Here is a 570641-nt window from a genome sequence, read left to right as displayed (position 1 = left end):
GATATTTTGTTTTCAAAGAGTCAACATTTTGAGACAAAAATTAAAATTATCAGATATTTCCCAGACATTGCTTCTGTCACTATTCCCAATGACTCTTTGACATGAAAGAGACAACAGATGAAAGAGAGATGCATCAAATACTAATGTTTTCATTTAGATATAGCTAAGTATTTTCGTTTTCCTTTTTTTGTCCAAAGAGAACAAAAAGTATTCACAGATGAAGTCTGGAAAATGTAATTCAAGTTATTTTTGCTTAAACATAGCACAGTTCAGTGCGCTGTTACAGCAGCTGTAGAGGAAAAAATGAAACAAAAAAATAACTAAAACAGCTGTATGTATGGAGATATACAGAAATTAGACTGATACTCTTAGGCAACCAAGAGTGGATAGTGTTAGGAAGGAAGCAAAAAAGCATATAAACATAAGCAGACTTGTCATTTCCAGGAATGTCCTGGTAAATTTGTAGGAAAGATTAGAGAGATTTCATGGAGGTGCCCTCTTGGCACAGACTGAGCTGACATGCAGGAAGAGGATGAAGTCCAAGAAAGAGAGAGAAATTCCTCCTCTTCTCAAAGGAGATGGTGAAAAAGTTTGGTTGAATTGGATACTGCTTTGAATCAGCAGTGTCTGGTGTATAGAATGGGCAATAACATGATTATGGGAATTTAGCAACAGATAATGGTCCCATCGATTAATGTCAATGTAGATAATGGTCCCATCCATTAATGTCAATGTCCTGTGAGCTCTCTGTTCCCATAACACTTAGAAAAGACAAAAAGTTTTCTTGCATTCCAGATGTTGAAAGAGTCTGCCTACAAAGAAAGATTTGTAGTAGTTACTGTACCAATAACAAGTACTTTCTGTTCTGTACTGTCGCTTCAGAGACCTCTGTTACGTGCTGTAGGCAATCAGTAGCTGGTCAGATTTTTGCAAGCACACGGAGAAGCTGACAGCTTTCCATACTGAAGTGATTACATTGATCCCCTTTTTGCTGAAGCCTTATTTATGTTGTTTGTGGAGTTCAGGATGTTTTGAAAATGTCTATATACAAATCATGCTCTTGTCTTTGCTGTCACTGCTTGAAAGTTTTTCTTTTCTTCAACCATCTAAAAAACATTGTTTACAGAATTCATACCATACATTTGCCCCAAATACCCAAACAGTATAAAGAAACTTAGGATTTTCCTCAAAATGCATACAAGCTGTCTTGGACCACGTGACTCTTTCAGGACTGGTGACCTTAAGCTATTGTATGTTTTTCTAGTCATACTTTCTAGAACTCAGAGGGATCTTTGTCTTACTATACAACACAGTCAAAGTGCAAAAGGGGTGCTCTTCACACTAAGTCTTTGTGAGATGTTCTTAAATGCCCCACGGTGCACTGTTCTGTCGTCTTGTATTTCATTAGGCCTTGTTTTCTGCAGTGCAGATGTGTAAGGGAAGATTTCATTAGCAATGGAAGTGGTATTTAGAGAGGGTTTCCATGAAAAAGGAAAAATTTGCTTGTGCCTTTCAGGTACTAGTGGTAGGAGCTTTTATTTTGTGGAAAATGAAAAAAAAAATCACATCAGTATTTTTTTCTGAACTGTTAAAACGTGGTATTATTGAGCCTGTTTCAATTAACCGATTGAAGCACAATAGATAAACTGCCTTTTCTTTGTATGGACTTCCGTGCCTGAGTGGAGCCAACCATTTGTGTCATGCTCATGCTTGTGGGAACTGACAACCTTGTCCAGGCTTCAAGAGGCTGGTGGCCCTGTGAAGAGCATCATATTGTTGCTACTGTGCAACAGGTGACCATCTGTACCAAATGCAGTAGTTGCTGTCAGAGGTGAATATAATATGCAGATTCTCTGAATAAACAAAAGGAGCTTTAGTCGTTTCTAATCTGCCTCTCTCATCAGATGTTCACATTCGAAAAGTCCTCCTAACTATTTTGAACTTTTGCAGTCATTGGTGGTCACTCTCTACATCACTTCTTGAACCCAGTGCTTGTTTCATAAACAAAGCAGTGCTATGCAGAAGGGAAAGTTTTCTTAGGAAAGGCTGTACTTAAGCATCATCAGGAGTGCCCTGCTGTCTCTAGACATGAATAGTAGTTCATACTATAGCTTCAGGCTGTAGCTGAGATCGTGTCTGTTAGTGGTAATGCTTGAACTGCTCCATGAACTGCTTTTTGTTTGTTTGTTTTCATACTGGCCTGCAAAATGGCAGTTTACCAATAACAGCATAACAGATATATTCAAACAGTACACTCACATAAGCAACAAAACAATGACATGAAGAAGTCTTCAAAGTCTCCAGAAAGATCTGTCTATAATTTGCAAGTAGCTTGGCTACTAAAAAAAATATGTTTGTACAGCTTAGAAATACAAAGAAGTTATTTAAATATAAAAAGGGGGAAAAAAGGAAGACTTCATTTTGCTGTGTTGATTTCAGGACTCACTTCAAATTGGTTTGCATAAGGAGGTGTCTGTAACAATGAAGTCTTCAGTCTGAATGTAGCACAGGGATGCTGTTTGTGGAAGACTTAGTGTGTAGTCTATAATAGACTTAGTGTAAATTATGCAATTTCATACTCTCTCCCTAAAATCTGTATGACTCTCAAGTCTTCTTTGATTTCAAAAATGACTCTTCAGTGCAAGAAAACTTTTCAGTTTTTGTGCCCAGGGGATTCTATTTTTCCTATTTCCATTGTAAGCAGATTCTTTTATTAATATCTATTGAACATGCTAAATTAATGGGCATTCTGTTATATTAACATGGCTAGAGGGAGTAGAATCTGGTATTTAAATTGTAAAAATTAAATGTAAAATAAATAATTTGGGCAGAGGACATTCTGGAAAATACTTGGCTAATACCGTGTCACATATGATTTACTACAAAGTTCTAGGTTTGATTGGTGATTTATGAGTTTTCCTGAACATAAAAAAATATTTTCATTTCAGAAAATTAGAAGTAATTTTTATTCTACTGCAACAAGGGACAAATTGTCCCAGTTGGTTTAGAGTTGTTGCAATGGTTACTTATTATTACTTCTTTTTTTTTTTTTTTTTTTTTTTAAAGAGGGATACAATTTAAAGTAAATGATCAACTTTGCACAGAACTCTAAAGCCAAACCCAACAAAACTCAAAAACTATAGAAAAACTGAATTGACTGACTAGCAGACATGTCTTTAGGAAAGTAAAGAAGAGCATTAGGGAATGCAAATGAAAAATAGAATCTGATAGTTTACTAAAACATTCCATCTAAACAAAGAAAATGCATCAAACTTATTCTAGATAGCTGTTAGTAAAGCATTTGATACAGTGTCATAGAAATTGCTAGTTAAACGTGAAATGCTGGAGCTTAATGAGAGGGAAAAAAAAGCTATTTGGCTAACATAGGATTAAACTGATCTGACAAATAGTGTAGATATGTAAATAGGTGGATAAAAGGAAATAACAGTGCAGTTCTTTGGTGGTCAAACTGAGGTCCTACTTTATTAATTTCAATAATATTTTAAATTTTTGACAAAAAAAATCATCTTGTGATTCAGGATGTCAGGATCTGGATATCTTACGAAACCTGGAAATGAATTATGACAAAAAAGCTGAAAATTTAAGAGAGCAAAATGGAAGGTCATGCTAGAGAACAGTGAATAAGTTTTTCAACCATAAGCCAAAGGATAATAGCAGGAACTCCAGTGTGTACAAGTCAGTGTTTGACAAATATGAGTATTGATGTGAAATGGCTGTGATAAATAAGTGTGATCTTAGGACATACAGGAGAGATGCTTACTGTAGAATTAGAAGTGTAATAAGGCTGGGTGACACACAAGGGACTGGTCAGATCTCATCCAGAGTGTTGTGTATAATATTAGCAATCCACAGTAAAGAAAGATGAACAGGTGCAGAGCAAAGAAATGAAGACTTAAGGATTTTAGGGTACGTTTGGTTCAGTAACTTGCTAAAATACAAATCTGAGGTAAAATATGTTACCAGGGAAGGAGCTAAAGGAAATTTGTCAGAATGACTGAATTAGTCATTGACTCTATCTACAATTTGAAGTGAGCATAAATGTAGTGACTGATATCCAGGTAACTGTTCAGGACATCCATTTTAACAGTGACAGCAAATAAATTGTATTGCAGGGTAGAATTTAACCAGGCAGTGAAAAGGATTTGGGTGCATCAACAAAGCAGACAAAGTTTTTCTACGAGTCTTTTCCAAGTCCCTGTGCTATTCTGTGGTAAGTAGTCCAAGCCTTTCCATCAAAATTTCCATCAAAACTGATTGTAGAGAATATTTAGTTACATTAAGTTAGAGATACAGGTTGTATTTATTATGAGTATGCAGGTTGTATTCATTATGAGTATTTGTATCTTTAGGATAGAATATTTTTTACACTGTGTGGGGTTTTTTTTTTTTTTTTTTTTGTTTGTTTTTTTTTTTTTGTTTGTTTTTTTTTGCTTGTTTCCTTTTAAATACTTCAGAAGGAAGACAGAAGCTCAGCATACTTCAGGAATTTAGGATACTCTGTGTAAAAACTTCAAATAACCACCAGCCTAGTTGTTGTATTAAAAGCAAGAATTTTAGAAAGAAGAGATATGAGATGTCAATATCTTTATCAAGATAAACTTGGTTTCTATTGCTTAACTCAAGTCTACCCAGGAGACACGAAAGGGGAAATTTCATCTTGAGCATAATCAAACTTCTAAACAATCTAAAATTTTTATCTCCAACAGAAAAAATCAATATAAGTGGTAAGAGTAGCCTAATTATCCAGCATAGTATGATTTGAATGACACTCTAATCAGAGATGAATTACTGATGGTTGTATGAGGAATTTTCCCACATAGGAGAAAGAAAGAAATGCATGTTGGCAAATCAAACCCCTCCAGGAATGTTTCACAGACAAAATCAATACCACCCACTTTTTTGCCCAAGTTAAATAGTAAACATCTGAAAAGCAGGGGGAAGCAGGGCAGTTGTGACACAGGCTGCCAGTGTTAGTGGGTGAGGAAATAGAAGCGTTCAGGTAAGCAGGGATATGTCTGTAAAATGAAATATTAGGAGCAGATGTGTACTCTGTTCTTTTCTGCAGTTTACATGCCTTTGTCCATTCAGGATCCAGAATCACAGAATCACAGAATGACCAGGGTTGGAAGGGGCCTCAAGGATCATGCATCTCCAACCCCCCTGCCACATGCAGGGCCACCAACCTCCACATTTAGTATTAGACCAGGCTGCCCAGGGCCCCATCCAGCCTGGTCTTGAACACCTCCAGGGACGGGGCAGCCACAGCCTCTCTGGGCAGCTGTTCCAGCACCTCACCACTCTCTCTGTAAAGAGTTTACCCCTGACATTCAACCTAAATCTCCCCTCCCTCAACTTCAAACCATTTCCCCTTGTCCTGCAGTTATCAACCCTTTCAAAGAGTTGATTCCCCTCCTCTTTGTAAGCTCCCTGTAGGTACTGAAAGGCTGCAACAAGGTCACCCCGCAGCCTTCTTTTCTCCAGGCTGAACAAGCCCAGCTCCCTCAGCCTGTCTTCGTAGGGGAGCTGCTCCAGCCCCCTGATCATCTTTGTGGCCCTCTTCTGGACCTCTCCAACAGCTCCCTGTCTTTTTTTGTGCTGGGGGCTCCACACTTGGATACAGTACTCCAGATGGGGCCTCACAAGAGCAGAGTAGAGGGGGACAATCACCTCCCTGTCCCTGCTGGCCACCCCTCTTCTGATAGAGCCCAGGATACCATTTGCTTTTCAAGCTGCAAGAGCACACTTCTGGCTCATGTTAAGCTTTTCATAAGCTTTGTGAATAACAAAGGCCTACTTGGGCAGAATTCATTTCTAAAAAAAACTTGATAAACAAAAAAAAAACAGTAGGGTAGGAAGAACGAGTATGAACCTTGTGGCATAGTAGTGCCAGGTTTGCTGAGGACATTATTTCCACATATTCTTTAGTCTGACCAGGTTCAAGGCCGTTCCTGTGACTGAGCAGGAGTGGGACTGAATGATGGTTGAGATTGTGCTGTTCTCTGTCCCTCAGTCATGGTGACAGACAAGCCTCTTTCCTGTTTGCTGTGACTCTCTAGAGGTGTTGAGTATCCTTGGGTTGAGGAGCTGCAGTGGATAATGAGAATTATGGCTCAGACTGGAGTCATTGGGCTCTCAGAAGAAAACAATTCTTGTCCCGTTCCCCTTAGCCCTGCATTTGCAGCCCAGCCCTGTTCTCCTTGAGATCAGTGGCAACGGTCCCTGGGCTTCAACTGGGAGCACAATCAAGCATTTGGCTGTGGAACCATGTAAATACTGCCCAAACCTTAAAGTTCTATAAATCACACTGCTCTTTTTAGGTGAGCACATAGCTGACTTGGTTATGATCGAGACAGAAATGATGGCACAAGTCATCTCCTTTTCTACAGCTCCTTTATGACAGCTATAATGTGGGACACCTTATATGTTGTGGAAAGACAAGCACTAACTAACTAACTAAATATGCCTGCAATTAAATAACAGACCAATCTCCAGAACTGAAACGCTAGTTCAATTTTTCCCTAGTCAGAATGCTATTTTCAGTTAGAAACTTAGAAATTAATCCTAAGAGATGCCATTTCCCTGCTTTAATATATGTTTTTTAATGGAATTGTGCAGAATGATTAGTGAGAGGCAAATGTCAAAATACCAGACAGAAACTGACTCACTGGTCTTAGGACTTAATATTAGGGTCAGGCTATGGAAGTACAATGCAGAGTCTTTATTGCCTTGCACCTTATGTAGTGATTTACATTGGAACAAAATGACTGGAGTGGACGTAATGAGCTATTTTTCTAAATTTGATAGTATTTAGCATATTTCTTACACAGTTGTTAGAATGACATGGCACAAGGCAATTGAAACAAGACAAGAACCAAAACTAAAGGAACAAGTTCAGAATGTCCTAGACAATGATTATGAAAAATGGGGATATACTATTTTTTAAAATTATTTTATATAAGGTTAGGATATGATGATGAAGAACATACACAATGTTCCCTTCCTAGTCATTCTACATTTGTCCTCTTTGTTTTCTTTTAAATGCATTTGCATATACTACATGGCAACAAACCTTTAATGTTGATATATTTTCTTGTAAAACAAATTTCATCCCTCCATCCCAGAGCTTTGATCACATGGACTTCCTCAAAGTAAATGAGCTTCAAATTACATTATACTTAAACTAACTGCATCTACTCACTAAAAGTATTTCAATGCACAGCAACAGAAGATGACATGAAAGGTTGATCAAATGAGAGGTAGATCAAATGCTAACATCAGCTTTCACGCAGTGCTGAACTTATGTGTAGATGTTATTACTGTTACTGAAACAGCCCCCAGCTCAAATCCTACAAGTCTTTGGTGCAGTTCTGTCCCTTAAATGCTATTCATCACCCACTGCCTCTGATTTGCATTTTGGTTGTAATATGATGATGAATTACAGGGCTCAGATTCGAAGTATCATCAACTCATGCGTGAGAGCATGAGTTTACTGTTGTCTCCTGACCTTCTGCAATTCTGTCTATCCACTCAGGACACTAGATAGCACGTAGCAGTCATTTCAGTCTTATTTTCTCAGCAGCTTTTTAAGATCATTAACCAACTCCCACTTGCCAAGCCATAATGCTAACCTACCAGGGGATATCTGAATTTCAAATACCTGGATTTTGAAAAAAAAATAAATCTGGATTTCAAAATACATAGTAGCTATGATTTTAACTACAGCAGTCACAGCCACTACTTCATTTTGAATGTATTTCTCATAGAGGTCACTTACCTAACTGAATTGGAAATGAAGAGCTTTTCTGTTGTTTCTGAAAAAAAAATTAAAAAAAAAAAAGTGTTTCTGAAAATGAATAGTATGTTCTGCTTTTTTTGTAGCTACTCTAGATGTGAAAGGCTTGCCATTCTGCCAAGGTCTGAGTGCATTGATTATGTTAATGCTGTTGGGAAAAAAGATGCAGACATGACGCTGCAGAAAGGATGCATAAGGGAATAATCAAATTCAAGGAGTATGCACAAAGTTGGAGAAGAAGGTGATTGGTCATGAAATGATAAGATGCAACATATGTTCATGGAATTGTAAAAGTACAGACAGATTTTTCGGATGATCTTCAACAATGTGTTTCTGTGGAATGTGATGTCCTTGAGCCTTATGGGTTAAAGGATCTGTAATTACTTTAGGAACGTCCTAGATATTGGTGTATTTGAATTGTGATAGGAGCTACATAAACAAAAAGAATCTGGGGAGTTTAATAGAAAACACAGAGAAGCTTCTAAAGAAAGAACCAAGCCCAAATGAGGAAAACCAGAAAGATCATAAAATTCTGTGGAATGCACATGAACAAGCAGAGTAGGACCAGAGATGAACTTCCAAATGGTAACAATACTACTAATAAAACCTTTTTCAAACATTTCAGAAGCAGCAAGCCTGCCAGAGCCTCAGCACAACAAATAGAGGATCAAGATACATCAACATTTTAAAAAAGATAACCCATAGGAAAAAAAAACAACAAACCAACAGGTTTTTTACAGCTGTGATCTCAATGGAGGAGTCTGGAGAGCTCCCCGTGGCAGATCCTTCCTTCCTTGTGAGCAGTGCTTCAGTAAAATCAAGATTTTGGTAGAAGATATGTAACGAAACCACTCCCAGAGGATTCTAAAGGAATTCTGAAGTGAAAGAACTGAGCTGCTAACTACAGTGTTTATTTTCTCATGTAAAAATTATTTGGTAGAGAAGACTGGCAGTAAGTTAATATGGCACAAATTTTTAAACAGTGTTCCAGGAGAGTCTTGTAGGTAGCATAAAGATGAATACTAAACAATTGCTGGTACTCTGTCTCAAAAAAAGACATGGGGACATGAAATCACACTATCAAGCTAAAGAGAAGAAATACTTTATTACACGCAATGCAAGGATGACACATAGACCTTTCCAAAGGATGTCAGAGTTGATAAAATTTTGTAATTATTAAATATTTTTAAACATAATGGGAGAAAATTCTATAGTGAGTGTAACTGCTGAATCACATCCTGAACCTCTGGTTGACCACCTGCAGCAATCAATGAGGCAGCCCTGGGAGCACAGGTGGAAACAATTCTCCTGTGCTAGAGGAAGGGATGGAGACTGGCTCCACCTCTCCTAGGCTCCATTTAATAGCTGACTATCACTATGGATGGATCTCTTTTGGAGATTGCTCCTCTTACAGTCTTCTCAGTGGGCCCAGGACAAGGGTAAGCTTTCCATCCATCCATCCATCCATCCATTCTTCTTTACTGCAATAACCTGTTTTGCCTGACTTTCTTCTGTATTTCTTAATTATATCATGTATATTATTCATTGATTATACAGTGAGTTAAGTGTAAATATGTTATTGCTGGTTTAGAAAACAGAAATCACTGGGTTCTGAGGAAATAATTATGAAAGACCAACTATATTTATTCCTGTTCTTATACTTTTCTGTACTTACTTGCTATTTGCAACTGTCCAACACAAGATGTCAGAATGGCTTGGAAGTACTTGTGGTGTTATTTATGTTCCAGCAGTTTCCATAATTAAATGTATCTTTACATAATTAAATATATCTTTAGTGTCTTCATTGCTTCATCTGCAAGTATTTAATAGAAAGAAGGCAAAGAAAGCAATGCTCCTTCTCCAGAATCCTCCTTGATAACCTGCAGCAGTGCAGGATCTGGGGAGATAAGAGGCAAATACATGAGGGTAGGTTCTTCTCAGTGACGTATAGCAAGAAGACAAGGAGTAATGGCCTAAAATTTGAACATAAGAAACTCTGTACAAACACGAGGAAGAACTTCCTTTTCGTAAGGGTGGCAGAGCACTGGAGCAGGCTGCCCAGAGAGGTTGTGGAGTTTGTTTTGGTTTTTTTTTTTATATATATATATATGGAGATATTCCAGACTCATCTGGATGTCTACCTGTGTGACCTATTGTAGGGTACCTGCTTCGGCAGGGAGGTTGGACTCAATGTTCTCTTAAGGTTCCTTCCAACCCTTGTGATTCTGTGATTAACAGTGATGCCCTGGGTATGAACAAGTGAGGGAATTAATTGCTGGATCTTTGTCTTCTGCAACTCTACCACAGCTTGTAAGAAGGAACTGAAAACAGATAAAGAAACAAGAGAAGGGCAGGTAGAGGGGAATGTTACTTTTTGGTTAACTTAATTTTTCTCATTTAAGTTTTAATTTCAGTTTGCATATGCTTTATATGCCAATGTTAGTAAACATCTTGCTTACTAGTTTAAAGTGCACATTCATTTTTTTGCTGATGGTCAAGATTATTCATAACTTTTTATGAGATTGTTTTCCATTTTAAGTTGTGTAACAATGTTTAGGTGTCCACTTAATTGAAAGTTGTGATCATATTGGCCTCAAATATTTTATTAAAATGCGGAAGCAGAAACTACAATATGTATTAGTCAGGCCATGTTCCCAAACTAGTGAGCACTGAAAGGTCTATTTAAATTGATATTTTATTTAGCAAATAAATTGATTCTTACACCACCTATTTCATAGATTAATCAGGTACAGTACACTCATTAAGTCTAGGGATCTCACCATCCTTGATGTTTAATATAATGTTTCACAAAAGAAGCACCACAGACTTGTAACATATCAGTATTCATGATAATTCACTACTTCCAAAACAAAATTTGCGTTAGAGTTCATTTACTGTCTGCAGCATGGCTCACCTCTATCAGGCAGAAGAGAAAAATCTCCCGAGATGCTCTTTATTAGTTCTCAACAGCGAAGATATGATATTTTTTTCTGCTGTGTTGTGTCCTCTTAAGCGAAACAAACAGAAGGAATTTACTTTTAACACAGCCCCATATGTAAGTGGAAATCTGCAGGATCGTGGAACAGAAAGCAAAAGAGTAGAAAGGAGAAAAAGTGAAATATCTCTTTGATGGAAAACTGATACACCGCTTCTCAAATGAACAGAGGGAATTTCTCAAGTAAGAAGAGAGTGATGCTCTGAGGTGTAATGCTACAGGCAGAAGCTCATTGGGTTTCCACCCAAGTCCAGTGTGGAGCATTTCCAGGAGAAGCAACTTCGACAGGTACTGCTAGAATGGAAATATACAGGTTTATATAAATGTATCCATAAGGATTGTCACCTGCAAGGGAGCTATCCTCAATGAATGTCATCAGTTATTTGGCAGAGTCTGTGAATGTCATCCTTAGAGAGCTTGTCCTTGCTTTATGAATAAGCGGGAGGTAACTGGCTTAGTAACCCCAAATTAGTTATTTGGGAACATGTAGTTTTCTATGATGATTAATAAGTGACATGAGTAACACCCACGAACCAATTGCTTCCATATTGGTATGGGAACTTGGGCTACTTCTTCACAGATCTTAACACTGCACAGAAGTTTAAGCTGGTTTACCTAATACAGAAATGCAGGGTATGGATTGTTTTAGGAAAGTAGGTGCACACATCTTTGAATCTTATGTGGCAAATATGAATAAGTGCTATTCCTATACAAGAACACTGTATGTCAGGGCTTTCTTAAGATATGTAGTAAGATGGTATATAATGGTTGTTTTTTTTTTTAATCTTTATTATGGCAGTATGGCTGAGTTTGATTTAATTTTTTCTAAAGACTATCCAGGTGTCTCCCATAGGTTTGTTTGTATTTTTTTAAATTAAGAACAACCTAGCAGAGCTTACTTTAAATAATATTGAATGACTAAAATTTTGATGGCTTTTAAATTTTTTAAAATTTAATTTTAAAATGACTTTTAATAAGGAAGAGTCCTATAAGTCCCATCCACAATTGCTGAACAACTGGTGAACAAAAGAGAAAACATACTCCTGAAATTTCTGGGGTCAGTTGTAGTACTTGCTGGCTGCACCAGTGAAAAGAGTGGGTGTATTGCCAGCTCCTCATGTTCATGTTCTTGGAACGTTGTGATTTGCATAAGCTTTTGACAGTGTTTTTCTAGGCACACAAGGTAAACTTGCTAGGTCAGCTTTCTCGTGGCACCTTCCAAAATGAGTCTGCAGTATTTCATGTGTACTTCTTTTTGTTTCTTTACTTCATTGCATATATACAGGCATACGAGTGAATAAACTTAAAATATCCTCCACTGCCCACCCTGGCTTTTGAAAGATCCTCCTCCACTTCCTTCCATAGAATGCATAAACATATAAAAACAATGTGAATTAAAACTACAAAATTAAAAAGATGGTATTGACTGGTTGCAATACTGTCAACACAATATTAAGTTGCTTTCAGTTTCACATCAGCTGATCTCCAAATAGTCACAAAAATTGTTTACATGGTTCCAATTCATAGCGTTGCCTTGACATTTTCCTTTTAGGAAAAGCTAATATCTGTGTGTGTATTTCTTCATAATATTTTTCATTTCCTGACCATGGACACAAACATTTGTTCAGTTATAACCATAAAGCATATGTCACCTGGGTCTTAAACACTTAGGTAAGAATTTCTCATCTCTCTTGAATTCACATACTAAGATTTAAGATGAAGGTTTATCTGGAGATACATCTGCTAATTTGAAGCCCACTCATTTAATGATAGCTTGCAAAAAATGGTATCTGGTTCTCTATGGCTATGAGCCCTTTGTGATGGCATTGCTGATATGTATGTTTTCTGACGTGTAAAAATAAGTATTTGGGATGAGGGTTATTTGGGGATTTTTTTTTTTGTCTGTTGTTCTTTTCCTCTTTAGATACTCCTGTAAACATCAAGTCTTATCTCATTTTGTTTGGTCATTATTTCGAGAAATTAGAGTAGTTTGTTCTAAGCTGTTAATACTTTTTTTTTTTTTCCAAGTGTGATGCCAAATACTTTTAAAAAAAGTTGGTCAGTTCTGGGAGTTCAATTGGAAATAATAAAGAGTCATGAAAACATAGAATATTGTAGTCAGCATTCTATTCTGAATAGTTCAATTTTCACTGCCTTAGGTGTTGATGTAGGCTTCTGATCTTGGACATCTCACTAGTCTACTTATCTTTCCAGATAAATTTTTCAGTCTGCTTGTATCAGAATAAAAGGCATATAACTTTTATTTTACTTTTTGTTGCAACTTCATCAATCCCCATAGTATAAAGACAGGAAATTATATTTTAACTCACTCTATCAAGCAGAGCAAATCCTGCAGGAAAAGTTGAGGTTTCCCATAACAATCTGGTATAATTGGAACAATTGCTTAAACACGCCTTATTGGAACAGATGACCTTCCCAAAGCACAAAACTTTTTTTCTGGACAAAGGAATGGGCTTACAGAATTTTAAAATCAAATAGGATTATCAAGAAAACAGCAGGATCAATGGAAGAGATTTAAAAATATATATATAAAATTGTCAGGATTTGTGTTTATGAGTGCAGGGAACTCCTATGGAAGGAAAATCTTGATTGCATTCATCAGTGCCTAAGAAGGTTAAGTTCCTACTGATACTTTGCCCATGGTTAGGATATTTCTAATATTTCTTCTTTGTAGGAAATCTGAACTATTATTGGGTTCTTCTATTATGCCCAACGTAGGAGAAATTTTTCCTTTTTGATTGGGCTCTCTGTCTTTGTAAAACTTTTGTGAACTGAGTGACTTCTCATAGTAACCACGGTGCCATGACTGTGGCTTGTATTTGAATGCAAATACCTCTGTCCTCAATATGCTGTACTGTATACAAAAGTCCATTTTAAGCAAAGATAAAAATGACATGAACCAAAATGTCTTTCTGGATACCACTTTTCTAAAAAGTGAGAGAATTGTGATCTATACTGCTCTAAAAATGCACACCCTTAGCTTTAGCTTAATGTTAAGCATCTGTCTTAGATAGTTACATGATGCTAATGGCTGCAAGTGCATACAGCCTGTGTATCTGCACAGCTTTTGCTTTCATAGCTAGCAAAAGTAGACCTATTCTCCTTGTCTCACAGAGGAGAGACTGAGATTAAATGACAGAAAAAATTAGTAAAATAACAATAATATGAAGAAAAGCTGTTTTGTGGAATAAAGAAGGCGTATATGAAATGTGATCCTGAAAACTCCGCTTCAGCCGTTACTTATCTTTGAACAGATAAGAAACACACAGTCTGTATTCTTGATTACGTGTTCCCTGCTGACACTTTGCTCCTGCAGCCCATAGTATCTGAGGTCTTAATAGCATTAAGCAGCTTTGTGAAGTGACTGTCCCAAAGGCCATTCTAGATTCAAAAAATCAGATGTTTTCATCTACTGCCCTTACATTTGAGAATCTGAGGAAAGCAGTAGGTTAATCAGTTTGGCTACTCTGAAGAAAGAAATTGAATGTGTGTCCCAAAATCAACATCAGCAAAATCAAGCTTTTCTCTTTTTCCTGAATATTTTACTCAAAGACAGATAAATTCTCTGAAACATCACATGTTGAAACATCACAAGCGGAACTGGAAACCTTCTGGCTCCAGGTCATAGCTTTTGTTTCTGTAGCTTTGAACAGCAAACATCTGAGGTTTTTAACTGAGGGGGAAAAAAAATTAGTAAAAAGCATTAGTAAAAGATAATCTATTTTTGTCTAATTTTTCTTTTATCTAACTTCTGTATTTTTTTCACATCTCTCTTTCTTTTCCCCATAAGGTTTTGAATATAAATGCTCACATAGAAAATATTTTGGCTTTGGTGTTATCATCTGGTCTCATATTGGAATAAAAAACAAAATAGAAACAAATTTCCACTTGTTTCTGTGAATGGAGTCTTGAGATGTTTCTCCCGTGACACACTATGCTGTTTCTGAGAAAAGTTAAGAATGCAATGCTTCTTGAAAGTTACAATTCAACTAGTTAGCCTGACTTATAGAGAAGAATGAAAGAAAAACGCACTTGGAATGTATCTCCTTGATAACTTTTTGTTGGCCTTTCCAAACTGAATTGTACATGGAGTCTCAAATTCCTATGTCAGTAGAAAAAGTATTTTCTGACTTGTGCTAATAGTCGTCTACTAAGTAGCTCATTTGGGAGTGGGATTGACATCCTGAAATAAAGGCTGATGTTCATCATATAGGATGTTTTTGGTGGTAGTGATATTTTTTTTTTTCTAAAATAAATGTAGCTGAATTGAAAGTTGGTGAAGAATTTTAGTTGCCTGTTTTAGAGGCCAGGTGGTAGCAGTATTCTGTTCATTAAAACCTGATTTTTAGTTGTTGCTGAGATACCATCAGTACAATTGAAGTGCTCACAGAAGTTATTGTGAAGAAAACAGGAGATGAAGAGCATGTCTTCTCTGTAACTTAAATAAAAGCAACCAGAACTTCAGAATTGCTGAGCTCTCACCAGCTCCTTCAGTGTGGTGATTCCTCCATCGTCACTTTAAAACATATGGGAGAGTTGTATCTAGGCAGCATAACTTGTGGTTGTCAAATTGTACCACATGTTTGCTGGAAGATTCAGCAGCCCAAATGTTAATACCGAATCACTGTGTGACCAAATCACCTGAAGACCTGCAGTGACAGCACCAGTCCTGGGCTCTGTGCTGTTAGGCACTTCTCAGACATGCACTTGCAAGAACTGTTGGCAAAAAGAAGTGAAGTGGCTTGTCCAAGAACACATGACATGTTCACACACTCTGTGTGTATCTGCAGGGCAGGCTTTAGAGCTGTGTTTTTGCTGCTCGGTTCCCTGAGATGGCTGTGGATGAGGTGTGCTTTGTCTCCTGTCTGTGTGGCTGCCAGGCAATCCCACCGTATACTTCAATATTATAATACCTAACTCTTTCCTCACTCAGTCCATTAGCACTGTGCAATGATTTGCAACTATTATTTTAAAACATTACTTAAGCTTGTAAACATGTCTATATGAATCAGTGGCCCCAAATCTCATCTGTTGCTTTAGAATTTTTTTTTACGGTAAAAGCATAAACCATCAGACTTAAACTGTTGCTTTGGTTTGTTGCTCTCTGGGTCCTTGATCCAAGTTCTGCTGGATCTCAGCAAAAGTAAAGATGGGAGTCACATGCTGAGTGCATTGGAGCAAAAACATCTGAGGATTCTGATTTTTTAATTTAATGTCTTTGAACGCTAAACAAGGTCTGGATGCTATCAGGTTCTGAAAGGCTGGAAAAATCCAGTGAATTTGAGATGCTTGGAAGTATTTGCTGTTAGTTTTATGTGCAGGAGTCACTCTTGTGGTGATTCAAAACATGATATTCTAAAAATAGAAAAATAGAGGGAAAAGGAGAGAGGAAAGAGGAAACAAAGGTGGAAGGGAGTGAAGGAGGAAGGAAAGAAAAAAGGGAAAGGAAGGAATGAGGGAGGAGAGAATGGAAGGAAGAGGGAAAGGTTAACTGCCATCATAAAGGCAAGCCTTCAAAATGGAAGATGTAAAGTTGTCTGTAACAATTCTTTTAGCATTCTGGTGTATGCATTACAATTCAGATCATCATTATGTAACTTTTCCTAGTATCTCTGCTTCATTCTGTGCATAGAAATATAATATTTCCTCTTATTTTTATTCAATATGTGACCTTAGATCTTGCATAATTTGTGCAGTCCAAACCCTCCTCAGAACAGAGGTTTGTCAATTTTCTCACCAGCTATTCTGAGCTGTGTTCAGTTTCAGAGTGTTTGGATACTTCACAAATGTAATGGATTAATTTTCATAGCACCCAGCTGAGGTGGAAGGAATTATTATTAGCACTTCGTAAGGACTTTACGATGTGTGCCTGACTGAAATGATGGGATTCTAATTGCTTCAGGTTTCTTATAGTACTTTCTAGCAAATTACATACTGCAATTTTAAGATGCTTTGATGAGAGTTCCAGACAGTCCAGTCCTAATGAAATCAACATGGACTTTGATGTGATCAATCAACCTCTTGTATCAGAAAGAGAGAAGCCAGTCTGTACTTCTGCCTTTATAATACTGCTTATTTTCACTTCTACCTCCAAGGGCCTGACTGCACCCTGGACTGCTTGCATGCCTGTTTCTTCAGCCTTAGCTCTTTTAAAAGACTATACAGGGAGAACTCATCTCATGCACAGTACACAATGGCCCATGGTCATCACCTCACACGGCCCACTGGTGCCAGCAGTCAGGCAATCCTTCATGTATTTTTATGCATGTGGCAGGTGTATTTGGGAGACAAGCCTTTATTACACTACCATGGACAGAAAGACTTTGACCTCATCATTCAAGCATGACTGTAGAAAGAGAAGAAGTACTCACAACCGTATTAAATATCAGTTGTTGCTTTGCTGCTACCTAGAAGCTACTTTGTTCTGTTACTTGAGTCAACAAAACAGACAACCACCAAGTTCTAGCTCAAGCCTCCCTTTACTTGTAGCTCAGCCTTAAGTTCAAACCAATGGTGTACTTCCTCCCATAGAACTGAACTGGGTAGAAGAAGACAAGGCAAGCAAATCTCAAATAGAAAAATAGCAAATAAATTACAGTATACCCACATCTCCAGTGTACAGCATTCTTTTCACTGCTGGTATCTTCGGCGATAAGGCTGTTGCAAAAACAGCAGGCTTTGGTTGTTCTTATCATTCCACTTCTACAACTCTGCCTTCAGAGTCGACTTAAGGCCAAAATGTTCCTGTGATAAATATAATAAATGGTCCATACGTGATTGTATGTCTTGACTCATCTGAATTTGAGCAGTCAAATTGAGAAGAAGTATAAGCTGTGGATAAGAAGAGGGTCTTTCCCTCCCTAGCATGATGATCTTGGGAAGTCTCAAGCCTGTGATGATAACAACTTAAAAAGATTAAAGGAAGAGTATTTAGTGGACAGAAGGGTGAAAAAAGATGAGACTGGACCGTAAATGAACAATGGCTGAGTTGAAATGTGTAAGGAACAAAATGATGGGGAAATAGCCATCATGGTGGTCAAACAGTTATGTCTGAGTGTGGAGAAGCCCGGCTATGAGGTCATTGTGCCTGCTTGGGGGATCCAGTCTTAACTGGCCCTAAAGCCAGAAAAGGGCTGATGAAGCTATGGGGGAATGCAGGTATACATGCTGCTGCTCTCCTGTGTGGGACTGGTGAACTCTGCTTGGGCCCTTTGGTAATCCAGCAATAAAAATGGTCAGTATTAGATTCTTCAGTGCGATTTAGATCTCCTGGATCTCAGCATAACAATTATGTGTGTAACACCTATTCACATCTTGTATTTATTATCTTTAGAAGGCTTTACTTCAACCATTACACTAAGAGTAATTTTAGATGTCATTTCAAGTTGTGAAAAAGGTAAAATAACACCAGCAGATGTACCATAGGGAGATATCCTCTTAATAACTTAACTGAAGTGTTTGCCATGGTTTTCAGCATGTGCTTCTGGCATAAATTCAGGATTCGAGATTCTGTTTTTTACTAAATATTCATCATATTTATATTATATCCTGAATGCTTTTTTCTCTGTTTCCTCTGTTTCAGGGAAACTTTCATAGTGCTTTCAGCACCACCAAGAGAAATTGCAATTGCAAGGAGAGAATGGCTGAAACTGTGCAGGCAGGGATTGCAGTGTGCAGGGTACAAATGAAATCTCAGAAGAATCACCTAGCTATGAAATACTAGCAACTTTCTCTTGCTGACTGATTTTTCAGAACTTTGCAGCATGTCCAAATTTTGAAAGATTTATTTGGGAATGGAGTTGGGACAAACCTCCAAACCACAGAAGTTCTTTAGTTTCTCAGTGGAAGGGTTGTTTTAATGTCAAATTGTGAAAAGCAGAATGTTGCCGGGAACCTCAGAATTTTAAATGGAAAATGCTAGTCAGCTCTGGTCAGTTCTGACTGCATTAATCTCTGCTGAAATAGCTTGATAGTTGTTTTCTTTTCTTTTACTAGTGCTGCTTTAGCTTTCTTATCATGACATTGAAGGGCTTTCAACAAGCAAACTTGTTCATTTGCACTTTTATTAAAAAGCTAGTAATTGCAGATCATGGAAATTGCTGGCACTGTCCTTAGAGCACTGTAAAACAATGTTGACTTAGCTTTATCTCCTCTGTGTACTTCTGCTTCATTTGCAACTGGTGAGTTATGGAGAACTGGAAGCAGTGAGTACCTTGTTGAGGGAGAATAAAATAAAAAGTCTTTGCAGTCTGGATATCAAGAGTTTCATGGTTATGGATGAATTTGTTTTGTATGTGGTTGTACAAGCTCAGTGACTTCTGAAGATTGTAGTGGTGAACCCAGATTAGATGGCAACTATAAAAAGGAGCAAAACAGGGTTTTCCGTATTGAATTTGGGAAACCAACATCCCTAAAGTCTTCAAGAAAGCAGGCATTTTCTTGTTTCAGGAGTCCTGCACAAGAAGCAATCCTTGTCACTTTGTTCTGGTTTGATCTCTAGCTAGTAGTTTCTGGGATTCAGATCATCATCAGCGAACTAGTGCTGTGGCAGTTCACTCAGAGTCTAAGTAGTACACAACATTTTTTAAGTTAGCAAAAATTTCTGTGCTGAATATTTCTGTTCTTTTGCAACACAGAATAACAGTCTTTCCAAATATACTTAAAACTTCACAGAAAACTTGCCAGTAGTGAGCTGATTATTGAATTAATTCTGTAAAACATTTATATTTTGCACAATTCTTTAATTCTTTTCAAATTGTATGTTTTAAAACTTGCTTTATAATCCTATTTAATTCATGTGGCCTCCTCATTTCATAATTTTTAATGTAATTAAATTCCGTGAGACTTTTTCATAAAGATTGTTGAGCTGTTTCCAGAAAATTCATTGTTAGTTGTACTTCAAACTGTCTGTTTTGTTCTAGTGTTAGAAATCCCCTTCTCTACCATTTCTACCTCCATGCTGAGCTAAGTACATATCTATGCATGATGGATGTTTTTGATAATTTGTTTTAAGCTGGTGGAATATTTATAACGACAAAGAAGAGGGAAAAAAAAAAAAAGTGGGTTCTGTGTGTTGGCAGAACACAGATGCAGCTAATAAGAAGTGACGCTATTTATGAGCACAGTGGGGTGTACTTTTTCTGGCTCCAGGTGCAAACCAGCAGGATTTCAAGTGCATTCTCTCATCACTTGTCCCAGTCCTGATGCCTGCAATGTGAGTGCAGTCAGGGATGGAAGAGGAAGAGGATGTGGAGGAGCAGGACCACGTGTACACAGTGCCAAGCACAAGTGGATGCTTCTTGTGAGAGCCAGCATCTTGGCTGCTTTATACACCCATAGGCAAGCCAAGACTTCAGTCTCTATCATTGGCTCAGTAACACAAAAAAGAGGAGCTGAAGTAGTGGAGTCAAGTTTTAAATGAACTGATGACTTTTATGAAAGAATACAAATAATTTTAAAGCCTTTTCTGGAGTTCAAAAATAGGCCAAGCAATTTGTACTGACACTGCTGATGTGTTTTCTTCCCTAAGTGATGGTTTATGTGAAGACATCTGTTAGCTGGACCCAAGATTTTGCTCATACAACCTGCCTGAAATAAAAAAAAAAAAAAAGAGTTGTAGGAAGAAGACAAGCTGGCAGAATGGGAATTAAATAGATTTCCTGACATAATAAGAGAAGGGCTTTTTACAACTTCAACTTGATTTTCACAATTTCAAGCTGTAGTAAAATCTCTTTAAGCAAAGAACTGATTTGCTGGATTACTGACTGCTAGAAGTTGTTGGTTGCTGCTTTGGCACTTTCAGACAGACGTGGCTGCCAATTGTAAAGAGAAAAAAAAATCTTTTTCAGATACTGTGAAATATTAATGTGGAATATATCAAGAAACTTCTGCAAAAATCTCATGATGGAAATTCAATGCAGCTGAATGTTACTGTCCTGTGTCAAACTTTTCCTGATATGGATTCACAGCTACAATATATTTGTGTAACTAGTTATCTGCAGCCCATTCATCATCATATTTTGTCTACAACATGAAATGATGGAGAATGCAATGACAGTATGAAAACAGGAAGAATTATGTTTATCTCTAGCTACTGTCAGCATTGGATTATTTTTTCCACATTCAATAAGTGTGCGTGTAGAAAACACTTGTAATTGCAGATTCAACTGAGAAAAAAAGTTGATAATAAAAATTAGTACTTATTATATACATCATTAAAAGTTTCTAGTGTTATCTTTTATTAAGAGAGGAGGAAAAGTTGAGGGTATGCAGTAGCTGCTGACCTGAGACTCCAGTGCTCTGGTCCAGATAATGCTCACCAGAGTGTTTATTCATTTGCTGTTAAGATACATGCAAAAGGATTTGTCATACAAATTAACAAATTAGCAACATTATATTTGCATTGCAACAGCTCCAGTCAGTACAAGATCATCACACTAACAGTACAAACAAATATTTCTGACCTGCAAGTCTAAATTCAGACTCAATAAACAAAGAAAATAAATGGAAAGACTGGAGAAAAGGACAGGCGGGAAACAATGATAAGAACACTTAGTTGCATAGGCCATGTACATGCATAATTGCAGCTCTATTTATAAGCTAGAACTAAACATGAGATATTAATGAGGTTAGTAATCCCTGCTGGCCAGCTGCCTAGCCATTAAAGGAACGATGATTTGTCTGGAAGGAGAATATTCCTACACCCTGCTGTGTTGCTGAGAAGGATTGTATAAATGCCAAGGGGTTTATTCAGTTTCTTAATGCTGCTGGCCTTACCTTCTTGAGTCAGCTATGCAAAGGCAGAAGTACTACCACTTATGGCTATATATTCCCTTCCATCCCCTTTAATACTGCAGTGAAATTGGGCTTGATCTCTTCATGTCCCTTCCGACTCCTGCAATTCTGTGGTTCTGTGGAAGTTCTTTCCCATGCCATTCTCTACAAGGAAACCACTTGACATGGTGGGGTAAAAGAACACTTGATCAAGATCTACTGATCTCCTCCTTTCCTCTGCACTTCTTGAAACTTAATCCTAAATTAACAGACTGTAACTGCTTCTCGTGGTGTTGGGATTTGTTGTTGACGTGATGCTCTCTAGTATTTTCTCCTCTGCCATGTGCTGCCATCCCTGGGGTGATGATGCTTTCTCCCCTGAGGAGCAGCAAGCAGTGGCTGTAGGGCAGAGGGGTGCTGATGGACACATGGGGGCCAGTGCATTTGTGGGAAGAATGCGCATGTGTATGTCAGACTAAATGCTTTCCTCACAGGTAGTTCTGCCTCTGGATAGCAAGAGTGGCTTCTCTCCATGTTGGTCTCAGTCTCCTGGGAGACAGAACTTTCCTCTGCTTTTGTTCACACAAGCCGGGACCTGAATACAGGGAGAAACCAGTAGTTAACAGCAGCAGACATTAGGAGGGAATTTTAGCTCCCATCTTTCCACCCACCCTTCCCTCATTCTCCTCAGTAGTTTTGAAATTGCATAAGGTGGGAAAAAATAAGACAAACCTTCTCATTACCCTTTGCTGATGAGATGCTACTGCCCTGTGGCCTGCTGTACATGCAAAGATCAGTTCAGAGCAGTGGGCGCTGCTCGTGCCATGTGAGGGAAGCTGCTGTAGGGCAGTGGGCAGTGAATTTGGAGGTAGAAAGAAGATGTGCAGCAATTGCAATCTCCCTGTAGTTCCCATGGAAAGGAACTGCCTTTCTCCTGGACATTCAGTTCTCAGCTCGAGAATACTGTCACCAGTTGGAGAAAGCCATAAAACATGAGCCACTGGGAGCACCCCCAGGGAGGCATGAATTTGTGCTTGTGCTGTTCTTGTACTTTTAACTTGGCATCTGCTGCTGGTTGGATACCAGACTAGACAAGCCTTTGGTCTGCATGGAGCTGTTCTTGCATGTTTATGGTCTTGTCTCCCGTCATGCTAATTTCCTATGCTCAGGAAGTCATCTACGATAAGATAGCTGGCCTCATCATTTGTGTTACTCTCCAACCCGGTCATTCATGCACTTCTCTTTCAAATTTAAGATTTTAGGCAATTTAAAAAATTATTTTCCTTTTTTGTTTTCATGCTGCCCTGGTCTCCTGAGAGTTGAATATGAATAACAGAAATACTATGAGAAAGCCTTTTCTCAGGCTATTTACAGCTTATTTAGAAGCAGAAAGGACTAAAAAAACCCCATAGAAAAAAAAAACCGAACAGTTCTCACAAGACTGTCCAACCTCATTTAGCAGATAAAAGGGATTTGAACTATTCAGACTTTTGGGTTGTTCTCAGGCCTGACCTTTTTCAACAGTTTATGGGTTACTGATCACAGTCTTTATATCATTGTTAGGAGAACAATTTTTGTTTCTTGCACAGTTGTCTATATGGAAGTAAATTTTATTGTCCATTCTGAGCACACAGAGTTTTATTTACTGTCAATGAAGGTAAGTGCCTAACTTGTGTTCACTGCATGCTCTTCTAGAGCCATCAGAGATGACACATTGGACTTGTGCCCATGATTTAGGGATTTAGGCACCTTCCTCAGATTTAGAGTTTTGAATATTCCTGTGAGTCCCAATGTAACAAAGTCTTTCTCCAAAAGTGGCGAAGTCACTTTGGAAAGTCTCCATACTGTGGTTCCACTCAGTGAGTGAAAATGGCCCTGTCGGCGATAAGCAAAGCTAGCTATGAAAATAAAGGAAGTTTTTGACAGTAAAAAAGAAAAAAAATTAAAAAAAAATCCAAAGAATAGTCTAGCCTGGTATCCAACCAGCAGCAGTGCCAAGTTTAGAAGACTGCTCTTTTTTACATTGTACACCTTTCTTGAAAGCTGAAAGGAAATTGGTACTGAAAAAGATCCAGTGCAGATAAGTGCTTTAGCTCCTGCATTTTCCCCAGAAGGAAAAGACATCTACAGTCCTCGAGTTGCAACATTGGTCACAATAAATTCAATGGAAAAACTCCCATTGCATTTAGCTGGATCTGTTTTTCTCTCAGGTATTTTTCTCCTGGGGTGTTAATAAGCCGATATTGCAGGCTTTTGAAGGACTGACATAATTGTGCGGAGAATCCACCTCTTCCTCCACCCTAACCAGACAATCAACCCCAAATCCTTGAATCTTATATAGAAGTGAGCTTTTACTCCTAAGTTTTGATCAGGGCAGTTGCTGCCTAGTCAGCAGTGTTGTGGTATCCTTGATGAGTTTACTCTGGTGTGGCAGAGCTTAAATGCTAATTACTCATGTTGAGAATCAGCCTGCAGTGCAGTCACACCCATCACCTTATATACACAACTGATTATGAAGAAGAATAGAATGGACCACAAGCAGTACGGGAGCAGTCTGTAGCTCTGCAAATCTCTTTTTAGTCTTTTATGGAATGCAAGTGTTAAGGACAGAGGTTTAAAACACTAGGCCCTGTGTAATTCGTCGTGACTGTGCCCAGGCTCTAAAGAAAAACAGCTTAGAAAGTCACAATGTAAGGACAGAATGGCAAACAGCTTGATGGACAGCCATGTATAATTTCATACAGCCAAAATTCATGCTGAAAAAAAATCTTCTCCGTTTAGGTTACAATTCAAAATTTGCCTATTTGCTGCTAGCGCTGTCAGTGCCCACTAGCCAGCTGTGTTCCCAGCAAGTCAAATACAAGCAGTTTAGCACTGCTCACTCAGCAGCAGATTTGGGGACCTGCTCTCTGCACACATTATTTCCTCCTTTGTCTAATGCACAGTCGCATGATTTTCTGAGAAAATTATCACAAAACCCTCAAAGTGTCCCTTTGCATAGTATGCTGTGTTGAGCAAAAATTAATTAGACTGGAAGACTTGGCAGTGACAGAAAGAGTAGACAGTCTGACCACATCTGACCACACTGAAGTCTGCATTTACAAAAATCTTTCACTGTATGTACAGCTAGAACAGAGTTGGAGACTGGAAAGCAGGGACGGGCAAATTCAATAGAAATTCATTGAGAATTAACAACAAATTCCCATTGACTTTTTTTTTTTTTTAAAAAAAAAAAACTTCTGAGTCATTAAGAATTGCCCTGAGGAGTCAGAAGCAGTTCATTGAGGTTACAGGCAGGATTTTCCAAAGGGAAGTTGATGATTGAATGCAGCATTGGAGAGAAGGAGGACAGGCAAGGAACCACAGCCCATGTGGAAGTGGGAAGAAAATGAAAAGCCAGGGAGGGTAATGTCAAGTAAATGTTAAAAGATGGCAGTGAAAATAAGGGAGTCATCATAGAAAGGTCAGATTGCATTTGCACGTGTTGAGACCAAGACTACTCCCATGCTTCCTCTCTAAAGATGATACATAATTATTTGATCGTACGTTGTCCCAGGAGAAATCCTTGTCCTAATAATATCTATTCTGTTCTATTTATAGTATTTTAAATCAAAAATAGCTATGACAGGAGGGAGTCATTTAAGGAAAGCAGTTTGCTTATGAAAATACTTTTTTTCTTGTTTCTGTGTAGCTTATATATACAACCATACACTTACATGTGCATAGCCACATCTCACAAGCAATTTTTTTCTAAAGAGGCTCAGTAAAGCAAACACTAATAATACTTTCTCACAGCTTTGCTTACTAACAGTGTTCAGAACAAAGAGCCCAGTTCAAAGCCCGTTGAATTTGGTGGACAGATGCCCATTGACTTCATTGTGAGTTGAATCATGTCCCAAGTCTCTCCCTATTTAGAAACTGGAAAACAGAGTACAATTTCTTAGTATATACGGGCTAGCTGGGCCTGAAATTAAGCATGCAGAAAAGCCCTACATACCCACAGTTGTACCTTACAAATGAATCTTTTGTTTTTATCAACCCATGGATCACTGAGTTATTCAAAGTCAGTCAATCAAATAATGCTTCTGGTCATTGGATTTTCTGTCCTTACAAGGTTTGGCAGCTCTCAGAGTTGTTATCTGCAAGATGTAACCACCCCTTTGGTCATGCCAAAATACAAATCTGGTCTTCTGCAACAATGAAAATTAATCTTTTTTAGAAATTAGTGGAGGAAGAGTGGGAGAAGTAAGGACATACTTTGAAGAAAGTATTTTTTAGTTTCTCTTCTACAAAATAGATATTCCTCAGTCCTCTAATAAGCTTGAATAAAAAGAAGCATCAGTGGGATTAACATGAATTTCCCCCTACAGCACAGTTTTACTGAAAGAGTTTTGCAAAAGTTTAAAATGAATGACCAGTGAAACCTTTTGCATGACTGGGGGAGTGCTGATCCTGCTAATTCTGGTGCTCTTCTTTAGAATTAATTAGTATGACTAGCTTTCTACCTTCTTTCTTTCTAGACTTATTCAATTTTTTACCATACAGTATTTTGAAATAGCCCACTAGATTTTTATTTTGTTTTGATTTTAATCAAAATTATGGCTTTAAGGTGAAAATAGACACAACTATGAATAATAGGCTAGATACTATCTTTCTTCTATTAAGAGACCTGAATTCTTGAGGCATTTTAGAATAACTGAGAGTTTTTCCACTGATTTTGGTGTGAAATGTATTCATTTCAGGTTCAAGAGATGGATCAATAGGGAGCAAAGGTATCTTTAAAGCAGAAGTCAGAACTCTGATACGTTTGCATTAGGGTAATCCATTCCAAATCTGTTGTTTTATGCAGTGATATGTTAATAAAGTGTTGGAGACATTCAGGATCAGGTTGGATGGAGCTCTGAGCACCCTGACTGAGCTGTAAGTGTCCCTGTTCATTGTAGGGGAGTAGGACTACATAAATTTTAAAAGTCCCTACCAACTCAAACAATTCTATGATGATGATATGAAGACAAAACAGAAGAAAAACCAACAAACCAACAACTCATGTTGGTAGTCATCTGTTTTGCTTCCATTTTAATTTTTAATCAGACTCATAAGGGAGTTTAATTTTCTTATCTTTAGTACATTTTAATGGCATTTTAATTGTTTTAAAGAAACTAGTAGTTCCTTCACATCTTCATACTGAACATGAGAAGGGTGTTATACGCTAATTGTAACGAGCGAATATCAATAGGATATGTGTGACTACACACATTATAAATGAAATCAGAATATTGTACAATATCTGGAAGAAAGTCTAAGAAATAACATTTTGAATAGCATTTTAAGGGACATGGTGACTAACACATTCATTTAACTAAAGAATCTTCATGCAAATAGTGTTTTTTGTCTACTGTCTTCCATGTAGCCTGGAAAGTGTAAATGAACTGATTTCCATGTCTAAATGTAATGAATCATATTTTAACAAGATCAACTGTACTCTGGTGAGAAATAGGGTTGAAATGCAATGAAACCTAACATAGCCAGGGCCTGAAGAGCTGAGGGTTGTAGTTACGCCTATAGTCACCATGCGTGAGACACAAGCCAGTGGCTGAGAAGGAAGCTCATCACCCACTCGAGAATTTTGAAAAACTGGTCCAGCATCTTCCAATTTGTTGTGCACAGGAGCTCATTTTAATCAAAAAAAGGAACACTGGATTTTCATTGTTGGTTACATTTATTCCATTCCTTCCTTAATGTCTTTTTGTTGCAATGGTACAAGTACAAGGCCCAGCTCTGTTTTAGGAAGTTCCTGCAGATGGAAAGGGAGGCTCTCAAGCAATCTGTGACTCAGAAGATCAGAGAGAAAACATTCTAGACTCACTTCTCATATAAGGAATTACTTAAAGAGGTGGGGAAGAAGAAGTATTTCTCCATTCAGATATCTGCTTTTGTAATATCCCGTAAACCACAAAGCAACAGTGTTTATTACAGACTTCAGTACAAATATAGGAATTAATTCATTTTGGAATAAATCTCGCCAAAGACCCAATCTGGAAACTAAAGATCACTGATCTAGAACTGTGCAGTAACTATCTAGAAGTACAAATCTTCTTCTTCATAATAAAGTCTTCACAGCGAGAATGGTGGAAACCGATCAGCTCCTGCTGAACTCATTCATAATTGTCCATTAATCAGACTCCATTTGCTAATTGCAAAAATCATTTTTCTGGTTGACAAGATGATGTTGGAAACTTATTTTAGCTGCTACCCATTAGCACTTCTTAAATATAAAGTAGCATTAGGGACCTTTGTTCTCACAGGCTTTTTTGGGAAGGTTTTCTTTTCAGAATGCTGATGTTCTTCTGTGTCTGAAGAGGATTACTTTAACAGACTTTGCAAGCGCTTATGAATTTGACAAGAGAGTTCACTCTTTAAAAATATGCTCTAAAACTCTATACTCTATTTTATTTAATTCTTGAATGTTTTCCTCTACAGTGTTCCATATGTGAATAAAGCTTTTTTTTTTTTTTTTTTAAGAGAAAGATAACTATCCTGATAGCACTGACAATCAGCCTTTGTTTACCTTTCCAGCAACTTACTGCCCTTAAAAATTCCCATAGGTACTTGATATTTATGGCCACAGTTTATTACCTGGAGCATAATTTTAGTTGTGGGAAGGCACGCTAATGTTCTGCATTACATAATTTCTTTTTTTATTATTGTTTTTTTTTAATTCATCCTCCAATATTTCTATGAATTTATTAATTTTAAATAGTAATTGCTTCACCTAAGAGGGAAGGTATCAGAACAAACCCATTTTTTCCCTTCTATCAGCAATTTATAGTAAAAAACACTTGGGAAGAAACAATTCATCCCAGCTGTCTGGGATATTTAAGGAGAATCTTCAGAAGGTGCTTTTGTCCCATCACTGAAGAAAGTGTTCTAAGTGTATCTGGATCTCTACTGAACCAAAACTAGTTAAAAAAAAAAATGAAAGTCAGAGATTCTCTAATCAGCCCCAAATCTTTTCCAATGACAGTGCTCATGTAAATCTGAGCATTTCTGCAATGGTCTGGAGTCTCGATTTTACACTGTTTGCCCCATATGCAAAAGAAAAAGAAGCAAAGGGAGTCAGAATCTGCAGCAATGGCATTCACACAAGTTACTCAGATGCCCATGCGCCACTGCTGTACTAACAGTTATACCTTGGTAAGGAAGGAAGCAGCAGCCTGAATATGCCAGGCAGGAGTTTCTGGGCTGATTATCTGGGAAATTTGATGACAGGAACAAATCCCAAAATGTGCTTTCTTTTGTCCTTCCTTTTTTTGTGATCATAAAGACCATGGATAGCTCGTGCTGCTGCATTCCCCTTGGGCTGCTTTTTCCAGTATGTGGAGGTCTGTGCCCTGGGACTCAAAATTTCTGACCAGACAAGCAATAGCATAACTCAGCCCTCTGCTACTAGGGACAGACTACTACAGCACATTTTCCTCACCTTTCAAAACAGTGTTAAAACTATTGGCAGTCATTACTGGAGAGTCAGTGTAGTCAGTTATCCTGCTGTTTTACAAATCCATTAATGCTTCATAGCAAATCCAGCAATGTTCAAATCCCTGCACACAAGCAACTTTCAACGGCAAGAGGATGAAGCAAGATCTGTTACCAAGACTGCATTTACTAAACAGAATATGATGTACTTTGCCAAAAAGAAGGAAAAATAAGCAAAATAAGTACCAAAAACATTAGCTGGATTTTGTTCTGAATTACACTTACATAAACTGAAGAAAACATGCAGAGATTTTTCTTGCATTTATGACAAGTAAACATCATTTGGGTGCTATGTTTCGAGGTACGTAACCAAAATTCTATTTGAAGGTTTCCAAGAAGATCACAGAATTTGTCACATTGATGCAAATGCAGAAAGTCAGAGTTTTGAGACACAAGTAGATGAAAAAATTCCTAAAGGTCTTCATTTTGTCCAACCATCCAAACTGTCAACAGAACTACTACAACACTGCAGACAATATAGGATGTATGAATAGATTTCTTCCACTTACCACTCTTCATAAGCTCTCTGTGAGAGAAACACAAACACACAGCGCATGAATAAAGTTTTTACTGTCTTTTATGTTTCCACTCTTCAGAAACCGGGCAAGCGTTCAGCCTTTGGCTGCCTGTTACTAACTTTAGCTTGTTTAGTTGCTTGTTAGTGCCCAATTAACCAATTCATCATGGGAAATGCTCCATGCTGGCTCCAGAGCTGGCACCTCTGAAAATATTTACTTCCCCATTTCTTTTGTTTTTGTTTAATCTTTTCTATTATTGTCAAATTCGTATTACATACAAGAGGTGGGCTAGTCTCCTCACTGAAGTGAAAGATATGGGAACATGTGTAAAACACAGCTAGTTGGCAGTTTCAGAAGCAAATACTTATTGTGCTGATTTTTTATTTCTATTTTTGTCCTTATTTATTTGCTTCAATGTGAGAGGTACCTTCAGTTTCATCATATAATTATCAAGGTCCAGTTCCTTCAGAAAGCTGCAGAAGTTGATTCTGTATCAACAAGACACCCCAAAATGTTAAAGAGATCCCAGTAGCGTGGTTACTTTGTTGACCTCATCATTTTCCCAAACTAAGTAGTGCATAACACCTTCAACACCTTTTGCCTATATATTACGTTCTCTATTTAAATATCATACAAGTAATCTAATTCTGCATTTGATTTAGATTTTCTTTACATTTGAAAAAAAAGAATAAAAGTTTTGGTTTTTGAAAGCTCAGGATGTTGCTTTATCTGACAAAGTCATTTTGCAGATTTTTTTTTTTTTTCTAAAAAAGGAAGTTCCATGTGAGGTGCATTAAAAATGGCCCAAATCAACCTGATTTGGTTTTCAAAGCAAATTTCTCTCAGATCTTCTGTGAAACTTTCATTTTGGAGCACATGACCAAATTTCGGATGAGATAATCTAATTTTAAAAAGAAATATATATAAAACCTTATTCTTACTTTAATTCTCTCATACATATCTGGAATTTGTGAATCTGGAATTTCTCTGAAGTGAGAAAACGTGAAATCTCTAGAATTGTAACTTAGATCCAGATTTTTCCTTAAACGTGGTTCATCTGAAGCAAGACCCCTTCTCCTTTTTCTAATCTACAATGTCTACACCAGTATGTTAACAAACAAAAAAAAAAGGTTGCAGCTGAGGAAAAAAGATTGACTTGCTTATCTCTAAGGACCAGATCTGACCCAGGCCATGATCCTTCAGAGAACTGCACAGGATATTTGGAAAATTCTAAACATACCACAGTAGAAATATGGTAGGTATATAGTAGCTTGTTGTAATTATTTTTTTTTTTTTTTTTTTTTTTTTTCATCTAAACTGCGTTCAATTTCTTCTTTTCAGTTCCTTCTCTCTCACTTCATAAGAACCCTGATAGGAAAGAAAGAAATAGCAGAATTTACTCAAATAACAAGTAATATTTTCACAGGGAAATAAAAAATAAAGAACTTATCAGGAATGAAGAAAACCTCAAATAAATTAAATAAATATAAATATCTTTCCAGATTGGAAAAAAGGAAGAATGAAAAAATAATCCATTCATATTTGAGCCATATGGCACAAAGTGAAATAAAGGACACATCATGACATATTTATGATCTAAAAACACAGGAGTTTCCACATTTTTAAAGGCTATTCACATTCAGAAGGGACTTAGCCTTGGAGCTGGGTATATATTTATAGATATTCCACAGAGTCTTCCAGCACAAAATGGAATACTAGGCATACTTTCTTTATTAGCAGTGCAAGAACTGTTACATTCAGGGCTGATAGCGGTAATGTAAAGAATGTCCCAGAAATAAAGTATAAATGAGCTCTCCAGTCAGTGTGTTCAAGTGATTCTGTCTCACTCTAAACACAGGGATTATATATGCATAACACTTTAACTTCAAAAGAAGCAGTTATACTACTTTGAATTTACTCCTAAATAAGCATAAGATCATCTGTGATTTTGCCTGAATGGGGAACACCTCTCGGAACTTGAGCAGAAAAATAAAATGTATGCTGTCTTGAAGCAAGTTCAGGCTTCACAGGGAGATTACAGAGCTGCAGTTTGCATTTATAGGGAGAAAATAAGAAAAGCCAAAGCTCTACTTGAGTTGACACTGGCCATTGTGTTGACAGACAACAAAAAAGACTTAAAACATGTGAACAGCAAGAGGATGTCCAAGGAAAACGCTGTACTGATACTTGATGAAAATGATCACCTGACAAACAGGGATGAGGAAAAAGCAGAGGCATGTAATGCCTTTTTTCAGCTCAGTTTTTAGTATTAGTGATAGATCTTGGGTTACCTGGTCCTCTGAACTGCAGGACCATGGCTGAGAGAACAGTGACTTTCCATTTCTGATTACCATAATTGTAAGGGGTTGGTCACATCAGTTGATTGTTCGTAAGTCCCTGGCTTAAAAAAAGGAAGTGTGAGAAAATCCAAATGAGACCAAGAAAGAGATCAATCACACAAGCCATAGTGATACATCAGTCATACTGCCTGCCAGTAACAGAAATGGTGAGAGCACTCACTCTGCTTCTGGTGTTAGGAGGAGTTACCAGCACCACCACCTTCTGACACATGCTGAATGGGCAATGCAGCAAGGAGTGTATGTTTTTCAGGGCTCTGAAGCAGAGGAAATAAGTTGTGGTCATTTGGTGGTTTTAGAGATCTTCATCTGTGCCTAGGAATTACTCTGTTTAGCAGGTTACCTGCCATGCTACTTCTGCATTGGATTCGTCTGGATACCGTGATTGAATCCCACCCACTAAGCTGAGTGTCATTTTGGGGCTCAGGCACTAATGCTCATCAACGAGAAGAAATCTTCTTGGCTGAATGCAAATATTTGCAGGGAGAAGGAAGGGACAATGAGCTCTTCATTTCCAAAAATAATCTAACCCAAAGGATAATCTAACCCAAATTATTATTATTTTTTTTAAAATGCTACTTAGTATTGCCAGTAGAAAAGGCTAAGAACTTTCTATAGCAATTCTAACATGCTATTTACAACTATAGTTCAGCCAGTAATTCAGTTTTCCTAGGTCTAGATTCAGGGTATGATGTGCAAAAAGAACCAATTCAAGAGACGTATGAATGAAATTAGAAATTCAAGCATGTGTGATTCATTCTGTCAGCATCATCAGCTTGATAAATGCAGGTTCAAAATGTCCAAGGTCCATAATTCTGTGAGAAGAGTGGAAGGTAAGTAAATTCATGAAAAACAACAAAATCTTCACTGTTGTAATGAGAGAATTATGAGTGAGAGATATGTTCCTTCCAGAAATTAGTTTTCCACAAGGCATGAAAGGTAACGATAAAAGTGTAATAATCTGAGTGTCAAAATAGTCAATTATTTATCTGACTCTGAATTCTTTCATACAATCAGACAAAAGATAAGAAAAAAGAGCTTTTCCATTCCCATTTCTTCATCCACTTGATGTTCTGTTAGTTTCCCTACAAATTGCTGTGCCACAAATAATATTGCTCTTTTCTATGTTTCCCTGTCAGGCATTGAAACACCTGTCATAACATCCCTATAGTTTAATTCTCAGAACATTAGAATTAGTGCACTGTAGGACAAGCCTACACAGTCGTTATACATTCTTTTCTTTTCAGCATTTGCTATTTTCCTGAGGCACTTGCTTTTAAAATTGTGCAGTCATTCACATGTAAATGAGGAAGTTATACTTGAAGTAAAGATTCATTTGGTCTTGAGGTCCTAAATTTGCAGTGACCAAATTTCACTCAGAATGATGATGTATCTAGCTTCCCAATTTGTAATACTCTGTGTCCATGTGATTATTCCTTGGATCTGCATTTTACATATAAGATACATGAAAGCAAGTTGTTTTAATACTCCTTGCTCTCTAATGTAATGCTGAAATCAGAAAGTACTGGCTGCTCAGCACTTTTTTGTTATGACTGCCTATTAACCTTTTTTTTTTTTTCCAAAGGGATGAGAACTGCTATTCAGTTGGTCTGCTACTGATTGTTTTGTAAAAGAGCTGTATCATTAGCAAAGCTCAAGTAGTGTTCTGCTGTCAGACTAGTCTGTTCACATTTTGTCTGTCTTAAAATCCTACCAATTCAATGCCAAACACAGTGTTGAGAGAACCTCTCTGGTATCAGTGCCAACACTGTCTGTCACTGTCTGGCTACTTTGTATAAGCTACACTCTGATATAAAACCATTGTATAATATATATATGTATATATCGCTTATATAGTATTAAAAAAAGGACTTTATCAAATACTCTCTTAAAAACCACAGTGCATATTTTAAACATCTACTGCTGTTTGATGTATCTTTGATTTGTTTTTCATGGCTGATAACGCAGTTGAAAAGCGTTAAAATCTACCTTGCTCCTGATAAGCTTTGTCTTTATTCTCTTAAAGTTGGTTTTGTGGCATTCTGCTGCTGAACTTTTCACAGTTGAAACTTCGTAATCTATTTAGCAACTATAAATCAGAATATTATAGATGATCTACAAATCTTGTTGTTTACTATCACCTCTTCCAACAGTTTCTCCATTTCTGTATAATTCATGTAAATACTCTTGGATTTTTCTTTACTGCTTTTACTGATGTGAATTTTAGTGATTTTTGCTACACACTGAAGAGTTGCAAGTTTGAAGTTCGTGAGTGCGATTGCTTATTTTGGCTGGTTCCTTTTTGCTGGGAAGAAAACTGTGTTTTCTCATTTACACATGTGAGGGGATTGCCTCTCTACAAACTGGATGGGTTTTTTTGTTTGTTTGTTTTTTGAGAATTTATGATACTGTCATACAGATAATGCTTCAAGATGATGTCCTGTGATAAGTTGAGCCTTGCTGTATGTCAGCTCTTCTGTCTGAAACTGCTGCAGTAAACGACACTACTTTTAGTCTATTGTGGTCAGCTCTGCTTTACTTTACAGGGTGTTGTTTTCTTAAATTTCATCTGCTTTCTTATCACGTATAGCTTGTTGTATTTAATTCTGAGGATCTGGATATCCAGATACTCATGCATGCTTTTTCCCAAATATTTATGGTACCTGATAGCTCTGTTGGGAGAAGTCCAAATTACTTCACGAACATCTTCATGAAGTAACAGAAATAATTCATGAGCCCCTGTGCCAGAGACAGTTCAGACATCTATGCATCATTCTGGTTTGGAAACTCATGCCATATTTGTACATTTATTTCTATTTGTTTTCACAGACATAGGGCTTGAAGTTCCTCATTAAGCAATTTGCTGTAAGCCTCTCTAAAGGTCAGAGCTTATGTGAAAACTGGAAAAGATCTTGCCTAGATTTTTTATTTAGTTTGGATTTGCTTTTTCTTGATTTTTCATTTGTTTGTTTATTTTTTTCTATTTTTTTCTTAAAATAAAAAGTTCCCCACGGCTAGATGTAGTTTAGGTTACAGGAATGGAATGAGGCAGAGACACGAAATGTGTTCTCAGTGTGTTTGACAGTTCCATGTTTATTCATTGATAGTATTTTTAGAGATATACTTCTGTAAACAGAAGGTTCCCATAGCATGGCAGTGCATACAGGTGAGAGGTGCCTTTGTGTACCAGCAGCTCAGGTTTTGTTACCAGTAGAGCCTCACTGTGTGTTCTCAATGTTGAGTTGTACCTAAGCTTGCAAAGTGAACATTAATCTCTACTTTGTATGAATAACTGATTCAGTTCTATATTGAAATGTAAGCTTTGGTTTGAATGTAGAAGTAAATCTTATCTTTGTGCTGGATGGGAACCTAGCTGGCTGTTACAAACAGAGGCAGATGGCGGAGGTACCATTCCCATAATTAGGTTATTTTCAAATATTTTATAATTTTTTTTTGTACCATGTTGTTGATATGATCTAGGGATTAGAAGCACATGTTTTTGTTCCTCTTATTTCTAGTGATCAATTTGTATTTCATCTACTGCAGTATATGACAAGAACGTACTGCACTGAAAAGAGAGTTAAACCAGTGTAAGTGAAATTGGAGTGAGGCTCTTAAGTGCAGTTATGCTCACCATATGGTAGGAATTATTATTATGCAATTTACAAAGGTAAAGTATTGTTTTAAGATAAAACATGTAGAGAAGCCTTCTTAGAACTCTAGATGCCTTTAAACAATCCATCCAGACTCCTAATCCTTTAAAGGCCTTTTTGACCATTAATCAAGCCATACTGGCTTTTGCCCTTCACATTTTTCTTCAGACTAATCCACAGAAACAAGTAAATAAATTATATGTTAAAATTTATGAGTACAATTTTTTTCTTTCCTCTTAACTAATGTGTGTGATTTTCCCTGGAGAAATTGCCTCCTGCGTAAGAAATTAAAGATTTAAAGCAGAGAATAATTTTACTGTCAGGAAAAAAAAGCAAAACCATTGCCATGCTCACATTATTTTCAACTTTTTTTTACAGTTTTGAATGCTTTGTTGTTCATACGAATGAGGACTTAATAGCGTACATAACCACAGTTATCTCCTGACTGCTGCGGGTATGAAATACAGTATAAAAAAACTTCTACTGGGTTAAATATTTTTTCTGTCAGCGAAAAAATTCTGTGACAGTTTATTCTTTAAAGAATCCTCAAAAGGAAGAAAATACGCTACACAGCAAAACCTTTTGATCTCCTGGCAGTCGAAAACAACAATCACAGAGCCTATGAAGGCTTTGGCTCCCATTCCCATCAACTGCTTTTGAAGATTACCTGTTTACAAGGAATGGTCAGAAAATAATGGGTGTGTGACTTGAGAAAGCTGTCTCAGTTTAGATGAAAATTTTCATCAGCTTGTGAAGACTCAGCAAAATTCAAGATAGGCTGTTATTTTAGTCAAGAGTAACACTTTGAGCTCAAAATTGACCTTTTGAAAATCAGAAATGAGAAGATGCTAGCAGCACTGTAGACTCCTGCTTACCTGATAAGTTACAAGGGTATTGCCAATGGAAGTTATTGCACTGTAGTTCTTAGCAGCATTTCTTGCATAATATTCTTTTCAAAACCAGATTGTTTGTGCAGAAAAGTAAGAGCTTTGTCTTGGCTTCCAAGAATATACCCATTGCACTTTATCAGCTACACTATAAATACATATTTCTGCATGTGAAAGAAAGCATAATTGTCTACTTCCAGCAGAGCTGATGGAAGATAGCAATTATTTAAGGTCACACCAACATGAAGCCTTGATTAGTTCTACATTAAGCCAAACTACACTCTGCATCAAACATTTCAGTCAAGCAAGCCTTAGTTTTAACATAGTGTAAGTAAGAATGTTACCTATGTACTGCTAATGTTGCTAATGTTTTCCCACTGAAGAGCGCTACCAAGGAAGGAAATTTCACCTGCTGTTTACCCAGCATTTTAAACACATGTATTTGGTTGTGCATTCCCTGCAATAAGACATCACCAAATAGACAGCAGTAGACTAGCATCCTCTTTGCAATCGACCTATTCAATGTAATATACCTTATATACTTATACCTTATACCTTACAATTGCTTAGATAAATCTGTCTTCCTAAACAGCGGAACAAGGGGCAGTACATTTTATTTGACTTCCCTGGGAAATAACTTCACTGAGATCAGTTGGGTATTATTTATGGAAGAAATACAGAAAAAAAAATAATAATTGCTGATTACGGATTAGGTTTGAATCAACCCTGCAGTAAACTGGCAAATGATTTTATTCTATACAACACAAAACAAGGGAAGTGTCCTTCTCTGAGTTATAAAAAATAGCATGAAAAAATCATTAGAAAGCTTGTACTTTCTCATTTTATCTTCAAGAGAGCTTACCTGTAGGATTTGACTTTTCTAAAGAAGGGGGTATTTTAAGACTGTATTGCCAGAGGAATTACAAAAATGTTTACTTAGAAGTCAGACACAAAAGCAGTATTTAGAATGGAAAAGCAATTCATTTGTTTTAAGCAGTTCTAATGATTCTTAAAACTACAGAATTGAGCATGTTACTTCCACTTTGGTTGTGGCTGCTCAGTTCTAGCATTTCTATTTCAAGGTAAATTTGATTTTTCTGTGCAAAGCAGAGGTTTCCCAAGTTGTGCAATGTTCAGAAGAGAGGTTATATTGCTCTAGAAATGAGTGACCCTTTCACTGGAACCTTCAAGCTATGCTTGGTCTCTGAATATGATGAAAAAATGTGGAGGAAATGAAAGTCTGTCTTTTCACCTGGAAAGAGATTTAATGGACCCAAGAGACAGTGCAGCTTCGTGCATTTGAGGGAAAAATAGTTTTATGGAAAAAGAGTTTTTGTTTTTGAAATAACTCAGAGACACAGTGGAGCAGGCTGGGATTAAAAAGATCTTTCACAGCAGAAGAAAAGAGATAAAGGAATGGACAGCCAAATACTTGAATAATTTTTTTTGACATAGCTAGACACTAAACTATAGACAAATTGAATCACATATCTTAAAAAAACTGGAATTACATTCATTTTCTATATTTCAGTCTTCCCATATCTGTTCTACAAACTGATAAATTCAGTAAGGCCACTGAGATTTTGGATGCTTAGACTAAGCCAAAATTCAGTGCCAAAATTTAGATGCCTAACTCACTGCAAGTATTGGAAAAAAAGCCCAACACATTATCCTACAAAAAAACTGGTACTACTTGTTCATAATTTAGAAGTGTAAGGTGGGGAGGAATTGTTTTTTGTTTTGTTTGTTTGTTTGAAATCTTAAATATGAAAATTGCCAATGTCTGTGGGAATGGGAACTCGTAATAGCAGCATTTTGTGTTTCTCTTCACAAGCCTAATCAAAGTATCTGATTATAACCCTCCCCTTAGCCCTTTGTGTATTGTCTCCTTGGGAGGACAATAGATGTAATTTCACTCTTTCAGACTAAATGATTTTCATGCTAATTTCATTGCCATTATCCATCCCACATGTGGTGGTTTTTCTATATAGACGTGTCAGACCCATGGCTTCTAACAGTTATCTGAAAAAAATAGCTTTCAAACATAATAAGAGGTAGAAGTCATATCAAAGAGAGTAAATAACAGAAAGTACAGATATAAAAGCAACTTGGACACTACACATTTTTTAAACAGCAGCTGAGTTAGAGGGGGTTATGAGAGCATACTTTGATAATCTTCAGTGGAAATGATCTTCTTGTAAGCATATCACCGATGTTAACTCTTGCTGGATTATTATGTTTATCAAAAACGTCATTTGTGTGAATGTCTGAGGTATCACAGACCTCTGTAGAAGATTAAAAAATTGTGATTTACCATTGTCTTTGCCATTCAAGTATTACAATTATGACATATATGTGGGCTAGAAGACACAGAAGTTAGTTTCTGCTTCAATTTAGATAAAAAATAAACAAAGAATCATCTTTCTTGGGAAATTTTCCTCATTCACTTTACCATACTGTTGCTACAAAACATTAGAGAAACTTTACTGTGCCCAAACTTCTTTTTATTTTGTAATTTCTCCTTTCATTGAATGGGTATGCTACCACGTCTGTTATGTTTGTAGGGTTGGCTTTGTTTCATACCTGGTGGTATATGACTAGGAAATACTATAATTAATTAATATTGCATCTAAAATCCATTCAAGGCCTCAACTTCAAAACAGCACAATGCTGGAAATGTAAAGGTTCAAGCTCATGTAGCTTGATCCTCCCTTACTAAAGAGTTGGGCACAAGAGAAAGTTGTATGTCCTAATCTGTGGAGAAAGATCTCCAGTCTTCCTTGGGCTTTATAGGGAAGGGAAACGGGCAGAAACTGAAACACAGGAAGCTCCATAGCGATCTATGGAAGAACTTCTCAATTGTCAGAATAGCAGAGCACTGAAATAGACTGCTTGGAGAGGTTGTGGAGTCTCCTTCTCCAGAGATATTCAACACCTTCCTGGACAACTGCTGTGTGACCTGCTGCAGGGAACTGGTTTAACAAGGGATTGGACTCAATTTCAAGAGGTCCCTTCCAACCCTTACAATTCTGTGATTATCTTGAAGCAAACACCACGTCACATCAGATGATGAATGAGGTCATAGAATCATAGAATCATTGAATGGTTTGTGTTGAAAAGACCATCCACTTCTACTCCTTGCTGTGGGTAGGGTTGCCGCCCACTAGATCAGGCTGCCAGGACCCCATCCAAACTAGCACTGAACACCTTCAGGGATGGGACATACACAGCTTCACTGGACAACCTGTTCCTCACCACCTTCTAAGTAAAAATTTTCTTCCTAGTATCTAATCTAAATATCTAGGTCATCTAGGACCACAACAGAGCTGATATAACCTGCCTTGCTCTGAGCTGTGTCTGTTCCCAGGACATTCAGTAGTTCCTGGCCCACTTGTGCTCCAGCCAGCTGAAATTCTCTGGCTTTGTGAATTTAGGAAAAAAGAGGAATAGATCCTATCTTGGATGGTGCCTTTATTCAGCAACTGTCAGAGGGTGTCATAAGCACTTTGCAGAGTAGGTATGTTGTGCCTCTCATATTCCTGATCTTAAATTTCGTTTTGTTTTCCTTCTGTGTGATGGGAATGTGCCTATTTCTATAGAATTGTTTGTTGTCCATTTAGGCTTTCTATCTTGAACATGGGCCATAGACAACACTACTTACTGTTTATTTTTGCCCTGTCTCTTTCAGAAGTTGTTCGGGAGAGCAGTCTTTGCACCTTATATGGGTGAATATCTAAGCAAGACTTGAAAACATGAAGTTTCCTGGTGCACTCATAGGCTTCGTGTAACAAACGATTAACTATCACTATCTAGTCCATAGATGAGACTGTCGTCATGGAGACAAAACTACATGGAAATATTAAAAATACAGCCAGCCAGACAAGCTTGATAGCTTTTTAGGCAGCAAACCAAAGTGAGGGATTGCCATGGATGTACTTGGATTTCAGACAAGCATTTGATAAGGTAACATATGATCATCTAGGAAGAAAATTAAATCAATTTGTATTAGATAACAACACAATTAGTCCAATCAGAAGCTGGCTGACAATGGAAAAATTTAAATAATTCATTAAGGAGAGAGAAAATGGCTGGTAAAGTCGCACAAGAATTGATACTGGGCTACCTGGTTATTGTCTGTCTGGATAAATGTATCTACAAAATTGTATAGAGAATAAGGCATTTTTCAAGATACACTTAAAAGAAGGAACAATTTGGACGACTTCACAAAACTAGTGAGTAATTAATATGTATCACCATGCCAGCTGCTAAGAGTAGTGTGTTGAGAGAGGATTGGTGAAAATGCATGACCAAAATTTCTAACCTTCCCAACCTTTGGATTTTTTACCTGCCACAGCAATATTTAAGTAGGCCTGGTTTTGCAAGTCTCCTTCTACCACTATTCTGAAAATAGCCCAAAGAATTGAGCCTTAGTTTTATTTGATGGAGAATCCAAAATCCTTTTCTAACTATTTTCTTACCTTCAGACCTATGTTTCCTAGCATTTCTTTCAATATCAACCAAGCTGAGTAGCACAGTAAGAGCAGCCCAGCACTGCAGGTCTCTGGGCCATGTTAGATAGCCAGTCACACAAAACTCTTCTCTATTACCAAGTAGTAACTCAAGATACAGCAGCAACTTTATCCAGCTGTATGACCATGCATGATTAAGCTAGAATCCTGACAGGAATGTCTACAATAGAAAAAGTAATTATTTATTTTACTTTCTCCATAACGAGAGAGTTTTCATTGTCTGGTCTCCCATATCAACATCTTTACAGTGGAGAGCATTGTGCTAATAAGGTAAATGGACCACAGAAATATTTGGGGTAGCTGTAATTTCTCAGTCTCTCACACTACAATTAATCATTGAAGTCATCCAACTTTTGCAAACATGAAGTTAAAATAAGCACGAGCAGCCAAGCTTATAAATACTTCAGCAGTCAAGTCTTGTTTACACTTGAAAATGTGGTGAGATAGCCAGAATAACTGTTTCAATGTAAACCCTCAAACCACTATTTTCTTAAACAGCTATTTCACTTAATGTCTGGGTACAGACAACCACTGAGTCATCAAAACTACCTCCCTTATCACTGGAAAGGTCTTTCAGATAGACAGTTTTATTTTAGGTCTCTTCCTCACGGTCTGCTGATTTATCTATTATTCACATAACTACATCTTCCGCTGTTCTTGAATAATTTAAACTGTTATGCATCTGGAAAAACACCCTTTCCAGTCTTCCCAGCAAGATCCTATTATAAGCAGATACTTGTGTCTAATCACACCTATTAGTGAACCTAATGATGTAATACATCAAACATTAAGATATTCCTTGGGTGCAAGAATCTGTAAATGTTCTTTATAAAACGCTTTGAGTTTTCACTTTACACTTTATTTGGAAACAATGTTGTTGTTATGGAACGAAAATCTCCCCCAAATTAACCTACAGAATCTCAGGCTGGAGACAAAATTTGTGCTTGTGAATTAAAATTACCATCTTACTCAGAGTGTGTTTATTACCCTACTGCTCGATAATACATTTGTTAGAGATAATTTAAATATGAATCAATAATAAAAATAACTAGGATTCTCCTAGGATCAAATAAATTAAGAAACTGAAAGATGCTTAAAAATCAATCTATCTCAAGTAGCTATTTCAAAAAGTTGAGAGTAGGGTCAGATACCAGGACACAGAGCTGCACAATGCATAGCTCTGCATTAAGCCCCTGTCTCTCAGGGAAGAGGGACTCATTCATCTGCCTCTGCAGGCAAGGAGCATCCTGCTCAGCCCATGCTCTTCCAAACACACCCTGTGTCAACTGTCTGCCTCTGAAGGGGCTCACTTTTCTTAATGAGCTCTGAAGTGCCATTGTGATGAATCAATCTCATATAGCTTGGTATCAAATTCTTGATAAGGTAATTTGTAATTCAGGTTACCTGACACTGTGGAAATAGTGTGGAAATAGCTACAGGAACTGATTTGAGCTATCTGAAAAATGATCACCTAATAGGCATCCTGTAATTCCTCTTCTTCAGTAAGGTGAAATTACGAATTTTTTAGAATTATTTACTTAAGGAAAAAGCTGCACATGAGCTTACTCACAGAAACACTCACTACTTGATTGTTTTCTTTAGGTAGCCTTCCTGTAACACAAACTATATCTCCAAAGAGGATAGGCTAAGAGGGCTGGGGCCTGGAAAAGGGAAAGCTCCCAGGTGACGTGAGAGTAGCCTTACAGTGATAATAGAAGAGCTGAAAACCACAAAGTAGTTTGATGTAAATTTGTGGTTCTGGCTTGAGTGGGAATTTCTGAATTTTGTCTTAGGTCTTCCTTTTCCGGAGTTCTTATCTGCTTGGACAACTTGACAGTCTATTTGAGAAGAATTGAAAGAAATACATTTTATGTCCTAAAATGTCCTAAGCATCCGAAACAAGAGAAACCTGTACCATGCTGCATGCTCCTGCAGACATTAAGTCTCTGTTAAGAGTGAAGTGGTAGTGGAAGAGTAAGTTCAAAGTCATTAGCACTAAAAATTATCACAACTTCAGCAGAATATGAACCAAGAAAAAAATATGGCTCGCAGCTGACCTCCTCTTGGTTGGATATTGTATACATACTCTTAAATTCACTGAACTGCAGAACTGGTGTCACCTCAGAAGAGCATGCAGGCAAACACAACCCAATCATCTCTGTCCTCTGGGCTCTGCTTTTCCCTGCCACAGTTTTGCAAGTCGTGGCCATTCTGCTGCTTGTGCTCAGCTGCTCCTTGGAGAGGTATGGCCTCAGTCACCCACCTCCTGGCTGACCAGAAAACAGAGAAATCTTGTAGAAGAAATGTTTTCTAATATATTTCAGCAAAGATGAAGTGCTTTGGCCAGTGCCTGCTGTCTGATCTAGGCCAGAGACTTTAATGCTTGGGAAAAGCAGGAAAAGAAGAGATTCTGAATCTACTGAGGTGAACTGCATAGCTGCATGCTTATTTTTCCTATTCACCATAGTAGTTTGTGATCACTTTCTTTGTGTGGCAGAGCTTTTTGCTTTTAAAGATTTGTTGAATCTGCAATATTGACTGCAGTATTTGGCCATTAGTTCTTTAAAATTACGTGTGGTTCAGACACTACTTGTTGCTTCAGACCATTACAGCACACATGTGGGTATATTTCTCAATCTGGGAGTAAGAATACCAGGAACGAGTTGCACATTGCTCAAGATAATATTGAAATATGAAGGATTTTTGCATAGCATTTGCAATACTGCTTTTCACAGAAATGTTCACTAAAAGTTTTCATCCTTTCACTTGACATCATTTATGGGACACTATACAGAGGTTCTTTTACCTCCAAAAATATCCTGCATGTGCCGTTTATCAGTTGGAGGTTGATGTTTCCACTTCAGTGAGCATAGCATCAGGCCTATAGTTTATTCAGTGACTCTGGTTTAAAACCATTCCACACATCTTCATATCTGATATGACACGGCATAGGAGTGAAATTAGAAAAATACATTAACAGGGATACATATTTGGATATTGAGAGTAGAAAGAAGTGATGGAACAAAGGATTTTTGGTTTGTGCATCGATACTAGTATTCTGTGAAAATGGAAGGCATTTACAGATTTCTAATGACAGATGATTTCTGAAGTCACTTGTTTGCTGAAGGCTTTCAATCCAACTGAGTGATGCTATGAGCATATATTCCACAGCATCATATAATGCCTTCTGCATTATGAAACGTGTTTGTTGTTCATTAAATTTGTGTTGAGATTTCAGTCTTTCCTAATCACAGGAAAGAGTGGGCTCTCCAAGTCCAAGATGAAACAGTGATGCTCCTTTTAACTCAAAAACTTCTACTAAAAATAATCTAAAATAATAGCTGTATAGCAGACTCAATTCACATTTTAAGGATTCCTGTCTTAGTATGAAACATCTCTTGGAATGTATCAAATATACAATTATTATTATTATTATTAAGTCAATATTTAAATCTTGATTAAGTCATGTTTAATCAGCCTGATTTGCTTCTATGATGACATGACCAGCCTAATGGATGAGAGGAAAGCAAATGATGTCTTCCTAAAGGGCAAATCCTAAAGTCTTTCTAAAAGACTTTTTTTTTCCCCCTATTGGTTGTCTGCATTTCTTTTTCATACAGACTAGTACACAGATTTGCATGCAATATTCTCAGCAGCGTTTCATCCATACTATGCAAGGTGTCATTAAAACTACTCTGTATCTAAAGAAAGTACACAGCATCTGGATATCCTACCACTGTCTTTCATTTCTGATAGATGCACCATAACAACAAATCAAAGTCATTCTGTGATCAGGTAATTCAGCCAGACTTCTTTTTATTTTAGTGCAAAGAGGAGATAAACAGCAACAGCCAGTGGGCTAGTTTGTGTTAACTGTATTATGGACATGCAGCACCCAGTCAGCTGTTCTCCCAAATATGCCACTTCAGCACTGAAAAAAGCAGTTAAAAACCCAAGGACCACTGCAACCAACTTACACAAAAATGCAAAGCAGACTGAAGGTGGAGAGTAAACAAAAGGAAGTAAAAAAAGGAGACTTATTTATAGCAGAAGTCACAAAATGCGGTTTACTGTGATGATATCTTCATATGCCACACATTATTGTACAGAATGCATTTGTAATAACGTATTTATAATCCCACAAAGACATATTAATGTAAATGAACTACAAGGTATTAGAAGAAAAAGCCATCTGTGCTAAATATTAGCATTCCAAACCCTCAGCCTGTGTTCAATGGAGCTAGACTTTTTTTTTTTTTTGTGGAATTATAAATGATTCAGTGTTGTATAATACAGTACACAAAGATTTCAGAGAAAAGTGCTATTGTAATGCAGCAAAATACTCTGTTTCTTTGTAATTAGGAAAACATTTTGAAATTAGCTTCCTTTATGGCATGAGCAGTCATGAGTCTAAAAATAAATGCATTTTGGCTTTCAAAGCAAATTATGCCCTCATCTTAGAGCACAAATTGGTGCAAGTCAGCCTGTAGTTCTCATGCACTTGTGTGATACTCTGAGTTACGTGTACCCAGCATGGAAGAAACAAGTTTAGTTTCAAAAAATATTATTGTTCTCAATGACTTTCAAAAAACATGGAAGTATTTGTATCCTGAGTAGTCCATTTTAGGAGAAAATCTAAAACTCTGGGCCTTAATGTTGACTGAAAACTCTCTTATCATTGCCTATGTTACCACCAGTAATCCAACCACAGTTTAGTGAACTAAAGAAGGAAAACAAGAATTTCTATTTTAAGATGCTCACAAACCTTGTAGGAATTAAAACACACTGCAAATGTAACCCCTGAAATGGTAGCAGTCTTTTAAATCATTTTCTGAAGTGTCAGTGGGGATGCTTAAATGAGTAATTACTCATTTGTTATTGCAGTTTTGTCCAAACTCTTTTAGCCTAAAATCCATGTCCCTTCCATATATTTGCAAGAGGTACCAGGTGGCAGTAAACACCTGAAGCAGCCTCAGACTTGAAGACCCCAACAAGTCCTCTGCCAAGCAGTCTTGCAGCCAACTACATGATATTTTTAGCAGAGAAGAATCAACATCAGACTTCTGCTGAAAATCTGAGTTTTCCCAAAGTTGAGGCATACCTATAATTTTGCTCTGGATTTCTCTTTCTTCCTGTAATGCAGAAAGAATGGTTTGCTTAAGTACCTGGATAAGACTGCAACTGAAAGGTTTAATCATCTCAGTGAGAAAAGTGACTGTTAAGGAATCCTAGGGCTGCGTGTTAAAAATGAAACAAAACAATCAATGTCTCCCACTTCAAGAAATTCAGAAATTAGTGGTGGGATACGCACTCGAATCAGCAGCTGTCATTGCTGTAAAACTTCATTTCAGTTTAGCAGCTATTATGCTGAGAAGAAGAGAGCCCTGATTCCTAATCTGCTCTGCTTGTTTCAAGCTGAACGGCTTAGTTTTTCCCACTGGAAAATCTTTCCTCATTGCCTCTGACGTCTACATTACAGAGCAGTAATATGTGGGCAACAATTTGCTCTAACCAGTTTTATTCCCACTGTATCTGTAATACCATCCAGCTCATCCTTTTCAGGAGTTTTTAACTGCATCCAATGAACAGTTAAGCAATTTTTCCCTTTTAGACTGCTGCCCTAAATACAGAGATAGAAGACATGGGAGAGGCAGGATGGAAAAGAAACAAAGTGAGTACTGCCTTCATGGAAACAATTGCTCATGTGCACTGTACATGAGCTATGGCATGAAGTGAGTGAATCAGATTTCGTCTTGCCATATTATACTTCATCGAGAAGCGTTGCATGCTACAAAATGTGGCCTTGGAGAAAACAGAGTACATTGGTTCATCGTAACAGAGCAGCTGGGGCGTGCAATGAGAAGCAAAATGAATTAGAAAGTTCTGCTAAGGACCAAGAGTCGCTCTGGCTCCTGCTGTCTGTCGCCTCCAGGAAGAGTATCTCCATGCTCTGCAAGGCTCTGCAAGATGATTTAGGATGCAGTATTTGCTATGGTCCCAATTTACAGGTATGGAGATTAAGTTCTGGAAAAAAAATAAAGAATTTGCTCAGAAACTTGATCCTTTCCTCAAACTCTTCTCTATTCTTGCCTCTACTTCTGACAAAAAAATCACATCTGTATATTCCAACAGAAAACTGATGAATTCTGAAATGCTTCTCCCTGTATGCTCATCACATCTTGTGGTTTTTCCTGTGTTAGTCTGTGTTCTCTAATTACTGACTTAAGTAAATAAACCCTCCTACCTCTTTAACTGTTCATTCAGTAAGTTCTTACGTAAATTGTCCGCATGGGGATCCTCTACAGCTCTGTCTTTTCTGTTTACATCTTATCCAAGTAAATGTCATCTACAGACACTAATTCTTCCTCCACCCCTGTGCCTGACTTCTTCCCTGTGTTTTTTCTCTGTAGATGGATTTCGAATCTATGAATGCAGATATTTCTGAATCCACATACACAAGAACTGTGTTGTCTAAAATCAAGCCAATAATATTCAAAGAACTGTAGGGTTCAACTCAACCTACTTCTGAAGAGCAGCTCTAAGATAAGGCACCTGAATCATGTCCAAAATGTCCTTTTTTCTTCATTTACTATGAAGAGTAATATCTATATTTTAGCTTTATAAACGTAGGTGAAATAAATCCTGCTCTTGTCCAAACTAAATTCCTAGTCTGTCTGTAACACTTTGTAGATTCTTTGGCTCAACATGGCTAATTTAAAACTAATATTATCTGCTCTTTTCTTCTGGGCAGAAGTATCAAGCATCTTATTGCATGAGAACATAACCTGACCATCACGATCTTGAGCAGTCAGTCTAATTCTTACAATATCTTTCCACCTGGCATCTTTAAATACACCGTTTCTGATTCATTCACTCAGCTCAAACTGTTATCAGGTTCACATCTCATTCATGGGGCATGCTTTTCTTGGGCCCATGTATTAGTTATATATATTTGTATGGATAATTAAGTCTGTTATTCACCCATGCCACTAGCCTCTTTCTATCTCTCGAGGTTCCTCCTCTCTATCATATCTGAGAAAGGCTTTGGGAACTTCCCAGCCAATAATATCTTTTTTTTCCCCTCAGATTTGCCCCTGAAGCCATCTTCAGTCTTTTCTGGGAGGATGTTTCTAGTCTATACCCAGTCAGACTTTCAAAGAACAGCTTTGTGTTTTCTTTCCAGATTCTGCTCATGTTTGAGAGCAGCCTCTGTCAAAGAAGTGTAAAACTTCCCGCTTTATCTTCAGTCACCTTTCTAAACTTTCCTTTTCTGCTATGATTCAACAGTCCATTGGTTACATTGGTAATTTCCCTATTCTCTTACTTGCTGACAATAATTTATATCACTTTATTGATCTTCTGGCTCTTCCCCTGGTTAGATTCTGAGTTCACAGGACTTTGACTTTTTTGTTGTTCTGTTTTTTGTACATCTCCTACAACACCAAAGTCGCAGCATGTATGTTCAAGTATACCACATCTGCTCCTCCATCTCAGCAAATGTGACAGATTGCAGAGGATTTCTGTACTGGAAAGATTCATCAAACATAAGGATTTTAACCAACGTGTTCAAGAGGTATCTACATTATGCAAAGATTTATTTATTCATATTTATTTCCTTTCTCAGCAGTAAAGACGGGGCTCTTGCAGGGCAGAAGAGATAGTTAAAGCATCAGTGTTCAAAAGTATAAATGATTTGTCCTAAGTCAACAGACATTGAGGGAAAGGGCACTTAAGGTGACTGTAAGGCACAAGGGAATGCAAGGAAACCCCACGTGTTTATTTAATTATTTTTACTTGGCCTTGTTTTACATTCTTGATTAACCAAATCCAATAACAACAAAAATTTGCTGTGAATATTATCCAGCTATCTTGGAGGTACAGTGATAATACTGCAGGTAGATTTTCTAATGTAATTTCCCTTCTGGAAATAAAGCTTTCAGTGCATAGTACACTGAAGCAAAACAAAGGTAGAAACTGATGCTCTAAAAGTATTTCTAAAGCATACAAATGGTCTTTGTAACACAGAGGAGCTGTAACTGCAGACTCAGAGTTATTCAGCAAAAGCTGTGCAAAAGTTGTCATTCAGCCTTACCTGGGGAAGCTGGAGTTCCAATTCCCTCTTGTGAAGAAAATTCCAGACAATAATTAGTTCTGAAAAATATAAAGTCCTCATTTAGGAACATTAAGTTGCTGCTTCAGTGGTGAACAACAATTGCAGAACATGGCTACTAGATTGGGCTAATTAAAGGTGAATAGAATGATTAAAAACAAAACAAAGCAAAGTAGCTGTTGCTTAGCTAGCTTCAATTGTTCAAAGCGTTGCTTCAAACAATCAAAAAAGAGACAAAGGATGGATCTGTACAAGTGGCACAAGAAACACACTGTGCTTCACTCCTTCCTGTGTCTTCCTCAAATGCACTATGGCTTGCTAATTCTGGCTTATTTCTCCTCCTGTCCTGCTCAGAAAGCTCTGATGACCAAGTAGAAGACAGTTTTTTATTCTTCCTTTGGTTCTGCAGTGTGTCTATACAGGTGTAATGCTGCTTTCAACCTCTTTACTTCCATTTTATAACAAGTTTTACTCAAAACAAGATGAATTCAAAGCAATGAGAAGCCCGTTCCCTTCCACAAATGAAGCACAGATGATAAACTGAAGTCATTATAACATGAAGGCTGCTATAAAGAAGAAATTAAATAAAGCTCCTCTTCAAAGAAATCAAAACACACTAAGGCAGCAAATGTAAGACAGACAAATATAGAACCAAAATAAGCATTTCTTCCTGGGAGAGAACTCACAAAGAGGAACTCCTTGTGAAACACTTAAATGGATTCAGAAGCGAGAGAAATAAAACGTTCCTATCACGAGAATGGGACTACTGAATGTTGCTGCAGTGACAAAGGTTTCCAACTGCTGAGTACAGTGTATGCCATTTTCAAATTTAACTTGTTTGGACTTTTCCTCAAAAAATGCTTATCTTTCTGAGCTCTTAAAGCCAAGGGAAGTAATGATAGCGTGGATGTGGAGAATGTCCAAAAGATGCTCAGGGGACTGGAGAACCTGTCCTATGAGAGAATTGGTGTTGTTTAGCCTAAGAGGAGGCTCTGAGGAGATCTGATAGTGGCCTTCCAGTACTTAAATGTGCCCTATAGGAAAGCTGGAGAGGGATTCTTTATCATGTTGGATTGGGGCCATGGGCAATAGATCTGATATGAGATGTCTCTGTCCATGGATGGGAATGGAGCTGGATGGACTTTAAGGTCCTTTCTAACGTAAATCATTCTGTAATTCTGTGGTTTTAGGTGTTTTGTTTTGTTTTGTTTTGTTTCATCACAAATACAAGCTTTATGTTCTCAAACCTAATACCAACATAAGTGGGTATGGGTAATAATGTAAATATCAGTGTTTTAACAGTCCTACAAGAGGTGTAGAAATATGCATGATGTTCAAGGATGGAAAGATTAATTTCATTCTGATATGAACAGAGGGATAATAATTTTCAAAAGGGGAATTCAGTAACAGTTATTTGAAATGGAACCCCACCACTGGAACATAGTATCTCAGAAAGAAAGACTGAGATTAATGTTTCTTTTCCTGAAGCTGTGTAATTTCTATCTCACACTTATTTACTTCTTATCCTTTTTGTTGATAACATTCTTCATGTACTGGCATTAAAAACCAGGTTCCCCACATGCTGAGTTTGAACCCACAGAAATTATCTCAGCTCTGAGTAGAGCAGTGTGTAACTGCAAGTGAGGTACAAGTACATTGAGGTACTGGGGAGCACCACACAGTGCAGCAGTAACTTGAGGACATCTGTCATGAAGTTAAAACATAACTTACACTCTTCTAACCTTCTTCACAAATGCTGCTTGGTAATTAGTTTCTACTCCTGTGAATTGGCACTGCAAGCCTTTTTCAAAATTCAAGCCCAGGAGATTGAAGGAATTTGAATCTGAGCTTGAGGTTTAACTCTGTTTTAAACAAGTAATTGTTTTTTTCTTCAGATAAGAAAAAAGCCCATGTTAATTTCAGGTAGAGAACTATCTACAGAAGCCTAGATGCTTAGATGCTGTGTGTCAACTACCTGAAAATTAGGCAGGCACCCAGCAGGATAAGACCTACAAGTCCATTTATCTCACCAGTGGCAGAGACACTTTTGTGCATGAGGACTACACTGGACAAAACTTGAGGACAACCTCAAGGACCAAAAGGACTCAGGAGTTAGGTAGTTTCTTGGAGTCTCAAGTAGAAATACCTGGGCACAGGTACTGCATCTAAGCTTCTTTGAGAGATATACTATCACTGAAGCAAGGAACAAAGAAAAATTGGCCCAAAATTCAGTGGTGATTATTAAGTCCCCAACCACAGATCCAACCAAGCTCAGGAAACCTTCTCAGCATGCAAAAGCAGAGGCTGAAACTACGAGAATACAAATTGTATGTAGAAAGTGGCAAGTTTCAGTCATGTTGCACTCATTCAACTGTTCTTATCTATTGTCTTCTTGCATTTAATGTGGGTGCTTCTTTTTATGAACACATATGTAATTAGCCTCTGAGCAGAGCACATAGTGGCACCTCTGAGGTTGTAGCATGATACATGTGATTTCAGTTCTTTAATATTATCATTATGAAGTCAAGTGGCAGGAGGCCAGCAATTGCTAATCGGGGGACAATAGAGCTAATTACAACTATCTGCAAGATGAACAGTCACCAGACAGCAACAATTCTCTTTCATTATGGCTGAGCCCCATCCTGAATTTCATTTCAATGCAATCTGTTCTGAACTGCAAAAAGTTGGAATTCAACAAAATCCTTTCCAGGGTAGTTCCTCAAGCTCCAGCTTATGGGCTGTTCTACTCAGCTGAGCCTCTTTTGTTGGTGCACAACAGCGTGGACTTAAAGTGCTGTACATAAACTCAACTGATATGTGGGTTCATTATCACTTTACATAAACCCAACTGATATGTGCTTTCATTATCAAATGTGTCTCCTAGTGTCTCCAATAGGACATTTAGGCTAACTAAGGACTGAACTCACTTTTGATGCATCATAGAGCATTTGCAAGGTTGATTCAAATTATACAGGTCCAATTCTGCTCCTCCCTCTGCCTATTGCAAAATGATTCTGGCATATATAAAATATTTCCACATTTATGTATGTGTAACAGAAGTAAGAAGTTCGTTGGTTATATATATGAAATATTTTTAGATTTACTAATGTATTAAGATGTAGCACGTTAAATTAAATGCACAAAAAACAGAGAACTAGCAGACTAGTTCTCTGACACTAATGACACTAATCTTTTTTTCTAGAAGAATCCAGAGGTCTATCTGTAATCACAGATGTAAAAAGAAAAAGTAGAAAGATGAAACAAACAAACCATCTGTTAAAACAAACAAACAGAAAACAACATCGTCTGCAAAACTGGGATCAGGAAGGGATGTGTTCCAACAACAAAATAACCTATCTCTAGGGAGTTAGCTTACTCCAATTCTCAGTGTCATAAGGAAAACTAATCTGCAATGCTAGCATTCTCTTTTCTGTCCTTAAAAAGCACAGGATCAAAATAATGAAGATATATATTTTGTCAATAGGTACAGAAATTGCAGCTCTGCTGACCTGGAGCCACATACCACAGGCCCATTCTCTCTTTAGCCCTGCATGGTGCCTGCTCGGAGCGTCTGAACCTTCTGGAGCTCCCACTCACTGGCGCACACTGGCTCCAGTGCTTAAGAGTACGTCCTGTGTCTGATAATCAAGAGGATCAGGCTTAATCCAGAACAGCTTTAAAATCCTCAGGACTCAAGAAACACATCCATTATGGCAACAAATCTTCAGGGCCAGAAGAACACGGCTCAGTTTACATCAAAATGCTTCAAAACAGATGCATCTTTGCTTGGCTTCCGTCTTGCTGTCTGGATATCCCTCTTCAGGCCTCTTGAGGAATGTTTACAGCAATTCATGTTACAAAACCAATGTGGGAAAAGGTGTGAATCCAAGAAATACAATGCAGATTCTTGCCATGCATGTACCGGTAGGAGACTAGTTAGTCCAGTGGTTACAAGGTGAATGTGGGCTGACCTAAACCTCTGAGAATGGCTAGTTGAGAGCATTTGTGGGGGATAAAGGGAATGTGTCACCTTATTTTCAGTCTTTTAGACAGGCAGTCATAGCATATCACTGTCTGAACTTACAGCACTTAACAAAAAAATGTGCTTATTAACAAGTTTTTTTTGTTTGCTTGTTTGTTTTTAATATGAATCAGTAATTTAGGAAGAAACAATCATAGAATCATCGCAGAGTCACAGAATGGCTTGTGTTGGAAGAGACCTCAAAGATCTTCTAGTTTCCAACCTCCCTGCAATATTCAGTGTGACCTGATTCGGATCTTTGATTTTCATGAGCTCAATATCACAACTTACCTGCTTTTCTTCTTTTTTTTTCCTCAGAAGTTTTCCAACAAATGGAAAACAGAGGATGCAATCAACTTTCTAAAGGAGTGAAAATTTACCATAATCTAGCCTGGGAAGCAGAACACTTCATAAAGCACTAACAGTAGACGCTGAAATAATCACAGTTTTAACTGAGCAGTGGTAGGTTTCTTGGATTTGGTTGTCATTGGTGGAAGTGGCATTTTCTTGGCATTTTGTGCCCTGTAGGCAGAAAAAACAATTTTTTTTTTCCGGAAAGTTTTCATTTACCTTTCCAAGGAGACAGAGCTTTGGAGTACACATTTTAGTTTAAGTATTGTGCACAGGACTTTGTTAATAGAAGTCTGCTTTTATTGTTTCAACTGTTATACCAGGTGAATTGAATCACTAAGTAGGAAATTTTGCATTTGTTTTCCTCTTTTTGCTGTGTTTGCCTGACAGGAAATGGCCATACTGCCAGGGTAGAATATAGCATCTGGAAAACAGAGAAAGAAAGAGAAAAAAATAGCTGCAAGTCTGGTTAGGTGCCTTGTTCTTATGAAAATGGAATCAAAATAGTCTTCCATCTGGATGCATCACTGAAGTGTAAGGAAGTATCATTCCCTACATTTTTTAAGCTACAGCTATAGCTTAAATATAATATAGTATAATATAGTAAAGAAAGGAGAGACTACTGAATGCATTTTTTCTGTTTATCTAAAACCAGATTAAATGCTTTACTGAACAAACAAAAAAAAAGATTTCAAAAGTAACGAAGAGCCAAAGGGATTTTCTTCATTGATGAAAGCAGGCCTTTCTTCCTCTATTTTGGGTTGATGAGTGCATATGAGATACTAAAAGACAAAAAGCACCGTAAAAAGAAAGCACGTTCCACCTGACAGAATTGCTCTACTGCAGAGACAGGTGGCTGACCTTGGCCAGTTCATCTTTTAGTAAAATTAAGCCTTTTTTCTTTAGCATTCTCCCTTCGGATTCTACTCACATTACTCGCAGACCATGAAGACCTCAAGCCATGAAGAAACTGACAGAAAAGCAATTTAGTTGCTTCTGAGTAATCAGTTTTCCACTCCAACTTTACCAGCTTAAACGTATTTGAGAATGCTTCGCTGCATACTGTTAGATTAAATCATCTCCAAAACATGTACATGATTTAATCACATATGTAAACAGCAAGTATGGCATTAAATGCAGCTTGGAAAGAATAGAAAAAGATTTAAAGGGTATTTATTGACTCCGCAAGGGTGATGCCTGGAGTTGGTGATGTGAAACAAGTAAATGTAATGATTGTAATAACATTCACAGATTCTCTTTTAGCTTCCCACAGCCCAGAAAAGGAAAACAAAGTAAGCCAAGTTCGGCTTGCATATGATTTGGTTGTACTGAAAGATGTGTCATGGAACTTGGCAAACATTCTCAGGTCACAGACTTTGTGACCACAGTGCAATGTGAGCAGTTCAACTGATTGATATAAAAATAATCATTTCCTATCCTTTAATTATAAAATGTTCATAAATAGACCACAGATAACTTCCCCACAATGCTACAGAGCTGCAATTCAGATTCGTTAAGCATGAGCAGAAAGAAAGCACACAGCTCAGTGGTTTTTAGTATGAATTTACTTTTCCAAGCACAGCATCAGATTGGGCCATTCACTTCCACAGATTAAAGAGGAGGACCCTGGAGAGAAGGCCCTTCCCTGGAGCATCATACCTACCTTAGGGATCTGCTACCCTAACTTCCAGGTGAAGGAGGAAAACTTGGAATATTTGGAAGTTTAAGCTACTGTTTGGATGAATCCTATTGGGATGCTGAAGTTAAGCTGCTCTGTATTCCTTGGAAGGCACTATTATCTCTAAAGATTCCTTCTCACTTCGAGAAGCCAAAAACTATTAGGGCAATCACCTCACTGTGTTTTGAGGTTGAGATTGCAGCTGCTTGCAAACCATGTTGAATTCGGGAAGGGTGGGGAAGTTCATCTGGGCCTTAATTACAGACAAAATACTGCCAGAGTTTAAAAGACATTTAGCAACAAGGTTAGTGGATGGGCATTTCTAGTCTTGTTTGTATATTTATTTATTTCTAACAACTCAAAGTATTTCACAAGAACCGGGATTGCTTTGGCCTGCATGTAAGCGTGTCTTGACAGCCCTGTTAATCATCCTGAAATCATCTGCTTGGGTCACTGATAAATAACAGGCAACTGCTCAGCTGGTTCTTGGAAGCAGAGCCCCTGCTTTGGAACAGTGTGAAACCACAAATACTATCCATGTGCAAACAAATGTGACTTATAGTTTATCATTTATATTCAAGTCGCCCTGAAAATGTCTTTCCTCTTCCTGAATCATTAACTTCTCTGAAAAAAATAGAATCAGACACATATTAGAGGTCAATAGAAGAAAAGCAAATGACAAAAATTAAACAAAACAATAGGCTGTGTTATGTTTCCATGGAAAGGCAGCAAAGGAAAAAAAGAAAGGCCAAAAAAAGAACACTGAAGGAACTAAACAGAATATAACCAGTATTTTGAAAAGCAGTAGTTGGTTTTTTTTTCCCTCTGAAAATGTCTCCTGTATGTCAGCAGTCACAGACCTCATGACGGCAGGTAAGATACTCAGGAGAAGCACACCCCAATCAGGCATCCCCACTTCACAGATGGATTTATTCTGTAAATTGCATTGGAGTTTGGTCTTACCATTTCTGAGGACTGTATTCAGAATTATGTTAACCCAAGAGAAAAATATGGCTATTGCCTGCTTACAGGAGGGACAGTCACCCATTGCTGTCACTGCAGCCTGTATCCCCCGCATTCTGAGACATGGCTGACTGAAAACAACTGGTGCTTGCCTTTAGATGGAGGCCTTGACAAAGCACCTAGGGAATTCTTTTTTTTTTGTGATACTGAATTAGGAAGAGCTGTTGACTTCATTGAGGGTTGACTCCATTGAGGTGGAGGGCTGGGCAATTGACAGAGCCCGAGGGAACAGCACGGAGCTGTCAGGGGAGTGTCAGCCAGCGGTGAGGGAAAGGCTGTGCCCCAGAGGGTGGTGGGCATGGAATGGGCTGCCCAGAGCAGCAGGAGTTTGTTTTACACCACTCTCAGATACAGGTTTTGGGTTTGAGTGTTGCTGTGTGGACCTGAGGGTCGGACTCAATGATCCCTTTGGGTTCCTTCCAAACTTGGGATGTTCTGTGATTCTATCACACTAACCTGGCATCTGTTGAAGTGATAAATTGTCTAAAATAGTAAAAATGGCACCAGAGGGCAACCATAAAATTGTACTTGTTGGGCATGTTGTGGCACAGTGACTGTATCTGATAGAACCTGATGTGACAGTGACAGCATTTACTCTGTGTCATAGTCTTGTGCTACTTCTTCCTCCTACACCTGGAAATCCTTTTATTTTTTCTTCTCTTTTCCTTGTTTTCCGTGTGCTGCTGTGACTTTGTACGTAGCATTAATACAATTGTATTTTAAAGATACAGAGCACAGTTCGCATTTTTTCCACTCAGTTTTGGGGACTATTTTTATCAAGAAATAAAGGCATAAAATAAACACCATTCTAAATATTTGTGAAAGATTTTTTTCCTCATGCTGCATTTCTATATTTTCTTTTACATTTGATTTCCATTCCGCTGGAAATTTCCCATTCAGAAAAACAACAGAAGGGAAGAGAGAATGACAAAAAGCAGATATCATAAAAAAAAAAGCAGATTGTGGTTCTCTTGCATTCTATTTTCATCTGTTGGCTATGCAGAAATAACTCCAGCAATAAAGATTTATCTTCCCTTTTGAATTACAACAAAAAACTGATGCAAGTTTGTACTGAGTTTATGACTATTTATTGTGGATTTTTTTTTTCCAATAAATAGAAGAGATGGGGTTTACCTGCTATTCTGATAGCATCACAAAGGGATGAAAAAGAGAAAACTCAGAACCTCCCAGACGCGCTGTAAGTATAGAAGCTATGCCCACTGCCTCTGCTGCAGCCTTCCCAAAGGCTGTAACCCAGCCTGGGCACTGAGGATCAGCCCCAGTGGGAAATTTCCACTGTGCCACTGTGGTCAGAAAGGCTTCTTCAGGTCGCACAGGGAGGCCTTTGGCTTAGAAAAAGTTGAAAATACATTCTTTGAAAATAAAATGATCCAAATACCTACATGGAGAACCCTTTTAACGGAGTTGAGTATTAATTACTGTCCGATCCACAAAAATCTTTCTCAAGGACTAAAGAAAGTGGATGCTTTTAAACATTCATTGTGTTGAATAAGGATCACACCTCTAATAAATAACTTAGCATATATACAAACCCTCACATTCTCTGTTGGGCAGAAGATCATGCTGAGTAGTTGCTGTATGACTTAATTATCAGAGCAATTTCATGTGATTGCTCATCTCAGCAGACCAGATATGGGTTTCTAGGATTCTGTGGGCACAGAAGGTGGGAAGATTCTTTCTGGTGTAATACAGGAAGCACTTCTTAGCACTGCAGGAATCTTCAGATAAACTTATTTGAGTTACAACTGTGGACTGGCACTGGTACATCTGGTTTCTGCTAGATGAGGTCTTTTCTACTGTCATAGCCCAGAGGCACACACAGTGCTGTACCACAACCGTAGCAGGGTGATGGAGTGATGTTAAGAGAGCGTTTGAGTAACAGGAGGTGAGGTGATGGGCTGGAAGAATGAGAGGGGCTGTCAGGAAATCTCTGCAATCATGAGCTGTCTGTGCAGCACCCTGCATGAGGAATTCAGCATCTTGGACCCATGGTAAGGTTGCTGTAAACTGTTCAGTCATTTAATTTGTGAATCAATATCTGGATAGTGCCTCTGCCACATAATAAAACAATATTCTTTAATTTTAATTTTAATAAAAACTTTGGACAGGTTTCTCCATAAAAATCCCAATTTCCCTTCATCTCATTTTGTTTTCCACTTTTTCCCTTATGGACACAAAAAAAGCAAGAAGCAATCTCATAGACTAGCAAGAGACACACAGTGTAAAATGCCTGATAAGTGGAATCTGATCGGTTTGCTGTTTTTACCAGGATTCAGACCAGTGCAAAACAGATGAAGAAATCAGCTGCTGTGCTGGGAGCCCTCCCAGAAGAAAGCAGCACTCAGAGGAGTTCTCTCCCTAACAGAAGGAACTGATTTCACGCAGTAAAAACTTGGGATGTTATATCATTTTAAAAGCACAGCTTTTCTGATTTTAATCTAGATGGACGGCACTTTACATGATTGCAGCTTTGGTGAAGAGGAAGATTAACATTTCTGCAATTGTTTTCGTGATCTCTATTATGCTATTTTTTGATTCTGTAGTCTTAAAAAGCACGGTGGCATCAGAAAAGCTGTGTCAGCCCCACATCCCCTACCAAGAGTACTTAACGAACCCTGATTCCCGATCCCATCACCAAGGTGTGGAGTTAACCTAGGACAGCCCAAAGCACATCACAGGTCATCTCTGCTTGTGTTCAGGGTGACCCACGCTCAGGCACTGTATTTAGCACTGCTGAGCCATGCTCCTGATGCACGATGTTTCTAAATCACTAGATAAGGCAGTTTGTAGTCATTCATCTACATCCTCATACCAGCACTGGGGTGGTTCTCACCAAAACATCTCACCATAGCTATCAATTATGTTTTAAATAATTGTAAATAATTATTTTCTGGAAGAATACAGTTCTACAAACACTAGGACTGTATCACAGGAGACAGTGTTACATGCTCCTGGAGCTGCCAGCAGGCTGAGAGAAGCCCCAGTACAGGTAACCACCAAACCACTTTATAACTAGAAATTTTTCTCATCATGGGCAAAGAATGAAGTAAAACTGAGACTAGTTCCTAAGAAGGATACAGCTGCAAGAAACTGAATAACACATTGATGATGTTAGTCTTTCCCTGCAGAGCTGAAGTTTCTTTGAAAATGTCCACATCCGAAATCTGAAATCTCTGCCCACCTGCCTCCAAGAGATGACCCCGCTTTTGAACACAGACTATCCCATCCCTTCCAAGGCAGTGTGTGAATGGCAGTCACTCTGATAGAGAGGAATGCTGGATGCCTTTCTTCCCAGCTTCAGTCACTGCTGGGTTTGAAGCTGCCTCAGGAATGATACAGAGTGCTGCTGCTGATGTTCTTGTTCTCTTACTCCAGTGCAGAGCTCAGCAAGCTGCCTGCATTGCCGTTCCCGTGTGGCCTCGATGAGGAGCTGGATGCTTCTTTTTATTTAAAAATTTCAACTTTGATTAACTTTAAACATACTTGAACTGAGATGCTTGTGTGGGTTCTCAATAAAATAGCATGTTATTGACAAATGCCCACAGGAGACCTGCTTCAAGAGCTCCTGTCTCTGGATGATTTGTGCATCACTTATGGGGAGCTCCAACTTAATAAATCCTGACATTAAATGTTTTGTCTTGGCAAATGTGATTTACTGTGAAGCCCCCATAATGGCTCAGAAAATACTTTAACTCTTCAGTCTCTGTAATCCTTTCAAGGCCATAAAGTAACTTTAAAGGAATGAGGAGTGCATAGGGAAGAGGATGGGGGAACTGCTTGGTGCCCTTGTGAGACTGAAGCTCTTCACTTCATCAGGCTCTTTAACTAGAGATTTGAGCTTTGTCTTTGTAAATCTGTGTGTGCTTCATTGTGTATGCTTGCATATGTCACTTGCCAAATTCAGATTAGAAGGTATCTATAATCCTGATTTATACATTGTAGGTACCAGATTGTAAATAAAATGCCACACTAGGCACACAGTAAGAACATGAGAATGCTTCCACTACTCATTTAGCTCAGCACCTGGATGCCAGTTGCTGCTGACAGCACATGCCAAGGAAAGATTATGGGAACAGGTGCAAGCTTAACGTGCAGGTATTGTGGTGTGCTCTCCTGCCTTTCAGCATACTGCAGTTTTGAACTTTCTTGACCCAGGGAGGTTTTTCCATGCAGTTTAAAGGCCTTTGAGGTTTTTTTTTGCATTGCTTTTTGCTATTTAGCCATTCATAGTTTTGTGGCCTAGTCATACCATGAAGGAAAAAAAACCAAACATGTATTTCTTGTACATTCTGAATCCGTCATCTCCTGCTTCAGGAATTAGGGGTCATTATTGCAACTGAGAATAATAGTTAGAAGCAGTTTCCTATTTACCTACATGCTTCTCCTGATCTCATATCCTTTTTTTTGTGAAAAGTTTTTTTCATTCTAGAAGCTCATTTATTTATTCTTTACACTGGGGCCATTCCACAGCTCTGAATATGCCTCTCACATGTCTATGTCCTTTTCAGATTGGAACTATCCATAGCCTGAAAGCTCAAATGATAAAACACCTCAACAACTACAGATTCTTAGGAATGATGCTGAAGAAGAAAAAACTGCAATAAAATCTCTCTCTTGGTTTGTCGTTTTTCTAGAAGCTTTATGGTGTGTCTTTAAACTCCAGTAATTGTAAGGCTGATATTTTTAACAGCACTCAAAGATACACTGCATTAAGTGAGCCATCAGCGTTGCTCCCCACCCTCACCTGCAGATAGCAGCTGTGTAGTAGCAGTAGCTCCAGAGGAGCTGGGATTCATCTCACCAGCATTTGATATCTACTTCTACAAGTCCATTTGGACTTGGATCTGGTTGCTCAGTAACTCTGTGGAGACAATAGGAAAAAACAGAAACTACCAGGAAGATCTCACAACGCAGTGAGATTCCTTCATTCAGACAGATTAAAGTATGCAACCCTCTCCACTTAGTCTGGCTGAGTAACCCAGATCCTTATGTCTGAATTGGGTAAGCCTTGCCTTATTTCTTGTGTCCTTAAATGCCTGTGAAATGTTCTAGTCTCAGTTCCTATGGCCATACAGCAATGACACATTGTACTGGAGTGTCTTGTCTGCCTGTTCTGGTCTTTTGCTCACACCCACTTACAGAAAAAGAAAGAAAGAAAAAAAGTTTTCCATATATTCATTCCTTTGTATGATGAGAACCAGTGTATGTTCTTTAGACCAATTATCCCATATAACATACATATAACACAATATTATACAAATTATAGCAATACTTTGCACAGTGCTATCCATCTGTCTTTCTCAAGGCTGACTGTGAACTTCCCCTCTGTCATCTCTAACAGTAAAGAAACTTGGTTTAAAGTGCCCTCTGATAATGGAGGGAGTACTAGGGATCAACATCTCTTCACTGCTTCAATTCTCATTCACGTGGAGAGAATTTTTTTCTAAATTCTTGGCCAACCCTAATCTGGAGATCAGTATCCAAATTAGGAGACTTTTATTTTGTTTCTACAGGAGCTGATAAGCCCAGGTTCTCTCCCTGACAAATAATTGAATGATTTAGTGAAGTTCTTTTCTTCCATCTATTAATTTTCTTCACCACGTTTTGTTTCAGCCATTGCCTCTAGTCCAGGAGCCATCTGTGACTCTTGCGAATGACAAGTGAATTCCCAAAGAATAAATACAAAAGGGTTTATTCACTACAGGTTTTTCAATCGCATGCATTTCACATACTGACTTAAATTGTGACTCGTAATTTGGCTGATGCTTCTATTAACTTCTGTATGGGAGCTGTTGAATCATGGCCTGAACCTCTGCTGGACCACCTGAGGCGAGCACTGAGTCAGCCATGGGAACACAGGTGAAGGCAATTCAGCTGTGCTGCCGGAAGAGGTGGAGCCTGGCTGTGCCTCTGCTAGGGCCATTTAAGAGCTGACTGCTACTGAGGAAGGTCCTATAGATCACTTCTTGTGGAGGACGTTGTAAGCCTATAGCATTGGTAAGCATTTTCCATTTATTATCTACCTGTTGCAATAATCTTACTTGGCTTAACTTTCCTGTATAGTTCTTAATTATAATGTCTGTATATTCACTGATTATACGTCAATTATATATTATTACCTCTTCACATTATATTGGTAAATTACTTTAATTAGTAAAGATAATGGGCTATGAGAAAATAAAGAACAATAAGAAGAAAAAAAAAGTAATGTAATACTAATGCTAAAACAAAGATGATACCTGACAGTATGTCTTCTGATTGTCAGGCTAATGAATGATGTGTGCATTGTGAAGGTCAGATAAGGCCTCTGGTTACAGAAGATTCAATACAAAAGCCTGAAGCAATTTACATTTTTCTTGTGCTTCTGATTTCCTAATACATCTGCTAAAGAGGCAATTTGACAACCGAAAATGCTCAGGGCTTTTTGTCCTCAGTTGTCGACTGCTTTTTGTTTGGTAAAAGCCCAGTGGAAATAAAGGGCTTCAAATAGTCATTTTGTTAACACAGAATTTGGGTTTAATACGCATGTGTCTGTACCCAGTGGTGCGTTTTGCACTGCTCTTTATAAATTGGAAGTTCCTGACATGAGGAATATGCAATAGGCACATGGGACCTCATACCTCATCCATGTTCTTCTATTGCTCATGCTTCTTAAAAGAAACTCCTCTTGAGTAGTCATTAAGAGGAACACAATGTGAAAAGGTTTTTTAAAACAAAGAAGCAGATGACTTGAAGTATTCTTACTTGCACTTTTTCTAATGAACTTCATTTGAGTGTATACGTAAATGCATTTATTTTAAGCTTTATCTAAAAGTGTAATTAGAGCTATCAACATGGGAGGGAAAAAATCTCATCTAATATCTCCATGAACAGTATTTAAATCAGTGGTTTTGCAGACTTCTAAGTAGGAAGGCAATAATGTGGTGTTTTTCTTTTTTTTTTTTTTTTAAGTGACTTAATTCATGCAGAAAATAAGGGTATGTAAGAGCTGGTCTATCAATTGAGAATAGTGGTTTGCTCATACTTTACTCCTGAGGCAAATGAAAAAAGCTGGCACAAAACCCCAGATAACTATGGATTCTGTTGGGGCTGGGATGTTTGCTGTGGAGTTGGGTTGGTTTTTATGCTTTTGTTTGTTGGTTTTTGTTTTTTTTTTTGTGCATGCTGTTGATCTTTTAGAATAACCAACTGCCAGTGAAATACCAACTTACTTCTTTACTTCAGTGGCATCCAGGAAAGCGTTCAGAAGCATGAGACAAAACATAGAGAGTCTGCAGACTAAAGGCAAGCAACAAGCAGTGGATGGACCAAAGATAGTTCCCTCTGGACATAGCATACAGCAACTAAGATTCATGTTTAAAGGGTTCCATGTTACAGTTTCAAACAACAGCTTACCCGCTATGGAAAAAAAATACTGCAGAGACATGCTGTACGTGGACTTGGTATGTGCAGAATGATTTGATTTTGTCCACTTAGAATTATTTGATTTTGTTCTGTAATGCAAATATCCAACCTATCAGGACAGACTCTGTCTTTGGCATCTGGATCCTCATTCAGGTTGACATATAAAACTTTATCTGGACTGAAAGAGGACAGTGGCTATGTTTTTAATCCCAGTAGGCCTTATCTGGGCAGCAAGATGTGAGATCCTGGTGAATGAGCTGACTTGGGGGGAATCTGCAATGCTTCCCAGGCTTTCTGGGCACAGAAACTTGCAGTGGACAGAAGTGTCTAAAGAGAGATCTTGTCCTTGAAGTGTGAAGCCCATCATTATAAATGAAACTGGTAGTAGGCAAGAATATTTTTTCAATCCAGGTTAGCCAGAAAAGTAGGTATTAGAAGGGCAATGCTGATCTCTACTAGGAGAGTGAGGTACCTTCTAATCGTTGCTGTAATTGACCTTTAACATAGAAAAAAAGACTTGAAAATGGTAACTGGAAAAAAAAGAAAAATTGCATAATTAAATCAAGCTATCAAATTGATTTACAAAAGAAGAAAACCCACAAAACTATTAAAATCACTTCCTGAAGGATAGGGTTTGTGATAATTTGCAATTCTGACCTTGTTTCTTATGGGATTGCTAATGATTCATTACTATATTTTCCAGAGGAACTGAATTTTGCAAGAATAATAGCTGAAACTGGCCTTCAGACCTGCTAGCTGTAGTACTGGAAGAAGATTGTGACCTTGAGTCAAGTCAATGGATGGTAAATACATTGTGCTTAAAAAACTGCTGGAGAACATCAAGGAGAGAAGAAAACTGACCCAGTGTCTAAATCTCTAGTTCTGTCTCTCTTGAACAGTAGTTCATTATACCTACCTGAAAAGTCAGCACCAGGATTTATTCTTACTAAAGTGTGTCCTAATTTTTAAGCTTTTTTTTTTTTTGATGCCAGTTTCTGTCTTTTTCTGATCATGCTGTAAAACCTCCAACTCACTCCTCCCACCTTCATATCTCCAACCATTTAATTAACATTCTCCCTTTCCATCCTTCTGCAGATAATAAGCACAAGCTGTGAAATATCCCCCCCTTGATTATCAGAGCAGACTAGCAGTTTCCAGCCTGTTTTACACCTAGCCTATTGTTGTATTCAGAAACTTATTTTCAAAGCTTGCTTGTGAGAGCACTCTATAAAGTAGTGTTAAAGCCTTGTTCCGGGTACAGGCAGGGTATCTTCTGCTTCTCTCTCATTTACGAAGCTGCAGGAAGAAATGTGAAAGGTCTGACATTGGTTCTTGCTGAGTCCATGTAGCCACTCCTCAGCTTTTCCTCAGCTCCCATTGTTCTTCCTCTTGCTCTGGTTCCTGGGCTCTCACCTCTGCAGGCCTTCTGCTCAGGTCCCTTCCTCCAACAGAACTCTTTGCTTTCTATGGGATCTTCCCACCACCCTCCTGATTTACAGCCTTCATACTTTGATTTGCATTTCCTTTTCTGTCCCTTTTTCCAAATATTGGAATGCTTTTCTATCTGTTCAGAGAACTCATTTAAAGGCTTTCATTCTTTGTGTTCCACTGCTCATGTCCCTTCCTCAGTATTCTTCTCATTGCTGTGCCTATGTTCTCCCCTATGCCTCTACTCCCTCAGACCACCCTATGGCTTTTCCTCTTTTTTTCTCTTCTTCCAAGACCCCCACTGCCATTTCTATCATTCCTTCTCTTCTTGCTAATTCAAATCAACAAACAAAAAATGCCTTTCACCTCAACTGCATGAGATTATCCTCTGCCACTGAAAGCTGCCAGATGGAAACTGTTTAAATATCTTTGTGGCTTTTGAAAGTGAAAAGGAAAAGATTAAGCTGCATTTACTGCTTTAATTTGGAACTCATGAGCACTACCATAATGCAGGATTAGGTTCACACAGTTATTTTTTTAAAGTGCATAACAATGTTCCTATTTGCTCATCTAACAGATCATAGCAATGCAGTCATAACTTTTTACAGATGACAATGATCCTTAGGCAGAAGCCTTCAAAATAAAGCCTTTCTGAGTTTCCAGCTCTTATAAAGTAATTATGTCTTGTACTACATTTACAATGGAAATGGATGAATTCGGTCCAAAGAAACAGATCTTTTCAAAGGAAATCAGAGCAAGGGAAAGCGGCTCTGCGATCTCAGAGTTCACAAAGAAAGCAGCTGATCCTGCCTACACAGTGGGAATTTCTTTTGAAAAGAAAAGTCTAATTACAGCTGGCACTTTGAAGCCAAATAATTCTACTTTGCTGAAAAGTGACATGATTCTTCTGACACTGCAAGCATGGGGCATGGTGTGCAGTAGTCCCCATTCTCTCACTTCTCATTCAAATGAAATACAATATTACAGGATTTTTTGTTTAATTTTTAATGTCAGAATTTCCTTCTGGAGTGTTGTGCAGGGGAGAGGGCCTAAAGAACAATCAGGCCAGCCAAACTGATGGAAAATGAAGATCTTGTTTAATCCTTTCATAATGGTAATAAACTTAGCATTAGTATTTATGCTTCAAAAGTATCATTTGAAGAATTTGCAAATGGTAATTTTAAAATCTAACAGACAACATCAGAAGATAAATCCACTTAAAGAAATCATATCCTCTGAAAATGAATGTCATTCTCCCTACTTGCAATAGCACTCACTTTAGTGTTTCCTGTAACACTTCAGTGTCACTCCAATTGGTGCTGGGGTCAGAAGTATGACTGAGAAAGCAGGCCATAGTGGTGTTATCTGGGAGGAAGGGTCCTTGCAGGTGAGAAACATGGCACCTCTGCAGATCACTGGGGTCTGCAGATCATGGACAGCTGAGGGCTGTCTGTATGGCCCCAGCCTTTGGGCAGAGAGCTGGAGTACCAGACAAGAAATATGAGAGTAACAAAACCTGCAATGTATGTAAAAGAGCAGACCGAGGGATGTTACTCTGTAGTTCTGCCTACTTTCTAGCAACCCAGAATATGGAGGTAAACCTCCTGGTGCTCCTGAATTCCCTACTTGGGCTTGGATTCTCACCAAACACCAGCTTCCATTTTGCACTGATTGTTGCTTCTCAGCTGCAAACGTCCTGAATGGCAGAATCAGCCCATATCTGCAACCAGGCTGCTTCTGAGCTGTCTGAAAAGCAATCAGAGGTACATTGTTTGCAAAAGTCCGAGATTTAAAATATCTTTTTGCTCCTTGACAGTCAGACAAACAGCTGCACAACATTAACACAACAGAATTGCAAAAGTTTATGTTCTTTCAGGCTGATAATAACAAAAAATCAGTTTCTTCCCTGTCTGCCAGATTTATCCATCATGAATGACAAAGTGAAAGAGCATGGAAAAAAAAAAAAAGGGAGGGAGAAAGAGAAGGCAAATTGTCTTCCCTCTGTGTACACAGCTCAACCAAAGCATTTTGCAATGTGGCTCACTGCCAGTACTGGAGGTGCTTGCTCCAGGCAGCGTAGCCCCTGCCATGGAGATGGGGCATTTGCAGGAGGCAGTTATAGATATTCACAAGCCCTATGCTCTATTTCAATTCAAATGTTGTATATAAGCCCCTCAGACTGGTCTATAGAATGATCAATCCTCTCGCTGAAAGGGAACACGTTTATAGACCAGTTCAGATGCCACATCTCCTATGAGGCAGCATAAGTTTCCTAGATCAAACCAAGGAAACTTTCAGAACAAAATTCTCTGCTTTCCAAAAATTGCATGGCCAGAACCAAGCAGTAAGTCCCATTTGTGTTTTGGTCATACCCAGAGAAGAATGTCTTAAAAGCACTAAGGAATTACACACTTAGATGATTATAAAGTTCTGAAAAGATCCAAAAAGATCCTGAGGTTTTGAATATTGGGAATTCATGCTCTGAAGGCCTCGACCTGTCCAGACTTGGGCAGCACTCAGTGATAAGGAAGGCATGTCCATAGAGAGAGATGGGAACAAAGGAATTCTCCTCTGACAGCACATTTGAACCCAACTCTTACAACACGTAATCATGAATCTTGAGATTGGAAGATAGACTGGCTTGTGACCTGTCTTGTGGAAGAAGTGCTTTGTTGTATGGAAAAATTAAATGTGAATTTACACAAATGATATAGAGGAAAGAAAGAAGAGGAAAATGGCTTTTCATTCTCACAGTCCATCCTAGACCAATGCTATCTGGTATTCAGTCCCTGTTCCAAAGAACATCCACGTTTTGTTTCAAGATACGGCTGTTCTGGCTTGTAATAAAATGTGATTTCAAACCCAAGAAGTGTTGGACTGCACAGTGAATGTGCACTTAAAATTACTGCATTTGGGATGTGATCATTTTTAAGGAAGATAACATCTGTTTGAAAGCTGAAAAAGAATTGAGCTCATGAGTTTGCAGGAACTTATTAAATAACAGAAAACAGATTACACGGAAATTACAAGCATTATGAGAAATGGAGTCAAAGTTTGCTAACACTTCCACACTACAGAGAGTGCAAAGAATGTTTGCTAATACTTGTTGGATCAAGCTAGTGGTGGCGTGTCCCCACTGAAATAACAACCATGCAATTTATAAATAACATAAATTGCTATACCATTGCATCTTGTCCTTGCAGCTTTTCTTTTCTCCTAGGACAGTTTGCACCATATTTGACGTTTCTTCCTCTCTAGTCATGGGGACCTATGACATTGATATGCATGGTGGTGAAGTGCACACTGTCTCCCAAACACAAATAGCCAAGGTCTGGGATGGGCACTGCAGGATAAAAGCCTGCTGAGAACTTGTTGACTTTGGAGCATCAGCCCTGCTAGAGAACAACTTCAGCCCTGAGAGGGATTTCAGAAGTAATTTGAAGGGGACAAGTTGGCTTTAAGTACCAGGATGAACAGCATTAATGGAATGAACAGTCATTGAAGGTACGGGCCAAGCAGAAGAGTATGGGATAGGGAGAAGTGGTGAAGGGAGGAGTGCAAAAGGGAAAATTGATACAGTTAAGCCCACAAAATGAAAGGTTTGATAGCTGCCAGCCTAGAACATGCTTCAGTGCTGGGGAAGCTCATCATAGTCATGCAGTAGCGCAGCAATTCTTCATACTGTCTAATAAACTCTTTCAGCTGCATGAAGTGACCATGTCTACAGCTCTCAGATAAAATTAGACCATTTTCTCATCAGAAAATAAAAATACACATTGGATAAGAACAAACTGGAACTTATTTGTATTTATTTTAATTCATTAATGTTAGTTACTGTAGCATTCAAGGGATTTCCCACATAAAAATAGTAGAAAATGATAAAATAGATGTTAAAAACATATTTTCTTCCATTATGTACTTTTTACTGCTAAGATGTTCACTGACAGCATGTACAAACAAAGTAGCAGCAGTCACTGCTACTTTCATTCTCTCTCAAAGACAAGTTCTTCCTGCCTCTCTCCTCTGTCAAGATGACTGGCAAGACCCAGCCAGCAGATTCAACTTCTTCAATAATGCTGCCCTTAATGAGTTTGTTTACAAAAGTTCTAGTGGTATACTCTCACTGAGCACTTGTGTCATTACAGCTTCTGTTGGACAAATGCCTTATTGGGTTATATTTTAACTTTTTTGCAAAAACTTTTGTACACCTAAGTATTTGTTACTCAGGTCATGCAGAGAAGCAGAAAGCTTGCTTACTATGCTAATAATCTGAAAGTCAGATCTCTCCTAGATCCCATTTAAGTGCTGACTCACACTGAGTAAGGATGTCTTTCTGGAGATTGCTCCTTGTGGAGTTTACTATGAGCCTACAACACTGGTGAGTATTTCTATTTATTTTGATTATCTTTCCACCACAGTAATCTTACTAAACCTAACTTCTGTACACCTGTTGGTTGTACACCTATTGATTGTACAATTGTATACCTATTGTTTGTACAAGTCCCAAGCAGATAATTTACAAGTTCTTCTGAAAGTGTGCCTTCTAATGTATTTTGGACTCCAGTTCTCCTGGTGAGAGTGTCTGCAAATAGCATTTATTGGAGTCTGAGTCCATCATCAAGTGGAGAAAAATCTTTTTTGTGGAACTGGGTCAGGACAAAGGTATGGAAGCCCACACTTCAGTCAGCAGAAGGTAAACATGTACTACATAACAGAAAAATACACAGAGGCAACAGAAAAAAATCTTGAGCACCTGTGTGCAAGGGAGGAATAATTTTATCTCAAAGCCTTCCATCAATTTTTATGTGCTGATTTAGCTGATGGTGGATCTAAATCTCTTTCTTTGTCATACTTAATATTTATTTAAGGCAGAGCAATTTAGGTGTCCATCAAAACCAGACAGCAGTACTTAGGAACTGCAGCACTTTTTTAATCTCTTCCCCAGCAAAATCAGTTTTGCTGAAGGAAGCTGTGACCAACAGTTCCATAATCAGTCCCCTGCAGTTGTCAGCTTCTCTAATGCATAAATACGACCTAGCTATGCTGTCTCCCCAAGCCTTTAATCATCCCTTTTGACTCTGAGATCCTACTGCCCTATCTATGACAATTGCAAATCGTGCTCTATAACTTCCCTTGGCCATGTGCCTTATCAAGGGAAGGGGTGGTTACTAAACCTCATGTAGCTCCATGACCTTTCCGAAACTACCAGCAAACTGCTCGTGCAGCTGTCAGCTGGTTGGTTCGTGTCTGGCTAAATTTGTTATTATGTCAATAACATTCAGCATCTGTTGTGGGTCCCACACTACTGGGCAGATCTTCAAGTGTGCATTAAAGCTCTAAGAGAGGGGGCACTCGCCTAGATAAGGCCAGGGGGCTTCCTTTTTCATTGTTGCTCTGGTTTTGTTGTTTGTATGCATGAGAAGCGATGCCTCTTCTGACCACCTTGGACCAGACTTGACTAACATGGCTAATAGGAAAAGCTATCCAATGAAAGCTAAAAGCTCCTTGTAACTGAAAGTTTCTATTAAAAGGATTTAATTTTAATCCACAGTGAACTTGTTGTCTTACACTTTACTGAGTTATGTTTGAATTGATCTGTCATTTCCCTGGAGAGGATGAGGTCTCAGGAAAGACTGCAAAGTGCTGACTGTGCTGCTTATCCTTTTTTCATCTTTGAAAACTCATAAAATTTTATGCAAGAAACTGTTTTATCTGCTCATCTGACTTATTGTATAGCACTCTTCACTGAATATTTGAGGATAAAGACTAAAATCAACTTTAGATAAAATGAATGGCGCAGGGATAACCTGTAGAAACCTCAGGAGAACACTGCTGGCAAAACAGATGTGTTCTGATCTCTCTGAAAGTAGGGAGGGCATAGAAAGGTTTCTGGGGCTTCCACAGGTAGCCTTCACTCTCCTGCACTGAATAACATCTTCCAGAAGCCAGCAACAGCATTGGAAAAAATGTCTCTGATCTCCAAGCAAGACAGCCAGTAAGGTCAGCCTTTTTTTTTTTTTTTTTTTTCCTGCTATGCCAGGGACATCCCAGGTGACTCCAGTCAGCACCCAGCAAACCACAACATTCACCATCCCAGAAAAGACGTTTTATCAGTCTCTTCTGGATCATAACATTTTGAAAAATACACCAAGGATGGAATTTATTTTAAAGTAGAGTGATCCACTGCACAGGAATGGCTTCTGGAGAAAGTCCTCCTGTTCCTGTGAACTGCTGTTCATCCATGCAAGTCCCAGTACTTGCAGTATAAATTTATTTCACCTCGGTTTCTGGTATCAGGGATAATAATACCACACCTGGACATAAATGGTAACAGGACACACTTTAAACTCAGACAGATTGCAGTGCTGTAGGAATACACTGTGCTCAAGCACTACTTATTGCCAGGATTCACAGTTATGTAATAGACCTTAGCTTGCTTAGGCAAGGATTCCTGTGATATTTTTAGCCAGCTTTTTTTTCCTCCTTTTAGTTCAGAGATTCAGAACTGCTGGAGTTTTCAATCTCTGGGTAGGTTTCCTCCCCTTGTCTTTCTCCTTTAAATAAGAACATTTTCCTTCCCTTTTTTCCCCGTCCTGCCTGTTGAGCTGTTCCTGTTTACGGGATGTTAACTCAGCACAACAGGAGACTGTAAAGCACTCAACTCACAGATAAGACATTTCACATTGTTGAAACTCCTTGCACACTGAACATCTAATTCCTACAGCATCCATAAAAAAGTGTACAACAGTTCTAAACATCAAACTGCTGCATTCAGTCTTCTTGCTGCATGCTTACTGGACAGACTCAGATACAGCTGCCTACGTGAAGGCCATGGAGAGTAAAGCAAATTGCAAGTCATCCAACACTGACACATGACCTATATTTCTCAAGATAGCTTAAGAATCAGCATCCTATCAATATTTTATTCACACTTTCACATCAGAATTCCTCCAATATCAGATTTGGTAAATTCTGTTACAACACAGTTTTTCTTTTACTGATCTGACTATCAAAATGATAAACAACTTCAGATTCTGAGCCTCCAAAGTCCATGCAGAATTTAAAAAAAAAAAAGAAAGTAATGGAAATGACTATAGTTGGTTCTAAGTTGGGCACGTTTTTATGATGTTTTACCCTTTTCTCATGCTCAGGTTTGGGGCACTGACAGTGAGCAACTCCCAGGTGCAATCTCTATTAACAGATCTGCTCTAAAGTTGCTCTACTCCAGTAACACCTGGCTCCCAGTTTCAGTATTCATTCCTTGCTTATCTTGCATTATTACATATGTCTAACTATGTTCTGTTTCCTCCTGTACTGCTTTAGATCTGGGATTAACTTAGTTTTGGGCACTGGCACAGGCTGCCCAGGGCAGTGGTCATAGCACCAACATGACAGCGTTCAAGAAGTGTCTGGACAACATTCTTGGACATACATTCTAATTTTTGCTGGTGCTGTGTGGAGCCAGAAGTTGGACTCCATGATCTGTTTCCATCCCTTACAACTCAGAATATTCTATGATTCTGTGACTCCCCACCAGTGCTCACCCACTTTGTACCAAAGGTATCTGTTAAGATCTTTGCTATTACTGAGAACACTCCATAAATTAAAATAATAAGACAGCTAAAATAAAGTGTTACCAAATCTTAATCTCTGAAAGTGGTATGAAATATTTTCCAGTAAATAAAAGCAGAAAGAACTGATGATCTAGAGCTTTCATCTTATTTATGTGAAGGGCTAAAATAAACCTAGACACTAAACTTTGATGAATGATAAAAATGTGTGGTCTAGAAAATCGCTAGCATAACATAGGCATGTGTTGGACTTCAGCTGAAAATGTGGACATTTGTTAGTCACACACTTTGGTGGGGGAATTCACCACAGTTTGAGGGGCTCCATGTTAACTTCGAAAGGAATGTAGCTATTTCTGTTCGTTATTACAAGAAATCATTTGTAGATCTAGATTTCTCTGGAAAGAATGCTAACATTTCCAAACGTCATAGGGCAGTATTGACATATTCTTTGGAAAGGGATCACGTTCAGTTTAAAATATACATTCAAGTGCAGTATTTTGGCAGACACAAGAGATTTTTTTTCCAGGTGAAGGCACTGAGTAATTGATAATATATTTTTTTTTTCCTCTGCTTTTCCATGTATAAGATAAATGTGGAAGAATAAGCATATTTCCCTTCCCATCGAGAAGAAGAAGAAGATTTGGTTCATGATGAAGGTATTGGAACGTCTTTGAAAAACTTGCTCTAGCTTTGCAGAACATACAAAAAAGAAAAAAAAAAAAAAAACAGAAAAAAAACAATGCTTAAATCTTGGATGCTTGTGGCTGAGAGAAGCTTTTCCTAGGACACAGTCATATCCCTCCTAATGCTCATTCAGAACAGGAGAGGAGGACATTTGGGCAATTGTATCAAGAGGAGCACATGGAGGCATCAGGTTTTATGGCCCACAGGACACCTTCAGCTAAACACAGTGGTGGGTTTGACAGCCATCAAACAGCTTTGGTTGGAAGGGACCTTGAAAATCATTAAGCTCCAACCCCCTTGCTGTGGGCAGGGTCACCACCCACCAGCCAGGGCTGCCCAGCTTGGCATCCAGCTTGGCCTCGAATGTCTCCAGGTGTTTGACTCAGAGATTGTGAACTGCTCCTGAGCAGCATTAGCATCACACTGAATCTCCTAACATCAGGCAAACATCTAACATCTGATTCTAGCATCAGCAGCTGGCTGGACACGCAGGGTAGACAGGGTAAGGGGAAATCCAGGATCGAAGTGACATATGGTCCAATAAGTTGTTAAGTCACATCAATGTTATGCATAAACCTCATCTTAAAAATTAAAAAAATAAAATATAGATTAAAAATTACCTATTACAGTGGTATCTGAGCATTACATTCACACTGAGTTCTCACCAGGTGTTCATTCTCTATGCCTAGATACTGATGGTGAATCTCAACACTCAGTTCAGCTGACAAACTGTCACTTTGTTATGGGATATGAGATGGTCCAGAACACCCCAGACACATCTGTATGGGGCTGAGAAGACCTGTGGGGTTACCCATGCACTTCTGGAGCCAAACAGATCTGGGGTATTCCAGATGTTTTACATACCTGTATGTAGGTAACTGAGTCCAACACTGTCACTGTTTTATGTACACAGAAGAATTAAAAATGTATATATATTTTAAATTAAAAAGTACAGTTTCCAAATATTTTTATTCCAAGTGGTGCACTGAGAGCCTTGTAGGGCTTGTCTGATGTCAGTGACAAGCTGAAAATCTCATTGAAGCAAATTCCTTCTCTTGTCCCTTCAGCCATTTGCCTGTCTTTGCTGCCTTGCCAGATTTCATACTCACTTGTTTGTTCTTAGCTCAGCAGATGAAGACTAGTTTAGAAACAAATGAAAAAGGAGTAAAATGCATGTGCTAAATAAAGTAATGTATGTTAATGGGCATCCTACAATTTCTTCCATTTTAGCCAAAATTGTCTCGAACAGCAAATGAAAGGGAGAGGATGGGAAGCAGCTGTTCCTACTCTCTGTAGCAATTGATTGTAAACTGGCCTGACACTTCTCCCAAAGAGTTTGTCATGGACATTTGATTCAGCAAATCTGCCTCAAACCCAGAGCTGAGGCACTGCTATCTCAGTCCTTCACCAAAGTGACCAACCACCAGATGTGCAGGACTATTAAAAACAAACAGCCAATCAATAGCATACTTCAGATTGACAGCAACACATTCATTTCACCACGGGAAAGAATCTAAACACTTAAGTAAGTGTGTAGGGTAATGACACCCCACATTGGCTGCCCAGGGGGTTGGCTCTAGACCTTCATGGATCAGGCTTCAAGCAGAGGTGTAAAGAAAATAAAAATCTGTCTCCTCCATAAGATATTCCCCTTTAAAATAACTCTGTTCTCTATGTGGAGCTGCCACGTCTGCTCAGGTATGGCACAAGACAGGTATAGCAGATGCCACACACAAACTGCAGGGCATGTGCTCAACTAAATGAAAGGAGAAAACAAAGAGAAAAAAAAGTAAGTTAAAATTTAACTAACATTTGGGTTTAAAACTGTACTCAATCATTGTAATTTGGTTTGACTGAAGGTGCAGGTCTTAAAATGAGATAAAAGTAGGATCTAGTGTTAGATTTGAAACATAAATTAAGGAATTAAACAGAAAAATATGTTTAAATGCAAATAATGATTTTAAGGTGTAACAATGAAGATGTAAAGAGACATCACTTCAGTTTGTCAGAAAAATTGTAATGAAAGTCATACTTCCATAAGGAGAACATAAATAAGTAAATTAGTTTTCCCTTTTGAAAGGAAAACTAAGAACAGCATGTCCGGATTTTGAAGGATGAGGAAAAAGTAAAACAGCTGATGATAATACAAAATACAGCACAAAGAGAAAAATAGTAAAGGAATGTATTATAAACTGCATTGCCAGAAGTTGCATAACGAACACTGGTATGAACAAACAGAGCTGGAAATGCACTCCTGCTTTCCAAGAAACTTCCAGTGAGTCAGGACTGCAACATGACAGAAAAGGAGGACTGCCTTTTCCCTCTGAAGCAGTGAGCATTGGGAACTTTCTGTACCCTGAGAAGCACACGTGCTCCAATAGCATTTCAAACAAGCTCATGTTTCGGTCATTTTCTGTCATCTCCATGGAACTGAGCAAAACACTTTAACAAGAGAAATAAATAATATATTAAGTAGAGTCTGGAAGTATACTTATTTTTCCCAATAAATCTGAATGTTAATTTCAGTCACCTTTTGTTTTCCTGCATTTTCCTGGTCTCCTTTCTCAAATGAGATAAGAAGGAAAGGAAAGAACCCATGGGGAAGGAGAGGCCGTTCACCTGAACAAATACCGGATCAGCACTTGTCATGTCCTGAGGTACAACCACTGTGAAAGCTGTAGGAAAACCAAAAGAAGATTGTGGTGAGCTACCAAATCTTTCAGCAGCTCAGTCCCCAACTGTTCTGAGAAGAGAGGAGAGTTTACCATTGCTGGTGCAAGCATAAAGGCTGTGCTCTCCCTCCTTCTGCCCCAAGTTCCCCCCTTGCAAAAGAATTGCTGGCTAGAAAATATAACTCTCACTGGGCATGAGCACTGCAGTAATTATAGGCTGTTCCTCAATAGCTATTTCTTGTGGTATGTTGTGTACCAGCTGAAGGAGCTCTCTCAGTATCCAAGCTCCCACAGTGTGCTCCTCTGCTAGAGCCAGCACACGTCCATCTGTGTGCCTGGACCATGGCTGACCTGTGCAGGACAGCCTGTGTTGGGGTCGGTGTACCCCAAAGTGATGTTTGCAACAATGGATGAACATGTCTGCAATGGCATGAGAGCTGAAGGGGAAAGTGTGTGTTGAATTGGGGAAGAGGTGGCTAAAGGAAGGCAGAAGAGCCACACAAGGAGATGCGTTAGAAAAAGATGGATGTTGCACACCGTAGGATGTTCCTCTGGCACAGCTGGGAAGCATTTTCATTATCATTTCACTTTTTCATTTTGAAGAATTTGCATTTGCACAGGGGGCTTGAGATCCCATAACAGCTTATTAGTGAGCATTAAATAGAACAGGTCATCAAGGTTACGTTTGTATTAATACACCTACAGCAGTAAATAACACAAAATGCTGCTGGCTGTGAGGAACATGTGCAATTATCCTTTGCAGTCCCAGTTAGCAGTATGGACCAGCATGAGTTAGTATGTACCTTTTGTTGTCAAGACCTAGTAATGTGTTAACAAAGATCGAACACGTGTGCAAACTTGCGTTCTCCAGGACTTGGAAGACGCATAGTGCAAAGAATACTGCCAGTGGAACTCTATGGACTCCACAAACTTTGCAGAGGTCACACTAACATTTTTCACAGCAGTTCCTAGGGAAACTCTTCAGGAAGCAGTCTTGCTGTATAAACACTGAACTGACATTTAGAACTTACTCTGAGGAGTGGGATAAGATGAAACAAAACATGTACATTTCACATCTTCTAAAAAGAGTAATTTAAATTTGCAAAGGTATGAGTTTCTGGTCAAGATATTAGATAGCAAGACACTGTCTATTGAGAGAAAATATAGTCAACTATGTATCAAGAATAGCCTACGATGATTTATTTTACAAGAAAGTCCAGTGAATTTTTTTGACTTCATCTAGGATCATACATATGTTAATGTCCTAGTGCAGATCAGAAAGGTGTTCTGTTCCCTCTTCCCATGATTTTATTCACATCACAAGGAGCTCTCAGAGATCGTAAAGAGCTTGCTTTGGGTAAAACCAGAGGCAGCTCCAAGCACAGTCCTCATGGGCTTCAGATCCAGGGTTCAGCCCAGGGCCCAGCTACAGCCAGTCCAAACTAACACCCGGAGATGCTCATATGGTGTAGTTGCTTACAGCAAAGATTTTACATTATTTATGTGCTCTCAGGATCAGATGTAGACATAACCTATAGTGCTTTATTTCCACACATTATTAGCATCATTTAACATTTTAAAGAATGAGAGATTACTCAAGCAAAGCACAACTTTTATATGCTGTTTTGACATGTTGGAGAGAAGAAAGCCACGAATACTATACTACAATATTTCTCGAGAAAATCCACTTCTTTGACATTTATAATGGATTCTGTATTGTTAATACTTTTATTTCCTTTTTTTCCTTTATTTTTTTGTTAGCCTGAAGCAACAGATTCAGCATTACATCCAATCAGCAAGTTGCCAAAAATTTATCTTCAACATTCCAATTGACTGTGGTAGATTTGGCTAAGTTAAACACTGTGGCTGTTTATGTTCAGCGATATTTGTGTTGAATTTTGCCGTCTCTGTGAGGCATATATGGAGTGCCCACATAGAACAACATGTAATTTCTTCAGGTGTGATAGTGCAGTTGGTGAAGCTGTGCAAAAGCTTCAGATATTGATCATCCCAGTTTCTGCATTACTCAAACATTTCCACTGAATAGTAGCCAAAAATGCTTAAAAAAATCTACCAAATAGACAGTGGGAGAATCATTCCCAGTATCATTCAGAAGAATCTGAAATGGCAAATCTTGGGGTTTAGATCTGTAGAGCATTTGGAAGTTGATGTAGAAGATCAGAGGAGGCACCAGTCTGTAACTCTCTTCCCCTGGCTGCAGTAGCTAGTAGCAGATTCCTTGGGTCAGTGCAAGAACCACAACTGAGAGTTTCATAAATTAGTTGTAAGCTGAATGAAGAAAAACATTATTTTTTCAATATCAAGGAGTTCCAGCTGTAGAAATGAAGCCAGTCAGAGTGGTTAAATATTATTCTCCAGTGACTTTCTAAATACTGGCGAATGCATCACTGAGCTTTACTTCTGTACAAACAGGATATGGGCTGAGCACGGTATGGGCAATTCTACCAGTCAAGCACTTAAACCATGCATAATGCATCTATTTGTAAAGAGGCGTGACGTACTATTCACTGGCTATAAAGAACAATAATGCAATATGGAGTCTATTACAGTGCCTAGTAATACAGTGGAAGTATATACTCTTTTATAAGGGCAAAGTAATGATTGCCATAATAAGGACGTGCAGTCATTAACAGTATATACGTGTACAGTGTTATTCTTCCCCTTTTATTGCTAAGCAGTAAGAAATGTAACAGTGAAAGGTCCATCCAAATTAGAGGAGATTATGTCTGAGAAGTTAGAACAGTCAAAAAACAATATCAGCTGTAACTGAAAAGCTATCTGGAGGCCAGCTGAGAGGGTAAGAGGTGCAGACGCATGAAACAAAGCAGGATGGCTTGGCTGAAAACAAATTGGGGATGAGTAAAGTTCACAATGATAGAGGTATTGAAGTAAGAGAACATACAGCATCTACAGGAAAGACGTCTTGTTCTCAGGAGGTTGAAAGAAATTAGATGAGCACACTTGCACAAACTTGGGGTCTACTTTCCAACAGATTCAACAAATGCATATTTCTTACTAACAAATGAGCCAAAAGAAAGAAAGAAAAAATGTGCCCTGGGCTACATTTTTACAAAGACTGGAAAGCTGGAGCACATAGTGAATCAGGGATGGCAGAGAAAGGGGAAAGGAAAACAAAACTAGAGTAGGTAATATGATAAATGTGGTCCAAAGGGAGCCTCACTAAATGATGCCAGGTTGACATATTGAATTAGTGTGTAAATAAAAACCAGACACACTCTTCAAAATATAAATACAACAGAGATATACATTAATGTTCCCAGCTGATATGTAGTAAGTAGCCCAGAAAAGGTAGTTGGAGGTAGGAGAGATGTGGGAACATTCTAAGGGCAGGGTCAAGGCTGGGAAAAGGTGAGACAGCAGAGTAAGAAGATATGAATTTGGGTGCACACAGGAGCACAGGGCTGGCATCAGAAATGTGCTGCTCACAGGAGGGAGAGGAGCAGCTGCCCGGCACTCTTCAGGTCATTGCGTCCCACAAAAGCCTTTTGTGCTCACCAACACAGCAGGTATAGCCATATACCCTACAGCTGCCTTTCAAACTTGACTTGTTGGCAGTATTCTCGTTGACAGATGTTTTGCACTATTCAAGAAGAATAGACAAGATCTTGCCTGCTGTTTTCTTACATCCTGGATCCGTTCACAAGATCTTACATTGAGATAATTTCACAGCTGCTTTATGAGTTCCGTAGATTATTACACAAATATTTACTTTTCAAAAGGAGAAACCAAGTGCATAAGATTCAAGCCTCAAAAGCTTTGTTTCTTCCAGTTTCCCCCTGTGGGAGTTTGACAGAATGAAACAAATGAGAAAGATAACACTGAACAGTGCTCTGTGCCATTAAAAGGTCAGAGCATCACCTGGGAGCTGCAGTGCTGCAACATCCCAGCAGCCAGCAAAGCACAGGGAAATACAAGGAAATGCCATATGGAGGGCCTCCCTAGCCCCAGCATTAAGTGCTGTTTACAGCAGTCATTTGAAAGCAGCCTTTAGCACACGTCAGTTCAGTCCACATGAGACGGGGACACATGCCTTGCCCTGTAGGGAGGTACATTCTTACTCAGTGACCTGCCTTTATTGTTCCACCTCTTCACAGAAGAACAGGGGTTGAAAATTTTCAAGATCACTGTGCTGCTTTGGAGCCAAAGTGTCGTCTTTAAGGCAATTTCAGATTTAAAATGAGCTCCTAGTTTCTCTGCATTGAGAAGTGCTCTGAATTGAGGGTTGTACCTGGTGAGCTCCAAAGGTCTCTTCCAACCTCAACCAGTCTGTGAATTTTGGGTACCGCTGCATCACTGAAGACAAACAAATGCCAGTTCTGGAAAAGCAGTTCCCACTCAAACAACTTGAGATTGCACAGGCACTCAGGCCCCAAAAAACTCAGACTGCTGACTACTTTGGAAAACCTGTGGCCAAGCTGCTGTCTGTTTTCTGGCTGTAATTACACATCACGTAAGTCTGGATTACAAAATGATATTCTTACCACACAGGAAGGGGTCAGTCTGAACTGACTCTAAGGGCTACATTTAGGTATTTGTTTTCATTTAAATCATGTGCAAGCAACACCATTTTAGACTGCTATCAGTAAAGGCAGCTCGTAGCACGCAGTAATAGATACACAGGAGGAACATCAATTGTTTTTCTTTCTTAGGTAGATGTGCTTATGTATTTAAAAATAGATAAAACAATTAAATTGCTATTATGAGTTTTTAAAGGCCATGTACGAGTCATTCTCACTGTATCAATACTCCTTCACTGTATTTCACTGATTGGATTCTGCTCTACAAGTAACAGTGCCAGGTGTGTGGTAGTGTATTACTGAATGGGCAAAAGTGAGAAGTCCCAGTGTGGTTTTAGGGGGCTCACAGTTGTTGCTTCTAGGGGACTGATTTTCAATTTGAAACATCAACAAACTTTTTACAATGTGATCAAAAGAAGACACTCCATTAAAAAAAAATAACTATATATCTAAGAATCTTTCTTTGTTGATTAAATTCATGCAGTTACAGTCTACTCAGTAGACTCCTTTAAGTGACTTTCTACAGAACCATGAGGTCCTATATATATATACGCCTAATGTATACTTAAGTTATATATACTTAAATAAATATAACAGTAGAATAAGTAGTATCTTACGGGCCAAGATGACCACATCACCACAAAATCAATGGCAACAGGGATGACTATTTCATAGCGGTCTCGGCAATCCAACACTGCCATTCACTCACTTTAATGTAACTTCACTAAACTGAACATTGAGGTTTCCAACTTAATTTACCTATTCTCTTTATGTGAAAATACTGGTATACCGTATCTTTAAAATGGCAGTAAAGATATGACTTCACTTTTTTATTAAGACAGTTACAGCCAGGTTGTTTTCAAAAATCACACTCCTGACACCCACCTTACAGAGCATGAAGGAATGTGCAGAGTAGTGCATGACACTGCCTTTATTCTTACCAACAGCCTGAAGAGGTGGCACAAATTCCCTATGGATTTCCCATGGAAAACCCTGCCAAGAGCTCCCTGTCAGCATCCGTGGGGCTGGAAAGCCATGCTGCTGTTCTGATTCCCAGCTAGGACAGAAGAGCTGGAGACAGAATTCACAGTGCCACATTCAGCATTGAGAGACAAATCAGTACTCAGCCAGCTGTGAAATGTAAATAATTTCTGCCTTTCAGAATATCCTCCCTGATTCTGTCAAAATCCATCACACACAACTGCTTGTTCAAGCAAAAAGTAAAACAAAGTAATACTAAAAATCCCCAAATTTACAGCCTGCCAGTGAATAGCTGCATTTCAGTCAGTCATTCTCCACATGACATCTTTACAAAAAATACTGCTTTACCAATATCAAACTGACTTGTGCACTGCAATAGTGCATGAGCTACAATTCAAATGACTTAATGTTTACAAAATGAGAGGTTCAGCTTTTGATCTCTTTTACAAACTGTGAGCTGGGAGCAGCTCCAGCAGCCTCAAGAAGTAACCTAGTTCTTTACTGCCACCGATTAATCTGCTTTACAGGAGACTCCTACAGGTGACTGGGACTCTCTCCCTGATTTGCAGAGGTGGAGAGAGAAAAGCAGCAGCAACAGGACAGCATCAAGTTCCTCCCGCCATCTGCCCTGCAAAGAGCTCATCTCACTGCCACCAAAACAGAAGAAACTTCCATGTAATTTTTATTGTCATCCCCAGACATATCAAACAGAAGAGGAACATTGCTTTATGTGTGCCTGAGCAAGCATGCTTCAAGAACTGCCTTTCTCTGAGTCTTCCTTCCCTGTTTCCCACTTTGGATTCCCAGGCTGGTTTCTGAGGAAGATTTATTTGATCGCATTACAAAGATGCAGGGTGCGTAATGTGCACCATTGGCTGCTTTCAAAAGTCTAGTCCAATGGAAGCTAGGAAGCCAAAACCTAGAGAAACACTTTGATCTCCTAAACTGGACACAAGTCCAGAAGTATGTGCACAAAATAATAAATATTTTTTCCTATCACTAACAAGATAATACATAGCAAAGAATGTGAGCATGAGGTGTTCAGAATCACTGTGGATGGAAACTGTTTCACAGAATATTTATTTTAAACTCTTCGGTTTCATACAAAAAGTAGTTTCCACTAAAACAAATATGAATTTATTAAAGAAGAAAATAGTGGTACGTAAAAGGCAGAAAGGCTGCACAATCCTATCAAATTTGAATACTGGCGTTTTTAGTAAAAGAAACAGTGCGAGCAGCTTAATCTGTTAAATATTTCACTGGAAAGATAGAAGACAACTTAATCTGAATATCAGTCCAGATATTAAAGTCAGAAACAATTCCTGCTATAACAGACAGATAAATCGTGTTGAAGCATCACTGCAATTACTGCGCATAGAGCCAGTTTCCTAGATTTTAGAACTGAGCCTATTGTAGCCTTTGTTTTCCATCTTTGTCCTATTAGTGCCCCAAAGTATCTTTCCCTGTCACTGACAGGCAGGGCATCCTTACAGGAGATGTCAAACTTAATGTTTTGATCAGTGATAGTGCACGCTTGCTTTAATCTTATGCCATCAGAAGGGAAGCAATAACCGTGTCCCATGGTAGCAGCAAAGCAGCAGCTGTACGTGTTAAGTGTGACTGCTGCCATCAAATTTCAGAAAACCACTTCTATCATGGTTATTTTTGTATCATTTTCCTTGATGTGCACGATATATTCGTGTGATTCACCAAAGAATTCTGACTGGCATTTTTAATTAAGAATATTGTTGTACTGATGACCATCAGAAGTATGGCTATTTTTTAAACAGAGGCAAAGAACAGAGAAATATATGAAGAAACATATTTTAAATCAAAGCATATTTTGTTTTATGCACAAATTAATTATTTTTAATTCATTTAAGAGACAAATTGTTCTTCCCCACCCCTTGTGTCTCCAGGCACAAAAGGTAAATCAGACTTACAAATCAACTCCTCTTGCCTGCTCACTCACTCACTTTAGCATTTCTGCCTTCCGTAGCCACTGTCTAGGTCTCCCTAGCTGCAGTCTGTCCCAGCACTGTGCAACTGGTTAACTCAGAAATTAATACAATTATTCACAAAGTTTTCTAACACCTTCCTAATTGCATATGGATACGATTGTGCTTAACCAACAAAATAGGTTTCTCTGTGTCTCCTTTGTGAATTAAAGTACTTTTCCGTTTTATCCTTATTCTGTGTTTTTTTTTTTAATTATTTTTTATTATTATTATTTTTTTAAGAATGTTTTTAAGGCTACACATTACAATTACATTTTAGCAAGAGCTCTTAGGTTGCAAACCAACATTTTGGTCACTAAAGTAATTAAAAGCTCAGGAGACGCTGGAGTTTGGTGCAGACTTTGTTACTGACCATCTTTTGCTGCATAAAATCAAAGCAATTCAACACAGCTGACTAACTTCTAAAAAAAAATGGTCCACCTGCAGCTGCACTGAGTTTGCCATTGTTGCCACAGATAGTTGTTATTGGCTGACGGGAAGGGCAAACATTACACAACTAAATTGTGCAAGTTTCTCCCCTCAGGTGATTAGAGAACCAGATTATTTAAAAAAAAAAAAAAAAAAAAAAAAAAAAAAAAAAAAAAAAAAAAAATCCGTTTGGATGATCCTTTTCAGCTGCTATTAGAGCAAGCAGATTATCAAATTACTCTTGCTACTAGATCCACCAATGCAAATCTATTTAGCCATGGATGAGATAGTGGTGGGCTGGTAGCTGGAGCCACAAATTTAAACTTTAATGAAGCCAGAACATAAGTAACCATTTTATTATTTATGGGCAACTTGAACATTGAAAATTAGTGTTTATTGTGGTTTTTGTTTTGTTTTGTTTTTAATAATAAAGCAGCTATGTTTGTATCAATGCAGTAGTTAAGAGCTTCAGTGAGATTGTGGGAGATCAGTTTAGACAGCAGCTGTATGGTGATTGATAACAGGCACTTCTTGAAATCTCTTCTTGTTTCCCTTTACCTTTTTGCTTTTTTTTTTTTTTAAGGTGCTTTTTGCAGCACCTTAAAGGGTATTTGGGTCCCAGCAGGTTCAGTGTTCTGCTGTGGACCTCAGCTCCCTCCTCTCTAGCTGAGGTCAGGAGCTCAGAAAGAAGTCGTCACTATAGGTTGAGACACAAGTTTCTAATGCTGTATGTATGTTTGCTCCTTAAGGTAGCAGATGAGAGCAGAAAGTAAGAGGGAGAGAAAGAAATGCTTCTCTTGCACAAGGCTGCTTTTCTTCAGCGAAACTGGTGCAAACCACGCTTCATCCATATTTCTTCTGCTAACTATGAGGGGAAGGGGGAAGGGAAAAGCAAACTCCTGAATTGTTTGAATACTGCAGGTTACATCTGGGTTCTGAGTACAGACATCAGAGGGCAATGCCAGTGCCCGGTTCTGGTTGTCACTGGGGCCTGCCAGTAGTGCTGCTTTTCTCCCTGCAGAATCCCAGAATGGCTTGGGCAGGGATGCCCTAGCAGACCAGGCTGCCCAGGGCTCCATCTGGCCTGGCCTGTGAACACCTACAGGGATGGGGCAGTTGCAGCTTCCCTGGGCAGCCTGTGGGAGAGCCTCTCTCTCTCACAGCTTAGCATGAGCTTGCTGATATTTGCACCGTGTTATCTCTCCTTCAGTTGTGTAATGAAGTGTTTGTGGTGATCGAGCAGTTGTTGCTCCCAGGTACTGCAGCATCCAAAGCACCGATGGGTTCTTGCTGTTTGTGTTGCAGCTGCCCTGCAGTAATGAGCTATGAAGTGTGCCCCACAGAGCAACAGAAGGTAGGAGGTGCTTACCCAGAACAACTTGCGTCTTAAATTTAATTATAACGTAATTTAAACTTTAATTACAATTATTTTCTCCTTATTCTAAATATGCAATGGTAATCAGGAATCAACCACCTTTATAGTATAGCTGCTATGTAGTTTGCAGTGCAGAGGCTGTCTACTCGTGCATCCACATCAGATCAGAGAGCTTCAAACACATCGTAACAGTACTCAGCATTTTCTGTTATTTTATTTTTTTCTCAATTGTTGTGCAACCACTCACTAATTAATCCTCGCAACAACGAGAAACAGAAACGTTAGATTTATTTGGCATTGTACAAGGAATAAGATGGCAAGCTGGGATAGGATTTCTGGGGAAGTGGCTCTCAGTCTTCTGCTCAATTAATCTTCTTTTAATTTTGCTCATATAATTCAGTTGCTAATTTTGCTCCTAATTCTTTTCTTTTCTTCTTTCCTTTCCCACTTCCCCCCCCAGTAATTACTATCAGCTGGTTCGGTGCCTGCAGTGTTGTTGACACGTTCCAGACATACAAGCATGACAATTTTTACAAGGCTGCTTATGAAAAATATATTGCATATCTGAGATCACTTTGATTTAGTGAGGCTGGGAGATTTTAAACACTGGTATGCACTGTGTATTCAGTGTAACTGTGTAGATTAGTAATAACAAAGTTAATTTTTTTGACTCGTGCTTGATCTGACCAAAACTTGCTTCTTCCTGTTTCTCAGTACGGGACATCTAAAGTTTGTAAAATGGGGGTATCCCTGGTCATGGAAGCCCTTCAGATTGTATGGTTTTCCCCATTTCAGAGTTTGATTCTTGTCTCGCTCAATCGCAGCCTTTTACCTGTACAATAGGAAAGACTGAAGAAAGCACTGTCAGCTTATTTTAATGAGAGGGAAATATGGCTCAAGTCTTTTTATGTCTCTGTTATTCTCAGATCCTTACTAAAGCCAGTCCAAAATTAAAACCAAACTAGTTTTCCTCATACTTTCCAGAAATACATATTTACAAATGCTCACTGTAAATATGTATTCACTGTGTACATGTATTCTATCTTCTATATATTTATATTTAAATAATTCCAGATGTGTATGTTTGTGAATAGATAAGTATAGAAAATCCCTTACGAAAATATCAGAACTTGCTGCTTCTCTTAAATCAGGTGCCGTCTGGCTGTCCGCAGCTGTCTGTTCTCTTCTGCCCTCGTGTGGTTATTATCAAAGTGCATTTATACAGCACACTAAGAAGTGATACACGCACCTCCGGGGTCCCCTGGGCAGATACCTTTTCAGTTCAGAACTCTCTGCAAGATGTATGAAACATAATGCTTCTCCACCAGGCTGCAGTCTGCATATTCCCAGGGGCCATTCCTGCTTCCAGAGCTGCTGCTTTTTCACTGATGACTGTGGGGATGCTATACAAATGTGTTCTGTTCAGCTCTGCGTATTTAGTCCTATATCCCTGTGGTTATGCTGCTGCAAAAATACATCAAGTATCAGATGTACACAGTACAGACCCATCAAACAAAGGATCTTTTGTCTTCAGAAATCATGACTCAAAGAAGTCCCGCAAGTTCATCGTCCTGTAGCAGAGGCATGAAAAGGATAATAACATTTTATTACAATGTTGTACATTAAAAAGTTATTTTAAACTCTCCATCTCCAGAATTCCTATACAATGGCATCCAAGTTGCTGTAGTTTTCCCCATAACTAGTAGGATGAAAAGCTGATCCATTCTGTGGATAGTGCTGAAGGAGTGTTACATGACATTAGTGCATGGGCCTTTTAAATCCTGTGCTTGAGGAGTCAGTGTGTGGGGGTTTCGCCCTCACGTAAATGTTAGTACTTTGGGCAAGTGCGTATTTTGTCTTTCTATTGAAAATAACACAAGAGGAAAAGGTAAACTTATGTCCTTTCATTAAACAAAGGATAAAATAATGCCTTAGAAACAGGCTACAGAAGTTTTGTGGGTTTTTTTTCCACCCTGAATGTGTCCTAAGTTTGTAAATAGTTAATATTTTCTTTAACACCAGTTAATCTATAAATACCTTTTTTACATCTGGATAACAGCAGGCTTAATACATCAGAGTGTCAAACAGCGCGAGTTTCACTTTGATTCTCCCACTTTAAGATAAGCCACCATGTGTGCCAGACAGCTGTTTTTTCTCATAGCTTCCCACATAACTAAATCTTCTGCATAGTTACAAAGCAAAAAATGACACCAGAATCACAGATATATGTGCATTACTCAGAACGAAATGGCTTCTGCTTACTTGCTTCAGCCAAGTATAAACCATGAAAAAGTACACTGACCTCACTTCTACAAGCAAATTTCTTGTTGGAGTGTTTTGTTCCAGTAGTAAACACTCCATGCCCAGATTTTTCCAGCTTTGCTGCATGTCTGAAGTAAATAGCAGAAATTATGCAACTTTTATACAAGGTGGTAAATACAATTGGCATTCATAGCTCCCTCCCTTTTAGAGACTGCTTTCCACAGCCTGAATTGTTCAATATAATTAATACACATTTTAATGCTAACTAATTGGTCACGAAATTCTCATAGTAAGTAGCAGAGTATCTGTTCTTACATATCTGCAAATGTTTATGCGTTAACGTTATGAAGGTTAACTTTCTAACATCCCTTAGAATTACACAGGTAAATTATTACTAGCTTACAAATATTAAGGATGAGGAGATTCTGAAGCTTGCGTGCTTCCCATTTAGGCCTTGCAGAGTCCAGAAATTATGTGACTGATGTCAGAAGATGATTTGAGAGAGCCAGAGGCTTCTCTGCACAGTCAGTGGGAAGAGCCAAGCCTTCTAAAGGCCAATGTTCAGTGACTGAGGAGAATAAGGGCCCTCAAAGGGTGTTCCACAAATGTGGCTTAGAGGTAGATGCTTGAAAGAAATCAGGAGGAAAGAGGTATAGAGAGTGCAAAGACTGTTTTGGCTGGGAAAGGGTAACTGGCAAGGGATTTGGCTTCTGGGAGGCCTAGGAGTGTAGAATAAATAAGAATTGATTTTGACAATGCAGAAATAAGTTTATTATTATAAGTCTTGCCTTGTAATTTAATTTGGATGACCAGAAACTTGGGAAGACTTTTATAGGAGCACATGATTTTGAAAAAATGCCATCAAAAGTCTAAAGGCTTTGTAAATTCATCAAGACCTACATAATGTTAGAAATCCAGTAAAAAGGAAAAGAAAAGCAAAACTGTGTACCTCACAATATATACAAATACATACAACATGTACTATTATATATATTTTTAAGAACTTTTACCAAACTGGTAAGTTTTACATCTGTTCATCCTCTTGTTCTGCCAAATCAGTGGAATGTTTAAGAGGGATGGTAACTTCTGCCAAGGTTTGCTTAGCAAAAATGCTTTGCCTGTTTTAGAAATAAACGATGCTCAGTCTACTGCATGTTTTCTAAGTAAGGTTGTAACTTCATCTCAGTCTGATGAGACAAACAAAGAAATATTAAAGTGTTAATTAATCCTTCTCAGTAGAATGTAAAGCTCAATAGAAAGCCAGGAACAACCTAGTCTGAGAGAGAACACTTGGCTCTACTCACTGCCAGCATCTTAGCTCATGCATTTTACATGCAATCAATATTAATTTTAAATATATATATGATGTCTAAGAAACACAGGAATAACTATTGCAAAAGAAACCATAATGCCAAGCGTTCCCTGCATTTCTTGTGTTTGAGATTACACACAGCTCACTTTTAAGGGGAAAGCTGTGTTGTGAAGCCTCCCCCAAAAGGTGGTCATTTGGGTAGGCTTCCACGCTGTATGGAGGAAGGCTGGCATCTCATCTTTCTCCTTGGTTTGTGGAATCAAAAGGTTATTATGAATCACAGCAAGGAGCAAGGCATGTTTTTACCCAGGGGACTATATTTGCAATTACTGAAATGCCTGACATTAGCACCCAGGATACCTGAGGATCTCTGAAGACTCAGTTACTGAAGCCTTTTGTGGATTTTGGACAAGAACAACGACTGTGAGCAGCCTTCCGTACCCATATTGAGTGATTTGTCCTTGTCTGTAGGAGTTAATCTTGAGTTTGGTCAGCTCGTGAATTTTGATATCTTCCTTTGCCTATTAGGTTTGATACCCACTTCATTACTCTTACTCATGTTTTGTTCTCCATGATGTCAATAGATTGTAGGGAAGCTGCTCTGCAGACCTCCTCCTTCCAGGGCTGAATGAATAAGTGAAAGCTGTTAGTGCTCCATTATTATTATTATTTCTTCAGTTCCCAGATCTATGGGAACTTCTGACAGCTCATGCAGAGTAAAAGACAGTTAGTAGTTATCTTTCAGTATAGTACACTAATGAGAAAATTTCTCATCGATCTCAACAAGCCTGTTTTGTTCCTCATAATATAATGTTGACATATCTATGGGCTCCTATTCTGGGCCTGGATGTCAACTCATATTAGGCTTGTGCATTGTATTCACAAATTTGGTTGGTAAAAATAAATTAACACGTGCTCTCCGTAATTCCAATTGTTGCTTTAGTATTTTCAGTTCCATTGATAATATATTTACAATCAAAAATCTTGGAAACATACTGGCATAGGTCATTTCCATTATCTGAAAATCACCAGGTATCTCAAAATCCAATGAAAGTTCAGAGGTATATTTGAAGACAACCAAGTTCATTAAATGGAAGAACAACGACCTGAGCCATCTCACTAACCATACAGAATTAAAATTTATTCCATCTGACTCTAGACTGTCAACTATGAATGTTTCTGCCCTCAGTCATAAATTTCATGTCAGAGTTTTCATGTCTTTCACCCAAGGTAGTAACCCTTGTAGTACTGTGAGCACAAAGTCCTTACCTGCAGTGTATTTATCAAATACATGCAAGTCTTCTCAAATGCAGAGGATATAACATGTTGTCAGCTGTGTACGTGGTAACTAAAACCAGGATCTACTCTGACAGTAATGAATTCTGACTGTGAAGCAGTAGTTATTTCTGTTCTAAATGACAAACTGCCATGTCCTATTATCTAGAAGCTTCAAGGCCTGACACACTCTATTTCATCTAGTAAAAACAGCTTAAAACAAGAAGACAAGTTAGCATATGCCACTAGGAATGGATATAGAATTGTATTATCCCAAGTAGCCAAGAATTAAATACCACTGATTTTTTTCTAACCATGGCTGTTCATTTTATTTCAAGGTGTCCTTAAATTTCAAGCAACTACCTGACTTAGCATCCCAGCATTACCTCACCTTTCCCAAAAGTTAGAAGGCTGTAATTGTCACAAGGAATTACCCCTAGCTGAGGAAACATTCTGACGGAAGCGTGGCAACCACAATTTATTTTCAAAAAGAAAAAGTGAAAGCTAACACCTTCGTGCTGCTGTGTTAGGAAAAGTAGTTGCAAAGTAGATCAAACCACAACATCCCTGTTGTTAAATCTCACGAGAAGACAGTTGCCCTTTCCAAAGGGTAAGTTCATTTAGTAGCTAGTCCTGAATCAGCCTTTTTCCCTGTTCTGTATTTTGCATTTTCAGTGCTGTAAGGGAAAACCAGCAATTCATTCATTTGTACTTAAAATGAATAATAAATATTGTAGTACCTGCAGCCGGCAGAAAAAAAAAAAAAAAAAAAAAGACTATTTTCAGCATTCTGGAAAAGCTTGGGAAATATAGGATGTATTCTTAAAAGGCAGCTGAGACTCTGCTTACCAATGCTGTGGACATTCTTTTAAACCAGAATAGCAGGGACCAAGGACCCAAAAGTGTATTTTAAAGATGTTCTTCTGGAACAAGGCTTTGCTAAGCTTCACATTTTCCTTTTCAAAATTGCCTATATATTCCTTTGGACAAGAGAAAACTATGACATAAAAAGATTGTCTGCAGAAGCAGAGAAACAAGCAGTCATACACTATAGCGAAAGATTAACAACACTGGGTGCCCAACTTAATAATGATCAACTGATTTCATCAGAACTCTTTGTAATGTGAATATAACTCACCTGAGAGCCCAAGACCAGCACATTAAATCACCAAAAATGCAGTAACTACCTTCAGTTATAGGAAAAGAAATCTCTAGACCTTACCCTCTGTGTCTATCTGAAAGAACACATCAGAGTCCACAAAAGTGTAGGTTCTGCAAATGGGATGAACCAGATAGGCTGAGACTATTGGATAGCCAGAATACAAACCTTTGTGTCAGGATACAAATCTTCAAACTGATGGATTTTTTTTTTCTTTATCTATCCTGGAAGGGATAAATTCTGACTATCCAGGACACCATTTTCAAAAACTCCTGAAATGCTTTTGGAAAGGTGTGTATTATCTCAGCTTTGCCTTTAGCATGCTCCACACATTACTGGTGTTAAGAATAATGTTTCTTTACTGCATCATATCTTCATCTATCCAGCATGCTCTTATTTTATCAAGGTACTGAATAATTCTGTTCAAAGAATACGGTATTTTTGATTTGACTTTTTTGAAGTATTTTGCTTCATCTTCCAGATATTGTCTTTTTCTACACATACAGTATTTCTGTTTCTATCTGTGGATATTTTGGCTCAGAATAAACTTGGCAGCAGCAATACTGTGGAGACAGTGTTAAGGTATTACACATGCTGAAATATAATATACATCCTTTGCACATGTCATAACATACGAATTTGTAGCTCTGAGACTCTACTTGTTTTACTTTATTTCCGATGCCTGGATTTGCATGCCCTTTGTTGGACAGACATAATGATACCTCAGTTCTGAATCTGCATTTAGCTTTACTAGGACTTTTAATTGAGTTTTACGTTTACAGTAAGATTCTATTGCATACACTTACTCATGTTTACCATCTGTGTGTTAATCAAATAATTCAGCACCATAAACTTGCAATCCATGTGGACAAGTACAAAAACGAGCACAGCTGCTAAATGCATTATTTATCTGAAAGAAGAGTCTATGTCATAACATTTATACTCTGATCTGAATTTCTCTGTTTTTCAGATGATGCAGATGTACTGCTGGTTTTAACTTCCATCCCATTTAAATGGCCATTTCATTTGTGTGTATATTGCTTGCTTATTTTTTAACAAGACAAAATAAACATCTAGGACTCAAATGACTTCTTATGGGTTCATTAAAGAGCAAAGAATACATCTTCCTCAGCCACAGAGATGGGAAACATCAGATGTTCTGGCTACAAGTTTAGACCCTTCATACCAAGAGATCGTACTAGATCCCATGCTCAGGGAGAAATCCAGGTTCTTTTTCCATGTCCCATGTGCTCCCAAACAATAATTCAAGACATGTGTGTTTACCCACTGGAAATCCAGAGGGCAGCTGTTTCCTCCCTGTGCAACGTGAATGCTCCTTTCTGTCACACAACTGTAGGACTTGCTGAGGACCTGGACAGAACAAATGAAGGATCAGAGCTTATGTATCATTGTTTGCTGTACGTTGCTCTCCCCGGTGTGTTTATAAGGCTTTGGTCTTCCCAAAGGAAATATTTCTGTATTTTATGGAAATATAACGGGAGGTATAATAAGTGCTCTAAAATGCTTGATAGTCTGTAGTCTGAGGTCAAAGAGTGTGAGAGCCCAAATGTGTAGGTGTTCTCCTGCTCTCTCTAAACTGCCTGACAGCAAGCAGTTGCTGAGACACACTCTTCAAAGTACCACTGCTTTTGGATAGATTTATGTGTAATTAATTCTTTTAATGCTTTTGAACCCTTTCTCTTTGTTGTTTCTTATCACATTTATATACATTTAAATGTATATAAAAAAGGAAAACACAAGTTTTTCAGCTGTTGTTGTTGCCAGGAAAGCCTGCAGTGAGAAGCAGAGACCAGCTGTTTTAGAATTTTTTTGTAAAGAAATTGATGCATGGTGAGGAGACAGGAAACAGGACATGATTGTTCCTTACTCTGCCCAGGAAAGAGTTTGAAATAGACAGCAATTATCTTCTGGAGAACCAGTACGGATGGGAAAAGCCCAAAATTATTAGAACCACTTATTTCTCAGGAGGCATAATGATAATGAGGGCTAGCGAGGCAGTAATACCGCAAAAATATCTCTTTCTGTGTACTCTATAAAATTGTGTTCTTTGCACTGAGCCAAGCCAGCAAGAGAAGAATCATAAAGAAACCAAAGGAAAAAAAAATTAACTGAACTTCCACCAAAACCAATGTGGAAGAAATAAGCAAATAGGCTTGTATCGCTAAGGCCGTGTTTTAATGAGCGTCAGCTCATCCTTACATGAACATCACTTGTATCCTGCTTTTTGAAACAGTGTAAATCAGTCAAGTAGCAACTCACTGAAATGCAAGCAAACGAGATCGTCTCATGAGTTGACCTGATGTATTATGACAAGAAATATTTTGGCTTCTGCAGTTGTCATCACTTGAGTTTACAAACTGTCAGCTCCTTCCAAGGTGTAAGCTTATTACCTCCAGAATATTAAAGTTCCAGAAAAAGAAAGTGTCTAAGATGTTTGAGCAGAATATTTATAAAATGGACTGCTGGTAAAGTCGCTGTTGTTCATTTTATGCCATGAAGGTTTATGGGTGAAAACCTGTCTAGTTTTTTCTGTGTATGTTAAATGAGAAAGATTAGCTAAATATCCTTTCTAGAGATGGATTATGTGAACTCTTAAACCTTCTTAGTATTCATTTAGAAAAATAATTCTGACATGAGAGTGCCATTAATATCACTGGCTATATATACACCAAAAAAAAGAGAGGGATGGAGAGAGAAAAACGCCACAAAAAATATGGTAACCACCGCAGCAAAGATAGGAACTTTCCCTTTCCAAGCATTCACTAATTCCATCAGTGCTCATCTCTCCCTATGGTGTTGTATTTCTACCAAGCAACCTCGAATTTACATAGAAGCAAATAAGAGCAAAATGTTTTACAGAAAACAGTGGCTTTGTCTTCCCAAGCATCAAGACAGAACAAGGACTGTTTATCAAAACTCCCAGTTTATTCTCCTGTGAGCTGAGCGTTTTGGGGAATTTTTATCTTAACAGTGATCTGCTGTTTCCACTTTCCACCCCTAAAATTTTCTGGTTCTTGTCTACTCTTGCTGGACAGTCGTGCCTGTACAGGACCAAAACCCTTATAAATTTATTCTCAATTAAGAAAACAATGAAAGCTCTGGTTTGGCACAATGTGTGAGGAGGACACACACACACCTGTGAAGTCCTTAGCAGTGCAGCTGAGACTACAGGGTTTTCATATACTCATGCACGAGGAATGCAGGTCTCCATGAATTCAAGAGTGGGGCAGATTTGTCTTTTGAGATTAAAACTCTCACTAATCTGCTGGGAGCATATGATTTCAAAGTGTCTGACTACAATGAATGGCTCTGCTGCATGCTGAGCACTCCTCCTGCACGCTTCAGCAAAGCGCATCTTGCAGACATTTTTCTTGATGTAAATCCCCCAGAGTTTACAGAAGTCTGCCACATAGATGGTCACATTCTTAAAGTTTCTTGAACATAGAAGGACTTTTCTGTTTTGAGAAAGATTCTTCAAGCTACATTCTGGCCCTGTGGATGTTAATAGTTTTGTCATTGGTTTCAGCAAGGCCAGAATTTAACCCTGTTGACTGAAGAGATATCTGCAAAAAAGAAAGTATTTAACCAGTTACTGCTTAGAGCTGGCACTGGTCTGGTCTGTACGTGGCTACAGCTTGCATCTACAGTCTTCATAAAACAGAATATACCTACTTACAAGCCCTTGGTTCCTGCAAAGATACTTCCTATTTTCACCAGTGAGACTACATGAAAATGCAGGTGTTTGAGGCTAGGCTGGATGGGGCCCTGGGCAGTCTCATCTGGTGTCTGACTCAGTGGTTGGCAACCTTGATCACAGCAGGGGGTTAGAACTCGATGAATCTCTTTGTGGACCTTTCCAACCCAAGCCATTCCACGGTTCTATGATTCTATGAATGTCCTTTGAAAATGTAGCAAGCAAAACAAATGAAATCTGAGCCATAGATTGTACTTTGCATGAACTAAGTGGCATTAATTGTTGCTCTATTTTTCTGGACACAGTTGCAGAGCTTCTTCAGCAAAGACAGTTTCCAGAAAAGAAAAAAAAAAAAATCTATTCTTGGAGCTGCATGAAAATTTGAAGGCTGTCTTTATCCTCCCAAATGTAAATCCTGCCAACCCGTGTTAGCATCTCTGAATTTAGAAAAAGTGAGCAAAGGTGAGAATTTCTCCTGTAATACAGTAGCTGTGTCCTGACAATTAACAAGGGAAGCAGCTAGTCAGATTTGTAGGTTAAATTCAATGGCAATAAACATCCTGAGTGGTTGGAGTGCGGTCTTCATGCAGCATGGAGCTTTCACTGAGTGTTCCCCACAGGTAAGATTTGTGTTGCAAACAACTGAGGAATAAGACTGCTCACCCATACTGGGTTTTTATTAAACACCCCTGTGTCCTCCCTCCCGACAAGAACCCTGGCACTCAAAAATACAGAGAATGTCGTGCTCTTAGGCTTGGTTTGGCTTCAAGGTTATCATAGAATCACAGAATTGCTCAGATTGGAAAAGACCTTAAAGATCATCAAGTCCAACCGCAACTTAACCGTACTACCCTAAATATAAATGTAATGTGGGTATCTACAGGCGTTAAACTGTAGAACTAAACTGCTCATGTCGTAGCAATGCTTTCTCTAAGTTCAGGGTTAGTTGGATATTTTGCCTCAAGGCTCTGAAAGTTCTGAAAAAACAGAGTATTCAGGAATAGGACTGGGGACTAAACTGCTGTTTGCTACTTTCCCAACGTCTCCCTAAAATAAATGCTCTCCTTCATAGCATCTTTCAAACAGCGTGGAAATTAATTTCATGTCAGCTATAAACCTCGTAACATCACTACCAAGAAACTGGATTGGACATTTTCGGGGAAAAAAAGATTCAGCGTATATTTTATTTTTCATCCTGTTTTTTATCCTTTTTCTCTATGGAAAGTATTCTCATCTTGGCTCCAAGTTTAGAGAAAGTTTCAGTGTGTGAAAGGAAAATATGTTTTTCTGGTATTTTCTCTTTCTGTTTGGGTTCCTTTTAATCCTACTTGGAGAACTGATAAAGCCTTTGTTTTCTATATTTTGGCACTCAGCTCAGAGATCTGACAGTGACAAATGGCTGCAATGAAAACTGCTTGGAAAATCTGATGATATCACTCCTGCCTCTATTGGAGAGGTCCTAGGTTGCAGCAAGGATATAAATGCTTTCTCCTTATGACACCAGTTCCAAGAAGAGAGGAAAGAAAAAAAAAAGAGAGAGAAAGAATTATGAAAGAAATATATATTATTCAAGAGCATTATTGCTTTTCTGTGACTACTTGAAAAGGGATGTAGGAAGAATTAAGTGCAGCTGATCAGTGAGAAGTGGCTTCAAAAGCATAACTAGCTTGGTGACAGCAATTTCCCACTGAAAGTACAGGAATACAGAAAAAAGGTAAGCAGTAAGGATCTGATTTATTTTTGGTGATTAACTACTGATCTCAAAGATATATTTTAGTCATTCACACAGGAAGAACCAGCATTGACAGGATAACTAAAAGCAATTAAAAGCGCTGACAATGAAAACATTCCACGCTGTTTACAGCTCATACTAGGATTTCAAACCTCAGAGAGAGGAGGGATTCCAACGTCAAGCTCTTTTGAAACTATGACAGACATTCTGACTTAAAAAGGTGTAGATTTTTATTCAGGTTCAGCTCCCATCAATAGGTGTGGGCTTTGATCCTGTCAATTTCAGGCATTTTGAATATCCTCTTAAATGCATCTTCCCAAAATGTAATGGATTCACAAAAAATGTGTGAAGCACAGAGCATTTAATGTGATCACTATAGAGAGCTATCAGGGTGCCCACAAGCACGCAGAAATTGGAGCTGGCAGATATCCACCCACCTCCAAAATTGATCTTCTATCTTGCCATCCCCTACCAGTACTGTAGAGGTAGCTTCAGAGAAGCTAGCCCTTCTAATTCTGAGAAGAATTACACACCAGTTTAGGCAGCCAAGAGGAGAGGTGGAATCTCCTTTGCAGAAATACTACTTGGCTAAGCAGTGCTCTGGAAAAAATCATCTATGGCTTGGCTTTCAGCTGGTGGTTCAATTAGATGATCTCCAGAGATCCCTTCCAACCTGGAATTTTCTGTAATTCCACCCTCATAGCTCACCACTTCTGTTATTTGCTAAAACGTGCTGGTAGTACATAAGAAACGTTAAGTTATCTAAAGCGTATATTTACCTGACATACAAAAACATAGGAGAAGTAAGATAATTAAATTATATCCATGGAGTTCAGACATGTAATATTACTTGAAGGCAAACACTTGTGGATTGAGAGATCAGAGATAACAGTTCCAGGGCTATGTCTATCCCAGCTGAGCCTGGCCATTACTAAAGCACAATCACTTTAAAAAAAAAAAAGCAAATACTTAACTCGTGGAACAGACATGATAAAAGTATCTTATAAATCTGTAGAATGTAAAATTCTGGGTTATTAATGGCTTAATTAGTCAAGGGAAGAATGGGAAATTAAACAAACAGAACGTCCTTTCTGTCTCAAATGAGATAAATTGCCTGCATAAGTACACTCAGTTGTACGATGGAGCTATGCTATCGGTTTGACTCACAACTCTTTTTTCCCTTGGACCAGAGTCATTGTTAACAACACTCTGCAATGTATTTTAATACTGAGCTTCCCCTGAGAGAAAACCTGTGTGCTGGTGACAAATAATAATGATGAAAATATTGATATAAATAATGATAAATAATGATAAAAATGATGAATAATGGTGAAAAATAATCTGCTCTGTGGTGTAGAGAAAACATATTCACACATGGCCATCACATTCCCCTGGCACCATCACAAAGGTCCTGACATACAGGCATCCCAGCAAGCTACAAAGCAGGATGCTGGATGCTTTGGGCCTGAGAAATTCACAGTCATCATTACACACAGGGGCAGAGTTATTCTCTGAAGCTCTGTCTCTCATGGAGGCTTTTGAAGAAACTCCTTCCATCCCCTAGATGAGGAGGCTGCCCCCGGGACACCAGAAATGGCATTTGCCACAACTGCTCGGCATCAATGAATGTGGCTGCAGCTGTTTAAAAGCCACCCTCAATGCCTCTTAATTCAAGAAATTTAAAAGTGGTCTTTATGAAAGGCAGGGCTGCCAAACTAGGATCTAGCAATGCATCTTTTACACTTTACTGCCTCCAAAGTGTACATGCTGTCATTTTAGGGTCAGTGGGCTTGGTGGGCTTAAGAAAGGCATAAAATTACTGTAGAGAGTCAAAAAAAAAAAAAAAAAAAAAAAAAGAAGGCAATGAAGATGGTGAAAGATCTGGAGAGGAAGATACATGGAAAGTGGCTGAAGTCCCTTTTTGTTCAACCCAGAAAAGAGCAGGCTGAGGGGAGACCTCGTGGCAGCCTGCACTGCACTTGACTGAGGACTCAGGGAAACACAGGTAAGTATTAAGGGTCAGTGAGAGACAGTCAAACAAGTGATATCAAAAGAACCACAGCATCCTGTTGTTGGAAGAGGTATCCAGAACATGAACTCATTCCTTACCTCCCCATTCACATCAATACACCTGCAAGCGATGGGAATCTCTTAGTGAGGAAGTCCCATGCTCTGTTTAATGACAGCTGTACAAATTGTATCACAGCTTCAGTCTGTCAGTCACAGGCAGATGTAGGCAACAAACACTGCATAACAAACAAAAGCTGTGCCTCTGTCTAGCAGGGCAGCTTGTGTGGAAGCTCCCCATTCTTCTCCCATCACAGAACATGTTGCCTGGTATCATCTGCAAGCTGGCAGTAAAGATGGGGAAGTAAATACTTCCTGTGTTTTCCTAGGAACAACAGCCACAATCAGCACACCAGCAGTGCAAAAGGTTTTCAAAGTCTCCAACTGGGTGTCTGGTGCAGGAGGTTCTCAAACCACCCACTACCAGATCAGACTGCACAGACACATCAGTGGGACTCTACTCATATCACACATGTTACGAACACAGAGTAGAGTTCTGCACTCTTGCTGCAGTCCCAGCATTCATTAGGTCACAGGGTGGTGACACACTGGAACAGGTTGCCCAAGGAGGCTGTGGATGCCCCATCCCTAAAGGCATTCAAGGCCAGGCTGGATGTGGCTCTGGGCAGCCTGGTCTGGTGGCTGGCGACCCTGCACATAGCAGGGGGTTGAAACTGGATGAGCATTGTGGTCTTTTTCAACCCAGGCCCTTCCATGATTCTATGATTCTAAGAGAGGCATCAGAGACAGCAGCCTGCTGGCAGCCAGAATGTGCACTCATGGTCGAAACCCCCTCAGGGAGACAGCAGTGAGACTGTCAGGATCTGAAGGATATATAGGTGAGTTTGCGGCAGTTCTGTGGCAAAGATATCATGTAGTGTTTAAGTACAGTATGTGTTCTCACAGTGCCATCTAGTGACAGGCAGAGGCAAAATCCGCGCCCTTCAAATAAAGGAGACATGGTAGAACTATTTTATAATAGTACTTACAAGCAATTCCCAATGATACCCTACTGAAAATTACTGCACGTGGTCAGTCTGCTAACGTCACTCATTACTTATAATTTATCCATCAGGAATATTGAAACTCCATGAATCACTGCAATTTTGAACATGATGCAAATAAATTCAATGACAATAACAAAGTCACACAGTCTTCACTAGTGTCTGCATCCCATTTTGGATAAGGGTCAAATCTGGGAACGGTAGATTAATTTTGAAAAAACCTGCCAATTAAACAAAGACACGTAACTTTCCTGTTTGTTTTGTCTTTAGGACTCAGAATGCCTTTCATTTGCTGAAGAAAGACCTTTCAGACCACCACATTTCTGAGATGGGATCAGGCCACTGTGTTCAACAGATCTCCTGGAAGTTTCTGTGCAACCTTCTAGCTGCAAATGCTTTACTTCCAGCTCTCAGATGCTACTCTCACACTCTGTGTTGTTCTGATGGGACACTGCTAATTTGATAGATTGAAATATAAGAGCTTCATTCTTAATGATTTGTGGGGCCTGAGTCTTTGACTGTTTCGAAAAGTAACACTAAAGCCTTAAACTGGCATTGGCTCCTAAGTGATGGGAAAGGCTCTGTATCAACTTCTCATTTAGATTCAAACACCAATAATCTGTTGTTTTTCATCAACACACGAGCAATGCTGGGATTTGAAACACTTCAGATTAAAAAGCAATAATAAATTGAACAGCAAAGACAAAATCAGGTTATGAGATGACTGAAGCCTAAAAATCTGTGGCCAACTGTCAGTAGATGGGAACTCCCAAACTATTTTGCTCTACAGGACTGTATGCCTCTATTCTTAATCAGCAAAATTAGCTGCAAAGGTAAAAGGATACACTTAAGAAATCAGATCCTTTCATCAGTACACCTGGAGCACTCTGAGTTATTAGACATATCCAGCTTGTAGCTGTTCTATAGCTGCTGCTGCATCCTCTGAAGAAATTCTTGTCCACTGCCAAAAAGACATAAGGGTGCTCTGCCTTGAGGCAGTCAGCAATGGGAAGTGGATTGCCCCATCCCAGAAACTTGAGTGGAGGGACTGGAGAGTAAAGCAGTGGGACAACTGTGGTTTTCAAATACCCAAATACCTCTGTGATAGGTGTTGGTGTAAAGTCCAGATGGACGAGGGCTGGCTGTCTACTGCTTTCTCACAGGTTGTTTGGAAAGCCAATCTTGATAATTTATATAATCCATATACTAATATATTTGATAATCCATATACTTCCCTCCTTATTGAGTTTCACATAGGCATGTAATTTGAAATATCTTTATTATGAGATCTTAAATGGTAGCAAACTTACCTTTACAGTGAAAAAAAGAAAAAAAAAGAAAAAAAAAGAAAAAAAAAAGAAAAAAAAAAGAAAAAAAAAGAAAAAAAAAGAAAAAAAAAGACTTTTCTAGTGATCATTATCTTTGTGATATATCTCTGATAATGCAAATTTCAATATTTACGGTAATCTCATGCAAGTAATCAGATAAATATATGTCATATAGATGTAATGAACTTGCAATGTCATCTGTACTTTTAGTAGTTGTGCATACAGTATCCACCTTTCCCTGAGGCAGAATGAATTTTTTGCAGACCTGAGTTAAGTGATTCTTCACTGATGTAATATAAACAGGAAAGGCAATATGTGATATAGCAGAGCTTAGGATTTCTTTTCCCATACTCCCAGAAATCTAGAAAATTTACTGGTCTCTTGATGTCATTTGACAGTAGAATAAGGAAAATACTGTCATGGAAAAAGTCCTAAACTTTCAATAGAGAGTACCTGAAAATAAGGAAATCATATTTAGGCTTGATATACGGCATTTATCTCACTCAATTTCAGTCATCAAGAGGGTAGGTATTCACAGCTAAACTAGTCCATCCAGAGTCTTTTTACAGCGTAAAAGCTACTGTGGGATGCTGCTCTTCTAATCTGTTTTAGCTAACTACCTAGAGAAGGAGATGAATTTCTACCTAGACCATACTGACAAAAGAAATTACTTCTCCTTGGATTATGGTGACTAGCTCAAATGCAAACCTACCCTTAGTTAGATGAATGCCATCCTCACTATATAAAGACACCGATACATTAACAAACAGCAAATTAGAAGACAACTCTTGGACTTATTTTAGTCAATGTTGAATCACTGTAATGTCCTTCAGTTTTCCAAAGGCTTGTTGCAAGGCTTATGCCACCTAAATAGGAGCCACAGTTCCAAATTCTTTTCTAAAACTTACTATTGTAACCTGCAGAGGTCAATCACTGTCAATATACAGTCTTGCAACATTTTCCTGCATCTCAGCTGTCTCAGAAAAAAGGACATATTTGCACAATATGTTTTCTGCTCCTGTAGGGTAGGTTAAAATTCTACCAAAGACTTTTACTTCTTAATAGAGATCTGTTTCCTGTGGGTAAGAAAGGCTTAAGGGAGCCTTTTTTCCCATTCTTTGGGAAGAAATAGATTCAAGAAAATAAATGGTTGAAGAAATAGTCTGATCTACTCTTTATCTTGAGTATATTATGAATATTGTAAGATTTCATTTGAAGTATTTAACCATAGCAACTGGCTCACAGAGAAGTTATTTAGAAATTCCTACAGAAATGTTCTGCCATCAAATGCAGACTATTAGAGTCCACCTGTGTAGTACAGTGGATTTATTGGCTCTGCAATTAGACATTTAGGTTTTACCAAATAATAAAAAATCTTGAAAAAAAATCAGCTCTGGATTCTCCCTTCCCTTCCCTTCCCTTCCCTTCCCTTCCCTTCCCTTCCCTTCCCTTCCCTTCCCTTCCCTTCCCTTCCCTTCCCTTCCCTTCCCTTCCCTTCCCTTCCCTTTCCTCAAACAGCAATTGCAATTTACTGCCTTCATAGATATGTATAGATATTCAGTGCTGAATTTCAGTTTATTAACAACACCTACCTTCATTGATTTTTGCTGTAGAACCTTTTGACCAGCACTCTGAAAACTGAGCAAACATCAAATTTAGTTTCACTTCACACTTTCAAAATTAAATGGAAACACTAACCAGATTCTAGAGGCTGAAATCAGCAACAATAGTCCCTTGTTTTTGCAAGAATAAAACTTAAGTTTTCATTTTGAGTTATGAAGTCAAATAACATAAAGAAACACTCAAGTCCAGACAGTCTGCAGCCTTGACATGAGTTTGCAGATCAAAATAAGCTCCTAGATACAGCTTTAATTTGATCTATAATTGATGTGAACGCTAAGAATGGAGTTTAGCTCTCTGCAGAATTTAATTGCATTTGAGTTGACTCAACTAGCTGAAGCTAAAATCTTCAAAAATTTTTTTTCCTGACAAAATAGCAGCCAGAGTTGTTTAAAAAATGACATTTGTGATATGTTCACTATCTGCAATTCAGGTTCAAATGGCTTGAAACCATGCTTCGCAGTCTACAAACGGTCAGCCAGAAATGTAAGATAGAATATGGAAGATTTCATCTGATTTCCTGAGATTCAGCTTCTGCCTTAAGCTCTGTGTTACAGCACCTGCTAAAAGGTTTCAGTTGCAGCCTTACTTTAAAAAAAAAATCAATAATTGAACTGCTGATTACGTAAAAGTGTGGTCTCCTCTCATCTTTGAACCAACTATTTTCCTTCCAGTGCACACGCCATTATCTCAGTAATACTAATGGGATTTAGGAACACAGAGAAAATGCCCTTCTTTGATATACCTCTCTATGAGAAATTAAGCATCAGCAATTCTCATTGACGTGACTGGGAATTACCAAGTTTTATATCTTAAAGAGCAATTTTTAGGTTGCATGCAACAGCATCTTGTGGCAGAAAATCTGATGTGTGGAAAAGAAAGTGGAATTTTTTTAAACAGTGGATTTTTTTAAACCTGGATCCCACAAAACTTTATGCATGAGTGGTCTGTATGTTTGCAAGTAATCACACAGACAAGAAGACTGCACAAGCAGGTGATGTTAGAAAAGAAAAAGAATAAAATCAAACGACTGTAAACAAACAAAAAATCACAATCCTGTGAAAAATTATCAGTAGCACATTTTATGCATTTTTTAAAAATTCTAATTTCCCCACATTTCCACTTGATTCCTCTTTCTTTCAGTTTCATCTGGTAAGGTCTCCCTCCCACTCCGTCCGTCTGGGATATAAATCTAATTCTTCATGTATTTTCTCTTCCACTTACTTTTCAACTCTGTCCCCAAAGCTCCTGAAATTTCAGTGATTAATTGAACAGAACCTGGAGAGCTGCCAAGCCTACCTCCTTCTCATTGGTTTGACTGCGTTCCTGTGCTCTGGTCATTAGTACAGCATGACCCTGCAGAACTAACTCAGCCATGAAGCAAGTTAATCAGTAAATGAATGGAGTTCTTGAACAGAGAAGTTTTATCCAGAGTTCACCAAAGCAATTACGTGTTAATTAATTCTCTGCCAGTCACAAAGTAAGACAAATATAGGAAGTATGATCTTCAGAGAAATAATTTTCTGGGGAGAAGGTCAAATCCTAAACTGATATAAATTGCCATAGCTTGCTTTGCTTACACTGAGCTGTTGTGATTTACACTTTCTGAGGATCTGGCCCTATTAAAAGAGGATTCACTATTTTAACTTTATTCCTAATCCTGATATCCAACAGACTTTCAATGCCAGCTGAGCCTTTTTTCAAAGAAATAATGAGCTTCCTCTGAAAAGTTACTTATAAGACTAAAATTATAAATAACAAATAAATAACAGTATGACTCTATTTCCTACACATGCATTGCTGTGTCTTATTAGACAACATATAAATATATATCTAGCTCCTGACCTTTTTAATGTTAAATTCCTTACAAATTTATACGTGTAACCTGCTTAAAAAAAGACAGCTTTTAAATTCCTAGGAATACGTAGACTAAGACTTGACAGAAAGCTCTGGATTTTGTATTTCCTTATATTTGAAAAATTAACTCCTTTGAGCATAACTCAAGTAGAGCACAGCTCAGAGTGCTGCATGAGCAAAACAGCTTACAAATCTCAAATGAAAAATAATCAAGAATCTGGTTTTGTTCCTATTCAACTCAGTAAGATTTGTAGCATTTATTTAAAGAGGAACCAAAGCAGTTTTTAAACTGAGCAACCTCTAAATTATTTTAGAACCCATATTTTAAAAAGATGCACACTTAGAGGGTGTATGGGAACTGCTGAGTCACGGCCTGAACCTCTGATTGATCACCTGAGGCGAGCCATGAGTCAGCCAGAGGAGCACAGGTGAAGGCAATTCACCTGTGCTGCCGGAAGGGGTGGAGCCTGGCTCCTGGACCTATTTAAGAGCTGGCTACCAGAGGGGAAGGATCTCTTCTGAAGATCATCTCTCTTGGTGTTTGGTGGTGAGCTCAGCTGAAGGGTAAGCTCTTCCACCTATTCTCTTTTTGTGATCGTTGTCTATTTTGCCTAACTCTCTTGGTTATATTGTGATTATAACATCTTGATATCTATTGATTATACAGAGGGGTATTCCAGTTAGCAGATATTCCTTTTATAACACTTTGAAGGGATTTAACATTCAAAGGATTCCCAAGTTTTGCAAATAAAATCTCAAGGCACCATTATGTGAAATCACTGTAAAGAAGAGACCATCTAACCTACCAGCAAAACAGTGACTATGTGCATCCAGTGTACAGAATCATAGAATGGTTTGGGTTGCAAAGGACCTTCACGATCGTCTAGTTCACACCCCCTGCTGCAGGAAAGGACATCTTCCTCCAGACCAGGTTGCTCACAGCCCCATCCATCCTGGCCTTGAGCAGAGGCTAAGTGAAAACTGATCGCTACCAGATGTTCTTTGAAACAGAAGCACTTCATATGCTGACCATGCCAAAGGAGCTGGCTGGTGTGATTGTCTAGGTATTGTATTTTCTCAGGAAGAAAGATGTCAGATTTCTGTGCTCCACTTACATCAACATTCTGCTTTATTGCTCTTCTGTTATGTTTTCACTTCTATAAACAGAACAAAATGAATGATCAAAGGTGACACATAAAAGTATAATACGTATCTGCCTGCATACAATCACAATTCAACATCATAGAATCATAGAATGGTCTGGTGTATGGACACTACTGAATCACAGCCTGAACCACTGAGTGACCACCTGAGGCAAGCATTGAGTCAGCCATGGGAGCACAGGTGAAGGCAATTCAGCTGTGTGACCGGAAGGGGTTGAGCCTGGCTGCACCTCTCCTAGACCCCATTTAAGGGCTGACTGCCAGCTGAGGAAGTTTCTCTTTCTAGAGATCCCTCCTTTTGGGATTTTCTACTGTGAGCCTTGGACATGGGTGAGCATTTCATTTTTGATTATCTCTTTCCACCACTATAATCTTTCTAACTATAAACCTGTAAAAACTGAACTATACTACTCTTCTAACTGTACATTTGTCAGTTGTGCGCCTGGGTTGAAAAGGACCACAATGATCACTTAGTTTTAACCCTTTTGCTACGTGCAGCACCAGACCAGGCTGCACAGTGCCACATCCAACATGGTCTTGAATGCCTCTGTGCATTCTCATATGACAATATGCTTGTTAAAATTATTTGGATTGCATGTGATGAGGTGGATAATTTGCCACTCCTGGTGATGTTCAATGAGTAATATTTATTAGCTAATGTTCTTCTTCATCCTTCATTTGTGATTAACCTCTTGTTGAAGGATGGGGTTTGCTAAGGGAAGCAGTCTTCTGAATTTCAAGGTAGACAGAGAAGTAGGTAAAAAGATTAAGCACGCAGCAGCTCCTCCTTCTGTAGGTAGGAAGCTGTGTCTCTAAATATCCAGATAGATGTGTGAGTGATCACTAAAACTGCAAATATATCTTATATGCTGATACAAAGTGCTATAAGAGTAGAAGTTTATCAATACACACAAGCAGTTTGATGCATAGTGGAGCTGTTTCCTGTGTTTTTTTGTAAGAATATTGTTCCAGATTGTTTAACGTAGGGGTCTGCAGATGCTCCTCTACCCAATCATGTGCTTTCACACAATTTGTAACAATGTTTTCCTACTCTTTGCCTCTTACACAAAACATGATCATGCCTAGTCTACTTAGGAAAAAAACGCAAAAATTAATGTTGGGATTCAGTTTTTGTAAGGGCGTATAAGAGTAAAGGGAACATGCAGTACCCAAAAAACACTTGGGAAGAAGAGCACTGCATAAAAAAACAATGGAATTGTAAGAATAGTTTAATTACGGTTCAGTAAAATCCAAAACTGAAGTTGCTAAATAACTATTTCTATGCACATACTGTATCTTTTTTCTTCGTCTTTTCTACCTCTAACTGTGATGACAACCAAGCGAGATCTTCAGGGAACAACAGCATATTCTATATATCCTTGCACAGTTTATCATAATGTGGGCCCAATCCCTTTATGGCTTTGGAGAGTTAAAATAACACAACTCTTAGCTGTAGTGAAGTAAGCTGAAGCCAAAGAAAAGCCAAGAATATTTATGGAGACTGCTCTGAACAGAAATTGGCAAGTTTCTTGGAGATCAACTTGCTAATACGAGCCAGAATTTCATGTTCCTGCTTGTTTATATTTGCTTAACACAAAGTAACTTCCATTATTTTTTTTCCATAAACTTCTGAGATGGCGTTTTTCCACTGGGCACAAACCAGCCTGCTTTCGCAGACCTAACTACTATGGTAAAGAAATGAAATTCCAACTGTAACATTTGTCTAAGCACAAAGGTAGCGAAAGATTACTGAAAATCATTGTTACCACTCTACAACCCTGTTATGGTATTAAAATAATTGTTTCAACTACTTGCCTGTACAGGGCGTAGGTTACAGCACATCTTAGGTTCCTTCTGCCAGGAGCAGCCTCTCACAATTTTTTTTTTTTTTTTTTTTTTTTTCAGAAGAAAATATGCATAGTTCTTTCAAAAGATGTCAAGTTTTCTCCTTTAACAGATTGTGAAAGTAGTTCTTATCATATATCCTCATCCTCTAAATTCTTAGCAAAACATTTTGGTAAGTCAAGAGTTACAAACAAAAATGCAGACATTTGTTGAAAAGCGCGTAATTGAAATAAATCATATTTATGAACATCTGGTTGTGCAGGAGAATTGACTGCCAACATATATGCTTTAGGCCTCGGTTTGTTATCAGATGTTTATCTCAAACTGGAAAACACAGTGTGTGAATCATTTATCTATTTTTGTACCCTGCTTCTCTTATTTCTTGAATTCTTCTGAATCACGAAACACCAAAAACAAAAAAAAAACCATCACTTTGGAGTATATTAGTATGCCCATTGTTGGGCATATGGGAGCCTAAATAATTAAACAATCGTCATCTGCAAATAAATTAATCAAATGAACTCTCATTCTCTCTTCGAACAGTGGAATGCCAATAAATTCTCTCATTGCAACATGGGGGCTCTCAAAAATTCCACTTTTCACTCAGACAGCAGCAAGCAGGCTGCAGGGGCAAGAAACCTCTGCTGAGAGAGATCTGAATTCTTTTTTGAGAGGTGTAACGCTGCTCCAGCAAAGCAGACAGGAGTGAGTGCCATGCTGGAATGCAAGATGAGCATCCATCTTTCACATCTACAGATTTGGATGATTCTGACTCTGTAAGCCATGCTGGCAAATTCAATAAGTGCTTTCACGTTCTCAGCATCACTGCTCTTTTACCCTGGCTGACCTTGATTACTACACTCTCATCTGCGCTGTCAACTGCTGAGCTGGTACAACATTTCCAGTGCCTGGAAGTCACAGAAGAAAAACATGTCACATTTTCAAGATGGGGTAAAGTAATACTGCTGTTGCTGTTAGTAGCTTGCAGGATAAGTAGTTGATAGACCTGAGAAGGAATTTCAGATAGTCTTCAACTTCTATTAAAAGGAAAAGGAATCTGACAAGACTATGCCAACATCCCCACAAGAGATCAGAAGCAAACCTTCAAACCACACAGCAAATGGGTTTTCATGCCTCATTTTCATAACCGCAGTTTTCCTTGGCAGGAAAAATACAGTTCCCAAAGATGCTCATGCAATTAAGGTGCAGCTAGTTTTTTTAGCATTAAGTGATACGTTCATAGGTGGCAAACTCATATATCCTCATAAGCAGATATCAGAATCCATATCAAAATTTGATTTCCTTCTCATTTACATTTAGATATGCCTACTAAAGTAGATGGTGTACACATTCAGCAATGTCTCAGCCTGCTTTAAAACTTTACTTGCTGTTTCTGCCTTCAATATATACCGACTCTGAAGTCCTTCTCTATTACAAAGCTTTCATAACTGCAAAATCAGTATATCCTTCCTTACCTTCTCCTAATGTCTCCCTTCATCCCCTCCTGCAGCCCCTCGTTGTAGTACAGTTTTTGTATGAGCATTCTTACTGAAAGCTTTAATCTTCCCAAAAGTTTTTTTTGCTTTGCTTCTGAAATAATTTAAAAAAAAATACCTCACATAAGAACATTTAAAAAGAAATCCACCTCCAAATGAATGTATTGTCATTGGTTGAAGCTATTTTAAAACTAGAGGAGCAAAATTTTTCTTCAATATTTAAATCTCCAACCAGCAAAATTAAACCATATTGTTCTCATCTTCATGCGAATGGTGGCTGAAAACTAAAATGTTGAAAATGCTCCTGGCGGCAACAAGTTTTACCAATATTTAAAGACCTGTTTCCACATTTTTTTAAAAGATTGCATTCAGAAGATCTTCACACAGAGGTCGTTACCAGGAGCTGTTTTCCTTGGTTAGCATACTAGACCCAGACTAAACAGCTGTGCAGGTGGAGGAGCCAACATGCTGGTTGTTACCACAGAGACCAGAGAAGTCACTGGTGTCTGATCCTTACTGCAAATACTTTTAAAGAGGGTGCCACAGACACCACCTGCTAATGGATTTGAGCCGTATGGTGAATTATAAACAGCACAATCTCTAGTACTGCCTTTGGCTGAGATAATTGTTTTTCATGGTAGCTTGTGCAGAGCTGTGTTTTGGATTTGTGATGCAAAATAGCATTGATAACAATGGGATGTTTTAGTTATTACTGAACAGTGCCAAGGCCTTCAGTTATAGAGCCCAAGGACTTCTCTGTTTCTCACACTGGTGTACCAGCGAGGAACTGGGGGTGCACGTAAAGCTGGATGGGGACAGATGCAGGACAGCTGATCCCAAACAATAGAAGAGATATCCCACACTATGGGACACTGTAATGAGCAATAAAACCTGGGAGGAAAGATGGAGGAAGGGTACAACGTTTGGAGTGATGGTATTTCTCTTCCCAAGTAACCATTACACACAATGGACCCTGTTTTACTGGAAATGGCTGAACATCTGTTGCTGATGGGAAGAAGTCAATGCATTCCTTGTTTTGCTTTGCCTGTGGGTGCAGTTTTGCTTTACCTGCTAACCTGTCTTTATCTCAGCCCAAGAGTTTTCTCTCTTCTACCTTTTCAGGTTCTCTCTCCCATCCCACTGGTGTTGGCACTGTGAAGCTCAGGTGGGGTTAACCCACAGCATCTCAAAACGATAAAACTACTCACTATGATAGAAAAGTATGCAACCATTTACAGACAGCATAATAAGGTCAGCTTTCTATTTTCAGTGCCCCACTAAGACATGCAAACAGTTGTTTCAAATGCAGACCTGGTGACAGCTATTCATATTTGCGAGCCAGCTAGGAGAATGGTATCTCAGGCTGTATGCATTCACAGGGAACACCCCATGCTTTAAGGCACATTGCTATGGCAGTGAGCCCTATCTGTACTATTTCTCCAAGATACTCTTTCCTACTTCGCTTTTAGCTGTTCTTGCATGAAAGACTTGTGATTTTCTTCCTGTCAAATTCATGCAAAGATGCTTGGAGAATCATATTTATGTGCAATGAAGTAGAAAGCAATGGTTTGAAAGCAATCACCTGATTACTGTGGCAATATGTACTCTATGTTTGCCTGCGAGGCATGTATTTTACATTTTCCACAAACATACAGTGCTTGGTGCAAAAACTTAGATCCCCCCAACATTCTGATAATTTGCAAAACATTAGAAATAAATCCTAGAAAACATAATACTGACCCCACTGCAGGCAAATGTTTTTAATGTTTGAAGCTGTTGATACTCTCAAGGCAACAACATCAATACATAGATCCCTCCTAAGCTAGGTCCACTTAGTGGGAAGGTTTGAGCCTCCGCCGCCCTCCCGCTTCCCTTGAGGTGCTCTTTAAGATCATCTGCGTCATTCCACAGCAGGCAGAAAATGAATAGTATGTAGTATCTCCAAAAGCAGGCATATGAATGTTTTCTTCTTTAAACTCGCTCTCTTGTTCTCATGCCACATGGGTTAAGTGATGTGTATGCCTTGTGATCTCCCCTGTGAGAGTCAGAGGACTCTTTCCATAGTTTCACTGGAATCAGACTGGGTTTTACCATAGCACAGAATGGTTTATTGCTTCTCACACTCATTCAAGCATTTACAAAAGTTTCTGAAGGTAAGAAGCAGGCCCCAGCTCATTTACAACTCAGAAATTCAGCAAACTTTGGAACTTAGGAGAACTGGACTGATTTATTGAGTTTGCAACAAGGAAAGAAAGGACTTTCCTGTTCTGACATGCTAAATCACTTCTGTAAAATATTAAAAATGGGCTTCTATTTTTCTTTTGCATGCCTGCCTACAAAAACAACCTGCAGAACTATGACAGGATTTTTCTAGCTTTCAATGCAAACAGAAGAAATGGAGCAGCTTTCTGACGGCCTCACTCAAGCTACATTTCCGTAAGTTCAAAGAGGCTTCAAAGTCCCTCTGAATTCAGAGCTGTAGAGTGCAGTGTCACAGAGGGTCCAACAGTACAGATGCAATGGGAATAGGAAAGCATAAGGCATCATACGTGATTCATTCTTTTGACTGTCAGTCACACTTAAAAATTTCGGCATTGCAGGGACACTAACTGTATTTTTCAAAGAGTATTAAAAATGATAAACTTTTACAAATGGTTGTCTTCAGATAATAGAAAGCATTTTAAAACACTCATTATGACTTCAATTTGCTTGCTCTGTCTGCACGTATGTCTTGCTTAGTAATTTGACATCACAGTTAATGGCCAGAAAGTTTTATGCGATTCCTGCATCTTAAATTGTTACAACTCTTTAGACATCTAAGAAGCACAGTCTCTTTGTACATAAATGACTAGTGGATATATACTTGTTTGATATGTGCAGGACAACATCTTTTTCCCTTTTCTTCCACTGCTCCTATTTTGAATTTCAGTAATATGAAGACTTCTTGCACCTTCCAACTGAATATTCAGACTATGTCAAAAACACTGTTTTCCAAAAAGATGCTATGGAATAGGAGAAGACTGATAATATTTCTGTGTGCAGAAATAATCTGTGTGTTCTCTCTTCTACTGTTAAACTAAAAAATTCACAAATATGCCCCTGTAAGCCACATGCATGCTGAACAGTAATCTTTCAGTGAGCGTGGGTAGCTTATACAGCTCCAATATGGCAAACACTAACAAAGTTTCACTGTCCCCTTTCTATTTCACAGGACCACAGGAGGAACCCCATATAATTGTGGCCTCAAAGTTTAAAATCTGTTATTTGTTGGATGAAATATGTCATACCTGCTTCCTTTCCAGAACAGCTCTAAAGAAAACTCTAATCAATTCTATTTAGACATTTTTAATATCCAACAGAGACAAAAAATGCAGGTGACAGCTGTTGCTATTACTACAGACCCTATCATTTATTTTTCATTTTTTTTCCTATTGTGTTCTAAAAAACAGGATATAAAGAGCATAGGGTTTTATTAGCTTTTCTCACTTATAAAACACATTTTTATACATTTAACATCTCCACTGTTAATGAAGGAAGGCTGTATAAGCACGGTTAAATAAATATTCAAATACTATTGTGCTTGCCAAATTAAACATGACAAGCTAAAAAAAAAAGCTGTTTAAGAAGTAGCTGCTACTACTACATTCAAATCAACTTCTCATTGCTTGCTAGACTTGTAGTTGCTTTGTAGTTTGCTCACGTTAGCAGTAACAAGCTTAGTTCTTTAAAGTAATGGTTACAGGAAATCTGCTTGATTTCAGGGTTCTAAATTTATTCTGAATTAAGAATGTGTAGACGCACATAAAATTGAGTTCACAATAAATCAGAACATGCAGCCTGTACAAATAAAAAACAATGTCTATAATGATAAACCAAGTGCTAAGGTCCAAGTACAGGCACTAGAACACAGTCACCAATTTTGTTAAATAATTAACATGGATTCTGAAGAAAAAAGAAAAAGCCAAGGAGGCTGCTGGGTCAGTACAAGCCAAACACTGTTTCCAACGGGCTACTCAGATGAGAACATCATATTTAGGAGGTGACAGACTTCAGCCACCTGAATGTAAGCCATGCTGTGTCAGCTGGTTTCAGATTAGGGACATTTTATTTACTAATATAGACATACAGTTGTTGTTATGATCAAAATATTGACCCAAACTAACCACTATTTTTGACAAAATATTAACCCAAACTAACCACTGTTTTTGAAGCCTTAGCCACAACAGATTCTCATAGCCTCTAAGCAGTACCTATGTAAACTATCTAAACCTTAAATCAATGGCTTAACTGTTTTTCTGTAGACTCACTGGTTCAAGTACAGGAAATAGATTTTATTTCTAATTCAGCCTTCAAATTCATACTCTTCTAACCCTCTTTGCTTTATTCATTGCAATAACATCCTCCTTTCATTAACTACACAAGCTGGTATTCCACTGGTTATCCAGCACAACAACCAGTTCCTTTCAAAGGTATGAAACTACTGAACCACGACACACATTTTCCAGCCTTATCACTGTGACCTGTGTTCCCTGATTCTGGAGGACAGAATGATGTATTTTCATTAAAGGTGGGGTCACTTGTCTGAAACGTTGGAAGCATCTTTTTACAATACTCTTGGCAAACTCATGAGATTCCTCATTTTGAAAGAACTTGTTATAATTTTCAGTATGAAACTTGATCAGGTATTCCCATAAGGATAGTAAAATTACAGTGCTTAAAATTACAATACATATTGAGCTCAGGTTTGACTTTTACACTCCCAGTAACACAAAGTCAGAATTCAACAGAAATTTTCAGTATTGTGTCATGTAAATCCAGTAGCTGCAACAAAGATAATCAAAACTTCAAACCTCAGGAGGTATATCTTCGTAACATATTTTGTTTCTCTGAAGGCATTCAGACAAACTGCCACCACTGCTTCCTGGCAAGGTCACTGCTTACAAATAGCTCATGCCTCCCTGCTTCCTTGAGCCTGAGAGTTCTAGAATTTAGATGGGATTGAATGAAAATGCTTTTACAATACAATTTAACGATACAATTCGTATTCTGCAAGAGTTCTGTAGATTGTATCTGCCTTTTCCGTAGACTTCACATTTCAGATCAATGTGCAGAAATCTGTTACATTTTATCTTTGTTACCATCAGGAGGCCTTCGATACTGCAGTAAAAAACAAGAGTTCGCTGCTAGCATTAACGTCACCTGTCATCTGGGTGGGCTTACTACACTTGATCTCAGAATTCACATAGGTTAAGGCACACAGCAGCCATATCACTATCACAAAAGTATTTTGAAATCACTCTCTTGGGAAAGATTTTATTTTTATAACTCTTGATTGTGATATTTATACACATTGGACAATACTTCCATCTTGACAGAAAGGGTTAATATTTTCCTTCATTTATCCCTACCTCTGTACAAAGTATTTGGGAATGGCTTAATCTGAGCCCTCTGGCTGTCTGTGAGAAAGTTTTTGTCTCCACCTTAGAATCTTAAAGGTGTTGACTTTTTTCCCCTTCTCTTAATACTTTTGATCAGCTGTTGGACTTCACTACTAGGAAATAAATACATCTTCATGCGTAAGTGGTCACTTGCTAAGGAAATTAATTGATATAGTTGATACCATGTTTTGTCTGAAACCTTTACAAAATTTTCTTACTGACACGAAGAATGAATTACTCCAGGAAAATAATTCAACCATAGACATTTTTGTGAGTAGCTCTGCCCTCTTCTTATATTATCAACCACTACAAATTTAATTCTAAAACATAGAATATTAAATATTAAATATTAATAAGAGGACCAGGGGAACTGCATCAATTATCAAACAAATAATTCTTTTGGCAAATCAATCACTTTTCCAAGTGATACCACAAATTTTACAATGCTTTGCGTCTTCATTTTTCGTGAAGGATACTCCCTGAACTTTCCTGAAAACTTCTTGAAGCTTCCTGAGTTTTCACTGGCAGAATTGTGTTATTCTGTAACTTTTCCTGAACAGTATTAGAAAAGATATTGTAAATGTAAGAAAAATATAACTATCTCAATATCTGTCATTTTGGTTTCCAAGTACAATTCCATTTTTGGCATTCCACAGTTTTAAATTTTCTGTCATCAATGTTTTATCTTAAATTAAAAAGTACAAAAATTTGCTTAGACTCTAAAATGTTCAGACACTTCATATTTAGCATGATCATCCCAAAGCAGAGCTGATACATCCATTTGAGGAGCTGAACTAAGGTCTGTGCGAATACGTCTCATACAGTGGAGATACAATGAAGACGGTGAAAGCAATCAGGAGATGGGAATGTCTCAAAAGAAAAAATGTTTGGAATTCCAATGATTTGGAAATCCTGTTTGGTCCAGAATAAAGCTAAAGTTCTGATCCCAGGAGTACTGAATTCACTGGGAGCCTTTCCAGAGACCTCAGTGGGCTTTGTATGCTCTACCAGGGCTCTGCTCCTCTGTTCACAATTTTGCATATAAAAATAAGTTCAAAAGATGAATGAGAGTGTCTCAAATGAGAGACACAAGAGAAACCTAATATTTTCATATTACAAGCATGAAAGAGTGCTTGCAAGATTCGTGGTTGTAGCTTGTTTCTTTAGAACCGAGCCTTCATTCATCCACATTAGCTGAGGGAAATATTAAATAACTGTGATAGTCCAAGGAGACTGGAGGGTTGGATTCAATGATCTCACGAGGTCCCTTCCAACCCTTGCAATTCCATTATTCTGTGAGACATACGTATTTGACTCAGTACTCTTATTTTGAGCCACAGTCTTCAGAGAAATATTCTGCATATTCCCTAACTACTTGAAGTGCAAGAAAAAAGTTAAAGAAACACATTTAACTTACACTTAAGCAGAATTCATTAGATTTGTGGAAAAAGAAGGGAAACCTGGTATCTGTGCCAACATCTTGATGCCGTGCTAAATTCCTCAAACACAACATTCTTTCCTACATAAATGTAATAGTTATTGTCATCTAAAAGTTGTCATCTATGTCATTCACATAAAGAATTGAAAAGAATTTTGACCTACAGAGAAGAACCATAATATGGAAAGGATAAATCTGTCCTTTTATGTTAACAAATTAACAAAATTAGCAATAGCGCAGCAGTAAGGAGAGGCTAAAAGGCAGGAAATATTGGAAATAAAATATGTGAGTTTATTTCTCAATGTGAAAAACTTAGTAAATGCAGGTAGAGAACGCAAAATGTATTATCAAGATTGCCAGGTGACATACATAGAATTCAGCGTATTAAAATCTGATTTTTTTAAATACCTGTTTCCAAGATAGGGAAAATTCAAAGGAATTTCTAAAATCAATTTGGGATATTTAAGGTTCCTGTTTCAATGGTAATAATTCTTTAGTTACCCTGCTAATAGCTAGCTATTATTTTTGAATAGTATTCCTGATTAACGTAGGATATATGACAAAAAAACCCACATTATTGTTAATGGAATGTTAATAAATTCCTATTTTCATATGAAATCTTTTAAGTCACTGCATTGCCATCTGCTGAATGTAGAGCAACTACTATGAGATATAGAAAAATATATAAATATTATCTATTACTTATGAATTGCACTTATTACATACCCTGCATTACACGTAAGATGAAACAATCTACGATCTATTTCTCCCAGTACTCTTCTCAGATGCCATCTTTTCAAAATGCCTCAGTTTAAGTTCCACTTTCATTGCTTGTCAGGATATCGTCTTTCAGTTCTGCCAGTTACAGATGGTTGTTAGTAACAGGAAAATTAAACTTGAATATTACAATTGGTTTTGAGCAGGGGATACTGGTTTAGAACTAATTTATTTTATCCACTGTATTACCTTAAGCTCTGAATAAAAGAAGATGCTTTCAAATAGGAGCAGAACCACAGAATGGCAGATGCAGGGTTTTTCGGTTTTTGGGTTTTTTTTTTTTGTTCCTTCATTAGCTTTCATCTTGACCATAATGGTTCAAAACTGACACAAATGTTGTTGTTAATTATGGCTATCCTTTACAGCCAATCAGTGATATTTCTAGGAGGTTTATTCAAGCTGCAGATGACATCAGGATACATCAAAGCTGCATGCATATCAAGATGGCTTCATGCCAGGCCAGCTTCAGTCTGCTAGGGATCTTTAGCTCAGGCAATGTGTTTGATTTGAGATTCTGTTCCAGAATCAATTTTGCTTCTTCTGCGTAGCATCACAATTGGCACAATAAACTATGTGAGGCTGGAGTTAATGCCACACAAAACACTGCTCCTGGAAATTGGAGCTTGGGAAAAAGCTGTACAGAGCCACAGCTGGATAGTTCTGCATATCATCAGTCTGAGTCCAGCAAGGCTTATTAGCTTCAGTTCAGTACTAGTGATAACCTATTATCTCTTTCAGAAACATTTGGATGTCTCCACTCTGTACACGAAATAATTCTGTTTACAGGGAAGGCTTGTTAGTCCCGGAGAAGTGCCACATGAAAGCATGAACCAGCTTGGGTCCAGCTCTGAGCCGACTAACAAGCCAACTTTGAACACAGAAGGCTTTGAAGCGCAGGGTAGAGACAAAGTAACTCTGCAATAATTAGCTCAAAGCCACTGCTGGACCAAACCCAATCAAGCCTGGCTTGTCATGAACTCACTCAGTGCGAAGGCACTTGGAAGTCTCTGAATGCCCCTAATGCATGCTGTGATAGCTTCTTTACCCATGCTTTTCCACTGTCTGCGAATGAGAAATCCCATTTACACAGAACATAATCTTTTTCTATTATTGGTTATGCTGGCATTTAATATGATGCATAATGTAATTAAAATTTCCCTGCAATTGTGACATTCATAATGTCTTCTTGCATAAAAACTCTAATTTATAATTATTTTCAATAACAAAATACACCATTTATTTCCTCATATAAATAGCTGTTTTTTTCTGGCCAATGTTGTATCTCCAGTCATTGCATCCTCGTAAAAAATAACAATAGACCCCATTTGATTCCTTTTCAATCCAACAACAAATCTGAATTCTGCATATTTGTTTTGCAAAGAAACAAATTATTTTAGGTATTACACAAAGACTATACAAACCTGTGTGAGACAAATTCAGTATACCATTTGGAGGCATACATCAGTGATTTTTTTCATCTCTCATTTTACAGCATTTGCTCCTGAATCTAAATTACAATAGCCAGATGACACAAAATATGAAGCTGACACAATCTCACGCTGTTGTTTTAAACTAGTGAAAAAATATTGAGCTAAGTTTCCTTTGGCAGACTGTATGCTGAATCAGGCATACAGTTTTCATGAAACATAATGCTGGCATAAACACGTATCATGTCATATGTCATAAACATATGTCAGTTTACTCACAGGTAAACTTTTAAGGATAAACCCCTATTCCCAGCTGCACATGGAAATCTAAGGAGAGAACACAGTGAAGAAAAAAAAGCATTTTTTAATCTCAATCTGCATCCATACTTGGCAGTCTTTTCTATCTGAGTTATCATCAGTTATAATAACCGTAAGATACTCATGCCAACAAAAGACCAGACACAGAGGTCCAGCACTCCCCAGTGTACTGTCTTCAACAAATACCCTCAGTTCTGACTCTCCCCAATTATTTTTTATTTGTCTGTACTTTCCCTCCCACTTTTTGTTTACATTCATCCTACCAAGTCACAGGATCCCTCATTGAGCTCCTCTGAGAGTTGAGCCTAGCCAACACTGGTTGGCCAGACTTCATGGGCAGGGGCAAAGCCAGAAGGAAGTTGAAAAGGGAGGACCCTGGCTGCTGTGGGTGCCACTTCATCCTTCAACATATCCTTGTCTGCCAGGTACACCTTGGGGTAGCATGCATTCCTTCCTTGGACAGCTTCAGCGAACAGCAGACTTTGAGGTTCCTCTGCCTTGTGCCCCCTTCCACAGCCTGCTATTTTCTTTTTGATGCCTGGGGAACAAAAGGAACAGCACAAGCTTCTCCCTATGAGTCTCCCATCCTCCAACTGTTCCCAGCTTGGTGGATTTCCATATTCTGTTTTTATTATCATTTTGTTCCCTTCCCCTCAACTTCCTAAACTAAATGCATTGCTGAGATTTTTCCTGGAAAGAAAAACGTGCTGCAAAGCTTTGTTCTGATGAAAAATTAACATCAATTTGCTGCATTAATATTTTTCCGATCACAATACAAATGAGCCACCTCTCAGGAAACACATTTAAGTTGTGTTTCTTTCAGCATGGCTGGGAGCCGAGCACACACTGAAGTGTGTTGGCACCGACCTCTCCTACAGATACAGACCTGAGCTGTAGGGTGAGCTTGAGCTGTGGGGTAGGCTTGGATCAGTGAGGAGGATGGTGGAAAGTCCCAGAGGAGAACGCTAGGCTCATTCATTAGCCTAGCACAGGCAGTAATAAGAGCAGCATTCAAATGATGCTTTCCTAGTCCTGAGTCCATTATCTGGAACCAGCCAGACTCACGTATGTTGTACTTCTGAACCAAGAGCATGGCAAAACAGTATGGTAAGAATAAAAAGTCCTGTCCAAATGTGACAGCATTAACCAGTGCTGGAATTCAGAGCAAAACAATCTCTTGGGAAGGAGTAGGATAATTTAAAAGGAAAGAATAGGCAGCAGAAGCTTCTTCATGTACAGGAAGAGTAGTGGGCAAACAGGACACTGTGTGGACACAGCGCCAGCCAGACATACATGGTGTTTGTGCTTGCTAGTGTCCCAGCCTCCAGATGCTTTCAGCTTAGGGACCTCCCGCACCGCGTGGCTTGCTTAGATCCAACCTGCAATGGATCAATTTTCCTTGAACTTGTTTAAAGACAACTTTAACTCAAGGCAGCAAATTACATTCTTGGTCTGGATGCAACGCATTCAACATTGTGCTCCCGCTTTAAACAGTTTCTCCTCCCCTCCAGACTGCTTTCATATGAAACATGGATAATAGCACAATTTACAATAGACCTGACCAGCACAGCAAGACCGGCAAAAGTCCAAAGCACATGTGTAGCCTGATGCATTTCTATTGCATGTACTTTCTGTTCAAAATGAAGTGACTTTATTGTGTTTACTTTCTAACACCGCATTTGTGGTGCATTTTTTTTCTTCCACAACTGAGTAAGAAAACAGATGTTTGGGACCCTTACGATTACAGCATGAGCTGCTAGGTTTTGATCAGTAAACTCTTTGCAAACTGAACGACTTCAGCCTGAGACATACTCATCTTGCTGCAGACACCCAGCTCCACGTTCGTCCGTGTTTCCAGGGACCTTCAAGGCCGAAGACGGAGGAAATGCCTGAATTTCCCCCGGCCCCTCCTCGCTTCTCGCCTGCCTCGGCAGCCAATCCTCGCCCTGGGGATGGGGGGGGGGCTGGAGGCAGCCCCAACCCAGCGTTTGTTTTAACAAACATTTCTCACTGCCTATGAGGAAACATGCTGCTGCCCAGCGCTCAGGGAGGGTGGGATTTCCTTCCTATTGTCTGCTTGGCTCAGCCCGCACTGCTTCGGAGCAGAGTTCTGCATTAACTGTTTCGAGCTCTGGGTTCTTTTTCCTGTTGGAAAGTTAATGGCCAAAAGAGGTCTGTAAAGCACGTATATTGGAGATCAAACAAAATGCTGATGAATTCAAGAACTGAGGCTAACCAAGACTGGCTAGTACAGCTTCAAATCTGTATCTTAATAAGCATAAAAAAGCCTTTCCAACGCAGTTAAAATTAATTCAGAACAACCAAAAAATGCATTATTTTTTCCTTCAGTACATATTCTGAAGGTGATACAGTGCAGGTGGTCACCCAGGGGACCTCATGGGTCTATCAAAACACTACAGAACAAGACTCACGAACACTCGTATGTAAACTGTTTGCTTGTTTTTCTACAGTTGATTTAATTCACTGGCCATCAGCTCAGGCAAGGTAAAGCAGTTATGGCTGTAGACACTCCCTAAATGTTTGCTTTAGAATACCTTGTTCTTTCCAAAATCAAATATTTGTATCCTGAAACAAATATTTGGATTTAGTCCAAACCAGCCTTTAAAATATGTTAAGTACAACAAATTGTTGGCAAGGAGTGGATTCCAGGTAAAAACTGTAAGACACACCGTGAAGATTCAGTCCTGCATTTGTGAGACCACGGCCTAAATATTTATTTGACAGTTCTCTATGGGTCCTGAGAGATAAAGGGCTAAAACCTTTTTATACCGAAGATAGCTGAACTTCTGCCTTAAGTAAATATTTAGATAGGTAAGGCAAAGGCACCGTGTCAGAGTAATAAATCTTCTCACTAAAGAACCAGAGTGGAAGTAGAGCTTTGTTTTGAATTTATGCCAAAGAATCCCCCAAGCCAACCCAGCGGTACTGGGTAGCTGGCTGTTCCAGCTGAAGAATTAAAGGCAGCTATGTTTGCTGCTAGCTACACTGCTTTCCTGTTTGCTTCTGGGTGCAAAAAATGGTATGCCTTAAACACACCCACTTGCACAGACCTGTTAGCTTGAATGAATAGTCGAAACAGTAGAAATGATAAGGACCCAAACATTTTTACTTATATAAATATAGCTTAGATGCAATTTGTACAGAGGTTTCAGAAAAACCTAAGCCACCAATATCCCATGGAAACTTGGCATATATTTCAATCAGTGTCTTTTTTTTTTTTTTTTTTTAATTACAAGTATGAACAAAATCAGAGCCAAGCATCACAACTGAATGCTTAACATAAGGTAGCCTTTTTGTAATTATCCTGGCAGCAAATCTCTTCCTGAGTACCCTTCTTACTTTAAACAAAAACAAAAAAACCTGTAAATTTCATTCGCTATTTGTTATTAAAAACAATATGAAGTTAAACTACATTATCACTGTCTGGTAACTGCCCAACCCCTCAGGTATCTTTGAAAGCCGACTACCAGCACTTTTATTCCTATCTATTTATTTTAGATAACGTAAAATGTTCCTTCATATTTAAATACACAGTAGAAGTAAAGCTTTATCACTACTGTGCACAAACCCTTATTTGCATTTTAGTTCTTAAAAGAATAGCTCTGATGTAGCAGTCTCAAACAAGTGTGGTTTTAGACAACACTAAACATTTTATTTACTAAACACATCGGAGAAAGTTCACCTATTCAGTGTATAAATTGTGTTGAAACTTTGACTGAATAGGCAGAATGGATGCATCTTTTTAATTCTTAATAGTCCAAAGCTACTGTAATAATGCTGATGACGACTCATGTAAATGAAATTATTTGCATGCATAAATTTTCACAGAATCAAACTTATGGGGCACTGTTATAAAATATGCCACATTGCGGGTCAAGATTCATTAATTACAAAATATGCTATTGACAAATAGTCTATGGAAAAACAGCATAAAATGTACATGCTTTCATGCTACATATATACATGCCTATGTAGTTGTATATTTCACAGTACTGCAGAACTCCTAATCTTGCAGTGAAAGCATAGATCCATAGCTTCGAACATACAGCCAGCAAGTTCTGGGAGAGAACAGTGACTTTTGTGAGCTTTAGTTTCTGTTGTTCAAGGTGAATATCCACTTTTGAAAATGTTCTCCAGTATTTCTCCAAGCTGGACTTCATGATAAGAGGAACTGGCATGTAGCAGAGTCAGATAACTGGTGCGCTTTTCCCTTGCAGTAAGATAGGATCCAGACATAACAATGTGATAGAATACATTTATAATAAATAGTTAAAGATCTGTTTCACATGTATTAAAAAAAAAAAAAAAAAAAAAAAGAAACAAACAGCAACTCCAGTAGACACCACTAGAGTTCTCCTTCTCCCAAATATCCCTAGCACCATCCTAAACCCTGTTTACCCCAGAAACCTGAACTGTGGACAGACAGAAGAGGAGAGAGAGAGAGAAAATTCAGACACAATAAAACTCTGAGGGGAAAAATATGTGGAAGGAGGAGGCAGCAGCGGCCTGGGGAAGGGATTGAAAAGTTTCCCCTGGCTTAACTTCGCCCCCCCTGCAGCAGCAGAAGCAGCGGCAGCAGCACAAGGTGAGAGAGACTTTTAAGTCCGGGAAGGAGGGGTGTGTGTGCGGGAGGGGGGGGTTGAATTTACAGCCCCGTGGATATTTCTGTGTCTGCCTCCCTGGCTTTGGGGTGCTCGTGGCACCGCGTCTCACGCTGGGTGGATTTTTTTTTAATATGATGGAGGATTATAAACATGGCGCCTTAAAAAAACTACAAAATCATGTACACACTGTTCCAAGGAGATGGGGGAGAGGGGACAGGGGAAGGGCTGGGCACGAGGGGAGGGGGCAATCCTGCCCCGTGGGGGAGCATATGGGGAGGGGGGAGCAATTATACTTAATAATAAAATGTGTGGGGCCGCGGGGGTGGGGGGATGGAAGGCGGGATTATATATATATGTATGTATGTATATATATAATATTTTTTTGGAGCGGGAAGGATTATCGCAGTCCGTTTGGAAATCGAGGAGAAGGGGACGGCGGCAGAGCGCGTGTGATTATTAACGGCGATTATTTTTGTCCCTACACCTTCCCCGCTCGGATTTCGGCCGCCAAAAGCCGGCGGTTTCGCCGAGTTGCAGCCCGCCCGGATCGGGCCGTGCAGAGCCGGCAGACGATGGGTGGGGAGAGGGACACACACAGAAACGCTCCCGCGGCGCTCCGCGCGGGCCTGCAGGGCGCGGAGGAGCCGGGGACTCGCGTGAGAAGGGAGGCCGGGCGGGGTGTGGCGCAGCCCGGCCTCGGCCCCGCCGCCCCCCAGCTCCGCTCCCCCACGCGTGGCGCCCGCTCGGCTCCCCGCTCTCCCCTCGTTTCTCCCTTCCCCTCACTTCTACCCCACGACCCCCGCGTTCCCTCGCTGAGATGGGGGATGCCTTTTCGGAGGACGGGTCTCGGCCCGAGTAATGGCAGCTGCTCGACAGCGCCGAGAGAGACGGCGGCTCCTCGCAGGCCGGGAGCGGGACCGCGGCTCCCCTTCCCAGCGGGGGTGGGGAGGAGAAAGGGACAAGAACAAGGGTGAACTCGGAGCCCCGACCCTCAGCCTCCGGGCGGACTGTGCTGGCCCCGCGGCGAGAACGGCGGTGGAGCCGAGGACACAGGTGGGGGCTCGGCTGCACGGTCCGAACCGCCCGGCCTCCAGCGCGGCCCCGAGGCCGTAAATCCGCCCCAGTGTAAGGGCGAGCGGCCCGTTTCTGCGCTATGTCCTCCCCCACTCCCGCGGATGAGGGCCGTGTGTTGCCTTCCCGCTCCCTCCAGAAATAGTTCCCTCGGTGCGATAGGGCCCCGCGAGCCTCGGCGGTCGGGTTGAAGGAAAACCTGGGCTTGCTTTTGGCGGCATTTTTGTATTTTTTTGTTTGTTACTCGCGCCCCCCCTCCGCCCCCCTAAGCCTTGTCTCTGCGTAACTCCTCTCCGTTCACTTTCCCAGGCGTTGTCCTCCATCCCCAGCCGCAGGGATTGTCCGGAGGCCTATCCGTCGCCTTTCTTTTATGAGGAAAAGATGAAAGCGTGTGTGTGGGGGGGGTTTCTAATGGCAGGGATGACTGGGAGCCTCCGTGTGCTTTCCTGACATTCCGTGCGTGCCAGAGAGGAGTCCTCCTGTAAAATATTAAGGACTTGGAAAACTTTGTGCCTCTTTTTTGGGCTTATCCTGAAAGCAGCAAGTTAAAATTGCGAGTTTATTTTTTGTTGTCTGCACATGTGGCAAGCTCAGGTGCTGCAGCGAGGGGTGGCTGAAGGAGAGGAAAAGGGATTAAGAAAAAACCCTTTAATTTGGTGCTGGTTGGTTTTATGATTGCATAATTTGGTATTTAATGTCGTAGTACAGGAGTATTACTATTTGTTGTGAAGAAGTTTTGTAAGATCTTGCTGCAGTGAAGAGGGCCGAAGGTAGAAAATGCTTTCTTGTCTCAGTGATGCTTTGTTTTGTTTTGTTTTCTGGCACTTTTGTTGCAATTTGTAGTAGGAAATTGCTGAATTGACCTAGGGTGAGCATTGGGACAGGTGTTGGGGTTTGGGGTTAGGGTGGGAGTGGAAGTGCCGGCTTGCGGTTCAGGCTGTAGTCCTTTGGGCTGTTCTAGGCTCATCCTTCATTGGGAAGGACCTGGCATCTTTTCACACCTTTTTCTTTCTTTCCTTTTTTTTAATTTTTTTTTTCTGAATCTTATCAACCGTTCAGAGCATGCTACAGAACGCCTTTAGGGAAGTCAGCTATTTGCCGACTGACTGCTGTTTTATACAAAAGTGAAAGTACCCTCAAAATAATAGCTCATGTGGATTGTTGGTTACTGCCAGCTTTTTTGTGTCTAAACAAACATTCCCTGTCGTGCAGGTATGCAGTGGGGAACAGGATGGGGTAGGCAGTACAGCAGAAAGCACTTCATCTTTCTGATTGTGAGTTTGGTTGTACAAACGGGGTAGAAGGTTACTGTATGGATGGCTGTTTGTTGGCTGTGCTGTGGTTTGTGCAGTCATGGAGAGGCACCTGCAATGTGGTGTCAGAGGCAGCACCCAAGAAGAGAGAGTCTTCCGGAACACTTCTTTACCTGAAGAAAAATGACTTCTTGTGAGCTGGATTGCATGATGAAAACTAACTCGTGATAAACTCAGCTGTAACTGGAGTTCTGAGTGTGCAGGTGTTGGTGAGACTATTTAGACTTCGGTGGTGTGCTAGGAGGATGCTCATCTTTCAGGTTTTACTATTTTGACAGAGAAGTGTTTTCTGTGGAGAAGTGAAAAGGATCGGAATAATTCTGTCCATAATATTTTTCCAAGTGTTAGTAAACTAATATAAATTGGTGCATTTGTTTCAGTGTATGGATGTTTTTTATTTATCCAAACATAAGAGTTTAGCTCTGCTTACAACATTGTGACTGGTGAAGTTTCTCCACCTTCACTTATTTCTGCTTGCTAGGTGAGAGTGGTGGGTTGCAGTGTGCTCACTCCCATGCCTTTGCTGTGAAAAGCGCAAGAGGCTAGAAGTGTCCTCCACAGTGCTATAACTGCTTTATTATTATTATTTTTTAATCTAAACACAGATGTTATTTTAAAACACAAATAAATTTTAGAAGGTTTTGTCACTGTGAGCAGTATTACTGGTAGTTTGCCTTGGCCCTTATGTAATGTGGGCCAAAGGAGTATTTCTGAACTTTTTAGAAAAAATAGGATGCTACTGGAGCAACATGAATTTCCTGTCTGTAATCACTGTGCCCACAGTGTATGTAAGTGTCAGGCTGTTTGGTGTAGCCTGTCCTGTGCCCATTGTGTTGAAGGCATTGGATAGTCTGCATGCAGTCAGCATATGAGCAGTGTCCACCTGCTTATATAGCAGAGAGGAGGAACTTCTAGGGGAGACTTGAGGCTTTGACAAGGAGAAAGCCTGGACCATCTTTTCAGCCTAACAGTATATCAAGTGCAAATGTGAAAATAATAGTGAAGTAGTGAATAGTGAAAGGCCGTGAAGTGTGTTCAGCGTTTTCCTTTTGTTGACAGTACAGCCTATTGCTGTTTGTGACATGGTGCTCCTGGAAGAGAAGACAAGCAGGTGGATGGACAGTAAATATGTCTTTAAAGTCACGTTGAAGTGGCTCAGACTACATCTAGGCTGTTGTGAGCTGCAGCATGGGAACCTCTGAACTGTACTAGCTACCACCTTTGAATTAGGATGCAATACTTCAGAAAGATAAAAGACAACATTTGAAGATGTTCTCTTAATTTTATGTCTCTGACCCTCTGTGTAAATGTCTGCCTTGTCTAGTCTGTTAGAAAAATGTCTTGGTTCGCACAATTTGAAAATCAGGGAGAATTTTGGAATCAGAATTACTTTAGAATTGGCTGTCTGTCTTCCATCAGTTGAGTTTACAAATCTTGGACAAGATGTGCAACTAGCTTTCAGTATTAACTGCTCTCCGCAATTCTACAGTGCATTTAGCTCTGGAAGTTTTTAAGAGCTTCAGACAGTGAATCCCTTCAGGATAAAAGATCTGAAAGAGGAACAAGAGTTCCTTACAGCAGATGGCTTAAGGAAACTTCTTATTTTCTTCTTACATTGATTGAAGTGTTTTTAGCTAGCTTCAGAGTGGCATGTCAGTAAAAATAAGGCTTTTATCTGTATTGTAGGTTGTTGCAAATACTAAGTAGAACTATTAAAAAAAAAAAAAAAAAAAAACAGCTATCCAAAGTATGTGTGGCTCACATACCAGTGATAAACTTGGTTCATAAAATGCTGAGCTGTTCAAAATCACTGGCCATATGTGTAAAAGATGTTTTTTTTTTTTTTTTTAAAGTAAGTTTCAGGATGTGGTGAACACTCCCATGGTACTTGGAGCGTGGTGCCCTTGGTAGTTGGGCGATGCAACATATGTCATCTTTTATATAGCTCATATATTTTAGTCTGTCAGAGTTGGTTGTGCTAAGTGTTGTGAACAAAGATTGTTCTTGTCAGGTTTTAGATGATTTTTGATCAGTTGAATGTAAATTTAGCTCATAATTGGGTTATTGTTCTAAGGTTTAATCTGCCAGTTGGGAGAGTACAGCCTGCAAAATAGGTAGTTTATATGATGAGGTAATGATTCTGTTTTGCAGAAATTTCTTTAAAAGTTAACCCTTGCATTCCTAAAAAAAAATGTAAGTATTTTTCAGTGCATTGTAAGGATTCAGTCTGGTATTTTTTTTTTTTTTTTTTAATTATTAAATACAGCTTTAATTTCTCTTTAGATAGTGGGAAAAATGTTTCTCCAAAGACCTTTGTTCCTGGGTGTAGTGTAGGTAACCGAGCGTGGAGTGGTAGATATTGGAGTAGCTGTGTATGGTGTATATGGTGTGATATACTGCAGGCCTCTACCTGAGTGTGTGTGTCCATGTGGCACCCAGAACTCATTCATTCTGTCTGGATGCCTCGCTCTGGGAGACCAGGGCTGTGAAAGACCAATTTTTTTTTCAGTTTGGTATGCATCTATATAAAATGGCTGCAATCAATTTCTTAAAATATACAAGATACTAAAGGTGAACCGATTTAAGATATAAAACTATACAGAGATAAGGGCTAATATTCCTTCTGTCTCAAGGAAGTTTCATTTCATATTTTTGTGTGTCTCAAGTTTGTTTTCTTTCCCTTTGAGACAAACAGGACCTTTTAGTCTCGTGGGCAGATGGCAGCAGGCGCAGTGGTGAGGCACTGTGACATGACCATGAATCCAAGTTAACGCTCATGTCATCTAATTTAGGCCATGCAGCTTTGGTAATATCCTGTCAAAGACTGATTCTATAGCTCCACTACACAGATAAGTCCAGACTGTTGTTACTGAGAGTTTTGTATACAGAAACACTTTTTGATTTTTTTTTAATTCTAATATCCCATTTTCCACGTCAGTGAGTGAAATGCAGTTTGTGCTGTGAGATAAGCATAGAGACATATAAGTTGAGTTGAAAATATGTTATTGTTTACAATGGCAATATTTCAAAATTACAAAAATATCAAAAATTGCAAGGATTGTTACTAGTACCCCAGCTGTCAGAATCGCTTTGAATATACCTTTCTACTATATGCAGTATTATGTTCCAAGTAGTATAATTGTAGAATAAACATTGTAAATCAGTGATTAGGACTCTTCGTACCAACCCTCAATTGCAATATCATTTAAAGGAAATTATTAATAAATACTTTTTGCCCCAGAGATTGTGAAACTTGTTGGCAAAAAAACTAAAGTTGAGCATACCTGCCAAAATACCAATAACTTCTCCTTCACCTTTCCTGTGGGAGTTGCATTTCTGCGCGTGAAGAATTGGTCTCACTGTTAGCCCATTTTTGTCCCTAATGCCATCAATTTGAGTTCTAATCATTTTTTATTTTTTTTTTAAGCTAAATATATTGCTGTTTACCTCTCAGTTCTCCCATTTTGTTTCCTTTTCCTTTGTTAGCAAGTTAAAAATAAACATGAAACCAACTTGCCTTTATACTTAAATGTAGGACTTTCAAGCAGCTAATTTAACTCAATTTAACTCATGTTTTGGTTACGGACTGCAGGAGACTGCTGTAGATGTGGGACCCAGAAGTGGTATTTTGGAAAGTGGATATTTGTATTTCGATGCTTTGCACTTACAGCATGACGTTATTATCTGATCCATTCATTGTAGATGGATGGGAGTAGCAGGTCAGGATAGTGTGCTTAGTTCCCTAATTTTGTTAGTGATTCTTATCTTACAATGTTACTTTTTATTGGAATCTTCTGGAGCAGCAATGAAGTGAGGCAAAATGGCGTTGCGGGAAAAGAATTAGAGGAATCCCAAAGTAGCTACAAGTAATACACAAAGAAAAATAAATTAGAAGGGTGTAAGATATGTTTATTGCTCAGTAAATCTTCACAAAGATCTGAGAGACAAGAGAGCTATATCTTTGTTAGAATGCTATTGTTTTCTGTTAAGTCTCAGACAATGTTCAGTATTCAGTAAGAGATCCTTTCGTCTACGAATAACTGTTTGAAATTACAGATGTTTCTGCAGTCAGAAACCAAGTAGCAGCCACGTTTGCCATGACTATTTATGCCTTTTTACTATTTCTTGGTGTTGCTAGTAAAGGAAAACTTCCAAAGAGAAAACTTCGTGCCTTGCAGCGTAACATCACAGTGCACACATTCACATATAAAACAAGTGGAAAATTTACCTCAAAATCATAGGGTTTTGTTTCTCAGATTTTCCTTTGGGTCATTTGTTAATCTTGAGATCAGTCCCTTCTGAGCTGCCATTGGCTGCTGGGTGAGCTGCCCGGAGTCCCTGCCCAGTCCCTTCTCCCCAGCCGATTGCTTAAGATTCAGGTTCAAAAATGTACAGAATCCAAACAAAAGAATTGCTATTTCATAAAATGTAATGATAGGCCACTGATTGTTCACTGATGAAAATTGATGATGTTCGCTGCAGAAAATTCATCGTTACTGGGAGATTAATATTAATATGCTGACGGAGACCTTGGTCATATAAGCGTTTGTTTCAGACAGACATAAGGATGCATCAGCCTTGGAGCATACTGATGAATCAAGTTTATTTTTCATATTTTTTTAAATTAAATTTTTACATAGAACTCCTATATTAAAGGAAGGCCACAGTTGCAGTTCATTTTGTCTATATAATTTTGAATAATATTCTGTTTTGGATACTTCACTGGAACACTCAGGGTCATGCTGGCGTTTTTCATGCCTATTGAATATCGGCTGTATGAATACTTTTATTTTGCAAAGGTTTTTTTTTTTTTTTGTTACATGCTGAATTTTACATTGCTGATTGTTCCCATTGAAGGTAAGGCAGTTCCCTATGTACATGCTAATCCTTGAAGGAATTTACAGTATCCACGAGCAAAACAGAGGAAATACGGATAATGTTTTTCTGTAACATGCAGGCTGCAAGGTATTAAGACTTAATTATAAGTGAAAGAAACAGGTAAAAGAGGAAATGTGATCATTATCAGCCATTTTCACAGGAACCAGTCCGGCACCATTTTTAGCTTCATGTAAACACAGTTGAGGCTTTAGGACATTCCTAAGAACCAACTGCAGGAAACTTTCCTTGGGAAGTGGAGTTCCAGTGTCAGTTGTCTTTCTTGTGCATGCTGATATTTGAAGATAACACAGCACACTGAATAATAAGGCATTGATACTAACATTTTCTGAGTAATAAGAACTTTAATTTCATCAATCAACATGGCTTTCTGAAAACTTTTCTTAGCTCAGTGTGGTTGTGGGTAAGAGGAGTTGTACACTCAATCAGCAGTGGTTTCCATTGACCTCTTAGTTTGGCTAGAACATTATGTCAGGTTAATTAAAAGCTGTTGTAAATATTATTATTTTTTTTTTTTTTTAAATTTTGTTTCTTAAAGATTGTTTTATTTCCCTGACATGTCTTGTTGAAGGAGAGTTTGCAGTTGGGTTGGTGCTGATGCATACTAGGGAGCATTTCAGACTGACTGCTGTAAAGGAAGAAGCCTGGCTGCTATCAGTCCAGTAATTGCATCTTTCCGTTTTGTAGCTTTGCTGTCATCACTTCTTGCATTGACCTGTTGTAAATAAACTCACAGGAAATACTCATAGGAAAGATTCTTCTTTTTCCTGTGCATTTTCCACTTACTGGCTCCCAGAAGGATTCTTGATAAGATCTCATGATTTGGAAGCATACCCTTGGCTTCTTTCTTATTCCAGACATGAGAGCTTCTCTTCTTGTTCAGTTTGTGCTTTTTGGGCAATGCAGATTATTGGTCAGGTACCTCTAGCTGCCAGTCCTATTAGATTTTCCGATCCGCATTGGCATTCTTTATCTCAGTAGTTCTGAAGAAAGATTTGTAAGAGTAACTTGCTTACAGATTGTCCAAACGTAGGCCTAACTTGAATCTCTAACTTTAAAGAGGTGTGGCTTTCAATCAGATGAGAAGGTTTCTGTCCCTTTTGGCACAGAAAATGGTGACAGTCACCAGCTGAAGGTAACCAGAGGCACAGATGCTCTGAGTCCAGATGTGCCCAGGAACAGAGCAGCATATGCTCTGCCAGGTTGGTGGGTAGGCAGTCACAGTATTTCCTGGGTCAGTGAGAAGGAATGGTGTCCAAATTTCCACTTGGCCTCTCTTTCGCAATTGCCTTTCTTGATCAAACTGGCATCTTCTGTTATACGGAGTCTGGCAGTGGCTGGAGGTGAATCTCAGATGTCTCCTAGAAAGGAGCCAAAAATCACCAATTTTATGACGTAGGAGGAAGTTATAGAGAACTTTATTCCCCAACAATAATTAGATCTTGGTTTCTGCATTACGCAGCAAAAATTGTGTTTATTCCAAAACTCATTTTGAGTATTTTGAATTCTTTTTCATATAATAGCTGAACATTTGCTGTAATGACATTAAAGCCTGCTCCTTTTTGGGTCAAGCCTGTTCTGTCCTCTGAATGCTTCCCAGCCTTCCTCTGCAGCTCTTTCTCTGGTATTTATCCAGAGCTCCTTCCTCAGTTGCAGGAAAGAGCCACGTGTACCTGCCTGCTCGTGCTGCGTTTGATGGAGATAAGAGACCTTGAGGGGTGAGTTAATGCACCTAGTGGGTGTCTGCTGAGTACAAACATGAGCTGAGAAGTGCAAGTATGAAAGGAGGAAAGAGAATTTGGGTGAGATGTGCATTAAATGGAAGTGCAGGTATACGCGGCACAATGAGGTTACTTTGTTAAAATAATATGGTGCAGTACCACCGACTTCAGTGGTGCAGTATTGGTTTCACCTGCAGAAAATTTTCTCCTGCCTGTCTGGGAATGAGAATATATAATGAAGTGTTTATGTATGAGTGACAGGCAGAGAGCGTGCGAGAGGGAGAGCGCATGCACGCATTTTCAGGCCTGATTGATTGTATGAAAAAAACCCTGGAGTTGAAAGAACATTATTTCAAATTAACATTCATTATCTTCATGCGTGAGATAACAGTTCACTTTGGACCAGATCCTAGCACTGTGATGTATCTTGAGCAGAGATTGCATTTTCCTCGAATGAGGTTATTCAGTCAGTATAAGAACTGCAAAATGTAGGCTGTTTTTTGACAATAAAAATGTGTTGTTTAGTCACCGTGTGTTGGAGTAATACTGCATTATTTCTCTTAAGGATGTGTGTTTTTTTGTTTTTGTTTTGTTTTGTTTTCAAATAAATTGCTACATTTCTTTGAAATATAACAAGTAAGATAAACCTTTCCTTGGATCTCTGATCTCATGCTTCAAGGAGCTTGCAGCCATTTTAATTCATGCTGCATTCATTGATCTATCAGATTATTTAATCACATTGCAGCTCGGTCATCTGGCTGTTGGGCAGCGTTGAAGAGTTCTGTAATATCGTTGGGTTATTGGCTCCTAAATGGCACTTCTGCAGAAAAAGAAGGAAAAAAGAGCACTGAAATATTTCTTTTAACTTATAACAGTATAAAGGAAAACACAATTGAATTCATAGTCTTATCATGCAATTTTTTTTTTTTCTGTACATGATCTAAATAGAAAAAAATATTGCTCACAGCAGCAAACAGAAAGAAAAATTATTTTGATCTTCCTTGGCAGTTTGGCTTTAAGATGCAGAGTTCTGCAGCATTAAGTTGTGTAATTAGGTAGGCATCAGCTTGCTGTTAAATATTTTTATAACATGGTGTGCGAGCATGGAAACAAAATCCACATTTGAAAATGATTACCATAAGTAACTTTCTAAAACTAAAAATACCTCTAAGGATGACTTATTCTTTAATTTTAAATACGATCGTGCAAAAAAAAAAAAAAAAAAAAAAAAAGGAGAAAAAAAGAAAAGCCTATTTTATGTATTCAGCAACAGTAAGAAACTAATTTCTTAGACTATAAGTGCTGCTATTGTGCTATAGTAGAAGCACAATGATCTAGATACATAAAAAGAGAAGAAATGTGGCAACAAGTAGTGTGTTGCAGTGGAAAGACGACAGCAGAGACGTGATGCTCTTAAGTGTCTGGTGTTTTCAGAGGGAGCTACTCCCAATGAAATAAACCTCTTCTTGATATGCAATAGGCAAGCATATTGTATAAAAAGAGATGGTAGATTTATTGACAGTAGTGTGCTTGGCAACAGTGGTTTATAAAGGGCCATCCTTGCACTTCTCTAGCTAATTCCCTACAGAAATGAAGAGTTCATGATCTTCTGAGGTGTTGTTATAGTTTGCCGTAATGCAGGTGGAACAGACAAAGATGGGCTTCTCCACACAGTGCTGGGAACTGCGCTTCAGCTTCTTAAATGAAAGCTTAGAGTCCAGAGATGCTCATTCCATCCATCTGCATCCCTTTGTGTTTCCTTGTGTATGCCTGATGTATGCTCAAAGCTGAATTGGAGGAGTGGATATGGTCATGTTAAATATCTCTGTTACTGTACCTTCAGCAGAGATATTCTAAATGGGAGTGTGTGTCAATTGCTCATCTAAGTCAATTGCTCTTACTAAGCAAAACATTCAGTGGTTTAGCGCTCAATTTTAATAGCTGGCCTGCTTCATTACACCAAGTTATGACAATTCTGGTACAACTTCTTGTCCTGCTTTCATCTGAGCTATGCAGGTTGTGATTCCTTTCTTCAAGTGTTACACAATTTGCGCACATGAAGAATCTGACAGTAGAGGAGGAATTTAAAGGTTTTTATGAGTGCTGTCCCCTGGCCAAGTGTAGTGAGGCAGTTTAAATGAGGATGTGATGTTTGTACTTGCTTTCAAGAGAGTGTTACATAGGAGGCAAATTCAGATGAACATGCTGTGCCCATACTGCGTGTTCTTTGCTTGTTGGGAGGGACTTTGGTCATGGAAGGGTAACTCAGCAAGGGTGGCAGTGAGATGGCAGCCCAGGTCACCTTTCTGGTGATGTGATAGCCAGGTAGTCATCACTCGGATCAATACAGCGAAATGCAAGGTTGCAGCGGTCTCAAACTTGTTCTTGTCTACATCACTGAACTTAGGAAGCACAAGAGCTCTTGACAGTTTGAAATTACAGCCCCGTGTTTGAGCTTTACTTCAGAATTCATTTGAATTAATGAAATTAGTTGTGGAGAGCAGCCTGTAACTGTGGTTGCAGGTACCCACACCTCCAGCACCATGCTCTGCATTGCCATAGTTTGCCTTGCATTCCAATGACGACCTTCATTCCCTGCATCTTGCTCTACTGAGCTGCAGTGCAGGTGTTTGTTCATGAGGCTCCTGCACCCTTGGTAGCTACACTTGGTGATGGGAAGGAAATAGCTTATACTGTACTGCCTTGAAATTTCGTTGGAAGTATATGTTTCTGTTGTCATGGTTTTAACTCATGAAATTAGCTCAGTGATTCCTTGGCTCTTTTCACAAGAGTTAGGATGCCTCTTGTCCTGGCCCACTTTTGTATAGTTGCATTCTGACTACCCGCATTTCTGTCCAGTTTCATCTGGAGTTTCCTATAGTGTTTTTTTTACGTAGTAACACATATTTACTTGGCAGTTTAGAAGCTAGCAGCAGAGGCTGAACAAGTGAGAAAATCCCCACTTCTAGTTCACTGTTTGTGCATGAATGAACATAGTGAGGCGTGATGGGGTACAGAGGAAATACAAAGTAGCACTTTCAGACATATCATTGATAGGAGAGGTGGGTTCTCAGAGTTTACAGAATAAAATCCATAAAGTGCAAGTGTAAAAGAAGAGAGCAAAAGGCTGATTGGAAAGAAATGAGAGAAGTGAAAACTGCGTTGATCTGGAGGGGCCAAGAAGAGGAACATGAGATGAGTTATAGCTTGAGAATGCTTTGTTAGAAGATGCTTCTCTCAAAAAGTTGGTACACCGTGAGTTAAGTTGCTAAGTAGTGCATGCTGTTAAATGTTTGATCTATTGTGCAGCAGAAATGGACATAATTCAGTGGTTAAGGAAGTAATGCCCCTCTGTATTGTGGTTAAAGCTGTATATTTTTTTACAAGGTTATTCTAAGAAAATTAAGATTCAAAACAGCAGATACTGGCATTCTGCCCAGCTTGCAGTTCACTTAAAGATAGCAGTTTGATCCACAGCTTTACAGCATGACTTGGGAGCACATCTTGCATGGGTATCAGCAAGGGAGAGGGAGTCAGTTTACATGGCAGTGTCTGCCCAGGGCAGGGATTTGGTCAGTCACAGACCTGCACATGGCATGTTCCACCTACGAAGGCACGTTTTATTATTTACCACCCTATGTCTCAGAATTCTGCTTAAATTATAGTAGGGACAACTTGCTGCAGAGTAACAGGTAGGTGGAAAAAAGAGCCCAAGCCACATCCTGTTGTGGGGAGTTGTTCTGTAGAAATACGAACTCACAGAGCTCTGAGGCACTAAAGGTGCAAGCAGAATTTTAAAAAATTATCAGTATTAGTAATCCATTTTAACCTGGAATGGATTTCCAGAGTTGAAAATAATCCAGTATTAAAACTGTGTAGCATAACCATATCAGACTAATATTTACAAGAACTCTTCCAGTGTTTTTGCAAAAATACTTACATCTGCTCTAGTGCACAGCCCAGATTTACCCCATCTGACACAGACATTAGGAGTGCGTGGAAGAAAGTTATAAACAGTTTTCATTTGGAAAAGGCAAGAAGCATCTTTTTGAATAGTACTTGCGAGTGAATTGTACTCATCTTGATTAAATTGTCTACAGAAGGAGAGTTTTGTTTTTTGTTGTTCTTTTTGTTCTGAGAAATGGAAAAAAATGGTTTGGGAATGTTTTGGAAATATCTTGGAATTTGCATAGTAACATTGATGTTTCTCATTGTTAGTGATTGTTTTTATGTGACTTCAATTGCTAATAAAAGTAGCACATAATGTACTGTTTGAGGGCATTTGTACAAAAGCAAGACGATGGGGTGGTGCATGCACTCTTGAAAGTTATGGTTATTTTTATTCTAAGCTTGTTGATGTTTTTTGGAATATCTAGCTTGGCATTGGTTTAGAATTTCAATAAAAAAATTTTCCACTTCCAGTCATACATGCATAATAGTATCGAACTTTTAGTCTGTTATCTAGAAATATAGATAACCCAGCTTAAATAATTCTACCTATTTATCATGGACCAAGCCTACTGAGAATTCCATCATGAGCCTTTGTAACAGCAGCCAGTTCCTGTCACGTTTGAAGACCAGGTTTCTCATCCCTGCCCGTAGAGCAGACAGATCTTACCAATTCAGCAGCATATGCCTAGTTGGGTTTTTCTGCCACCCTTTTTTATTGAAATAGGCAGAAGTACTTCAGTGAGGAAAGCCATCCAGAACCCTCATGCTGCCTATATTGGGAATAAGATCTGTGTGGTTTCTTAATATTTTTTCCTTTATTTATTAATTTATTAAAGTTGTTAGGAAATAATCTGCTTGAGGCTAGAAGAGTGTGGACTCTGACTTAGCCCCATGAAGGCCTTGCATGTGGTGTTTACTACTTCTGCTTTTATCAAGGTGACTTTTTCCGAGGCTTTTGCAGGTGATAGATGTGTTCTTATGAGTGACTTTCATTTTTCTGCCTAAAATGATGGTAGAATTATACTTTTTAATCAGCAGATTTTATTTATTCTAGAAGTTTTATTTCTGGTCTTCTGCCTCTGAAGCAGAACTTGATTTCTACGCTTTTATGTCAGGTGAGTATATCTACTTCTCTATTCGCACATTCAAACATGGCAGGCTATTCACACATGTTTCTGAAGGGTTTAGCAGTTCAGCCATTTCCACATGGACTGTCAGAGTTGACTGGAGGCTGCGTCAGGATTTGCTGTCGGACTGCTGAGATGCACCTCCTGCTGTTGTTGCAGGAGTGTAATTCTCCAGACAGAGCACACATCAGTGGTATTGCTGAGAACAGCTGAGATGTTGGAGAAGATGCTGTCTGAAACTCCATCCTTACCTTCACCATATGCTGTAACACTCGCTGTGTGTTGCTAAAGCAGTGCTAGAGTGGTTGATGCTGCAGGTGTAGTTGTTTAAGTCAACTGTGCTCTAAGCTATGCTTGTGCACCATACAAAAAGAGGAAAAAAACATGATTTGGTGTGTATAGTTCACGTTCATGCTTTCTTTACTGTCTTTTTCCTCCTCCATGTAAGACTGGTTTGAAGTGGAAGAACATGCATATAGCTCATTGGCTTGAATGCACCTCAAGAATTTATATTTTAAAGAATTCCTCTCTTTTTCTTTTAACTGTGAATTTAAACTTTGTCTGAACAATGAATGTGCTTGGAATAATAATGTGCTTATTAGATTGAAAAAAGAACAAGCTTTTAATAGGAAAAAATTATCACAGGGCAGGCAGCAGGGGATTTCATTTGCATTTATAGATTGCTAAACTGCAATTTAGAAGTCACATTTCCATCTAAAATTTTTTTCCACAGTAGTCATAGAGGGAACATTAAAAAGCATCTCTTTAGTCTGTTTACCATTTTTCAGCGGTGTTTAAAGTCATTAAAATTGCAGAAATTGTCTGCACAGGCTACACTACTTAGCAGCCATTGGTCTTAGTGGGAGTTCAGTATATTCAATGAATATTTGTTCTGAAAATCCTACCATGTATGGACCTGACCTCTGTCTTTGGACATCTTTGAAAATCTGGCCCTTAGGACAGCTAACAGAGTTTCCTATATTGTTTGACTGTTTCTTCCTTGTCAGTTCCTCTTTTACTCTGCTTGGGAAGGTCCATCAATCCTGAAGAGGATTTTGTCATCATTCCTGCACCTTCAGTTCATCTCTGTCAAGAGACGTAGACTGACAGAAGAGACTTGGCCTTGTCTTTTCACATAGTATTGTAGTTCTTTTCTAAAACAGCATAAGTAGTTCTTAGAATAATTCTTTCCAACCATAAATGTTTAAGTGCTACACAAGGATTAGTGTAATTAGCTTTGCATTTGGAAATGGCAGTGCAGAGATGTGCAGTGACTTGCCCACAGTTAACAGCACATGAGGAAGTGGTACCAAGTTTGGAGCTCTTCTTCAGCAACTGCAGCTTTCGAGTGCTTGATCTATCCCTGAAAAATACCCAGACCACAATCTTCTAAATGTAATGGTTTGGTGCTTAAGCAGATGAGTCATGTTCTGGGATGCTGGCAGTGTTTCTGATATTTCCGTTTTGCATTCAGCTTCAGGGGCTCAGTGGGGGCTTTTGGTCTGGTTGCCATATGAAGTTCATCAGGGGTGACAAGCGAAAAGAGCTTAATGTGCTTATGTTATTTTTATCTATATTAAAAGTTTGTGATGGAGACTATTTCTGTTTTGGATAAAGATACCAAAATAATGAATTGAGCTGTAAGCTAACTGGAGGTGCCCAAGACTTTTTGCAGCAGAGCATCCCTAGCTGTTGGATGTCATTATTTTGATTTCACTGGGGCTGAGGTTTGCTCCTGGTCCCAGTGGTTAGCGGATGGTTCCTCCAAGGATCAGTTGGCCAACACTTTCCCTCCGAACCCCCAAACTTAGGATACATTTCCTCCTAGAGTGCTAGGATTCCTTCATTTGGGCACAACCAAAATGCTCCCAGAGAAAACATGGGATTCTTCATCTTGTATTCAAAGTTAGATTCTCAAAACTTCACAGCACACTGAGTCCTCCTAGTCAGGGCTTGATTTAGAGAAAGAACCGATATCTGGGGGCCATGTAGGTCTGTTAGCTGGGAGAGCAGCTGGTTGAAACTTGAATGTCTTCCTGCAGAGTCAGTACAAATATCTGATCTTTGTCACTTTTATTTGCAGTCTGTTTATATTAGCCAGGGTTGTGAATTAGACGTTGACATTTCAGAAGTGTTCCAACAGATAGGCTGAAACTGTTGTTAATTTTGGTGCCTTCTATGTTCTTAGCTCATCCCAATTCTTTGGATAGCTGCGTGTTGTACTCAGAGAACTCAGTGAACATATCTCCAATCAATTGCTGTGAGTCTGTGTGATCTCTGTATAAATATGTCTAGAAAGAAGTGAAAAAAAGTAAAAAAGCCACTTAAGCCACAGAAAAATATGGATATGAGGATGGCAGTACAAGCTGAATAAAGAAATGCAGACTGGGAGTTAGGTTGTAGTTTCTGATCATTAGCATTTGCGATGGAAAAGCTTGTCATGGCTGCATTAGAGGTATGCCATATCATGCCTGTTTTTCAGTGTTCGCTATATAGGGCAAGCATGATCAAACTTGCTCACCGTATGGATTTCACACTAAAATTCCTCTACAAGAGCCAAAACCATCACACCGTGTGGTTTGGAGAGCAGAGGACTCCTGAAGTGCAGGTTTGGACTCAGCACTGAATGCTGGGTTGATGTTTGATTCAGCAAGCCTTAATGATTAATTTCTTCCAAATCCAACAATTTGGCTTTATTCAACCACTGCTGCACCAGTGTGGTCCTGCTGAGTTTTATGGCCGGAGTCTCACAGGCTGCACTTGAAGAGTTTGAGGCAGGAGTGGCTCACAAGCCATGCAGGAAGCAAGGCTGGGGCAGCTTGAGTTGGGCAAGAATAGTTCACTGGGTTTTCTGAAATATTTGCCAGTCATGCTGTCTCACTTACCTGAGTGGGTTCTCTTTGGCACAATTTCCTCCTGTCCAGCAGCAGTATCAGCACTTCACTATGTTGTGAGGTGTAAATTAGTAGGGCAAAATTGCTTGAACTGCTAAGGCAAATGCTTCTATTTATTATCGGGACATGTTTGTTTGTAAGGCCAGAAGCCTTAGCTGAAGGTAAAATGCTGATACTTGTAACACTAGAATAATAAAAAATTGGAAGTAAGAAATAATGTGTGCTTTTTTTTTTATTTTAATGCAGTGGGCAGAAATAATGTGGTTTTAATAAAAATGAATGCAAGTGTAGAGTAATAAGTAAGCAGATTTAGTGCAATAAATTGTTTAATGGCTCTCTAACCATGGCTGGAACTTCAAGTTGATGATACCCTTGAAGTAGCAGGAAATGAGATTGTGCTTAAGCCATAGAAAAGGTGGAAAACACTTGCTACTGTGACTTTTGGATTACTTTTAAAAATGTTTTATAATAAAGGTAGCAAATTTTGTACTTAGTAACTGGGTGAATGTTATTTTGCAGTTGAGAAACTTGTAGTAACTTGGTAAAGAAGTAACATCATCTTCCTGGAGAGAGAAATCTTCCTTGAAATTTTCAGTAGTAGACAAAAAAGGCTTTGCTAGCAATTCCCCTACCAGCACTCTACAGTTTCTTCGTTCAGGGTAAACCTGTAAGTCATCGCTGGGAATACTGAAGTGTATTTCAGTTTATGTTTGCCTACAGTCCATTCTTTACTATTTGCCATGACATCAGAAATTCTGTTGTCATCAGTGAGCTGAGGCATTTACTGCATTAACGTCTGGAATTGTGCTAATAGCTTTTTAGAGAACTGAATATTGCTTTTTTTACAGGCCAGCTGTCAAATGTCAGCACAGAGGGGACTTGTCCTATAAAACAAGATCCATAGGTTGGGAACACCCTCTTGTTTTTCTTTCTTGAGTGATATGAAAGTGATAAGTGATAAGATACATAAGTGATGTTAACCGGGAATGCCTTCTTCAGTTTTCACTCGTGAAGTCTGAATACCCATCGTTCAAGAATGACTATTATCATCTCAAGAAATGGTGTTGGGTTTTTTTTCTCATCTTAGAAGATGAAGACAACTTACAAACTGCTAAAAATGCAGCTATGATAACTTTTTAAAAGTGAGGTTAGGACACTTTCCTGGTGTCGCAGTAGGTCCGTAGTGCTGCCAAGAACTCGGCTTTGACATACCTGCGGGAAAGGCCTTCTTCAGCAAATGTATTTGCTGTGCTGTTCAAGCTGGCTGTCAGCAGCCAGCCATGCACTGTTGCTTCTGCTTAAAACAGGTGGACTGGCATGAGAGACAGGAGGCTTAGTACCAAAATAGTATGCGCAGTCTTTCTACAGATCAGCTTTACTATTGCTTGGACTTCTAGCAGATTCTTCCAGTGTTTATCAGGTCAAGCAGCCTTTAATTCTTTCTTAGAAAATAGTATGCATTTTACAGTCTCTTCCTTTTCTGAAGAAAAACAATAAGGAAAGCTAGATCTAAAGGGGAAAAAAGCCACCAAAATCATTTGTTGAAGATTGTGAATTTCTAAAAATAGTGATTTTTTTATTTTATTTTATTTTATTTTTTAAATAAATTGGTAAAATCACCTGAAGAGAGGGTGGCAAGATGACCTCATTGCAGCCTTCCGGTACCTGAAGAGAGCCTATAAACAACAGGGGAACCAATTCTTTACAAGGTTAGATAACAGCAGGACAAGGGAAGATGGTTTTAAGTTGAATGAGGGAAGATTTGGGTGGATATCAGGGGGAAGTTCTTTACCAAGAGAGCAGCGAGGTGCTGGAACAGCTGCCTAGAGAGGCTGTGGATGCCCCATCCCTGGAGGTGTTCAAGGTCAGGTTGGATGGGGCTCCAGGCAGCCTGCTCTGGTATTAGATATGGAGGTTGGTGGCCCTGCCTGTGGCATGGGGGTTGGAGCTTGATGATCCGTGAGGTCCCATCTGACCCAAGCCATTTTATGATTCTATGATAATATGGGGACAATATTATTATTTTTCATATTTCCTCATGAAGCATATACAAAACAGCAACTAAATCACCGGATAATAGCGGTTTTAAATAATCAGAATTGTTTTCTAATATGTACTTGTGTTGCTTTCTCTTTTCTGGCTGCTGACTGTGAGCAACTGAAAGCACAAGTCAGTTTATTTTTCATTTCTTGTAATTAGCGTTTTCATGTTCACTGTGTGCACTAAAACATACAGAACAGTTTTTGGGTGATTTAAAAATGCAATGTTTTTAATGTATTCATTGATACTGAGAAAAACTTTGGCCTCTTTCAGATACTGACAAATGGAGCTTAAGTTGCTGCTGTTTGAGGAAGGACTTTTCTTACATTTCCCTGTATCCCTATTCCCTGTATATCAAACACAAAAATAAGAGGAAATGAGGACCACCAAGAACATCAGATGAAAAACTGTGTCCCTTTCCCACGATTGCAGGAAACAGATTCAGAGAGGAAAGGGGAGGATGTCAGAGAGGTGGCCTATAAGCCTTGAAGATGTACAGTAAATCATTTGGGCAGCTGAAGGGACACTTGGTGTGGGAAAGGGACTGCAGTAGCTGAAGTCACCAGATAAGTACACAGAAGTGTGAGCAAGTAGGACAGCAGTGAGCAGTTACAGGCATAATGTGGGAAAGGATACAGAAATTGCCTCCATGTGAAAAATGATCTGAAGAAAATTAAATGGTATTTCCTATGCTTTTTTTTGTTTGTTTGTTTTTGTTTTTAAATAAAGATTTCTAGAAAAAATACCTAATTGAGTAATGGAGAAATCTAACTTTTATTTTTAATTCCAAGAGGAAAAAATTATTCATGTCCAATAATCCTCTGTAGGACAAAGTGTAGGTAAGGGAAAGCTGAATTTCGTATGTGGATTTTCATAGCGATAACGTGGTTGTTGTGGAAGATTCTGAATGTTTTTATCTGACATAAATGCACTAGTAGCATCACAGTCATGCTAAGAAGGCATTTCATGCCAGGAGTTAAATTGTAGCTGTTACAGTCTGCTCCAGTCCATTTCAGAATTACTAAAAAAACCCACGAATCTTCCAACTAGTTACCTGATACCAAACAGATTTTTTTTCCCTCAAGAGAAAAAACTCAGTGCCTCAGTTTTTTTCTGTACAGTTGTGCATTTATCATACAGGTAAGTCCAAAGTAAAATACATATAATCCTTTATGTCACAGTGGTTATTGTTTCATTATCTGCTGCCATCTCTGCTATTAAGTACGAAGACTCTTTATTAGGCCTTTGGATACTTTTTTCAGATTGGGCAATTCAAAGATATTAAATGAGGGAGAAGCAACTGACGTGATGTGGCTGCATTCTGAAGCTGTAACAATGATAAATTAGTAATGTTGTTGTAGGATTTTGCAATGATTTTGCTTTTGATATCATTTGAAGAACTGGTATTCCTTAAACTCATTTTGTTCTTCACATAGTGTACAAATGTAATAGTGTGGTTTTGTGCAATTCTGGGCTGAATTATGACTGGATTTGTTCCTTAGCCTGGTTTACCAGAATATATTCGTGTATAGATACCAAATTTCTTTTCTTGTCAGTGCTGAACATTTATATTTGATTTATGTTTACTGACCCAAGATCTTGTAACAAATAATAGAAGCAAACTACTTTAATAGCTTTCTTTTTTATCTTTTTTCTTGTCTTCATAAACATTACAGCAGGCACCTCAGCTGGTACCTGCAGTAAATGGATTCTTGATGGTACATATTCCTTTGCTGTCTTACCTGTCTGTGTGTCCAGTGCCCAGCTCACAGAACATGCTTATTCACAGGGGCTGTTCATTGTCACAATGCAGCCTCAAGGAGCGTTGACTGTGATGAAATGTGGAACGTCCAACACCTTTTTTTGGTATATCCATCCACCTGATTTGTTCCTGTTCTGAAAATAGTATCTGTTCATCTTTGTTGTTTTAAAATGAGTTTCTGAATTTTTAGAAGAGAGCGTGTAACAGGAGCTGAAAATGGAAACACAACTGTACTTTTCTTAAAATCAAATCATTTAGAATTCATTCCAGAACTTGTGATTTATTTATTGTTTTCCCTTGTGCGGTCTTTTAAAATAATTTCTGTTTCTGCGGTTTGGATAAAGCTGTGATGCAGGATTGCATGTGATCCTTTGCAGTGAAGCAAAGGAAGAAAGATGGAGCTGAGAGATTTTTCTCTGCTCTGATCTCAGGCAAGCCTCTTAACATCTCAAAGGCTTAAGTTCCCCTGCTTTACATTATGGGCTTGATATGTGTCCAGTGTTAGAGAGTTCTTCAGGTCATCTAACAAAATTTCCAACTTCTTTAGGATACTAAAAACCAGGCTACAAGAAACAGTTTACTTGGTCATTGAGTCTTAGTAGCTCTTCGCAAAAGGTTATCTATGAATTTCAGAAGTTGTGTTACTCTGGGGTTTGGATAATGCCTTGTAACTGAGTTTACTCTGCATCCTATACAAGTCTAGTACAGAGTATTTGGCCAAATATGTCCAATTATGGTTTGAATTGTGGGATTTTGTGGTGGAATTGACTTGTAGACATGAGGTGCCTGATAGAGTGGCGCTGGATAGTGTTTTCTTATGGAATTAGTATGTACTGAGTCATTTACTCAGTTATGAGGAGAAATCAAATGCCAGATGCAAACCAATGGACAGTTGCGCAGTGATGAATGTATTTGCAAAGCAGCTTCTATAAAGCATATAGGAGTTTGATTCTCTTACCTAGTAATCTTTTTCATTTCATGGACAAATGAGGAATGCATACAACAGGTTTCTAACTTTGGGAGAGTACAGCCATTTAAGATACAACTTGGCCATACTGGACCTCCTTAGCTTCACATGGGCCCAATTTTCAAGCGTGTTCCAGTCCTTTTTTGGATGGCAGTCCTTTTATTTTGCCAGCTGTACCATTTAGCTTAGTGTCGTCAGCAAACTTGCTGAGGGTACACTCAATCACACTGTCTGCATCAGTGATAAAGATCACCAATCCCAAGACTGACCTATATTGGATGCCACTCTTCAATTGCCTCCACCTGGATATAGAGCTGCTAATGACAGCCCTCTGGCTGTGATCACCCAACCAATTCTTTATCCACCTCTATAACACCAATATTGATAGGCTCTATTTTAATTCAGGTAAATAATTGTAAACACTAAGTCAGAGACTCTATAGGCTCTTGTTTTAAGGTGTACATCTGTTGGTCACCTTACAGCAATCCATAAATACTTGTAGAAGCCATAGATGCACATAAACAAGTGTTAGTCACTTTGTGTTGCATATTTGGCAATCAGTTGATTGAGTCATTGAATTATTTTTTAAAATCTCAGTATGTTTAGAAGTGTTGGTTCATATCTCCAAGGCCCTGAAATGTGATCTCAACTCCCACTGCACCAGGATTCACCTCAAGCTGTAAATGGCTATGGAAGGTTTATCTATTTCTGTAACTTCAGCATTTTAATGAGTGTCTTCACTGAAGTCGAATTTTGATTATAAAAATCACCTTGTTAACAGACTATTGCTATTCTGTTGTTTTTTTTTTGTTTGTTTGTTTGCTTGTTTGTTTTTCTTAATGTAGGGAAAATAAATTTTGTTCAAATTTACCACCTGTAGAGGAAATCTGTACTGGTGCTGTTCTTAGCTCAGCTTTGCGGAGTATTTGTGTGCAAACATGACAGATACTATTTTCCAATGTTTCATTATTGTGCAGTACTTCAAAGGATTCCCTTGTATCATTTCATGTATCATGCAGCAGAGGGCTGTATGTATTGTATTCCGCTGCATTGGTAGCCAGAAGGTCAGACACTAAAATTAATACATTTCTGAATAATTCAAATTTTGTATGAAGGTTGATTTTTTTCATGGATACTACTCAAGGCACCACACTGGTTTATGGCTAATGTATTCCATTTTTTCTCTGTAAAAACAATGAGAGCCCGTTCCCTTCTTCTCACAGGTAGAGGCATGCCTTCTAAACATTCGTACCTTCAAAAATAATAGAAAGCATAGATAGAGTCTTGGACTCGTCTCAAATGTGTGCAGGAATTCTACAGAATTGAGGAAACTTTGACAGGAATCCACTAGAGATCTTTAGGTCAGATTTGTTAACTTGTATTGATATTATCAATACATGCATCTGAAATAATTCTGAAAGAATCTTTGAGTAAATTATTCTTTTAAGGAAAACTTTGTAAATTAGCTGACTTTCAATAATTATCTTTGGATTGTTTTCTGAAGTCTTTTCAATGATATAGAATGGACTAAAGCGTTAAGACATTAAGATTATTTTTTTTTTTTCATTTTTCCCTTCTCAATTACAAAATGATTTTTTCGTAAGAAAATGTCAATCAAGCTAAAAAAAGTAAAATTACCCATACCAACGTAGTTCCTCTTCTGACTTTTCTCTTATTTGATGAGCAGCAGTAGAGGAGAGAAATGGCATTCCTTCTCATGTCCGCTGGTACCATTTTTCACTGGGGAATAGTTTTGTTTTTCTTGTGCTCGTTTTTCATGGGTTTTAACTTGCTCCGTAGTGTTCTCTGCAGTTTGACCTTTATTTTACGTTTTGCTTTGGAGTTCATCAGGGTGGTGGTACAACTTAAGTGCAGTTCTGCAAGATTATTTTAATTGAATGTTTGAGTAACTCTGTGTGCTGCTGTAATGAATTCTGTTAACTTGATCTGGAACTTGGAAAGACTGTCCTATGTGGATTTCATAACCAAAAATGTGCCTGTAACATTCTGTTGAGCAGATCTCAGATCACAGTTCATTTGCTTTTGGCTTTAGGGAACTGAAGTGCTGCCGCACCCCGTATTTGTGCTGCTGCAGTATTTTTTCAGGCATCCTTTTAGAGCAAAAAATGGCAAGTGACATCGTTACTGCTCCGAGTCACAGTCTGTCTCCTGTACAGATGTCCTTTTGAGTTATGGCTGTTGCTTTTCCTTACCTGCATACTGTAGTCCTGGCTTAGCACTGGATTGCATCACATCAGACAAGCCTGTGTGGATGTTGTTAGTAGATCTTCGACAATAGCTCCATCACTTTCTTGCCATTGTCTAGATATTTTTTTTCCAAACTCATTGGGAGGATGAAGAATAAAGGCTGATCAGAAGAGCTGTGCTGGGTTAACTGTGCAGGATGCTGCTATGATCAGCTCTCCTCGTTTTCCTGTACACCTGTGTGTTTGTCCCAACATGGGGCTGTCCAGTGAGACTGCCTCAGTTCACCTTTATTTTATTTGCTGAGTAGACAGAAGCCCTGCTTATTTAAGCTTTTTTATTTTTATTATTTTTTTATTTTTTTTGGCTAGTGCGCTCGCATGTGTGCTTACATGCAAGAAGGAACAAGCTTGTTATTTCCATTATACTTATGAAGTGGTGAAAGTTTCTATTGCAGACCAGTTTTTGTTGCAGCTTTCCAAGTGCAGTGCTTGTCTCCTTTCTGGGAAATACCCACTCAATGACACAGAGTACTGAAGCAAAAACTATGTCTATACAAGACGTAAACGCTGTAAAGGCAGCAAGAAAGAACAATCTGTCAGTTGAGACATCAGACAAGACTGGTTTTATTTTTCAAATGTCCACTGTACTTGTATTGAGACATAGCTTATTGAGACAGAAAGCCTTATCCCTTGTCTGTAATTCATAGTCCGTGACAAGTGGAAAGGAAAGGAGCTGCTGTGCATGGGGTTTGCCCATGGGTCAACCCCTTTGCCCATGGGGCCAAATCCTCGACAGCCAGCAGTGCTGGTTAGTGAAAGGTAATGTTTGAGCTGGGCCATAAACCTTGGAAAGGCAGCCATAGATCACAATTAAGGGTGTGCATTTCCTCGGTGGTGTAACTCTTCAGAGATGGAGACTGTAACTGTTTACCAAAGCCATTTTTTGTCTTCGGAGTGGCGTTTAGGAAACCTGAACTGGGACTTATTAGGCGTATCTGTGGGAGACAAAAAAGGGGAATTGTTGGTCTCAGGCACCACTGACAGGCTGGCTGCTGTGGTCAGAGAAGATATTTAATTTCAAAGGATAAATTACAGGATTCTGTTTTTTTTTTTTCTTCTTTTTTATCTGAAGTTGAGCTTATCTGATTTATGCCTTATCTAATTTAACTTATGAGAATTGTAAAATCAGCTATGTTAAGCAAACAATTTATTTTGTTTTAATTCCAGCTTCTCTTTGTTTTAATAAACCTTGGTTTTTGTTAGGATTACTGTAGTGTGGGTAATTTCACACAGATGTCTCCAAAGAGTAAGGAAAAATCCATAACTCTTTAAGAGGATAGCTAAAGGGAAAAGGATCTCTGGAACTGCTTTTCATTCCTGCACAGTCCTGGTGACAGGGCTTGGATTAAAGCAGTGGGTCAGGAAGTCTGGCTGCAGCTGGCAGGCACAGGACAGCACAGGAGCTGAAGCAAAGACAAAGAGATGATGGCTTAGGCCTTTAAAAATCTAAACTTTGAAGATGTTGAAGTTGTATAAAATGTAGGACTACCAGATAGCATGGGGTGGTTGAAGTAGGTGATCTGAGTGGCCTTTTCCGATGATTCTGTAATTCTGTGAACAGGTCCTCACTGTCACGTGGTTGGGATGTTTTCATCTTTGCTTCTTTTTATTTTTTTAATACTGTGAGATACATAGTAATGTGAAATACCAGGCACAGCAATCAGGTTGTGTTCTTCTCCTCCCTTTCCAGCTTAATCAAACAAGATCAAGAAATCAGATATTTTAAGAGTCGCGTGTAATTTTATGAGATATAAATACTGTTTTCAGACAGTGTACATTTGGCCTGTAGACTTTGCTGTGGAGGTCGTGTGGTTAAATGTAGTGGTTCAATTTTCAAAAAGGGCTTCATAATATAAAAGCTAATAACAGTGGCAGCAAAGCATGCTTAGAGACAGGTAATCAAATCTCATGATTTAAGACATAAGCACATCACCTGAGAACATCTGAAAGCCCTCATTTCTCTCTGTCACCTGCAATGGCTTCTGCAATTAGCAAGGTTCACTGTGGGCATTCGTAGCATCTAGTTTATTTGAAACATTACTACCAACAATCGTTAGGGAGAAGATACAGCCTTTGTATTTCACCATATATCAAGCGCTGCTGCGCAGCGCTGCCTGGCTTTGCTTGGCCGTGCTGCTGAGTGACACCAGCCTGCTCTCAAACAAAAGAGCCTGGTGACAGAAGAGCCATGGGAGCACCAAACTGCTCCATCCACCCTCAAATCGAAGAGATCTTGAATTAGTTTCACGTGCTGCTTTGGGATTTAGTTCAACTCCGTATTTTGTAAATTGGTTGTAGTTGGTGGAAAAAAAAACAAACCCTGCATTTCCATGCAGCAGAACCTATGAGGAGTTCTTGCAATGTTGTTTGGAACTTGCACTCCTACTGTGTGAGTGAAACCTACAGGTAGGAATTCAGACACTGTTTCTCTTCCTTCAGGATGTTGGGAAAGTAACATGTTTTAACAGATAGAACCACCTAATATTTCCTCTAAATAAATCAAAGAGACAAAGAAAGCTTCCAGGTTGAAGGTTTGAATCACAGTGTCGGATTGATCCTAAGCAACTCAAAGTGCTTTCCCAGTGCCCTCTCCATGGAGTCCATGGAGGGAATGGGTCCGTGCCAGGGCTGGGTCTCCTTGCTGGGCTGCTCACCTACTTCTGTGGAAGAGAGCTGGTACCTGCACTTCCAGCTTTTTTCTGATCTATTTTACATTTTGTGCATTTCTGTGAGCTCCATAAAAATCAAGGTCAAACTGAAGGAGCCCTTGTGAATAATGGGAGTTGTTCAAATTGCTCAAGACAGAGACATCAGTATTAAAGTTTTCCATTACTTATGTGATCGCAGCTTCTTTTTATTGCACTCCTTAAACTGTTTGGAAGTAGTCACAGGAAGTGCGTATAAAATTCAGGACTGGCTGAATCAATACGATGGGCTGCATGCTGGGATAGTCACGAGGGTGAGTGCACATCCAGCAGTGCTGCAGCGTTTGGGTCAAAGTCCGCAGAGTTAGAGAAGGGGCCCCCTAAAGTCAGCACAGATATTCCTTTCTTGGCTCAGTTTCTACTTGATCCAGGTATTCCTGTAAAACGCTGGAGAAAGTTCTGTAGCTCCACTTTTTGCAGTTTCCTTTTGCCTGGCTGGAGAGCTGCATTTATAAAAATTACCTTTCTTGTAAGAAAAATGAAAAAATCTCCTGCACTGCAATTTTTTCTTAATTAAAAACTTGATCTGTGAAGAAATTATTAATTCAAAACATATTCTAATTTTCAATTTGAATAATGTATGTACCAGACATTGCTATTAATCAGTTGCCTTTTTCTACAATGGTAACAGTATTGCTAGGGCTATAATTGAAATTTATCTGTTCATATTTTTCCTCAGAAATAACAAATACAGTTACTTAAGCCTTCCTGAATGAGAAACACAACTGCATTTTTCTTGACTTTAAACAGATGGGGTAAATAAGACATCTTCAGTTATTCAAAAATGTCCATATGGAAGCATATCGATGAAATTTTTCTTCCAAAAAAGGCAAAGTAAAACACCACAAACCATAACCTGGTGGCTGCAGCCCTTAGCTGTGAGAAATTCTGTTTCCAGGGCTTTAAGCTAGGTGAGCTCAAGCACTGATGAGAAAGGGGGGCCTTTCTGAGCGAGGCTATGTAATTTAACTCAAACGTATGCGTTACTCATCCTAATCTCACTTTATCTTCTATGGAGAGAAATGGTTAATTTTAGGACTTAATTCTGACCTATATGCAATGTCTGCTCTGCACCAAGATGGATTGTTGCACTGGGTAGATCATGTCAAGGGTGAAGGGAGTGTGAAGTGATTAGCTCACACATAGATGTCTGCACTTAATCCTTTTTTTTTTTTTTTTTTCATCCCTTATGTTGGAGGTTACATTAATGAAATAATGGATTTGCTGTAGGTTGAAAGACAGATTGGCAGTGTCTGTGTAGTTGTCCTTCGGCACCCCTATCGTGCTGGAGACTCCCAGGTGAGGTGAAGAGATATGGGAGTGATTCCAGCGCACGTGTCAGATAGGGCCGGTGCGTTTCCACACATCGTTTTGCTACCAGTAGAGCAGCATTTTTCTAGGGAGAGAGCTGTAATAAAAATCACGTCCTTTCAGTGTTCTTCTCTATTCTAAAGTCACCACCAGCTTCACTGGAAGAATCGTAAAACGTTTGGATTGGGAGCAATGCACAAGCATTCAGCAGCCTTGTCAGAAGTCGAATAAACATTTCTTGCTTTAGGGAGATGAAGTTTCAAATGTGCTCCTCTGAGCGATCAAGCTATGGAAAAAGTATCGGTTTGTTTGTCAGTGTTATTTCCTGTTCTCGAGTTGCTTAATATGCGCTCGCTTTTGCAACAGAGAACACAGAGAAAAGAATTCTTGGTCTTTCTTTCCATCAGAAAACTGCTGTTTTCAGGGAGCTGTTACCCCAGCAAGCACGTAATTGCGGGCTGCAAGCACCTCTCTGAGCACTCTGGCAAGCTGAGGGGCGAAAGTGTCTGTCTTTTGTTCTGTTTTCTGTGTATTGCAGTATTTGCTGTCCTTATAGAAGGAGATGCTGAAGTGCAAAAAGTGAGCTTTAGTGAAGTTTATGCTTTTACCTTTGAAAACCAGATTTTCAGCTTTCCCAGCACGTTTGGGGACAAATCACGGCTTTCTTCTCTGAACAGGTTTGGTAACTTTTGCTGGCCACGTTTTTTCCTAAGCAATTATACTTTGGGGCCCTGCATTTCAACTTCTGCCTCAAATTGTTTTTATAGAGCAATTGGCAGCGCTGCTGAGTGAGGTTTTTTTGGTGCTTTCCATTTGGCGCTCTCTCCTCAGACCCTTCTGCTTTTGTAAATGCTACCTGGTTGACTGTTACCTAGAATAGACATGTCATGTGTTGGACTTCTTGCTTAATACTGAATTTATATTTCTATGTGGAAAGTGCTAGTGAGAAAGCATTCTAGCTATTTAATCTATGGGAAGTGGATGAAAGACTGTTTGTAATGCAGTCATTAAAATCCATTCAAAACAGGAAGCACAAAGAAGGGGAAGAGAAATGGAAGTGCAAATGTAACTGCCTTTTTTCTTTTCTTTCTTTCTTTTTACTTTTTTTTTTTTGTCATCTTCTTGTGGTATTATGTAGATCCCCAGCCAGATGGCTACTGGCTGTAAGCTGTGTGTGGACTCGCAGGATTTTAACTCCTCTGTTGGTCTCCCATCTGTCGTAAACTCAGAAGCTGCAGTCCAGACACCAACGTGAATATCGGTGGATTTTTAGCACACAAACAGTTACACCCAAAGGCTGCAGAAATAGCACGAGCTCTAACGAAGACAGGAAGGTGTCCCTGCGGCAGCCCGCTGTTAGACTCGCAGGGAGGTCAGCTGTGGTCAGTTCAAACTGGTGCTTTGTACGGAGGGAGATGAACTGTGGGCAGCGGCCTGCAGTCTGCCCCAAAAGGAGATCTTTCTGTTGTTGAGATTTTAAACCCACTGTCAGTTTTGGTAAGAAATTTCATGTCTTAGGATAGAATAAAAGACAGTCTTAAACAGAAAAAAGTTGGTCGAAGTCAGAACCTCTCCACCTGAAAAGAATAGGCCTATAACCATTAGAAACATTTAACTCTTTCTTCACTTACAAATGGCAGTGCAAGATTCTCTTCTACTTTCAGCATGTCATCACTTCAAGCAGCGCACTTTGTCTCTGTTGGTGAAGGTGGAAGCAGTGGGAAACTTCTCAGATTTTGTGGTATATGACAGAATGCAATGGTCACTTAGATGATGGGCACCTGTTGGGGCTCTGTTATCACTAAACAGTTAAACTTGGCTCCTACAGTAAAATAAGCCCTCATGCTTTAAGTCATGTCATTATAAAACAAGCAGAATGAGCAATTCAATTAAGCCTTTAGAAGCAAATGTGAACAAATGAAATTGAAATAGGGGCTGAGCACACTCTAAACTTCAGAATTAATCTTAGCAGGTGAACACATTAAAAGAAATGCATATGTAAATCTGTAAGGAAATCACCGTTACTGTGAAGTCTGCCCAAAGTTATATTTTGTTTTCTTTATTAACGGATTTGACTTCAGTGAGAATGAACATGATGTCCCTGCAAGGATGTAACTAAGGAGCAACCGTCTGCAGTAAAGCAATCTGGTAATCCAGTTCAAAAACTCACCTGTGAACAAACTAACCTTCCTTCCACCCTGTGCTTGGTTCTGTAGAGCAGGGAGTAGCTGAGGAGGGTCACAAAATGTCAGACCATGACCTGCAGTGCTGGCTAAGTGGACAGAGCTAAGTACCTCTTTCAGCTTAAAGCATCACAGCTGGGGCAGTGTTGGGCCCGTGCTCCGGCAGCACAGCAGGCTCTGTGTCTTCTGTTTGAGTGTAAAGAGAAGGTGCTGATTGGAAGACTTGCCCTGCATTGTAACACTGGAACATTGTAATACTCTTGCAATTTTTCCTTTGTATTATCTGTGAAAAGATTTTCACAGAAATCAGAGTAGGAGCTATACTTCATAAATTATATTTTCTGTTAGATCAGTGGTACAACTAATAATTTTTCTGGGCTTTACCTTGGGTTGGTAGACTCAAGTGTGGCACGCTTTTCAGTCTTTCCCTGTGCTTTCCTCAGTTTCCATCACTATACTAAGTTTCTGTGCCAGAGCTTTGGCTTATTCCTCTGCACTGAGGTTAAAGGAGTAAAGTCATAGACCAACCAGATGTTGGCACTGAAATAATCTGAAAATGAAGCCCTGCTTCTGCCAACAAAATTATTAATCCAGTATTTCTGTGCCTGAGGGAAGTGGAAGAGAAAAGAAGAGTATGGTCCTGTTGCCTTTAATATACCTCAGTCCTGCATAATGGTATAGCAGGAAGAGCTCTTAAGTGTTCAGGAAGTAATTTCTTCCCTAAAGGGCCTTTGTAATCTGCTCTGTATCATTGCCATCATCATCAGTGCTTGAAGAAATGGGTTTCAGATGCACTTGCAACAAGAGATACCGATTGTAATGTCGCGGTGAGAGGTATCCTAATCCTGCAGAGCGCTCCAGTCTCTGACTTCTAGCTTCAGCATATGCTACGGACTTGCTTGTGAATAGAACAGCAAACTATTGGTCAAACTAATAGGTTTCCTGTGCAAGTAATGTGGAAAAGATATAAAATGCAAGAATCATGATGAAGTGAAATGGATTTTCTGTAACAAAAAAAGTGCATAATTTAATTCACCTCCAGCTGGTCCTGGAAGAGCTTTGAGAAGAATTCTCTATATTAAAAAATAAAGACATATGTTGTAAGTTGGCTTCAGGTAAGAGAAGATGAGAAATACGTGTTGGAAGCATCTGAAAGTCATAGGTAGTCAAAAATGTATCAAAAGAGACCACTTTAGTACTCCCAATGTAGTAACTAACTTTGAGAGAAACTGCTCAACAAATTCAAGGTTGCAGTCTAAGACAGCATGTGTTGGGGGAAAATTTTTAGAGAAGAAATGTCTTGCCAGCATCTCCTGTGCCATCAGCCACAACAAGAGCTGGTTGGAAAATGAAGGGATGTATTCCTCCTGCTCTCCTTTCTGTCCCTTAAGCAACTTGTAGGAAGGAAATGCTAACCTGTAATGGTAGAACAAAGCTTGCTTGATGTCAGCTGTTATGTGGGTTTGCTGAGAAACTGGCAATATCCAGGGTTCGACATATGTTCATCACCTGACCAATTTCTTCGATAGATCTTTATTTCTTGAAATCATTTCTTGGCTTTTAAGTTTCTCTTTTCTTTCAAAATTTCCTTTTGGTCATTTTTCCACTTTTTATTTATCAGCTATTGAAGCAAACGTAAAAAGAAAAGGGTCCTGATTATATTTGGCTGTTTTCCATTAATGATTTGTTTACTTACAAATCCTGTTATTTGGAGCTGTACATCAGTTTCTTGAAGACTTGTTCTCACATGTCTGTAAACTGTCCCTAGGGCAAGCTTTGTCCTTGTCTGGACTTGAAGAGTTTGGGGGGAAAAGTTGAGGGCTATGTGAAGTAAGTACATACATGCAAAACAAATTACCTGCTTTTAAGGTTGTTTTTTTTTTAAAAAAAAACAAAACAGAAAGTCAGTGGAAAAAAAGAATCAGAATGGATCTTTGAAATGGATAGGGATTAAGGCTTCACTAAGGTATGATGATAGACTTGGTTTGAGGCAAGATGAGAGAAAGGCTGTATTGAAATGTGCATGATTAGTGTAATTAGACTTTGGGTTCTGTGCATGAAGGACAGAACATATTCAGTAAATATACTTCAGAGGATACTTTTAAACTAGAAGTTTATGTCCAAGGAGAAAATACACTCAAAGGAAAAAAACTGAAGAAAACAAGTGATGTGAGAACTTGGGGAAAGGCTTCCAGTTCTACGGTATATTATTCTTTCTGTTGATCTCATTTTGATGAACTGTCCCATAGCTGCATGAAACTTTCAGTTCCATTCTATCTGACATTCACCTTGAATTTTTCAGAAGCAGGATCGAAAACTCAGATTTTACAATTTGATCCTCTCCTTGCCTTAAAGTTTCTTTTGATTAAAACTGTAAAAGCCTGTAAGCTTTGGCACTGTTTATCTTTGGCTCATCTTACCTGCATTACAGATCAATGTGCTTTAACTCTGTGAGTTCTGAGTGTATTTCAGTAGGCTTCCAGGTCTGGTGAGCCCAAACATTTTGGGCTTGAAGTTGTTGGCAGCCTTGTTTGTTCTGAATGGCACTTGTTTTCTTCATATAGTATCAGCTTTCCCTGAGATGACTATTTGCACGAGTTTCCTTTGGGTTGGTGCTGCTTGTGGCCTGACTTGTGGAGGAAAGTGCTTGTGTCTGCCTAATGTGCTGACTTCTGCTTTTAGAAGTTGTGTATTTGTGCTTTTATTTATGGAGAGGGAGAGGCCAAAGATAGTAACTTGGGAAGGAACAAGTTCAGACAGTCTTTATTTTGTTAAGGAGCAACAAAAATTGATTCAGCTACCTTTTGTCAATAAAAATATAGCCTGGTGGAGGAATAGTTTTTACAAACATCTGAGAGTTAAGTCATGCTGCTAGCAGCAGAATCCCAATTTGCACTTTAAGGATAATGTCAGTTACATGTAGTTCAGAGGAGAGGGGGAGAAAAAACAGCTATTTGAAACATTACATCTGCAGAAAGACAACATCCACTCTTTGTTTTACCATATATCTTACATAATCTGAAATGAATTTACATTTTCTCATGGTTTAGCTCTTCTCTATACATTGCTAATTCTTTAACCTGGGAAATGTGTGTCTTCTTTTACTAGTGTGAAACTGACTTTCTGTGGAATTCCATCTCCTGGGCATGTACTAGGAAAAATCACTTATTTATTTATGCTGTTATGCCTTATCTATTTTAACTTATTTACTGAGAGGGAAAATGTGTGGCATCAGTACAGCCGAGGCTCACAGAATAACCAAGCTCCTTAGCCTTTAGAACAGAAAGGAAGATGATGATCAAAAGATTGCTTTTGGAGAAAGAGCTGCTCTTCTCATTTACATTTCTGAGCATTTTCTAATATGTCTTCCACCTCTCAATTCTGGTAGAGACAGTTGCAGAATCAAAGTGGTATCTGTTTTAGCATCCAGAAGAAAGTTCTAGCCCTCAACATCAGCCTTCTTTGGCCATGATTTTCCCCGTTTTACAGCCAAGTGAATGTTAGAGCCTGTCAGGATGCATAGCTGCATTAATCATCTCTGCTGGCTACAGCCAGGCGAGTGGACAGGAAGTATCTATTTACCAAGGGCTTGTATGCAGGGAAGTAGCTCTGCTCATTGTTAACTCTTTCTATGGGTTCTTCAGGAGCAGTTTTCCCTGTTTTAGTCCTAGACTGCTTTGAAAAATGAAGAATGGGATAGTGGGTGTAGTGAGACTGCAGAAAGCCCATATTAGCATGCTGTGTGGGCTCACACCCTGTCACCATGTGTGTCACCTGAGCTTTTGTAACTGACCCACTTCTTGCTCTTTGTCTGTGGTAGAACATGTTAATTTTGGTTACTCCCAAAGTAAGTTTGAAGCATACTCATTATTTTTCAAGCGTGACACTGGACAAGAAACGTCATCACCTTTTATGAACCATCTATTATCTAGGTAATAGATAACTAGAGGAAGTTAGTTGGATGCAATTGTCTTTTGAATAGAAAACTTCTGTGAAGAAAGATGAGCAGTCTTCTGGAGAGCAGCCTTTAAGTGTACAACTGGTACAAGTATCCTCATCTTGGAAATCAGGGGCTTTGTTACTACAGCAGCTAAAGCTTACCTTCATGAGAAAGTTGCCACACTATGCTGGTTTTTAGCTTAAATTGCATTGATTCAGGAGTTTGCTGAGTGCACTAACAGTATGTTCATTTTCAGTGGTGGTATTTTTTTGTGCAAACAATGATTTGCATTGTTCTTGTTTTGATAGTCTGGTTTAACTGTTATTTCTGTTACCAGCTGTAAAAAGAATGATCACTCACCATGTGTTTAATACATAGAAAAAATCTGAAACTTAAAGCACAATACTGTTTATTTTAAAAGACAAACATGGAACCAGGGCACATGAAAATTGTATTGAGACAAATATTTAGAAGAAAATATATAACGTGCTTCAGCTTACCTATGCACAACTGAAAGTTGATAGCTGTATTGCTAGTAAGAACCTGAGCTCTTTGCTTTGAATACTTTGCTTTCTTTGGCAGTTGTGTTCTTCACTTGTTCAAACTTATATTGCTAGATAAATTTCTATTCAGTGAATTCTGCCAGGTGAGAACAAAGGGTCGTTTCCTTCCAGTTTTTAGGACAGCCTTCACTATTGTGTGTAAAATTCCAGGCTGGAGTTGTCTAGAGGGATAATACAGTGCAGGATTACATCTTAGTCCTGTTCATATATTTGTATTAGGTAACTAACAAAATGACTTTGACAGCCTTTAGTTGGAGTGCATGATTATTACTCTTTTTGAACAGCTGTTGCTGCTTCACCCCAGGTTTTGTTATACTCTGTTTACACTGACTTGCTCTTGTACTTTCTTAGAAGTTCTCTTTGTGGGATGGAGGCCTCACTGCTTCAACATTTGTGTCAAGTTCCCTTTAGCAGGGTGAGTTAAGTAAACAAGAAAGTCCACATTTGGTTTCAAAAGAGAGTTCAACTATTTGAACACTGATGATTCAGAATGTCTGAGCTTAAGAATTCAAGTATCATATGCCTTAGCCTCAGTGAATTATATTGAAATACAATAAAAATGAACTTTTGCTCTCAGTTGTTCTAGGAGGGAAAGACTGAAATGTTTACCCTCCTACTAAACTGGTGATGAAAGATGTATTTTAATTGTAAACTGTAAAACTGTAGAACTTCAGAGCACAACAGAGATCTGTATAAAGTCCAGTGACCCCCAACTCTATATCAGCTTCCAAATTCGTGATCTGGACTTTAAGATGAAACTCCTATTTAATGCAAGAACAAAGCACTAAACATTTGGAACTACTTGTACCACTGATACATATGGTTTTATACTTACTATAAAAAGTTAGCCTTTAAGAAACACTAGAGTCCATCACATTATAAAGTGCATATGTAGTTAAGTTTGCATCTAGGTTTCATAACCGCCCAAACTCAGCCAGTCTCACAGCAGGAAAGCCACAAAAACCTAGGATTGAGTCTAGCTTCTTCCTCCTGTAACGCCTAAAGTTTTTTTTCACTGTGTAGTGTGGATGAAATAATAGCAAGCTCCAGGGATGCCATGCTGTAAGGCAGAAACTAGCAGCTGAGCAGTGGCAAGGATCAACTCCTTAAACTGTCTTTCCATTGCAATTATCTGCATACCAAATCTTAGCCAAATGGTAGCTCATAGCAGGGATGAAGTTTAACCTGTTTGGCTTTGCGCTGAAGGGGATGAACGCCACAGGTAGCCTTGCTTGCTGTGAGCTACAAGCAGGAGATTTAACAAGCTACTACTTGTCAGCTCCTAATTAGCAGCTCCCATCAGAGCAGCAGCACCCAACTGCAGCGCCGTCTGCTTCAGTGCAAAGTCCAATTCATTAGTCAAAATTTTCAGTGGCGTCACATTTTGCTTGGGTGATAGTAGATCTTAAAGCTTAAAGCTTAAGATCTACCTACCTTTCTGTTGTTTCTCTCTGTAGGAAGTTTCCAGCTAAATGTAGAGTCCAGCAGTATCTGCTAAATTGGACACAAGCTGCAGGTCAAGGAGGTTCCTTAGGCTAAATCGCTTGATTTGCAAGGTGATTTTTGTTTATTTTGTTTTCACTTGCAGTGCAGGTTTTCATATCCATCACAACTGCAACAGACAGCTGTAGAGCATTTGATTTGGCCGAGTGCATGTCTAACGACTTGGAGCACTGCTGTTTTGACAGTAAGTCTGGTTTGCCACTGCTCTAACATTGCCACTGCATGGCAGTGCATATTTTGCTAGGGGCTTTGCACAGCTTGAGAAGATAACCAGTGCTGTGTGTACTACAAGATAAACAGCAGTTTGCTGAGCCTGCCTGCTCACCCTTGATTAGTAAGAAACGTGTAATAGTTAGCTCTTAAGGAAAGTTGTGTACAATTAAGAGGTGTACTTTTTGAAATAGCACATTAAAATGGGAATTGAAAGATAGTAAAAGCTTACTCAGATTACACTGAGAAACAGCAGGGGAGTTGAAAATGGAGAAGATAAATGATTTGCTTCGGGCACTGTTGTGAGTGTGTGTGTGATCTAAGCATGTGAGCTGGCATGTCAGGCACACCAAACTTTTATAGAGAGAATCCTTATAATCACCAGATCCCAGGAATGCCTGCAAAACTTGAGAAACATCCTGCTGATATCAATTGTTAGATTTTTAGCAATCTTTTGTTTTTCAGCTTTCTTCTATGAAACTGTGCTACTGCAAGCTTGTTAGCAGAACATTACAGAAGTGGTATAAAACACATTTACATATGGACAGGGAACTCCCTTGCTAAAAAACCATTGGCTCTCAAAACACTGCTGGAAAATTAATGTTTACTTCAGCTTTTAGTTTTTCTTTCAACAGTATCGAAAGAAATGCTGTAACAAAAGGTGAGGATAAGAAATCTCTTCAAGAATTTCTTTGTAAATATACATTTCATTTTTATAGTTTCAGAGCATCATTGGAGTTCAAACTGCTTTAAAGCATTGCATGGATGAATCAGCCTCTTTCAGTACTTGAGCTCTAAGGCACAGACTTGAACACAATCATGCACTGGAAATGTATACTTGCTCTCTTGTGTGCATGTGTGCACCCTCTTGTAAACAAGTAATCAGTGGTGATAAATATAGATTTAAGAATCTGATGTGTCTCCCATTAAAGTTCAAGTCATTTGTATGAAGCAGTTGTGTATGTTGGAGCCCTGGGAGCCTTTTCTGTTGCTTGGAAGTAGTTCTAAACAGCAGTCTGACAGGTTATTTCTCAGGCTTTGTAATAATGTAGAAAGCTGCTTAAATATTTTCAGAATTGCAGGGAGAATATTGTTGTGGTTAGTTTTACCTTGGGGGAAGAGTGACAGTGCAAAGAATAGGAAGAAATATTCCGTGATCTATTCAACTTTTCTTTAATGCAAGAGGCTTTTTATATTTGTTTTATACTATGCAGTCCAAAGATGAAAATAATGTTAATGTAGTCAGGATTTTTTGGAAAAAAATAACAAGTTTATGTGATATTTTTGTAAGCGTGTTCTGTAAGAACCATTATTTCAGTAGTGGAATGTCAACTCTGTGTTTCACAGTGCCTGTAAATAGTAAAGCAGAGCTATATAAATGAAATGTGTTCGTAGCTCACTCTGAAACTAGACTCCTTTTTTTTTTTTTTCCCATGAAAACAACAACAGATACACTATCTGAAAGAGCAAATTCTCAGGTACAAAGCACTGTTTTTCAACATAAGCACCACTATGAGCTGTGTATTTTAACCAGCAATGAATGAGAGCCTGCACGCTCGTCAATGTCTGTACCTGTGGATATGATCCACTGCCGAAAGCCACCACCCACCACCTCACTGTGCTCACACCTGCTCTTTGGTCTCCAGAAACATTCACCAAATGTTGATAGTATCAGTGGGTACGATTTTTTCCACATGGAGGAATTCAATTCCTAACCTTTGCTTCATAGCACTTCCATGTCAGACGCCATTCTGTCAGACTGCCCCTCTGCTGCCATCTGTCACACAGCAGCAACATGTAATGGGATATTGGTGGGAAGCTTCAACCTCTACTGCCACTGCACCAAAATGCATCTTGTGACATCATGGGCCAACATCATCACATAGGAGGCATTACCTTCACAGCAGCTCTCGTATGTTTTCTGAAGATAGAGTGTCTTCAAAAGGAGCTTATAGGGCCTCTGCAGTGCATCTTTTTCCCCCCTTTCAGCCATCTTTGGTGCAGCTCTGCAACCCTCAGAAACCTTAACTACATTGATCCTTTCCTTCTCTCTTGGGCATGGGTTTCTTCTCCCAGAACATACAAGTGGGAGCTAGTTCCCTGGCCTCACAGGCCAGGCCTTGCTCTGACATGAGGCTGCATGGAGGTTGGGGCCCAGCCTGGTGTGTTGCAGGGGTGTGAGAGAAAAGCCTCCTCCTTGCATTCTGCCTCTGGGCAGTACTCAGTGCTGCACTCACACGGGTTGCCTGTGCCAGGCTACCAAATAATGGTGGCTTCAAAAATGGTTGGAGTAAAAGGCACTACTTATTTGTTACGAAATAGAGTGTCAACTGGGCTGTTGTTTCACACTGTTTGAGAAGGATGTTGCCTCTTTGATTCTCACACGTGGCTGTGATGCTGTACGAGCTCAGTGGCTGGCCTGTTTGCCATCCTGGCTACCAACTTTTAAAGCAGATTCTTAGGGGATGGATGGAATATAAGGAATGGTTTCACTTTTAATTAATTCTGCTTTAAACAAGAAGTTTTATGTTTCCTTTGAGATAGTAGGACTGTCCTTTTTATTGTTAGTGTCAAATCCTGTTTTGTATTTTACAGATCTGTTTTCCTTAAGAATTAAATTCTACAGTTAATCGTATGCTTCTCTTACAAATAAGGAGGATTTTCTTACTTGTAATGTCTTCATATTCTGTAATGTGAATGCAGAGTAGCTCACAGGGATGCAGGATTTTTTCCTACTATTCCCAACAGAGACTTTGTCTGAATCATTCTTAGGTGATGCTATCTACTAGCTGTCATTCTTGGCTGCATTTCTGTCATATTTTCTTTTATCGTTCCCTCAAAAATATATTCCTGGCCTTTCTTTTCTGGGGGATGCATCCCATTGCCCTTGCCTTAAATCCCAGCGGGAAAAGATTTCTGAAGTGGAAGTGTCGGGCCGGTGGGATCACTCCGTGTCTGCAAGAGCCCTGTGCACTTCAGCTCTTCCCTGGTGCCTCCAGGAGAGAGAGGTGCCTCATGCACAATTGCAACTGGACATACACATATCACTTCACTTCACATCAACCTTTTTTCTTGTTCTTCTTTTTTTTTTTTTTTTTTTTGAAATGAATTACATAATACTGCATTTATTCCCCCCAAAATAGTGTGTTGTACTTTATTTTGTTACACCTGTAGAATGTGTGAGCGTTGCTGAGCTAACAACAGAACTGGAGGTTGACAGTAATTTTAGACGTGTCCATGTTGGTCCTATGGACTTGAAAATTACATTTCCACAACTGATAGGAAACTCAGATCTGTTCAGTTTTTGTGAATTTTTAGAGGAGGGAAATTTTAAATACTTACATTTCCATCGTTAACATTGCACAGATGGTGTCTTAATTTTCCATTTTTTGTCTTGTTTTAGGTTAACAGGGTTAATATTCTGCTAATGTCAAGTATCCACATGCATCACACAGTTCATTTTGAGGACAGAGCTCTCAAATAAATTATAGATTTTGGTAACAGTGATAAATCAGTTTGGTTTTTTGTCATTCAGAAAGTGGTGGCACTGGAAGAAAGTTATTTAGTGATCAAAATGCATTGTTAAGCTTTTAAAAAGAGATTCCGTTGCCTGTAGTAGAGCTGTAGGCGATTTATGGCTTATCTGTACTCGTTGCCTTGAGCTTTTGGAAAATTTGTAAACAAAGCCAGATGCTCATTATGTTCCCATTCAGGGTTGGTTAGATGGTTAAATGCCATCAGAAGCACTTTGGTCCTGTTGGGTTTTAGGCTGTTATAAAAAATGGAATTGCTCCAAAGTATTTTTTTCTTAATATTTATCATTCCTGAAAATGTATTTCTAGTTTCTGTGTGTATAATAGATTTTCTTAAAATTGTTTTGGGTGATAAAAATCTTAAAATAAAAATCTGAGAACTGTATTGTAATCTGAACAGTGGCCACAGCTTTTTCAATATGTCAGAATTCATTCTTACAAAGGGTGGTTTTAAGTTCACCCTTTTTAGGAGTTTTGGGAAATGGGGAAATTTGTGAACTTCAGGTTAGGGTGACTTCTGCTTTTTACCAAATGTTACGGAACTGAGATGTGACCTGAGTGTCTTTTCATAGCCCATTTTATATTGGATTATTTGTTATTGATTTGATAGTTTTTGCTGGTTGCCTTTTGTCTTTCTGTGATGTGGTGTGTGCTACATATTTTTGGGTTTTGTTGCTCTTTAAGCAGAAGAAGACATGATGCTGTATACAGATTGGATTGCTAGAGGTTAACAGAATTTTTAACAGATTTTTTGTGTAATTTTACTTATTGCGAGAGGATCGTGTATTCTATTTCATAGTTCATTAATATATATATTTTTAATTTATTGGTTGCAGCTGACCAAGTAAACAGGTCATGGCACGCTTAACGAAGAGACGACAGGCAGATACAAAGGCGATCCAGCATCTTTGGGCAGCAATAGAAATAATCCGGAATCAGAAGCAAATTGCTAACATTGACCGTATCACAAAGTAAGTGATCCATTCCAAAGTAATCTTGATGAGGGGGAAGGCTGATGATATGAAAAGCTCTGGGAAACAGAGACGTTAAACATTATGAGTGACTGTGAAAAAGCTGTATCAACTGCTGAGTTACTAATTACCTAATTTTAATTGAGTACCTGAAGGTCCTATAGTGAGATTTAATCTACTGAGTTGAGATTTTACTCATTTTGTGTTTGCTTGATATAAGCATTTGTAGGAAATATTCAGTCTTTATAGTACTTGAACTGGGTTGATTGTGTTAGAGTTGATCTTACTTGCTAGCTTGGCCAAAAGAGAAGAAGTAGGTTTAAAAGTTTAGAGAAAATGGCTGTAAAATGTGTAAATTATCTAATTCCTTAAGGAAAGGCTCTAAGTCATTGGATCATTTTTTTTTTCTGGAAAACAGATAAAAAGATGAGTCTGAAATCAATCTCCTTGGTTGCCTGAGCCATATTTGCTGAGACGAGCATAGGATGCTATTAAAGAAGACATGAGAGGATCACACCTATGACTAATACTGTTGTTAGTATTAAAATATTCTTCAAGATGTATTAGGCTCTGTATACACAGAGAAATATAAATATTGTTTATTCTGTTGAGCTTGCACTGTTTGAAACGTCTAAAATATTAAAATAGCTTTTAGAATAACTTGCACTAGCCACAGTAATAAAAACTGAGAGAGGTTTTGTGCCTCTTTGCTTTGTCTGCATTTCAAGGCCAGCGTGCACATCACATTTGCCAAGTAATCAATATGAATAATTTAAAGGAGCAAAACTAACCAGTTGGCATCTCTTCAGTTGCCAGAACCAGTGTGAGCTGATAGAGAGGGCAGATACCACAAAGGGCAGAGTTATAAACAGTGCAGGTGACTGATGAAGTGAAGATCACTGTAGCATAGTCCACTGACAAAGTTTGAAATCTCTAGGATGGAAGCGAACAGCAAAATTGGCTTAATAAGTAGAAGTGTAACAACTCAGGTTGTGCAAACATAGTGAACAATATACAGGAGAAAAGAAAAAGATGATGTCCCAAGTGTGTACTTGGCTTTTATAACTAAAATAAATGCACCATTAAGCCAAAAAACACCTTCCAAATGACAATTCTAAGCAGGCTTGAAACGGGAGCTTGTATTTTAAGAATTTCATTTTTGTTTTTGAGCTTGCACTTGAATTTCAGAATGCCATAAAGCATTATGTATTAGTATCTTATCTCTAAGGAGATAAGTAGGTAAACTAATGCTATACACTTTCCATTTGAATGTTTCGGGTAACTAGCTGCAGGGCGTGTAGTAGCTGAGTTTGGTGGCTATTTATGCTCTTTTTTTCCGTATTAAAAAGAGATGAGCATGTCTAGTGGGGGATTCATCCCACTCTTATAAGAGATGCTTATTTTAGGATGGTGAGAATAACATTTAGCTAGGTGAAGTTAGAGAAGACATTTCCCATCACTACAAACAAGGTTGAGAAAACAAGTAATTAGGTACTGCTCTTAGTAACTAAAGGATTGTTTGATTTATTTTAAAAGTCTAGATCCAGATTGTATGACTCATCTCTAATCAGAAGAAAGATACCTCAAGTGACTAAACAGAGATGCGAGCAGCCGTAGTTCTTTGAGACAAATGAATATTATAGAAGTTTAGAGGATCATTGAAAAGCTCGGAATAGTTTGTTGTCTCTTTGATACACTGAGTTAACAGTAAGGAGTAATCTGAAAAGTGCTAGGACATTGTAAATGCTCTGCTTGCACTTCAGTGACAGGTGTTATCTAGTTTCAGTTGTATGATATTTTCAAGGAGATAATATTTGACAAGGAATGAAAAGACAGAAATCTTTGAGTTGCTTTCCAGTACTGTGCCTAGATGGAGACACACAGAATGCTTAGTAAATGAGCATGCGTGTCATATAATACTCAAAGTAAGCTTCTGAAATCAGAGGGGGGTCAGAATATCTCTTCTGATGAAAACTGAAAAAAACTTGTCTTCTTCTGGGCTGAAGGATCATTTAGTCAAATAAAATTGCAATTTATCTGTGCCTAGGTACATAGGTGTATGTATGAATAGTAAGATAAAAACTGTGGTCAGAAGATATTGGTTGTACTTCAATCGTGTTATAGCTATAGGAGGGAGATTCTTATATTTGTATTAAGATAATTTTGGAAGTGTTGTTACTTCAAGCCTTGGGATTGAAAGTATTTTTTTAAAAGTATTAAAAAAATTAAATACATTAAAAGTATTTGCAAGGAGTAACAATGATGGAATTTATGGAAGTGTCCTATCCCTCAGTAAGGATACAGAAAAAAAAAGACAAGATTTTTTCTGGGGGTGGGGAAAGGGGGGAATACTTGTTTGAGGTAAACAGCAGTTGTCCTACCGTGTCACATACTGATTGAAAAGTTAAACAGATGATTTATGATTTGAGTGTTTTTTTATTTGCTTTTTGTCTGGGCGTTCATTTGTTGCAAGAGACAGGTTGTCCTCTGTGTTTTGTGACTTGTTATGTCAAACACCGTTAGAGCACAATCTGTATTGCTGATTTCTTCATGAGATGGTTCACTACTTTTAAATATATCTATTAGTGGGCCTTTTTCTCTAACTGGAAGCTCAGCATGGTTCTGTCCCTTTGATATTCACAGTTTATTTCATTTACTTGGTTTGCTTAGCCTTCTGGTGCTTGCTAGTAGCCATTGCGCATGTCAGGGAGTGTTTACTTCTTACATTGAGGGTGGAAATGTTGATAATATTTTTATATTACCAGAGGATGTATAGTTTGTAGATAATGAACTATTTTAAGTCAGTATATAAAAAGATTAACTTATATAACACACTACAATAACGTAGTATGTAACTTTTACACTTGATATGTAATTGTCAAAAAAATATCTGGGGAAATAAATATTTTTATAAGATACTGATAATTGGAAGTATGCAAAAAAAAAGAATAAAAGTGGCCACACATTTTCTGTAGAGAACATAATTGCAGGAGGACAGTGTAGGAGGAGCCGAGAGCACTAGAGAGTACTTCTGATATTGTCAGAAAAACCTGTAGGGAAAGAGGGCCTTTAATTAAAAGCAGACTAAATCAAGTGTACTTTGCTCTTAAATTTGATGAAGAGGAAAAGCAAGAATGGAAAAACGCATGATTAGAATGTGATTGAAAACTTATATTGAGGAGAATTTTCTTTTGAAAATTTTGCAAATATGAGCAGGAGACTTGAAGCAATTAGCTGTTAAGCTTACTGGATTTTTGGCAATTATACTGGAAAATTCACTGGTTGTGTAAGAAACACAAAAAGGCATCTATTTATGAAGGAATTAAAAATGTATGCAGAGAAATAGAAAAAAAAAAAAAAGAGACTAATAATTGGAGCATTAGATAAATACTTAAATAAAAGCATTGAGAGGGAAGAGACTACACTGCACAGGTTTGTCTCCAAAACCGTCACCAAATTATTAAATGAAAGGAATTCCTCAATTTTAGTGACTACATGTGGAGATGCATTTTACTTGGGAAGTTACTTCCCATTGAATGGAGTAGCTTGAAAACTAAATGAAGGACTGAAAGCCAATAGCAACAAGAAATAGATGCGGTAAATTTAAAGGAGTCAATACTTGAAGAGCAAACTGCCTTTGGAAGATAATTTTGTATGTATATATAAGTAAATTCCTCAGTCAGTACCTAGGCTCCAGTGTGTTCAATGCATTTTTATTTAAGGGTAAAGCTCATTTGAAGGCGATGGTACTGGTTATTTTTAATAATATGTAGAAAAAATATTCTCTTCTTATTTTGTCCTAGTATTTCTTGAGTCATTCAATTATAATCATTTGAAAAGTCTAGCAACAGAGATATGTCTGGCATTTCTAAACTACCAAATTACTTACTAACAAAATGATATTTCTAAAAGGTATTTATCTATTTGACTGTCTAGGCCTGATGTTGAGGTAATTTAACCTTAATATGTCTATTATTTAGATGATTATGATTGGGATTAACTATGCCGTAAGCTTTCTGTATATCATGAATTCTGTCAGGAGTGCAGCTTGACAAATTGCTCATCCTAAAAGTGTGTTAAAAATTATAATTATGCTTTGACTTTCTCAGTTCTTCCTCATTATCTTCCATCTGTTTTGGATTTGAGATAACCGCAAAAATTGATTCTATGGAATAAAATGCATTAAAATACACTGGGAAAAAAAAAAGGCATACATCTTTAAATAAGTAGGATAAATTATTGATATTCTGTTGCATAGCAGTCTAGTAAGTATTTCTGTACGGACATGTTTTTAAAGTTCTCTTTCTTTGGCTACTCCAGGCTTCCACTGCCTTTTAAAGTGCTTTCTTCATCATTCCCTTCCAGATAATTGGACTCCTAAAATTTAATTAACTATTAATTTTTTATTCTTTCTCTGTCGAGGAATTGGATTTCCTAACTACCACTTTATGAACATTTCATGATCTTTATGATTAGCTCAGAGTTCATTATCTATTAAGGTGATGCTTTCAAAATACCCAGTTGCCAAATATGATGCTCTGGAACCACTATTTTGGCAGCTTTCATGCTTTTGTCATTGTAAACAGACAATCCTGGTTTCTAAACCAGTAATGTGAAGAAACAAAGCATAGTTCTGTTCTCTCATCCTTTCTTTCTTGTGGTTTTTTTCCTCTTCCTTTGGTGTAATATATGATTTATTTAGTTGATTGGCTACTTTCCGTGTCTCCAATAAAGGCTCTACCTGTACTGTATTTGTGTGCTGTGACAGGGTATGACCTGGCACCTCTGGAGCAGATATACTGTGACCACGCTGCATTGCTGTTGGCTCACGGAGTGTTTCTTTGGCCCTGACGTATTCTTTGTTTATTTTCTATGTGTGTGTGGTTCTTCAGTTCTAAGAGCCAAAAATATCACAGCCCACAGCCATGCTATTCTTGAAACTTGAAGCTGGAGGCTTGTTTAGTTTGCCACCAGGCATGGCGTGAAGGCATCTGAGGTCACATAGCATGCTGGACCAGTGCTGGAGTGCCCTGGACTGAAGGGGCCAGTCTTGGAATGGTTTACATCCGTATTCTCTACGTGGAGCAAGCTTACCTCTTGGCCGTGCTTTCCCTTCTTTCCAGAGGAACAAGTTGGCTTCCTGCAGAGCAGAGCCTGAGAATTAGTTAGTTTTGGAATTAAACTGAGAGTGACCATAATCTGCAGGGTAGAAGTGTCCCAGCTTCTTGGGCAGGATGACGCTGATGGAAGGACCATTAACTGGGATAAAGCTGATATGCTGTAATTGGAGAATCTAAGCTAAACTACACAAAAGTGAATATGTTTCATCAGTCAGAAAGTTGTTTTACAACACTGGTGATACAAAAATGTATTTTGCACAAATAGATGCACAGACTCTCATCTTTTTAAATTGGCATTCGGATGGGATGATCAAGTACGAGGTGCTTAAATGGGTATAACTGTTTTCCCATATTTGTTTTGTGGACTTTTTTGTTATATTCTAATTTGATATAAGTGCAGCTAAGTCAGATCGTCTAAGAGAACCGAGAGGATTCTAACCCTTCATAGAGCAGGCTCTGCCAGTTCCTTGTTGGCTTTGTGCTGACTGACATTAATCAGCATTGATGGGAGAGCATCCCAGAGAAGAACTGCTCAGTAATGAAAAATTAGTTTAAAAATGACAAGGGGTTTTGTGGTCCCATAGTTGAGGTGGAGTCATTAGCAGATTGAGTGTGTGACCGTGCTAGGAGAGGGATTGCTTCTCCAAACACTACTCTGTGAAATTTCTCCTGTCAATCTCTAAGAATGTTTAAAGTTAGGGGACTCTCCCATCCATAAATTCGTTTTTGTTGCCTTAGTTCTCCCGCTGTTCTCCTCCTAGGCTGTCTATTTAACAAAAATCAAATTCTGGAAGCACTGATTAGAGCAAAGATGAGAATGAGCAATTTGAACAGGTAGAGAGAATAATCACAAAAGCCTATAAATAAGAATATGAAATGCAATGGCAAGCAAAAGGAAAAAAACACAATGTAAAATTAAGATGCTTACAGTATTGCTTATTTGAAGCTCAGAAACTTGTTACAAAAATTTGTCACTATTTATAGTACATCTGATGATAATTTAAATCCCACTAGTATTTTGGATGTTGCAAATAAGCAGGCATGCAAAAACAAAAATAGTAAGTCATGACAATGATTAAGAGGACAGATTATTCTGGATTTAGAACTAGATCATCCTGTTTTTTAACTTTACCTGAGCAAAATTTTTGTAGCACTTGATGTTTCTTGGACTGAAATGAAAGCTTAGATATGTTTTTCTGCTCTGGTGGTTTCTTATCCTTTGTCAAACCATTCCTCTGAATGTATCTGCCTTTTCCTTCCTGCAGTATAGGCTTATCTGAAAAGATGATTGTTTGAAACAAAGCATCCTGCTGTTAGCTGTGAAAATGCATGGCTGCTTGATTTCTTTTCTAATCAGTATTACTGGCTCCTTTTGCTCATGTTCACATCATTGCCCTCTATGTTTTAAATGTGACCACGTGAATCAAGTAGTATTACTAAAAGCAACTCTTTACAATCTAGTACGTGATAATTAAACATGGCCAGTTGTACCGTGGTGGCACAAGCCAGTGCTGAGAAGGGTGCTCAGAAAGCTCCATTTTACCATTTGGGGAAGGATGAGAAGGAATAGTCAAGTGAAGTTTTCTCAATGCCATGTAGTTCCACTTCCTAATTATGTAAGTGTAAGCAAAAGTGTGGCATATGAGTTCCTACCAGAAGCAGCATGACCTACTTCCCAGCAGGCCACATAGCTGCTTGCAGTGGCTGCATCCCTTCAGTGTTCACTTTGGAGAAAACAGAATTCTGTGTGCATTGGGTTGGTTGGTTACAAATCTGTCTCTTATGGAATACACAAAAACACATTACCAGATGATGACAACATGGAAAATTCTTAGTTTTATATATTTCCTTATGAGTTTTCTGATATAGCCAAAAACAAGGCGCTTCCTTCTATCTGATTCTACTAAGTCAGTCTCCACCAATTCATTTCATTTTACTGTCCTTCTCTCTTTCCCCTGTTAGACTGTTTCCATTGCTTCTTATAACCAGAAAACATGTTTTTTTTTTTTTTTTTTCTTTTTTTTCTGTCTCTGTAACACTTTTCCCTTGGTTTAACATAAATGCAACAAATCAAGAGTTGTAATGGTTGTAAATCCTTAGTCACTGATCATTCTAGAAAAAAACAAATGTCTAATTTTAGTCAGGGTGGTTAAAAACCATCATATTCATAAAATAAAAAACAGTCTTGTAGTAAAATTTCTTTTTTTGATTCTACATAAAATCTCTGAGTTGTGTGCATTATTATCAGTTACAAACCAAAATTTTAATGCTATATATTAATGTCTTTGCAGTGATGTTAAATTATATGATCAGTGTGAAATTTTCAGAGATTTTCAAATTATTTAGAAGTGAAGTAACAAAATAATTGTGTGCATGTATACGAGAAAATACAAGGAATTTATCATTTTTTGCACAGTTAACTAATATATTGTTTTACTTGGAGATTTGTACCTAGAACTGATCTATGAGGTAATATTCAGGAACCTAATAACATTTTTTATTATCCAGATTCACAGAAACATTGAAGAAAGGAAGGAATTAGGCTCAACACTCATATTTTGTAAGACTCTTAAGAAGGAATGCCTGCCTGTCGACCGTTGCGCAAGGAAGGCTCACAGTGGAATAATTTCACCCTTGTTACCCATAGATAGCTATAGTGGTCATTAAATTTTTATCTGTTTGTTACTATTGGTTTAGTCTTAATTTTATTTATGAGTTCATTATTATCTCTTTTGGAGGGTATGTGGCTTTAATACTGCTCCTGTTTAGGATCTGCTTTTAGGCATTTTTGACCAAGGAGTGCAGAGGCAGTGATGACAGGAAAAAATTGGGAACATTTCTTGGAAAAAGGCTGTGAAGATCATAACTGCATTTGCTCTGGATAGTAGAAAAATTAAAATTTCTGAATTAGGATCTTTGGTTAAAATGTCATCTTGAGTTTATAATATATATTATTAATTGCTCTGCTTCTCATCAGCTCTTCACTTGACAGAGACCATTTCTTGACTTGTGATTTCATCTAATCACATTATTTAAGTATTTAAGGAAAGATGTAAAAAGAAGCTCATATATTTTAAGCAGTGTAGTTTGTGATTTATTAGGGATAATTGTTCCTTCAAGATGGTGATAAGCCAGTATCCCACTACGTGATAAAGAACATTGCTATACGAATTAGTGAGTCTTCATCTCACTACTGGCTGACATAGGAGTAATTCACTGCCTAGAGTAGGAAACCATTCAGAAGGGTCTAACATCTAGCAGATGTACTTCCAGCCTTGCCACCTTTTTTTGCTGCTTTATGCTATGTGGATTGGGAAGGTTGCTGTGGCTGGCTGTGTAACTGTTCATTGCATCTGTATGGCTGTTTTGTTGAGGGCTACAAACCTAAGCATTAGAGTTTGAAGTGAGACCAAACTTTCTGTGTATTTGCCTTGTTTGGAAATATTAATACAAACACATCTTGTTCATGCTGTTCTTTGTTTGTTTTTTTTTTTTTTTAAAAAAAAAAAGTAGATGATGCTGATGAGATGTTTTAACCAGTTTTGCTTGATAATTTTCCCTAATAAATAGCTATCCTCTTAAGAATGCTCTTAGGTGGTATTGGTACGAAAATGTTTTTCTGCTTTTAGTTCAAACATCAGCGCTCTTCATTGGGTCAGGAGCCATCTCTGGGCTGAGCAGGAGCATGGCAGGAGAATACAGTGATTAACAGCTCCAACCCATGGTTATTGACAACAGTGATACAACCTCTTGTGATGTTTGCTAATGATTGCAAACTCATTTAAACTCTTTTTTCCATATGTGTTACTATGAAAATCACAATGTTCAACTTTTAATACTTTTCATGGGCAGTACACACAAACTACTAATTCCAGTATAGATACTCAGAAGGAAAGTAGTAGAAATATATCTGACTTGGAAATCGCCATCTCCATTTTCATTACAAAGAGTATTTGCATGAACCCCATGCTTCTGTTAGCATTCCTGTTGAAGTCTGCACGGAATACTCAGTGGGCTATCTTTGTTTCTAATTACTAAAAGCAAGCCAATTTCCTTTTTGTTTCAGTATTGATTTTTGCTCGAATCATAACATTTTTATGATGTTTGAAGGGGAAACTTCTAGCTCACGTTTGGCTTTTTTTTTTTTTTTTTTTTTTTTGGTGTAAATAAATGTGTTTTTCTATTAGTGGTAAGGGATAAAAGTGAGTGCATTGTGGCAGTTTAACAGGTTGCTGTCTGGTCTAAAGTGCTCATCAAGGCTTTCTCTGTAATCAGTGGAGAGAAAATGATCTCCAGAGCACTGCTCATAGGCTGCGGTTTCATATTCCCCTTGATACAACCAAAACAGCAGCACTGCCCTGATGGCTTCTCCAGCTATTGTGCTTTTCCCTAGCTGATAATTACATCAACACACGTGTGACGGTGGGATGGCTTTGAAACTCAGCCAAGCTAAAGCTAATCTGACCAGTCAACCAACCAACCAACAAACAAAAAAGCTATTGTTACTTTTACATCAGATAAGAATGAAAGTAAAATTAGATAGACAACTCTAAAAACTAAATCATCAAAGCACTCTGATGTATGTTTTTTAGGCATGTTTTGCTTTGAGACACTCAATATGATATGAGCTGGCTGAACATTTCATCTGTAAGGTACCAGTCAGGGTGTTGCATACCGTCTTATGTATTATCTGATTGCCTCTGCAGTACGTCCGTGGCAAAGTGCTGGAGGAACTGTACCTCTGCATATATGCAAGTATTTGTACATATTTAATGGCACTTAAGGATTAGCATTCCTGTTGACTGGTGGTATTTGAGCATTACCTGTAGTGAACAACTTTCTGGTTGGAAAACTGGGAGTAGAGCTCTCCTTTAGATAAGTTCTTCCTTAAGAAGGTGATGGTTGTAGTTTTGAAAAGGAGATTTTTGTAGATAAGGGTGGAAGGGTTGAATAGTTCAGTACCTTAATTACTTGCTTTCTGTGGTCACATTGGTATGTTATGCAGTATTAAGAGGATAGTAAAATTGTGTGAGTGAGAATTAAGATTATTGAAACAAGGAATTACCTGAGTTAAAATTACTGTGATTTTGAAAGAAATGACCCAGGGGATAAAGTTGTAGGAAACTGCACGGTGCCAGTGGGATCTAAAAGCATGCGCAAATTTGATTTCTCCTTCCCTTTGTTTTAGCAGCAGGAGCCAAAGCATCAGGCAGATCTAAATTTTCCTGAATTTCTCTATTTCGTAGCTCACTATCAAGCTTATGCATCCTTTGTTATTAAAAACAAACAAACAAAAAAGGTGCAAATAAAAAAAATCAGGTTCTGTGTTCATACAAGTACTGTATTTCTAGAACAGTAAGGAGAAATTAAACAATTTTTAAAAAGCATGTCCTACTTGAGCAGTAGTGTCTTCAAAATGAATGTTGTAGACACTGATATCAGAATAAAGAAATAAACTGTGGTTTCTCTACAGTTCAGTTTCTGTGTGTCCCCCATTTGGAAGCTTAGACTGCACAAAATGGAGATAATATAAACACTGCACCAGCAGCAGCCCTGTCCATGGCTGCGTGGCTCAAGCAACATGGGAGTGCATGCATGCAGGTCTCCATGGAGTGGATGTACAGAGGAGAAATATTAAGCTCAGTTGTTCTTATAGCGTTTAATCCACAATCAAAGCTTTAGTAACTGTAAGCATATCAAAAAGTAATTGGAGGGGGGAGGCAGAAGTGTGCTGCTGTGTCTCCAGTGTAAACAGTTCATTCTGTATGTGTTTACATTGTCTTCAGCTCTCAGACCAGCTCTCATGTTTCTGGCAAGGAGGCAGTATATATTTCAAATGCATTAGTTTGAAACGTAAATGCCTACAGTGCTTAGTTTATGTGGGGGAAGTTGGTTTGTAGCACAGTGCTACATTTAGGTGGAGCTGAGAACTTGAGATACTTGAGAAACTGAAGCTGAGAACTTGAGAACTTCAGCTCACTTCCATAAGGAGAGCTGGTTGGATTCCTGAAATTTGGGTTTCAGCATTTTAAGTTCTTACACAATGCAGCTGTATTTGTTAAAAGAAGCTATAGACATCCCTTCCATTTCAGTGTGACCAAGTGACCTATTCTTTGCAAATTAAAAAATAAGTCTTAAAAGATGAGTGTGAGCCTTCTGTAAAACTACCATCCTATTCTGAGTTTTCTGAATCAAAAGCAAAACACATCAGCAGAGATAGGAACACAATGTAAAACTCAGAATAGACTTTGGGCTGATTTCTTTTCATTTTATGCATTATTCCTTAAGGTCTGACTCTGAATCTAGGACATTTTTACATACCTGTAGGTAACATTTAGAATTAATGGCAGCTTTTCATTTGAGTTGAATGGGATCTGCTATATTTTATCAGATCTCAGTTGTGAGATAAGCACTGTGTGTGTGTGTGCATGGAAATCTTCAGACCCCAATTTTTCCCAGGGCAAGTTGCTCGTCTGATGGAGATCTGCATCACAGCTTCCTGTAGTGCAGGGCAGATGCATCCACCAGAGACAGAGCTAATTGATCAGATGACAATTATGATGTTTGCTCTAAAGTTAGCACCTTATCTAAAATTATCTACACCTGGCACACTGTGTTGTTTTACATAAGGCAGTTATTTTCTGTGTGTATTTTACTTCATTCTTTGACAGCGATTCTTGCATTTTTTCAGTATTTTCCTTTTGATGAGTTCAGATGGTTGAATGTACGATTCTTCACGAGTCCAGAAAAATCAGATTTTCTTTTTGTTCTTTTTTCCTTTTTTAAACCCGTGTCAGCTTTCCTCCTCCTTCCTTCTTTTGCCAGACCTTTCAGACCAGCACAGCACTGTGATGCCAGTCGCAGGTCTCAGTACGTACTACCACTGCTGCCTCCAAGAGGGCTTTTTAAGGACTGAGTTGGCTCTGTGCATTGCTCTGTGTCCATGTATATTAAGCTCTGTTTGGCTTCATGTTGTGTCTTATACAGCACCAAGCAAAAGAGCTGTGAGTTGTGCGACAGCTGTAGGCGAAAAGTTCACCATCTGATCCCTGCAAGTGCCAGCTCCTTCTGTATCTATTTTGCTCCCATGGTGATCCAGCTTTAGAACTGCTGCCTTCACACCCCTTGGATCAAAACGGACTTTTTTTCTTAAGTTTTAAGCTGTGTTACAAAGCACATGTATTAGATGCAGTTTTTGAATGGAAAGACATGCTGAGGACTGGCTAGTTGGAGAGAAAGTGGTGTTTTATTGATGCTAGCTTTGAAAGAAAGATTTCTCTTTTGTTTATGTGAAGTTCCAATTAAGTTTAAAATTAGCTGTTTCACATTTTTGTGAATGGCATTTCATGTACTAATTGAGTACTTGCACATACCTGCTTGCTATTCAATGATTATCCTCCAATGTTCTCCCCTAAAACTTTTCTTTGCTGTCAGACAGGTGGGCAAATGTGTTAGCTATATATGCACTTGCATTTAACCAGTTAATTTTGGTAGAGGCTTGTTTCTGGAGGTCAGCATGTTTACATTTGCATTCAGTGGTGTTATGGTGTAGAGGTTTCTTCAAGGATGGTAACAAACAACAACCAGGCAGGGGGCTCTTATTATTAATAAAACTGCAATTTTTGCTGCTCACAACAGGGGAATTGTAAATAAGTGATCTTTAAAGTCCCTTCCAACATAAGCCATTCTGTATATTACAATATGATACTTCTGTGCTAATTTCAAGGACGCTCCTTCCATCAGTTTGTAAGTGGAGAAAATGCTGACCTATAATTTGTGTATACTGAACTGTAAATTGAGCAGTAGCTTTAAGATTTGTCAGTTGCAGTGTTTGGTGAGATGTGGAATGTAATATGAAGATTATCAGGCCAAACCTCCTCTTTCCATCCAACAGGCTCTCCTTCTATATCACGGGGATTATTAGCACAGTTAAGTTGTATTTTGCAATGGTTGTTTTAGCCCCCAAGCTGATTAGGGATGGGTAGCTTGTTTATGGGATTTTACTTCCTCTCCTTGCTGTATTCTCAAACATCTGAAAGCATCTTTGATTTGCTTCTCATGGTTGGCTACATAACAGCAATGTAGACACTGTAGTATACTTCCCAGTCTGTCAATATAGAGAACTGGGCAAGAGGGTAATAAACCAGTGTTGCTTCGACTCCCCACCTCAAAGGTAGGGCTAATCAGCTTTTGTTGGAAACAGCAATTGGGGATTACTTCATCTCTCTTCTTTGTTTCTTAACTTCTTGGTGCCAGATGCTTCAGTGCATGCAGTGCCAGGAAAAGACATGCATTCACTGGATTAATAGTGCCACTTTGCACGGAGAGATTTCAGTATTTTTTCCCTGATCCAGTAGTGAGTCTGTGGGGGGTAGTTGGAACTCCTGACATTGTGCTTTCTGTCTTTGGGCAAGAGTTTAACTTTGTTTTTGTACCCAGTGTTTCATACATTATGACTGTTTTTCACATTTCATTATTAAGGAACCATCTTCTGATTAAAATCCTGTGCTTTAAAAAGCTTCTTAGTTTAGCTGCTGGCTTTTGGCTGAAATAGAAGAGAGAGTTTCACCCAGATCCTGCTAATGTTGTTTTAAAGTCTTTGTGAATACCTATTCCATGTATACTATGCAGGTCTTAATCAAAAAAAGAAATTGAGATGGGGAGCACTTTTCTAACAGCAGTTCTACCCTTCCAAGTAAAAACATTCTCAGTCTTTGTGCTCTCCCACGAAAGGTGATAGCACTGTATTTAAAAACATTGAAAGCACAGCCCTTTTGGATCTGCAGGCTGCACAGCCTGAGCATTGACTAAGTATTCTACAAAAAGCCACTGGGGATTTATCGCTTCCCGCTTACAGCTGGAGCAATTGGGCAGAATGTTTGTTTGGTGGTAGCACTTTCACTCCAGTTGAGAAAACAGATTGGATTTGAGACATGGGAGATTCTGAGCCTTGTGCTCCTGTTCACTTCTGCCGCAGCCGGAATAGGCAGATTAAGCCTCTTAGCTCATTACAGTTGGTTTAAGGCTTTTTGTTTTCTATTACATGCCTATCTGTACAGAAATGTGAATGACGAATATCACAAAACACATTGCTTATGTTCCAGAATTTTATTGGAACATGTTTCTGCAATTGTGAAAGATGCTATGCAAAATGCTTGGTTTCTTCAGCAAGATGCGCTGAAGAAGAGGGTTGCTCTCGGTTAAAACTTGATTTTTGGGGACAATCATAGTATCAATGCTATGTTTTTGAGAACTATTACAGAGTTGTAGAAATTGCAGAGGGTAGGAATTGCTGTTACTCAAATAGGGAAGTTATTAGTAAAACGTTAAAATGGAAATTTGCTTAAAATCCAATGAAGTTAGCAAATATTGACAAAGGTAATTTGCACTTCAAAGATCAGGTTGTGTGCATTTGCATAAATACGTGTGCATATGCACACACACACACACAGTACATAGAACATGAGTATAAACAATCGAGTTTTTTCTCCTTATTTCAGGCAGCATTAAAGCTTCAGCTCCATATCACTCAGCATACTAGCGGTGTTTGCTTGCAGTTTTTGAAAGTGAAGTGGTAGGTTTGAGTCTCTGCCTGTTGAAGCTCTCCTTGGAACGGGGGGAACTTGGAAGACTCATTTGTGGTGTTTAATATTGCTTGAACAGGTTCTTATGTTGCATTTTGATTTCAGCAAAAGCAGGGAGCATCTGCCCAACATGACGCAGAAGAATGTCTGTCTCCTAGGTCATCGCTTGGCCTCGATCCTTGCTGGTAGCAAGCACAAGATTCATACGTATTAGCATGGACTGCAGACTTGGACTGAGTTTTGCTCTTTCTCTGTTAATTTATTGTTACTTAGTAACTTTTTGTGCACTGTTAGCATATGCAAACCAACCAGACTTGGACCACAGTGTGGTAGGCGTTGTGAAAGCTGCAGTAAATGGTAGCATCTGTTTTTAAGGAGTTTTAGCCTAAAATGAAGTCTCAGTGTCCTGCAATCCACTGTATTTACATAAATGACTCTGATATCTTGCGACAATTTACAGATGTCCTGTGTTGCTCTGATTATTGTATGAATTACTGCACTCAAATAGAAATTTGCAGATTTACAGTATGATTATATGCATTTAGTTTCCTTTAAAGGCAAAACAAAGATTAGATTAGGATAAGCCAGTTCTCAGGAGAAGCTTAGAAGAGAATGTAGGCCTGGCAATGATCTTTATGCATCCAAAACAGCAACAAGGTGGAAAGTAAAACATCCTCAAAGAGAAGAGGTGTTCAGAGAGCTGACTTCACTCTTATTGTGAGTTATAACTTCTAAAGCATTGATAGTTCCTGACAGCCATGTTACTAAAAATCTGAATGATATAACTTTTTTTTTTTTTTTTAAACATAATTTAAATCAGAAGTATTCTCCTTTCATTTGCTTCTTGTGTTAAGTAATTATACTCTTCGTAAAGATGGTTGTGATGGTAGTCACAGAGGAATTGTGGTTGCTGGAGTTTGTTATCAAGAATGAAACAGAGTATACTAAGCTGATAGCTTTGTCTTTGGATTTCAGTAAGACTTTGATACTGTTTCTCATGGTATCCTTCTGGACAGAATGTTCAGCATACAGCTAGAGAAACCACGGTGTGGTGGGTGAGCAATTAGCTGATGGGATACAAGCAGGACTCCCAGGGCTCTGTATTATGGACACTCGTATGGCCTCACCTTGAGTGCTCTGTGCAGTTTTGGGCACCATAGTACAAAAAGAACGTAAAACTGTTGAAGAGTGTCCAAAGGGAGGCTGTGAAGATGGTGAAGGATCCAGAGGGGAAAATGTGTGAAGGGTGGCTGAGGTGCGTGGGTTTGTTGGGTATACAAAGGAGCAGGCTGGGAGGCATCACGGAGGCTGCAGCTCCTCACAGGGAGCGGAGGGGCAGCGCTGAGCTCTGCTGTATGGGGACAGCGACAGGGCCTGAGGGAACAGCATGGAGCTGCCAGGGGAGGGCAGCTGGGGGTGAGGGAAAGGCTGTGCCCCAGAGCGGTGGACAGCGGAAATGGGCTGTCCAGGGCAGCGGGCACGGCCCCAGTGCCGGAGCTCAGGGAGTGTTTTTGGACAATGCTCTCAGACATAGGGTTTGATTTTTGGGTAGTCCTGTGGGCAGTCAGGAGTTGGGCTCTTATCTTTATGGTTCCCTTCCAACTTGGGATATTTTGTGATTCTATGAAATTACGGAAGTTTTTGCTAGGAGATAGGTAAAGACAGGGTACCTGGAGAACACAAAACTGGGGTAGAAATTGTGCAAACCCTGTAACTGTAAGAGAGCTAAAGCTAGAAAAATATTTCCAGATATTTCCAATAGATTCCAAGTCAAGATCCAGTCAGTTCATTGATGTGCTGATTGCATGCAGTTGCAGTTCACTTCTCAGTGCTCAGTGGTTGATAAATACGTTCCTGGAATTCTGCTGAAAAAAAAATAATGAAGTGTAATGATCTTAAAACAGGAGGGTTGCCTTTTTAGAGGGAAGATCATTTTACATTGTTTGTTCCAAGTAAATACTTTGTGTTGGACTAGAAACAGCAAATTATACTGGGCTAAGGCCAACATTTCACAACTGGATCTCATATATATACACAGTTTAGGCTGTGTATGTTTTGCTCACATCAGTGACATTCATTGTGGTGTGGTCATTGTATTTATCTCAAGAAAAGGAGAAAAAATGCCTACTACTATATCTCTAGCTGTTGGGTTTTCATACATGTTGCGTGAATTTCTTTATAAATGTGTTCCACACTGGAGCGTGTCAGAGATTCACTGGAACATTTCCAGGCTCATTCTAAAGTGTGCATCCTGTAGGAGACATTAGAGAGATGCAAGAAGTATCTCTAGGGGTTTGGATGGAGGGGGAAGTTTAGCAAAGACAAGGCCAAGCAGTGTGCATGTTATTTTTGGGTCTGATAATTGTCTCTGTAGATTACTGTTCCATTTCTCCTCTAAGGCTCTACATCGTAAAGATCATTTGGAATGAAGGAGAAAATTATATAAGTAATGATGACTTATAAACAACCTAAAAGTTAGAGTATATGTAATTTTGCATCTTTTAAAAGAGTATGCATTTGTTGATGCATTTTATAATTTAACACTCACGTTAACACTCACTTCTGTGCTCTCTGTGCAGGTACATGTCTCGAGTCCATGGTATGCATCCAAAAGAAACCACTCGTCAGCTGAGTTTAGCAGTCAAGGATGGTCTTATTGTTGAAACCTTGACGGTGGGGTGTAAAGGGTCAAAGGCTGGTATTGAACAAGAAGGATATTGGTTGCCAGGAGATGAGATTGTGAGTATAAAATCTTTGAGAAAATAAATCACCATTTCTGGTATCTTCACATTAAATTTGATTTAATTTCTATTTGAAGGTATTTACACATGCTATGTTGATGATTGTGACCAGGGAAGTAATGTGCTCTTAAACCCTTTCTATTTTAACCCTTTCTGTTCCATAGGAGCTCTTTGTTCTCAAATGTGAATTTTCTGCTGTGAAACACTGTCGAAATCTTGCTCAGTCATGCCTAACATACATAGCGTTACCTCTTCTACAGTTGCATAGGAAGGTAGTAGATATAATGGTATTGGTATTACTTGAAATTCCCAGGTGTCCAGGAATACCAATGGTGATAGCTATTAAAATGTATTAATACAAAAATTTTGGCTTAGTGTTGCCTAAATCTGAATCTTAGAAAGGAAAAACTAGTCCATTTCAAAAGTGCTCAACTTCCAAAAATTCCAGAGAACCACAGGAAGTTATATATTTTGTTATGTATAAACAGACACTAAAAGCTAAGTTTTATAGATAATCTGGAAGCATTGGGGCATTCATTTAAGAAAGATTTTCTTAGTAAATTAGTTACAGGCATCCAGGCATTGTTCCACTGGATATGTAAAACAAATATTTAAATCCAATTAAATAGGTTGAAAGCTATGTAAAGGAAAGAAAAACATGTTTTCTCTGTCCCTAAAGCTAAATTCTTATGTACTCACAGTGCTAACTGAGAATAGTCTAATAGACCAGGAACAGAAGTTGTGCTATTATGTTGCCTTGTTCAGAAGCCTTTTCTCTGCATTTACAAGACAATGGTTTTCTGACAGAAACAGTTTAGCAAACTTTAAAATACTTGAACTAGAAATGGTTGTTTTGGAACATAAATTTCATTAAATAGTGGTAAAATGGGCAACATCTTCCAGACAGAGATAATGATTTAAACTTTGAAGAAAACCAGAAAAATTCTACAGAAAAATTAACACTAAAAGGTACTGAAATACTCATTGCAGCTGCATAATTGCAGCTGTTAGAGGAATAATATGCTATTTTTTCTTCAAAATAAAAATAAATATAAACTATCAGTAATAGAAAGCATTGTATTTTGAACTATCCTATTCTTACTAATTTGAAGTGTTGCAATATGTGTATGTTACATCACTGTTAAACTTTTCATTCTAATTTGTTCAGAAATCCTCATGGGAGTTTCTAAAGGGTATTTAGTTCTGTTTCCACAGTTCCCTGTGGGATCCAACATTCAGAAACTTCTGCTTAGCTATTTTAAATTTTTCTTTTGTCATTTTTACGTGTTTAGAAGTGATGTTAATTGTGTAGACACTACGTAACGTATTCAGATATTTGTAGTTATCACAAGCGTTCAATGTGTTTGTTTCCTCTATTGCTGAGAAGAAAAAAGAAAAGAGTTGAATTGCCTCACAATAGCCATTTTGTAAAGGGTCATTCAAAAAAAAAAAAAAACAAACAAAAACAAAACAACCAACCAAAACCCTGCTTCTTCTTAACAACATTTATCTAAACAAAATAGTATGATAATCAGTATGTGAATTCCTAGTGAACCATTAGAATTAAATTATTTTATCTCAGAATGGAAAGAGTTCTCTTTGACTTGGCTAAAGCTATTACGTAGGTCACAGTGTGAATAGCCTTTTGGTTGGAAGTACTGATTGCTAAGCACTGCTGCATTATGCTGTGCCCATATGTCTGACAGCCATTTCAGTTGTTCAGAACACCAATGCACGCTTGACTTAATGGCTTTTTGCATTCGTAGGAATCAGGTTCCAATCAGGGCCATGTTTCAGCAGTACCCGGCTTCCAGCATCTCTGGATCCTAATACTGAAAATGCTGCAGACACCTGAAGCAAACTACATTGACTTGATATAAAGGAATTCTCTGGGGGGTTTTTATTCAAAAATTTTTAAAGAGTAACAACATTATCACTTGATATCAGATACAGTATTTTCCATTCTCCAACAATTGGTGCAAAACTGTAAAGTTTGGTGTGTTCCCTACATTGGACTGAATGTGACACTGGATAGTGTTACACGTACTTTGTCTGCACTTGATCGAGATGTGGTCTGTAGTTTTGTGTAATCCAGATCTGGTACTAATGACTGTTGAACCATGAGTTCAAGTTACATTTCAGTGAGGACGAACTCATAGGAGTCTTTTGAGAGATGCACCCTTAGGAGGTAGAACTCTGAAATGGGGCTGTTAATGTTGTAATAGTGATTTCAGACTCAGCAATCTATGGCACTTACAGACAGATCCTTGACCCTATTGGCAAGCATCGTTTCACTGCTAGAGGTACTGCTAGAGCTTTGAAAGCTCATGAAGTGAAAGACTTGAGAACTGATCTACCACATCTGTGCAAAAAAATGCCATTGGATTTCAGTTTGTTTTCTGGCAGCATGCTGAAAGTCAATAAGGAGCACCTGTTACAAGGAGTTAGCAAAGGGATACATTCTTCTCATCCCTCCTTTGATTTTTTAAAATCTGAATATTTACTTGAAGTTTCTTTGCATTTCTGAACTTTTGGACCTGAATCCTATCAATTAAAATCTGTATTCAAATAGATAAATTAATTATTTGGTCTGCAGATACTGCTGAGCTCCTGTATCTGTTATTCAAGTAGGTGCCTGACTGCAGGCTGACACAAGGCCTGAAAATACTGATTTTAATGGTGACTGTAGATTGATTGCTAAATGGTAACAATAATTAAAAATATATGGATTATGAAAATGCAGGTTTGTTTGGAAAAGATTAATTAGGTAGTTTGTGGTGTTTACTTTCTTGTTTCCAAACCCTTGTGCTATCCCTAGTTTAACATAACAGCAGATAAATGCAGTAAGGACATGATGTCTGATTTGGTTTCTCACAGCCCTCAGAGGAAGATGTTAAAAAATTTATGCTGCTTTGCTATCGATGTTCTGTCAGAATGGTGGTTTAAAAACAAAATAATATATATATATATGTATATGCACATATAAATATATTTATTTATTTTATTAATTTCTTTTGAAAATGAGGCAAAGTATTACGTCCTCAGATGTCATACAAAAGAACTAGCTGGTGTGTAAAGATAAAAGTTTGTGAGCATCAAGAGGAGGCCTTTCCAAGAGAGACTGTCATCTGAAAATGAATGTTCTGAAAAACTGGAAAAAAAAAGAATGATCAGATTAAAACAGCATAAATTTGTCCTCTTTTTCTCTGATGTGTATGGGGGAGAGATTTATATATGTGTTACTAAAACTAATTTAATGTATGAAGCCAGTTGCCCAATATACTGTATTCCAATAGATATTTATGGGTTGGTAGCTACGTAAGAACTTTGCTGCAAGTGTTTTACTTTCAAGACTTGTGCAGGTACTCATTTTATTTGCTCATTTACCATCTATACAGATGTTTTGCAAATGTTCAAAATGTGTTCTCATCTTACAGGCTTTCTCATCTTACAGATGATTAATGCATTTGACACAAAATAAATGTGAGAAGAAATCATTTTCCATTGTAACCCAGCATTTTAGTCAGTAATTTTGCATTTTCACTGTCTGTCATTGACATTATTATGCAATTCAACAAAATCTCTGCAGCTTCTTGCCCTGCAAGGGAAATGTCAGTCCTGAAATCTGGTAATGGACATTTACTTTTCTTTTCTAAAATCTTTATTTCTATTTCTCACAGAACTTTTGGAATTTGGAAGTGTTATTTATTCTCAATTAAAAAAACAAATGATGTCTTTGCTCTTCAGGTTTAGAAAAAAATGCAAATAAGTGTTGCTAACAGTGTTGTAGATGCAATAACTACAAGGAAAGTGTGGTCTTGATGAATGTCCTTACAGATTAATTTCTGGTTTAAAGTTTTGCCATTAATTTTGTGTACTTCTATCACGGTAAAACAGTGATCTCAGTGAATAGTCTAATCTCAGTGAAAGAAATTAATTAAAGCACTACCTTTATGAGGTCTTAGATGTATTTCTTACAGTTAGTGTGCCTTACTCACTCTCATATTTTTGATTTTTTTTTACAGACAATGTGTGTGGAGGTATTTTGAGCATTGATTGTGCTAATTCTTCTCATGGTTTAAGTCATAAAATTGCAGTGGCCCAGCAAGAGGCATTATTATGCATGTATAGTTTCAATTTACATGTGTTCATAAGGCCAGATTATGTTATGTTCTTCTAAAATGGAGATGTGTTAATGGCACAGATTTATTGTTTTCATTTGAAGGCAACATACTTCATAGCATTGCTATGAATTAAAGCTCGTAGTGACCAAATCCTCTAATGACACATGAAGGGTGAGGCTTCACACGTTATTAGGGTATTTCGAGCTATTTTTTCACTGCCAAAATAGATACAACTTGGTCATGCTTTTGAGAGGTTACTTTTTTATAGAGGTCTTTTTTCCCCAAAGCAATCATGTAATTCATTGCTTGTATATAGAGCCTGAAACTCTTCTGGCTGGTTAAATATGACTTTGGGCTGTAGTTGTAATCATTTATGTGTGCACTTGTTGTTCTCCATATCTCTAATCGCTGTTTCTCCAATTCTTATATTGTAAGCACTTTTTAGTTAGGTCATTTGGAGGGGTAGTTTTCTTGCTTTCTTCTTTTAAGAAAACCTTAGAAGAGTGTGATTTTTCCCTACACACCGTGTATTTAAAACTTGCTAACTCATCCTGGCAATTTTCTGATTTTTAGTATTTGAAAAGTACTGCTACTTGCTCATAGTAACTCCAGATACTTTCAAGTCCCAAACCTGCCTACATTAACCACCTCTTCACTGTGCTTTACCATCATTTTAGCCTTTTTGTGGCCCACTGCTAGCACTGTGAATTTATTAACCCTGCTAACCTCAGGTAAACACCCAGTGATTACTGTGATTTGATGTGCTGCAGCTTTATTTTTATGAGGCTCAGTCTATATAAAAGATGTATTTTTGTTGTTATGTTTCTGTTAATCTAATTTGCTTTAGATTGAACTAGGTTTCTTTCTTGCTATGCTTAATTGCATTGGTAACTATATTTTTTTCTATGCCAGGGCATTGCTGATATCCAGAAGCAGTATTTTGATCTGCCAGTGCCTTCTTGAGTCTCTCCATAAGTATTGAGACAATCATGGCATCATAAGAATGGTCACTGTGAGGGTTTGAATCTTCTCTGGATATAAAATACACTTTAAATTTAAAAAGAAAACATAACAACCACATAGCTACCAGTTATTGCTAGCAAGCTGGGGGCTACTAATTTGCTAAGTTAAGAAACAGTTTTAATGTGCATCCCATTCATTTCAATTAGAATCATAGAATCATATAACGGCCTGGATTGAAAAGGATCACAATGATCATCCAGTTTCAACCCCCCTGCTGTGTGCAGGATCACCAACCACCAGACCAGGCTGCCCAGAGCCACATCCAGCCTGGCCTTGAATGCCTCCAGTGATGGGGCATCCACAGCCTCCTTGGGCAACTTGTTCCAGTGTGTCACCAGTAGAATAATATAAAATAGCAATAGTGACTGCCAGCATCTTCATCATGAATGCTCTTCCTACTGGAGAGCACGAAAAGGAAGAACATGTCGTACCAAATGAAGAAAAGTTTTCTTCACAGTTTTAAAAAAAATATCATCTATCTGTATTGCCTTGAATCTGAAGTCCTATGTGAATTCACCAATCCAGAGCCAAATACAGCCCAAACAATGATAATTGTTTCTCTCGTGTTGTAACAAATCAGACATTTTCCAGTCTTGAACTTTCCAGAAAGATTTTTCATTATTATGAAATTATCAGTATTCTTTACATTTGATGTTCACTAATGCAGAGTTAATGAATGTTCTTTTGGGAGAGAAAATTTCATACTAGCTTCCATCTCTAATTTCACACCTCAGATTAGGTATGAGGAGGCTTTGAGGCTCAGGATGCCTATCAGTTCTCTCTCACGAAGGCACTCAAGGGAAATGCATATCTGGAATTGACTCTTTCTTTGCTATCTTATCTTTCCATCCTCTGAATTCCCATCTTTCAGAGGTTATTTACCACTGTACCAGTCACTGCACACTAAAAGAAATAGATTTTTCTAGTAAATAATTATCATAAATTGCACTAGTGTAAACATCTGCTTATTATTGAGCCAAAAATACATGTCCACTAGTGTAATACCTTGCTGTGGATTTATGAAAAACAAATCTTATCAAGTCATCAAATTAAAGCATAGATTGTTTTTTCCTTGAGGAGCAAATTAGAACTTGGAACTCCCACCTCATGGTTGAGAAGTGTTTTACTGTTGCTGTGTTGAACCCAAGCCCCTCTTTGTCTTCACATTAAGGCTGTTAACATGTAGCTCATGAGGATGGCCTCGCTGTCTCAGCAGCGGCCTTCCTTTCGCAATGTGTGTTAAGAATCATTAACAATTCTGTACATTCCTTTTCTAACTTTTCCTCTTCCTGTATATTCAGGAATATTTCTTCCCTCTATTCCAGCCCTCTTTTAGTTTTCATCCCCTAAAAAGGAAGTACCTGTACCTTCTGAAAATCGGTATAAAAGCTCACATTGTTTGAAAGATCTTCACACTACTAATGATGACACTACAAGAATCCACCTTATTGCATACCTAAGAGATGATGCTTCTTTTAAACTGGCGAAACAACCTCATCAGGATCTTCATTTGCCTGTCTCAGCTTTGCAAATGTGACTTAAAAATTTGGTCAATCCAGTGCTCTTTTCTTCTTGAAGGTTCTTACCCACTATTCTGTGGTTGTGATACTGACATTGTTCACAGTTTTCACATGCTTCTGCTCTCTTAAGAGATCTGTAGGAGAATGATAATTTACTTTCAGGTTTCAAGTAGATTAGTCAACCTGGTCTGTATAAAGTTTCCAGCACGGGACTCAAATTATGTTAATGTATTAGATGACTTAGACCAGCTCATCTTGAGTTTGTTCTGAAAATATGCATTTTGTGTTTTTCCACATCCTTTGTGCCAGCCCTGACCTGGTAGCATTGTTTTTATTCAGTTTGTGAGTTCAAAATGCTGTGCATCTCTGACAGTTACTTTGATTCCCTTACTGTGATGTCATGCTGGTCTCTGAATGAAATTTTATTGAAGCTAATGAACTTACTCACATTTCATTCACAATAAAAGCAGACTTAATTCCTTTTCTATCACTGGCAGCTGAAACAATACCAGCCACACCTATGGCACAAGAAGGGAAAATAAATTTAAACAAGAGTGATTAAAGGGAGATTTAAGCAAGGAGTGTAGGAATTTATGCTGTTGGTTCACATAAAAAGATTAGAATATTGTTTGAGAGAATTGTGTGTGCAGAAACATCAACATAGAGAAACACCACAAAATCCCATGCAGAAGTTATGGCCAGAGGAGCAATGTAAACATTAACTAAGAAGGAGAGAGGAGGGAGAGACCTTTTATGCACAGTCGTTCTTGGAAAGACACTCGGAACTACAAGAAGAGAGGTGGGTTGTTGTTGTTGTTGTTGTTGTTGTTTTTCTGATCTGGATTCATTCTGTGTCTCAAGGAACAAAACTTTCTCATACATGATATGAAAATAAAAGGCACTGCACCTTGTAAGTACTTCACTCTGTCACTGACGTATCTCCCTAATGAGAATAGCTTACAAACCTCCTCTTGCTTCAATCTGAGTAAAAAAATATGATATTAATAGCGGAAGTGAATGCAGTTTCTGAGGAGATAGGTTGCAAGTTTCTGTTGACCTTGAACTCACTTGGAACATGAAGGAGGATAAAAATTATTTTCATTTGAAATGACATTCTTTTTCTAATAACGTGAAGGAGAATGCTCACATTGTCTCACCTGAAATAATGTATACTACTGCTACCCAAATGTGATCTTCTTGAGAGGGAAACTGAGATTTATCCACTGCTTCAGGGACACAGCTCATAGGCTGAGAAGATGAACACACAGAGATTTTAGCAGTCATTTTGGCTGCTGGCACGCTACTACGCTTGCTGAAAAAACTGCACTTCTTCCTTAGCTCTGGGAGTTGGAGACTGACTGCACTTTGGAGCCCATCTCCTCAAATGGGCCAGCGCATAAATATAAGGTAGATGAGGGAGTGAAAATCTACCTGTCCTGGTAAACATCCAGAGATGACTTTGGTGGTTTCTGCTAGAAACAGAAGACTTCTAAGACAAACTGGCAATAACTTAATTAGACAAATGGGCTTGCAGATGAAGCTCAATGAAAGAAAGTCTACTGAGAGGCTGTGGAATTCACTGCAGAGGCTGAGTCTACTTGCACGTGTGCCTCAGAACTGGAAGCAGTTATCAGTGAAGAAGATGGAACTGAATTATCACAAGCCTCTAAATACATCTGTGTTCAATACACGTTATAGAGAAGGAGGTTTTGATCTGTCTCCTGACTGATGATTTTCTGTTCTTTCTAGGATAAAAGTGATTTCTAAAATGAGAAAAATTAGAAGTAATGGAACAAATCTGTTGTTGACTGATACTATGAAAATCTATATAAAATGAACCAAGACATATAAATAAAGTACTTGGACTTAAGGAAGATGCCTAGATAGTTGTGAGGATATATGAGCTCATTATTGCTTTGGATTTCTTTTAGTGATGAAGTATGAGTAATGAATGCCCTCAAAGTATCCTACAAAGTCAGGTTGTGGACATCCATTTTTAAGATGAAGTTCAGGTCATCAAAGGAAAGGATCTATAAAAAGGCAGGTGATTTGCAATGGACAGATTATCCTGTCTCTTAAAATCACAGATCAGTGTAGCTACCTGCTGCAGCAGTTTCTTAGAAAAGGAAGGAGAAGATTAAGTGAAACAGTTTCCATAAAGGAATTCTACTTGCTGAAGTTTTTTTGGCTTTGAAGAAGAGACGGATGCTTATTTACTTGCACAACACTTTTGATGAGCAAAAAAACCCACAAGCAAAACATGAGTCAATGTATCTAGTAAGTACATATATACAAGAAAACTACTGGGGCGAAAATGAGCTTGTTCTGATGCTGAATTTACTCTATTTTGATGCTATTATTTATATTACTGTAATATTAAATGTAAGACATGGGATGATCTAAGAAACTTTATCGTTGTAAAGCAGTCATCCTGATCAAGTATGGATCCTGTAGGGAAATACTTTATTAAATGGCTCCCTCGCTGTTTACCTGCTGCAAAGATGGTCAGTCCTCTGAGTCATCAAACAATATACTGTGCCTTCAGTGCTGAGCCTAACCCATCGTGATGAAGAAAAATAAAAGCAGATTCAGTGGGCTACTGAATGGAAGTTTACAGGAAGATTCTTGATCGCTAAGAAAGGGGTGGAACCAGAGATGCTTGGTGTGAAGAGAAGGCTGATCAAAAGGCCCACATAGGGCTGCCCTCACAGCAGGCTAGGGCCTGTGGCAAAAAAACATGCCATAGAGAAAAAAAACCTGGAAATTGTGCTCTGTGGCACATTGTGTTTGCTAGACCCAGGAAGTATGCGGTGCACATTAATATCTCACTGAAAATCAATACGTCTCCCAAGAGTTGTAGTAAGATTTCTTACTATTTACTTACTGGTGCTGTACCAGTGAGATACAGCCTGCCTAAAAAAGAGACAGCTGTGCACATACTGGGTGCATACCTGGTAGTCTGAAAAAAAAGAAGGAGCCAGGATCTGCTCTGTCCGACTCCATGAATAAACAGCCACATTTCATAAAACTTTTGTTACAAGTAGTCACTTGGAAGTTCAGCAGTAGTGCAAAAGCTAGATAGATCAGAGTTGAACAAAGTTTAGCATTTCTACAGTACTTAAAGGCTCTTGTCTGAGCCTGTTGCAGACAGTCTTTAGTATAGATTCTGATACTTATGCTTTGAGAAAATATTGATGAACAAATCAATATTAAGTGTGCAATAGCTGTTTAGAGCAAATATGTAAGTAAGAATTATTTCCTTTAGGTTTTGTCTTGGAGAACAGGAACATTGTAGGAGATGCACCCCTCTTCCCCCGTGGTTTGTTGCTTTTGTGAATGATGAAGACTGAAAAATGCGCTGCAAAGTTTTAACAATTATCTATAGCAAAGCCCATGTCTAAGCAAGAAGCTTTGATGGAAACAGATGCTACCTGAAAAAGACGGAAAGAAACTGACTGATTAAAAATGGAAAATTTGTTTAAAAATATATAGCTATCACTATGAGCTTTTTCTCATTTAAAGAGAAAGCCAGTAAACAGACCTTGAAGAGCAGAATCCTGAATTTTAACAGCTTCTCTCTTACCTGAAGGAATCAAGCAATTCATTGGGCCAAGCTGAAAATACTCTGGTGTAAAACTGATGGAGGTGGAGAGGAGGGAAAGAAGTGTTCCTTATGGCTATTCCTGAATCTTAAAATACCCATGAAGAAACTGAATCCAGAACACATGCCTCAGGAATGACATCTTTAAATTGAACACAGCCCAATTAGGTGTCAGAGAAATGGGAATCAGAGAAACGATGGGAACTCATTCATTGAGATCTTGTCCAGTTTTCTAAAGGGTTATGAAATAGGAAAGATTCCACTAAATTTTGGGTTGGTGATTTGAAAATGTCTTGAAATAAATATAGCATATAAAAGCTATTATTTTAAAGTAGTCTTTATTTTGTAAACGACTTTTTTTTCTGCTGCTGTGGACCTACTTGCCATTCTAGACAGTGAGATTATTGTGACAGACTAAAAGTGTTGTTATGATGCAGTGTGGGTGAAATAGCACAGTGTATCTGCTAATGGTCTTCCTTTAGACTAAATGTAAAAGCTGTTGTGAGTTCTCTATTCATGAGAAGGCAACTGGAGCTATAGAGGCTCTTTAAAGCACAGACACTGCATAGAGCTGACCGTGGATTTGTGCACAGGTGGGTCTGAATGAAAATCCAGTGATCTGAAAGGAGCTGTGTGTGTGTGTGTGGTGTGAATGGGAGTTCTAGAGAAGCAGCACAGCAGTGCATAGGTAAGCAGCAAAGAAACTCTGGAGAAGCCCTTGAAACAGAACGCCTGGGAAAACAAAAAGTCCAAAGAGTACAATGGGACAAAATGCCATAAAGGAAAAGGCTGGGAAGCATGAACTCCATGGAAAGTGCTCTCCTTCATTTGCGTCATACTGAATTTAGGACAGCAGAACTGTATGTATGTTATTTGTAAATAAACACGATTGCGCCAAAGAAATGACTGACTTAAAATTGTTTTTCTATCTGTGTGACCCTTTTTATTTTTTTTTAGCCTGCTGGTTGGGTCCAAAGGATAGCCATGATTTGGATGGCTTGGGAAATCTAGTTCAACTGTGTGAAACCAGCAAATCCCCATAGAGGGGAGTTTTGTGAATAGAGTTTTGCCTTTTTCCCCCTTCCCTTTTCCTCTCTTCCACCTGATAGTAGAGTGACTTTTTACCGAGTATCTGGGCTACCATTAAGGGACTTGGAGAAAACAGATTAACAGGTAAGAAATGAGTTATGTTAATGGAATGTACATTTTAAAAAGGCAAAATGGTCCTTTTAGACAAACTCTAAGTAAAGCGGTTATAATGTTTTCACGTGCAATGACTGCATATCAATTATAGGAAAATAAAAAGTTACTGTTTGTTTTTATCTCTTTTTTGGTGCAGTAATTATGGTATTGGTAAGGTATGGAAGTGGCCTAATTGTTGTAGTTGTGACCTCTAAATTATTGTTAATGTTACTGTCAGTATGTGCTTCACATCTCCTCCTTAATGGTATGCAAATTGTACAGCAGATTGTCACATTCTCCAACATACAGATTCCCTATTTCAATTACAGCGAAGTAAATCTCCATTACTAATGAGTAAGCATTTCTTTTCCATGTACATTTGCATTATAATGGACATTTTCTTTATGCACTAAAATTACTCTTTCCTTGACAACAACTTTATATTTCATTTTACAGTAAAGGCTACGACATGGTGATTCATTCTTTTCTGTTGGGTTTATCTCTTTTTGAAGTGTCAAGTGTTCTAGGTAGCCTGACATTTTCTGTCCTATGTTATTTTTCTGTTCTTCCAGAATAAATATGTGTATGTTCTTTAAGACAACCTACTTAATACAAATCATGAAAAAGTAAACTTATGTGTCAGTCATAAGCTAAGCCATATTTCAGAATTGTTGCTTTGTTTTGTTCATGTTGCTGAGAAATTTTGACTGCTATCTATGTCAGTGCAAAGTGACCTTTGTGATACAATGTTTGACCGATTTGAATATAAAGAACAAGTGACCACAAGTGACCCATATTGCTGCAAGGTTCCGCTCTGCTTAACAGAGTGTAGCTTTTTGGCTATTAAATGAAATCCCCCAAACAGACATTTGCTGCCCTGCTAATGCGTATATCTACAAATGCAACGGGCAGCTGAGTAAAACAAAGGGGAAAACTGTTGTTCCATCTGAGCTATGTGGCTCTGCTGCCAGCCCCACTCCCTCCTAAGAGCTGTGGGCAGTCCCTGGGTACCACCGGACTTGGGCAGTCGGCTCCAGCCAACGCAGGATTCCCTTGGTGACCCAGGGGCTTCCCCTGCCCTCCCTCAGGGAGCGAGAATATTGGCAAGCTGAGTCCCTGTGCTGGAGATCCTGCCTTCATTCTGGATGGCCCCAGGAACACGTCCTCTTTTGTTATACCATGAGGACTGTGAGTTTTATTGATAAAGTGGGAATTTCATCTTTGATCACATGCAGTTTGATTTCATTGGGGTCTGTGCAGTAAATCACTTTACAGGAGCCAACACAGTTTTCTGTATCATTGATTAATAATCATTAATATTCTTGAACATTTCTAAGTTTCCCTGGTGGTGGGTGTATATATGGGGAAGAAGATGGGTGTTGGGTTCTTTTAATCATATAAGTACCTGGGATGTTGTGAAGAGACAGAATGTGGTTAAAACATTAGGTATCATTCCAGAAATGCAGGAAGAAATGTATGCAGCCAGATGTTAGAAGTAACATTGATTTCCTGGTCACTGTGCATGAATTCTTTCTAGCCTTGTGTATATCCTGATAATCGGACGGATTACAGTATAGATACAAAGTTTGTTTTGTTTTTATTTTGAAAGGCCTACGGTATGCAGCCTTTTTCCCAGACAGCAGCAAAAAACAAGGTGAACAATTTTTGCACTATGTGGTTTTGAATTCTGTCATATTTTCTATTACGTTTCTGTCTTCCATTAGGATAGCTTAGTTTGCTATATTAACCACCAAACCATCATCCATATCACTTCCAATTCTGAGTTTAGTCTGCATTATGTATGTATCTAGTTTGATGATTTTTCTCTCTCCTGGGGGCTGGAAGTGGTTACTCACACGTTACAGTTCAAGACGTTGTTACAATGGTTGCCCTTAAATCAGTCATTTTTGGAGTGGCTGATGACACCTGGTGGTGTATAGCGTAAATGCAGACTTAACCGCGTTTGCAGCTGGCGGAGGATGTTGACCTGTCCTACCCCGAGCACTGGCAGGCACTTTGAGCTCTATAAATGAATCTGGTCTCCTGCACGAAAAAGTCTCTTGGGAGCACATTCTCCTCCCATTCAAACACATGCAAACCGAAGCAGTAACATTTCACTGCTGCTGGAACAAAATTACTGCCTATGACCTTGCTATTGAAGTCAATAGTATAGCTTCTCACAAGGGCTATGTACCTTTTTTATTTTCTTTATTAACTTTATGGATATGTTGCATAAATGAATGTTCTATATATACTTATGCACTAAATATACTGCATTAAACTAAAAATCTCTGTGAAAAACCTAGTGATGCCTATTTAGAACTAATGATATTTTCAAAACTTTCAATTGGGACTACTCAAGAAAGCTTCTTCTGGTGTTTTATTTAACATGGTTTCTGGCTTGAGCGCGTGGTTTTTCTTGCCAGCAAGTTCCCTGTGTTTATTAAATTCCACATCTCTTTGCCAGCATATTTCCTAACAATGGAATATCTGGAATATACCAATAAGTAACGAGTGTGAATAAAAAGGAAAAATCCTGAAATCCTTATTCTGCAGTGAAATTCCTCAGTAGCCAGAATCTCTTGGGCTCTTCTCCATTTGATTTTTCTCTGGATAAAACTTCAGTCAAACCTTTCTTGCTTAATTGGCCCTTTGTCACTTATTTATTTATTTATCTTGCAGTTCTGTAAAGAAGTATTACATTAAATATTGAATATCCTCATTTTTTGTCAATCTGCAGAGAAACCACATGCATCTACAATGCAGTATCTTTAGTTATTTCTAAAATATTGCAAAGAAAGGACTCTCAAAGTGTTCTGCCACTGGATTTTGTTGAAGGGGAAAGATTTGGTGAAATGAGAATACATTCTTTATAGCTAAATTAAGTGGTATTGTTTTGCCATTCTGAGATACGCAGAATTGATACATAAATAAGAAACAAAACGAGTAGAAAGTCAAGTTACACTGTTAATCTGAACAACAAAGCAGGATGAAGTTCTGAGTCAGAAATTGGTTAAGGATCTTTTTTTGATGTTTTATTGGTTTGTTTCTCCTAAACTTACTGCTCCAACATTCATGGGTATAAACTTTAGTGTAGGCAATTGGGGTTGTCCTGAAATGTCTGATATTTGTGGAGGACTCTGGTCAGATGAGTTATGTACAGGATACAGCTGCTTCAGCCTAAGGGACTGGAGGTGCCACTTTGTAGCACTTCTTACCCCACATTGTGAAGGGGACCTATGGACCTGAGGGGCTCTGCTTCCCAAGCATGGAAGAGAAATGGACAAAAGCCTGTTCAGGCCAGTGGTGAGAGTTGCAGACTCCACCTTTACAATGTGACATTAAAAAAGCTCCATCCGATTTTTATCAAGATAACTTCTTGAAGAATAGGAGTAATTTTTTCAGATATTTGAACCCACTGAAAAGTGACATTTGGACATTAAAAGGCATTGGGAGTTTAATCTGAGATATGACAGTTATTTTCAAAGTGTAAGGAAAAGAATGGCATTTCAGATAACAAACATTTGATGGTGGCCACTGGCAATTCTGTCTGGTTTTAGTGCTAGAGATTCCTAGAGCAAAATTCTGCCTCCAAATTATATGCATGCTATTCTCAATTACTTCATCAAAGCTTATGCACATGTTTCAAAGGTCAGAATTTGGCCACTGGGACTGAATATTCAAGAAAGAGTGTATTAAAGACATCTGTATATCAACAGAATCACATCCTTTGTCTTCTGTAGGACATTTCAGGAATAAGTGCTATTGGGCACTGCAAGTGAAACAGTTTCTATTTTTTGAATTGTATTGAGATTGCTCAGCAAACACATTTCTTGCAATTTTAGGTTCATGATTTCATGTATTCTTTGTAACTTAACACTGAAAAGTTGTCAGTTTAAAGAGAGTAAAGACTGGAAGGGGTCACCCTTCAGAATATTACAGTTGAAAATATACTGTAACAATCAAACCAAGGGGACATAGTCTGAGGAAATAGGTATGCTCAATTGAAGTGCACAGCCTTTTGTTTGTAGTCTAATGCAGAGAGGTTGACAACAGTGTTGTACACGAAGGTAGATAACAAACCCAAAACTTTTCATTGTGGACAGAGCTCATATTTGAAATTATGTTACCGATCAGACACTTGAAAAAGCTAAAACTTGGCATTCACATGCTGTTTGAGTTAGCACATATTAAATTGATGAAGATCTTTAAGCATGTAGCTTTTCCCCTGTTTTTTAAACATTATACACTTCTTAAACTGTTTGTAATGTCTAATTGCTGCTGGGTTTCAAGACATATATCAATTTTGTTCTTAGTTCCTGAAGATTTTGACAGAATATCATACCAAAATATTTTGTATTTTTTGTAGGACTGGGAAACAGAAAATCATGACTGGTATTGTTTTGAATGCCATTTGCCTGGAGAGGTGTTGATATGTGACCTGTGTTTTCGTGTGTATCATTCCAAGTGTTTGTCTGATGAGTTCAGGCTTAGAGACAGCAGTAGTCACTGGCAGTGCCCAGTTTGCAGGGTGAGTACCTACGAGCTTTCATGTGCTGATTAGAGGGTTGCTATTCATGAATAGTTTCATTAAGGTGTCCAGATGGTCTGGCCAGGTTAATGGATAAAGAACTGAATATTTTAACAATGGTACATACCTAGAGCATCTGTACAGAGATACTGAATTATGGTGCATGTAGCAGATGGTTATTTTTCAAGACTCCAGCAAGTTTTACTTATACATTTGTCAGCACACAGTATACTGTGTGGGAATGTGTGTACGTATGTATGCAATGTATGAATGCAGTATATTGTGGAAATCTTCAACATGAGTAAGTAGATTGCTGTATACGATGCTGCTGTTTTTACTTAACCTCATTTTAATGAATCATAATGTAATTTTTTTTTTTATTTTGACCGCATTCCTAATATTTTATTAGAATCATATTTTGCATTATGAAGCTACAATCATGTTGCTGACAACTGTGGTATCTAAAACCAAGGGGTGAAATTCTGCCTTTCATTTACTCCTGTGCATTTATTGGCATGAAAAAGTCAATATGGATTTCACCCATCACATCTGTATCTAGACTGCTCTTTCTTCACAGTTGTTTCTCTAATGAATATAGTAGGGTGACAGCAGTTCTTTCTTACGTATGTTAGAAGAACAAGCAGGTATGTGTCTACGTGTTGTTAGAAGACTAGACATATGGAAGTGCTTGCTGGTACCCAGCCTTGCATCAGCCAGATGTTTTTCCTAACTGTTGTCATCTCCGCACAGCCTCCCACGGTGCACCACATTTCTAGGCTTTCTTCAGTAGGGAAGAAAGCATATGAGTAAGACAAAATTGTTGGTATAAAAGGTATAAAAATCTGCCAGTTGCCTTCTACCTTGGGTTACTGGAGGAAGAGGAAGCTCCTTGCCAAAGGCTGAGGTCTAGTTGTAGGGCAGAGGACTGACCTTCAGATGATCTCTGCTGTAACCAGTATTAGGGGTTGGTGCTTCTTAAGCGCAGAGAAGTGTTGTGTTTTGTTTTCTTTTTAACATATGGATTGTTTTGTTTCAAAACAGTACTTTCTGACTGCTGTTACCTTAGAACCAGTTGTAAAAACCTGACACCTGCCTCAGAGTGGGAGCTCTCAGGGTTTAGGGAAATACCAAAAATAAGAAGTGTAAGGGAAGCGTAAGGGAATTAAAAACTATACTAGTGGCTGAGAGCAAGCAGTTAAGAATAAAGACATGTACTGTATCCTCCTGTATCAAAGTAGCAGCATTTAATTTAACTATTCAGTATTCTCTCTGTTAAAAACAAAGAATGGGAGTATATATGTGAATTGCTTTTAGATTTTTAAATTAATCACCTTAATAATTGTTGTTTCCCATAATAAATACTGATAGTTCTTACAAATAATTAAGATCAGATAAACCTGATCCAGTTTCCACTCTAGTTTGCAAACAGTTTTAGATGACGCTTGGTGAAAGAGTAAATGGTTTAAGCGAGTTTGTGTGTTAGGAGGCTTATGGCATCTGTCTTACAAGATGGATGTCTGCAGAATGGAAGAGCTGAACCGCTGCATGCGGAGTGCACCCATTTGCGGGGTGGTCTGCTCTGAGTTCAGCTGGATTTTCATCTTAGAGCTCTGAGATACTTTATGGCACTGATGTTAAACAAATATTTACCTTTAAGAAAATGCTATGAATCTTAGACCATATGTAGTGTGTTCTTTTGCCTATTGATTCCCTTTTTGTTATACAGGGAGAGGTTTGGGGGTCTGTTACATCCTTCCTGCCCCAGAGACCTTTGGCTTGCTCAGTGCCTTGAGTGATAACCAACGTACTTATAAGAATGCTGCCATTTTAAATGCCATGCCATCCATTTTTCCCTTGCTCTGGCACCTCTTACGATAATTACTCCAATTCGTTTGAAGCCCTAAGTTTGCAAACTGGGGCTAACGAGGTGTGCACAGTCCCTGGGAGCAAGGCAGAGGTCTAGATGAGAATTAGCATGCTTGTGTCGGGTTTCAGTATTGTTCCACTGCTTTCCCCCACCTTCCTAGGAACAGGCTGCTCTAATTTTATTTTAAAAGAGCAAGAGAGGCCTATATTCAAAATACTATGGTAGTTTAGAGAACCCTGGCTGATATCCAGAGGACATAACAGAGCTTAACTGTCTTGCGTAAGGACAATGGGATTTATTTTGCGTTATCTGCAGTAAATATGGATGTTCAAGGAAAGTAATAGGGACAAAGAGATGTGTATATTTTTGTACTTTTTTTTTCTTGTGACTGGACATAGAACATTTTACTGAGGGATCTCCAAGCTCTTTACAGAGGTGAAGTGGAAATATGTTTGAAACCTAATATATTGGGAGAAATAATCTAAGAACACTTCATTCTTATGTAAAGATTGCTTCTGTAATGCTGCCAAGGTCAGCAAGCCTTTGGATTATTTGTTTCACAATTGCTGGCTGTACTAGTTCAATCAACCTGCGCAGCTTTATCTTGCACACTTGACTACTCAGAAGCATTTTATAAAGGACGTTGCCAAGGATTTGTTCATAACTTGAAAATATTTTTTCTCCTGTAACGTTTAGAACAGTGCCTCACAAGCTGTGCTCTGAACTCTGTTTCCCTGCTGGCAATTTTTTCCCACTGCATCCATAAGCAAGAATGTCTCATTCTTGGCTTTTTTTTTTTTTTTTAATTTCACAGAACTAATGTGAATATTTTATACCTTACATAATTCTCAGCAGGAGACAAGAGTCAAGCAAAGTTCAGCTCAAACCATACTGCAGTGATTGAAGATGCTCCCTGACTGTTGACTAATCACTGTCTTAAGTGAAATAAATTTGTGTTATCATAAAAATTCCTGGTAGATAGGTCACTAGGGAAAGATGGTATCAAGTGGTCTTAGGGATTGCATTAGCCTTTTCCCACTACTGGAATGGTCTGTGCAATACAGGGTTAGTCTGCTGGGTATCTGGAGGATGCAGGAGACTTGTATGCTTATTGCCACTCTTTGGTTGGATAAAGAGAGGAAATTAATCTCATCCAGTTGTTAATTTAGTACCTCAAAACTGCATAAAGTACTGCAAAAAATGCAGTGTTTTATTGTAGTTGTTGTTGTTTGTGAAAATAGATGTCTAAAAGAAGTCTGAATAGGAGAAAATTGATCCCAGATTGAATAGCTGCCTGTGATTAATACTCAAAAAACTTTTTTTTTTAGTATTTTTTTAAGAAAGGCAAAATTATGCATGGTGATATATTTTGTCCCAGAGGAATACATTTTTTATTTATGAAACAAAAAGGAAGAATTACTTTTGGTTTCACTTTTCTCCCTGGGCTATTTTGTTATTGTTGTTGCTGTTGTTGGGTTTTTTTGCAAACGTCTGATCAGGCATTGATCTTTCATGCATGTGCTGTACAAGGAATTATAACCAATTTACCCATGGTAGTAGGTTGTTCAGTATTTCTGTGTTTTGTGCATATGCAAGCAAAGTAAAGTGTAGAGCTTAAGATATGAAATACTGTGCTGATACATGTTCCATAAGTAAGTTGTTTTAGAGTGCTGGTACTCCAGTGGACATTTCGTAGGGTACATAAAAATTCTCCATCATGCAGTTCACAGTTAGCAATAGGTGTAACATGACAAGTGAGAATGACAAATTATAGAAAATTAGAAATACAGGCACATGAAGATTACTGAGGAGAAGTAGAACTAGAACTTTCTGTAAAGAAAACTGTCACAGCCAGAACCTGTACAATAACTACATGATGGAACGTATTCCATAAGTAGGGTCTGGCATATTTATACAAATTATACCTGTGCATTAGCACCAAATTCCTCTGTAAATTTAAACCCTAAAAAAATCAAAGGGCCAGCAGGTAAATCAGAGAGCTCATAAACAACACTGGTGGATAAATGGTAAGCTTGTACACTTAGTTCTCCTCTGTGGATGCACCACTGGAAATCTTAACTGCTTCTGGAAATGGAACTGGTGACTTAGAAAGATGTGTCTGTCACTGAGCAGCCTTCACTTAATCCATCACTGAGCAGCTTCCTGCTCTGATGTGGAGCTCTTCAGTGTGTGCATACACTTGACAGTTGAGAGAAGAATGGGAAAAAAGGTTAATCAGGGACTATAAGGAAACCTCTGTACCTCAGAGTGTGAAGCATAGATAGTTCCACCATAAACAGTGCCCCTTCAGGCTGGAGTGTTTCTTGGGTGTCTCTTCAGCTGGTGCTGACCTCAGGGAGTTCATAAAGCCTTGCAGTGATTTCCTGCACTGTGCATGTCAGGGTTGCTAAGTCACTTGCAGCTTCACAGTGCAATGTATTGCCACCCTCTTTCCCAGCGAAGCACTTCTATTAATCTGGGATAATGAATGCAAATAGTAACGTAAATCCAGTCTTCAGGTACCAACTTCTAAAAAATAGATGTGCCACAGAGGGTAATGCATATTTAAGGTATTTCCTGCACTTACTAGCAGTTAGGTTGCAGCTTTGGCCTTCTGCCTACCAGATGTTATGAATCTTCTACATGAGGATTGTTATTGCTATTGTCAAGTGCTGCACTCCTGCACCCACAATGTAAACATCAATGCCTGGCACTTGACTATGATTCAAAGAGGAAAGGCTGCTGATTTCACTATAAGTTGGTGTGACTTGGAAATAATCCCTGCTGGGAGATAACCCTGGTGGGCAGCTGAGCATCATGCAGCCACTTGCAAGCGTCACTCCTTTGCTCCTCGGTGGGAACAGGCAATGAGGAAAGGAGGAGTGAAAGCAAGAAAACCTTGTAAGGTGAGAAGTGGAAGAAGAGAAGAAACAAAGCAAAACAGAAAAAGTGATGCTAAAGCAATTGCTCAACATCTCCCATGGGTAGCCAGAACCTGAGCTAAAGATGGATAACCTCCATAAAGCACCCATTTTCCCTTTTTATTACTGAGCACCATAGAATTAGAGAATTGTACAATCGTTAAGCTTGGAAGAGAGCACTAAGATCATGCAGTCCAACCATAGATCTGGCTAGTCAATCCATGATGCTATATGGGCTAGGATATCTCTGTCATCAGTTTGGGCTATCTACCCGGTTGTATCCCTTCCCAACTTCTTGCACGCTATCCATTCACTTGGGTATACAGAGAAACAGAGAAGTCCTTGATGTTCACTGTCGATCCATAGCTAAAACATCCCTGTGTTATCAGAATGGTTTTGGTGACACATCTAAAACCCAGCTCCATAAGAGCTGCTGTGAAGAAAATTAATTGCATTCCAACCAGAACCAGTACAATACGTACATTAAATGATCCTGAAATGATCTGTTTGGGTTGGATTGAATTTTAAGAGTCTCTTGCAAAAGGTTTTCAATAGTGTGTCTTAGTCGATCTGACTGTGAGAAAAGATAAGTAGTAGACATTGCCACTTCTGCAATTTCACGAGTCACCAGTATTATTTTCCTTTCCTAAAAGTAGAAAATTGAAAGACAAAATTTTCATCTGTACTTGCTTTTATATCACTCTGTCTATAAAGGGACGTGAAAGTGGGTAAATTTACTTATCTCAGAACAATATAATTTGATTTTATGTTAAAGATATCCCTCATCTAATATTAACTATTCTTTAAGTGTGTCTAGTTTGACTAATCCCAGAACAAGACAAGTCTTGAAAACACATACTACTTTTATGGAAAAAAATCCATGTTTTTGATCATAGCTTCCAAATCACGTGTTAGGTATGTCCTAACAAGTAAACCTGTTCAAAAGTGAATGAAGTGGTTTTATTATACCTTTCTACCAAGGGTGAGTAACCTTGCCATAAAAAGACATTATGCTGGCACATGGGCTTCTATTCCCTGATTCGTTACATTTCAATATTTAGAAAAGCAACTGAAGATCTGTTTTTTTTTTTTCTTATATCAATATAGAGAATTGAGGAAAAAGTAGAGAAATTCAAGTTTGCCTGAATTGGCAAGTTAATTATATCATTTTCATTGGTGCTTAAGATTATATTAATTGCTGACATCAATAATGACACAAAGCCACCTATCTATCTTTATGATCTGAGAGATAAGTCTGTAAACCGTCTATCTTAACACAGTCTCTTACAAACTGTGCTGCCCATCAGGGCATGATAAAAGGTTCACATGAATTTTGAAATATTTTAAGGGATGATATATTCAGAACCGTGTCAGAAAGAGAGGACTAATCTCTGCAAGTTAATTTTATTGCATCTTGAGAAGCCTGTTAAAATGGTACGTCATTGGCAAGCATACAGAACTCTTGCCTAAAACGACAAAATGACAGCTGCATTTCATAATGCAGAAAATTTAATGCATTGCAGCTGAGTAGGAATATTGTTTTATGCAAAACTGAATAGATAATTGAATTTGAGTAGAATGCGTGTTCTTGTGGCGGATTACTTTGTCTGCCTTGTTTACTTTAAAGAGATACTCAGGTAATTCAAACGTAGGGCTCAAAGAAAATTCTGTCTCATTCCAGAGCCTGGGCAGACAGTCTAGGAAGCATGAACACTGTGAAAATAATGCTAAAATGTGATAGGAGAGTTAGAAAGATCTGCTGGCCCTTTCCACAGTACTGCACTTTGCCTAACACTGGCATTGTCCTTTCAGGAAAAAGCTATAGCGCTGCTTTGCATACAGTAGTGTTGCATGTGGGTTCATGTCTGTGGGGCAGAGGCTATTGAAGGTACACTCTGTAGCTTGCAGTGGTGAGGTAGAAATATTCCATCACAGACTAATGATTTTATGTGTACTGCTAAGTAATTGAACAGACACCTTTATAGGTGCTATGTACAGATTTTATTTAATTTGAGAAGGAGGTAGTAAGTGCAGTCCTGAGATGCATAGGTTACACTCTTGCTGTAGCACCAGGGCCAGTCTGTGATTTCAGTGTCTTCAGTGTCTTTCAGAAGGAATGAAAGCAGAGCACACTCAACCAGAAATCAAATTTCTGTCCTTTTGTCTTTTTTTCTTCTTTTTTTTTTCTTTTTGTATTACCGTGTAATCTGTGCTCTGCTAAGTAAATATGTAAAACTAGTTGCTCTGTGCTCAATACATATCTTCCCTCTCTATGTCCAGGGTCTGTTATGACTAATTTAAAAAAAGAAAACAAACCTACTGATTAATAGTTTGTAAGCCTCTTAACCTCTCTTAGTTACCATTAGGTACCCATGTGGTACTACATGGCAAACTGGATTCTGTTACTTCATGTGCATCATACGTAATATTGTTTGCTAAGCAGCAGTCATACATAGTTGTGTGGATCTTGCTGAAGACAATCAAAGTTTGAAGAGGCAGGTGTAGCTCAAAGTATTTGGTCCCCATACTTTGCAGACAGCTGATGATTGAAGGCATAGAATGGAGAACTCAGCTTGGCACTCATTGCATTCAGAGTTTTGAGGTGAAGTAAACATTTTTGCTAAAAATGTAAGCAGCCGAAAACCTCTGCCAGAAGTAAGCCTGGAACCCATACTGCTATTTCACTGCACTTTTGTTTTGAGGAGCTCCTATAGGCAAGAACAAAGAAGAGATAGCAGCTGTTGTAAGGCCATGTAGTACTGTGCACAGCCAGCAGCCTGGGCTTGGAAAGGCTATTTTGTAAGAGAGCTAGGCACCTGAGAGCCACCCTCTATGGAGCAGCATGTTCTCTGCATGAAAAGCTCCCTCTAGCCTGAGTTGACTTTGAAGGGTAGGGATAAGACTCTGCACTAGTCCGAGATGGGGATTAAAATGTCTGGATCCTGAACTGTTAAAAAGAAGCAAACTGTGCTCTGAAATCTAGATTGGGTTTTATGAAGGAAGAACCACAAAAACTAACTGCTGTATTTCTTGAGCAACAGGGAGTACTCTGAGTTCTTAGTGGTTGGAGCAGTCCTGTGTTTGAGTGTATCCCACACGGTGTCTGTTTGCCTAGTAAGCACATTATAGATAGTATGGGATATTCTTTTAAAAGTAATTTATTTTACTGATAATTTAATGCTTTGCTAATTAAGAAAAAGATGGTTTATAAACTATAATGCCCTTCTTCATTACTTTATTCTAATAAGACACGTTTTTATGTGAAAAGTTCTGGCAAAATAGTATGAATATAGGTAGAAATAAAACTGGTAATTTTTGTATAGCTGAAGTCCTCAGCCCAGTCGTAATTCTAAGCAGCATGTATGGTTGTTATGACCTGTTAGTATTACCACTTCCTCAGAAAAGATTTCCCCCTAAAAATTCTTCTGATATAGCTTGATCTGAAATTACATTTTCAAAAAATGTTGTGACACTGAGAAAATGTTTGCTGGATGAACTTTGAAGTCAAAATTAAAATGATATGATTATGTTTTTCTTTGACAGAGCATCAAGAAGAAAAACACAAGTAAGCAAGAGATGAGCACATACCTGCGGTTCATAGTCTCTCGTATGAAGGAGCGGGTGAGTCTGAAACAGGGACAGTTGGCAAAGTGTTGTGTGCTGTAGGGGATGCAGTGCAGCTGGCCGTGTGTGACTGCGCTGGAAGAAGTCCTACAGGAGAGTGTTGTTTTATTTCCCTTGTCATAAGCAGTGCGTGTGTTTCAACATGCACTTATCATGTCTCTTGGCTAAGATTAATATAATTGTGGCAGGAACAGTTTATACAACGGGCCCGTAGCTCTTTTGAAACTGATATTTTTCAGGTTTGAGACACACGTAATGTGTAAGACTGCTGATCTGCAGCTGGGCCTTGTCTATTCTCCACCTGAAATATTCCAATCTATTGCAATTATTTAGTCTTTTGTTCGTGTTTTATGCAGATTCTCAATGCAATAACTTGTATTGTCTCGTGGTCCTTTCAGGCTATAGATCTAAACAAGAAAGGGAAGGACAACAAACACCCAATGTATAGGAGGCTGGTGCACTCAGCTGTTGATGTTCCTACTATCCAGGAGGTAGAGTGATTTCCTTTCTAACTTCCACACTGTTTAGGCGCCTTTTAACACTGAAGATAAACCTTAAGAACTAAAGCACAACCCTGTTTAATTCTCCTTGTGATGAGTACTGCAGCTTCATATTGAGCATTGAATGTAGGAGCTTAAAATGTCATACTTTTCTTTATAAACAGGTAAACAAGTGAAAATGTCTTGAGTGGTGCCTGGTTTTCAGACATAGAGTATTGTCAATTCCTTTCATATTAGGATTTTACTAGGAGCTGCAGGTAGCTGAAATCTTTTTTAAAAAGCGTGCTTTATCTAAGTCATTGAATATGGTCTTTAGTGCCTGCGTTTGCATATCTGGCCCATTTGACTGTATTGCATTTTTAACTATTGAGGCATTGGGTAGATGTCAACTTTAGAAACATCTGAATGATTCATTAAGAACCAATCATTTTGTTGATTGCAAAAAACCAGGACTCACTTAACATCTGTTTTGCATGAATTGTTCCAAGAATAAAGTTCTAGTGTGTTCTCTTTTTATTTTTTCTTCTGAGCAAAAGGTCTGATTGTGACTCATGTAGATCAACACATGACCAAACTGGATAGCATATCATTTTATTTATTGTTGTAACTTGTTTGCTATGACATGCTAACATATATTATCCTTTACAAACATAGATGTAAATAAATATTGCTTTATTATTGTTATTGAAAAACATGGATAAACAATAGCTACGCTGATAATTTTGGAGACACACATTACGGGCTGGATTGAAGTGGCTGAAACTAAAAATAGGTTAGATTTCCTTTTCATTGTGTCACCTTGACCCACTTCCACAGAGGGTCTTTTTGGCCTTGATAACATCCCAGAATTTGAAGACATTTTTTTTTGGTGATTATAATTCTCATAGATGTTCTTCAAAGAGCATAAGAGAAAAGACTGCATTCCTTACTAGAAAACAGATCTTACTAGGTAAATTAGCTGCATGGCTCCCTGTAGGCTTTTGCTATGAGTTTGGAAAGCTAAGGAGATCAGCCTGCATCAGAAAGCACTCATTGTCAAGTGAAAATCCTAGAAGTATAAAAGCAGTCAACATCGATTTGAAACTGGCATGTATTTTAAGGTGCAAAATCTTCACTTCAGGGAATATACCTTTATTTGAACCAGCATTCTGGATCAGATCTTACTGCTCCAAATTTACCCTGTCATAACCAAGAGGGTTGTTATTTTGAACTTAATCAGACATAAAAGCACTTATTTTACTGCTGAGCATTGCATGAAGGAAGCAATGCAGCCAGTGTTCAGGTGCTAACAAACCATGTCAAACAGCTGTAAGTATTACTTCTGTATGCTGGAGGGGCAGTGTCTGATAATGCAGATTTCCATGAAGGCTTTTTTGCGTAAAACAGGTACAGCACTTTGGCAGTTTTTTTCACAGTCCTGTTTTCTTTTATATAGAAAGTAAATGAAGGAAAGTACAGGAGTTATGAGGAGTTCAAAGCAGATGCGCAGCTGCTTCTACACAACACAGTGATTTTCTATGGAGGTAAAGTGCTACATTTATTACTCGCATTATTTGATTTATCTTTGTCAGTAGGAAGCTCACAAGTTCAAGATTAGTTTTGGTATTTGATAATCTTAAATTTAGATGAAGTTATTTGAAAGCCCTTACAAATGAAAGTAAGCTATGAGAGGACTTGGTTGACTAGAGGGTCTGCTCTTGCCCACCTGCTACATGCCTGTTTTCATCCTCTCTGCTAAACCTGTCAGTGGGAATTTGCAACTTTGCCATCCTGTTTCTTCTGCAAGCAAAGACGCAAGTTAGTCTATGCTACAGGTTTCTTCTGGAATACGTGTTGCTTTAAAGTAGAAAGAGGTTTCTGATGTGCTGTGTCAGCAAAAAACATTGGCAATATCTGCCTTATTCCAACAGCAGATGCATCTACATCCCTCTAAAAATACCGGTGCCATCAGAAAAGGACTGGTGCCATCAGAAAAGCTGCCAGCCACTGAGGGAATTAATAAGGTCTGACAATATAGCTAGTATGTAGAAGCACCACCACCACTTCTAGAAGTCAGAGCCAGGTCCAGGAACAAGGTTCTCTAGAGATGTCTTTTCAGGAAGGATGTGGTTTGTGGTTCTCCCACGCAGACAGCTCAGGGGAACTGGGTCCAGGCCGTGTGCAGTGTCAGGCAACCCACACTGTTGCTAGTAGGGAGAGCACTAAGAGAGGGAGTGTGCCGATAGAGACATGCACAAGTGTCAAGGAAAACCCATAGTGATAAACAGTTTCTGAAGCGTTCTCTGAGCAGAAATACTTATGTATTTCTTATGTACCTGTGTTCCCTCCAATGGTGACTGCAGAGAAGCATGTTTTAGGGCAATTGGTAAGACATTAGCAGAGAAAGGAACTGGATCCATATTTAGAGATTTATATTTGTATTGTTTGGTTTAAAGCTCCCAACAGTGTTTTTTGCATTATAAACACAAAAGAGCAAGGAAATATAGAACTGATCATTAGAAAATTTTAAATGGAAGGGTTATCTGAGTGGCTGAATTATGTTTTGCATTCTAAAGCAAGACAATTACAGCATGAAAGTCATAGCAGCTGCAAATCTTCGTGAGCACGGTGATCATCCTGTGATTGTTCATAACATTTATTTTTAATTTATAGCGGACAGTGAACAAGCTGACATAGCGAGGATGCTTTACAAAGACACATGTCATGAAGTAAGTAGCACCAAGTAACCAACATATAGACATGCTGTTTGGTTTTTGCTTTAGAAGCTAAGAGAATGATTCTTCCTGTTCTGAAAACAAGGACTTGAAATTCTAGCTACTGATTCAGAATTGCTTTTCCATTTTTTGCAACTACACTGTCGTTTGGATTAAATGATATTTAAGTTTTAGTTTTGAAATAATATAATACATGATTGGACTAGAAATAATTGTACTTGCTTGTATAATTTCAGTCTGAAGTGGGATTCCTACCAAATTCTGTAATTGTCATTGAAACATTTATTAATATTCAAAGGAGACCAAAAAGTAAAGATGAGGTGGCTGTCACATTTGCTCGGTAGAATTTTTTCTTTCAAAAAAGTGCTTTAAATTTTGATGAATTTAATAACTATGCATTTTAGCTTTAATAAATCATAAAGTGTTCAATTATGCCCTTCCCCCATGTTTTTTGAAAGTATGTTTCTGCATCTGTCTTTCATCTGCTCTTAAGACATCTCATTTTCACACCTCGTTGCACAGAAGTAATGCCACCCAATTAGCAAGCAGGACTGAAAAATTCTGCCACTTACACTACTGAGCTCATACAAATAGGATTTTTGGAGCTTATTTATATCTGTTTTTGTTTTTCAGCTGGATGAACTGCAGCTTTGCAAGAACTGTTTTTATTTGTCAAATGCACGACCTGACAATTGGTTCTGCTATCCTTGTGTATGTTGCTGACACGTATTTTTATTTGTTTGTTTTTCTGCATATTTTCCTGCAGTTTGATCTCATTAATGCATTGAATATTCAATTTCTGTAAGCGTGTTTCAGATGTATGATTAAGACTCTCTTAAATCTAGATATTTAACACAAACAAAATGTTGGTTGAAGTGCAAGGCCGTATCAATACGTGTAATAAACTTGATTATCAGACAGCTACATCACTTTCACAAGAAAATAAGGAGCTTACAGAAATAAAACTTTAGGAAAGGAAAGGACAAAGACAAGTTTAATTTGGGGGATGCTTAAAATACATGTTTTCAATAGTCTTTTTTTGATGATAATCCAAGCAATAAATCTTACAGAGAAATATGCATTGTAAGAAGATAAAAATGAAAATAAGCATTAGATATAAAACAACAACCATATTCTTAAGAAACTAGTATAACATTACAGTAAAATATTTGTGGTACAAATTAATATCATGCTTCATATCCAATAATAAATACAACATTTTTTTCCAGATACCTAATCATGAGTTGGTTTGGGCCAAAATGAAAGGCTTTGGGTTTTGGCCAGCCAAAGTCATGCAGAAGGAGGACAATCAAGTTGATGTTCGCTTTTTTGGTCATCACCACCAAAGGTAATTTATTTATTCCACGTGTTGCTTTCTAAAAACAGTATTTAGAATGAGTTTATCTCATGTATCACACTGGGAGTAGTGGCTCAGCTAGTTGCAAGCCAGTTGTTTCATAAAGTTTAAAGCTCAGTCTAACACATCCGAAGTTGCCAAATGGCTCAGAGATTCCACGGTTGGGATAGAGTTGTTACTTAATGCCATTTTAATTAAAGAAAGCCAATGAAATTCTGGCAGAGAACTGTTTTTTCGAAGCAGTAACAATCTGCTAATCCAGTCCAAGGTAAAAATTGGACAGAAATGCTCTCATACTACCAGCAGTACTGACTTTCTGCAGTGTCCTCTTCTGAGCAGTCACACTATGTGTTTTTTTGTTTTGTTTTAGCAATATAATATACATCACAAATATTTCTGTTTTACTGCTGGAACACTGATGAAATTCCTGCTGTGAGGCGGTTGGCAGTTTCAGAGAATAACTCTTTACATTGGAAGCTTCACAATTTTTACTTCCAAATCCACTTGTGTGTTCGGCATTTGGAAAGGGTATAGCTAGATAGGGTCGCTACAGCGGATGTACTGATTTTTTTTGTTGTTTAATTTATGTGCCTGTATGTGAGCAGAGGAATATAAATGTTTGCAAATTAACATGGTTTTGGGGAAAGCGTATGTTTTCAAGCATCCCAAAAGGTCTAGAGATTCAGTAATAGTGTTCTATGAAACTGTTCATTTAAATTGCTTTTGATCTAACTTTAACATGCTTTAATTTGTGCATGAACTACCAAGATTTCCTAATGGGTGCTAAGTGAATACAGCATCTTTATTTGTGTCACAATAAAAGAACGAGTGTCTTTGAATCTGTTGCAGCTTACCTCATTAGTAGTTCTGGCATTAAGTTCACAAAGCTTCAAACTATTGAAGAAAGTAGGATGACTTGTGGGATCAGGTATTTGTAACTTTTCTGAAGTGTGTGCTGGCAGAAAAGGCAAAATAGATTCTGCTAGAGTGCCATTTCTTGAAAAATGGAAGACCAAATTCCCAGTAGGTGTAAATTAGAATTGTTTCTCTAACTTCACTAAATGATATTTATGTTACAATAATTGAAAATCTGACCATGGGCAATTAATTTATTACATTGTTTACTCTTTTATGTAGATGTGCAGGGCAGTAACTCTGTTTTCTTTAATATCCAGTGCTGCATAGTGTAACCTTTCAAAATGTCAAAAGCTGCCCATCTTTTTCTATGAGGACTATCTCTGAAAATACCAAAGTACTTTTGGAACCATATCACTGGTATAAATTCAGTCCAGAAGAGCGTGACAGTCTCTGTATGAGTTCAGTCCTGATAGACAGGAGTCCAAGCCACAGAATATCTATATTCAGAGTGATAATTTGGTACATGCCTTGCTGATTTTAGGAGAGGCCAAGGGCTAAACTGGATTAGCAAATGAATCTTCAGTAAAGATGCTTCTGTGTCTGTCAGAGCATTTAGCAAGAGAACAGGCAGCTGATGGGTCTCCTTTTTGAGCTAGGAGATGTTTGTGGCTCATCAAAAGCAAGCGAGACTTTCAACACGCACAGCTAATAAGTCTGATAACATTAGTGTCTAATTTGTCACATTTTTCAAATGTGTCAAGGGTGGGAAGATCCTGTGTAAATAGGAATTGTCAGCTCTTGGCCACTCTGAAAAACTGCTTTAGAAGTCCGTTTTTTAAGTCAAGATCTGTTGTCCTTATTTTGAGTTTCTCAACCCATCTGTTTATTCAACAGGGCCTGGATCCCCTCTGAAAATATCCAGGATATCACAGTTAACATCCATCGGCTGCATGTGAAACGCAGCATGGGTTGGAAGAAGGCCTGTGATGAGCTGGAACTGCACCAGCGATTTCTTCGTGAGGGGAGATTCTGGAAATCAAAGAATGAGGATAAAGGGGAAGAGGAGGCAGAGTCAAGTATCTCCTCCACCAGCAATGAGCAAGTGAGTGTCACCACGATGTTGGCATCCAGAGGAATTTATTACAGGATAGGGTGAAAACATGACATACCTTGAATTAATGTACTTTCAAATTAGCCTTGTGCTCTGTCTGCAGTTTTATGGTGACTGTAAGAGGATTCAAAGACTTATTTTCCGCATGTTATGTAGCTTAGTGTTAGCAAGAATATACATTTTTTCTCTTCCCCCTTTTTTTTTGGATGACCTCTGAGAAATTTCAAGATGTTTGTCATCTACAGCACCTTGATGAGAACAGACCAAGATTTCTAAACTTAAGCAGGCACATTCAAGTTAAATGTCATGGATATCAGATGGATGGCAGCACTGCCTTCCTGAACTCTCATCAAGGGACAGACCTGAGCTCTTCTGCCTTTTCACAGCTGGAGCATGTTCACTTGGGACTTGGGACTGTATTCTGTGCTACTAGTCCCTGAGCAACACCGACCGTGACTGTTAGAAAGTCCAAGTAAAGTTAGGTGCAAACACTGCACTTCAGGAGCATGTGACCAGCAATTAATTAAAGTAATTCCAAAATAATTCTGCAAAATAAGAAAAATTACACTGCCTTAACAAATGTGAAATGCACAGAGGGAAAAGATAGAAAACTATGCACTGGAAATTCCCTTATCAAAGCCGGGCCTTGCTAGTCATTTCGTGTCCAACAGAGTGTTTATATTTGCAGTCACTGACTTGGCAGGAAGTTTTTCATAGCTTGCAGGATGCTTCACTGTATTTTTGGCAACTTCTTCACTGGCATGATCTTCTTTCCTCATTTGAAACCACCAACATCTTCCTAAATTTCAAAAGATCATTGTGTTTTGACCCTCTTCTCTGCCCTTTAGTCAAACAGGCCTATCATCTAATTTCTGTCCAAGAACTGACGGCTCATAAAACTGGATGTTGCTTTATGGGGATGCGTCTTAACAAAGATATTTTTGTTTTGGTTAGTTTACCTAACTAAACCTTTGTAGCCCCCTTTATTTAATTTTGCATATACAGTCATGCAACAGCATAGAATGAAACAAGAAAACAGTCACAAAATTTATGACAGGTTACAGTTCCTGTAGTTTTTCAGGTTTTAAAGTGTCCATTTTCATATTTTCTATCCTGTCTCACCTGTTACATCCTTCACTTGCTTAATGCTTGTACCTGCTTCATTGGTTTCCAAACAGAGGAACATAAGAATAGCCATCAAACTCAGAGCTTTAAAGTAACCTGCAATATTCTTGTACTGATGCTAGATAGTACCGGATGCTTCAAAGGCTTTAGGAAGGAACTGTAAGATTATATACCATTCACTTAGACCTTAATACTTTTTTTTTTTTGCTAGCTATTCTTGTTTTTTTTTAGAGATGACGTACTGATAACCCTTCATGTGTACAATAATAATCAATTAAAGCAAGTCTCAGGAATCTTAGTGCCTTTCTTTATGCATGTTTTCTTTGTGGTAGTTGTTGCTTTCTGGCTTCAACAAAGATCTGCTACCTAGTTATGAGTTGCTGATATCACAGTATTCCAGAAAACAAGGGTTTGAATTTGCGTGTGAAATGAAGCAAAGAATGATTACAGATATTTTAGAAAATACATACTGCATTTTAGAACATTTGTGAGTTTTTGTTCTCTTATCAGAGTGTACTTATCACTGATAATGGAGAAAGTTTACTGTGTGTACTTGTTATTTAAGAACCATACTCAACTTTCTGTTCGCTAAATTAAATAATTGCAAATAAGCACAAAGAAGACACACATTGTTCGTGTTACAATGACTGCTACTCATATGAACTATTGTTTGGAATGATTCAGAGTTCTTTTCATAATGTTCACAGCTGAAGGTTACTCAGGAACCAAGAGCAAAGAAAGGACGACGTAACCAGAGTATGGAACTCAAAAAAGAAGTAAGTAACCTCAATTATGTGTTTGCAGAGATAGCAACAGAAAAAGTCTGAAGTTGTAACAGATGCACCTTTGGATGCTTTCACTTTTTACTGATTTTGTAACACTAATCTTAGAAATTCCAGCCCCATAGCTTTGTTCTCCTTACTAACAAACATAATCGTACATGCCAGATTCCAGCCACTGGTGTCTTTATGGTGATATTCTGTATCATGAATAAATCCAAACTGTCAGTCTACAAGATTTTTTTAGAGTCAATTCTACTTGCTAAGTAAATCTACAAACAAAAAATTCAAAAGTATTTTGCAAGATCAAGAATATTACGTTCATAAAATACCATAACCAGACTTGTCCATGGAAATTCCTTCCTTGTCCATCTGCCTCACAAACTGAATGAATTGGGGGAAACATTAACCCATGGTCATGTAGCTACAGAACTGTGTTATTATCCTTGCACACAAGGGGGCAGTTGCTTAAGCAGTCATAAATCTAGCGTTAGTCCCAATTTCTAAGCATTTTCTTGCCCTCGTTTCAGCTTCATGATGAACAATGAGAAAAAGTTGCACATATGCACAGGACTTGGGTCCCTTCTACAGAGGAGGGTTCACATATTTCAGCATCAGAGCTATGTGGGATGGGCCTGCTGCCTGAAATATTGATATTGTATCTGATTCCACAGGACTGTGTCTTCAAGGCACTTTCATAAGTGTGGATGTGACCGTAGTTTCCCTGGGACTGCCAGAAAGGGAGAGTGGCATCTTTCCCAGACTACAGTTTAAGGATGTCTAATCATCCTAGTTTTTTCTATCTAGTGTTTTCTATCAAGCAAATTCTGTAATTTCCGTATTTTTATCTTAACATTTGCATTCTTAGCTCTGTTCATACTTTATCAGTGATCCTGAAGGCAATGCAAGCGACCAGTTATAGAGTAATTTGTTGCAAAAGGGGATACACATCATTTTGGTTGGTGTGCCATGTACCCCATTACACTGTCAAGGACAAAGGCCAGTCCTGAGCAAGTCTGGTGCACTAAGGACTGTGAGCTTTGTGTGTACACTGTTAAATGAGCTTTTAAAAATGTAAGTTAAAAAAAAAAAAGTACACCTGTGTCTTGAGATACTTCAAATATCACCAAGGATTTGCAAATTTATTGCTTTATTGCTTTATTGCTTGAAGAGCAGAAACAATCAATATTACACTGCAATAACATAGGGAGCTAAATTAAATACAGTACATTACAGTAACTATGATTTCTTTCCTGATAATTGTGTAATTACAGAAAGCTTCTGTGGTCGTCCAAGTTCTTTGTTATTGGAATCAAGACTTAGACGCTCATTAGTCTTTCATCTTCAAAGCACCTTTGAAGTACTAATCAATCCTTGCAGCAGTTCTATGAAATAAATGGAATATTAGTCTCCAGCAGAGCCTGTTGGGCCAGAGTAAGCCCTGTGTTTGCCAAAAAAGTTGAGACACTGTGGCCACATTGTCTCTTCAGGAAGAATAGTAGGGGAGAAACCTGTAGTAATCCTTTACTGGGTCTTCAGTGATCTGGTATGGTACTTTTGGGGGAGGTGATACTTTTTGTTGAGGTTGGTGGTACTTTTAGGGAAGCGAGGGTCTGTGTGGCTTCCTTTCAGCAGAGCTCCTAGCTCTGGATCAGAAAAGCCTCCCCAGAAAGTTCATCTACCCAGTGTCAGCAAACACCGTTCACGTCAATTGTGCTGCCGTTAGTCAGATAACATTTTTTCTCCATAGAGAATTGAGAGTTAACTTGTTCTGTTTTGATACCTGGATTTGCAAGTTTGTTCTTTCTTTGTAGGAGCCAGAACCTGAAACTGAAGCAGTAAGTTCAAGCCAGGAAATTCCCACAATGCCTCAGCCCATTGAAAAAGTTTCAGTCTCAACTCAGACCAAGAAGTTAAGTGCCTCTTCTCCAAAAATGCTGCACCGGAGCACCCAGACCAATAATGATGGAGTATGTCAGAACATGTGCCATGACAAATACACCAAAATCTTTAATGATTTCAAGGACAGGATGAAAGCTGATCACAAAAGAGAAACTGAGAGAGTTGTGCGAGAGGCAGTGGAAAAGGTAACACTTGTCAAACACCACCTACGCCCTGGTTTGAGGAGTGGAGGAGTGGGATTAGGATTTTTTTTCTACGTTCTTTTCTACTTTAATAATATCCACCCATCAGAAAGTAGGTAAAAAAACCTTCTTTAAAGAGACTGTATAAAAATAGTCTTCAGTATTGCTTTTCAGACAAATTCTTTACCAGCAGGCCTTAGTTTAAGTAGAAAGCTCTTGTTGCTTCTGATTCTAGTCTAGTAAAATCAGTTTGTGATCCAAAAGTGAAACTGATTGTTCCTTCATGATTATCTGTTGCCAAAGCCTTTCTTTGTCTCCATTGTCAAGTGTGTTTGTAAACAATGTCACTGTTTAAATGCTATTCGTAAACAATCCTTCTTCCATCAAACTTCTGACCTAAACATTAAAGAGGTTGGCTAAAATTTGTTTGAATCTTCTTGTCTCACAGTAACATCTAAAAATTTGTTATCTAAGTCTGAGCTGGTCACCTTTGGCTGGAGAAAACAGGACAAATCAGAGGATGATTCATCTGACCTCACTTAAGTACCTGTCTCAAGAAAAAAAATGAATTTCCTCGTGGAGGGAGGACTTCGGAATGAATGTAGGGAGTTTAGGTGTTAATCCTGTAGGACTAAGACACTAAATCTCTAGCTGTTTGTATGAGGGCAAAGGAATTCCACTGACAACGAATAATACAGTGGTACCTCTCACTGAACTTAGGAATGTTACAGTTTGTATTTTCCATCGTGCTGTTACTTTGGAGTTATATGAAGTTATAGATTTAGAAAAGACAAAATCTTTGCCTGACAAAAATTAATTCATAATTTTAAAACCGATCATTAACGAAATAGACATGGAACCTGTGTGGCTGTTTTTATGGTTGCCTTGCAGAACAAAACAATTATGAACAATTCTTAGGAGATAGAAGTTTTGTTATAGCTGTAACAGAGACTACTTTTTGTTTTTTGAGGAGAAGAAATCTCTAATTATGTGACCTCCACTCACAACAGTATTAGGGGCTTAAAGAAGATAGATTTATTCCAGTAGCTATCCACTGACTTGCTTTGCTGACTTACTTTCTTATGGCAGCTGCGTACAGAGATGGAAGAAGAGAAAAGGCAGGCTGTAAATAAAGCCGTGGCCAATGCACAAGGAGAGATGGACAGAAAATGTAAGCAAGTAAAGGAGAAGTGCAAAGAAGAATTTTTAGAAGAAATTAAGAAGTTAGCAGGCCAGCACAAGCAGCTGATTTCCCAGACCAAGAAGAAGCAGTGGGTAAGTCTCAAAACTTACTACAAGACAATAACTGGAAATGTATAATGCAGACTGCAGGCCAGTGGTAGGCATTCACTTCCTTGCTTTTACCTGGATCGCTTTTTCACTTGTCTTTCAGCTTCAAGGTTTGAGCTTTCAGATTTCCTTCACCCTCACATTTGAACTCCAGATTTTCATTGCTTTCTATCTTATTTAGGTAGTGTTAACAGAACCATCTTCCATAGCCCAGCCAGATGTTGCTAAATATTGCTGAAAAATGTGTGGTTGTACTTCAGATCAAACAAATTTTGCATTATGTTCCCACTCCTTTGATCTCAAGGCCCTAGAGAGTACAAGCCCTAGCTGTATGCATTTGGAGCTCCCTTCTAGAAATTCTCATATTGATATCATTTTGGCCTTTTCCTCCCAGAGCTTTGTCTGCAGCTCTTTTATGCTCCTGTGCATTTCAGACAAACATTCTCAAATACGTTTCCCTCCCTTTCTCCCGCTCGCCTTGGAGCTTCGACTTGGCCAGCTGTGGCAGAGCAGTGTGCAGACGCCTTGCCACAAGATGGCACGCTGCTCTGAGTGACGGACGACCACCGGCTGCCATCGCACAGCATGCGTTCCTTCCTCTGCAGGGGGCTGTGCTTGGTTGGGCTCAGCCTCGTAAGCCTTTCTGGATGAAGCGGTGGGCCCTGCAGAGAGAACTGTGTTCTGTAGGGGACTGACAGAAGTATTAAAGCAAGACAATAGGTTGCTGCCTGTAACAGCTGCAATTTCGGGGTTTTCTTTTTAAAGAGAATTCCTTTTGAGCTCCTGCAGTGTTTTCATTTTGATTTCTAGTAGAGATGTACTGTAGGTGTGACGATGCTGCAGTCTTTGGTTCTCCATCAGTGAGCAAATCCTTTCCTGTGTACCTTGGGTCTGCAGACCCAAGAAGTTATTTAGGTCTCAAACTCGATCAAGTTGTCTGTAATGAGTCACCAGCCCCTGGTGTCTATGTGCTTTTGCTTGTGGCACTTGAAAAGGAAACTGAATTGGCCTTTCCCACAATAAAACTGTGTCAAATGAGCTCTACTCTGTGAGATGTTACAAGTACACACGTGAACTGTTGCCACCACTCAACTGATAAGTTGTAATTCAATCACAGTAACTGGATCGTGAGTCCAGGCTCTTAGCTGGAGCTGGTTGGGATTGTTTCTTTTTGAAGGCAGAATTTGTGAAAGAGACTCCTGAGATTTCTATTTGTCTGTTCCAATGTGCCTTTACTGTGTCCTTTAGCCTCATCAGTGTGCTGTGGCACCACATCTCTGCATCTTAGGATCATGCACTTAATGCCTCTTTCCAAGCAAGACAATTAGAGATATAAAGAGCATTTGACAGCTTCACCTTCTCCTGTGGGCCCAGAGCTGTCAGTCACCACCTTAAATGAAAGCATCGTGCAGGCAGCTGGTTTTCATGTGCTGGGAGGGAGGGGAAGGATAAACACCTTTGCGTTCAGGCTGATGGATCTGCCTGCCAACACGCAGCCTCAGGCAGCTGGAGCTGGTCCAATTACACAACTCCCCAGTGATTTTTCTTTCTGTGGCACTAATGACAGTCCCTGGTGTGTAGTACCACTGTTGTATGCAGCTATTATAATAATGATGCCTCCTTACTAAAATCTCATGTAATTAACACATACGAAATGAATTTTGGTGGCTTCGCTTTTTAATTAGAACCAGAGACCTCTGGTTTTGTGTAATGCAGATGTCTGGGTTTGGGAATGCAGCTGTTACTGTTCATACTGTATTTGTATTTTTCCTAGATTTAAAAAAATAGTCTGGTCAGAATGAAGGGATTGCTTTGCTGGTGCTTGACAGGCACACGAGCAGGCATGCCTCCTCACACCTTCGTAAAGAACCACGTTCTGTGTTGCTCTGAGTGGTCACAGTCCCCTTGGTTTAGCCAAATTTCAGTTCTGTACCTTCAGAAAATTTGGAATTAATACAGATGCCTCAAGTGAACGGCAAATAAAAGGAAGAAATGGAAAGGCAGAGAATCATGAGTTTATGCAGTGTGATGATTTACAAAACTCAGACCACAGTTGTTTTGTTTCTTTTTTATTTTTTCCAGTTATTTCACTTGCATATAAGCATCATTTAAAGTGGTGCATAGTTCATCTTTAACCTTCTCAGCAATGCTTACCTGTATATTTGTTCTAACTTGCAACAGGTCATCTTTAAGTAACTGCATTTGTCTGTGATGAGTACAGTCTGAAACAAAACCCCGAATGATTGATAATGTTTAAGATGTGGAAAACACAAAGGAAAGGAGGCCTGAGGCCAGCTGGCATTTTGCCTTCTCTGCCACATGTGCTGGTACCAGCTTAGATGACACTTTATTTCCCTTTTGTAAGGGGAGATTTACATCCCACACTTATGGCCAACATATGTAAAGGGAACTGCAGTGTCTGCAAATGGGTTGTCCTCTCCTTTCTTAGTGTTTTTGATCTCTCCAAGTGAGCAGATGTGAAGCTTGGGGCTGAGGCCTGTGCTGAATGCAATGGAGAGACACAGCTGTTCCCTGCGCATTCCAGCAGACAATCCTAATGGCTCCCATAGGTTGGTGGGCAGCCAGCAACATGAAAAACCAGGAAAGCAGGCCTTGAGAGGACGCTCCTTTGCAGATTTTTCTACAAATAAACTTCCCTAGAGCTAAGATACAAAGAGAAAATGGAGTGGAGAAGTTACCTTCTCATGCAGCTGTAGCAGTCCCTTTGCTGGTGATAGAAATAAATAATTACTGTTTTAGTTGATGTAAAAGGCAACTTCCATGCATCTTATAGGAGAGTATAGAGTTATTGCATTTTTATTTTGTTTTAAGACAATTGAGTTTTATTTCCTTTGTAGTTCTCTTGTTTTATTAACAATGCTGTAGTTAGACAGTATGTTGAAAGTACAACCTGTGTTACTCTGTGGTTTGACAGCAACCTGCACATTTCTCCATCTGTCCCCCATCATACGGGAGGTGTTCCAGGCTGAATTCTTAAAGATATTCTCTGATTCTGAATATGACAAATTAAGAAAGACAAATTTGAGATCATTAGATCCAATTTTTCACGTGTTGAGTGTGAGCAGCCCCATTAGCAGCGATGCCTCCCTACTTTGCACAGGCTGGTCAGGCTGACAGTACTGCACACATCTGGAGGCAGAGCCTGCTGCCCATCTGAGTGCCACACTCCCTGCTGAGAAGCATGCTGATTCTCTTTGTTTAAATCCTCAGTGTCCATGGAGTTATTTCCAACTACCACCAACATGGGAGCATTCTGCATGTTCCAGCACAGAAATCCTCTTTGCTGAGGCCCTGCCGAGAGGCAGGTATTTCTGCAGAACTCAGAGGCTGTGCAATAGGTCTTCCTTCAGGAGTTTTGTGCCATGCTGGTAGCCATAAACGGCAGGAAGCCATGGAGCCATTGTGTGTTCTCCAGGCTTTCTGTGATTTCTGAAAGGCGTGAAGCTAAAGGCACCTTCTTGCAGTAGCACTGTTGTAGCAGGACATCTTCTTGTCACCATTTGCAGCTCTCTGGCAATCAGCAGACACACCAGTGATGGCAGCCTTCTTGCAGGCCTACACCAAACGGTCTGTGACAAACCATACAGTAGGGAATTATTCTTTTCTCCAGTAGTGTTTTTGTTGTGGCTTTTGGGATTTCTAAAACTTAAAGGGAGATTATAAACTGGAGGGGAATCAACTTTTTCAAAGAATCATAGAATCATAGAATGGCCTGGATTGAAAAGGACCACAGTGATTATCTAGTTTCTACCCCGCTGCAGTGGGAAGGGTCACCAACCAGCAGACCAGGCTGCCCAGAGCCACATCCAGCCTGGCCTTGAATGCTTCCAGGGATGGGGCATCCACAGCCTCCTTGGGCAACCTGTTCCAGTGTGTCACCACTCTCTGTGTGAAAAACTTCCTCCTAATATCTAACCTAAATCTCTCCTGTCTTAGGTTAAAACTATGGGTAGACAGTGATAGGACCTGGGAGGATTGTTTTAAACTAGAAGAGGGGAGAGTTAGGTTAAGTGCTGGGGAAATTTTTCACTGGGAGAGTGGTGAAGTGCTGGCACAGGTTTCCCAGAGAAGCTGTGGATGCCCCATCCCTGGAGGCGTGCAAGGCCAGGCTGGATGGGGCCCTGCTCATGGCAGGGGTTTGAACTATATAATCCCTGAGGTCCCCTTACAACCCAACCCAACTCTAACCAACCCAACCCATGTTGTTTCGTGATTCTGTGATTATTGCTAGCCCACGAGGATTTCCCCCAGCAGCTCCTGGATGGGTCGGGCTTGTAACAAGACCTCAGGAAGGTAGATTTTCACGTTTGGATAGCACATGAAGGAACTAGAGCTGTTCAGTCTGGGGAAAAGGAGGCTGAGGAGAGACCTTATTGCTTTCTTCCAATATCTGAAAGGTGCCTACAGCGAGAAGGGGTTGATCTTTTCTCACTGATGACAGGTGACAGGATGAGGGGAAATGGCCTCTAGTTACACCAGGGTAAGTTTTGGTTGGATATCAGGAAAAACTTTATAGAAAGGGTTGTTAAGCACTGGAATAGGCTCCACAGGGAGGTGTTTGAGTCACCATCCCTGGATGCGTTTAAAAACTGTTTGGATGTGGTGCTCAGGGATGTGATTTAGTGGAGGGCTGTTAGAGTTAGGGTAGTATGGCTAGGTTATGGTTGGACTCGATGATCTTGAAGGTCTTTTCCAACCTGAACAATTCTATGATTCTGTGATTCGATGTTCACTCCAGCAATTTTTTTTATCATAGCTCTTAGGAGGATGCCATTATACAGTCGTAGAGTAAAAGACAGTTCCTGTATTGTGCAGCTGAAAACTCTCAGCCCACTGACCTGGGAGATGTGCTTTCTTGAATGAGAGATGTGCTTGTGGTACTTGCATGGTACAGATTTGCTGAAAGTTGTAGCCTTTCTTGGCACATGTGACAAATGCCCTGCTGCATTTGGGTGCCCAGGCAGAACAAGCAGTGCTCTGCATGCACTGGTGCACCCATGAGCAGGTGAGAAGGCTGCTGGGCAGCGAGGAGGGATCCTGCGAGGGCTGTAATCTTGTCTCATTTGTTCTCTCCAGTGCTACAACTGTGAAGAAGAGGCCATGTACCACTGCTGCTGGAACACTTCCTACTGCTCCATCAAGTGTCAGCAGGAGCACTGGCATGCTGAACACAAACGTACCTGCCGCAGAAAAAGATGAAAGAGCTGTTCCTCCGCTAGAACATCACCCCGATGATTGCTATTCTCAGACACAGCGGTTTTTGTTTCCAAGAAGCCAAAATTGTTTAGAATTTGCTTCCCATTTTGCACCAGCCTTTAAACACTTTTCGTAAAAGAAATTTTGCACAGTAATTTCAATCTTCTGTTCAGTGCTCCTCCAAAATTTTGCCAGCGGAATGAATTGAACATCTCTGGGAGCAGGTTACTTTAAATAATTTTAAACTAGAGGATTTGTTGCATTTTCAGCAAATTTTAAAACATTTTTAGGTTTTACAGAGATTTTAATCTTTAAAAACAGCAGATCTAGAATTAAACCATGCGAGTTTAACAAAAGGAACATACAAATACTAGATCTGAATGTAAGAACTTTAGAACTGTTTCAGAAAAACGAAGCATACTACCTTGATGTAACATTTATTTCTTAACCTTGTTGAGCTGGTTTTGTTCAGCTTAATTTTACTGTTTAAAGGCATTATCTATTGGTTATACCAGTGGGTACATGATTGAATTTAGGGAACAGGGTTGACACAGCAGGTGCTACTCCTGCGTATTTTTTCTTAAATATTTCCCAACTGTGTTTTATTTTCATTATTTCTTTTCAATATATAACTTTTATAACAAAATATTAGCTTTGATCTTGTAGTTTAAAATCACAGGGAACTGGGGTAATCTTTTACTGAGCTGGATCTTAGAGAAAAATGAATATTTAAATTTTGAAGTTTGCACATTTCATCTTTGTCCTGACATGAGTGCTTGTAACAAGAATAAGAAAAGCCAAAAAACAAAACCCAAACAACAACAACAAAAGAAGCAACTACCTTTATTCATATGTGGAATTACGAGGCTTACAAGTTTTGTTAACGTGCCCCCTTCAGCCTCCCCAATCCAATGTCATCTGACTGCCTACGATCTGGTGTCACCTGGTCCATTGTAACTCGATAGTAAGAGGAGAAAAAGCACTTACGTTTCACAGAAGCCGTTATGTTTGTAGTAATGGGTCATTGCCTAATAATGAGCTCCATCACTGTACTCAGAATGAAGAATAATGCATGTTAATTTTCTTGTATTAAAGATGCCGTGATTTGTAAAAAGTCTGTATTTTGCGGAATGTCTGGATTAAGAAGCATTACCAATAGGAATGGATCGATAGTTGAAAAATGATTTTTTTTTGTTTGTTTTATATATAGATATATGAATTGCATCCATGTTCAGAGACGATTTTTTAAATAGATGTAAAGCTTACTTAAATAGCTTTTCTTTTAAAGTGTCTCCGCATTTTAGTTTCTTCTTTCAAAGGCTGGTCTTAGACCAAGTCCTACGCCCATTAATCATCCCGCTATTTTTTGAGGAGTTAGAGGAATAATTTGTAAATATTTATTTAGATCTTTGATATTTATTGAAAGCAATTACATGATGGAACGATGGAAGCTGAAGAATCAGGAGGAAAGCCTTTAAAAAGTTTTCTCTAGGATTTGTCAGGGTCATTGTAAAGATGAAAATACAACTGAGACTTCTGTGAACTGCCATTGGAATCCTGATCTTTTTACTTACAGCGGTGATAGAAGTTAATTGACTTGATACTGCCAAATAGCACCCAACACCTTGTGGAAATTGAGCGGTAAGCTGACGGGAGAAAATAGTACGTAGATGGTAACTCGTATTACCACAGCTACATTATTGCCTGATTAATGTGTAATTAACTTTTGTCGCCTCTGTGTTGTGACTGTAAAACACTTCACAACTAAAAATCGATCCTGTTCAATTACTTTACGAGTTCCAAAACTTCGATCCACCCCTATGAAAGCAAGTTATTGTGGAAATATTTTTGGTGTAAAATCATTCCAGAATATGTAATATTTAACTGATAGCTGCATGAAAGTAAGATTCGTGTTACTTTGGCTTTTTTGTCTCTGTTGACACGGTTGCACATTTCCAAGTTACTACAGCGTGAAAACTGTGTGTTTTAAAGAAAAAAAACAAAACAAAAAAAAAAAGATTGTGGCCTGGTTTTGTATAAGTTTTAGGTAAAATTACAATTGATTGTTTTAGGAATCATGATTTAAAATTAATTTTTCTGCAAATCATAAAGCTATATTAAAGTGTTGAGCTTAGCCACTATGCACATTGTAATTATTCATTGTGGCTGTCCAGTTTATGATGCATTCTGGCATTTTGTAAGCTGCTCTGACTAGCAATATATAGAGTCATTTAATGTGTTAACATTGGGTAATAAATGTATTTAAAAAAAAAAAAAAGCATCTCGCTGAAAGTGTGCGTGTTAATTGTGGCCAGATGCCCCAGGGAGGCCATGCCCAGGGCCGTGCGTGAGGTGAACATGTCTGGTCTCCCTGGAACCTGCTGCTGCCTGGTGGGGGGTGAGCCAGGAGATCCATGCGAGGACTTGGGCATTGAACCACAGCTCTTGGCACAGCGATGAATTTGTTCAGCCTGTTCAAGTCAGCAGCCCTCAAAGGCCGTGTCCATCAAGTGTTGGTTTTAATGCCTGCTTCTATGCGACTGCAGCTTGTAGCCCCCCCTTGGTCTCACCCGTGGCCCCGTCTGCCCCTCACACAAACCCGATGACTGCCATGAGCCTGTGCCTAGGGTGGGAGGAATAAGGTAATTGTACCTGGAGGTAGGATTACTGTCTTGCTGGTAAACAAAATTTACCCCACAGATCACCACGCAGCCCCACTGGTGCAGTGCCTGCAGCCCCCAACAGAAGGGGCATTAGGCAGAAGGAGTCCTGGAGCTCTGTCATGGCATCAAGGCAGCAGGAGAGATGCTGGGAAGCAATTTCCCCGTGTCTCTGTGTGGGAATTAGAACCTGGTTAGAGCTGCTTGTCCCAGGAAAATAATCAATGTATAGTTTAAATATTTAGAATCTCTTCTTATTTTGCTATTCCATAGCGTTCTGTTCTTACATGAGTCATAGTGTTTCACCCAAGAGTGCAAATGTTATTCATTCAGCTTGCTAAAACTTGGTTCAATACAAATAACTAGCATAGCTCACGTATTGCAAATTAATCATTTATACTGAAGTAAACCAACAAAATGGGATCAGCAAAAGGCAGTGGCCCTCTCCCAGCTGCCTTGCCATGCCTCTTCCCTTCTCAAGTACCATAGCCAGCCTCCGAGCCCCCAGCAGATCCCCTGTGCGACACTGCAGCAGTGAGTGGGGCTTGCTCAAAGGCATTATTTCTCCTCTTATTGCTATTTTTCCATTATTATTATTATTATTGTAACTCTGGCTCTTTATTTTACATAAGGAGTTTTCTGCCTCCCGCTTCCTTTAGGTGGAGTGATCAGCCCAGCTCAGGGCTTGTTTGCTTTTCCAGCTCTTTGGTGAGAATGTAAAACATGTTTGGGATTTGTTACTGGTAGTTAGGGGCTACCCAGCCAATTTTAGCCTCACAGAATGCACATATGCAAGCTGTACATATGCTTTCCAAATGCTTTCATTAATCAAATTATGGAGGGGGAAGTGTGAAAACCAGAAAGGCCCTTCCTTCATTGTTTCACGTTAAGGAAATTCAATTGCAAGAGGAAAGGAGCATCCATTTCAGAAAAAAAGTGTAGTGTTTAAGTAGGAGATGTTTAAATCTAACATGAAAGATTAAAAACAAACAAACAAAAAAAGCCATGAAACAACACCACACCAAACCAAACTACCTTGGACCTTCCAAAACCACTTGAAAAAAAAAAAGCCTCATTTTTTTTTTTTTAATGAAACATTTACAGAAGGCGAAAGGATTTTAGAAGTACTTTATACACTGAGTAGTGCTCCTTCAAAAAGAGCTGCTGGGCTGCTGGGAGCTCCAAACTGGAAAATCAGAAGAGGAAAACCCAGAGCAAACCCAGAGAACAGGAATTTCTGCTGGTCTGCTGCTGCCTGGGGCTGGTGGCCGAGCGCTGAGAAATCGCTAAGGGCAAATAATGGTGGATGGGCTGAGATTAAACACAGGGGCTGCTGTGCAGATAATTTTCACATAAAAGGAGACAAATAATTAAAGATGATACAGAAGAAAGGCTGAGGACTCAGGGAGAAAGGGGAGGAGGGAGCACGTGCCGTACCAGAAGGGCAGGATGCGTGTGTGCTCACACAGCCACCGGCTGCTGTTCGCTGCCGGCAGTGGAAGCTGAGCTGGTGTAAATCTTCCACGAGAGCTGGATTTGCCCCAGAGAGGTACCTAAAAATAGCCTAAAAATTGAATTCTGTGCAGTTGAGCTGGGTGTGCGACATGCTTTGGTGGTGCTTGGGAAAGGACTCCCGCCACAGAAAGCAATGTCTATGAATAACGTCGAAGCGCTATTTAAAAAGATGAAAATTCTTTTTTTTTTTCCTTTTCTTTTTTCCTTTTTTTTTTTTTTTTAAACTATGTTGTTGATGGGAAACGTGCCTTCTGCTGGCAGCTGGCTGCCCCAAGGACAGCAAGGAGCCATGCACAGCCTCAGGCCCTGCCTTGCTCGTAGGCCACGGCACAGGGGATGTGCATTCATCCCTCATAAAGGGCCTCCGAGGTGATCACTGCCTCTGCAGACACTGAGTGATGGGGAACATATCTGAGTCCCCCCAGGACTTCCCCTGACTCCATAGACACTGCCTGGCCCACCAAGGTCTGGTGCCACGGGTTCAGCACAGCCCTACCAGCACCAAGCGGCGATGCAGGTTCCTTCTCCAACAAAATCACAGCCAAAACGCTGCCTCATTCTGCTCGTGCACTAGGGCAGCAATTTCTTTGGCTGACACAGTGCTTGACTGGGCTACAGAGCCTTTCTGTGAGTTTCACAAGTCTGTAAAGTCCGCGAGTGCCAGAAGCCTTTTATTTCTTCTGAAGAAAGGGAAGCTCAGCAGTTGCTCATCAGTTCCCTGCAGCCACCAGACCCAGCAGTGCTCCAGCTCTGCGCTCCAGCACTGACAGCTGCTGCGGGGCTGCTGGCAGAGCCCTCAGAGCCACTGGCCTCCAGCATAGCATATGGGGTCACTCTTCATACTAAATGCCATACAGAGATGCAACCAATCTATGAATCTCCTCCAGTCCATCTTCCCTTCCCTCCCACCTGCTGGAACCCCTCCTTGGGGAAGCAAAGCAGCGCCCAGAGGAGCCTGGCCTGCAGTGATCCTAAAAAATAATTTTCAGAAAGGTCTGACTTTTGAATTGGAAAATCACTTTTGGAGGTTGGGACTCAGCCTCTCAGAGCAGGAATTTTTGTAATGTTTTTACGGTGGTTTGAACCCCCACAGCTCATCGACTGATGAGCCCTGTGAGCTCAGGAAGGCTGAGAGACTGTCACCAAAGAGTGGTGCTGGGTCTGAAATTCAGTGTGTGTCAGCAGAAGGAAAAGAAAAAGGAGGAGGAGGGGGAGGATCATTTTGTTTTGCTTCCTGTCCGGAGTCTGCAAGAAGATGGATGGCTGGTGGTTTCATACACTGATAAATGTGCCATGAAACTTTTAACAAAGCAATTTTACAGCACCATGACAGTCACTGGGGAACACATAGCTCAGCAGTGGAGCTGGAGATGCCGATCAGAGCATCCCTGAGCATCTTTTCTGTGGGTATCTGTGTAGCCTGCACTACAGAGTTCACTAGGGCTGACTGCACAAGGAGTGCAGAACCAGAACCAAACCAGTAACAATGGGATTTTGAGGGAGATGCTGTTTGCTCTGACATTCTTTTACAGTCCGCTTTTTTTTTTTTTTTCTTAGCAACCTCTTTGTCCACCATTCAGTTGACTCAATTCTGTGTTTAGGATTGTTTCTGCATGAGGCTACTCACAAAGGGCAGGAGAGGTTTTACAAAGGGTTTTCTTGTTGCAAACACTGCCAAGATGGAATTTCGGCTGATTTTTTGCAATTTATTCAATTCAAACTTACTGCATGATTGCATTCTCCACCCTTACAGATCATGTGCAACCCTGAGACGCTCACGTGCTGTGGGCACCGTTCCCGCTGACCTGAATATCTGCTTGCTATCTCCGACACTTACACCATGTCACATCTCTCTTGGGTGACAACCTGCATCCTAACTGTGCAGCCCTCCCACGGATGTGCCAGCTGTGATGTGCTGGTGATGTAAACGACTCCATCAGTTATAAGGAAAGTGAAAAGAAAGCACTCATATCTGTATGCACACACAGCAAAATTGCAATCACACTTTGTGGTGAGGCTGCAACCTGCTACGCAGCCACTTAGCAAGGAAGCATTTTAGCAAAAGTTTTGTTTAGGGAAATCTAGTTTTGTTCAAAAATTATCAGAATTGATTGATCCTTCATAGTCGTCTTACCATGGTTAAAAAGCAGTTAAAAGCCACTTGTGCTAAAAGGCTGAGATAAAAAATACCTGAAGCTTTTAAATTGAAAAGAGAATATTGCTGAGTCCACAGTTCATCTGCTCTTTACTCTCTTTTACTTTAACAACCAAATGAGGGGGAAGAGAAAGACTGAAACATTCAGGTGGGTGTCCTGAGGATCTGCATCACTGCCTCTGTGGTGCCCTGTGCTGGGCCTTTTCTGCAGCATGGCCACAGAGCATCCTGCAGGAACGGCCCCTGCATGCTGGTGTACATGGGCACCTCAGCAGGTATCCGGGCTGGGGAGAGAAGCGCAAATGGAAAAACCCATTTTCACTGACCATTTGCTTCCTCGCTTGTGCCTCTTTCCTGACACAGATCTGTTTTTTTAGGTTCCTGAACCTGTTGGGTTGCAATAAACTCAGTTCTACATGTTGTCTATCTTCCTAATTCCATCCATCTCCTCTCTTTGGTCTCAAAAACTCTTGGCTGAGTTCTGCACATCATAGCTCATCCGAGCCCCCAGATGGAACCTCCCTGACTGGAAATGATCTCAGTGAGCACATCAAAACATTGGCATCTCAGATTAGGTACCTAAGTCCAGCAGGCTCTGTGCTCCACTCCCCACGATAATGGTGTGATAGTTAGATAGTGTGTTTGCAGCAGAAGCTTCTAATATCCAAGTATAGGCCCTTAGTAAACTTATAACTTTCTTACAAAGCAGCTGCATAAGTTGCTTTTCACACTAAGCTGCAGCAAATATTTTGCTTAAAAGCCAAAACTGGAGTGTTCTGGCTAATCCAAGATAAAGCACATCTGCAGGGTAGGCCTAGCACAGGACAAAACAATTACGACATTTTAACCTCTAGCACAGGATAGAACAAACATGATAACCTTAAACTCTAGAACAAATGCAATAACCTTACAAAATATCGCCCTTCTACCTCCAGAAAGAATACAAGATGTCCTTAACAACAACAGGTTGATAATAGACCTAGTATGGAAATATTCCTTAGTAGCTGTGTCAAGAAGAGCCTAGGCTGCTGAACCAGGGAGTAACTAGGAGAGATGATAATGTGCATTGGGAGAAGGGCTATATAATGGGATGCAATTCACTGGCAAGGCACATGTTAACTTAATGAGTTACACTGTTCTATTTTCATAACCCTACTACATATTTTTGTTGTTGAGACTCTCTACCTGCTTTTAAGCATTACAGTACCATTTCCCAAAATGATTTTTAAAATGCGTACTCAAAACATTTGGACCCTTTAAAAATCCTGATCACCATTTAAAAAACAAAACAAAACAACAAAACCTTTCTTTTTTAACTAAAACTCTCTCCAAAATGGGTTCTGGAAACATAAGCTGCCCTGCCATCCTCCTCTTACCCCCATCCTGCCCCCACCCTCCTGCTGCTGCTATGGGTGTGTGGGCCCTGTATGGGCACAGTGGATGAGCCCCACTGCCCGGCCCCATGCTCCTCCCATACCGTCCTCATGAGGGTAACCCCAGCTCAGCCCCTCGCTGCCATCATCCGTCGTGGAGCCATAAGTGGGGTGAATCTACGTTTATTCTTGTGACCTGTAGAGCTTTGGATATAACGAAAAAAATCTTTCGCAGTGAGGGTGGTGAGCACTGGAACTGGCTGCCCAGAAATGTGGTTGATGCCCCATCCCTGGAGACTTTCAAGGCCAGGCTGGATCAGGCCCTGGACAACCTGATGTAGCTGTGGTGTCCCTGTTCACTGCAGGGGAGTTGGACTAGATGGCCTTTGGAGGTCCCTTCCAACTCTAAAGGTTCTATGATTCCCCTGAGCGACCCAAAATTGGGCCACTGGAAATTACATTCAGTACCTTCAGCTTTTCAGAAAGGCAAGCTGAGGAACAGGGACTCCGAATCTCACCCTCTGAAATGTCATTTTCAAAGTGAGGGTAGATCCAAACCTGTTGGAAGCTATAAAGCAGAGGAGCCCCCAAATCATGTTATTTTTGGAAAGGGCCAATGGAATTCAGCGGATCACAGTTCTCCATGCTTGTGTCTGCCCAGCCAAAGCTGACAGAGACGTTGGAGCCCACGTATGACAAACAGCTGCTGGGTATTTGCACTGGCTGAAAGCTCTGGCAGAGATGCAGCCCCTGCTCAGTGACTGAAGTGTCTGATCCGCGCTGTGCCGGCAGCAAGACCTTGCGACAAAAGTGATGTGACAAATCTGAGGAGTTTTACAGTACTAATGCTTGTTATTGCTTCTCACAAAATGTTACCAAGCTTACAATAATCTTTACACTTTCAGCAAAAATGTGAACAGTATATTTGAATATATTAAAAAGAATTAAAAAAACATTTCACAAAAACATTTGTTGCCATATGAAAGTCTTTCAGCAATAAATGCCCACACCAGTATTTAAACATTGTTAAAAGTATAATGATTTGTACTAATAAATTATGCAACAAGAGAGGTAAACAAAATAAAATTACAGTATAGCTCTCAAGTGTTCCTCCACCGAGCTCACGCCGCTCTGGGAAGCTCAGCTTTAGATGACTAATTAAGAAACTGATATTTTCAGAGCAACAAAAATAAAAGCTTTTATTTGTTCATTTGAATATAAAACAGGCGTTATCACAGATGTACAAAGCGTACTGGTGGTTTAACATACAAGAAGGTTGCTGTCCTTTGCACATAAAAATTTTTGTTTGAAACTGTGATTGGCTGAGTTACATGAATTTCTCTAACCAGTCACCACACTCTATGAAATAACGCTGCTAACATTCAACTGATAAAAGGGACAGTCTTCCCTTGGGTAAAGTGTCAAGCAGGATTAAATATATATAATAAACAAGCACCATGAGGAATCTGCTCCTGTTTGATTAGTTTTGTGTTTCAATGTTCATTGTGTACCCTCTGTTTTGTGCATGTGCATCAAGTTGATTACATGGTTTTGTCTGACTTCAAAAGCACAAGGTCACAAGACAAACATTTTATACATTCTCATGAATGGTTTATCTACAGTACAATTTCTAATACAGAACAATCCTTCTTTATTGCTCGGTCTGATGGTGCTTAAATGTTTCCTGCCTTTTGCTTGCACAACAAAACCAGAAACTTGGTTTCTCATTTCTCTGTACTCAGAATTTAACAACCACAGATGACAGGTTGCAGAAGAGAGCTGTTATTAACTGCGCTTCACAACTGCATTGCAGTTCTTTTTTTTTTTTCTCTACTAATGCAAAGTTGACTTTGTGAGGGTTAAAGTGATTCCTTAAATGACAGCTAAATTTGTTTTGCAGTACTGAGATCAGCGGTAGCAGGACTTCACAAGTTAGTTTGCACACTGCAATTATGTCTGTAGTCAATCGACATCTCGTCTGAAACCTTACGGCGACTTGCCATTAGGAACAGACTTTATTCTTTTTAAAGGGAGCAGAAAATGAATTTGGCAAAATAGAGGATGGGTCTTCAGAGCATGAATAGAGCCATTCACAGACAGTGGTGTCTGAACAGATGGTCTGAAATAAAACAAGTCAGACATGGTAAGATGCTCTGTACTGTACATGCAGACCGAAACGTCCCTACCTTTTAACGAGATTTCAAACACCCAGCATTGAGACTCAGAAGCCAAACAAAACTATTGTTAGCAGGGTCCATCTCTTGTCCAGCGTTCTGCAGAGGCAGACCAAGTACGTACGCCCCTCAGAGGTGACAGAAACGTGGTGACATTTGCCCTGCAACAATCTTAGTCATGCATATCCGGTAATGAGAGCCAGCACACGGACGTCATTTTGGACAATGAGAAAAGCACTCTTGGACTGCAGCTGGTAAATCCCACTCTTGATCACAAACAGGTCAATTCAGGTACAACCACATGAAGGAACGGGAAAGTTTTTAAAAAAGGGTTGTGGAGTGCAGGGAAGACAACAGAACTGGGCAATCAAACCTCTCCTTTATCCAAAGGTAGTAAAATGAAGGCAGCTGTGATGCGTGTTTTCCTACTCTTCGCCCACTGATGGATGACCTCAGGTCAGAGACCCCGGGACTCCGCTCTTTGAACAGGCAGTTCGGTTCCTCTGATGTTTTAATTGGCTTAGGGACTAGTTAGCAGATGCACGATTCGTGTTGGCTTGGCTGTAGTGACTGTACGCTCCTCTCCGTTAGGAATAAATTAAAGACCATTGAAACAATCATTTTATGTAAATGTAAACTGGATGCCTTGGCCACCGAGCTATGTGTCCTAGCTGAGAGGCAAACTGATAACTCTGTGCAAATAACCCCAAAACGTTTCATTATAGCAATAAAAACACCAACTAAAACAATGAAAAAATTGTGCAACAAAGTTCTGCAGCTAGACAACAGTGCTACTCCTCAACCTGCCTTTTCTAAGTCTAACAAGTGTATGCACATGCCAGCACGAATATTTATTGTTGCCTCCATGGCAAAGAAAAAAAAATTCTTGTAGTGCATTTTTAGTTTTAAATTCATTCACTGCCTCAAAGGCAGCAATAATTCCACTTGCTGGTATCTAGAGGATTCTTTTAGACAGGGATACTCTAGCAATCCAGGATTGCTTTGTTCAAAAAATTTGTGAGTAACATTTGATTATCTACAGTGGGAGACACCATGCAAGTGACAAGTACTGCATTTTAAACTTTAAAATCTTTTTGTCATTAGTGAATTTATATTTCATATATATATATTTGATGTGATACTATCCACTCAAGATAATACAACACTTTGTTTTTATATTAGCAAACATTTCAAGAGTTTAATATTCTTGAATGTTTCTTCTCTTTTATACTTCTAAAGAGATCAAAATAAATTAAACGTTTTGTACATAATTACAGAAGAAGTAGTTAACTTATTTTATCTTTTTCGTTTAGTACAAAGATATTTGCAAGTTCGTCGCCGAAATACACCTTATTTATAAATTTCTTCCACTCTAACGCTAACTGCCAAGGCGCTTTGGCCTTCGTGCTTTCGGCACCTCTGCCAGAAAGCTGCTAGATTTCTAATGGAAAGGTGCTGCTTTGGGTATTCTCCTCGTACCACTACATAGTTTCCTAAGATGTGGGACCTAAAATGGCTTAAGTTAGCAACAGGTCTGTGTTCATCAGCTTTTTATGACACATTAAAACAAATGAAGAAAACGACTCTTTGTATTAGTCTGCAAATTGGTTTAAAAGAATCCATTCGGAGGGCAGAATGAAAAAAAAAATCTACTTCAGCTTACTTAATGTCAAACACAAAGCCACATTTACTCAGAAAGCAGTATTGTCCAATAAGCAAAAAAAAAAAAAAAAAAGAAAGAGTTTTCAATGGGCTTTTCCACCAAACCGAAGGGCCTTACCCCAGAGTCCTTCTTTTCTAAAATTTAGTGGTAAAGAAAAAATTTCACATTTCATTTCCTGCCAATCGTGACTGCTTTGAAAAGTCATAATAGAAACAGTTTCATTCTGATGAGTGTCAGCATCTTATCTGCACTTTTTTTTTTAGTGGACACCAAAAAATTTTATACATCTATAGTAAAGTCCATGGAAGCTTTAAGGTACAAGACTACATGTTGTAGGCCACATAGATGGGATCTAGCTGGTCTGCCAAAAATCCATCTCGTAGGTGCATACGTTGTTTCTCTCCACGGGAGTTGATAGGAATTACACCAATGTCCACCACCACCACCACCCCTACAATCAGGTAGTGCTCCTCCAGGACCACGTTGGTGACCAAAGGAACCAGGTCCAAAGCTTCTTGCTCCGATCCATCCAGCTCAACTACAACGACCAATAAATTTGTCCAGGTAAACACCGCACTGGAATCAAAGAAAAAGAAGTATTAGGGGTTTTTTGTTTTGTTTTGTTATTTTGTTTTTTTTCCACCTTATTTACTGCTTGTTTTAGCTGCGACGTCTCCTTCTGTGTGCTCAGGCCTGAGCACAGAATCTAAGCGACAAGAGAGAAGGTGCTTACAGGCAGGGCAGAAAACCAGTCCGATGAGCTTGCTCTTTGACATCACTGCAACATCAAGATGTGGGCTACACCTTGCAGAATCTTGAGTCTCATCCTCGCCTGCTGCATATGGGGACAGCAGGAAGCAGCACAGCCCCCTCTGAAGCCAGCAGGCTGCCGCATCACTGCCGTGCTCACCAAGGCAGGCAGTGTGTGGGTGGAAGTTTTCACTGGGTTTTTCTGAAGCACAGCCCGGAGGAGCAAAGGAGGTTAAGAGAGAAGACAGGGATACAAGGCCGTAAGGAAAACAGCTCTGCAGAGAAGATAAACTTTGCCTAAGAAGGGGCTTTTGCTGGGTGCTGTGCCAGCGTGGGACGGGCCTTCTGCACTGGGCTGCTGGTCTGCCAGGCAGGTCACAGCTCAGTACAGAAGAGCTCAGCTTCTTCTGGATCAATTGGGTTATGCAGAAACCATCTGCTTTATATCAGTCATGTTTTATTTCTGGTGGGTTTAAAGGGACAGGAGTTTTTACAACCCTTACCAACAGGTGAGATGGTGGAAGAAATATCGTTATCATCAATGTCTCTTCTTTACTGAAAGAACTTTGTATGACCCCAGTATTTTGGCTGGTAGAACAGGTAAATTCTGTTCTCTGCTACTGGGCATCTTTGCTTTGTCCTTCCACCATGGTGGCCGGGAAGGTACAAAAGCCTGGTGTGTTCTTCCCTCCTTCCCTTTCCCCTTTTCTCAAATTTCTCCAAAGCATCTAAAGTCTTACAGGAGGTCAGCAGGACTGAGGATCCACGAAGTGCAGTCTTATTCAGGCACATGTTTAAGATATCAACAGTGGTTATTTCTTGCTCTACCTTTTTCTGTAGCAAAAATAATTAGAATTTACACTTTAACTCAAATAACAAATTCTGTGCTCTATCCTCCTTTACCTTAAAAAATCAGAGGATAATTTTCCAGAACTGTCTTGAGTGTAAGCACCTGAAATTAAGAATATATTCTGTATCTAAGGTAAATTCAAGAGAGCTACTTATGCTAAGGTCAATCCTTGACTGAAGTCAGTCTGAAGAAGTGCACTGTTTTGGTCTATTAAAATTCTGAATATCCTTGTATGTTGGAAACACATCTTACTTTGCCCGAAAGCTAGCTATGAAAACATGTTCTAAGTTGACACTTAGAAGAATAGATTTTAGGTTTAGAATACTTATTAAAAATACATATTTCATTTTCAGATCCTGCTAAAGTACAGTTTGATTGAATTTTTATGTACCTATGTGCTTATTGATCTGGAAAACTAATGGGCATTCAAAGTAAGGTTGTTTTTGACTCAGTGGTGCTATTAAATGAATTTTAATTTGTAACTATGCTTTCACACAAGCCCTAGTAAGCTACACAAGCATCTGAGTTAATATTATGTATGTTTTAACAAAAAAAGCTTGGGAGGTTTAATTAAAATATTAGAAAGCAGTTGAAACCATGCTTTAAGCCAACTGTTACTTGTTTCTTGGGAAAGCAATTAATGGAAAGATTCAGCAGCAGGTCCCTAAAACACAGCTATGGAGAAGTCAGTTTGTCTAGAGTTCAAAAGACTGATTCCAAAAACCTTCATGAAGCTGCTTTTAATTCCAAGGATCACTGACACTCCTAAGAAGGTATCAATTTAAAACTTATTTCTCTTGTCATGATTCCAATTCAGTGGTGACTGCTGCAGACACAAAGAAATATTGTCCTTTACGTTTCCACCAGCTGAGATGGATTTACACTGCTTGGTGCAGTTATACATCACAATAGAAAAGGACTGAATGCTTGTTATACACTGAGGCAAAGGAGGTCCGAAGGCATAGGCTGTGCTATTAAAATCTCTTAAGAAAACAGAATAACGTTAAATGATCTTTCAATCAGATCCTCAATAACAGAAGTTGCACAGCAAGATCGTGTGTCAGTCAACAGTCCGTGCTTTCCTCAGCAGCGTTACATGTTATGCAAGGAGCACACTTCTTTGAAGCTGGGGCTATTTTTATTATTTGTTGGCTGGCCTGCCCAGTGCCTTTTGTTTGCAATAGGTATCAATGCAGTTCAATTCTTAATGGGTTGCTGTAACTGAAAGAACAGCAGTCTCTAACAAAACCAAATGCTCATGTCCCAACCCAAACAAAAGCATATATACAAAGAAAGACTGGATACTATTTTGTCAAGGGGTGCTCCCCAAAGTCAAGAGGAGAAGCTGAAAGAAAAGCTGAGTGAGAAAATTCAAGGTCAGGGTCAGACTATGAAAGAAAACTCCATAGTGGCAACTCCTCTCTTTGAACATTTGTTTTTCTGAAGGACCACTTCACAAAAACATCCAGCTCACCTCCAATTTCTCTTCCTTGAGGAAAAAACAACGTAACAACTATCAGAGTTTGCCTTTGAGCAGAAGGTAGTAATAGCATCACTAATGCTTTCTGAAATTTTGCTTGTGGTCTAAGAATTATTTTCATGTACTTCTACCTTCTTGAAGAAATCTAACAGCCTTTCTTTGATTTTCCCAGCCTACACCAACCCTTCCTGAGCTGTCCCTATACCATTCAAGATTTCCGTGGTAATAGAAGGGAAGGATAGAAAGGGATTCAGAAAGAGCTTTCAGTGGTATTGAGAAAAGGAATACAACTTAAGCCTTTCTTGCCACTGGAATCAATAATGATCACTTCTGCAGTATGATATGGCTGCTTCTTTCACTGCCCCAGGAGGACACGTTTCTGACAGCAGGTACACCGGAACACATAGATTTTGAATTTGTGGCCATCTACAACAGAGTTTCCCTGAATAGTTTTCCATCCACTGTTGATAAGAATACATCTGAAAGGAGCATTTCATGACATCCTTTGTGGGTTTGTACTGATCTCTACTCTACGAGGACCCAGAATCCTCTACCTTTGTCAGCACAGCACAGCATGGTGATGATTATGTTGCAGGAAGACTGCAATCAGGTAAAACCCCAGATACAATCAACCAAGCAATTAACTGTTTCATAACAGTTGTTTGAGAAAAAGGCGGCTAATTGTCACTGAAGAAACCAGTATGGTTGCTATGCTTCTTTACTGCTTCAGGCCATACCTATAGCCTGAAAACAAAAATGGAGTCACATCCTGTACTAGCTGACTTGCTTTAACTGCTGAGATTGTTGATCTGGTTGAAAGAAGAAGGGCTGAGCTGAGGTTAGATCAAACCGAAACAACGACCCGATTCAGTCTTCTGATGCAAAAATAATGAAAAGCAATTTGGCCTCAAGTCGGCCTAGTGAAATCATTACCTGCTGTGTGCATTTGACGATGTGATACATTGATTAAGACAACATCATTATTAACTCATTGATTTACTGCTTCAATTTCCATTGTGACCTTGATTTGATCACTGCTTGATTTATTAATGACCAATTCAAAAGTAACAGTGCGTTCACTAATAACGTTTATTAGTGTGTTCATTTATTTTAAATGCCCGCTTGCCTACTCCTTCTAATAAGAGCACTCATAAAGCTTGCGTTCACACCAAGCTTTTTTTCCTGGTGAGAGCAGAAAACATCCACTGACCTACCTGAGAGCTGTTTGCTTCTCTCAAACTGAAAGTTTAATCTTTCACTCATATTTCAAAACACACCAAAGAAAAGAAATGCATCGAATGATCTTAACGGAAAACAATCCTTCCTGATTACATTTGTTCATGAAAAGTCTCATCCTAAAGGCATATTTACCACCGGTAATAAATCCTGCGACCGTCCCGACCGATCATTTCCTGGACCAATTGCAATATCCAAGAAAAACCCCAGATAATATAGATATTCCAGCTTTATAGAAGAGCCATAGCGCTACATAACCCTTACCATTCAGTGATGCTCTTGTGTGCTCTAATTACAGAGGTCTCAATATCGATTGGATGATATCTCATCCCTCGTAACTCCATGGCTTCATCTAATGCACCCACAACATAAAGTGCATCGTGGCGTTCTGGTTGTAAGGGAAAAAAAATTAATGACTGTTCTCCAGAGCATCAAATCACAAAAACAATCACATTAATAAACAAGGAAAATACATATAGCAGAAATTATCCTTGAATTTCTGATCCCTCTAACTGATTTTCAAACTAATAAGCATTCTTCATCACTGAAATGTAGCAGAAAGCAGAAGAAAGGAATGCAGAACCACTATTCACATCTGAAGAAGAGAAAGATATAAGTCTTTACCCAAGAACAGTGGGACAATTTCCTTAGTCCTTAAGGTGGATGTAACAAAAAAAAAAAAAAAATTTTTTTTCAAGGCAAATTTCTAAACAGACAACAGACTCCTTGTTTTTCTCTCTTTGTTTTCAAAGACTTGACCCTAACAGTATGGAATATGTTGTTCCAGCAGCATTGAGAAGGTCAGTACTGATGCCTTATGTTGTACTACAGTAGTCTTCATCAATTAGAAATATGTGCAGCATGTTAGATAGCAAATATCTCATTAAGACAAATACAAGTTCTGAAGAGTAATCCTCTTGTAATATGAATTTTTATTGACTAAAGAAATAAATGAGGCTGAAATTAGGCTTTTTAAAAGATATCAGGCTGATAATAAACGCTTGCACATCATCCTTAAAGGAAATTATGTTTGCTAATAGTCTTAAAAGCAGATAACTGGTTCTTTTTATAACAACTCAGAGAGTTGCATGGTGGTAATCACAAATCATAGAATCATAGAATGGCTTGGGCTGAAAGGGATCTTAAAGATCATCCAGTCCCATCATGGGCTTGTTGCTACCCATCAGATCAGGGTGCTCATGGTCCCATCCAGTTCGGCCTTGAATTACCTCAAAGGATGAAGCATTCCTCTGGGCAACTGTTCCACTGCTTCACCACCCTCTGAGCAGAGAATTTCTTCCTAACATCTAACCTAATTTTCCCTTTTCTAGTTTAAAGCCATTCTCCTGTCATTATCAAACTGTGTAATCTTGGTCTTTGTTTTATTTTTGGATTGTCTTGAAATGGTTTTTTTTGCAGTTCTAGTAGCTTCACAGACAGAACCAGCTAGATAACACAGGCCAGGAGACACAACTGACATAATTAAATTATACACACAGACCCATGGCAGACAAGGAGAAACCCCTTACCTCCATTTGCATCTGTAAGCTCTGTTCTTCGCAGGAACCCCAGATAGCCAGTCCGAGCCCAAATAGTTTGTGTGTCTCCAAAGCTGAGTCTTGAATTAAAATGATCTGATTGCAAAGATTCATCTCCATATATGGTAAAGTACCCACTGGCATTGTGAGTGCTGTGAACCCATATCTAAGTTAAAAGCAATTATACTGGTATTAATTAAAGCAGCTTTCCAGAATGAAGCATTATTGAAAATTCTTAATGCAAATATTTTCAGTCATAGCTAGATAATACATGTAACCAGAAATAATGCCTTTTAACACTGTTCCTGACCCACTTGTATGCACGAATCAAGACCCAAATCTGACCTCACTGAAGTCAAAGCACAGAGCTAAGCTGTGCTAGTCCATGGGAATGCAGGAGTCATGTTGTGGGGACGCTCTCCCTGCAGCTTTCCAGCCCCAGGTCAGCCTCAGACCTGCACAGACTCCTGCAACTGTCATTGCTCTGAGCTCTGCCTGGGCTGTGGCAATTCTCAGATGCTGCTGTAGACATACTGCTCTTCCATAGCCCCCTGAGCCTGGTTCAGTGTATTTGATCCAGCTGGACATCGTCAGTGAACACAAAACAGACAGATACCTCCCACAGCACCAGTGTAGTGGGAAAGGCTACAACATTTGAAATGGAGTTTGCATTATTTTAGAGGGAGAGGCCAGGGACCTTCACATGTGGAAAAGGGTTCATTTCAGCTAACTCAAGACATCATGGAATATTCACACTTTCATAGTGATGAAATCTTAAAAATGAATCTCACAAATCAGATTGCAATCTTAATTATGACTACGCAAATCCCTCATTTTGTTAATTAGATCTTTTAATTGCTCTTTGAAAATAACATTTTAAGTTTTTTCTCTCTCTAGAAACTTAAAAATAAATCAGAAAACCACATAGCCTTACTCAACTCAGCTAATGAGAGTGCTTCAGTGCACTGAAGCACAATGACTATAAAGAGGAAAACACTGAAACTCCTCTAGCTGAAATTAGACTAATCAATACACTTATTTTTTTCATTAAAGTTTTCATTGGAATTACTCAAGCATCAAGTAGAAAATGTAATTAGAGAAAACAGATTGTTTTCAAATTATTTCATAGACTTGAGCTATTATTAGCATTTATCAAGTATGCCAATAACATTTTTAATAAAGATACAAATATCACACCACGCACTTCACACACAATCAAGGTCTGCATCATTTAAGTTTTTTTAACCAAGCATTTAATAAGATGCATGATAGGAAACCACTGGCAAATATTTTGATAGCTTTTCCCCTGAGATTCAGTTCCAAGTACGCAAAGGTGAAGTTTTCATGACTCACCTCACCAAGATGAGAATCTCCTAAGGGTCCCTTAGTTTCTGGATTAGCGATAATGATACGTACTCCAGGCAGGATCTATTGAAAGAACACATGAAGAATGAGAAAGGAGGTACTTATCCAATCATAAGCTGAATATTCTTCCCCAAAAATGCCTTCACAGTAAATCTGAAGGCATCCTTAAAAAGCAGAAGTAGACATACTGAATAAAAAATTGAAATAGTCAATTGATGTAACAAATCTAGATATTTGGGAAATGTTAAAGTAAAACCTCTTATCTTTGTGAAAGCTGCTCCATCAATAAAAACTTGTCAAAAGTCAAATATTGATCTACAAAATGAACAGCAAAAAAAACCCCAAAAACTCCAAAAATCATATCAAACAGCCCTAAATCTCTTTGACAGTACATACCAGAATAGAAAAAACCCACCCTATTCACACGAAAGCTTGCTCTGAAGCAAAGAGGAAGCCCTGTAGGCAGCACTTAGTCTCTTAAGAACAAGACCCTTGCCAGTGACTCCATGTAACAGGCTGGCATTCAAACACTGCAGAGGTGGACAGATGCTAAAACCTAAAATAGCACAGGGAGCATCCTCTGAAATGAACGTTCGCAAAGATATAATCAGACTGCTTTAGACGAGCACAGAGAGAGCCAAGGGCAGCCTGTGAGTGGGCTGCCTGAGTGCCTGAGCGTAGCGGCTCCGTCCCCTCCGCCTCGCATAGGCAGGGCACGCTTGGCAGCACACCTCAGCCACTGGCATGTGGCCGGGCGCTGTGTCCTACGCAGAGCTGAGCATGGCACCAGTGTCTGCTGGGCCCCCTGGCCTGTCTCCACTGGGGTGCTGCACCCCTCTACCGATGGACAGAAGCCTACAGGTAAAACGTCGACACTGAGACTTCGCTGAAGGCACACGTGTGCCACATCTGTAGGATGAGATGCAGCTTCTGAGCAATGAAGCAGGCCCTGCCGCTGGCACTCCAGCAGCAAAGAAAGGCCTTTGGCTGCACAGCTGATAAAGCCTTCTGGAGCGCTGCGTTTGCTTGAAAAATGAACAGACATGGAAATGCACTGAAAACATTTACTATAAAGGAGATGTTTGAATCTTCTCTCAGTACTTACTTTTCCTGACTCCATGAGGGGCAGACTATGCGGAGATCCTCTTTCTACTAAACGAACTCTGTAAAATACACGTGAAAATAATACGGATAGTAGATGGTTGCGTTTATTTGCTTTCCACTGACATTTATTTCTAAAGGGAACGGCTGATGGTCACAGAGATTAATGCTATTTTTGGAACAGATGGAGCTTATATCCTCTAAAACATCCTGAGGCCCAACATTTAATTTTTGGCAAAACTTACAGCTTGGGAAGTAATGAAAAAAAGATGGCTACAAACATTTTCTTAAACACTAAATTCTTCCAATGTAATTGGTGCCTTATATTTATTTTGATAGACTTTTGTAAATGGAATTCCAAGCACAAAATTATTCCCAACAAAAGGGATCTAAAGCATTGATTTTCCACAAGAACATCATAAATGTCAGGGCACAGAAACAAAAGCATGTGAGCTGAGTGAGCAACCACATTCCATGAGTGGGTAATGGTTGAAACCAAAGTCATCCCTAAAGAGCCCATAACCACAACTTGGACTGAAATCTGCCTTAGCAATCTTTTGATCATTTTCGATGGACAATGTTTGATAAACATTTTAGTAACAACAACAAAAAAAAAACCCTTAAATGAAAAATGCTATTACTGTTGAGGTCAGACCCTTACTGACTGTGACACTCTGGTCTGCTCTCTTCCCTTCTTAGATAACTCATTTTCCCACTGAAGGAACAGCTATGGCAGCTCTCCTGGAGAAGCATGATGGTCTGGAAGGAGATTGCTCATCTAACATTAGAAAGAGACTGTGAAGTCCTAAAATGGTCTATCAGCTCAGCCAGTAGACGGGGAAGAGATTTCTGGTAACAAATAGGCATTTCTGTATCCCAAGTGAGATACCTTAAAAGCCATAGCAGGATCATGAAAAACTTCCCACTCTTCCAAATTTTCATATCCCACAGAGCTGATCTAAATCTGTTCTTCCACCAAGCAAGCAGTTCTTACCCCTCTCTTTCCACCAAATGCCCCATTATAAAGAAAAAATCCCTGAGATATATAAAAAAATAATCTCGTAAAAGAAATGTTGATACAAGAGAGGGCACAGGAAGGCATAACGAGGTGTGTAGAGAACTGGATGCAGTTGAAGTGATCACAAAACTGCAGTCAGTTAAGAGCTGTCGTGAGAGATCTTTTCTGCGCTGTTCTGATACCTTTTTATATGTGAAGCACTGCAGAGCTCAGTCTGGGGAGGGAGGGATGAGACACAGAGAGAACTCTGCTAAAGGTCCCTTGGGGAAGAGCAAAGCTTTGGCAATTTCAAGCCCCTACACATAAAAGAAGATGGAAAAAGATTTTCTCTTCTTTTTGTACTATTTCTTTGCTCTAGAAGTTATCCATAAAAGCTGGGACTGTCGAGGTCAAGGCAGGAACAGTGAATAGAGATTCATCTGCAGTGCTGGGGAGTCTCTCAGCCTTGATGGATGGGGCAGGGCCGAGCCCTGAGGCACAGCACAGCAGTGTGAACAGCTTCTCACACTAACAGCAAGAAATATATCCCAAGTTCCCAGCAATTTCAGAGCTCTTTTCCAATTTTACTTTATTGCCCTCTTCCACCTATGGAGTGTTACAGGCATGCATGTGCACATGTACGCATGTTGCCCATGACAGCTGAAAAGCAGCAAGGCCACCGCCAGCACCACAACAAAAGCACTGAAGCTGCAGTATCCAGCTGTCCCACCAGAGATATAGATGTGGGGCACCTCAGGAGCTTCACTGTAAGGTGTACATGTATGCCTAAAGTCACGCTGCCCCATAACAGACCTGTCTGCATATGCCCCTCCTGAACGGCCGCTCCAACAAGTCAAAGCAGACGTATTTTGGAGTATGCAGCAAGCGGTTTAAAAATAACTCTGTGCACATCGAGAAAAAAAACCAAATGTTGCAAGAAGCAGTTGTTAATTAATGCCTCTATCTCTGACTTTTTATATATATCTCTGTTCTGTAAAATCTGTATAAGTTCAGAAATAGAAAATGCCTTACAGTGAGCTCTTAGCTGACATCTCTGATTTTCGATGCACACTTGCTAACAGGTAGCTGCTCTCAGGAGAACTGGTCATCATCTCACCCATGGGATCTCCTCTAGCAGAGACTTCTTCAATTATTTACCAACATTTGTCAAGTAGGTTTGATTTTTAAAAATAGACTATTTAAAAAAAACAGCCATGTATAGAGGTGAGAAAGATGGTATGAAAAAAGGCAGCAAACACTTTATTTGAATTTGAGATTGGTATAAAAATAATTCAATTTTAATACAAAATCACTCTGGGGCACGAAAAGTATATGTCAGAGCTGTTCAATTCTGTGAAGATTCCACTGCTCTTTGCTCCCTTTCTGCTTCAAAACATGCCTCAGCAATGCTGCTGAATTCCATGCCTCGTGGGAACTGCACATAGTAAAGCTCAGAAATCATATAAAATAAAGCTATATATTAAATAGTCACTGAAGTGACTGCTGGAAATGAATCAACATCCATAATTCTGACCAGCTCCTTCTCCCGTCCTTTCAGCAGCTGTGCCTCCTTCCTTGCTGTTAGTACTAGCACATTCTTCTAGCTCCCTTCTCCATTTATTTCCCTTAATCTCCTCTGAATTTTAGCACACGAAGATCCAGAAGGTGCAATTTCTCAGTTTCCCATTCTGTTAAAACTCCCCCACAACGTGCTTTCCTCCTCACATCCCCACAGAAATATCACAGCAGTGCACTTCACATAGCAACTCTGCATTTCACAGAATCACAGAATCACAGAATTGTAGGGGTTGGAAGGGACCTCCAGAGATCATCGAGTCCAACCCCCCTGCCAAAGCAGGTTCCCTACACCAGGTCGCACAGGTCGGCATCCAGGCAGGTCTTGAACATCTCCAGAGAAGGAGACTCCACCACCTCCCTGGGCAGCCTGTTCCAGTGCTCCGTCACCTCACTGTAAAGAAGTTCTTGCGCATGTTTGTGCGGAACTTCCTATGCTGCAGTTTCCAGCCGTTTCCCCTTGTCCTGTCTCCACTCACCACTGAAAACAGTCTGGCCTCGCCATTCTGCCCCCCACACCTTAGATACTTATAGACCTGGATCAGGTCCCCTCTCAGTCTTCTCTTCTCAAGGCTGAACAGACCCAGTTCACTCAGCCTTTCCTCATAGGAGAGATGCTCCAGGCCCTTCACCATCTTCGTGGCCCTCCGCTGGACTCTTTCCAAGAGATCCTTGTCTTTTTTGTACTGGGGAGCCCAGAACTGGACGCAGTACTCCAGATGAGGCCTCACCAGGGCAGAGTAGAGGGGGAGGATCACCTCCCTCGACCTGCTGGACACGCTCTTTTTAATGCACCCCAGTAAGCCATTGGCCTTTTTGGCCACAAGGGCACACTGCTGGCTCATGGCCAACCTGTCATCCACCAGGACACCCAGGTCCCTTTCCGCAGAGCTCCCCTCCAGCAGGTCATCCCCCAACCTGTACTGGTGCATGGAATTAATTAATGGAATTTAGGGGAGGTTTTCTGCTCGGGCCCTGTTAGTGCTCAGAAACTGAGACTCCTTGTTAAAAACTTTTGGCTAAGCTCACAATGCATGTAAGAACATGCCATTAAACCTCTAACATCTCTGGAATAATAAGATATTTTGCCACAGAGAGATTAAAAAGAAAAACAGAAGTGCAACATTAGATTCTGATGTTACCGTCTCCTATGTGCATACTTAATTTTAAGTGCATAATAGTCTCACTAATTCTACAGGGACTAGCACTGCGAATAAATTATGGACATTATGCAATAACTTTTAAGTGGGTTTTACTCTGTCTCATCATAAAGTAATTCTATTGTTTCTGCTGCTCCCCCAGGAGATTTCCATTTTTCACTGACAGGCAGCAGACATGTCTGAGACCTCGTGCACCTTCCATTCCTTACAGCCCCAGGTGTGCGCTGGCAGCAGCAGGCAGAGCCCAGAGAGCATTACACCTGTGATAAATGCTGAGAAATTCCACCCGAGTCACACTGCTGATGCTGGCCAGGGGACTCATAGCTCCTTCTGACTGTGTTTCTCTAAATAGGAATTTCACAAATAATCACAACATGCTCCCAAGCATCAGAGCTGCAGGAAGGGCAAGTCACGTTTCTATGCAGCACTCCACTATTCCTTCATTGGGGGGCACAAAAGGTCTCTTACAAAGTGAACCCAGAGCCCTCCTGCTGCCTTCTGTTGCCTTCAAGTCACACTGGGAAGGGCAGAGCAGAGTATGGCAGCAGTGCCAGGCTGGGCAAAGAGCCTGGAAATCAAGTGGGTGGGATCAAAGTGTTGCCCTTGGGTGTGAATGCTATATTTGCACCTTCTGGCGGTTTGCAGCCAAGCTGAGAGGGAAAACAGAAATGAGTGACCGAACGCAGGGAAAACACGGAGCTTCTCTCCAACCAAAACATCTCACTGGGGAGGAGAAGCAGAAGATGCTTAAGAATGCTTGTACTGTTACATTGCTATTAGCAAAGATGATGTGCAAGGAACCTGCAGTATTTATACAGCAGGGCATGGGAGAGTATGATTTTTAACATTTTCTTCTTTGGCTCCAAAGAATCAGTCTTTTTTTCTTAAGAAAAGATTTTGAACTGGTGCTCTGCAGTTGAGAAATCTGCTTACATTTCAAAGCCTGCCTAACGGGATTTAATTGAAAATGTAGTCAAAACAACAGTAAGGGCTTAAGTTATTTTTTTCATTACTATTTAATACATTGGATGGATGGATTTTATCTCCTTCAAATCAAACTCTTATGACAGAAAAGCAGAACTGAAGTCTGACTTCAGAATGAAAGCTGGCAACCTACAGCTAATCGGCATTGTACTGAGCAGTGCAGGGGATACTGAAATACAGGAACAGTGCCTTTCTGCCCAACTGTTCACATGGAGTTGCAGATTACGCTGAGGTTCCTTTTTCTATCTGGTGACAAAAACTCCAAATATATTCCACAGTCAGCTGATACTTTCACAAATCAAGGAATCTGTCAGCAGAGCAATTAAGTAAGGTCTGGGGAATCTGAAGGGCCTGGAATGTGCAAGGTGGTAGTAACCAGTGTTATGATGCCAAAATTGGGAAAACCTTTAAACACAGCTGTGTTGTTGCACTGGGAAAGACTTCAGGCTCTTTGATTCTAATAGAGATGGAAAGAAGCTAATAGGTCATTCCAGTCCCGCTCCCTGCCAAAAAAGGCTACTCCCCGCAGTGCTCTTTGAGTGCTTCGTCTACTCCTGTTACAGCATTTCAAATGATGGGGCTTCTCCTACTTCCCTTCAGAATTAATTTCTCAACTGAATGTACTTCATGGTCTTTTTACTGTCCTGTTTGGCAGGAATTTTTCTTAGCTTCCTCTTATTATTTCTGATAATAAGTTCCCCGCGTAAAATTAGAAAAATGTTTCCCCTTTTCTTGCTGAACAGGTAAAGACTTTGGCTCTACCCTAACACATGGCAAAATCCCACCCCTTGAACTTTTGTCTTTCCTTTACAGTCACTCCCACAAGCTGAGCCTCATACCTCTCCCCCACCCCTGTGTCAGTGTGCCAAGCATCCTCTGCTGTCAGCCAGGCTGTGCACCAAAGCATTTTCCAACATCAAGCTCTCATTCCCTGTCTACCCTACCAACACTTTCTTATCTTTCTTCCTCCTGTCTGGAACTTTGCAGTCACACCAGCACGGAAGTCCACCCTTTTCATTTCTTAACTCTTAGTTCTTCTGTTAGGATGGTACGTTTTTCAGCAGCTGATTTTTCACATTTGAAAAACTTCAGCAACAAAAGCTAAAGGAAATCAGATACAGTATGATTTAAGTACAGCCTACCATATACTGAAAATACACTGAAAATACAAAAACATCAACATATATCCCTAAGTCCTCCCCTTAGCCAAAACCCTTCTGCGGCAAGAAGATATGATGGGAAACCTTGGTTTCATTTCAGACTTATTATTTCTTGCTGATCATCATCTTACATTACAAGTTGAGCTTGTGGGGAAAAAGTGGATATTTTCTTATCATGTAAGAAACGTGTTTTGAAAATTGTTGCATATTAAGCTGGAACAAAAAGGTGAAAAATGAACATGTAGACAGAAAAAAACGCTGCAGGTCAGACAAAGAGATTCTATCTAATTTTTTTTTTTTAACTGTAGCTTCATTAACTCTTCAAACTAAAAATGTTTTAAACACCATCAAGAGCAAAAATTCAAAAGTTAAAGTAGGGCGCTTTGACCATTTAATCTTGTTTCTTAAGCTGTAAAGATCTGTCAAAATTGACTCTTTCAACTTCAACAAAATCATCTTTTCTGGTGAAAAAAAAAACACATTTATTTCATTGGAAATGTTAACCAAAATCTAATTCAAAGGCACTTAATGTCTGAGACCTGTACCTCTGTGTAGCTATATTCTATAAACCAGTGACTTCCCAGTTACAACTGAAGCAGCCAGGAACTCTCTAATGCCATCAACCACTGCCATCAGCAACATTTCTCAGACATACACTACTACTGAAAAAACCCTTTGAAGTTCAACACTTTCAGGACTCTCTTTACTCAAACAATAAACTGCACATAAACTATTCTGGAATTTACAAGGCAATGAGCTCACTGTACTCTAAAATGGAAAAATGGATCAACGAGATCATTTGGTGCTTTCCTGCTCAAGCTACTATAGGGAATCTGTTTTTAGTGGGGGAGCTGAAGTTGATGATCCCCAGAGGTTCTTTCCAATCCCTATGATTCTATAATTCTATGAGAAGCTTCAAGATGAAGTTCCCAGTTGAAACTGCCAGAAAATGGCACACCTGAGCACTTTGGCTGAAGGGAAAATCTCGATAATGAAGAAGACTTCCTGTACATCATCCTGGTTTCTTCAGAACAGTTTTCTTCTCATCGTATGAAAAATTTAGATAACGGATAAAGACAACCGAGACTGAAAAAGGGCATTTTTGGATTGAAACAAACTTTAGCCAACAAAATGAACAACCATGACATCTACTGTACATCTAGGACATATTTTAATCCTGCTAAATCCATTACCAGCAAGTTCAGTTAAAGAATTAGCACTAAATCACTTCCTTTAATGCAAAGACTTGCTTCACTATAAATCTAAGCTATATTTCATGTCCCAAATTTCCTGAGGTCAAAGGGAAACAGCTTCCTATCCTGCAGATGTTTGGATAAAGGAGCAGAAGAGGTTATACAAGGATTTAAGACAACGCAGAAAGTTGCAAAGGAATGAAAATGAGGCAGGAATTCAGGTTCAAGAAATGGATATTCAAAGCTTCAGAGAATTAAAAAAGTAATTTTATCATAAATAGTTATGGGCAAATGTAAAAATAAATCTCATTTTTTTTTCTGTTTTCCTCCTTAAACCACTGCACAATATTCAGCTTTCATTATATGTGCATCACATTCATCACGTTCAATTTGTTAAACTGTAAAGTCTAATACACAACTACTTCAAGTGGTCTGGGACTCCAGAGCTGAACACAGTCTGGCCCCTGGCCAGATTAATCACCTGAGGCAAGCAATGGGGGAGCACAGGTGAAGGCAATTCATCTGTTCTGCAGGAAAGGGTGGAGCCAGGCTGCACCCCTCCTAGACCCATTTAAGAGCTGACTGCCAGTGGGAAGGGTCTCTTCTGGAGATCTACTTCACTGGAGTTTGTTATGCAAGACCAGGATAGGTGAGTGTCCTCTTTTCCTTACTCTAGTATCATAATTACATCAGATAAACTCCTGGATATACTATACCATCTGTATATTCATTGATTGTACACATGTCCCATCAGAAACAGCATCTCACTTCTCGGAGCTTCAGGTTTGTATCTGCAAAACCAGGTGTAGTGTTGCTTTCAGCCTTCAGCTTTCTATTTAGATTACAAACCTCCCAGGGCTCATTGCTTATTGCTAATTGTTTTTACAGCACTTTTCATAACCACTGTTGTGAGCTGATGACTTTGTTTTATATAATATGCTTTTTCTACTTCATGATCCCTTATGTTCCCTGTTCTAATGGAGGAAAAAGAGACTCCACACCTAGGGAAAACTTTCATTATAATGATTTGAAACCTGAAATAATTTTTCAGGTACAGAATTACCCTATTTGTTATTAACAAATGATGGAATTTTAGCTTCCCGGATGCAATATTCATGTTCTCTCCATTCACAAAGTGTTTTGAAAGGTGAAAGTTCTGAAATAAAGTCTTCCTTTGTAAGCCTCCTTATAGTACTGCAAGCTTCCAAATCCACATCACCAGCTGATGCACGGAGCAGGTACCCTGCATTATTGCAGAGGAACTTACTGGAGGATTCCCTCTCCTTATCAATCACCAGTGTCATTTCCCGTGCACACAGAAGTTCAACATACAAACACTGATTCACTGGAATTAAAACTACAGACAGACTGAAAGAAGAAAGGCTTTGCTGAAAGCTCAGTAGTGCTGCAGAGCCCTGGATGCTTCAAGTGAAGGGACCACCCTTGTCACAGGAGACTTATGGGGAACCCTGGTTGAGTTTCACACTCTTTATGTAAATAAGCTCATCTGCAAACAGATGCATGCATATATATATATATATATATATATATATATATAAAATATATAAAATATAAAATATATAAAATATATATAAAAATATATAAAATATAAAATATATAAAATATATATAAAAATATATAAAATATATAAACTTCAGGCTAATATGCAAGGCTTGAAGCAGTATATTAAGAGCCACTGAATACAACTACTTGAAAGAATATTGCATCTCTAACAAAGTTAGGAAGGGATCCTTATATAAAATAGGATATTTTTACAGTTTTTCTGAGCTCTCACACTCAAATTACTCAGAATTCACACAGCTACGGAGTGCTGACAACCTGAGTCCAGTGAGGGCCTGAGGCTGGCGGACTGCAGCGGGTCACAGAGGTGGGAGCCCATTTCCCAGGGGTAGCCCCCAGGCACATCACCCACTGCTGAATTATTCATGGCAAGTAACTGTCAGTAAGTGGGAGAGCAAAGGCTCCATCCTCCTGTGAAGGATGGCAAGGAAAGAGGACAAAGAAAACACAGATGGAAAGCACTTCAGGAGATACATCTCTTATACACATCTCTCAGAGCACATGGCAGTGAGGTCTGCAGAAGTTACAATGGCTTGCTCCAAATTTCGTAAGTGTTCATTACATGTTTTTACACATTTTTCCTCAACTACTGAAGCAGTCTCTACTTGTTTAGTGCTCCATTAGTATACATAAAAAATGAGGAAAACAAAGCAAAATATACTGCTGAATATACTGTCTTTAAAACTCAAACATGTAACATGTTATCTTTAAAGGAAATGGAAGAATGAGAATTCCTTTTTCTCTTCGTTATGCAGACATTCCTGTAACTGTATGGTCAGACTGGTGGCAGAGAGAAAGACAAAATGAAAATAGAAGAACTTATAAAAAAAATCTTCCATAGAATGGCGACCTGCCACCTTGCTGTACCAATTCCCAGCTCTGGTAGGAATAAGGACACCAACAGAAGCTCAGTATATTGAAATTGGGAATTCCTTCTTTTTTTTTTTTTTTTTTTTTTTAACAACATCAGATTTCTTCAGGAATAAAAATGTTGGTGTTTTTTAATAAGCTGGAATGTTATTTGGAGGCTGACAGATGATTTGCCAAAACAAAACTTGAACCATTTTCCATCTAGTTCTATTATTAATGTCTGGAGAATGATGTGCAAATGGCACTTGCAAACAATTAAGTAAATGTAAAACTGCAGTACAGCAATCCTGTAAAGCTAAGGCTTCTGTCTTCCCTTTGTCTTGGTACAGGTGACAGTATTCCTTTCTTCTTTCAGGGAAATGTAAGTGGAATTTCTCAATTTATAGTTAATGTATAAACCACATCCTCAAAAGCCACCACTTGATCCAGCTCTTATTGTCCTATTCCACTAAAATCAACATTATGTTCCCTTGATGAAGCCCTTCTCAAAGAAAAACAGACTTGTTTCAAGGGAGGAAATACCTCCAGGACTAGTAATCCATCCTTACAGAGCACAGAAATTGCTTTGTGAGAGTCCCATTCCCCTCATAACTCAGAAAGTCCGTCTGATTAGGACAAGAGGGGGTGAGTTTCCATCTAAAAGTTATGGGATGTTTGTCCTTTTCTCCTGCCCTACAACAGAATTTGGTTTATGCCTGGAAACATAAGACATCTTTAAAAGCCCTTAAAATTGGTATATTTACTGTTTTTGTTACACCCTGGATTTTCTCATATAAACAGAGCAACCCCTTAGATGATGTTTAAACAGTTTGCTCCCCTTTAGCAGTCCAGGTCGTCAGCTGTTCTCCAAATAACAGCAGATGCTGAGCATAGCTCTTGGCTCATCCCCTCTGCAGGCAGCAACGGTTCCTCCAGGGCAGGCACCCCAGGACTTCACCTCCAAGTCACAAGTAGGAAGTTTTGTTAAACTCACCATCCAGGACAAACTTTTCTTTTGTTTGTCATAGGAAATACTACCAATGGGATTTGGGGGACAGAAACAAAATACAATGTCACTAAAAGGCTAATGCTGTATTTTTGCCTAAAGGAACACGAAGAACAAGGAGGGTTTTTACCAGTAATGTAACAGCTTAAACTTGTTGATGAGATTCTACAAGATGATAGTGTGCAAAATACCCCTAAATCCATACATTTCTACACAGAATCCTCAAAACCAAACTGCATCACAAGTTAGACTAATTAAAACTTGGCCTAATTAAAACCTAGAGGGTGTCAGGCTTGATTTTAAGGACCTCAACCCTTTTTCCTCTTACAACAGAGTTAACTTCTCTGTTGACTTTATAAGGGTGAAAAGCTTTTCATTCTTCCAAGAAAATCTGTCCCTGTGCTAATAGAAAAACAACCAAACAGCAACGGACAGTCTAAAAAAAGATGCATAAATAATGTGTGAAATTGGAAGTAAAGCGACCTGTACCAGATGATCCTCAGAGCTCAGGATGACTACAGCAGCACTGCTGGAGGTGGCACCTGACACAGTGCAATTTGTAGGAGAGCTTGCTGCTCTGGTGATTTGTCAGGTCAGTGTTTGGAACAGCTCCCCAGGTAGGTACCCAGCACTTCCAAACTCAACAAGCTCCACACACTGCACCTATTAAATCTCACTGTAGAGCAAAAAGCAACCGTGTGTCCAAGGGGACAATAATATATTCATATTACCCCTTCAGAATCCCACACAGAGTGAATTATTGAAAAATGGCATTTTCTGTAGCCTACAAATGGATTCTGTGCACTGTAACCTACTACAAGAGTGGGAAAAAGCAATGCTCCCCAGAGCACGAGGGAGCGGTTATCAACGTTTCTTTTTAGTAACCACTGGTAAATTGCTTTCAAGTATGGTTAATCAATTAATGCTTCACAAAAGGTAACTATTTTATTGTCACTTGTCATTAGCATGACTCTTTCTGACATGTATCCCTCCAGTCTATTTTCTCCACTACGTGTCCATAAAATGTTAACCTTCATGCTGTGACTGTGCTGCAGCACACTGCTGTGACTGTAGCTTACATAATAATTTAGCTAAGTAGTTCTTTTGTCTGGTAACCTTGCAATAGGAGTATTCTTCAAGGGAGATGGAAAAGAAGTGTTCAAGAACCAGAAAAAACTCCTGTGGTTTTGTTGCTTGGTATTACTCAAAAAAAATGTACACACAATGTGAAAGTTTCAATAAAATACGGTGCAGAATAACAAACTATTGACAGCTAGGATAAAAGGCTATTTTTCTTTTCCTGCATGAAGTCTGAACTGCTGGAATATATTAAAATGGAGGCAAAGCCTTTGCTGATTCTTTTTGACAGTCTGCATTTGAGACTGGGATCAGTATATAAACAATCCATAATAATAAAACCTAAGTAACTGTTTTCACATCTCTCTGAAACTCTATCACTGTTCTCTTCTTTTCTTAGCGAATGGAACTCCAATCTTCCATTCTCATTCTCATTCCCTTTACCACATCAAGGGAACAATATTTCCCAGTTTGGCTAATAAAGTTCAGAGCTCTCTGAATACTCCAGAAGTATGAGAAAAACAGATTTAGCACAACATACAAATAGCTTCCTAGAAAATCAAGTCTGCATACACAAAGGCCAGTTATTTTTAGTTTTGAAGAGATTCAGTGATTTACATCCATGGCACAAAGATGTCAGAGACCACATAAAAAGACAAGATATCTTTACAGATCCACTGACTGCTTTTTTAATGAGTACAGTAGGAAATACGAATAAAATAATTAATTCTAATGATGGAATGGGGATGTTTCAATGAAAGATCTTGGATACCACATGCTGCATCATCAGTAACTGCCAGAATAAAAAATGAACCAAAATACATCCTACTGCCTCTACCTGGTGATATCCTACATCTGGATTTGGCTCCCTGCTTGGTGCCAGCTGCCTTTGCCACTGAGCCTGTGGCAAACTATCCGAGCATCCCGTTATTACTATATGCAGCTCAAAGGAAAATGTAGCAAGCTAGAAAAGGGTTTAATAGATTGAATACTGTTTTTATTTGACTGTACTGAAAGAAAAAAGAAACAAAACAACCAAGCAGCCGTCAAAAAACAAAACAAAACAACCCAACAGTCTGAACTTGATGAAATTAAAATCATTTGAATTTGGGAGGCTGATGGTCTGACAGTGATAGGATAAAGGGTAACTAAAAAAAGGAATATTTAGGTTACATGTTAGGTGGAAAATTCTTTTTTCAGAGGGTGGTGAGGCACTGGTACAGGTGGCCCAAGGGAAGCTGCGGATGCCACATTCATGGGGGTGTTCAAGGCAGGTTGGATGGGCTCCTGGGCTGCCTGATCTCACGGTTAGTAAACCTGCCCCAGCAGGGGTGTTGGAGCTTGATGATCTTTAAGGTCCCTTCCAACTCAAGCCATTCTGCGATTCTATGAATGATAATTAAGTGCAATTATTATTTAGCTAAAGAGAATGCTGGAATTAGAGACAAGATCAAAAGGTAAGGATATGTGGGTTCATGAAAACAGATATGAAATATCTCAGGAATGTTTATGGAACAGATCATCTTGAGAGTGATCACATGGCATCTGAAGGACAACTGAGAGATCAGGCCTAGCCAGCATGGGTTCACAGAAGGCAGGTCCTGCTTGACCAACCTGATCTCCTCCTATGATGGAGTGACTCACCTGGTGGACGAGGAAAAGGCTGTTTACATAGTCTACCTAGACTTCAGCAAAGCCTTTGACACTTTTTCCCACAGCCTTCCTGAAAGCTGGCAGCCCGTGGCATAAACAGGTACACTCTTTGCTGGGTAAAGAACAGCCTGGGGAGCCAGGCCCAGAGAGGGATGGTGATGGAGTCACATCCAGCTGGTGACCGGTCACGAAGCCCTACGGAGCAATCTGGAGAGGCTGCATCACTGGGCTGAGGCCAATGAGATGAAGATCACATCCTTGGTTCTGCAACATTGGTGGTGGGTGCACAGTTGGACTAGATGATCTTAGAGGTCTTTTCCAACATAAGGTTGGAAAGGTTGATAATTAAGGTTGATTCTATGATTCTACCAACTAAAACTGAGAACGGTTTAATTAACACTGGTTGGAAGTCTTCATTCTTGCCCATTCAGAAACAACCTAAATACAACTTGCAGCCAAAATAACATTTGAAAATCCAGCTCGATCTCCTGAAGAACATTTTAAAGGACACTTTTCCCCTGCCTATGTGAAAGGAAGATTTATTTTGGAGCGTCCATGAAGCCTAGTCTCAGTTTGATGAAGTGGCTAGTTTTGTCAACTACCTTCTTTTTTTCTTTTTTTCTTTATCAGTCACCTGTTGCTAACTCAGGGATCCTTCCTTGCCTTTTTCTTTAATAAACAGCACAGCTGGGACTTGCCTGTTTTTGCTGCTCATTCTTCCTGATGTTATCTTTCTTGCCAACCCTGAGATAAACTCAGTGACATGATGAGTAGAACAATCTTGACGACCAAGAACAAACAAGGGCTGCATACTCTTGCTGTTAAGATGTTACTCAGTTTCCCAAACAGAGGAATCTAATGCCAACTAAGAAAGCACAGGGCGATGGGACATCTGATTAGTGTTAGCAAGTTCATCAGGCAAGCCCTGATGGAGTAACTGTAGCACTAAAATTGCACCGGATGCTCATGGTTAGGCAATTCAGTTCTTCTTCTACTATCAGAACTGATGCTTGTCAATGCCTGGATGGTTGCACCTCACAGCAGGATTTTCCTGAAACTCCAAATGCGTCCATCTTAAGAAATAAATTAAAAAAAAAAAAAAAAAAAAAAAAAAGCATTACGTGCACAGTGCAATTTGTGCAATCTTTCCATACTGCTGGGAGGGGCTGACCTGCAAAGCCTCATCAGGTCGTACACTCTCACAGCTATGTAAACCAATCTCAGTTGCTGCTAAGTGATAGTGGCATTGAGTTCCATTAAAATGGTTACAAACAGCAAGTGTGAAGAGATTACGTCAAATAAAGTTATTTTTTTGTTGATTAAAATTATCGTTATTGTTATAAAACTGCAAATCACAGAACCACAAAGTCTAAGAGAGACTTCTGGAGATCACTGAGTCCAACCCAATGCTAAAGTAGTTCCCTAGAGCAGGTTGCACAGAAAAGCATCCAAATGGATCTTGAATATCTCCAGAGAATGACATTTATCCTTCAGCTTTCTCCTTCCCCTTTGTAACTACAACTTTATTTTTAATGATTCAATAGCTCTTTCTCCTGCACTCGAATGGCACTAATGGATATACACCTACCTTGTGTTCAACTTAGCTTCAACCATTTAAGAGCTCTGAGATCAACACAAACACTTTGGGGAAACAGAAGTCTCACCTTAAAGTCTCTATTGAAAAACAAATGTTAGGTTTAAGTTAGTTGTGTAAACTCCCTTCCTCATCAATATAGAAAGAAAGGTATGTCAAGGGGCAATGCATCCCGTGCTGATGTACGTCCGAAATAGCTGCATTACACCAGTGGTGTGTGTCCCTTTTCACAAACCACAAAAGGAGTTCCAGGGTACCACTTTAGACTTGATGAGTTTTATCCCAGTCATAAAATTAGTTTGGCTTTGAGAAAGAAACGCTACACTTCTCACAACTGTTTTAAAACGTAAATCATTCAACTTCTCATGTAAACCCACTTTCTGCAGTGCACTGCAGAGATGACAAACTCATGGTACAACAATGCCAGAATCCTTCTTTTACTTATGCTGAGTATAAGCATGCCTACACAGCAATGCAGTTGTAGAGTCAGGTACCCCAAGATTGCTGGGTTACGTAGGCAGCAGCATCAGAAAGAACGGATCAAACATGAGTATTACTTTGGTAACAGAGTGTTACAAAATGGTGGGAGTGCCAAGTATCTCGCAGTTCCTTTCTTTCACCTGCCAAGTTCTATGTGCTATAGGAAAATATCTGTATTTATATTTCACTTAACTATTCTATGCTTCTTTTAGAGCTAACGGAAGAAAGCACACACTTGTGAGTCCAATTAATGTCTTCTTAAACTGAACACTTAGAAGAGAACAGGATAATCACACTCCAAAATCAACCACTGTCTCTTCACTACAGGGGTTCCAGGCAGGCAGCTCCAAACTAGACGTCTGTGCACATGCAAGACAAATCCCCAACCCTCTTCAGCCTGGCACCACGATATACATGGAAGAGAAAACTGAGTATGTGAGTTCAGCACTGTGTATGCTGAACAGAACAAAGCTTGGTTCAAGTTAGAATCTGTGTGTTGCCTACAGTACAAGCCTACAAGCTTCTGTTCTGACTTGCATTTATGAAATACTTAGACACTCATGGGGCTGCATGGGAAGGTGCCAGTACTGCCCTGAGCTCTGTACCCTCAAGCTGACCCAGTCACTTTATCGATACGAAAGTCAATACTTGCCTAAGAGGAACAAATTCTCCACTGTTAAGTTTTTATGAAGGGCAAAAGACAAAGAGCAAAAAAAAAAAAAAAAAGAAAAGAGTCCTTATTGGGATTATGATTTTTATGGCACCGAGACTGGAGAACATCATCAATTAAATGTTTATTTCCTCCAGAATTAACTGAAAGCTCTGTTTTGTCAAAAGAAAACGTTGGTTTTCACTTTGACATTGGAAAAGTCACTATGACATTGGAAAAGTGAAACATACATGCATAGGTATTTTCTAAAATTATGCATGAAATTACAAGCTCCTCTGTATCCAGAAGATTTCATACATCTCCTGAGTAACACCAATGAAAAATTTTAGTTATCATTTGCTAAATGATTATCTAACATTAAAGATAGAAGACATCTAGTGTTACAGAATGTGGTTGCTCACAACGTCTGAAGTAAATAATAATCCCTCATAGTCTTACATTATTAAGAATTACAGCCAAATCCCCCCACAATCTCCTCACTGGCCTTGCCAAGGAGAAACACATCTGTGAAGCCAACAGGCCCAAGAGGAACCCATTTCTTAGGAATTGCCCATCTGAAACAAGTGTCAGGGAACCCTGAGAAGCTGGGAATCTTGTTAGTTAACAGCAGCTATGCCAAATGCTTCAGTTTTATCAATGGTCATGTTAATTAACCAGCTAATAAAAGTAACTATTTCAGCTCGCTGGTAGGAATTAACACAGACAATTCAGGAGGATTACAAAAGCTTTCAACGTGCAGAGTGCTGAAGTAGACTTCTTGCTGGAAAATCTGTTTTGTATTTATTATAGAAAAAGAAAAAGGTGGTTCCGACCTGTCATGCCTCAGTGCTCTCATATCAACATAGACTGTGGTTGGATCCGGTCCAGACGTTCCCTGCAAACAACAATATCAGCTAATCAGAACTTGGAGACTGGGAGGAGAAAAAAGATTTACTCCCCGAATAACTGACATTCATTTCACTGCTAATTACACTAATCAAATGACAAGTTATATTTAAGCTGTTCATCAAACAAAGCTCAGCTTTAGAGTCAGAAAGAGCACCCATACCTACCGTCAGGTACCTTGTGGTTGGTAAAAACATCAAGCGGCTGTACTATTTAACCAAACACATGTACACAGAGGTTTAAATTGCTACAGAAGGCCAAGAAATCAGCACGTGGATACATACAAAAATGTTACACACATTTTGTCATCTAAAGGAATGCGGAAACGGCTGAGGAGACACAGTTAAATGGCAGAAGCACATGGTCAGGAACGTGAAGCATGATTTACTGAGAATCTTCCATACATGCAACAGAGAATATATTTGAAGCTAAAGATATTAAAGGTAGCACGCATGACATGAACATATGTGGACTGAAGATCTATAAGGAATTATTCTGTTCCTTTTCAGTCTTCCATATCATAATTTAAACCTTTTGTTTGATGGCATATTTAGTTACTTGAATAACAGTAGACTAATTTTAGTATTGTTTTGTGCAGAGATGATAGTCTCGTAGGCCTTTCCACTCATAGTTTTGCTGCAGTCTTGTAACCTGCCATGATTTTCCCTTATCCAAGACTTCAACCCCATCACTGTAGAACACATAAATTTTCAGTGCTGTAGTCTTTGTAGCCTCTGTAGGGCTCTTTTCTCTGCTGCATAGTTCACATCACTGCTAAGTAGAAAGCTAGAAGAAAAGCACAACTTCATTTTGGAACACTGGAACTTTGGAATCTTCCTTTCAGCAGATAAATTCACCTAGCACTAGTGAGCTACAAAAGCAGGAACTCCTTTATCAGTTACTTAGATCTACATTATTTAAAACAGCAGATAGTGACTTTTGTCCTGGTGGCATATTTTGCTGTGTACAATTCTTCCCATTAGGAATGTCTGGCACTAAATTCTGTGTTTCTGCAATGCTGGCTAGTAGTTTCACAATTTGTTCAGCATCAGAAATTGTGACAGAATTAAATGAATACATAATCTTGTATCTAAAGGGGAAAGAGCTATCACTACCAACTGATACTGTACAAACACTGATAGTGACCCGTCACCAGAGGAGAAAGAGAGTAACAGAGCTGCACATGCATGTTAGCCTCTTTAGCTTGTTATACACAATACAAGATACAATATCCTCTCTAGCTATTAACGACACAATTTTGAGTCTACTAGTAAACTCAGCAGTGTAACAGACTAGTGCTGAGTGGAGAGCTTATTTCAAATAGATGCAATGTTAGAAACAAAAACAAGAAAATAATTGGTTATCTTTAAAAAATAAAACTAAACCTGAATTGGTTTATAAAATAATGGAAACAGTTGAGTTTGAAAATCAAAGACACTATGGTATTTGTTATTTTTAGTGTGAATGAAATAGTTACAACAGAAAACTAGTATTTGATGAAACCTGCATCCAGATAAAGCTGAAATGGACTCATACAATTTCATAAAAGGATCTGAAAATCCCCAATCTCCAGACTCAATTTCTAGTCTGTCCCACTGTTGGAAGCTGATAGGTGGGTATTGAGGGAACATGAAAATCCCCTACCTGCTCGGCCAGCTTCCCCAGCCTGTGAGGCTATAGCAGCAGGAATAGCAGGGATGAGGGAGAGAAGGAAAGAAGGTAACACAAGACGAAAATAATAGTAAAAAATGGGAATGAAGGGTGGGAGGAAAAAAAAAAAGAAGAGAATGCAAAAAGCAGGGAGTAAAATAAAAAGAAAAACAATGTCAAATACAGGAATCTTACAAATTAATCATTATACCATTAAAGGTTAAAAAAAGTAAAAAATGAGGTGTCAACATTTTAGTAGAGCAACAGAAGAGACAGCTGTAGACTGCTAACCTTGGACAAACAGACTTCAATGGTTTTAGGACACTACAGACAATGTTGTTAGTGGAAAACACGTGTCTAGCATACTGATTTATTTCTTATTCTTTCTTTCCTTTTTTTTTTTTTTTTTGTGAAGAAGTCGGTGAACATTGCGGCCTTGCTATCATTATGTACGTTCATTGAGACAGGTATTCCGGGTCTGTCATGTCATTACTAGAAGTTTGTACGCGATGTCCTGTGGAAACCATAAGAAAGCTCTCTTTGGGAGGAAAAAAAAATTAGTGTACAACAAAGAAAGAGGATGATACTTACGCCTTGTTTCACACAGATTAGCCTGCTCCTAGAGTGAAATAAAATCTAGGCTTCTGTCATAATCTAATTACTCCAAGATAATAGCTGAATGGAGCACCTTCATAGTTCAGTAAGTCTTCATTCTTAGTCTATTTGCCACTACACACAGTGTAATACTTACATAAAACAGTAAAATTAAAAACCAATAGAAACCCATCTGTTCACCACCACAGTCGATAATGCAATGAAGACACAACACACAGTGATGACTTCTACACTGCTCCTGTGACATGGAATACCTAAATGCAGATGTTTACTGTGGGACCTGCCCTACAGCCTGAGAAAATGAACAGTTCTCAGAGCACTGCCATCCCACATCCCTTTCGTCAGACTTCCTGATTCCCACAAAGTTACAGACTACATGAAGTTGCCACAGCAGCATGTAAAAATAGGTGTATTTTAAATGTGGGGGAAGATGAAGCATTTTAAAAAATAGAATGGATCTGCTTTTTACATTGCTACCCCGAAATAGAAATATTATTAATAATCTAGATTCAAGACTGCAATGTAACTGCAACAAAGCGGGAGAACTGCTGAAGTTTATCAGTCATATAATTCATTGCTTATGACTACACTGTAGGTCCAGAGAGGACTTTGTGTCAGAGCTTCATATGGCTTTTAACTAAGGCATTAAAAAACAGCAATCAACCTGAAGTCTCAGCATCATTTTAAGGAAGCAGAATCCAAAGCATGAGTGACTGACTCCATTTGTCAGTGCACAATTACTTAGTGAGAGCATCTGTCATGCTGCTAACAGGAAAACCACAACATCACCCCTGTGGTATCTGATACTTAGGACATGAGAGGTAGCATTCAGAGAAATGAAACAGACTAGAAACCATTTTCTGTCTGAACACTCCTACATCACCAGTCACATCCTTTGGAATAAACAAATGGCTTGCTCGCACACACTGTGTCACCAGGGAACCATCCCTGTCTCATCCAAGTGCCAGGCACGCGTGCCAAGCATTTATTCTCTGGGAAAATACTGCAGATTGGAACTGCACCAAGGACTGCCAGGCCAAGTTAGCAGGAGGGATGACCATGTGCCAGTACTCAGCCTGTATCCCATTTCCACCGCGCAAAGACCCATCTGTGTGCTCTCCCCTGCTTCCCTCTCCAGAGCTAAAAGCCATCAACCAGGCAAGCAGAAATCCCAAGAGTTTAAAAATAACTGTATTGTTTTGTTTTGCTGCCTAGGGTTGTGGCGTCAGTGTTTATACTTCTGAGTCTACTCCTGCTCCAGTGATGCTCAGAAATAAATCTTTTGATGTATACGTAACAATTGCAAGTAGAGAAGCACAGCAGCTGGAGCCGTGAAAAGAAAATCATAGCATGACTCATAAGAAAGGTGGGAAAACTGAAATGGAGAGAACTCACCCAGAGCTGCGCCACATTGCTAGGTGTGAATCATATGTCTGATAAAGTGTGTGCTCTCCTGTATCGCTCCTCAGAGCAATCCCCTACCACCTTAACATGGATGATTCTCCAGAAAGCGTGATCTGTCGCTAAGTAAAAAGTAACATCGCCTTTAACCCCTACATTTACTAACAATATTCCCTTTGCTAGATAGTGAGGGATTCATTTCATGGCATTTCAGCCATCATAGAAGAAAGTGTGACTTGTAAGGCAGGAAGTGTCCCCTGATGGTGATGAATCTCATTCCAAGATGAGCATGTAAGATACTGAAGGAAATTCCCTTTGGATCCATTTTTTTGTCTCCACTGACTATAGATGGGTAGATGAGATAACTTAATTGGTACCTAACTTAAAGGTGACTTAAATGAAGCAAAATGAATCTTGCTCCCCTGCCCTAGCCTGTGCAGATTAGTTAGTACATTTTAGAGACAACTGAGGAAAACTGAACAAAATTCTTCCTTAACTGAAATTAAGTAGGAGGTTGAAAAAAAATTCTATTTATTTCAAGTGTTAAATGGAAATTAGCTAAAATCCTAGAGAACCATCTGTGCTGTTGTAAGAAAGCAGTTACTTTTCATATCTATTTTTCTCTCTCTTAGAAATGCAGAGATGCCAGTTAATGAGAATTAAAATATGCTGGATAAAATCTTTTCATCTCAGAAATACGTGGACAATTATTGGTGACCATACATCCATGAAAAGTCAGATATTAGTGGTATTTAATTCCTAAAGATGGAGTAAATTATTTATTTTCAAAAGCATATCTCTAAAAATCTAGGCCAAAGTGATTACATCAAAAGAAACATTGCAAATTTGCTCTAGATTTGAGCGGAAATGAATACAAATGATACTGCACTAGTCTGCCAGTGATCCTAATCCTGAAATTATGATTCATTTGGTAGGCTAAGGCTCTTTTGTACTAAAGAGATTATGATAATGATTTCCTTTTCAAAGTACTCTTTAATAAAAGGTCAAATTCTGCTATGAAGTTTTATACACACATGCATTTCTTCTTCTCAAAGGGGTGGAAAACAGTGAAAGCATTTCAGAAAAATCAGTAACCTTTCCCCTTGAAACACCTGAGTCTTAATTGATCTCACATCTCCCTAAAAAAAAGAAGAAAATAAAAAAGGAATTTAAGTGAAGAAGGTATCGAAGGCAAAGATCAAATCCAAGCTGCCTTAGAGGCAGTCCATGGAGAAGAAACACCGGAGAGATTTTTTTGCCAGTAAAGTGCCACAGGTGAACATAGAGATATGTGTAGAAGAGTAGATAGAAGTTTACTAATGAGCACATGTATGGGAACTGCTGAGTCACGGCCTGAACCTCTGATTGATCACCTGAGTCAGCCAGAGGAGCACAGGTGAAGGCAATTCACCTGTGCTGCCAGTAGGGGTGGAGCCTGGCTCCACCTCTCCTAGACCTATTTAAGAGCTGGCTAGCAGTGGGGAAGGATTGCTTCTGGAGATTGCTTCTACTGGTGCTTTGTGGGTGAGCCCAACTAAGGGTAAGCCTTCCATTTATTCTCTCTTGTTATCATAGTCTACTTTGCCTAACTCTTTTGTTTATTTTGTGATTATAACAGCCTAATGTTCTTTGACTGTACACTTGGCGAGGCAGGCCAAATATACTAAAATTTACATCATGTCTTTTCTTTGGAATTAGGTCAAGGGGGAGAACAATACTCTTCTGAGAAAACGATTCCAGGGCAGATCCCAGGATTTGTGGGATCCCCCTATTATGAGCTAGCAGTTATCTTTGAAAAATGGGGTCCCTTACACATTATGGGCAACATCTCTTCATATCGCATGGCAGATTACTTTCAGGGTTTTAGCAAGCATGTGCTCATCGCTAAAGAAAGACAACTGGCTGCCTCCATGGTGACGTGGCCACTATTAAGTGCCTTAAATCATGCGGAAATAAGAAATAATACTTTAGAAAATGAAAATCAACTTTTGAAAGACCGTATGGAAAAACTAGAGCAAGAACTTGGCGTATGAACAGGGAAGAAGCCAATTCTACATCTTCCCATAGGCCAAGTTCGTAACATTTCAATAAATGATGACCAGACTCCTGAATCAACAGACTTCGTTGATCAGGAAAATAAAAAATCCAAATCAGATCTTGAATATCCAATTCTGACTGATCCACTGGAAGTCCGTCCTGTCATAACCCAGGACGGGGAAGAAAAAAAAGTGCAGGACTGACCAGCAGGGGTGCCGTCTGATCAGTGGCCCCCTGCCCAGACTCATCTACATGTAACGGCCCGGCCCTATGCGGCAACTGTATTGATGGATTTAGTACAGCGATCTCGGCAGAAGCCTAGAAAAAGTGTGCCAGCTTGGTTATTAAGACTGTGGGATTCTGGGGCAGAAAGTGTTTTGGTGAATGGCCCAGAAATGGCCAAGTTGGCCACCATGACTGTCCATCCTGCTCTCAGATAGAGGTTATATGCGGGTAATCAATACCTTGATGAAAACCATTCTATAATAGAATGGCTAATGGCAGCCTGCCGTATGGTATGGCCGAATAAATCGGACGTACCTTTACATACAGGCATGTGGTCCTCCATGGAGGACCTCCAGAATTATATCTGTGAAGTGGGTGTAAGAGAGGCTATCTAGGAAGACACATTTGATGGCCCTGATATGGTTAAATTTTCAGCAGGGATGAGAGATTTGATTTTACAGCAAGCTCCCTCCCATCTCTATGGTACCCTAGTCTCTATATTAAATCCCTGGTGGCCTCAGAAACTGTAGTCCAGCAGGCTGCCCAGTTAGAGGCCGACTTGGGAGAAACAGAATGCCTGTGGACTAGGCGCAACGTTCGGATGTTGGAAGAAGCAGAGGTCCTGCCGGTAAGTAAAATAAAAATGCTGGCTACTTGAAGTCCTTAATCGGGACCCATAAGGGTCTCCCAAAAACAAATGTTCAATGATTTAATTTGGGCTGGCGTCCAATTTGCTAAGATTGACTGCCAGCCCAACCACGTCCTTCTCCAGCTCTGGAGACAACTAAAGGACAATCAAAAATTCCAGAACTACCCTAAGAAATCAAGGGTGAGGGTTATAGAGAAGGTACCAACAACATGGAACCTAGAAGATTTCACTGTTCCAAATAGGAGAGGGGGGGGGGGAAAAAAAAAAAGCCGTCTCGGGCCACAATGCCTGAGCCACCAGAAGCAAAAGAATTGGCCATAGCTCAATTCATGGTGTGACAAGGGATGTAAGTTCCTGTAGGGCCTCCAGATGTGACCGGAGGCCCTATGTAGAATTAATGATTTATTGGTCCTGAAAAAATATTCAGAGAGTTATGGCATTAGTGGACACTGGAGCAGAAACATCAATTATATATGGAGATCCGATGAAATTTGATGGGGACAGAGTGATGATTGGTGGTTTTGGGGAACAGACTATTCCTGTCACCCATGGTTAAAACTGGGGGTTGGGCGTCTCCCACCCTGGGAGTACAAGGTATCTATTGCCCCAGTAAAAGAATACATCCTGGGCATAGATATTCTATGGGGTCTGGCTCTCCAGACAACCGTGGGAGAGTTCAGACTTAGACAGAAATGTATCAGTATCAGGGTGGTGCAGGCAATATTAAGAGGCCATGCAAAACATGGGCCTATTTGCCTATGGGACACCACAAGTCATCGAGAGCGACCAAGGGACTCATTTTACTGGTGCAATGATACAGCGCTGGGCAGAAGAAAATAACATTGAATGGTGATTCCACCTGCCATGTAATCCAACGGGGGCAGGCCTCATCGAATGTTATAACAGTATTCTTAAGGCTGCCCTGAAGACAGACTCCCAGTCCCTGCAGGGGTGGATGAAAAGACTGTATGAAACCCTGCGGGACCTGAATGAAAGACCTTGAGACGGCAGACCCAGTGCACTGAGAATGTTGCAGACGACATGGGCCACCCCACTTAGGATCCAAATTACCGGCACTGATCATCAGGTAAGACCCCAGATTGGTAACGAAAATAATCTTCTGCTCCCTGCCCATTTAGAGAATTTAGATCCGGGTACCCGTAAAATAAAGTGGCCCTGGAAGATGCAGGTAGGAGCCAAGTGGTGTGGCCTACTTGCACCTTGGGGGAGACTGTTGGAGGTGGGAGGCTCAGTAGTCCCTCCAGTAATAGGTACATGGCCTACTGATATTGTGTTCAACACTCCGATCTTTATTGCTAAAGGGACCCCCATCATGTCCCTGTGGCAGATCAGGACACCTCTTTTGGTGCCTGATATTGTTATGCAGCCGCAGACATCCGGCCAGAAGGTGTGGTACAGGCGTCCAGGACATGCCCCAGTACAAGCGGAAGTATTGACCCAGGATAGAAATACGGCCTGTATCTTGCCCTGGAGAGCAGACCTTCCCCTCCTGGTACCTCTGAAACATCTGTATTACTCCCTGTGAGTCTGCAAGCCTTCAGGACCACCAGAAGGAACGAAATGCCATCAAGTGTTCCAGTGTTGCTGTCAGATCACGTACAACACCCGGTGATGGTCTGCATGGGACTGATGGAACATAGAACGGACCTGCACCTCAGGACCTCATGCCTCCAGTCACATCATCGAGCACTGGCCCATAAAAGAATATAGACATCCACTGATCATCACTCATCTTGAATTGTACCAACACACGTCGCGATAAAAATTGTGTAAGTGTTGCAATATAATGGATCTCTGTATTAGGGAAAGCTTACCCTTTAGTTAACCTGATTGTTGGTTCATGCAGTGAAGGGGTGGAGTGTATGGGAACTGCTGAGTCACGGCCTGAACCTCTGATTGATCATCTGAGGTGAGCCATGAGTCAGCCAGAGGAGCACAGGTGAAGGCAATTCACCTGTGCTGCTGGAAGGAGTGGAGCCTGGCTGCACCTCTACTAGACCTATTTAAGAGCTGGCTACCAGGGAGGAAGGATCTCTTCTGGAGATCGCCTCTACTGGTGTTTTGTGGGTGACCCTGTGCTGGGTACCTTGTACCTGGGTACCTGGGTACTTTGTGCTGGGTTACCCAGCACAAGGGTAAGCCTTCCATTTATTCTCTTTTGTTATCATAGTCTACTTTGCCTAACTCTTTTGTTTATTTTGTGATTATAACAGCCTAATATTCTTTCATTATACAGCATAGAATAGGATGGATAACTTACTGCTGTGAAGGATGGAAACACTGGCTGATCTCATGGACTGTATAACTTGAAAGAAAACATGCAAAAGTAGGTGCTATTGACTCAACTATCTTTTGGTTTTTTTTCCACATTTTTATGCAATGTGAATGTGAAGAATACAGAAATCCTGATCCATTTCTGGAACATAGCAGAGACAATCTTAATTTAAGGAACACTGTTGACCATGGATTAAAATACATTCTGTTCCTCAGCCCAGAAAACAAAAGAGCCCACAAGCTATTCTGGAAAATTACTAGCCATAATCTTCCAGACCATTTGGAAAGAGCTTTCATGCTAATTCAGCATCGTCTTTGGCAGTGTCTCCACCAGATGCTTCCAAGGATGCCATTCTGTATCTTTATGTTCTCTATCAAGATGACATGTTTTACAGTAATGCTTATAAGTAACATCTTCAACTATATTTCACATCCCTTTAGAACTTGCCAAAGTACCCTTAACTCAAATGCTTCAAAAACCATTCCACTTGGAAGGGTAATGTTACCAAATATAGACTTTCTGAAGTGACTTTTGTTTTCCCAACCACACCATTTTTTAGATAGTATATGGTTTTAGTTTGTCCAAAGGACTAAAATGTAATATATCAGAACAACTAAATGAAGGCTGCCACTAAGCTGTATGATCATCCAGGCTGTTAATCACCTTACACATTGTGTGCTGGTCTGAAATTCACAGTATTGTCAATAATATTCCTTCAGAGAGTTATCCAATTTTATAGTTTGTTGCAGTACATCTCCCCATCCTCCTTACTAGGAGCATCCCTTTGGAGTGCCCTGGCTGTGCCTTCTCCCAGCTTCCTGCACTCCCCAGCCTACTTGCTGGGTAGGGCAGACAGGCAGAGTGAGAATGCTGTGTGCCACTGTCCTGCAATACTGAGACTGCTGGTGTGTTATCAGTGCTGTTTCAGTTACAGATATAAAGCACAGAATCACAAGGATTGGTATGAAAAAGTTAATTCCATCCCAGGCAAACCCAGTACAGCATTTTTTCCAGCAAGGCTTACTTGAAAGCCTGGGCATTGAATCTGGCTTAGCATCATCTTCCTGATTTTTTTTTTTTTTTTTTTTTTATTTGTCCTGAGCAAATGACTTATCTCCTAGGTCAAGGTGCCACCATTTATGAACAGATTAGAGACTCCTGCAAGTCTAAACAGGAGAATTTCATTAGTGGCAAGCAAACTTTTGATGTTAACCTGTCTTTGTTTTCTTCATTTACGGTTGGACTAGATGATTTTAGTGTTCTTTTCAAAACTTAATGACTCTATGATCCACATGGACCAGAAGTCAGCCAGAATTCATGGTACTTTTTAAAAGCAGATCCATCACTGCTGCCCAGGGGAACTGGTGTACCCCATCCTGATCTGTTAGAGAAGTCAGAGCAGTTGGCCATGGATGTAGCCAAATATAATTTCCTCCTTTTGTCTCCTCTGTAAAGACACCCAGCTGGCATTTCAAAATGGCGAAAGAGACAGGAATGAATTAGAAAGCTATTTTTATCAAGTAACTAGCTCATTTTTCTTGGTTTTCCTTTTGCATTTAAAGGAAAGCAAGAGTCAGCATTGCTACCCATTATGTTCCTCCCATAATGAGGATGTTTCAATTTGCTTGGATTGCTGACTGGAAAAACACACCAACCTGCACTTGCTAACTGGCCTATACTGGTTCATTCTGAACTGTGCTGTCTCAGGTCAGAAGATTTCCTAGATGTTTTTTGAGATGTCCTCTCAGCCTTGCCACTGAACAGCAGTCTAAATACAGGGAAAGAAATAAAAAATGCCTGTATCCTTGAAAAGAAACATTAAGTAGAAGAGAATTTAAAAATACAAGAGTGTGTCTTTATTCTAAACTCATGACTGAAATATATGGAAGACCACTGCTTGAGTTCATTCAAGTTTCTGACCTAAAGGATCTATTTTTCTCTCTAGACTATTATTTCTTAAGGTTTTGTTGTTGTTGTTGTTGCTGTTTTTTGTTGTTGTTTGTTTGAGAAAAGATCCTCTGTTCTGAAGGATCCAGTCGTTACTTTTAGACAACAGGAGATTTTCATGAATGTTTATTCTTTGAGAATACTTACGGCAGCAATTACAGAATTTCAAACTACAAAATTCTACCTCTGGGACACAGAAGGACTTCCAACTCTGTTCAATTCTGCCTTGTCATCTGCTTGATGATAATAATTAAAGTTGCCCTGGGCCAAAGGGATATGGTGCTGACAGTCAGAGAGAAAGCAGTATTGGAGAGGTGGCCTATCTTCTGCATTCGTTTTCTGATAGACTTAACAACAATGTTGAGCAGGGCAAGAGTTTAGGCCCACGTAACACAAAGAAATATTGGTGTGTGCTGAACCCATCCCCTGCATTTGTCACATTTTTCTGGATAAAATAATGGATGACAATCAGGAAAAGAATCACAATTGCCTTATTTGTAGTGTCACTGGGAAGATCTGGTTCTATCTTCCAGATCAAAGTAATTATGTATGTGACATGCTTACGAAATTCCTTAGTGTAAACCAAGGATAACTGCCAGATGTAAAACACAGGACACACCACAGGGAGCAGAGGCCAGATATACTGGGGAGACAGTGACCTTGAAGAAGGGAGAGACATAGCAGGTGACTAAATGGATATGGAACTTCCCTGCCAGTGCAGAAGATTTCTCCTGTATGACTTTAAAATATTATAAATTGGTAATTATGTTGTATCAGAGTGAGACACCTGTGGCATTATTATGGGAGAAGTATGTAAAGTTCTGATACCAGAGGTGGAAGAGATCAGGATTCATGAAAATGAGAGAGATCAGGAAGAAAGTCTTAAGGTTGTTCATCTATATATCAAAAACTAAATTGTGTAGTAAAGTCAAGATAGAAATGAAATTCTTTATTCTAGATTAGAAAAATGTAATAAAATAAAAATTGGTGAACCATAAGGCCACGTAAATTTACATTAGAAATAAGGCAGAAATAATTCAAAATAGGACACATTATAAAAAGGCAAGTTTACTGCCATCACTTGGAGTCTTGAAAGATAAAATGACAAGCTATAGTTCAGACAAAAGCTATTAGCTTAATGTAGCTATCACTGGCTGAAAAGCTAGAAGCTATTAAAAAATTCAGATCAGATAGTTGCAGTGCTCCATCTGTCCTTAGAATCACAATTTGATAAAGATTCCTGGAGATTGCAAGTTAAATCCTGTATTATCCATGTTTACTTTCTTTTGATTAGTAAACAAAGCAGAATGAAAGATGCTGCAAAGATATTTTTCATTGTAAGCAATAAATTGCATGCAGAAAATATGTATACAGTTAACAGTAAGAACTGGAGTTATTTTCTGAACAGAAGAAATCAATTTTGTAATATATTAAAAGTAAGCACTTGCAAACAGGATTTTACATTATATGACTAAATACTACTTCTGGAGTAAAGCATACATACTCTGCCACTAGCATGCATTTTTCTGAATTATGCTATTAATGTGCAGGAAAAATGCTATGAATGCAACATAAAAGGGATGAATACAGTTCCCTATCAAAGTAACAAAAGTTACTACCTAGATATGGAAGAAGAACATTATGTACTAAATGCATATTCTTAATATGTCTACAAAGAAGCAGCCGAAGAGAATCCAATGAATGTTTCTTAGTGAGAACCTCTTTCTCTAAACAACTATTAATTTGAGCTTAAGGAGTGAAAAATCTTACCTGCAAACATATGGCCAGGTTAACTCTACAGCCGAGCGATGTGCTGACTGCCCGTGGATGGAGGCCAAGGTCTTTAAATAACTTTGAAAATGACTGAGTAAGGGCTATCCGAGGTCGCTCTTCAGCCACTACTACACATGTCCGTACACGTGAAAGGTCCAGACCTCTTGCCTAAAAAGAAGATAAAATGTTAACAAAGGCCCCAGGTGGGCAGATTTAGAGAAAAAAGGTCAGCAGTACTTTCAAGAGGAAAAGAGGTAGAAGTGCCGGTATAATTTCAATCTTTCCCTGGAGCTGGATGGCCAGATGACAGTCTAGTAGCTGTAGATGAGTGGACATACAAGCTTGGCATTTCAATATGAGCATTTAGGAAGAGTTGGACATCCTTCTGTAGAGAGGCAAGGCTATTTTGCAGTATTAATTCAGAATGCCATTTAATAATAGCAAAGAGGAAGCATTTCCTAGCCTTGGAGAAATTGATTAGGAAATGATTAAGTGAGGATGGTAAGGGCTGGAGATAACGTAAATGTCAGTACCCAGGATCTAATTATTTCAGTAACACACTGGAAATTCTAGATGATTTCAGGAGCATAACTATCTACCTGGTTTTTCATTTTGGCTTGAAAAAAAACCCAGAAGATACATCCTCATTCTCCATATAGTACTTCTACATATGCAATTATTTAACTATAAGAGCCATGGCCAAATAAGTACCTTGAGTAATCGTGGAATTCATAATACACAATAACCAATATACAATGTATTAATCCCCAGTTATCATGGACTTTTGCACCTCTGTTTTCCAACATATCCTGTTAACACAGACTGCAACACAGATCAGAAAGCTTAGGTAAATAAAAGCTTTTCCTTGATGTTTAAAAGCCCTGTGATCTGAAACAGAAGGACTAACAATAATACACAGCCTTTGGCAAGGAATAATAATCGTTTCTGTGGATGCTGCCCTTGCCCTTCAACCATTTCCTCCTCAATGCATATGTTTAGCACAGCCACTACTGGCAGAGAAGACTCAAGCACTGTGTGCACTGCAGATGGTGCAGAAGGACCAAACCACTCACCTTCAGTGATTCTGTTTGTGAACCGAGTCCCTTAGTACAAAGTTCCATGACTGAATAGGAACAAAAAGTGTCTCTCACTTTGTATTGACTCACAGCAAGAAGCCACAGAGCAGGATTGGTCTCCAGTTCTGAGGGAGGAATCAGAATAGACTGGTGTCCTGAATAAACGCTGTAAAGATACAAGATTTGTTAACACGTGCTAAGTGCCCATGCTTGCAGATGTTTACAAGCTACATACAAATACTACTTAACTCAAAATGCCAGTGGACCTTGCTGTTAGAACTGTACCAAGGAGAGCAAAATAGCTGGGTTATTGACGGTGCTAATAAACAGCATTATGATATCGACAAAAAATATGTGTTGCCTACAAATAATTGAGATTGAATAATTACCATTTTAAGATACCTCGATTAAAAGAGTACTTGATTACTTAACGTGGAAATAACATCTCTCCTGCTGAGGCAAGCAAGTGGATTGCAATCATTTTCAAAGGAGTAAATCTGTCCCCAGTTTAATAATACCTGGGGCTTTAAATTTCTACTGTGAAAGTTTTATGAACTTTTAAAACCCAAATATCTTACATCTTCTATTTATTGGATACCCAGGGAGCACCAGTGTTGAGAAAAAAGCAATTACAAGGGTCCTGGAAGGAAATAATTATGTCAGAGCTAATTTCTGTTATACCCGAGATTGTCCCCAAGGGAAAGAAAATCCCAGTTTGATGTCTTTATTTCCCATGGGTCCTGGGTTGTTCATTCATCTCAGGCTGAAGTACAATCACTTTTACAGGCTGTTTCACATCTTAATCCATGATTTGTAGATACTTCAGAATATCATCTGAACTATCAGCTGATCACTGATCAGAACAGTCACAGATAAACCTCCAAATCACAATAATTCTGAAAAAGGACCATAAAGCCCTAGAGATTTACAATGCGCAGGAGAGAATTTCATTTGTCACTTGAAAAACTGAAATGCCACTTTGCTACAGTAAAGACATCATTTTCTAATCCAAGTGCCCGAGGTAAGACACAAGGTGGTTCTGTGTTTTCAGGAATTGGAGCATCTCCGTAACATCTGACATTAGGAAGAAGATACACATCATGCAGTTTTTGAACATGTGATGCTCACACAATTTCCATCCTTGGCAAGTGAGTGCCTCCCACTCCCACACCTAAGATCAGAGTGCTTTCAAAAGTTGTGCAGTTTGGAACGATCTGCGCGCAACTTGGATGTCTTTACATGTAACATATAGGCATAAAAGGTGCACAAGTCCTCCCCAGTAAAAAGTAATAAACCAAACTGTTTAGGTCTACTGGAGTAGGAACCAGAAGATGCCACAGAATATGTATGAACCGCAGTTTAAATAATTTCATTAATCATACAATAAAATGCTGACTCTGACTGCTTGTCCACATTTAAGGCACTCTTGACAATGCGTGAGCTGCGAGTTGCCACAAAGAGACGTGTTCTCAGATAGATCTGACAGAACTACTTTAACACTGGACAGTCAAATGAAGCATTATGCTTTCATGCTGCTTTTATGGAATCAGAATAAAGTACGACTGAACCCTGAGTATGCACTTCATAAGTCTGTGGAAAGAAACATTGGCAAAGATACCAAAGCCTGAAAAGAGTGTGCCCTGAGTTCAGCTGACAGATCAAGCCGAGAGAGGGAGCAGTAACAGATTTTAGTCTCTCTCTCCCTTTTACAGATTTTAAATGCCACTTCACTCTTTCTTTCTCAGCCAATTCCATTAGGTTTTTCAGGGAGTAGTAAAGGGCTTTAGTTCCTTGCAAATTTAATATTAGTGCTCCACAGGCAATCAAGGTGTGTGATCTGTCCAGTACATACACAATTCTTACACATGAGAAGCTGTAACCATAAGAGTAAGAACGTGGGATGGGCTCCAACCTGTACAAATATGAGATTTGGTATCAAACTCTTCTCCCTCCCTGAACTCTTCCGGTGGCTGCAACTACTATCAGGAGAAAAACCAACAGAATCCTCCACAACAAGAAACAGGTTGGCAGGCGTCAAGTATGAGAGAATTATCAGACTGTTCAGTACCACGCTAATATCTCGTAAAAGCCACTTATTCACCTGGGCAGAACATTCCAAAATAATAATTAAAAAAAACAAGCAAAACAACAAACTGAATGAAAAATGCTTGCATCTACTCCAGGGCAATAAGGGAGACAAAAAGAATAGAACACTGATTCCACGTGCAGCTTACCAGGAAACAATCCAAAATGACAGAATTTGGGAATACCAATTTATAATAATGACCAGTCTTCCCTCCTCAAAAACACTAATGAGAGGGGCGACTGCCTTCTCATCTTGGTAACTCAAGCTGGACAAATAAGAAATGCACTTTTGCTCACTCTTAACCTCCCATCATGAGCCATGCAGCACACCATTATGGAACCTGGATTTGGATGCACAATTACCCCATCTTCTCCAAACTGTGGGAAACCACCACACTTAAATCAGAACAGACAACACCATGCTCTGGCTGCAAACATCACTGTTCAAACAGATAAATGAAGATGCTACTTTTTCTTAGTTTTATAACCCCTCAGAAATACTGAAGGAAATACTTCAGAAATACTGAATTGAAATGCAGAGCTGAAGGGAGGAAACTATCTATGGTACAGAATCTCAGATGTGTGCTGTTCTTGTCTACAGACAACATAAACCTACAGAAAGATGATACCATGCCTGGAAATTTTATCATCAGCACAGGCTTTGCCTACTTAGCTGTAGCTTAATAAGCCATGCACATCACCTGATCTGCTACAGCAGTCAGTGGAGCTAAGAGAGGTAACACAAAGACAAAGTTCTGGGGTGAATGTGCCAGTTCCACAGGCGAACTGGTTTATGCAGCACCTGGCCATCATGATGTCAGGCAGGACTTGGCTCACTTCCCTGAATTAATCTCAGAAGCACAGTGCAGGTTTTGTGAATCACTCAAGCAACAAAACATTTCTGGTAGCCACATATCCTTGCAATTTTTCAGACATTATACTTCCTCATTAACCCCAGAGATGCTGTCACCAATGTTCTGGTGCAGAGAAGCTGACGAAGAAAAGATCCTCCCTTGTAATGCTAGATAAAGCTTGTCTACCACTCTGGTGCTTTCAAACAACCGTGGAGCATTACAGGGTGTTTGCTCAGTATGAAAACCAACTAACAAGCAGAGGACTATGTGCTTGAGCAGAATGCAGTTGTGGGAGGATGCTGCGTAAAGCCAGATACGGTCTCAAGCCTATAGGAACTTTTGTCAGTGTTGTCTCTGTGTAACTAGGTATAGCAGAGATGTGTTGCAGGCATATGTGTGGTAGATTTAATCCCAAAAACAAAGAAAGGAACAAACAGTGCCATCTCACCTTCATGAAAGAAAGATGGGTTGTTATGCTGTTTCTTTGCTGGTACCAGAAGGAACAGGACTGTGAACACTGTAGCCTCAGATGGGATATTAAGAAAACTTGGGGGTTTAAATATAAATTGTGGAAGTTAAAATCATCATTCTGAAACTGGAACAGCATACGAGTTATCAGAGTAAGAGCAATTTCAAAATTTAGTTCTATAAGCACTGGAAAGGAACTGAAACAAGATCATTTATTCCACTTCTGTAGAAATCTGTTGCCATGAGAGTAACTCTGTCTCCAGATGTCTTATAACAGGCACAGTGCAGAACTGCAGAGGCTTTCTGACAGACCAGGACATCTGTTTATCAGTCTCCATTACTTTTAGGAGTAGGCAAGAAAAGAAGACAAAAAAGAAGAGCATCCCTGCATCACCTTGCCAAAGTGACTTTTGGGACACAGATGCAGAATGAAATGCTATTGTGGCTGAGATGGGAGATCGTCATTTAGAAATGCTGTCCTTCTTCAGGGGATGGAGAGGAGAAGAGTATTCAGATGGGGGACAAAGCCTTGGATTTTGGCAGAGTGAAAAGCCTTGTCTGCCTGCACTGCACAAGGGCTGCCCAAGGACAAGAATACTCCAGGTAAATGCACCACAATGTATTTTGCTATGATGGCACCATCTGATCACAACTCCGGTTCCATGGCCTGGCAGGCTGCTTGGCAGCATACAGAGATGCTTGGAATGACATCTTGGCAATTAACTGTTCTATTGAATCAAAGATTTACCCCACGTTGTGCTAAGGCCGATTAACAATAAAGTCTGGGGTTTTATTATAGTTCCAAAAAAATTCAGCAGGGCAATAAATGTTGACAAATGGCAACTGCAGTTTGGAATTGTATTCTGGCAGGCTATTAACTTGCTGCTGCCATCACTTCTGGTGTCCTTCTCAGGTGATATGAGCTGCTTTTCTAACTGCAGGAGGTGGATACATACAATCAGGTCTTACAAGTATACGCATTTCATTTCTGCATTTCTAGGGTGACATTTTGCTCTATGTGATGTGGGACAGATATGGGTACCTTGCTATTGACGGCATTTGGTTGGGCCTAAAGCAGTTCAGTTGCCTTGCAAATACTTCAAATTTTGAGTCAGCAAGCTGAGGGAATCTGAATGGGACTGAAGAAAAACCTCCACAATCATCTGGACCAGAGCTGGTAGGCCACAGAGGAGACTGTCCGGGTATTTAAGGTCACCTAGGCATCATAGGACTTGGGCCTATCTGTGCTCAGCATCACTCCAAAACGAAGAACCTTAATCTAAATACTTTTGTTTCCAATCTATATCAGGAAAAAAAAAAAAAAAGCAGCAGCTGAGAACGGCAATCTTGCCTTGAACAGATGTTTCCTGCAGACCTCTGATGATGCCTTCAGACTAACTCCCGCAAAAGTCTGCACACAGAACTCACCCCATCCAAGATTAGCTGGATGTTACTGACATCAATGTCATTCCTATGGGTACTGGCATTAGAGACGCCCTAATGTAGGCAGAAGTTAAGTATGACCAGCCTAGTTCACTGCAGTCCTGTAAGTATCTGTTAGCCACTGCTTAGCCTTGGGCCTACCCCAGTCACTCATACATGTTAATAATGCCTTCAGTCAGATGTAAAGTCAGTAGGAAGTCCAGTTCCTCTGGTCTATTTTGAGCCTTATTGACTTACACTATTATAATCACAGTTTCTGAGTGTTACTAATATATAATTTATTTAAAATCATGCATTTTGTTAATTTTCATTTCAGAATAATTCTGTTTTTCAGTATAGAACCATACTGTGAGTACAATGGAGGGAGAATTCTTATTGCATTGCATCACTCAGCAACTATCAATTAAGTATATCCTTACCAATGAACTGTAGAACTTTCTATTCTGCTCCACAGTAATCAGCATTAAGACTAGGACATCTTAATTTCAGGAAACGTCTCTGAGCAGTAGGATTTAGTTTCATTTATTTTTACACTGAAAGATATTTAAAACTTTTAAAGAATATGATACGTGATGTGCAGTGCAAGGAAAGTTAGAATATGCTGATTAACCCTCTATGAATGGATAAATAACACTATTAAAGAAAGAAATAATAAAATATTTTTTTAATTGAGTCATCAGTAACAAACTGTTAAAATTAGAAGATTTGGATTTACAAACTCACATAGTGCTGATGACGTTCTTTCTATGACAAAGGTCCCAAGGAAACCCTGCTGGAGCATGCAGCCAGTTTAGAGGGAATGTGATAAATCCTTTTTTTTTTTTTTTTTTTTTAAATTTATTGCTCTGCTTTGCAAGGTTTCTTTTCTTTATTATTTTATACCTTTTAGGCCATAAAATAATAAATAAATTTAAAAAAACTTTGCAAAACTATGCAATATATTCCAAACTTACCAAAGGGCTGGCTCCATGCTCCAACAGCTTTCCTAAGCAGCTTTGACCTCACAGATCGGTACATTCTGGGGCGCTGCATAGGAGCAGGCCAGAACAATGTTTAGGCACCTACAATGAGGACAAAACATTAATTTTTCTTTCACTGCTCAGTCAATGCCTCCTTCAGTCTAGTCAACAAAGGGATTGAAATGTACTCCTCATTTTAACTGCAATCAGTAGAGTTGGTTGCCTTCTCTTCCTGCTGGGTTCCTAAAACAAAAATTCCTATTCAACTCTCAAAACCCCACAGCTGATGAAAAATTGAAGACCTTACTTAATCTCCATGTGCCATAAAAAGTATTAATTTAGCTAATGGGACTGGTGACAGACAACCTTAGCTTTCCAGTAGAATCCTCTGAGGTAGAATCTGGGCTGAAAAACATTGGAAAGTATTTTGATATACCAAACTACAAAGATTAAAATGCTAAGTTGCAAAGTTTTAAGTTATACAAAGTAAGATTCTAACAAGCTCCAGGATGTATTTTTTGCTATTACAGAACACATCAAATAATACCCATTTCTAAAATAGTAATGAGATGGAAATTAAGTTTGTGAGAAGAATTCATGAAGCCGCATCTGATGCCAGCTTTCTCTAAATGACAGTCACAGTTCAAGCAGCCTGCAATCTTTCTGGGTTTACAGGAAAAGAATCAGTGACAAAGAAGAGATTCACACAACGGTTCACAAGATTAGAGTGTTGCCCTGATTTCAGTTCCTTCAGCTCCCTCTTTTCCTTCCTTATCTTTGAAAATGGTATGAAATCTTCTATTTTATGCAGTACCACAGACCTCGGTTCTTTCTCCCAGAGGTCTGCTGCCTTGGTCAAAGTCAAAATTCTGCAAAAGCCTGACATAACCAGTATTGGTAAGGGCCTAAGGGCAGCAAATGCTTGTGCATTCCAAATATTGTTCTCTGGAAGAAACAATTTGTGTATTGATGAGTTTTGCTGACACCACAACACACTCAGTTTTTTGGCACATCAACATTTATCTGTGCTACACGGTTATATAACGATGTTACACAGATGTTATTACTGGATATTCCATGTTACACATTACCCCATTCTCCTTAGCTGAATTGTCCCATAGTGCTCTACAGTCCTTGGTCTTAACTCACTGAATGCATCTCAGCAGGATTAGCTTTGCCAATGAATCTGGCAGCTCAGCACAGGAAAGGCCTAACAGTGCTGACACATGAATCTATAGAATAAATATGCAGCTAACTTCAAAATATTTTTTAAAAAAATTAATTTGTAGAGTGATTTAATTAAAATCTCAACATTGTAGAAACATTTTTTGAATCTTCAGTATTTTTGTACTACAAAAACAAGAAACTGGAATAACACTTTTTCAAAACAAAAAATAGCATTAGGGCAAGTATAGTTTAAATTAAGAACTACTGATCAAGAATGAATAGGATAATAAATACTACTAACCCTTGGCCCACTTCATACTTAATAACAAATGTTTTAAAAGGCAAGGGCAATGATAATGCTAACAGAGCGCTTTTAAATGAACAATGCTCACTGAAAATAAATTGCTGCAGCAGTTCATAGATAATTTTTCTTTCAAATATTTATTAAATTGGTAAAATGCTTATCCAGAGCTGCAGCATTTTAATTGCCCCTGGGTTATCTTAATTTCAGTAACTAAAACCAGTAGTACTGTTAATACCAAATAACTTCCCATGGATAAAGATGCCAGACTACTGCAGCCTCTAGTATGTATTCATAAAACTGTGCTCCATTAACATTCCCATAGCTTGTCATTTCTGCCTCTACAGCAACTCAGCTGTCTTAGAAAAATCAAAAGAAGAAGAATTAAAAAAATCAATGGAACTGCTTTCAGTGCTGAACTGTAACCTCCCTGGAGTGTAAAGATTGACAGAATTATTAAATTTCTCAAATTCCTCTTCATAAAAAAAGCTGATTCACATTTAACTAGAAATATTTTTTATAGCTTTGCTGTTGCCATAGAAGTACCTTCTGTAATAAAACATTCCTACACAACTCTATAAAAAATCACATCCATATGTCTCACAAATGAGGAAGTCCCCCAATATCCACTTGTGCTTTCAGAGTACAGAATGAAAAAGAGGAAACCAGGAAGCCACCTTGGTAGAGTACTGTCTTCATCAAATAAAACTAGTCAGACTTGGCAGAGAGAGCAGGGAAACAGCAAGAGCTCGATGAACAGGCATGCTGGTGCTCTGCACTCCTCAGCCTTAAATACCCACAGCCATGCCCCACTCAAGGCAAGTGAGCATACAGCATCCATACAGCATTCTCCATACAGCTTCTGGCAATTCTAATTGCCTGTGTTAGTCCCAGAGGTACTATCTGTTCATCCCATCCTGACTGCTGTGTTATAGTACAATGGCAGTGATATTTTAAAAGGTTGAGGAGAAACCTCACCTGCAGAGGCACCAGAGGACAAACCCAAGTCCACAGTATGGATCCAGACAGATAGCAACTTCTCTGGAGGGATAAAGCTCACACTGCAGCTTAATAGAACGACAAAAGGCACTAGTGGCTGCATGAGACATCTGAAAAAAAAAAAAAGAAAAGTAATTAAAATGATCAATTATATCATTCAGAAGACTCATTCCCAAACTGAGCTAAGTGTTTAAATCAGTTACAGGATGAAGAAAACAGATATTGACTTTGTGCTCAGTGTAAATACACATAAAATTTATAACTAAGAAAACAAACTTTCCTTCAAGAGGACATCCAAGTAACCATGAAAGGGATGCAGAGACAGAAAGAATGACAATTTTGAAGTGATTCAGGGAGAAAGCTGTGTGTGGTTTCAAGATGCGCTACGAGCTGTATGCAAACCTAATGATAATGAGCTAAACTTTCTGGAGGAACAAAGGAATGAATGACTGCAGGACATGAATGTAATTCGAATGCTTTGTTGATCTTCAGTCATATATTTCAAAGTACATACTTACTTATACAATAAAGACAGAATATTGTCAATACACTTCTTAAATTAGACAGATTTTTGTATGCAGAATGGTAGTAAGAAGCAAATCATTCAGCAGCCTCCAATAGACAGTAAACATTCTCGTTAACCAGCTCCTAGCTGAGAAACAGGCTTTTGTTTCTTTGTTTAATCTTGAGAGCTCTCCAAGATAAAGCCAGTGAAAAAAACGAAACACAAACACTCATCAAAAGATACTTTTCTGATGCACTCTTTCTAGGAATTTTAAATCTCCTTACTGACAACACCTACTGTGTTAGGATGTTTCCCACAGACTCACCCATTTTGGCTTAGAAGTTCAAACTACAGTGGGAACACAATAACTTCTTTTAATCCCTGTCCTCTCTGCTAATAACCAGAAGCACGCCTGTGTTAGAAGGACAGCCTAGATAGGATTTAATTCATCTAACCTTTGATCTCTGCTACATATTGGCCCAGTTTCCTTTAACAGTATTACAGTCAATGGAGGAGATCAAGCACCTGAGAGGTAAAATTTATTTGGTCCTTAATAAATAGAACAAAGTCACTCAAGACATGATTTTTTCTCTGCTGTCTGTGAATGCCATAACTGAAGCTGGACATGCTCCAAGTGATGCACTATGACCAGCTCAAAACAGGTGTCCACACTGTGAATGGCTGCAGTTTGAAGAGATTAATTCTTCTCTAGCTCAATCAAGATCATTTTTTCCACAGAGGATTAAACTGAACTCTGTGGGAAAACAACTGCTGTTATTCTGTGATTTTTTACACCTTACTGGGTTCAAGCTAGGGAAAAAGTTGAGAGTAAACCTATGTGGAATTTACTACTTCCAAAGTGACTATAAAACATCTAACAGCTTTTCAGATGGCAAATTGTTTAGCCATTGCTTTTGATTAATCACCACTGCATTATGACAAGCCTTGGGGCCTCTGGTGATCCATCCATAATTAATTAATCACTGGCAATGATCTAGTTGATGGCACTATTTATATAAACTTGCTGATTTAGCAATTTGAAGGGTTTATGACTGAGATATCTGGGGCTAATCAAGAATTCCATGAGATATTTATCTGTATTTCCCTTTAGCCACATTAAATTCTTCACCTCGCCCTAGCCTTGACTATCTTTAAAGCTCTCCCAATATTGACTCTGTGTAATTAGTAGTCAGTTCTATAGGTCTGATAAGGTGGAATTCAGATCTGATTTAATATAGATGAGTATGTCTCAAACAATCATTGAAGACTCCCTGTTGAGGAAATGAAGACTTAAATGACGTTCACCTCCATTCAAAAATAGATGTTTCAAATAAACCCGAGGAATTATATTCTGAAAGTCTCTGCTTCTGTCTGTTGACTACTGAGGAGCCCATGGACTAGTCCATGTCTAGTAGGTATAGTAGCTCATCACCTCAAGTTAGATGATATCAATCTTCTAGGAGTGTCTGATACATAACCATAAGCCAGGTCAACCATTTAGCCATTAGTCAACCTCGGCAGATCACTTCACTTTGTGCTTCAAATTTTCCATCTAAGAACTGGGTAAACAATGCTTTTCTTTGTTTTCAGTTTTGTTTGCTTACAGTTTCTGAAAATAGATGGATGACGTCAAAGTCATCACAGTCCTTGGATATGCAACAGATAGGAGTAAGAAAGTAACAGATAATACGAGAGGAATTTTACTTCTGCCTGTGCACTGCCGAAGCCAACACTGGAATAACACGTGTTACAAGCCAGAAAAATCAGGTTTGATAAACTGTGTTGCATTTTGGAGGAAATGTCAGAATAGTGATTTAAAGAGTTCAACATGCCAAAGCTTATCAAGCAAACATATAAACACATTGTTTGCTGATTACATTAATCTTGTACAAGGTAAATATACCAGAAATGTAACAGTTCCCATAATTAAATGAAAAAGAGAATATTCAAAAACAATGGCCAGCAGTTAGCTGCAATGAGGAACAAACAATAGACGGGTACTGGAGCAAGTTAGAAGAGAGATGACCAAATCTCATTTCCTTCATAAAATAGAACGAATACATGCTTCTGTTAAAGAATGTTTCAGGCAGATAAGCTATTAGGCTATCTGCAGGCATGCTGGAGCAGGAGAAGAGCTAATAACTTCCTGCACACTGGATAGCAGTATGGAAAAGCCAATAAAGACAATTTAAAGTAATCAAATAATGACTGTAAGGGAGGAAGCAATTCAACATCTATTACCAAAAATCAATAGAATTTACAAACACGCAGCGATGTACTTACTACCTGCCAATCAGGCATGGGAGCAGGAATGCCAACTGTTAAAAGAAGCTCCTACCTTTACCCCTGCTAGCATTCCAGTTGTAGAGACGCTGAAGTCCAGGTAAGCAAGCGTTTCAGGGTTTGAAGGTTTGTAGATCTGTGCAGGCCGTTTCTTTGGCAAGTCATCTAGTGAAAGTAAAGAATGAATGGATGTATCTTACTCCAGCGACAGAAAGATCTCTCAATGCTTGACAAATAATGACAAAAAGAGAGCAGAGTCCTAGCCTTGGCACTCACCTGTATCTAGTACTGGAGGCCACGTTCTGACATCCACTGCCGCTGCCGCCTCTCGCGACCGTAACAATTTGCATATTAATTGTGTAGTCATTAAGCAAGCAGAGCGGCTCACCTAGGAATTTAACAAACAAAGAATAACACAATAGGATGCTGATTAATTCTTCTAAAAATGAGCAAGACTATGATTTGTCTTATGCCAGAACAGGACACAGATATATTAGTCTCATATTTTCTAATTAGGAGGTGAAAAGATCCACAAAAAATTCAGCTCACAAAGCAGACAAAGCCATATGAGTTTTACAAATTACATTAAAATTGCATTTTGAGCAGACTGTTGGAATGAAACTAAAGGCACGTTAACAGTGAGAATGTGACTCTTCCAGTGCATTATATCACTTATCAACCCAGGATGCCAGTACAGAAGACTGTGACCAGAACCTTTCCTATATCAAGATAATATATCTTGGTTTATAAACAATATTTTAACATAAACCAAAACCTAGCCTGACACTTATATGAGCATTTTACTATCTTTAGTCAATTTTATGTTAGCCATATATTCCTGATTCTAGTGCTAGTGATAAAGCATTGGGAATTCTTCTGATATTGTCAAAAGTAACTCTAGACCAAAAATTGTGCAAGCTCCACTAAGAAATGGAGAATTTACTGCAACTACCATCTGCTCTGAATTTTAGATGATACATGCTGAAGATGCTCTCCTTTTAGATCCATTTAAAAAATATCTTAGTAGCAACTACAAGAATATTTCTTTCTGATTATAACAACTCAGTATTTTAATTTCCACAAAGTCATCCCTCTCCAAAATGAAAGAAAAAAAATGTACAAAACAGAGCTGAGAGTTTTTCAAGATTGGCATTAATATCACTAATAATTTCCAATATTTTATTTATAGTCAGTCTTTATGTCTTGAAGACACAACGCTTGCAAGTCAGCGTAGACCTGCCCTACTTTATTCGGTGAGAAACCAGTCAGACCTGGTTGGTCTATAAGACATCAAAGGAGAAACGGGAGAAACAATATAATTCATTTTATACCACTTTAGCAGCTTTTATATGACTTTAACAGCTGATGCTTAAAAACGCCAAGTGGCAAAACACCAAATAATAAGAATCCTAAAGACAGTACACCATTTTCTCATACCTCTACTGACATTTTGAGGCATCTGATACAGTGAGGAAAGGACCAAATTATAACTATCTCTAGTTGAAATTATCAATAAAATCACATTTGTTTCAACTTCTGTTATTTCAGAGATTTGGAATTCCATTCAACAGATTAGGAACGCAATTACTGATGAGCATCAAAGATAAAATGTGATCAGATGAAATCAAAATACCAAAATGAAGTATTTAAATAAAAAGCCAGAGTAATACTTCCCCAGACAAAAATAGAACCACCAACCATCTTCACAGCATAATTTTGTAATTGCTTCAAACTGCAAAACAATTGGGTTTGCAGAGTTCAGCATGAGCCAAGCTAAGCTTTCCAGTGGGAAAAGCTTTTCCACTGGGACTTTTATCGATGCTGAGTGTAGCATTGCCAGGTGGGGAACCCTCCCACACTAGGCATATTGCTAAATTTCCTGGATGGTGTATCACAACTGCAGGAAAACCTTGACGGTGGAAGTCAGGAGGTTGCATGCTGTCAAGCAGTGTTTACTCTGAAGCACACTGAAATCTTGGAATTCTGGAAGGAATACAATCCTTCAATCTATAACATCACCTATTTAACTGTAACTCATTATCACCCATTTAACAGTAACTCCACCCAACATCAACCAACCCTGCTTAACCCATTCATGCTGTTCCCAAATGCCAGTCCACTAGGACACAAGTCCACTGCCCATTTCATCTGCTTGTGCACTTTCAGATGCTTGCTCACCTCCACAATCATCTTCACAGTAGGTAACGTTGTCGCTATGTTCTGGGGATGCGGAGGTCGAACTGTTATTGGCACACAGCCTGCATACAGGCAACCATAAAATGCAGCAATCAGGTCTATTCCTGCATGAAGAACAAAACAAAAATCCTCCCCTCAAAATCAAATCATTTAATCACAGACATCTATGTCAGCATAAATATTATTTGGGATTCAACTCAGAAGGTTAAATGAGTGACTAAGTCCTTTAACAGACTTCTTTTTCAGTCCCTTGTCAGTATTTGTTCAGCTTCACTGATTACTTTCAATTGCACTGTTCTGAGCATGAAAAACCAGTGACAACACACAAAGCTGAAGCCAGATATCATCATTTTGGTGAGTTCTACTTATATGACCAGGAAGTAACAGGTAAAAAGATGATTTCCACAGATGAATTATCTTCCTAAATTCCATTTACACATAAGTGAGTTTCAAGGAGTGTCCCAGCAAAAGGATAAGGGAGTACAATGTTCCTATCAGTTGTATGAGGAACATCTGAAGGTTTGTTAGGCTTCTTCCTCGTGCCATTTTTAACTTCAGACATACAGCTTTGATTTATCTACCTGAAATTTCACAATCAAAAATGGAACCTTGGCTTTGAATCCCTGCTCCTAACATAAAACTAAGCATTCCTCCATATAAATATTGACTGCAGATGTCAGACTGTGGACACTTCAGGCCACAGAAAGAAGCTGAGCTGACAATAGCATAAAGACCCTGTGACTTCTGTTTGATGGTTCTTTCGTTCTGTATGCAGGCTGTGCCAAGATAAAAGTGGGGACTGTTTTACTCTTCCACTGGAAACAGATCTGGAGTACAGATAGGTTTACTGCTCCTCTGATAGTATGATTTATGCAGGGCAAGTGAAAAGCAGGAAATAAAACCTTAAGTTTAAAACACACATTTCTTTTGTGGAACAGGTTTCCTCATATTAACCATTGAGAAATCGCTTAAAAATGATAATGATTTAACCATTATCTTGCAGTCCCTTTCTACTGAAATATCACAATCCAGACTTAAAATGAGACTTTATTTCATCAAGACATACAAAATGCTAAAGATAAAAGAGCAGTACTAGATCAGAAATAATTTTAAACAAATGTCAAAGATGGTACTGGTTAACACAAGCTTAAAGTCCGTATGTCAAAGTAGAAAAATTCTAACCATGGAGCTGTGTAGGTTAATGATCTACATATATATAAAGTACTGATTATTTTTGGGTATTTCTTAATCATCTACTATTTATCATATTTCTGCTCTAATAAGGTTGATTACTTCCCAGGTACTGCTGCTTTATCCCCATGTACTTTCAAGCAGAAATTTGACAGGTGAACCTAAGAACGCTCAGCAGATAGAATATTTTAGCAGAACCACAGGCTCATAAAATAGTGTGTTTCTAGCAAACTAAAAGCAAAGAAGTGAATTACTGTTTAGATTTGAATGTTTATATGCGAGGGGCTTTTAAAGTACCACTTAATCTTAATATGAACCCATAGAATATAGTATCTATGTTCATACACATACATGGAGAAAAAATCTTCTAAATACATTTGACTAAGTTCAGAGAAATGCACATAAGACAAACATTTTGTTTGTTGCCAGTTCACCTGGTTCACAGGCTGGTAACACCTGTACTGCACTGTTCTTCAGGCTCATGATAAACTTTTGGGAGCACCAAGGTGCTGAACACGGTTCTTTACCTGGTGGGTAAACCAAAGCCACATGGTCTCCATCTTGCAAATGCCCCCGCTCCATCAGCATGACGGCTATCTTCTCTGCTCGCTTATGTAGCTGGACACACGTTAATGAGTTGGCTATTGTTCCCTGCACAGGAAGAAAGATAAATGTCACAGAAGACAATGCACTGCATTGATCTTTGTTCTCCTCTGCAGCGTAGAAGCTACTGGATGAGGCACTGCAGTTTCCTAAAGCCACAATTCACTTTAAATAAGGAAACTTTCAGTCTTAAGCCAAACTGTAGCTGGAGGGAAAAAGGATGCTTGTCAAGGAAGGGAGCATTCTCCATTCCTCTCTCTGTACTCAGTGTCCTCAAAAGTGCTGCCTTTCTAACCAAGGAAGTCACAGTAGCATGTCAATGTCATGCTCATGTAAACTGTACTCCTTCTCTTGCTACACATGCAGCATTCCTGCTACAGCCAGGAAAGTGCTTTTGTGGTCTTCTGCAGCAATCCTGAGAATCTGTGGAGAGTAATCCTGAAAACTGCATCTCACTGTCTGCACCTTGGAATGAAGCCAAATGGCACAGGGGAAATACTTTCAAAGATGAGACAAAAGGCATCAGAGAAAACAATGCTTTGTGACAGGGGAAGAGAATTAGTCTAGAACAAGAGCTAAGCACATGCATATAAATGAAACAGAAAAGACATTTATTGAATTTAAATGACTCTGGTCAGTAAGCCAAAAAAACCAACCAAACAAACAAACAAAAAAACCCAGAGTTTGTCAATTCAGATAGCACTGTCTCAAAATTATCAAACAAACATGGTATTTTAAACTGAATTCTTACATGCTCTGAAGAGATAAATACATGCATACATACAAATATACATATGGAGATATATATATGTATGTATCACAGAATTCACTGCAAGATCTCACAACTCTGAAGAGAAGTCAAAGAATGAATGAGCAATCAGGAGACTGACTGCTGCTAGAGCTGATCAGCCAGGTCTGGGCTGAAGTAAAGAGATGGGACAATATGGGAATGGGATGCTCTGCTGCACCTCCTCTGGGGAGAAAGAGGATTTCAGTCTCCATCACTGCTCTGATATAACCAGCACATATGACAAGCACTTGAAAAAGAGAAGATGAATAAACTCATAGAAGAAAAAAAAGCTAACATATTCTTCTATAAAATCAGTGCCTCAAAAGTGCAATGCAACACAATTAAAAAATACTGTATCGTGATAGTAATAAGGTCTTCTGTTTTACAGAAATATTCTTTGAATTATATTAAAACAGGGCAAGAACTGCTAAGGATTTGGCTTGACTGCTGATTTCTATTAATCAGCACTATCCCTCACACCACCGCAGTCCATATTGATCACAAGCTTCAGAGAGGAGAGAGAGCAGCTGGAGAAAGATCTGGAAGTAGGGTCACAGCATGTTATCATGCACCACTTGGCATTTAGAAACGTCACACCTCAAACACTGTCAAGAAAGAGCTCAAGATAACAGGAAAAAAAGATGCATTTCAGGATATTTTAATTAGTTTTCTGGATAGTTCAGCTACAGTAACTTTTTCCAACAACACATGCAACCACGACCAGCCCTAGATGTGGCCAAAGCAATCCAACATCTGAGTAGTCGCTCACAGTAGACTTTCCAATAGGAATGCACTTGCATTCACTTTCTTCTTTCAAGACATTTCCTGCCTCAATAGCCAGGGGGAGATGGACCCTTTAGCTTCCCACATACACCAGAACCACAAGCCTTACTGACATAGAAGGGGAATTGCTGCAAATCATGTATATTTGGGCAAAGTTCATTTAAGAACTCTGGCACTTGCTGCAGGTGCGCAGGAAGAAAGGCAGTGTTTATATGAAGTGCTGGGAAGAATTCTGCTGTTGGTGAAGAATTGTGGGTGAGCAGAGATAACTGTTCCCTTTGGGTTTCATACCTGAAACCCATACCATAAAAACAAGGCACTGCACTAAGTTAGAAATCTAATTTCTCAAAATGCTTGGGTTACAGGAAATTTCTGATCTCAGTGAATTTCTATTAGTCATCATCTGTGAGATGTCTGGATGTTTGAGAACAATGCCTACATACAAGATGCAAGGTAGACAGAAAGGGAAAAAATTACAAAAGTACTAAGATTCAAGATGGGTAACAAAATTTGCTTTGGCTAAAACTCACCAGCCCTGTCACTTCTTTCCATTAGATAATGAATCTCCCCATAAAACAACAAACCTCTCAAATTTCACAAGAGGACATACTCCACACTGGGAGTATTAAAGGAGCAGAGAAACTGAATCTCAAAATTGAACTGTTTTTCACTTGTAAGGAACAATCAATTATTTCATTAATCCTCACTCTCCACATTGTATCCTTCCCTCCCACTGTCTGAACCCTTGTGCCAGCATGCAAAGTCTGGCATTACTTAAAGCTGAAAAGCAACAGCCTGTGTGGAGGAGATGGGACAGCATGGTATCTTTCTCATAGCATCTCTGCTCCTCACTTACAGGACAATCCACTAATTCAACTTTGTAATAGTGCACCTATGAACAGCATTCTCTCTCAACTTTTCTGCTTTGTTGCAGATAACTAAATTACTATTTCACCATTGTCTGTAAAAAATGGAAATCTTCACATAGCACTAGCTACTGCTCTGAATTAAAACAAATTAGCTTAATGACTCATTTGTAGCCTCAAACAGAACTTCCATACCACCACTGTAATATGGGCTATGGGAGCATACCCTGTAAGTACAGTAACTGGTCATCCAGCAGATGTTCACAAATTGCTGGAGGTTTATTATACTACCTTAGTTGTTCAGGGACCATATGGGCTAAGAACAAATGCCAGCTATTCCAGGTGGCACAGGTGAATATCTCAAACCCTTCCTTTCCATAAGACCCTCACATACTAGATACGTTTCCCAGTTTTGACTGATATGTCTATTGGCACTAAGGCAGGGTGATTTGAAATCAGGCTTTCCTGCTCTGCAGTGGTCTTGGGAATTACAGGTTTGTCATATACAGTTGTCTAGGAAGCCTGCCAACAGTCTCAGTAAACTTGAGCTCTGTACCTTTTGATATGAAGTCATTCATTTTTGATAGTCAATGAAATGTTATGGCAGGCTGGCATCAAGCTATGTAGAGAGATGCACAAATGATCCTCTGCAGACCCGGCTGGATTCTTGAACACATCTCTTCTTTTTGACTCCTTTCCCCATTCATGCATCTCCTTGCAGATGGCCCAGTCTCAAAACCAATAATCATCACTTTATGTAGAAAAAGTGCTTTGATTTCACCAAGCTTGTGCTTTTCAAATTAGAAACCAAGATTGTGAGCAGTATTAAGGACTGCTCTTTGGTATCAGAATGAAGAGTATTGAAATAGATTTGCAGTTGCAGCTTACCCAAATGTATGTGTTACAAAAAGAAATGAGAAATGTACAAGATGGGGTGGCTGATACAAAAGCAATTTGTATTTTGATATTTGGCAATTATTATTCTCTTTTCCTCTCTGCCTCCATGGATAATAAATATAGCAGCTGGGTATTAATGGAAAAAGAAACAGAAAGAGCCATGTCCAGACAAAGTGCAAGCAGGCGCAGTTGGAACACCAGCCCGTCATTTGCCACACTGCAGCTTGTTAGAGCACCGGTCTGCACTGCTTACCCTGCAGTTAAGTAGTGTGTAAAGCACATGGTCAGGAGTGGTCTGAGCTCTCCACTGTAAAACTTCTGAGAGGAAGAGGAACTAAAAGAAAGAAGACTTACAGTCATGGCACTAAATAACTTCTCAGCTTTAAAAAACACATTTTTTTTGTGAATTTATCTTTCCTATTTATATTCTGAGTTTTATGTCAGTAACCATGAAACACAAAACATGAATTGATTCTCTTATCATCATACATTTATAGCAATGTGTTCTGACACAGCAATAGAGGCCTCTCTGGAACTTAGGTCACTGCTGAGATGGTGATAAATTCTACATATACTTTTGAAACAATAAAGAACTTCTTACTAATTTCTCAGAGTTTAAGCACAATTTTTGTTCTTAGTCCTACTCCTTTTTCTTACTATAAATACACATATAGATACATACACAGATACAGTTTAAAGTTTGTTAATTTGATTATTCACATAAGCTCCCAAAAGAGCTGAACTGAAACAGAATCAAAATAATAACTAAAAAAGTCATGACCATATATGCAAATTAGATTCCTTGGACTCCACTCTACTTAGTAATGATGACATAATATAGGGTGATTAGTGATAAAAGACCCATTAACACATTCTACCATTATTTTCTGTTGTCCCGTGTATCCCAGTAGAACAACATATACACAAGAAAAGCAGTGATCTCCTCTCATGTCTGTTTTATATTTATCTATAAGGTGCATCTTAAAATGTATTAGTTTGTTAGTATTAACATGTAACAAACCAATTCAGAAATAGTAATATCATCTATGTACTGCTATGTCTCCTGTTGCTAATTAACTAAATAGAAGACATATTAGGAAATTTCTACTTACCTTTCTGGCTTGATCATTATCTTCTATTTGCCCCAAATCTCTACCACTGGCCTGTGCAATTCTTTTTCCAGAGACCAAGTTCCCTACCATCACAGAGGCAGGGCCAATTTCTAGAATAAATCAGAGATATGTTAAATGCAATAAAAATTCTCTGCTTGTGAATGGAAATTATTTGTATTTCTTCTGTACTACAAATTTTCCTCATTGCTATCCACAGCACAGAATCTCGAGTATATCTCTGTCGATACAAATTTTGGTTGATGTACCTGGAAGACAGGTCTGGATTCACCCCATCTCTACTATATACATATTTAACTGCAGAGCTCATCTGAAACTAGCTTGGTTTTCCCCTCAGATATACGTACTGTAAAAATAATGCAGAACCTCCCTCCTAAGGTAAAAAAAACTTACCCAAATTCTTGGTTTCTCTTGATTCACAATCCGTTTTTAACTACTCGTTGTTCTTCTAAATTTGCTCTTTAGTGTCAACTATCTTCTTTCTCTTTAACAAACTCGGCTTATTTAATAATAAACAGCCTTATTTGGAGGCTGTTTTTCTGTTTCAGTCTCAGTTCATATACTTTAGACACAAGTGACCAGGACTATGAGAAGCACGTCAGCTGTGGCCTTTTAGAGCAGCAGAAATTTTACCTTTACTAATGAAGAGCATTTTACAGCATTTTTCCTTCTGAACATATTCTGCATAGATGCTGCCTAGTATACTTAACATGAACAGCTGATGGAGTTGATTCTCACCTCCATTAACAGTTATTTGATTTCCCTCTTTACTGTACCATAAGCACACACTAAAAGCCACAATTCATTTGCTCCCACTCATCTTACCTGGCTGTTTTTGCCTTGGTTTTGGCAGATTTGTTACACATGTGTGGGGACACATCAGCACGTTACAAGGATGCAGCGATCCTTCCAAGAAAAGCTGTTTGGTTTCTGACAGGTGTATTCCTCCCAGCGGCGTCTTGGGGAGTGTGTTGGCTGGTACCAGAGCTAAGCAGTAGACGCCCACTTGATGAATACTGTCAATAGCCTAAAACAAGCAGGAAGTCAATTCTAATGAAAGGCTAATTTTTCATCATTATAATAAACGTGTTATTCTGAATTGCTGCATTAAACAACCCTGATAATTAACTGAGAGTAGAAAGACACTTCAGCAGTGCCTGTGATAAGGAGGTTCTTTTCATTGGGAACAGGTGGATGGAAATGTAACGCTGATGTTGTTACACTCATTCCAGAAGATAAAAAAGGCATACAAAAGCCTAGTGCCAAACACATGGAAATCTATTAAGAAATGCACTCCTCAGACAAATGATAGTAGTACCCTGAAGATTTATCACTAGGATGTCTGAGAATTCATGTGAAACAGATCTGAGTCTGCACACTTCTCAGAATTAACGTTCAAAGGCTTCCTATCAACTTAACATCCAGTCCATCCTGTGGAGCAAAGAAAAATGGTGAATGCTGCACATGTATCACATGCAGCTACTGATGTATGCAGCTTATGAATTTTTAATTTGCTAAGATAAAAACTGTTTTGCTCCCTGATTACTCTTAGAAGATCCTCAGGCAGGAATGGGAACTTATTCAATATAAAGGAAAACTACACAGGCACTGACTTGAAACAAAATCTTTTGAATGCAAACCTGAAAAATAAGGATTTTTGAATCTTTAGCCATGTTCTCCGTCTGAAAAGTGGAGTCAACTGCATCAATTTCAAAAAATCAGTCATGTTCAGTATCTATGTAATTCATCTAGCTAAACATGAATATGCATGCTCTTACATTTTAATTCCATTCACATTTTAACTGGTTATTTTCCTTACACTGGGTGCAAAAATTGCAGCCAGTGAGTTAGAAAAACAACTTCTGACATCCAAACAGACTGGGAATCAAATTACAGACAGCATTTCTAATGAGAAGTTAAATGTTCAGAAATATAATTGACTTAACTTGCATCTGAATTTTTAACCACGAGAAATGTGAATGCATACATTTGTTGCTTTAAAGACGCAATCTATATTCTGACAATCAAATAATGATTTATAGTTATGTACTTAAGTTTAGACCAATAAATTATTGATTACTTCTATAGTCACTCTAAATAATGTTTTGCTTTTGTCTTGTCTTTGCTTTATTTTTATTGATTTGATTGTAAAGAATAATAAAGTAGTTACTTGTTTTACAATCATTGCAGTTTTAATAGTGGTAGATCTCATGGCAGTACAGGATCACCTCACTGCTGGTCTACATTCCCCCTACGTTAAAAATGAGCAATAGTTAGATATGCAAGACTGCCAGGAAGCAATGTCTCATGTATCCAGCAGAAATCTGAAGCATCAAATCCCAATCATAATGTTATTTGTAGGTTTCTGAAGGGCAGTGATAAATCACAGGGTCCTCACTTGAGATTAGCTTGAAAGAAAACTATCATAGGGTAAGCAATTAATTAAAGCACATCACAGTGTGGCTCCTAGGAGTGCGTGGAGAGCAATGCTCAACTCTGGAGGGATGAGGGCTGTTATACATGAGTGACTTCCACACTGTTTGCTTCGGTAGCTACCTCTGTGGCACACAACCTGAAAAAATGCCATGGATCATTCAGAACTGTCACCTTTCCCATTCTGGAATTTGGCACACTGCTGAAGATGATGAACGACTTTTCACAGAGATGTGCACTGATGAACTAAACATTGAAATTTTGAGAGAAGGGTACAAGTCAGCTTTTTAAAACTGCTGGTATTTATGTCTGCTGATGAGATAGCTTAGTTTTTGAAATGATTTAAGCCAGGCGGTAAATAGAGTGCCTGAGATCTTTGTCTTTTTGTTTCATTGAGAAAACTGATTAGAGATGCCAGAACTTGCACCAAGTCCGTATCTGCTATGTTGTTCAAGAAAAGAAAACTTCATACTCTGAGAATATTCTCTCTCCTGGTGCTATGTGCCTTGTGTGATTCACGAGACGGCCGGAAGGGGATTTCTTGCAATAGGTGTCCTCTATGCAGATAACCTTATCATAGATGCCTACATCTGAGCTAATGAATCCCTTCCCTTCATTGCAGTGGAAAGAAAAGTCATTTTTAGGTTGTTTCTCAAATAGTTTACTTTACCATGGTGCACTAGAGACATAATTCTTTCCCGTTCATTAAAAAGAAATCTGGAGATCTAGTTCATTCTGTATATACACTTTTGATAAAGTCAACTGCATAACGTTCCCTTTCTTTGTTTAGTAAGACTATGTTAGCTTTTAACAGTAAGTATACATACACTCATTCACCACCTTTTTGTAGTAATGAATCACTATATTCTCATGACTACATGGTACTGGCTTTTTGCTATTGCTTGCTTCAAGTCTTCCTTGCTTTCTTGTAGCATTTTAGTTATGTTTTACACATTGGACATATGTGGTTTGGGCAGGAATTGTCACCCAGAAGAAGATTATTTTGTGCTTATTAGGTAGTTAGAAGTGTGACCGAAGCAATGCTCACAATTGCTCAAACACGAATGCCAGGTTACTTTGAAGGTTTAAATGTTCAATTAAAAAAAAAGAAATTAGGAAAAGCAGCTTCCAAACATACATTAAGAGCATTACCTGCAGGACTCTACTCATCCACTGAAAACTGTCTTCCTCCGTGGAATCTGGCCTTTGCTCAGCAACAATAACTATCCTTTCATCATGCAGCACACTCACTGAAAACACTGCTATCCTATAGGAGAGAAGGAAGGAAGAGTATTTATTGCTAGGATAGATGACAATAAGATCCTTCTAAACCAACTCTCTGTAGCAATATTTTGTTATTTATTACTCAGAGGATTGGTGCTTTCATAAGCATTTTATTTAAGGGGAAAAAAACAACAGTTTTAGAAAACTTCTGAAACAGGTATATAGAATCTCGTTCTGAACTCATTAGTAAGGCAACAATAACAGCAGAGCTCAAGAAGTAAACCTTCTTAGGATAAAAACAGAACTAAATTTGTGTCACACCAAGGCTGCTTTTAAGCAGTTATTCAGCAGCACAAACACCTTCTTCAGCCATATCTTAGAAACAAGTAATTGCAACAACTTCAGAATTAATCAGTTATTCTACTGGAAACTTTTAAAATGACAGTTTTGGATTTCAATATTTAAAGCCTATCTCAGCTATGACTTAGGTTTTCCTCTGCTGTCTCCTGCCTCCGGCCATATAAACAGTAATTTAGAGAAAATGCAAAGAAATTTCACAGCATCCCTATTTTATCAACAACAGAAAGCCTTGTGCAGATTAGGAACTACCTTTTGGAAGCATTTTGGGTCACTTACATCTAATCTAAGCAAAATAGGGACTTCTACTTAAAGTAAGAAAAAGGATCAAACCTGCCCCTGTAGACAAATTTCATTGGTTCCACTGCGAGTGCTGTTGCTACAATGTCATCAGCATTATGTCTTCTTCCACTGACAACCATCAAACCATCCATTTTGCCAATAACAAAGACAAGTCCACCTGGTCCTATAAAGCCTAGTAGTCCAGTCCTTATAAAAGGATATTCAGTGATAGGGCCACCAGAACTGGTCATAGGAAACACCTGTAAGACACAAAAACACAGTTTTTCTATTCTATATACTAAAATGGTACTGCTTAGTACCATGCTTATTTCAGGCGTGGTTTTTCAGAGAGGTCCTTTGGAATAAAGTAAATAAGCCTCTGATGATGCTCTTTTATCTTCTCTAACCAAAAACAGAACACTGAGAAACTCCTGTGCTACAGTGTATAATTCCCAGTACTTGAGGTTTGGCAAAGATCAGTCTCACTTTGTTTACCAAACACATTTTTCCTAGCTATGGCTTGTAAATAATTTCTGACCTAAATCAATCTATCAGTCAATCAGTCAAGGTAAATAGTACTGAATTAAAAAAAAATAAACAAACATGTTGCACTAAGCAAAACTAATCAGAGGTGCTATGCACAGAGCAGCTCAGTAAGTAAACTGCAAACATGACAGTAGATGCTCTTTTCAGTATCTCATACTCGATTTCAATGTAGTAAAGAGAAATAAACAGGCTAGAAGTAAAGCTATTTTTAGGTACTGTATTTTAATAACTCTTGATGCCATTTATCTAAGGTCAATTAAATCTTCACAGGACCTCTGTTTAATGTCAAAAAATGAAAAAAACATTCCTCTACAGTAACTCTAATCTTTTGAACACCAAAAGTAAAGATGACTTCCATGGGATACTTTCTACGCAGGTCAATTTATCCTGTTTTTCTCATTCCAGCTAGCTCAGCATTATTCTTCTGGTGAGCTACTTGGATTGCATTCTGACACAAGCACACATTCCTACCATCTTTTCTTAAAAAACTGAAAGTCTAAATGTAAGTTATTATGACAATGACAGGTGGAAGACCGTGAGTACAAAAAGTCCTTCAGGGCTCATCTGAAAATAAAGGTCAAATTCTGCTGCCAGATGTTCACAGGTGACTCCTCCTGAGCAGATTTAAAGCTTATACACCCTCAGCCATAACTCATCTTGGCAACACAAACCTCAGTCTGTTACCTGCAACACAAATTACACCATAAAAGAGAAGAGTATCCCACTTGCTGAGAGTTGTTAAGAACTTGCATAACTTCAAAAATGAGTAGTCCTGCTGACTCAGTGGTAATTTATTTGCTTACCATTTGGAATAACTCTAAATGTACTGTTCAACTGCAGATCTAGCTATGAATTATGAATGATTTTATAATTACAGCAAGTACTCCAGAATGAATGTAAGTACCTTTCTATTCTGAAATATGTCAAATATGAGATTATCATTCACAATGGGTACTGCTAATTGCTCTTGTAGCACAGTAATCAGCAATCTACAAATTTCAGGTCACAGTAGCATAGTAGGATTCTTGGCATCAGTAGCAGAATGGAGGATTATATCTATCAGCATCCATTAATTATTAAATGTACAATGTTCACAATATTCAGTTCTGCATAAGGAAAGCTGAAACCATTTTGCAGGAGATACTAGCCATGTGTAATCCATAAAATACAGTAATATTAGAAAGAACATTTGTTAACAGAAATACACTTCTCTTTTCCTCAACTATTTAAAGAGAAAATAATGAGAACATGAATGAATAAAAGTCTCAGCTGAATATTTTTCATTGTTTCTCTGATTTGTCCACCATTTCATATTGGCTTCAACAGAAATTAATGAGAACGAGTGAGCAGGTACAACAGAGCTGTCAGTACAGCAGTCTACGCTGCTGCTGAAACGTACCAGAAGACAGACCACACAAAGCACAAAGGTTTTCACCTTAGGCTGTTCAAATAAAAGCAGGTGGGGGGCACTAATTAGGAGAAGTTATCTTCACTATTCAGATACGTCTCGAAGGTTGTGTCTGTCAGGTTTCTGTATAAATGCAGGCTTTAAAGGCTGGGTGGCAGAAATGATGGAGACTGCTTTTAAGGACATACAGCAGCTCTCCTACTGCTTGCAACAATCCATACATTATTACCTTTCGAACTTCGCCTTTTTTCCTGATTTCCTTGTGACTGTTTCAGCACCTGGTATCTTCTTCCAAAATTAAAGAAAAAGCTCCTCACAGCCAGAACTAAGCCCACAAAACAATCTGTTTTTGCACTTAATGAAATGGGATTCAGTGAGGATTATCTGCTGCAGTCCCAAATCACAAGCACTGATTATTGCTGATATTCTAATATTGTTACTGTCAATATTTTAAGTGAAATATTACCCTTAGAAAGTTAAAAAAAAATATTTTACATAGAATTTTTGCCAGCTTACCTCAAAAGTGTTTTTAGTCATGCCCGAGAGTCCATAATATGATGTACCCGTTGCAATAGCACATACACATAGTTCTCCTATTTCATCTGTTTTACAGAGCTGAGGAATTCCATCTGGCTTTACTGAACACATTATAGCTAGGGAAAGAGCAAATGACTTTAAAATATATTATAAAACTAACTATAGTATAATATAAACTTTGCATGACACTGTGGTGGAGTTCAGATAAGTAAATTATATTTAGTCACTAACCAACAATCTGTCTCTCAAACTCTAAGATGCTGAATACCTCTAATAAAATGTTACTTGCATTACATATAATATTTACAAAAAGAATGCAAAGACCTTTATGTAAACTCAATCATTTAACTGAAAACAAAACCTAACCTCCCTTGCTACCTAAAACCTCAGCTGATTTGTAATATTGTTGTGAAGTGTAACTATGTTCCCAGTTTTGCATATCAAAGAACAGACTTGGTGCAGTCAGAGCAAAATGAAATACTCCACAGGCATTCTTGACAATAATTACACTGCCAGGGCAGCAAGCATCCAGGAAATACACTTCTCACTAAGCAGCAAGTAACACCATATGAAATATCAGCATGTTAGAGCAGACTAGTCCCACTGTTTCACTGAGAATTTATCAGAGCTCAGACTGGTCTTGCAGGACTGAGGAGACAACCAGAGCTGAACAGGAGGGGTTAGAAAGCACTGGTCTGAGGAAGAAACATCATTTTGTGTGTAAGCCACACAAATAAGAGTCAGGTATGCTGCTACAGCTGGAGCAGGAGTCAAGCAAGTGTGACTTCATAGCTGGGGAGATGAACAGGGGAGACCAACAATGCGCCAACGTATCTTTAAATACGAGCATGAAGAGTCTTTAATGACCTTTCTCTCACTCCAAGGACGATCAAGAGTGTGCACTTTTCTCAACACTATTAGAATATAGTATGAGGTGCAAGGCAGTACATCTATAATAATATCTGATATGATCGCTATTAGACAACAATCCATCTTCCTGTATTTTAAGTTGCTCAACTGAAATGTTTTAAGATGCATAATTTATGTTTTATTCACTTGACATATAATAGACATTCAATAGGCACATATGAAAAACTACAGTATTACCCTTTTCTAGTCTCCATAACTTACTGCTAAAAATTTAGCTGTTATGAAGAATCTTATCTTTTTAGAAGCACTGGCTTCAGTATCAATCTATCAACATGAACTGTTCACTTATACTTTCTCTTGCTGATGACTGAGTGATAGCTCAATATTTTTGGAGAAATATTCTGCAAGCCCTCAGATAGCAATTTGGTTGACCCATAGCATAGGTTATAGAATTTTCTCAACTTGTTCTATTTTCTGTACCTCACAGTTAAGAAATTGATGTTTTGATCTGATGTGAGGCTGTTCAAAGCATGCCGTTAATGTGGAAAGAGATCTACAGAAGTAAATACAGATAAGAAATCTTGGTTTTCCAAACCATAATTTCATAAGGTAAGGCTTTTAGTCTAATTTTTTTTTCAAATACGTGCAGTCTGATCCTAAAGCTTTCTATGACTTACTACGTAAGTACTTAAATTAATGAATTGACTCACAGTGAGTTCCAAACAAAACTCTTTCAATCCTTACCTCCTGGCATCACTAAGCCAACATCCTGGACAGTCAGAACAGACAGCTTTTCTTCAGAGTCCACCCGAATCACTCCGTATGTGAGACCATGCATGGACAGAACTCCTCTGCCTGGTGGCTGATTGCTGTCATCTGTTGGCCTGCAACCATGATTTATAACATCATGCACCATCAGGCAGATGTAAGCATTTACTTAATGGGTTAATATTGAAAACACTCCTCTATTTGCGAGTTTAAAATAGTGGTTTTTTTCCCCATTTTCAAGTAATCTAGCAACTCTCCCACTCAGTAGTTACCCCCACATATGGGGTTGCAGAGATGAAAGTAATTCCTAATATTCACATAAAAAGATTGTATTTGTTTTCAAATAGATTTACAGTCTGCTTGATTAGCCAAGGAAAGAGCTTTTGACTTATTTAAAAAATATGGAAAGGCCATGTAGACAGAGTAGAAGACAGCTGCATTCTAAATATTTGGAAATAATTAGTAAATAATTTGACAAAATCTCTGCATATTACTTGCTTACTTAGGGGCAACTTAGAATTAGGAAACAAAGCTCACCTGGCAGAATAAAAGCCTACCTCTAGCATGCTGGTAATAAAGCCAAGATCAGAATGCAAATCTTTTATCTTTAACTCACAGATGAGATTTCCCACTCAAAATACTTAAACACTTTCAATTACTAAGCAGAAGAAATTAGATTTTAATAGATTTACTGCCAAATATCTGTAGAAACTGCAAGGATTTCATCATCTTTATTTTAGTGCATGTAATTTAATTATTCCTATTTTAACTTACCCCTGAAAATGAAAACAAATTGCTATTTCATCAGTCCTGGTCAAAATGCTGTGGATGCAATTACTCAGTAACACCTCAGTTTGCTCACATTCACTACTGATGCTCCGTACAGACTCACAGCATTAGCACAAGCTGTCAGCTTGTTTCAATATAAAACCCCTTGCTGTATCAGTGAATACAATGATTACATATATAGAGTGTGGCTTGAGCAAGCAAATGTTGACATACGCTGACTATTAAGCCAGAGGAATGTGTCAAGACTTTTCATGTCTGGAAAGATTCTTATACTGTCCTGTATTTTGAAAAGCATAACTGGAGGCTAACATGATGCTGATTTGAGTATGGATAATGCATCCACATAGAGCAGCTAGACTCCAGCTATTTTCAAAGTCTATAAACTTGTCAATAGTCCCTTCAAGATTCTGCATTTTTCCTAAGTAGTCCATCATAACACAATGATTTCATCACAGACAATGTCCTTTCATGTGACATTTCTCCTCTAATGTGCTTGAAATACTAGATAGGCCTTAGCCTTAGCCCATGTTCAGATAAGCACTATAAATTTCAATTAATACATTTTACAAGGCATATTTCTCAAGTGACATTGTCAACACAGAAGGATGTGGGCACTCTTGAAAATGCATTAGAGCATAACAAATAGTGCTAGCAAAAGAGCAACTGTGATAAATAACACTCTCATCATGTCAAAAGAACTTTCAGCCACATTAATTGATCAACTTCTTCTCATTCTTGCTCCTCAAAAAGCCCATTTTATTGCTCAGGACATCTTAAATATATAAAAAGAGAGTACTGGTCTCCTGCAGGCACATAAGATGTTCACAACCTGCTGCAAGTGGAGAACACCTAGACTTTTCTCACACACATTTTTTTGTGTTACTTATCACATACAAAGGCTGCTAAAAATAAAAGAGTGGATGCAGCCCTGAAAGGCACTGGCTGATTCCTTTGATTAATTTAAAAAAAAATCAGTAAATTTTAAAATAAGTTATTTTTATTTAAATAAAAGGCAAGGTGTGCAAGAGAGAGAAGCTAGAAGCACGTGGCCAGTTAGGATCTAGTTGGGCCTATTCAATAGAGCTGCCTTTGGTGTAGCCTAGGCTGAGGTGACAGCTTTCCCAGGTGAACATGGAGCACAGCACAATGGAAGCAGAAGAATTTGGTGCCTAGGACAGGTATTCCAGAGCTGTCATTTTAGAGTATGCAAGTAGTTCAAGGTGGATCCCTCAGCCAGTCAGTTAGCTCAGCTTGAGCCTCCTCTTGGAGGCAGGTAGTTCCCTGACACCAGGAGGGAACAGGGAGGAACAAGGTGTAGGTGTGAGGTGGGGAGCTAAGCACCTAGCAGCACAGCAGGCAGCCTGTTAGAAAGCATCCTGTGAGCCACAGTCCTGCCGTGCAGCAGCCTCTATTTTGTCCTGTTTGTGAAGTCCACAAGGGTTTTCTTTACACACTCCATATTTTTCATGTCAGATTTGGAATTCTATCACACTGCTTCCTAGGTAAACAAGGGTATAATTCCACCTATTCCATATGCTAAGTACATTTAGCATAAGCCAGACAAACCTACCCCTTTAGTTTCCTCAGCCATGCAATAAGGACATTTATCTACTTCAAAGTTGCTTTGTTCATACTGAGTAGCTATAGAGCATTTTAAGAACTGTTATGACTACCATTTAGAGATACAAATTATTGCCACTTTTTGTCATTTGTTAGAATGGCAACAGGCATGTACTTTTGCACTCCCTTAAGCAAGCAGGTTCAGACTCCTATGCAGTAAACCAAATGGGAATACCATAAAGAATTATTTGCATGAGACATTCCTTTAAATATTAGGCTTTATGATTCATCTCTAAAGGTAAAGTACCTATTAGTCTATTACTGACTGTCTTTCTCTAAACTACAAGTGTATTTCAACAGAGAATTGGTTTTGTTACCCCTCCTTGCAGGAAGATCAGTAGAATTACACCACAGATCTTAAAAGTCAGAGCATTAACAGGGAGCTCTCTGGATCTGTGCTCTGCGGGGAGTCATTTTAAAGCGTACTTCAGCTGTAACTCTTTGGAACTTGTATGATAATGACTTTACTGTTGCTGGAGATGGCTTGAATAAAATGAAAAATACTAAAGCTCACAAGTTCAGCTAGCATTACCCTGCCATTATCCAGACTTCAAAAAAAAAAGTGGGTATGTGCTCAATAACATTCTCTGTAATAAAAATGTCTTTGTAATTACTTACTGAAGCACTGAAGATAAAAATGCTCTTTTTTGAATTATCAGCTATTTTATGTGCTAATTTATTTATTTTTTAATGTAAGCTCTCAATGCTAGTTAATTTGAAAATGAATCTCTAGTGCTTCACATGGATCTAAGCATAGAGTTTAAGTCTAGAAAGGGCAAACCACCCACTGCTCACTGAGTCGCAGTGAGTTCTCCCACTGCATAACCTGTTATCTGGGGGCAGATTTTCCATTTCTACTACAGGAAATGAAAACTCTGACTCATTAATCAATGCTCAGAATAAACAATGTATGCTGCACATGAAAGCAACAGTTACTTCCAAGGGTGAAGGAAGTGAAGAGCTGTGCAGCCTACAGCAGAGAAACCCAACACATGGGAAACACAACTCACTCCTTACTACTCGCTGAGAATGGGGGAAAAGCTATTGGAGCTGAGCGATGGGCTCTTCAAGGCAGTGCAGAAGGAAAACTGACCTGGGCAGGATAAGTCACTGACAGACAGCTTTCAGGCATTGCAGGTTAATAATGTGGCCAAAAGGTAACCACATTCTTGGCGTTGTGTCTTTCTTCCTCTGATGTTTTCTTGGAAAGCTAACTGAAAATCTGGTTACATTTCACTTAATATAATTTAAGCTTTGTGGCAGGAAGTATTTTACTTAGTTCTATTACAGTGCTTTACAGTTTTATACTTCATGTTTCAACATGTGAAAAAAAATCATAAATGGTGATAGAAATCTGAACTTAAAAACAAAGTGCCTTCTGTTCTAGGCATTGCTTTTTGAAAATTCTGCCAGAACAGACGAGTTAGGGTATTTACTGTGTCTTACAACACCTCGCAACTGGTGGCTGCTTTATAAGGATATTCCTGTACATAATGCTTAATAGTTTTATTAGAATTTCTCCAATTTATTTTTAGGCACAAACCCCACAGACTCTAAGGGCATTTCTAGATGATTATTAAGAGTTTATGACAGGTTATAAAGTGCTAGTTAGACAAAAACAATCTGCACAAAGCCATAACTCTCTTTAAACAGACTGGTTTAAAGTACAATTTTCCTTAATAGTAATTCCATTTAAGATCCCATGTTTTAACTAATTTTATGCTTACAATGGCATTTTCCCATTTCTTTTTACAGAATTAGCTTTTGGATTTCAGTCTATTTAAAATTAGACATAATTACAGGAACAGGAATGTTATAAAGTGTTCTTTATACAGTAACTTAAAATTACTAAGTTTTAACTAGCTTGAATTACTAAACTACAAATGACTGTATGTCCGTTTAGACAAAAACAAAATGAAAACTAAAAACATCACTCAGAAGTTAAGCAAGGAGATTCAATCTTGAATGCATTTTTTGTTTCTTTTCACATTAGCACACATCATGTACAGTGAGTTTGTTGCACTGTGTAACACAGTACCTTCGGATAGCCACAGTGAGAGCTTCTGGTGAACTAGCGCAGGGACAAATGACCTCCTGTCTCAGACCTTTGCTTTGGAAGACATTGAGAAATGCATCACAGGAAGAAATAGACCCTGAGGGAAGGAAAAAAATAATCAGAGGAGAAAGCATAGTCTGATTTCTAAAGTGATGCTATTCAAATTGCAAACTTGTTATTCAATATGTTAGGCTTTTCTGAATGAAAAAATTTAAAAGAACCCACTAGGAAAGGAGCCTTACCTGATACAACTATATGTATGTGTATACATTGAATAAATACTAATTTTTTACCATAAAATCCTTTACACAGAAAAGCCATTAATGCCAGATTTATAACATGAATGTCATTACAATTTTTCTTTTTAGGATGAGGCAAATGAAAGATTTAATTCAGAAACCCAAAGCAAGCTCCTGCAAAAATGAAAACACCTATGCCTTGATATCTTAAATAGTGAAGAGAAACAGTTTCTACAAGTACTTTTCAAGGAGTGATCCTGATGTGGTTCTCAAGACTAGCATAATTATTCCCCCAAAATTCTCAGTTCAGTCTGTATCTGTAAGCCATCATTCAGAAAAAATGTTTTGATCCTCTCTAAAACTTAAGGTTATTTACTTCAATTTTTGTACATGGCTGTCATGTTAAACAAAACTGGATTTGCTGCAACTTACGTTATGCGGAATATCAAGTTTGCTTCAGGATTAGCTAAAGAAAAATATATTTTAAAAAAATTCAAAATTAATTACTGTTTCAATAAATATCAAATAGTTTGCAGACAAACCTTATACTTTGTTAAATATTTTAGCTATGGTAATTGAAACTATAGAAGCAAGATGGAAAACATTCCCTATGCTCTGTTGGACTGCAGAAGCATCACTTACATGGGTTGGCACCATCAGCCACTATGAGCATTCGCAGTGAGGAAAGGTTGATGTCTCTCTGATCTCGATGTGCCACCAATGCCCAGTGCATGTCTCTGGATTTTACACAGGCAACTTTTGCTGCAACAGGAATGGGAAGATTTCTGATGAACCATGTCAAAGCTCTACAGCAGTAAAAACAATTTGTTCTTTTGATTTTGGCCTTCAAATATACTTTTGTATATTCTTATTCCTTACCTTTGTATTGACACACTTTCTGTATCCATGACAGTGGATTCACTTTCATTAAGGAATATGGAATACTTATAACATGCATCATGTTCATGACACTCTGAAATCAAATAAGATAAATGGGTTTTATATAACAATAATGACAATTATTTATATTGTTTATGGTCAGAGGCATCTATATTTCTTCCGTGCTTATTTTTATATTCAGCACTGGCATTTATCTTTTCCTATTTAGATATTTACATTAAGAAGAAATGGAATCACCATGTTTGAATGTTTTAATTAATGATTACAGATTTAGACATTTAGACTAATCAGATCATAACTTTGAAGCAGAACAGAAAAAAGTTTTAAATAGGTTTTCTTCCTAAGCAATTGACTTCAAATACAAAAGTAACAGTAAGCACTAAAAAATACATAGATCTATTGGATGAACAACGGTTGCCTGATGGCTGTGTAGGTTACTATCATCCCTGAGCCTGCTATTTTTTGGTATGACTTCTCCCTATATATCCTTCTAAAGAAAATCATCTCCACAAAGACTTGCCAGTGGGAAAAAATTATTTGAAAGAGAGTAGACCAAGAAAGTGAACTCATGGATTAAGCAGGGACCAAATTATTTTAATATATAAAGAAAGATGACTTCTTTTTTTTTTTTTTTTTTTTTTTTTTAATTCTGCTCCAGGTAGGTAATTTCCAGTGTTTTTAACAAGGTTACGAGAAGTTGAAGAATGCATAGAAAAAAGAAGCCAATGACAGCGAACAGGTCTCCTAGGCTGAAGCAGTCAATTGCTTTAGTAATTTCTCATGGGTTGCTTTCAAACAGCTTGCTTTTCTTAGCATTTAGAAACATCTTTGGAGGGCAGCATATCTCTCCTTACTGCAGATTGAGTTAAATAAACTATTTCCTTTGGAAAATCTAGGTTTAAGAAAGTTTTACTGACACAGGTTAAGTGTCCCACTGGGCTGGCCATCTGAACAGTACGAACAAGAAATTCACAGCAAGATAAACAGCAAAGGAAGGCACTGAAAAGGCTTTTTACATGTTTGCTTTCAACAATGATATAAATTGTTTGTTCTGCTGTGAGATGTGTATGGACACTAAGCCTAATAGGGTGTTCCAGCTTTACAAGTGTTATTACTGCCCTTAGATATTAGGAGCAACATAACACTGAAAAGTGTGTCAGCTCCCTGGGAATCACAGCATGTATGAACTGTTTATCATGGCACTCCCAAACAGCGACCCTTCAAAACTTGTCAGCTTTTCTTAATGTGATCAGCAAACAGCATTCTGTCATAAATAAAAATATGGCAATTGGCTCCTACATAAATTGATGAAGAGATTCAAACAGCAAGAAGAAAATGTACGCAGCTTAAAGTATGAGAAATGCTTTCATGTTTCCAGAAACACCTATTTGTGGGAGTTTGGATAGACAAGTCAGTGGCAATACAGCTATGCCACTGGACCATATTCTTACAGAGGTAAGTACTAACGCTCTTCACATGTTTCTGCTTTTAAGTCTGATCTGAAAAACATTCACAAACGAGATCAGAACGAGATGGTAAGAAAGGGGCCAGAGTACTCGATATGATCGTAAAAACACTGACATCTTTACTGTGCTCATTACGAGTAAGTGCACTAGCAGAGGATTGTGGGTTTAAGTCATATATTTTTTGCCTTCAAAGCAGAAAATATTGTATTAGAGGAAACTGTAGGACATCCCAGTTTGTGATAGTAGTAGGCATATGAGGTTAGTTTATTTTAAATATTCACAGAAAATAAAAAAACATACTTACTGTAAGAATCCCATGCCATAAACCAACATCCTTCTTGAAATCTAATACATTCACAATTGTTTCAGCTGTCCAAAGAAAACAAAAAGAGTTGATATTTTAGAAAATGGCATCGACTCAAATCAAACACACTCAAAGGAAGGAAACAGAGTGCGCTTCAGTATAACATGACTGATGACCTCAAAGCTTAACATTCACAGTAAGCCTCCACTGTGGGATTTGTCTTGGCTAGGACATTATTTGTCTTTTCTTTGTACCTCTCATAAAGATATTTTAAAAGTACATTTTCTGAAATCAACGAGGAAAAAAAAAACATCTTTCAAAAAATCTGCAAGCTTTTAACACAGATCTGTGCATTAGACAAGAATGCAAATGACAAATCACACAAATTACAACTCATACTTTCCTAAAACAAGGTAAGTGTACTCCATACCTTCTGTGTATCCACATGCCTGGGTCAGGGCTTGGCAGTGCGTCAGCAGTGCAATCCTTGTCACAGTCACCCCGAGCACACTTCCATCTTTACATGTTTTGTACTAAAAAGAATCAAGTAGAGAAAGTCAGTGTATGGTGAAATGCTGCCCCATTTCCATTATTTAATAGTTGAAAATGTTTCTTATTAGGTGAATACTGGGCACATTTAATGATCCTATTTTAAGAAGGCAGAAGTACTGAGAAGGTTGGGATGATTTTTTCAGTCAGGATCTCTCTTCCTGATTGAAGCTTCCCAGGCTCAATATTAGAAATCCATCTGTTGCTGGAATACAGGCATTGGGGAAAAACGATTCTAAGAATTCTGACCATGTTAATGGCTAAAGGACTGGCTAAATTTGGCAGAGAAAAACCTAGTTCAGTCTGCTCAATGTTAACATGTTAGATTTTATAGGCCAGCTAATAAATCTGAACTCCCTTCTGTGACATATATGGCATGGAATAAGAGCTGATGACAGAATCACTGTTGGACTCTATAATAATCTATCTCTCTATATATATTCTGAAAGACACAAGCTGTTTGACTTCTAGAGTATGAGAATAAAGAGAAAGCAGCATAGAAAAGAGGTAGGAGATCACTGCTGATGATCATGGCAATTTTTGCAACTTTATGCAAGAGTTTGAAAACTATCAGTCCCAATTAAAACAAATTAAACATTTCTCTTTCTCCATAATGAAGATAATCAACAAGACTGAAAATGGACTTATTTCTGTTCCTTGAACCTAGTGTTCTGACTGTGCAAAGGCAGGAAATATCTTTCCTTGGACTTATTCCTTTGAATAGTCATTTAAATTCAGTGCTAACACCACTGAATTCAAAACATTTGAATTTACACAGAAGTAGAAGAATGGAAAAATAATAAGAGAAAAATTAAGCATAACAGCATTGCTAATTTTCCCTTCTTGATGTTGGTCTTATGGGAAGAGTGTGACTCACAAAGCAGTATGTCACAGACAAGCTTTTGAACAAGAAGTTCCTTCTTTTTCAAAGGGTCTGAAGGGTAGGATATGAGAACTGAAGCTTCCTTGTGAAGCTTGCTGTCTGTACATCTCAGTGCTGCTGGGCAAGTACACATTGTGAACGAGACCTAGGTTGGTCAAGGCAAATTTAATGTAATATTGTGACAGTTGCGTAGATGACATAAAACATCAACGTTAAAAACTCCTGAAATACAATTTAACATTTCATTAACTTTTCTGAAATCAATCTACAGGATTTTATTAGAAAATATTACTTACTAACAGACTAACACAGGATGTTCTTCGCTTCTGTGACTAGCAAATGAATAATTATGTTTATCTAATCCAGAAGTGCCATATGCAATGATTCAAAGGAAGATGAGTCTTCATTAACTCACCTCGATGTAAGCTGTGTCATTGTTTGCATCTTTGATATGTGGGAACCAGTCACGAGGAGGCTTGGAGAGATGTTTAGACTCTGTGACAAACCACAGCAGCTTTGGCCAGCCTGAGACACAGTCACAAAGAAAAGTCAGCTATTGTTGAGCTTCTGCAGGACAAGACACAACAAAATTCTTCCCGGCCGAAGTTTTTTCCTGGATATCCACATCACCATTATCTAAACAGTTCTGCTTTTAAACCTCAGTGTAGCATGGAAAAAAAAGATTTTTCAAAATGGCTTTCTTAACACAGCTACCAAGCACTGAGGAGCGCTCAGACAGCCCCGAAGAAATAGCCAGGCAGTTTAAGCTGTTACTGACCCAAATAGTTTATTACTGTGCTCTTACCAGAGGTTACAGTCCCAACCTCTAAGCTATAGGACTGAATTGTCTGAACGCTTCTCATCTACTATAGCACAAAATCTGTTGGCTGACTGTATTTTGGGACTGACGATGGTTTTGGTAGCCCAGCTGAGCTGGCCATGAAGCAAATTACACCCATTGGCAGCTAGAAACAGGGAGCAGCAATGTGTAACAGTGGCACAATAACACACAGCTGGGCAACAGCACCCTAACAGCCGTGGCTGCTCCTGTGGCATGCGATGTGTTATGGGTCCTGGCTGCACGTAAGCTGAATTTAGAATTTAATTTCACCCACTCCAAGTAAACAAATACAATGACTGTTGTAGTAAATTTTAAGACATCCACTGTAAACAAGAGATAGCTTACCTTTAAACTGTGGTATCTCCCCCGTGGGGCTTTTAGGCAGTCCTTTATGGCATGCATCACTTGTCAAGGCCACAGTAACTCCACAGCTCCCAAGCAAAAAGCCTATCTGTTGGCTTCCTGCATCCTGATAGAAGTCAAAATGAAAACAACACACAAAATTGATCAGAAGTGACTGCAGGCTGGAAACATTTTTGTCCTTTGGCATATTATCTTGAGAGGAAAACAGTCTCTTTCCTTGAAGCAATTTAAATGATTAGAAAAACCAATCTGCAAATTGACAACGGCATTCCACAACCTAGATATTTTCTCAGCTCAAACAATATAAATCATACAATATGTTGAAGGCATTAGATGGTGTCTGCTTTCTGAACTGCTCGGAAATAAGAAGTGCCTGAGAGGAGTGGCTGATATACCTGAGGACTGTGCTGCTACCTAGGGGGGCCTGGGCACGCTGGAGACAAGGGAGGAAGAAAGCTCATGAGGTTCAACAAGAAATGCAAAGTCCAGCTCCTGGGGAAGAACAAGGCACCAGGACATGCTGGAGGCCATCCAGTTGGAAAGATTTGTAGAAAAGGATCTGGGGATCCTGGTGGACACCAATTGGACATGAGTCAGTAACGTGCTCTTGCGAAAAGAAGGCCAAGGGCATACTTGGCTGCATTAGGCAAAGCTGCCAGCAGGTCAAGCAAGGCGATCCCTTCCATCTACTCAGCACTGATGAAGCCCCATCTAGTGTACTGTGTCAGATCCTGAGCCCTCCAGTACAAGAAACAAACATATAGAGAAACTTTAGAGAGTCCAACGAAGGGCCACAAAGATGATGAAGGGACTGGAGCATTTCTCCTGTGTGGAAAGCCTGAGAGAACTGGGACTGTATAGCCTGGAGAAGAAAAGATTCAGGGGAAATGTCATCAATTCATACAAACTGAAACATGGGAGGTTCCATCTGAATATAAAGGAATGCCTTTTTACTGTGAGACTAATCAAGCACTGGAATAGGTTGCACTAATGTCCCTGCTTACGCAGTGGGATTGGACAAGATGACATCCAGTGAGGTCCCTTCTAACCTCAACCGTTCTGCAATTCTGTGATTCCATGAAGATTCTAGGAAATAACACAGCTTACAGATACTTCCTCCTGGAGAATGCTTTCAGCTTTAGAGATAATACGGCAGATGCACAGTGGTGACAGTATCACTGTTTGTTGATGTAATCTGATTTGTCAATAAACTTTTCATTGAGTAGCTGTACACACGTTTCAGGAGCACTTCAGATAGTCAAGTGCCCATTAGAGAAAGCACATTATGTTTTACTGTCATCAAGAGGATATGGGCATGGAGGCTAAAAAGTCATGTAACGATTTTCAAGTCTAGGCCATAGTTGTTACTTAAGAGCTGCTGTGCTTCCACGGCAGTATGTCAGCTTTACACACAGTGTCCTGTCATGATTCTTTCATGAACTTTACATCTATCCATTAGGCTCTTCAGCAGAGCAAAGCCATAGAAGTAGATGCATGCACAAGAAGCAACCAGAAATACAAAACAGTTGCCTTAATACATTGATTTATTCAAAGCAAGGCTGCATAATAAAGTCCCAAGGTATATCTGACTAATTTTTACTGCAGATTTTTGTAGTCAAATAGATTAGGCTAAAATGAGGTATCAAGGAGACCAGAGGAAAAATAAAATCATATTTGCTTTCTGAAGCACCTCAAAATACGTATATAGAACCAGAATCACCTAGGTTGGAGTAGACTCAATATCCTTCTTGTAGTGAGATTTGAGCTGAAAATAGAGTTATTTGTGTGAAGCAGTCAAAGATTCTATGTGGGCAATGAAAAAGACTTCCGACTTCAAGCATCGATTCTTGCCCCTTTCAGGGACCAGCTGTCTTTGTCCCTTCTTAGGAATGTAAAACAAACATCCACGGTGCCAAAAAGTGCCTTATAAGTTAAAAAAAAAAAAAAAAGAAATCAAATCATCTACTTATATTTTCAGGACATATAGTTTTCTCAGCAGCATTATTTGCTATTTTGTTAATTAATGTTAAATCTGCTAGTTCGGTGAACTCTCACTTGCCACAAACACCTTAATTTGCTGAATTTTTCAGGGGTGGAAAAAGCCTCAGAGGTCCAACAGTGCCCAGCTGAAACCACTGAACCAGCACAGTCCAACCTGCACAGGCAGGGAGAGAGTTGCCTCCACAACTTACAGCTTGAAACAGCAAGTAGTGAAGGTGGAAGGCAGAAGATACAGCTCAAGTATTACAGCATGAGCTCTGAGACCAAATGCTGGCTTCACAGCTACCATTTCACATTTCCAGATGGCAGAGCACTTGCTGAGGTACAAAAAACGAGGTCTGCTCAGCTTCAGACGATGTCTGCACACACCTAGGGAGATCAAGCCTTCAGATGAAGCAAGATGGAAATCCTCTCTGCTGTAGGGAGCCATTCAAAGTTCTCTAACGACTTTTATTAAAGGTTCCCTGAAGGTTTTCACCTCTACCTGGAGGCAAATTGTCTTCTTGCTGCTGCAGAGAATGATAATTCATTGTCAGGATAAAAAAATGCCACGTGTGGCTGCATTTCAGTATGCAGTTAATGTCATTTCTGTAATGCTTTGTGAGAGGATTTGTGTGAAGGAAAACAATTATGTTCTTTTCTCTGCAAGTGAGAGCGCACATCCTTATCTAATATGGAAGGAAGGAAGAGACAGCCAGTGCAAAGGCTGAGCTGATAAAGGTTACTGCTGTCCAGTTCATGTTCCAGACTGGTTTTAAAATGAGAATTAGGTGGCAACGCTGAACTAATCTTGTGTTTTGTTACAATGCTTATTTGAACTCCATTTGCCTTTGCGCTGACAAGCATTTGCTGGCAAAGAACAAACAGGGCATCCTTCTGGTGCACCAGCACTTTAGAAACAAAAGTGAAAATGAATTGAGAAAACCCTCCATTTAAAACATACAACTATCAAAGACGTTAATAAAAAATTAAACACAAAGCAGATGCAATTTTCACAGCTGGCTTTAAGAGGAAGAAAACAGCTGTCTCATCAGAAAGAGTGCTTTGCTATCTGGCTATGATTTGCATGTGAAATCTACAACTATGAGTGGTTTTAATGTCAAAAAGTCTTAATAAAAGAGGACATTTGTTATTTCTGGCAGGGGGCCATAAAATGGCCTGGGTCGAAAAGGACCTCAAAGATCATATAGTTTCAACCCCCCTGCTATGTGCAGGTCACCAACCAGCAGACCAGGCTGCCAGAGCCACATCCAGCCTGGCCTTGGATGCCTCCAGGGATGAGGCACCCACAACCTCCTTGGGCAACCTGTTCCAGTGCCTCGCCACCCTCTGTGTGAAAAACCTCCTCCTTAAATGTTAGATGTTGGTTCTCTCTAGGAAGCTACAATTTCCTAAACTTGGAAGCATAAAAAGAAAATGCAGAGTCTAAGGGACCATGGATTTATGGTGGCCAACTGAGCAAGGGCCTGTGCCCAGTACACGGCTGCTGCAGAGCATAGGGACCATGATGTAGGCACAGTGCTGATGCACTTCCAGCAGAATGCACCAGGGTTTGGCTGTGGCTGGGGCTGAAAGGCTGTGCCACCAAAAGGAAAAATATAACAATTGTTTTACATCCAGTGCAGGAAGGTGAGTCGTTGTCAGAAGACATTGCATAGAAAATTATATACATAGCAGTATATCAGACACAGTGCAATAATAACTAAAGCAGAGAGGAAACACATTTTATCTCAAGTCCTGAAGATGTCCTAATATGAGAATAAACATTGAGACATATTTCCAATGGAACAAAATTCTGCCATCAAATGAAAGAGTGGGGTTCTTTAAAAAGATATCATTCTCTGGCTGCCGTTACAGCTTTAACTGAAGTTTTCAGGATTACTATAAAGAGCTCCTGAAATACCACTTTTACTCTTTAAAAAATGTTGCTTTTTTTTTTTAAAGAATTGCCCTGGAGTGAGAATCACCAAATTTGCTATGAAAACAAGCAAGTGTACTTTAAAATCGTGTTGTCAACTAGAAACTGGAGAAGCACACTTAGCATCAAGCCTATCAGGCTATGAAACAGTGACTGAGAAATAGATTTTTATATGCTTTCATGTCATAACCTGCTACAAATCTTCATCAACTGTGACAAAAGGCCATAAGGATCTACATAGAATCACCATTCTTATATTCAGTGTGTGACTGAGCATGATTATGAATGTGCTTGGAGAGCAAAAACATTACTTTAAGATTAAAACAGATTAACTCCCCTGGCTGTATCAGAGTAGTAGAATAAATTTCATGGTGCTCATCAAATGGAATAAAATATATCCTGCAAAATCTGAAGAAAAAGAAATTAAAAACATATTTTTAAATAAATACGAAAAAAAGAAAAAAAAAAACCAAACATTATGGTTACTCTATTGCTACAGTGACTGTAAAGTGCCTGAATACTTCTAGAATAAAGAGTTAGTCTTGATGTAAAAAAAAAAAAAGCCTGGGATTGCAGTCTTTAATTTTAGATCTGATTTCCTAATTGCAAAGAGCCCAAACCACGCTGACACAAATTCCAACCCCTGGATCCTTGCTAAAGATCAGGAAGTGTTCTGAGAATAAACAAAACTGAAGACTTGGTGGCTGGGAATCCAGGCAATCCATCCCAGCTGCCATGTCAGACACATCTCCTGAAGTTCTCTGGGGAAACAGAGTACTTCTAGCTCAACATGAAGATGTGATACAGAAGGAAAGAGCACGAGATGGACCCTCAGCTAGTAATGAACCTGAAAATAAACTGTCAAAAGCTAAAAGAAATTACACTCATGATACAAAGATAGGGAATACACACAAAATATATGGGCTGCAGGCTTTAGTTTCATATGTGCACAGATGCCTGCAAAGTAACATAGAAGCCAAAATACTACCAAATATTACCAATACTGCAAATATTTCTGTTCAATTTTGAACTGTCAAGCATAATTTGCAAGGAGCTGTGAAAAACTCTTCCTTATGAAGATGCAGAACATTATTAAAGCTATTAACACACATTTTTAATCTTAAAGATGAGCTCATAATCTAACTCCCTGAAATAGATCATCTACATCGACTTGCTATTTTCCAAGTCTATATTAGCCCATAATATAATTATTGGTCTATTTGTTGGTTTGCATTTGTCTTCCAAAACACAAACCAAAAAATGTACACTGCCAGAACTTACTGAAGTGTGAAGAAAAGAGAACAAATGATGGTAAATTACAAAAGAACAGCCTAGGCCCATTGTGTGATGACACAAATGACATCTTCCCACGGATGCCAGAAGCGATCTGCTGCCATTTGACCAAGCAGAGGTATTCCTTCTGGGACTACTCAGAACATGATTTTCATCTCATTGCTTCCACTCCAGTTCCTGCTCCATATAAACAAATGCAGAAATATTTGTAATAGTATATGCTGTGAGATTGCATGGTTTTATTTATAGATGACATATCATGTTGCTTTTTAATTTTACTGCTGACATCTTTGTTATTGTTTTATCAATGCAATATTTAAACATTATGGAATGATCCTGGCAATAGTTAAACAGACTGAGTCTGTAGTTATTGCCTTATATAAATATATACGTATCTGCATGTGTAAGTGCCTATTTTTATACACATACATATGCACATACTAAAAAAACACGGGGTGAAGCCAAATTGGGGTAAGTTATTCATTTGACATAGGGTATTTCATTGGAGAATCATAGAATCCTCAGAGTTGAAAGGGATCTCTAAAGGTCATCTAGTCCAACTTCCCTGCAATGCACAGGGATGTGCACAGCTAGATCAGATTGCTTGGACAGCTGGATTTTATAGCTTACTGGACGGATATGGTATCAGATGTTCTAAAATAAATACATTTTACATCTATCCATGTATTTTAATATGCGATTATGCTTAGGAAAATAACTAACAAGGAAAGACATACTAGATTTCTTTATCCCTAAAAGACATGTTGCTTCTTTTTTGTGGAATGAAAGTAGAGCTACCTTTGTGAACATTCCGTATGACCTTCCAATGGATGCAGTCTATTTGCCTTATTTTGTTGATGCATGTAAAATCTCTTTATAGAAATAATTCTCACCTTATGTTACTACTTCAAATTACCTTATAGTGCTGCACTCAAATGTGAAAGCACGGTGATAGCTTGATGCAAATGCAGCATGATTCTGATAAGATCATTACAGTCATTCCACAGTCCACTCCTCTCCTCAGAGCACTCAAATATAACATTTTACAAATAACTAGCATTAGCTTATACCACAAAGAGGATTAAGGAAGACGTGTTGCACAGACAATTCCAGACCAAACAATTAAAGTTAGGCATTATTGGAGCTAACTAAGAACAAAGGCATTACGTAAGGGATGATTAGGAGTACCTTAGAACAAACTGCTTCCAGCCAAGCTAAAATTAAGAGGACATGACAAAAAGAGTTTGGAATAAATATATTTACAGCCTCAAAGGTATGCATCCTCAAAAAAAAAAAAGTATGTTCATCAGCATCAGTATGAGCTTTCCAGCTGTGGTTCATCTACACCACTGAGCCCCATCCCCTCATTACCCCCCAAGCATATTTTCAATCTGAAACAGCCCTACTTGCCTGCTAACACCTTCAAAGGAACTAACAGTGGAATCTGGACCAATACTGCATCTGAGAAACCTTTTTTGCTGTGGTCAGTTTTGTTTATGAATTGGCTCCGTGACGAGAATTCCCAAACTCATTTTGCTCAAAGGCGACCCTTGGCAGAGATGACAGTGGTGACAGAAGCTTCAGGATACAAATGCAGATACAGACACAGGAGAAGGCATTTCCCTAAATGCTCTGAAGTTGCATACACAGAACTAGTGGTATTATAGCTTTGGTTGCAGGGACAGGTAGAAAATCAGCAATTGCTGCCAGTGATTCTTTGTCAGTAGCCAACATGACTATGCTTGGAGAGGCTGCAAAGATTATTGCATGTAAGGCTGGCAGAACTGTTCTCTTGCAAAATTTTCTTCTCCTTTCCCAGGCAGCCCTCCAGCATTTGCTGCAACTGCAGGCACATCTTGACATTTGCCATCCCAAAAAAGAAGGAACTATATACAACTCACCACACAACGCTATCTTTGTATCTGTACAGTCAGGGCTAGTTACCCACAAAAATATAATCAAAACTTAGGCTTGGTCATGATTCATTCTGACAAGTTTTAAAATGCAATACAGAGATTTGGTTCCCTACCTTTCTTGTAAGTGGCACTTCGATAGGGACGGGGACAACTTCCGCAAGCAGGCAGCCATAAAATGCTACCATGAAAGCAGCAGGATCATTGTTAGGGAATACAAGTGTTACCTGAAACAAAGAGACATGTGTTAAAGAGTTCCTGAAATGCATGTTTTATTATGGGCCTCAACTGACAATGGTTGGAGTTTCCATCTTCCTTCTGGAGAGGTGATTACAGAAACATTTCAGTAATAATCATTCAAATACCTAATGAAGGATGAATGAGGAGTCAGAAGGAATTTCTTCTGACACACATTCCTTTTATGAACGTTTTCACTTAGGTCGTAGTTAAACATTTTCGTGACGCATTGTTTCCTACATTGACAATATCTTTCATCTGATTCTCAATTTACTGATTGCTTTGCAGATATTAAATAACCAAGCAAATGAAATAATTTTACATTCTAATTTAGTATTTCCTTTAAGTTACTGAAAACAGTTCTGATTACCCAGACCTACTATATCATTATGTCAATCAGTAACAATTACATTTTGTCTCCCGAGGCTTTGCCTCACACAATAATCTTATTTTAGGACTGGACTGTTTCCAAGCATAGAAGTTTCTGTGTCGTTAGTGAACACAACCAAATGATGTCTAGAAAAGTGAATGTCACATCCAAGCTGGCAACATATCATAAAGCTGGTAAAAGGGCTGGAAAGTACATCCTATGTGTAGAGGTTGAGGATACTGGTTTGTCTAGTTTGGAGAAAAGATGCCCAGAGGTAACCTCATGGGTCCCTACAAATTCCTGATGAGATGTGCAGAGGAAGGTGTCGGTCTCTGCTCATCATAACTGACGGCAGGATATACGTGAATGCACAAAGCTGTGCCAGGGAATGGTCAGACTGGACAACAGGAAAAAATTCTTTACTGTCAGGTTGCTCAGACACTGGAACAGGCTTCCTAGTGAGGTAGCTGATGCTCCATGCCTGTCAGCGTTCAGCAGGCATTCAGACAATACGCTCAATAATACTGCTTTCACTTTTGGCCTTGAAGAGGTCATGCAATTGGACTCAGTGATCTTTGTATTTTCCTTTCAAATGAACTACCGTATCCTACCCACCCTACCTTACCCTACCCCACCCTATTCTAGATAAAATATATACAGAAAATCACCTGCATGCCCACTTGGTGCCCAACTTCCCTAAATGTGCAAACTGGGCAGCTAACTTCTATGGACACTACAATCTCTTTAGATCCTCCAGGTACAAAATGGATGGGGATATGTGAGAGCACAGTCTAGCTATGGATTTAGTAGCCTAGAGAGTCCACACCTCTCCTTGCCATCAATTACTTGTTAATGACCTCAGAGGCTGGAACCTGAAACAGCATGCAAGAGGCACTGCACATAATTTCTATCTTAACTCCTTTGAGTTTGCACACAAGATCAGAATGAACTATCGCAGCACCTTAAAATTTGCTGAAACTGTTAACAAGTCTTCAGTTTTAACTGATTTGACATCTGTATGAATTGCATGTTTCAATGTCTCAGAGCAAAAACACTGTTTTTATGTACTGTCCAAGAGTCAGTTGCTATAGTTTAGAAGTGTTTTCTGTATTTTCTTATGGTATCAAAACAGTTGCCTTCCATAAATTAAATGAATTCCTTTAAGCTAAAAGGAATCAAACTATGGCCAAGTGGGTCCAAAATATCTTTGTTTTTAAGCAGAAGATTGTAACTTCAGAAACTTCAGAGAAAATACACTGCTATCATGTCTGTAAGGTAGGACATGAACAATACAACTACTCAAGATGGTTTTGCAGTTAGTGCATATATTCTCTGAACACAAACCATAAACATCCGCAAGGGAAATGGAAGGAAAGGGTTTTTGCTTGGTACACTGCAGGGATAGCAGAGTTTGCTGAGCCCGGTGAACATCTAAAAGACGTTGAATGATCCCAAAAGGTACACTGAGGATTGTTGGTTTTGTTTTGCTCTTTGTTTACATACACACAGTGAAACTGAGGCTGAGAATCTTTTCAAAGGAGCTGACAGAGGTGAAAAACTCTCGCTGAAGTCTAGTGGGAATAAGGCACTAACTTCCTCTTCAAAAGACATTAATCACTAACAGAGCTGTACCAAACAAATAAATAGTGTAACAGCCAAAAGGGATAAGGCTGAAGGAAAACAAAATACACAGCACATTGTCGAGAATCTGGTTATCTGGCAGATATGTTAGAGAGAAAGCTTAATTTCCAGGCAGCTGTCTGAGGTGACACAAGGTTGAACTTTTGAAGTTTCTGTAGAAGGCAAATGCAGTTCTTCATGTACTATAATTATATCAGAATCAGAGAATCAAATACAGGCTCATACACTTATTCTTTTGGCTCAGACAAAGAAACTAAGGAGTGATGTAATAGCAGCCATGAAAAATAGAGATTGTATTGATAGAAGATGCTTTTCAAGGGGAAAAGTTTTCCCCTTTCTGAGTTTGATATCATATTAGCATAAGGAAACAATTACCCTCTGATTTAGAAAAGATCACAAATATGCACCTGTATTTCATTTGGTATTTCAAAAGTACCTCTAGCTGCTGTCACACAAAATACATTATTTAGAATAAAAAGTCACCTTCAAAGAGGTCAGAAAGCTTTTATGTTATTACAACAGGGGGATAACAGCCACAATAATAGCCTAAAACATCAGCAGTACTGTAACACCTCATCCTCAACATAAAGTCGTTTCAAATGATTGTGTTTCCGTTACACAGATATGTTAGGCAAGATGTTTTTACAACACAAAGCACATGCTTTCAGCGCTCAGATATAAACATTTGCTTCACCATAATCAAGGTAGACTTATTTTAGAAGAACTGCAATTTGTTCAGTATGTGTCCTGTGCTAGCTGAACTTCCAGCTTTCAGACTGAATTATCTACAAGTCCTTTCTTAATGCTAGGAGATGTCAGTGGTTGTTGCACTAAGTTAATACAAAGATGGGCGGTTGGTAGACAACACAGAGAGAGATGCACATGTCTCTACCCATTTCTGAACTTGATTCCTTTTACAGCCTTCTGGGTGGATTCTCGTAATGCCTACAGTTGAACAACTTGGTTCTTCTGCTGTTGCTTAGACACATGCTTGTAAAATCAAGCAAAAGAGATTCTTCAGATCTTGCTGTCTGAATGCTGTCATTGGAAGCAATTTAGATTAAGGAACTAGAGATCTTTTAGTTAAATGCTTTATGACTTATTTCCAAAAGAAACAAAAAAAGGACTGTCAGGTTTCACTTTTAAATTTATTTTTTTTTTACTTCTGGGAAGTATTACTGCACGCTTTCATTTTTGAAGCCGTAAGAAAAATATAATGTCAATCGACACATTTCTCACATATGGCACAAGGGAACCCAGTGAACCAGCAATTTGAGGACTGCTATCATACTTTGGAATAGGAATCCTTAATTTCACATTCAAAACTCAAACTACAAAGTCATTTCTAAAATGTGCATTTCTGACAGCTTTGTTCTGGAATCTCTGTTCCATAGCTTAAAGCCAACACAGAATGAGACCAGTGGAAATTTGGATACACATTCTGGCAGGGAAAAGGGGTAGCACAAAGGTAGACTAGCTTTGTAACCCTTGCTTGCCATCTATGCATGTTATCCATTCACCTAGATTCAGCTTCGAGCAGCAACTGAATCAGTCAGGAACAAGAAATGGAAATACTCTCCACCTTACCAGTCCGGGTAATTTATGTATTTAACTGGCTGCCAAAATGCTCTTTCTTTGTTTGCCTTTGTCCTCCACTATGTTTCTCTTGTTTCTACCACCTCAACAACTACGAAGTCATTAGTAAGTAAGTTTTAAACCACACAACACCTCCAGGCTCTATATGCAAACTTCTGTTAAACAGACAGCTGCTCTATGTCCAAAAATCACTTTCCATGGGAACGTTTATTGCTGATGTTGCCACAACTTCAACTTACTATTCAGCAGATACTAGCTCAAATGATTTAATATACAATTCAAAACATCTGTCTGAATGATCAGCCCTTTCCTGAGTGAAAGGCAAACTGCCCTCAGCACCCAGCATTAATTCCCTCTGGGCACCCCAAAAACCTCAATCTCTCTTTGTTGAGATGGCATCTGAACTATTAGAAATTACAAATCACCGAGATACTCACCCTGTCTCCAGGTCGTACCATTGGCTCTTGTTTTGTGCCTAATTTATGTAGTATATTGTAAGCAACCTTCATACTTCTGGTCCAAAGTTTGCCTATTAACATAAAAATTGTAGAATTAATTGTAACATTCTGCATGTGTTTTGCAAAGAATATCTCAGCAATAAAAAACTGTAGGAAAATTTGTATGAATTTTCCAACTAACTGTGATACCATTGCTGCAACTAATGGAGGTATTCAAATATGTACTGGATGCTTTCTTGAACTTCAAGACAGCAACATTTTTATACAAAAAGAAAAAAAAAAAAAAACAAACAAAAAAGGGAAGTTTTCTTCAAGGCAAAAGTAGTTATCTTAATATGCAGCAATTGGATCTGAAGTCCTAAAGTCAGCTGCTAGAAGTGGTTGGAATACCACAAAGTTGAGACAGCTTATACGCAAGCTGGACAAAATGCATTTCAGCCCTGAGTGATGCAGGGGGCTTCCCTCCATGAGTATGACTCGGGAATCATGGTTGGCACTTCTCCCAGTCCAGCCCACCAAGGGTAAAAGGAAAGGAGTCCAGAGAAGAAGAAACAAGAAAAAAAACAAATCCAACAAACAGAAAACACCCCACAAACCAAAGGGGCACACTGAAGCAGCAGGGACCCTCTGATCCTTAGCACACCTGTATGCCATGTTTCATTTTTAATTATGATCCTTTTTCAGTCTAACTTGGCTTCTTCCTTTCCCTACCCTCACTTGCATTTCATTTGCTCCCAGACATCCCTTCACTTTATCATCTTTCTTCTCCTTTACTTCATCTCTCCATTCCTGCACTTGGCTTGTCCTCACGAAGACCTCACCCCAGTATTCTCTAAAGAAAAAATGACCTCATCAAGATGTCATTGGCCCCGTTGTGCCTTTCATTAATCCTTCAAGTGACCAGCATATCCCAGATGCAGGCTCTTTCATAGAGCCTTGTTTACAGAACCTCATTACTTCCATTTGAACAACACCTACCGTAGCAGACCTTGTTCTTGGCTGGCCCTCAGCTCTGTCCTGAAGCAGTATTCAGCCTGACAGTAACGAATCTTTAATTCATGCCCAACAATAACTTAAACGATAATAGGTTCTGACAACAGATTACCTATGGGCTTCAGCAGTTCAGGCTCCCAAACAAGCAGTAATTGCCATTTATAACTAAGTCAAACAGTTGTTATAAATTCCTCCGCATTCTGGATATAAAATGCTATACTACTATATTAATTTAAGTGTCAATCTGATATAAAAGTTCTGTACAATGAGAAGGCCAGATTTTCTTTTTTAACTCTTAAGGAAAATTGGAAGGTCACTGCTGCTTGTTATTGAGAAAGCCCTAAGTGCAATTACTTCTTGTGAAAATGGCAGTATTTTCTCAGCAAATTAAGCTTTGCCAAGTTTTTCACATATTTAAAACTGCTCCAGTATTTGGATGCTGAACTGCCTCAGTGTTTAACTCTGTTCCATTGAAAACAGCATCAATACGGGAGTTGCTCTGCAGAATTAACCCTCATAACAGTATAGCATAAAATGCACTTACTGGAAAAAAGTCTTTAAAGCATTCCTGTTGCAACAGTCAACACTTAGAAAGGATAAGCAAGTAGAATAAAAGCAAAGCATCTTAGAAAAGCAAACGTTCCTTCTCTTAAAGATTTATAGCATTAAAGTTTCAGTGGTGATAATCTTAAAAGAACAATTAGTGGCAATACAGAAACATGGAGAATGGAAATCTACAGCCTGGCAAAAGTCCTGAATTTGAACAGCCATCTTTACATAAAACACTTTTGAGCTTAAAAATGAACACTGAGATTTTAATATCTCATCCAAGAGACATAAGGGGGTGCTGTGAAAATTCTACTGGAGATTAAATTTGTTATAAATTTGCATTTGTGACATATTCACACTCATATTTCTTATATCAAAATTGCCACCTTATGATATTTGCTTTGAGATTGGAACTCCGAAGAACTATTCCTATTAAAGCACTTATGTGCATTCTTTCAGAAGTACTTGGGTACACAGTACAACTGAATCAAGGAGGGCAATTGGCACTGAGCTGTGCTGGATCTGGAACACAAGGTCTCTCCTGCATCCCTCAGCACTTCCACAGCCCCAGCCCAGCGTGCCTCTGCAGTCACCTGCACCCCAGTGCCAGCTGCAGAGGGTCCCACCGTGTGCAGGGCAGCCATCAGTGCACTGATCCCAGAGCAAACTCACACAGAGCTTGGCCCGGATTGTGCTCAACATGAAGCTCGCCTTTACTCTTCCAGCTTCATTCCTGAAAAAGAAGGGCTGCAAAGTGAGCAGCAATGCAGGAGCTGGAGCCAGGAATGCGTGAGTCACCAGGGCCAGGCCTGCGCTGCTGGATGAGGTGCTGCCGGAGGCACACTGAGCTGTGTTTGCTTTGCCACCTTGGCTTTCGGCCTGCCAGTTCACTGAGAAACACAAAGGGCTCCATGACCGCAGGACAAAAGCTCTCAGGAACAGAGGATGTTATAAAGAAGGAAATCTTTGAAGTGCTTCCTTCCTCTCTTCTGCCTAGGTTGCAATTCAGAGTAATTCTTCTTTTGTAAACTTGAGAGATTAGACACTGCTGGGAAACAGCTGATTGCTAAAATCTCTCCCGCAAATCCCAGTGAGGAGACCTTGCCTTGACCTCAGTAGGGTGTGCATCTGCCCCGGGGCAGAGGGCAGCCCCTGAGAGGGAGCAGCTGTGCTCCATCCAGGGCTTTCACCTTGTGATGGGCTGATCCTTGTGCAGGGGAAACCCACCATGAACGCACGTGGCTGCAAAGGAAATCTTGCTGCTGGGGGTTGCTGAGGATATGGCCCTTTGTTGTCAGTTCAGCAGGTCTTCCTCAGATAACATGCTGCCATCCGTCTTCTACTAAGTTGGATTCAAGATGGGAGAGCAGAAGTAGGAGACTCAAAACTGCAGTTTCAGGCAGCAGGGGCTGAACCAGTCTACATCTCAGCTCATAACAGCAACACTGCTGTAGCAAACAATAAATCCTTGCTTTCCTGAAGTGATGGAAAGCAAGATCCAGGCAGGTCCATCCGCACCACTGCTGCACCCAGAGCCTGCGACCCTCCTTATATTCACTGCCCTGCCTGGTCCAATCCGAATGCCCTGCTGTCTGCCTTACCAGGACATTGGATGCTTGCAGTATTTGTTTCCCCTGGCTTTGACATCCAGCAGTCAAAGAATCATAGAAATGTTTGAGTGGAAATAAACTTGAAGGGTCATCTGGTCCAACTCCTCTGCAATGAACAGGGACACCTACAGCTCCATCAGGTGCTCAGAGCCCTGTCCAGCCTTACCCTGTATGACTCCCAGGACACAGTATCCACCACCTCTCTGGACACCCCATTTCAGTGCTTCACTACCCTTACTGTAAATAACTTTTTCCATACATCCAGTCTAAATCTCCACCCTTTTAGCTTGAAACCATTTTCCGTTGTCCCACTGCAACAGATTCTGCTCCAGTCTAATTCGAACAAATGTTTTCTTTAGTTTGAAAACAAAGGCTGGATCAGCCATTTACAGAGGTTAAGCCACTAGTGAGAGATCTGAGTGCCCGGTGGCACCATCAGTGTACCTCCAGAGGGGGCCAGGCTCCTGCACATCCTGTGCTGTGTCTGCCAGACACATGCAGGTGTCCTGGGTAACAGCCTGCAATAAGGACCTGTGTTTTTCAGTTTTCAGGTGCAAAACAATCTCCCAAACAAACCAAACTGTGCAGTTTCCAAAGAATCTCCTCAAATAATTTGTGAAAATAAGCCAAACTTGATAAAATTCAGCAAACATACACCTGGCCACTACTACAAATTATAATCTTCTTCTCACCTCTCAACAAGCTGTTTATTTTGGTGTTGGCTTCCAAAATCTTTCAAAACTCTACAAGACACTAAGAAATCAAGCTTTTCCCTGTATCTGCCATTGCCTGATGTCTTTCTAACTGCCTCACCATTTACCAAAATAGATCTTATAATGACAAACACATCTTCCTTAGCCACTCCTGTCACCTGTCACAAATATTGCTGCCACACCTGCAAGCCCTAGCAGTGTGTTCACGCAGTAAGGCCAAGTCACCTTGAATGCTCTTCCCACACTTGAAAACCAAGCTCAGCATTCCCAGTGCCGAGCAAGTATCAGCAAGCACGTGATACAGCAGCTATGACTCTGAAGCTGAGCTGTGCCCTGCAGACATTGCGCATGCAGATAGCAAGAGTGGATGAAAAACATCACCTCACCTCCTGACAGATGTGACAAACATTGTTAACATCCACGTGGGGCAAATTCCTTTCTCTGTGTGTGTGTGTGCGTGTGTGCTGCTGGAATTATGATTTCCTTGTGTAGCATCAACTCTATGGCAATAACCACTTATTTTAAATGTCACTTGTAATCAATCTTGTTCTATCACAGCCTACTCAGAGGGCAGTGTCTTTTACCTACAAAAATTTGCAGAATTAATAGCTCATCTGGTTAAGTAAGACATTATGAGGGTAAAGGAAACCTCCAGGTCTTAAAACACAAACAAAAAGGGAACAGTTGATAAAAGATATATACTTTCTATGTGATACTACAGTAAATCCCTTTTCCTTCAGAGATCAGAAAAAGGACTATACAGTTGTGTTGAATGTAAAGAAGGTTATAAGAGAGGGAGAAAATTTGAAGACAAAACAAACCACAGTCAACTCCCTTACTGAATATGCTTTTAGGAACCACACAGCATTAACTCAGCAAAACTCGTGGTTGCTTACCAATTTCCATGCACAGCAATTGCGAGACTGCCAAAACTTAACTGAAAATAATGTTGTCAAACATTCATTCTTTCAAGAACACAATACGACATTTCTTACATTAAAAAGAAAAAAAGAAGATATTAAATCTGGTATAAATGTAGACTTCCTAAAGCAATGAAGGCAAAGGAGCACTTTTTTCCATGCTGCAAAATAATAGTCACAGTTCTGCTACCCTACTAACACTTTCTTCATAAACTAATTAGATCCATCCTAAGCAGCACGGGAAACAGTAATCTTTCTGGAAAAATATCCAAACAAAATAACAAAACCATTTATTGCAGAGAATAAAAGCCCCAGGCACACTCAGAATAGAGGTAATATTGCTTTTATAGTGGTTGATATTCCAGTAAAAATCACGATTTTGTAATACAGATTTTTTTTTAAGTTATTTTCTTTGTCAAAGAACAGAAGTGTTAAAGCATTAAACAATCGTATCATTGACTGATAAGGAGCTGTCTCTTATTACTCTCACCTCTGGAACCAATGAGTCATTTCAGAGATAAGGACAATCTGGTTACGTAGCTACTTGGCTAGGAGCAGAGCTCCCTTTCTCCTCCTGGTAACTGTGGAATTCCTGACCTAGAGATCCTGGCCACAAGAGGACACAGGTGGCTGGGGTTTGCACACCAGCTGCAGCACAGCTCACGGATGGATATTTTCGGTCTCCTGTTGTGTTTCAACCATTTCAAGATACCCCCACTAGAAGATGCATAACACCTTATAACACCATTGCTAAGACTGCATGACTTCGGCATCAAAATATTTTAAAGAAAGCGTTACATGAAGGCAATGAGGTTTTCTGAATCAGATATAGTTAACTGCTACTTGTACTGCTGCCTTCTATAATGGTTACAATAAAAGAATTCAAAACTTGCTTATTCCCCAATTGCTTTTGGCTTTTTGCTTTTTACTCAGGCATTCTGATCCTTCTCAGAATAATCATTCTACAGTCAGAAAAGTAGCTGTTTTAGCATAAGTAGTAGATAGGATTTAATTGTCCTTTATTCATGTTTCTCTTCTAAGAAATCACTAAATGTTTCATTTTTAATACCAACAATACCAAGATCAGCTGCCTGACTGCTCTGATTAACTTTAAGTAAGAAATTGCCCTCCTTTTCCTCAAAGCATATATTAGGTTTCTAGTCAGAGTTCAGATATGCATACAGCCTTATAAAGACATATTTCCCTCCCTTATCTCAGACATTTCAGTTTATACATATTCAGTGATTTGATTTACAGAGGGACTGAGAATAACTTAACTAAGATATTCTCCGCGTAACCAAGTTCCCAGAGGAACAAAATATTTGAGAAATAAGTAATTATTCATAGTGTTTCATTCACTAGAAAGAGTTTATGAGCTCTGAGTACACTGAGTAACAATTACAACTGGGACACTGCAAATAATTTCAAGAATTTAAGCAAATCATTTAAAAAATTTGCTTTCAAACATCAAGTCTGGAAGAAGTGCAGCCATTAACTTCTATCTACAATCCAAACATGCTATAGAAGACATAAGTTAGGAAAATATGGTGAAAAATCATCTCATAGGAGATAAAAGGAATTAAAAATTACATAAATTCCTACAGAGAAATGGAAGGCACAGATTATTTCAGCCTAGAGCTGGAAGAATAACTTCTTTAAACTCACTGTCTTTGTGAAAAATGACTTGCAATGTTTAGACACTGAATGGCTGCACAAAACTGAAGAAACACCCGGGTCATTTATGATACTGGGGGTATAGCACAAGGAACAGGCAGGAGAGCAATATTATCTATGTTGATCAAGAAAGGAGGAGTTGAAAATGCTTGGTGTGATGGGAATAAATACTCTTGCTCAGCCATGATGTGATTTAGCTGACAGCTACAAATCTATCACAGAGACATCCCTGAACTCAGACTGGAGAGAAGGAAAGAGGTCTAGAATAGGCAAGTAAACCCAGGATCCCTTCACAAGAAATAGGAAAAGATGCTTTATATAAAAGGAGAAGGGAAGAAAAGAAATCGTGCAGAATCCTACTCCTGCTCAGAAAGTTGAAGGATGAATAAGAGCTTCCATGCAGACATGGAAGAGGATAGGAGAGGACATTGAAGCAGAGCAGTAAAGAGTAATGGTAATGAATAAGTGGGTGCAACATGCCAAGAGCAAACCTCTCAAAACTTGTAATTATTCTTTAAAATCTTGAGTATTTATCAAAATTGTGAATATGTGAAAAACCCTGTGACGCTGTTTCCATTAATTGGCAAAGAACACAAAAGAAACAGTGAGATACGAACTCAGAGGCTACTGGATGGTCTTGGTGTTGGTATTTTAAACTTTTGGTCATCTGATAAAAAGAAATGCATGCAAAGCCATATTAATACCACACGATAGGATTGTGGGTAGACTCCTCTTTCAAAAGTTTATTACCACAGGGCCAGTGGTACAATTCACAGGGATAAAAAATTATGCTTGTGAGTTCTTTACTGAGATCAAAGCTTAATTTCTTTTAATGTTCAACTTCTTAAGATGCCACAATTGCTAGAAAATAGTACAGAACCAAAATGTGGCATTATTACAGCAAAATCATTCATAAAGTCACAAAATGACAAATCCGTAATAATAATGATCTTACAAAGGCAGCTGTAAATTAAGAAAATTAGTAAAGAAAGTCATGATGTGTTATGCCAAAAGGAAAGAAAAAGAATGTCAGCTTGAAATCCAGCTAGCAGACAATTCACTCTATCTTCTATGAACGATGATTTCTCATTTCTTTTATCTATTAAAAAAAAAGTCTTTTTTTTTTTTTTTTTTTTTTTAACCTTGGGAACTATTAAAAGGCAACAGAAAAAATAAGCACAGCTAAATGACAGTAATGAAAAAAAGCTTTTGTCTATTTTTTCTGAGGATTTAGACAGCTCAGAAGAGATGTTCAGGAGGAGATAGCTTAGGAAAGAGAAAGAAGCTAGGAGGCTTCACGAGCCCTTTGGAAGAGCTCTTCAGGTTGATCTATTCAGCTTACTGCCCTTCAGCAGAAGTAGGACATATGCTCTGACTCTGGACAGAATCCCATATTCAGAAATGGTCTGATTCTCACTAATATCTTCATTTCCAGTCCTGTCAAACTTATTTAGGGCATTCAGTAGATGATATGAATAGCTCTTCTGCAAACATATAATTGCAAACTTAGAAGTTCTTTTCTATTTCCAAGTAAATGCCCGTAAGGAAAAAAACCATTGATCAGTGGTGAATTGTGTGCCCCCTAATTGAAGAAACTTCTTAACTTTGAGGTACCTGAGGGAAAATGTTTCATGCATGACCTTAAGTTCCTAAAGTTCTGGTATGCTTTAAAAGCCTTTAACTGTATTTGCAATCCCAAACTTCTTTTCAGCCAAGGACCATCACTCAATCTAAATCCTGAATGGGAAAGAGCATTCAGCACTGAACAATACCTCTATGTCACAGTATGTAAAAATATTCTCTGCACAGAATATTTGTTATTAATATATTCTCTAGGCCCCTGAGAAGACAGAAATAACAAAAAGCAAAATCATTTTTATATCCATACTGATAACAGACAGAAGTGTTCTGGCTTGCTCTCAAAGTTTCATGGTTATTCATAATAATCCCTTTGAATATCTCCCAAAAGTATCCTTAACTTCTCAAAATTAGGAGCTATTTGACAAAGATAACCTTGTGCTTATTTCCATTTGGCCTTTCTTGGTACAATAGATTGTTATGAAGAACACACTGAAATACATCAACATTCCAAAGATCACACTGAAATAAGTTTTGGCAAATCTACTTCAAGGGAGTATGTTTGCTAGCTTAACAACTATGTCCACAAGAAATAATTCATACTACACTTACTGAAATAGCTGTAGAACACAGGAAAAAAAAAATCCTATTTTAACTTCTTCAGAGAGCTGGTAAATTTTTTATACCAGGTTCTGCTTTTTCAAAACAAAACTTGGAAATATCCAAGGGCAATGGATTTAGACCTTAATCTTCAGGGAAATCTGCCCTAGTATACACTTCTATTTAAAAACTGGTTTTAATTTCCAATCTATGATCCTATGGATGTATCAGCTCCTCTTTGTATAATAATTCATAACATCTCAGAAACTCATACTTGGACATGAACAGCTTAAGAATTTTCTTTGCCCTACTCAGATATGGAAAAGATGCATAATTTGAGTGCTTTTTTCATTATACATTTACTTATTTACTATAGATGCAGACACTACGTGCTATACATAAAAGCACAAGGAAGTCAAAGAATGCTCACCGTAAGTGAGAATATACAGTGGTTTTCCATTTGTATCCATAGTGGTTAGGCAAGGAGCTTTCGGTGAGATGGTCCCCCATCGCTGCAAAGCTGCTTCCAGAGAAGGTGGCCAATTTGTAACCACACCTAATTGTTCCCCACGCATAGCCAACATCTGAGCTCCTTCTGGCTTTGGCTGGTTTGGATCTGGCTGTTGAACTTATGATTATGAAAAGATATACAGTTACCATGTAAATTCTATACCTTGTGTACACCTGTGTAACCAAGAGAATAAGTTACCTTTGCAAAATTTCCTGAAAATAATGACGTTAGACGGTCTTGAGAAGTAACAGAGAAATAAAACAGAAAAACATTTAACTTCAGTAGAGATCAAGCAACGGATACACCTTAGGAATGCATGTGCTTTCTTTTATTCCTAAAGAGAGACAGAGAATACTTTTTCCTGTCAAAAACTCAATAATAACATGTACTGAAAAATTACTGAAAAATTGTACTCCAGTAAGTCATCAGTAACACATGGATTTAAGTCAGGCTTTGCTAGAGCATTCTCATAACCTGCTACAAAGACTATTTGAATCACCACATCATGACAAATCTTAAATCTCAAAGCATTGGCCTCCTTAAAAACAAATTTCCATTTATTGACTTTATCCTTGTTTCTATCTTACAGTTTGCTCTTTTTGTTTTATGCTCCTCTGTTACACAGAGGATGTGTAAACCATTTCACATGCTCCTGCACTGACAGGTTTTCTCACACTGGTGTTTAAAAGAAATGGCCATACTACACAGCTGAACACCCTCAGAGCAAAGCTTTCCCCTGCTCTCCTCTGCAGTTACGTGGCAAACAGAACCACAAGCAAACAGCAGAGACTTTTGATTCTACTGTACTATATCCAAGCTCACTACAAGCAGATTCCACTGAATATCAACACTTTTTGGTACTTGCCAGTACAGGGAGGGCTTACTTAGCTTTCTAGGAAGTCAATGTGCGAGACAAACATTTTACAGAGTTTTAATAAGAGATCCCCAAACCTTTTGAAAAACAGTCATTTTACCTTCTAACAATTCCTCAAAGTCATCTACAAAGAACTCTCGTAATGGTGGTCGTTTGGGCCGTTTTAGTGTATTGACCAGCTGCTGAATCTTTGCTGACACTCTGCTGCTCACTGGTACTCCTGCAGGACAGGGATCAATGGAGACATCAGTCGATTGCTATGCTGAACACCACCAGAGGTTAAGTGGGGTAAGAAAAGGGCTAGGACTGCAAAGCCACAACTACAGTTTCATGCCATCTCGTGACTGCAACTCAAGTTAAGTGTTCAACATTAAGACATTAAGATCATTTCAGCATAAAGGAATAATGATGCCTAGTATAAATAAAAACAACACAATAACGTTAGAGTGAGCTTGCAAAGTTAGAGGGGAAAAGCACATGGACCAGGAGAGAGAGAAGCACAGTGAAAAACACTCTGTACAGTGAATGCTGGTAACTTCAGAGAACTCTTCGGGGAGCTAAGAAGATGGGCACTGGCTCTCCCCATGATTACTGGTTACACCAGCATTGACTGACAAGAGTATTTCAGCAGAAAGCAGCTCTGCAAGGAGTGTGGCTCATAGGCTTTGCCTCATCATTATTCTTGGTTGCTCTTTACACCGCAGTGAACATCTGTCCAGTATCCATCTTCAACATGACCAACATCTCTGTATTATTTCAACATGACCCTGTATTCCCCAAAAGTCCCTACAGCCAATTCCATCAGCCAGCAATCTCCAAGGGCAGCATGCTTGTCCATACATCACTTTGAAAAATACAATCATGAACAGCAGCATGGGGCAATGGGTGCTTTTGTAACATAATCCCACCAATCATCTCCCCCCTTCTGTGGTAGAGTGCAAAACCTCTGTAACATTCATGTCACCTGATCCTGAACTAATAGCTTTCTGTCACTCCACTGCAAAAATTTCAAGTTCCCACCCTTCTGTAAGGCTGGCTATGACTTTTCTACCAAGTGGCTGTTACAGCTGAAGCTGCTATGTTTAGATGCGATACATTCAGTCAACAATTCCATCCTTCACTGAGATATGGTTTAATATGTTTTAGAAAAGAGGAGTAGTAAATAAGAAAGGGTTTACAAATAACTGTTTTTCAAAAAAAAAAAATCACTCAGGAAATGAAATTTCAAATAGGACACTTTTTAAGATGTAGCCATCCTATTATGTCATATTCTTGGCCCTTTAAAAAGCAGCCCAGCTGTAGCCACACATCATGATAAGAGCAGAAAAGCAGATCTAGAGAGATCTGCTGCTTTCATTTGCCAAGCAATTTCTACAGGGAATCAGCCCTGCTGATTAAGAAATATTTCTCTATGTCAGCTTCATGTATATCAGTTTATTTTTGGACTCCAAAGATGCTGTAACTTTTTACATGTCTTTACGTCACAATTGTCCAGAAGAAACAGGGAGCAGACACATTCACTAACTTTTGAAGATCACAGTAGCCAAAAAGAAAGCAATTTCAATTTACGACATACCATCACCGGTTTCCATAAGTTCAGCATTTCCATACTTTGGTGCCACCCGTGCTGTTGATCCTTGTGGTCTTTCTACTTGTATCGAGTGTTCTGAAGTGTAAGTGGTAACATCTGGAGGGGCAGAATGATTTTCTGTGAAAAACAAGTTAAAAGGTTTAACCATGTACCTCTAGTGTTGAAGGGCAGAAAAACAAAAGGGAGAGGAAAGAGCATTTGTTATTTTTGATTTTCAACATTCAAACAGGCACTGAAGTTAATGCACAAAATGAATGTATTCAACTATAAGGTATATCATAATTTTAATATATCAAGTTTCCTATGATTAAAACAAGGGCCATATATCTGCAAGCATGCAAGCAGTAAGCTAAAAAAAAAAGATATAATGAAGTTGTTGGTTCTATACCGACATTTAGTTTTATACTAAGTTCAATTTTATGGACAGCTTCCAATAGAAAAAGACCCAGAAAAATATACTCCTCACAGATTATTGCATTAGTTTTTCAAAATAAAAGCAATATGGCACGTTGTCAGCCACTTGCAAGTGCCAATGCTCACTGCTTTTATAGCCTACGTATTTTGAATATGACAATTTTGCTTAAGAAAGGAAATCACTGGTTTGTTAAGAAAAAAAAGAAAAGCCAATACAACCACAGCAGGGTTGGGATCTAGGGGAAAGAAATAAAGTGGAAAGAAACATGAACTTTACATTCTGCATGGACACTTGCTTGTCTACTATTTTTAGATAGAGCTATTTCAATTCTTCCGCACAACAAAGGCTTGCCTTCCAGAAGGCAAACACAATTTGATCTGACTCATTCCAGCGCTCCTAAACAATTCCACAGAGCTAATCTCTCTCTTTCATAGCCTGATAGCTCAGCATGCAATCACAGTTTGTTTTCGCATGTTTTCGGGTCTCAGTGTCTATTACCTACGTATTGTGTACTATTTTTACCCTCTGCCTAATAATTCTTTCCATGTTTTTATCAGCATTGGGTAGATGGAGATAAATACCCTGAGCAAACAATTTCTCTCTTTATTGACATAAATGCTCCCCAGCAGCCTCTGAGATACAAAACAAGATAAGTCTTCGTATTGCTGCCAATGAAGTGAAGAGAAATGCTCTCCATTTTATAATAGGGAACGAGCCTTTAACATACAAAAATTCTGGAAAAATTACATACTACATTCAAGACGCATATTTTAGTAAATATCATCTATAAGCATTATGATGCCATAAACCTACTGTAACACCAACTTCCACAACAAAGAACTCTTATCTGAAATGTAACTATCAAGCATTTCCATAGGTCTTGAACTTTGGGTCATTGTAATTCTTGTGCATTCAATCACAAATTCACGCACCATCAGCAGAGAAGAACAGTCTTCATGGCTATAAATACAGCATACTGATGCTATATTAGATGTCTATTTTTGCATATGTCAAATTTGAATGCAGAATTTGACAAAATATCATCGTGAAAAATTAAAATGATATGTTTTTAAATTTGACAATCATCACAAAAAAATTAAAATAATATTAATGTCTATATTTGTTATTTAATGTTCATATTTATAAATATCACAAACTGCTGCAAGTGGTCGAAGAAAATATGAGATGTTTTACTCTGCCACTCAAAATATTTTGCACCCTATACGTGTCCATCTGAGCCTTTTGATTCTGATCACATCCACTCTTAGCATTTTACTGAAAGAATGACTGTATATTGTGTTATAAGTGACCAACTGAAGTATAATAGCTTGGACCATGAAGCTTATACTGGTAATCATTTGAATAATGTCTCCATTTTAGACGTCTTGTCATTTATCCAGTGTTTCAGACTCAGCACAATTTTTGCCCTTTCTTGCTAAGTGGCAGTGTTTTATAGATTGCTATTGAATTACCCAATAAATAAGTCAATTAAAAAATGCTGATGTTTATCTTTTTATCTTCTATTTATAATGCTCTTTTGCTATGCAAAATTGAGAGAGGAACGTGACTATGAAAAGAATTGTACTTAGTCAGCTATTAGAAACATGAGAAACTGTTTTTTATTAGCTATAATTGTTTACATCTCTCCAGCAAAACATTTCCATCTTTGAGAGTTTACAAGGCAAACTGAATTTGAGTTGAAGTATCTCCTTTCAGGCTTTAATGTTGGTAAGATTTCTTTAATGCACAGGAGAGAAGACACATGACTTGTAGCAACACAGAGCAGAGATGCTTTCCCTTCAGATCTATACAAATGAAATCAAATATTTCTTTGTAACATGTGGCACTAGCAGGGTGAAATAAAATGAGAAAGAAGAGTCCTGTTCTTTTGTAAAAAGGCTTCCTTTTGAAGAAGCACCTTTGGCACTTGAGAGTACCCCAAATAAGTTCTATTCCCTACATGGTCACCACTGGCTGGCCAAAGAATGGGGTTTTAGCACAGGAGGTACATCTGCTACCTACATTTCTATTAAGAAGAATCCTTATCTTACAGAAGGGGAACAATAAGGCTTGTCTTGCCTTCTTTCTGTGTAGATCTGCTAAACAGATGTCTTATCACAGCAATATCTACAGCTGTAGGTTTCATCCATTACATTTACAAATCTTCAGTCGTTCCCCTCTCAGAGTCAGGCTTGGAGCAATGAAAGTCACACAGACAAAAATTTGGTCTGAACGACTTCTAAAGAAAATGTTAATTATTACTTTATGTGAAATGTATTCTTTTTGTGTAGAACAGTCAATGCAGGCTTAGATAACACAATCTGGATAAAAATGCTTGGTCTTATGTCAGGTAACAAGAAGTAAAGTTTGAGGTTTAGTTAAGAATAGTCATCCTGATATTTCTGCTGATGAAAAAGTAGAAAACTACGACAACTGCATGACTTCAAAGAAGTTTCTCCATGAAACACACAGATTCTTGCACATCCTCTCCCTATCTTCTCCACTATTCCTGCTGTAGAAGATCACAGACTGAACAGCTGTTTCCAGTTAAGACTCTTCATTTCTGCCACTGGAGTCATGCAATCTAAGCCATTTCTTGAAAATGAGAAATGTAGGGACAGAGGGTATATACTGACTGAATCCCATGATCAAGGAGAAGCAGAGAGGTAGAGTAATATTTCCATTGGAACACTGGAAGCACAGAAAGCACCATGAATTTGGAGTCTCCAAGAATTCAAAGAACATCCCTACAGTGCTGTACTTGCACAGTCGTACTGTACTATACATCAGCTGACTTCTGCCTGTATTAATAACATCCAGGTGACAGAGGCTATTTTAAACTAGTCTTTTGTATCATAAGTTGATACTCCTCAGATCACATAAAGATTTCAAGGTTGCCAAAGATCTATCTTTCATGCCTTATGGCACATGTTTTTATATTAGTTTTAACAGAAGCTTATATAGCCTTTAATTGGCATCAAGATCAAAAGTTTAAAGTGAGATATTCAACACTTCAATCTATATAAATATATAATCACAAGTAAGCACTGTGTGATTATCACTACACAAACTTTCTGAGCTCTGGGATGTGTTTTCTGACCTTGATTTTTATTAGGTTCAAAAAATTAAGAAAAAGGAAAATTTACAGACCTTATGAACACATAAATCACTGACTCAAAGAGTCAAAGAGGTAATGAGGATTAAATATTTTTCAGAGCAAACACTCTAAGTTCAAGAGTTACTCAACACAATTTTGAAATCTATGCCAAGTTAGAGATTCTCCATTTAGTCTAGCACAGACACTTGAGTATCTTAAAGGTGAGGATAAGTATTTAAAGAGAATACATCCTATATTGGACCTTTGACCACAACAGAGTAGCAGAAGCTACAAAATGAAACAAGCAGGATAACACAGAACACGTACAATATCTTCTGCAAATTATCTAAATGATTCACAAAGATGAACTTTGATTACATCGTAGCAGAGCTTCGAATCAAACCTCCTCTCAGGACTACATCATAGCCCTTGAACTAGAAAAAGCTTTTCAATCTGCACTGCATTCCGGAAATCAGAATGGAGGGCTCTTCTTCCTTACCCTTAAAGGGTTTTCCTATTGTCCCTTAAATTTGTACTTATCAAAATTAGCATGTTCAGAGCATGGCCACATATCTTTACATATTTACAGACATTTTCTCTTGTGTAAGCTGATCTGATGCTGGAGAACAACTCCCCGGACAAAAAGACATCAAGCCATGGGAATATACCTCAATTATCATCTGTGCAGCTTCTGTTACTTTTTCCAATGATCTTAGCAACAAAGATTGACGGTAACCTTAAGATCACTTAAGGTCTGAAGCTGTAGGCAAATATCAGTTATATTTTGTATCCAAATGACCTTTACATTCATACATCACAACTACTGTCCTACTGGTGATGCCATTTGATGTATCTTATCATCCGAATAAAAGTATATATACACTGAGGTAAGTTTATCTATTTCCTTCAATTGAGAGATGTTTCCAGTCAACAAAAAAGGAAAAAAAAAGAAGAGTAAAAGTAGTATTTTGCCTCTTTCAGAAAATACTGACAACTTAATTTAGTTCTAAAAATGCTGTATTATTTACCACAAACTCAGTGATTATGAGAGAAGACTTACTGTGCTAGATTTAAAATTACTGAAATGTCACACTCTAAAGAAGCTATATTTAAAGACATATTAAGACCCAGTGTGTGAGTAACCTTTTAGGAGTTCGGATAAATTTAATTCTGTACACTATAATTTCCTCTGGCATTTTAAGATGAAGTCAGAGAAAATAACCAAATGCAATGATTAATGCGTCCAGGAGTGCATGTATTTCTGTAACAAGGTTCTTAGCTATTCATTTAGCATGAATTTAAAAATACAATACAATTTCTTCCTCTGTCTGCAATTCAGCAATTCCACATCATGGTGAGAGGATTACTCATCTGAAAATATAGGTGTTACACCAAGCTATACTGACAGCATATAAAATCAGGAACATTTCAGGTGTTTTTATGTATCTCATTACATATACTTGAAAAAGAATGATCAGCTGAGGAACACTCAAATAAAAAATTGCATTTAATATGTGCAACAGAAGGATACCCAGGTTGCTTGATCTGTACCGATATAGAGTTCACCAGCTTTTTAGTGAGAGAGCCCAATAAACAGCCAGAGCAAGAACGCACCCAAAGCAGACGCTTCACGTGAATAACAGCAGTTACTGGAGAACCAAGGGAGAACGAGCCTTGCTTTCCATATGGCTAATCTAATACCACCTTGTTCAAATGATGACTGATGGCAATAGCTCAATGCCCAGAAACAGTTAATATCTGTGAACTTCAGGCTCATCATGAAAATAAAGTCTAAACTTCATACGATCTTTCCAAAGGATACAGATAAGCTATCAATAATAATACCAGTTCCCTTTTCTAAAGACATGTAATAATCCTCCTCAAGGGTTATAACTGTTAGATATTCCAGCCCAAGTATTCCAGATTCCATTAACAAGATATATTCTTAACAGAGAATTACCAAAAATCACTCAAGCTCTGTAATCAAACTATTGAAGATGTAGGAAAATCTCATATGCAAGCAATCTCTAATGCTTCATGCATTAATTTTCCTTACTTTAGTGCTAAGTAATGAAATTCATGTGAATGCATATTTAAGATATTTGGGAGCCAATAAGAAAACCATGCCAGTCATAGCAGAAATTTACCCCTAAATCTTAATTGCTTTCTTTTCAAAATTAAGAACATAGGAATAGATTTTCATATTAAAGATGTAAATTGAAAGGAAAAAAAAGAAAGGAAAGAAGAAAAAGCATAGGAAAGACTTTTGTAAGGCTTCAGATGGCAGCATCAGCTGTCTGTGAGGGACAAAATTCACATTAAACTTTAAACTTCACAACTTCACAAAATTCACACTAAACTTCAGAAGATACTGAAAACATCGGTATACTAACCTATATGTGTTTGAGCCATAACATCAGCTAGTCTGTGTGCAGCACCACTGCCTCCACTTTGTGTCGAGGAAGAGGAAGTGGTTGACGTGGTAGAGCCATGGATTGCTTGACTGATCCAATGTTCCATGTTTATACTCCCCTGACTCGAGGTAGGAGTTCCCTGGGAGTCGCCCTGCACAGAGCCTTCATCTTCTGATCCAGAAGAAGTATCTAATAATTAAAAATAGCCTGTTACTTATCATGCTTTTATTTGTTTGAACTAGAAATAAGGCACATGCATGTCACAAATCCAAAGAAAACTGCCATTAAGAAAAACTTGTGAAGGCAGGCAAATACAATAAGAAAAGACTGTAATACTGCAAATCCTGAAACTAACGTCAATTGTGAACCGTGCACTGAGAGCTTTCCCACACTGACACCATGGCTCATGTATTATCCTACGAAAATAAAGTCTCTTCCTTTATCATGCAACTTGAGATCTCCTGCAGATCTCCAACTGCATGTTAACAATAGAGAACACTTGCCCAAGCTCACTCCAGAGTCTGTAAAAAGCCCACCCATCAGTAAGAAATTGAGCCCCAGCTGATTCTGGCTATGCAGTAAATTCAAAGAAAGGTGGCACAACAAATGGTAAAGGGAACTGTTAGGGAATAAACCAGAAACATGGAAGATATGTTAATCACATATTGCATTACAAGTTTGCCATATTTAGTGTCTCTTAATGTTAGTTCAGGTAACGCCAAGGGAAAAGCAGTCATAGAAAGCGCCTCCGTTGACTTTTCCTCTTCTCCTCTTGAAATACACCTCAATGTTATGCTCACTGTGTTTTGGACAGTATTGTTATTACTATCTATGGAAATATGCTTTTAGTTCATAGCAACAAAAAGAAGTATCTAAAACTTTTTCATAAAATACACGAACAAAAATGTTCACCTGGAGGTGTATAGGCATCCATTGATGTTTGCACCACCAACGAACGTCGTTTTGAGGGCATGGGGACTGCCATTTTCCTTTCTTTATGTTTAGCAAGGGCTGCTTGAACTGCTTCTGTGTGGACATCTGGAAGGAAAGAGAGAATCAAGTTAGAGTTCAAACAGAAAAAAAAAAGCTGTTTGTGCATTCAGCACATCCACACATAGGTTAGTTTGTACTCCAGCGATGTTGGCATTGACAGCACCTATGAGATGATGAATGCACAGGAACGCACGGGATCTAACAAGGCCTGCACCAGTACTCCTCATAGCAGAAGAATAGGCAAAAGTGAAGAGTGCTGCACCAGCAAACAAGTGCTTTGTGCTGTACCATTCTCCCAGAACACTTGCACTGTTTGAAGAGTAGAAACCCTGCTTCCTTAGAGCACGCCTCTGCTTAATAGAGTTTTAAAAGCAGTTGGTACTTCAGCAACAACTACTGTTTTCATTGAGAGTATGGTGTATAACATTGTTTTTTAAATGAACTAGGTTTCTAATTTATATAAAAGTCACACAAATGGATTGAACAGGAACATTTGCTTGAATGGTAAGAGCTACAAAGTGTCACAGCAACAATGGCAGCAGGTCCCCCATTCCCAAATCCTTTTGCCTCTCACATTCGGCTTGAATAGTGACAAAAAAAAGTACCATGACAGCTGGCCAGAGATGCAATGAGAACCACAAGCACTTCGAGCATGAGTCTTCCGCCTCACAGATGAGTGACATATACTCAGCTGGGATCAGCTGGATCCACGTTTCCAGCAGGTCCACTTTCCAGTGGATTTCCCCAGTATAGAGCTTCTTGACACTTCATACACACATGCAGCTGTCTGCTTCCCCAGGTTAGAAAAAGCCATTTACTATGTGTGAAATATAACATGTTTTGATAATTACCTTGTTTGGTGCAAATCTATTAATTATTGCAGGTGCACACTGAAAAAGCCTAATTTTAATTTAATATCTTGCCCTATTAATGTATTTCGATGGTCTTGGGAAAGATGTGCATAAAGAGACTAAGCAAAACACATGGTGCACAACAGAAGTCACTTGTGGTTAAACAGCTTGCACACAGTGACCATCTGGCACATGACTGGAAGAACATCAGATGATGCCTTTTCACCTATTGCTTATAACCATAAGAATTGCAGCAACAGTTGTGTGCAAGCTCAGCAGAGTCCAGCAGTGAAGTAATAGCACAGTGATGCGGGTCTAATCCAGAGCAATCCCACCTCTGCTGCCTCTGCTTGTAGGTGGGCAGCATGAACCTATTTCCTACTCCTGCAGAGATGCAGTGGCAGCTCTGACTGGGCAGTATTCCCTGAGAAAAGCAACATACAAGAGGAAAGTATAATGTGTACCAACCTTACTTACAGAGCTGTTAATTGGACCACTCGATGTCCTGCTGTACAAAGACAGAAAAGGATGACTGGAAGCATTCGATGACACATACTGCTACTAAGCCACAATGGCTCATCTGTAATAATGCTCCCTACCTTCCGTCAGGGCTTAAGCACCTCTCAGTGACAGCCTGCAGGGAAGAGTAAATCTAAGAAAAAGAACTTCATCAGCTGCTTCTGTGAGCTGTTTTTTGCTTTTGTTTTAAGCTGTGAAGAGAAAAAGTGTATCAAAGCAAGACAAGCAAGAAGAGCTGGAAAAGCACACTCAACAATAGAAGAGCCACGAGGCTGCCAGACTGAGACAAGAGAAGATGACGATGCTAACATTACACCAGAAATGTTTCTCTCCTGTGAAGTCCCCATTTCAAAGCAGAAGGTTTAAATTCTTTCTTATAATTAAAATCTGATTAAAAGTTTGATTTGAAAAATATCAGACAAACAAACAAAAAAAAAGCAATGTAACTCTTTACCCAACAGCATGTCCTCAAGATAAATTCCTGCCTGCTCACTCCACACCAATCCCATTCACAGGACTGAACGTGCTCACTGATAGCCTGAATTTCTTATCCAGCAAATGGGAAAAATTCTTGGTTTTCACTCAAAGGATAGAAATTAGATTTCAATCATCAAAATTGACCTTCTCTGTTTTTTTTTTTTGTTTGTTTGTTTGTTTTTTAAAGCTCTGGAGCAATTTTCTGAAGAGAATAAATGTTGCTGATCAAGACAGGAGGAATTACTTGTGTTTTATTGGATTTGGGATTCCTGGGTATTTTTTGCTAGGAGGATGTGAGGATTGCTATGAGGAGACAGATGAGGTGTAGCCATCAAGTTTTTAAAAAGTTTTTTTAAAGGAAGAACACTGAAAAAAATCATTATTAAAATGCTTAGTGACAGCTGGATGGTGAATTCTAGCTTACACATTCTTGGATTTCTTTTTAATTCTTTTTTGATGCATGACACACGATGGCAAAACCCCTCAGCATAATTAGAACACACTTTGCAGGGTTTTGATTTTCAAACAAGTCCACAGGAGTCCAGGAATTGAATTGTTTCTTAATAACGCACATGCCTAATACGTTTATTTGTAATGTGTTACTGTGGAATAAATCAAACGGGGCTGCTACAGCAGAAATGAAAAGCAGGAAAGCTACAACAATGGAAAAGATAGAGAACTCTGACTAAGCAATGAGGAAGCTGGGGAGAAGGATTCCTCACACCTACTCCTGGCTCAGCCTGCAAGGTTGACTGTTCTGAGTGCTCAGAACCAGGAGGTTACCAAGAGAGGACAGGAGATACGTCCAGAAAAGCCTATGGACGGATAGATCAGGTGGAGAGACTACCAGCAAGACTTTTGGGAGAGAGGAAAAAAGGCAGCAGAAACAGTCCAGTGTGGCTGAAAACTCTTCTGACGTCATTCAATCCCAGAAATCAAAATTATTTTGGTGAAATAAAGTGCACCTAAGTACCTAAAACAGGCTAAAGACAAGGTAGAGGGAATATGATAAAACATTGTACGGTCTTCTTTTTGAATGAGAAACTATCAACAGGTTCTAAAGGTGCTCTGCGACCCATTTTGACAGTCTTGTATAAAGTTGGACTTGTTAACAAACAGAACTGAAGCCATTCACACCAAGAGACTTAGTTCCAAAATCCCAAAGAAAACAGAGAGATGGAGAGCCAGATTGGTACTTAACCATTACAGCTGAAAATAACACACCGGTTCGAACACATCTACCCTGTAACCAAGGGTTGATGACTAGAATGTAGGCCAGACATGAGCCTAGATTCTAGGGAAAGTCTGTTATCATTTACAGGAATGCACTTCTCATATATATGCTTTGCTTTTACGTAGGTTTTCTGTTTGCACTCCTGATCAACAAGCCAACTCTGTTGCTGCATATAAAGGAGCATTAAACAAAACATGTCTAACATTCTTGTTCCACAATTTAAAAAGTACGTATTTAAATCAAAATTGAAACAGCCATTTCTCACGAAAAGGTGACTATGGTGTTTTGTTTTTTATCAATTTGAGCAAGAGTGTGGTAGCTCTTTGCCTTTAGTTAGGTGAAAGATTGGCCACAGTGCACAACATGCATGTTATTCTCTCTCACACATGTATGTGTTCTCTTCATTCCCAGTGCCTGCCCACAATCCTGGCAGCTACTGAGAAAACACAAGGAGACTTGCAAAGGGAATTTACAAAATAGTAATTGGAAGCTCCTTGTACACTGAAGGGAGGGATAGTTGTGAAACACACTGGGGAAGAGTATAATGAGGGTGAGAAGCCATAACCGAGTTCCCATGAGGCCAGAAACTGCTTATCCCACCAAATCCCATCAGCACAGAGCAGTTTGTATTCTCCACGTATCACAGCATCTGCAGTGAACATCATATCAGAATTTCAAACTGACTCTGGCAGGGTGATGGCCCTTATCTTGCAGGTCTGACAAAAGCATCTGAACTGTCTTCTCAGTCTACTCTGGCTCACTCAGTTTAACTGAATTCCTCAAATCATGATCGAAACTGCTTCAAAATACAGATCTGTTAATTTCTCCTGAAAAAGAAAACCCTTAAAGTATGAAGATTTTGCCCATCAAAGTCACACAGTTTCCTCATAGAGAGGTGTGCTACAATTTCTCAACCTTCATAAATTTCTAATAGAGTTTCAAGCACCTTGATGCACTCAACCCTTGTGAAAAGCCTCAAGTCTATACGGAAAGCAATTGCTTTTAGGTGAAATGCTCTTTTACGTAGAAGTCTGTGACATTCTAACTACGCTGTTAGAGCCGATGAAACGACTCCAGGTCTGACCCTTCAAAACACTCTTACAGCTAACAAAATCTTTACTGTTCCCACCTGGCTTTTCCAGAAGAAAGACTCAAGAGAAAATCTAAAGCAGTGAATAAAAAGTATCACCATTGGTATCTACAGCAGTAGGAACCACCATGCAATCCCTTATCTGCCACTGTTATCCACTGTTCCAGGTTGACCAACCTGGTATGTTGAATTCAACTTGTGACTTTGTTCTCAATGAATCAATAGACAGGAGATAATAAAGTGGCCTGCTTGGGAAAGCTAATTGCTTACCTTGTGCTGCTGTGGCATACCTAGTACTCACTATTCAACCCAACAACTATTTCTTAAAGACTGCCTGATAATTCCTATTCGTATTTGTATTTATATTCTTTCCTTTTGTTTTCTACAGCTGCTAGAAAAGCATTCTTCTAAAGCATGCATCCTTGCCTGGCAGGGAGCATCACCCTGACCATACACTTCAACAGAGACATCTCATTCCTTACTTGGGCCCAATGTAGAGCCTCTGAACACTCAGAACATTAGCTGGATTTGCTCCACAGGCAGGTCAGACACTCACCATACTGTAAGCAAAGTGATACCACCTCAAGGGTCACAGATCTGGGCAGTAGTTAAGCGGGGATTGCAACACAGGGTGCTCCTCCCATGGTAAGCATCAGCTCTATTAAACATTTCCACGTTATAAAACTGTTCCTCACAGTCACTAAATAAAACACACCAGAAGACAAAAGAAAAAGTTTCTTCTGCTGTTCTTAACTCAGAGCTTGCAACTGTGCCAGTCAGTTCTCTTGCACCCAATTTGTCAGTCAGACCTGTTTCTTTCTGAGACCAGTTGGTAGTTTTGCTAGAATCAGGACAACAGAAGTCTGTTCCCACCTGTGTTTCAGATTAAATATATAACTTCAATTGTCTTTGCCCCAGTCTTCAGTTTCCCAGTAATTATAAAGCCCTGACACTCTATATGGTTACTTTGTTTACTTTTCTGCTATGCAAAAAATGTCATTGTTGACACTCAATTACTGGGTGTTTAAGAAATACAAATATGGGAAAACAAGCTGTTGCCTAATTTTTGTTGTACAGATGCAAAATATTCTAACAGAATTCCACAGTTTCCTTCTGCAATTACACTTCTATCTCACCCTTCAGAGAACTTACCCCTGAGGGAATAAAACTGCTGAGAGACATATCTAAATGTGATCTGAATTCATTCCTTTCATCTCATTGTCCCTTTTGTCTCATGTAAATCCTCCCCCTTGAGCTACTTCTGCTTTTTCTTGAGTGGGCCTTTGCAAATAACCGTTCTTCCTTTGCTTTCATAGCCAATTCCTGCTAATGGAATGGTATGACTGGTAACAGGACTGGCCCACTGACTCTGAGCAGGCTCAGCATCCTTGCTTTGTGTAGGATATTCCATAAACACAGATTCACAGAATGAAAGAATCATGGAATGGTTTAGGTTGGAAGGCACCTTTAAGATCACCTAGTTCAAACTCCCCTGCTACAGACAAGGACACCTCCCACCAGACCAGGTTGCCCAATGCTCAATCCAGCCTGGCTTTGAAGGCTTCCTGGGAAGGGGCATTCACAACCTCTCCAGGCAACTTATTCCAGTTTCTCACCACCCTCCCAGTAAAGAATTTCTTCCTGATATCTAGTCTAAATCTACCCTCTTCCAGTTTAAAGACATCTCACCTTGTCCTGTCAGTACACTTCCTTATAAAATGTCCTTCCTGAAGTTTCCTGTAGACCCCCTTCAGGTACTGGAAAGGCCACCATAAGGTTTCCTTGGAGCCTTTGCTTCTGCAAGTTGAAGAGCCCCAGCTCTCTCATCCTGTCCTTGAATGGGAGGTGTTCCAGCTCTCTCATGATCTTCGTGGTCCTCCTCTGGACCCGCTCCAACAGCTCCACGCTGTTCTTGTATTCAGGGCCCCAGAACTGGGCACACAAGAGCAGAGGGGCAGAATCACCTCCCTTGATCAGCATTGGTGACGTTTCTCTTGACGCAACCCAGAATACAGATGGCCTTCTGGGCTGCAAGCACACATTGCCAGCTCATGTTGAATCTTTCATCAACCAACACCCCCGAATCCTTTTTCTCAGGGCTGCTCTCAAGCAATTCTCCACCCAACCTGTATCCATGCTTGGAACGCCCCTACCCATGTGCAGGACCTTGCACTTGGCCTTGTTGAATTTTATCATGTTGGCATGGGCCCACCTCTCAAGCCTGCCCAGGTCACTCAGGATAACACCCCTTCCCTCTAATGTGTCAACTACATCACTCAGCTTGCTGTCATTGCAAACTTGCTGAGGGTGCCTCATTTACGGAGTGACATGTTATTAAGATAAAGAAGGCTGATGCTCTGCGCTAATTAGTTTAGAATGCCAAATGATTTTTAATAAGAGGTTATTTATGTACATATAATACATATTTATGTCTTATTTATACTGCAGGAAAGGATCAGCCCTAAAGTCAGACATTGAACAAATGAGTGAAAATACAAATAAGCCTCTGCTTCAGGGAGGCCAGCACCTGTGGCTGCATCAGCTGTAAGAACAGGCAGAGAGGCAGCTTGCAGGAGGCAAGAGGAGCGAGGACAGCTATGCTGCCCCAAACATACTGCAGCAGCAGAATCATAACAGCTTCTGAGTTACTACAGGAAGGCAATTGAGACAATGAGAAATCAGCCTCCCAAAGGCCACGGACACTCATTATTAAAGGCTGAAAATTCCAGATAAGGCAATGCTAAGTATAGCAACAGTAAGCAAAGTAATTATACAGAGGAAAGTATGGCAATTGCTGTCTTACAGGAAACTAGTATTTGAAAGCATGAAAGTCTCTCATGAGTTTAATCAGACCTTTGTTGTAGCTGCCATGGAAACAAAGGGATACACTGAGAATTCATTTCCTAATACGTGGCCTGTAAATACTCTGAGTAAAGATAATTTGGAAGCTACAACTATTGGAAATGCAATCAGGACATACTAAACAGGGTGAGACACAGTGAATGTGCTATCATCAGAACAGATTACAGTTAGGCTTTGTTCTTTGATTGTCCTGGGCTGACAGCACTGGCTGTATTTTCAGGCATACAAAGGGCAAGTGATTTCACAACAATTGCTGATTTCATCTGACACAGATCAGTCCTTGCAAAATCATCTCACTCCTTGGAACGTGAAAGTAAGTCTATATAACAAGGGATCTTTGCTATGGGTGATGCTATAATGAAGTGGTGTCAGAATACTTTCACAGCATCTAGGGGCATTAAGATAGGAAAGCACACAGCCTGAAAAGTGTGACACCTCATTTCTTTCCAGCTGCAAGCAGGTGTGCCATTAATTCTGAAATATGATATTCACACACAATGAATACCCAACTGAATGCAGGAACATCTGCTCTAATAAGACATTCATTTATACGAGGGCTGTGGAGGTTACTGACAGAAACAAACTGTTGCTTACATTTCAGAAAATTTCAGTAAGTTTTAGTCTTCAGGACATTTAAAACCGGGTTAATTCTGGATCATGGGTTTTACTGTGAATGTGGGATACATGGATATGCGAGGGAAGTTCTGCTGACTTGTCATGAATTTGGGCCAAATTCTGTTGACCTGCACTATTTTTAACAACAAAATATCAGCTTTCTAGAAAGCACCTGTACTCCCACAAATGTGCCACAATAAAGACCTAGCTCCTCAAGGATGCTGCAGCAAACTAACTCCACTGGTGCAGGAAACATTGGGCTGGGCAAAGAGCTGTGCCACAAAATTGCATCCTGAAGGTGCATCCTTCACATATAGGCATATGTGAAGAAACTAGAAACATATGTTGTCATGAACTCAGAAAGCTTAATTCTGAAGAAAAAGCATGGCTATCATTTTGCAGTTTGGATGGCAGTAGTGCTAATCCATAATTTTGGGTGGAAGAGAAAAGCTGAACATACAACTGGGAAAGCTGCAAGGACAGATCGTGAAATACAGAGGTCATCTGACGGAAACAGAGGATACAAAACTGAAGACTGAACTCTTAATGACTCCAGTGCTAGTTTTGATGAAGTCTAGTTTTTGCTAGAGCCTCCAGATATTATAACAAAGTTGATTTAAAAATGTTTTTTTTCTCTCCAAACTCTGAGATTGAATATTATACTTATTCTAATCATAAGTGAAATAAAAAAACATGCAAGCTGCACACTAATAATTTCCATCCCTCCATGTATTTATTATCGCATTTGTAATGCAATCTGGAAGTCAGCTTCGTATAGTGACTTCAGCTCAGGCCCCCTTATTATGTGATCTGAAGTAAATCAACTTTCTATTTATTTCTCTCTGGAGATCCTTGAGTAATTTTCCTCAGGAGTTCTGCAATTATCCTTACAAATTTTTCTGCTGGGTCAAAAGCAAGGACATGGCCATATGAATTACATCTTTGCAAAAGTTTGCTTTCAACCTGTTTTTCCCCCAGTTGAGTGGTAGCTTGAAATTAAGTTTAATAGCAAGCTAAATCAAACAGGAGACAAATTAACTTCTGAGTAAGTGTTCCTACAGTAAAGATTAACTTTTTCCAGTATCCCTTACTCACCTGAAGAGTTAATACATTTTTCATTTTATGCTAAGCAGCCTTAATACATAGTACATTCATCATCTTTTTCTCCCTCCTTATTCTCTGGAGTAATGTTAAATGGCAGTGGCTCAATAAAAATAATTCCTTTCATCTTCCTGTTCCATTCTTTTTTCTACCATGCCCTACAAGTCCTATATTCTCATAGAGTGATTCAGTTTTGTCTTCTTTTTTCTTTTCAGTTCTAGAAAGAATATAGAATGAGACCTTGAACACCCTTTCAAAACTGCAAAATACATGTTTTAGAATCACTGTAAGTTGAAAACATGCAAAAAGTCAGCAACCTTTGGTGCAGCTCATGCACACGCTTACCTCACGGTCAGTGAGAACAAACGTGTGATGAGGTGTGTACCAAAGCACACAGAGCAGAGCAGCTCAGCTACCTTGGGTCTGCTGCCAATCCTCTTCTAGGACTGGAGCCTACAGGGAGTGTTGTTTCACTCTTTGCTTCATTCTTTCAAATGCCCCTAAACCCTATCTTGGAATGATTTGTGTTGAAGTTTAATGATCTCATGCTCAGTATAAGCTGCTCAGTCTTTTCCCTGTTGAACAGCAGTGTGGGAAAGGTGGCTGAGGAATGTGAGCTGGGACAGAGCTGTAGTTAGGATGCATTTGTTTTGGCAATATTTCCAAAAATCTCCTATATTAAGATGTCTTTTAAAAGAAATGCTGAGTGAGCTTGGAAAATGAACTCTGCAGTGGTGGAATCTCTGGGGCAGGGGCTGGCAACCCTCCAAGAATGGTGCAGACTGGATTTTTCTTTCTTGTCTTCAGAGGTTGAGTGAACAGGAAAAAATTCACGATGAGTGAGTAGATGAAGGGAGATCCTCGCTCCCATGGGTCAGGGTGCCACAACCACCTGTCACCAGCAGTGTCTTTCCTCCAGGACACCAGCTGAGAGGTTCTGATTCCACGTATGGTCTTTCTCAAAACACTCTATTTCTCAGCTCCCTACGCTCATCCGGTGTATGCCTTTTAAATTCTGTCTATGTGATCCACGTAGCACACGTGCTCTCACTTGTTGGTCTTCGCTCCAGGATTATGTGAACCCTGAGACACAAGCGGTGCAATTTCAGCTACGCTGCTTCTTCTCACATCACTTCCGACATCTGCAAACATTAGTTCTCAGAGCTCCCTGGTCTCGTTTTCCTTAATTGCTACAGTTGTTCCAGGCAATGTAAAATGCTGGACATCTTCAAGTTGAAAAACAAGTGACTTAACAAACCTTGCCCAATGCATCTCTCATATCCTCATCTCATCAGAGCAGAATTCTACAGCAGAAATCAGAATCAAGAGACACCACCTCATATGCATGAATCTGGACATATTACATAATGTTTCCTGTCATTTAATGATAAGACTTTTTTAGTTTCAAATCCTTATGGGTGCATAGATTTCGTATGCTTATGTCATAATTTTTTGTTTGTTCTTTAACTGAAAAGCAACAATCGTAGAAACTGTATAAAACAGGTTCCGGCATTCAAGGAAGGTGCCTGGCTTTCAGCACTGGGATGGAAAACTAAGGCTTTTGCTTTGGCATAATCTAAGGGCAACAGGGAGATCCCTTTGGAAAAATGAAGTTGGTGTGGATTGACTTCTCACTTCTCCAAGTACTGAACACCCAGCTAAGGGCGGGTAACATCCTTGTTCTCTGGAGAGACTTGAGTAAATTATGAAGGTCTCTGACAAAGAGATGTGCTCTGAACAACCAGGACCTGCTGAACAACACCAATCTGGTGGAGATTCACTGTAATCAAGAAAAGCCTTTCTAATTAAGAGGATGTGCCCATTTTGCCCATGGGTTTCACATTATGAACTGCCACAGCAGCAGCTGCTGCTGTACTGAGCTGCAGCCTTTATGTGGCAGTAGAGCCCAGCTCTGCATCAAACAGCAGCGAAGCTGGGTCAAACTCAAGAAGCAGGGCCACTCTGGGGATACCTTACAGATCACCATTTTAAGCACCAAATTAGTGTGACCTTCCTTCCAAAACCACGATGGCTCAGATTGTGGTATTTTAAATAATGGAGGCAGAACCTTTGATTTCTCCTGTAACGGATTTCACTGTCAGAACGAACAGGGAACAAACACGTCTCTAGTGACTGTAAGGAAGACACGTAGTGCCAACATCCCCTATAAAACTCAGTAATCTACTGAGTTAACATAATTCATTTAGATAACATGGTAAGACCATGATGGTTAAGCCATTCAGGTTCCCAACTTGTTTATGTCACTTCACAATTCATATGTCTTTATCTCAATGCATTATACCAAATCCATGGATGCGCAGCTTTCAAAAGCAGTTGAGAAACCTAATTTTTAAACCACATCTAGGAAATGAAGCTGTATGTCTGCCTGTAGCTACATCTACATAACCCCTATTGACTTCATACTCTGTATGGAGAGATGCCAGTCTCCTCTCCATGAAAACCCATGATATCACATGTAGGAACGGCACAAGGCTGTCCAAGGGAGATCTGTACATCAGGAATTTATTTACTATTAGGGTGGTCAGACACTGCAACGAGCTTCCTAACGAGGTGTTTGGTGCCCTATGCCTGCCAGCATTCAAGAGGCATTGCCCCCAATAACGTTTTAACTTTTAGCCCTGAAGAGGTCAGGCAGTTGGACTCAAGTATCTTTGGTGGGCGCTTTCAACGGAACTATTCTGTTTCCATGCTATTTCTAAATCTGTGCCTGATTTTGCAGTCACGTAATTTGAGCCAGATCAAGCCAAATGCTGACATCCATTCTTTGCAGAGGCCAAAGTCAAGTGCAAGTCAGTCCTCCCCTCATCAGCTTTTCTTGCCTGAAAAGTCACTGGCCAGAAAGGTCTCTTGCCAAAAATTAGTAATCCAACCTATGAACATGTTTGGTTTCAGTGCCAACTTGAGCCCCTAGATAATGTTATAGTATAGGCACAGGCTAAGGAACAGCAGCTGCTAGGAGAAAAATATTGCCATGATCTACATTTGGCAAACCTTTTCAAAGACTGCTTCCGAGTGGGTAAACAGTGAAAGAATTTTTACATTTTGTAGTTTAAAAAAATATATATATTTCTGAATTGAAGTCAGCTAAATTAGCTGCTATACCTGCATAAATATTTCAAGCCTGAATTGATTAAATTACTTATGGCATGATGCAATTCTTTAGACATCTGACAAACTATCAGTTGATAACATCATGGAACTTAATGATTCCAGTACCACTTCCATATAAAAAGTAGGCAGGGAATTTTAAAACTTTGCAGTTTTAAGGAATTAGACCACAGTTTTAACTGGCAGAATTCAAAAATAAAATTATTATAAAACACAGAACTCACTGTGAACACTTGCTGAAGAAATAATTACCAGTCAGATTTATTTAGAATATAAAAATCATAGAAATCAGTTTTTCAAAATTATAGTGCTAAAAAATTCCATTAATGAAATAACAATAAAAAAAGGACTGAAAGGGGAAAATGTCACAGCCTGATATTTTCCATAATAAGGAAGAATAATTTAAAGGTGATATTAATGGCAGCAATGATTTTGAGTCTTCAAAGAGAGTTCATTAAATAATCTTTGCTGACATCTGAATTTATGTAAAAAGCAAACATGGAAAGAGAGCTGGATGATTTTCAGGACATCAGACTTCCAATTAGGAAAATCTTAAAAAGAAGAGACAGAAAAGGACTTTGATCAGAGTTTCAGGAGAAGATTTGTTTTCATTGTTAATTGAAATAAATTGTGCAAAAAAAGAAAACAAAAACCTAAGGAAGGGAAATGTTTTTCTAGAAGTGAATTACTTATTTGTTAAAGACTATACATTCATTTTGTTTTGGGCTCTTTCCAAGAAGACGTGTCAAATATGATAACAAGCACTGAAAGCAGGTAACAGCTAGGAGCGAATAATCACAATGGGATCAGAGCAGAGATGCTGAAGCATTAAGCACAGCAAAACAACAAGCTAAACAGAGGCTTCTAACTAAAGCAAATCTGAATCTGAAGACAAGATAATCAGAAAGAAATCTGACTTATATTTTCATAACCTGCAATAAGAGAGATATGAAACCAAGAAAGAAATGGACTCCTGATATTGAGGCAATGTATAGAAGTGGATAGAAAAATCCAGAATAGGAACACTGCATTCTATCGTAGTCAAGCTCTTCAAAGACTAAAATACTTCCAAGTATAGGTGATGAAGTGATAACTTCTCCACATTGAGATGGAAGCTCACATTTACTTGTGTTGACATTTGCTGTGTACAATTTTCTTTAGAGTGAATGAAGCCTTGGTAGCTCTTCAGAGAAATTTGCTGGAGAGCTTGGTGACTTACTGAGGAATCATATTCTACAGCAATAACAACGTAGGAATTCAAAAACAAGCCTGACTGGGTATCAGAAGAGGCACACAGGGATAGGCATCATGGCTCCTCCTGCCCATCCCCAGACTGACTCATAATCTTAGTTTGCAAACAGTAAGCAGACCTCAAGCCGATTCTACGCACAAACACAGAACTCCTCTGAAATTCATCTTTGCTTGGAGGTTTGAGGGCATGGGTTCATGAACTAGACAATTCCAAGAATAATATTTCTATCTGTTTAAAAAACGGCGTTTACAATTTTTAGCATAACGTAGGAGAAGCTTCTAGTTTATACATCAAGGAACCATTACACACATCACACAGCCATTAATCGAAGAAAAACTGGCAGCATCTACAGTGTGAACTCAAGGTTTCTAAGGGAAGAAGGGAGTTTTCAGATTTATCAGAGTGATCTGGACACAGATAACGTTTCTTAGCCAACATTTATCATTAAATTTTCCTTTAAGTCAGACTAGCAAGCTTTCTGACTAATGAAATGAACTAGTGATATCTTACAAAAGGTTTAATAAGGACTTCTCTATAGCTTTCCAGATGTGTCAGCACAATGAGTCTGTGTCCAGCAAGTTATGCCTCCCCGCACAATCCAAAATTTCCAGAGATGACTCCTCCATGACCACCCCAACTACCATTCTCTGGCTTTTAATTCACAGGTCACGAAGATCCCTATGCCACAATGGCTGATGAGTGCTGCTGTCCACTGCTCCATTATTCCACAGCTGGAAGAGAGGCAGTGGCAGAAAAATGTGTCGCTGCTTTCTGGCTACCATCTGAGAAGAGCACCTCTACTGCAGTAGTCTCTATAGCAGTTTAAACAACAGCTGAGCCCACCAACCTCTCAGTTAGTTAAAGTGCAGCACAAGCACATTATGCCTTAAAAGATAAGATTAAAGAAGTTTCAGAGCTCATTTTTCTTTCAGTTATATAACAATCACTTCTTTTGGTCTGTGATATATTGGAGAGATACCGCAAAGAGACTTTGATCCCATTTACAGGAAATCTACCTCACTGTTCACTTCTCTAGTCCATACTTCACCAGTTTATCAGGGAGGATGCTAGGGGAAATACTGTCAAAAGCCTTACTAAGACCAGGCAGAACACATCTACTGCTCTTTTCTCAACGTCCAAAGTAGTCATTTTATTGTAAAAAGCTATTAGCTTGGTGATCATGGATTGACCAATGTAATAAGGGGACTTCTTAAGAACATGACGATTACTCCAAATCACTTTCTTGTCTTTCATACATTTCAAAGCGTTTTCCAGTATTACTTGTTCTGCCACCTTCTCAGAGATTGACCAGCTGTAGTTCTCCAGATTCTCCTTCTTGCCATTTCAGAGAAAGGACTGAGGCTTGCTTCCAAAGAATTAAGAGAGGCCTCATAATGACATTGGTCAGCTCCTCAGCATTTCTGAGTGCATCCTGTCACGTCCCATGACCTTGACATGATTAGTCTAAATATTCCCTGTGCTGATCCCTTTTCACAGAGCACATGTTTTCATTGCTCAGGACTTTGCCACTAGTCTCTGGGGCCCTGGATTCCTTGAAGGCAAGACCAATAAGAGATCAAGGTATAAAAAACCCCATTACGTGCCTTGCCCTTTTCACTGTCCTGCTCCATTCAGCAGTGAGTCCACACGTTCCCCAGTCTTTCTTCTGCTGCTTACAGGCCCCTAGAAATCCTTATTGTTCTCTTCACATTGTTTGTTAGACAAAAATCCAGATATGCTTTGGCTTTACAAATCCATCCTTCTATGCTTGGAAAGCATCCCTGCATTTGTATGATGAACACTTCTCACGCATAGCTATTTACAGGAGTTTACAACAAAATTCTTTTAAACAGAGTAGAGAACAAAAACAGTGACTTCAATTTTTTATTCCAATTCTCTGCTCTTCAGTTCTACTCACCCGATCTGTAGCGCTCATCCCGTGACCCTGAGGACCTGCGACGGTGATATCGTGAGGAAGAGGACGGAGTAACCGGAGTTCGACGCTCTTGTGGCAATGCCTGGTCCACTCCTGCATTAGTAATAAATAAATACATAAAGCTCATTCTGATTGAATTCCAGAAGTTCAACAGCAAGGAGGAGCTCAGCCTATGCTAGACCTAGAAAATGAACACTCTAGTCACATCAGTTTACTCAACAGCATTTGCCACTGCTCAGCTTTCCTGGTGTGCTTACATCCCTGCTTCTCTAACAGGACAACTTAAGATCACTCGCTCCATAAGAAGAGCACACAGCCTGTAAGATTGGGGTAATCAACCATACAAGTTTTCTCCATACAGGTGGCTTTTCACAAAGTAGTAATCATGAAATATTTTAATGTCTAATAAACACAAACACCATTCCAATGAATCTGGAAGATTTCCTGTAAATTGGTTAAAAACAGTTCCTAAAATGGTTTAGCACATTTGTATTACAAACATTTTACTAAAACCTCATGCAGATAGATCATATCAGTTTGTGACAGCACAGTATTAATTTATGTAAACTAGATCTTCTGTGGGGTCTTCAGTTCAATACCTATAGGCATTTTCAGCTACCAAAGGCCAGGAAATAAGCAGTAACTGTACCAAACCAGGCTGAAGCAGCAATCTGTTCTGGCAAAAAAATGAAAATAATTCAGACATAACATATACATGCAGCATCTCCACATACTAGGTCCAAACTTCCAGTATGTTAGATTTAAACCTTTTATTTATCTCTTTGCCTTACAATTTCCTTTTCCATAGCACAGATATTTTTTAAAGGCTGCTCCAAAGATAGCAGTGGTATAACTGCAGCACTGCTATACAGACACTTCCAGAAACTTCACAGCCTCTCCAGAAGAGTGAAGTGAGTTACTTACATAGAACAATTCAAACAAACAATAGGAAAAGAAAACAAATGTGAATATGTAACAGTGGTATAATATACCACCCAGTTCTTTCTCTTCCACAGAACAACCTGAGTAAACAAACCCAGCAAGCAACGTATATAGCTCAGATTTAATAAACCAGAACATTGGGCACTGTGAGTCACAGAGGGAAAACAAAACACAACAACACACACACAAATTCTACCAAAAGAAAGAGACCCTAAAGAAATGAAATTCATTCTTTTACCTTTTAATTTTTGCTTTCTTTTTAACTTTTGAAAGCAGTTACACACTGTGTAACTGTAGGGACAGAAGTAAAACTGGCTTCTTGCACATAGGGCTGATGGTAGGAAAGATCTGTTAAAATTAATTAAATGATTAACTGAGCTCAATCAAATGATTAAAAACTGAAATTGGATTCAACAAAGCCATGTTTGAATAAGCGTTCATTTTTTTAATTATTATTATTTTTTTTTAAGCACAATGCAAAAACGTTCCATGATTATTTCTGAACTATTCAATGCTTGTTTATTGGGGCGAGGTAAGAATTTACTTCTGGGGTAACAAGAATTTTTATGTTGAATACAGACCTACAGGCCAGTCAAAAAGCATCTGTCAAAAAAGTCAGCACTGTACCATGCATTTCTGTGATGCAGAAATTGAGCTGAGATACAGCTCCTCTCTTAAATCTCTGGCATATCACATACATCAAGTCCGCTGTGATCCCATGGAGAAGGCCCTGCTTGGCTAGAAAGCGTACTTGGAGTAAAATCTCCTTGAGACATAAGACAGAGTAAATCCATAAAAGCTCTTTTACTCAGACTGCGATTAATAATTCATATTCTTAATTCAAATAAAATATCTTCATTCAACTGTTCTGTCTCCACGCTACAGTGCTGTGCAATTTCACCACAGTTCTGCATAATTTCATTTCCTCTCTAGTCTTCACATTCTTTTAAGTACACGTACATAAATTCTGAAGCACTGAAATGTTCTGAAGGAATATTTTCTCCTCATTGGTGGCCTTACTGGGTCACCATGAGAATACCAATAAAACTAACAACATGCGTTAAATTAATTTTGATAGGAAATGTTCAGAAAATGATGTTTCAGTCTGTACAAGGTTCTAACCACATCTCAGTCCTTATCCATATTGCCAGTCTCATTGTACAATAATAAGATACTTTCTGGAAATCGCATATATTTACAAAAATCACAGCCAAAGACACACATCTAACATTCTGCGTCACAGTTTTGGTGAAGAAAGCAGTGCCACAGCTTCCCTGCCTGTGTATGGCAATGCCATGCAGACAAGAATGTGCAGCAGTTAATAGATGTTCCTACTGAAGTACAACAGGATCAGAGAGAAAACCAAGACTAACTACATTTTTCAAACAACAAAGCCACAGACAATAGGCCTTAGAAACACTGAAGGTATATTGTGAGGAAAAGCATCAAAAAGACATGCAACTTCTGTAGCAGGCAGACTTTTTCAGGTGGACCTGATAGCTGTTGGGCAGAATACATTGAGGCCCTGGCTTCCTTCTCCTGGCCATTCAGCTGCGAGATACCTCAGTTGTCTCAGTCTTGTTCTCTGCAGCTGAGGCTGTGAAAAAAGCCCTTTTCCAGGGCACAAAAACGGGAATGCAGCCTCAGCCTCTTACCCCGGCATTGCAGGCAATATCAGAAAGCCCAACCAGCCAGTCAATGATATTGGCCTAATCTGCCCAACTGGGAAAGGTCCTGCCCTGCTCCAGTTCCCCCCAGAGTCTTGTCTTTTCAAAAGGTACAGAAATATCCAGTTCTATTTTAAAATGTGCACACTTTACACTAGTTTACCTCCCACCTACTTTGTGCTTTTTCTTTTAAAGACAATCAGTAACAGGGGGTTTCTTTAACAACTAGGAATGAGGCAACTTCAACGTGCTGCACTGGTTTGCACTTAGGGACATAGCAAGCTCCATGAGAGCAACAAAAAAGCTTCTGCTTTTTGGGGGGATTACTTGATGACTTTATACCACTTTCCTGTCCATATAAAGCAGCAAATAAACCTCTACTCAGATCAGTCCATGTGAGTGTGGCTCTCATTTTACAGAAGTCAATTGTACAGTGAAACAGAGATGTTCTCCAACAGGCCTCTGTGAGGAGAGCTCTCTTTGTACTAAGTTCTCTGTTGTGTGAGAACACAAAGCATAGTTGCACTACAGAGAGACAGTAAGAAACCTTACAGAAAGGGCTGGAGCAGGACTTGCCCAGCACCGCGGGGACCCATACCTTCCCCGAGGCAGCTCCCTTCTGCAAGACAAGGAATGCAGTAGTTGGAACCTACTGGCTGCCATTTCTGAGCGATAGGTAGAAGTAAAAGCCATACAGAATAATGAACGCCATGAATTCAGAGAAATGTTGCCATTAATAGCAAAGCGGTGTTAACAGCTGAACTGTTCACCTCCATGAAGGCTCTGGCAATACAGTGCAGTAACAAGCATCTTTTTTTCCACTTGGAATTCTGAACATAACTAAAACCCCCAAATTGATGGCTTTCACAGCTAGCACGCAGGGTCCTTGAGTTAAGTGCTAATGCTCGTTGAAGTGCATCCTGACCGAAACGTATTTGTGGATCAGTGGATGTGGTGGAGTAATGGGCCTTGTGAATTCATACCTAGATCAATTCCCAAATTTAAGGAGGCAGCAGAGCAATGAATGGCTTTCATTAAAGAAAGGACAGTGTCACCCCAATGCCCTGTAGACAGACACAATCCCAATCACTGTCAAAATCATATCATTCTTAATAACGCCAAAGGCCACCACAGTCTTGCTGCTAGCAGGGCTTAGAAAGTAAGTACAATTAGCAGCACTGACTCATTTCAAGTTACAAAGAACTTAAGAAAAATATGAATTAAAAATACATGCCCAGAACACATTTATTTTATATGAAAGAACGAGAAGCCAGTGCTTTGTGCTCATTGTATTGCACATAAGCATTAGAAAGTGCACTGGAGCTAACAGCCATGCTCTTAATGTGAGTATTAGTTCATTTATCTAATGCCACTAATGTGGGATTCAGCTTGCAGATTAAGACACCTATATTTAGGTGCCTACAAGGAGGAGCTTAAGCTGAGCTCCTATAATGAAAATAGAGACCTAGACCAGGAGTCAAAACAGAGGTGCCCATAGTCTTATCAGATGTTACAGAGTATACCTGCCTTGACCAGGATCTCATGTGTCCCCTTTAAGATGTTTTCTGCATGCTTGCCCTTGCAGATGTCTCTAATACCTTAGGAAATCTTGAGCAGTATTGGACACTTATGTTCAGGCAGCTCAGAGAGCCCAGTGGAGTCTGCAAAGCTATGCAGGTGTTGGGGGGGGGGAGGGGGAGGGGAAGGTGGAATCTGCTTCAGAATAAGCTGAAAAGCCCTCTGGGTTTCATCAACTGAATTAACTGTGTCTCTTCACATAAGAATGGAAGCTCAAATACCAGGTTCATAGACAGACAACTTAATGCAGATATATCAACCTACAAATCCTAGTCTGCAAGCTGGATCCTACCTTTTGTACATTTAACTGAAAATACAAGAGCCACAGTAAAGCAATTTAAGCATACCACTGCAAGCTGGATAGTTTTATTTTTATGTGCATGGAAGTCACAAAGCTGTCAGCTGGAAACAGGTTTCAGTCACCCCTTTCCTTCCTTTTTTTGTCTTTATCTCTTTGTTCCTCCCTTCTAGTCTTCATTGCTTCTTTTTTGTAGTTGAATTATAGGTCCTTGAGGAATTTGAGGTCCTGCTCAACCCAGGCCACTCTATGATTCTATAGTGCTGTGTGCTAGTGATGCTGCAATAACTGCATGGCTCTCTCCAACAGAGGACAACTGCTTCCTCAGTGACAGCTGACAAGTCACTTTGATGTATCACATATTTCTATGACTAGGTCAAAATTTTGAATCAGAAAATGTTTAAAAGCGGAAATGCCTAATCGGTAAGAGATAGAAGGTATTCTATACTCAGGCTGCTTTCACTGTTCTAAATCTAGCTGACAGTGTATAACGCCAGGAGAAGAAGCTGTAGAGCAAAATCAGGGCTGGAGGAAAGGAAGGTTAACAGTATTTGCATTCAGTTCAAACTATTTCCTTGACTTCTATGCAATGGCTGCTGACTCTGCTTTAAAAGCAAAGCCAAGGGATGAACACACCGACTATTCTGTAAACAGGTTAAATGTCACGCCGCTCCCATGGAACTAGCTTTTTAGCATGGCATTTCACTCTTCCCATCAGATATATATAGAAGTAATAAATTCACTGGATCAGCCTAATCCAAAGAAGTTTTAAAAGGTGACACTGCTAACCAAAAACAACCAGGGAAGGTATGCCAGCTTTTGCTAGATAAACCTGGAGAAGATGGAGTTTCTGATGAGATGTTTCATTAACAATCTATCTTTCACAGGTGAGCTTTCACATTTACTTCTGTACCTGGTTTCGAACGATACACATACTTGAAATCTATCTTCTTCTTTGCTTATTACAATCTCCATCTTGCGTTCCAGGATTTCCTTGTATGCGTTAAGCCCTCAATACAAAATTAGCATGGATAACAGAATCACAGAATTACAGAAAGGTTTGGGTTGAAAGGGACCTTAAAAATCACGCAGTTCCAACTGCTTTCCATGGGCAGGGACACCTCCCAGAAGACTAGGATGCCCAGGGCCCTTTTCCAACCTGTCCTCGAGCATCTTCAAGGGCAGGGCAGCCTGTTCCAGGGCCTCACTAGCCTTGTCATGAAGATTTCTTCTTCATGTCTAATGCAAACCTACCTTCTTTCCATTTAAAACCATTACTCTTTGTCCTGCCCTGCAGTGGGGAGAAGTTCCTCCCCACCTTTCCTGTAGGTCCCATTTGGCTGCTGTCAGGTCTCCTCAGGACATTCTCTTCTCCAGGCTAAACAACTCCAACTCTCCCACTAGTCATCCTCTTGGCCATCCTCTACACACACCCTAACATTGTTTCCTAATGTTTCCTAACAAGGTTTTCAATGTTTCTAATGTTTTCCCTTCTTTCCCCTCAATCTCTCAGGGACAGTGGATAACACATCACTGCTGCATTCATACATGATGCTTGATTTCCACTTTTCTATGTCAGTCCCAAATTTTCAGTGTTAAATTTGAAGGCTTTTTTAGGAGAACAGAAAGAAAAAGGCATTCACCAATGCTCAATTTACACTGCCAGCAGTTTAACATCCTCCCTTCAGCATTCAACAAAAGAAATTTGCTGCAGATCTGTCCCTTCTGAGCATTCTGTTGTAAATTCTATCAGCTTTGCATTTTGACAGGGGTAGCCAGCTCTTCGCATGCCTCCGCTCACTCCTTCTGCTCTGTTCCAACATACACAAACTTTATTTCAAGGCCTGCAATGGTGTATTTCTTTTCTTTCTTTTTCAGTGCTCACATCAGATTAAGCCACCTTCTCTCACGCATTTATCAGATTTTCAGACAAACATCTTGATGTTTGGTGCTATTGTTCTGTTTCACAGATGCCCGCCATGAACATCAACAGTATTTCACTGAAATTCTTCACATTCTTTGAAGAAGATTCTGACTCTGATGTGTACTAAAAATACTTTCCCTCCAAAAAAGCCATCACGCTAAGTGCTGAAATTAAGCACATTGCTAGCTGATACAATAGCTGATCACATCAAGTGCTTATTTCTTTCCTTATGTTTCTTCCCTTTCCATTTTTGTCTTATTATTAGCGTACAACCTTTGAAGGGAGATGTATTTTTCTCCATGTCTGAAAACAGTTTGATGTTGTCTTAGTACAAGACAGAAAACAAAAGTGCCAACATAAAACAATGCTTAAAATAATAAATGGGCTCTCAACCAGCACGGCAAAACCAAAGCAATATTACAGCTTTAAGAGATGGCACCAAGAGGTAGTTCTCAGGTGCACTCAGAACTTCCCTTTTTAACTAAACAGGATCCTGCAAGAAATCCATCAATTCAAATCAAAACACTTCCTCAAGCATGATCTACTTTCATTTACGAACCATGATTTCACATCTGTAAAACATCTTTGTACTACTTCAAAAACACGTCCATAAATTGTAAAATGCATACACTTTACAACAAAATCCGTATTGTTAGCCTACATCGATGCTTTGAAATGCCCCGTCATGGCTATTCCGTGCTGAGATCTTTGAGAATTAGGAAGGCACAACACTACTTATTATTAATAAAGTGAGTACATGAGGGATTTTTTCAGTTCTAAAATCAAGCTTTGTTTAAACATTTCCTGCAATCTCTGCAATCCAAATAATGCCTGTGGAAGAGAAAATGAAATGGTAATCGCCAAGTTTACTTTCAGTGCCCAAAGTGCCAGCAGCAGGAATAGTAAATGGAGGCACACATGCACATAATATGCAAAAATATGCACGTACTACAGATACACATAAATACGTCTCATTAATAACAGAGGACACAAGAAATGGATCAAATTATCTACAAAAAATTGTTTCATAAAGTTCGGGGACCTTATTTGGGAGCACACTATCTGCTCTGCACAGCTTGAAATTTCCTTACAGCACCAGTGCTGTTGCGGCTCCAGCAGCAGGAGATGCAGCTCTCTGTCTCCAGGCCTGCAAGAGGAGCAGCACTGCATCTCACAGGTTCATTAGCAATAATAAAAAGAGTGATGGTGACTGGTCTACATGGTTACAGTACAAACAGAACCACACTGGTGGTATCAATGATGGGAAATTGCTGAAAGCAATCTGGTGTAGACACACCACTTAATTAAGAAGGAATGAACCACCCATGTTTAAGCTGCTAGAAGAAAATCTTAATTGATAACAACATTGTCTCTCTGTTTTGTGAATGAATGCTCAAATTTCCTAGCAAAAGACTGGAAGCAAATTGGGCAAAAAAACAGCTTATGGGGGAGGCTGGTAATTCTGTTATTTTTCTTGTAGGGAGGGCTCCTCCTAATTGCACACATGTATCTGTCCACGTGTTATCTTACCTAGAACTGACTGATCTAATCAAGATGATCTTCAGAAAAGTATTCTGAAACGAATGCCTGTTTAAGCGGTTATTCTTTCAGATCTTAGCTGTCAGGGCTTCTCTACAGAGGCAGTAAGAGAAAGGTCACAGCACAAGAGAGACCGCGAAGCGTGTGTAGATAAAAGGTCCAGATTCACTATTCATTATTTTTAGATGTCTGACATGCAGACATGCTAAGAAAAGAAAAATCACTCTGTGCACAGAATGTCTCCAGCTACAAACTGACATCCCAGAGACAGCGCTTTGAGGAAGAAAGCTGCAATTTGGTCTCCTTAAGTTAAAGCAGGTGGGAATTCAATGGAAAAGAAAAAAGAGGCTCCCCCTGTCCTCTTTCCCATTACCATTGCCAAACGCAGCATATCCGTTTCGGATTTCTGAATGTTCAACAGTCTGGCTGGGATGACACAAATGTCCTTTGCATATGTGCAGTCTGTGCAGCATCTGGATGTGTGAGACCTACAGTGCATGCACTGCGCAGCCAACTTGCAGATGTGCAGTGGATCCAGCAAGTCCCCCATGCGTCAGACTCACTGTCTGTATTTGCTGTGTAGCATATCCAACAACCTACTCTCTGAGATTTTCCTGTCCAAAATAGAAACCTTAATAGTGCACTCCCACATCGCCTGATGGAGTATCAACTACATGGCTGCACATCTACCTCTTCCAAATTAGTATTATACTAATTCCCGAAAAGTACCAGCTTTCCCTTTCTAACATGAGCACAGCACAAAGAGCTCTAGTATATGGATGTATGTACACACTTTTAGGTGTATGTAGAGAAACTAAAGAGAACAAACAACACAGTCAGAATCCAATACGGATTTCCTTTATAGCATAATAACAAATTTGTCTGAAAATGAGAGGGTGTGGGTTTCTCAAAGGGATTATGTTTTTGCAGGTATGCCTTACACAGACAGAACCGTAAGTTCTATTTTCTTTCTGCCCATCTCTTACACTGTGTCAGGTCTGCCTTGTGAGAGCATGGACAAGAACACAGGAAAGAGTCCACGTGCCCACATGACTAGCAGGAGAAAATCTGTTGTCTTGGGGACCTGCTAATCCTCTGCTACAAACCCAGGGAGTAGGAACGGACCATCTGCCTGCCACCAGGCACAACATATCTCCTATGAAGAAAGACTGAGGGAGCTGGGCTTGTTTAGCTTAGAGAAGGCTCCAGGGAGACCTCATTGTGGCCTTCCAGTACTTGAAGGGAGCTTGTAACTAGGAGAGGGACCACAGAATCACAGAATGGCCAAGGTTGGAAAGGACCTCAAGGACCATGAATCTCCAACCCCACCTGTATAATCAAAGAATGTACAGATGTTATAATTATGAAATACACCAGAGAATTTTGCTAAGCAGGTTATTTATATCAAAAGAGAATAGACAGAATGCTTACCCATATCCTAGGCTCACTGCAAAACTCCAAAGGAGGGATCTCCAGAAGAGATCTCTCCCCACTGGTAGTCAGCACTTAAATGGGATCTAGGAGAGGTGCAGCCAGGCTCAACCCCTTCCGGTCACACAGCTGAATTGCCTTCACCTGTGCTCCCATGGCTGATTCAGTGCTCACCTCAGCTGATCAATCAGAGGTTCAGGCTGTGATTCAGCAGTTCCCATACACTGCTACCATGTGCAGGGTCACCAACCTCCACATTTAATGCTAGACCAGGCTGCCCAGGGCCCCATCCAATCTGGCCTTGAACACCTCCAGGGACGGGGCATCCACAACCTCTCTGGGCAGCTGTTGCAGCACCTCACCACTCTCTCTGTAAAGAACTCCCTGACAGGACCAACGTTTTACACAGTCTGATAGTGACGGGACAAGGGGGAACAGCCTTAAACTAAAAGGGGGTAAATTTAGGCTAAATGTTAGGAAGAAATTTTTTACTCAGTGTGGCGAGGTGCTGGCACAGGCTGCTCAGAGAAGCTGTGGCTGGCCTATCCCTGGAGGTGCTCAAAGCCAAGCTGGATGCGATCCTGGACAGCCTGAACTGCTGGTGGTAATGCTGCCCACAGCACGGGGTTTGGAACTAGATGATCTTTAAGGTCTCTTCCAATTCAACCCGTTCTATGATTCTATTACATTCCCAGAAGGCAAGATGGGTGACTGCTGAAAGACACAGCTGTAGAGGCACAGCTGGGACCCTCTCTTATCTGTCCACACTGCCAACACATAGTCCTACAGGAAGTCCCTCAAGTGTGCTCCATCAGCTTGGTGCCTGCTCCTAGATTGTGGCCTGCTTCTGAATGGTTTGGAGTTTCCAGTGCTCTACTGAGTTTCAGCAGTCTATTGAGTTTCCAAAGAGATTCAGTCTCTACTTAGAAACCGCACAGAACTAGGGGTGCTCAGATTTTTACAGCTTCCTCCTGATTCTGGTGGACTTGGACTTTTCCAGTGCTCTGTAAAAAGGCAGTGCCAAAAAGGGAAGTAGAAACACATGCCTTCCTGTGTTTCACAGCCTCCTCTATGTTCCTCCTCCAAAGTGACCACTGCATGGAAGCTAGGCATTAAAATTGATTATTCCTTCTCCCTTCTAAACACTCTGCTCTCAGGTAGACAGAAGTTGGTAACAGCCTCCCAGTTGCCGTTGTCCTACCTTGTCACTGGCAGCCCCTCACCTGTCTGACTGATGCACACATCTACCAGAGACTTCCAGTTGAGGCACACTTACAGACAGATATAGACTGAAAAAGATACATTCATTGTGCTCACCAAAACGAAAATAAAAGAGAGGCCGGTTTCCTGCCGTGCTGGCTGCTCTCTCTCTAGCGGCCGCTTCCCGGATGTCACAGACCCCAATGTTGGCAGTGCGGAGCATTCTTCTGGCAGCTCCTTCACTGTGTTGCAGTCTACACCGTACCGCGGCAGCTCCATTCGCTGCTGTAACAAGTTGAAAAAAACTAATTAATTCACGTTTAGTTTTTTTACATTTGTTACAGCAACGAATGGAGCTGCTGCCCCCATGCAGTACAGCACACACGCACACACACGCACAGACACTACAGGACACTCACGGAGCCAATGAGGTCAATGTTCCACTCTGCCAACATTGGTGTTAGAAATGTTAGCAAAGGTGCAGCAAGAGGACTTGGATGCCCAAACAGATGGGAACTGCCTTTGGATTTCCTTAATTTCCTTGAGTGCAGTCACAGAACACAAATCACAGCCCTTCCCTGAGATCTTCAATCCCTGCAGAAGAGCCGTACCAATTTCCACACTGTTTGATAATCTCTCTTCATCTTCTCCTCCTTTTTAACGACAAAAGCTAAGACCAAAGCTTATATATTTCTTGCAGTTCCCCATCAAAACACATTACAACAAAGACATAACTAATTTGAGTGTTCAGATATCAACAGAGGCTTATGAAACGCAGCATCTGTTTTGTTATCTTATTTCTTCTCATAAAGGATTCATCTTCCCCTTCCTACTGAACAGGGACCTCAGGTGAGTAAGATCTTAGGAGGAAAATATCAAATCACAGTTTCAGGTTTTGTCCAAAAAGTACCACAACAAAACAAACAAAAACTACAAAGACCAAAGCAAAGATCAAGAACAAATAATATTAGTTTCTGGAGGAAAATACTTCAATACAGTAGAAGCAATATCTTCCTTTATAACACAGTAATTCATTTAGCCATGAGCTAAACGATTGAGCTTGATGTACGTACAAGAAAATAGTGGACACTATTTCAATAGCCTTCTCCTGTCCTTCCTCCCATAATCTTTCTTCACGCATCCCCACAAACCCAGTGCAAGTTTTCCTGGGAAGTGGTACAGAGGAAAACATTCACCCTGCTTCTTCCCATCTTTACAATAGTACTAGATCTGCTACTTTGTCAGTCATTACTTCTTCGAATTACTGAATGGATCCCACTACAGGACTGATACAGATTTCTATGCTGTCCTTTTGCTGGAAAACTTTAATATCACAACAGAGACTTTGAAAGATAAAACTCAGTAAGTTCTCCACCTTCTCTCTTTCATCATGGCATGAAGATTCCTCAGCAGTTTGAGACAAGGCTACAGTTTGACCAAATGACTATGAGCTCTCTGGAGGAAGAGCTGTATTTTCTTCTGTGAAGAAAGAAATTCACAACTAGCTATAGAAGAGAATACTGGTACCAATATGGGTACCAAACAGGGTACCCATAACCCTGTGTTGAGGACTACTGTTAAGTAAGTCTCACCATAACTCAGTACATCTAAGTACAGAACATGAGAACATACTGAAGACTACTGTATGCCTGATAGTTTGGTCAACAAATATCCGCAAATTTAATGACTGAACTTCTGGGATTGTAGCTCTGCTGATTCGATTTGCTTCTTTCTCTTACAGCTCCCAACAGTTAGCAGATGATACTGTCATCCTCAAGTCAGGAATTATCTCTTCAGAAAGAAGAGGTGTTTGTAATATTGATGTCTTTTGTGGAGTTTCCACCAGTGAAGCATACCAAACAAAATCCAAAGGCCCCAAAATACCATTCTGCTATGGAGCTAGCTAATATACTCTGAAAGTAATGCTTCCTGCTTTATGATGTTGCCCCACAATCTCAGAGGCGGATTTTGGTGATACGGCGGCAGAAGTTGAACCTTCCTGTCAATATTCCATTACATTTTGATGCCGTGTGACAGATGGCAGCAGAGGGGCGGTCTGACAAAAGACAGTTTTCCTTCATGCAGAAAAAGCAGTACACGTAGACAGTCACTGATGCTTGCTGACTCTTTATGGAGACCAAACAGTGGATGTGAGCACTGTGAGGCAGTGGGTGGTACGTTTCGGCAGTGATGACAGCAACATGAAAGACATGCCACATTCCAGACAACCATGCAGATTTTTACAAGCGCAGCATGCAGGCTCTTGTTCATTGCTGGCAAAAATACATAGCTAACAGTAGTGAATATGTTGAAAAATAGTGCTTTGTAATTGAGAATTTTCTCTATCAAATAGTGTTGTTGTGCTCTTTCTATCTACTGTAGTTTCCATGGAAAAAAATAGGAGGCTTTCCTTCCAGAGACCTGTTTATACACTGCAGAAGCCAGAATACGTCAGTACCTCTACATGAGCTGTTTAAATAGAAAACCATCAATGCCATAAAGAAAGAATATGGTAAAAGAAACAGTGAACTAGATCCCAGATCTGCAGCAAAAATACGGCTCACAGGAATGCCAAGTGCAAGAGGAGCCCCTGTACAGCAAGTGAGACTGCACAGGAGAGTGTGGCATGCTCCCATGAGGCTGACGTAAAATGGAGGCCTACAGTGATAAGTAAAACTGCATAGACAACTTCAAGATTCAGTGTCTTTATAAAGCATGAACTCTGAAGAGTTTTTTCTTGTTTCTGGTAAACACATATAGGGAATAAGTTAAATGAAGCAATACGTAATTTGACATTTGATTTCATTTGAAATTTTTTGTACACTTTTAGGGCAGGTACGTGCAACTCCTAAATATAGAGTCCGACTGTTTATAAAGGATCACTCGATCATGCACTGAAGGACAAGCTGAAGTCTAAGGGGTGTTGCTGGTTTCTATGTTGACTTCAAAAGTAAGATCACAGCAGGAAACCCAGAAGTGGAGAAAGGAACAAAGCTATAAAGTTTTCTTCCACTCAAGTATACCTCTATTTAGAAAGCTTTACTTAGCAGAAGTCTTAATGAGTTAGGACATCATATTTTCTTCTGTATTTTTGCATTACTTAACAATAAACAATGTCTCTAATAAATCTAGGCTGATTTTATTTTCCAGATGTGACTGCCAAACTCACACCAATGTATGCAAAAAAGTGCACAAGAACCAAAGTAGACACATATATATATGTAAAAATATATATGAAATGGATGAAATGAACTTTTTCTGAATAACAGTAGCTTTGTTTAAACCACATTATTTTTTTCAAAGATGTAGATTTTTATTGTGGCAACTATCAGTATGCTTGACATCTTCATATATTGCAAGCACAGATACACGTACCGGGAGGTTGTGGCAGATAGGCCCCAATTAATTTTGATCTCTTCTTTTCATATCCTTTCTGTGTGATGTCACCTGCCAAGAAAAGGAAAGGAAAATCAATAAGATGTGGATAAAGACAAAGTCTAGCTGCTTAATGGCAGCGCCATGAGCTTAGCCACCACTGCACTGTTTGTCTTGACAATTATAATGAACAAATGAAAGCACAGTATGATCATTCTACCCAGAAAAATAAAACTCATTTACGCCAGAACCCTTCTGACAAGTAAATACTCAGCCTTGATTTATTTCAGCACTGGAGTCCAGCAGCAGAGTTTTGAAAGCATTTTGATATGCTGTCACACAAGCTTTGAAAAAGCTACAATGACCTTCATTAGGTTAACAAACAATGGATTATTTGGAGTGCGTGGGCCCATGGAGGCTGGCGAAACACATTGCTGATTAGCATTTTCTATCATTAATGGGATTTTCCTAATCAAGCATATAAAGCACAAAAGATTTGAAACTGCTGCTATATTATTTCTGCAATATAAATGTTTTAGCTGATTTCTAAGCAGCAATGAGATCAACAGAAACAAAACAAAACAAATCTACCACAGATATACTAGAAAATAGTAGCTTCAAGATTCTTTGTCTGACTTTCTAATAGAATCTCTAATTGATCTTGGAGACAACCAAGTTTCTTGCTATTACTGTGACCCTTCATTATGTTTACAGTTTCTTTAGGTAACTTATTAAGTTTAAAAAATGCTTTTCTGCACACATGTTCTAAAAGAAAGTAATGGATAATTAGATAAGCAGGATGAAACAGATGCTTTTAGTCTTATTAGAGTTCAGGAAGGCCACATCACTGGAATACAGTCCTGGCTTTGGTGCTCAAGAGTAACTAAAACATCCAGGTTCTTCTTTACAAATGCGCGAGTGCACATGCACACACATATACATAAATACTAAATGCAGTACAAGCTATTCTGAATGCTAAAACGAGACAAGCTTTAAAATCACAAGATTTTTAAAATAACAACGTATTCTCTGCCCGTCCAGCAAGTGTGTCCGTTTTTGTGAAACTTGTCATACAGTTGAACACCAACGCTAGACTTCTACATTTGAAAAAGCATGAATGCTTAGGAGGGGACAAAGCGCAAAAAGAAGCAGAACTTCGGCAGTAACATCCAGCCAAACACAGCGGTGTGTATCTACTCTGGCTCTTCCGTCCTAGTGTTCAACCTTCAGCTGAGGAGACCATCTGCTAAGAGAACTGCATGCCCATTGCAATCCCAGCCACTCTGGTACATGGATGCTAAGTTAGTAACAAATGTACAAGGAGAGCTTTTGAGGGTGGGCCTGAAGTTGATAATTACATCAGGACACCTTCTAACGGTAACAGCTTTTCCTCAAGGGAAGCTCCCTTCTGGGGGACGGCTGCAATAAGCAATAAGGAGGTAAGATTCTCCAGGCCTCATTGCCAGTGTCCCGAGCAAACCTTTCGACCCTCGATAAAAAAAAAAAACAGCGCTTAAAATAACACCTACCCTGTGCTACTGTATCTCAAACTGCTCTACAAAAGAAGTCAGCTAAAATATCTGTATTTTTAAATGAGGAAAGTGAGAAGGAAGCACTTGAAATGATAACTGTCCCATATTTACCCAAGGAAGTGGTAGACTTGGCAAGAGGACCTATGTTTTTAAAGTTCAAACACACTGACTCTTTAAGCATGTTTATTCCTCTTTTGAACACTTCTGTCATGTGTTCTTAGCAGTCAGCTTCTCACAAACCAGACAGTAACTATAGATACCACTTCATTAAAATGTTTCTATTAACAAATGTATTTATTTCCATCTGAAAAATATAAAATATGAGCAATTTTTTCATTTAAGCTCTGTTAAACAAATTGCCATTCATTCTCCTTGCTCATTAAGACTGAATTCTTATGCATTCCAGATATGCCTTAATTTGAATAAAAACATGGTATTATTGTTTCATGATTGCAGCACAGTGATACCCTATGGATAACCATCACTCCAGTTTGGACGTATAGAGTGGCAATGCCATTTTAAACATGAAACTATGAGCTACAGGTGCTCAGATACCCATGGTAGTACATGTACACACAAATCAATACCGTGCTATAGTCACGTGCATCATTGCCCTGGCAACCAAATTTAAAAAAACAAATTAGTAAAATACAAAACCACCAAAATTTTCATTGTAGGGTCAGAATCGTATTTGTGAGACAAGTCCCTGTGCCTGGAAGCTGGAAGCAGAGCAGTTGCCCACAGCCCTCTGCTCTCCTGCTGGAATCCTTGGATCTCACCTCCCTGTTGGCCCTGGCTCTGCTCTCAGGTTCCCCTCCCGGCTCTCCTCAGCTCCATCCCACAACCTGTCTCCTGCCTGCTCTGCTCTGCCTCTCTCCCATCCTTCACTTCAGCACTCCCAAGACCCTCAGCCTCCTGCCTGCACCAGCACTCTCCAGGCTGCTCTCCTCCTCATCCTCCTGACAAGGTCCAACTCCTCACTGCTGACTGGGCAGTGCGTTTTCACCCTGATTTTTTTTCCAATCCATATTTACAATTGACTGTTGAGGACTAGCAAACATCAAGCATGCACCAACCAATCCTCCTTTCACTGAACAAGTTCATTTGTTATTTCACATCTTCCAGACTCCCTTCAGGCACAATGGGAAGAATGCCAGTTCTGAAATGCGAGGGACAGTACAAATGGAAGAGGATCCAGCCCTCCTAGGATGAAGATTGCCTGGTCAAACTGAACACAGGACCAAGGCTTGGTAACTCCATAATCTTATATCTACCTCCTTATTTTTGATTTGTGCCGCAGCTTCTGTGACTTTCAGCCACAGCTGCATGCTGTGTTCATTCAGTTGCGCTCCCCACAGTGATCACTGATCGACGATACCAGAGAATCACAGAATCATTAAGGTCAGAAAGACCAATAAGATCATCCAGTTCAACCATCAACCCATCCCCACCATACCTTTCACCATGTTCCTCAGTGCCACATCCACACTTTCCTTAAACACCTCCAGGGACAGTGACCACTTGCTGGGCAGCCTGTGCCCAGCAAAGAAGAAACTTCTAATACCCAACCTGACCCTCTCCCAGAACAACTTAAAGCCATTCCCTCCTGTCTGATTTCTAGTCCAGCTTTAAAATTGCATATTCTCTTTCATTCCATAGTGTCAGATTTCATGTTTTTAGACGTGGAAGTACTTCCACAATAAAAGTATCTCTGTATTACCACCCTTCTTTGAAGTTGTCACGCTTTAAAAGCAGACAGTGGTTAGAAACACAGACACCATGGACAAATAAGATACTATAATACATCCAAGAAAGAGGACTGTCTGAAATAATATAGAATACATTATGAAAGTTTCCTTTTCAATTGAAATGTTTATTTGTTGATCTATTGTCAGTTCCTGAACACAAACATATCCAATCTTGATGGATTGTTACCATAACATACGTGTAAATTTTTTCAAGAGAAAGATAATTGCCTTAAATAAAATAATAAGAACAAATTTCTCCAAATCTTGCTTTTTTCCAGGAAAGTGCCAGTGCCTATTAGTGTTCTCATTTTGTTCTCAGTCTTTACGGAAACAGCACAGGTGAAAAGCAAACGATAAAAGCAGGAACCACAGTTATGTTGCTCAGTGCAGTGAGCGCTCAATTTAATGCTCGGTGATCTCAAAGCCTGATGGATGCTGCAGGTTCTCACTACACACGCATGTTTTGAAATGAAATTTCAGGCCGGGACTTTAAATTACTTTGGGGCACTTGTGAAAAATCTGTCACAGGAAATAATGCAATCAATAATTGCTCTCAAATCCACAGACTGAAACAGGTTGTCGGTGAGTGCCTTCCCTTTACCCATGATTTTCTGCCCTCTAAAGATTCAATTTTCTGTAAGACTTGTTTATTGCTGATGACTCAAGTTCAGTGTCAGCATCTTGGCAAGAGGGATTTGAATGAAACAAAGCTCCTCATAAAGAGAACTGTGACTCATTTTCTTCTCCCACTCATGATGCAGACAGTCTCCCTGTCTGCTCTTCCAAAAATACGCCAAGAGACAAAGGACTTCATTTTGGATGGTGCAAATACAGAGATATAAAACTGCACGACTCTATTTCATGCAACATGTACAGGAACACAGAAACATCCACGTCAGAAGCTGTTTGCTTTTCCAATGTCTTTTTAAAAAGATGTTCAACCTCATTCTTGACTTAAAAATCTAATTAGAAAAATGGTGAGGAAACAAATGGCGGACCATGGCACTGGTCAGAAAAACTAATGGCCTTTGAACACTTTCACTGCAAGCAGTAACATAAATTACACTACTGCTCCAACGCCTCCAAGGGAAATGCGTTGCAACTTAAAGGTTCGCCCACACTGAACCGCATTCTCTTTTCCCTCGAGGATACATTTTGTCCCTGCACGTTGCAAGCACAGCAGAAAATGGCTGAATTTCAGTGACAGAAAAGGAAGCTTCTCCTGTGTACTTCATAGCTTATAATAGTTTCTAAAGCAGCTTCCAGTTCAGGAATGGATATTTAAATATACAACACTACTAACAGATAAAATAAACCACTTTAGCACCACTAAAACAACACAGATACAAGGCCTTTTCAATTTTAAAGGCATTCCTGTTCAAAATAAATACTTTCTTCTCATTCTCTGCGTACACAAATGAAGTATCTGCCATGGAATCTACTCATGTCGGAGTTGGAATTTGAATTCTGCATTAGTGACGAAGCAAGCCAGCAGCGCCTCGTTTTACACAGCATTCTAGTATCTCCACCCCGAATCCCAAGCATCCCTCCCCACCTTCCCACTTACATTCTGGTCCCAAAGCCTCCAGCACAGCAGTGCCCCAGGCCTGGCAGGCCCCAGAGCTGTGCGCCCAGCCTGCTGAGCTGCCCGGGAACCACGGCGTTGTGCCGCACGACTTTTATGGCCTGCATGATTGTAACGTAAACAGAGGCCGGTTTCACGGGGAAGGTTTCCATTCTCAGTGTCAGAGTTTATTTCATTATTTAAAGCTTTAACGAACACTTTACATAATGACAGCAATCCTTGCCATTTTTGGAATTTTATGGCTGTTGGGACCCTTCATAATGTTGTTTTCCTTCCTTTATTGCTTTATAAGGCTTATAGGGCACCCTTGAAGTGTATATCCTTTTTGCAGCTGCTGGAAGCTCATCTTTCATCTCCCCACTCGCTTTCCTGTTGCCTATGAGGCATTTGCTTGTTCTAGTTATTCTCCCCGTCTCTAACACAAACCTTGCAGAGTCAGATCTTGCTGAAGATAAAAATAAAATACAATTCTGAAAAATATGCCTAAGGAAACACTTCTGACAAATGTTATTTAATAGACAGGCTTCATATTTCAAGTAAGAAATGCTCCCTAAAGAAGGACAATTACTGCCATAATTCCACTTATCATTATTTAGAATGTAGAGTTCAGAGGGAAGCAGTCAGTTCCACAGTGCTGGGTACTGCACCAGCTTCTGCCCTGATGTTTTCTCAGCCCTGCAAATGTCTTGGAAAAAATAGAATCCTTGAGGAGGAACATATAATAGGTATATGAAACAAAGCAAAAAATACATGATCTGAACCAGACTGCAAGCATAGTTCCTCCTCTGTTCAGAATAATGCAGTCACGCTTTCCAAAAGGGAAAACTTGCAATAGCTAAGTACATTTATCTTGCTAAATCCATAGGAAGCAGCCCATGCTCCTGATCTTGTATTTTTAACTGTTATTTTTCATTTGATCAATACTGATCTTAAGCAAAATTCCAAATGGGTTTAACTTTGGAAGAGAATGCAGCTCTTCTAAAAAGCAACAGATTTCTAATGGCTGCAGAGCTCTTCACAAATTTCAATTCAGAATAGAAGCTTGGAACTCCTGTTTTCATATGTTAGATAAAAGAAATACGAACATTTTTTATCTGGTATATTGCAACTTCCTCCTTGTTTATTTGGGTTCATCATATAACTCTTGTATTTGAGATTAGTTATGCTAGTCAATAATACAAGTGTTTCAGCAGTGATCAAAATAATTTTATTTTGTCCGCTGCAGGTTAAAGACATTATGCGGACGTAAAAAAAAAAAAAAAAAAACAAAAATAGGTATTTACAGTAGTTGTATTATCGTATTAGAATGCCAAAGTCTCTTCCCACAGTTTCTGTAAACATAGAACTTCTTCAGGGCAAAATAAAACCTTCATACAAATACACATTTCCACACACTTTGACAGCTGGATGCAAAGGCAGGAATGCAAATTTCTTAATGGCCACTGTGAAACTGGAATAGGAATACTGCCTTTCACACCATCAGAAGACCATGGTGATTGTGGAAGAACACTGAGGAGCTGTAAGTAGTTGTGATCAGGAACTTGAATTACCACGACTGTGCTGAGTGACCCATACCTCTCTCAAAACACATCACCAGGGAGATCACCTAACTCAGTATCTGGTATACCATTTTTGCAGACCTTGTTTTGTTAAATAGCACTATGACATTTTGAAGAGTTAAAAGAAGTTAGCATTTATGAAGCATAACAACTGTTTTCCACGGCAATATTCATATTTTTCTGTTGAAATCTCCAAATGCTCAAGTTTAATAATGCGAACTACATTATGTGATGTCCTAGAAAACCTACATAAATACAGAAGTTCCAATGAGCAACTCTCCTGACCACCTGATCCACTCCCATTTCACCTCAATTCCAACCACAAGCCTTGTTGCATTGCCAGTCAGCAGTAACCCACGGTTTTTTTCAAGTAACAGTGGAATAACTCGGATTTCTTTCAAAAAAAAAAAAAAAGAAAAAAGAAAAAAAAAAAATCAAACAAAACCCAACCCTGAAGTACAGAAATATACTAATTTTAAAAGCATACAGAAGGGAAAGACCTCCTCAGACACACCACCCAGCAGCATGCTGTGCAAGAACAGCAGCAATCAAAGCAAAGAGAACACTCTGAGAACAACATTAAGCACTTGCTCACATCCCCTCTTTTGGTCTGAGCAGATTTTTAACTGTTCAGGGCAAAACAAAACTGCCTTAGAGATGTCAGAGTTCCCTTCTCAGAATGCCCTTTGAGACATGGTTATCTCTGGATTTACTGAAAGGATGAGATGTTGGTTCAAATAGTCTCTGGAGGAGAAAGGAAGTTGAGTTTTACATACTCCAAAATCTAGAGTGTCCAGTGAAGGCATTTTGTCCAGCAGTGTTTTTGACACGAACGCCATTTGCCCAAAATACTGGCTATCTCAACAATGCAAACACCTCAGTTCTGCACTGTGCTTAGCATCTTCTACACTGTTCAACTGGTTTCCAGCTTACTTAGGTTATCTTTAAACTTTATTCCAATCCCTATTATAAGGGTTATTTCCTTTTTTCTTTGATCTTTTAGATATGTAAAACTAACCCATTATTTGTTCCTTTAAAGTACCCAACCATTTTCAGACATTCTTCATTTTGTTCCAGTGCATCCTTCACTCTATTAAGCTGAGTCTAACCTTTTTCATATATTAATTAGAATGCACTCATGGTTTTGTAAATCAGACAGGTCTGCAAGAATTAACTGACTGTTAATTACCACTGATCTGAAAGAAAACAGCTTTTGCTCCTCTAGTTTATAGGAACACCAAGGCACATCTACACATCAGCCAATGATCTTTTGAAACTGCAAATCTCAACTATGAATTTACTGTGAATTTGTTCAACTACTACACTGAGGTAATCAGGTAGCAGAAGAATATACATATATATTTTTGTAATCATGAGTTCTTCACGACTTGCCAAAAGTTTCAAAATAGCTTTATATGATGTTAATAACCATTATTTTCCAAACCATTTCTGAACAGTAACAGGCATCCATAAACATACACCTCCTGGAACTACTTCTTTTCTTACTACTCTGAGAGAAATAAATATTCACTACAATTAATTTGCAATTCAAAGATAAAAGAGTTCAGATTTTTGCCCACATTCAAAACTGAGGCCTCAAAACTGAGGGTGATATACATAGAATAAATTCAGTAGAATGGATTTAATCTCCATCAATAAAAATTAGAAAATACCTGTTCTTATAATGTAAATTAAATATTTTCCTCTGACCTAAAGAAATAAAAAAAATGAATCCTTATTTCACAACTTGCAAATGCAATTTAGGCCATTACTTTAGCACACATTTTGTTGACAGTTTATTTGATACAGCAGCCAGATATGATAAAATAAAGAGCTATTCAGAGGCACCTGCAATACAAGTTAATAGGGTACATAGATCACTTCACATGTTCTTTGTAAAAAATTACATTTGAAAACTGCTGCTTATATAATTTCTTCCTGAACTGAATACACGTAATGAATTTTTTCACTTCCAAATAACCTAACTTATATTCCTGCCATTATCCCACTTTGCTCCAGAAGGATCGCAAACAGCAAAATGAATTAAGCACACGTCATTTGCACACTCAACTCTATTCCAAGTGTGTTACTTAAAGAACAGAAGAGCACTAAAGCAGCTCAAAGCTCTCCTGTTGTGTGGGTATGTAGCGTTCATGTAGTACTGAAAATATGCATCCTTTCACCACGGACTTTCTTACCAAGAAGCTGACTCAGATTCTAATCTCTCAAGCTGAGAAACAACTCACAAGGAAAAACAGTCACACACCTTCAATTACCTCAAGGCACAATCAATGCGCCCGTCCTCTGCAGCTTTCACAATATTTGACAATTCCATTTTTGCCTGCTGTAGCACCTCCAAAGGCTCCTAAAGGTCTGCAGCACTATTACAGACATGATGTGACAGCTCATACTGATGTTAGCACACAGCAGCTGTTCTCATAGGAGGCATTAACCTCTAGTGACTGTGAAATATGGCACTTGGAAATCTGCAAGTTTCTGCTAGGTTTGATGCACACACTTCTGTACAGTATAGAAATCAGATCACCATACTCTCTCTCATTTGTCTTTTTAGAGATTTATGATGTTTCACCTATTTCCAACTTGTTATCACTCTTGATCAAGATACAGAAATTAGGAATGTGAATAGATGTTTAGATCAACACATCAAAACATGTACATGAGCTGGCAGCTTGCTAATTATTATCACAAATGTTTCTTAATTCACTGGTCCGCATGTATTACCATTGCAGCCTACCGAACTGTATGAATCAGCAGGCTGATCAGCAAACATGCCAGCCTGCTGATCAAAGGAGCACCAATAACGTCCTTCACAAAAGCAATAAGCCCATTTATTTTTATAGGTGCAGTACTTTAGAAGTGCCAACAAAGATCATCTATCCTGTAGATGAGCAACAAGAGCCATCATTCCACACTGTTGTTAAATCCCAGCTGAGGAGTGCACTAGCAGAGCATGGGAGGGCAGTCATTCTTACAAAACCAAAAATGCCAGAATTGAGGTAGGATTTACAGCCTCTTGTAAATATGCCCAAGACTCCAAATTTTTGGCATAGCTCAGCTGCAGACCAAGGGCAGCCCTGCACTGGGGGCCATGTGCTGCTCGAGCTCTGGGCAGCTGCACTCAGGACTGATGATTCTACAACTGCACTGCAAAGGTCTTTCATCATCCACTGCTGCTCAGTGCTCAAAAGGCTGATCATATATTTTAATTTACCCTCATTAATCATCTGCTATCTCAGGTATTGCTCATTCTAGCATCATCACTGATCAGCTGCTGTCCATCTAAAGTCTTCCATGGCTGAGGCCATAGCTGTTCCCATACAGCACACAGGCTGGAGCATTTCACTGTCTGGCCCTCTTAGGAATGCCTCACAGTTTTCATCTGTTGTCAGCACTACTGGATATTTTACTTGCAAGACAGTGAATTTACGGTTTCTTATCACGACAGTACCACAGAGCTTGTCTCTCTGTCTGAACTTCTCAGCTTTCACTAAAATCTTCATTTTTATAATTCAAACATGGATAGCACGAAAACCATCAGATGCTTTTATTCAGTAGCTAAAAGGTGATTCCCATTCTATTTACATAATTCAAATAGTAAGAGGCATTGGAGCACCTTGACACGTCGGATTGAAAGATGCAGCACCTTTGTGTATCCCAGAACAGAAATAATGGCTTTTACCCCTCTGCAATGATGCTGTGCTTTGGACAGCTGAAGAGGCAGTCATTAATTTTTATGACTGTTTGCAGAACTGGAAAAGAATGTAAGAAGCACAGGAACTGTCACAGTGGATCCTGTCCAACGCTCTTTCACTTCTTTCAGCACTCAGAGTGGTTGTTACTTAGAGGGGAGAAGAAGGTAAAGAGTTTCAAGTGGGAAATGTAAATAATATGCCCTCCTTCTCCTCACAGTGTCATTTGATCAAAAGTTGCTGCAGCGTCACCTCAAGCCCAGAGCCACTACAAAAACATTTCAGCAGTAGCTGCTACATCTCAGACTACCTTTTGCTGCCCAAATTAAACTGGAATCCCCTTTTGAATCTCACCGAAATCCTCACTGAAAGTCTTGGCCTCAACAACTTGCCACGAAGAATCAATGCCACAATGTAATTACGCTCTGCATAGATTTGCCTACTTTTAAGTTAATTAAATACTCCCCTACCCTCTGCCATGAAGAATTCATGACATGCCTTCTCTACAGCATTCGTTATTTGATGCACTTTTTTCAATTTGGCTTTTCACAAGGTAATTAATGCCAGACTTTCAACAAGCTCAAGATTCTTTCCATGCCATTTGCCATTCTCGGGTCATTCTCCAGAGGTGAAGGCATTATTATGTCCATACCCAGAGCAATGGCCCCAGACCTGCACCGTGCCTCTCACTGCACCCAGGTGCTGACACACATCAGCTCTGTTTTCACCCACCTGGTTCCATCCAAGAAACCCTACCAACAAATTATCAGTCCATTAATCAGTGAGTGCATTTTCTCAACATTTTAAAAGCTCCAAAAAGCAAAAATTAGTAAAATCTAACTGAGAAAAGCTGATACATCTAATTTTATTGTAAGGGTAAGACTCCAGTGACTGAAGCCAGAGCTTTAAAAGAAAAAAATAAATTAAACTATTCATTCTGATCCATAGGTTCCATATAGAACATGTTTTTCATGTTTTTGAGGCCTTCATACACCAGAAAAAAAGAATAAAGTTTCTCCTTCACAAATTTACAGTATCTGTATTATTTAATTCTCTATCATTATTATCAGCTTGTGATTTTAATAGCATCCACCATGTCATCCTCAGGATCAATTTTTGGTTGGTTGCTTGGTTTTCTCTTCTTTATACTATCCTCTGTTTTCCTCGCCTGCCTATTTCTGACTTTGAAGAGCTCTGATGTAAAGCCATTATTTCTTTAGGATGGCATAACTTTGGATCTTTTCATTCTCTCTGTACTGAAGCAGAGAGGCTTGCACACCCTTCTCAATCTAGGCTATCTTTTCTGAAAAGTAAAAGCAGAAGAAATAACAAGAAGACTGAAGAGTTTGTGAAGACAAAGGCATAGTTTGGCTTCCTCAAGGTTAGAAAGATGACTTTAGCTAATAAAATAAAGAATGTTTTTCCCTTGTTTCATGTTAGGGTTCTGTTCCAAATCTATCACTAGCAGTGACAGCACTGCACCATGCACTAATTAACCCTTTCCCTACAATTTCTCTCCAAAAAGTATTCATGCTGTGCTGAATGTGTGAGGATTTCTAAACATTTCAGTATTTTGTGATTTAAAATCTGGTTTCATTTTTTTCATCTTGTTCTGAAACGCAATGCCTGAGCCCCTGCATATAATACAGAACCAAACTCGGAGAGCCTTGCAGGAGCAACACAGACCAACAGCATGTCTTATCCCCCGTGGCCACCACTTTACTGCTTATTTAAGAAGCTGGATGATACAATCTCAGAAAAAAAATCATTTAAAAGCAAAAAGCAACACGGCCAAGCACCCACAGGCAAAATATTTGCTGTTTTATTTAGACATGGTTACTGTTATACAAGAATGCTGCAGCCAGTGTCCAGATTGTTTGTATACTCAAGGCATGTCCAAGTGAGTCTGGCTGATGTAGTGAAAAATTCAGCCAAATTCAGGGGTATATTTTCCCTGCTGTAACTGTCATCACTACCAACAATACTGCTCTCAACAACAGCACATTTTATTGTCAGTAGTGCAACAGGACAAAGTGCTATTTTACTGTCGATCCAAGTCTGTGATGGTTCTTCCAATCACAATGGCACGACTGCACGTACCTTTACCACCAGTGGGCCACTGCTGGTGATAATGTACAAAGAGAAGGAGCATGAACAGCAAGGATACAAGTCTAAATGTGAAAAACAAAACATATCAACTACAATGTTTTCATTAGGCTCCCACCTGCTAGAACAACCTCTATAAAGCTAACAGCTTCTAAGGGCAAACACTGGAATGTCTTTTCATTGAATTATTCTAATTCACAACACTGAGATTCCAACTTCAGACCAAGGACCTACAGTGTCCAGGATTCATTTTTAAAGTATCTATGAAGTCACAGAGGAGAAATCCCCTTTTTCTTTGCCCCCCATGATGAAAGAATGACCTTTGCTGGGCACTCTAGGCTAGATGCACACCGTGCCCGTGTCCTCGCTGGTACGCCAAGGCCACGGTTTGGCTCTGTTTGTGCATGGAGGGAATGTGAGATGGAATGTTCAGCCAATCTGCTAACTGTTGTAAATCACAGAGAGGTCTTCAGGCAAGCAGGCTGATCACTTCCAGGACTACCTCATGGACACAGAGTTCTCAGAGAACATGGTAAAACCTGTGCTGCAGCCTCCAGCAAAGCTGGGGACTGCATGTGGGAGCTGGATAATAGGGGAAAGGAATATAATAAGGGAAATAATCAATGCATGCATTATTGTGTATAAATACTAAATAATAATAAGTGGAAATTAAGAAAATAATATTGGAAAGTCCCTGTTATAGCTATCAAGCATCAAGCAGGGCTGATATACGGAACTATAGTAAGCTTAAAAACAGACTGAAATGGCTCTATGTTCTAGGGCAAAGTGGAAAGGCATCCATAGCTGTAACCCTGCAGTCCAAATGGCACTGAAACACAGAATCACAGAAACACCAACGTTGGAAAAGACCTACAAGATCATCCAGTTCAACTATCCACCTATCACCAATAGATCTCACTAAACCATATTCCTCAACACAAAATCCAATTGATCGTTGAACACCTCCAGGGTCGGTGACTCCACCACCTCCCTGCGCAGCCCATTCCAGTACCTGACCACTCTTTCAGAGACGTAGTATTTCCTAACATCCAGCCTAAATCTCCCCTGGTGCAGTTTGAAGCCATTCCCTCTAGTCCTATCATCAGTTACTCAAGAGAAGAGGCTGACCCCCAGCTCACTACAACTCCCTTCAGGTAGTTATAGAGAGCAATGAGGTCTCCCCTGAGCCTCCTCTTCTCCGGACTGAACAATCCCAGCTCCCTCAGCTGCTCCTCATAAGCCCTGTGCTCCAGACCCCTCGCCAGCTTTGTCCTTCTTTGAACCCACTCCAGAGCCTCAGTGTCTTTCTCACAATGGGGGGCACAACCCAGGGCACAGACTGCAGGTCTGTGAACCTTAGCAAACCGTGCATTTGGTCATGAAAATTCAAAAGGTTGCAAAGCTTTAGTAACCACGGCACATTTGACAACACAAAATGTTTTCACTTATACTAACCTAACATAGTACAACATTTGCTCTTCTTTCAGTATGCTCCCTTGCTTTTAACAAGCAACAGTCCCAATACTGACCCAAAAAAGCCTCAGGAAGCCCAATCTCCTGTGTACTGCTTTGCAGTTACTTGCATCCATTATTTGCTCCCACAAAAATAAATGCTGATGTGCTTGAAAAATGTGACATTATTTTCTGATGTTAATGAGTTTTCCTATGTAAATCTCTGTACAATTTATGTGCTGTTCTTCCTAGAAACTCTGAACTCTCTCTTCATTGTAGGTGCAGTTCCACAACAAATACTGAGATTTACACTCAGATTTTATAACACAACATAAGGGAACTTCTCTGGTTTATGCTCCTGACTTCACAGACACCAGAAATCTTCTATCCAGGCCAAGCTCAGCCCTCAAGATGGATGCAAAAGAGACATACTGAAATAACTAAAGGGACCTCCAGGTAGTGGAAGGACATTTCCGCACACTTCAGAAACCACATAAAAAATACTTGGTCACAGGTGCAGACGGCTCTGTCATGTTACTCATCGTGATTTTATCTCACAGGAAGAAAAACATGGAAGATGATTTATCCCTGAACTCCTACCTCTTTGGCACCCAAGCATAGGCAAGCTGATGGCAAATCACTGCTTTATATAAATGTTCCTTCAGCTCCTCCAGAGAAAAACAGGGCAATTCCAAAAAAACATGAACTAAAAACATATTAAAATCATTCTTTAAACCTAGGAGAACTATACTACACTCATTTCAGAAAATTTTACAGAAGGACAACTTTTCAGAAGAAATGGTGTTAGAGATCTTGCCTTCTTAATACAACTAATACAGAAAGTATTTCACCTTTTTCTATTTGCATGCATTTCCAATACACAGGTCCTGCTAAGCAGCATAGGGATGAATCTGGCTGAAATTGTTTCACAAAACAGATGTTGCAAAAGCCATGGAAATTACAGACTCAACACATCCATCTACCTCTTACAGGATTTGCTTGACAACCAGTAGCTCGTGCCTCCTTCAGCCTGAGCCTGAAGTGCAGGTCCACTGTCATTGCTCTTTTCTATAAAAGACTGCAGCAATATCCCATTTAAATATTTCAATTTCAAATGGTAAATAATTATCAACAGCATCAGAGCATCACATACTCTTTTTACACTTCTTTTTGTATATGAGGAAATAAAGCGTAACTTGCCAAAAACTATATGGGCAATCCTACAGAAGATGAGAATTGAATGCAGACCTCCAGCTGTTACTCAGTCCTACTAAACTAACTTAAAAGGAAAAAGTAGAAGATCCCCAGGAAAAGAATCCTTTTTTTGTTTTCTGATGATTAAATGGATTCTATATTGCATCTTACTTGCCTTCACCAGTCACCAGGCTTGCTCCATATAAGCAAAGAAGAAAGTCTAGAAAATTTGATTGGACTTAAAATTTCTATCTTTTTGCAGCACAGAAGCTGACAACTGCTTGGGCCTCACTGAGCTTTCCTTCTGACCTACATGTATCTCTTATTAGTGCCCAACACCTTCCATGGTCCCGGCAAAGTTGGCTGCAGGTCATTATTAGCTCACCCATCCCCTTCCTGGGGAAAAGCTACAGGCTGAGTAGTGACACCATGAACAGCAGAGATTCATGTCTTTTCTGAAGAAAGGACGCACTTGTCCCAAGAGGCTGCATTCAAACCTCTCCTCCACAGAGAACAGCATTAAATACTGAGCTTGCTGTATAAACATCACAATCTGGAGAAAGAGCATTAGAACAACATGAAAAATGATCAGTACTCACTCCTTTTATGCCATAACCTACTGTCATTTGGGAAGAGAAAATTGCATGGACTGTTGGGATTAAGCCTGTGAAATGTAATTACAAATAACCAGAAACATAAAGTAAAAAGATCTTAGGAACCATTAGAAGGAAATAGGGAACTTCACACATCCAACATCACACAAATCAGAGGTATGCTCCATCCATCAGTGTACTTAGTCACCTTGCCTCAGGAAATAGAATCATAGAATCATTACGGTTGGAAGAAACCACTAAGATTCCAGCCACCAACCCATCACCACCATGCCCACTAACCGTAACAGCAGTGAGGGAGAGCAGACCTGCCAAAACCTTTCTGTAAACTGAAGGTCTGAGATGACAAGTTCCATAAAACTTGATAAACGGAAGGCTCCAAGAGATGAGACAGATTTCTATAAAATGAATAGCAAATAGATGGTAATACAATGATTTTCCATCTAACAAAAGAGGAAAAATGCATACCCCAAGGAAACTATCGAGCAGCAGATTTACAGGAAATAATTATAAAATCAAGTGCTTTCCTACATAGCACATAAATCCTGCGTGGAACTGCTTGCTCCAGCATGCTGTAAAGGACAGAAGTAAGATGAATTACAAAAAGGGATAGCCATATTTATAGAAGAAGGAGGTCCAGACATATGTTGGACCAGAAAATTACTTACGTTTCCTACTGTGAGAAACTAGCAGGCTATCTGAGGGGAAGATTCTCATTATACCTGTCTTGTGCCATATTTTTTTCCCTTATCATCTATAACTGATAGATGATGGATCTGAGGCAGGCTACTGTTTAGCTGAATGGTTTGAGTGATACAAGATAGCTGTTGTGGTGTGGTTCTCCCATTTCCTGGCTCCTCTTCTGTTGTAAATCTCTCTTCAGCTAGTGCTGTTTGCACCAGCTAATCCTCTACTTAACATGGATAAAGATCAGCAGCCATTGACCCAGGGAGCCTCACCAAGAAGCCTGCAGCCCCCAGCAAGCACCAGCTGAAAAACTCTGCTCTGTGCACCCCTGGTACTATATGGGTGCATGAGAGGCTGTCACCTGCAGCCTCCTCCATAACCTCTCCTGATCTGGGTCTGGTGGGTCAGCAGTGAAAAGAAAGGAGCCATGTGGCTGCATAAACACCAACGCCAAGTAGCCAGCATGCAGGTTAGGATGAAGCAGGAACAAACAACAGTCTGCATTCTCGAGGGCTTCACCATCAGGGAATCATTTCTTCCCTTCCCAAGGAGATAATACAATTCAAACTTTTCGCCCTCCAAGTGGATTGTTTGAGGGACAGGAATTATCAATGAAGCACAGCTATTTCTGCCACTGTGGGCAGAACTGTTTCATTGGGTGACAAGACAAATCATATACTGGGCATAGGAATTCCTGCTGCATTTATGACCTGTGTGCACACATGTGAAGCCCTAGCGTGGACATTTTGGCAAATGTAGGAGAATAGAAAGTACATATTAATCATCTGTTGTACTTGCAATCCAAACTAGCAGGCATGCTCATTCAATATGAACATATTCCTGAAGCCGCAGGATAGCAACCTAAAAGACAAGCAATTCAAAGCTTCCCAGGTTGACACTGCAGGTAATGAAATTTTTTTTCCCTGACATCCTGTGTTTCATCTCGCTCGTATCTAAATAATTTAGTGCGTTTTTTAAAAAACATATATAAGAATTCTGAACAGTAAGCTGCGTATGCCCTACATATTTTGAGTTTCCAATTTAAAAATAGATATTCCAGACAAAAATATTTCCTATTCAATTGTCAACAGAAGGAAGTTTATTTAATTCATGAAACAAAGACTTTTGAAGGTGAGACACACAACGGTAATCATGAGATCTTTTGAACTGTACTATTAATGCTGAGAAATTCAATTAAGAAACATTTCCCATCTGACTCTATCAGTTGGTAAAGGAAATGATGGCTTCAGCCAAATCAGTGCAGTGGCTGTGACAGGTAAACCCACAAAGGATGCAGAACGCGCAGCTCATATATAATTGGATTGATTGCAGGTATTTGCATACCTATAAAACACATTTTGAGGTGAAAACTTTCTCAGCATAGAACTGAGACAGCTGTGATCTTCATGCATGGCCAATGTGTGGGGACAGTCACAGTTTCATGTCATGAGTGATTTGAACTCTTCTACAAGGTGTGCAGAGTGCACAGACAGGACAATAATGAAAGCTTCATCATCTTCAGTTTTTCATTCTGCTACCTATTACAGGGCTAGCAAAATTCTACAACTCGAGAGGCATTTCTTCCATCCCATTTAGAAAGAAAAAAAAGAAGGGAAAAGATCAGCTGCGTCAATTATAAAGCATTTCAAGGCTTTCCTAAAACACACTGCTGGAAAACCGTCAAAGTGCTTAAATCTCAACAGGCTTCTCAAAGGCCCTTTGAAGTCTGTGGAGGAAGTCTGCAGAGCCTCCAGTTCTGCACCTCTCACAGCCTGCCTGCGGGACGGGGGGGTTCCCAGGGAGGAGAAACACCGCAAGGATTGGGCAGAAGACTGGGAGGGAAAGGGGAAGAAAGAAGTGGTTAAATGCAGTGGGTGTCTGGTCTGGGATTCCACCTTTCCATTTCTGCTAAGGGAAAGCTGTTTCTGATTTTCTCCCATATGGTTCAGGTAGCGTCCATCAGACAAAGCATGCCACGAGAGCAACTCCTGGCTGTTTCCAAAACCAAGAGAGAGCTGGGAAAGTCTTTCTCTGCTGTGCATTTTCTGCTTTAATTAAAAAAATCTAGCAACCTGCTGAGCATGTGTTGGTTTTGGAGCAGCCAACATGGAGGAAGGTGCAATTTCCTTGAGTATGCGTATGGATCCCTGCAATGTGAACAGAAGAGAACGTTCATATGGCGCTGTATAAGACTCTGTCAAGGAAAGCAGATCCTCCCCTTGTTGTTTTGTACAACACACTGACATGGCTTTTTAATTTGCTGGCGTAAAAAACGGGTTCATTTCCACATGCAAACCAATGCTATTCCTGCGAATTAAGCATGAGTCAAGAGTCCTTGTGTCTGGCTGCCTGCATCAATGCCCGCATTGATATTACATGACTTTTTAGGGGCAGAATTATTGAAGAAAAGGAAATAGTTGCATGCAATCTGATGGCGTTGTAAAGTATAATCTGGACTGAAATAATGAGAAAACAAAGGCGCCTTCTAGAGCCACCTTGCACTGGAAATGCCAGAACTAAAGCAGGTAGCACTGAAGCAAAGGTGCTTTCACTGGTGTTACAGCACCTTAAGACACCTTTGTCCCCTTCCCGCATGTAGAGTAGGTGGGTTGGATCGAGATGAAAACTGTCTGCACTGGAGAACTTGCAAGTTATGAATCTAACAAAATCCGTAGTATTTGGAATATTTGCAGAGCATGTGATTTGTTTAATACTGTTTGCCGTCCTCTTTCACAGTTTACTTAAAAATTAAACTAAAATGGGCATCCAAAATAAAATGAAAACTAAAACTTCTGCCAAGTTCAAGAGAGTGAGGTCTTGAAAAACAAAGACGGAGGTAAAAGCGCATGTCTGGGTTCTCTTGTTGAGAAAAGGAGTGATTTTCCAACCTGCACTGGATTTAAGATTTAGAAAAATATATATGGCAGATAGCAACAGCAAAGAACTTTATAGTCAGGAGCACTGAAGGTTTTGAGCAGGCAAAAGAAATCTATAAACCATTACCAAACTATTTGTCTAGCATGTCTGAAATGGAGAGCACGCATTTATCAGTCACTGAAGCATGAGCCACAGAATGCACTTAAGAAAGATGGTTCACGTTCCCGAAAATGACAGAATGACAGAAGTGCAGGGGTTGGAAGGACCCCCAGAGAGCAGTAAGTCCCACCCCCTGCTAAAGCAAATACCAAGTTGAAGATCTACCCAGAAAGAAAAAGTGAAACCGTGCACAGCAATGCTCTTCCTATGTGCATCTCTGGATCAAAAAAATTCTGTTGTTACGGAATTTGCTTGACCGTCCTGTGCGAGATATGACAATATTAGTTGATAGTTTCAGAGTTCTGTTAGAAAAGTTATTTTGCCTATGCAATTTTTGTCTTTTAATTGCCAGGCAATAAAAATATCCTCCTGTATGATATAGAAAAAGAGTGCAATAATATTTCAGATAGTCACTAAACCTTCTTGTAAACGGTTCACAGTAATAAAATTTCTCTATGGGAATACATGCTGCAATTTTACTCCATGAAAACCCACACACCTGTCAGCACCTCCTGCAGACAGAGATGAACACGGAACAAAATTGAAGCCAGGAATTTTTGTGGGAAATAAACCTCTACACAGCGAAAGCAGAAAGCATATTTTTATGCTCTAGGGGAACCTGCTTGAGAAGGGGGTTGGGCCTGGGGATCTCCAGAGGTTCCTTGCAGCCTGAGCCATGCTGTGATTCTGTGATTTGCACAGTGTATCAAAGTCCTTTTTATCCTACATTTCCACAAACATCTCGAGCACTAAAATTGCTTAAACGAATGTTCCAAGCCTGCCGTGCCCCCTTCAAGCACTCTGCAAAGCAGGCTGGTGCCTGCAGGCCAGCAGCCCCTCTGCAGCACAGGCTGTGCCAGAAAAGCTGGGCTGGAAATTCACGGCCGTGTCATGGAAATTTCCCACAGCAGCTTTCACCACGGGTAACAATAGAGACCTATGAGAAATGAAAGCTTATTTTAACTGGGTGCCGTGCCAGCTCACAGCACAATGGATCCTTTTTGCAGAGGCGAGGTGCGGTTTGCTGCCCTCCATGAGGAGGAAGGATGGCCTTTTCTACAGGCCTGACATTTGGCAGAGCGCAGGTAACCTGGGGATCAGGGATGCCAAAGCATGTGGGCCCCCTCAAAACACAGGCCAGAAAAATGGAGCTTCCGTTTGGAAACAAGGCTGCTTCCATCACTGCAAACTGACCGCTCCCCACCAACAAGTGTGGCTTTTTCCTTCCGTCATGAGGCAGAGCTGCAGCGTGCCTGTTGTTAGCACAGCCTTTCCCAAAGAGAAGCCCAGTCAGCCTGTCCAGTCTCTGGCTCAGTGCCTTTGCTGGGGGCCTTGGGAAGATCCAAAGGATCACCACAACCCCACAGCAAGCGTCTGGTGACACTCGTGGGACTCGTCCAGTACCCGTCTTTCTGCTGCAGCATGAGGATACTGCGCATTGAAATCAAAGCACACGTAGCAGTGTGGGGGAGGCACATGCTGGCAAGAGGGGAACAACACAGAACAACTGTAATGCTCTGCATTACAGCTCAGAGCCCTGGCAAGGAGAGGAAAAAATGTGAACATCCTCACCTTTGAAACCTCCTCAGGAAAAATCCCGAACTGTCAGAAACATGTAATGGAAGATGAGATGAAAGAGAATGAAGTGGGCAGTTAAGTCCTTCAAGAGCTGCAAATTTGGGACGGTTTAAATTTGTGTTCACTCCATTCTAAAGTAAAACACTGCATGAGAACACAGAGCAAAGGAGACGATTCACTTCCCACCATCCCCTGCCTGGCTGCTCACGAGCTACCATGACATGCCAGCACGTGCTGCTCCGCAACCCTGACACAGGGACCTGCAGCTGAGCTTCCAACCAACGCACAGATGAAAGCTCTTTTCAGCACAGCTCTTGTCCATGCTGCAAACGAAGAGGAAACAACTTGCAGTAAAAGAATTTAGTGAGCATACAAATAAAGGCGTTTGTCAAAGTCGTGTCTCAGTGCCAGCAGTGCCATTGGAATGGTGACCTTGACATCCACTACGCACTGCATCTGCAGCTGAGCACGCAAGACTTCCACATAGGTCAACTGTCAAAGGCAAAATGTACAGTGCCTCCATTCTTCAGTTATTGTTTTGTTTTACAGTATTTAAATATAGTGCGCTGCATGTCTGTGCCACCCGTTCTCAAAGAATCTGTTCTCCATTAGCACGAGAAAGTGCATGACAGAGACCTGCTGTCTTTAGTCCTCTTTTCAACCTGGTTTTCTTCAGCTTTGTGATTTTAAAACTTTATTTATGTAAGACTGATTGAACAAAACATTTTTGAAGTCACAGCCGCAGATTCCATTTTGGCATTGATTTTAAATCCCAGTGTTTTGATTTCTTCACAGGGCATTTTAACGAATTCTTTATAACTGTATTTATAATTCTTTATAATTGTCTAGATGCTCCTTATTAATTCTGTGCATGGTGCTTTAACCATCGTAATGACCTCCACGTAATCTATATGCAAACAGGCAGTGATAAGCACAGCACCTGGAACACAGGTGCCAAACCAAGCAACTTTGGCCTTGAGCCAAACTCCACTTGGTCTCCGAAATGCACTGCAACCTTCAGTTAGGTTCAATATTCTTCCACCAATTTATACTTGCGGAGGTTTTTCTCTTAATTCACACCTTCAGTTTTGGAGGAGAGTTGATCAAATTCAACAGCGGTTGAAAAGACACGGAATTAACATCTCTCCAAGCACTAAAAGGCAAACAAATATGCATACTTTGTGTATGTCTGATTTTTCACATTAGCATATCTGTGGCTTTTATCAATTTTTCTATTGTGCTCATTTTGCAAACATACTAAGCTAAGTAAATAGTTTGTAAACAAAGGCAATTAGTTGATAACAAACACGATTGAGCTTAAGCAAGCATGAAATTATTTTCAAGATCAGGACCCAAATTAGTTAAGCTTGATTCAGGTCACTGTTAAATAAAATTTTAAAGCCTCTATTTTTATGGAAGACCGAAATAAACTCTCCCAATTCCCTTTGATCTTCTTTGTTCTCTTCACCCAACTGCTTTATGGATGACACTGAAAAGCACCAGTCTGCATTTTTTTTAGGTAGCAGCACTCAAAATTTTCCACAGCTTTCTGGACTGAAAAATCAAATGATGAAAATGGTGGCTCAGAACTTATCACCCTCTCTTCCGCACACTACCATAAAAAGCTTTTCTTTAGAGTAACAATATAAAAGTAACACATCTTTATTTTATCATGCTGGCAGCTGCACACACGTATTCGGACTGGTTAAGAAGCAAAATTCTTGGGGAAAAGAAAGCAAGATGCTACTTCACCCTACATAACAATACCTCATTACAGAAGGGTGACACTGAGGTATTGGCACATACACCACTTCTCTCAAGTTTCTACCCCTCTTCGCATACCTCTTTTCTTTGTATATGTCTGAGATTTATACTGGGTTTTGCACAACAGCACTCCATTTATTGTAGCAAGTGCATTACTAATAGTTATGTTTACAGTAACACTAACTTATTCTTCCTACTACCAAGTGCAGCTTGTAAAATTTAATATACATCCTCCTACTGACCACTAAGATATTTGTGCTCCAAATTTTCTGGTCACTTAGAGACAAAGGAATGATAAGGAATTAGAATTTAGGTATCGTATGAAGTCTTCTGTTTTGCTAGAAAGGACATCACATAGACGTACCAGAGTTGAAAGAAGAAAATGGGAAATCTTGTACAGTGCCCCACAGCCTGAAGTATCTTTAAAACAGACTTTAATCAGATGAATCTACAGAACACTTAGTCCACTCCTGCATCACTCTCCCACACGCTTTCAACCTTCTTGGCCTGTCTGGAAGCTCCCACTTCAATCACATCTGCCAAGCAGTGCTACAGGAGCTACGGCAGGAGAAACACGGAGTCAATGCACACCTTTCCCTTGTCACCTGTAACACTACCATTTGTTTTCCTACACCTCACATTTTTCAAATAAAAAGAAACCTTCGTGTATATATATGTGTATATAATGCATAAGAAGAGGAAATCTCCTAGGAAGGAAGCCGTGAACCTGGGTGCATGGACTCTCCAAATCAACTTCCCAATGCTACCTCAGCATGTCTTCCATTTTCTCCCTTTTCTTTCTGCAACACAGCTGGCAAACAATAATAGCTATTTCCCATCACAGAAAAGACTGGGTTTACTCAACAGTGGAGAAAATCCATGCAAATGCACTGCTACTAAAAATTAGATGTTTAAGACACTTGGGTGAATATAAAAACGGTTGAATTAAAGGGCTGCCCTTGTTCATGAGGCCTGAAACAAAGAAAAAGCACCTTGCTAAAGGTTAGGCAATTGTTTTTGTGGTAAAGATGCATTAATTGCACAGAGGAACAATATGTGCTCCTTGTGAAAAGCTGCATGTGATAATTACACGTAGATCTAACTACTCACAACTCTCTGCAGCCAAACCAAACAACTCCAATGTGAGGATTTCTGATATGACATAAAAATCTGCATATACAGATTAGTCTGATGAATGTTCCCTAGTCATCCCCACTTCAAAATGCTTACAAATCTCATCTTCAAACTGTTCTGTTTTGGTAAAAAAACAAAACAAAACAAAACAAAACAAAACAACAGCTTGTTATACACCAAAGGTTTCCTCCACCATCCAATTTTGATCCAAATAAAACTGAATTTTCAGGGAGCTCAACACTGATGCACCAGTATTTACAATTGTAGTGCTATGTGTGTCTCACCCCTCACGCTTCCAAGCAGCTTTAAGAGCAGTAAATCACTTCCAGGAACTCTCCAAGAAGAGCACAGGTGTCACAGAAGAAATCTTTACACTTAGCAGTGCTTCAAAGTCGCACAGACCAGCGCTCCAGACCCACCCAGCTCAGTTTCAGTTCACTTTGATGGAACTCTGATGTTACTCACTGTAGTATGAAGTTACAGCTGGTCAGACAGTGCTCTACCAGCTGGGAAGAACAAAACCCACACCCTCTATTTTTAGCAGGAAACAGAAAGCTTAAATGCACGTCTGACTCCCAGAACACCCTTCCAGTGTAATAAACCCAGCAACCATCAGACGGGTCTCCCTCTCACACCATATCCCTTAGGTAGAGGACTCTGAAATGTCAACACCCATTCCTCTTGTTCTTTCCATTGCTGTTTCCCAAGCAGCAGTGTTATCTGCTGGGACAGTTCACTATTTTTTCCCTAAGAAGCTAATATCGTTTACTTTGTGATTTGTGTTTATCTTTTTTAAAACAATCTCTTTCCATCATGCATTTTTCTAATGATAGCACTCTCTATTATAGCCATCACATGATCAATAACAGAATTTTTCTTGGCCTTTCTGGCAGTCCTATCCTGTTTAGGTGTTCCATATTCAATTAATGCTTTCCTATTTTTCAGTCAGTTTTGGCATCAGTTTCTGTGTGCACGCCTGGCAGCACATCTGGTACAAAACATCACAGTTCCAAGCAAAATTTGTTCAGAGGCACACTCCTGCTAACTTGCTCTTTATCCATGTGTGGTGGAAGGCAAGAAGAGCCAGGAGCCACGAGGTTTGTGCTCCCTGAGCAGCTGGGATGAGCCGATGAGCCAAGCACCAGCTGACTGCAGGCCAATGTCCCCAGGCAGCCACACACAGGATGGCAGCCTGTCCTTGTGATACACCAGTGGACACTCATCCCAGTATCTCTTTTCATACTGGAGTTACAAACACCATCCTTATCTGCAGTCTTTTTCCAGAAGTGCCAAACTAGTGGGGAGGAATGGAAGAAAGAATGGGGAGGAGCTTCTCTGGGCTCCATCCCCACAGCGGACGGGACACCTGGAAAGCAATAGATGAAACCCATGAAATATCCCTGCAAGCCCATTCCCAGAGGAGGGTTGCTCTAGGGCTCGCAGTGCTGCCTGTATAGCCTCCATAGTGAACTGATGGTGCATTCTCTGAAAGGAGCCTTCATCTGCACGTAGAGGGAAGAGAAAAGCCAGGTAGGCCTAAAACACAAGCCGTTTTATCTGCTACATTTTTTAGATCAGTCCAACTAGGATTCTCATAGGCCTGTGCACTGAAGGAGATCTGCTGATCTTTACTAATTATATATAGGTCACTCCAAAAGTAATGCCTCTTATTTATTTCCATGGAAATTACAACAGATACAAGGAACACAATAAAACCATTTGATAGAGCAAATTCTCAGCTACGAAACACTATTTTTTTTTTTAGCAGTTATGACCATTAACTGTGCATTTTTGCCAGCAATGAACAAAACCCTCCATGTCCCACTTGCAGAAATCCTCACCAGAGAAGGTGACCATCGTTTCATGGTGTTTGACTGTGCACTGCTTCACTGTGCTCACATCCACCGTATGGCCTCCAAAAATGTTTACCAAGAGTCAATGAATGACAGTGGGTGCCCTTTTTTCCATATGGAGGAATTCAGTGACACACTTTTGCTTCATACGGACTTCTATGTCAGCTATCAGTCTGCCAGTCTGCTGCCATCAGTCACACTGCAAAAATATGTAGCATGATACTGGTAGAAAGTTCAACCTCTACTGCCATACCACCAATATCTGCCTCTGGCATCATGCGCCAACAAAATAAAATAGGAGGCATTACTTCAGGGGCCACCTTTGTAGTTGAATTAATGAAGTCCTGTTAAAAAATAAAATAGGAAAGCATAGCATTCTTTTACTTGCACAAATGCCCAGCAAAAAGAGTAATCTGGAATTATCTAATAATAACCCCAACAGGATGAGGAAAAAGAAGTTATCAGCTGCATGGTGAAAGTATTAAGCAGCAAAAACAAATGATAAACTTGCTTTCATACTGTATGCACACAGACAAAAGCCAGATATTGGTACAATAAACAGTGCAATCACTGCAATCAGCAGCCAGACATTCCAGTTTTGATTGAAGTGACAATCTTGCATTATGTCATTCAGGTGTTTTACTTTCCAAACTTGTTCCTGGCTTCATTTTGCCTTGGAAAGGTCAGATACGCTGAAGCACAAAAGCTTTTCTGCACTGCCATCTTCAAAACACGCGTTTTCAGTGGCCCTGTTATGCAAACCTTTGGAAACCTCATTTCCTTGCCAGCAAATTGCCAACAGCAGCTGAAGCAATGCAACCTCTCTCCCAGCAGATATGAGGCTGAGTTCTTGCCAGGCAGGACAGACATGCTCACGTATCCCACACTGTGCTGTCTGTCCCTCACTCACAGAAACCTTCACTACAGGCAGCAACAAAAAACAACTGATCTTGAGTTACCCTGGGTTTCTTCTGAGTAACAATACTTAAAACGTGACTCAAATTCTGCATGGCACTGCCAGCTGGACAAGGGACTGTCCTGCTCTGCTCTGCACTGGTGTGGCCTCACCTCCAGTACTGTGTGAATTTTGAGCAATGTAATAAAAGAACATAAAACTATTACAGTGTCTAAAGGGGGGCTACAGAAATGATGCAGGGGAAGATGAAGAGAGCTTTGCTCTCTGGGGACAGCAGCAGGGCCTGAGGGAACAGCATGGAGCTGCCAGGGGAGGGCAGCTGGGGGTGAGGGAAAGGCTGTGCCCCAGAGTGCTGGGCGTGGAATGGGCTGCCCGGGGCCATGGACACAGCCCCAAGTGCCAGAGCTCACAGAGCATTGGGACACTGCCCTGACACAGGGTTGGTTTTGGGTGCTGTTGTGTGGAGCCGGGGTTGGACTTGATGATCCTTGTGGGCCCCTTCCAATAAATCTGTTATCAAATCCGTTCACAGTCCAACACGAAGAGAAACCCCTGACTTCAGCTTTGACACTACAGTTCGAGGCAGCTTACGCAAGTCCACAGACTCTGTTCTCACCTCACAAATATCTTAGCTCTTCCTTAGAAACATCTGCAGCCTGAGAACTTCCTGCCGGCACACACAGCCTCAGAACCGCCACACTGGGCTCTTCAAACACATAAGAGACACTGTGCCCTCCCAAGGCTGGTTTCCATGCCTGCCTGCTCGGCACACAGCCCGCCACTACTGCTCCTCCTGCTCACCGCCAGCTTCCAGCAGAGGAAGGCAGATGAAGTGCAGGCACTTAGAAAATGTAAGCAATAGTTTTAATCCAACCCAAACGCCACTTTGTCATATAACTCCACAAAATAATACGTCCCGATGCGCCACTTTGTTTCTCTCTCTTACATTTTTTATACTTTAGAGAAATCTGCTATGGGAAAGACACAAAAGCAAAGTGCAATCAAATCACTGCATTCTCATGTGGAAGGAGATGCAATTTTAGCAAACCCTGGTCATTTTTTCAATTATAGTTCTTAGCCAAGCTATATTTGTACACTAGTAACTTCTTCAGAAAATTAAACAAATGAGGGCTGAAGTGAAGGGCCTGTTAACTTGCTTTGTATAGATTTCATTTAACAGTTTCTGAATCTTTAATTGGAAAATAAAATTGCTTTTTATAAACTCAAACAAATTTCAATGCATAGTCAGGACAGCAAACAGACTTCCAAGAGGCACCAGCTTCTACCCTGGCTACGTGGAACTGGTCTGAATGAAGCCCCGAGCTGCTCCTGCCACCTGCAAAGTGAGGAGGACGATGAATGATGTGCAGCTGCTAGGAATGCAGGAAGGCAATGGCATGCTGGTAGTTAATAGAAGAGTTTGGACTTTAAATTTTGCTGTGGAAATCCCGTCTGTACAAGTGTCTGACAGCCCGCAGGCAATTCACTGCGTGCATTTGTGCCTTTGGTGCCTTACAGAAAAAGAAATATCTGTGTTGGAAATGGAAAGCATCCAACAGAGGAGAAGATGTAGTGCTTACAAGACTATTAAAACATTCAAATTGCCAAGTAAAAAATGCACAAAGAACTTTGTTTAGTAATAGCCTTTGCAACTCGTTTCAAGTGGTCCTGTTGTTTCTATACAGTATCAAAAATAAGGTGACACTGCAGGACAAACAATCTCCCCAAAACAAGCACTCTGGGAAACAATCAAGATACATTAAACACTGCTGAACTGCAAGCTCGTTCCTGAAACTTGGTAAGGCAAAGATTGCTCTGAAATACTAAAGCCATGCAGATCAGTATCAAGTGGCAATCCCACGCTGGCTGCCAGCATGGCGCTAAATTGAAAGGACACCTAATAAATGGAAGTGCTCATAAATGCTTGGTGAGATGCATACTAGAAGGGACCAGTGCAGGTGAACTAGAGGAGATGGGAAGCGGAAAGCTTTCACTTTTGGAGTAACTGTTCAGCTCTGCTCACTTTAGAAAGGAAGGTGTTGGTTTTTCTCATTTGGTCACAAGTTCAGATTCACGATACTTAATTTCAGCCATATATACAACTGACATTTATTCTGCAGGAATGATTGATGCTTCCTCTGGAATCAGCAATAAGAGGCACCTTCAGTTGGTGATTCACTGGATCCTAAAATAGGTTTATAAAACAGGAATCTCCAGAGATGATTCAATACACATCCAGTGACTAGGGCTGAATTTAACAGCTAATGTTCAATTAAATAAATCCCACTCCAACCTACCAATCATGGCACATGAATATTTGCCAGGCAGAGAACAAGAAATAAAGCTGAGGAAATGAGCGAAAAAGCTTCATTTTTTGTCATGTTCCATCTGTTCAAACTTAGGCTTTTTTGATTCATGCAGATACACTCCATTTGGAACAATCACGTCATTTCTTTTTATTCCAATAAATTGCCTCTGCATCTTTCATTTTCTTTCTCAAAAAGCAGCCAGTTCCTAAGAAGGTGCCATGCTCCTTACTACTACTTCTCTCAAATCCAGTTTGATCTGGCACGTGTGTATTGTGCTCCTGACCTTGGAAGATGCCATACAGGCAGCAGACCATCCCCTCCCCAGGAAACTTCAGGAAGCCTAATGTCTCTCTGTCCACAAATCTGAAGGTGTCCGAGTCAGCTGCTCTAACTTCTGACAAATTACAGTGGCAAAATAAATAGAGAACTAAAGATTTTTTTAAAAAATAAATGAATAAGTTACTAAATGTAGAATATACTAAACTACGGGAACACAACAACCAAATGACTCTTCATTCTATGTAGCAGAGCTCCAGATTTCACTAAGTAGGTTTATTACATACAATTAGTATTTATTTCCTCCTGAAAAGCTCTTAATCACATAATTTATGTAAAAGGCTACAGGATAGGTAACAAAGTAAGTAACATAAGCAGATTACGCATAATGCAGCATCTATTATAAAAATTCATTTCTAAGGATATAGAATTAAAAACAGAGCCATAAAAACTGTCTGACTACTTCAAATGAAACGAATGTACAGAAAAATGCCACAGACCATGCACCAGACATTCTCTACGGATGTCCATGCAAATATCCAGCACACCTGCACAGAAACACTGAGCTCTCCATTCTTCTTTGTTTACGTAACTTCAGGTCAGACAGATTTTTCATTTTCCATATTCTCTTCACTAAAAGCAGATCAGCTTTGTATATAATAAACTTGCACTCTGAAATCTAGAAGGCCATCAGGATTAACAGATTAAGCAAAATAAAAGGAAGCGTTAAGTATCATCAAAAGTAAGGAAACAGTCAACGGCAACATTGTGAAGTGAGAGATTGTTCTACCTGGTATTGGCAACAGCAAACATCCACCATCAATAACAGAACTCCTGGGACCTACTAACACAGCGCTGATGGAAAATTAATGGGCCTTGCACAGACCTCTCATCTGCAGTAACTGAGCATCACAGCAAAGACCTCCATTCTGCAAACAAGACGCATCATGCAAACTCAAAGGTCTCATTGTATAATCCCTGGCAGATGAGACCTTCATGGATTTATTTTTTTTTTTAATATGCATAGAAACTTCTACAGAACACACTGTAGGCACATTTCTTCCAAATGCCATGAAACAAAGCCTTTGAAAAATGCACAGAAAATTCTGCAACTCCCAAAAGAATACTAGATATCGGTAAGAAAAGAAAAACATCATCTGAGAAACAGATTAGAAATGAAAGAGGTACATAATGAAGCGAAGCCAGCCACATGTTGCTGGAAGGCAGCCGGACCCACAGCAGGGCAGGATCCAGCCCCAGCCCTGCAGACCCAGCCTCCCTCCACTCAAGGGCAGCCCAGGACTGGAGAAGGATGAAGTGAAACGTGCCCGGCAGCATTCTTCGAATGCAATGAGACGTGGCCAGATGGCTGGGAGGCATAGCCAGGACCTGACAGTGCTGCTGGAACCAGAAAAACCCTCTTCTGAGGAGATGTAGCAATCCCAGCTGACCCAGAGACTGGCAGTGCTGCTGGAATGCAAAACCAGCACTGCCCACCGGTTACCGCTTGTGACACCATGGCTCCCTGTCAGGGGAGCAACATGGCAGCTATTGTCAACATGTGACCATTGAGATATTAAGATAATAGTTTCTGACACAGCCAGACTAAATGTCATTCCTCATTCTTCCATGTCACTACCCGTAAATCAATACCAGAAAATAATTTATTGCTGGCAGAAAAGTCCTCCTGTCTTTTGACTGACATAAATTAATGAGCTAAATAACATCAAATTATCTGAAGTCAACTGCTATTTGCATTAGTCCCATGGAGGTCAGGGAAGCAAACGGGATGCATACCTGGCAAACCTCCACACCAACACTGAAGTGTAGTTACATGTGAGATATAAATCATGCTATTTTAATTGCAGGCAGTTTTACATTCTGCTGTGAACAGAGGTTGGATCTGCTCTGGTGGCACCAGTAATGCACAAATGTCATTTCAGCCACCCAAGTGATGAGAAAGGCATGAGTCAAACTGGAAAGAAACACAAAATGCATGCCTAACGGCTAAACCTTAACAAAATCCTAACATTACAAGGCATGGGCTGCACTCTGCTGAATTCAAGGTGCAGCTTGCCCTCACAGCCCAGCTGCACATACACAGCACAGCAGTGGTGGCAGGGACCTCATGCTGCCCAGAACTGGCTTGCCCATGTAAACCAAATCCATTATGGGGGGAGGGGGTTAATGGGGAAAACCCATTTCCAGCTCTCCAGAGCTCAGAACAAGGATGTTCTGCCACGTCAGGCACAGTCCTGCCAACCGGGCACCGCAGGCTCACCCCAAATTACGCCATCGCCTCATATCTTAATGAACACCGCACCCCGCCTCCAGCTTGACACAAACATTTTTGCATAAAAATAGGAAGCCGTTGTGCAGCAGGTGACTGGCTGATCTGTCTGAGGAGCGGATGACAATCCTGGTGCTGTACACAGAGCTGTCACGCCCATTGCCCGCTCCTAGGAAGGGAGAAGCAGCCTCCTGCCAAGCCCAGCACACAAAGGCCTCCCTGTGATGCAGGAGGCAGCACACGCAGATAAAAGGGAAATTCAACAGCCACACAGCCTGCGTTGCTACCTGCACCATCAAAAAGGGAGGAAGGATGTCAAAGAGCTGTGACATTTTGAGACAGGGATTACAAAGAACAATGTTTTTGTTGGTGGTGGTTTTTTTTTTCCCCACCAAAGAAAGATTTGTGGAACCAAAAACTTTGGCTCCTTACAAGTATTTTGATCCCCTATAAGCTGCTCCATCTCCCTACAAAGCATCTCCCAAAGTTATTTTTTGCTGTGCACGTTAAGAACAACTTAAAAAAAATTTGTCAAAAAAGTTCATTTTTTAAATACTAAACTTCAGACCAAAGTACTGCAATCAAATCTGAAATAATCAGGCTTCAGTGTTATTGTGCAAGCAATCCTGCTTTAAATTGAAGAAGCTACCTCCTTGACTGAGCAAGTAACCATCTCTGCATTATTAAATTACAGGGCCGTCTAAGCGGAAACACTTCAGCGTCCAGAAGTGCAGCTCGTTACATCTCACTACATCAGATGGCCAAATTGTGACATCCTTGGTGATCCCAGTCTTTGCTAAAATAGAGTCACCAAGGGAAAAAGTACAAAAGGGGAGAGAAAATGAAAAAAATAAAGCTGTTTTGTTATGGAAAAAGCAAATGCTGGAGGGGAAAAAGCAGCAGAGCCATGCCAGCCGGCACAGCATGAGGACAGCAGCGATGCTGAAGGAGCAGGTGGCAGCCTCTGGAGCCAACAGGAGCAGAAAATGGATCCCTCTCATAAGGCAGAGTCGGGCAGACTGGAAAGCTTCAAGAAAGCGTTTGCCATTCACTTTTCAAACCCACGCACAGGTTCCACACCCCCATCATCTCCAAAACCCCTTCCAGACAGCTCCCCACCCAGGATTAGTGGGTTTCACTTGGAGCAAATTAAGAATAACAGCTGTGAGCACTGCTGCATTCAAGCGCTGAATGTACAAAACACAGCTGTCACTTACCATGGCTTTTTCACTATCAAAAAACATCCTATAGAGAGGCAACGCAGCATCCGACTGTAAGTAAAACTTTAAAAAGATCTAGTTAATTGTAGCACAGAAAACTCCCATCTTGGCACAACAGTCACGCGTTCCTCCACTGTCGTTTCCTTCCTACCATTTGCACCCAGCTCCCTCTGCTTTGAAGAACCCCTAATTCCCCACACTTCCTGGATGCCCCATTAAATAAAAGTTTTCCTGCAACCTTAGTGCCTCATGCATCTTCAAACGCCATTAAATTAGGAGTGAGCTTTCTCTACTGTAGGCTTCTCAGTTCTACAGGCTGCAAGAGAAATGTCTAGCAGGTAGCACTGAACATGTGTGTTAATAAATCTGTTCAAGTGTTCAGTTTAAGATCCACGGAGCAAACACTACCAGATGCATCATTCATTACTCCAAATGAAATTACTTACAGAACTTACAAAATACATCCAAGACTTCTGTAGCAGACAACAGAATATAGATCATCATTTGCTCTTCATGCTAAATTAATAATCTACACAATTAAATGTTTGCAATTAACAGGGGTTTATTATTTTTGCAGCGTGGTTCTGTAATTGCTAATGTAGTATAAAAATCCTGAAAACCATCTGGGGGGTTCATTTGAGAGATTTATTGAAATTCCACAGAGCCTCATGACAAGTACCACCAAAATGGAACAACGTCTACAGGAGGAAACTACAGACAGTTAATTACAGAGCAAGGTCTTAAACCTCTCTATTTTCCCTCACAATAACAAAAGAGATGTTTGGGCACCGGGCCAGGGGAGTATCTGTGAATTTATACGTTCTATGCTTCTTCTGAAGAAATGAGCTTAAAAATTCATTTTTAGCTTAATGTAGTAATTATTTAAAATCTCAGACAAAAACGAAGTGCTAAATGCATTTAAAATTTAGACATGGAAAGAAAAAAAATAACCAAGAAGATCACAGAATCATAGAATGGCTTGGGTTGGAACGGAACCCAGGGATCACCAAGTTCCAACCCCCTGCCACAGGCAGGGCCACCAATCCCAGATCTGGCACCAGACTGCCCAGGGCCCCATCCCACATGGTCTTGAACACCTCCAGGCATGGGGCATCCACAGCCTCTCTGGGCAATAACAATGAAAAAGACCATTTTTCAAAACATTGGGTGAAATTATTCCCAAGGTGCAGTCCAAGTTTGGTGCCTTCCTTAGATCCCCCAGCCAGCCAACTGCCAGCCGCCCAGCCTGCCCGCACCTCACGGCTTCACAACAAACCTGATGCCATGGCCATGGAAGTTCTCTGTTGAACTATTAGGTATATTCAGTCACACAGATACATATTCAGCCACATGTGGCCCAAAATATTGTATTCTTCCATCTGTAGTCTCGCTTTAAAAAACGTATGACCTAAGCCAAATGCAAACGCTTTTCTGCAGACATTGCCAGCAGTGCAGAATTCCCCATCCCACTGCCCATCCAATGGCTGTAGCTGGTGTGGAGCATGGAAATAAACTATAGAAACTTTCCAAAAACCGACCTGCTTAAAAATTAATGCTGCTCCCTGCTTTTTTAAGTACACAGACTCAGCCTAAGTGCCCGTGAGCTCTTCCATTCTTGAATGACCAAAGTGACCTGTTAGTCCTTTTTTTATTAAGAAACAAAGCACACCTACTTTTTATAAGCAGAGTAACAAGAAAGAAAATTTTAAGAAAAACAAAGGGAAAAATTTGCCTAGCAACATAAGTTTATGCATTTCTTCATGATCACTGTGTACACATTCATCAGCAAAATTACTTAAAATAAGTCAAAGAAAAATGATGTAACCCCAAGTACAGCAAGCACTGGGAACACAACGCTTTGCCAGTAACCTTGAAAAAAAAGCTCTGAGCTGCAACCTGAGCTCTGGATAAAATGGAAATCAGCTGAAATAGTGTTACAGCAATCACCTGACAACTCCCAGAGAGCCTGGGAGCTACACCCTGTGCAACCCCAATGAGCTCTCCTCTCCCCATGCTCATGGCTGAATTATGGATGTGGCTGAGAATCTCTGGGGTGACCAGAGCCATTTTTTCTCCACTACTGAGCATTAAGAGGCTTTGCATACATAAATCTAGAAAATAGTGTTACCCTTAGGAAAGGCAATCTCGGGGACCAAAGCCCCAAACGAATCTGTAGGGAACACAGAGGGTTAGTGATCTCAGCGATGTCGGTGGGCAGAGCAGTGCTGCTGAGTCACGCACCCCTGGTCCTGAGAGACACCAATCCTCTTCAAAGAGGCTCCCAGCCCCAGCCCTTGCTCCGCTCCTCACTTCTTGTGGAAATACCATCATCCTGCTGTCCCCATGCCTTACTTATCGGGCTTTCAGTGCAGCTCTCAGAGCAGCTGAGCACTGTCTGCTCAAAGAAAGCTGAAAGGAGACAGAGGATGCTCTACAATGCAGACTGCAGGTGAAAAGGTATGTGGAAATAAAAATAAAAGATATTATGAGTGCTCTGATTCACCTACAGCAAAATGGTACGTGCCGACCTATGTAAAACAGTGATCTGAATGCAGTTTATTTCAAAATAATACTGGAAAAACAATAAGCGATGAAGAAGGCAGAAGGCTAAATGAGGTGACAAGGGTTAATGTTGTGGTGCTTTAGAGCAGCCTGCAGGCACTGCCAGGCAGATGTCCTGACACGGGCCACAGTGCCCCAGCACACCGCTCCTGCCCCCGGCACAGCAGAGAGCTGCTTAAGCTCGGGCTTAACTTCGAGCCCTCAGCTGACCCCGACAGCCGCAGCTGAGGACAGGCTGCCATCCCACTCAGCTGACAGCCAGGCACCAGCACAGTACTCACATGCTCAAAATTAGTTGTGCTCAAGTGCACTGAGATATTGGTTCCACACCGTTACCCTTGTTAAACTGAATGACAAAGTGCTTGGCCCACTGGTATTCTGGAGCAATGAGCAAGGTCCAGACTACCGACTGTCCCAGCCCAATCTTTGCTTCCTAAAAATACAGATATACTTCAGAATGCCATAAGGTTACAAACTGCTTTGATGCTTTTATCACTTCTCACTGTTCCACAGAGCCATCAGCACCTCCTGCAGGCTGTGGTGGATGCACATCACAAGGCTATTTGGGGCGGGCCAGCACAGCTACAGGTGCCCAAAGCCTGCTCCCTTATCAGGTTATCAGTGGAGCTCCACCTGGCTGGCCCACCTGCTGTAAAGCCAGCTTGTCCCAAAAACGCTTTGGTTAAAATTCTGCTTTTTTACCTTGGCACGGTGTAAACTCCTACAAGTTTCTGTTCATGCCTGTGTAAATTTATTCCTGCAAGTTTAAAAGACACAGATGTCTGCTGGAGAGGGAGACAAGCACAGCCTAAATCAGAGCCCACGACTGCTGCTAGCGCTGGATGGGGGATGAGGCCCCACCAACCACAAGCCCGAGTGCTTTGAGCAGCACCCAGTCACCTGCTCCCAGCCGGCAGCAGCTCCAGGGCTGCACCATCTGCATTCCCCTCCACTCTGGGTTTGTCTGGCTTTGTTGCTCTGGGCTTATTTCAATCATATTAACAATAATTTACTGTAGAAGTTTGCAATTTGGGAGAAAGTAGAATAATCAGTGTGTGCTCACTTTGTGCAAGGAACCAGAGTGTTCTTTTCTACTGTGTATTTAAATTTAGTAAATTTAACTAGAAGGAATGTATATTTTCAAGGAAAATACTCAAGTGAAAAAAAATGTACTGATGACTGTTGATTAAAATCCCATTTTTCTGTACCACTGTTCCATACTACACAAAAAAAAAAAAACCCAAAACCTCGCAATTCCATGTTGTCCAAGCACTGCTTTAACTCAACATTTCTCAAGCAATGCCAGCATAGACATTTCTTGCACAGCTCCTGATGGTTGTTGCCTGGAATGAACATGGAAAACCTCTCACAACCTGGGGGCTCCTGCGATGCCTCAGGGCCATGGCAGCAGAGTGGGATCATGTGGAACCCCTCAGAGTCCCCAGCAGTTCTCAGATAAAATCTATCTCTAATTATTATGGCACTGGAAACACATTCCTTAGCTTACAGTTACACTTCTACTCAAAATGAAACACAAATTTCTCCTTTTCCACAGCTGAGAAACTTATTAGCAATAGACAACAAAAATAACAGCAACAAAAGCCAACAGAGGAGCCATGTGTGGAGCACTGACCGGAAACATTTTTTCTTAATTCAGGATCACCTAAAAGATCAATGGAACATAAATTATTTGTGAGCCTCGCTATTTCTGTAAACACTGCTGAAAGGTACATCAAAGGCAAAGCAAAAAGCTCATGAAAAACAGCACCAAATAACTCCCCCTAACCTACTTCAGTCGCTGGTGTTACTTCTAATGGAAATAAAAATATTTCCATGTGCGTCATTTTGAAATTGATGCTGACAGTTTGATATAATCACTTCTCACGTATTAAAGGTAACTCAGTGTGGTGATATCTTCTCTACGCAGCACAACACTCAAAGTGTGGCATATTAAAAACTGTGTTTGTGCTTTCACCCAACACATTTTTGCACCACTTTGGCTCAACATCACTGTACATATTTCTGTATTACAAGATGCTGTGTATGGATATTTAGGGGCTGACCTTCTGGAGAGGAGCTCTGCAGAGAAGAACCTGGGTGTTCTGGTTGCCAGCAGGTTGGCCATGAGCCAGCAGTGTGTCCTTGTGGCCAAGAAAGCCAAGGGTGTGCAGGGCTGTGTTAAAAAGAGCATGGCCAGCAGGTCAAGGGAGGTGATCCTTCCCTCTGCTCTGCCCTGGTGAGGCCACATCTGGAGTACTGTGTCCAGCTCTGGGCTCCTAGTTCAAAAAAGACAGAAAAATCCTAGAGAGAACCCAGACGAGCATCACAATTATCTCCCTTATGAGGAAAGGCTGAGGGATCTGGGGCTGTTCAGCCCAGAGAAGAGAAGACAGGGGATCACGATCATATCAATTCATATAAATGTGAAAGGGTGGAAGCCAAGTGGATGGAGCCAGGCTCCTTCCAGTGGTGTGCAGTGACAGGACGAGGGACAACAGGCACAAAATTGAACACAGTGAGTTATATAAGAACACGAGGAAAAACTTTAAGGGTGACAGAGCATTAGAACAGGCTGCCCAGATAGGTCATGGAGTCTCTGGAGATATCCAAAACCCACCTGGACTCCTACCTGTGTGACCTGCTGCAGGGAACTGCTTTAGCAGTGGGTTGGACTAGGTCATCTCCAGACATCTCTTCCAACCCCTCTGGGTTCTGTGATCCTGTAATTCTCTAATAAACAATAAACCACAATTCCAGCCATTGCCATCCGGTAGAACTTTTGAACTTTCATAAACCCACCTCATTCTTAACTACTTGAGGCATACTCTACACACATACAACTTAACACAGCTAGCAGTACAATTCACTGTCAATTAAATTTATTGCATTGAGAAATCTTGAAAGTCCCTGCAGAATTCAGGTCTTAAACACAAACCAGTACGTATGGCATAACTTAGGACTGGCTGATGAGCATGTTTCTCAGTACCAACTGTTATAGCTGTCTTCCATTTAGCTTCATTTGAAGTTTCACACAGATAGAAAAGTTGAAGGCAAGCTCTGTCCCTTACCTACAGCATGTGGACAGACCCAGCTTTAGAAACCAGTGCTGCTTCCACATATTCTGTGTCAACTCAGCATATATTTAATAACAACTGAATATCAATATTAAACAACAAAGACCATCTGCACACATGAACTGGACACCTAAAATTACATCTGCTGCACTTCTCAGATATTAGAACTACCGTGACTCCCAGTGCCGCAGACTAAAGGAACCTTTATGAATACGGATCAAAACCTGATGCATAATTTTACAGTCATGTTTGGAGTCATCGCTTGGTCAAGCAAATATACCCTCCTCTGTCATACTCCTGCTTTGGGAAAAGGTGACTTATCATGATGCGTGCACACTTTCAAGTGCATAAGTACCTTTTTCAATTTCAATAAGATCTCGTATATAACGATTACACTGTTATGAGCACTGCAGTGCAGATCTAAATAACTCAGTCTGCCAAACTAGTGTTACTATGGAAACAAAAGTAATGTGCTGTGACCACATCTCTTACTGCATTACTTAAGACCATCTGGCTAAAACAAATATTTCTGTTGCATAGTGTTTGTTCTTAATTGTGTACTGATCATTTTCTACCTTTTTTTTTTTAAATAAACAAATACATTCTGTTTCTATATGTTTATTTTTGTATTGTTATACTCTGTTTAAATTTTTGCTACGCTCAGTGTGATTTTACTTATATTTAGATAACCAATCTTAAAAACAGATCCATTGGTCCGTAGGTCAGTGATGACTAGGCTATGTGTAGGTACACGCTTGAATCGCCCAGTTCTTCTAAACCATTCTTTTGATGAGGTACTTCTGCTCCTTCACTGCACGAAGAAGCATTTCACACCGTTCGTTCTCCACTGGGAACGCAACCACGTCGAAAAGCGAAGCCTTGCTGTGAGCAACACGCTCTCAGCCCCCAAGCTCCAGTCTCCTGCTCCTGATTGCATTGAATGTGAAAAACACCTTTCAAGTGAGCTGGCACCTCCTCCAGAGCTCCCTTCCAGCAAGAGGCAGAGCACTTTCCAACTGTTTTGTAACGTAGAAGCATTTTTCAGACTAACAACTCAATCCCTAACAGCTTCCTGGATTTCTAACCGTAACACATTTAATATTCCTATTCAGGATATGTCATCACAGATCCAGTTCTGATAAGAAAACAATACTTCTACAGCTAAGCACCAGACCATCAGCAATACCATCATGGAAATGTGAAAACCAGCTTTCCCATCAGTCTCTTAAGTGAAAATCATTTTTTATTCCAGGGAAATCAGTAAGTTCATACAGTTGAACAAGAAAACAAGTTTACGTGCTTCTACAAAACTGCAGTATTCTGTTCTTACTCAATATGAACTGTATATTATACTCTCCTTTCTGATTACCCATTACAATGTTTAGGCATCCTCAAAAAAATGAGAAAAAACAAACACACCGTCAGCAATGCACACAGCTTGTTTCACCATTTTAGCAAGCTCACAAAGCTCTATTTCCATAGATTTGCACCAAGATTTGCAAAGACAGGCTGCAATCCTGGACTGCATTATCAGTTTGAGGACAGTAAAACAAACATATTTGTCTTCCAACGATGAAAGGAGCTAAACACTGTATGTTATGACTAGGAAATATTAACAGCACAGTGTTTCTCTTCCCACCACAGTTTCTGTCTATAGAGTTTCACTCACTTTTTTTGGGCTCTTGGGTGCTCCTCAGCAACATGACTTGGAGAAGCAAATTTGTGGCATGGATTATGGAGGTGTGAAAAGTGCAGGGGTTAATACTGGTGAAATGACTGAAATCTTTAGGCAACTTTGTTGCATAAGGGCTATGACATCTGAAGTCAGGCAGGAGAAGAAGCTTTACCCAACGAAGGAAAGGAGCCTTTCCATCAGCAGGAACCTGTGCTCCATCTGCACAGATGAGCACGAGCTTTAGTAAATGCACAGCAGCTTAAAGGATTCATGGATGATACTTTAAAAGAAAACTCAAAGCAATTAATCTACTACTACATCTGTGTGCTTGTATTTCTATCTACACATTTTATTTAACTATAATATCTTGATATGCGGGAACCGGTAGAGCTTTAGATTGTATGAGATGTTGTATGCTGCTCTTGAAACTCCAGTAGAAAGTTAAGAATTCAGTGGGGGCTGCCACCATTTTATGAAATACATCCCTTGTGAAAGTATTGGTGTCCTAAATCATGTGCTTCAGAATGCCACCACCGGAGATGAAAGGAAGAGAGCAGCTCCGGGTACAGAGCGTCTGCAGATCCCCCAGCACAGCTCTTTTGGGGAATGCCTTTACTAAATTCCACCACTATTTCATTATTTTCTATGATGAAAATGAAAAGAAAACTGGGAGAACAACACCCTTTTCAAGATGACAGATGTTAAGAAAGTGTAACTTTCCTACTTCATAACTACAATTCGGTATCAGATTGCCAACCACGTTATCAGTCAAGCATTTCTCATCATTAAGAAATAAGTAATCACAGCAGGAAATGATTGAAGGAAATTGGCCTGTATGTCTCACAAAAGATCTATGTTACCATTTATAAGATGAATATAAGAAAGTGAGCATCAAAGTATGGCTGGAGCTCAAAGAAAACAGCTCAGGAGCAGAATGCGGTGTAACTGAGTACTGATTACAGAAGACCTTTACCTACAGCACAGCCTGTGCCACACACAGATCGTCCTTCTGTGGAAGCTTCTCACTGGGCTGCCAGGAAGCTGCTCAGCAAGGGACAACTACAAGATGAGCTGCAGGCTAAGCAGAGCAAGCACGGAGATGCTCCAGAGCCCACATGCTGCTGGCTCTGGGGCACTGCTGGAGCTGCCCACGCAGAGCTGTTCTGGCCTCTCCTCTCACTTCCAAGTAAAATTGCTCCTCCATCACTGCTAACGAATGGTGGAGCTGCTGCCATCTGACGGCTTTCTGAAGAGACAGAAAATGGGACGGAGGAGCTCTTCCTACTGAAGGACGTTGTTGAAGTTATGTTTGGCTGACAGAACAAACAAAAAAGTTAAATAAATTTTGTTGCACAGATAATCAGAGGATAGATTAAGATAACTAAGAGGCTCTTAATTCATAAGCTGGAGAAAATGTCCAGCAATTTTTATAGCCTTTGCAAGACCACACAAATACCCAGAATATCTCTTCCATTGATGACCAACACAGAAAATTAAGGGGTGTACACCATCAAGGTTGGAAGCTCCCACTAAATGCCTGCATCAGCCCCCTCGCCACACAGAGTAGCTCTACGGCCAAACAGACTCACCCTAAAACTTGTGAGGGCAGATCCAATTTCTTCAGACTCAGATTACTTTACAGACTCCTCAACCCCATTAAAAAAAGCTCTTCTAGCATACTGGAACGCAAATGTTACTGTATTTACAGTATGTTTTGGCATCCTTCCTAGGTAAAGTAATCAGTGTTATAACAAAATTCAGATCAGTTTTAATTTCTCCTCCTGACACTGCTTTGATGTCAGTCTGTGCATGAGCAGGTCTGGTATTTCAATCTATCAAGCGTTTAAGGTGGCCTCTTCAGTCTTGAGGACAATGACCACCATAGAACCATAGAGTGACTTGGGTTGGAAGGGACCTAACAGACCATCAGTTCCAACCCCTCCTGCCACAGGCAGAGTTGCCACCCACTAAATCAGGCTGCCCACAGCCTCATCTAACGAGGCCTTGAACACCTCCAGGGTGGAGGGAAAGGGCATTCCTGGCTTCTCTGAGCAAAAAGGACACAATGAATATCCTATTTCACAGAGCTGGAGATGCGCACAAGACTGTGGGCCATGAGCCCTCTGTTCACACACAATAGGGAGCTTCATCTTCCCTGGAGGTGACAGGGATAAAACTTCCAGCCTCTGCCACCTGCTCTGCTACCTCCAGCCCTGGCACTCTGACTCAAAGCACTTCCTCTGCTCTCAGCAGCAGTCTTGCTTCAAATTCCCTGTGTTGATCGACAAATATTTCCAAAAAACACCACAACCAAACTGCCTTCAAGAGCACACACCATGAAGCAATGAGCATACGCTTACGTGGATGAAAATGCTGACTGACTTTTGCATCTTTGCCCTCTCTTTCCCTCCTCTCCTCACTGCTGCTTCTCATTATCTAAATTTAGACTACCAGCCAGTCCAGACAACGTGCCTTTTTGTATCTCTGAGACAAACTTACTTCTGTCCCACTTTCCATTTCCACTTACCTTTCTTCCCCTTTGTGTACTTCTCATGTTTACATTACTGCCAACAGCTCAATAACTCAGTTTCCATCCATGTTTTTTGCTCGGGGTAAGGACAAACAACACAATGAAACTAAAGGAATGACTTGCTATGTGCAATTATGTTGAATTCAGCTTCCCTATTTCCATTTTCTTAGCTATATACAAATAGCTGCATATTCATAACACTGAAAATCAGCCCCAGTTCCATAGACCAGTACATGGAAGCTTCCTTATTTAATAACAAAGCAGGAACACCGATTTTCTAAGAAGCATATCTGTAATAAGTACAGCAAGTGCCCATTTAAGCAAATAAATGATACCCTAACACAGAAGCCACCCCTTGGACCACCCATTACTGAAATAACATCTCTTTGGCACATAATGTTAATTCTTGTTAAGAATACTTCGAAATAGGAGAGGATTAACAAAAAGCTAAATCTTCAGTGCTTGACACATGCGAAAATCACCAAGGAAACTGCAGTTATTTGAGTCAAATAGCACAGTGCTTAGATTTAAGGAAAAAGCATGCATAGGATTCTTAGGGAGCTTTGGTTTGTTTGCATTAAGATGCAGCGTGTTCAAACCAATCTCTCCAACTTCTAAAATGCATTTATTAAATACTTGACATACTTAGCATACTTGTGCTCCTCCATGCATATAAAGATGACCCTACCATGTAGGTACTTAGGTAAATGGCTTGGAATGGCCTTCGTAAGCACTGCTTCCTTCTGTGTGCTCAGTGTTTGGGTCATCCAAGGGGGAAAAAGAACAGCCAGGTTTGTCTGACTGACAGCCTGATATACATACATCAGTATTTCATTGAATACAAATACATTCTCTTTAAAATAAAACACATTTGTTCATTTTTTTTCCCCCTTTTCTTTAGAATAGAACATTTTCAAATTGGACTGAGAGTTTTGTCTCTTCAGGCCTACCCAACTGCTACTTTCCTGTGACTTCTTCACTGTTAGGCTGACAGTCCGTGTATTTTTGAAGGTATGTCATCACTATTGCAACCTTTGGTGCTTAAAAAAATTGTACACATGGCACTTTATGTATAAAAAAGAGAAAGTATCAAATGTCTGCCCTTAAACCTCCTAGTTAAATCCTGGAGGGACACACCCAGGGAGTGACTTTCTGGGAGCACGAAACACAATTTAGGTAATTACAGACATGTCCAAGTGTCCAGGGGCATCTATTTCTAACTGTTAACATTCCACAGAGCTGTTGCTTTATTATAAGCTTGAGCTCTGCAGCATCGTTACCAGTGCTACAGCAAGAATTATTTGGGATCGTGAAATGCAGAGGCATTTTCACTTTGCTCAGAATGACTGAAGCGGCTCACAAGCCCTCATCTACACTCCATTAAAGCTCAACCAAAACTTTCACGTTATTTTTTGTTAGGTTTTGAGCAAACGACAGCAAGAAATGCAGACACCTGCCCTTGGACTATCTCCGCTGCTGAAATACCTGTACGGCTCCAGGCGCTAACAGCTGCAGCCCTTTGGTCCATCGGAAACAGAAAGGACTGTATTTAAAGCACGCCCTGTTCCCAACAGACCGAGTAGAACCTGATGGCACAATGAATGGAAAGAATAATGGAAAGGAAGTGTTGTAGACTGACAAGAAGAAATAAAATTTAACTAAAGGTAATGGTGGGCCATATTTTTTAATACAAAGAAAACCCACACATTTCTTATTTTTTCTTGAACTGTTCTAGGCCAAAATATCTTACTCAGTAATTGTAATTCACATACACTGTGAAATATTCATACGATCATCATTCTAGCATATAATGTTAAATGTGTCCACGTGGGTGTTTGTCTCAAAGTCTCACCTACTTTTAAAAGCAACCCTGCCCATTCATTTCTGCAAAGGAGATTAGTTATGGGGGAACAGCTGCCAGAGGGAAGGAGCGGCAGAGCGCTGTGCCTACAATAAACGCACGGACAAGCAAAATCAAAGAGGCCACAATAGTGAGGAATCGGATTTACTGATTAATGACTTCCAAAGTAATCTCTTTTTGATGGCTGACACTTCAGTGGACTGGTACTGCCTACAGAGAGACAGATCGAATGAGGCTGAGGGTTTCCGCATACTGGGCTGCAGAACTGGGGTCTCTGATGAAGACCCTGGGCCTGACTCCCAGGCAGATGGCACAGTGACTGTGCTCTGCTTGGACTTGGGACACCTATCTCCACCCATGTGATATGGATGAAGGGGCAAATACTGCTGAATATCTATTACTAACAAGAAGAACAGTATAGAGTGCTCTCTGGGCAAGTTAACAGTCAGCCGCCAAAGTGGAGGCAATAAGCCAGAGGTTAGCTCTGCTATTCAGAGACTGGAACCTTCCGAGACTCAGGAATGACAAATGCGAAGTTTTGAGTCCACCATGGAATAACCTTATACAAGAATATGGAGTGAGGACTGCCCAGCTAGGAAGCAGCTTTGTAGAAGATGTGAGGCTTCTGGTGACACGAGGCAGCTGTGTGCTCTCGTGGCAAAGACAAATGACTGCACGTGGGCCGTGTTAGCAAGCATAGCCAGTAGCCTTACGGAAATTACTATTTCCCTCTATCCAGCATTTCTGCCAACACTTCTAGAGTGCTGTGCTCAGTCTCAAACAGGACTGCAAGATGAGTGTCACAGAAGGCAAGCTCAGTCTGATGTTTTAATCTGCTCAGCTACACTGTATCAGTGCTATTCCAGTCTGCAGACTTGCACTGGGGAAAGGCAAATGCGAGATACTGATAAAAGACAGTATTTAGGAGAATCATTTATAAAACACAGGAATTCTTATTTTGATTTCTGCAACATGTATTTAATTTTTCAATCTGTTTGTATGGACAAATATTCTATTCAAACATTTCTGCAAAGCAAAACTGACTGGATGGTCTCTCCAGCACAACATGTTACACATCAGTCTGCTGACAAAGAGAAACTACACGGTATTTATGTGAGCAACCCTATAGCCAGGCACTCTAATCATAAAGATTAACCAGTCTTTGGAGCAGACACAATGAATTACTTCTGAGTTATTCCCAGGATTTAAACTGTGTACAAAACAATTACAAGTGGCAGGCAGGAAAGGCAAACAATGAAAATACTTTGTTCCTATGCAATTTCTGAATACTAAAACGGCCTGAATTCTATTAATTAGATGTCCACAGTAATTCCTTCATGCAAACTGATTCACAGCACTGTTGCCAATTCCTTCAGCCACAAATTGGTCATTCACACCAAACAACAGCGTTGTGTTTATTTTGGCCAACCTACCAGGACCAGAAGCCCAGGCTAACATTCCCTAACACTGATGATAAGAAAGCTACAACCTTATTTTACATTTTGCAATACTGTCAGTCAGCATTAAAAAATAATCTTAGCTCAAACAATGAGACGGATATATAACATACACAAATTCCTCCTCTCTTCCTTCTTTTTGCATGTCAAATTGTCAAACATTTCTCCACATCTTGAGGACTATTGGTTTGCAAGAAGAGAGACAGAGCTTAGACTTGAGGACAAAGAATTAAAGCTAAAAGAAAAAGGGCCAAACTCCACACCTGCTGAAGTCACCAGACCACTCCAAGTCAAATCAGAAAGGTTGACAACATGGCAGTTACACAAAAAGACCCTCCCTGACATGCCTTGCACTCACACCTCAAATCAATCCTTCTGTTACCCACTGATCTATAACTGTCTAATGGCACAGTGCCAGTACATACAGTATATGAAGGGAAGGGAAACAATTTTCTGTGGGTCACTGAGAATTTTGCCAAAATGTCACAGTCAGTGCTCTGTCATAGTCAGTTGTGCAAGAAGAAAGCAAATGGTGCTCAATAACAATGAAAAAGAAAAACCATCCTACATAAAGAACACAAATAATGCATTTAAAAGTTGGTTTTCCAGCTCTAGTTTAAACATACAGTTAAAACTGTGTTTCTCTGTAAGAGTGAAAATACACATTAGTACAGGATTTGCTGCATTGCGAGGAAGAAATGACAATGAAAGCAAAACAGGAAAACTTACATTTCTCATAGGCAGGGCAAGTTCTCAGGAAGTTCATTCACATATGGGTGGTCTACACCATGGTTTACCATCCCATAGCATATGTCTAATCCTTACATGTAATAAATAAAATGGAATTAAATGAAGACTATCCCTAGTGCCTCCTAAAATGGATGGTAAAACCTCCCTTGAGACTGGGCAGGATGAAGCCTTTTTCTGATCCAGGAGAGGCAGATAGAAAACTACTAAAACCAGTTCAAAACCCTTTTTGTGCACAAACTTTCTGTACAACCTTAAGAAAGTCACATAATGTCTCCTTTGCGTTTTGCTACATCTGTGAATAATGGCATTTTTCCACTACCTATTACCTTAGTTCCATTACAACAGTAATTACATTATCACTTGCAAACTGTTCATGTGCTACAGAGACATGGGTCAAAAAGGCATTGTCAAGGGGGATGGCTGATGCATTCAGAACGAAGGAAGCCACCTCCTTCCTCCAGTAAATAGTCATAATCACGGACCAGTTAAGCAGCCATCCCAACTTCTGCCCAAATGCCACTTTGAACAGTAACGAAGAAATGCTGAGCAAGGCAAACAAGTTGGTATTAGAATAAAAGAGTTGTAAAAATTTGTGACTGATATTGGAAAAGTGCACTGAAGCAAACTCTGGCTCCGGCCCCTCCAGTGCATTCACCACTGCCAGGAACACAAAGCAGTAATTACAGCTACCCTGTGCATGCTACACCCACACACTTACACCTTCTATTTTCTGTATTCACAAACTGAAGCTGTATTCACAAACCTTCCTGCAGCTGGAATCTCCCCCAAAAGCCAGAGAGCCAAAACCATACATCACTCAGTGAGCATCCAGAGCCCCTGCAGTAGACAGTGGAGCTGATGCTGCCTGGGCCCCATCTCTTTGGGGCCTGGCCGGTGCTGGTACACGATGCCTCCAAGGGCCTGTCTTCAGGGAGAAACCTTGTTCCTGAAAATCCTGCACCGTGTGAGAAGACAGCATGTTACCTCAAGATGCAGCAAGATTGCAAAAAGACAAATCACTTGGTATGCTGGGGCAGCAATGCAGTGTGCTGCAGGCACAGCCATTTCAAGTCATGTGAGGGGATGGAGGTCAGGGAGCGCTGAGGCTCTCTGACCAGAGATCCCCGAGGTGGTGACAATGGGCTGCCGCAGTCCCACTCAGATTGACTTCATTATGAAATACCAGTTATGAAATACCACAACACCACACACTAGAAAGAAGTATTCAGCGACAAAAGGATACACTCCCATAGCCCTGAAGGGCTGCTCACAGACCTGGGTTTTGTACCACGCTGTACCACACCTAGCACAGAATCACAGTTCCTCAGTGATTTCCCAATTCAAAGAGCAGTTCTGTCAGTGTTACCAAGAATGTTACACAGATGACACCAGTCCACCTTCCCCTGCTGTAACTCGCAGCCCTGCAGCTGGCCCATCACTGAGCAGGTAAAGCTTCCAAACCCTTCTGAGTCCCCTTCCCAAACACAAAACTCACAGCTTGGAGCTCCCCTGACCTGGAAATCTGCTCCAAGTGCAGGCAGTAGAGTATTTGCTGAAAGCCAGAAATTACAGGAGACAAATGTAGTATTTCCCTGTCTGGGATTACGAGTGCAAATTGCTGTTTTGCATGTATACATTCATAGCTGGAATCGATGCAACTGCAGCAGGTGTCACAGGAGCACTCCAATATCTAGACATAATCCCAGACATTTCTGATTAATAAGGGCATCTGGTACTGCTCAATTCTACATCCCTTTCCTGAAAATTGGCGTGTGAGATGAAGAAGCCAGGAACACATGCTCTATAAGTGGTATTGCTAATGGCTCTGAGAAATGCTTCTGTCTGGGAAGAACAACAATGGATGTCTGCAAGATCTCAAGCATCTATTATCACGGAAATAAGTAGTTTCTGTTGTCAGATTCTACAGGAATAATGTGTTTTAAAGGGGAAGTTATTTCAAAAGAACGGAGCAGCTCAAGGATTAGGAAAAAGAAAATTCCAGCAAAAATAAATATCCCACTTCTGTGAGTAAAAAAAAAAAAGAAAAAAAATCACATTTCATTGCAACAGCACCTGCAGTGTTTAAATTCAGTATTATATTTAGAAATTTGATTTTTTGCCCTTCACGTTGCCGCAGACTTCATAGCTGGTATCAAGGTATCTTACTCTGCAGGAGACATAAGCATTAAGAGGCTCCAAGATGGGTTAGAGAAAAAATGCAGAACCAAAGAGTAGGAGAACAAAAGCATTGGTGACAATCAGTACCAGTACTGGGGTAGCACTGTCTTGGCTAATCAGTATTAGCATATTTAGAAAGTTAATTGGCGCACAACCTTATGTAATATATGATGCACTATGACATTCTAAGGTTCCTGGATTCAGCATCACATCACATAAAATAACAATGACCTAAAATAAAAATCTATCTCTGACATTCCTAAGTGTGGCCACAAGCGTACATTTATTTCCTTCACTTCAAGCTCCGCAGAGAAATTGCTTCAATTTTCTCAGTTAAGCAGAAAGCAAAGAATTAGTACCAAACATTGGGACATGTATTTTCATGGACCCTATTGCTTGAAAATTTAAATGCCAAATACTTCAGTCAATTAGTCTAGACTGGAGTATTGGAGAGGGGCGAAAATTAGGTTAACAAATATTCCATAATATTATCTGAATCATAAGGAGCAGGCTTTCTACAAAGCTGACTTTGAATCTACCCATTATACAAAACAGGTGCAAAGAGTGCGTGGGAGAGGTGAATCCATCCCTCCCCTAAATGGCAGTATAAGATAAAATTAGGATATAAAATTTGGGGGTGTCTCACGGGGCAGTTTTTAATTATATACTTAGCAGCGTCTTTGCATATAATCATCACCTCAGCCTCCTCGTTTGCATGTATATATTCTTTTGTGCCATGATCAACGAACAAAGGTTAAATCCTACTGAAATTCTATTCAGCAGTGAAAATTGAAAACAGCTATTTTGAGGCTTCTGGCTTTTTTGTATTTTTCAACTGTCTGTATAATCTGCTTAAAATTCTGGTTACTTATTAAATCATATATTCACAGTGTGACACATAGACAATTGCAGAACACAAGTGAATAAGCAAAGTTTTACAGCAGAATGTAAATAGCTTCCTTACAATGGGTCCATTCCATGACACAGGGTGACAAGAAATGTCCTGCTGACACTGGCTGCCTTCAGGAGCTCTCCCAGATCTGCACAGCCCTGCTCTGCTCCTTTGCATTGATCTGGTTTGCAAGGAAGGGACTGGTATTGCTGTCCAGTCCCTTGCTGCAGAAACACAGAGCAGGCTCTCCTTCTGTGTGGACAGCCCTGGGTTGGCGCCCAGCCTCAGTGTTTGGAGCTAAGAAGGCTGAGACTATTCCTGCACAGGGCAGTTGTTCATCACCACATCTCCGCTCCAGAAAAGCGTTGTTTTGTGGGTTTTTCCTCCTTCCTTGCTGAGCAGCCCGCTAAAGCCAAGGATTGCTCAGGCTGGGAAGGCTTCCACGTTCCCTTGGTGCTCCTAAAGCTTCACAGGGATGAAGTTCTCGGTACATGAGCTGCTCTTACCCGTAACCCTGAGCCGAAGTAGAATCAGGAAATAAATGTGTTACGGGGAAATACAGGTATTCTAACAGAAGGCTGGATGTTATTTTTTACTTTGATTGTTTTTCTTGTAAAAGATGACGTGTGAATGAGCTCCTGTGATTTCCAGAGCACAGTCCAGACACCTCGCAGGTCAACACCTTGCAGCTGGACGTGAGCTCGGCTTTCATCGCTGCATGAAAGAGAAGAACAGTAACCTAGCTTCTGCTAAGAGCTTCACATCACTGCTTTTCTGTTGCAGTTAAACCCGCATATTCACTCCATCTGAGGCCACACCACCCATGACAGCACACTGAGGACTGACACATACCAATGGGGGAAAGCCATCACACAGAAATAATTATTTTCCTGTCCTAGATTTGTACATCTCCCACAACACCTGTGCTTTAATTTAACAAGCTCCAGGGGAATGGGGGAATAAGCTTTGAACTCGGTGCTGGGGCCTGTCCTCTTCAATATCTTTATAGATGACCTCGATGAGGGCATCGAGTGCACCCTCAGTAAATTCGCAGATGACACCAAATTGGCTGGAAGCGTGGATCTGCCTGGGGGTAGCGACGCCCTACAGAGGGATCTGGACAGGCTGGAGAGCTGGGCTGGAGCCAATGGGATGAGTTTCAACAAGGCCAAATGCCGGGTCCTGCACTTCGGCCACAACAACCCCAGGCGACGCTACAGGCTTGGGGCGGTGTGGCTGGAGGACTGCGTAGAGGAAATGGACCTGGGGGTATTGATTGATGCTCGGCTGAACATGAGCCGACAGTGTGCCCAGGTGGCCAAGAAGGCCAATGGCATCCTGGCTTGCATCAGAAACAGTGTTGCAAGCAGGAGCAGAGAGGTGATTGTTCCCCTATATTCAGCACTCGTCAGGCCGCACCTCGAGTACTGTGTCCAGTTTTGGGCCCCTCACTGCAAGAAAGATATTGAGGCCCTGGAACGTGTTCAAAGAAGGGCAACGAAGCTGGTGAGGGGTCTGGAGCACAGGCCATATGAGGAGAGGCTGAAGGAGCTGGGAATGTTCAGCCTGGAGAAGAGGAGGCTCAGGGGAGACCTTATTGCTCTCTATAACTTCCTGAAGGGAGGTTGTAGTGAGCTGGGGGTCGGCCTCTTCTCTCGTGTCATTAGTGATAGGACCAGGGGGAATGGTTTCAAGCTACGCCAGGGGAAATTCAGGCTGGACATGAGGAAGTATTACTTTTCAGAAAGGGTGGTCAGGCACTGGAATGGACTGCCCAGGGAGGTGGTGGAATCACCGACCCTGGGGGTGTTCAAGGAAAGACTGGATGCTGTGTTGAGGGACATGGTTTAGTGGGAGCTATTGGGAATAGGTGAACGGTTGGACTGGGTGATCTTTTAGGTCTTTTCCAACCTTAGTGATTCTATGATTCTATGATTCTATGATTCTATGAACTCGGACGCTCATCTGCACAAAACATTTCACACCAGGGCTCAGTCCCAGTGGTCCCACCAGAATTGCAGCCCAGGAGAAGCCAGCCCAGCAACCACAACACAGAGATAAGCAGCGAAATGGCTTCAGAGCAGGGCCCTAAAACATATAAAGCAGCGTCTCTCTTACACCAGGCAAGACTGACTATGTGACATCCTTTATAGGCTCTCAAACACTGCCAACTCAGAACTGATTGAGGAAATTTCTAACAGAACTATCAACAGGGCTATCGAGGACACAGGCAATGCTTCCACTGACTTCAGATGCACAAAACGTGAAGTTTGATTTAGGCAACAGTTTCCTCTTGTTTCTTTCTTTGTCTAAATAGAGGCTGGCAGGATCTCATTATGAGCATAACATTCTAGAATCAGACCTGGAGAGGTAAACTAAGGTATAAATGAAGCACTGCAAGGCACATGGTAAGGAAACAGCTCAATAGTTCTTCACATTAATGAAACACTGGCATTTCCGGAGCACTCGCAGCTGATCCATGTGACATAGCACCAATGAAAAGATCATGGTTCGAACAAGCTGCTGACATACAGATGTCACACTCACAGTGCTGAGAGCACTAGGAAATATTTAGAGGTTCATCTAACTGCATGTACCATCCCAGCCTCCCAAACTGCCATCTCAACCTCACAAACTGCGTCCATCGCCAACTGCTGGAGAAAACCTCTTCCAGCTAATGACAGAACTGTAAAGCAGTGCCTGCAGATGGCTGGCTCAGATCTAGTTCCTGGGCTAGTAAACACTTTTCGATAAAGAAAAATTCTACCGGTTTAAGTCAGTTTAATCTGCAGCCCAGCAGGAATTTTCTGTTACTGAAAAGATGCCATTTTAGGTCCTGCCTCCAACATTGTGATGCTCTGGAATAGCGGAATGAAAATATTCTCTGTCACAACAAGCTCACAATCTTTAAGATCAGTTGTGAGCACACTGACAGGCCATAGTTAGTTTCAAGGAAATGAAACGAGACCTAACTACTACATGCTTACTCATAACACATTAAAAACCATTATAAGAAAGTTGGAGGGGCTTCCCTTACTTTGAGGCAGCATAAACCCATTTTGAAACTTCCAGAGGCCAATTCTCTCTAGGTCATCAATGCACATTGAAAGGATTAAAGGGAATTTTTTTTTAAGTTCAGTGTTCTGTAACACTTCTCTGAAGTTGCTATAAAGCCTTGTGTTCTTTAATAGTGGCAATTAACAGTATTCAAATTAGGTCAATCTTTCATTGTACTGCATGCTTTCAAACTCTTTTGTTCTTCTGTAGCATTTCACCACAAGTCTTCGCAGTACCACCTCATACTGATGGAGAAATTAGAGCCCTCATAAAGTCTTCTTTCAGTCAGGTTTTACCAACTGCCTTTTTTTAGAAACTGTTCCTTCCTCCTCCCTTGTCTGGGAATTTCCACGCCCTACTGGCCATAAAACTAAGATATGCCAAATCCCCAAAGGTTTGCAACCTTTCCAATCACCAGAACTAAAATGTCAAAATAAATAAGTTTTATCCTTAAAGAATACTGTTTAGCCTGCCAAAAACTGCATATTAGGAAAAGCAGTTCTTTATAAGCTGCAGTCACATAGTTTTCTGAAGTACCAACTCACTCTGTGACATATGATACACCGTAAAAATGGAAAAATAAAGGAGTTTGAGCCAGATCAGGAGTTAAAATAATGGAGATTTAATATTAGGAGTATTTGACCGTTTTGATGACTTCATGTATGACTTAAAATAATGTCTTTTCTAACAGATTACTTTTCCAACTCTTGCTTATATTTATATAGACTTAGAGAAACATTTAACAAGAAACGTTTGTTCTTCTACTAACACTGAGCATTTTATGATCACAAGCTTAGATTACAGTAGAGCTCTTGGCACACCAAATACTACCACAGTTGTACAAGCCTATTTTTCAAGAGGAAAAGACAGAGAAGCAACACAATAGTGCATGTTTGGAACAGACTCTGGCTAAAGCAAAGCAACCAGTGTGTCTCCAGCATGAATAAGCAAACTGTGCCTTGGGCTGCATCAGAAGGCCAACAGATCACGGGAAGATCCCCACTGACTCATCCACTTTGGCCACGTGAAATAGTGTGTCTGTTTCTAGGCCTCTCCCAGTTGAAGGGGAATGAGGAAGAAGGAAAGAGGGTCCAGAAGCTAATCAGAGCCTGGGGGCACGTGATCAGAAAACAGAAGCTGAGCTCTAGGCAAGGGAAGGTGAAGCAGATAGTGCCCCACAGCTATTCCAAAGATTTGTATGCAGAGATGCACAGAAATGGTATAACCCCTTTATAAACTAAAAGAGGAAAATGAAGATCTAAAAGCATCAGCAGGCCATAAGGACCCAGACAAAGAATTCTTGCTTGATGAAATCATTAAATTAATAAGACTAAGTCCATCTTAAGCACAGGAACAGACTGTCAACAGAATCTTCTCTTGGACTGGAAATGGCTGCAGCCATTTCTCCTACACTACAGCCCACTCCCTATGAAGAGAATGGCAAAACTCAGGTTTGTCAACAGAGCTATGGCTTAAGTTAGCTACAAGATACATCTGCACTTTCCAAAACCTAAAACGCTGTTGGGATTTCCACAGACAGTTGTTTCACAATGTAAACACACTAAAAGCTACAAAGTGGGTGAATTGATTGAAAAATATTATAGCATAAGAGAAAAATGTAGAGCATAATAGGAGATGCTTTATCATTTCCTGGTGGAAGTCCTCTGGATAGATTGCTTCAGCACAGGTTTAGTCTGTGTCAGATTCACTGGGGATAAAGTGAGGATGTGTGGCATTGTGAGATGCAGTGCTCAGCTTCAGGCCCCCTGTGCTCCTTCTTTAGAAAGGACTTGGAGAGCAGGAATGAACAGCAGAGAAGAAAGCCCAGCAGGATGTAAAATAGGTGAGGCTCTCCTGCAATGCTCAACATTAATAGCTTCTTGGAAAGAAAGAAGAATATGAACAACATCCTATTTCTGTCACACTCTGCCAAGATACTATTTTGGACGAGGATGTTGGAGCATTTCATTTTACTCCACCAACTCCCTGTCCTCTTCTAAGGAACATTTCCACCATATGGAGAAGTTGTCACTCACAAAATCACAGAAAAAAGCGATCTGGATATTCAGTCAACTGCTGTTTTCAGGCACGGTGAATCCACAATCTCAGAAACGGCTCGAGGCGGGCAGTGTGGGCAGGGCTTCACCTGCAGTTCCAGTGGTGCTCTGGATCCTCAAAAGAGCAGCTGAAACTGATTCAAAACCTTCAACTACAAAACTGTGTGGCCCATCCACATTTAAATACCAAGGATCTGATTTTTAAAATTACTGTATCTGCATATAGACAGTCTCTCACCATAAGGAGGTCTACAGGTGCTCAGCAACATCTGAAAAAGAAATCATGGAGCAGATAAAAACCCACCCCGAAGGCAGCATGCGAGGCTGCTGCATTACTGAAGCACTGCCTCTGTTTCTCATCCTGCCTCTCTTAAAATAAACAAACGCTTCTCAATCCTTCTTCCCCTTTACCAGTTACCACTATTTTCCTGTTGGTGACTGGAAAGGCACGTGGGCACATCTCCTGCCTTCCAGCATCACTTCTGTGGCTCAGGGTTTTGCTATGCAGCACTCTTTGAAGGCTCACAGAACTGCTCCTGCTGCCTTCAGACTTCGCCTCCATGTTCAGATGAAAGAAACTCAGCTACAGTGCATTGCAGCACACAGCCATTACATGACTAGCAAGTCTATTTCACATGGTATAGGTACTCAAACGCACCGCAGAACATGGAGAGGAAAAGGCCAAAGGATCAAACGTTCCAGAAAGGCAGAAGTATACAAAATTTACCTACCTCTAAGTAAAATTTAACTCTCTGCATAAAGCACACATGGGAAAAAAAAGCCACAGAGATTGAAGCTTGATCGAAAGCTCAGCGATGAAGCAGATGCCCCATGCAGTCACGCCTCACTGTCCTGAGTGCAGAAAAATACCCTCAAGGTTTGTGCTTCTTCCTCCTCACGATGACAAAATTTTATTTCAATGCTCTTTTATCACTTCAGAAAATAGCAAGTGTCAAAAAATGCACAGTGTCAGGAAACTAATTATAACTTGTACCTATGTAAAAAAAACAGAAATAGATCTCTTAATAACTGAAGGCATTCAAAGAGGCAGCTTTTCTTGTCATTTCTACCCTAAATCAGATTGTGTCGCAGCTGAGATTAATATTTTTGGTATCCAAATGGAAACAAATACCTATTAAAAGCGTGTGATGGCCTCAGGCTTTATAAATAACCATGTCACCTCTCAGCCAGTTGCAGCGTTGACTACCGATTCGGAATGCTAAATTATTCCATCAAAAGTCACGTGTTCGCAGGAGCACTGCAACGGGAACACTGAGGTGAAGTGAAGGTTAAACAGCCACCAGTAACTTCTACAGGAAGATGGCTGTGTGACCTTGCAGCTCTGATGTGCTCTAACTGAGGGAAGCGCGGGCTGTAAGTTATCAGATGTTGCTGATGCTCTTCACAGGAGATTTTTGTCAGTGGGACCAAAAGCATTTCACGTTTACAAGGCTGGCTAGGGAAGGCAACAGTTTGCATACAAATGCATGATACTCTCAAAAGGTGTGGTACCTTTAATTTTTTTTATCACCATTTAATACACTTTGCCACCCAAATTACTTTTTCATGCTCAGCTGATATGGAACTCTTCCCTTCACTGAAGCCTTAATGCACCCAGCTGTTAAAAACACTTGCTAAGAATATTTTCACTAGAAGCCATGCAGCTGCTTTGCACTATTTCCCTAAAAAAAACCCAACTTTTTGAAAGAGTGATTTTCCCAGTGTGAATTGATTGATATTCCAGCTTGCTTTACTATCCTGAAGTTTGCCTGCTATTTCCTCCCCATAACAGTAACACCAAAATGCACAATCCCAGCACGAAGGTGACCCGTGCTGATGGGAGGAGGCAGATCGGAGCCGCTGCATGCTGTTTCTCACTGCTCACATTTGGGTGCCGGAAAGGAAGCTCTGGGAAGCTGTGTCTTGCAGAAAACTGAAGGGATGAGGCCAGGACACTTCATAGTGAGATTTTCTCAGATTTAACAGTACGTATCCATCCCTGACTTCCTAGGAGTTACTGTATAGTTAAGACTGCCTGCAGCGTCTGGCAACAGGCTCACCTCCCTTCCCCTTCCTTCCTGTCCTGACATCCTGCCCAGGCAGTCGGTCTGTCCTTCCCATCCACACCTCTGACCACATCCAAACTCAGTCACTATTTCAGAGCTAGCCTGAACAGTTGGGGAAACGTTTTTCACAATGGCAGCTGCTACCAATGGAAATTTTGTGGTAGCCAAAATTAAAGGAAGCTCCACTATAGCTTCAGATGGTATTTCCATTAAGGTTTATTACCTCTAGTTTATACAATGCCCTTAAAAATATTAAAAACACTGAAATGTCTCTGATTTTCTTTTAAAGCCAACAGAAGCATGTAACACGAACTAAAAACAAGCTCCTTCACCAAAACGACACTTCGAACAGCTCATTATAATTTAACAACCGCTTGGTTTTCATTCAAATCAACATTTATTACGTTAGAACATATTGCAGTGCAGCTAGGGATGACCTACACTTACATTCTCTCAGCCTGATCTGCTTTCTGAACTCTTAGAAATGGGAGCTGCTAAGGACCCAAAAATGTTATTATTTTTCCTACAGCAAGATGATCTTCAGATTGCGCCAACCTTAATAAATGCTGCCAGAGTTGGTTCCACCCATTAGCAGTTGTCAGCAGGTTGTCTTTGCTTAACTGGCAGCCTCACTCAGCTGCACTCAGCAGCACCTCCCTGGAAAGGCAGTTTGCAAACCTTCCTGAGAAATAAATGAACACAGTGGTGATCACAACATGCACTAAGAACTGAAATGTCACCTGCTCACAAAACATCAGAATTCATCATCTTGGTCTTCTTTAGCAATTCCTGCTGCTAGCTATGTACTTGTATTGGCAAGAACTATCAATTCAGCATCCCGAGCCAGCAGAACTGTGCATGAAATACATAAATAAAATTAAAATGTTACAAAATAAAAACCAGTCAAGTTATTTCTCAAGTATAGCACCATTTCTAAGCAGATTCTAAGCAGATCATACGTAATGTGACACAGCAGATCTCAATAAGCCACAGCAGAAAACAGCTCTTTGGAAAGAGACAGAAATCCCACAGCCTCCGCCTTACCTCCTGGGTTACTTATTTCCTATCCAGCACAAAAAGCTCATTTCTTATCCTGTGACAGAAAGGTAACGGAAAACTTATGGTGATTTTTTTTTTTTTAATTAATTTCAAAATTGAACTTGCATTGAAATGAGGGGAGAAGGAGCGTGCTGTGCCGGAGCTTTCCCTGCCTGCTGCCCACACCAGAAGGACAGCTGTGCACAGACACAGCCAGGCCCACTCAGCGCCCCTCATTTTGTGAAGGATAAATTGGGGGCAATGGGATTCCACAGCTAAACCTCCAGGGTCTGCTGTTAGTGTTTGCTAACGCTTACAATAAGGAGAAAAAGCAACCTAGCAAGCAGCACAGCAGAGTTGCAGCTCCATCCAGAAGCACATGAGCTGCAGTCCCTCACGCTTCATATCCACAATTTCTGTACAGAAACAGTGACTGCAGATGAATGCTGGTTGCCAAAAATGTGACAGATTCAAACAGACAGGCTCTCATAATTACCAGAGAAAGCTGTATACAAAGGAGGAAAGTGAACTATGGTCTTGATGTAAAAGAAAATAAACCCATCAAGCAGCATATACGAAAACAAGACAAAGGAAGCTGTTGTTGAAATGAGTATTGCCAGTTCCCAAAACATTGGATTTTCTCTTTCCTCTCAAGCTTCAGGCATGTAACTGAATACTATTTTCTGCAAAGATAAATAAAAACCAATCTGCATTTCATTGGCCGTTTGGGAGAAAAAATAAAAATTTGCTCTTCCCCCACACCCAAGAGCAGCACCCAGGAACCTACAGAACAACTCAGTGCTCTCAGGAAAATACCTGAAATCAGAGAAAAGCACTGTGCAGTTACAGAGGACATGGAGTTCCCTGCTCCATAGCACCTGGGCACCACAGCAGTACCAATCAACCAAAAAAGTCACCATCTGTTACAGCCAGCTGCCCCAAATCAGGATGTGGGGCTGTTTTGCTGCTGCCATAAAGCATCAGAGCTGTGAGTCAGCATAGGGGCTGCATTTGGACCTTGGTTCTCCCAGAAGAGCCACCTGTATACCAATGGCACTGAAGGGCTGGAGCTCGGTGCTCCTTCAGGCCCCTTCCAACCTAAGCCATTCTACAATTACTTCCCATGGCCTTTCCTCTGCAGAATGTCTCGGGCCCTATAAGCAGCAAGGAGGGCTTAGGACTCCTCAGACGCACTGTCCTGCCATCGGACAGCATCTGCTGATCTCACGCTGATTGCTGGTTTCTCTACTGATTTGAGGAAAATGACTTTTTCACTTCTCAGTTCTGGCCAGCATAAATCATTAACAAGAGCAACGTGTTGAGCTTCTGACCTCGCCTGACTTTTCTTTATTTGGAGATTACTCCTTGAAATGACTCTGAACACAACAGCTGCCACTTAGCACCCTCACCAACAGCAGAAAGCAATCATGTGGCTTGATCTCTGGGGCAGTTGTCTATTTTATTTCAGGTTTGTAATCATAATTTTGGAGAGAAGAGCATTCTAGACAATAGATACACACAGGGGTTTTGTGGGCATTTTTTGTTATAAATAACGCACCTGAAATACCAGTACAAAAACCACACTGCCATGACAAAAAGGAAGAACCACTGGGATTCTTAAACAGATAATGCATTAATAAAAGAAAGCGGATCACGATGGCCACTCGTGCTGTTACCTGTGAGAGCCATCAGGGCACGGCCTCCTGCCTGCCTCACTGCATCGCACGCCGGCAGAGAGCCCCACGGCACAGGCTGCCAGCAGCCAGGCAGCCACGCCAACACGTACACACATTAACCACAGCCATTTCCTTTTCTTGACAGAAGTCCCTCCCCGGGAATTTGCTCTACGCTAACGCCTATAACTGGTTTGTAATGGCGCGGACAACGCAGAAATGAAATAAGTTTATCAGAATAAAAAAATAATTCTGAAGTCAAACAATGCTTTGAAGATGCATTAGGAAAAAGTAAGAATTGTGCAAACACGGCTCTGAGCTTTTCCTTACAGGTCAAAGTAATGCATGCTGCAGGTTCAAATACTTGCACATCCATCTGTAAGGGCCACAGAATTTGGAAAGCTTTGGACTGCCGCATATTGCCTAAGAACAGAAAATATTTCACACTGATTACATCACATATTGCTCAGGCTCTGTGTCTTGGCCCTGAAATACCACATGTGAGGGACAGGGACAATTTCTGACTCTACGAACTTCCACACTTGTAGAGTGAACGAAATGCGTGCCGTTTGCTCAGAGCATACAGTGGTTAATAGCACTAAACACACTGCCTTGCTACATCCACACAGCATTAAAGGCTGACTTGGTATTTTAAGATTTGACGGGTATGTTTATTAGGTTGCGTTGTTAAAATATTTTGGCACATATATGGCAGAATTTTGAGATGCAATGTATAACACTGATGTAACAAGACTGAAACAGAAATCAACCTGGCACAGTCTTCTCTCCACCCCGTCAAAAAGAAACTCAACCATGATGTCTTTGCTGATCTCTGAATTAAAGGAGGGGTTTCAAATGTTCTTTCTTTCTAAAGTTAAAAGAAAAAAAAAAATCTGATTTTCTGTGCCAGCTTCCTAATGTACAGTTTGGATGCATCTCCCATTTATCTTCTTCGACCCACAGCCACATACAGCACACAGAAGAGTATAAGGTATACATCACTACAGAATGTAAAGAAACTGTGTTCCAACGCTGGAAATGGAGCTTTTAGGGTTTCTCTGATTCTGATGGTTTCAGCTCTGCAGAGTTTTCCATCTCTCTGTTCTTTGATTCAGCCTATAGATGCTGGTGTGGGAGGCACTATCTATTAGATGGAGATTTTTCTCCAGATTGCAGCCAAAAAAAGATGACAAGGAAATAGAAAAAAAGCAAGCGAGAAAGAAAATTTCATGTAAATAGCATCAAAAGATTTGATTTACAAAGGAAGAAACCTGCCAACCACAAACTAAATCACACTTTATTTATTCCGAAACAGAATTAAAATGAATAGCATCATTAAGTGCATCTGCTAAGAAATTAGCCAGCATCTGTACAGTCTGAACTTCTGCTCGGGAAGCTCCTCTTGCCCGTGCCTTGTCTATCCTGCCTGTGAAACAGATGCAGTATGGTCCTTCCTCTCAGACTGCTGAAGAAAACTGAGGTTAGAGGGAGAAAGGCACTGAAAAGGGTTCACCACAAGAAAAGCTATGATTTGTGTACTCAAAAGGGGAATGAAGGTGTTCAACAAATGACTCATGTGCGTGTGTGTGTGCATGTATGAGAAAAAGCTCGCCACTTCAAAAATCAACAGTAAACAAATCACTCCCCTTATATGACATTTCTGGGACTGCCAAGCAAGTCCTCAGATCCTAATAAAATTATGTAATAGTTGAGGCTGGAATGAAACACAGCAATAGCTGAACCACAGTACAGATTGGGTCCAAGGCTATTAGCTAACAAAAAACTGACCATGTTTGTAAGAACAAACAGAACCCATGTTAAATTTAACTTAGTCTTAAAAGCTGGTACTATAAACCCCAAATAAAGTGAAAGGAACACAAACCTATTCCCAAACTGCTAGGCAGAGAGGGAGAGTAGGGGTTATCTCTGTCTTATTCAGTTACTTGGAAACCACATAAACAACCCCTAATGCTTTTGGGTTTTGGAGTTGCATGAGACAAGTGCAGCACGAGGGAATGATGGAGGCAGCTTTGAGCAGCAGAGGAACAGCAGCCTGTGACTGCTCTGTGACTGTGAGATTCTGAGACAAAACCAAGGACAAATAAGGACATCTTCAACAGAAAAGGAAGAATTATTTTAAAATGGAGATTTGAAATTTAAGTTAAAAGTGCGGGCAGACAGAAGGCTAGAGTGCATTTCTTTTAAGACTCCGGAGACCCAAAGGAACAACCGAAATCTGCTTCATAGATGTCAGAACAAGAACTGGGTCTCAACCCATGAATGACCCCAGAAACCTCTGATGTTACTCAGCAAAGGTTTATTTAAGTTCCTCTTTGAATAAAGAAGCTAGCCCGTCATCAAGGGGTTAACTCCTTCTGCTCATCTTCCTCCTCTACTCCAACTCCCACACAAGACCAAACCAATTTCATAAATGAGAGCTGTCCTCCTACATAAGATATATATTAATGAAGTCATTCCTCCAGGATCTCAGCTACATCTATACTATCACACCAAACCGTGCCAGGGACTGCTAACAATACCATCAGCATCTGGTGCCTCCTGCCTGATACACAGCCACCGTGGAACAGAAGCAGCAATGCATGGCTCCCACAGGTCAGCTTCTCCCTAGCTGTGGATGTGCACTGTGGTCTGCGATGCCTGCAGGGACCATTTGCTGTTACACCCATGGTCCATTGCAATCAGCCTGGTAGCATTAACTACTTCATGAATTTAACTCTGGGCCATGTAAGTCCAAATCACATAATCTGTTATTTAAAAAGGACTTCATGAAGGCCGCACGCATGCTGTAAGGATGTTTGCCTTGTAGAGATGACCCAAGAAGGCAGAACCCGAGATACAGCACAGGCATCCCAAAATGCCTCCAAAATTGTAATACATGCTTTCTTCTGCACCCCAAAACGCTTTGCTGCAGATAGGAAAGGTCAGATCTACCATTGGATATGTTGTGGGGTTAGATCCTATTATTAGATCCATATATATATCAACTGGCAGGACAGGCGTGCTGTGGGCACTGCTCGCCTCTCTAGAGAATGCTCCACATCATTCAACAGGCAGAATCCAAACACACATCATTTCTAGGTCTCATCCACCTCCTGCCATCGGATACGACTACAGAAGGTGATTTACTGCTGTAATCATTTTCCTTAAGACTTGAAGCAAAGAACAGAAAGGAGGCCGCACACACAGGAGCCTTCGGGCACAAAGGACAAAGGCGCAGAGCCCTGGTGCGGCCCACACCTCCCTCCCTGGGGTCTGACTTGCAAGGCGCTGGTGGAAGTACAGTCAGAGGAGGGCAGGCATTGCTGGAGCTCAGCACACTTTGGCTGGCACTGCCACCACGTACAGCAGTGGCCTGTGCCTTGTCCGGCTGCTTTAAGGGAGGTGGAAAACCCTCCCACTGTGATTAGATTCACTGCTGAAAACACAGCTCTCGAGACAGAGAACACTTAATTACCAGAATCTACTCTGCTGTTTTTAAGTATCATACCAAACGTGCTTTAACACCTTTTCCTTGGGACTATGCAGCGTAAAAGGGAGCAGTATGTGACATATTTTTGGATCAGAATATTCGATCAAGACACACAGATAATAAAAATGTTAACTGGGAGGAAAGATGACTTGAAAAAATATGCTCTAAAATCAGACTCAGAGTGAAATGGAGTTTTCATCTTCCAGATGACCAGTATAACACTAAGTGACTTAACTCATCTGACAAGATGGATTACAGCTGGCCCTTATCTCTTGGCCTGCTTAGCAACATGAAAGGGAAAAAAAAAACCAACAATGCATTAATTGATGGTGAAGAACGTTTTTCTTCCTAATGGTTTCCAGCCAGAATTTTTGAGCTTGAGCCATTTGCCAAATAATGGCTAGCATTTGTGTACACATTACTTTCTTTCATGTCACAAGGAAGTGTAATTTTTCTTTGAAAACATACTCGTTAAGGAAGCAAAACCCTTCCCCCTCTGCAGAAGCCTTTGCACCCCATTCATAAATGTGACACAGTATAATCACTTCTAAGAGTCTGGAGGAACTGCAGATCCTTTGAAACTCCCCCAGCAGAAGCATTTGGTTCTCTATGTTGCCCTCTATTATATCAGACCTACCCAGTATTTTAAGGTTATTTGTAATGCAGTAACCACCACAGGCCTCGATCAGATAAGAGTTATTCTAGGAAACAGAAATTTGAAGAAACTAATGATTATCCCAAATAATTGAAAGAAGCAAGCATCAATAATATAGTCATAATATTACATAGGTTGATTTTAAGCTCAGGAGTCATTTGGAAGTATTTTCGCTTTGGTAGCATAGTTCTTTCAAGAAAAGGCTCTGCACAAAGGAAATCACAAGTGACTGTGTGCTACCCCTTATCAGCCTGGGTGCACGGGGAGGATGGAGCTGCAGTGATGCTGGAGGATGAAATGCAGTGTGGGTAAATGAAAAGCAATAGGCACTGCTTGACAAACCTGAAATTCTCCACTGACAGGCCCACCACGTTGGCATGGCACAGCTCAGCACCTTACTGTCACTGAAGACAGCAGTCAAATGGCCAATAACTCCACCACAGAGTGTACCCAAACCTGGGGATCCCAAACCTCAGCCCTCGCTGTGGTGAGTGCCACAAAACACTGCGGTCTGGGCCAGCTTCTGAAGCCTCCTGAGCTTCCAGGTGACAGCAAGGTAGCTAGGGAAACACACTCACTCCTGTCAGCAACTCTCTGAGATACTGAAAAGTTCATTTTCAAGAGTAATAAATATATTTCATAACCGTCCCAAGGGAGCGCTGCCTCCTCGCTGAAGCTGCTGTACTTGGCAAGGAAGCAGTGTGACATTTCTTCCCCAAAGGCTCTGGAGCGATAAGGGGAAGCTGCAGTGAAATCAGTCTCTGCAGAGCAGGTGCTAGGAAGCGAGGTTTGGATTAAAAAGTCCAAAATTTAGAAATCCTGGAATTTAAATGTTCAATTATTTGGAACTGAACCAAGACTGATTCACAGAGAACAAAATTTTCAAAAGCTAACATGCAGGCAATTCTTTGACGTATAGCAACTAATACAGCAGAACATCTCTTACTGCCTTCACATAATGTACTTCCCTCTGAAAACGGACCATCAGCTAAACAAATTCAATCTTATTGAAGTACTAAGATACTTCAATCTTATTGAAGTACTAAGATACTTCATTACTATTTAACTGACAGTGGAACCACCTTCAGACCTCTGCAAATGTTTTTAGTCTTGAATGAGCTCATCTGAGACACACAAAGTAACAGCAATGAAAAATAAGTTCTGAGAGTCCTGCCAATTTGAGGATCCAGAAATAACAAATTAACCACCAAAATCTTAAGTTTAGGTCACCAAATGATGAAGGTTAACAAAAAAATCCAACTAATTTATTTCTCCTGTGGTTTTGAACTATAAGCTTTACACCTGGGTAATGTTTTCAGAAGTTGTAACATAAAAATTGTTTTGCTCGTAATGAAAACAGATACAAGCTCATCACTCACAACGTGGGTAAGGTGTTAAGAAGAACGTTCCAAAACTTCCTAGTTAATTCTTCTTAACAGCTCAGTGTGGAATTCAGTCATACTCAAAACCTGCACTGACCTGTGCTAACCCTATCAGGACTATAGACCAACATGAGAACTAATCTTTTCAGCACCTTTTTAAGTGATTTATTATGACTGGAAAGTTGTGCTTTTTAAAACATGACAGCAGAAGTTTGACTTAATACTTTTCAACCTACAAAATGACCTTACAAACAGTAAAGCCTTCAACATGGCTGCTCAGCAGTATGTATTATTGTACTCCCTGGTTACAACCAATTAGTTGAACAACTTCCTTGTATAATATGCAGCATTAAAACAAAGTGTTAAGTCAAAATTTCTGACATTTCAGCTCAGTCAATATTAATCACATGCCTAAAATCACCTACCTTGGAAAATCATGACCAAGGCATGTGTTTCTTCCCAAATAGGCATACTTCTATACCAGAAACCACTGAACTTCAGCAACAGAATTGCCCTCTCCACCTTTCTATCAGAGCTACCATCTATACTTTCACATGACATACATCATGAGATGCTCATATGTACAACTAACAACCGACTGCATTCATCTGGAGTCAGACTTATGTCTCTAGTCCTGCCAATCCCGTTCAGAGAAATGATCTCATAAACTTATTGCCAAATGTATGGCTGATAAAGGGGAGAAGAATGCAGGAGGACTTGGACGCCAGCACACTCTGCTCAACTGCCTGGGCTTGTGTTCCTCAGTACATCAGTGGTGGGGGCATCAAGGTTGATTATGAGTGAAAGCTCCCAAACAAATGCACTGCAGTATTATACAAGGCCTGGAACAGAAAATGCACTTCATCACATTTTGGTATTGCTGAGAGCAGTGAAGAGCACTTGAGCAAAACTGTATAAATGACAGCGGAGCCCATAAATTTCTGTCAGTGCTGCAGTGATCAGAAAAGGCAGGAGAGAGCTTATTCCTGGGCAGGACTCCCATCATCCCCAGAAGTAAACTAAAGTTACGCATGAAGAAAGCATCTGAAACCTGACACTGAATTACTGCAGGAACTTAATGACGTAAGCAAGGTAAATAACCTCTAAAATTGTGCATGAGTATTGTTATCCCACAAACAGGAGTGCATTAGGTATGGGGACACAAGTAGAAACAGCCTTCATAAGAACAGTTCCCCACCAGTGCCTGGAAGCTGGCTGGGCTTTGTGTTTGTGTATTTTCCCAGGAGCTCACAATGACTGACTCTACAGTCCCTATGCTCACACGGAAAAAAGGCCTTGGAGAGTGAACTGCCTACATAGCTCTATCTTTTTTACCTGGGATTTCAAGGTAACATTTACATGCCCTAAATATGAACTCCTTACTATACTTAAAGCACAATTCAGTGATCAAGCAAAGCTATGGTAGCGAACTACAGTCAAGCATCCATTAACCAGTGGGAGCAACAGCATAAACAGCTGGAGTTTATTTTATGGAACAATGCTAAAGCCTTTTTCCTGGTCCATCAACAATCCCATTGGAGTATATACACAGAAACAGAGAGAAACTCATATTAAATGGGAAAACACAGCGAGACAAAAAAAGTGAAAAGATGTGACATGAAGTAAAGTTTTAGCCTGAAGATGAACGTACAAAATGTGAAAAAGAAGAAAGAATGATAGAAAGATACAGAAAGATAGATAGAAAGAAAAATAAAAAAGTAAGGAAGGAAGAAAGAATCCTAAAGTCATCTAGAACTAAAGCTGTTTGAATAGTTCCATTTTAATGAAGAATAAGACGAAATTCTCTGAGTTGTGCAACACAAGAGAGAAAATGAGGTGACATAAGATTGCTTTCCAGCTTTAAAATCTAAAAACCGATGAACAGAAAAGGAAAGAAACTGGAGTGGTAGCAAGAGAGACAAAGTTATGCAAAATTTGTTATTTCAGGCAGGGAAAACACACTCCCAAAATAGTAAGAAAACATGTCTGACATATGCACATACGTGCTCTGTCCTCCACTAACCACATCAGTACTTCTGCGTTTTACGTACAATTTGGCAGAACAAAAGACAACATAAAAAGCTGCGGCGGGTTCCAACTGAAGGGCTTCACAGGTGCTACCTGCACTGTGTGAAATGGAAGTGCTCAGCAGCAGTGCTTCTTCAGCACTGCCCAACGCTGCAGGCAGAGAAGGCACAACCCCAGGTTCCGTGGGATTTCGGAGCTATCCCGCCTGTCCAGCTCATCCCTGCTGAGCTGTGAGTGTGCAGAGAGCCAGGAATCAGCAAGCCAAGGACTGGCCCATGCCCAAGCCGCTCCAGCTATTCACAGCTGCTGGATAATCCCTTGGGATCCACGGACAGCTGGCACAGGTTGGGCACCCACCATTGCTCAAACAAAGAAAAATGTTTGGGGGAAGATCAAGATTTCTGACAGCATCGCAGCCAGCAGCACAGCAGCAGCAGCATGGCATTACATAAAGCAGGGGGAGCAGCGAGTTCTGCTGCAGAGCTGTGTGAGTAAGAACTGGCACTGTGTGCACCTTCAGCTCGCTATTTTTATCACAGATGAGCAGGAAATTTATCTCCGAAGGTAAAAGAAAGACCATGTGCAAAGCAACACTTGAAAGCTATTCTGCTGCTGGCTGTAAAAACCACCACAGTGGATGTACTCCTGTAACACAAAACCAGGTTTCTTGCAGTGTGCTCCAGGGTCCCTGGGAGACATTCCTGTAGGGCTAAGACTGAAGAAGATCCAGCAGAGAACTGCACACCAAGTCCATGCCAAAGTAACCCACCACGTTACAGGCACAGCAACAGGCAACGCTCGCAGCAAAGAGCTGTGCCATGCCCTCTCCATTTTATCTTATAGTGAAGTCTCCCACTGCTTCAGTAGCACGAGACACCTGTGCCCTCGATAGCTCAGTGCCCTTTCCCACAGGGGACGGCTCACGATGCACTCTGGGCAGCTGCCATGGGCCCGACTGCCCCGCTGCTGCCCCTGCCAGCCCCAGGCACTGCTGCACCCCCCTCAGGGTGCAGGCAGCACAGTCACACTCCTGCCCCTTTCCTACACTGCCTGACAGTCTCTAGCTGCCAGGTTTGCCATCGCCTGTCCCAAATAAAGTACTGTACCTAATATCCAGAAATTCTCCAGAACTAGACCAGAGTAGAGGTGAAAATTATCAGCTCTTTTTTTCATTATACCAAATCTTCCAGGTTGTTATCGCGCAGTTCACCATACAGCAATTAAAAACAAAACCAATGCCTATGCTGTGCCTGCACAGACAAATATATGCAAAAGCCCGAGGCACATGAAGCTGCAGTCATAGGAAGGAATTCAACAGAACAGAAGCGGGAACAAAACTCCCACGTCTGCACTGCTCAGCGAGTCCTGTCAATAATAGCTCAGTTCTTTCCTTATACGAGAGCTGCGTGGAGAGTTAGCTATCAAAGCAAAACCTAATGCTTTTAAGGCTGGGGGAAAAAGTCTTCATTTCTCAGCCTTCAGCACTTAAGGAACAGAGCTCTCAAATGAAATCTTTGGTGTCAGCAGAGATTTGGAAGCTCATTCTCTCCCTTTTGTGGCAGATCACCCATCACCACTGTAACACAGCAGCTCCCAGAAGTGTCCCAGAACGATGGCGCACCCTCTTGTACAGCAGGATTGGGGCATGGACACGAGGGCAGATGCTGTGGTAAACATGGAGAGCACCACGCATGGACTGCTGGGCTCACAACCTTGGGTGTTCTTCCGGCAGATACGGATAGCAGGTTAAGGGCTGTGTTCTGTGGTACAGAGATGTAAGAACTTCAGCTTCAATTTTTCATGTTTGGAATATAATGGACTCAACCGTACAGCAATGAGCTGGCATGGTACTGTCAGTAGGTAGTAAGACTCAAAGCACATCAGGCTTCAGAAACTCAATGAGAAAATATGAAGGTCTTCCCCCCACCTTTTGGTTACAGATTTAAAACTATTAAACTACAAAGCCTGCAGATCTGGGAAGCTGACTTACAATTATACCTCGCAGATTCAAGAGTGTACACAGGGTTCCAAGGCTGAATGGTATTTAATTTCTGCCCACATGTCAATAGCTCTGCTGTGATATGTCATGCTTATTAAAAACAAAACAAAAAAGAGCAGATTTCTACTTTTATCCTATTGCAAAACAACAACTAAAAAGGAATTCTTTCCCGTGTTCCAAAGCACCCCATCTACAGAAATGTATCATTAAATAGGAAAACAACTGTAACAGTAGTAGTCTTAAAATGATTCATTCATTTATGATGAATAAAACATGATGGAGAGCTGTCATAAAAAAAGATAGAGATCTAATCTGCTAAGACATGCTGGTGCTTTTCCTGCTAATGTCAGTAAGAATAAAGAGTCTTGTGCAAAACCCAATGAGTTTACTGGGGCTTAAGTGCCTCTGTCACATTGAAAAGAAAAAGAAAAAAACCCACTACTTGTAACTCAGTGTTTCACATACAAAATGAAGAGGAAAGGGGAAGTGGAATATGTAAAGGCAGAAAACACAAGGAATATTCAGAAAACCAACAGAAAATTTGGAATTATGTTCCAAATGTGATCCAGGCCCCTCACCAGCTTTGTTGCCCTTCTCTGAACATGCTCCATGGCCTCTATTGTCTTTCTTGTAGTCCTTACGCATCAGTGAAAACACATCCACTGCTGCTCCCAGGTAGGATAAAGGAGCAGCAAAGCTCAATCTTCCCAGGTCAACCCACACCCTATTTTCTGAGAACACGAAAAGTAAAAATAAATCAATTCCTGCAATCCTAAGTGAATTGTTTTGACCCAAGACTGCTTGCAGTTTAAATGTCAACAAAACCAACCTTTTCTATTGCTGCTATAAATTTGGTGTCTGCTGCACCACACCTAAGGACCTCAACAATACAGCTGTACAACAAGCAGTAGCTAAAGCCCAACTTCTCAGAGTGAGAAATTAGCACATTGCTAATCTGAGATGAAATACAGAATTGCAAGCCCAAACACAAATTTGCAAGGGCAAATATCAACATTTTATGTCTTGATAAGTAGCGATGGCTGACTTCTGAGCACACTCTGACAAGCAATTCTACGTAAGGAAGCAGAAGCAGGAATCATTCAAGTACATTTTTCAGGGTTGAAAAAATAGAACTGTTTTAAAATTTGTGGTTAGCAAAGTCCTACTTTATCTTTTAGGGTTCTGGAGAGGTGGAAAGTTACCAGCAACAGGAAAACCACTCTCACCATCTTAACAGTGGGCCAGTGTTCAGAAAAGTGATGGAGGAAACTGCCCCTTCTGAACATCCATATTAGATCTGGTTGCTTGAGGGGTTGAAATGATTTTTCTACTCATTTCAGTTCTTTGCAATGCAAAATACAGTGCAAAATAAAAGCATGTACTGGATTGTTTCTGGCTCATACGTCACTATGCTTGTTTGTTCAACTCCAGTTGCAGAACAACTATTCTAATTTGCAATGTGGAAGCCATGAAAAACATGGGCTGACATTAAATGTACAGGGTTGGCACCTTGGCATCTGCAGACTGTGACAGTTATTCATAGATGATGCATATTTCAGCTAAAAATGACTAAAAGGTCTCAAATAAGGAGCTCCACAACGCAGTTTCCAAAGATCCAGGAGTCAGGGCTCTGTCACATGTTAAGTACTCTTCCAAGCTACAAAACTCTCTCTGTAAGTAGCAGCAACCAAGAAAGCATGCTGGCCAGAACGCTGGACATTGACAATAAGCCAATGGCTTTGAAAATAAGAAACCAAATGCACAGCTCTATAGGTGCTGACCTGCAGCACACGTTTCTGTGAAGCTCAAGTAGTTTAATGTATGAAAGACGTTCTTAGATAATTAAACTTCTTACACTGCACTAGTAGAAAGAGCCGTCATAAGAAATCAAATCTGGACTGCTGTCTACAGGGATGTTGTCAAATGAATAGTTTCTGAGAAAATTTATGTGCTTATTTCACTTACAAAGGATTGTGATTTCTTTAAGGACTTGAAATGTTAACCAACTCCCCCAACTAGTTCCAGATTCTCTTATTTTTGACTGTTCCAAGAGAATAAACAGGTGACTTTGCTCATTGCTCTATCAGCGTGACACCTTCAGACTGAGTAACTACTAATAAATTACAAAGCATTTAGCTAGCAAGAAACAAAAAAGGAACTGGCTTTAATTGGGATCACTACATTTGGGAGCACTGAATGAAGGCTACAATACATGAAACGGCTTTGAGAAGAAAGTACAAAGCAGTCAGTATCTGGCAGGCAAATGTGATGCACATGTGGTGAGGCAGCCTGCCATCCATCTTCTGAGATGGAGAGCTCTTTGTTGTTCTGCTGGGAGCCTTCTGAGATGACCAGCTTGCAGAGCATGCAGCTCCCAAGGTAAAACGTTCACATACATCTCACAGAGCTTGTAAAACCCAAAGAGATGCAGAGATCAGCCCCGGAAGCAGGGATGCTCTGTGTTGCCAGGGCAACACCATCGCCCCAGACAACGAGGACGTTAGCAGCATGCTGCAGCACATGGCAGATACCTGAGTGCACTCATCCCTCTGCTTCCCTACCGTGATGCAGCCACGCAGCGGTGCAGGTGACTGCTGCTAAGGTGTTATTATCAGCCCCAGAAAACCAGGGATGCTTAGCTACCAGCCTCCCGTGCAACTTGCTAACACAGGTGAGAAGACCCCACGGACAACCGTAACCCAAACTGAAAGCATGGGAAATTATCTTTTTGTGAAGCATACTGGTCCAGCAAAAGTGGACACAAACACACAAAACCCTATTTTTTTTTTTTTCCTACACAAACACTTGTGCAGCTCTTTGCTTTCACCCTCCCAGAGGTTAATACACAGAGCACATGCATTCCTAGCCTGCAGCCTGACCTCTGCCTGAGCGCATTGCCTTTTCCATCAAACCAAGACTTCAGAGCTCCACTCAGCTGCACATATACAAAGATTCACATGTGCAGCAGAATCAGCACCCAGATGAGCAAGTTGTGTTTGTGTGCCTTGTCAGTGAACCCATAAAGCAAATAAATTGAAGTCACATCAGTGTCTAACACAAAAATACAAAATTTGTAAGGAATGACTACTATAGAATGTAGCTGCACTTTCCTATAGTCACCAATCCCACAGCATTACCACTGTGAGTCTATAGATCACTCTCCTCTTGCAATCTGCTCACTGGATGTTTTGGATAAATATTTCTCTGCAAACATTTCCATAAAGCTTTCCAGCTGAGAAGAGTTCCTAGGAGTAGGGAATGTTAAATAGTCAGAATTTTGAATATTAAAGTTGGGACAAATAGATACATTTAAAACACTTGGTTTAAACCCTTCCAGAGGTTAGACTGGATCTTTAGTACGATGCGGTGATCAAAAATACTCAGTTACCAAATGGGCTGTGCTAGAGAAAGAAATAATACCATCTTTAGAAAATTCAGGCAAATCTACATTGATTTTTTCAATGTACTCATGTTAGAGAACAATTTATACCAAGCAAGAATAAATGGGAAGAAGAAATTTAATAAAATGGAGATACGGAAGAAAGGTGCAAAACATCACTTAATTCTTCTAGTAGCAAAATGCACAATCAGATTAAAATCAGTTAAAATCCTGTATTTTACTCCCAGCTATGGCTAGGATTGACCACCTGCAGCCCATTTTGCAAAGTGGACTTCCCCAGTTGCTGAAAGATTCTGTTTCTTCTGATCTGAAGCCCAACAGTCTTACCTGTTCTTGGGTCTCCTCTTTCTTTCCTTGAACCACATCAAGTCACTTGGTTTATATTTAGGGCTGAAAGGTCCTATATAACTACAAGTCTTCTACAAAAACGTCACAGACACAATAAGAGGCAAATCAACTTTTATCTTCCAGCTCTACTTGAAACTGAATGGATGTTGCAAGTGTCAGTATTTACTTTCTGTCCATACATACATATACACCTTCCCCACGTGGCAAAGGTTATGTAGCTATACTAGCTAGTATAACCAATCTACAGATAAAGAGATTTTTTGAGTTATAGCTTGCAGTATCTATTTAGCAGATGTAGGAAACCAACATGAAACATCAGCTGCTGCCCAGAAAATAACCATACAGCTAATATCTGCAGGTGCTGCAGCTGCCATGCACATCACTTGCTACAGTTCCCATCTGGGTTCTGGAGGAGAAAAGCCTCCTGTCCCATCAGCACCACTGCAGATCCCAGCATGGAAGGCTTGCAACAGCCTCAAACCAGAGATGGAGGTTAGAAGAAAGACAGGTGGAGACAGAGGAATCAGATCACAGACCTAAGCTACAAATAATAAAGTCCAGTGTGTTATATTAATCACTATATGCATTTCAGACAAATGATACAAGAAATAATCTCAATGTATCTTCCTTGCATCATGCAACAGATTTTAAAAGGCCGTTACCAATTACTGTTCTACTCTCGGATCTAAATTAAATCATGAACTAAACTTAAGAAAGTTCTAGCATCATTTTAAATTAGGTTTAAAATCTACATCAAACAGCTCTCTGGAATTGTCAACAATTGTACCTTTTTTTTTTAAACATCATGTTGTTTTCAATTCCACATGACTAATATCAGACACAGAAGCAATTCAGCAACATCTGAGAGGGGTTCCCCCATCACCTGGCACAAGGGCAGGTGGCGAGTGCTGACAACCCAATCCACACAGAGCTCAAACTGCCCCTAAAATCACATGGAAGCAGAGCTGGACCTCAAGAACGCTCTGGATTCCAGTCTGCCCCTATCTCAAGTAGAAGTAGAGACTGTTCCTGAAAAGCTCCACCTCCCTGGGCATCCTGTTCCAACATGTTGCCAGTTTCTGAGAAGAAACTTGTCCTAATATCCAGTGCATCTAATACTGATTGAAAAAAACATCTACCATGAAATGTTGATTTTTATCTCTCTTCACTTCTGAGGATTACCACAGAAATCATTCCCTAAATCATCATCCCTGGACAAAATTCCACTGATCTACACCAACTGGCTCACAGGAATCTGCATTCCTCTGTCCATTAGTAGCAACTATCCTCAACTGCCAATTTTTTTTTGTTTATGCTTTCCATAAAAAAATTATCCTGATGCAAGTGGTGACAGTAACCCTTCACATTTCTGTTGAACAAGATCTTCATTGGGGAGTCAGAAAGAAGGCAGAGCCTGCCCGCTGCACTGGCCCAAAGTCACAATTTTATTCTACAGTTCATCAATCCTTTTTCTACCTAACAGGTTTGACTTTCTCTCTCCACTGTTTACTTCCCATCTTCCCATTTTTGCTGGTTCTTGACTAATTGAGGCTCCTCATCTTCCTACTAAAACCTCAAGAGAGAAAAGTTAATTATTGAAGATGATATATGTGACATTAGGGGTTTGTGTTTTTTATGTATTTATTCCCAGTTTATTCCAAGTATTGTGAATTTTATACTATGATCAAGGATGATCTCTGCCTTCTCCTTCCAAATACAAAAATAATCAATGCAAATACTTAAATAGCACTGTGAAAGTCGTTAATCTTTCCTGATATTAAAACTAGGATTGCTGCTTTGAAGTGAGGAGAGGTTAAATGACAGTACCAGCCCCCCCAGCAATCATGTCCCTTTCATGGCAAGTTTTCTGGTATAGAACAGCTGTTTTTATTATTATTAATGCTGCACATTGACTAGAAAAATCCGACCTGAATGGGATAAAACCAAACCAGCTGTTTCATCCCCTTTCATCTATCCACGTCTCAAAGGGGGCTTTGTGCACTATCGGTTACCAGCAGAGAGCTGAAAAATCACATGTCACAACGTGGGCACGACATATGTGGGTCAGCCAGGAACCGGCAATCTAGAGCACGGCCAATAGGAATTCTCTGCCCATCCCATCCTCCCCCACTTAATCTTAGTGGGCTGAATAGACAGGAATGAAAACAGCAATTACTCCCTCTTTAGTTCTATGGCAAATAAATAAATAGATGGCACGGGAAGCTTCACCAACAGTAGATGCTGCTCTGAAAGCCCAGGTGAGCAGTAAAATCAGAGGGTAGGAAAAACACAAAATATGCTACTTCAGATCCATTACATTACTTCTCTGCACAATATAGAAGTCACTCCCTCTTCCCACCACAAAAAAAAATTACTTCTCCCAGTCCTCCCCCCCCCCAGCTTCCTTAGCCACCAGTTCTGCATATGGTGCTTCTGTCCCCAAAAGAGACACATCAGTGCTGCCCACGAACTCAAGATGACACAAGCTCAAAAATAGAACATTTTAATTACATCCCTCTTTTAATTTCACTTATGAAGAATAATTAGAGAGTAAAAGAAGCCCACACAAAAAACAAAAACATCCCACAGGAACAGAGTAGAACTCACTGTAATTCAAGCACAGCACCCATCTAATGATCCCAGATGTAGTTACTGCTAAAGCTTGGAATTAGTCAGAAAGGCGTAAATACAAACTGAGCTCACAACTTGTCTCTGCAATAGTTAATTAGCACAACTCTGCCTTGAGATGACATTGCTGGTACCAGGAGATCACACCCATAAAGTACAATTTAACCTGTTATTTAACCATGGCTCTGACACTCTTCAGAATTACATTTTTACAAAAACGTAACTACATGAAGTTTTGTAGCCTCATCCCTCAAACAGATGCTTATTTCAAACAGCAATAGCTGCTAAAATGGAATGCAAGGAACGCACTGGAGCTGCTGTATCTCACCTATGTTAAGCTGCAGCTGTAACAGTTAACAATATGGCATCTCGTACGTCCTTCACTCAGATAAGCAATCAGTCCACTCTATAATGGAGCACAGCTCTTAAATGAACATAATGTATCAATGAATTGATGAAACAACTGAAGAGGAGTCTTATTGCCAAGAAAAGTGCACGCGCCAGCACCGCACTGCCATCCCACGAGCCCTGCCGGGCCACTGCCACACCAGGAGCACACAGCTCCACGTCCACAATGCCAAGAGAAGGAAGAAAGTTATGTTTGCTCCGTTATTCCCATGAGACAACAGAGTGTCATGATGAATTAATATTATCTACATAAAATGTGATTTCTGTGGCAAGTCAGCTTCATACAACTGGCCTTAAAATAACCGTTCTGCCCCAGGCCAACGCTCTGCTCGATCTCCAGATGCCAAGGCCCGCAGGCCCAGCAGCCCGCTCTCACTTCTGCTGCAGTCCACATCAGGGCTCCTCCATCCTGCATGAGAACACGTTTAGGCACAACAGCATTCAGACCTTCAATTGAAGAAAACAATGAATGGCTACTGAGCAATTTACCAGTTACAGCACTTCTCCAAAGCCTCTCATCTCTGAGTTACTGGTAATTGTTCAGATAGTAAATGTGAAAAATAACTTATTCGGAAATATCGCATTATAAACACAAAGAGCAACTTCTTCACACCACTTCTAATACACTGCAAAGACCAATCTACAAGTAAGGAAGCAAAGTGGAACAAAACAACGCACTTGCACAGCTCCGTTTGAACAGTTCCTCTGCAGCAATCACTCTTTGCAGAACCAGAATTAGTGTTAAAACTCCTAACACCCAATTGAAGCCTTGGAGACAGCAGAAACTCTCTAAAATGTATATTTTTATTAAAATGTCAGTGTTGTCACTAAGAACAAGTTGTATGCCACAGACATGAACTTAGTCTGAATTAGCCAGAAATTTGCATCTGACTGCTTATAAAAACCTAATTTTTAGCACTGTTTAGACGATGAAGGTCATAATGAATTGTAATTGTATCAGAACTCAGATTTAGAAAAAAAACATTCAAAGGTAACACAAAGAGCAGTTGGAATTTTGATAATGAATATAAAGATAACAGTAAATAATTTCCACCTTGACAGAAGGATTCAATCTGTTACAAAGAATGAACGCCTGAAAGTGTATCTGCACATACCTGAACTGCTACATAACAAAAACAGATAAAAATTTGTAACATCCTACATTTTCTACTAGCTACTATTACCTTACAAATGTTAATGCTCTGTGATGTGGCGAAGCATCAAAGGTGAAATATACAGTCCCTCTTACAGGGACAGTACCATATAGAAGTTAGATTTTCATAGCTTTAACAAAGTGGTAAAAGGGAATGTAATCCAGCCACCTAAACCCATGCACATTTCCTTCTCTAACCTTCTGAAATCCAAATCACAGCCGTAGGAAATCAGTCTTGAAGATTGAGGCAGCCTCCAGCTTCTGCTGCAGACAGGTAGGCAAGACCAATGGGTGAACCCTGGGTTCCAGACCCAAAGGTGCTGTCTTCACAATGCACAGCTGCCAATTCTTCTGCAACCCTCTACGCACATGTTATGATCCATAAGCATATCAGCAGGCAACTTCCATTACATGGCATCCTTCTCTCAGCTTTGCTTTAAGCCTTCTTCTCACCACACCACTAAACTCCTTATTTGCTGTCTGCCCAGGCTGGATCTCCACATGATGGCTGCTGAAGGCCACTGTCTTGGTTACTGCTGGCCATCCGACCTGCAAGAGATGGCAGCTGAAGCCCACAGCCTTGGCTGCCTCCGGCCACCCCAACCAAATCTCCACACCCACGGCCACAGGGCTGGCTTTGAAGGAGCCAGACCCTGTCCCATTGCCATGCCCCTGTCCCAGAGAGGACATCCCACTGAGGCAGAGATGTGTCACCCTTGGCAGGTCCCTACTTCTCTCCAGTGACTATAAATAGAGCCAGAATAACGAGTTGGGTCTGAGGCAGCTGGAAGTCAGATGCCCAAGTTAAGGCAGATGAATCCTACTTGTCATCTCTGAGTCATGGTTCCTCCCCAGCTTTTCACCTGAGGCTGCACAACTCTGTAGGGCTGTACACAGGAAGGATTTAAAATTACATTCTGGCCAAGAGCAATCTCAGAAATAGAAGATACAAAATTTGACAGTTTTATCATAAATAGTCCTTAGGCCTTCTAAAAAAAGAATTTATGCAAGGAAAACAATTACTGACAGAGTACTTTATGTTTTAATGGGAGTGCAGATCTGCTCTGAAAATTAACTTCAGAATGATATTGTAGGGATATGTTTATTGGTCATCAGTGATAAAGATAAAAGTAGCATTTAATTTGGCTGCTAGGGCTGAAACCTCCATCAACAGAACCAGAGGAAAAGTTGTGATCTGCCTGGTTTGCACAGCCTGTCAGCCCCATCACTAATGCGGCATGAGCTTTGCAGTCTTAAGGGAAGTAGAAGTCGTGCTAAAATTTGCTCCAGTGACAAAAATAAGTAGATGATACTTGAAGTTGCATGGAGAAAGCAATTCTGTTGTAACGATTTTGTCCTGTCATTTTAATGGACTATAAATAGATTTAAAAATATTTACCAAAGGCAAAATTCTGCAGGGTTGAAGCTCCCCAGCACTGTTATGTAAGAAAGGGCTGAAGATCTGAGCACTGAGTTGGACTAACAATACAGCTCTAGAAATAATGTATTCCATTTTCATGCATTCTGTTTTCTCAGTTTTTTAAACTAAAAATGTTTGCACCAATATTTTTCTCTTCAAATAGTACTGACAGATGTCCAGTACCTGGTGATCTAAGCTGGAATGAAAACTGGCACTTATGGGCCCTTTGTGCCAATCTTCTCTCACTCACTTTCCCAGAAAAAAAGTTTTGCCTTAAACTGAATCAAAATTACAAACCAGCAGTTTTAACTGAAGTGTTCTTCAGACAACAAATCAGAATTTCTTTGCAGTACTGACGTTGTGGTAATTTCATTTCATTTAAAAGATCTGAGGTACTTCAAATATTTTGGTAAGTAGAATTAGTTACCTGCTGACACAACTGCTGTTTGAGTCTCTCCTATCCATGTCCCCCTGTCCTGGTGTCCTCATGTCCACCACTGCAGATGTTCAGCAGCACAGACTGAAGCTACCTTCAAGCCCAGAGGAATACTCAAACAAGACCCCTCACAGTTCACATTTCTCTTCACTTCTACATCTACGCAGTGAGGAATTATGGCACGCAGCAAGGCAAGGGCTAGCAGCAACATGATGTTCTTGCCATTGGAGGAAGGCTCAGCAAAACTTGCTCAAGCCACAGTATCCAATCTGCTGCTGCTGAGAGCTCCACAGGGATCCTCGTGGTTTGTCGGCCACATCTACCCCCCGCAAACCCAGGAACGTTACCAGCACAGCAGAGAGATGCTTCAAGTCTCAGCTTTAAGAGTACCTACAACTCTTTCCAACTCATTTACCCCTCAAAGGTGTTAATAAACACCACATTTTCTCCTGCCTACAAGAGCAGGACTTCCAGGCTGCTCTCCAAGAGCCCCCACATCAAATGCCAAAGCCTTCTGGTTTGTGTCTTCAAGGGGAACAGCATCTAACTCAGGGCTTCCTCAGCTGGACCCACCCTATCTCAGCCCTGATGGCATGAGTGAAATGCTAAGGTACAAACGCCTGGCTTGAGGCTACGGGGCAAACCAGCTCTTGGGTTTTGCCTTCAACATAAGATAAGCACAGCCTTCAGTACAGTCTATCAACTAGCTACAATACTAAGGTCAGATGATGCCAGGAAATACAATAAAAACCAGAAAGTTTTTCTAAATCATCATTTTACACAACAGTCTATTGAAAGAGGATATAAAGTCTGACTCACTGTAATCTTCATACATTTAATGGATTTTTCCACACTCCAGTTGGGCTCCATACCAACAGGAAGAAGGTTATTTTCCTTGGTAAAGATCATTAACAATTCATATGCAGAAGTTTCTCCCATATGTGGCTCATCAGCTGACTGCCTTGATCTATCAACCAGTCTAGTGGTGGGGTTCTAGCTTAAATGAAGAATACATTATTTTATACTTCTAATAATATTACAGAGAATGACATTAAAGCCATTTTCTGTGAAATAAACATTGATTTTAACCAGAAACATGATTGTTTAATCATCCTCTACCTAAATGTACTGCTCATTTTTTTTTCCCTGTCTCTTGTGTGCTTGCGGGGGAAGAAAGAGATGTAGGAGGACATTTGCAAGACATAAAAAGCTTCAGAAGTCTCCAATTGGTACCGTGCACTGACAAAACCTTGTTTCAATTGGCCAGAAAACAAGATGAGAGAAAAAAGGGGGAACTGTGAGAGTAAAGAACAGCTTTCTCACTTCTTTCCAATAACTGCTTAGTTTACCAAAAAAGGGAGAAAGGGGTGAAAAAGCCTTTTTCCATCTACATAGAAGAGACTGGGTTTTAATCAAATACTTATTTTAGAAAATGTACAGATCTCAAAGCATTTTTCTACAAATCTCAGCATTCTTTCTATTGCACTTCCGCTCTGCACTGAATCACCATTTTCTTTGTATCCAGGCTTTGGTTATACATAAGCTATTAGCAGAAGAGGAAATCATGATTCCACGTCAGCTTTATGCAAAGTTACACTTACTGAAATGAATTATTTTTTTTAGGAATGAGAAGAGAATGTGCATGATACGCTTCTCTAAGCACTTTACATTGCATTCCCAAGGCCAGATAAAGCTGCTACCACCAGCATACAGCAGTGCAGCAGGCCAACAGCTCAACAAAACTGCCAGTTAACAACAGCACCCATACTAGCACAGCCAAACACAGGCTGAAATACCTGCTACATTCTGGCTATAGTGTTGAGATAGCACAGATGTCAGTTTTTCTAAAACACATAAATTTTACTCAATGAAATTATATTTTAAATGCGTGCACGAAATCTGCTCATGACCGTCCCAGAGCATTCTCTACATTTTCTATTGCACAAACAAAATTTTCTGTGTCAAGGAAATAAAAACCTCTGCAAAAGACCAGATGAATAGTGAAGTTTCCATGCAATAAGATCTCTTGTTCCAGAGCAGATCTACTTTCAGAGAATAGTGACAGAAGGATCCTTAGGATCCAGTAGAATCAAATATGACCTTCAGTGATCATGCCTACCCCCAGATTCCTGATTTTCCTCTTTGAAACCTAAATCCACCTCAGAAAGAAGATAAGCTGAATTACTCCAAAACCAGTATTTAATGGTTTCTGTACTGACATCAAAACATACAGGTTCCTAATCTGCATAAAGATATTGCCAGAAAATACATAAAGGAATTTTCTATGACCTTCAAATGGCCAGAAATACAAATCTTACAAACACAGCAATGGGCCATAAGGGCCATTTGAGCTTTGTTTGTTTTGAGAAGAAACTTGGTTTCAAACAGTTGTCTCACAATTAGAAAGATGAGGAAGGCTCCAGCACAGGGCCCTGCTCCTCCCCTGCTATGCCATGTGGGGCAATAACTCACAGCATGCTGAGAGCCCCCGGCTTTTTGCCTTCCCCTTGGATCTGAATGCAGCGAGGAGATCTAGCACAGCATGCTTAGTTCAGTGCTGCTCTAGACAAAATCCGAGCTTAAGACTGTAATATTTTATTAAGATATTTAAATCATTCATCTCAACACGGCCAAGAGAACTTGCCCAGAGATTAGTGTGAAATAATTTTTCTGCCTTAGATACCAAGAGATTTGAGAATACCAATTATTTGTGTGGTGTTGTTCCAACACTTCATTGCTATAGCCAGTCAACTTCACCAGCTGTGTTTTTCAGGTGTTATTCTTAGGTGGCACCAGAGATGAGATACACATATTACTAAATGCGTGTCATCAAAAGTAACAAAATAAATCTTGATAATCCTGGGAAACACAGTATAATTATTACATAAAGAGTTGCGGAATTTGTTTTCTGGCACAGAAATAACATAGCATCTTGTCAGCAAGATGAAATCAGCTTGGTGGTCACAGAACTGAGGTGAAATCAAGTAGAGTCTTTCTCTGAATGGAAAGGATGACTGACAAGGAGAGCAATCAGGAGTTATTTGTAAGTGGATTGGCTGATGCTTTGACAGCATAAGATATGCAAGATAAAAGATTCCAGTAAATAAAAATTGTACTGTTTTGCTAATAAATCATTTTTTCCTCAATTTCATTTATAATCGAAGTGGAATTTTACAATAGACACATATCATATAAGAAAACCTCCTAGTTACTTTGTAGAAAATGTGGATCTTGCTCCTGTATCAAGCAAAACAAATGAAAGTTGTATTTTAGTTCCAGTAAAACAGTTTGGGTCTGTAAGAAAGGTAGGCTGTTTTTCCTTTTTCTTTGGACACAGAGATTTCCAGAGTGACTGAATATTGAGCAAATTATTTCAGTAGCCCCGAAGGAAGAACCTTAGCCAAGAAGTCAGGCAGCTTCTACTACAGTTTCATGGATTTGAGATTTTATTTCAGATCGTTTGATCCTGATTCAGATGGACCCTATTTGAAATTCAGCCTTATCTTTGCCTCAGCACACCTGAATTGCTTCAGCTGTAACAACCATCAGCTTCTTCATTTGAATGAGTACCAGGGGAAGGGAGAAGCCTATTCTGATCATGCAAAAAGCATGTTTAAATTGGATGTGATCAGAACCATGAAAACAAAAATGTGAGCTGAAGGAAGCAAAATTTTTACAGGTAGCTGACCACTGGGAGGGAAATGCCATCCTGAAGTCTGCTATCAGACAACACATCCGATACGTAACAGAATGGCACTGAAGAGCTGTCCCAGAATACTGCTGCGTGCACAGGGGTTGGTCCAGAGGCTCCAAGTGTGACCCTGTTCTGCAGGCCTGCCAGCTGGGAGCACAGCCCCATGTCCAGCTGGGCTTCACAGCAGCCACCCAGAGCTGGGCAGTGTGAGGCCTCCAAGCACAGATGTGCAAACACACATGAGTATGTGGAGTCCTATTGCTCTGGGGCCTATACATGTATCACCTTCATCCCAAATGACAGGACTGAAATGGGACTGGCTTATGTGCATGCTAACATCCTTAGCACTCAGATAACTTCTTATGCTGTCATCATGACAGCAATGATACCATTTCTGCAGTCTAATTTACTGCCCGTGTGGGAGCAGACTGGGGAAAAGAAAAGGCTATTCAGCAGTATGGACACCTCTATCTGTGGGAACAGACAGATGAGCAGCCCAAACCTGCAGCACTTCTTCACAGCACACATTCATTGTGCCTCAGACCGGGGATCTGGCACTCCTCCCCGTCAGTGTGCACACGTCTCCTAACGAGGAGGTTTGTGCCTAACAAAACACTGGTTCTACAACTGCACTTGTCTGAATCAACACTGCAGTTTATATTAATTTCGCACTAAAAGCAAACTAATTAGCTACATTTATTACAAGCGACATTGCTCACTGCGCTTTCAGCAGCTGTGCTGCTTCCATCACTCTGCCTCCTCTTCGCAGCTCAGGTGATATGGGGAAAGCCCCAGCTCATGCTGATTTTGAAGCCAACACTGCAGCATAGAGAGTGAGAAAAATGTGACAGAACAGCTCAGGGCAATCCCCTGCTCTAGTCCCATCAGCTGCTGTGGGTGAGGAGTAAATGGGGCTAACAGTCAGTTACCCAAGCATTTAAATGATGCCTAAGTAAAATGAAGTGTGATTCCGACAAGCTCCATATAGTTGGTACTTGTGTGACCATTCCACCCTCCCCAAATGAGATAATTAACTCACATGGTGAAATCCCAGCTGAAAGGAAACCAAGAGCAATACCTCATTACCTCGAGGCTGTAGTGACCTTTAATTCTCCTATGTAGGCTCCACAAATCCTGTTCAGACTAAGTCCCTTATTATGAAATTACGATAAGCACTTTGTTTTTTCCAGACCATTGTTTCTAGAAATCAGTTCTGGAAAACAAATCCTACCCACATAGTCTGTAGGGATTGGCAGACTCACAATTCAGCTCTTCCCAGAGAGCATAAAATTACAATCAACAGCATTCAGCTGGCATTCAGTGCTCTCTGCAAGGAGACAAAGCTGTTGTTCAAGTATTGCACGGCTATTGCTGCTTAGCTATTTAAAAAAAAAAAAAAAATCTTGTGCTTAAAACTGAAATACAAGATTATAACCTGGAATTTTTTACCTAATCATCTGTCCTGGTAATTTGTTCTGTTTTGTGTGCGTCACGGTTCCTATTATTTCTTAATTTGCTAATCTCTTGCTGAATAAGTTCACGGTATTCATAAATTCATATCAATTATGCATTGCAATCAGTGGTAACAAGAATTCTCACTGGAAAAAATCAGACCCAGCTCTCCAGCACCTTCCATATTCCTTTCCCCTTCCTTGCCCCTATCAGCAGTCACCACTGCGGAGCAAGCAATCAGGCCTTGGTGGTCCAAGGGGCAGCCCCCTATGCCACTGAGCTGCAGCTGCCCTAAACCCCATTGCTGTGTGACCAGCAATTTCATTCTTTCTAGGAAGGCTTTTAGGCCTATTGCCAAGACACACTTTCTGTTGTTTCTGCCTCGTGGCATCACTGCCACAGAGATCGGGGCCTACCCCAGGGCACATGCACACCCAGCACACACAGCCCCGCTGCTCCTCCGCTGAGCTGGCCAGGCCCACAGCACCCAGACAGGCAGTGATGCCTGGCACAGCAATATCTCCCACAGCTCCTTCCTCCCTCCTACCAAGCGCCACAGCCCGCATGGGTCTTGCTGAGCCTGATGCATTCTGGGGTGAAAGTCTGATTTTTCAAGGCAGATTAGATACACTAGGACTCGCTTTAATTACAGGCACTAATCCACAAAGACAGGTGCAGAAAACACAAGCTTACAAGACTCTGCAATGGTCTGCCAGAGTCAATATGCCCTCCCTTCCAATGACACAGCCCTCCTGTTTCTAGCCATGGTGAGTGCAGCCATGGGAAACAGCAAACCTTCACCTCTGAGCGCTGCTCAGAACCCAGCCCTAGGAGAAGCACTTCCACTGCAAACCCAGCTCCTGGCTCCCTTTGTTACTTTGCTTTCACTTCATATACTCATTTTGTCAGAGGCATTACAGGTAAGATGCACCAGTTTCATCACACAGAATATCCCAAGTTGGAAAGGACCCACAAGGATCATCAAGTCCAACCCCTGGCTCCACAAAGTGAAATTAATTTCCAACACCTTCCTAATGAGAGGCACCTTAGCATCACACTACTAAATGAAGCTCGGAGCTCACATCTGACAAGCTCTCTGGGTTCTCATTCTCACCCCCTGCCCCTCTGCTGGGGAGTGAGAAATATGGGAGCGGAATTGATGGTGTGCATTTCTGGGGAAAGCCGCATAGCTAAGGTCAGTCAATGCCTACGTTCACACTATGCTGAAGCAACAAATTCACCAATATAGCTCCATAATACATCTCCCTCTTTTTCCATCATGGAAAAATTTGTGAAGCCTTGGCATCTACAGCCTACAGTTCTTTCTTATAACCCAGTGGGCTCAATCTTCTTAATCTAAACTTCATGGGTGCTATTAAACATGTGAAGGAATTCCCACATGCATCCAATGGGGCAAAATCTATATGGAAGAGGAGAATATTTTTCATCATCTGAATCCCTTCCCTCTCCCTCCTGACCCACAAAGCAGAACTATGCAGTATCTTCAAAACAGAACAATGCCAGCAGAAAAATGAAAATGAATTACACTGACCACTAAAAACCACAGATTGGTACATTACTACACTTTCCCATACATATAATTTCCTCTGTCAGCCCCTCAACATGTTCCCAATTATGTAAATAATTTACATAATTACATCAAATTCAGTATTTTTTTTTTCCAACTGGTGAGAATTTGCATTATCTTCAGAAATTCTGCCGTCATGTCGATTCCATTTCTGTACGCTCAATTACAGCAATCCTCTAAGTCTCTCTGGTTTCATTAGCTTAGTTTCATTCTTCTCAGGGAAATTTAGGGCAAATTGTAGTGTAGTTCAGGACCTAAGAGGCATTCTGAGTCCAGTATTTTACTAGCATTTCATCAGCATGGTTGGAAAGTCCAAACATAAAGACAGATACACATCCAGAAAGTCTAAGCTATATACAAACACTACGATGTAGGCATAAACAAATCACTGTGCTGCAGCATTTCCAACGCCAACCCTTTCTTTGTGCAAATTATGTAACATTTCTTTATCCAAAATATATTCTTCTGTTCCTTTTCCACCTAACCATGCTTGGCCCACTGGGGCTATAGAGTTTACACAAACCTCTCAAGGACTCATAAAGCACCAATTAAAATCTGATCCTTCTGATCTCCCCTGTCTCAGTCTTCCACCTTCTTTTTTAAGAGGTGGGCCAGAAGCTCTTAAAAAGGATTCTGGGTAAGGCAGGAAAAGATACAGATGGCTGTCAGCAATTTCTTGTGTTCAGCTGATGCCAGCTCAAAGAACAATTGTGAATGGCTGAAAGATTGACTTTAAAACATCTTGATAAACAAAGAAACAAATAACCCTTGAACTATTTGTTTGCTGAAACGTTGCCATAGCTGAAACACTAACCATGCAAACATTCATTAAATCTTAAGGCTGTGCAGTCCATACAGGATGCAACACTAGCTCCATAAATTAGCACACTCCAGAGCTCAGAAGGGCAAATGGAAGAAGAATCTGCGTTTTTGTTTAAATTGCATAGCATGCTCAGTTCAGCTGCTCACGAGGCAAACAGTATGCCTCACTGATATCAAAGTCCCAATGAAATCAATATATTTATTTTTCTGATAAAATAGAAATAACTCAGCTTACAGATAAGTTTTCTCCATCCAGGAAGAAACATTTTCCTTAAACATCATACCAAAATGTAAATGATGCAGTGGGCTGGTACCATGTCATTTAAATGAAGAGGACTAAGATTCAATTTGGCACATCGAGATGCCAGGGTACCTCCTATAGATATGAGGAAGAGAAATGCAATGCCAGAGTATCATCGTGGCAGCCAACAGCTCCCTTCAGAATCAAAGAATCATAGAGTCATAGAAAGGCTCAAGTTGAAACATCAAAGGACATCAAAGATTACCTAGTTCCAACCCCCTGCTATGGGCAGGGTTGCCAGCTACTGCATCAGACACGACATCAGGCTGCCCACAGCCCCATCCAACCTCCAGGAATGGGGCATCCAAAAACAACCTTTCTGGGCAGCTGCGCCAGCACCTCACTGCCCTCCTTTTAGAGTGACAAGGATAAAGAGTATCTGCTGTATTTACAGAATTCAAACTGCAGGGTTTCTCTCAAATTAGTCATCAAAATCACCTGCTAAGAACAAGGTAGCATGCTGGGCAAAGGGTAGCAGACCTTCACTGCAGTGCTGCTTTACAAATCTGTGGTCCCACTCATGCCATTCATGGAACAGAGACTATTGCTTGCACGATGATGGAAACATCCTCAGTGTCCAGTGGGAGAGCTGTTAATTCAGTGAGGTGCAGTTTGTTACTCCTTTCAGTATCTTCACACTTACAATACATCCAGCTACAGCTGAAAGCAGTGATAGTACAGATATCGAGGTCCGGGTGGCAAAACAAAGTCTTGGATACATCTAGCAATCTCTTTTTTCCCCAGGGACAAGCGTGGCCTCAGAGGTAAACCAGCTAATCAGTAGGCACGCAGCAAAGATCTCCAGACACACTTCCAACCTGCCTGAAGTTTCAGCCACGTCTGGGCCACACAATAGAAAGAGCACACACAGCAGTTACAGATGAGGCCTCCAGAGCTTCAGGAAGGTTGTGCTGCAGCCCAGGCAGGGACCAAGCTGGTTTCTCTGACCAGCATCTACGGAAACACCTTGCAAGAAAATTCTGCTCCTCTAACAATAAAACATCAATCCCACAAGACAAAAATGCTGCAAAATACTGTCCTACTAACATCAGTAAGCACTGACCTTTAGGTCTGAAACCAAAACGCCTATCCTGAAGACCCTCTCCACCCAGAGGAATGCTTCCTACAGCCATTCCTGGGGATGTGCAGCCACTGCCCCAGGGACTCGCAGCAGCCCTGTCTCCCACAAGAGCACCCCACAGGACCCCAGCGGCACGACTGCCGGGATCACAGCTTGCAGGGACACTGCTAGGGAATAGCTCCAACCAGGTTGGGACCAGGAACTGCTGGTCCTTTCCTTTTCTGTTTTGGACATGTCAGGAGCTCAGGAAAAGTGGAAGATACTGGCAATAATCCTAGATGCAGGCCAGCCATGAACAAATACTCTGACTTTTGTCATTTCTCTTCTGGCAAGCACACCTTGAAAGAGAATCAGCACAAACTAGGAGCTGGCTAACTGTAAAAACTTGGCCTCTGAAGTCAAAAGTAAAAGAACTATAAGAAACATATTTTATTCCAACAGTAACAAGTAACCCACTTGTAACAGTAACCCACTGTTTCTTGCATAAATTCAAATAAAATCCTTTGTTACTTTGCCAGTTATATATACAGTACTTAAAAACCATTACAAAAACTCACGTAACAAGTTACTTGGATTTCTGATATACATAAATGTTCCAATCACATCCCATTTTTTCTATTGTTTAGCCATAGAAAGGGACACTAAGTCAGTCTTTCTAAGGCCTGATCAGAAATCTTACCAAAATCAATACTGAGTTTCTCTAGTTGTCTCATAACCATCTGATATCCACTCCTAGACAAGAGATGCACACAGGCACGCCTGGGCCGTATTCACTCAAGTCCTCAGATGTCTAAAAAAGCAAACAGATGAATTCTGTCACAGAAAGCCCATACCTTTCCACTGATCACACATGGATTCTGTTATATAAACAGAGAAGACATCTACTCACATCTACCCCTCTGACATGGTGCAGTTGGGGCAGGTCCAGGGGAGGGCCACAAAGACCATCAGGGAGCTGGAACACCACTCCTGTGAAGAAAGGCTGAAGCAGCTGGGTGGTTTAGCTTAGAAATGAGAAGGCTCTGGGGAGATCCCACTGTGGCATTACTGTGCTTACAGGGAGCACAGAATCTGAAAGAGGACTGATTTTTACATGGTCTGATAGTGAAAGGACAGCGGGAAGAGTTTTAAACTAAAAGGGGAGATTTGGGTTAAATGTTAGAAGGAACATTATATTAGGGGGTGGTGCAGCACCGGAACAAATTGTGGATGCTCCATACCCGGAGGTGTTCAAGACCAGTTTGGATGGGACCTGGGCAGCACGATATCATGGGTGGCAACCCAGCCCACGGCAGGGGGTTGGAACTCGATGATATTTAAGATCCCTTCCAACTCCAGCTATCCTGTGATTCTATTTAACTTTCTACACAATTCACAGCTTCAGTAGCTTTGACAGAGTGTACCTCAAAGGCTGCATACCTCTGTGCAGCCTTCAGCCAAAATTAACCAACATCCTGTATTCAGTTGCCAGGACCACTCTGCTGGCTGGCAAAATAACAACCGGACAGACTCCTCCAGCTTTCTTGCTAGGTCAGGGCTGAGCAATCACAACCATCTAGCAACTGCAGCATTTTGTCCTATGGTAAGTCTGCAACTCACAGAAAAATGTCTCTTTGTGCTCTAGAACAAAAAAGCATTTCAAGATGTCATATAGAATAGAAGTGCCAAATAAGAGAAATGCCAAAACACAAGCATTTTCTTTCAAATATCATTTTAAAAAATAAAATTTCATACAGAATCCAAAATCAAGGGTCTTGGAGAAAACATTTCTGGCTGAGTACCTGGAACATACGAAAATCCCAGCTTGTGACAGATCACGCTGTGGTCTCCTCCCTCATGTGACTGCATACGGCAGAATGACTTAACAGGACTGGCAAGCAGTTTACCTCCAGCCTGCCCTCATTTTGCTGAGGGACTCACCAGAACCTGTACACCATGCTCTCTTGGTTACATCTGCTTGTGTTTTTTTGTTCCTAAATTTATTAAAAGCCATCTTTATTTTTGGTTGGTTGGTAAGTGTCCTACAGCTTAGTACTGTTACCTAACCATCACATCAGTGGTATTGAGAAAACCTGTAGGTCAAACCAGGCACTCAGCACTCACACAGCAGACGAGAATATATATGACTTTCACGGTTTTACGGGTTTTGGTTTCAGTATTCTGCATCATAACATCATGTAGTGCACTGGGAGTTGAAGTGTTAATGCTGCAATTCAGATACCTATCCCTATACACTATGGAAGTCATGGGATCTGGCCCTTCCAGGTGGGGAGCTCTCTTACTGCCTGGCTGTGGGTGCTGGAGGTGCTTTCCTAGCCCTTCCAAGCTTTTCAGGTTTGACGTGGTCTCAGGAACTCTCTCTCTCTCCTATCTTATTTGATTTATTAGTCTCAACTTCAATTAGATTGTATTATATTGTGTTATCTTGCATTCCAATATCATAGTTAGTAAAATAATTTTTCCTCCATAGATCGTTGTTGCTGTTTTTTTCTTCCTTCCTTGAGCCCAGCTCCCATCTCCATGTCCCTTTTCCCTTCCCACATTGTGGGGCTGGGGGGGGGGGGGAGCAGGGGCCTACTGCCCCCCTGTGATGGGCATGAGACAAAGTCAGTGAAATAAATACAGGAGACAGCAATGACTTCAAGTTTGTCATGATACCAATGGGACCAGCTTGGGGACACCAGGAGCTTACACACTGACTTCATCCATCAGTAGTGTTAATGAAGGTATTTTGCTTTTCTTATCAATGCTTATATTTTACCACGACCTCTTACTGAATTTCAGATCTGGACACAAAATGATTACAAAATTGAAGCAGTTTGCATTCACATAGTTAGTCAGCTTCATGGAGAAGCATGACCTGTTCTCATCAGGCAGCATCCCTGTGCATATCTGTATATGCAGAATATTTGCTCCCAAAGCTTACAGAACGATGCTTCTGACAACAGGCAAGTCAGTATATGTCATATTTGCATACACTTCTAAGAAACAGGTAAAGTTATACACACATATTAGATAAAATAAATAGATCAATGGAAACCGTAAGTGGAATTCTCCTTGCATGATGGCCTGAAGAGGCTTATCCTGCATGATGCCAAGTGCTTCCTGTGGGTTGAAAGTGACTCTTATGCAGCCAGGAGATCTGTCAGCACTACAGCACACACCTCCTCCTTCCTCCTCCTGCAGTGTCTGCTTGCCAAGGCTTTCTCTGAAGCTGGAATGTAAAGTCTTTGGGGTTGAATTAGTTTCTTCTTAAATATTTGCATAATAAATTAGAGTAAAAGGACTTGAATTCTGACTGCAACCCTAAAAAATGCTGTATTAAACATCAGTAAATATCAGCATTGCAGATTTATATGGTTCCTGAGAACAATTCAGATTATGGCAGGGCTTGTCTCCTTCATCTCAACTCAAACATCCTCAAGACGGCTGGAAACAGACACACCATTTTACTTTCCACCCTACCTGTTCGTTCCTGGGGGGGGGGATAGCACTGCATCTCATGCACTAGCTTCCATTTCTCACATCTGCTTATACTTAAACAACTATGACAGCCACAGCCTCTTACTTTTGCTTCCCAAAACACAAAACAGCAGTGGTTACAACTACACACAACTATAATTAATTAAAAATCTACACCATTTACCAGATCAGAAAAACGCCCAAGAGGCCCCACAGACAAGCTACCTCCCACCCCTCCGGCAGTACGTCCCAACAGAGCAAACAGCCATGATAAAACTGCAAAACATGGAGCAGGAAGACTGGCAGCAACAAGAAAGAGAATGCCAACGCAGTAGCCAGTCTGCCTGCAAGTCCTATGAGGGAAACTATCAGCACTTGATGTAACAATTAGCACTTTGCTCCCAAAGTCCTGAGAGAGGTCAAAGGCAGCCAACGTGGTGATCTGGTAATTTAAATTCTTGGGTTGAACATCAATCTTGGCAGAAATGTGAAGACTTGCCTAGGAATGCGTTCATCACCACACAACAGGATTTGATAGCATTAAAACAACAGGTCTTGCACTGGCTGGAATACATTACAGAAGTAGCAGCTCCCCTTAATTAATGAACTAATACCTTAATTAATGAACTAATACCTGGAGAAACACTGACCTATGCAGTTAAAGCCAGGCAAAAAGAAAAATGTGTCTTACCACATGGAATATGAATGGAATATCCAAGTGTTTCGTAAACCTTCATAAACAATGGGATCTGAATACCAGAAACCTGTGACAAGGAAATGGTACTAAAGATGGTGCTGAAGGACACATGTCCCACCTCGGTACCTGAGAAGTTCAGCCTCCTCTGGTCTGCAGGCCTCTGAGATGGCACTGAGTTGGTAAAAAGCCCCAATTAGAGGCAGTGCTCCTACTGCCCTCAGTACAGAGAATGAGGATCAGCCGGATCTGTGCTGCACAGAGAGCAGCCCGCAGTTTTAGGTGGCCCAAGGGAAGAGAGAAGAGGCTGGGGACCTGCTGCTCAGTCACCTTCATACTTCAAAGCCATCATATTTCATGGTAGGGAACAAGCCAAACAAGCTAGGTAAAACACTAGGGCCTCCTGCAACCACGTACAAAATACTGATGGTAAAAATGGCGCAGTTAAATCTACATAACTGTAAAATCCTGGATTTTATTGTCCCAGAGATCAAAGAAATAGAAATTAAGCATCCTTCATGTAATTATGAGGATGTAGACAGCTTTTACCCATTATACCTGCTATGTTTCGACTTAGAACTCCCCAGCTGCCAATCGGGGCCAAAGACTTCTCCCCTAGTGCCAATGTGCAGATCAGCCATCCCCTGCTAGTGTTAAAGAAACGCTAACCACCAAGATAACAAGAGAATTTGATTTATATCTGTTAAATCGTTGGAGCAGCGCTCATTGTTCCCCTCACATTCCCAGCTGGCAGCTGAATATTGTTTTTCCACTGCTAGATTCTTGAGACACTTTTTTTGCGCACGGTTGGCAGGTCTGAAAATATTTCTTGGGACATAAGCTGTCATCTATCTGTCTTACGTGAAAATTAGGTCATTTGAGCTCCTCAAATACAATCTGTCCTAAAAAATGTTTTGCTAACAACATACAAAATGATAATACATGGGTGTATTTAAATCAAACACGGCTACAGACAAGCTCTACACTCAAGAACATACAAGATTCTGTGAAGCGATTTTACCACCATTTATGGCATTAATTGTTTCTTTATCTTACAATGCCCATAGGAAGAGAGAAAGACACGGCAAGGTTCTCCTGCTGGGATCGCTTATCAGGATAGACCAGCTCCAATCTCAGGGTGCATTTCCTGACTCGTTCTTCATATGAACCCTTTCTGACTTGCTCACCTTCAGAGCATCCCTCGCCAAGCCACAGTGACTGCACCTGAACTGCATGCACAGTGTTGTGCCCCGTCGCCTCACCTGCTCCTTCCAGGCTCTAATAGGGAAAAGCAGCTGCCACCACAGCCACTTTCCCATTCATTTTGACTTCACTGCTGCCATACAATTCTTCATGCCTCTGCCTGAGGAGCTCTGACCCTTCCAGCCTTTCTTAATTACTACCTATTTTCCAGGTCACTAATTGGGTTTTGCAACTCTCGGTTTTTAGCAAAAGCACTGCCAAGATCAATCCCTTCCCACATCCCCTGTTTCTTTCATATTTGAGCTTCAATTAATCAAAGTCTTTCAAATTTTCTTTTGAAACCACTTCTCTGAGAATACATCCAAAATGTTATTATTACAATTTGAATCTTTTTAACGTTCTTCTCTTTTATTATATAGTACAAAACCACAGGGGAGACAAGCGCACCTTGTGATGCAGAGTCCAAAGCATGTCAGCTACGCCCAGCACGAAGTACAAGACAGGAGATTAAAGTACGCACACTTCTAAATTTTAAAAAATGACCAGAAAATTCATGCATATTTACAACAAAGGACTCTGAATAACTATCAAATGGCCAGATCAAAAAATGCAGCATTTAAATACTTTCTGACATAAATCAACTTCATTCAGTATATAGAATTACTTGAGATGGTTTTTGTTCAGCCTGAACGGAGTTACAGCACACTGGTAATGTTCCCAAGCAAGCACAGCCCCCCTCTCAGCATGACAAAGCGAACACAGGAAGGCACTGCCAGGCATTCCAATGCTGCCAACCGCAGTGCCCACGGTGAGCTCTCCCATGGGCGTTCCATTGCCCGCAGTGGGAATCCTTGCACGCTGAAGCTGACGCAGGCTCCACGCTTCAGCACATAAATCAGAGCATGCTACAAAATCCCTGTACTATTTTTCACTGCTGCCAAAACTGCTATCGCTGCAGACTGCTGGCCGTGGGCCGGGGACCTCATCTGCCCCAGATCCCATCGCCTTTAGGCCCAAGACTTGTTTCAGATGTACAGAACGATTCCAGTGTGTAGTACGAACAAAGGCAGCATTTGTCTTCCCGACATCATCATTTAAGTACAGTGCTGAATATGTTCTTAAGCCTGAATGTACGCAGCCAGACTGTTGAGAAATGTAATTAGAGAAAGAAAATACAAGTCAGTTGTGAGTAACCAAGCAATTTAGGATATTTAAAAACTGGCATAAAGCAAGCAAAAGGATCCCGTTTGGGACACAGGGGCACCTCTGGCAGAAGGGACACCGGTGTCCTTTCTCTTCTAAGCAATTGATACGCTACATCTGTAGAAGCAGAGTTACAAAGGAGCAATTTGAAACAAGATGACGTTTTCCTTCAGTTCTGGATTACCAGAAAAATGTCCCTACAAATATATCCAAGCATCCCATTCTCAAGATCACACTGATGAGAAAAAATGCTAAATGCATTTGACTCAAATTAGGCTTTTACTGTGTAACCAGGAACTGTTCTTGCTTTGTTTTCAAACTAAATAACTCTTCAGTGCCCAGTTACACTGCAATGTTTAATGCCCACAAAAGATTTTGAGTGGGATTATCACTCACTAAGAACCCCACTAATCACTGTAATTAAAACACTATTTAAACAATTATTTTGGTATTAAAACTATTCTCTACAGTCCTAGTTTCAATGCTGTTAATTCACTGTTAACTTCCTTTTAGTAACAAGAAGTTTTGTTGAGAAACTCCTTAATCACACAGAAAATATTATAGTTCTAACACTGACACTGAAGTTCTTAACAAGAAAATCCATTTACTTTACTTTGGATAAGAAGGAGATTTTTCACCCCATCACATCTCACTGCACCAAGCACTATTCTGAGCAGAATTCAGCTCTGTTCAGCTACACTCATAGAGCTTCCAAGCAGCTGTGTGGTCCTGCACATCCATAAACAAAGAACGACAAAAGGCCCCACCTTCCCTTCTCTGTTCAGAAATGGCACAGCTCAGATCTGTATTGCCCATGGGATGCATCAGGCAGCATAGGAAATAGAGGATCACAGCCACAGATCAGGCTGCTGCAGCATTCCCGTACCCTGATGAGAGTTGATGGCTTCCATACAACGTGATCAGTCAAGTGCACCATAAATCTTTCCTTGTTTTCCTGCCATTCATCTACACTGAAATGGACAATGCGACTTCATATGTGGAACTACTACCACCAAGGAGGCAGCAAACACAGCATGTGGATGTCTGAGTTCTCAACTCCTCCTCAGCCTACATCAAGAGGTGCTCCTTAAACACTGACGGGCTCCGTCCCCAGTTACATTCTTATTAATACAGTACTGCAAGATGCTTTTCCACACTGAATTTTACCTAGACTGATGAAAGAAGTTAGTCAAGTGCAGAACAGCAACCAAAACTCAGAGGTTACAACAGTGCTGTCTGAATACCTCTGCCATTTTTCAGGCCTTGCTGAAGTCTCCTGGTTAACTCACTCCTTTCTTTTTACGTTGCCCACCATGTGCTTTGCACAATTTCAGCCACATCACCTTCAGCTAAGCTTTCCATTGCCAATGAAAAGCAAGTAACAATATTCAAGACTGAAATGTTTATACCTCCATAAATTACAACCTTCAAACACAAGAACTATTTAGTTATATTACTTTGGCTTGTAGCTTCTGATTCATGCCTCACAACTTCTATTACAGGTTCAAAAATTAAGACAGCAGTAATGCTTATAATATGGCATATACGCCACCAGAAAAACACAATTATTTACATTCTTAACCTATTTAAAATGTCTTTATTATGTGCAAAATGCCATTCAGAAAGAAATAGAACATAATTTTGTCACAGGAGAGCAATATGCACAAGGGTAATGAAAAGCAGAAAGAACATTTGTTTTATTACACTGCCTTTAATATTCAGGTACTGTTGCAACCTCCTCACTGTATGTTGTGAGCACACTTAACCCCTGAGGGGTCCCACTACCGTCAGGCTTCCAAAGAGCAAAGCAGAAGGCTCAACAATTTGAGACATTAAGCAAAAGTGAGCTTGACATTCTTCCAATAGGGATGCTACCCAGCACTTGCCTGCATGTACAGACTACATTTCTAACATTTGAAAAGAACATCCTTAAAATAATGGCAATCCATTGCTAGTTTAAAATGAGAAGTTAGAAGTTTGATGTACAAACTAGTTAGCAATGTGGCAGTGACTTCCAGCAGACCTGGAAAGTGAAGATGTTTGGTGGATGATGCATCAGGCATTAAATCATGTGCACCACAAAAAAGACAGCACTGCTTTTCTTGAAGAGAAACCCATTTACATCATGATGAGTGAAGCCAGGCTTCAGCAACTTGCACTCCTGCTTTCAATACATTCAGTAACGTGTCTGATTTTACTTTCATAAAGCAGCATAATATCGTGAACCTCCACAGAAAAGCCTATTGCAAAAGAAGTTATTAGTTCTATTAGGACCTTCTGCACTTAAATACGGCAAATAGTCCTTTCAGGCAGGCATATAGCAGGGAGATGTTCCAATGGTGCACAGGGGTCTGAAACAGCTCTAAAAGAGCCTTCGTGCAACCTGCAGACTTCTGGCTGGACTGACAGCATTTAATGGATAACAGTCTTAACACCTCTAATGAGAAGTATTAATTACGGGAGGAAAAGAAAAGGAGAAAACCTGGAGGAGATGGATTCATTTATGGGCTGCTGAGTGGGAGAGTGATCACTTCTGTGACATATGAAGTCATGGTGGAGGGACTCAGTAAAACTGTTACTCTTATATTCGGATGTTTACAACGCTACCAAACCCAAATCTGTAAATCTCAGAATAGAAACACAGCCATGGATCTGCAGAGTTTTGTTTTGCAAATCCCAGGAATGACATCAGTGTGAATCACAAGGCTCACTCTGAAGAGGCAGCAAGGCAGCTAAGAAAAGAACAGGGAGGTGGAGAGTGCACCATTCAGCAGTCCTCCATCTCCACGCCTCAGAAATCATTTACACCTTTCTGTTCCCATGTCTTCATTTTCAGATGAAGAGCATATCCTGTATTTAGATCCAATCTTTTTCAAACGCTGATGGCATGACGGATGGAAAAGAGGTGTAATTATAAGTTAGAACTTCAACGCAAAGGGTCTGTGAAAATACATGTCAGCATGCTACACATAAACAAATCACTTTCAGAAAGCTCAGTTGGTTCATGTTAACCACGTGAACTGATTCCATATAGAATCAGTCTTAATCCCATGCTTCAAAATAATCTTGAAAACGTAACAGCTCATTTTCAAGATACAGCATTCCTACAACACACAGAAGCAGCAACCAAAGTTACCTCATCAGAAAGGTTCTTCGTACCCTGACAAGATCAAACTTTACTTATGGTGCTCCTTGCTCTGATAAACAGAGGAATTGCATTGTAACCCTATAAAGCATGCTCTTATTTGGTACTCTGTTGGCCACTTGGACTCTCTGAAGTTAGATTTAAAATACATAAATAAATAAATTACAAAGAACCCTATAATTAATTCTAGAGGGAAAAGTTGCAGCATAAACATTTGTTACTGTTTAGCAGAAATCAGCCGCCCGGTTAAATAAAAAGTAGTAAGGTCCAGTGCCTACAGGAGTAGAGTGCCTATTAAAATGCACACATCACTACAAATGTATGCACTGAAACAGCTGACACAGATACAGTCCTGCACTAATGCAAAACCTTCAGCACAGGAGACAGCTGTTTTAAACGTGCATCTGAACCACAGCCTTAAATTACCTACATGTACTCGTCATTAAACAAATTGGTTACCTGAATAAAATTATAAAGTACGAGAGAATTTGAAAAGACACCACACACAGTTCAAATACTGCATATTCTTTTTACCTGCGACGCTAAGGTAAAATCTCAGTACTAAATAAGCCCTCTCACTCAGCTAACCCTGACAAAATCATAGCTGGGGGCCCGGCTGGGAGGATGACAGCAGGCAGGACAAAGAGCACTATGCTTCCTCTCCTAGACATTAATCAGTTTTTCCATCCTCAAGTCAAAATAAACTAGGACACTTACATTTCTTTATCATCAGATAACCATATACTGGGACTCATTGGGTGTAACAGAGATATTACATCAAACATGAAGACCTGTCAAGGTCTTCAAGAGACTCTCTTTCAAGCCTTTTCAAACCCCAAGCACCAAAATACCCTTCTCCAAAAATAAAAGAATAAATAAAAAGACATACTATCTTCTGCTTGGAAACAGGTTGCAGAGAACCCAAACAAATTCAGACTCCCTTCCCATCACTGCTGAAATCCTCTTGGTACCTGCTTATTAACTTATCTTAGGATGTAACACTTAGAAGAGCTCAGTTTCCATATAGTAATTTAGCTAATAAATCTGTAACACCACTGTACCAAGTACAGTAATAAAACAACTGTAATAACAATCGTGGGGAGGGGAAGTGTATCATCTCTGTGAAAATATATTACAGAGAAGAGAAAGCAAACTGAAATTTTCACTACTTTTCAGATGAATCTGCTCTTAAATGCAGTTTCCTAATTTCCTGTTCTCATGTAATTCAGTCATTCTAGAGTCAGAACAGAAAAAAATAACAAGAATACATCTCTCTGCTTTTTTTTTTTTTTTTTTTTTAAACCTGTGAGATATTGTGCAAATGCACTGCATTCTCACTCCTCCTCTTTATATCTCAAAGTAATTGTACAAAGCTCAAAGGAGCAACAACACAGAAAAACTGGGGTATTTTAATCTTCACAGTTGGATTAGATGATCTTAGTGGTCTTTTCCAACTTTAATGATTCCATGATTCTGTTGTTCAAACGAAACTTGGATATATCAGGCACATGTACCGACTTGCTCAGACATCACTGCTCTCCTAGCTCTTCACTGCTTTTTTCCATTCTAGATAGTGCAGCTTACTGAGCAGGAACTTCTGTTGCTTCCTGTGCCAGCAACTTCATTAGAACGCCGAAGATTAGCTAAAGGCAAAAACCAAACAAGCATCCTCTCAAAGGGACGGGGAAACCGGAGACTGGAGCTCCACGGTTGTCTGAAATATCATTTTTTTTTTTGTACTTATGGGATTTCACAGGAATTCCAGCCCAATCGTTTACAGGAACAAATGAACTCTCATACTGGATGAAAGTGAAGGTCCATCTAATTGAGATTATTTTCTCTAGCAATTTCATACTTTAACTTACTTTTGGAATTATTATTCCCCTTCCTGTAAACACAGAAAACTCAGAGGGACTCAACTAAACTATCCTTCAGCGAGTTTAAAAAAGCATCCAACTAAATGAAAAGGAAGGACTTTTCCTCACAAACAAAATCATTAAATTTTGAAAATCTCTGCTGCAGAGGCCAAAAGAATAATGGTCTTATGGAAAAAACTCAGGGGAAATAAGCTCACTACTGATTTTTGAACAAGATGATGAAGCTTACACCAAAGCTCTGGCTGGCCAAGGGCAGGAGGCTCAGAGGTTCACTGGGGAAGGGATCACCCTGGGCTTATCCCTTGTTTAATAGCTACTGGCCAGGAACATGCTGGGATGGGCTGATCCTGCTCAGCCACTCCTATAGCTGAACACAGCACCAAGGAGGCTCCCCTCGAAGGACTGAAAACCATCTTACTTTTGCATAGTCCTGGGCCAGGATTTATTTTCTCAAGTTCTTAATAGTGAGAATAAACCTGTAGGGTATCACACAGGCAGCCAAAGGTGCTAGGAAGGTCAATTAGGTCTTCACAAGGAAAAGGCTTTTCATCCCTCCCATTCAAGTACAAAATATTTCTGAGTGGGAAGTATCTTCCTTACTTCGATCACCATTAATTCTGAAACACAGGAAAGAATTTTTCCTACTTCTGCTTCAGCTGACTCGACCAAGCTGAGGGAAGACTCTCATAGTATTTTAGATGTGCCATACAAATAGGCTGTACCAACACATGCTGCCAAATGACGAAGTAACATCCTTGCAACTGTTTTGCTTATATGAGATCCCAGTGAATGGCTAGCACTCTTATGGCAGATCTTTACTAATTCAGTCACACAACCCTGGTCTAGTATCAGATACACAGCCCAGTCTAGTTTTAGATATGGAGATTGGTGGCTCTGCATGCAGCATAGGGGTTGGAGGTTGATGATCCTTGAGGCCCCTTCCAACTCAAGCTGTTCTATGATTCTACGAACCCCTGGTGCCAGCGGGGAACCCTGGGCATCATCTTATCTAGACACAAAAAGACAGTGACCCAAAGGGGCCTTTCTCAGATATTTCTTAAGGTTAAAAAAAAAAAAAACAAAAACAAACCCACCAGCAACAACTTACAGTATCCTCAGAAGACAAAGTATTTAACTCAGAAAGATGAAATTACTGGCATACGGTATTTCAGCTCTCCTATAAACAGTTTACAACATGGTCCTACAACACCGCACAGCATAAAAATGTACCAGCCCTTCACAAAAAGAATTAAATCAATTAACTGTTTTACTGTCAAGTATCCTTGGAGAAGCTCTCTCTCCCACACACACATGCTTAACTAAGCCATATTTGTGCCCCAATGCTTCCCCACACTTTTTTTTTTTGCTTCAGTTCTAATGCTGATGAATGAAAATTAGTAGTGAAATAGCAATGTTGTCAAACATCTGTTATTCTTCCTTGAAGCTGTAATGGGAAAGATGTTTTCCAGCTGTTTCAGGATGGATAGTTTTTTAAAACCAAGCTCTTTCAACCAACCAGCTCAGCAGTCAAGCACAACCTTCCTGTTCCAAAGCACAGCCTTGCTTCTCAAAGGGACAAAAGGCAGCTGGAAGGTAGCGAGATGGCAAAAGAGCTCCTCCAAGCCTTTAATTTCAGCTCCACCTCTTTACCTCTTCAAGGTGGATATCTGTATTTTTCCAGTAGAATAAAACTACTTGAAAATTCAAAAATGTGATCTTCCTAAGACCTCTTAGATATCTCTCAATCTGTGGAGACAAATACTCCACTAATGCATGGTAGGAAAGAAAAGACAGAAGAAAATGGGGAGTTGAAAGGAAAATGGAAAATGCAACTGGTCACTGACCAAACATAAGTTTGATAATACAACTGTTTTTTTAAAAGCTTAATTTACCTACAGAAAGACCAACAAAACAACAATCCTCATCATAGTGGTGGGTTCACTCCTGTTGTAGAACACAGGGAAATAAAGTTTACTCCCTATCTCATCAGACAGCCTTCACTATGAATTCGCACATGGTGCCAAACACTGTCATAACTTTTGAGAAATGAGTTACACCAGGGCCAGATTTTTATTCGGAAATAACATTCCATAGTGCTACTTCTAATCTGTCAAACTCCTCTCCTACGACAGCTTTTTGTTCACAGGATGCTGACCTATCAATGAAACAAAAGAAACTAGAAGGGCACTTTTTGCCACAAATCCCAAGCTTCACTGTCCCCATTGGAGGCAGGTCTCAAGGGTATTCCCGGCTCCTGGTCTCTCCGCCACGCACTGCAAGTTTTCACTTGCTAAACATAGCCTGTCTGTATGGGAGGAAGTGGGTGCTGGGATTTGCTGTTCCACTGCCGTCAGAACAGTTCCCACATGCAGAGCGCCTGTGAATCAGTGATTGATTATTTAAAAAAAAAAAAAAAAAAGGGAAATTCCAGGAGGAACCTGAAAACAAAGCAGCTTACCTAGAAAACTGGCATAAGCATAGCTACCGAGGTGCTAAGCCAACTAGGTCAGAAAAAAATGCAGAAATCTTTGCCTCCAGACAAGATTTTCACCAGAGCTTCATGCTTGCCCTTGGAATTTCCAGGCACAACTCTGTGGGTAATGCTTATGTGAGGATACAGAAGCAGACGATTTATTCTTAGATAACTTTAATCCTTTCCTTCACAGAAAATGAAGACTCTGTATCATGTAGCCCAGTGCTGGATTTGGATGGGGCACAGGAAGGACACGAGCCAAATACCTTCATTTTCTTACAAAGTATTTTAAGGCAACATTTTTAATAACCACAAATTTTGAAATAGTTCTTCTGCTGTTAGCAACTGGAATGCAAATGGAAGGTATGGAAGCAGCTGAGGTAACACGAGTTGTCGAGTAATCTGACTTGGACAGGATTCAATGCACCTAAAATTGGTCTCGCTGATTTTACATTCCTGGCAGGAGACAATTGATTAAGAAAACCATTTTCCACTAGCTACTGCTTTTAATAAGTAGCCTGCTGCTTGTAGCCTACAGAAATCGGTACAGTGAGTGAGAGTGGGTGAAGAGGGGATGGCTTGAAGTTATTATTAGATATCTGATGTCAGAGCAATGACGGATCCTCTGTAGAAACATTGCCCCCAAAAGCAACAAGGTTCTTTATAAGTTCATCTTCAGACTGAGATCCTCACTCGCTCCAGGGAGAGAAAAGGGTGGATGGAGGCATCACCAGGCCACTCCGTCCTTCAGAGAACGTAAACCCTCTTTGCTCCTCTTAAGGCCACATTCAAACAAGACAGCACTGTAGCCCTTCTCTGTACCTATAAAACAGTTACAGGACAACATGCCTAGCACTACAAGAGTCTCATCCTACCCAGCCATAGGAGATTCAACACGCTTTTGGAGGGCAACCTGGATACATCTCATTTGCAAAGAATCCTCTTTGACAAGGGAGAAGACGCATCTTCTCACATTTGGCACCTTCTGCTGACATTTATTTGTCAAATAATAATTTAAAAAAAAAAAAAAGCCTTACAAGAGAGGATGCACAATTTCCTGCCAGGAGATAGAGTCTGACCTTCTCAGGCATTTCAAAAGCTTACAGAAAATGTAAGAGCAGCAGGACCAACAGTTTGTTGGATAGCCGTTATGCTGACAGAGACCAACTTAATTTTGAGAGCAACGCGTGTTGCCTGAGCTCAGGTAGCCTATTAGAAATGAGCGAACTTCAGGAAAATGGAACGCAGACAGCTCACAACAACAAACACATTTTTCTTTCACACAGAGCAGAAGATGAAGTGAATCTTGGCAATCATTACTTCTGTACTGATTCCTTCCTTCTGAAAGGGAGAACACGTTCTGTTGGAGGCTGCCTTGCCCATTACCTCAGTGCAGCCTGCAGCAAGCACTGCCCCGCGGCTGCCCCACTGCTGGCAGCTGTCCCGTCTTCCTGTCCTTTTCCAGCTCTCCCCATTTCCCTCCTCCCTCAAACCATGAACAGAATCAGTCTGTCAGCACACGCTGAATTAAGCAGTCAGCCTTCTGTCTCATCTTCCGCACACAATCAAGTGTTTGTCTTCACAGAGACACAGGGTGAAGGCAAAGTCAGGAAACTGATCTCCACAATCAAGTAATCAAGATAATTTTAGCACATAAACCCATGTTCAGCTCCACTTCAGTGGGCTTACAGAAACTTGTAAGCTCTTCTCTCAATGGCAAGGGCTGGGAACGTCACCATCCCCACTATGGCAGCCAGGCGGAGGGGCTGCCATGGGTCTGGGGAGCACAGGGGAGCAGCCGCCCCACACCTATGCTCTAAAGCAAACTTCTAGCTGTTGCTTGACGTTTTAAGCAGAGCTACTTTTACAAGTTACCCAACACTGGAATAGCTTAAATTCTATTAATCTGCTGGAGTCATTTTTGGCAAGTAGTAGAAACAGTGAATCATCCCACATTATCCCAGAGAGACTTCATAAATAAATCCTATCCAAGAAGAACTTGCTGAAGGCTTTTTATATGAAGAAAACTATTTTGGTCCTGTACATAAATAACAATGATTCAGTCCAATAAATGAACCATTTGCTTTTTTGCGCTGATCTTTACGAGAGAATGACAGGGCTGGTACATTGCTGTACACAAGCAGATGTCATTCATTCCCCTCAGCAACTACCAAAAGAGAAAAACTGGTAGATACTCTCTTCTTCTGCAAGTTTTCAACCCAGCCCTACGTATCCCTTATTTTTATTTTAAAAGTCTCCCAATGCAGAGGTGACTCAGCAGTCATTACCATAGATTTCAGCATAGAATTAGAGACTTTATAACGATTATGTCAATTAGATTAGCCAGACATCTTTAGCGATCCTGATTATACCCAGATATTACATTTGAGACTAATTTGAATTGCAATCATAGCGCATATTTACATCTTAGATGAATGCCAGATAGAAACATCAATTAATTTGTATATATTGTTTGAAAGACCAATTATGATTGTCAAGCACAGTGCTAGACAGTGTGCAAGGAGTAAACAATCAGATTTCTTTCAGAGGATGAGTTTGCCAGTTTCCTTCTTTCTGGTGCATTTTGAGAATTGTTGCTTAGCTATTTTGAAGGTGAAAGAAAGGAAAGTGTTCTTACCTCAACAAAAAGCCTTGGCTTTGTGAAGAATGCTAGAGAAGCACTCAAAACCAGCATACCTATGCGGCACAGTGCTGAAGGCATGTTAACAGTGCTAAATAATCTTCATTAGCAAAGTAAGCTGTACAACTTTTGCCAAAGTGTAAGTCATTAGACAATAAGCATCTGTTATACAGTGGTGACGAACATCATGGAAAGCATCTCAAATCCATTCACTCAATGATAAAGATCCTGCCCCTCTGTCCATGATAGGATTTCTAAGTAATGAATGGGGCTTTCTCTTCAGTATAATCCCTTCCTAATTTGGGTCGGGATTTTACTATGTAATTCTTCTGTTCTCAAACAGAAACAATTTCAAGTCTCAATTCCTAAAAAATAAAGTACCTACAATTCTGTCTGGTTGACGTGGGAGTTTTGTACATATTGAATTGCTTTTCTTTCCAAAAGACAACACCAACACTTTCTCTTTGCTACCTAATGTTCTTATATACTTACCGGGTAAAGAACATCTATGAAATTGCAGCCGACACACAAATACCACTCTGCATGATCTTACACTCACTGGGAGCTTGTGGAAAACAAGGCAGTGTGTCATGACGCTTAGTGGCAAATTGGATAGCTTACTGTTGTGAGCAGGACTAAAAAAGGAGCTGTTGTACAGAATCAAGAGTGACAATGCACATTACTCTTTAAAAAGGAGGAAATAAGTGGACCTGAAGCCCAGTTTCTTACCTAAGAACCTTCCATGACCTGAGATATTTTTCCTCACAAAAACATATTTTCTTTTCCAATATAGAGAAGTATTTTCAATACACATCTACAGATAAGGACAAAATTACATCTGTGGTGTTTGGGTAAGAAATTACTTGTCTGTGGAATAACTGTGGAAATATTCTCTTTCATAAAGACTCACTTCTACAAACCCATGAAACATAATTGTTCTGTTCACTGTGCATAATGCAGCAGGCACCGAGTCATGGAAGTCACAGATTTATGTGCAAGGTCACAACTCAGAATCTAACTGGGATTACCCAACCCTCAACACACAACAGCCCAAATGACCGCCAACAGCAACACAGCCAGTCTTCCAAGCCTCCACACATGCAATAACCAGAAGAAAAGCATGAAATACCCTAAAACATCACTACTTAAATATCTGTCTACTTCATTCCAACTCCTGTCCCTGCTGTCATGCAGAGTGCAGCTCAGCCTCCCACAGTACAGGCATTTACTAACCTGCAGAGCAGGTGTCCACAGCCAAGCAATGCCCCACACACAGATGCCATCACACAAACATGCTTTTCATCTGTTTTTATACAGAGGTGCAATTGCACAGCTTCCTGCACATGGCCAGCTGTGAGCCTAGGCTTGGATACTGAAACGTTTTAAAGGGAGAGAGATCTATTTTGAAAAGAGTACTGGAGAACAGTATTTTTAGAATTCACACACACTACATCTCCACCAAAAAAGGAAAGCAGCAAAACATTTCTAAGCTGAGCTATCAGCGTATTTGTACTCCGTACCCCTGACTCATTAAAAATCTCGATTTGCTCGACTTAAATTTTCCACACAGTCAAACAATGCTGTTCTTTGTTTTACGCATTTCTTATCTGAAATAAAAATGCTTTGGTTCATGTTCTTCCTGTACAATCTCTAAATAACTTTTTGATTAAAAGCAATTTTCTGCTATCACAATTTACATTGTAGTATCTTTCTGCTCAGTCTCAGTTTCTTTTTTAAAGGGATGTGAAATATCAGATCAGACCGATGAGCTGTTCATTCAATATCCTATCCCTTATAAATGCTTCATAAAACTCAAGCAACCATTATACAATTACCTGCTATTGTAATCTGCTATTGCAGTAATCTCTCCATACTGCTCCTTCATCAGCAACTAGTGGTAGCCCCAGGACATCAGTTTATATCCATCATCTCCTCAGCTTACTTCACTTGCTCTAACTGGTGCCTCTTTTCACTGATTCCGTCCAAATGCTACTTTCACTGTGTCTGGGATAAACGCTTCCTTGAAATAACTTCACAGAACTCACAGTGTAATGTTGGTGCGCTGTCTGTCGCTTCCTCATTAAGGTTGCACACAGCCCTGTGCGATGCTCACACTGATCACAGCCATCATCTTTGCGAGGGCATCCTCAGGGTTTGGATGCTCAGGCAGACCTCAGGAATGGCTCAGAACCAAAGTCGGGGAGAACCCAAGGCTTCATGCAAGCAGATGGCACATTTGCCACCAGGCTTAAAAACAGGCTGAAATATGTCCTGCTAATGAGGTCTTGTCACTTGAACTGCAGAACTGCCCAGCAGTCTGTGGCTGGCGAGGCTGACCTACCCACATTTCTTAGATGCACAAAACACAAGTGCTGCTTATAATATTTCAAACACAATACTAAGAAATCCAATGACTCCTAGCTCTTGGCCCTTCCCAAAAATCAGTTTAAACGCTCAACTGTCCAACCGTATAAAATGGCCTTGAGGCTGCAGAGCAATTGATGACATGTAAGCCATATGAGTGAACAATATTGACTGCCATCCTCTCACGGCGTGGTTCTTCTGAAGGTATGCTGCCCTTCCGTTCATGCGGAAATCGCACCTTTAATTTGGAAACACCCAAAACACATTTTCTAGCTTGTATCCCACGTAAACAGTACACTGAAAGAAGATTTTCACACACGAGTTGATGAGTGTGAAAGTCAGATAATCCGGAGCTTCTTCGTATTAAACAAAGCAAGGTAATAACAATACCTAGAGAGTGTGACTGCAACCTGCTTCCCTGTGAACTGAGCCCTCAAGTAAAGTGAAAACAAATTAGGATTACAACAGAAAAGATAACAGCGCCTTCTAAAAATGATTAAAAATCCAACCTACCACTCATACATCAGCATTGGATATGAAAGATAAAGTGAAAGACGGGAAGAAGGGAAGAGAAGAAGGGAAGAACTCAATATTTAGGCAAATTTCACCTCTTCAGCAAAAGCAAGCAAATGGAAGAAATTAACCAGATCTCATCACCATGGTCCACTCTAATTATAGCCTTGCTTTCAGTTTTTCTCTAAATCTGTTGAAAATAAGATCAAATACTGAGGTCAAATTGAAATATTCCAGTCTTTTATCCACAATCTGCTTTTATGTAATGAGACAAAAGTGCTATATTTTATGACAGTCATTATAAGAAGGTCTGAGAGTCCACTGACTCAATCTAAGGCTGTATTCTAATGCCAGTTGCTCCCTGCATACAAAATTCATCACTAGTTGGTTCTGAATCATTAAATAATGTATGATTTCTCCCCACCACAATGCCTGAATGTTTTCATTTCATAGAGTCATCTTTAGAGTCTTCTCATAGGGCCAGTAAATAACTCAATGGGAGAAAAAAAAAAATCTCGAGCATTCAGAAATGCAACGGTTCTATTTAGGCTTTGATGACAAAGCTCTTGAGGATATGATGCGTAGGGATACTTTCTGCTTAATAAAACTGGAAATCAGGTGTAAATGGATTATAAACAATTCCCTCTGTCGGAAGCAGCTTTACAGATCCTTTTTACAGAATTGTTTCCACAGGCAGTGGTTCCTCACACAAAGCCTTGGACTAAGAACAATGCAGCAGGCATTGCACTGCAAGTCAAGCTGCACCACGCACTACATGTTAAGTACTCTCCAGCAGGCAGCAGCTTCTCACCGTGTCACTCCAATTGCTCAGTACAAGCAGGCACTATCTGCAGCCTACACTACTGCTTGTCCTTTCTCACCTCGTTACTGCTTTCCAACTCAATGCAATGTTTTGCCATTTGTTACTTCCAAAAGCATTGTTTCACTTTGCCACCTGCTACACAAGGCAAGCACGCAGCTGCTGCTTGGCGGCCTGAGATGAACACTGCGATATCTGCATCAGCCACGCATTCATACTTGAGTTTTCTTCCTACTCTCAATTACTTTAACCTTCCTTCTAAAATAAAGCCAACAACCAACTTACAAGCTCAGAGCCTTTTAATGAAGGAAGAAATAAAAGTCTAATTCACTCACTTGATTAAAATGGATATGATTCACTCTTTGGAATCTTACTGGTGAGATCCGGACAGAATATTTTTATTAATTTAGTTCACATTCACAGAGAACTTGAAGCAAGTCTCCAAAAATCATCCAGTGTGAGTTCTGGAAGCTATTACTTTCTACTTGGAATACATGTTTAACAGGGGATTTTGCTGGTTATGTTCTGTATTTTGCTTTACTTATTTTACCCTCTACTTCCGCAGCACTGAATAGCAAAACAAATGATCAGAGAGAAATGTTACAGTCTTTGTAATCCAACAGTAATGTCAATCCTTGATCAACAAACAAGGAGAGACTTTGCACAGAGCAATCTGCATTTTCAAGTTCAAATGTTCCCTTTTTTATTTGGAATGATTGCTCCTTACGCAATTATTTGCTCAGTTGTACCCAAATTTTTGATGGCTTCCTCACACATCACCGCCAGCACTTCACTTGAAATAAATGGCAACGTTGCCTACGTAAGAAATGCAGAAATTCTCTCCTAAAGCTGGCACACATTACGCACTCAAAATCCATCTGATGTTTTCAGTGATCCGAAAACACCAGCGAGTGTGAATCTCTGGACTCAACCTCCTCTTTTGAAGCAAGACACTACTTACAAAGATATAAAATATCTTTCAGCTCCCCACTGAAGCCTTGTCATCTTCTGGACCTCTCTCTGCTCTTCTCTCACCTCTGACAGTTCAGTCTCATACCTGACATCTCCTCCAGGAGATCGTGTTCGGTGCTTCTTTTCCCTTTTTTTCCAAAACAAGACATTTAATTTTCTCCCCCAGAACTGAGCCTTCTCATGATTCCTCGTTACATTTTACTATTTAATGCATAGTCCAATTTTATCAGTTGTTCTCCAGCTCATCTCTACCAGCTGATCACAAAGCTCACACAGTGGTCCCTACCTCGCAGTCTGTCCCCATAATAATAACTGAGGCAGCCCAGGATTCTCAACCAGAAAAGAGCACTTCCTCATGAGCTGGAGTCCGGCACAGGAGGCTGCTGTACTTTGAGCACCTACCTCTAGGTTTGGAGCGAATTGTGGGAGGAAGCTTCCCTCATGCCTTTCCTCTTTCCTCTTTGAATTTATGTTCAAAAAGTGAAAGGCCAGAACCAAACGTGTTCTTGAGAAGCCCAGAATTCAAACCCTGGACTGCAAATGAAAGCCTTCATACCATTATATGGGAAAAACCGCCCTGAAGTATCCCTTCACTTTCCTTGGACAGAGCAGAGTGCCCCACTTTGTCTCCCAGGCCTATTCAGCCCTGTTCAACAGGCACATTCTGAAAGCACTGTTCTCCTTTGCCACACACGAATTCCCGACAGAATAAGCTGTATGTAAGAAAGGAAAAACAAAGAGAAAACTTATTCCTGTTTTTCTTTTTTTTTTTTTTTTTTTTAAAAATGGGTTTTGAAATCACAGCCAGACATCACAGCTTTCAGGCTGAGGTTTACACCTGGATATCCAAGCAGAAGTACAGTCCTAAAATCGCAGAGACAATTGTGCAGCTGGCCACCGTGTGAATGCAGAGAAAGCAAAACACTTGGACCCAAAGTCTGCTCCTCTGAAAACAAATTCTTCAATGTTCCTTTTCAAACTAACCTCTCATTGGCTCCGGCTAGCAGAGTAACCAGCATACCCTGCATCTGCCAGCTCCTCTCCAATTAATGCAGGTCCCACGACATGACTAACAGTGAGCAAGGAAACTGGCCTGAATACTCAACTGCTCACGGCTTTTAGAGAAACGGATAATGGGTAATTTGTAGGAGTTAGTTGTCAAATTATATATTTATTTTCTTGTATGCAAGCTAATAATAGGCTTAAGCTTGTAACTTGCACTTGGAATAATGATTAAAGCAGCAAGCTTCAGCAGCTCCTGTCTGCAGGACTCCCTTTGTTGAACTCCTCCTTCACTCACAGCAAATGCTAGGAGATGTCTTAGGGCTGGACAATATGAATCACTGCTTTTTGGAAATGACACGGATAATGCACATTGGCTGCATTTCTTTCCTGAGGAGCAAATATCTGACATAAAGCAAAAGCACGGCTGACCCACAGGAGGTCCCTGACAGCCACTGATGAAAAACATCTCCTCAAACACATTTGGTGAAGTTACAGCTTTAACTCTGACCAACTCTTGGGCATTTTAGATGATAAACTGAACTCCGGTTTAACTGGTTCACTGTACCTTGTACAAATAATTCCTGAAAACTGCTGAAAACATAACGACCTACTTCATCTTTTCAGTGATCAATACCCCAGAACTGCACAAAGACAATGCAGGAGATTTATTAAAGAAGTTAATATAGAGCTATTTGTAAGTCTAAAATGGTGGCTTGTCCAGATTCTTCTGGAAAGGAAATTAATATTGAGGGGTAATGCAACAAGCAGAGAGCCAGGGAGATCATAAAAATTCATATTTAAAAAAAAAAATTAAGTAATTTCCACTTCCATAAATCTGTGATTAACAAAGCAAAATGTGGAACACCCAAACCTGAAATGAAAGAGGCAAAAATTCAATTTCAGACCTAATTAGAACCTCATCCCCACATTACATTTTTATTGTTGTAACAGGAGTTGTGTAGAAAGAGTAACCAACAGTGAATACACAGGAAATGTTCCAAGAGATTTTAATACCAAATTAGCTCACACCAAACGCTTCCAGCAGCTTAGTGGCCATACAAGAGCTTCTTTTCTGTTTTCAAGGCACTGGGATGGAGCAGCAGAACTGCAATTCTGCCTAAGCAGGATCATCAGATGAAGCACTGGTTACTTCACATAAACAAATACATTCATCACCGAAAAAAAAAATATATATAAATAAATAATATAAAATATAAAAAGTTTAACAAAGAGTGAATCTTATTGTGGAACTAAATCCTCAGCTCTTCCAAAACGCTCATTGCACTGATTAAAATACTCACTGTGTAACTGTCCAAACTGCTAAAATGGACAAAGGAGATGGGAATGTAAGTACTCATGTTTTTAACTGTTTTTAGTTTCTGTCACTTCTAGGTGCATTTTCAGTCTGCAAACAAAAGAATGACTTATGTCTAAAGAAAAGAGAGCAATAACAAGAAAAACAAATTATGCCTCTTTTCTTTAAAAGGCATTTCAAAACTTTTATATTTGATTTATACATACAACAAATACACTTCAGATCACTGCAACAGTATCCCCCAGAAGAGATTTCTTCTAGCCAAATAAACAGATTAATTATAAGGCTTGGAATAATACACAAAACAAAGCAATAGAATACCATCTTGAATCATTACAGTGAAGTCTTTATTGCAGACTAAGAGGTGAACAAACAGGTATGTGTTTATCTGACAACTGTGCCAAAAAGTAGTTTATGGTTACTGCAGTAAAGAACTGCTAACGCTGGTAACGCTCTGAAAGAGGAGTATAAACTAACTTCATCCTTCAGCCACAGAGGTTACTTGAAAGGCATTAAACACAGGAGAGAAGTGGATGTTTTCAGAAACTTGCTCCACAAAATGTGTTCAGTCTATCACACATGGAAGCACACTTAGGACTGCTTGACGCCATTATGAATGGAGCAGCTGGCTTATTCTGGATTGCAACATATTTCATTTCTCTCTGAATAAAAAAAAGCAAGCAAACCAGGTACATCACCAAAACTCTTGACATAAATGGGTGCTTGTTTCTCCTTACTCAAGAGCTCGCTTTCGTCTACCTTGCCATGCATACATTTTGTCCTTGGTATCCCAAAAGGGGCCAATACAGCCACACTGCTTCCATCAAGATTCCTTCCCTTCACTGAAAAGCACAGGGCTCAGACACCACAGGGCCAGAGAACAGCAGCTCAGTACTCAGAAAGCACAGCTTTGCTCTAAGCCTTACACCCCAGAAACACAGCTTGTCCCCTTGGTACAATAGAAAATTGATCTACAGACATCCTTAACTGCGGTGGAATCTCAAGGACACAAAGCCAAATGGTGCAACCGCCATGGAAGATTGGCTCATGCAGAAAATAAAGCAGAACGCCCAAATGCTCCGTCACTTTGCCATATTGTTACAGAAGCCACTGTATTCACATTAGGTGCAGCAATGGACTCTAACAAGGACTACACCAACTCAACACATGCTGACCTCCAATCTGCATTGCTGCTCTCTTCAGGACATACCTACAGCCGCTACAGCTAACACAATTTCACACTGTTTCTAATATCATTTTATTTTCAAAATAACGCATTTTCAATTCATTTCTTTTCCTTCCCATTTCACACGAGATTTGAATTTCTTAGATATAACTGGCTTCTGTGGGCTCACATACTTCATTTGATTCATATATTAAAGCCTGCTCTGCTGTTAAACAGCCATTCCCCTTTAATAAGATCCACCCAGAACCACAAATATAAAGGCATCAAAATAAAGAGGGTAGGTTTGCATCTAATTTGATGCAGACATCAAATAACAATCAAATACCAATGCTTCAAAAAGTAGCACTGAAAGCCACTTTTTTCAAGTCTTAGCTCTTATTTTGCTGCATTTGATTGCTTAGAAACGATGATAAATGAAGCTCTATGAATACAATACCTAGGAAAATGATTGCAGCACAGAACAGGTAATTTGCATTCTATATTTAGCCCGTGTGCATATGTTAGTGCTGACAAGAAGAGCTATTAGAAATGCCTAAAAGCATTTAAACCTGAGCCTGGGCAAAGAACTTCTTCACAGTAAATACCAGATAAAATATTTAAACAGATGAAGTTTCTATTTTGGAGGAGCTTACATCTCAGATTTTTCATCACAGCTTATCACAAGTGCATGACATGTTTCGTCTTAATAGATGGGAATACCTTGAAGCTACCAGCTTCAGAGAAATGTGCAACTGTTTGTTCTGAAGGAACAAGTGGACATGCACTGCTAGATCAGTAGGTTAAAGATACAAGATTGGAACATTCTCTCTCTGAAGTGCAGAAGAGAAGCACACTCAGTGACACACAAAGCAGGAAGAGAGAGGAGAAAGAGGGGAGAGAGCCAGTGCTGTGGCCTGGACAGAGCTGCTGTGCCGGGCAAAGCTGTGGAGTCCCCACACCCACGGGACAGATCTTGAGAAGGACTTGATAACAGCCACCCAGCAATCCAATGGAGCCTGCCTTTCCAAGCCATTTGTGCAATTAAGCCTAATGTAGTGTGAAGCACACAACGAGAACAATTAGGAGAGGAAAAATAAAAATTCAAATGCTTTTTCCCTTATCTCTTGAGCCTATAATAATCTCCAATACAACTCACAACAGATAACGCTGTAAGCTGAACTCAGTGCAGAGATGTAGGATGGTGCCATTCCTTCAGTAGATCCTGCAATAAAAACCTCCCAATGTGCTTTCAACTGAGGCAACCAACAGTCATTGGCATTAGGCAGCCACACCATTCAGAACATCCCACGTCACATCTCCAATTCAGACCTTCTGCCAAAAGGTCCTTGCAGTGTAGGCGTAAGAAGACAAAAATGTAACCTTTTATTTTTAAAAAGACAAGATGAAACAAGGAAAATGACTTAAACTGAGGAAGTTAGTTCATCGGATTTGTAGAAAAAAGAATAAAGTACAACAGAATCAACTTTCTGCAGATATCAATTCCACTTCATAAAACAGTTTTTTTTAGCAGATCTGCTCTTCCTATCTGCCTTCAGGTCTGCTACCAGCTATGGCATCTAAAACTAATGAAATGATGAAGAGGAGGGAAATGTTGTCACTTAACTACTTTTTATGGCAGGAATAATACGCAGAATGGAACACAAGGCTGACTGTGCCCTCTCACAGAGGCCCCAAGGAGCCTGCAACCCTTTACCAATATGGTACGAGTGGCCCTTTGGTACTGCCTGGCAAATGCACTGCAGCAGTCCTGGCCTGACCATGCTTCTGTCAGAGTGGCCTTGCCACAAAGGGTTCATCTGGGGTTCCTTGCCTGCTAACACACACACATGCCAGAGCTGACAACGCAAGGACCTGTTCTAGACTAGCAGAGCCAGCCCTCTGAGAGCAAGAGGCAGAAATACTTAAATGTGTGTTGATGGTGTCAGATTTAGAGTGACTGAAACCACTGTAGTGCACTCACAGGAGATGGAAAGCAACAACTGAATCACCATGGTTCCACTCAATATAATCATTTGGATTAGACAATTCCAACACTGCACTGTTGGAGTTTGGATTTCTGCTAATTGGAAAGGTTTATTACAGTTACATGCATCATGGTACACATCCTAATAACCTAACAAAGAAAAAATCTCAATTTTATGTTGAGTTTTGCTTCAGCCATTCTAGTTTCACTTAGAGAACCTGATGTAAATCTATCAGCATCTACAAAGTATGGACACGAATCTCCCTTTTCTGAAAGGCAAAGCTTGAATTCAATGTTTCTGCGAAGAGCTTCTTATTCCACCACGAACCTACTGCCACTAACTTCCAAAGGCAGCACAAATACTTTGTCAATGAACTAGTTACCAGATCTACTTCATCACAGTATCTGAGAAAAGTAGTCATTCAGGAAACTTCTACTTGTGACGTTACACTGAGCTAGTGAATGGGAAAAAAAATGCCACAGACGAAACAAGCCCAACTTCTGAAGGAAGCCTACATCTCAGACAGGAATTAAGAACACGTCTGTGAAGGCTCTCTATCCACGATCTGTTCCAAGAAAGTAATCTATTTATGAAACATGCAAATCCCATTTACGCTCTACATTCACTAAGGATGCCATCTTCAGAAACAAATGGGAGTAGCTTCAGAACAGTTAAGCAGCAGAAATGCAAGAGCTCATTCCACCTGTATGTAACGACCTCCGTAGAGGCCCTACGGCGCAGGGTGTTTTGTCATTCTGAAGTTGTGAGCAGAAGCAGTGTACATTTGCCATGGGAAAAATAAAATCAAGAAATAAAAAAGTTTGCACCTTGTCTGCCATGACTAATTAAGGTAACAAACTAAAGGAATTTTCACACACCATTGAGCCAAGGATCTTTTACAGAATAATCTCTGAAAAATTTTATTTGGAATCGTTACAGAATTGTATTATCCATTCAGAAAGTCTGGAACACGCAATGGTCATGGCTCCAATGCCTGCTATTAAATAATGGACTTAAGGAGTTTTTCCTAACTACTACATCTCATGCTACAAGGAAACTCCCTGTTCATTTCTGAATCACGTGGGCAGAGCCATTGAGTCCCATCCTTTGGTATGGTTTGTACCAAACAAAGTGCACAGAATGGTGCACATGACAGCCTCTTAGTGATGTTAAGGAAAAAAAAGATTATATACCTAAGTCATTATTACAGTCTTCAGTTTACAGGAAAGCAAAGGTCATTCCAGTTGCACAGTTCAGCATAGTAAAACAGTCCTAACACCTCTATTATTAGCTACACACACTTACTTGGCTTGGAGAATTTCCACTCTGTATAGTCAATGAATATAAAGACGTTATAATTATGAAATAAACAAGAGAGTTACGCAAAGCAGATTATAATGACAAAAATAGATAGAAAGCTTACCCGCATCCTGGGCTCGCTACAAAACTCCAGAGGAGGGATCTCCAGAAGGGATCCTTTCCTACTGGCAGTCAGCCCTTAAATGGCCCTAGGAGAGGCGCAGCCAGGCTCCAGCCCTTCCTGCAGCACAGCTGAATTGCCCTCACCTGTGCTCCGTGCCTCAGTGCTCGCCTCAGGTGATCATCAGAGGTTCGGCCGTGACTCAGCAGTTCCCATACGCACTCTGATCAGCGACACTCAGACTGCTGTGCACAGATGGTGCTGCAGGACATCCCCAGGACCACACCAGTCCTGAGGGTGCCATCCCAGCATCGCAACAAACTTAAGGCATTTTTTCTCTTTAAATATTTACTCTCAGGGAAAAAGAGGAGGGATTGCAATTTCACATATTAGTAATTGCAGCACCACTGAGCTTCTGACACTGAAATTCTGCATACACACTATCATCGCTATACCTATCTGGAAAACGACCACACATTCTCAAACTTTCTCCTCCTTTTTTTCCGTAACAGTTAAAATACTCATGGAGTTCTAAAACTCTTTATTTAGCATATTCTGAAAGACATGAATTGAAGATCCAATCTTATGTTTTAGGGAAGATATTTTTAGAAATAGAAAACCAGAATTGCAGAGTAAGCTAATTTATTGCTGCCACGTACTGAAAAAGATAATAAAAGGATGCAAACCGCTCAGCAAAGCTAGGCTCTCGGTTCTAGCATCCCTACTGTGTCTTTATGGCACTTCGGGAGTATTTACTCCAGTCTGCACTAAGTAGATTGGGAATCATCATGCCACAGACCAGAACTCCAGCACCATCAAGGCAGTGCAAACTGGGAGTCTGGATAAAGGGAAGGACAAGAGCTATGGAGAATCACCACCTGCAGCATTTACCGTACTCTGTCAAACAGCCAAACCAAAGGTTTGTTGGAAGTTAAGAGCTGCAGGCAACTCAAGAAAGGATGTAAGGCTTGGACTGCATGGGACTGAAACGTTGCATCCCCCTGACTGCAGAAATCAGCTCTGAGGAGGTGGGATTTCAGATACACTGCTTTGTTTAAACAAGAGTCAATGCTATTTATTATTTAATCAATAAAGAATGCTATCAGTGGGGTAAGATAAAACGGGTAAGGCGTATACAGAATTTCCGAATTCCCACTTAAGGCCACATGTACAGCTGTGTTGCACATGGAGGTAGATAGCTCAGGTTGTGCATTCAGTCGCAGGGCTCAAACACCTACAGAAGACATCCCATTGCTGTCATGCCCACGGGCTTTGGGAAGTTTCTTTTGATGCTCATAAGGCTATTTCCACCAGCAAAGTCAGCAGCAGAGAGTACTAGAAGGATATATACAGGAAACAATGCTACAGTGACTGGGCCAGCTAAAGGAAAGTGCCCAATTTTTAACAGGACACAACAATACTTTGCAGAACTCTACAAGTTATCACATTTTTGTTCTGTTCAAACTCAAATATCTGTTACATTCCTTGTAATCACACACTAGAGTCATTTGTTTGCTTGACTGCACAAACAGCATAGCTGTTAACTAAATTAAGAAGTTGTAAAACAGCATCAAAAGCAATGCAGAGAGTGTGAGAAGAGAGCAGTTTTTACCCATTCTGAATTGCAAACGCATCCTGCTTATTTTACCACAAACAAAATTTAGCTTGGAAACTGAACATTATTTATGGATTGATTTCTTGTTTTATTCAGAGAAGTTACTGGTTTTGAATAAACTGGATGTTCTTTTGCAGTCACTGGGCATAGCTAAAAGAGCTATGGGGCAGCAGCCCGAAGGCACTAGTCACTCAAACTACACATTAGCTTCACCAAAGGAGTTAAGCTTCAGCAGTAGTCCACAGTGACACCACAGATGATCCTATGGCCACAAAGATGAGGCAATCAGGAATTGCAATACTTCTAAACATAAGGCAGAATATTCCTATGGCAAGCTTAAAATTAACTAAAACGGGATCAGTTTCAGATTTGTGGAGATCAGTCTCTTAGGAAAATAAAGTATGTTGTATCACCTGCTTCTTTGCAAAAGCACCATGTGTGCAAAGAAGGAAAATGGAGTATAGACTTGAAGAAGGCTTCCTCTGTAGTAATGTGTAAAATGCAATTCCTAGAGCTTTCCTTCCGTCAGATAAAAAGTCCTTATTAAATACTATCAACAATGCTATTATTAAAGAATAAGCTGGTCTTTCAGTAGCAGTCTGAAAATAAAGTCAGTCCTGTACACTGCAAAACCCATCCTTGTTAGGGAGACTTGTTACAATGGTACACAAATTTCTAGCATCATTATTATCTGAGAGTTACACTCATGACCACAATACAGATCGCTTCAGTTTTTATTTAAACCTCTTTGCCAGAACAGATTTATTTCCTAGCTAACACCAATTAACCCAGTTAAACAGAATTAAGCCATTATTTGGGGTGGGAGGAAATAAAAAGAAAATAAAACACCCTAAAGCGTTTTCTTCTAGGATGAAGTCTTCCAAAGTGAAAACGCACCAGAGCATGACAGAATCAGAGGGAAGGAGGCCAAAACATTAGCCATGGCATGCTGATTTAGAAAGACAGGTTATGATAATTGCTTTTATACAGACCACTGTGACACAACACTATTTGAGATTAATGAGTAGAGATTAGATTTGACAATATCAGTTTCACCTGTTGCCCTGCTCTGGCTCAAATGCACATTTAGAGTAAGCAGTCTTAAAATACAGCAAGTACCAAGGGGACAAAATGGCCCTTGGAGATCTAGAACAGACAAAACAAGACACAGATGGAAAATTGATCTTCTGTCTTCAGTCAAACCGATGAAGGACAGAAATTGACTTCCTGCAAGTCATTAATTAAACTTCCCAAGCAAAAATTCATCCTTCATGTGTGGCTATCACGCTATCTTTCATTATGCAGAGGACTGAAATCATGCTGCTCTGGCCCACCTCACCTCATTTCCCGCACCCTGGGAAAGGCAGCAGTGTCGTGCTGCCCACATCAGCCTAAGCCATTAACAGTGGCACCAGCTATTGCTGCTATTCTTACTTCTGCATTAATTCCTCTGAGACACAAGGTCTAGCTTCCTTGAAAGCAGCCATTCACTAAGGAAATACGGACAAAGCAAACCGGACTTCACTCACAAGGTAAATACAAATGAAGCAAATCCAACAAATTTGGATCTTGTCATGAATGAAGTAACAGAAGGAGCTTTGAAGAATCCCAGTGCAATAGACGGCTCTCAAGGATTCTTTCCAGCAGCAGGTGTTGCCAATGCAGGGAAATACCTTCCACAGCTTGCAAACACCACAGCAAAGGCAGCTGGGACTGATGGAGCAAGCAGTGATGGTTCCACAGAGCCTCACCGCAGCCTTGTGCCTGAGCAGAGCCTTGGCTGGTGGTCACAAAGCCTTTCTCCAGCAAGAGGCTCAAAGCCAGGACGTGTACACCATTGTGAAGGGCAGGTTGCCAGCAAAAACCCATGGATAAGTCTCAAGAAAATAACCAAATTCTTCAGAGGAGAAAATCAAAACCTGTCTGTCCTACAGTACATATGAAAATACTTCTAAGTCCCACACAAAACACTGGTTTGAAACAACAGCCATGGAAGCAGGTTTGTTAAAGGAACCACTCTACACAGTCTTACCATTGGGAAAGCTGGTTGTTACCATCCTGCCCTTCATCACATTTGTCATTACCACCTACTGAGTCACACGCTTGCATGGGCATAAGAGAGACAAGTTGGTATTACAATTCCAGTAAAAGAATCCTCCCCATGGAAATTTCCAAATGACTACGAGTTTACAGGCCCTGTATTTCAGAAAGACCAAAATACCTGAGAGTAGGTTTTCACATTCCCCTTTTGTCCGTACAAAGCTTCACATATGCACCCTACAAATGATGGCATGCCTATCATTCATGCTTGCAGACACAGTTCTCTTCTGCTGGCGCAAGCAGGCTGTACGTAGCCACCTCTTCTGTGCATTAGTGTAAAATAAGAGAGTAAGAACATCTCCCCAACACTAGAAAACAGAGTGCAATGGAGGAAGAATTGAATTGACCGATTACCTCAATATGTGGTTTTAATTACCTCTAATTCGTGGCAGTCTGTTCACTTCAGCTTTCAGATGTGACCTGAAATATCCATACCCTATGTGCCTGCTCTGGACAAAAAAGTTAGCCCAGGGCTTTTTGGAAAAAGAACAGATTCCTGCCTCGTTGTCATTGGCTGCTGCAGTCCTGAGGCAGAGGAAAGTGACAGGCGTGCAGGTGGGGAATTAGGATAGAAATTGTCATAAGAATGCAATTATTGCTCTAGATCATTTTAATATTAGAAAAAAAAAAAAGAAAAAAATCCAATGACTTTTTCTCCCACTTATTACTACCAAAAACCACCTGCCTAGCTGGTGAACAGGAGTCTGCATGCCACGCTGGTAAAAATCTGCATCAGCAAAGAGACCCACTGTTACCACTACTGAAACGTACTACCCAGTGCCTCACTGTGCCCACATCCACTCTTAGGTGTCCAGAAACGGATGTCATTTTTTCCACTTGGAAGAATTCAATTGCACCCCTTTGCTTCATATGCACTTCCATATCCGACACCATTTTGTCAGACTCCCCCTCTGCTGCCACCTGTCACATGGCAACATGTTGCAAGTAGTGGAATACTAATTGGAAGGTTCAACCTCTACTGCCATTGCACCAACATCTACCTCTGATGTCATGGGCCATTATAAAATAGGAGGCATTACTTTCACGGCAGCCCTCATAGAAAGGGAAAAAAGAACAAAAAAAAAAAAAAAAAAATAGAAAAGAAAAAGGAAAGAAAGAAAAAATAAAGAATGGAAAAGAAAAGGAAGAAAAAAAGAAAGAATGAAAGAGAGAGAGAGAGAGAGAAAGAGAGAGATCGCCCTGGAGAAGCCAAAAAGGCCAGTTTGAGATGAAACAGATCAAGTGACTGTGCTACCATTTAAAACACAATCTGAAAAGCAACCAAAGGAGCAAACCATAGGTTGCAGAATTGAAAACGGATTTGGGGATAAATCCCTTTGTTTAATGAATCACTCAACTCCAGTCTGGTTGGCTCTTTGTAGGGCTTCCCAAGAGGACTGATCTTTCTGTCCCCAGCTCCTTCTGCGCAGTGACCACAACCCAGCCCTAAAGGTCTGAGCAGTCTCCAAAGAATTTTTATGGGAAGTGGCAGCTTCAAAATTACATTTCATGGCATCTGATTACTTCATATGTAACAAACAATTAGCAACAACTCCATGCTTGTAAGAATAGCAATTCTGAAGCACCAGGTTCAAATCCTAAGCGTGAGAAATATCACGCTCTTGTTTTCAAACATGTGAATTAAGTACGTCAAGTTACTGGTAAGCCTTTGCTGTAGTTTACAGTCAAAACAGAGTATGGAACCAGACAGTGCATCTGAAATCTTTTCATCTTTACCAAGTTGTAATTTCCCATCATTAATCATCTGCCCCAAATATAATCCAGCCATTTACATCTGCAGACACCTGAATCCCTCATCATCACTCAAACCCAAGGATGAGAGCTCCTCTCTTAAGCCACAGCGCTGAGAATTAGGACAGGTGCAAAGTAAGCCCATTACTTAAAGAAGGAAAGAAAAATCACTTTGAATTACCAGCTTTAGCTGCAGAAATAGATGTGCTTGCAGCCTGGTTACAGCAGGCTTGGCCCCGTGGTGCTTTGGAGGCAAGTGGCCTGCAGAGTCGAGGGGCAGCCATTAGCATCATCAGGAGGGGCTCAGCCCCCACCAGGGGCTGCGGCTGATGAAACCATCCCAGGTCTGCCCACCCAGCAATGTTAGCTCCATGGAGATCAACCTCCAGCTCAGTTCTGAAAGCCAACTCCATTTCCCTCGCAGTGGGAGAAGGATTTCTGCACTACTTCATTTGAACTGGTTAGTCATGCACCGAGAAATAACACTGGAAAAGGTGGGGGGTGGAAAAAGGGTACAAGCAGCTGTAAGCAGTTCTAAATAAGCAGCAGTTCTAAGTAAAATCCTATCGGCCAGAGAACTCGGAGGGTAAAGGCAGCAGTGAAGACATGGGGCTCCAGAACCCATGTCCTGCTTGCAGTCCTGCAACGTTTGTTCAGAAACCAAGCAGTAAAAAGTGACCTTCGCATTTACAGGAATATCATGCTTCTCTTGTTTTGACTGAAAGGTTTTCTTCAAAGGATAGGCAAACTCCTAGCACAACATCATTCAACCTCTGCCATGGTTTTCATGAAATCAGTCCAGAAATGATATGTCCTACAGACTCCGTTTGATTGTAGTAAGTGTATTACTGAAATTGTTTCTTCACATGACATATTAAACAGTGTCAGAGCACCTCTAACAGAACCACAGATCACACACTGTACTCAATATCTGCCCCTTCAATGACTGCCTTTACCTCTACTGACAACCCATTCAATTTATAGGCAGTTGTGAAATTCTAATCACTTGTGTGACTAGCACACATATCTGCCTCAACTTAGGTTTCCTGTTCACTACAATTTTGCTGAAATCATAGCTTTAATTTTCAAAACAAATACAAACAAAGGTAATGCTTGGTTTAGAAAAAAATAAATTCTATAGTCCACATTGTCAAGACAAGATAACAAGCCCCTTCAAACACAGCTGTAACCTCCTGTGCGCATCCATAGGACACGTCACAGAACAACCCACCGCTCCTTATTTAAGGAAGGAAGGCTGCAGCTGGTCTCCGGAGGGTTCTAAATTAAGGTAGGAATGCAGCACAAAATGCATGTGCATGAATTCAGATCTCTCCACACCCACTGAGATACATCTCCAGAGAAATGAGAGCATGGCAAGTGATGGAGAAATGGGCACTGTGCTACATGATAGTCATCTCAGAAAACAACCACTAAACGCGTTTCACAAGTTAACTAGTCTGCTTTGGCAACTCTCAATCATCTCTGATTGATAAGAAAACTGGCATATTAAATAATCCATACTCTAAATTAGAGCATGTTTTCTTTTACAAAGCAATAACATTACAGAAATTCAAGAGAATACAACTGGAGACTGTAAATGGTGTTGACAAACATTTGTAAATAAAATGAACAACATAGAAGATTCCTTTAAAAACACTGAAGTCTCAAAGAGAAGGGGAACAATGCTCCCAAACAGACTGTATTTACACCTTTAAATATCTTAGCATACTGGAATTTAAAGACCAGATCAATGCACGTGTACCATATGGAAACACAAAACCAGCAACCAGCATCCAGTTCCTGTACCACTTTTGTGCCCTCGTTTTATTTCTCAATCACTGGAGTAAAACAAAGCCTCCTGGAAGTGAAGAGCAAAGGCTGCCAGTTCCAGGAGGACCTTGCTGTTGCAAGGATGCCTGCCAACAGACTGCAGCCTCACAGTGCACCCTGCCCAGCCCTGGCTTCTCGGCAGTCTTGTGGTGGCCATCACCACTGGAAGCACAGGCACCAGGAATTCCTCTCCTTGCCTGAGCTCTGCATGTTTCACTTTGCCAGCAGCGACACGTGCAAAAAGGCCCAGCAACAATTTTTGTTCCAGGAACTCGCACTGGAACACCAGGGTTCAAACATCACGTTCTAAAACTTCATAATTCATGATGAAATCTGGATAGGCATTCTGTGGTGGTATTCATAGCAGCATATATCCAAAGCACCATTTAATTATCTGCATATATAAAATAGTGAAGGATGAGAAGTGTTTGGTCCTTTAAAAAAAAAAAAAAAAGAAGAAAGAAAGAAAAAAGAAAAACTCTTATTAAAATTTAACAGCAAAAAATTCCCAACTTACTAAGCCATTCTACTGAATGAATAAAGTCTGACTGAATAATGTTGAGCTGTATTGATTTAATGACATTACTTGGAACTAAAACTACTCAGTATGTTATTATGTGTTTACAGAAAATAACAGAACTGGAAATCTAGTAGTGCAGGTTAATCAAACTGTCAGCAAACCTTCTTCTCTCTGCTGCATAGCATAATCCATGCAGCAATCTGCATACATATCATACATATAAGAGCATTTTATAAACCAAATAAATTCAGCAGATTTTATTTTATAAACCACTGTCCACTAAATTCAGTGCTGTTGCCTCTAAGTCACCACAGTTATTTTTTAGGACTGAAAAAAAGTCTCTTTAGCAGGTCCAGGACCTGCTATAACCTTGCTGCTATGGTTAGAGTGAGACACAAAGCTGCAACAGACCACTGCTGTGGCACAACTGCAAGCAATGGGGCCAAGCACATCTGTGTGGGTATTTTAAGAGACCATTTCATGCGCTTTATCCTAATGAAGTTGCATAGAAAACCACAAATTCCTTCAAACCGAGGGAGCAGGAACTCCAGCAGGGTAAATCCCACCCCAGTCACAGAGCTGCCCAAATGCTAGTCCACTGTGTCTTCTACCTGTGCTTACTGTAAAAAAGCTGGACACTGAGAGACCTGGTGCCCAAAGGTGTTTCAAAGGTGTGCAAATCCTTGCAACCATTACAGTATGCCTCTTACTGACTCACATCACTAACACCAACTGCAATTGGGGCTGACCTGCAAGGCCTGCCCCTGAGAGGAGAAGCTGATATTGTCTAACCTCAGATATTCAAATATCCTGCTACAGTTCCCATGGGCTGCTTTTACCTCTTCAGCCTCGTTTGGATCGCTTGGTGACAAGCTTGTGATACCAGGCACTGCACAGGCCATGAATCACACTGCGGTGGTGGTTACTCATACAGAAAATGCATGACAAACTGATCCAACGTGCTGAACTCAGTAGATCTCTGTCCTATAAGGTAACTTAGATTATTAGTTTAAATTACAAGGCAGTAGGCTTGTATTCAAATTTTAGGTTATAATATAGGCCTTGGTTCAAGCATCACTGAAATCAGTGGAAAGATTCAGAAATGCTTCCGAAGGCTTTGGATTGAGCTCATGGAATTTACCACCTCTTTTCAGCCTACTCATCACCCACCAATGACCTCCCGGGCAGGAAAGTCGACAGAAGGGACTGTAAAGGCCTCAAATTACATCATGTGGATTCAGTCCCCAGCAGCTACTCATCTGAGCTAACCAACGCTGCGTACTTGATCTCTGTGTTTCTGCACTCCTTACCTGGATTTACAGACAACAAGGGTCTCTCCACATAATTTCAGGCACTTTGGTGCATGACACCAAAACACCCAAATTCATACCTCTCACCATACAAAACTAATTCTACATTCACAGCTCATCTCCATCTCTTCTCCTGAAAGTTGGTGACACCTGGCAACATCATATTACAGGAAACATTGTCCAAAAGCCATCACAATACAAGGGTTGCTCTGAAAGTAATGCCTCCTATGTGATGATGTTGGCCCATGATGTCACAAGATGCATTTTGGTGCAATGGCAGCAGAGGTTGAAGCTTCCCACCAATATCCCATTACATGTTGCTGCTGTGTGACAGATGGCAGCAGAGGGGCAGTCTGACAGAATGGTGTCTGACATGGAAGTGCTATGAAGCAAAAGTGGAATTCCTCTATGCAGAAAAAATGACTCTCACTGACATTCACTGACTCTTGCTGAACATTTCTGGAGACCAAACAGCAGATGTGAGCACAGGGAGCAGATGGCTGGTGCATTTCAGCAGTGGTGACAGTGAGGTGAAAGACAAGCCATGTCCCAGACTGCCACACACACAACACAGGAGTGTCTCGATCAGCTCATCCACACAAATTGGTGATGACCATGCTGAAAAACAGTGCTTTGTAGCTAAGAACTTGCTCTATCAAATAGTGCTCTTGTGCTCATTGCATCTATCGTAGTTTCCATGGAAATAAATAGCAGTTACTACTTTCAGAGCAGCCAACAAGTACATAAAAATTCTGCCTGCATATATGAAAACATGCAACATAAATTGTAATTAATCTACAGGATAAATTGCAGCATCTCTTTTTCTGATCTAGTTTCAATTTCTCTTTTTTTCTTTTTGTAGCTTACCCAAGCTTGCACTCAAAATGTACTAACCAAACATTGTCTCAGATTTTAACCTTTTAATCTGTACCATTTGATAAGGATGATGGGATACCACGGATCCAATTTGGGCAGATTTTCTCCACTAGAGTCTTGCAGAACTGTTCTCCTAAATGTCACAAGATTTATCATTTTGTATCAGATGCTCCTCTCTTCCCTCTGCCTATCTGCTTCCGAGGCACCAAGGACACACTGAAGGAGAAATGGAAAATTTCAAGGAAATGAAAATTTAGTTGCCATGCAGGGGGCTCTTCTGATGTCGCTGGAGAGCAGCGAGCTCAGGTGGCATCCCACGTACTTAATCCAAAGCAAAAGTTTTCCAGGTATGCAATTTTCCAGCAACACATCTCAAGCAGAGCCTATTGCTTTCTCACTTCTGCAAAAAGAAATATAAAATCAAACCCATTTAGGTATCAAAAAACTTCCAGTCTTTCAAAAGATTAAATTCTCTCTGCAGACTTGAAATTACAATATCACGGGTTTCTAAGCAGTAAGCCACTGTTTGCTGGCCGCATCCACAGAATACCAAAACGGCACACATGCAGCACGCAGTATTTGCAGGATGTTTGCCCATTTTGAAAACAAACCACAAAATGAGTCAATGTGACTTTAGCGCACGTGAGCGCAGGCTCCAGAACTGCTGTCATTTCTGAGTTAGAGGAGTATGTTTTTAATATTATTTGAGAACAAAATGATACGTATTGACTCACTGAGAAAGTGCAAAAACGCTCACTGTCACTGCGTTTTACCCCCATGCAATCACTCCAACGTGCTCCTCCTGTCGTAACAGTAATAGTGCAGGTGACTGTAAGAATTTGCATGGCAGAGTTTCTATCAGCGAAAAGATAACTATTCCTTCACCTGTGCTATCTGATCAAGTGTCAAAGATGTAATTCCAATGTAACCCGAGGTCTTCCTCCAATAATTCAGGCTCTGATTATGAAAAAGAAGCTGACCTCTGTCTCTAAACGGATTCTTCATATTAATGTGCACTACTTCCATGCATTTTAAATGAGCTTTTTACTTTGCCTCAATACTGATGAATATCATGCTTGCGTAGATAATGTCTTCAACAAAAGATGCAGCTCTTTTAGACAGAACAAGATCATATTTCAAAGAAGTATACCGAAAGAATCAACAGATTTGAGTGTGACTTCGGAAATAGGAGAAGGTCTCACAGCCACAAACTTGCAACTTTCAGAATTAAATGTATTAGGAGGGCAGGAAGTGGGACTGAAATGGATTTCATGGTAAGTCTTTGATAGAACTGACTGCATCTGAGAACATTTATCAGGTTTCTTCAATATATTGGTATGCATTTATAAGATTTAATATATACGTCACAGTGGCATTTTCATGATCTCCTCTATTTATGTCACTTGGAGAAACATCTCAAAAGGGAGAGGAAACAAATGAGCTCCGGAGCTAAAGCACATTGAAAGACAACAGAAGACTATCCCAGAATGAAGAAATTCTGTTAGAGTGTGAGGGATTTTTTGTTAGAATAATCTTCAGATGGTGTCATCTTTGTAAAGAAAAGACAACTGCAAGTCCAACTATCTGCAGTCAACTACGTGTTTCGGCTGCATCCAAGAGCTCAAAGAACATTCTTTCAATGGGTTAACATGGAAAAGTGGGCACAGAGGGAGGTTCCTTTAAAGGAAAACAGCTGCATCAGTAAAACATACTTGTGAACAAGAAGCAATTTTCTCAACAAAATTATATTAAGCTCTTTAAGCAGAAAGGAAAAAAAGAAAAAAAAAAAAAAAAAAAGCCTAGTTTAACAGATGCTACTGAGATTGCTCACAGAAAGGGAGAGCACAGCCCATGCTTCAGCCTGCTGGAGCTCACAGCCTGTGGTCAGTGGAAGCAAAGGAGCATGGTGAAGGCAGGAGCAGAGGGCTCTCCTGTTAGAGCCAGGTGCTCCGGTACATAGCAGTAGCTACCTTGCTGCTGGCAAGGATCTAGAGGGCTTCTTGAACAGTTCTGCTTTCTTTATAGCCTTGTTTCCTAGATGTGAGAAACTAACCAATAAAAAAGGCCATAAGAAGCTGTTCAAGACTCTTTTGCCCCTGCTGTCTTTAAAAGCAGTGCAAACTAAGAACTACCCAATAAACACACTCTGAGCTTCCTGTGAGCATTCCAGCACCAAGCAAAGCCTTGCAGAGGAAAAAGAGTCTGAGTTTCCCATTCCTGCTTTGCCTATGGATACAGTCCTAATCTCAAGTGCAGTATGTTTTCCAGGTTTGCTCTTTTATTATGTCTCCTCTGCTGTTATCTCAATGAGAGTCATTTCATATAATTAAGTACAGCACACAGCACGCAAAGCATTGCAGTGCAGCATCTCCATTTGCTTTTGCAATTACAAATATGAAACAGTGGCAGGCTACACTGCAACCCTGACACAGGGCATCTCCTTGCACAGACAGCACAACAGATATGTTTATCGCATGTTCACTACGATTTTACCTTTTCATCAATGCTTCCTTCCTCTCTACAAGAGATTCTGCACTCCTACCAACTGACCATAGGTATTCACGTAGCATAGGCACAACATTATGCCCACCACCGCATTAAGTAAAGAAAAAACAGCAAAACAGGTTTGCAAGCCTTGGTCTTCAACCATCCTTCCAGATGCCTACTGTAACTTCATTAAGGCTGAAAGCTACGAAACGCTGGCAATCCCTGCAGTCCCCACGGTCAGATTGCTGCAGTAGAAATACAGAAGCAGCGAGCAGGGGGCACACAGCGATGGTGTGAAAGCATGCACCTTCAGAATCAAATGCATCATAATTCTGCTCATGAGCACAGTACAATATCTCTAGAATAATTATCTATTTAGTGATACTCTCACACTGATGTTGATATGCTTTTGTGATTTTGACAATTTTTTTTAGCTGATTTAATAAAAAAAGATAGGTTATTATCAGTTATATGTAACAATTTGTTCTGTGTGTCCTATGAAATTCTTTGTTGTTCTGTAAAATTGAATATTCCCTTTTCTGTAAGATTTCATTGAGATCTAGCAACACTCATTCTAGCATCAGAGGAACCTGTTACATTTGAACCACACTTGTGCTGCACACATTCAAGTGCCTGTAGCACCCTGCACACCTTCCAGGGAGAAGATGCAGTGCAAGCAGCAGTAGAAGTGACACAGCTCACACCAATTCCTCTCTGCTGCCACCCAAACTCCTGGGATCACCCCCAAGCTCCATTGGGTTGGATGGAGCTTTTGGCTGGCTTCACTCAACTTTCAGCCCAGCAGAAATGTGCTCTAAAAACCCTATCTGAAGGGTGACTGTGTATTTCCATCACTGCATCCCACCAGCATCTGAGCCTTGCATTCACCAAAATCAAGAATGCTCCCAAGAGCATAAACACAATGCAATTTTAAAAGGCAATTAAGATTTCCCCATACTTCTCTATTTTCCAAGCAAAATCCCAAATGTAAACCAGACAAATTATCTGAAGGTCAAACAGTTTCTTCAAAAAACATTTTAAGCCAACAGTCATAAAAGCTACGGAAAATCAGTAACATACATACAGCTGATGGTAACCTTACCAAAAAAAAAAGTTTACTCAAAACTTTACTCGGGGAGACAGAAGCACGGTATTTCACAGTACAAGCTATTTCCCAGCAGTGATAGCCAGAAAGGATTTTTGCATCTTTAGGCTACAAGTAACTGCATTGGTTATTTAGGATGCACACAAGACTTACTTCCATAGATCACCATGCACTATGGAGAGCAATGCCCCACTGCTGCTAGCAAATGACACACACGGGCCCCCCACGCCTTGTGCAGAAATCTGCCTGCCTTTGTTTGGAGAAGATGGAATTATTTGTAGCATTGTCACATAATGCATTTGTGAAGACAGTTAACACACACAGCTACAAATAAAAATAAATCAGTCAGCAAGAGCCCAGGAAAAATGAGAGCTTACTGCAACTATTTTCTGAGAAACACAGTAGGAGTCAGAACTTTCCAGTAATGGCTCCTCAGTATTTCTTGGTATTTCCCTGCTAGGCCCAAGTAGCTTCACCTAGCAAGGAAACACACATGAAACCGTCTTTTCGAGAAAAGTAACTTAACAGAAGTATTGCTGTAGCATCTAGTATTAACAGTTAATCTCACCCACTTCTGACGACAACTGAAGTACTGAAAATAGGAGGGAAAATGAGTCCAGGTGTTCCCACTGCTCCGCATGGAACCTCGCTGCGTACGGCCGAGGCGAGCTCCTCAAGCAGTGGGTTCTCACGTCCACGAAACACAAATTCCACGTCAAATGGAACCCACAACAAATGGCCTAACGTTAACACAGCCCTTCTTTGAGCAGCTCTGTGCTCACGTCCAGGTGTCACTCCACTGGTGGCTCTCAGCCAGCTGACTCCTGCTCCACCACAGACCTCCCACGTGCCCCGCTTGTGGGATCTGCGCCAGTGGGACTGCCAGGCCAGCGCCCGGAGCGCAGGCAGAGTGCTGCTCCGAGGCGGCGGGAAGCTCTGTGCACCACCGGCAGAGCACGGACATGTCATCTTGTGGCTCCCTGTGCACAGCTCCATTTCCTTTGTGGATATGCCCTAAGCAGTAATCTATACAGGAAGAAATAATAACACAGAAAGCAGGATGCGTACTTAACACTGTAAGATATATAGGAAGGGGATGATAGAAAATTGTGTCACATCAGATCTTTACATAGCTAACTCGGTGGAGGATAACGTTGCCCAGAACAAGCCTGGAAAACATGACTGTCGGTAAGAATTTTTCCTTCAGTATTTCTGTCCTGATACTATGTGGCACTGTTTGCTGCAACACAATGCGCTATTTCATACACAAAAAGAAACAGTGTCCATTGAAAACCGACATGTGGTAGGAACATTCCTCTGCAAGACCCAAGTGATTTAACAATGAAATCTGGAATTATGTCATCTCACCATACTGTTTCTAAGCACACGAAGGCCAGTTAACTAACTTGCATTTCCTGCATCACAGCCAGCCCACCATCTTTATTGCAGGTTGACACGCACATGTGGATGTGCTAAGAATTAATGAGAAACACTAAGCGAGTGTCAAAGTATGCCCTGTATATATATATATATATATACATATATATATATATGCCCTGTATATATATATATATTATATATAATAATATATATAGTATATAGTATATATATATATATATTATTGTACGTACCGCTGTGTCTAAGGCGTATTTTAATGCCACATCTTTTTTGTAAATCCGGGATAAATCTTTGCCAGTTCATGCCAATGGAAGTGGCAAGGGGACATTCAGAGGAAAACACACACGAGGGGCACTGCAACCACCCAGGGCTGTGAGCGCTAAGGGAAATTCAGGGATACACTGCTGGGCTGCTCACTTTGTCACTCAGCCATAAGCAAAAAGCCCTGAATTTTTTGGCAGAATGCAGTTAATTATTAACTTTATTTATCGTTTTACATAGCAAACTGTAACAATTCATAAAAAGCGAACAAATATCCGGAATATCTGAAACCACACATCAATAATACTAAACCCCCCAAACAGCAGATCACAGAATTACACTCCATTAGGCGCATTGTTGCAGTAAGTGGCATCCATTTAGAAGACGAAAGCAAGCCAAAAATATACTTGTCCACAGAGAGATTCAACACAAGCAACTGGAACGAGTAATACAGCAAATCATGTAAACCCGAGATAGGAATGGAAACCAGATACATTTCTCCACCTTTTTTTTTCTGGGGGGGGGGGGGGGGGGGGGGGGGAAGGGAAGGGGGGCAGGGAAGACAAATAGAAAAGATGTATAAATACGAGCACACAGAAGTGGCCATACCAGAAACACCAGAATGTTTGTGCATCTCTGTCACTGCAGTACTCCAGCAGCCCAGAATCAACATCTCCCATCTACAACAGCACTTTAATAACTTCCTAAATCCAAGTACATCTTTGTGCTATAATTTGTTCTATAATAACCCCCAGTTTGCTCTCTGTTTTGCAAACAGTATCACAACAGTTGAATTGCCTTGTTTGGGACTTTTTTTTTTTCCAACATGACAGTTTCGAACTACCCATGGGGGTCTGACTGACTCAATTTTTCCTACAAGCTATCCTTGTGATTTTATAACAAATTCCAAATCCTAATGAAATTTAAAAATACAGTACGAACATGCAAGATTTTGGATTGAAGGGACTGTTCCAGAGATAGGAGAAGGGAGAAAAAAAGGAAATTCTTGCTTCCAAAAAAATTTTACCCACTGAAGTCACAAATGGCTTCATCCAGCTTGCTTTAGCATCTGCATTGCTTAAAACTGACATGATTTGGTTTTGAAGGGTCATTTCCTTAGTCTTCTCAGATATCTGAAGCAGTTTTAACATTATGATGCAACCTAAAGCAATAGCTCAGAAATTGGAAAGAGGATCCAGTGATGACATCGGCTCATGGCAAAAAAATAAAATAAAATAAAAAATTGAAAAAAATAAAAAAAGAAATGACCAAAGTACAGAACGTCAAGGCTTTTAACAAAACAAAGTTTTTTTTAGCACATCTGATTAAAAGCAAACACTCATTCTGGAAACTATGCCACAGCATCGCACCACCAGCCCTGTGCCACAACACCAGCCCCACAAGCTCAGGAACTCTGCATCTCACAACACTCCTCAGAGACTGCAGCAACAGCCAGTGGGATGTTCTCCCTTTTTCTTGCAACAGAAAGTGTGAATGCCAGCATCTGAAACCTCCACATCCCAAGGCAATGTGCTATTCAGCACGGTCTTAACATTTTGTCGAACAGATAACTTCTAGGAAATGCGTGTGCTTTATTTACTTTCCCATTAGGAAAGAAGAACGGCAAAGGGCACAGAAAAAGTTCCTCAGGTGGGACAGCATCCAGGTTTGATTGCGTTCTTCAATTGACTTTCTTTTCTATGGGAAAACTTCAGTTTTAAGGCTTCTGCTGTGCTGTCCTTTCAAAACCAGCCATTTCCACTCATGGCTGAGGCACTCAGGCTGTCCCTGAGCTGGGAAACACAACTGGGGCAGGGCACGGGGTCACACACTGCCCCACATCATGCTGTGTCTCCCTGACACAGTTCAGGTCCACGACAGCCAGCACCGTCCCAGATAATGCCCGGCTGCAGCTCAGGGGCCAGCAGGCAGCACAGACCCTGAGGCAGGAGGCAGCTGGGATCGAGCCATATGCTGCATTCGGGCAGAGCCACGGTGTGAGGCGGGCTGAGGTCCTGACCAGGACAGGCAGTGAGCGTCTGGAGCTTCAGGTGCTGCTTTCACAACACACAAAAAAAACCACAAACAGCCTGGGCAGGAAAGGCAACAGATGGACTGAACTCTCATTTTATGCAGCACAGGGTAACTATGAGAAATTGTGGAAAAAGTGGTCTAACGCATTGCTCTATCAGCTATAACACTTAAGTACTTCACACAAACTTCTACTCTGGAACAGAAATGAGATGCTGGATGGGTGAACTGCCACCTGATTTCTGGATATGATCTTTTACAGCTGGACACGGAGGATAACTCACTAAAAACAAGGCAACAAAGCACTCGGAAAGCAGACCAGCACCAAACTGCCAGCACACAGAGCACAGTCAGTACTGACCCTCCTCAACTCCCCAGCATACTCCAAACCCAGGCACTGCAGATCTTTCAATGACAGAAGAACGACACCTAAAATCTATGAGAGCACCAAATGTACGTGAGCCATGAAAATCCCACATTAAATATCCACGATCAACTCCACAGGATCAATCTGTTTTTTCTAGGGCTATATCCAGCATGAAAAATGAACCCCCTAAATGATATTAAACTAGAGATGGGCTTCAAAATCCCTGATGTAAAGAATGGGAGAGTCACACAAATCTTAGAGCACCAAGCCAAGCCACGCATTCCCAATTCAGCTGCATCTTTTCTGGTAAAGTTATCTGCAGAGACACACTCATTCCAGCTGGGATTCAGCTGCCACCATTCCCCTATGACAGCCACAAAAGCCACTGCCCCCATGGCAGTGAATGAGCACCCCCAGGTCCTTCAAACCACAGGGCAGCATAATAACAACAGCATTAATTAGTGCACAGAACGGAGAATTCACACAGCTGGGCAGCAAAACACACCTGTGGTCACCCCAGCTCTGCTCATAAGCAAAGGATCTGTGCAGACAGTGGGGTGATGCCACATGGAGAGATTCGCAAATGAACAGCAGAACACGTCTGAAGGTAAACTGAGCCTCTGGTGCTGAAGAACAGATGCTCATAGCTTCATTACTAACATGTTCCAACTTTATATTTTTCCTGTTGTCCACTGGAGATTATTACTGTTTTTCCTTCATTGTCAGTGCCAGATAGAAAAAAAGAGGCAAGAGGGAATAAGAAGAACCATGTGTTTTCAAGACTGGAGCTCCTGCCTATTAAATATAATAGCCACATCCAGAACGCTATTTACCCAGCTATAAAAGTGGAAATATTTAGCCCAATAAAGGGTAAAATTTTAAGGATCTTCAGGCTTGTTACCTCTTCAGAACATATATATGCTCTTGCAGAGCATATAGTACAGTATTACAGCATTATAATCCAATATTGTTTAGATGACTTTTAAAAACAGGAATAAAATTATTCCAGATGTGAAAGGCTTTTGATGCTGAAGAACTCAATACCACGTCAATTCTGGAAAGACCACAGGGTTTTAGGATAGCTCCAGAAACAGGTTTTGTGTTTTCTTCAGAACTACTGGAACTCACAATGCTGGCTACAGCGCAGCCTCTCAAATGGCTGAGGTGCCTTATACAGTCTCAGTCTTCTTCGCACTAGATCCTTTATGTCACAAGTTTGCTTCTTCTATGGCTTTTAAGGAACTCTTTGTCATGCCCTCGCAAATGCTCTCTCCTCTTCTAGCTATGGGTCTGTTATCCAACCCTATTCAGCAGAGTCCCTAACCATTTAAGCCTGAAGTCTATGTCCAATTTCAACTGCATGTGTTTCAGTTCCAACCGACTGAAATATGACTTAAACCCATAATAAAAACATCTCATGAAACTATGTTTGTACCTATACACTTCCATAAGGAAAATAAATACAAACCACTGTTACCCAATGTTGCAACAATACTATGTGGACATCTTTCTGGAATTTCTGTGCAGGCAATTTTGCACAAGATGCTTCACAATCAAATGCCCCCAAACTCTTTTACAAGAGACGGTAAAGAAAGAAAAGTATTGACTCTTGGCTTTAAGTTGTAGCACAGAGATCCCAAAATAGTGATTCCATTCCTTAAAGTATAATGGAGTCCAACTTCAACATAGTAGGTTACATCAACCTCAGCCTTGTAATAATACATCACTTTACATCCAAAGCTAATACTTGCTTAAGAAGCCACAAGCAGCATTAGTTTCCTAAATCTAAGGACCTTATCTATCACCTGAGGATGAAATGATGCTGGTAGCATCAAGCTGGAAACACAGTACAGTTTTTCCCCAGTGCAGGAAAGGATGGTCATCTGACAAGTGCTGTAGTTCATCCAAAGCATCTTAGAGCTGAGGTAGGAGTAACTGGGAACACCTTGTGTGTGATCACAGATACTGGGGATTTCTTCTGACCTGAAAGAAGTTCTCAAACCGAAGAGCTATCAACCTACAATCCTATGAATTATCTCAGTTTAAAAACAAAACAAAACAGTACTGCTCACGTCTGGAGCTACTGATAGACCATTATTTATACACTGGAGCATCTACATATGTCTTGGCAGAGATGTAAGTTGAAGGGCACACATTCACCTGAAGACATTTCAGAAGAAATGCTCCTGGATGTTAGCAAATTGTCTGTGCAGCCACTGCTACAGGCAGTAAAACCACTGCAGCATTGCTGCCCATTTGCTTGTGCTCAGGCCCCAAAAAGCCAACGCTGCTTCTGTCCCTGGCAGGGAGGTGTGAGCATGTGCTTGCAGCAATAGCCCAAGGACAGAGGAAAGGGCTTGTTTGGAGCAGCATTCACCTCCCCAACAGTTCAATTTCGCCTAATGCTGCTGAGATGTCTTTCAGCCAGCTTTGGATTTCAAAGCTCTTTTACTTCCATCCAAAGACTTTGTGAGTATCTGTGTCCCCGTCTGCCAAACTGAACTTTCCTCTCATTATTTCCCCCCTCCCCCCAATTATATGGGTCTGAATTTGCTCCAGTTTTAAATTTGGTTCAGTGAGAGCCAGAGCATTTTGTAACAAAATGTCCCTACTGAGATCACTGGATCTCTGCAACTGGAAAGGCACAACATGTTAAAATAAGCCTCACAATATACACAATAAAGTTTACTTTATTCACTGTGTATTTTGATGTATCAAGGGTTATTACCATAAATTGTTACAAGCCAAAAGACACTGTTGTAAATTCAGCAACAGCAGTATGTAATTCACTTCATGGGACTGAGTAGAAACATACAGATCACAAAAGTAATTGGAATAAAGATATTTGTCAAGTCAGTATCACAACAAAACTGTGGTGATTCATTAGAAAGGGTGTAAGCCAGCACAAAATCCAAAACACTACCAAGAAGGAATGAACAGAATAAGATAAAATTATCGCCTTGTGCCAAACAGTTGAGGCTGAACATCAAGAAACCCCCTCATATTTTGCCTCAATCCGAAGGGCCTCCTAGTGACAGCCATCTGCCCTGTGTCCCTCTTGACCTCAGCAGTTATTTCAGGAATTGGAAGCACGGTGGGGAAGGGGCTCACACTTCTGATCCACAAAGCAGAGAGAAGTCTGTGATTCAGGATGTGGGTAACCTGCACATGCCTATCGCTGTGGAGCTGCTTCTGCAGATACCATACCCCTAAGTGGGAAAGTTTGCTCACTTGAGGAGTCACTGTGTGCCTTTTCCTTCCCCATCTTCTGTATACACACATCCCTTTTTATTTAAACATACCTACACAGAGAAACACACAGCAGGTAGGAATAATGTTGTTGTACTACCCGAGTTTTACAGTGTAAAAAGCAGCTTCTTTCCATAGCAACAGAAGTAAATCACTGCCGCAAGAGATGTTTCCACAACTTAATTTTTAGGTTCTCTAATGTATCACATTTAACTGAGCTACCAGCTTTTACATGGAAAACACAGGCCTTACCCAGTTCTGGTTTTATCCCTAAATATCAGCTATTCCATACACAGAGACACTTCTCACCCTCCTTACACCACAGGGACAGGTGCAAACAAGAACACTGCACTAGGCTCTGCAGACATTTCCTCTCACTGCACAAACAACCCAGAAATTTGCTCTGCTGTTCAGAGCACATGAAACACCACAGTGGAGGGCTGGAACACAGAGTACGATTTTACATCAGGACGTAGCTTCTTGCAGCCACTGTATTTTCAAACAGATCAAAGAAGCAAAATGCAATAGGAGAACACTGATACTTCAGACCAAGTTGAGTAGATGAGAGGTTTGCTGAAGAAAACAACATGATGGATGCTAAAAGGAAGATAAAAGAATGGCTTTGAAAAGCTGCCCAGTTAGATCTGTTTTTTCACACCTGAGTTACAGACTCCAACAGAGTAAACAGGAAAAAGGCATTTTAGTCCTTGGCTGGTGTTTACAGAAATTGATCTATGAATCACATGCATTAAGGCAATGCCAACAAAAAAAAAAAACCAAAACAACTGCTCCAGCCTTCTTCTGCCCTCTCTGCTTCTGCACTCTTCCTGCCCTGCTACCGTGTAGCTATAAAAGGTAAAGAGAAACAGACCGTAACCACATTAAACACGTTTTCCATAGAAGGGGTGCCTAGACCTGCCGCTATTAAGGAGGGAACCCAACTGCTGTAACCCCTCACTTCCTCACGGCCACTGGGCCACGCTGGCACGCAGCACACCAGGACGTGCTCTGCGTCACAGAGGTGGCTGCACTCGCTCCATGGCACATGGCTGCTGGCAGCTCACCGCAGCACATCACCTGCACCCTCCACAGAGCAGTTACCCAGTACTGCCCTGTCACTCACTACCCTATGGAAATGCAAGCACATTATCTCCCTCTTTGGTTGGCCTGATTTTTAAAGCAGGTTCTCAAATATTTCAAGACACTACATGTGCCTCTGCTGCTCATCTGGAGCCTTTGGTTACCACTGTGCCCTGCAGCACAGCACTTCCACTGCCTCGCATGAGCCCCATGTTAGGTCTTGGATCACACGGCATTCCTGTGACACCTGTGTGCATTGCCCAGCAGCGGGACCTCCTCTGCACTGAGCTGTGCCCACACACAGCCCAGAACACAGCAGCAGCTTTCTGTTACACGGCTTCACCTGTACTGCACCAGGAGTTCCTTTTCCAAAAAGAATAACCAAAAGGAGGGAGAAATGGGGGGGTACACTTCTATTCTAGACGCTACGGTACAGAAGTAAGCTCAGTTTGAGGACCTCTCTTCATATACGAAGACATGAAGAATGTCATCACACATAATCTCTTAAATCTCATAGATAAATACACAAAATAAGAAGCAGATATGAGCAGTTCCACTGCACTCCATCTAATGACATGAGAACACTAAATATATTGCAAAACATCACCAAAAATAGATAATTAAATAAATAATAAGTTAGTTAATAATGCTTCAACATTTTGCTTTTCACACGATGGTAAAAAAAAAAAAAAATACTCTTGATCTCTTCATTTATACTGACTCTGTTGTTTAAGCCAGCAGTGAAAATGCCCAAGATTTGCTTTTTCCATGCAAGACAGAGATGCTCATTCCATCTGTGAGTTGGGTTTAAGTTAAACTGTCAGCATCAGTGAGACTAAAGCACATGCTTAAAATGCTTTGCTGAATCGGGACCATACCCTGCATAACTTCCTTTTGCAAAAGCTATGTCCAGCTGCTCACTGAATAGTCAGGAGACAATGTGGATATGGAAGCTCTCTCATATTTAAAAGCTGTGTTCACAGCCCAAAAATATCACCCTTCTCTTTGTACATCCCTTCTACAGAGGAAGAGAAGCCTGGAGGCTGGGGAAGAGCTAGCAGCACGAGGACCAACACCCAGCTGAGGGAGGACTGCAGCCACCTCACAGCTCACAGCAGACAACTCCTTGTGCTGCTCCCACAATCCCAAAGTATCTGAAGACTGCATTCCTGCTTGGAATGGAGAATGAACGACTGCATTGCTGGCTTAAAAACAGAAGCAATATTTAACATCACGATTCCAGCTGCAAGCGACTCTCAATACAAGTTTCAATAAAAATGATAAATGATCTCACCAACACTCAAGATATCTTCTAACCTAAAATTGGCATTAATAAGTAATCAAGCAAACTGCTTTTCAAAGCCATTGAGATCTGTGTGTTTTTCCTGACCCAGAAAGAACCAAAAGAACTATTTTTCCAGAGATAGAAAGAAACATACACTTCACTCATACAGGTAAGCACCAGGAATCATTCCACTGACAGTCACACACCTGATGAAGATAATGACACTATTAAAATCATCACAAGCAGCCTTACCCACGCCTCAATTCCAGAGCATTTACATAAGATGTAAATTTACCACCATGATCAAGCTTGGTGGTAACAGTTACATTAAGAGAAATGGCTTCAAAATCCAATTTCCATTCAATGTGTTGTGCTTCCCCTGTCACAATGCACTTTGGTTGACTATTATTGTGTGCGTAGCATAATTATAATTGAAATTTAAAAATGTGGTGAATTCGGTGCCACACAGGATCTCAGCTGAGGAGCTACCAAGGAGGAGGCACAAACCACCATGGAAAAGGCTTACAACGTCACCGAGAGAAACACACACCGTGTGACATCCTGGAGAGAAGTAAAAGGAAGGGCGAATCACTGAAAGGTGAGAATGTTGGAGGTGTATCACAGAACGGCTGAGGTTGGCAGGGAGCTCTGGGCCCATCTGTCCCACTCTGCCCCAGCAGGAGCACTGAGTGCAGGGTGCCACTTACCTCCACGTGGCTGTGGGACACTTCTCAGCAGGGGACCCTACAGCCCGTGGGCAGTCTGCGCCACTGCTGCAGCACTCGCGCAGTAAAACAGGTTTTCTTCTGTTCAGACAGTATAGATACATGGGATATTTTATTCGGCAGCAAATCAGGATCAGGATTTTTCCACATGCCTTCCCAATGCATCCATCCCTTCCTCCATCCATGCTGCTCACACTGTTGTTCTCAGTAGGATGTGTTTACTGAGCTGCACTATGCAGGAAATTGCTGAATCGATCCAACTTTAAAAAGCTAAAAAAGAAACTTCCACAAGAAAAAAAAAAAATAAAAAAACTGTTGGTTCTTTTGGAGTTTCTGTGTTTGCTTACTTTTATATCTAGGCATCAACGGAATCATCCACCTGATCCACCCACAAACAGCAAAGCAGCACAGACACTGCACAGGGCTTTCAGAAGCCAGCCTCAGTGCTCCTGCCACAAGCTGGGCTACCCAGGGAGCTGCATTCTGCGGGAACTCACATGAGCACAGAAGTCTCAACTGAGCAAAATGCTTGCACTGAACAGAGAAGAGGTGTGGGATATAGCAATTATACAGCCCCCAGTTCTTCCCCTAATATAGGCCATGCCTGAAAACACATGCAAGTAACATGACTCAGCCTCAGCTGGCACTGAGTCCAATAACTAGGAAGTTAATACAAGCCACGTAGAAGGCCCTTTGTCTCTACTTTTTCATATGAACATGTGAAAGAAGATACACTTCAGCATTTCAGAGATAGCCATGCTCCATGTGGCACATCGTGCTAAACAGCAGTGCCGGGCAGGGCAGAAGCAGGAATCTTTATATAGAACTCGGAGCAGTAACTCAGCCGCTGACAGTCACATGAATACAGCCCTGCTGAACACAAACAGAATCTTTCTCTGGTGTTAGGCTATTAGAGAGATAAGGCTTCATTTTGGATTTAAAAGACTTAAAGTGACAAATGATCTTGTTTTCTTCACCCTGCTAGCTGTGGCACAGGACAGGATGAATCTCAGCTCTTGCTGCTGCTTATATAACAGGTGTACTCATGCATATGCAAAGCTGATTTGAAGATACAGTTTCCAACCCATGCTTGATGCCTGAACAACTCAAATGGCTTTTACTATGTAGAAAGCATTGCAGGCTCTTTGCAGATAGTTCCTTCATAATTTTATGCTACATAAACTGTCTTTTTGTTTAGTGTGGGTTTCATGTGAATAAAAAGGAGAAAAAAAACTGCACAGTGATACTATCAAAGCATTTTTAGATGGAAAATAAATGGCATAACTCCAGATCAGATTTCAGGAAATTTAAGATGCACCTTTCTCTATAAATATCTCAGACTGCATGTAAAATATCCTAATCTGGCTCTAAGCAAACAAAGTAGAATTAAAGAGTTGTAACAGCAACCAAAAAAACAAATACAGAGCACGATGAGGAAAACACACGTACTTCAGCCAAGTGTCATTACAATCAGGTTCACGAGGTTGTTACTCCAAGTCCAAAGATGTTTTTAATTAACTTAAGAATGAAGACTTCAGTTTTGATCTGACACATCTCATGAGCATTCCTTCACACAGAAAAAAGGTTATTGCAAAAGGGCATCGCATGAACTATCTGCACTGTGATCTTGCATGAAAGCCCGCTATTTGGGAGGGCTGGAAGACAGACAGACAGTCAAGGGAATTTTGCTCATGGAACTGAAATACAGTGGGTGGGGATGGCTGGCCCACCATGGTCTGCAATACTAGGGCAAGACTGCTCTGGAGGGAAACCCCAAAAGTCACATTTCAGTAAAACAGTGGAAAGCAGGGAAGAGTGCAGAGAGGTGAAGGGAAAGAATTAAAGCCTGTCACATAGGAGCAGCTAACACTGAGCAGGCACTATCTTTGACAGAGTGCCAGAAGCACTAAGGAGCTTTTGTGATCATGGCAGCTTCCAGGAGACTGTAACACCTTCTGAAAATACAGACTGGTTTCCCGGTCGTTAAGGGGTCTGTACTTTCCCAGTGGCAGTACGTTTCCCCTGTTGCTCCATGTATATAAGAACTCTGTCTGAAATGCAGTGTTCTCTTAGTACCAGGAAGGACAAGACACAAAGAGTATCTGTGAGATTGTTCCTCTATCACACACCCGATCACAGATCCTTAAATATCACAGATTGTTTCTGAGTGTTTGCAGGCACAGCTTTAAGTGGAAGTACACCCACTAGTGCAGTCCTGACGCCAACATCGTTTGCCATTTATTTTTAGGTAAACTGGACTTCAGTCTGAGGGAAAAAATAAATACAAGTATTTCTTTTGGCAGGTCTCAAACTCCCTCCTTATTTAAGCCCCGAGGAACGAAGGTTGTGCTTTTACATTGATTAATGCCATACTTCTGTTCGGGGGAGACTTACAACATGACCTCGATGGTAATTCCTATTGTAATCTTTGCTGTATCTCACTACAAACTCGTATGACTCCAGCTCTGGGCAGCACGACAGCACTACCCACGTGCTGGGCTCAGGAGCAGAATGCAGAGATGAAGGAGTGATCAACCCACAACAACTGTCATACAATGTTCTCAAAGAGTCTGGAGAAAAACAGATGCTATGGTGTTTAAATGGTTACTTACCTGCTTAATGCTTCTCTTAATCCTAATGTAGCCCTGTGAGCCCTTTTTTTTCTTTTTCTTTTTTTCTTTTCTATTATTTATTTATTATTTAAATAACACACATCTCATCTATCAACCAGCATTTTCAAATTATTCTTTTCCACAATGTCCACGCTAGCAAAACTCCCTTTTATCTACAGAGAAGTCTGGGGAGGGACTTCTTTGGGCACCTGAGTTACAGAAGATCCATGACAGAGTAAAAAGACAGAAAATTCACATCAACAAGCTCTTTGTGTTAAAAAAAGGAACTGTGGAGTAGAGTTGGCTTCTCTCTTCCCAACTGCAGCCTAACTTAGTCCTAGATACTCATTTTACTAAAAAATTAGTGGAATTGGTTGGCATATGAGTCCTGAAGTTATTTCTAGTGTATCCGCAGGCAGAACAGTTTGTAAAGAAAGTCTGAAATTGCATTTATTACTTACCAGAACTGACCAATTACAGTAACAAACAGTCAAAGCACAAAGGAAGCAATATAAATACGCAATTTGATGTGTGTTAGACACAACACTTTCCTATCAAAATACACAAAAAAGCATTCTGCTGGTTGGGAAAACCAGATCACCACCTTGGAATAACAAACAACATTAGCAAACAAGAGGACTTCAGTTTGAAATTCTTTATGCCTCAGATGCACAGAGGTCCAGGACAAAAAAAGCACAAAGAGCTGATGCACGAACCAGCCTAGAGCACTCCCAGAAGGACAGAGAAACCAGCACCAAAGGAAGGAAGCCCGGCCTTCGTGTATTTGTTGTTCTGCAAGTGTACTACAGAGAGAAAACTGTTAAGGACTAAGTTAACAGAAGCTACCAAATGTCTCTAGCGGTCCAGTAATGGATGCTTAACACTGCTGTGCCCGTTTCTGGCTGAAGGCATCCCCCTCGGCTTCTTCACTCACTGGCTGCAGAGTGACTGCACTCTGTGGAGCAACAAGCAGCTCGCAGGCTGCCCTCCAGAGCTGGAGGAAAACTGTCAGACCTGCCAGGAGCACCAGCCTTCTCCCAAGTACCACCAGCAGACAGTATCAGCTCAGGCATCACTGTGCTCAAGAAGGAAAAGAGCGTTTGGGCTAAGTAGGAAATGTCTTCCTTCTCCTACACAGACAGAGAAGTATTCCTTCTACATACGGGCTTCTGTATTGCTTAGAGGGAGGGAACTGCCCTCCTCTTTCACCGTGCTCCAGAAGGGAAGGCCTCTGGATGTCAAACAGACTTGCCTCGGGAAACTCTGAATGAACAAACTGTTTTCAGCGATCTTCTAAGGGCAGCACAAAGACACATAAGCTTCCAGCACACCAAGATGCTATGAAAGCTTAAGCTAAATACATGCTAAACCAGGAAAACAATACACCAGCTGTCTTGTCCCAACTCATTCCATTGCTGAGTACATGCTTCACATCCCTGAACCACGAGGGAATAGGATGCATGAGAGGTTAATCTTCAGATGACTTGACTGCTTTCTTATTCTTTATCCAAATTATTAAAAGTACAATACTTTTACATAAAAGCCAATGGTTAAGCTGTGTATAGTAAGTATTTAGGGACCTTTTAAAATGTTATTGTTCTGCCATTTCATGCTGATACAGAAGTCACCTGAGCTACAAGAAGAGTATGTAAGTAGTCTGTGTGGAAGCAAGTACTAATACAGTAATACAACACAAGTATTAATACAATACATATAGTGACTATATGTGACACCCTCTCAAACTGTGAGGTATTTACATCTCTACGGTGTTCAATATTGATTTTTTAAAATTACTACTGTAAGTAAATGTCAAATCTTCACTACTGAATGCATACGAAACCTGAAATTCTCGAGTGCTGCAGTGCTCTTTCAAGTTACCAGGAAATCATAGTTCATTACACTGGACTAAACTTCCATACAATGGCATTATGGAAGTACAAATCGCGCTGCATTTCTGGCAGTAGAGTAGATTCAGTGGTTGAGGCATCTACCTACATGCACGTACTGCTTACACTCAGTATTCCTCAGAAAGGAGCCTTCTACCAAGCGTACTATCAAGTGCACTTTTTTTTGAAAGCCATTGAGTCTTCTTTTATATCTAAGTGTTTCAGTGTTTATCTAGCCCTACCAATATTTTGTCTTATCTCCGATCTGAATTTGTCTAATTTCCTTTCCCAGGAGCTGGTTCTTCTCATGTCCTCAACTGCTAACATAAACAGCTTTTCATTGTATTCAGCATTCAGAAATTGAGTATTCAGGAAATACTCCTCCTTCCCCAACACAAGATTTGTCAAATAACCCAAATAAACTCTCCAGCTTTCTCGTGGTTACCAAGGCTCATTAGGACTCCTTCACTCCTCTCTGTCCTCCTCTTCTTGACTGTTCTATCAAATTCCCAAAGTATTCTGTGATATGAATACTCATACCATCAAAGTCAGAGTAAGAAACACAAATGGAACCGTGGGACTGGAATGTTCAATTGCATTAGCAGTATAATATTTATGAATACAGATGGCAAGACAGTTTTTCATCTTTTAAAAAAATGGATCAGAAAATTTAATTTCTGCTATACCCACTGCTATTTCTCCACACAACAAACCAACTTTCTCCATTACAACATGGAGCTGATTAGAAGTTGATCCAATTAAATCTATTAATTTGCCCTTTTAGAAGTAAAAACCACTCTGCAGTCCAACAATACTTTTTTCAGCTTTCCTCCCCCAGACGCCATTTCACAACACTTAGAAACAACAATTTACCACCTTAAAAACAATGTCTTCATTTTTTTGGACTAAACACATACAACAAATCAAATTGGCACTTTCTCGAGAAATCAGCAGCAGGGTTTGCCATTTCATTAAGGAAAGGATTGGGTCATTTCTGCATTTTGCCATTTCTTTATTTAACTGCTGCTTGTTCATCCTCAGGCATCTGTCAAAGTACTGAGCACTGGAAATGCAATTTCCATTTTAAGAGTTTTCAACCAAGCAAAGCCATTCACATCACCACCATGCCACTTTATTTGTTTTTGCATTTGAGTAACATTTCTTTCAACAAGGATTGGGAGAGATAAGGCTTGCAAAATTCTACTGGGATGCCAATCATCAACTCAGTCTATTTTTCCATGAAATGGCAATAGTATCTTGCAGCCATCCTGCTCATGCCATTTTTCATCCAGAGGGGCCACACAAAGTGGATGGTCCAGCTCTGGAGTGCCTCCATGGCCAGCTGTGTGACAAGACTTCTGCCAGAGCCTCTTTATCTTGCCTGGATGTTTATGGGCACACAGATATCCACACACCAGGCAAAAGACCATCAGTACTCTTTGCTCAGGTCTCTAAGTCAACCAAAAACCTTAAAACCTTTACTAGGCAGACTTTCAAGCAGCAGCCTGCCAGTGAGACACCAGGCTTCAGTACCAACACTTCAGCATTTGTCACAGTTATGAAACATTTTCCTGGCTTCTGAACAGCTCCTATAGACCAGATATATGTATATAAATTTATATATCAAGCCTAGATTAAAATGAAGATAGAAATGACAGACCTTCTGGTTAGCCGGAGGTATGGCTTCCTGTCAAACACAAGATTTAATACCCACTTCTAGTTCCCATACAAAAAAAAAAAAAATTATTTGAAGAATCCCTTCTTGTCCTCAACTTCCACCATTCCATAGATCAATCCATGTAGGTAAGAGAAGGCACTGTGTCAAACACCCTAAAAGCTGACCTGCTAATGGTCTAGTTCAGCCTTCATAAAGCAAACAGTACTTTCACACCTCCAAAAGTCACAGCAGATACCTCCTTCCCATTCAAGTTATCAAGATCCTTTGTAAGCATTGCTTCTCTCATTCATCCAGCCATTTAACAAACGATATTCTCAAAGAGGCCACTGAGACAAGACATCATTTTACTCTTCAACGTTAGCTCCTGCTGTAAAACACTGTGACAATTATATACACACCGGCACTTAAAGAGCTCCAAACATTGCAGCTGAGATGTCAAACAGACTGCCATGTCTATCAAAGTGCGCAAGAACAGCAATGGATCCAATGCTCAGCCAAGGCACTACACCAAGCAGCATGGATGCTGTCCTTCCCTCAGGCCCCACGCACAGGCTGCTCTGCTGAGACACGTGGCTCCCTCACCTGCAGTCACAGCCTCCAACCAGAGCATGGCCGCGGCCTTCCCAACATCTCTAGCTCAAGCTGATCTGGTTTCAGTATTCCCAGTATTCTTTACTGCAGAAGAACGTCACCATTATGCCTTATGCTTGTTTTACAGTTATATTTAACCCTAGGGATAAATAATACTAGCAATTAGAAACCATAGCTAATGTTACTGAAAAAAAAAATCAATTAATTTATACGGGCCCAAAACGAGTGATTCCATCAAGTGGAGCTACATGAAAACAGTTCCAGTTTTTTTAATGCTCACTTCAGCAATTCAAGGAAAGACCACAAATAACTGCAGAGAGCAAACATGCTTTGGAACACACCGGCACCAGGATCAAAGAGAGAAAGAGTGGCCACCCTCAACCGCTCTGGAAATGCTGCTAAAAGCCATGGAAACACCACTGCACGCAACCTCGCAGCCTGGTGACCGCTGGATGCAGGTGGGATCTCAAGGAGAAAAAGGAGGTGGGGGCGGAGAATAGGCAGAATGGGATCATCAGGACTCAGCCAAAAATGAAGCTCACCCACTGGGAAGGTTGGGAATACATGCATAATTTTAAATGGATTAAGAGTTTGTGTCAAATCTGTTCTGTGCTGTGGTGAATTCTTGCACTGCAGTGAGTCATCGTGCCTGACAGTTGCTGGGGAATTAAAGCAGTTCTTTTAAAAAAATTATATGTCCTGCGTGACGCTTTATACAAATAGCCTCTTAAAAAATTAAAATGCAGTCAGTGCATTTTTAAGTATAGAAGAGCTACATTTAGGATTCTCTGTATCACACCACAAACATCCATTCCAAGCTATGAAACTGAAATAAGTCTATTGATGTCCCTTTAGAGGAACATCGATCTTTCTGCTGCTCTCCTCTCCCAACCCAAATTCTTCATCACAAATTAATTCATTATATCTGCCTTTTGGACACCATGAAAATATTTTGTCCTGAGAAAAACTGAACACAAAGGAAAGACGTATGCCAAACCTGAATTTTTTTCAATAGGGAAGAATACCTGGCTTGCTAGAATAAAGACTATTCAAATCAAAATGACAGCATTCCCCCTACGACGGAACAACAGACAGGTCAATATCCTCCTAGAGAAGAACAGCACGGTGACTAACAATCAGATGCACACTGGGTTGTTGCTTTGGCAAGGAGAAGCAGCACGAGGCGTCTGCTTTCTGCACTGTGCAGCACCACCAGAGACACTCCCTGAAGCTCCTTATTACATGTTCCTGTTGTAAATGCATTGCTTACTGACTGTTTTGCCTATAAAACTGACACCCCACTGGCAATTTTCACACATCTTTGGAAAAAGTTGTTCAAGTACGTCTGTTGTGTAATGCAGCAAAGATCATTCGAAGCATCTATTAAGCGTAACCCTTGGGCATCAATGCTGCTCAACATCAGCTTGCAATAAAGGTATACTTACAGCATGCCTTCGGGACAGCTGTTCTGGGAACATCCTGGAGATTTGCATAGTCTATTTTACAAGCACTACAATGTGTTTCAACTGAATGAGTGACAGCAAATCCTTTTGACACAACAGTATCCATTAAAAGCCCTGAAGTAAAATGAAGTGGGTAGATTAAAAAAAAAGACAGACTTCAAATGCCAGCGCCTTTAAATGCAAATCGGTATTAACTCACGAGTGAATTTAATCTGTTTTTAAAATAATCAAGGAACTCTCCCTCTCATACACGAGCACCATCCAAGAAACAAAACAGCTGATGAGAGGAGGGAAAGGAAAGCTCCTGTTGCTATCACTCCTGATTTTATCATAATTCTCATGGTAATTGGTATATTTTTGTAAAGCCTTAGGTCTAGTATGTGAGGATTTCAACCTTATGCCTTTTGAGTAATTTAGTCCCGTCTGACTGAACTGAAAACATGAGCCAAATGCATCCTAACAACTCAAGAAACTAACAATAAGTAACTGTGAGTATTGAATTCCTTAGCTCACTTCTCACCCAAACCCAGAAAGTGCGAGCACTGTCCCTGCACAGGTTATACTGCCTTGCTGAGCAGGCGCTGTCTCTCAAGCAATGAATCAAAAGGATGACTTTGTGTCCCAAATCAGAGCCGTGTCAGTTAGTGACATTTTCACACATGGAAACCTCTCAGTGGGTGAAGAATCAGCAGAAATAACATCTATAGGAGAAAACTGCAGTTCTCCTGCCCCGATCCAGTGACCACATCCAGATGTGCAGATTGCCAGGTTTGCTCTCCACACAAGAGGCTGCCAACCATATCTTCCTGCTGACAGTATCATTCTGCAGGGCAGGGGCTCCAATTGCTCCATCAGAAGGAGGCACTGCATAGTCACAGACACCAACAGAAGAAACAACTTCTAACTATATACGTTAAACCTGACCAGTCAACCACCCAATCAACCCAAACAATACCAACGCATGTAATCAATCCAGCAGATATAAGGGAAGCTGAGGACCAAATTAATTAGCTGAGTTCATGTCCAGAACCTTTGGGAGTAAGAAACCATGCATTAAAGATCTGCTGATATGTTTTGAAAGTACTCTTTGAAGAAGGGCTCAAACTTAACAAAATCTCCTATGCCTTGTGCATTTGAAATGAAAGAAGACTGGACGTATAGCATGGAATATGGGTAGAACAGCTCAGAACAGGATGTTTTTCACATTTTCCATGTAGCGCCTGTGGTTCTTTTAACTGTTTCAGCTACTTTATCTGACACTTGGATAAAATGCTGAAAGAAATACAGAGCATCTTTTCCCAATTAGTTTTTCCTCAGGATGTAATTGGAAGGGCAATATAACCCCGTGTATCCTTAAATTGAGGGGAAAATGAGGAAAGTATTTCAGGGGCTTTTTAAAAAAATTCTTAAGAATTTTTAAGAATGGAGGGGCTGTTGAATAACTTGAAGAAAAAAAAAAAAGTACAACATATTTTAAGACTTCTGGTATTATTAAATGAGTTCTTCAGTTAACAACCCCCAAGCTATTCCAAAAAACCAAGATGATTCATCTATTTCCATCCAGTACAATTTTATACATAGTTAGAAAACTAAAGCCTCGTAAAATTCTAAGCAGCCCTAAAGAACGACGACTGCAGAGTGACATGCTGATTGCATCAGCCTAGGAAGGCTGCAGTTTGGAGCAGTGCAAGCATCGCTACACTCAGTGGAAACTACTAGAGTGTCAAAAACCACGTATGCAACATGCCAGCATTAGACACACTCAGTCACGCACAGCAAAACAAATCTCTTCAGAATATCGGGCTGGATGAGGAAGATTCCACAATTTACTTCTAATGCTCTTAAACAATTTCAAGTGCTGCTTCATCTCTACGTTTTGATAAACAGAGGCACTTCCCCCTCCCAAAACGAAGTGAAAACACCATAAAGAAGTGTACTATTGCTGCCTGAAGCTGAACATAAAATTACATACCAACACATAAACTTGAAAGCCATTTTCAGCACTCATCAAAGTGCCAGGCTACCGACATAATTCACTCTCCCACACGGGGGAGGCTACAGGCACACACGCTCTGAGGACACTGGAAAGCATTTCTGACTCTAACTGATCTTCAGCGTCTAAATCACAGAAACGAAATCTAAAATGGTCATCCTAATTTGCATCCATAGTACATTTTAAATAGCTATGTTTGAAACAAAAAAGCACATTCAGACCACAACAAAAGGGAGGTAAAAGGCATGCGGCTTGCCCACAATAACCAACGGGTTAGAAGTGCCACAGAAACCATTTCAGCAGAACACAAAGTAAACACCTTTCAGACAAACTCCTCTCCAAACCAATGAGCAGTACAGAAATGCCTAAATGCTCTCAAAAAAGGCACTTTGCCCTATCTCTAAAAAGCACATGCTACCTATCAAGCAGCCACCACATGAGCTTTTGCTGACAGCATCACTGCTGCGAGGCTCTGCCTGGCACACAACTGAGCAAGGAAACCAGAATTTGGCTACAAGGGAAAAAAACACCATGGTTTGATTTGTATGCGTTACGACTGACGACAAAGGCTGCAATTTCAGCATCTGCAAAGTGCCCACCATGCAATTGGCCCAGCATGGCACAGGGCAGCTACAGGACCTCGACAGGAGACAGCCTGAGCTCCTGGCCACCAGGCTGTGCTGCAATAACCCAGCCACTACTCCCCTCTCTCTTTCACAAGGCAGCTTTCCTTCAGAAGCCGCTTCTGAGTCACCTCTGCCCATAAAAGTTTTTTGGCACTCAAGAGCCAAGTTGCTTTGGTACAAGTGACAGCTGTAACATCTGCAACACTTATGGCCACACAAAATACAACACACCACTTCAGGCATTCAGCATTTGAGGTACACGTTCCTGGCACATTTGATTCAGGAAAGCACTCTAAAAGGGAACATAGCTGAAGGCAGTCACATCAGTCCCAGAGCAATCAGTGAGGCCCCAGCACGTGGCTCAGCTCAGTGCGTGGTCACCTGCGCGCCCCCTACAACCACTCCCTGACTTGAGAAGGCAGCAGGGACACCCAAACACACCAGGAGCGCCACGCACATTAAGTGTCTGTCCTGGGGACATTTCTGCACGCGCTGGAGCATCTCACACTGTATGTGCACCTCTGATACCAGCGGGAGGTCTCACAGTGGTATAAGGGGCTGGGCATTCAGAGTCTAAAAATGCATAAAGTAACCTTGAAAACCACTTAACTCTGGGTTAGTATGGCCAGACTATGGCCAGTTCTCCACAGCAAACAATAACAGTACTGAACCTACTACATGTAGTCACCGTTTGGGGGAACAAGCTACAATTTGCAACACCTGTGCCTAAAGTTTGATGCTTCAAACAACAGAAGAGTGAATCTCCTCAGGCACAGAGCACTGCTATGCACTGATCTCAGAGCACACCAAGAGCAACCCAGGGGAAAGGTGCGAAGTGGGGACTCCAGCTCTTCCTGCACCCCATCCATACATCAACCACTCCTGCTTTGGGCTGTCACAGGCAGAGGGAACGAGCTGGGCTGTCCCCTGGATGCAGCACTGGTGGCACAGAGGGAAAAACACCGTCACAGAGAGAGGGGTGAACTCATTCCAGCTCCAGGGAAGCTCAAGCAGCGCAGATACAGACGTCCAACCACATCCCACTTCCTCAGAGCCTTTCTTGACTACACTTGCAGCAGCAGAAACTGCACCATGAAACCGTATTACAACTTCAGCACACGGAATGAGCAAACCTCTGACTGATTTAAGTTGGTTTGGTTTTGGTCTTCTTGGTTTTATTATCTGGCATGTAGTCAATAATATACCCCACACCAAAAAGCATAAAGCAAGCGTCAGACACGAGGTCTGGGCAGCCCTCCCTCCCAGCTAACGGCACAGACAGGGCAGCACCCCACACAAGGCCACACGGCCGTTTGCTTCTCTTACATCGGGTTTTCAGGGCACTCTTTGGAGGAAGGGAGCAGGGGGATGGAAACAGAGAAGCAGAGCCCCAAGCAGCTCAGCAGCTCGCTCTCCTCTTCGCCCTCAAAGCGTTACGGGAAAGCACAATGTCAACTCCAGCTCCTCCCCGCCGATGGAACGGGCCTGGGCACACCGCTGGCAGGCAGCCCTCACAAACCGTTACAGAGCCGGGCAGCAGGAAAGCGGCAGCACGCATCCAGCGCTCCCAGCCGCTGCTGAGGGACCCGCGGCGAGGAGCTGCAGCCCGTCGGTGCGGATGAGCGCTGTTATCTGTCCTTTTTATTACAAGGCAGAGCACCCACAGCTCGGTGCGGCGCTCGGGGGCTGCACACGGGGTCGGGCTGGGGGCTGCGGGCCCAGCAAGCCGCACCGAGAGCCACCGCCACGAGCGGTACGAGAAATAAATGCAAGAACATATATATATGTTATGATATATATATATATATATATCGGTTCTTCCCAACGTTACGTTTGAAGATGACCTTATCGCGGAGCGTTTCGTTACAACCGACACACGCACGCCGAGCCCGACGCGCGGACTCGATGCCAGCCCCTCGTGCAGCCGCGCAGCTTCCCGCTCCACCGCCTACGGCACATCCCGGTGAAGCCGCCCGCTCTCGGCAGGACGCGCACCGCCCCGAGGCTTTTTCCATCTTCCGCGATCGACCGCGCACCGCCGTGCGGACCCCGCCGGCTCCCGCTCCCACCTCCGCCGCGGTGCCCCCGGGTGGAACGAACCCGCCCGAACCCCCCGCGGCCCGGCGCCGGGCAGGGACGGAGCGAACGCGGGGAGCCGCCCCTTTACCTTCGGAGAGCTCCAGCTCCAGCTCGGCCAGCCGGGCCCGCACCTCCAGGGGCAGCGACACGCTCTCGAGGCTGCGGTCCGCCATGCTCGCGCCGCGGAGATGGGCTCTGCCCTCCTCCCGCTCTCCCCCTTTGTTCGCAGCAGAAAAGGGGCGAGGGAGAACGGCGGGGCCGCGCCGGATGCCAAAGTCCTCCGCCGCCGCCTCAGCGGGGCATGCACGGGGGAGGCGGTCCGCGCTGGGGACGGGGCGCGGAGGGAGGGAATGCGGAGATTTCTCCTCTCCTCTCCTCCCCTCTCCTCCTCCTCCTCCTCCTCCTCCTCCCTCGCCGCTTCCTTCAGCGGGGCCCCGCCATGGCCGCTCCCGCCGCCGCCGCCCGCTCGAGATCGCTCCGCATCGGCTCCCGCCGCGCCCGGCCCGCCGCCGCCGCCCCCCCGGCCCCGCGGCTCTGCCCGCCGGCTCGCCGCGCCCCTGCTCCGGCCCGCTGCTCCCCGCCCGCCTCGGGCTGGCGGCGGCGCCTGGCGCTGCGGTGCCGCTGCCGCGACTGCTGCCGGCCGGGCACAGCGCCGCTGTCACATCCACGTGACCGCGCCGCCCCGCGCCCCCGCCCGCGGCCCCCAGGGGGCGCGCCAGGCCCGGCGGCGCCGACGGCTCGGAGAGCTCCGCGGGGCGCTGCGCACTGCGCTCGGCGGCGGAACGGGATCCGCGGGGGCCCCGGCGCCGTTCCCGCGCTGGGCGGCCGCTCGTCGCTTCTCCGCGGCCGGCGGTGCCCTTATGGCGGTGCTTTGCGTATCCGCCGCGGCTACGGGTTGGGGATCTCGGGGCGTTTGGTCGTTCATTTATCCCGCCAGCACTCCCTGGAAGTAGGTCCGCAGTCCCCGCGTTGCTCGAGCAGGGGGCTGTGAGACACCGGTCGCTCCAGGCCAGGCTGTAATTCACTGTCGGAGGGACTGACAGTGCTCACAGACACAAAATGCCGTTTCTTTTCCCACCTGGTGAGCAACTTTCTGCATGCAGATTTCAGCTATAAGCTCTGCATCCAGATATACGTGGCAATTCTGGTGTGCGGAGACACTCCTTAGAAGTGTGTGAGCCCACTGTACTGAAAAGGAACACCTCCAACATGATGCCACATCCATGCTCAGCGCCAGTGTTGACAATGGGAAAGCCTGCATGAAAGAACTGAACCAGTAGCACTCCTAGAATCATAGAATGGCTTGGAAGGGTCCTTAAAGCCCGCCCAGCCGCGGGCAGGGCTGCCCCCCACCACAGCAGGCTGCCCAGGGCCGCACCCAGCCCAGCACTGAGCACCTGCAAGGATGGGGCATCCCAGCACTCCAGTTACACCTCTGCAGCATGAGAGGGGAAATTTTAATGTCACTTCTCTTCAGGCCAACAAATGTGTTTAACAAGGAAAGTCCTCTTTACTTTCTCTCCCTCTGTATGTTTTCTTCTGCTTTGTTTAGTTTTGGAAGATCTCCCAGCAGAAGGAAGGAGCCGGCACCACACCACCTGTTGTTCCATTACCTCTTGGAAGTCAATGGCAGAACAGATCTCACGAGAAATATGTTCAGCACAAAGAAAGAGGTGCTGTTGTCCCTAGGTCAACCTCAGCTGGCCATTCCAATAAGTAGAAGATACAGGGAAGGAGGAGTTTATTCAAAAGATAAAAGCTTAGCTAGGCTGTGATTATCCCAAACAATACACTTTTTTTAACAGGTTGTGGAACAAAACCAACTTACATCATCCTGCCAGCTGTGCTCATCCCAGGGCTGGCAGTTCCTCACACTTCAGCTGTGTCCAGGCACAGCCCTAGCAGCCTGCACCCAGTGTCCCTGGGCCAGAGCAGTGGCACTGTGAGCCCAGAGCATGCAGCATCCCTTCCTTTGTGATGCCACCCATTTCACTGTCATCTATGCTGATTTCTGTTAACCACTCCTGGGCTACTCTGTAATGCACCGCGAGATCGTAGCCATCTGTTTAGCCTCTCTGAGCAGGGCCCATTACTTTTAACAGCATGGCAACACGCATGCCATGTAGGGCTGTACGAATGTCTCCCCACCAGCACTGTGCTATATAAGGGTAAGGTTTTTGCCTATTGTTGAGCACCAAATGCAGACAATCAAAAAATCATCCACATCTTTCTCATTCCTCGCATTGGCACCCAAACAATGAAAAGCAATTAAATCCAAACATGCCCCAGGCTTCCTACCTGAGAAGCCCAGCACTGTTTGTTTGCTGTTTCCTGGGGGATGAGATAGACTCAGGCATCAGTGTTGCACAGCAGGGGCCTTCCAGCACCAGGCTCTGCCTAACCTGCTGTACCTCCACCTTGCTTCCCTGCTCTCTCTGTGATGGGAGCTGATGCTCTTATTGTTATCTGGATGTTGCACAATCCCTACAGCTGCACTCACCTCACTCAGAGACCAAACATGTTTACAGAAAGAACAAGCACCTGCAGTGGGAATCTATCAGGCAGGAATGGGAACACCTGAGTTCTGCAGCATCCTTGTCAGGTGCTGTGTTGGATGGCGGCTCCTGGAGAGTGGTTGACTCCTGGGGTGCAGTGAGACCATGGAGCTTCAGCAGGGGACCCTCTCACCCCAGCACAGGGACACGCCTGGGGACATGACAGCCTCAATCAAAAAACCCTTTTGTTCCAACAGGGCTCCTTTCTCTCCTGAGATTTCTGACCTACAGCCAGTTTCCAACAATGAAATTTCAAGCATGTAGATTTGCATGATGAATTTGATGAAATGAAATTAAAACACAAAACGAGCATGTCGCAAGATTTTACCTCTTTGGGCTTAATTGATGAGTTCTTTCAGATTTGTAGATCAGAAGCTACATCCTGATCATCTGCAGGAATAGGCAGTTGGAATTTTCCTGACTGCAGGAAAAGCAGGACAATATTTGTGGTTTGAATCATTTCGTTTGGATTAGTGATGTCGGGATTTCCAGAATCCCTTTCCAATACAGGCTTGCTTTTCTGCAAGGCATTTCCATATCTGCATGGAGTACAGTTTTGTACTTGTCCAGGAGCAGACTGAAGCCCACAAGCCTTTCTGACAGAGTCTCTGGTCTCCACAGCTTGCAAGTGACTTCGTGCACTTTCGTGGAAAATTATTTGGATTATTCACATGCTAACCTATTTGAGCACGTGTATCTTCACAGAAGGAAGAAAAAGTGTGTTTGCACTGAGATACTTATTGTTGCTATCAGTTGTCAGGTCCTGTTGGGGTTTGTGCAGATCAGTCTTTGTAGCCAAGTGGGAAGACTTGAGGGGCGGCTCCTAATTGACCTTGACTAGATAAAAAGTCACTTTCTTGGCTAATTCGTAGCACAAGATGCATCCAATTTTTGCAGAGATTTAACTCAAAGTCAGGTCTACATTAGAAAACTTCCCCCCACTATAATCTGGGAAAGGTCATTTAGAGAAAGGAGAAAACTCTTGTGTACACACTGCCACGTTGACTGAAAGCACCAAACCAATGTGTGTGTTTTCTGAACACCTTAAGAGCAATGGGACCATGTCTGTGCTGGTGTGCTGCTGTCCTGTGATGGGGAAGCAGAATTCAGCCAATGTGCCAAGAAAAAAAAAAAAAAAAAGCAGAAGGCATTCATAAAAAAAACCAACAGAAATAATCAGCTGCCTGGGACTGATTTATAGGGAGAGATTAAAAAGGCTGCTTTCAGCTTGCTAAGCAACAGCGAGAGATGGCCCAGATAGCTGCCCACAGTTATCTGAAAGGTGTAAGCACTGAGGAAGTGAAAGGGAAAAAAGCGGGTGGAGAAGGATAAACTTTGAATAATAGGCTGGAATTAAGAAAGGAAGCTGAGACAAATGTCAGGGAAAGCTTCCAAGGGATGAGGAGCATTAGCACGCAGAAGAGATTCTCGAAGGAAATGGTGGAATCCCCATAATTTGAAACGTTAAAGCCGGAGTAGACAAAGCAATCAGGAATACGCTGTAGGAAATAATCCCAGTGTGGTATTGGATGAACATGCCTGTCTGGCATTGGTTATGTGAGCATGTACTGCTTTTTTTTTTTTTTTTTGCACTGAACTCGACTGATTTTTTACCCCTCACCTCCCCACTCCCACTGTATTTGCACCTGTCTGCTTGTGTCTCATATACAGGTTGGGAAATGTGTTACACTATTTGCATTTTTACCACAAATATGGCTGGATGTCTACCTAATATGCAGCAAATTGTATGAAATAATTGTTTAGATGCATTAATCACATTGCCTCTGAATGGAATGCAAATGGTCCTGTAATTATTTCCAAGTTGGGTTCTAATTTCTTTTAACACTTAAAAGTTAAATTCAATGTCATCTCTTAATTCCTCTCCTGCCAAGGGAAGTAAATGGGAGGGAAGGGAAGGGGAGGGCAGGATTATGGGGAGGAGGCAAGAGAGGAGGTGAGTTGCCATGGTTAGGATTTTTAGCTCAGCACCTTAATGGTTAGTCTGAAAAGTAATGTAGGTAGCCCACTTGTAGTTCACAAAGGTTTATGAAAGTGACTCTTTCATAAGGAGGAGAGGAGCCAAATGCCTGCTGAAGACTGACCTGGGGTGTTTGAGCAAATCCTGCCCAGATGAGAGGCCTTCAGTCACTTTCTGCCTTAGCAAGTTGCAGCTCTGGTAGCGGGGAGCTGAGAAGTCTCTTTCCGCGCTAAGTCCTGAGGTTGCTGCCTCACAGCACAGCTGGCAGTGGGAACATAAACTTGTGCCTGAGCTCCTTCTGCACATAGTCTGGCGTGCCAGTGCCAGTAGTTCACATGCTAATGAAATGGGATTGGAGCTGAGATGCACGGAAGAAAACTTTCTCGGCCAGAAGTGAGGTACAAGGAAAAGGAAGGAAAAGAAGCCCTGAAAAACATCGTTTCCCATCATATATTAGATAATTCTTTCGCCAACTTGCATTTCCATTGCTCTTAAAGAGAAATGCAGCAAGTATCTGTATAGAAGTATTATTTAAAATGGAATTTAGTGCAATTTAATAATTTTCATATGTCTTTCATTTTATTAAAAAAAAAAAAGCTAATAAAAAGTTTTTACTGGCACACTTTAAATTTAGTTTGAAATAGATTTTCACATAGGAAATGTTTATTAGGCTCCTTCAGTCTCTTGAAGACTGTTTACACAAAAGAACATCCCTTCCACTGCTGCATTTGAGGAAGGAGTGAGAGACCTGGCATGCAAATATAGGAGTTGCCCTGATATTCTCGTACAGCTTTCCCAAACATTCACGTGCACATCTGTCTCTCCCTCCGTGCTGCACCTTGCAGGACAAATGGAACCCACTCTGTGACTGAGGTTTGAAACTTCAGTAATGCAGATTTCTGAAAAGTTTATCTTCAATTAAATCTCTTAAAGTAGACTTGGACAATTTTTAAATTTACTGAAATTAAAACTGAGTACATAGCACACTAATCCCGAATTCATTCTTTTCCATTATTCTGTTTCCTATGATGTTGTTTTAAATAAAACTTATGTGGAAAAAAATGAATCCTTTTTCATCATTTAGCCTCCGGTTAATGTGATATATCATGTTTTAGCAAACAAAAATCAGATTTTAAGATGATGTCATACAAGACTGCTGGCATGCTGTAAAAGAAATACGAGTAATATTCTGTTACTTATCATACCTCCCTCTGACCCCCTCTTCACCTTTCCTAATGAACGTTCAAATTGCAACAGGCCAATGCTCTGCTATAGTCCAAAAATTACCTCTAATGCTTGGAAACATCTTCAGATTCTTTCTGCTATGAAATGGATTAACATCCTTTTGGACACGCCTTTATATTTTCATGGATTCACAGCAGACAACATAGCTAGCCATAGAAATGTCTGCTATAACCATGAAATTCTCTGGGAGCTAGGAAAAATTACTAAAAAATTTACAGTTACGCAGTGTGCACAAAAATAAAAACGAAAAAGAAAGAAAAAAAAACAAAACAGTTTAACCTTTGAGCATTTTAAGCAATCTCTTTAACCTTGGTTGCCCAAAGTGGCTGTGGATGCCCCATCCCTGGAGTCATTCAAGGCCAGGCTGGATGTGGCTCTGGGCAGCCTGGTCCGGTGGTTGCTGGCCCTGCACTCAGCAGGGGGTTGGAACTGATGATCACTGTGGTCCTTTTCAACCCAGGCTGTTCTATGATTCCATGATTTTATGATTCTATGATTCTACGGACCTGAGATAGGATAAACCTCAGGCTGATTGTGATCACCCAAAGTTAAGATTAGGATCACCATCTGTAGTAATACAAAACATTCCACTTTTGAATGCTTTTGATGTTTTGAGATAGTCCTAAGAGTTTCATGCTTTCTTGAAGGTAAGATAGGAGATAATAAGTTATTCTTGTTAATGGTGAGTACCAAAATATTTTAGTAACTCTGTGATTTGGAGGGTCAGCATCCGCAGTACAAGTACACTCTTCTCAATCTCCTTTTAATTGTTTTCCCAGCTAGACTGGTAACTACTTCACTACCTGTAGGACTTGGAGCATTCACCACACCTAGATACAGAATTTTTATTACCACTCATTCCTAGAAGCAAAAATAATTAGCATGCTGCCACGTCCAAATGACCCACGTGAACAGCAGGGAAAATATTCTGGAGTGCTTTCCCAATGTCTGTGGCACTGCCTTTACATTTTCATTTTTTTCTCACTTAGCAACAACAACAAAAAAAAGCATCAAGAACTTTGTTCCGAGGAGCTGTGCTATAATTATCTCCCCAATCTGCTCCCATTGCATGGTGTCTTACAGCTGACAGTCTACCATTAGCAATTTACACAAGTGGCAATAAGTGCATGACAATTACTGATCTCACTATTTGACTCCTTAAAATCATTTGGAAAATACAAGGTCATTTCTTTTCTGATACAGTAGCTTGACTTGGTGATAAAATAGAATTGTAAATCATAGAGTCGTTTGAGTTGGAAGGGAACCTTCAAGGCCATCTTGTCCAACTCCCCTGCAATGAACAGGGACACCTACAGCTCCATCATGTTCTCAGAGCCCTAGGCCTGACCTTGAATTTCTCCAGGGGTGGGGCGTCCAGCCTCTGGGCAACCTGTGCCAGTGCTTCACCATCCCCATTGTATAAAACCTTTTCCTTATATCCAAGGGTAGAGAAGCACAAATAGTGCTGTTACAGTGGCTTTCACCCTCACAATCAATGCAAGTTTTACTGTGAGGCTCTGAAAGACATCTTCTGTCACCTCTCTATACCAAAGTTTCCAGCAGCAGTAACACTAGAGGCTGAGCTTCTTCACTTCAGGTTTTCTGAGCCCGGGTGGGGATCTCCAGAATGGTGATAAAGCCTCTATGTAGAAGTGCTTTCCTTTGGAGAGCTGGCTTGTTGCTGCACTCTACAACCTCACCCTGCAAGAGCTATTTCACTGATCCGTCGCAGAAAATTGTGCCAGGCCTTAAGTGGCAAGCATTTGCTGTTCACATAGCCATTAATGCGACTCTCCAGAAGTTTCCTTCTTTGCATGCCACTGCCTTACTCGGTTTATGAGTACAAAATCAGGGTGGCCTACTACCATGTTTTTGCAGACAAAAGCTGAAACATGAAGCCAGACCCCCAGTTTGGATCTCAGGTGCATGGTTCCATACCACCTCAGGGCAGCACAGAAGAGGCAGGAACCTCACTTCTGTGATTATGTATATATTTTTGTTGCTGAATTGAGGTTGAATTCAGTTCTGGAAATGAGGTCAGCTAGCACTTGTTTTGATTTCTGCATGCTTCCTGCAAACTGAAGCCATTGATCAAGCCTCCACCTGGCTCCTGCAGCAAATTAATGAATTGAAGTATTCCCTGGGAGTGATAAAGCAGTGCTCACCCTGACGCACATCAGAGCTAAAAAGGTTAGCACTGGGCTATTTATTCGGCTGTACCTCCCCAAAGGCATGAGCTCAGTGGACCATTTTAATAACTGCAGACAGTGCTCCCTGGCAGTGCTCTCCCTGGCCCTGCAAGCCGTCCTTACCAGAAAGGGCTGCAACTCCACAAACATGGAACTGATGGCCTCCAATCCCATGTCACTGCTCAGGATTGACAGCTAGGAATATCAGTGCTCAGTACCAAGTTTGAAACCACCTTTCTTCTTCGTTGTCATTCCTCTAAGTACAGGCACACAGTGTGGGTCCTCCTGCGTCATTGGAACTGAGTGAAATCATTCTGTTCTCTGAGTCATCATCGCCCAGAGAATGGGACAACATCTGGCTGTGTGGAGCAGGAGAGCGTCCAGCTGTGCAGAGTGGAGCAACATCTGTCCATGTGGAATAGGAAAATAGGATAGTATCTGGCCACGCAAAAGGAAGGTAATATTTACTTCCCTCATCAGGCAGTGTGAGGACCAGCTATTGAGTAGTACATGAGTGGGAAATGCCATGAATGCCACAGATATCACATTTATCTAGTAATAAACATTTATTTAGCGATATGAGAAAACAATAAAAGAGGAGAAATCTCTATGCATTAGAATGCCTCCAATATTATATTGTGCTCTCAAGAAGAATGTCCTTGAAATTTTACAGCATTGCCCTTTTAGCTCAATTAAGAGGGAAAACAATTCTGAGATTTAAACCTTAGTTTCCAAAGAAAGTCAGAGAGCCCTGTGTTCTCCAAGCAGTACTGCATGCCAAGAATTGGTTATTTTGTCAGCCACACTCCTTGGCCTTGCCTCATTCTATTTTCCTGCTCTGTTTCTATCACTTCTTGGTCTGCTTTTTAGCTGATCTGTGTAATGACCTTTAAAGATCTCCCCACACATTGTGCAGCAGTGTGAGAATAGCACTTCAGGATGGCTCTTGCTTTGAACTTGCAAAGTTATCAGATACATAGAGTGCCGAACCATGAAGATTAATGGAGTAACTGTAGGTTAGCCTTTGTGATGCAACAAATGAAATAACTAAACTGGCTGAAATTCAGCTGGATTTTGGTGCAAGTCTGTGTATGAACATTGTCATTTTGATATCCGCAGGTCATCCTGGGCAGACTTGCATACTGCTTCTAAGCAGTTTGAATTGCAACCTACCTACATCACTTTTATTTCAAATTAAACTGGAGTTATATCACTTAGGAACAAATCTAAACCAAGATGAAGTAAAAATACTCTTAATCCAAAATAAGAATGGTTAAGGCAGTTTAATTACATCACTGGCGGCCTGTAATAGAGAAGGCTTACTGTCACGCAATCCTGAAGTAATTTATAGAGATGAAATTCTGAAATAATGTCATTTCCCCCAACCTTCTTTGCACAGAAGGTTTCTTAGATGCCCTGATGTTTTGTTGCTTGTTTCACTACTGTTAAGAAAATTCTTTTCCTACTAGAGTTGATTTCTGTCCTCAAATTTCATCTGTAGCTCATTTGAGAAAAAGAAGTTTGTACTGCGTGAAGAAATTTGCCTCATGGATTTTACAAGGTTTCACCTCTCAGAGCTGTGACGTGGATTCAGGTCGGATGAGGTATCTCCAGACTATTTTGTTCTCTGGAAGCCCATCTGAAAAAATGTCCAATGTGATAATTTTACACGTATAAGGGAGGAGGATATTATAGCTCTTTAGGCAAAATAGTCAGACAATATCTTGCTTGAGTGCATCTGCAGGATGAAAATACAAATGATGTATCTGAGACATCCTTTGCAAAATGTCTTCACTAAATAAAAAGCTACATAAAGACTCTCACTTTCTGAATGCACTGGAGACAACTCACAGGTATTTGGGTTCTCACAGATCCCCAAATTCATTTTTCAACCACTTCTTTAGCCAGATGATTTCCTCTGGTGATCACTGCTTCCCACAGCAACGCCATTGCACCGGGTTAGGGACCTTCTGGACCTTTGTGACTTTGCCTCTGAGCAGACCTTTCTGTTTCACTCAATGGCCAGGGCACTTCTCCAGCTTCGGAGGCTTTTTTGTACCACCTGCTAAGCCTCAATGAAGCACAAGCTCTGCTCTCTACCATGCTGACTGAATGATGTGGAACCTTCATGTGGAAGGTCTTTAGATAAAATGAGCTTCAGCCTTATTGTTGTTTTGTGCGCAGACGTCAAAAGGCCAACCAATTAAAAGCTCATTTTTATCATCTGTTCCTCTTTGCAGGGGTTGCTGTCTCAGTGGGCCAGGACTGGTACTGAGCAAGTGGCTCCCAATGAGGACCAAGCAGAGGGTGACAAGTCATTATGCTCTCAGACACATCCTCACCTGCTCACATGACGTTGATGGCAAGATCTTGTGGCATCTGTTCACACCTCGGTGATGACAGCTCACTACCTGCCCAGCTATTTGAGCTGTCATTTTCCAGCCATGTACAAGACAGACAGAACTTTTGTCCCTTCAGGCTCATCTCTGTTATGTAGGAGTAAAGGTTTGTCTATGTTGTCTTCCTTTTAATTACTGCAGGACAAGAGTGTTTTTTATATTGCTTTAAAGCATAAAATAGATGATGCAAAACAAATCACTGTTGTTGTGTATAAAGGATACTCTTCAGTGAAACAGCTATTTTGGTAGTCTACAGTGTATTCACACTTGGACAGCTTTTATTATTTTATTTTATTGGAGACTACTTCAAAGATGGTGTAATTAAGAGAAAGACATAGTATCTGGGGTGCAATTACCGTGGATAAATTCATGGAGAGGCGTGCACTGAGAAGAAAAGGGTCTGTGCATTGCAGATATGATTGATTATGACAAAGATATCATATGAAGGGTAAATTATAACTGTGAACAAAATGGCATTCAAAAACTCTTGACTTATTCTGCTCTCAGTTTTATGATTAAGTCAGAATTCCACATGCTTTAGGATCATGTCATGTTATAAGGCTGTATTGTGGAAATGGTGGCATATAGAAACTTTTGCTTTTCCTTCAAAAAATCTAGATTATTATTGTAAATAAGAGTGCACTTCTATAATGCTTTCTTGCTAATATGGACTTCAGTGATACTAATAAAACAAGGTGCTTAGTTTGCTGGCAGGTCAATAAACCATTAAAATAATCCATACATAAAGTTATCTGTAACTAGCAGTACAGTGAGGGCCTGAATTTCTCTCAGGGAGACAGAATTAATGCTGTTTTCAATTGGACTGGTATGTATTGTGGGAAAATGAACTAGATGACTACAGGGATTTTTGTTATGCTTGAATTTATGTCCTTTCTGTTTCAATATAAGACAAAAATGCACAGTGCTTTTCCTCTGGTTGTTGTTTATATGGTAAATATATATCAGAATTGTTACACTTGGCTTTCCCTGCTGGAGGGCTTGAGAGAAAACTTAGTGACAATTTTTCGTGTCTTTCCTACCTTTGCAAAGGAATGGGAACTTCAGGTCCTTAACAAATCCCCAGTTTTCCTCCTGGATGTCCTATTCACACTGCAGGGGGAGACTTGGAGATCCAGGGCTTTCCTCTCCTTTGGGCAATAATTTGGGTCCTCTTCCTCTACCCATAACCATTCCATCAAGTCAGCAAGACTCTATTGTCTTTCTTTCCGTCAAAATTCAGCAGGATAAGATAAAGGAAATAAGGCTGGTTTATTAAAACAGAAAAGACGAAGTTTAAGAATTCTTTCCCTTTTGTGAGTAACCATCAAGCTAAAAGACTATAGACAGTGCCAAAAAGGTTGACACGTGAAATGGTTAGTGGCAGGATCACCATCTCATTGCTTTAAAATGTTCCCAAACTGTAGTCATTAAAGAGGTTTTCAAAATATACTAAATATTCAAGCATACTGTAGTTCAGTTACACTGTAAAAGGCCACAGAGAAGAACATTTGATACTGCCCTCATGTCAGATAGATACATTAATCAAGACTTACACTGAGTAGGAATTCCATCAGAGCAAATGGAGGCCTTACTGCAGAACTATCCTTGAGATGTGTGATGGGACTGTTCCTGTCTTTAATTAGCATTAATGAACATGCACAAAGTCAGGGAAGAAGTCTTTCAATCTGAGCATGTTCTGGCAGCTGAAACACTACAGGGCACTTCCAAATCTACAAGGACACCCATATGGCCAGTTACACACCTCTCACTGCAGAACAGCAATCATTAGATCATCCAGTGAAAAGGTAAGGACAGCTCACAAAGCATCCAGGACTGCAAGTGTGAGCTAACAGCCCTGGTATCAGTGTACACTGCCAGTGATTATCCTGTCAGATAAGGTCTTGTGGAATCAGTTTAGCATTGTCTAAATGTTCTAATCGCTTCGTGTAGGGTGTGACTCACTGAGCACACAGAGGGGTAAAACAGCATTCAGAAGATTGTCTACAATCCCTGATAGGAAGTTGCTGACTCAACAATTTAAGTAATTAGTACAAGAAAGCAACCTTGAGTAGATTTAAAGTCAATAGATTCAAGCAGGCTATTTTCCAGGAGTGCTGAGCTTTTCTGGATCCCATTAAGTCCCCAGCAAGATGCTGTATTCAGCAGTACTAGAGGTCAAAGCAACCTTTGGAGATCTTTGGGGATCCATGACTCAAATACACAACTGAGCTACAAGCAGCAGTGTCAGGCTTTCTTTGGGTTTTTTTTTCCACAGAACTGCAGGGTAAGGGTGCTGATAGAATCCTGTATTCACTGAATCCAAAACTGAAAAATGCTAAGTGTCTGCCTGGCGGAGAAGCAGTGTGGGTCCACTTCTCCATTTGCCTCATTTTCCATGGACTCCTGGTGGGCCGTGCTACTGAATGCCCCTGTCATGGAGCACACAGTCACTCCTACCAGCAGATCAGCTCTGCATGGTGTTTTACAGCACATCTCCCTGAAGTGAAGGCCTCGGCCATGGTTTGCTGCAGCAGCTCAGGTAGTCTGCAGCGACTCACGAAACTGGTAACACTCAATTGTATGTCTCAAACTACACTCTCCCCCGTTCTGGTAAATATGGTTTATGCTGTCTTTAAGAAATCTGGATTTTAATGTACGTTTCCAATGCACAGAAATTACAGCAACTTCTAAACACATTTTGCTATGTGCCTAACAGGATATGTAGTTTAATCCATAACTGTTCTCCAGCTTGCTTCAGCAAGCTGGCTATATTTGCATCAGTACCATCTTGCATTAATCCTACCCACACAGCAGGAAGTTTCTGAGTATTATTAGTAAAACTGCACATAATTAACATGCAACACCCAGTAAAATCAGCATGGTGTTTACTGGGCAGTGGGGAAGCATCTCAACAACTATTATACTCCAACCAATTTCTTTCAAGCACTTCCAGCAATTAGTTCTGAGAACACTGGAACTACATTCAGATAACGTGCTTCTTTCCTTCTTATTTCTGGTTACATGGTTTATGTTTCAACAGGATTCTTGTGAGATTAAAGCAAATTTTCCAGAGTGCTCTATCTCTCAGACATTCTAGGAGGCATACGAGGGCACTTTTCCCTTGTCATCCTCAATAGGGTCAGTAACTGTGGTACGCAGGCGCTTGAAGACAGTGACCTTTGCAATTGTAGCTTTAATCTAACACAGGCAGAGAAAATAAATGTCTAGCCAGAAAAACACGAAAGAAAAAAAAAAAGAACTCAGGAAAACCAATGGAAGTAGGCTTGTGAATGTTTCAGTGTAAGGCTGGTGAAGATATTGTAATGAGCCATGTATTTACTTAATCCGGTTCCCAGTACTCATTTTCCAGAGCTCAAGGCTTGGCACATCTCTCTGCCCTTAGAACAATATGAGAAGTTGCTTGAAGCAGTCCTGAGCTCTCTCACCTGGAGATCAAATCACACAGCTTGTGTTTTAAACCTAATCTAGAATTGTCGTATGAGGCTGGGAGATTTATTAAAGTGCTTTTGAATTCTGGCTAAGGTATCTCTATGAACTTAGCCATAATGGTGCTTGAGTTGCATCTCCATCAGTGCACTCTGGTGGATGGTGTGCTTTCCACATCAGTTATATTTAAACTGCTTGCTGATGAAGCAGATCTGTCTCTGTCATCATGCTAAGTACTTACCTCAGCACCTGAATCCCAGGTTTACATAGTTCCAGGAGATCTGGAAGTGCTCTCTCTGGTGGTGACTTTGTGCTCGAAGTGCAGGATGGAGCCCTCAATAGTGGTGTTATTGCAGTCTGATAAAAGCTGTTTGGCTGTGGTCAGTTCTGCACAAAATGAGGTCCCAGGCATGCTTAGCTCTTTTTTGTCTGTTGGAACTTCACCTCAGTAAGCAGCCCTGCTCTTTTCTCCCTGGCCAAGCTGACAGCAAAAGATGACTATTAACCTCTATGTGCATAACTGAGAGATTCCCAGCAGGAGATAAATGATCATTGTATATAAATACAGGCAGTCCATAGTAAGACCCATAGTTTAGTCTCTCTTTCTCTCTTGTCTTATTATCAACACCCTTCCATAGTCCCTCAGTCTCCATCTTTTTGGCTTTTCACTACTCTGTCTCTGCTCCCATTTTAGTTACCTTTTCTGGACAGGTACTCAGTGCGGCTGAGATGTTCTATCAGCAGTGGAAAAATTCAAAGGAAGTAATTAAACTGTATATACAACTCATTAATATCACTTATGGGTGTCAGATCAATACCAACAGCAGAGATGTTGTTTAGGAGCTTGAGTTAATAAAATTATTTTGCCTGCTCAACTATGGCCATTTTCAGAGGCAATTTGTTATTTGCATTTTATTATGACATATCTTTTCTGAAAATTCCCATCATGGTGAGAACATTGGGGGACCTAATACTGATGGCCTAAGGTAGTCGTTCAGACGGGTGATGTACAGCACTGGCCTGACAGGAACATCCTGTGATGACACCGCCGAGAGGTGGGATATCCTAGGGACGGACCCACCTCTGCCTCACCCTCTTGCCAACCTCACCAAGTGCCTTTCTGCCTGTTCTGTTGGAAAGCAGAGAATGTCAAGCACCAGGGCAGAGAAAAGGAATATGTGAAGAGCATTTGGGTTTGAAAAATATGTATGTTAAAAAAGCAATTATTTAAGAAATGATTCCCTGCTTTTGTTTCTTTTTCCAGAGTGCATGTGGGCTGAGATGTCTAGAGACTTCAGCCTGGCCAATTCCCTTTCAGCAGTCAGAAGGTTTGTCGCTCCATTGCCCAGAGGCTAATATTAAATACCTTTGTCAGCCTTGGTAGTTCTCATGGGTTTCTTATTCTTGGATCTGCCAAAGTTAAGAAAAGAAAAGCTCTCAGGAATCTTTTCCCAACAGTTCAAGGAAAATATTACTGCCACTTGCATAGTGCAGCACTGAGTCTTCATTGGGAACACTGGGAAGTGGGGCCAGCATTGAAGACACTTGCAGAGCTTAGATTATTAAGTCTGACAGGAAGGCTGAGAGGGATACAATTATTGTTAAACATGATGTGGGGTTAACATCAAGAAAGGAGAAGAGTTATTTACACCAAAGGCTGATACTGGCACACAGTCAAATGGGTATAAACTGATTGTGAATACATTTGGCCACGGTTTTAGAAGCTTGTTCCTGCTACTCTGGAGCAGCAAAGACTTTAATCAGAATAGAGGGGGACAAAAAATACACCTAGATTTCAAAAATAGTACTATATATATTTGTGGGGTATTTTATGCTGCAGTGCTGCCACAGCAGGAGAGTGAATTCAGTGACCTAGAAGGGATTGCTCAGTACAATTCCTAGTTCCTCACAGTTTTTGTCAGAAAAATAAATTGATAACAACATTGACACTAAAATCACCCCTCAGAGACAATCTTCTGAGTCTGCAGCATACTGAGATGAAAGGTGGGAGATGAGGAGGGAGTTAATCTTTCATACTGCTGTTCATTTACTATCTCAGCTCACAGCAGAGAATAACACCAGTTTGCACTCAGTTCTCACTCAAAAGTTTTTTTTCCTCTTCAAACACAGAATCTAGAAATGATTTTGTTTAAAAATCAAAGCTCATATTCTGCAGATGTTCAAGGATCTTGGATGGAATGGAGGAGGAACTCCTGATTCATCAATGATTGAACTGAAATGCATTTGAGTATGATATCATTCATTCATTATAAAAGATAATAGAAGGAGTAGGAACACCAAGAGTAGCTTTTCTCCTTCATTTCGTAGTACCCAGAAAGCAATGATGTGTCCCATTCAGATCTTGGATTTGATATGTAGCAGTATCAGTTCTGCATAAAGTCTTTTCTTAGGAACTGCTTCTGATGAGAACTGGATATATCATTTCAAAGAGCCAGTCTAAGGATTGTTGTGTATCACTTCATAGCGTTTCTGGTCAGGAAATTGAAAAGATTGTGTTCCTGGCAGCCCAGATTTTCCTTTCCTCCTTTCACTTTTTCTCTAAACTATTTCATACTTCAAGAATCAATTTCGGATAATGAAGTCTTTTCCTTTTTATTTTCTCCTGTCATGCTACTTTAAGAGATTCTGTCATTCAGTATCAAAAGAAAAATATTCTTGCAAAGTCTGTGACTGCGGTTTCTTGTTAATTTTATTTCATATTGAGAAATTTTGAAGCCTTTCATGGGATCTTCCCTGTCAATTTCTTCTTTTTAATTTAGCATTCCATGAGTCAGGGCTTTGCGTAACCGTATTTACCAATGACTGCAGAATCATTTATACAGTGAGAAATGTAGTAAGTGCTTTCATTTGTCATCAAAGTATTGAGTTTGAGATGTGGTACCATAACAGATTATGTGGCTGAACTAAGACACCCTTTGCAGTTGTGCCATTCTGGACTAATGATTTCTTTTCCTATTTCTACACAGAAGACTGGAAGAAATAATTTGCGTTGTGTTGGAAATCAAGGCAGATGATTACAGATTATCTCGTGCCAGAAAGGCTGATTTTTCAGTGAAGGAAAAGAGCGTTGTTTGCCTTGCCAGCTCATTTTTTTGGAGATATTAATTATTGAACTTTGTCAGCCATATTCATAAGAGGACATCTGACTCTTCCCTCACACAGTTGCAAATGATAAGTTAGAAAAAGCAGGTTTACTCCAATTCAGGTTCTTACCAACAAACGTTGGTAAGTGTGCAGGCTAATTAGATACAAGTGGCAATAAACTGATGGAAGGCTGGGCTCTTTGTGCCCCTGGCAAATGGCCGCTGCCTTCTGAGCCCGTGTCAGAAGTGGCGGGAAAGCTCTGCCCATGCTGCTATGTGGTGATACTGCCGCAGTTCATAGGAAAGTGTGCCTGCATCCCAGTAGATAAATTATCATCCACAGGCCCTGTCTTTTCTCTCCCCAGGCAGCTGTCATGGGCGGTGATGGCCTACTCTTGTGACAGGAAAGGCACGGGGACGTGGGCCCCTGGGACACGTGTGCTGCTGGGACATTGCTCACAGACCCACGGAAACAGCATTTCTTGCAGTGCAACAGTCACATGTGAGAGACAGCATGAACTGGTCAGAGAAGGCAAGGCAGGATGCAAAGTCTCCATGGGAAGAAGGAGGTGAAGCTGGCAAGCGTAGACAGCGTGCAAGGAGTTTGCTCTGTGGGCACATTCACTGGGTCGAAGAAAACTGAAAAACTGGTGGGACATTTCTGCAGGAAGATAAAGGTATTTTATGTCACTTACATCCTGGAGAAATGCTCTGAACATTGCATCACTGACTATAAAGAGAATTTTCTCTTTGGGAAAAGAAAAATATATTTAACAATCTTCTTTCCACAGTGTTAAGTCCTCACCTTTTCGTGGTGAGGACTCAGAACAAGCAAAGGCATAAAAAGGCACAAGTATCTGAGGAAGATGCATAGAATTTTTAATTACACCTTTATCTCACCTCAACACTGAGTCCCTTCTGTAGGCTCCTGGGTGTTACCCAGCTCCTACCTGAGGTGAAAAGCATCCCTAGTCAATGTGTGCAGAGCCAGGCACAGACACGTTCAGGATGCTCACTCCTCCTTTTTTAGACATGGACCTCAGATACTGTTGGGGTGAACTTAAGAAGACTAATGAAGAAATTCCTATATTTCTGTAGAGCAGAGTATAAGCATTTTGCAGTACGTAACTCATATGGCCATTCCTGCAATACAGATAACAAATCATGAAATTGCTACACGCTGTGTGAGTGTGCTCCTCAGCAAGTCAGCTGGACAAATCTATCAGCTACTTGATCTGACGGGAATATCTCATGATATCTGATGGGCCTGAGAATAAATAGGGTGCTCCTACTGCATCAGATCTATGCAAAGACCTTGCCATACAGATTGGATGTACAGGTTTAGTTCTCTCCTAGAGGGAATAAATTCCTTAATGGACTTTGCAACACTTCTGACAAGCAATTACATCCAGGTCCATGACATTAAATGCACTGATGTGGCAGCAGAGATCTTGGTGGCAGCCACGAATTGACACTAAATAAATTGTCCACGATGCTGGGTTGGTACAGAAGTTGCTTTCTTTGAAAATAGCATGATATTTTTTTCTCTGAAGACTTGATTGGAACAGCAATGCAATTACTTCCTGTTATGAGGATTAATTGACTCACTCTGTTACTTCAAGCCAGTGAAAGTTAAACAGGAACATAAAATCTGAGCACCAGTCATTATTTAGATCCTAACCTCTTTGTTTTTACCACATCTCCTTCTCTGTGTGACCCTGCTGCCAAGATGTAGCCGTACTTAAAATGACAACGTTGAACATGTGCTGTGTATTTAAAGCTACATTAAAATAAAGATCCAATCCGACCTGGCAGGGGGGTTGGAACTGGATGACGTTTAAGGTCTCTTCTAACCTAAGCCATTCTATGAGTCTATGAAAGATGTTCAAGATACTCAAACATAGAAAAAATAGTAAGTGGCAGACATAAGAGTTTACATGCATTAAGCTGCAGGCTGCCCCTTTCCAGTTTAGTTGCTAGATCAAATTAATTTAGCATATAATAAATTTGAAGGGGTCACACATACAGGTATAATACTTAAGACTCATGGCTAGCAAAAATGTGGTGCAGAGAGAAGTACAGGTACTTTTACTGACCCAAACCATCCTTTAGAGGGGTTTTGGTTTAAATTCTTGTGAACTTCAAATATTTTTTAAAAGCTCAAAACTACCATCTGTACTCCTCTTGGAAATTTCTTGAGATCATAGATGAAGATCAGTATTAAACACAGAGCATCACTGATTTGTTCCTCAGCACTATGAAGTCATACCCATCATGCATACTCAAAAATAAAAAATAGATTTCTTCAGCTGTTACTTCACTGTGTCTAATGTCACTTCCCTAGGCACAGTTGTTTTCTTGCCTGGCTCTGGAGAAGAAGAAGATTGAGAGACAGACCTACTAGGGTTATTTGGGTTAATGAAATCACTTTAGTTTCCTGCTTATATGGCTAGCATGTTCCATCTTTGAAACTTACTGTATGGGAATTGTGGAATCACAGCTTGAACCTCTGATTGATCACCTGAGGCAAGCACTGAGTCAGCCATAGGAGCATATGTGTGACCAGCAGGGTTGGAGCCTGGCTGTACCTCTCCTAGATCCATTTAAGAGCTGACTGCGACTGAAGAGGGATCTCTTGCTAGAGATTGCTTTGCTTGCAGTCTTTTTCTGTGAGCACAGATAAGCTCTTCCATTTGTTTCCAATTAGCTCTCTCCAAAATAGTAATCTTTCCAGCTATAAGCTTGCTGAAGACCAACCTAACTTCTCTGTATACTTGTTGATTATATATCTTTATATTTGTTGATTATATGCTTATCAAACATGAATTTTACTTTTTTTTTTTTTTTTTTTTTTTGGGGGGGGGGGGGGGTTAAATCTAAGGAAGCTCTGTAGCTTCTTAAACCTTCTTAAACTTCCTGAGTAAGCTAGAATAATAAAGTTCATTATAAGTGATGTCTCTTCAGATGATGAAAACCCACCGTGTTCCTACAATAATAACAAATAAGCCAATAAATATTTCCTAAACAAACAGTTAATTCTGTATAAAGAGGAGTGGCTCCTGAAAACAAAGGGCAAACAAGACTGATGCAGGTGGAATTGAAACAGAGAAGTGGATATCTGGGAGATGGGAGCATGTGAATATGGGATGCTGGAAGAATAATTCCCAAAGAAAAATCTCATTTATATCAGGGACGGAGTGATGTTTATAGAAATAAGAAATGTTATACTGGGAATTAGTCTTTCCTGAAATTCATGGGTTGCTCTAATACCTCATAGAATTCTGAGGCTCCATGTTAGCCATAATTACTTTGCTCCTGTTTGTAACCTCATAGTTATTCTGAGCTTCCACACTTTCAGAAAGCATTAAGAAAATGCTGCGTCCTTTCTTCAGAGTCAAGCAGCATAAATTGTACTTGGCTTGGCACTCAATTTATGGCTAAATCTAGCTAGGAGCTGACATGAAGGACAAATTTGGCCCAACAACTTACCATGTTCCCTTTTTCCAGTGTCTGCACTTGCAGCATTGCAAAAGAGAATTACGCCTTGGTGCTGAGCTCCTTGCCTGTATTTCTACATGCCTTGTCTCAGGCAGAATCACTTGCACATGTGACTTTCTGGAAGTGCAGGGAATAAGGAATGAGTAAAGCCAAAACTAGAGTTAAATTTGCCTTCTAAAAGTGGGATTTAGATGTTGGAATCTTTTATTCATTCGATGGACATAGAAGCATTCTTGTAGCATAAGGAAGCTTATTTGTATGAGTAAATGCTCATCTCCATGAATAAGGCTCTCAAAACATCATGGCGTGTTTTAATACATAATGAATTAGTGACTTAGCAATGCCACAGTGGGAAGAGTGTGGCTGCCTGAGACTCACACTTGAGGCAGATATGCCATGGCACACCCAGTAAACACTCCTGTGAACAGGTTGTAAATACAAACTATAAAACTAGGAGACATTTAAAGCTTTAAAGCCAGGGAGAAAATAAAACACTAAGCTTGCCTGGGTTAATGTGCCATGACAGCAGAGTTGGGAAAAGAAGCTCTCTTGAAAAGAAGCCTGGGAAGTCCTGAGGAATGGAGGCTCCACACCTTGGAAGCCATTGAGTGCTGATGAGGTTAAAACTCATTTAGGTAACACAAATGTGACCACATACAGCCTCGAAGCAGGCCTGGGGGGGACAAAGCAGCCAAGCTGTGCTTCAGTGACTATTTGCCTTAAGCAAACTCCACAGTGCCCTGCTATGGAGTTAAACAAATAAAACCTTTTGTTGGCACTCTTCACCTCGTGAAAAGTAAGTGGCCCTCCCCAGTACTCAAGGGGACACAAAACCTTCAGACCAGATGCTACATTTTTAATCCCCTTATACCTTTTCCCCCATAGGTTGGATTTGTTCCCTGGATGAAGTTGGAATTGTCCCTTGTTTGGTTTTGGAGGTGGAGCATGATAAGCCTGGACCTGGATGGGCACGGATGCACACTGGATTTCCAGCACAGACCTGCACATTGCCCTGCTGTGGTTGGTGCAGGACACTGCTGTAAAAGGGGAAGAAAAGAAAAAAAACACTATCTGAGCTAGTTGTGTTGGGCAGGAATTAATTTTGCCTTTTATAACCTGCACTGCAACCCTGGAGTGACCCAGCGCCAACTTAGGCATCCTATGGGAGAAAGCAGGCACCCTTGTGGGAGAAAGAAAGCAGGTGAAGAAACTGTCCACAAAGATGCATCAAAGCCTCTTCTTTAGCAAACATGGTTTCTTTTCAACCTGTGTCTTTGCTTAGTCTGTCAGGGTGCTGGTGGTATTTCAACATCTGCTTCATTTAATACTGGCTTTTTTAATATCATAGTTGTGTCTCTTTTCTATTCTTACAGTGCAGTGTATTCATGCCGCAATCCCGTAGCTAGGCTTCGCCATCCAATATAATTAACTGTGCATTAATTACACTATGAACTGGCTGGAATTTATAATTGGTTTCCACACTTTCCCAGCAATTCATGACCGAACTGTACAACTTTCATTTGGTTGTGAAGAGGCAGCAACACAGAAGATGCAAAGTAGTACAGCAGTGCTATTGCTGCTATTCTAGCAAGGAAATGTATGTAAAATGTTGACATCAAACACAGATAGCTGAAAAATGCCTCTTCCTGAAGTCTGGGCTGACATGTTGCTCAATGGCAGCCACATTGGCATGAGTGAATCCTTGTTCCAGTGTAAGCACGCTTCTTAAGATCCTTACCTTCTGAGTGAGTCCTCAGTTCCATAGGGATGAGCTGCAGCATAAAATCTGAATTAGATTGTCGCCAGCACTGATAATTCTAAAGCTCTCTCCCAACATAACTGCACTACCCCTTGTTAGCCAAGGAGGACAAGCCAAATCCAGCACCTCACCAAAGGGAATAAGGCAGCTCCGGGGGTACTCAGTAAATGAGAGGACTGATCCTCTTCTGCTGGCAAGCATCCCAGTTGCTACAGTGATCTTGTGGGGAGCCGCACAAAACATCCCCACGTCAGTAGAGATCTCTGTGGAATGGAACAAGATGAATTTTTCTGTAGAAAGGCCACTGAGCAGCTCAGTTGTTTGGGGGATATGATCTCAAGGCATCACACAACATTTCCCTTCCTTCCTGGCTGGGTCAGAAATCCCCTGCAGTAAATAAAGTCTTTGTGGTGCACCAGGTGTGCTGATTGCAGACTGAAGCATGCACAGCAAAAAGCCCAGGCTGAGCAAGGCTTTCTGAGTGTTGGGAAGGCTTCGTTCAGGGTTCAGGCTATGGGGAGGATGATCTTGTACCTAAAGTATTCTGTACGATTCAGGCAAGCCCTGGCTCTTTCGCAGGGAGCGGCAGGGGTGCATTTGTAATCTTGTGGGAGGCAGTGCTGCAGGCCATATATGTAGATAGAGAGAGGCTCAAGAGAGCAGGATTTTTTGATTTATCCCTGCTGGCTCAGGAGTACATCTTAACCCTTCTGGTGTTAGCCCTTGCCAGTGCTTTCCCTTTGCCCCAGCACAGCCCTCCCTTCTTTCATCAGTTGTGCTTCCCTGCTGTTTACACAAATCGCAAAGCCAACAGCAGAACAAATCTGTGCAAACAAACAGAGACTGCGTAAATGCATCCTGAGATGAAAAAAAAATCCCCGAGGCTTGCCACCGTTTCCTAGAGAAAGCTGGAACAGAGCGTAGGGCTGCAGCCCTGGAGGATGTGAGCTTTGATGGCAGGGAGGTTTCTGATGCTCAAGGGGTTTGTCATGGTGCTGCCCTGCCCTGGCTACCAGCAGGAGGGCTTTCATCACCATATTTCACATGTGTATATATGGGATGCTCATATGAGCAGGGTTTGCCTTGCCATGCAAAGAGAGTTTGGGGATGGGTACTTGGGAGGAGGAGGGAAGGAGAAAAGGGAGCTCCGCTGCTCAGAGGGCTGGGAGCTGGGAGCACAGAGTGGGGTACAAGTGATGGGAGCAGTGCGCTTCTGTCTTCTCCAAAAACTGCAGTTGGGGAACAGTCCCTGTATCTGCAGAGGGGAGAGGACACACCTTGTTGTCCTTTCTCTCTGTCCTTCCCAGAGGCTGAAGGCACTGCACCCAGGTCAGGGTGCTGTGGTTTGGAACAACAACAGGACTGAAGAGGGATGTGTTCAATATTTCTGCTGAAGCTGACAGGGCATCCTGCTGGGTGTCCTGCCAGGTGAGGTGTGGGCAGCGTGCAGCAGCTTTGCAGAAGCTCCTGGCCCCAGAAAGGCCAGGACACTTAGTGCATCTCAGCGAGCTGTGTCTGCTGAGCAGTTGTCACGGTTCTATGTTTTTTGTTTTTGGGTTTCAGTATTCCACATCAAAACATCATGTAGTGTACGGGGCATTAAAGTGTTAATGCCCCAGTTCCAGGTACCTATCCCTGTACATTACAGAAGTCACAGGATCTGGCCCTTCCGGCTGGGGGGGGGACGGGACATGCTCTCTTGCTGCCTTGCAGTGGGTGCTGGAGGGTGCTTTCCTAGCCGTTCCAAGCTTTTCAGATTTGACTCAGTCCCGGGAACTCTCTCTCTCTCTCATCTTGTCTGATTTATTAATCTCAATTTCAATTAAATTGCATATATTGTGTTGTATTCCGATATTATAGTAAAGTAAGTTTTCCTCCATGGATTGTTGCCGCTGTTCTTTTCCTCCCTTCCTTCCTTCCCATTTTTTGTGGGCTGGGGTGGGAGGGGAGGGCAGAGGCCTGTTGCCCCTGCCATGGATGTAGATTGGTCTGATCAACTCCGTGACAGCAGTGTTGTTCATGGAACCCCAGAATGGCTGAACTTGGAAGGAGACTTAAAGATCATTCAGTTCTCACCCCTGCCATGGGCTGATTGCCACCCACCAGACCAGGCTGACCAAGGCCCCATCCAATGTGGCTTTGAGCACCTTTAGGGATGGGGCATCCTCAGCTTCTCTGGGCAGCCTGTGACCACCGCTTTTGAGCCTATCAGATCTCACGCAACTACTCTCCAGAAATCCCTGTTCCATTGGCCATGTATGTTCAGGCCAGTCAGAAGGGCAGTGGGGTCCTGGCACAAGCTGCAAGTGACTGAAGCACCTTGTTCTTCACCAAGGTCAGCTGACAGCTTCTGGTTCTCTCTGTGAACTTGTGCAGAAAGGGAAAACTAAGATGCTATTACTCTTCCTGGAAAATGATGCTGAGCATCACTTGCCAGAAATGCAGGAAGCTTTCTGTGTCATGCAGAGTCCCCAGAACCAGAGGTGTGGGGTGGAGGAAAACAGGCTTGCAGGCACCTGTCCCAGAGCCACCATTTCTTAGTACATCTTTCAGTAAGGAAAATGAATGTAAACAAAATCCTGGACTGGCAAATAACCACAGAATAGAAAATATAGGAATGACGTCCCTATATTGCTCTAGTCATTGTTACACCTGAATTAGAGCGCTGGCTTTTTTTTTCTTTCAAAGTACTGGCAAAAGCAAAAGTGACAGTCTGACATGGGCTTTATGAATAAAAGTTCTTTATAAAAATAATCTTAATTTAAATGAAAGTTGCACAGAAGTATTCTGCCACGGGTCAGCTTCCTGTGATCTAAAGCTCTGTAATGAAAAACCAGGTTCAATTCCACCTCCATTGTCACCTTTCTCTGTGATGCTGAACAGGTTCCTTAATTGCTTTAAGCCTCACTTTCCTTTTCACAAATGTTGCACTTCCTTTCCCACAGACATGATTTACTTTGTCTTATAAATTCTATCAAAAAACAAACAACAACAACAAAACCCACAAAAAAAGCCCTACTCAGAAGGCAAAAATGTATACTGCAAAGTTAGGAAATTAATGATGCATTAAAATAGTCTTGATTCTGCCTCTTGAACTTCCATTTGGGACCCTCCTTGAGGCACAAGTGAGTGATTCGAAAATTAAATTCTGTAACACAATGCAGATAGGGGACGGAATTAAGGTTGCACACTGATTGTGCCTTTCCTTCATCTCAATTACTTGACTTTGAAGCCTAAATGGAATTCTTCTAATGTCTTGCTAAATGTCTCTTTGTATGTAATTTTAAATAAAGAGGTAAAAGCTCGATTATTTTATGTCTAAATATAATGTCCCTTTTTAAAAATGCATTCATTATGTAGCATTACTTGAAGGAGCATGCTGAGTAGAGGGCACTGCTACCACTTCTCCTAGCACCTAGCCACACCAGCTAGTGCTCATATGTAACTGCTGTGGGAGGCACAGTGGACGAGATGAGGAATGGACTGAAGAACCTCAGTCTTTCTTTCCATCTCCATAACATGCCATCCAGCCAGAGCTGATCATTGGTCCTATAATGGACCTCTCAGAGCCGAAGGGTGGAGGACTATGGCCATCATGGCAGGTCTGGAGCTGACCCCCAGCTCTGTAGCATAGACAAGACAAGCTTTAGGGCACAAGAGCAGCCGTAATCAATCGGTTTGAAAATCCAATACTAACTTTTAGGAAAAGCGTAACAGAAATCAATGTTTTTGAAGTTCATAACTCAGCAAAAATCTGGACTTTTTTTTTTTAAAGGAAGTGCATTTCCATAGCCCCAGGGATTCTTCCTGCAACATTTCAAAGGCCTGCTGTAAACACCAGCAACACCGAACCTCTCAATGACAGAGAGCATCAGATAATCAAAATAAATGGGCTATGATTGGCAGCAGTGGTAATGCAACACTCCAACTCGTTTGGATGCCTCTGCAATCAATGCTTGGGCTGCCGTTAGCCTGCAGTGGCTCATCATGTTTTTGCATCTTTATGTGTATGTGTCACTGGGTGCCTGCATGCTGGTGCCCCACCACATTGGCCATCTCTACAAGAAACCCAGACCAGGAAAGTGCCGGTAAAACAAGAAGGTCTGCAGGAAGGAAATAGTGCAAAACGTGGGTCAGTGTAGAATTAGGTGTGCTTTCTGGGCTTTGTTCTGTTTCCATTTGGTATTAAATAATGGTGTAAGGAAGCCCTTGTACAGCAAATGCCCGTCCTGTCTGTGGTGTTTGGATTGCCTGGAAACTGGCAGAGAGGACATATCAGTATCAGTATGCCAGACAATTGGGAAGGCTGAAAAACCTGCTGTAAGTGTCTGCCAAAGTGTCACAGCCTGCCTGTCCTGCCCATGAGATTGTAGGAATCACACAGTGATCAAACCCCTGCACTGAGAGATCAATCGTGTTTCCTCTGCTGCATTTCATAGAATCACAGAATCAAGTATGTTGGAAAAGACCTTCAAGATCATCAAGTCCAAGAATTAACATGACCTAACAAGTCCCATCACTAAACCATGTCCTGTAGTGCCTCACATGCACATCTCTTATAAACCTCCAGGAATGGGGACTCCACCACTTCCCTGGGCAGCCCATGCCAATACTTCACCATTTCTTTCTTTTCTATATCCATGCAGAGAACCTTGCACAATGGGAAGTGGAGCTGTGTGAAGCGCCAAGACTGTCCCTGAGTGCAGTTTACTTTTAACAGATACCAGGATCACCTGTGACTTATAAAAACATTTTTTTTTTTCAGAATTGTCAGTGAGTTAAAACTGCAACAAGAAAAAGTTATATTGTAAATTAGTTAGCAATTTCAAGCATTCTTGAAAATACTGAAGAGATTCAGAAAGACTCCATTTCCACCAGGAAACTCTTCCTAATGCCCCATCTAAACCTCTCTTGTCAAAACTTGAGACCATTTGTTTGCATGCTATCACTTCTCGGCTGAGAAAAGAGACCAACACCTCACTGCAGCCTTCTTGCAGGCAGTTGTAGAGAGTTGCAGTTTCAAGGCAAACTGAAAAACAAAACCTGGTTTGTTAACAGACAAGCAGGGTATTGAGAGCTTAGATCTGAGAGTGCTTGGCTGCTACTGCTGGAGCACCTGGCAAGAAGAGTACAAGGGAAAGGACCCACATCACTATGGAACAAACACAGGAAGAAAAAGGGGCAAAAGTACCCAACCCAGGAAAGACAACGGTCTGAGCAGGAACCTGTAAGGAGGGTGCAGCTAGGATGGCCTCTTTTTATTCACAATTAAAATGGAAGCAATAACTATTTCTGAAGAGCTAATTACCGAGAAGAAAACAAGTAAGGAAATAAACAGAATGAGCAGAGTGGCCCATTTCACTCTCTTCAGATCTCAGGTTTAGGAAATGCAGATCATCGCTGTTTTCCATATCACACTAGCCAGTTTGAACTGGCCCAAGTAGTACAGTTACTCATCTAGACACCAACATTTTCTGTAGATGTTTTCTGAAGACAACTGCAATGAAGACATTTCAAGATAATTTATTCCTGATACAACTTCTATCGTGACTCTTTCACACAAAAAGCATGGCCTTCCATGTTTCAGTCAGATAGTAAAAATCCGTATTACTAAGTTTATCATCCCTCAACTGACAGCTTCCTAGTGGCTGTCCATGAGATTGGTGGTGAGAAATGAAAAAATGTACTACACTCCTCTTGTTCCTGTTTTCAGACTAATGATAGAAATTTGGCTCTGACTGTCAAAAATGTGTATTAATTCCAAATCCCCAAAGCAGCATTTTTATACCAATATGCACCTGAGAGAACTCTCTTCCCAGGATGTCAAAGGGAGAAAGTGCTTCTCTTGACTCATGTGCAATACTGTAGGTCCTGAACCCCACTAAGAAAGGCTTTGAAAGTTAGAGACAAGACTGCAAGGACATAGCAAGCTTTTCTCCCTGCCCTCTCTGAGTGAGGAGAGTTTGACTTGTTGAAGAAATAAATGGATGGAGAAACTTTGTATTTCATCAGTGACTTCGCTGTGACCCAGATTGACCCTATTGACTTGTTCCTCATGGGAAGCAAGCACACATCTGTACCAGTGGGTAGGCACATTGCGCTCAGGAATCTGTTGACCAGGGCCATAGCAAAGGATGTAGCAAATTCAGATATTGGATTATTTGCAAATTGCAGCACTGAAACTCATCTAACCCTCCAGCAGCTCTTTTAAGTGATATTATTATTATCCCTTGTTCAGAGGGTGGCAGGCAGGCAGCCAGTAAAGCACTTAAGAGTTTACCATCATCCATCTGGTCCTCTATAGATTTGAACACTGTAGAAATTTTCCTTTTTAGGACTTACTTTGAATATGATTAGTGGGCCACTTGCCATGTTGCTATACAAATGTGTCTGTGTGCTTTAGCCGAGGTATGTGACAGGTATTTTATCAATGAGGAACTGATTGAACAGTGTTTCCATTCATTCATCCACTTGTTTATTTGTGGAGTAAAACTAAGCCTGGTGTTCTCAAAACACATAACAGAATAACAAACATTCTGCACTGCAGTCAGGAGTTATAGGTATACACAGAGACGGGCCACAAAAATGATCCAAGGGATGGAACACCTACCCAATGAGTATAGGCTGAGAGAGCTGGAACTGTTCAGGCTGGACAGAGAAGAAAAGGATCTAAGCTGACCTGAGAGCAGCCTTTCAGTACCCAAAGAGGGGCTATAAGAAGGAAGTGGACATATTATTTAGCGGGGTCTGTTGTGACAGGACAATGGGAAATGTTTTCAACTAAAAGAGGGGAGATTTTGGTTGGATATATGGAGGAAGAGTTTCACAATAAGGGAGGTGAGGCAATGGAACAGGTTGCCCAGAGAGGTGGTGGGTGCCCCATCCTAGGAGACATTCAGCTTCAGGCTGTTTGGGGCTCTGAGTATCTGATGTAGCTGTAGGTCCCTGTTCATTGCAGGAGAGTTGGACTAGAGGATCTTTAAGGCTACCTTCCAACTCAAATGATTTTATGATTCTATGACTCTACAACTATCCAGCTGTCAAGGAAATGGAAGTTAAAATCAAAAGGCCTTATTTTAAAATACCTGAACAATGTAGGTTTCCCTTAATTTTTATAACTGTAATCACAAAAATACTCAGTAGTGCCTGGGACTAGAGGCATACACTAGTCAGGGCTTGATATCACAGCACTGGTGGTGCTGAGGCAGAGCCAAAAGCCAGTCCAGTCCCCAAACCTGCACCATCTCAGTGTCATGCAATACTGCTCTTCCTGTGACACATTCGAACAGGCCCAGCAAGGCCACAGTAGATAGCCCAGATGACACCAAGCCGGGGGTGATGTGTTGTTCTGCCTGGGGGTAGGAAAGCCCTACAGCCGGATCTGGAAAGGCTGTATAGCTGGGCTGAGGCCCTTAGACCACAACAACCCCAGGCAATGCTTACAGGGGAAGAGTGGCTGGAAGACTGTGTGGAAGAAATGGACCTCAGAGCATTGGCAACACTTAGTTGAACACGAGCCTGCAGTGTGCCCAGGTGGCCAAGAAGGCCAACGGCCTCCCAGCTTGTACCAGAAATAATGGTACCAGCAGGAGCAAGGAAGTGGTAATTCCTCTGTGCTCAGAACTGGTGAGGCTGCACCTCAAGTACTGTGTTCAACTTTGAGCCCCTCACTACAAGAAAGATATCAAAGCCCTGGAGAGAAGGGCAACGAAGCTGGTGAGGGGTCTGGAGCACAAGTCTTATGAAGAGTGGCTGAGTGAGCTGGAATTGTTCCATCTGGAGAAGAGGCAGCTCAGTGATGACCTTATCGTTCTCTGCAACTACCTGAAAGGTCAAGGGCAGATCTTGCCTGACTAATCTGGTGGCCTTCTATGATGGAGTGACACCATCAGTGAACAGGGGAAAGGCAATCGACATCTACTTGGACTTCTGCATAGCCTCTGACATGGTTGCTCACAACATCCTTCTCTCTAAATTGGACAGATATGGATTTGAAAGATGGACTATTCAATGGATTAAGATCTGGTTGGCTGGTGACAGCCAAAATGTTATAATCAACGGTTCTGTGACAGGGTGGAGGTCAATCACAAGTGGGTGTCCCCCAAGGGCTGGTCTTGGGACTGGTGCTCTTCAACATCTTCACCAGTGACATAGATAATAGAATCAAGTGCACCCTCAGCAAGTCTGCAGATGACACCAAGCTGAGTGGTGCAGTCAATGCATACAATGGAGGGAAGGGAAACCATCCAGAGGGACCTGGACAGGCTGGAGAAGCAGGCCTGTGTGAACCTAATGTGTGAACCAACAAGGCAAAGTGCAGGGTGCTGTACTTGGGCCTGGGTAATCCCAAGTTTTTATACAAACTGGAAGAAGAACTCCTTGAGAGCAGCCCTGCAGAGATGAAATTGGGGTTCCTGATGGACAAGAAGCTAGACATGAGCCAGCAGAGTGCACATGCAGCCCAGAAGACCAACTATATCCTGGGCTGCATTAAAAAAGGGATGGCCAGGAGGGAGAGGGAGGTAATTGTCCCCCTCTACTCAGCTCTTGTGAGGCCCCATCTGGAGTACTGCGTCTAGGCCTGGGGTCCCCGTGGAGCTCTTGGAGTGGACCCAGAGGAGGGCCACTAAGATGACCAGAGGGCTGGCACATCTCTCCTATGAGCAAAGGTTGAGGGAACTGGGCTTTTTTAGCTTGGAGAAGAGAAGGCTTCAGGGAGGCCTCATTGTGGCTTTCCAGTGCTTGAAGGGAGCATATAAACAGGAAGAAGAATGACTGTTTACATGAGTTGACAGTGATAGGACAAGGGGGAATGGTTTTAAACTAAGACAGAGGATGTTCGGGTTAGATATTTTGAGGAAATTTTTAATTCAGAGTGTGATGTACTGGAGCATGTTGCCCAGAGAAGCTGTAGATGCCCCATACCCGGAGGAATTCAAGGCCAAGCTGGATGTGGCTCTGGGCAGCCTGGCTTAGTGGCTGGCAACCCTGCCCATGGCAGGGGGATTGAAACTAGATGATCTTTGAGGTCCTTTTCAACCCAGGCCATTCTATGATGATGTTGTGGCAAGGTGGGGATTGACCTCTTTTCCTGTGCAACTACCAATATGACGAGTGGGATTCAGGTTGGGCGTTAGGAAAAGTTCTTCTCCAAAAGAGCGGGCAGGCACTCAAACAGGCTGCCCAGGGAGGTGGTGGATTATGTCCCTGGATATTTTCTAGAAAAATTTAGAGGTGGTACTAAGTGACATAATTTAGCAGGCAAATATTGGTGGTAGGTGGATGGTTGGATTGGATGATCTTGGAGGTCTTTTCCAACCTTGGTGATTCTATGATTCTATAGCCCACAACATGTGGCAGATGAAGGCACCAGAAGAGGCCTTGGCCATGCTGCCAAGAGGCTAAGACATTAGTCTCGCACCAGTCCAGCCACCATTCTGAGACTGAGGATGTTTCTGGCTCATCCAAGCCACCATCTGTGCTCTCTGCATACCCAGACAGCAGCTGAATCTCTTCAGAAAACACAGCACAAAGGATGGAGTGCCCTTGAAAGGCCAGTGGTACAAGCACTGTGCCCAGGAGCCTTGTGTTTTGGGTTACTTTGCAATCTCGTAGATTTCACTTGCAAGCTCCTGCAGCACTCCTGCATAGCACCTAAACTGCTCTGACGGTCTCTAAAGCTTCCAGAAGCTGTCATTATTCATTCACTCTCTGATAAGCTTGGGAAAGGCCCCGAGAGCAATATTCTCCTATAAGATCCTGATGTTCCTAGCAGTAGCTCTGAAATGTCCTCTGAGTCAGACAGCTGCAGCTTCTCCTGAGGGGCGATCTGAACCCTGAGGAGGAGAGCAGTGCAAATATTTCTTTTAGCACAGCTCAGATAACCTAAACTGGGCTCTGATTGCCATAGTACATCATGCATTCCTTGCTTTCTAATGCCACTGCTCCTGACAGGACAGCAGGCTCAATTCAAAGACTCCAAACAGATACACAATTTCCTATCTCGGACTAGGACTTAACCAACACATCCTTTATAAAAGAGACTGAGTAGATGGTTTCCAAGAATCCCAAATGGTTAAGCTGCAGATAGATCAATTCTACAACAAAATGTATGGTATGCTGGATGACTGGGGAAGAAATGCCTGCCCAAATCTGCTCTTATTTTTGTCATGGACAGAGGGTCCATTCCTGCACTGCTGAGCAGGGACCCAGTCCTGGCACCTTTCTGTCTAGCTCCCCTGGCTGGGACCTTGCCCAAACACATTGTGAGTGGGTGCCAGTGACATAACACCCCTCTGGCCTTTGAAGATCCATTTTATGTGTGTTTCACAGGCCAAATGCATCACACCATGTTTCCCTGTGACCTCTCATGAGGTTTGAGTTGGCACAGGGCACAAACAAGCAGGGAACAACAAGCAGACTTGTTGGTGCTGCTTTGGTCCATGCACAGAGTAGCGTGTGAGGAACACAGGAACTGCAAAAAAATAAATGAAAGACTACGTCTTTGAAAGCACTGAAGCATATGTTTAACTCCTATGGACTTCAATGGCTGTAAGAGCCTACTGAATAGAGTTTCTGAGAAGAGTAAACACGCTTGGATTAAACTTGGACAGAGAAATAACAAGCTCTTTCAGGTTCAAAAACTCATCTCGTGGCTCATTAAAAGCGCTTTGCACAAGGGTTTTCTGAGCATCCGCAGTCTGCACTGTCCCCATCTCCCAGCAAACACAATGATGTCTGGCGAAAGAGTTGCCTTGACCATAAACGTGTTTCCATCTGAGAATGCTGCTCAGCCACGCAGGGCCCCTCTGTCTGGGCTTCATGCCCTCCTGGCAGCCCCTCCCAGCCCTTGGGGTGCTGTAGCTCTGGAAGCAGACCTGAACCTGGCTCCCAGGATGAGCCACCTCCCAGCAGAACTCAAAACTGGGCATTCCATCACTGATCCCTGCATCCAGTCCAGGCACCACTGCCGCAAGTGCGCTGGAAAATTATGAGTGTTTAAAACAGCACTCATGCTTTTCTCTCTTTGAATCCTTTGTGTTTAGAGAAGACATTAAAAAAAAAATCTTTCAGAAAAAAAAATAAAATAGTGGCAATAGATTCCCTGCTTGAAATACCTTGACAGTGGCATGTCTTTTGTTTTCTTCTTTTTTATCATCAAGCCTGGTTTTCAGATCCTGTTTCTCTGAAGACTTCTCAGACTGGCTGTCTGGATGAACCAATTGCCTTTTGAGAGCAGTGAGGATGAGAAGCTCAGCAGCCTGTTCCTTCTTTATATAAAACTGAGAGAACATGAGGAGTAGGGGGAAAAAAAGGAAAGAGATTCTTGCGTAGGAAAATGGCAACTAGCAACAATGCTTGAAAGAACTGCAGAGTATAGAAAGGAATACATATCTTATTTACAAAGAAAAGCACTTTCATTGTGTCTGCTAAGACATCCAAATTACTGCAGAGGCAGTTAGCAAATACAAGGTTATTATAACAGCTGCAATTCTGCTTTTAATTTTGTACAGATTTGCCATTATTAAAGAACAGTGACTGAAACTCCACAGATTTGAACTCTGAAATGTGTATAACTCAGACTACTTTAAGAAATCACTGTTTTTGGGCATTTTTGTTTTCAAGAGGGCCTTGGATGAGCCGTGTCAGCTATACAAAGGGAACACTGAACATATAAAGACTTTCTTTACTAAATAATTTAGTGCTCATGAAAGGTGCCAGATGGAGAGCCTTGGGGACTTGAGTCTTTTTATCTGCTAAACTGCAATAGAATAAAAAGTGACAAATTTATCAAGTTGTTTTCCAGGTGGCTCTGTGGCTGCCTGAGTCCTGATGTGGAGCTGTTGCCCCAAAAGGGATAATTTGGCTTTGCCACATCATCCCTGCTTCCCTGCCTGTTTCTGCTGTCACATGTGATGTGGGGTGGGTGACAAGGGACACCCAGCTCTCTTCTGGCAGGAGGACTGACACTTACACATCCTTCATGTGTTCTGCCACCTGATTCCTTATAAAACTAATAGAGTGTCGTCTTGGGTTTGAACTTGTTCAACAAGGTGGCCTGCAATGAGTAACAAAGAGACTGCCTACTGCCCCAGGCTGGGCGATTTAGTAGGTTATTTATTATCTCCCAGCATTAACGATCCTGCAAGTAATGAGCCATCCTGTCTTCTAAAACACTTCGAATTTATAAAGCCCAGTCTGTGTGCAGTGCTTTGCAAACAAATAAGCTGACAAATCTCTGTCCATATGGTTGAAGCCAAACCTATAATAAAAAATAGTACAACAAACAAGAGAAGGGCTAAGGAAAGCCATGGCTACCGTATGCCAAGACATAAACACATAAAAATATGTCTTCTCTTTATGTACTTTTTTCCACAGGACCAAGACAGAAGGCAAACCTGTTTGATTCAAAGTTTATCGATGCTAAGTGTGGCAAAAATCTGGATGGTGTCTGTGTTATCCTTTGACCCTGGCTGAGAAACACACAAAGGATACTGCTGGTACAGTGATTAACTCGGGATGTTTCAATTGACTCTGCCATTTTATTCAGTTTGATTTGTAAAAGCAAAAAAGAAGGGCTTTTGTGTTAACAGCTCTCATGCTTCTACACCACTGCTTAATTCAGTGATGCCAGTTGCATTCTGAAATCTCAAGGATGACACGGGTCCTTCAAAAGAAGTTTGCTCTGTTCAACCCTGAGCGGGATCACATCTCTTCGTGAAATAGCTGACTGTACAAATAAGAAAAATAGACAAAAAGAGGAAGTGCTGACAAAGTTCTCATCATACCTTTTGGTGTATGAGAGGAAGAGGAGAGAGGTGTGTCCATGACTAATTATTTCACTGTGCCCCAGCGGCTTGAGAGGAATGCTTCCTTCTCCTATACAAGAAACCTTTTTGCACAAACAAGCTTCAGGGCCTGAGAAGGTCCTGATCACAAAACACATCGGCCGTCCAGTGCGCTCTGACCAGAGATCTGTCAGAGACAGAAGAACTGCCAGTTGCTGCGAGCCCACAAAAGAGGAGGAGAGCCATGTGTGCCAGCAGGCTCCATGCCAGGCTGCGAGCAATAAAAGGAGTTTCTTCAGTCCCAGGAGAGGAATGTGTACAGGATCTTGCTCTGATGCAATCCAGACCTTGTCTGTGTTCTCGCAGAAGGAGCATCAGGACACCTGCAAAGGCATTTTGCTCGACTGCAGCTCCAGATCCCTTCTCTGGAGGCTAGCACACTTCGGGCTGGCTTTTAACACCACATTACTGTCAAAGCTTGGGATGGATGTGACCAGCTCAGTTCTCAAATAAAAGGCAGGAGAGAGTCAAGAGGTCAGATGTCCTTCCCTTCCAGGGGAGAACCAGATGTAAAGAAGCAGCAAGAATGGTGCTGTGAGGGAGAGGGAGATGTCTGCATGCCTGACGTTGTGGGAGCACCAGCCAGCTCTGAGGAGGCAAGACCCAGAGGGATCTTTTTTCACATCAGCTCTGAATCAAGGGACAGGCAGCTGAATACACTGTTCTGTGGATATGAGCCATGATATGATCCGTGATATCTTACAGAATGAAATTACATGCTAAGGCCTGAGAAACAGAAGAAGTCTCCCTGACTTTTTTGGTAACTTCCCACTCCAGTGTGCTGATGCCTTGTACTGGGAAGCCCCAGGTTGCACACTGGTGGAGTCTCACAAGTGCTCTATGTAAGATTTGTCAGAATCACCTCCCTTGACACACTGGCTGCACTCCCAGTGATACAGCGCAATATGCAGATCCAGCTGGTTTCCCTATCTCCTGCTCTACAGGCTCCAGCAATGATTCTGTGTTCCTTGACACAGAATCTGTGTCTGTCCCTGTTCCCGTCTTCATTTCCTTTCTGCTTTGGATCTTAATTTGGTTCTGTCTGAACCAGGAGCCCTTCTTTCCATATAACCAATGTCACTCAGTGAATGGCAGGAGTGGTTCTAATTACAGAGCAGATGAGAAATCAAGTCCATTCTCATTCACAGAACTGTGTTTATAGCTATAGTAAATACAAGTTTTCTGAGGAGTGCCCCATGTCAGAAAAACCCAGCATCCCGCAAGTGTCAGCTGGCACATCGGCCTCAGAGATCCCCATCTCTCCTGTACGGCACCCTGCCTTGACTCAATCTTGACCAGAAGTAGTTCTGTACAAAGAAGAAAAAGAGGAAGCCCAACAGGATAAAGATCACAGAGGTTCGTTGCCATTTCATTTTTATTAAGAGTGCTGCAGGACAACAGACTCCATTTTAGTAGTCTGGGAAGCTTTTCTGGTGGAGATCCGGAAGGGCAAAAGCACCTCTAGCGTAGAAACAACCCAGCTGCAGCACTTGCAGTCCAACAGTGTGTGTAGGCAATCACACAGCACAGCAAGAGGCACAGCACCAGAGCGCAGCTTTGATGGAATATCAAAATAATCAGCACAAAATTTCCTAGCAAATACAATGGAACAGGGTAAGTAATCTCCTATCATAGCAACATCTAAGATTTGAATTAACCTCCCTAGGCCTTAAATTACATTGCTTCACATGGGGTTGGTGCATCTCAGGTTAATTGCATGGACCTCTGGTAATTGGCCCAAATACAGCACAAGGAGATTTTCATGCTAAGCCAACATCAATACTGTGCATCAAAGGCTGCCCTGAATTCTCCCCCTCTGTTGCTCAGTCATCTTTGATCTAAAAAATGAAAGGAGTAAGGGAATCTGTTGTTATTTTTATTCCTTCTCCCCCACCTCAAAATTGAGGTTACTGAGAATGCAAACAGAAAAAAGGTGGTGATACAAACAAAGAAACAAGAAAAATGTAAAGAGAAGCGGGGATGATGGAGTGAAGTAAACGGAAAGAGAAGCTTGGAAAAGAAGAAAAAAAAAAAAGTGCTGTAGGCATGGGATATGCCAGGGAATGCAGTGCTGAAGAAAAGCCCAGGCATGATGTTGACCAGGAAAAGGGATCAGTCCATCACTTCTGCAGGGTATGAGAACCGAATCCTGCCTTCTTAAGCCATCTGTGTGTTGGCCATCTGGCTTTGCTGTGGTCTGCTTCAGATGCCACCAAGACCTCAGTGCACACATAAAAAGGCCTTGTGCATTTGAGCCTCTTCAGGAATCGTAATTATTTGGGAAACAGATGTCATTATGCAACCCTTGTACTACTTATATAAAAACTAAGGAAGGCCCCATGCCACCCCCACTGCTGACTGTGGAGGAGAAAAAGAGCTCCTCCACCCACTCCGAGCTTGGGAAAGTAAGCCAAGGTTCTCATGGGCAAAAGAAGGAAACCCACTGAAGGAAGTCAGATGAAAAAGAGTGTTTTGAGGCAGGGAGAAGAACATGTAGAGAGAAATGGGAAGCAGAAAGGAGAAGGCACATGGAATTCAGCAAATTTGAGGATGTGGGAATTTGGGAACATCTTTGTTCCAACATCGCATCAGGCCCTTAACAGCCATCCTGAGTGCTTCCTCTGGGCAGCTCCAGAGGATGAACAACTTGCTCTTAGCAACACTGAGCGGAGTTGAGCCCTGGGGTTATAAAAGCTTGGCTCCAGAAGAGGTTGTTCACAAGCTTCCCATTCACGCATGAGCTCCAGGCCCATTAATTACAGAAGGACAGATCCCTGATGTGGAAATCTGGATGAACTCACAAAACACATGAGGACACTCAGACTTTAATCCCCCAGTCTGGCCTTGCTCATAACTTACAGCCCCAGGCAATCTGCTTCCAAGAAGGTGCTCCCCCTTATCCTGCTCTCCTATCAGCCCTCCTCCCAGCAGTCATACATTCACTCCACAGAGGGCAGTTCTGCAGGAACAAAGGCCAGCAAAACGTTTTGGAAAACAAAAAAGTTAAGAAACACGCATCTGTGACCTTGCAAAGGGAAAGGTTTGCTCTATTTGGTGTCAAGTTAATTTCTTAAAAGGGGTAAAGATTACCTCCTGATGGAATGTTTTGGTTCATACCAGCTCCAAATATGTCTAGTTCTCTGTCCCTTAGTTTTCCAGCTTGGCTGCTAAACTTGAACTTGAAATTTGCACGGGTCTGATTATGAAGCATTTTGATTCTTGGCTACAAAAGTGATATATGTATATATTTAAACAAAAACACAAAGAAAAAGAAAATGTTAAGAACCAGCAACTAGCAACCAACAAAACAGGCAGAGAGGATATTGATTCCTGGAGCTGTTTGAGAAAGTTTGATTAAAACATCACCAGAAATTTTTGCTGTATTCAAATAAAACCTCACCTTTTTTTTTTTTTTTTTTTTTTTTTTTTTTTTTTTTTTTCCCCCCCTCCTCCTGTCCTGCAAATAAATCAAACCCTGATCAGAAACACAACATTTCACAAACTTGCCTGGTAGTCATGAATATCACAGGCAAAAGAGAGACTGTATCTTTCTTACTGAAAATTAAAGTTATAGAAAAAAGGACAAAATTGTGCTAGGAGTGAAAATGCATTTCTCCGGGCATCTGAGGTGAGAAAGCATCAGGCAGTGCCACCAAGGCAAGCAGATGAAGTTTCAAAGCCCCCTCCTGCCTCCCTGCCTGAAAACCAGTGGGTAAGCCTAATGTGCTAAAATTTGCCTGCTACTACGTTGACATTTAATTGGAATCATTAGAAAAAAAAAAAAACAGCCTTAGCAAATACAACTTCATCCCCCTGCCTTTCTCAGGTATGTTTTCATCATGCTCTGCAGACTGACACTCAAGCCCTGTCCTGCTGTGTGCCAGGGCTCTCACCAGTGTGCCATCTGGAGCAGCACACTCATGCAGAAACCATCAGTTCCCCTGCAAAGTCAGGTAATGGGAAGATGGGAGAGTGAATGCCATTACAGCCTTCAAAGGATAAAATGCTCCTTCCATTTACAGAAAGCCTGTCCACCCAGTGAGGGTATCCTGCATTTGCAGTAATGCAACCGAAGGCTAATTTTGGCCCTATGTTACTTGTAGAGCCAGATATTAACTTAATGCAGGCCATTTTCTGAGCTCGGTTCCTCTGTGCAATGTATATCCATTTACTGAAAGCAAGAGTACCCTTCCTAGCTTCCTGTAGCACAGATATACGTTCAGGGCACAGACGGGGAGAGAGTTTTCATTTTGCCACTTATGGCTGTGGTAGCAGTAGGATGAGATTGACTTGCACTTACAGCCATTACTTCGTTGCAGGATTTATTCGGTGGGGAATATTTTGTATGATGCATTCTTTCTGCATCACCTGGAAATCAGTCCTTCATAATTTAAAGTTCCTTGCCCTTGTTGAACTGCTCCCTTCCTAGTGGAACCGCTCTGCATGTCAGCTGGAATGAAAACTCCGAGCTTCACAAGTCTGCTGTAGAGAATGTCTGGCAACATACGACCAAAGTCATCTTTATTCCCAGCCCATTGTTTCCTTCAGCATCTGCTCAGATGATTAGATTTAATGAGCAGTAGCTCCACCGGCGCATAAGGGAATTCACAGCTCAGTAGGTAAGGAAAAGAAGGCTTGCAGTGGAGGATGGCTGTGTGCAGGTGGCTGTCTCCAGGATGTGTACTCCCATGTGCGTATCGGGAACACACCAGGAGAAAAGGAGGAGGAAGTCTCCATCCCTGGATTTTGACTTCTGCAGTTTCCTGCTGCCTTCTACATTCATCCTGTGTTTTCCACTGGGACCAGGCTTCCCCACCCTGCTCCACACATGAGCATGAAGAGGAACCAGTTGCAGCCAAAGCAGTAACACAGCACCCCATGGCCACTGTGATTCTCTTCCAGAGAAGCTCATGTTTTTCCTGTTACAGAAACAATCCATCATCCTCCGTTAGACCTACTGTCTGCTCTATTTTTCACATCTGGAACATACAAAAGCATTCAAAGCTTTGGTCTCCGACTGTAACAGGACACAGCATGCCTTCCTGTAGATCTACTAGATGTAAAGCTGAGGTGTAAAAATACAAAGTAAAGACAAGTCAAAAAGCTTCCCAGTCCTGCTCTGATGTCTGCCATCCCCTGAAAGAGTCTCCCTCCTTTGTCATCAGTGCAGAAATAATTTCAGCAGAAGATGGAAGACACCAAACACCGCTGAAAAGATCATAGAGAAAATGATAATGGTCAATAATCAGGTGGAAACTGTTTCTTTTCTGTAGCCAGACAGTAGCAGTGATATCAGTCCTGCAACAAGAGCCACACCACCACACCAACATGGAACCAACATGTTATTTTTACTTTTGGCTTTCCAAACTGGAACTAGAATTACTCAGCAGTCCTTAAACTCAACTCCCCGCTGCCCTGCACATCCATGACATGGGAAGGGGATGCTTTGGAGTTTGGGTTTCCTGGATGAAGAAAGTGGCCATGCATGCTGGAGACTGAGGCTCTCTTAGGCATCACAACTGGCTTCAGCATCCTCCCCTGCACCCATCCCAACTGCTGTGGGGAATAAACTATTCCTGCCTACCCTTCCTGTGCACATCTCTCCTCTCCAGACTGGTGAGAACAACTTGCAGTAACAGATCCAATTTCTCAGTTATGGTTGTTAAGCAAAAGGATATTTATTACCCTGACCTGCCTGGAAAGCCATCCAATGCATTCATGGTCAAGCCCGTTGGAAGATCAAGTCCACCACCAGCATAATCTCATGCCACAGGTCTACTGCTGCCTGGAAAAAGGCAGAGAGAAAAGATCCCTGGCATGTATGGTCAGACCATTCTGTGCACAGCCCATACGGAATCTATCTTTAGCTTTCAAAAAGAGGAAATGGTGACGGTTGCTCAGAGATACTGATTCTCCTCTCCTCGAAGTCTTTCAAGGAAGGAGCCCCCAGCATAGCAGTGCTGAGCTACATCGGGCCACCCAGCAATCCCACCAGTGCCAATAGAATATGAAGAATATGAAGGTGGAGAAGAGCTGGAAATTTTTCTTAGCATTTCCCTCAAAGCCAAACTGCCAGCCATGGAAGGAGCAGGCAGACAGTGGATGCTCAGGGCTAGGAGCACACAGCCCTGCTGCTGTCAATGGCTACCACCAGCATCTCCTTGCTGGGGAGCACCACCACCACCAGGACCGCTGGCATGGCAGGGCCTCTTCTCCAACAAACATACACTAGTCATACAGGTTGCATTCCTGTGGCACTCTGGAGTACACTGTTCTACAGTAAATCACAGTGATGACTTTCACAAACTAGAGATGCTGCAGCTGGGTTAGACCTAGCCCTGCACCGAGGTACTGGGCTGGATAAAACCCTTGCAGTCAGGGCTATTGCATCCTTTGGCATGGATCCAGCAAAACACTTACACTGTGCCACAAAGGAATTTGGGGAACCACTGGTTGCAGAAGAAATACAAGTCAGTTCAGCCTTTTCCATCCTCCTCCATGTAATCACCTTATCAGGAGTCCCCTGAGCTGAGAATAAGGGAGTAGGAAGAACAGTGTCTCTGTCCTAAAGAGCTTCCAGCTCTTTGTGCAGTTATTTTATTACCCAATGGAGTCCAAATGGAGTCCATGGAACATTTTAGGACCAGCCAAGCACTGGTTTACTTGACAAACATGAAGAGGACCCAGTGACTTCTCAGAGCCTAGAAATTTAAAGAAGGATGTATGTTTGCCCTATAGAGGGATCTCAAGAGACATTGCACTCTTAGCCATTTTCCTACAGTGCTTGCAGTGATTACAAGTGGCTTGGTACTTCTAATGCCCTATATAAATAATGACAGAGGTGAAGTGGAAACTTCTTACCCACAAGGCCTATAACTCTAATACGTTTGCTAAGGTACAGAACAGACAGAGCACTCAGCAGCTGATGCCAACAGGACTGAATACAGACACCTTCTGCCTGAGAACAGCTATCACCACTGAAGGAAGAATCACTCACCCCCTCTGAGCCATTTCTTATGACTGCCTGTAACGTGATGGAAAGCAATGACTGCATAGTAGCAAAGTCCTAGGGTGCAGCAGGTAAGGATACGTTCAAATGCAGCAGCTGTAGACACAGAAACAAAGGAGGAAAAAAAAAAAAAAAAAAAAAATCTGCTTACCTTCGGAAGGTTCCAGCAAGATACTCTTGTGCCTACTGCCAACCCTTAAATGAGGTCTGGGAAGGGATGGGTCCTGGCTAATTGAATGCACCTGAGCTTCTCTGTGCTGGCCCTGCCTTCTCACCAGGTTCTCAAACGTTGTTTCATGCCTTGACCTTGCATTTCTGCAATGCTGTCCCACATCTCCTTCTTTACATTCATATTCCTGATACTTTCCCTGCCAGAGGAAGGTATTTTTTGCCCTATGTGAAAAAATCTGTGACTCATTCATCCTTCTGAGTGTCTGCTGAGGTCACACTATAACTCCAGCCCGGATGCCCCCTGCAAACATTCAGCTTTGGATGGTCGAATACTCTGATCGCAATTTATGAGGAATAATCTTAATTTCCCTGTGACCTAAGCAAACTCTGATGCAACAGCCCAGTCTCAGTGCAGAAGAGTTTGTGCAAATGCGATGAAGGCTCCAGTGCAGCACACACCTCTCTCTTGATGCTATGCTCCTGTTCCTCTCCCTTAGGGCCAGGATGAGGCTTTGCACTGCTGCTGAATAAACCTCAGTGGTGGCTCTGTATGGACACTCAGCAGAAGCATGATTGAGGATCATAGAAGAGAATAGAATCATAGAATCAATAAGGCTGGAAAGACCACTAAGATCACCAAGACCAAACGTCAGCCCATCCCCAGCATGCCCACTGACCACATCCCTCAGTGCCACATCCACCCTTTTCTTGAACTCCTCCAGGGACAGTGACTGCACCACCTCCCTGGGCAGCCTGTGCCAGTGCCTCACTGCTCTTCCAGAGAAGAATTTTTTCCTAATATCCAACCTGACACAGCTTAAGGCCATTCCCTTTTGTCCTATCACTATCTCAGCTCTTCCAGAAATGGTGTCCTGACCAGTATAACATTTATTTATACTTTCTGGGTCCTTTTTTACTGTCTGTATGTGAAATATCTGTTTTCCTCAGTGGAAAAGAGAGTAAATGGCCTCAGAGTGTGGCTAACTGTATAAACCTTCTCAGCACAGTTTCATCTGAACTTGAGGGATCTGGTTTCTCTCCGCTGCACACAGCTTCAGATTGCTTCAGCCCAGTGAAGGACTCCCTGCAAGGACGAACCAAACGGCAAGGGAAAAGGAAGAATACTTTTAGTCTTGTTTGCCAATTAGGTGACTGAGCACGCGGTGCTGGGCTCACATGCTCTGCTCTCCTCCCAACAAAGGCAGCGGGATGCTGGGGCTGGTAGCAGGATTTAATCCCCTGTGCCACAGCCTGGTGCTTCTTGGATGGCTTTGCTCTGGCAAAGAGAAGCATGTGATGAGGTGTCAGGCTGAGTGCTCCCTGAAAACACCAGCAGCAGCACTGATTTTAATGGGAAAACCCATCAGCCTGCTAGGAGCTGGTATTTCCCAGCTCTTGATTTGGCTCTGCTACCAGCCCTGCGCCCTCCACTTTCCACTCCTGTGCTATGAAGCCGCAAACCACCAGTGCCGGCCAGCAGCAGTCTCACCGCAGGAAGAAACCCACCCTCCATCACACGGGGTCATTTCCCACACTGCAGAAATCACAGATTCCCACCTTATGTTCTGAGCACATTGTGCTGCGTCGCTGCTGCAGGCAAGAACATAGACTTGCTCCCTGTATAGTATTGCATTCGAGATGCGACTTGTCAGTATTAAACATTAATAATGTTAATGAGGTATGGAGCCCTTGATGCGCGTTGGTGATGGGCAGAGGGAAAAGCCTTTCCAGATTGATTTCTCGCCCTGAGACGGCTGCAGGAAGGAGCCGGATCTCGCTGTGAGCATCCCGGCTCCGTTCTTCTGCCCTCTAGTGCCAGAAACACCGAATGGAAAAGATGAGGAGCGCAGTTTGCTCCTCACAATGCACGAAGTGAACAGAAAAGGAGGCAAAAAAATTACCACTCTCGCCTGCGTTCTCCCATGTTGGTTAACGAAAAGCATGACAGACAAAATAAGGCCACTGTCAGGCAGGGGCTGTGGTTGCTGTTGGGAACCAGCTGTACCAGCCCAGCCCAGCCATCGCCTTACACACAATGCAGTCAGCAGAGCTCCTGTGGTGGAACTGGACCCAAATATTTGGGATTTCCAAGCAAAGCAGGTCCTTGTGGCTTTCGACCCCATGGGATGGGACAGGTGTATCCCTATGTAATGTCCTGAAGATGAGCCTGGTGCAATGTCGCTGCTTTGTGCAGATCAAAGCTCTCCCAGCGTTTGGTACCAAAATATTTACGCTAGGGAATGCCTGCTGTTTAACACGTTGAACCTCATTTAAATCACACTTGCTCTTAATCTCTGCTCCTCAACACCACCTTGCCTGGTTGAGTCAGATCTGCTTCCATGGCTGCTCTCATCAAACACGTGATGATAAATGTTCTCCTCTTTGGGGGACTGCTCTCATCATCGAAATCAGCTTCTGGGATCAGACATGAGATATTTTCGCTCTGCGAGGTGTAAGGAAAAAGCCACGTTTCTGTCATTGAAGCAGCTGCAAGAAATGAGACCTCTCAGCATGCTGCTAAGGGGAAAGGGCTGGGATCCCAGTACCTGTGGTTCATGGCTGCCACCTCCACTGCCGTTGTCCCTCCAGCTCTGCTGGCTCCCCAAGAGCTGCTGTGGGCACCAACAGTATCCCCAGATTGCTGTGTTCCTGGTCATTTCCATCCTTGCCCTCTTCCTCCTCTGTGTATCACTTGCAGGCTCAGAGGGGGAATTTAAGAATGACCTAACATGCTTTCCTTCCTATCTTTTTCACTTGACAAAAAAAGAGTTTCAAACCACATCTTCCCTTTGAAGAGAATCACAGTATCATAGAATCACCAAGGTTGGAAAGGACCTTCAGGATCATCCAGTCCAACCACTCACTTACCATCAATATTTCCCCACTAAACCATATCCCTCACTACCACATCTGAACATTTCTTGAACACCTCCAGGGACAGTGACTTCACCACCTCCCTGGGCAGCCCATTCCAGTGCCCAACCACTCTTTTGGAGAAGAAATTTTTCCTACTATGCAACCTAAATCTCCCCTGGTCCAACTTGAGGCCATTTCCTCTCATCTTATTGCTAAAAAAAGCTAAGACAAGTTGTGATTATCTATATTTTGCATAACTGCTCAGTTTCAATTTCATGATGCTTATTCTTGGGTTTGATCTATTACTCCTGTGAATCTTCATCAAGACATTTTGGACACTTGGTGTGAATTTGCTGGTGTGTTACTATGGGAATACCAAGGTCAAAGACTCCTCATCCTACAAAGCTCAGCCTCACGTGGTGACGAGTTCTGATCTAAACTCCTGCACCAGAAGATTTTTAAAGATCCCTTCCAACCCAAACCCCTCTGTGATTCTGTGGGATGGCATCCTGGCGTCTGCCCAGAACAACGGTGCCAGGGATGTTGGACACAGCACTGCAGCTTCAGATAAAGCACGGGGAGCTGGTTCTGATGTTGGTACTGAGAAAAGACAAGAGGACGAAACCCCCTCCACTTCAGTCTGGGGTCTGGAAGACTTATCTTCTAGCACTGAAACTGAGGCTCTGGAAGAATTTCTGTCCTCTTTCTTCTACTTCCTACAACTCTTAGTACATCATACAGTCTGATGTAGTCTCTGTGAGAAGAAGCTATGAAATACAAAGACTTGCTATGGCAGCTGTTTCTGTAGAGTGATACAAGAGAACGTTTTAATAAAATCAGTGATTTTCTCAAATTCTGGCCTCACGATGCTCCGTGCTTCTTTTTCCAGCTGGTTGTGAGAAGCCATGGTCTTCTCTTACGGTATCAGATTTTGAAAATGTTCACAATTTCACTGCAACACGCCGTGGCCTGAGCTCACCTGGAAACAGGGCACAAGAAAATTTCAGACATGGTTTGAATGACTTAAAACTGCCTCTATCAGAAAGAATTCTGGTCACAAGAGCCAGGTGGGTGACGGTGAGTTAAGTCAGCACCCATATAAAGAAAAGAAGCTCTTTTTTAGTTCATCTCTAACTTATATTGCTGAAGATAAAATGCCACTTCATTGCATGTGAGTTAAGGTGAGCATCCTCCTCACCCCACAACGGTCAATAGGGGGTCTTCAAAGGGAAAAAACACCAGAAAGGCCTGCTAAAAAGATCTGTGCATTTCTGTGTGACAGAAGCTCATACGGCCTTGCTCATGGCCACGTCCTGTCAAGTTTGGGGTATCTCCAAGGATGGACACTCCATAAACTCTCTGGGCAACCTGCTGGCAGGGCTTGACCATCCTCATCATAAAAAAAAGAAGCTGTTTCTTATGTTTAAATGGAATTTCCCATGTTTTGGTGTGTGCCCATTGCCCCTTGCATCTGTTTGTTGGATCCCCTGAGGAATTCCTGGCTCCATCTTCCTTCCACTCCAGCAGGTGTCAGACACACAGAGCAGATCCCAGGCTGGATGATCCTACCTCGAGCCTAGAGACAAACTGGGCAATTCTGAGCCACAAGTAGAGCAAGGGAGATGATGGCATATGTGTTTTTCTTACATTGTCCTCCTGGGTTTTATGTCCTGCTTTGTTCTCGTTAACTTCTCATGTTTGTGTTTGCAGAAACCAGACTGCCACTATTGATTTCAGCGAGTTATTTGGCTCTCTGCTCCCTCAGCATGCAGTTTCTCGGGAAAGAATAAAGCTGCTGGAACTTCAAAGCAAAATTACAAATGAATAAATTGGTAGAGGAAAAATTCTTAAGATAGATTACCTTGTAGCTAATTGGCACAGCCGAAACAGTTGATCCTGACCTCCGTCTCCAGACAGAGGGGTATTCCAGACTTGTGGCCAAACCAGCAGAGCTGTGGGCCCAGCCCAGGTAGCCCTGTTGCTGCCTCGTGCCTCAGCTCTGCAGCAGAGCTGTGCATACTGCAGAGAATTATAGAAAGGCTTGGGCTAGAAGGGACCTCAAAGATCATCCTGCTCCAACCCCTGCCGTGGGCAGGGTTGCCATCCACTACATCAGGCACCAGCTCAGGCTGCACAGGGCCCCGTCCAGCCTGGCCTCAAACACCTCCAGCGATGGGGCATCCACAGCTCCTCTGGGCAGCTGTGCCAGCGCCTCACTGCCCTCACAGTGAACAAATTCCCTCACATCTTACCCAAATCTTCCTTCTTTTAGTTTAAAACCATTCCCCTTTGTCCTATCATTATCTACCCATGTAAAAGGTTG

General features: G+C 40.4%; 2 protein-coding genes across 9 annotated transcripts; one reads left to right on the top strand and one right to left on the bottom strand.

The window, feature by feature from the left end:
* Positions 1-164053: 164053 nt before the first annotated feature.
* Positions 164054-223045, top strand: ZMYND11 (zinc finger MYND-type containing 11; the record flags this gene model as incomplete). Of its 8 annotated transcripts, XM_079537975.1 has the most annotated exons (15): positions 164054-164169; positions 181453-181612; positions 194674-194718; positions 197434-197595; positions 205927-206004; positions 206406-206498; positions 207943-208030; positions 209160-209215; positions 209855-209932; positions 210451-210569; positions 212331-212538; positions 214380-214448; positions 216266-216538; positions 217625-217810; positions 222923-223045. In XM_079537975.1, 15 exons carry the CDS (start codon positions 164054-164056, stop codon positions 223043-223045), a joined length of 1854 nt encoding a protein of 617 aa, XP_079394101.1. The 8 variants fall into 8 exon arrangements, with proteins under 8 accessions (XP_079394101.1, XP_079394102.1, XP_079394106.1 ...); XM_079537976.1 differs by lacking the exon at positions 194674-194718; XM_079537980.1 differs by lacking the exons at positions 194674-194718; positions 197434-197595.
* Positions 223046-234905: 11860 nt separating this feature from the next.
* DIP2C (disco interacting protein 2 homolog C) lies at positions 234906-523433 on the bottom strand (the record flags this gene model as incomplete). The annotated part of the gene is made up of 37 exons (XM_079538586.1): positions 234906-235158; positions 239163-239286; positions 240428-240602; positions 241790-241864; positions 242907-242964; positions 259694-259755; positions 272357-272527; positions 273433-273601; positions 281691-281821; positions 284555-284664; positions 284776-284887; positions 286678-286799; positions 288414-288537; positions 292079-292159; positions 292938-293047; positions 293781-293982; positions 296541-296655; positions 297303-297511; positions 299722-299858; positions 301357-301496; positions 305828-305942; positions 306727-306846; positions 306964-307057; positions 308755-308819; positions 309185-309287; positions 310602-310711; positions 311373-311496; positions 318632-318742; positions 322797-322888; positions 331885-332082; positions 332940-333059; positions 334416-334547; positions 340336-340545; positions 341269-341394; positions 356398-356508; positions 370370-370441; positions 523349-523433. 37 exons carry the CDS (start codon positions 523431-523433, stop codon positions 234906-234908), a joined length of 4668 nt encoding a protein of 1555 aa, XP_079394712.1.
* Positions 523434-570641: the final 47208 nt, after the last annotated feature.

This window comes from Tetrao urogallus, assembly GCF_951394365.1.
Source record: "Tetrao urogallus genome assembly, chromosome: 7".
Lineage (NCBI taxonomy): Eukaryota > Metazoa > Chordata > Aves > Galliformes > Phasianidae > Tetrao > Tetrao urogallus.
The sequence above is the reverse complement of the archived record's forward strand: the minus strand, read 5'-3'. Positions and strand labels throughout refer to the sequence as shown.